The sequence below is a fragment of the Elephas maximus genome, chromosome 13, assembly GCF_024166365.1.
Source record: "Elephas maximus indicus isolate mEleMax1 chromosome 13, mEleMax1 primary haplotype, whole genome shotgun sequence".
Taxonomy (NCBI): domain Eukaryota; kingdom Metazoa; phylum Chordata; class Mammalia; order Proboscidea; family Elephantidae; genus Elephas; species Elephas maximus.
Genome location: NC_064831.1, coordinates 90461467 through 91038182, shown reverse-complemented (window position 1 = coordinate 91038182; position 576716 = coordinate 90461467). Strand labels below are relative to the sequence as shown.

The following is a 576716-nucleotide window of genomic DNA, read 5'->3' as shown; positions in this document are numbered from 1 at the left end:
AGTGTAGCGTTTTTACCACACTCCGTAGAGCAGGTAAAGATGTGCAGATACGACCCAAGAGGAGTTTCCAGTTCCACCGGAAAGGGACCAGCCCTCCCTGGGCTGGGATGTGGGGGTGGAGATTGGAGATAGTCACACTCAGCCAGATTAGGGCTAAAACACCACACTCTGAGTGCAGAGAGAGATTATGAAAACTTCAGATGGTCTGAGGAAGGATCAAAAAGCATATGCTCCACTTTCCGTTTAGAATTCCAGGCAGAAACCACCTTCCAGGGTGACCTACCCCATTATGGGGCGGTTCAGAAGAGGAAAATGGTGCTGTGGTATGTTCAGGCGGAGAGAGAGACTGAGATATCATAGACAGGCTCCCCAGGGTCCTGGTAGGGCTTGAGTAGAATCCAGAACTTTCTCTGTAGGTTGGGGTTGGAAGGCAGAGGGTTGGAGGAAGAGGAGAGGGGTGGTGTTTTAGTTTTAAAAACTTTCTTAATATTGGCCCAAAATATGTAAAGAATGTCTGTAAATCAACAATAAGAAGATAAACAAGTCAATTTTTAAAACAGGCAAAAGACTTCAAAGCATCTCACAAAGAAAACAGTATTAGACGGAGGGTCATGGTCAGCAGCAGCACATGGCCCAGGGATGGAGCTGACCTCCACAGACCAGAGGGCAACCCCACACAGTGTGACTTGAAACTGGAGGACACAGTGGACCAGGAGTGTCCACCCTGCAGCCACAAGAACCGTAAGATCCTTCCTGGCCATCCTTTAAGGGGGTGAGGTGGGCAGGAAGGCTTTTGAGATAATAAACGAAACCCACTGCTGTCGAGTCGATTCTGACTCATAGCGACCCTATAGGACAGAGTAGAACTGCCCCATAGAGTTTCCAAGGAGCGTCTAGTGGATTCGAACTGCCGACCTCTTGGTTAGGAGTCGTAGCACTTAACCACTATGCCACCAGGTTTTCCTTTGAGATAATAGAACTCTGAAATGAACTTTAAACTTTGACCAACTAAGTTGACTAAATCCCGAATTGCCCGAGTAATTATACAGAAGAGATGAAGTTTTCAAATGGAAGAGAATTAATTACCTGGAAGCAGTAAGGCTAGTTGCTTTTATTGGTTCATCTGTTTTGTTACCTGCTTTCAGTGGACATACAGCCTCACGAGGCAGTTAAGCTTGATGAAGTAGAATTACCATTTCTGCCACTTGAGTCACGATGGGCACATTTTAAACCCAGTACCCGACCTGTATTAGTTTCTCAGGATTGCCAAACAAAGTATATATAGGGTAGTTTAAAAGAACAGAACTGTATTCTCTCACAGTTCTGGAAGCTAGGAGTCCAAATTCAGGGTGTCAGCAGGGCCATGCTCTCTCTGAAGGCTCTGGGGGATGGTTCTTCCTTCTTCCGGTGGTTCCAGGTGTTCCTTAGCTTGTGGCAGCATAACTCCAGTTTCTGCCCCTGTTTTCACATGGCTGTCTTCCCTCTGCATCTCTGCATTGCATCCATTCTTCTTAACAGGACACCAATCAGATTGAATTAGGGTTCAACATAATCTAGTACAACCTCACGTTAACTGACAATGTCTGCAAAGACTCTATTTCCAAATAAAGTCACATTCACAGGTACTGGGGGTTAGGCTTGAACACATCTTTTCAGGGGACACAATTCTACCCATAACACCATCCAAAGGGACATGATGTGAGGTACAATTGGGGTGGGGGAGAGGTGACAGTTATCCCAGCTTAAAAGGCCAAAATCCAACCCACTGCTGTTAGGTCAATTCTGACTCACGACAACCCCATGTGTTACAGAGTAGGACTGCGCTGTAGGTAGATCTTGACTATAACCTTTATGGAAGCAGTTCCCCAGGCCTTTCTTCTGCAGCACCACTGGGTGAGTTTGAACCACCAAATTTAAGTTAGCAGCTGATCACAAACCACTTGGCTACCCAGGGACCTCTGCTTAAGGGGCAGGGGCAGTACTTTACTTTTAAAAAATCTTCCTTTGATTGGTTCAGAATATATAAAGAATGCCTGTAAATCAACAATAAAAAGATGAATAACTCAATTTTTAAAATAGGCAAAAGACTTCAACGGCAGCTCACAAAGAAGACGCATGAATGGCCAATAAGCACATGGACAAGTGCTCAACATCACTGGTCATCAGGAAAATGGAAATCAAACCACATGAGATCCCATTTCTCACTCACTAAAAACTCACTAGCATGGCTAAAATAAAATAAGATGAACGTTGGCAAGTATTGGAAGCAACTGGAACTCTTAATCATTGCTGATGAATTGCTTGGTAATTTCTCATAGTGTCAAGCATACACATACTCTGTTGTTTTTAGGTGCTGTTGAGTTGATTCTGACTCGTAGCAACCTTACGTATAACAGAACGAAACACTGTCCAGTTCTGTGCCATCCTCACAATCATTGCTATGTTTGAGCCCACTGTTGCAGCCACTGTGTCAATCCATCTTGTTGAGGGTCTTCCTCTTTTTTGCTGACCTTCTACTTTACCAAGCATGATGTCCTTCCTTCTCCAGGGAATGATGCTTCCTGATAACAAGTCCAAAGTGCCTGAGACAAAGTCTCGTCATCCTCACTTCTAAGGAGCATTCTGGCTGTACTTCTTCCAAGACAGATTTGTTCATTCTTCTAGAAGGTCCATGGTATATTCAATATTCTTTACCAATACCGTAATTCAAAGGCATCAATTTTTCTTTCGTCTTTCTCATTCATTGTCCAGCTTTCACATGCATATGAGGTGGTTGAAAGTATTGACCATGGCATGGGTCAGGTGCGCCTTAGTACTCAAGGTGACATCTTTGCTTTTTAATGCTTTAAAGAGGTCTTTTGCAGCTGATTTGCCCAATGCAATGCATTGTTTGATTTCTTGACTGCTGCTTCCATGGGCGTTAATTGTGGATGCAAGCAAAATGAAATCCTTGACAACTTCAATATTTTCTCTCTTTATCATGATATTGCTTACTGGTCCAGTTGTGAGGGTTTTTGTTTTCTTTATGTTAAGGTATAATCCATACTGAAGCCTGTAGTCTTTGATCTTCATCAGTAAGTGCTTCAAGTCCTCTTCACTTTCAGCAAACAAAGTCATGCCATCTGCATATCGCAGGCTGTTAATGAGTCTTCCTCCAATCCTGATACCGTGTTCTTCTTCATATAGTCCAGCTTCTCAGATTATTCGTTCAGCATAGAGACTGAGTAAGTATTTGTGAAAGGGAACAACCCTGAGGCACAGCTTTCCTGATTTTAAACCACTCAGTATCCCCTCGTTCTGCCGGAACAACTGCCTCTTGGTCTGTGTACAGGTCCTCATGAACACAATTATCGTAGTCTATCAGGATTCTTGAAACATTCTTTTTGCCTATGAATGCGACGCTGTTTCTCTTCGATTTGTCATTCCTGGTATAGTAGACCATTTGATTTTCCAATTCAGAATGGCCAATACCAGTCCATTTCAGCTCACTAGTGCCTAGGATATCCATCTTCAAGGGTTCCATTTCATTTTTGACTTCTTCCAATTTTCCTTGATTCATACTTTGCACGTTCCACGTTCCCATTATGAATGGATGTTTGCAGCTGTTTCTTCTCATTTTGAGTTGTGTCATACAAGCAAATAAAGGTCCCAAAAGCTTTACCCCATCCATGTCATTAATGTCGACTCCACTTTGAGGAGGCAGCTCTTCCCCAGTGGTATTTTGAGTGCCTTCCAACCTGAGGGGCTCATCTTCTGGCACTACTCCAGACAATGTTCCGCTGCTATTCATAAGGTTTTCACTGGCCAATTTTTTCATAAGTAGACTGCCGGGTCCTTCTTCCTAGACAGTCTTAGTCTGGAAGCTCCACTGAAACCTGTCCACCATGGGTGACCCTGCTGGTATTTGAAATACTGCTGGCATAGCTTCCAGCATCACAGCAACACGCAAGCCATGACAGTATGACCAGCTGACAGATGAGTGGTGGATACATATACTGTATGGCTCATCAGTTCCCCCCTTAGGTATTATAACCCAAGAGAAATGGAAACGCATGTCTGCACAGAGACTTGTACAAGAATGGTGAGAGTAGTCTTATTCATAAGCATCAAAACTGCAAACAACGCAAATGTCCATGGATAGGAGAACAGGTAAACAATACGGTGTACCCATTCAATAGAATTTACTCAGTAATAAAAACAACCACCTGCTGACATGCCCACAACATAAACAGATGTCAAAAAGCATTGTGCTGAGCGAAGGAAGCCAGACACAAAAGAGCATATACTGTGTGATTTCATTTCTAAGAATTTCTAGAACGTGCAAAATTAATCCATGCTTATGCAAGTCAAAAAGTAGTAAGGGACACAAGGAAACTTTCTAGAGTGATGAATAGGTTCTGTAACTTGTTTTCAATGGTGTCATTTGGACATATATAACTGTCAAACCTCATCAAACTGAAGACTTAAGAACATGCATTTTATTGTATGTAGATTATACCTTAATTTTTTTTTTTTTTTTTAAAACCTCTTCTCAGAGTTTTGGCCCAAATTCTTACAGCAGATGAGCCTGGCAAAGAGAATTAAAAGTCCCGCAAGGCCCTGCGCCTTTGGGAGTACACTACCACTCCCCCTTTCTCTGTTCCAAGTGTATGCACACACACACCTAGTGCATGTGGGCAGTGTGCTTGTGCCCTGCCGCCCTGGGCATGTACACTCACACAGCCTACACACCTGGGCACTGTATATACACCCACACCCTGCACCTCTAGGGAATGCGCACACACACACCCTCCACACCTGAGGAGTGTTCACATACACACCCTCCACACCTGAGGAATGTGCACACTCATCCTCCATGCCTGGGGAGTGTGCCCACACATCCTCCACGCCTGGGGAGTGTGCACATAAACATACCCATATACCCAGGGAGTGTACACACACATACCCTACACCTCTGGAGTGTGCACACACATACCCCGCGCTTCTGGGAATGTGCACACGTACATCTCTTTACAGCCAGGGTGTGGACCCCTCCCAGTGTGCCTCTCTTTCTCCTGGAGTGTTCAAAAGCACCCCTGCCGCTCTGTCCCTCTGCCCGCTCTGCCCACACCCTCGTCCTCCCTCCTGTGGTCTCTAACTGCACTAGAGTCATCTCCGGTTCTATAAACCTCAGTACACTCTAAATCATAGTCTCCGTGTGTTTTTCGCAGTGACATACGGATGCTTTTGAAACCACTTTCCCTTCTAAGGGCCTCCTCCTTCCCTGTAAACTCTGGGCTCAGCTGTTTCATAAATTATGCAGCAGCCTCGCTCATCTCAGTTACAAATGCGGATATCACCCTTTGGGAGGATCTGACTGGCTTCCTTGGAGCTGCTTCCTTGTTTCTCAAGTCAGGCCAGCAGCCGCCCTTGCCCTCCATGGGATGTGGGTGTTGCCCTGACCCTCTGCCAACGAGGCTTTGTTTTGGGGCTCAGTCACTTCTCTAAAAGCCTGTTAATTCTCCTCCCATTTCTTTTGCCAAAGAACTGTGGCAGCTCGGTTCTTCCTCTGGCCTGCGGGTCTGGGGTGGTTCCCAGAGGAGCGGCGCATTCCCAAGGATCAGTGCACACCGTGCCACCAGAGGCAGGATAAACGTCCCCTTCCCATTTTTCCCATCAGCATCCCTCCTGCAATGGTTCTGAGCACGGCCTGCTTTTCTGCAGGAACTCTGAGGTGCGCAGTCTCCAAATAGTTACCAATTCGGCACCCGTCAGACCCCAGGGCTGCTCCCCAAAACAGCCAGCAAAGCTGTAAGTCCACAAGCCAGGCCCTATCCCCATGGCAGAGTTCCTGGGTGGTAGTAACAGTTAATGCACTTGGCTGCTAACCAAAAGGTTGGAGGGTTGAGTGCATTCAGAGGCATCTCAGAAAAAAGGCCTGGCAATCTACTTCCAAAAAACCAGCCACTGAGAACCCTATGGAGCCCAGTTCTGCTCTGACATACATGGGGTTGCCATGAGTTGGAGCTGACTCCATGGCAGCGGGTAACCGGCCCCCCCAGCAGTCCTGCTCTCCACTGCCCAGCTCCGCTGGTGGCCTTGGCAAGACTGGACCTGCCCTGGCCTAGAGGCTGGCACTTCCACCCCTCCTGCGATGCTCCTCTGGGCACCATGGGGGACAGTGTGACTGCCTTGGTCCATCCCTGGAGGACCTCCTCAGGCTCGCCCCTGTGGGTGATGGGAGGCAGCCCTGTGGTCTATCCCTTCTCCTTAGAATTTCTAGCTGTCATGTTATTCATCCCAAGGTCCCTGGGTCCTTAGTATGGGGTGTCCCACCTGGCCAGGTACCCTCTGCTGACAGCAGCTGTGAGATCCCACTCCTGAGAAGAAGCGACGTCCTTGGGCGTGGCTGGAGGAGGCCAGTGGGTGACCCCTCTGGTCTCTACAGTGGTCTCAGGCGCCTAGGTGGCCCCACCACTGAGGACAGGGACCTTGGGGCTGCGGCCTTTTCATGCCTGCTTGCTCAGTGAGGGGTGGGACGGGAGGCACTCCTTATAGCAGGAGCCGGAGCTGAGCAGGCAAGGTAGGAGGCTCCGCCTCTGTGGCCTAGTCGTCATGAGTTGGGGGAGTGAAGGTCTCCAGAGGACCACTGCCATTGGGCTCCATGGCTCCCTGACCCCAGAGGTGACATTACAGCCAGTCATGTGAGTTTGCGTTTGTCACCTGAACCTTTTGGACTGATTGCACGTCTGTTGTCGGTGTCTCTTACCAGCACGCAGTTTCTCAGTGGAAGAACGCCGGTTTCTGTCGAGTCGATTCCGACTCATGGCGACCCTAAAGGACAGAGGAGAACTGCCCCCTAGGGTTTCCAAGGAGCGCCTGGTGGATTTGAACTGCCGACCTTTTGGTTAGCAGCCATAGCTCTCAACCACCATGCCACCAGGTTTCCTCTCAGTGGAAGACAAGCGGCTAATGGGCAGGAGGTGGGAGAAGTGCCTTCCCCCAGGAGGACTCGGGCCACCTGCAGGGTGAGGCACACCTGTGTTGTCAGTGCCGTCTCCCAGGCTTAGCCATGAGCCTGACATCCTCGATTGCTCAGAGGCACCTAATGATCTGATGAGGCAAACAATGTGTGTGTTAGGAAAATCCACCCTGCATTTTGATCGTTTCTATTTACATTGTTGATTTAAGGAAACAAACATTTTCCAGCTGCCCTTGTACCAGGGTGCAGGCTGGCAGAGGGGTGGATCTGCCTTGGGTTCTCTGCGAGATAGTGGCAAGCACAGCCACACCTGCTGCCACCTATCAGGCCTGTGACAAGTGCTGTAGTAACCGAGGGTACCAGCCAGGCCTCTAAGGATGAGCTGGGTGGCAAGGTGAGGGAAGGGCACTCCAGCAGATCACACCAGTCCTGTGAGTCCAGCAGACCTCAGTGGGTGGGAGGCCAATGAGTGGTCCAAGCTTCCCATGGAAGGACGCTGTGGCTGCAAGGTGCCTTCTGCAGGAGCCATCCCTGGGCTGCCCACCTCCCAGACGGCCCACCCCTGCTCTTTCTATTCTCTGTTTGACCCTTTCTCCCAGCCTTGTCTCCGGGCTCTTATCACCTTGTTACCGGGGGTCTCAAGTCTCACTTGGCACAGCTATAGAGACACAAAATGGGTGAAAGCTAAAGAAGCAGCTTTATTTGGTTGGCCAAGCAAAGGTGTACACTGTGACTTGCATTGCCAAGGTGGCTCTCCAAAATAGCAGCAGCTGGGGTTTATACAGGTCAGGGAATTCCGGGAGAGGGTCTGTTAGGGACTTCCCAAGGCGGGGCCTAATTGCTGATTGGTTCAGCCTTTGAAGGCGTTCCTGGGGTGGTTTCCCCTTCTGTACCGGCTGAGTCCAGGAGCGGGTGAGTCCCGCAACCCAGATCTTAGGTTGAAGCCCTTGCTTCTGAAATGTTTCCCTTGATCTTGGGCCACCTAAGTTTGGTCCATTCAGCGGGAGAGGAATTTTGGGGTTACCCAGAGAACAGGACTGATGGTGCTGCGCATGTTAGGCAGGTCAGATCTGGTTTAAGCCAGTTCTGCGACCCCCAGTCTCTTATTTTTTTCTTTGTGGTGCCTGAGCTGGATGTATGCCCATTAAAAAAAGAAAAAAAAAAAAAAAGCCTATTGCCACTGAGTCAATTCCAACTCATAGCGACCCTAAAGGTCGGAGTAGAACTGCCCCATAGGGTTTCCAAGGAGCGCCTGGCGGGTTAGAACTATGGTTAGCAGCCGTAGCTCTTAACCACTATGCCACCAGGAGGGATAGCTAAGGGACAGTGAGCTAGCTTCTATTCTTCAAGGTGGGTGGGCCGCCTGTTAGGCTGCTTGCAATGGCTGCCCTGCAGTTGCCGGCCACACCCTCCCTTCCAGATGTTGCTGGAAGGCCTCTACTGCCTGGCTTGGCCTCGGGATCAGCCCCACAGTGGGTTTGGTTGGTAGGCCTGGCCCTCCCGGAGCTGCCAGCCTTGCCCTGACTCACCCTCTCCAGTCCTGGAGCACTGGGTGCAAAGCAGAGCTGTGTTAGTCGGGCCATATGTAGGAAAGGGACAAGGTGGGTTGTCACATGATGAGGCTGGTAAAGCAGGTAGAATTTCACCGGGAGGGGCCTGGAAAGTCATGCCAAGTTGCTCATCCTTTTCCCTGGTGATGGTCAGAAGACGCCCAAGGCTGACTGGGACTGAGTCAGACAGGAGTTTTGGAAACTGCCCCCGAGGCCATGGCTGTCACGCGCACCAGGACTGTGGCAACGAGAACTCAGGCCCGATTGTTCCAGCACTGCCCTATCCAAAGGTTGACTGTCTCTGCAGCCCCACACTTTATTTAGGTCTGAGACTCCTCCAGTCTCCTCCTCCTTCTTTCCCTTCCATCTTCTGTCCCCTTCTACTTTCCCTTGTTCCAGGATCCTGTCTCTCCAAAATCCATCTCCTGCCTGGCTTTATGCTTCCTACCCCTCCATCCCCTCCTGGGGGCTCTCGCCCTTTCTCCCCTGAGATCTGTTTTGATTGGCCAGTACAGAAGCAGAGTAGCTGTTCCTTGCCTGCAGAGAACAGTGCCATGATTGTTCTCCTCCATGGGCTGACTCTGTCAGAGGGGGCCTGCCCCATGTCTTAGGCTTGCCAACTCTGGAGTTTAGTTTAAAATTTAGCTCCAGTATTAGTACGGCCATTGCCCACAGATGAAAGCTTCATAACCCAGCCTAGCCTTGTCAGGAATATAGGTGACGCTTCGCATTTTACCTGTCTTAGGACTTCTCACTTGCTTCAGAACTTGGTTGGACAAGAAGGGTGTTATTTATTGTACCCTGTTGAAGTCCTCAAAATGGGGGTCCCATTTCCCACTTACTTATTTGTTGTCTTATTTGTTACTTGCTATTCTATAGAGTCGCAATGATTTTTATTCTATAGGTGGAGCCCTGGTGGTGCAGTGGTTAAGCACATTGGCTCCTGGCCAAAAGGTCAGCAGTTCAACTCCATCAGGCGCTCCTTGGAAACCCTATGGGGCAGTTCTACTGTGTCCTAGAGGGTTGCTATGAGTTGGAATCAACTCCACGGCAACGGGTTTGTTTTTTTTTTTATTCTATAGGTATTTTCACCTTTGCTGTTTTGAAATGTAGAGAGAGGGACTTTCGCGCCCAAGAAGGATGTAGTAGGCAGCAGCAGGCTATGCCACTGCTACAATTAGAGACAAAAAATAAATCAGACGAATCATATTTTTAAAGACTTTGGAGAGCTGTGGACAAAAGGAGGGCCAGATAAGTTAAAATACAAAAGAGGGAGGATCCTTTCCCAGGGCTAACGAGACCTCATAGGCTTTCAATAAAAAGTCTAGGAGAGCCTCACCTGAGAGACAGAAATAAACCAGAGGTAGGCTGAGTCTGAAAAGACCCAGCAATCTGCTTCCATAACCATTACAGCCTAGGAAACCCTACGGGGCAGTTCTACTCTGCAATATAGGGTCATTATGAATCGGAATCCACTTGAGGGCACACAATAACAATAATGACAAGACTGAGCCTGTAAATGTGCTTAGCTGCTAATTGAAAGGTAATCCCAAGGGCCCTTATAGAGGGAGCAGGAGGGTCAGAGTCAGAGAGAAGGAGGTGTGATGACGGAAGCAGAGGCTGGATCTGCCCCTGGGAGGGATCCAGGAGCCAGGGAATGTAGGTGGCCTCTAGACGCTGGAGAAGGCAGGGAAACAGATGGTTCCCTAGAGCCTCTAGAAGGAACGTAGCTCTGGAATACCTTGATTCCAGCCCAGTGAGACCAATTTTGGATTTCTGACCTACAAAACTGTAAACTGTAAGATAACACATTTGTGCTGTTTTACTTCACTAACTTGTGCTAATTTGTTACGGCAGCAATAAGAAACCAATACACTATAGAAGTCGGAAGATAGCGGAATAGCATCTTTAAAGTGCTAAAGTGCTCAATGAAATAAGGGGTGAAGTGCTATAGACAGACAAGTAACTATATTAGCTGCCACTTTTGTTCCCAGCCCCCTCCCCTCTCGCTTCATTCTTAAAGCTCAGGGGTCCCATTAGCTAACCACAGTGAGACCCTCTAAGACCCTCTGCTGCAAACCATGAAACCTCAGCCTATCTCAGTGACAAATTAAATTCACACTTCTTGACAAATCCCAGCACTTCTAATACATGGTTGTCGAAACTAGGAGATAACGTTCTAAACTAAAGAGTTTTTCTTTTTCACACTCTTTTGTCAGTGGTTGTCTCCTGGTTTAGCTAGGGGAGGATTAGGATTATTAGAGTTGGATTAAAAAGAGAGAGAATGTTCTTTCCTTGACATGCAGTGTAGGCTTTTGAAATCTATCTCAGAAACAAGAGTGAATCTCTTCCACTGTAAGAGCTACAGAAACTTGAGAGAGAGAAACAAACAAAAAATAACTGCCTAAACCTTTTCTTAAGCTGTGTTCTCCAGAGAAGCAAAACCAGTGAAGTGTATGCGCGCGCGCACACACACACACACACACAGAGAGAGAGAGAGATTTATCTCAAGGAAATGGCTCATGTGGTTGTAGATGTTGGCAAGTCCCCAGTCCATGGGACAGGAGTCAGGCTGGAGGCTTCTCCTGACTCTTGGAGCTTCAGGGACTGACAAACCCAAGGTCAGCAGGTCTGACAGCAGGCTGCTGGCTCATGGACTGTGGAGACTGATGAATCCAAGATTGGCAGGTAAAACAACAGGCTGCTGGCTCAAAGGCTGTGGAGGCTGATGAATCCCCAAATCAGCAGGTACGATGGCAGGCAGCTGACTCAAGTCCTAAGAACTGGAGGTCAGATGATGATGAGCCGGATGTAGGATCTAGAGCAAGCAAGAGAGCTTTGCCAGAGCATCCAGATATATATTGGATGCAGGCCACACCCCTGGGGAAAATCCCCTTACAACTGATTGGCTGATCACATCAGATCATATCATGGAGGATGACTACATCATTACATAACTACCAAACTACAGCACTACGTAACTGCCAAACCACTGAGAATCATGGTCCAGCCAAGTTGACACACGACCTTAACCATCACAACCTGTTGCCATCGAGTCAACTCCGACTCCACAACCCCATGAGTGTCAGAGTAGAATTGTGCTCCACAGGGCTTTCCATGACTGCTTTTTCAGAAGCTGATCACCAGGTCTTTTTTCCGAGGCACCTCTGGGTAGACTCAAACCTCCAACTTTTTGGTTAGGAGCCAAACACTTAATCATTTGCACCACCCAGGGGCATTGAGAGAGATGATTCTTCTAAATTCTAAAAGCGTCCCCTTCCATATCAAGAATCCAAGTCAGGCAGACTGAGCAGGGAGTTTTGAGCTGTAGAAGGACGCAGGATAGGACATATGGGCAATTTGCAGACACTCAGGAACCCAATTTTCCCATTTTCCTGGGCTGGAAGAATAGTCTGGAGAGAGAAAGAGAGTTAGACAGCTGAGGCTGAGTGTGCAGCCTGCCCTCTGTCCCCTTCACCAGAGGGGAAAGGAACGGCATCTACCAGGATGAGGGAGCACGTCCTGCTTCCTGCCAGGGAGACAAGGCCAGCATGCCAAGAAGAGGGCCCAGCCCCTGTGACAAGATTTTACATGAGCATCCCCAGGTCCCACCTGCCGCCTAAAAGAGGGCAAAGACAACTGAAAGACAGACTTAACCTGCCACAGACTAAATTGCTAACTGCCTGACTGTTCTCCCAGATACTTGGGGCTGATCGCCGGCCACTACCGAGTAGCTATCGGGCTCTTGAACACACTGGGCGCAACTATAAAAAATCAGGAAACTTACATCCTGCTCATCTGAGTCATAACTGTAAAATGTATACCCGCTGCAAATACCCTGGCCCAAGAGACTTCCTTGTTTCCCTCGCCGGCTCAGAAGGCTCCCCAGGGCTCCGCGCCTTGGCTTCCAGAGCTGTTTGGCTCTGAGCTGGGTGGAGCCCGCACGCAGGAGCAGAGCTCCAGGTCGAAAGCTGTTTCGGATTTCTCCCCTGGGCGCGGTGCCACACGCACATGTAGCCTGAACTGCCGACAGCGATGCCCCAGCGCCGGCAGCCCGAGCCTCCCGGCCTGCGCTGTAGCCTGAACTGCCGACAGCGATGCCCCAGCGCCGGCAGCCCGAGCCTCCCGGCCTGCGCAGACCACGTGCAGAGGCGCACTGCCCACCCCGCGCGGCCCTCTCCACCCCACCTCGCGCTCGGCTCCAGGAAAAAGATCTGGACATGCCCGGCCCTCCTGTCACGAAATCCACACAGGCGCAGGAGAGGGGAGGAAGGCGGTCCGAAGGAGCCCAGGCAGCCTCAGGGGGCAGCTCTTTCGAGCAGCCAGGGCAGAGCGGTCCTGTCTGCCAGGTTAGGAACCCTGGACACTAGGAGCAAGGCTGAGGGGAGGATGGGGTGTTTCCTGGGGGTCTGAGGGCTTGAAGAATCCGCAGGATTCACATCTGTCTTTCCACTAGAGCTGAGCTCCTTGGAGGCAGGGCTGGGCCAGGCTGGGTCATTTTGAGGCCCTCCCTCACATCTGTCCTTGATGCCCGGTCCACGTGAAGTGTTTTCCCCTTCTGTCCTCTACTCCTCAGTAACCCCGTGGAAATTATGGGCTCAGGTGGTTCAGGCCTGGAGTGTGCTGAATGTAAAGCACATTCGACAGTCAGAAATTAAGTGAGAAGTGAATTCCACTCTTACATTTCCTGCAGACCTATGGAGAGACACCCCTCAGAGTCCCTGGGACACTTCTGCCCTCCACTCTTTCTCACCCTTCCCTCCCCCCAGTCCTTCCTCCCAGGAGTCCTTGTCCTCCTGCCCTCTGTCTGCAGCCCTTGATCTTGTAGATTGACTTTACTCTTTCTATCACCCCCTGGGGGAAACCCTGGTGGCCTAGTGGTTAAGTGCTATGGCTGCAAACTGAGAGGTGGGCAGTTTGAATCCGCCAGGTGCTCCTTGCAAACTCTGTCGGGCAGTTCTACTCTGTCCTATAGGGTCGCTGTGAGTCGGAATCGACTCGACAGTAGTGGGTTTGGGGGGTTTTGGTATCACCCCCCTGGACATGGCCTTCCTTGGACACTCAGGGGTTAGATGGGGCTTGGGAGTCTGCAGAGCAAGCTCTCCATGTGAGAACGCAACAGCATCCTGGTATGTGTGGAGAGGTGGGGCCTGGTGGCTCTAAATTCACCCTCTCACAGCTGCAGAACCTACAGAGCAGGCGGGCAAAGCATGGAGAAATGACAGGCCCAGCGGGCGTTCAGAGAACCCAGATGGCTGGATTTCGAAGAGAATTGTTCCCTGTTTGTCTGTAAAGAGGAGACCTGGTGGCACAGTGGTTAGGAGTTTGGCTGCTAACCAAAAAGTCTGGCAGTTCAAATCCACCAGCTGCTCCTTGGAAACCTAATGGGACAGTTTTACTCTGTCCTTAGGGTCAGTATGAGTCGGAATCAACTCAATGGCAATGGATTTGGTTTTGGTTTGGTTTGTCTATAAAGAAGATAGGAAACAATGTAAGCAGTTCAAATGTGGCCTAGACTCAGTTTCCCTAGCAGGGGAGGTTGTCTTCTTCCCAAACACCCTTTTCCTTCCATGACTTTGTTCACCCAGCCATCTACTCCACACACCACCGCCTGGCTCTGGATGCCTTGTCCAGGCCTCCACTCCAGGAGTGTCAGCACAAATACTCCCAGCTGTGGCCTCAGGCGCCAACTCTGATACTCTGGGGCCCCCCACTATCCCTGGGAGCTGCAGGAGCTCTCCTAGAGGATGGCCTCCCTCTGTGGGTCTTGGTCCAAAGACTGTGCGTTCAGTGTCAGAAGTGTCAACCTTTGTTACTCTGAAGGTGAAGGGGCAGCACACGGAGGAGGGGGAAGAGATGGAGGTGGTCGCCCTTTGGGCTTGGTGCTTTGGTGCTGAGCCCTTGGTTTTATTTGCTTAACTTCATCCCATTAAAATATGTCCCTGGAGAAGCCCCAATCCTCTTACCTTCACTTTGAGTATGCACTTTTAGCAACATTTCTACTCTAATTAGTTTCATCTTTTCATCCCCCCCAAGCAGGAGCACCGGCCAAGCCCACCTTTGATATGGCAAGGGCAAAGAACAAATGTTTTATTTCCTTTTTCCGTCTCAAATACAATGCCCTCACACTGTGTGTGGGCTGAGTGCTATAGATCCTCACAGAAATACCCACAAGGCCTGGGCTGGGCAGCAGAGACCCTTGCCCAGCAAGGACCCCCAAGGGCTCCCACATCTGGAGACTCAGGCACTGTGCCTGTCTGTGCCCTGAGAGATGCTGCCTGGCCTTTCTCTGCTGCCTCAGTTTCCTCAACTGTGCAGCAGGAATTGGGATGCTACATGCTAGACAGGAGGCTCTTGAGTGCTTATTGAAATTTCAAAAGGTTAACAATGATACTTAAATTTACATTAGTGCTTCCTGTGCACCAGGCACCGTTCTGATTAAATTAATCTTCTCAACTGACCCATGAGGTAAGTACTATGATTCCCCCCCCCCCCACCGCCATTTTAGAGATAAGAAAACTAAGGTCCCAAAAAGTTAAGGATCTTGTCCAAAATTACATCATCTGTAAGTGGCAGAGACGGGACTTGAACTCAGGCCATCTTGAGAGTCTATTCTTTTTACTCATGCTCAGGTGGCTTCAGCTGAGAGGTGGGGACAATCCAAAATGCCTCCAGGTCCCAGCCTTTCACAGCGGCAACTGCTCCTCAACTGTAGACAATTGTTATAGAGTGGCAAAGGGGGCTCAGTGTTGCCAGACGTTCCAGTGTTTCAAATGAAGTCAGAATTCTGGATACTTAGATGAAATTTCCTGATTTAAAAATGTCATTAATTAAGTCAAACCCTCCCAAAACTTTTTGCGAGCAAGAACAACTCATATCTCCAAGCCATATCCAGCTCATGGGCTTCTTGTCTGTGGCCTCTGGCTCAGGCCAAGGAAACTAGGTTAATTGTCAACTGCATTTCATTGGTATGGGCTACCTGAAGTGTAATGCTGAGAAGGATTCTAAGTCTGAATCTGGCCTCAAAGAGAAAGAGTCCGTTAGTAATGCCTCCACAGGCACAGCCTGGAGAATGACAACATCAATGCCATGAGTTTGCCCTGACTGTGTTAGGCACTGTACAGAATGAACTAGCGTTCAGTTCCCATTCCTCTAGAAACTGATCTTTTAAATCTCCCCAGAACAACTTCAAATTCAATAAGCATCTGGTGGTCAACACGTTCCAGTAGGAAGTACTTACATTATTAACCCTCACACCAATCTTGTTAGAGAGGTTCATTTGGCAGGTGACCTGTCACTCTCATCAGCTGACTCTGTTTCAGCTCTGCTTAAACCAGGAGCTAGAAGTCCTGCATCCTTCACTATTGCCACAAGAAACCCAACCAATCCAGACACCTTGCCATCTCATTGAGGGCTTCAGTGGTGTTTGGTGAAGGGACATTATACAACACACATTATTTCACTTGCAAAGAAATTCCCAGAAGACAAGGCTCTTCTCCAAAGTGTCTTCTTCCTCACCACACTGTGGGGTTCCCCTACCTCTGACATGCCCCTACTATCTCCTTTTAGGGTCTGACTCTATTGGCTCTTCCCCACCTGGAGGGTTTCCTTATGGTAATTTCCAATCTCTTGACCCTTTCTGAGGAGTCCCTGGGTGGTGCAAACCATTAACATGCTTGGCTGGTACCTGAAAGGTTGGAGGTTCAAGTCCACCCAGAGGCACCTCAGAAGAAAGGCCTAGTGATCTACTTCCAAGAAATCAGCCACCGGAAACCTATGGAGCACAGTCCTACTCTGACGTACATGGGGTCTCCATAAGTCAGAGTCAAATCAAAGGCAACTGGTTTGTCCCTTTCTGAAGTAGCCGTCTTCTGTGGCTTGAGTACACCCTTGGGACTCCCTCTGCATCCTAATTTGCTTAAAACTTATTATTCCCAACAAACTGAGTCCCCCCTCCCCCGTCTAAGAAATTCTCCTACCAGATACTAGCAGAAAATGGTGTTCTGGGTATGTCACAATCTCCCTGAAGTCAGACAGAGGTAACCCTTGAGCTGCTACCTCAGATGCACCACATAGATGTGGGACTGTTAGGATACTCAGGTGGTCTCACCCACAGACTGGTCTTTTTTTTCATTACATTCACATTTTCTTAAAGTTCATTTTGCCTGGTTTAGCACTTAATCTGCTTTCTTGTCTTCCCTCTTTGTGAACTCAGTTTTCTCAGCCAAATGATGAGGTACCTGAGAGCAGATCCTCTTCTTTTCCTTCATCCACTCAATCGACAACTATTACTTGAATACCTGCTGTGGGCCAGACACTGTTCTAGGCCCCAGGGATATAGCACTGACCAGAGAGAATTCCTTTCTTTGAACTGCATAGTAATGGGTGTCTGCAAACACTCTGGTCTGCAGGATTCTTGAGGCTTCCTTGTGCGCATTCGCACACTTAGAGCTTGCCCCAGCTTGCATCGACTGCCTGCATTTGGCTTTGATTTCTCCTTGTGGAGGCTTCTGTGTCTCGCTGCATTGTCACATGCTGATGGCCTGAAGAAAGGACCACCCTGACTAGCAGAGGTGGATTATCCAATAGGCAAGGTAAGCATGATGCTTACCCTGTTTAATAGATCATCTGTAGTGAACAATTTCACATTTTTTCACCATGTCCAAGAGTCTGCTTCTAGGTGTGGCTGGCATCTGTCTTTCTCCCAACGCCACAGCACCTTCCTACAAAATCAAAGCTTCTTTTCCAATTTACAATCCCTGATAGGGGTGGATGACCCAGTAAGCAAGGTAAACACGGGCTTACTTGTGTCTACTTACTAATCAGTGGGGAACAATTTCACTATAGATGACCTGATAAGCAAGACAAGCACCGCTCTTACCTTGCCTGTTGGATATCCACCACTGCTGGCCAGGCCGAGGCGCTGCCACTTAGTCACGGGCAAGGCACTAAAACGTCCAAAGGCTCTTTCCCCACCTGTAGAGGATGGGTCATGTCTACAGACAGGGCTGTTGTTGAGTTGTAAATGGGGTAACACACATAAACTCAATGTAAATGTTCCCCATTATTGCAGTACAATCATACCAGACATAAAAACATCAGGTTCCTCCCCCCACCCCTCAACATTTCCTTATTGCCCTGATTCAGCAGAACACAAATACTAAGGCTTTGGAGTTTCAAAATAGTCTTCTTAAACTCATTGAAGAGAAAATTAATCCTGTGAATGAAGACTTTTTTGCTATGCAAGAGTGAGACTTTTTGAAAAAGAAAAGGTTTACTGAACTTCAAAGACCTAAACTCTAAAGAAAGTAGAGCATAAAGTTTGTTCCCGAAACAATAGAATGGGGAGAGAATAGAAGAGGCCCAATAAACTCCTTGCTACATACAAGATCCAGGTTGTAAGGCCGAGGGAGAAGGAACTGTGGAAGTGGGATGCCTGCAGTTCCTCATGTCCTACCAGTATGGTTCAGGGGGCAGTGGTGCTTCAGTGGTAGAATTCTTGTCTTCCATGTGGGAGACCTGGGTGTGATTCCTGGCCAATGCACCTCACGTGCAGCCCCCGCCCATCTGTCTGTGGAGGCTTCCACGTTGCTGTGATGCTGAACAAGTTTCAGTGGAGCTTGCAGACTAAGATGAACTAGGAAGAAAGGCTTGGTGATCCATTACCGAAAATCAGTCAATGAAACCCTATGGATCACAATGGTCTGATCGATCCACAAGCCGTCATGGGGATGGTGCAGGACTGGGCAGTGTTTTGTTCCATTGTGCATGGAGTTGCCAAGAGTCAGGGGCCAACTTGACGGCACCTAACATCAGTAATAACCAAGATGGTTCAGGCTGAGGGGAAGGTAAAGAAAGGTCTAGAAGAGTATGAGGAAATCTCAGGTTAGGGAAACCTTTGCACCAGCCTTCTGGTAAGAGAACAGTTAATTAGAAATGGGTATGGGGACATCGGAGGCAGAGAGCCTGGGTCAAGTCTCCTGCAGTTCTACAGAAATGAGAACTGCAAGATAGAGAACAGCTAAATCCTTTTATGACCCTGACATGGATATGGCAGGAAACAGAGTGTGGACGTTAGTTGTCTGAAGGGTGCTGGGATCATGATAAGAAGACACAGTCATAGTTGGCAGAGTGGGCCAGGCAAGCCAGAGGCCAAATGAAGGAACAGTGCATCCCATAGACAATGGTGTGAGTAAATCCTGGTTGCTTCAGCAGATACCAGTGGGAGTTGGTGTTGATAGTCAAAGTCAGCCATGAACATTATAAATTTCAATTGGGGCCAGCTCAAGCTGGCTCTCGTTGTAGTCAGGATAGGTGAGGTAATGGTGTAGAAACAATCAAACCCCAAAACTTAGTAGCTTGATACGTGAAAGTTTGTTTCTCCTTCCTTATGGTCTGATCCGCTGCAGGTCTGGTGGCTTTCCTGAATAGTTTTCTTCCAAATGGTGACTCGGGGATCCAATTTGCTCCGTTTTAATTGTGACTTCTAGAGTGGACTCAGCAGATGAAGAGAGGGCTGGAAGGTCACACTGAGGACTTTTTATGGACATAGCCAGGAAATGGCATACATTATTTTCCCTTAGACCCCCTTGGCCTTGACAACCAAATGACCCCAACCCAACCAAAAGGGAGGCTCAGAAATGCAGTATTTCTGTGCGCACAGTGAGAGGAAAGTGAAACAGGACCTGAGAAAACCTAGCAGTGTCTCTACCACCGTCAGGAACTAAGCATTTCTTGGACACCTTGATCTAGAAATCCCCTGTGGAACTGAGATGTCTGGAAGAAAACCGTAAATTGTAATGAGTCTTAACCTAGATTGAGAAATCGCTGAATTCTACTGGGTTTTTATGAAAATGACTAGGTTACATTTTTTGTCATCAGACAGAAATAGAGACTAAAGATAGGAAATAGGTTCAGGGATAGAAAAACACAAGAAGTTGAGTCTTTGTACACACACCTGAGAACACGGGCCATGGCATTTTCACCTCCTACATTATTACGGATTATATATTGTTATAACTGGAAAAGACCTCACAGATAGTGGGCCAGGGGTGGGATAGGCTCAGGGGTTCAAATCTGAGTTCTGCCCTTCACTTGCTGGTGTGAAGTTGAAATGAGATCAAATGTGGCAATACATCCTTAAGTCTGCCATAAAGGTTAGTAGTCATTAACATCCGCAGCTGAAATTAAGGTCCAGGGTTTTGACTTCCCATTACCCCCACTCCTGTCACCTCTTGTCATTATGTTTCCACTGCTAAGGTGAATAATAATGCTGAGGAAGAGGAGGAGAAGCTATTAATTGAGGTTCTATAGTACACTAGGAACTTTACCTAGCTTCCTTCATTCAGTCCTCAGAACAACTCTGTGAACTGGGTATCATTGTCACCCATTCACAGTAGGGCAATCAAAGCTTACGAGGTTGAGTAACTTGTGGGAGGTCAGTAAAAAAAAAAAACACAAAACCCAGTGCCATCGACCCTATAGGACAAAGCAGAACTGCCCCAGGGAGTTTCCAAGGAGCGCCTGGTGGATTTGAACTGCCGACCCTTTGGTTAACAGCCATAGCACTTAACCACTACACCACCAGAGCTTCTGCAAGGTCAGTAGGGGATTTTAAAAGATGTCCACATGGAGATCCAACACTTGCTCTGCCCCCCACTGACGGTCAGACCCTGGGGAAATTACTTAATGGCTCTAAGATTTGCTTTCTCTGTCTGAAAACAGGGAATAAAAACAGCACCTACCTTAAAAAAAAATCCACAAATTCTTTGAGCTTCCTCCCACCAAGAGGTGGAGTCTGTGTTCCCTCGCCTAGACTCTGGGCTGACCTTAGTGACTTACTTGTAACCTATAGAACAAAACTCAATTTTCAAGGCTATTCAGAAAAGGCCATGTGATTTCTGAATGATTCTCTTGGGACACTTGCCTTTGGAATCCTAAGTTGTCACCTAAGAAGCCTGACTACCTTGAGGCTGCCATGCTGCAAGGAAGCCCACGCCACATGGGGAACCCATGTGTATACATTCTGGCTGACACCCCCAGCTGAGTTCCCAGCTGACAACCAGCATCAACCATAGATAGACATGTGAGCCAAGAGGTCTCCAGATGATTCTAGACCCCAGCCATTGAGTCACCCCCAGTCTTGGAGTCGCCGAGATACAGAGCAAGTGGATCCTGCTCTACACACAGAATCTGAACATAATAAAAGAGATGTTTTAAGCCACAAAGTTTTAAGGGTTTATGCAGCGACAGTAACTGGAATAGTCTTACAGCTAGTGAGGAGCGGAGCCAGGTTCTGAGCCAGGACTCTGTGACTTTGGAGTGCCAGCCTTTTCTCTATTCTGTGATGCCAGCTCAGCAGCCTTGTTGTCTCAGAGGATGTCTGGATAGGAAGATCTTTGCTGAGTCTTGTCTCTGAGGAAGCGGAGCTGGCCCACATGGGCTAGACTCTGGCTAACCCGTGAGGACTGCCTGGCTTCTGAGGAAGCCAACATTTTCCCTCCAGCCTCCTTCCAGTTTAGAGAGTGGGCCAGACTCCCCAAGGCAGCCATCCTATCTGTGCTTTTCAAGGTCCGAGGGCTGGAAACTGTGAGTCTAGTTCGAACCCGTGCCCTTGAGTCATTTTGCTAACGGGTTTGTGTAGCATTAGAGCTGTTCGGAAGCAGAACATAAGCTGGGTGTCTGACCACCTGCCTTTAAGTTCTGGATGTATAACTTCCAAGCTGTGTGGTTCTGGAAAGTTTTAACACCTCTCCAAGCCTGTTCCTTCATCTGCAAAATGGGAGGATAATAGCTGCTACCTCACAGGGTCTCTGTGAGGCTCAGTCAAGACACGGTGGTATGCAGCCTTAGGCAAAGGCTCAGCACACAGTCCGCCCAAAGCACGTATGAGCTACTCTTGCTGGCCATAGCAGTTCACTTAAAGGCATTTGTTTGTTCAGTTCAATGCAGACTATTTTAGCCCCTGGGAACTTCCCTGCAAAGGAGAGAAGGTAGCTTAAAATAACCCCAAGAATGTTGAGTTCTCTCAAAAGTTATTTTTTTTTTTTTAAATGAAGATTGCAGACAAACCTAAGGTGGTATTGTTACTACTGGTTTTATTGTTCCCAACCGCCTTGAAAACCCCCTAGCTTTGAAGCTATAAAGGGTAGCAATTAAGCCTCTCTGAGAGGAATTGCAACAAAGTCTTGCCAAGGGGCTTGGGGCTCCACTTCCTTCTCCATTTTGTGGTGTCTGGCTGTGCCCCCGAACAGGGCCCAGGCAGGAGGTGTGGGAGGGCCTCATGGCCTTCTCCCAGCTGCTGCAAGCAACCCTGCCCACTGCCCTGATGACTTCCAGGAAGAGAAGGCAGATGAGGTGACTCAAAGTGAACCATCCCCCCCCCTACACACACCCCTGCTTGGGCGCTGCACCCTGACAAGCCCCCTCTTCTCTCTGAGCATGAAGCTGAATCATGGCGGGGGGCCCTGGGATGCTCACAGCCCCTTTGCACAGTGCTGGCTGCGAGAGAGACTGCAGGGAGCCTTTATGGACCCGAGCTAGCTCAGGCCAGCACAAACAGCGCCTGGCCCTCGGAGGCACTTGGTCAGAAACGATCCCTGGGCTTGCTGCTGGCTGGCTGCTAAGTCTTCATCCTGCTCCACTCGCGCAAAGCTTGTCCAAATATTTGGCTTGATCCTGCTTTCTGATTCATCGTGTGCAGGAACCTCTGTAATTTCATCTGCTGCGTGACTCAGACAAGAGCCACGGCATAAACGCCGCGAACCAGAGCCCCGGAGCCCGCGGCGGCTGCCTGCTCCTCCCCGGCCGGCCTCCTGGGCACCCGACTGGCTAGCCTCCAATTAAATCTCTTTGTCTGGAGCCCCAACACACCTCGGCAAGAGGGTGTGAGGTGCACTTTGTACCTCTTCCAAGTTTTTTTTTTTTTTTGATGCTAAACCATTTGCATTTCATAAATTATATTGACCCCAAAATGAAATGCTCCTGACAGCAGCAGGCAGGGTGTGGGTTCCACTGAAACATTGTTCCAGGTCCTCTCTCTCCCTCTGAGATGCTAGGAGAAATCCTGCTTGTCTTTGAAAGGAGGAGGGGAGGCTGCAGAGTGACCTAGATTCCAAATCAGAAAGACAGGTAGAGCTGGCTTGCCTCTCTTCAAAAGGCTGCTGAGGCACAGGGCTGAAGAGCTCTGGAAGAAGCCAGCAGGAGGGGGCCCCTCATGCTCCTGCTCCAGCCCTCCCTGCTGCTCTGAAACGGTCTTCTTCTCCTTCGGCAGGGTTGGTGGCTTAGGAAGGGCCACAGCTGGGCTGGCTGCGTCCTTGAGCCCCTACTGGTGCCCCTGGGTGATGCTACCTCGGTGTTCCTGGGGGAGGGGGTGATTGACAGCAGAGGGAAGACACCCACTGTGGGGCTGTGCGGGGAGGGGGCAAGGGAAGGGGGTCTCTGACTAGGGGTGGAGTGGTCATGGCTGTTCAGACACCAGGGTCTTCCAGAATCAGGCAATGGGGTTAAAATCCTCCTTCCACCACTTTCCAGCTCTGTGACAGTGACTAAGCCTCTCGGAGCCTGTTTCCTCATTCATTTGTTCCTTTGATACATATTTTTCATGCTCTCACTCCTGCCAGGCTGAGACCACACCCTTGCAACTTACAAATAAGCACAACAACTACATGCATCCGGGTGGTATGAACAGTTAACACCCTCAACCGCTAACCGAAAGGTTGGAGGTTTGAGCCCACCCACAGGTACCTAAGAAGAAACACCTGGTGATCTATTTCCAAAAAATGATCCACTGAAAACCCTCTGGAGTAAAGTTTTACTGTGACACACGTGGGATCACCAAGCATTGGAATCGACTCAATGGCCATGGTGTTTTATTTACTTTCATCCACAGCCCAGCATGTGGTGGTGAGCACCAAACAGAATGTGCAGGGATGAAGGTACGGGGCCAATTAGACGGAGTGGTTGGTGAGCCCTGGGCCTGTGAAGATGAGCGGGCCCAACCCCAGAGACTGAGAAGGCACAGCTGGAGAGGCAGGAGGGGAACCGGAGAGTGAGGATGAACAGAGACTGCCCGGACCACCACAGGGACCTCAGCAAATGCTGCCGTCGCCGTTGTTATCATTACTTCACCCTGGGCGGGAGTGCGGCAGAATGCTTGGGGGTGAGGATGTTGAAGGGTAGGGAAAGGAAGAGCGAGAGGAAGCAGGCTTACATGGCCAAGGCGAAAGGCAGGGCAATGACAATTCTGGCACCTCCCACCACCCCAGGTCCCTCCATGCCTGGCTCTACAGAATAGGCAGGCTCACTTCATACCACCCCCAGAAGGTCAACCGGCTGGGGTTTCATGGACGGGCATTCTGGGGCCTGGGCTTGCCCAGGGAACACTCTGCCTGTGGTCAGACCTCCAAGTTCCATCCAGGACCAGCTGCCAGAGCTTTGGCCTATCCTGGTTGGCCTCAGCTGCCGCCAGTCTGGGTGGGGCAGCAGGGAGGAGACAATCAGCCCAGGGGCAGCTGTTCTTGCCCCAAGAGCCTGGGCCACACCAGGGCCAGGGAGCCATGGTCAAGGGCACCCGGAGCTCTAAGGAAGCGGGCACAGAGGGTGTGGAAAGCAACAACACCTGGCATCATGAGACATGAAGAGGCCAAGAGGCCAGTAATTAGAAGTGACACAAGAAATCCTAAACACATGTCGAACGTGTGCTCTGGGCCAGGATATATATATATATACATACATACATATCGATATGCACGGTATATATGTGTATATGCCTGTTACAGCAAACCAAAAGCCGTTGCTGTCGAGTCGATTTTAACTCACAGCAACCCTAAAGGACAGAATAGATCTGCCCCATAGGGCTTCCAGGGAGCAGCTGGTGGATCTGAACTGCCGAGCTTTTGGTTAGCAGCTGAACGGCTAACTACTGTGCCATCAGGGCTCCATATTACATATACATACACATATACATATATACACACAAACACGCACTACACACACAAATACCCAAGCTATACATACATACATATACATATTTATCTATTTATCTGTCTGTCTGTCTATCTATATCTATATGAGCCCTGGTGGCACAGTGGTTAAGAGCTATGACTGTTACCAAAAGGTCAGAAGTTCGAATCCACCAGCTGCTCCTTGGAAACCCTACGGGCAGTTCTGCTCTGTCCTATAGGGTCACTATGAGTCAGACTCAAAGCAACAGGTTTGGTTTGATTTTTTTTTTTAATATGTGTATTTATTTTTATAGATATTTTGTTTAATTTATATATTATATATTTTTAAATTTTTATTTTATTTCATTTCATCTGTCAGTATCCTATGCAGTGGGTATTATCCATCCGCATTTTATAAGTAAGAATACATGAGACTCAGAGAGGGCCAAGGAAACTCAGCTGGTAAGCCAAGGGCAGAACAAAAACACAGACCTGTGTAGTGTCCAGGCCTTTCGGTGTGCAGTGTCACCTACCAGGCCACCTGCGATGGCCATGAAAGCAGAGGGACTGAGCCACGGGATTAGCTGGGACCTCTTATAATGGCAGGTTTCAATATGCTCCACTGATAGAAACAGAAGGAAGGTTTTGTATCTCCTGTGTTCAAGGCTAAAGGAGTCAAGAGAGGGAATGGCGTGTAAGCAAGGCCCCTCTGGCCTCACCTCTGGGGGCAGAGGTGGAGCGTTGGCCAAGCTGATCCGGGCCCTGTCCACCAGTTGCTCCCACGTCTGGGGGCTCCTGGAGGAACTGCAGAAAAAGGGCTCCCTTTGAAGCCCACACTCAGCGCTTTTCACCCCTTCCCCTTTCACTTCCGGATCCTATTTGGGGCTGGTCTGTCTCCTCACTCCCCCGAGGCCCAGCTGACCCGGCTTGTCAGGCATCTCCATGGTGCCAGGCACAGGGGCCAAGAGTGGGTTTGCTCTCGTGTTCACTTTGATCTCCTTAAGGGAGAAGAGAAAGCACCAACAGACAGCCGGCCAAAGCACAGCTTGGACAAACTGTCACCGGCTGCAGACTCAGTTGAGAAACTCGATCCTACAGGACTTTCCGCCGCGTGGCCCAGAGGGCAGAGGGCCTGCAGATGATGTCAGGTGATGGGACACAAACCAAGCCTCCGCCCACGGCTGCAGAGGACAGTTGCAACAGGACCATCCTCCGGGCGAACTGACCCGGGGCGCCAAGTGGGCTGCCTTTCTGAGGGCGGGCAGGAGAGCTCTACAGAAATAAAAGGAATTTTAAAGACATCCAGAGAATGTGGTCTTAGATTTACCTTCCTGGAAGGCTGAGGCTGGGCACGATTCTCTGGCTTTGTTCCCCTCCTTTGTCTCCATAATTGTTCCTGGCCATACTACCTGTGGTATTATTGTCATCATTTTTGGAAGTGGGCTGGGTATAAATCAGTCAGTGAAATTTAAAATTGGAACTCTTTGGTCTAGTATCTAACTAGACAAAAAAGAAACTCACTTAATAGATACCTTTGGAGGCTTGTGATTTGCATGGGGACTTCCAGTAAAAGGCTTTCTTTTCTTTGAAGTTATGCACAGTGCACCCAGGGAGGTCTTTGGGCCTCTGGTCACAGCATGGGAGATGCTGGTGTCTGGCTTGCAACCCTGGAACACTCAGCTGCCCCATGGCCACCTCTGGGACCTAGCCGGAAAGTGGGGAGAGGGAGCCAAGTTCCTGCTCCTTGCAGCTGTCAGCAGTGTGGCATACCCCTGAGCATTCCTCTAGCAGAGAGGGAAGGATGGGGGGATCCAGAACAAACCTGCCCCCTCTCACTTCTTGCCACCCAGGACCCCCTCCAGGGGTCTGACAGCACTGGAAAGTCAGGGCTCTTGGGAGGTTCCTCCCATGAAGCCAGCAAAGGCAGGCTTACCTGTCCCCACGCTGGGCACACGGTGCTGGAAGGGTCTGGGCCTTGGGGAGGAGGTGACTGCAGAAGGAGAGGAGATGTCATCGCTGTCACTGTGGAGGGCTGGGCAGAGCCGGCACCAGGGACAGTGGGTCCCCTCACCCCAAAGAAGGGCTGGATGATACTGGCCAGAGGGTACAAAGGAATGCTTTCAGCACTCGAGTCAAATTGTGGAGGGAAGTGAGTATTACAAAAAACCACTCACTTACTCTCCCCGCTCTTCATTTGGTAGGGTAGCCATGATGAAGACCTTCAAGTGAAGTCAAGGTCAGTATACAGCATGGAGTCATTAGCCAAATGTAGATTAGTCGTTAGTACAAAGCACTGACAGATGAATTACCTTCAGAACATGCCTGAGTCCTTGGGGTTGACATTGAAAGCTGCGGTTATCATAGGGAGAGTGAGGCCTGCTTAATTGTGATAGGGCTTAGTTATTGTGATGAGTGGCCTCTGAGTTTAACCCTTTCATTTCATCTACAGGCAGAACCAGGACCTCAACCTCAACTGGATATAAGGGTTGGCCCCTTCTCACCCCAGCACCTCTGGGACCCTTGCAGAGGATCCCTGGGGAGTAAAAGTCTAGTGTTTCAAGAAGACATACCCTTCTCAACTGGGATTGCCTGGAACACTTGGTTGAAAGTGACGAAAACCTACTTCAAAGAAATTTATTGGGAGGAAATTGGGCTCCTGAATTCCAAGAGCAAATGGAACAACTGGGCCTCAGGAGGGGTGGGAACCAGGCCTAGAAGGCGCTGGGGGCGCAGGAAGCTGCTCCCTGCCTGTCTCATGTGTTCCTGCATCAGCTTCTCTCCTCCAACCCACCTTCGCTATTGCTCCTGGCAGGTGGAAGATGGCCAGTGCACAGCTCCTGATTTTATATTCCCTCTGTCTATAGGACCAGCCAGATTCTCTGGTTGTCTCCCAGCCTCAGTTCAAAATTTCTAGGGGGCAAGCACTAATTGGTCCTGCCCAGGTTAGGAGGACAGGTCTGGGTGGTATAGCGAAGGCTGCCAGGACTCCTTCCCTGTAGGTGGGTGGGGTGGGGGCTCAGCCCTCAGATAAAGGAGTTGTTGTAAGTAGGGCAGACACTCCAAAAGATGTGTCCTGCTCCTGAGACCAAAATGACACCCACAGGCTTTCCTGATGCCAAGGACAGGCTGATGGAATTCTGCAAAGCAGGGGGCCAGGCTCCTGCACCCCTACCCTCTTAGGCACTCACCCCTTCTCTTTATTACAATTTGCTTTAGTAAAGAGTAGAATTCCTGGGTAGTACAAATGGTTCAAGTCTACCCAGAGGCTCCTCAGAAGACGGGCCTGGTGATCTACTTGCAAAAAATCAGCAAATGAAAACCCTGTGGAACACAGTTCTGCTCTGTCACATGGGGGGTCACCAGGAGTCAGAGTCAACTCAGTGGCAACTATTTATCTGTCAGGAAAAGCTCTGGTAGTAGGTAGTGGTCTCTTGACCTTCAGTGCTCAGCCTTATCACCTATCATACAACGTAAAGCTGGGTTCCCCCACAGGTGCTTCGGCCGTCAGTGTACTGGGCTGGGAGGTGGGAGGCGGACTGAGATCGTTTTCTCTGTTCCTGAGCCCCCCCTTCAACGGCAGTCACGTGGTGTGGCGGAAAGCGCGTGATTTGATACCAGACACACTTGAATTTCTATCCAAACTGTCACTTACTACCATCTGACTTTTCTAAATCATGGTTTTCTTGTCTGTACAATGGGCCTAATAAATGACATTTATCCCTCAGGGTTGTCATGAGAACTTAACATCACGTATGTCAGGCCTTTAGTTCATTTAACTCCGCCCCTGACGTGTAGACGGTGCTCAGTACACCTCTGGTGAGATGAGTTCCTTCCTGTGGCCTTTTGCCTCGGTTCTCTGAAAAAATGGCTTGAAAGGTTTTCCTTGGGGAGTTACCTTTGCCTTAGTTTTCTACCGCAGAGGGTTTATTACTTTTGTCCAGACTGATTGGCATTTCCTGGGTAGGCTGTAAACAGCTTGATGATCCGATGCTTTTTGTCTGGCCCTGAGCTGCAGCCTGCCCTGTGACTGGTCTATTTTACCAGCCTTGCAGGAACTGGTCAATATACTTAACGCAAATTACGTGACTATAGCCTACTATGCAAATAAAGTGATTGTGGCCTCCCAGGAGTGCCACGCCTTGAAATTGTCCAGGAGTTTGCACATATATATATATGAGTTAGAATCAACTTAACAGCATGGGGTTTTATTTTGGTTTTGTTTATATACGCAGCCAACCCCACAGAGGTTTGCAGACAAAAGAAGATAGAAGCAGAAAGAAGATAAGAGAGGCAAGAAGAAAGAAGCAGAGAGAGAGGAAGTGAGGAACTCCTCAAAGAACTGTAACGTGGGTCAAAGGCTGTAACATTGAAGATAGCAAGAGGCCCTGAAGGGGCCCTTCGGCAGAGTCATCAGTGACGGCAGAAATCTGCTGCGAGGAACGCAGCCGAGAAAGCTGAACAAAACTGCTACCCTGGCTATGAGCTAGGTCAGTTAGCAGTGGAGAGGCCAAAGGCAGAGAGGCCTGTCCTGAGGGAGCTGAGAGGAGGCCTGCCCTGAGGGGATCGAGAAGAACCTGCCCTGAAGGAGCAGAGAGGAACCTGTCCTGAGGGGGCCAAGAGGAGGCCTGCCCTGAGGGGATCGAGAAGAACCTGCCCTGAAGGAGCAGAGAGGAACCTGTCCTGAGGGGGCCAAGAGGAGGCCTGTCCTGAGGGGGCTGAGAGGAGCCTGCATGATGGAGAGGGGGAATGCACAGCAGGGAGAAGGGCACTAAAAAAGGCACTAAAGCCTTCCAGACTTTGCCTAGATGCTTCCTGTTCCTGGTCCAGAGTTGTAGCCTGTTGATCCTGATCCCAAATTGTACCCTGTTACTTCTTTAATAAGCCACTTACCTGTAAGTATGGTCTGTGAGTTCCGTGTGGCCATTGCCATGAATTATGGAACCCAGAAGAGAAGTAGAGAGTACAATGAGAGGGATGGCTATGTCAGAACTGGTAAAAAACAAAAAACAAAAAACAGTTGGAGAATGGAGGCATGTCTGACCTCCACCTCATAGGAATCAGCTTTGGGCTGATCTTGACTCTCATTTACCACCCCCAAAGTTGGACAGGCTCTGAGCGTACTACTACCATTTTACAACCTTGTCCCCTGAGTCCCCTCCCCACCACCTGAAGTCCTCCAAGGGCAGCAACACTGTGGCTCTCCATATTTCCCTGCCAGGATGGCTTTTAGCCAAAGTTCTAATGGCAGTTAGCGCCATCCACGAACAGACCAAACCATTGCCATTTAGGGGTGCCCAGAAACTTAGGAGAAGCGGCTGTCATAGAGAAAAAGCTAAACAGACCCACTAACCAAGCCGGACGTCTGACCCTGTGCCTCAGAGAGTGGGGTGGATGCTACCTTCCCTTGAACCACTGTCAGAGACAGAATTAGGGAGGCTGGGACATGAAAATTTCTTTAGTTTTTGAGTTATGTTCAATGTAGGACTCAGTGATAATAGAAGGTTCAAACTTAGCAGAAATCAGACGAAGTAGAGAGAATGAAGAAGCCCACAAGGCCCAAGAGAATCTTCTGAGTGGTTAGAACTAACAGTTGAGAGGATTCTGCCTCTCCCCCCAGCCTGCCTACAGTCCACCCATGGCAAGGTCCTTTGCATGTAAAAGGAAAGCCGTAGCAAGGCCAGCACTGGAGGGATGTAATGGACTGGAAGGGAAGCTTGAGAAGCCCACTGGAGGCTCTGCAGTGGAGGTGGGGGGATTTCTGCCAGCTGCCTTCACTTTTGTCTCTTCCTTTCAAGAGTCTATGTCTCAGGCCAGAAGATAAAGACGGCAGAGCTTGGGTGTGGGCAGGGCTTCTTGGCTGAGAGCCCATCTAAGATGCTACCAAAGGAGAGGGGAAATGGTGGCTGGTTAGCCAAAATCAACAAGGGTCCCCCACATCAAATCCTATGCATTCAGCCTATAAGATGTTTCTCAAGCATATTTCAAATATGTTTCTCAAATCCATTTCCGCCTTTCCATTTCTCAGGTTTATCACTGGGTGCCATAACTCCTGTAGTAGCAGCTACCTCTTTCCTTTCCCATCCTTCTCTGCCCAGTGGCCGGAACTCACTTAACGGAAACACATACCACTTGTGACTCCTGTGCACAAACCTTCGATGGCCCCCACTGCCTGCAGGACAAGAGAACTTCCATATTAGACCCCAAGCTCACTGCCTTCCTTCCCACTGCTCTCCTGGGCGGGCCATAGTGTCTCAGCCACTAGCACTCCCTGCTTTCATATGTACATGCCGATCCTTCCCCTCAGGGACCCACCTCTTCCTGTCTTACCCAGCACACACTTGTTGTTGTTTTAGCAGCTGTCAAGTCGGCCCCTGACTCGTGGCGACCCCATGCACACAGAAGGAAATGTTACCCATGGATGTGCCATCCTTTCATGATTGGTTGTGAATCAGATGGTTGTACTCCATAGGGTTTTCACTGGCTAATTTTTGGAAGTAGATCACCAGGCCTTTCTTTCTAATCCATCTAGTCTGGAAGTTCTGCTGAAACTTGTTCAGCATCATAGGAGCATACAAACTTCCTCTGAGAGATGGGTGGTGGCTGCACATGAAGTGCAATGGCCAGGAATCGAACCCGAGTCTCCTGCATGAAAGGCGAGAATTCTACCATTGAACCACCGCTCCCCCCACAACACTCTCTTACTCATCCAGCTTTCAGGGCCCAAGTCAAACGTGGCCCAAGCCTTCAGCAGAGTCAGGGCCTTGCTGTTCGGGCTCCCTCACACAGGGTGAAGGGCTGTGTCTCAGGATCACCTTGCATCCAAGTCTCCTGCCTGAATGGTGAGCTCTGGGAAGGCAGGGACTGTGACCTCCCAGTGGCTATCACAGAGTCTGCCTGATAACTGGGCGTCTCCTGAAATCCAGACTCTGGCCCAGCCTGCCTTTCTGCTGTGTTCCCAGCTCCCTGCACCCGGAGGCAAGGAGAGCCCCAGCCAGTGCCATTTCCTGTCCTCCACATCCGCACGGGTCTTCTTTGTCCCAGGCCCTTCCTCTCCCGAGAGCTTCTTATCTGTGGACACTCAACACCCGGCCCAGGCTCCAAGGAGGCCCGTCCGGCCTGGTTTCCTCTCGGCCCCTCTGGATTTGGGATCAGAAAGTCTGGATCCTGAGCCAGCTCTGTGACCTTGTCTATCACCTCGGTTTCAGTCTCTTAATTTCAAAATGAAGGCTTTTTTTCTTTTTAAGCACATTTGCTGTTAAAAGTAAAAGTCGGCCTCCCAAACAAGTCTGACTTTCCCCTAGAGAATCACTGTTAACACTTTAGAGTGTAGGCCCCAGACCTTTTTCTATGCATTTACAAACATACTTAACATTTATTTCATTTCGGGGGGGAAAAAAAAAAAAATCACGTATACATACTCTTCTTTGCCTGCTTTCAGTCAGCTGTGATTCCATGTCCCTTCATACAAACCCATTGCTGTCCAATTGAGTCTGGCTGATGGCAACCCCGTGTGTTTGCTTGTCTTGTGTAGTTTATATAGCTAGGCTTCTAACAATGGATGTTTGAACTGTTTTCCTTTTGTGAAAAAAAAATTTTTTTAATTAAACTTTTTATTTTTGAGATTATTGGGAATTTAAAATTACAAATTCCATTTCCTTAGTAGTTATAGGGCCAAATTACCTACAGGTAGTCCCCTACTTATGATGTTTGACTTGAGACACTGCCCTTAAGACCGTTTGTTTTTTGTTTATCTTGTTGTTAGTAATATGTACTACATAAAATGTTGCAGTGGTAATTTGTTGATGTCATCATATCTGTGTTTCTATGCAATGTGACCTTCAAGACAATAGAAAGACTAAGAGTGAATTTATAAAGATACTGATGATAGAAGACAATAATAATGAAAACTAAAAAAAATGAGGTATTCGGCTTACATCAGAACTGACTTACGACAGGGGTCGGGGACTACCTGTGTTTTATGTAGGATGAGTCATGGTAATCTGAGCTTTCACAGGAAATGGTCCATTTCATTCAAGTTGTCCAATTTTTGTTTGTAGAATTATTGGTAATATTCCTTTATAGTCCTTTAGATGTCCCTAGGAACTGTAGTGGTATTCCCTGTTTCATTTTTTAAATTGATAATTTTTGTCTTCTCACTTTTTTTCTTTCAGTCTTGTTACAAGTCTGTTGATTTTATTGATCTTTTCAAAGAACCAGCTTTTGTTTTATTGCTTTTTTTTTCGATTTTATTGATTTCTGCTTATATCTTTTTTTTTTTCCTTCTGCTTGCTTTAAGTTTATTTTATTCTTCTTTTTATAGGTCCTTGAGGTGGGAGCTTAGATTATCGACTTGAGACTTTTCCCTTTTTCTCGTGTAAATATTTAATGCTGTAAATTTACCTCTAAGCACTACTTAGTTGTATCCAGCAAATTTTGATATATTGTATTTTCATTTTCATTCAGTTCAGTGTATTTTTTAATTTTCCTTGAGACTTCATCTTTGACTCATGAATTATTTAGAAGCGTGACTTGGAGAGTTTCCTGTTATCTTTCTTTTATTGATTTTTCATCTGATTCCATTTTGGTCATATACATGCTCTATAACGATTCCAATTCTATTAAATTTGTTGAGGTTTGTTTTATGGCCCAGGGTAGGATCTATCTTGGAATACGTTCTGTGGGAACTTATAAAGAATATGTATTCTGCTGTTGTGGGTTCAGTGTTTTATAAACGTTGATTAGATCCTGTTGGTTAATGGTGTCGTTGAGTTCTATATCCTTGCTGAATTTCTATCTAGTTCTATTAACTGGTGAGAGGGAGGTTTGAAGTCTCCAACAGTAATTATGAATTTGTCTATTTCTCTTTTTACTTCTATCAGCTTTTGCTTCACCTATTTTGCAGCTCTATTGTTTGGTGAGTACACAATTAAGATCGTTATGTTGTCTTGGTGGATTGACCCTTTTGTTATTATGTAATGTCCCTCTCTGTCTCTGGTAATTTTCTTTGCTCTGAAGTCTGCTTTATCTGATATTAATATCACTACCCCTGCTTCCATTCTTTCTTGTTTAATGAACTTTTTATTTTAGAATGGTTTGAAAATTACAGAAAGATTGTGAAGAGAGGAAAGGGCTTCCGTATACCCAGTTTCCTTATTAGTATCATCTTATATTTCTCATAATTAATGAGCCAATATTGATACATGTTATAGGTTGAATTGTGTCCCCCCCTAAAATGTGTATCAACTTGGCTAGGCCATGATTCCCGGTATTGTGTGATTGTTCACCATTTTGTGACCTGTTGTGATTTTCCTATGTGTTGTAAATCCTACCTCTATGATATTAATGAGCCAGGATTAGAGGCAGTTATGTTAATGAGACAGGACTCAGTCTACAAGATTAAAAATAATAAAATTTTTTTTAATTTATTTTATTTATAGTCTACAAGATTAGGTTGTTTTAAGTCAATCTCTTTTGAGATGTAAAAGAGAGAAGCAAGCAGAGAGACAGGGAACTTCATACCACCAACAAACAAGAGCCCAGAAAATAGCTCTTGGACCTGATGTCCCTGTACTGAAAAGCTCCTCGACTGGGAAAGATTGATGACAAGGACCTTCTCCCAGAGCTGACACAGACAGAAAACCTTCCCCTGGAGCTGGCACCCTGAATTCAGACTTCTAGCCTCCTAGACTGTGAGAGAATAAATTTGTCTTTGTTAAAGCCATCCACTTTGTGGTATTTCTGTTGCAGCACTAGGTGACTAAGACAATACATTATTATTAGCTGAAATCCATACCTTATTCAGATTGTCTTAGTTTTTACCTAATATTCTTTTACTATTTCAAGATTCCATCCAGGTTACCACATCACATTTAGTCACCAAGTCTCGTTAGACGGCACTTGAATGTAACGCTTTCTCGGAATATCCTTTTTTATGATGATCTTGACACTTTTGAGGGGTTCTGATCATGTATTTTGTAGAATGTCCCTCAACTGGGATCTGTATGAGGTTTTTTCTCATGATTAGACTGAGGTTATGAGTTTTTGAGAGGAAGACCACAGAGGTCATATCAAGGGTATATGTGACATATCACTGTTGATTTTAACCTTTATCACCTGGCCGAAGTAGTATTTGTCAGGTTTATTCACTGTAAAATTACTCTCCTTTTTGGAAAGGAAATCACTGTGTACAGCCCACATATAAGAAATGGAGAATTATGCTCCACCTCCTTGAGCGTGGAGGAAAACCCAAAACCCAAACCCACTGCCATTGAGTCGATTCCGACTCATAGGGACCCCACAGAACAGAGTAAAACCACCCCATAGGGCTTCCAAGGCTATATATCTTTACAGAAGCAAGCTGCCACATCTTTCTCCCACGGAGCAGCTGGTGGGTTCGGACTGCCAACCTTTTAGTTAACAGCCAAGCGCTTTAATCACTGCACTACCAGGGCTCGTCATAAATTATTTGGACTTCTTCTGCATGAGAGATTTATCTCTTCTCTTCCATTTATTTACTTATTCAATCATTTATATATAGTAGTATGGACTCATGAATATTTATTTTATACTTTGGATTATAACCCAATACTATTTCATTCTGTTGCTCCAATTGTTCCAGCTTTGAGCTCCATCGGGAGCTCTTTCAGTCGGCTTCTGTGTCCCTTTGACATACCTCTATTAATGTGTTTTGTTTTGCTTTATTTTGTTTTTGAACACTTCATTACTTTCTGGCACTACAAGACACTCCATGCTCATCTTGTATATTCTCTGTTCCAGTTGTAGAATCAGCTATTTCTCCAGTGACCTCTGGTTCCTTTTGTTGGGGAATGATATTGGAAACCTAGATCTGGGTATAAAGTGGGCTCGCTGCTACTGGGATGCTGTCGCTTTTAGCCCCTTTCAGTTGACAGAATAAGGAAATGTGTGAACGTACATTGATCCGTGTATATACATGTTTTGTTGTTGTAGTTGTTAAGTGCTATCCAGTTGGTTCTGACTCATAGTGACCTTATGTACAGCAGAACAAAACATTTCCCAGTCCTGCACCATCCTCAAAATCATTGCTATGCTTGAGCCCATTGTTGCAGCCACTGTGCCAATCCATCTCACTGATGGTCTTTCTCTCTTTCGCTGACCTTCTACTTTACCAAGCATGATGTCCATCTCCAGGAACTGGTCCCTTCTGATGATATGTTCAAAGTACATGAGACGAAGTCTCTCCATCCTTGCTTCTAAGGAGTATTTTGGCTGTACTTCTTCCAAGACAAATTTGTTTGTTTTTCTTCAATATTCTTCACCAACAGTATAGTTCAAATGCATCATTTTTTCTTTGATCTTCCTTATTCATTGTCCAGCATATGAGATTGAAAACACCATGGCTTGGGTCAGGAGCACCCTAGCCCTCAAAGTGACATCTTTGCTTTTTAACACTTTAAAGATGTCTTTTGGAGCAGATTTGCCCAATACAATATGTCCTTTGATTTCTTGACTGCTGCTTCCATGGGCATTGATTGTGGATCCAAGTAAAGTGAAATCCTGGACAACTTCACTCTTTCTCTGTTTATCATGATGTTGCTCATTAGTCCAGTTGTGAAGATTTTTTGTTTTCTTTATGCTGAGGTGTAATCCATACTGAAGGCTGTAGTCTTGGGTCTTCACCAGTAAATGCTTCAAGTCCTCTTCACTTTCAGTAAACAAGGTTGTGTCATTGTGTATCACAGGGTGTTAATGAGTCTTCCTGCATAGATTGTTAATGAGCCTTCTTCCAATTCTCATACTGCATTCTTCTTCATATAGTTTAGCTTCTTGGATTATTTGCTCAGCATATAGTTTAAGTATGGTATATATGTGTGTATCTATACCCATTTCTATACTCGTCTGTATCTATGTTAAGCTAAATATTAGTTCATACTAATATCTCCAACTCCAATCCATTACCACATGAATCATTCTAGCCTTTACTTTTTCTTGTCTGTAACATCCCACTACAACAGTGGGAAATCTGGCTCCCATTATACACTATCCATTTATCTAATAGTTCAATTGCAATATATGCATATAGTTGCTTCAGAATTATTAACCTGGTGGGAAACAACTTTATTAACTAGTGTACTGTGCTCATGTACAGTACCATTTGCCTTTAGTCTTACAGTCTCTATTCATTTCCAGAATTACTTAGTCCAGCATGTGTCCCCCATCCCTTCCGTGAGGTTACTTCATACATTTGTAATACTGTTAAATTCTTTTATCACAGTGTCATTTACACCCTGGTGTGCTCTGACTTTCTAAATGTGTGTGTGTGTGTGTGTGTTTAATTTGCTTATATTAAGGTTCACTTTTTGTGCTGTAAAGTTCTGTGGGTTTTAACAAATTCATAATATCATGTATCTACCATTATAGTATCATAAAGAATAGCTTCTCTGCCTTAAAAAAATCTCCATCTATTTCAACTCTCCTCTCTCCCCAGGCTCCAGGTAATCACTGATCTGTTTACTGTCTAAATAGTTTTTGCCTTTTCCAGAATGTCATGTAGTTGGAATCCTACAATATGCAGCCTTTTCAGACTGGCTTTTTTTCATTGACAATGTGTGTTGAAGTTCCCCCATGTCTTTTTGTGTCTTGACAGCTCATTATTCTGAATAATATTCCATTGTATGGATGTAACACAGTCTGTTTTTATATATTTACCCTTTTTCTTTTTGAACATTTTGTTGTGTTTTAGGTGAAAGTTCACACGGCACATTAGTTTCTCATTCAACAATTTAAACACAATATGTTTGTGAGATTGGTTACTGTCCCCACAATGTGTCAGCACTCTCTCCATTTACACTCTGCCTTCCCCGTTTTTGTCTCTCCTGTTTCCCTGCCCCTCCTTGCTTTCTCATCTTTGCTTTTGGGCAAATGTTGCCCTTTTGGTCTCGTGTAGTTAATTGTTCTGAGAAGCACATTCCTCACAGGTGTTATTGTATATTTTATAGGCCAATCTATTATTTGGCTAAAAGTTGACCTCTAGGAGTGGCTTAAATTCCAGGTTAAATGGATGTCTTGGGGCAATAGTCTCGGGGGTTTCTCCGGCCTTCATCAGCCCAGTAAGTCTGGTCTGTTTTATGAATTCTAGTTTTGGTCTACATTTCTCCCATTCTAACCTTCTATTGTGTCCCTAGTCAGAGTGGTCATTAGTGGTTGCCAGGCACCATCTAGTTCTTCTGGTCTCAGGCTAGAGGCAGCTATGGTTTATGTGGTCTATTAGTCCTGTGGACTACTCACTTCCTTGAGTCTTTGTTTTCCTTCACTCTCCTTTGCTTGAGACGGGAAGAGACCAATAGTTGTAACTTAGATGGCCACTCAGAAGCTTTTAACACCCCAGATGCTACTCACCAAACTAGGGTATAGATCATTATCTTTATGAACTATGTTATGCCAAGTGTTTTTTTTTTTTTAATGCCAAGTGACCTAGATGTCCCCCCAGACTATGGTCCTTAGACTTCAAGCTCAGTAACTCAGTCCCATGAGGTGTTTGGTTATGTCTAAGAAGTTTCCCTAACTATGCTCCGATGTTCTCTATTATATATATGAATATACATGCAGCACATACAATATGTACATACAAATGCCCACAACTATACCTATCCATGTACATGCATGTTCTCCTGTATCCCCTCCCATACCAATATAGCACACATATCTACCCATGTAACTGCTCACAAATTTTTGGTTGCTATTACTATTATTGCAGAATTGTACATGTTATAGCATGTTATAGCATTTACCGTAGTTATCCTTTCTTCTTGCATACCTCCCAGTGTCTTCATTTACCTTGGTCACTTTATGCTGACTTCCTCCCTATTGTGTATTGCCTTTCCCTTCATCAGAATTATCACGTCTCCTGACAAGTAAGTGATTCTCCCTGTCATCACTAGTAACCATCAAAGAATGTTGCATCCTGTGTGTAAACTTATTTTTGACTTTTTATAAAGGTGGTATCATACAATATTTGTCCTTTTGTGATTGACTTATTTCATTCAGTATAGTGTCCTCCAGGTTCATCCATGTTATAAGATGTTTTGTGGACTCATCACTATTCTTTATCATTGCATTGTATTCCATTGTATGTATGTACCACATTTAGTTTATCCATTCACCCATTGATAGACACTTAAGTTGTTTCTATCTTTTTGCTATTGTGAATAATGCTACAGTGAACATGGGTGTGCATATGTCTATTCATGTCACTGTCTTATTTCTCTCGGATATATACCTAAGAGTGGGATTGCTGGATCATATGGTATTCCTATTTCTGGCCTTTTGAGGAAGCACCATACTGTTTTTCACAGTGGTTGTACCATTTTACATTCCCACCAGCAGTGCATAAGAGTGCCAATCTTCCCACAACCTCGCCAACATTTGTTCTCTGTTTTTTTTTTTTTTTTTTGATCAGTGCCATTTTCACAGGCATGAGATCGGATCTCATTGTGGTTTTGATTTGAACCTCTCTAATGGCTAATGATCATGAGCATCTCTTCATGTGTTTGTTAGCCACCTAAATGTCTTCTTTAATGAAGCATCTGTTCATGTCCTTTGCCCATTGTTTTATTGAATTTTTTGCCTTTCTCTTGTTGAGGGGTTGAAGTTTTATAGTCACCTTTTGAAGAACATTTTGGTTTCTTTCAGGTTTTGGCAATTATAAATAAAGCTGTTATAAACATCCACGTGCAGGTTTTTGTGTGGACATAAGCTCACAGATTAGTGGGGTAAATACCTAGGAGTGCAATTGCTGAATTATAGAGTAAGACTGTGCTTAACTTTGCAAGAAACTATCTGTCTTCCCAAGTGGCTGCACCATTTGGCATTCACACCGGCAAGGAGAGAGTTTCTGTTGCTCCACATCTTCACCAGCAACTGGTATTGTCAGTTTTTACTACCGCTTTCTTTTAATTAATGTTTGGATGACATATCTTTTTCCATCCTTTTACGTTAAACTTACCTGTATCATGTTTGAGGTTTCTTGTACATAGCATATAGTTGGATCTTGTTTTTTAATGTACTTTGCCAATCCCTTTTTAATTGGTATATTTAGAATATTTGCATTTAATGTAATTTTTAATATGTTATTGATATAGGTCTTGAGTCTGCCATTTTATCTTTTGTTTACCATTAAGTCTCTGTTTTTCGTTTCTTTGTTTTCTTTGTCCTGCCTTCCCATGAGTACTTGAGTATTTTTTTAGGATTTTGTTTTAATTTACCTGTAGTGTTTTTGAGTATATCTTTTTGTAAGTTTTTTTAGTGGTTGTTCCAGACATGACATTTTACATACATAACCTATCAGTCTACTGGTGTTGACATTTTACCAGTTCAGGTAATATAATTGTCTTAAATATTTACTCTACGTATACTTAGAACCACATCAGACTGTCAAACATAATTTAGAAAACTCAAGAGGGGACGAAAAATTTATCATATCTACCCATATTTTTACCCTTTCTGCTGTTCTTTGTGTTCCAAGATTCTTTTATCATTTCCGTTCTGTTCAGACAACTTCCTTTAGTCACTCTTTTATGGTTGGCCTCTGACAAGAAACTCTCTTAGTTTTACATCTTGTGAGAATGTCTTGATCTCCCCTTCGTTCCTGAAGAACGTCTGCACTGCATATAGAATTCTGGGTTAATAGTTCTTTTCTTTTAGCACTTGGAAAATGCTGTGCCACTTCTTTTTGACCTCTTTGGTTTTTTATGAGAAATTCACTGTCTTTGAATTGTTTTTTTGCAATAGGTATGGTGGTGTTTCTCTCTTTCTACCTTTGAATATTTTTCTTTGTCTTTAGTTCTCTGAAGTTTGAGTATAACGTGTCTTGGTACAGATATCTTTGGGTTCACCCTTTTTGGGGTTTGCTCAACTTCTTGAATCTGTAGGTTTATGTCTTTTGGCAAATTTGTGAAATTTTCAGCCCTGGTGGTGTAATGGTTAAATGCTTGGATTATAACTGAAAAGTTGGCAGTTTGAACTCACCCAGCAGCTCCATGAGAAAAAGACCCGGCAATCTGATTCTGTAAAGATTACAGCCTAGAAAATCCTATGGGACAGTTGTACTCTGTCACATGGGGTCACTGAGTCAAAATTGACTCGATGGTACCCAGCAATAGCAGGAGTAGCATTTCTTCTAGTGCTTTTCAGATTGGCTTTTCTCATCTCATCCAGGACTACAATGATACGAATGTTAGATCTTTTGTTCAAGTCCCACAGGTCCCTGGGGCTCTATTCATTTTTTTTTTTTTCACTCTATTTTCTCTGTATTGTTCAGATTGGGTGCTTTTTATTGTTCTATCTTCTGGTTCACTATTCTTTTTGTTTCCTCCATTCTCCTGTTGAGCCCATCATTGAGGTTTTTTTTTTTTTTTAATTTCAGTTATTGTATTTTCCAGTTTTAGAATTTTCCATTTTATTCTTCTTTATATCTTCTATTTCCTTGATTAGATTTTCTATTTTTTTATTTGTTTCAAGTGGGTTCATGATTGCTTGTTGAAGCATTTTTTAGGACGGCTGCTTTAAGATCTTTGTCAGATAGTGCTAACATCCACCATGTAAGTGTTAGCATCTATTGATTGTCTTTCTGCATTCAAGCTGAGGTTTTCTTAGCTCTTGATATGACAAGTAATTTTTGAGTGAAACCTGGACATTTGGGGTATGATGTTATGAGATTCTGGATCTCATGTAAACCTTCTGTCTTAGGTGGCTCTCTCTGACACTGTTCTTCAGAGAAAGGGTAGGGGTGCCTCCTCATTACTGCCAGGTGGAGGTAGAAGTCGTCTATTTACACCTGAGGGGAGAGGGCTCCTTGTTACTCCTGGGTGAGGGTGGGAATTCCAGCTCCTGACCAAGCCTCTGCTGATACCACCCCAGTGGGGAACAGGAAGAGTACCTTATTCCTGCCAGGTGGGGTGGAAGTCCAGCTTGCCACGTGTTCTCCACTGATGGCAGGGGGATGGAGGAACATAAATTGCTTCCTTTTAAAAAAATTGCAGTCATAAATGAAGCTATGCTGAACATTTGTGCTTAGGTGGAAGGATCTAGAGTCTTGGAGATGGAACTGCAGGGCAGAGAGAATGCTCATTGTATGTCCAGAGCAATGATTTTCAAACTTGGGATCCCATGGGGCCCTAGGGGTTCCACGGGGTAACCTAGGGAGCTGCATGAGGAGTCGGACAGGTAGGACTTCAGGTTCCCCGCCCTGATCCAGCTGGAGATGCTCCCCTCTCCTCTCTGTCCTATGCACTCAGCTTCTGGGTAGAATTTCATTTGAAGAAGTAGTTCTATGGCTAAAAAGATAGAGAGAACATTTGGAAACTACAGTGAAAAAGCCTAAGTTTCCTTCCATTTGTAAATTTCTGAGATGGTGTGAATCAAAATATATCATCTGGGCCATATTCTCGAGGATGTTTGGGGAGGCAGCCATGAACTTGAGCATAACTGGCTATGAGAGCCTATGAAAATACAGAATTTGTCATAGAATTATCTTAAAATGCAAACCATCTTGGTGCATTTAAAACAGCATCTGATTTGTAACAAAGCTAATTAATACATAATTTTTGAGGCATGCATCAGTTATGTGAAGCAAGGTGTACCTGTACGAAAATTCCCAGGCAAACAAGTTTGAAAGAGAACATCTTTTGGGATGGGCCTCCAGAGAGTGACGACACATTTGAAAGGAGGGACAGGTCAGGAGGCTGCCAGGGGAGGAGGGGTTGGTGGCAAAAATGTTCTGAACTTTTCTGATACATGCTTCAACATGGATGAGCCTTGGAAACATTCTGCTGAGTGAAAGAAACCAGATACCAAAGGACAGATATTGTATGATCCCACTTATGTGAAATATCTAGAGTAGGAAAATGCATAGAGACCAAGTTTACTGGTGGTTTGCAGGAGCTGGGAGGAGGTGACTTACTGCGGAAGAGATACTGAGTTTCCATTGGGGTGATGAGAAAACGTCTGGTAAGCTGCGCAACACCACGAATCATTAATGCCACTGAATCACACACTTAAAAATGGCTAAAATGGGAAATGTTGCATTATATATGTCTTAACATAATTTTTTTTAAAAAAAGTTCCGATATTTAAAGGAAAGGTGCCTTGCTCCACAGAAGTTTTCTCAAAAGCGTCTCTCCTGCTCTCCCTACCATGACTCCCACCTGCACGCACATCTCACTTCTAGAAGCAGCCGCCTCACGTTCAGCTCCTGACACCTTCGGAAGCTCTGCTAATAAATGCTTATCAGAGAAGCATTCTGCCTATGGGGACCAATTTCTTTTTCCATCACCCGTGGTTTCTCAACATGAAATTAAAAGCAGCAGCAAGTAATTGTAGCTGGTGGCAGCTTCTAATGGTCAGCTGCTGTGGAGGGACTTGGTCTATGCCCCTCCTCCCCTCCGTCACTTCCACCTTCTATCCAGCGACCTGGTGAAAGGTAGGGCTTGGCTTTGTCACAGAAGTGAGGCTCGCATCACTCTGTGAGCGTGTGGCCAGCCTGGTTAGCTGAGGCAGAGTGGGCCGGTTCCCAGCAGCCCAGCCCCGGCCCCTGTGAGGCCCGGCCCCTCCTGACCTAGGCCTGCAGGAAGGTGGTCCCCCTGCCACAGCACAGTTCCCAGAACAGCCGTTCTCAGGGAGCCACTGGAGGTTCCCCAGCCAGGGCTTCCCAAGACTGTGACCAAGTGCAGGGCTGGAGATGGAAGTTGCTGGCCCTCTGCCCAGCTCAGGACCCTTGACACCCGCCGTGGACCACCTCTGTCCTGGTGGGAGGGGTTGGAGGGTGACACTCTCCTCCCGGGGAGATAAGTCTACTGCCTGCAGGGTCTTTGCCCTACTGCAGGGGAGAAGGTAAAAGAGAAAGAGGGCTTCCCAAGGTGCCCAGTGGAATTTGCTGAAGCTTTGGATGTGAGGTGAGAGAGAAAGAGGAGTCGAGGACGCCCTCCAGTCTTCTCCCTGACAGAGGCTGGAGCTGAGGTGTTAGGAGGAGTAGCTCTTGGGAGTGGAAATCAGGAGCGCAGGTTGGGGCTGTCCCAGGGGAGCTGGGGAGGAGGCCGGTGGATTTATGAGCCTGTAGCTCGGTAGAGAGGGTTGGGCTCGAGACAGAAATGTGGGAGGAGGCACCAGCTGGCTTAGACATTCTTTCCCCCACTACTTCATACCTGGCAAGGTCCCTGATCCCCCTGTGAGCTGAATGCCCTCTCCCTGCACCCCTGCCTACCTCTCTCCCTCCCTCCCTGCTGGGTGGGGTGTGAATCTCGGCTCTTTCCCACCAGGCTCTGGGCTGGCCAGCTTCTCTGTGTTCAAGCCCCAAACAGAACACCCTCTGATAAGATCCCCTCTCGCCCGCTGATGCAACTCCCCCACCCCAGCCAAGTGTCACAGACAGAATGTGGTGGCAGCTGGGCCCGAGTCATGAGACGAAACACCCAGGACACGTGCTTCAGCCCAAAAGTGCCTCATGAAAGGAAGAAGCCTGCAGGCCCTGGGGGCGGGGGGCTCTGGAGGAACCAGCGCTGGCGACGCCTCTGCACTGGACGGAGTACGCTCTGCCAGAGAAAACAAATTCCTCCAGCAGGTTTATCGCCTCGTGGAGGAGGAATGATCAGCAGCACCAAGTGGCAGAGGAGGGAGGCCATGTGCTCCCGCCCCAACCGGGTTCCCTGTGCCAGGCTCCATGCACACCTGATCCCAGGAGAGAGCTTACCTGTGGTGGCCCAGGACAGGGCAAGGCCTTGCTTGCAGATCAGCCCCAGGTCAGGTTGTCCTAAGTTAGTGGCTACAGGGAAGTCCACTGGGTGCTGTCAAGTAGATTCTGACTCACGGTGACCCCACGCGTGTCAGAGTAGAACTATGCTCCGTAGGGTTTTCAGTGGCTGAGTTTTCAGGAGCAGATCACCAGCCCTTTCTTCCCAGGCACCTCTGGGTAGGCTCGAACCTCCAACCTTTCAGTTAGCAGCCAAGCACATTAACCTTTTGCAGCACTCGGAGGCTACTCACAAGAGGACAGTGGGGTTGTTTCCTAGGGAACAGGAGACAAGGTAAGCCAACCGTAGAAGCAAGATGTGAACACTCCATACTGATGAGCTGAGCTTTCAGTAGGAAACTGTTAGGCTTGACAATACTGTGGGCATGGTTCACATGAATCGTGGATTGGATTTGTGCAGTGCACATCCTGCCCCACCATCTCTGGGGGCCTTGAATGCAAGGCCCTAATTGTCTATCTAAGTGGCGGTCATTACATTAGCACAGACAGTCCTTTCCTCTGCAGCTGCACTGGGGAGGAAGCATTCCTGGGGAACCATCTGTAACACTTATGAAAATCTTTAAAAAGTAGGGCCAGGTGGGCCCTGCTTAATAGGAACTGCCAAATGGAACGACTTTTTAGGTTTTCCACTTTCCCATCTTTCTTCTACCCTAGTGGTCCTCAAAGTGTGGTTCCCCAGTCCAGAAGTATCAGCATCAACGGGGAACTTTTTGGAAAGGCAACTTCTCAGATCCCGTAAGACCTGCTGAGTCAGCAGTTCTGGGGTGGCCCGGCCATGTGGGTTTAACCAGCCCTCCGAGGATTCCGATGCTCAGTGAAGTGGGAGAACCCTGGCCCCACTTTACACAGCACTGGGACAAGTGGTTCTGGAAGGTCCAGAGCAGCAGCTCTCAACCTTGGAGTCATCTGGGGAACTTAAAAAAATCCTGAAGCCTGGGTCCCACCCCCAGAGATTCTGATTCAACCAGCCTGGGTTTCAGCTTGGGCATCAGGAGTTCCTGATGCTTCCCAGGTGAGAACCTGCTTTCTGAAGTGTTGGCACAGGAAGGGGCTGCACCTGGCATCCCAGAGGCCTGACCCTCACACCTGGGGAGGCAGCTCAGCTGGGGCAGAGGTTTTTGGCATCAGTGTGCACCAGAATCACGCCAGGGCTGTGGGCATGCTTGATGCTGTAGATTCCAGGCCCCCTGTCCCAGAGACCCCAGTTCAGCAGGTCTGGGGCTGTCGTTAGCTACCATCGAGTCGGCTCCGACTCACAGTGACTTTATGTATAACAGAATGAAATATTGCCTGGCGCTGTGTCTTCTTCACAATCATTGGTATGTCTGAGTCCATGGTCAATGTTACTGTGTCAATCCATCTCATTGAGTGTTTCCCTCATTCTTGCTGACCCTCTGCTTTACCAAACATGATGTCCTTTTCTAGTGACTGGCCCCTCCTAATGATGTGTCTAAAGCAAGTAAGCTGAAGTCTCACCATCCTCACTTCTAAGGAGCATTCGGGCTGTATTTCTTCTAAGGCTGATTTGTTCTTCTGGCAGGCCACGGTATATTCCATATTCTTCACTAACTCCACAGGTTGAATGCAATCAGTTCTTCTTCCGCCTTCCTTTTTCATTGTCCAGCTTTCGCATACATATGAGGCAATTGAAAAGACCAGGTCTGGGGTAGGGCCTGGGAATCTGCATTGTGAGCAAGAATCCTGGGTGATTCTGATGTGGGGTCAGGGCACTACGCTTTGGAAATGCGGATCATGAACACCTGCTTCTAGTCCCACCTTCCCCACTCAGCTGCCACACGCCCCGTAGTAGGGCATTGCATCAATCATTGCCCGACCTGTGATATGGAACGGCAGCAGCCCTGACCACCTCAGAACCGTCCTGTGACCACATAAGAGATGGCAAAGACTGACCATTGCAGATGGGGGGAAGAGGTTAGAAGTGCTGGACTGACATTTGAGCCTGAGTCGAAGTGTTCAGTGAGAGTGCCTGGGGGGGTGGGGAGCATCGTGGAGGAAACGCCAGACCCAGATTGGGTGGGTACTGCTCACAGCTCCCTGCAGCCATGGGAGGGACTGTGGGTCAGAGCCAGGATTTGGGGCACGTGGTAGGGTGAGAGGCAGGTCCTGAGAGCTGCAGGGAAGCCAGACGGCTCCTCTTTCCAAAGGGCTGCATGGCTGTTGTCACTTCAGAGCCTGCTCAGCTGCCCCTGACTACAGCCGACCACATTTAACTTGATAGGAGTTGAGTTTTCTCCCTCAATGAGGCCAGAAGCAGACAGAGCTGGTGCTGCAGTTTGAGGAAGCATGGAAGACTCAGGCTCCTTTGAGCTTCCGGCTCTGCCATCCTTAGCGTGGGATGTCTGTCCTCGGAGTCACCAGATGGCTGCCCCCTCCAGACTCGGCTTCTGCAATCAGGCAGGAAGCGGCAGGAAGCAGCGTGGAGACAGGGTGGTGGCTGTGTCTACCGACACACATCCCCAGGAGTCCCCACACTGCCACATGCAGCCCTAACTGCACGGGGGGCTGGGAAAGGGGCCACGTGCTGCCTGGAACAAACCCAGGTCTCAAGGAGGAGGCAGATATGGAGCAGGCAGCTTTCAGCCACAGCAGCAGAGCAGCTCCTGGGCTGGTCGAGGGGGGCCGTGACACCTGCCAGGCCTCACCACTCTACAGCGGGGCCTGGGCTAGACAGGGGCTCCTGCTCCTCCCCACCTGAGGCCTAGCCCTGGAAAAGCCCAGAACATATGCTGAGAGGATGGGTTACTGGGGAGAAAGGATGGTGACTGGGAATCAGCTCACATAGGTTCATCTCGACAGCCTTGGCTTCCGTACCTTCCCCAACTATCTACTGGTGATTGTAAGAATCAAATGAGGAAAATGTGGAAACAATTAATAAAGGTAGACCAGAACTAGATTAAACCTTGGCTGCCTCCCTCCACTTTCTCATCTCCTCACACATGAGATTTGCACCACGGCTCCATCATCTCAGTTGCCTCCGGTGGCTCTGGTATCTCCTTCCAGCATTCCTGGTCCCCAGCCAGCAGCGTAGCCCTCCTGGGCCAGGGTCCCTCCCAGGTCCCACTGTGTGTGTGTTGGGGGGGCGCCCCTGCTAGGCTCTAGCTGTGTGGGTGCTGACCTTGGCAAGCGAGTGGCCTCTCCCTCAGTCAGCAACTTCTCCTGTAAAGAGGAGATAATAGTGTTATACTGCTACCACCACTCAGGCGGAGGCTGAGAGGGAAGGCAAACAAAAGACCCAGCACTTGGCAAACCTAAACAGCCCTGGAAATGCTTCATAGTCAAAATGCTTTTTCCCTCTTTTGAAAACAGAAGAGGAGGGAGGCTGTAGAGGATCAGGGTCACAGCTGTGGTGGGCGCGGAGGAGGAGGAGATGGCACCTCAGAGGGCAGCCTGAGAGGTTGCCAAGCGGCTGACAGTCCTGCCACAACCTCCGCTCAGGAGGTATGTGGTCCAAGGCTTTGCCACTAAATGCTTTGCCGGTCTCTGGTCTCCACAGTGACCGCCAGCCTCCGGTGCGCTGGAAGGGAAGGGGCTGTGGACATAACTAGATTCCGCCCATCTGGGAGGGCAGAGCGCACCTGAGGCCCCGAGCAGGGAATCTGGGTCATCGCCATGATCAGATCCCCTCACTGCTCGCACCTTCTTTGGGAGTTGACCTGAAGGCTGTCCCGGGAACCCTGAGAAGTCCCACCTGAAGCCTGTTAAACAGAACAAGCCTTCTGAGTAATCACCCCATTGTCCTCATTAAACGTGGTCTTACCTAGCACGCACCTCCCCTTCCAGCGTGGGGCTCTACTACTGGCTTTATAGCAATGAGTCTCTAGGTGTGCGGGCCCCCGGGAGTCATGGAAGCTGTAACCTTTCTACCGGATGAGTGCTGATCATTCCATTTTTGCATTTCTCTGTCATAGGGGCTAGGGAGTGGGCGAGCTGAGCCTTTGTGTAGTGATTACACAACCAGAAAACAGCTGCTCTAAGATAAAAGGGATTCGGAGCTTTGGTCTCAGAGAGGAGAAGGCTCAAGGGTGGGGGTCTGGACATTGTCTTCCAGTGGGTGGGAGACCTGCCTGAATGTAGCTTGTCCTTCCTGTGAGTAGGTGACCTCACCGGGGGAGGGAGGGTATTCAGACTAAAGCAGAAGGGACTAGGTTTAGGCACAGGGAGTGGTTTTTCAACTGACAAGGTAAAAAAAAAAAAAAAATCACTGGGGTGGCTTGAAGTGGTAGACCAGCTCTTGTCCTGGGCCTGGAACTCATTGCTATAAATGATATAAATTATAAGACCAGTGTCTGCACGTGATACCAAAATTCAGACAGGACAACAGTAGCTCTCAAAGTGGAGTCCTTGGACCAGCAGCCTCAGCATTATCGGGGAACTTGCTAGAAATGGAGCCTCTTGGGCCTGGGGGTGGGCTCTGGGGGTGGGCCCAGCAATCTGGGTTTGAACAAGAGACTCTCTGGGGATCCTGAGGCATGACAGAGTTTTGTTGTTGTTGTTGTCGTTGAGTGGTCTCCAACTAATGACAACGCCATGCACAACAGAACAGTGTCGCCTGGTCCTGTGCCATCTTCATGATCATCGTTGTGACTGTTTCGTCAGTCCATCTCATTGAGAGTTTCCCTCATTTTCTTTGACCCTCTACTTTACCAAGCCTGATGTCCTTTTCTAGGGAGAACTGCTAAAACACAGAAAAGGAGAAAAAGAGACGGTAAATATATCCTTCTTCCTCTCCAAGGAAAACTATTAATTCATGTTCACACACAAATGACAGCACACCCTTTTGCACGCCACTCAGCACTTCACATTTTCACTTGATAAAATGTCATAATTTGTCTTAGACATCCTTTCTCCCCCCAACGCCGGAATTTAATGAAATCTTCCTCGTTCCTTTCAATAGCTATGTAGAATTCTGTTGTGGTGGGTGGGGAGGGCAAAACTCATTCAGCCATCGCCCTGTGGGTGACATCTCAACTGTTTCTAGGTTTTTACTGTTTCGAAGTCTGAAGCAATGAGCATTCTTGTGTGGTTCTGCCTGTGGGACAAATACCTAGTGGTGGAATTGCTATGTGGAATGGTATTTGCAATTCCAGCTTTGTTTAGCTATGACAAATCCTAGATAACTCTAAAATAAGGTTCTATCCATTTATACTCTCCCTCAAAATATAGACACGTTTCCCTTTCCCGCTCTTTCATCAATACTGGGATTGTAAAGCTTTTCCATTTTCCCACTCCGATAGGTGAAAACGGAGTCTCAGTGTTTCTTTAATTATGAGTGACACTGAGTGATTTTTCACTCATATTTCTTCTGTCACTTCTATTTCTTCTGTGAACTATATGTTCATGACTTTTTCCCTTCCATTTCCCTTTAGATTATTGTCTTTGTTTTTTCTTATTGATTTGGAAAAGCTCATTATATATTAAGGAAAGTGATAATCATCATATGTTACAAATTCTTCTTCCCAACATTTCCTTTGTCATTTGTGTTGTTGTGGTGGGTCATTAGTATTGGTATCATGAAAGCGTTTACCTTTGTAACAAGTTAAATTTATCAATCAATATCAGCCTTAGCAAACACATACCAATGTAATTTCCTTTAATGGAAACCCTGGTGGCATAGTGGTTAAGTGCTACAGCTGCTCAGTAAAATTTCAGCAGCTCAAATTCACCAGGTGCTCCTTGGAAACTCTGTGGGGCAGTTCTACTCTGTCCTGTAGGGTCACTATGAATCAAAATCGACTCGACGGCAGTGAGTTTTTTTTTTTTTTTCCTTTAATTCTTCTGGATTTGTGTCATGCTTTAACAAGCTTTTCCTACCTTGAGATTTTTTTTTTAATTACCTATGTTTTCTTCAAGTTTTTGGTTAAGAGCATGAGCTCCAGGATTAGACAACCTGGGTTCAAATTCCAGCTCCCCTAGTCCCTGGCTGACCCTGTGTCTCATTTTCTACACTGTAGGGTGGACGTAGTGGCACCTGCTTCATATAGTTAGTCTGGCTGTGTGTTTCTCTTGGAGATGGCTCTCAGGTTCCCAAAGCTGAATGGTTAACTGGTGATCACTGAACCAGGAGGCTGGATCGGATGATCTTTCACGGTTGTTTCCAGAATCTCCCAACAGCCTTCCTGGAGCCTGGGTACTTGCTTGCTTACTTCCTTCATCGGTGACTCTTCATGAAGACATCACAAACCTCAAGCTGGGGGCTTCCCAGAGAAGGGTGCAGGTTCTGCCCTGGAAGTGGGCAAGTTTCCGAGGGGTCGTAGGGTCTTGGGTGCCCTGAAGGGGGCTGCTCTGGGCAGCATGGTTTAGACTCACTCTGCTCTGCCTCTCTTGGCCGACACCCATTTATGGAGGGAGTCAGGTAACGCGCCAAGTGGGGAGCAAGGGCTGTCTGGGTGTCTTGCTTACCCCTTACCTGATCCTGAAACTTATGACCCAGATGTAGATAACCATTCTCTCCACTCTCTCCTTCTCCCCTACAGCTAATCTCCCTCTCACCTGAATAATTTGAAAGGAGATTCATGAGGTTTTGGGCTTGGACACAGATCAAAGCCACGGGACAGGTGCTCAGTGCGATGTGCGGGCCCTCCTTTCACCAGGGGCTCGGCCTCCTGCAAGCCCCGGAGGACCCCCAGCAGTCTGCACACAGCTGCTGCAAGAAGGGGTACGGGAGGGGATGGGGCAGGAAGCCAGCAGCCCTCAAGGCCCTGCTCTTTGATGGAGGTTCACAGGAGAGACAGTGTGGCCCCAGTTCTGAGATTTCAAGTCCTTGCTGCATGATGGGCCCTCCTGTGGGTGGTGGGCACATCCCAGACACTCCAGGACCACTCCTGCTCTCCCCTGCCCACCACCCACTGGGCATCGATGCACACCTGGGGACCACACAGAGGGAGGGCTGGAGGTGGAGGGAGACCTGGAGATCGGGTTCAGTTTGAAGGCTTTTCCTGAGTTGTTGGGGGACGTTGGCGAGACCTGGGAATTGGAGTCCACATGAGGTTGACCAGCAGACCTGAATGGAATTTAGATGAACCTGCCGGCCAAATCCAGGGCAAGAGCCGGGTGCAGAGTCTGTCATGTCCTTTCACTGTCCCTGCAGGGTCTGGCTAAGGTTCTCTGTGCAGAGCAGGGGCTTCAGCCCTATGCCTGAGATGGGAATGCCAGCCTCCTCCACAAAACCAGAGCCCTGTCCCACCGAGGTGCCCTCAGGGCCTGCACAATCCCTGCCATCCCTTGGCTGAGCAGAGTTGGGGATCTCTGGGTGGGGCAGCTTCATGGGGGATGCACCCACCCGTCCTGCAACATCTTCCCAGCTCTGCCTGCCATGGGGCTGTGTCTGCTAAGAAGCCAGCTGCCAAGAAGTGGCTCCCAGCAGCTGCCCTGGCCCTGCCAGGTGTGTGCGCCTGGGGCGGGCAGACAGCTGGGCCGGCCAAGTGCCTCTGGTGAGGGTAATAACCCGGCACACAGGATAATCGCCCTTTCCCGTCAAGCAGACGTGATCTCATTAGCAATCATGAGCGAAGGTCGGGAGAGGACTCCAACCTGCAGGGTGGGGCAGGCACTCAAGCCAGAGAAGGTGTGCCAGTGGCTTCAGGTGCAAATGGGACCGAGCTCCCAGTTTCGTGGGAATAATGGAGGGGGCATGGGAAGTCTGGGCATGTTTAAGAAAGAATGGAAAAGAGGATTGTGTCAGAGATGACCATTCTCCTTCCTGCCGCCCCCCCAGCCCCCACCCATCTGGAATGAGTTCCCACCATCCGTGGACCAGCAGGAGTCCTCTTCTGCTGGGAAGCACTCTCTTCCAAGTCATCATGTCCCTGCACCCCTGGGGCTGGGATGAAAGAGCTGCCAGCACCTCATTGTGATGTCTCCACATCACAGGCTACAGGATTTGCCCCAGTTAATACAGGGGTCAGTTTGTCATACTGTGCTGGCTTGTGTGTTGTTGTGATGCTGGAAGCTATGCCACTGGTATTCCAAACACCAGTAGGGTCACCCATGGTGGACAGGTTTCAGGAGAGCTTCCAGACTAAGACTAGGAAGAAAGGCCTGGCAATCTACTTCCAATGATTAGCCAATGAAAATCTTACAGATCACAAGAGAACATTGTCTGACTCACTTGCTTTGGACACATCGTCGGGGGGAATAATTACTGAAGAGGACATCGTGTTTGGTGAAGTAGAGGGCCAACAAGGTTGAGGGAGGCTAGGTGAGATGGATCGGCACAGCAGCCGCAATGATGGATGTGAACATGTTGGCAACTGTGAGGATGACACTGGGATTGGCAACACTGAATTGTGCTGTACATAAGGGTTCCATGAGTCAAAGTCAACTCAACCACAGCTGGCAACACACTGTGGTCAGTGTCCACCGCTTTGTAGAATTCTGGTCTTTTGATCTTGCTCCTCAATCCCAGGAGTTACTAAGGTTGTTCTGAAACATGGACACTTTTGAGAACCTGGCAGAAGCTATGGACCTCTTCCCAGAAAATGCACAACAAAATACAATTTTGGGTACAATTTCCAGGAGTTTGTGGATGCTGTGAACCAGGCATGGACCCCTAAGCCAATGGTTTTCAGACGTCAGTGAGAGTCAGCACCAATCGGGGCTGTTAAAGTTCAGTCTCCAGGCCTTACTGGTAGGTTTGGGGCGGGGCCAGGGAGTCTGCAGGTTGGCAAGTGTCCCGGGTCATTTGGATGCAGGTTCCAGAACCACCCTTTGAGGAATGCTGCTCAAGGGGTCCATGGACCCCAGGTGAGGGCCCATACAACCCTCTGTGTGTCACCTCTGCAGATGTACAGGTCTGCACACCCACAGGGAACTGCGAGCTCCCTGATGGAAGGAACCATGTCCTCCATCTCTGTATCCACCCCCAAGGCTCAGAGACCTCCTACATAAGCATTCATTGGTTGTCAAAATCCTTCATCCCTTCAGGTTCCCAAGGAAGAGTCCGGGGAAAATCCACAACCAGATCCAAGTGGGGAGACCTCTTTTCTACTTTTGTTGCCACTGGGGCCAAAACAGTGTTGCCTCCTTGTAACACGATGGGATTCCGTTCTCCCTTCTCTATTCTTCCACCATTGAGGCACTGAATGTGGGTATGTCCCCAGTAAAAGTGTCTCTGCAAAGGTAGAAACATTCACGGAGGCTCATGGCTGTCCTCCCAGGCCCCAGTGTCTGCTTGTAAGACACCAACGGGGGGAGAAGGGGTGCGTGCATGTGTGTGCGTGTGTGTGTTGGCATTGTTATGCCTCTGCGTTAGCTGGTTTGAATTTGGAATTCCAATCTGATTGACTAAGTAACTTTTAGTCTAATTAGAACAGTAGGGTTTGTTCTTAATCTGCAACCATTTAATCTTCCGTCTCATTAATTGTAAAAGGCCTTTATGAATATGTAGATTGGGAAGGGAAGAAAAGACCATTTGACCTTGAAGAAACACGTGTGAAATAGGTGTACACTCTCCCAGCCTCCTGTTCCCTTCTGTTTGTTATGCAGATGCAAAAATTCGTACTGCTCCGAATCAGGCTGTTGTTGTGGGTTATCGGCAACCTCGCAGCCCGTTAGGACCCAGCATTCTGATGAGCCTCAGAGGTTTAGTAATTAGTATAGTATTTACATGCAAGCTGCTTGCTGTGAATTTGCATGTAAATAAAAATGCAGCTATCAAAACCAGCCAGAAACAGCCCACTGAGGAAAAATGTCAAAGGGGTACAAAGGGAAACATACGGATGTTTAGGGAGGGAAGGGTTAAGTGTCACCAGCCTCACGTTGGCTATGAAGAGGAACACTCATCTTATGGCTAAGTGGCCTTCTGAATGCCTCACTTCTTCCTTGCTAGTGCTATTGGAGGAGCTTGTGACATGCAGTCACACAGAGCTGGTTAGCTGGTGTGAACCCTGACTACCACCAACCCAAGAGGATGTGTCTGAGCCTCACTTTCCTCGTCCGTGAAATGGGGGCAATCTCACCCTCCCCACAGGTTTGTGAGAACGAGCTATGAGTTGGAATCGACTTGGCGGCAACAGGTTTTATTTATTTATTTTTTAAATGAAGCTCCTGGTACACAAAGACTGCCCATAGAAAGTCCATTTATTTATTTCCTCACTTCCTTCTGACAATATACGTGGGAGGGTAGGGAGAATATATTTTCTAAGCAGCTGATTGATCCATAAGGGGAAACCTGTTCTCTCCAAAGAGAAGGTTTGGGGGAAGACAAAAAACCCATTGCTGTTGAGTCGATTCAGGCTTATGGCGACCCCATGTGTTACAGAGTAAAACTGAGCTCCAGGGGGTGTTCTCGGCTTTAATCTTTACAGAAGCAGATTGCCAGGACTTTCTTACATGCCACTGCTGGGTAGGTCCAAACTGCCAACCTTTCGGTTAGTAGCCAACTGCAAATTGGTTGTGCCACCCACGGATCTTAGAGGAAATTAGAGGCATCTATTTAGCAAACCACTGGCTTTTGTTGTGCCAAGGAGGGGTGTACAAGCTGACATCAGGGTTGGGAAGACCAGAGTTGGTGGCCTGCTGAAGACGAACCCGGTACAATTGTTAGTGATGCCCCCTCACTCTGAGAGTCCCCCAGTTTGAACTGCACACTATACAGGCCCCTTTGTCAGAGGTGAATTGCTCAGGGCCTCTAGAAGGGTCCTCAGAGGCTGCGTGGGAGAAGAGCGCAGGATAGCTGAGGCCTGAGGAAATGAACTCTCTTCTGCTGGCTCCCCCACGCTCTTCAGTGCATTGCCCCTTTTCTATTGACCTGTTGTAGACTTGGATCTTTTCGGGGGATACAGGTTTGTGGAGGATGGCCTCAGGCCAGTACGCAGAGAGCTCGTGGGGCCACCCCGGGAGCTCATAACTCTGGGTACACGCAGGGCTAGCATCCAGCCAGCATTCCCAGTGGTCAGTGCCATCCTTCCAAACTGTTATGGATTGAACTGTGTCCCCCACCAAAATGTGTGTCAACTTGGCTAGGCCATGATCCCAGTATTGTGTGATTTTCCACCATTTTACCATCTGATGTGATTTTCCTGTGTTGTAAATCCTACCTCTACGATGTTAATGGGGTGGGATTAGCGGCAGTTATGTTAATGAGGCAGGACTCAATCTACAAGATTAGGTTGTGCTTTAAACAAGTCTCTTCTGAGATATAAAAGAGAGAAGCAAGCAGAGAGACATGGGGACCTCATGCCACGAAGAAACAAAAGCCAGGAGAATAGCGTGTCCTTTGGACCCAGATCTCTGTGCTGAGAAGCTCCTAGACCAGGGGAGATTGATAACAAGGACCTTCCTCCAGAGCTGTCCGAGAAAGCCTTCTCCTGGAGCTGGCCCCCTGAATTTGGACTTCTAGCCTACTAAACTGTGAGGGAACAGACTTCTGTTTGTTAGTCACCACTTGTGGTATTTCTGTTATGGCAGCATTTGATGACTAAGACACAGATCACACACAATAACTGCTGCTGGTGCCCTCACCGTTGGCTCCCCCTCCCTTCTCCAGGGCCCCCAGCATGGAAGGGACTCACACCTGCTCCTGCCCCTACACCAGCCCACCCACAGCCATCTCTTCTGATTGGGTGATCCCTCCAGCACCCATGTACATGTTCTGGTAGAACACCCGGCTACCTTTACTCTCAGAGGCTTTTGCACCAAGTCCAAGATTCACCTTGAAAGTAAAGTTTCTGGTGGCCATCCTGTCTTTGAGGAGACTCAGCCTCCTCATCCTCCCTTTGCGCTCTTCTAGGCTGGTGCAGGAGGTATTTCAGCGAATGTCATGAAGGGCAGAGTGAGCCAGCGGGGACCCACCGTGGTTTCACAGCAGGCCTGGGGTGTCGGAGCTGCGCGGCCAGGGCACGGGCTGGGAGGAGAGTGTTTCACTGGCTAGCTCAGGGCGTGATTTTTGGCTTCTGGCCTTTGAAAGAGTTTACTAATCCTTTCCACTGCCAAGAGCCTGCGAGGGAGGGTGCATGCAACTCTGATGGGGGATGGTCCTCTGCTTGTTGTTCCCTGAAGCCAAAGAGGGAGAAACGTAACCGTTGGTGCTTTTAATCTTTACAGACAGAGCACTCTCGAGCGCAGACATTTTAATAGTTAATCAGCAGTTTTCCGATGACATGTTTCGCATTCCTTTTTGTATTCAATCGCCAGTGAGAGAACTCTGGTAAAAAGATCAACCCTATACGTGCTTGAGTGATGGAAAAAATAGTGACACAGTTTTTCCATTGCAAATCAAAAAGATATGATCTTGTGTTAGTAGAGGGAAATGTTTATGAGCAGTGATATTAAAGGGCAAAACAAAAGCCTGCGTGTATGCACTCATTAAAAGTGTATAGAAACAGCTCAGCGTCCATCAACAAAGACGGAATCTCAAAGCTAGGCCACAGGTGCAGCGTCGAACTCTCTTTCGAATGCAGAGTTAGGTTTTAAATTGTTCTTGTATGTATCAGTCAGGGACCTAGACCAAGAGTTCCAGGAGGAGGGTGGCATTCCCAGCACAGACACTGAGACCACCTCCCTGGTGGCCTGGGATGACTCACCTAAAGGAAACCTCAGATGGAGAGAGCATTCTCCATGGTAGGGTGGTGAGGGAAGAAAACAGGATCAGAACATGCACCCCGTATGGCCACAGTCTGTGCACAAAACACGTCAGACATGAAGGAACAGATCTGCCGCCTTCGCACAACCTGGGCCTGGGTGGACAAGGTGGCGCTGGCCTCTGGGGGTTGACATAGGGCCTGGGGAAGGAGAGGAGCGAGACTTCATTCAGTTGCAGGTTGTACTGTTTCCAGTCCCTGGGTGGTGCAAACAGGACTACTAAACGAATGATTGTTGGTTCAAACCTACCCAGAAGCTCCTCAGAAGACAGGCCCTGCCAATCAGCTTCTGGAAGGTCCGAGCCTTGACGACTCTATGGAGCAGTTCTACTCCGCGCAAGTGGGGCCGCCATGACTTGGAACCAACTTGGCAGCAACTAATAACAACACACACTGGGTAAAAAGAACAACAACAACAAGCATTTCCTGTTCCAAAAACTAAGTTACTAAGTATTTTAACTATTGAAAAAGACCACATTATAACACACAGCCGAGCTCCAAACAAGAAGTCCTTAAACTTGCTGTCAAGTTGATTCTGACTCATAGCGACCGTACAGGCCAGTGCAGAACTGCCCCGAAGGGCTTCCAAGGTAATCACTATGGAAGGTGCCCTGGTGGCGCAGCAGTTGAGCGCTCAGCTGTTAACTGAAAGTTGGATGGTGCTAATCTACAAGCCACTCCTCGGAAGAAAGGTGTGGCAGCCTGCTTCTGTAAAGTTTTACAGCTTTGGAAACCCTGTGGGGCAGTTCTACTCTGCCTTATAGGGTCACTAGGAGTTGGAATCTACTCAGTGGCAACGGGTTTGGTTTGGTTTTGGAATCTTTATGGAAGCAGACAGCCACATTTTTTCCCCCCATGGAGTAGCTGCTGGGTTCAAACTGTCAACCTTCTGGTTAGTAGCCAAGAGCTTAGCCATTGCACCACCTGAAACCAAACCCTTTGCCGTTGAGTCAATTCCAACTCATCGCGACCCTCTAGGACAGAGTAGAACTGCCCCATAGGGTTTCCAAAGAGCGGCTGGTAGATTCGAGCTTCCGACCTTTTGGTTAGCAGCCATGCTCTCAACCACTATGCCACCAGGGCTCCACTGTGCTACCAGGGCTCCTAAAATGCTCTTAAAACATGTGAAGCACACCTACCCACTTTGGTGGTTCTAGGGTGCCCCCTCCCTGCATCCCGTAGTTCCCATGCCACAGTAATGGCAGCTTCCATTGTTCATTGCACAAGAGGACAGTGTCCCAAAAAGTCATTCCTTCAAATCCTGGCACTCAACCGTTTCCTAGTGGTGGGTCAGAGGACACAGCATCCTCATTGCTTTCAGGAGAAGGAAAGTCAGGGTGTGGACAGAAAAAGCAGACAACGGGAAACATGCTTTAGAAAAGTCCAAGATAGCATTTAGAAGATCCAGTTCAATGAAACTCAAAAGAAAAAAATGCCTGAGACCAGTAGGGGATTGTTTGTATCTTAGCAGTGTAGAGAGGAGACAGGACAGGCACCCACCCACCTGAGGACAGGCATATGGGTGGGCAGGGGTGAGGAACAGGGTGGGCAAAATTCAGCTGCAAGGCTGAGGGCAGGAGACTTGAGCAGAGCATGGACAGAGAATAGGGCTGCCAGACAGAATATAGGACATCTGGTTAAACTGAATTTCAGATAAACAATGAATAATTTTTAAGTATAAGGATGTTGCAAATATTGCACAGTCTTGCTGTAGAAGAGGAAGCCTTTGTATAGGTTTTGGGTGGGACTGGACCAAAGCGAGGGGCCCTGGTGGTGCAGTGGTTAACAGCTACGGCTGCTAACCAAAAGGTCTCCAGTTCAAATCCACAAGCTGCTCCTTGGGAACCCTATGGGGCAGTTCTACTCTGTCCTATAGGGTCACTATGAGTCAGAATCGACTCGATGGCAATGGGTTTTGGATAATAGGACCAAAGTGAAGGTCCCTGGGTGGCACAAATAGTTTGCTCTTGACTATTAACCTAAACATTGGCAGTTTGAACCCACCTAGCAGTGCCACAGAAGAAAGCCCTGGCCATCTGTTTCCGCAAAGATTACATCCAAGAAAACATTATGGAGCAGTTCTACCCTATAACACGTGGGGTTACAACGAGCGGGGAAAATCAATTCAATGGCAGTGGACTTGGGTGTTTTCATTTGTGTGTATTGGTTTTGTCTGAACCAAGGCGAAGCCAACTCCGCTACAATGATATCACAGGCCTTTGTCCTACAGGGAGCTCTGTAGTCCCACCTGGCATTAAGCCAGGCTTCTTGTTGTTGGCTGTCAATTGGCTCCTGATTTGTGGTGCTTTCACGCACAAGAGAAGGAAATGGTGCCTGGTCTTGTACCATCCCCTTGTTTGGCTGCAGATCAGACAGGGTTTTCACTGGTTCATTTTAGGAAGTAGATTGCCAGGTCTTTCTTCTTAGTCCATCTTAGTCTGGAAGCTCCTCTGAAACCTGTTCAGCATCCCAGCACACACAAGCCTCCACTACAGATGTGCGGTGGCTGTGCCTCAAGTGTACTGGCGGGGGATCAAACCCGGGTCTGCAGCGTGGAACAAGGGAATTCACAGGCATCCTATAAGCCACCACTCCAATGACCTCATTTTATGCATGAAAAACTTGAGACTCGGGGACTGAAGGAACTGCCCTGTTGCTTTGTAGCTGCCCACCTCGTAAGTGGCAGGTCGGGCTTTTCACCGAGCCCCCAGGCTGTCCTGTGGCCTTTGGGGAGGTGTGGGCAGTGGGGTGGATGTGTAATGCAGCTGTGGCAGCCTGTTCAGACTTGAATTCGGGTCCTTAGGCTCGTCACTGCCCAAATGAAGAAATTCAGGTGCCAGTGGAGGTGTCCCCTGCCCTGTCTCATGGATGACAGTGCTAGCTTTATTTCACCTTTCTGCATTGCAGGTATCACCCACTGATGCATTTGAACCCCCATGGGAACTCAGGCTGGAGTCAGTCCCTGAGACAGATCACCTTGACCACAACTAGCAGCATCTCAATCACAAATCTACCCACTCTGGAGGTAAAGGCCAGTCCACATGCCACCTGCCTGGACCAAAGCCCCCAACCATGTCCACTGTGGGTCAGCATCCAAATTGATCATAAAAGCAACGGAATGAGGAATCCTAGGAGCTGGTGCCATCAGGAGCACCCATTTTACTGATAAAGAAAATAAGATGTGGAGGTCCAGCACCTTGCCAAAGGTCACCAAGAACTTCAGCCAAAGACCCAAGATTTGCACTCAGGCCACCCGGCTGCAGCTCCTAGGTCCCACACTGTTCTCTGCCCTTCCATCTTTTGGGATGAAGCCCAGGGTCCCAGCAGGACACTGCAGCCTACACTGTCTGCTCGCTCCCCCAGCGCAGTGTGATGTAGACCCTCTCTGTCCACCCCTGCTCCCCGCAGTGGCAGCACTGGAGGAGGAGAAAGCTGTGTACCTCTCTACCTTCTCAGGCTGGAAGGAGCCCTTTGAACCAAGCAAATGTGGTGGTACAGCAGGAAAGAGGAAGAGATTCAGGGAAAGATCCAAAAATGTGTCGCTCGGGACTCTGCCAGTGATGGAAAAGCCCAGTTCAGGCAGGCGCAAGCCAACAAGGAAATCCGTTTCTAGAATAAATTTCTGTAAGGTCAGGACTACTTTAATCTCCATGTTATAGATGAGAAAATTGAGAAAGAATGTGGTTAAAAGCTCACCCACGATCTGAAGACAAATGACAGAGCTAGATTTGACATCAGGCAGTGAGGTTCTTGTCTCAGTTACAGAGAGCTGCTATAACAGAAATGCCATAAATGGATGTCTTTCACAAACAGAAATTTATTTCTCACAGTTAAGGAGGCTGGAAGTCCGATTTCAGAGCACTGGCTTCAGGGGAAGGCTCTCTTTCTCTGTCGGCTCTGGGGGAAAGTCTTTGCCTCTTCGGCTTCTGTTCCCTGATTCCTTGGAGATCTCCATGTGGCTTGGCATCTATTTTTTTCTTCTCTTGGCTTGCTTAATCTGCTCCTTTTATATTTCGTAAGAGATTAACTCAAGATCCACCGCACACTAATCCTGCCTCATCAACATAGTAAAGAGAGCCCATTCCCAAATGGGATTATAACCACAGGCATAGAGGTTAGCATTTACAACACATATTTTTAGGGACACAATTCAGTCCATTAACAGTCCTCCATAACTCCTTTCTACTCAAAGCACTGATGCTTGTTGGAAGCGCAGAGTCTCAGGCCCCACCTCAGACCTCCTCAATCAGATGCTACCTTCTAATGAGGTGCCCAGGTGATTTACCTGCACCTTCCACATTTGGAACTGTCACCCCCGAGAGCCATGATGTACTCCTTCTCAATCTATGAGACTGTGCCACTGAGATGTCAAGGATACGGCTGCAGGCATCTTTGTTTTGTTCACTCTAGTACCTAGGACAATGCCTGATGTATGGTAAGTTCTCAATAAATGCTTATGGGATGGATGTATGCATGAATGAACTGACTTTGGGCAAGGCTGGGTTAGGCTCTAGGCTCAGAACTACCTCGAAGACTAGCAGGCCTTTTCCTGATGGCTGTGATCATCTTGCTAGGAGGTGGGAAGTGGCTGAACTGTGCATCTGGCCTGGGGATTAGTCACGGTTGGGGATTAGTCACTGTTTGGGATTATCCGCTTCCCTCCTAGTGGAGCTAATTCACAGTACCAATGTTGGCCCGGAATGGCCAAGTCATAAAAATCCCCCAAATCCTCGAAGCAACTCCGCTCTCAGCGGTGCTCCCCACTTCTTCCACTGTTCGTCCATCCTTCCCGCCTGGGCCCAGGGCTGCTCTGTACCTCACACATCTCAGCCACATTTCACACACCTGGGAGTTATTTCAGCCAAGTTTCTCCAAAGTCTGCGAAGGGTTTTATTTTTGTTTCATGAAAAGCCTTCAAAGCCGTCTCTGTGAGCTTTGAGTTTGGCGTAGGCAATTCAGAACTTTTAATGGGAATTGTTAGGCAGTTTCAAGGAAGAATTATTCTCAGCAAAGTCTGGGACGGGCCTGAAGGAGACGGCCAGACTTCTCCAGGTAGAAGGACGTTCCTGCTGTTCTTGGGGAAATCAAAGCCCAGCCAGCAGCCCCCAGCGCCCGGCCTGACCCAGCCTTTCATGCGCAGTGGCCACAGGGAGGACAGAAAGCACAAACCCAGAACAAACCCCCCAAAGTAAATGCTTGAAATGAATCCATTTCACAATGGCAATTCTCAGCTAGTCTTTAAACTCCACCCAAGAACAAATGGAAGTCTTTTTTCAGTGGAAAACCTGGCTTCTGGCTTTCATCCTCAGAGGCCTTTGTTTGGGGTACCTCCCCCCTTACCTCCTTTCTTTATTCCAGACCTTCTTAGGGCCAGCACGCAGGGGAGGAAGAGGAGCCTCCACCTCCCCCAAGCTGGAGAATCTGTGGGCTGGGGCACTTGGCCTTGGACCTTTGGAGATAATAAATGGTCTGTTTTCTTCCAGGCAGCAGATTAAAACAAACAAACAAACAACCAGTTGCTATCTAGTTCCTTCCAATTCTTGGTGACCTTATGCGTTGCACAGTAGAACTGTATTCCATAGGGTTTTCAACGCTGTGACCTTTTGGAAGCAGATCCCCAGGCCTTTCTTCTGAGGGGCCTCTGGGCATTTTGAACTGATAACCTTTCAGTTAGTAGTCAAGCGCTTAGCAGTTTGCACCACTTGGAGGCAGTAGATAAGTCCAGGGAAATGATGACGACGTAACTCTCCCCGTACCTTCTTTTCAGCATGTGTTAACAGAGGGAGTCATCCAACAGCTGGTACAGCTGGTTGGGATTCGGAGCCTTCAAATAAAAACCCTGCCATGCAGCCCACTGAGCCAGTGACTCTGGTTCCCGCAGTGCTGGTGGGCGCAGCAGGGTGTCACTGCAGGCTGGGCTGGCCCTGCTGTCCTTGCAGGCACCCGGAGCGCCCAGGACGACTCAGGAAAAAGTCTCAGGGTTTCAGAGCTGGTAGCTGCTATTGTTCCAAATGTGAAAAAGCATTCACGCTTGGCTAAAGGCGCTCAGAGGGGCTGGCGTTCACGAGGCGAGGGCGTTCACGGAGTGAGGAGAGAGGTTTCAGAACCAGGGATGATGGACAGGCTGGGGAGGTCCCTGGCCTGGGTCAGCTCAGCCCAGTGCCGAACCCCTCCTGTCCAGGCCTCCTCACCTCCTGACTCCAGACCTCAGGGCACCTTCCTGATGGAAGTCATCTCAGCTAGAGAGGGCAGGGACACAAACCACACCCTGAGAGCGCAGGGGAGGGGCGCCTAGAGATCCAGTGCTCAGAGGGGTCCACAGGGGAGGGGTGTTCGGGGGAACCAGTGGTCAAGTGGGGTCCACAGGGGAGGGATACCCCAGGAACCAGTGGTCAGGGGGTGCCCCGAGGTACCTTGCCTACAGCCCAGCCACCTCCCTACTGGGCCACCACAGTTCTCTCTGGCACCCGTGGTGTCCCCTGCTTTGCTTTGTGGGGTTTGTCCCTGGAGGGCAGGGCCCTCCCGCACACTTAGCCTGATCCTTCCAGGCTGGAGCAGAGAGCTCTCGGGGGTGGATAGGACTGATGTAGTCCTCTTTCTGCTCTGCTGGGAAGATGGCCCTTTTTTGTGAGCAGTGGTTCTCAGCTGTCTGCCTGGTATCCAGACTGTTTAAAAATCAGAATCCTGGGTGTGGGGCTGGGTTATGAGGTGGGCACCACGGGGAAAAGCCAGCGGCTGCCTCTCTCAGCTAGGCAGAGGTGATGGCTACGGGGAAGGCCGAGGACGGGGCGTGGCATGAGCAGGCAGCAGGAAGGCCACAGCCTCTTGTCTAGAGGGAGCTCAGGCCACATGGATTTCTATCACCCTGGGGCTCCATCTCCAGCGCTCAGCATCACTCTGGTCTGCTCGTGGGCCTCATCCCTCCAGCTGCAGAACAGTTGCCCCAGTGGAAGGCAAGACGCAGGGAGTCAAGCTGTCTCCACCCTGGCTGCTCAGTGCCTGGGTATAAAATCCCAGGGAAGGGCTCTATTTGTGGGAGCCAGGCTACAGCTGGGGGAGGGAGGACAGCTGGAGCTGGAAGACCCCCAGAAAGTAGACCTCCAATAGTCCACAAAGGCAGGGATGCTATTACAGAGAGGTTTAAGGGTGCTGAGCAGATCAAAGCACCCATGTCCCCATATGACCTATGACTGGACAATCTCCATGTAGACAGCCCTGCCCTGCCAGGCCCTCAGGAACAAACCCCACCCCACACCCCCTACTCCATACCCCTGGTTGGGACTGGAGATCGAAGAGTCACAGGAAGTCAGGCTGGGGTTACTGGGAAGAGACCTTCCAGTATGGTCTTCCCATTTTACACCTGAGGAATGGAGACCCCGAGGAGGTACAAGTCTCCCTAAGGTCACACTGCAAATTAGTCTCAGAGGCATAGCTAGAGCCCAAGTCTGAGGCTTTTGTTCTATAGCTCGACTTCGCAGAGTGACTATGGGACCTCCTATGTGAACAGTGTGGAGAGGTGGGGGCATATGGGACAACGAGGCAGGAGAGCGGCTCTCCATAATAGAGTTGAGTCCTCCATGTGGGAGGGGCCCAGACCTGGGGACTCCAAGAAGGCAGCATCCCCTCTGGTTGAGGGCACAGGGAGGGCTCCTTGGAGATAGTGGATCTTGCCATGGACGGGCTGGATATTGTCAACTTCAGATGGCAGAGGGGTCCTGGGTGAGGGGTGCAGTCCAGTTCATAAGTAGGGGCAGCCTGAGCTGCAGACAACGAAAGCTCCATTTGGTCCCAGCCAGTTCACCGTTCCTTTGAAGCACTTAGGAATGAAGGAAGGCCCTGGGTGGTACAAACGGTTGATGCGCTTGGCTGCTAACCAGAAGGCTGGTGGTTTAAGTCCAATCAGGGGCACCTTGGAAGAAAGACCTGGTGATCTACTTCCGAAAAACCAGCCATTGAAAACCCTGTAGAGCACACTTCTGCTCTGACACACATGGGGTCACCACGAGTTGGAATCAACTCAACAGCAACTGATTTTATCATGAGTGAAAGCAAGTATGTTTTTGTTCCCTGTCGGGTTCGTCTGCTGGGCTCTCAGTGCAGGGACAGCATGCCCAGCACGGTGCCTGGCCCCACCACTCCCGCCACGGTCAGGGGACAGCGCGCCCAGCACGGTGCCTGCCCTCACCACTCCCGCCACGGTGCCTGATTGACCAAGGACCAAACGTAGCTGAGTCACCGGAGAAAATGCCGATGGACCCCTGGACAGGAGCAAAGAGCATGGGGTCACGGGGGGTCAGGCTAGGGGTCACGGACGGAGCTTCTGGCACACTCTTCCCATTTTATACCTGAGGAAACAGAGACTCAGAGCTGCCTGTCTCCCTAAGGGCACCCCGAAAAGAGAAGAGGCTGAAAGGGGCTGGGGGATGTCACACTGGGCTTTCCGTGGTCCTGTGAGGAGCTTGCGAGCCCTGTGCTCTCTGCTTCCTCCAGATCTGGCCACCAACTTGGCTCACCTCTTGTTTCTGCATGTCCTTGGAGGGCAGGGATGGGGGTGTTAAGTGTCCTGACTGACACTCGGCCTCTTCTTTTTTTCAGGGCAGTAAAAATAAATTGGCTCTTGTAATCTGTGCAAGGAGACAACATCCTTACTTCATGTGGGCTTCCGTTTTCTGTGGCCTTGGGGTGGAGGCGGGAGGATGGAACTTACCTCTCCTGAGCTACGTAACCTTGGGCATGCCACTTACCTTCACACCTGTAAACCAGGCTGTACACTAGATCAGTAATGTTCATTCTCTTTCTTTTTTATTCAACTAGTGAGAACTCACTTCTGAAGTGAAGTCTCATTCAGAATTCCAAAATGTAACACTGACACATGAGAGCTGCTGGAGTGAAGCGAGGTGTTTGCAGTGGTGAAGGGAAGGAAAGCCCACCAGCTTGGCCTCCTTGTCGCCCTGCAAGCCCCTCTGTGGAGCCCCAGGGCTCTAGGGGACTCCCAGTTTGGACATCACTCTAAAGGCCTAGAACACTCTGGAACAATTTAGATGCAACAAGCAGTGCCATCAGCAGGAAGCCTGACCCTCCACCTGTCAAGAAGGCTTGTGCAGGCCTCTGTGGGCCTCAGCAGTGTCCATGGGACTCATCTACAGAGGGTGGGGCAGTGAGGGGTCTGCCCCCTCGAACCAAGGAGAGCATGCAGCCTCAGACAGCAGTTGGAGACAGCAGGCTGGGGTTGGTCCAGGTAGAACGGAGGCCCAGGATGCGGAGCTCCCAGTGCTGCTGGGCTTGTACCTCCTGCACCCCCTGTCACCCACTCCTCCCCTATCCTCTGTCTTGGGCCCCACCCCAACGGATGCTCACACATAGGTGGCTGCTCCTCTGCACATCCCGGGCTGGCACACCCTGCAATTAGGGCTGCCTTTTCCCTGGCTTCCCGTGGTGCCTATCTCGTCCCCACTCTCTGAGCTAATTGCCGGGTTCGCCTTTCACAGCTCTGGGCGGGACCGCTCAGGCCCATTTGCCTGAGCTGCTAGCACGACTGTTTCAGTAGCTGCAGGGAGAAAAAGTCAAGATGGCTTCAGGAGAGTGTTCTCCCTCAGCCTGGGAGAAGGCAGCCTTTGTAGGGAGGCAGGCTTCTCAGATGGAAATGTGCGTTTGCTGACTGGGGGTCATGTTCAAGCGCAGCCTCTGGTCCTGTGGGTTGTGGTGAGACGGAGATTTTGCCTTCTAAGCAGCGCCGGGTGGCGCCTGCAGGCCACAGTGTGAAGAGGGGGTGTAGGGGAGAATACTGGGCCACGAGGTGCTCCTTGGAAACCCTGTGGGGCAGTTCTACTCTGTCCTATGGGGTCTCTGTGAGTCATAATTGACTCGATGACAACGGTTTTTTTTTTTTTTTTGGTGTGTGCTAGAAGAGTCCCTGGGTGGTGCAATTGGTTACTGTGTTCAGCTACTAACTGAAAGGTTGGAGGTTCAAGCCCACCCAGAGGCACCTCTCTCAGAAAGGCTTGGTGATCAACTCCTGAAAAATCTGACATTGAAAATCCCACGGAGCACACTTCTACTCTGACACACACGGGTCACCATGAGCCGAGGTCAACTCAACGGTAACTGGTAAATGGTGTGGTGCTTTGCGCCTGTGGTGTCACTCAGCCCTCCTGTGGTGCTGCGGGGCCTCTCATCTTGGTGGGGCACCTGCATACCAGCAAGGCCTTCCTCGTCCAGTGCCCTGGCTCCATGGGAAGGCACACGGAGGCTGTCAGGCTCCTGGCCCCTTCAGTCAAGAGGAGTGGACACACACTAGTGACTGCCCCCTCAGCTCTGGGGTCTTCCTACCTGAGACAGACTGAGCTGCGACCCCTGAAGCCCAGGTAGGCCCTGCTCAGGTGGGGAGGGGCGGACTGATTTCTAGATTTGCCGTTTTAACTGGAAGGCCAGGGATTAAAATCGGGCTGTCAACTGGTTAAATGGACACTGGAAATCCGGGGTGGAAAGGGGGAGTGAGCTGACATAGGGATAGCAACTAGAGTCACATAACGTTGTCTGTCTAAATTTTTGTATGAGAAGCTAACTTGAGCTGTAAACTTTCACCTAAAGCACAATAAAAATAAATATAAAATCAGGCTGTGACGTGGTGAATGAGCCTCTAGCCTGCCCACCGTGCTGTTCCCCAGGGGGCACTGGCCCTTCCCTGGACCTCTGCTCCCTCAGGCCTAAGCCAGGTTGGAGGCAGAGCACAGTGGGAAGAGCCCAGCCTGAAAGTGCAGAAATAGCTTCCAGGGGGAGGGGTCTGGAGCTCACTATAGGCCCAGCACTCAATCTCTGTGTGTTTCTCCATCCTCCCAGCCGGGGGTAGTTCTCGGACAGGCTGTTTCCCAGAAGTGAGGGCCGGTTAGATGAGACCCCACCCCATCCAGCCCTGGGGTTTTCTCTCTCTGTTCTCCACTTCTTAGCTGTGAGGCTGACAGCTGGCCCAGCTGGGAAGGGCCCTGGAGAAGGGAAACAGACTAGAGTATCCCCATTCCTAGCACATGTCCACCTGGGCCCACAGCTGCGTCTGAACTTCGCCTGACCCACTAGCCATGAGGACAAGCCAGCTCCAGGCAAAAGTGTGGCCCAGGGGAGCCTTGTCTTTGGTACCCTTCTTGTCTTGGGTGGCCTTCCCATGTCCCAGGCTCACCCGCAGGGGCCATCCAGCCACACACAGAGCTCAGAGTGAATTGAGGCTGTCCCCATCTCAGGGAGGCAGAATGGACCCCAAAACCTCCAGCAGAAGGTACATGCCAGGTGGGGCACCAGTCAGCTAGGGCTTGTGGACCCCACAGACAGTGGGCTTGGAGGGACAGAAGGACCTGTGGGGAAAGGTGGCCTCAGAGCCCAATGGGGAGCATGGCAGTCAGAGAAGCTGCCTTCAGATCACCACGAGAGAATCTGTTGCAGGAATCCTTTATTGGCTGCCATCATCAGCTCTTGAGGTCCTTCTCCTTTGTCCCTAGGGTTTATCATCAGTTCATATCGTGGCCCTAGGGACAAAGGAGAAGGACCTCAAGAGCTGGCCAGTGCCCCCTTCCAAACACACTGCCCTGGGCCCAGCACCGTCTGCCTAACTGGCTCCTGAGGATGAGCCCAGGACCTATCGTGAGTGCCCCCTCCAGTACCCACCGGGCCACAGACCCCTTCCCACCTCCCTGTAAGGACTGACACCTCCCCCAGCTTCTTGCCCCAGCTTGACCCAGGACTCTGAAGAGTGGGAACCCCTGCCCCCAACACTAGCCATGGGTGTGGCACCCACTGAGTGCTCACTACACCTCAAGGGAGCTGTTGAGTGGATCTGGTCGGTATTGGGGTTCTGAGTGGGGTGCAGGGTGGTCACTGGAGAAGGGTCCACCCCACCTTTGCCTCCTGCACCAGTTTGGTCTTGATGCCTCCCCCTGGCCAGTCCAACAGTCCTTCTCACTGTGTCCTGTCATCTGCCCAGCCTGCCCTTTCGTCAGCGCGGCTTCTGCTCCACATCCAGGGTGATGCCTGAGCCCTGCAGGGAGGCGGGCAGCCATCAGGCTTCAGCGTGGCCGCAGGCACAGCCTGCCACTGACCAGGGAAACAAAGGGGAGGATGTGACAATAAAGGCCAGGGCAAACTGTCAGGGAGCCTGAAGATTGGGAACAAGCGGTGCCGTTTAGTCCAAGGGCTGGGTCCTGGCAATTCACCTCAGAACGGTCAACTATGTTTGCTACTTGTTGTCAAATTGATTCCGACTCATGGTGATCTCAGGTGTGCAGAGTAGAGCTGCTCCATAGGGTTTTCAAGGTTGTGATCTTTCAGAAGCAGATCGCCAGGCCTGTGTTCCGAGGTGTCTCTGGATAGGTTTGAACTACCAACCTTTCAGTAAGTAGCCTGGAGCTTAACCATGGGCCTTCCTGAAAGACAGGCACTGTGCTAAGGGCTTTCTTCCACCTGATGCCACCAGCTGTGTGACCTCTGTAAACTTAACTAACCTCTCTGTGCCTCAATATTCTCACCTGAAAAAATGGGAATAGAATAATACTTCCCTGGGGGCGGGGCTGCAAGGGAGATTGATGCATTAATTCATGTCAGCCACTGAGAAAGCATCTGACCCTTAGTAGGCATTCAATAAAGATTAGCACTGATGGGGGAGGGGCCCAGGGGAGAGGGGACTTGTCCAAGGTCAGGCAGCAGCCAGGAGCTGGTCACGCTGCTGAGAGCCAGCGGGAAGTAGGTGTGGACAAAGCAGTGTTGATTTTCCGCCCCGCTCCCTCCTCAGAAAGTGGGCTGAAGCTTATCATCACACAGAAATCAACATGCAGGAGGCTGTTAGAAGCTGCCTCCCCACGTGGCTGCAGAGCCCAGGAGCTGAGCGGTGCCACACAGTGGCCTGCCCAGCCCAAGGGGCACCGGGGGCCCGTCCACACTGGTGTGCATGCACGTGGGTGTCAGACACAGGTGAGGGGGCAGAGCTGGGCCTGGCCACGTTGTGCACGCACCCCTCTCCTCCCTGCTTAGCGCTGTGCCTTCCCGCGGAGGGAGATTTCTCATCCAGAAGACACAGTCAGCCCTCAGCAAAAAATAAGGCAAGTGTGAAAACAGGTTTTGTGCCAACTGGGGCCACACTTCCAAGGGAGGCCCTCTCTTGAGGCCTCCCGTTCACTGCAATCCCTCAGCCTGGCTTGGAGTCACAGCCCTCCCAGCAAGAAATATTACAGCTGGGGCTGCTGCACTCCAGAGAGAGGGGCTGGAGGATGCGGTGGATGTGTTGAGACAATTCAGTCTGTTCACAGCATTGCTGAGACGACTGGCCAGGAAACCGAGGTCAGACCCACCAAGAACACAAACCAAGCACCAGCATGTCGTGGGCATGGCTAGGAGGCAGGAAAATCAGGTGGTTTTTCTGAGACTACCTGGAGTATGGGGGCTTCACACCTGTCAGGATAGGCAGCCTTATACTGCAGTCACAAACACCCTTTAATCTTGGTGGTTAATTAACCAATTGCCACAGAGTTGATTCCAATTCATGGCACCCTCCTGCGTATCAGAGTAGACCGGTGCTTCATAGGGTTTTCCATGGTTGATTTTTACGAAGGAGATCAGGCCTTTCTCCCAAGGTACCTCTGGGTAGATTTGAACCTCCAACCTTTCAGTTAGCAGCCAAGCGTCTTAACCATTGGCACCACTCCTCCACCTCCCAAGGCAACTTGGGATGGACGTGGTCAGGGGGCCATTTCTGCCCAGACCTCCTGTATTGCCATTACCCTCTGCTGGTCCCACACCTCTAGCTTCTGACCTCGTCCTCCACCCCCAGCCCAGCTGGGTTAGCTGCAGTCACACGGCCCAGGTACATCTCCGCCCCGTCCATACCATGCTCCCCCCTGCTGCTGAGCCTTCACCTCCCGGGTGCTCTCCCCTCATCCACACCTACTGCTTCCCCAGGGCTGTCTGACCACCAGGCTCCAGGGACCGCCTGTGGTCGTGAGGACGCCGAAGTGTTATGTGCTGGCTTCAAAGGCACGAGATGGGTCTTGACTGTGTCTGCCTCGTCTCCAAAACTCCTCAAAAGGAGAGGCCTCTCAGCCTCATGGAACAGGTGGCAGCTGTGCACCCCTGGATTCTAGCCCCAGGCCTGCTGAGGCGATGTGGCCTCACAGAGATCTGCAGCTCCTCGTCTGTAAATGGGACATTTTGTGGACTCTGTGCATTGGGGGAGTCACAAGGCTCACACAAATGACTTGAAAGCTGCACAGCGCTTTTCAGATGCCAGCCACCATGACGAGAGGCCTGACACATCGGCTCTGTTTTCATGGGACACAGCACTGGGTATACCGTAGGTGCTCAGTCACTGCAGGTGAACCTGAAGCAGGGCTGCGGTCAATTGAAAGTGGAAGGTGGAGTGGGCAGCAGGGTGGGCAGGCAGGGCCCCCTCTTGGGGTCTTTCCTGCAGCCTCTCCCAGGTGCAGGAGCTGGCGCCACAGGGCAGGGGCTAGCTCCCCCCGCCTCCCCGAGGACAGTTGAAGGGGACAGGGCTGGCTGGCTTGCTGCCCAGGGTGTGTGGGCCATGTGTCGCAGGGCGGGAGAGTGGGAGTCTGAGGACAGAGCAGCGAGTGTGGCTGGGTCCCTTGAAGGACAGCGTGGCTGATGAGAAGCAGGGAACCATGTTTGAGGCTGGAGTTGACTTCTTCCCGGGAGGGTGAGCATCCCAGCAGGCCCCTCCTCCATTCCTCAGAGGACATGTGGCCCTAGATGTAAAGACTGTGCTTTAAAGGGGGCCCAAGCTATGAGCTGCCCAGGTCTGCTCCAGCGCCATCTTGGATGATGGAGTGGAGAGTTGGAGGTGGTCTTGTGGAGGGAGCAGGGGTGGGTCGTGGGCTTCCTTCCTCTGCCTTTATGCTCTGACCAGGCATTAACCCCAGGCCAGCTGGAGCCTCCTTGCCTGAGAGGCGTCCTCCACCCCGCCGCCTCATTTGGCCCAGGCAGCGCAAGTCTCCGGATGGTCCAGGCCCTGTGCCAGCTTGGTTCTTGGGCTGAGTCACAAAATCCGTGCTCGGCTGCAGGCAGGGACGGTGCTACAAAGGTGTTCTGGGCCCCCACAGCTGCCCCCACCACCACCCCAGCCCCTCATTGTGGGTGCGGGCGATACAGAGGAGGCCGTGGTTTCTGTCAGATTCTTGAGGCCCAGGCATTCTGCTCCAGAACAATGACAAGCCTCAGAACAGTCCCCCCCGGCTCCCCTGAGAATCATCTCAGGCCTGGCCAAAAGCGCAGCAGAATGGAAAATGACGTTGGGAGAGAAAGGTCAGGCGCTGGGCCTCCTGGGCCGGAAGCAGGTGGTGGCTCAGGCCAGAGAGCTGAGTGACCCATCCCAGGGCATAGGTGGGCAGCAGTGGCCGTTGGATCGGCCCAGACCCTGGTTGTTGACATCGATCAGCCCTAACTGGAACCTATAGGACAATGCCCCAGCCTCTAGGCCAGTAGGCTAGCTCTATGTGTTAAAATCACATTGCCTCGAACCCCAGGATGCAGGGAGGGGGAGTGGAGAGAGGTGGCAGAAGGGAAAGCAGAATTCAGAGCCATTCGGCAAGCTGCCCAGGGCAGCCACCTTAGGCCCTGGCCCTACCAGGGGGAGCCACCACTTACGGGCCTCTGTGTGTGCCCACAAGCACATCTAGTACTGCTGCTGCTCACACGGCCCTGCTATGCAAGGGCTGGAGTTGTGGATATTTGCTGTCAAGTCAGCTCCAATTCATGGTGACCCATGTACAACCGAACGAAATATTACCTGGTCCTGTGCCGTTCTCATGATTGGTGGCATGTTTGAGTCCATTGTTCCGGCTGTTTTGTCAGTCTATTTCTCTGAGGGTTTCTCTTGTTTTTGACGACCCCCCACTTTACCAAACATGATGTTCTTTTCCGGCGATTGGTCTTTCCTGATGCTGTGTTCAAAGTAAGTGAGCCGAAGTCTCACCATTCTCATTTCTAAGGGGCATTCCGGTTGTATTTCTTCTAAGACGAATTTGTTCCTTCTTTTGGCAGTCTTTCATATATAAATGTGCTTCACCAACACTGCAGTTCGAAGGCATCAGTTCTTCTGTCTTCCTTTGTGTGAAAACCCTATGTATCATTTAATTATTGTTGTCGCTTGGTGCCTCCGAGTAGATTCTGACTCAAAGCAACCCCATGTGACAGAGTATAACTGCCCCATAGGGTTTTCTTGGCTATAATCTTTACAGGAGCAGATCACCAGGTCTTTCTCCCTTGGAGTTGCTGGGTGGGTTTGAACTGCCAACCTTTCTTTCACTTAGCAGCCAAGCACTTAACCATTTGTACCTACCAGGGCTGCTTTGTGCAAGTATTACTAGCCTCATTTTACAGATAAGGAAATTGAGGCTTAGATGATGGAGCTTAGAGCAAAGATTGGGGTGCGTCCAGGTCCTTCCACACACCTTGATTCTGCCTGTAGCAGAAGCTGCAGTGCTCCCCGGCCCCCCACCCCCGTGCCTCTTCGCCCACCTGCTCTCTCATAGCACAGTTGTCCTCTGCTGGGGCTACCACTGCCACCTCAGGAACTTGCTCCTTCCCCTGCAGGCACAGCCCAGGAAGGGCCAGGGAGTTAATGCCCGCAGGGAGGAGGCCTGTGGATAAATGCCTGCCCCTCCCCAGCCCCCGTGGTGGGAAGAAGAGAGGCCTGTTTTTCCAAGGGTTTCTCAGAGGGCCCAGTGGCTGGAGTCCATTACCCGCACAGAAACCCCCTCATTCATGACTCTTGATAGGCTTCCTCCCTGCCCTCTCTCCCTTTTCTTCCGAATGTGTTCCCTGGGATCCTCTCGCAGGTAAACCACCTACATCCAAGTCATGGAGTCTGCTTTGGGGGACCCACACTCAGATGAATCCCTTCCAGGCAGAGAGAGGGGCTATGGTGCTCATGTGCCATGTGCCCATGTGGAAGAGAGGGGTCATAGACACCGGTGTTCAACATCAGGATCAAATCAGAGCAAAAGGGTCTGTTGTAAAGACAGATACAGGCAGCCAGTGGCATCAGAGTGCTGGGGATGTAGACCGCACTGGGTGATACTGTCAGAGGGGGTGACACCAAAATGACTGTAAAATTTTTGTGCAGTGTTTCAGCAGAAATGTATTATTTTTTATAAAAATACCCTTGTAGCTAGTTATTAACAACCACAAAAAAATTTCATAAGCCCAGCTTACAAGTATCAATATACCTACAAGGCTAAAACTTTATGCTCATTTACTTTTTGAACCTTCTAACGAGCTCAGGTCAGAGCTGTTGTTATTACCCAATTATATTGACGCTTTGAATCACGTCTGCAGATGCTACAAGCACTATTGTTTTCATTGTTGCCAATGTTTTTATAGGCGCTGATTTTTTCAAAATGTCTGTATTTTAGCTACAATATTGTGGTAATTAGCGTGGGGCGGGGGTAACGCCATGAGTTACCACACTGGGTGACCCCAACCCTACTGACACCACTGCAGGCAGCCTTCACTAGTTTAAGGGGGAAAGACATTGGATAGAAGGGTAGAAGTCAGGATGCCTTCGACTGCAAGTAACAGGAAACCCAGCTCACGCTAGTCTAAACAGGGAAGGACTTCTCCGACTGGCGTGCCTGCAGGGTGGAGATGAGAGACCGCAGGCTAGGCTTCATCCTGATGCTGGTCCCTTTGACCCCCAGGGTGGCCTCCCGTCTGGAGGGAAGCTGAGCCAGCAGCTGTCCTGGGTGCACATCTGCTCAGGAGGATTCCTGACCTCTGCCTTTGGAGACACTTTTTAAGAGAGTGGATCAGGGTGAACACGACAAAAGATCGAGATTCTTGAGAGGGAAGAAGGTTTAGTGGGCACTGGGTCAGTAACCAAACAGTGTCCACTTGAGAATTTTTCTTGAAATTTAAGTTTCTCCCTGCTGAATCCTTCTTAACCCTTCAGTGACTGTGCACAGAGGCCTGCCTGCTGGCATACGCTAGCGGCTCATGAAGGGAATGAACAAGCCGCAAATTAATCTGCATGGAAAAACCCAGACACAGCCAGTCCTTTCACAACGTTGCTGAGCAGACGGTGAGCCCATGGACAGTAGCTTAATTGTGCGTAAACATAATAAACTGCTATAATGCAAGTACACATGTTCTTAATTTGAGGGGTGGGTCTAAATATAAGAGTGTTCCATGGACTTCTCCCAGGAGCTGAGGGCTCCCTACAGCATTCTACCTCCTACCCCTTGGGCTCTGCCATCGACCTGGCCACTTGCCTGCGTCTGGAATGCTGAGCAGGGCCTGTGGAGAAGCAGCCATTTCAGGCAGGTCCAGAAGGCTCCATGGTGGCTTCAGAGGGGCTGGAGCTGCCCTCTGCAAGCTCAGGAAGGACGAGACTCCCTCATTAGGAGGATCCTGAAGGCTCAGGACACATTTCTACTCCATTCCAAATCCCAGCCTGGAATGGTATCTTAGTTATCTAGTGCTGCTATAATAGAAATGCCACAGGTGAATGGCTTTAACAAAGAGAAATTTATTCTCTCAGAGTTTAGGAGGCTCGAAGTTCAAATTCAGGTGCCAAAAGAACGAACTAATCTGTCTTGAAAGAAGTACAACTAGAATGCTCCTTAGAAGCAAGGATGGCAAGACTGCATCTTACAGGCTTTGAACATGTTGTCAGGAAGGATCAGTCCCTGGAGAAGGACATCACGCTTGGCAAAGTACAGGGTCAGCGGAAAAGAGGAAGACCCTCAACTAGGTGGACAGATACAGTGGCTGCAACAATAAGCTCAAGTATAACAATTGTGAGGACGGTGCAGGACTGGGCAGTGTTTTGTTCCGTTGTGCATAGGGTTGCTATGTGTTGGAACCAAGTCGATGGCACCAAGTCGATGGCACCTAACAACAATAGCTCTAAAGGAAGACTTTCTCTCTCTGTCAATTCTGGGGGAAGGTTCTTGTCATCAATCTTCCCCTGGTCTAGGAGCTTATCAGCACAGGGACCCTGGGTCCAAAGGATATGCTCTGCTCTCGGAGCTGCTTTCTTGGTGGTATGGGGCCCCTGTCTTTCTGCTTGCTGTTCTCTTTTATATCTCAAAAGAGATTGACTTAAAACACAACCTAATCTTGTAGATTGAATCCTGCCTCCTCAACATAACTGCCTCTAATCCTGCCTCATTAACTTCATAGAGGTAGGATTTACATCACGGAGGAAAACCACATCAGATGACAAAATGGTAGACAATCACACAACACTGGGAATCATGGCCTAGCCCAGTTGACACACACTGTTGGGGGACACAGTTCAATCCATGACAAATGGTAAGGCCTCAGCACCTCCTTTATGTAATTTTTTCTGTGACCTCACAGGTTTAAAGAATGCTCCCCAAATTGGGAGCAACTTGGCCCTGGAGTCTCAAGCCCCTGTCTTTCCCCAAGAAACAATGCTCCTCTTCCTTGGAGGGGATGTGGTGGCAGGGAAGGAGCATGGGCTTGGAGCCACAGCCCTTGGACTCCACCTGCTAACTTGTGGCCTTGAGTGAAGGGTGCATGCCTGGGGCCCACCAGGCCTGTCTGTGAGTTGGAAACCACCACACCCACCTCCCAGTGTTCCCTGGAGGGTGAGCTCAAAGAGTGTAGAAAAGACCCAGGCCTGGGCGTCCCTCTAACCACTGACCCCTCCTTGCTCGCAGGGGAGACAGAAACCACATCAGCTATTTGAACAGAGAGAGTTGACCATCAGGAATTTTTAACTTGGAGCATGAAAAGGCAAAAAGTGAAAACCGAGGTAGCGTGGAGGGAGCAACTGCAGGGTGGTGGGGAAACGAAGAGGTGAGGTTGGAACAGTTAGATGGCAGATGCTGCAGGGCACCACGGGCCAGGGGCCCAGCCCTGTGAGGAGGTGGGCACCACAGGTGGCGCTGGTCTCTCCTGGGGAGGAGGAGAAAGGATGGAGCAGCTCTGCAATGTCCCTGCTCAGCCTGCTCCAGCTCCTGGGCTGTTGTTATGACTTGTCCCCTCCTCTGGCGCCCATTGTGGCAGGCAGGGATGACTCTAATGATCCCCCTCCCCATATTCATGCCTTTGAGGAATCCCCCCCACCCCGCCCTTTTGACTGTGGGCTGGACCTAATGACCCATTTCTAATAAACACACACACAAACTAGATGCCAATAAGTTAACTCCAACTCCTGGAGACCTGTTGTCAGAGTAGAACTGTGCTTCGTAGGGGTTTCAATGGCTGATTTTTCAGAAGCAGATCGCCAGGCCTTTCTTCTGAGATGTCTCTGGGTGGACTCAAATCTCTAACCAGCCGGTTTGTAGTCAGTGCCTAACTGTTTTGCCACCCAGGGACTCACTTCTTTTTTTTTTTCCTTCCCTTTTGATTTTCTCATTTTTAATTCCAAGATTTCAATAGATTTTTTTTAATGAATTTTTTATTTTTGGCAAAAATATACACATACGTACACCTGCTCAACAATTTTTACATGGGCAGTTCATTGACAGTGTCACCATTGTCCCTATCTCTGCCCATATTGTTTCACCATTGTTAACTTAGACTCTCTGCCCCTTAAATCAGTGACTCACTTCTAACAAAGAGAATACTCCAAGAGGTGATGAGATGTCACTCCCAAGATTATTAGCTTACAGAAAGGCCAACTTCCATCTTGCTCGCCTCCCCTTGCCCTCTTCTCTTTCAGAGCCTGTGGGAATGCCAGCCACCATGCTGTGGGCAGCCCTGTGGAGGGACCCATATGGTCAGGAACTGATTGGCGTCCCAGCCAGCAGCCCATAAGGGCCTGAGAACCTCCAGTGCACCTGAGAGGGAGCTTGGAACCAGATAAGCCTTGAAATGAACCTTGAGAGCCTGGGAGACATCTTGATTGCAGCTGTGTGAGCCCCTGAGCCACGCTGTGCCAGGAATCCCGACCCACCAAACCTGTGTGAGGTATTAAATGTGTGTTCTTTTCAGCTGCTAAATTTTGGAATAATTTGTCATGCAGCAATAGCGAACTAATATACCTGTCCATCTGTATCTGTTCTACTCATTCTTCCTAGACAGACATTGAGCTTCCACCAAGTGCCAGGTCCCATGCTGGGAGCTGCAGTTGCAGAGATGGGAGGAAGAAGACATGGTCCCAGTGGTCCCTGCCCTCACAGATGGGCTAGATTGGTCTCCATGACAGGAGGATGTGGCCATGTCTGTGGTTGTGCCCTCTTCAGAACTCCAGGAGCTGTAGGGTCACTATGAGTTGGAATTGACTCGATGGCACTGGGTTCGGTTTGGTTTTTGGTATTCTTATGTAGGAGCCCTGGTGGCATAGTGATTAAGAGCTAAGGCTGCTAACCAAAAGGTCGGCAGTTTGAATCCACCAGCTGCTCCTTGGAAGCCCTATGGGGCAGTCCTAATCTGTCCTGTACAGTCGCTGTTAGTCAGAACCAACTAGACTGCAACAGGATCTTATGTCAGGAGTCCCCTGGTAGCACATCTGGCTAAGCACTCAACCATTAACTGAAATGTTGGCAGTTCAAAACCATCCACAGGCACCTCAGAAGAAAAGCGCAGTGATCTGCTTCTGAAAGGTCACAACCTTGGAGAATAGTTCTACTCTGCGCACAGGGGGTCACCATGAGGCAGAGTCGACTTGATGGCAACTGGTGTTCTCATATCATCGCTCCCATATGTGCAGCTTTTCCGAGCCCCCGCCCCGGGAGGCATCTTGCCTTCACTTGAACACCTGCAGTTGTGTTCTTCCCTTCAAGATTAGTGAGTATTTGCTAAGAAACTACACACAAACATCTCACAGCAGTGACACGTACATGCCGTAGCTGCCCCATGAGCTCCTGGAGTAGGCCTGGCTGGTGCTCCCTGAAGTGCCCATCCTGGGACATGGTACCTACTGGCTATCCAAAGATGGAGTTAGAGTGGGTGTGTTTCAGTCTTGTCTCCTCTACTATCGTGTGAGGTTGTTAGAGCTCAGATCTGAACTAATGCCTTCTCAGCTGTAATGGATTAAATTGTCCTTGAAGATATGTTGAAGTCCTAGCCCCAGGGGCCTGTGAATGTGATCTTGTTTGGAAATAAGGTCTTTCTTTAAAGATGTTATCAGTTAACAAGGTCATGATGGAGTCGGCTGGGTCCTAATCCCTCCTAAATGATGTCTTATGAACAGGCACAGAGACAGAGCCACACAAAGAAAATACAGGCACCACATAAAAATGCATCTACAAGCCAAGGAATGCGAAGAGACCAGAAGCTGGAAGAGACAAGGAAGGATCTTCCCCTGGAGCCTGCAGAGAGAACATGGACCTGCCAACACCCTGAATTCGGACTCCTGGCCTCTAGAACTGTGAAACTATACATTGCTGTTCTTTAAAGCCACCCACTTTGTGGTATGTTTGTTATGGCAGCTCTAAGAGACTGATGCTAGCCAGGGGCAAGCCACCAGGGAACCTCACAGAGTTGCCCCAGGTCCCCTTATTACTTTCCATTCCAGACCTCCTCTCCATGACTGACAGCCCTTACACCAGTCCTTGCATGAAAATTGATATATAATTCCCTCAGATAGGCAAAGACTCTATAGTTTATTTATTTCCTATAGGCGACAGTGGAAAAAGGACCTGGCAGTCTACTTCTGAAAAGCCTTAGCCAGTGAAAACCTTATGAATAGCAGCAGAACATTGTCTGATACAGTGCTGGAAGATGAACCCCCCAGGTTGGAAAGCACTCGAAAGATGACTGGGGAAGAGCTGCCTCCTCTGAGTAGAGTCGGCCTTAATGACACGGATGGAATAAAGCTTTTGGGACCTTCATTTGCTGATGTGGCACGACTCAAAATGAGAAGAAACAGCTGCAAACATCCATTAATAATCGGAACCTGGAATGTATGAAGTATGAATCTAAGGGCATTGGGTAAATCTGCTGCAAAGGACCTCTTTAAAGTGTTGAAGAGCAAAGATGTCACCCTGAAGACTAAGGTGGGCCTGACCCAAGCCATGGTATTTTCAATCGCATCATATGCATATGAAAGCTGGACAATGAATAAGGAAGACCAAAGAAGAATTGACACCTTTGAATTGTGGTGCTGGCGAAGAATATTGAATATCCCATGGACTGCCAAAAGAATGAATAAATCTGTCTTAGAAGAAGTGCGGCCAGAATGCTCCTTAGAGGCAAGGATGGCGAGACTGCGTCTTACATACTTTGGACATGTTGTCAGGAGGGATCAGTCCCTGGAGAAGGACATCATGCTTGGCAGAGTACAGGGTCAGCAGAAAAGAGGAAGACCCTCAATGAGGTACACTGACACAGTGGCTGCAAAAGTGAGCTCAAGCATAACAACGATTGTAAGGATGGCTCAGGACTGGGCAGCATTTCGTTCTGTTGTGCATAGGGTCGCTATGAGTCGGAACCGACTCTACGGCACCTAACAACAACATAGCTGATAGCTAAGAAAACTGTCCCATCCCTGGGCAGGGGACAGCTGAGGGTGGTGGATCTGGTCCTGCACCTGGATTCTGTGGGCATCCTCCACTGGCGTTTCCACAGGCAAACTCACATCTGTTCTCTTGTGTCTCTGTCCGTGCCAGTGGCCTCCCCGCAAGCATGAGCCCATCTCATTTCTTACAGGCCCTGTGGACCCTGTGAAGGCTGCAGTCTGACTCATAGCCCTCCACTGCAGGGACGCTTTGCCCACCCAACAGTGCCTTCTGTTAAGCCACCCCCCAGACTCTTCACATCTGTGACCTCCCTTGGAAGCACATGAGGCCTGCTGGGCTTCTTCCAAACTCTGCATGGACTGAAGGTGGCTTGGAAGAGCAAATCGTAGACCCTCCCTTTTTCTGAAAGTAAGCTGGGTTCCCTAGGACACAGATGCTGAGTTGGAGGTCAGCCTGCAGGAATTTATCAACTCAGATGAGACAGCAGGGACTGATGCAGGACTGGTCAAGGGCAAAGTTGGGCTTTGATAATACAGGCAGTCCCCCGATTATGAATGAGTTCTGTTCCTAAGTCTGTCTTTAAGTTGAGTTTGTATGTAAGTCAGGGCAGGAACAGTTCATATCTAATGTCAGTTAGTCAAATTTTTGTCTTAACCTGTTGCAGTCGAGTCGATTCCAACTCGTAGCAACCCTATAGGACAGTGTAGAACTGCTCCATAGAGTTTCCAAGGAGCAACTGTTGGATTCGAACTGTCAGCCTCGTAGTTAGCAACCGAACTCTTAACCACTGCATCATCAGAGCTACAAACACACCTTGTTGTTGTTAGGTGCCATCAAGTTGGTTCTGACTCATAGCGACCCTATGTACAACAGAACAAAATACTGCCCAGTCCTGAGTCATCCTCACAATCCTTGTTAGGCTTGAGCCCATCGTTTCAGCCACTGTGTCCATTGAGGGTCTTTCTGTTTTTCATTGACACTGTACTTTACCGAGCATGATGTCCTCCTTCAGGGACTGATTCTTCCTGATAACATGTCCAAAGTACGTGAGACTCATGTTTCTAAGGAACATTCTGGTTGTATTTCTTCCAAGATAGATTTGTTCGTCCTTTTGGCAGTCCATGGTATATTAATATTCTTCGCCAACACCACAATTCAAAGGTGTCGATTCTTCTTCTGTCTTCCTTATTCATCATCCAGCTTTTGCATGCATATGAGACAATTGAAAACGCCATCGCTTGGGTCAGGCACACCTTAGTCTTCAAGGTGACACCTTTGCTTTTTAACACTTTAAAGAGGTCTTTTACAGCAGATTTGCCCAATGCAATGCATCCTTTGATTTCTTGACTGCTGCTTCCATGGCTGTTGATTGTGGATCCAAGTAGAATGAAATCCTTGACAACTTCAATCTTTTCCCCATTTATCATGATGTTGCTTATTGGTCCAGTTGTGAGGATTTTTGTTTTCTTTATGTTGAGGTATAATCCATACTGAAGGCTGTGGTCTTTGATCTTCATCAGTAAGTGCTTCAAGTCCTCTTCACTTTCAGCAAGCAAGGTTGTGTCATCTGCATAACATGGGTTGTTAATGAGTCTTCCTTCAATCCTGATGCCCCATTCTTCTTCATACAGTATAGCTTCTCTGACTATTTGTTCATCTACAGATTGAATAATTATGGTGAAAGGATATAACCCTGATGCACACCTTTCCTGACTTTAGACCACATAGTATCCCCTTGTTCTGTGTGAATGACTGCCTCTTGATCTATGTACAGGTTCCTCATGAGCACAATTAAATGTTCTGGAATTCCCATTCTTCACAATGTTATCCATAATTTGTTATGATCCACACAATTGAATACATTTGCATAATAATAAAATACAGGTAAACATCCTTCTGGTCTTCTCTGCTTTCAGCCAGGATCCACCTGACATCGGCAATGACAGCCCTGGTTCCACGTCCTCTTCTGAATCCGGCCTGAATTCCTGGCAGTTCCCTGTCGATGTACTGCTGCAGCCGCTTCTAAATGATCTTTAGCAAAAATGTTACTTGCGTGTGAGTTAATGACATTGTTCAATAATTTCTACATTCGGTTTGATCACCTTTCTTGGGAATAGGCATAAATATGGATCTCTTCTACTCGGTTGGCCAGATAGCTGCCTTCCACATTTCTTGGCATAGATGAGTGAGCACTTCCAGTGCAGCATTCGTTTGTTGAAACATCTCAGTCGGTATTCCGACAATTCCTGGAGCTTTATTTTTTTATCAATGCCTTCAGTGCAACTTGGACCTTTTCTTTTAATACCATCAGTTCCTGATTATATGCTTCCTCCTAAAATGGTCGAACATTGACAAATCCTTTTTGATATAGTGACACTGTGTATTCTGTCTATCTTCTTTTGATGCTGCCTGCATCTTTAAATATTTCCTCTGTAGAATCCTTCAGTATTGCAACTTGAGTCATGAATTTTTTCTTCAATTCTTTCAGCTTGAGAAATGCCAAGTGTGTACTTCCTTTTTGGTTTTCTATCTCCAGGTCTTTCCACATGTCATTATAATACTTCACTTTGTCTTCTCGAGCCACCCTTTGAAATCTTCTGTTCAGCTCTTTCACTTCATCATTTCTTCCTTTCGTTTTAGCTACTTGATGTTCAAGAGCATTTTTCATTGTCTCTTCTGACATCCACTTTGGTCTTTCTTTTTTGTCTTTTTAATGACCTCTTGCTTTCTTCATTTATGATGTCCTTCTACAATTTGCCTGGTCTAGTGTTCAGTGGCTCAAATCTATTCTTGAAATGGTCTCTAAATTCAAGCAGAATGTACTCAAGGTCGTACTTTGGCTCTCATGGACCTGTTCTAATTTTTTTTCAGTTTCAACTTGAACTTGCATATGAGCAATTGATGATCTGTTCCACAGTCGGTCCCTGGCCTTGCTCTGACTGACAATATTGAGCTTTTCCCTTGCCTCTTTCCACAGGTGTAGTTGATTTGATTCCTGTTTATTCCATTTGGGAGGTCCATGTATATAGTCACCATTTATGTTGTTGAAAAAAGGTATTTGCAATGAAGAAGTTGTTTGTCTTGCCAAATTCTATCATGTGCTGTCCAGCATTTCTTCTATCACCGAGGCCTTATTTTCCAACTACTGATCCTAGTTCTTCATTTCCAACTTTTGTATTCCAATCACCAGTAATTATCAATGCATCCTGATTGCTTGTTCAATCAGTTTCAGACTGGAGAAGGTGTTAAAAATGTTTAGTTTCTTCATCTTTAGCCTTAGTGGTTGGTGTGTAAATTTGAATAATAGTTGTATTAACTGGTCTTCCTTGTAGGTGCATGGACATTATGCTATCACTGACAGTGTTGTACTTCAGAATAGATCTTGAAATGTTCTTTTTGATAATGAATGTAACACCATTCCTCTTCACATTGTCATTCCTGGCATAGTAGATCATATGATTATCCGATTCGAAATGGTCAATAACAGTCCATTTTGCTCACGAATTCCTAGAATATCAGTGTTTATGCTTTCCCTTTCATTTTTGGTGATTTCCAATTTTCCTAGATTCATACTTTGTACATTCCAATTTCTGATTATTAGTGGATATTTGCAGCTGTTTCTTTTCATTTTGAGTCAGGCCACATCAGCAGATGAAGGTCCCTAAAGCTTGACTCTATCCACGTCATTAAGGTCGACTCTACTTTGAAGAGATGGTTCTTCCCCAGTTGTCTTTTAAGTACCTTCTAACCTGAGGGGCTCATCTTCCGGCACTATATCAGACAGTGTTCTATGGCTACTCATAAGGCCTTCATTGGCTAATTCGTTTCAGAAGGAGATCTCAGGGTCCTTCTTCCTTCTTTTTTATACACCTTACGGCAGGTAAAATGGCCGCCTGAGCGTATGTACCTTTCTACGTGTAAAAAAAAATCAAAGAAACACTTCCACATATACTAAAGTATCTTTAACATAATAACACAGAAATAATAATGTTTCAATGTATGTTGAAAAGTAGAGCCCATTTTTATATGCCTCAAATTTTTAATATAATAGGCTTTACGGGGGTTGGTTTGTAACTGCCGGTTGTATGTAAGTTGGATGTTGGTAACCTGGGGTATGCCTGTAGTCTGAAGGAAGGTCTCAGGGCACTCTGAAGCTTGGAATGCACTTCAGCTTGTCCCAAATTGGTGTGAGGGAGCTGACGTTTAAGCCTTCCAAGCTGATCATCCACTGGATGTAGGCTGCTTTTGGGCCAGCCAGATTTCTCCAGCCAAGGCAATTCCCAAAAGGCTGAGGCAGACTGCTGGCAGCTCTTTTGGCCCTTGGGAATGAGCTTCCCAGTGCCCACCACATCTTGGGACCTGACTTCATAAGGTCACTTCAGGTCGGTGTGGGGTGTCTTGCAAGGTGCTCTCTTCTGGGTTCGCATAGGAAGCTAAGTCTCTCTGTTTTCCTCTCAGCCATCTAACAATATTCCAGGTCTCTGACACCTCAGCCCAGAGAGGGGGTATCAGGGCCTGTGTGTCTCTCCTCAGGTTTTCTTGTCTCCTTCTGCTTCTTCCCACAACCCAAGCAGGCAACTGGGGTGGGGGGGCTTTCAGCTTTTTCCTCCTTCTTGGTTTCAACTTTGCCTACACCATAACTCCAGTGGTCCGAAGTCTCATGGTTCTGTCTTTTCAAATTTTTTTTATTGAGAGATAATTCACATATCAGAAAATTCACCATTTTAAAACATACAATTGTTTTTTAGTATATTCACGAAATTGTATAAGCATGACCTTTATCTAATTTCAGAATATTTTAACCCTTCACCCCCCTCAAAGAAACCTTGTGCCCACTAGTAGCTACTCCCCATTCCCCCCTCCACCAGCCCTAGGCGACCACTGATCTGCTTTCTGTCTCTATGGGTTTGCTTGCTCTGAACATTTCATAGAAATGAAATTGTACAATATGTGGCCTTTTCTGTCTGGCTTCTTTCACTTAGCATCACATTTTCAAGGCTCATCATGTTGTAGCATGTATCAGAAAACTTCATTCCTTTTTATGACTGAATAATATTCCATGGTATAGATATATCACATTTTGTTTATCCACTCATTAGTTGATGGACATTTGGGCTGTTTCCTCTTTAGGGCTATTATGAATAATGCTACTATGGACATTTTTGTCCAAGTTCTTGTGTGAACATACAATTTCAGTTCTCTCGGATATATAGCTAGGAGTGAAATCGCTGGGTTGAACGGTAACTCTATGTTTAATTTTTTGAAGAACTGTCAGAACATTTTCCAAAACAGCTGCACCATTTTACATTCCTACCAGCAGAGTATGTGGATTCATGGTTCAGTCTTAATAGGGGAGAGGAATCTTCATTACATTCAAGGATCCCATCAGCCAGCCAAGACTCCCAATATGCAAACAGGTGCTAAAGGAATATACCCATTGCCATTGAGTCGATTCTGACTCATAGCAACCCTATAGGACAGAGTAGAACCACCCCATAGGGTTTCCTAGACTGTAGTCTATATGGAAGCAGACTGCCACATCTTGCCCAGAGAAGCTGGTGGGTTTGAACTGCCAACTTTTTGGTTAGCAGCCTAGCATTTAACCACTGTGCCACCAGTTCTTGGAAAGGAATGTAGAAATTTTTTCTCTCTCTCCAAGATGGCTTTACAAAAAATGCCTACAGCATTAAGGAATCCATCTCTGAGACATAGACCTTGATATCCTAGATTTCCCCAGCTTCCTCTTCTCTGGGCTCATAGCCTCATGGCTCTGCCTTGGAGGTTGTGATGGTTAAGATTGTGTGTCAACTTGGTTAGGCCATGACTCTCAGTGTTTTGGCAGTCTTACGATGTTGTGATCACCTCTCTGTTGAGACTGGATACCTGATCACCCCTATGATGGGATCTGCTGTGAGTCAGTACAAGCAGGGGTGGAGCCTGAGGTGACTCACTGCCGGCCTCAGCCTTCATCTCTCAGCTCCCCACTACCTAGCTCTTCCTTCTCTCCTTGCTGGGCCTTTTTGCTTGTTCTGGATCCTGCAGCTGGCTCCAGTTTGTCTGACCTCCAGTTCTCAGGACTTGAGCTAGCAGCTTGCCTACAATCTGGCCTGCTGATTTCAGGATTCGTTGATCTTCACAGCCTATGAGCAAGAGCCCTGCTCTTTGACCTGCTGATCTTGGATTTGCCGGCTTCTGCAGTTACATGAATCAGGAGAAACCTCTTTCCTGACTCATGGACTTGGGATGTTGCAGCCTCTATGGCCATGTGGGCCATTTTTCTTGATATAAATCTCTCTCTATATAGATATTTGTACACTTTACTGACTTTGCTTCTCTAGAAAGCCCAGCCTAAGACAGAGGTGGAGGGCTGCAACTCCACCTGCAGGAGGCAGAGGTGGGCAATGGAGAGATTTCAGACTGTTCTGTCAACCCACAGTCAGCCCAGTACCTCTAAGAGATGAGCTGAAGCAGGAGGGCCTGTGTCCAAGTCAGCCCTAGGGTCCCGTGGCTCTAGACTGTACACTGCCCATTGCAGGAGCTCCGTGAACCTGCTTAGTGGATGGCTGAAGCATCTTGTGCCTTTGCCCTGCCCTGTGTGCTTCAGGAAAGACAGTGTTATGGATTGAATTGTGTCCCCCCAAAATAGGTATTGAAGTTCTTGTGAATCTGTCAGAAATAGGGTTTTCTTTGTTATATTAATTAGACCACACCTGTGTAGGGTGGGTCCTAAACCTAATCACCTCTAAGTTATAAAAGAGCAGAATAGACACAGAGACACACACAGAGGAAGAAGAAGATGGAGACAGATGCATCTACAAGCCGAGGACTGCCAAGGATTGCCGGCAGCTACTAGGAGCTGAGATAGACAGGGCAGGACCTCCCCACAGTGTCTCACCCTGAATTCAGACTCCCAGCCACCAGAACTGTGAAAAAAATAAATGTCTATTCTTTAAAGCCATGCACTTGTGGTGTTTCTGTTATGGCAACACAAAGTGACTAAGGCAGATGGCATTCGAGGATCAGCCCTGGGTGGTGCCAGGAGACCCTTATTTTAAGAAACACCCCCTTCCTTGTCCTCCACACTGCCCACTGCTAGCTCCTCTTTGATAAGGGTTGACAGTTCACAGCACTGACAAAGGTCCTACCCTGGCAGTTAGATGAATCACTACAGCCACACTAACGCTTTGAATGCTGAATACAGATCACCCCAGAACAGGGCTTAAAGCAAGAAGCATTTACTTAGCTCAGGGGTCTGCAGTCGGTCTTTAGGCTGGGCATGCCTGGGCAGCTTTTCTGGTGTTGGTGAAGCTCACTCCCGTGTCTGAGGGTCGGCTGGCTTTTGGCTGGTCTAGGGAGGGCCTCAGTGGGGGGACTGGGGACACTTGGCACAGCTCACATGTCTCATGCTCCAGCAGGCTGATCTAGGTGTGTTCTAATAGCCGTGGCAGGTACAGAGAATGAGCATGCCCCATTTCGCCAGCATTTGTCAAGCCTCTGCTTGCATCGAATTTACTAACATCCCATTGGCAAAAGCAAGCCATGTGACTGCCACAGGGTCAAAGGGTAGGGCCATCACCAGGTGATAGACAAGGGGTGTGGGTACCGAAGGGCAAGAACTGACAGTGCCTGCCCTCGTTCTACCCAACAGAAGTGGGAAGGCCGGCAAGGAAACCCCGAGAGTCAGAATCATAACACTTGTCCTACGTTAGATGGCAAATGCCCAGGCCCCTGAGGATGTCCACACACTGGACCAGACCAGCCATGACATGCCACTGTGTGGCTCTTGGAGTTCCCGAGCAAGTAAACACCCGAGGACCCTCCTTGGGCCTGGATGAAGGTGGCTTCCTGGGATTTGGCGTGGGCCAGTTGAGCCCCGGGGGTCTGCTCTGAGCTGGTGAGGTGGCTGGAACTTGTCCCCAGTCAGTCACATGGCTGGCCCGGACCCAGGCAGCCAGGGCTGGGGGCAGGGTAGAGAAGCAGAGCGGGGTGAGAAGGAGGGGGAATGGGCAACCTGCCCGGGCCCTTGGCCCAAGTTGGACTGTCAGTGGGCTTGAGGCAGGGCAGGTATGGGAGCACCTCAACGGTCAGGCAATGCAGCTTCCTCTGGCTGAGAGTCACCGTGGCCTCCCAGCCCGAGTCCTGGATGCTCTTCTCCTGCCTGACACAGCTGGCCGCTCCCTGGTGTGTCATCATGGCCTTCCTGTTCTTGGTGTGCCTCTCCTCACCTTTTCTGTGCTGGAATGAAATGGAACTCTACACAAGGCATCTCACCAGGCGGTTCAGAGCGTGGGGGAACTCAGGTATTCGCGGTCAGAGTCCTTCTGATTATGGACGGTGTGATTCTGACACATGGTTGGGCACAGACTTGGGAGGAGTAGGGAATATTGCTTTCTCTATTTCTGTTGATCGGTTTACCTGGAGCTCTGGCCTCATTGTGGTGCTGGGCTAGAGGGAATCTGATCTAAGCCTTGCCTGGGGCTCTCTGTCTCAGAAGACTGGAGGCCCCAGGCTTTATGTGGGGGGCGGGGGCGGGGGGAGTCTGGAGACACCCTGGTCATTGGCCTGCCCCGGGCGTGATGAGACACTGGCCCATCTGCCACCCTTCAGGCCTGCCATGCTTGCAGCAGGCTCTGGGCAACAGAGTCTTGACAAGTCTAGGAGTTTTGGGGCCTCACACCTCTACATGCTGCCAGGAAGCAGAGCCAGACACCCACTGCCTGGGACCCTCAGAACCCTGTCCTCAGGGAAAAAGAAATTAATATTGAAAAAAAAAATTAAAAGAAAAAGAAAACTGATTCTCCATCTGTACTAACAATGATAATGATAATATGAATAATAGCTGAATCTGATAGCTCACTATGTATCTACCATTGTTCGAAGTATCTTATGAATCATTAACTCATTGAATGCTTACAATAACCCTATGAGGTTGGAATTGCTCCTATTTTACAGGCAAAGAAACTGAGGCACAGAGACTTTCAGTAATCTGCCTGAGGTCCAACGGCTAGTGAATGCAGAGCTAGGGTTTGAATGTGGGCAGCCTGGGAGTCTGACCTCTGCACTTTCTGCCTCTCATCAGCAGGACTGCAGAGTGGAGAATTCCAGCTCCCCTCCACTAAGCAGACAGCTCCTCTCACCCAGGGGCAGGGTCTGGGCCTTGGAGGTGTCCACATGGCTTTGCTCTCTTCTCGTTTGGTCTCGAAGCCCATTGTCCTCAGCTACTCTGCGAAGGATCTTCACAGGGCCCAGAGGAGCACATGGACAGCGACCCAAGGGCAAGCAAAGTCAGAGCTGCAGGGCCCTCAGACACACCCTGCTAATCCAGGCAATCACTTTGCTCTGCCCACCCATCCAGGCCCTGCTTGTTGTTTGACAGGAGACGACAGTGTCCTTGTGTGTTATTGACCTTGGAATCACACCAACTGGTCCCGAAGTGTGTTTGCCATAAGTGGTGTTTGGGGTAGAGTTTCTGCCCTGAGGATACTCCAGGGGCCCTCCTCTCAGAGCCCCTCAGACCTTGCTCACCAAAGATAAAACTGCCTCTACTAAGATGCCAGACCACAGGAAGTTCTCACACAAGTAGATGCTCAATGTTAGGCTTCCAGTTTTTTTTTTTTTTTTCCAGTTGCCATCCAGTCAATTCTGACTCATGGCAACCCCATGTGTGTCAGAGTAGATCCATCGTCCATAGAGTTTTCTGCCCTTTTTTTTTTTTTTTTTTTTCCACCCATAGGGCTTTTAATTTCTGTTTTCTTGGAAGTAGATTGTCAGGCGTTTTTTTCCGAGGCACCTCTGGGTGGACTCCAAACTTCTGGTTGGCAGCCGAGCAGTGCCTTAACCATTTGTTCCACCCAGGGGTTCCAGGGTGGGCTCCAGGGCTGGCTTAATCCAGGGGCTCTGACCCTGTCTCTGAGGGATTTTCTCTGATCCCGCCTCCCCTAACTGTATCGATTCCAGCCTCAGTCAAAGTGGTGGCAGCAGGCCCAAGCCTCACACCCACTTGCCCATATGTCCAGAGAAACAGAGGCATTTCTTTCCCTGGCTCATTCTTAAGAGTAGGAAACCGTTTTCACATCTCACAGTCTCAAACTGGGTCACACACCCACCACCTACCCTTTTGAGAACAGTCCTGGGGCCCAGGGTAATGATGCCACTTGCTGATTGGCTGAGGCCTGGATTCCTTAATCAACCACAGTGCACAAAGGGGTGCTTCCTGACCAATGAGCCTGAGCTCTGGAGCAGAGATGCTGTGGGTACTCTGAGGAAGAGGGCAGCAAACAAATGAATCCTAGGACTAGAAGAAAAGGAAATTGGGTAAAAAGGAGGAAAGCCCCAGAAATCAAATTCCCTAGCTCAGGGTGGTCCTGTTCCTCAGGGGCTGAGCAACTAGGTTGACTTGCGGCTGTGTCCTGATATGTCCTTTATGATCCATCCCGCTGGCCTGGGAGCCAAAGCTCTCCACTAGTGTCTGCGTCTGTGCATGCATGCCTGTGTGTGTGTGTGTGTGACAGAGAGAGAGGCAAAGACAGAGAAAGGAGGAGGAGGAAGGGAGAGAAAGAGGGAGGGAGTCCCTGGCCTCAACTTGGCATTACTTAATGCAAGGTGGTGAAGAATTGGAGGTGGACAGCCTGCCCAAGGTTGCCCCGGTCTTCAAGACCACAGAGAAAGTGTGGCTTTGGTGCCCTGTCACTTTTATATTCCATGACCCATGAAGCCACCTGAAGGCAGGTTTGACTCACACTGTAGCTCAACAGCCTCAGGTGAAGAAAGGGCTCAGTCTGGGCAGTGGGGGCTGGCACCAGGCCCATAGCTGTTCCATTGGGTGTGGGAGTCTTTCTCACACAGCCCCAGACAGGCAATGAGGGTTCCCTGCCACTAGCCACTGGCTTGGTGGGGCATTGACAACAGAGCTGTTCTAGAAGGTTCACAGTTATGTAGGGCCCTGCTTATCAGGAGGCTGATGGTGTGTGCTCCACACTGCCTGTCAGACATCCATGGCTATGGTTTTTTTTTTTTTTTTTAATTATTTATTTTATTCTATTTTTTGTTGTTGAGAATATATACAGCAGAACATACCCCAATTCAACTATTTCTCCATGTACCATTCAGTGATACTGATGAGATTCTGTGAGTTGTACAGCCATTCTCACCCTCCTTTTCTAAGTTGTTCGGCCCCCAATAACACAAACCCACTGCCCACTAAGGTTCCTATCTAATCTTTCAAGTTGTCAATTTGATCCCATATAGTTCAAAAAAGAGCACAGTGCTCAGAGCAGACACTCTTTACTAGTTAAGCTAAACTATAGTTTGGTTTTAAGAAGACTTCAGGAGATATTTTTGGTTTAAGGTTTAAAGATTATCTCAGGGTAATAGTTTTAGAGGTCTTGATAATGGTTTGATGAGCACAGATGAAAGACGTGCTTAACCAATGAGGTGGCAGCTTCCCTTGTGCGACTAGGGAGACAGAAGGAGGTGGAACAACAATCTCCAGCCTGGCCTGGGCTCCCAAGACCCCTTTATTTGTTGCCAGGATTGGGTGCTGGGTTTTGTTCAGGGTCCAGGACTGTGGTCACAGCCCAGCTCGGGAAACAGCGTCATCACACGCCAGCTGGCACCCAACGCCTTTTGCAGCCCTCAAGCAGCACGCAGTTCCTGCTCTCAATTTAAAATGTGCCCTGTTTATTGTTTTTTAAGTGACCTCATCACCAAAATGATCCTGTTGCGGTATGGAAGAAAAAAGGGCTCATTGGCCAGATATACAGCCTCACTGTCAGCAGATTGGGAGTGGAGGCGGGAGGCGGGGAGCTCAGAACCGCACGCAAAGCAGATGGACTTGGTTCCATCTCAGGAAGATGGTGTTAGTGAAAATCCAGTTGAAGAGTGCTATTAACCCTGCAATGCCCACAAAACCATATTACTCTCCATGTGAATTTTTACGATACGTAAACATATGAAAATGAATGGAAAATCCAGGCCACATTCACAAGAGGGGTTGCCTGCGATGAGGGGTAAGGGGCCTGGGTGGGCACAGGGACCTCGGCTCTACCACCAAGCTTCTTATTCTCACCAAGCCCTGACCAGGGTTGGTGTAAGCGGAGGACCGCACAAGGAGACGAGATTTTGTGTCTGACATTGTTTGGGGTTTTAAGGTGTCCAAGTAACTTGTTTTAGCACTTAGAAGTGTGACGGAGCAAAGTGTCTCCAAAACTGGGCCTGAAGCCACAAGGAGAGGAAAGGAGGCCACCCCGCCTGAGAAAGGATGGAGTCATGCCCCTGGTAATATAATCAGCTGGGGGCGGAGAGGGACTTTCCCATTGCCCTATCCACAGCCCCCCTCCCCGCCCATTGGCCTAATTCCCTTCCAGGGACAGGAAGATAAATACTCAACCCAGTGGAGGGAAGGAGATAGCAGGAGGGGAATAGACATGAGAAGAGGGGAGGGGGAAGGGATTTTCCCTTTGAGTACCTGTAACATATGAAGCTCATGGGTGTTGCAAGTGGTTAATATGCTCAGCTACTAACCAAAAGGTTGGAGGTTCGAGTCTAACCAGAGGCACCTCAGAAGAAAGGGCTGGCGATCTACCCTGGAAAGATCGGCCACTGAAGTACCTATGCATCACAAAGACCTGATCTGTAACCGCTCACGAGGGTGGCCCAGGACACAGCGGCATTCTTCCCTTGTAGGTGGGGTTGCCGTGACTCGGGGGCCGACTAGACTGTAGTTAACAACGAGGCAAGATGACGTTGATTCTTACTTGGTTGCCTGTGTGGTCTCTTCCCATCTTCCATGCCCTTTTCCTGCTAACGTCTTTTTACTCCAAAACAAACAAAAAAAAACCAAACCTGTTGCCATCGAATCAATTCCAAGGACTACAAATAAATACATCACGAACTTCTCAAACGCAAGGACCATGTTACTCACGAGTGTATCTCTGCAGGGGTTAGATGTGTCTTGTATGTCAGGCACAGGAAACCCTGGTGGCGTAGTGGCTAAGTGCTACGGCTGCTAACCAAAGGGCCAGCAGTTCAAATCTGACAGGCTCTTCTTGGAAACTCTATGGGGCAGTTCTACTCTGCCCTATAGGGTCGCTATGAGTCGGAATCGACTCGATGGCACTGGTTTGGTTTTGGTTTTATGTCAGACACACTCGTTAAATATTTCTGGACCTACAGGGCCTGAACTTCGCCCTGTCCGTCCCCCCTCATCACAGACCACACAGCAGGTACTGCAGAGGGAGCAGTGGGACCCTCTGGCTGAGACAAGGGAGCCAGCGACAGCCGCCACTGGAGCGGCACAAGTAAGATGTTGTGACAGTCAGAGCAAGGAGCTGTGGCTGCTGACCAGCGGGGATGAGCGGGTATGCCTGCCCTGAGCGGGAGACACCAAGGGGTCCAAAGGCACCTGACAGAGGGCAAAGAACAAGCAAAGGGCAGTGCTGAGCACTGAGGGGGCTCAGGTTGCATCCTGCACCCTCATCGGTACAGGTAGGGAACCGGCCTCACAGTGGAAGCGGCCCTTACAGAGCCAAGATCGGCAGGAGCCCCCACATTCCTGCAGCCCCCAGAGAGCAGGGCGGGGCCTGGCAATCAGCTGCTCCTGCAGCGGCCCCCACCCCTGCTAGTCTCCCTTTTTGTAGAGCCAGCCCAAGAAAGCAGCCTTGTCAGTGGGGAATGCCCAAGCTGCTTGGAGCCAGGAAGTCTGGTTTTTGGTGCCAGCTGTTTGCAGAGTTGCCTGTGAATGCCAGCTGCCTGGCAACTGAGACCCTGGGCCCAGGAGGGTGCAGAGAGATGCCTGTCCCAGGGAAGGCTGGGCCTGGGGACAGCCCACCGCTGGGATAAGGGCCCAGGTCCCAGCTGGCTCACAGTGCAAGCATGAGAGTAACCCTGCTCCTTCACCACAAAAACATAGTGAAGTAACCAGTTGCTTGCCTCTAGCTATGCTGAATAATTCTGAATTTAAGAAAACAGAAGGCTCAGAAGCCATTCTGAATATGAAATTCAGGAAAGCAAAGAGCAGTGGGGCAGGTGGCATACAAGGATAAATTAGGATTAGCATAAGTAATAGCGGACCAGACATCTTTGTGTGTAAGAGAAAGTAGATGGGACTCTCTAAAGTTCTGTGGGACAATTGGGTGCACGCAGCTGTCTGGCCTCCCTCCCCCCACCCACAAATGCTGGGAGCGGCCCCGGAATCGTATGACAACAAGAAGTGCACCCACAAAAGCCCACAGTGTGAGCCACCGAGACAGGAGGGTCCGTGAAGCATGGTGGGGGAAGGAGCCTGAAGTGGGTGGTGATAAGGGAGTCTGGACTTGAGAAATACAGACAGACGAGAGTTGACAGACTTTGGCAGCTCCTGGACTCTGGACATTAGTTGGAGAGAAGGCTCAGGCCTGATGTGTTGGAGGCAGGTGGGGCTCCCTGGTGGCAGGGTGTGGGTGTGGAGGTTAGGCCGGGTGGGAGAGGAGACCTGATGGGCTGTTCTGTTTGGTTGTGTTTTTAAAGCTTTATACTTAGGTGTACATTGTGTACCATAAAATTCGTCCCTTTTAAGTGTAGAATTCAGCCGTTTTAGTGTACTTAATAGAGTTGGGTAATCATCACCACACCCTTATTGTAAAAGGCCTGTTGAGTTTTTGTGAGGCTAAGGCTGCAAGCCAGGCCTCAGGGGGGTGGCCATGGTGGGACAGGAGTTGAGAAGGCACTTACTTCAAGGCTGAGTGTAAGAGACCGAGCATAAAGCAGACCCTTAGTCTAACATCTTGGGGCTGTACTGACTTATGGGGTGGGGAGAAAGGAGGAGCGACAGGCATGGAGAGGTACAAGGGGGGCCCAGAGCCCAGAAAGCCATAGAAGCAAGCGTGAGAGTCAAGGCGAGAAGGGTCAGGGCAAAGACCACTGGTGATGCAGAAAGAAGACAGGAGGGTTGGGTGGCCACATGGGGGGTAGGGGGGAGGGGGGAATTGTCCCACTCCCAGAGCAGTGTGGGTAGGCGATGGAGGCAAAATGGAGGGGCGGTGAACAACAAGATGAAGATGGAGTGGGGAGATTTGGTGGAAACCTGGGCCACCTCTCTTTCCATCACCCATCTGCCATCATCAGCCCTGTGTTAGCTTCTTGTCTCTCTCTCCCTCATCTCTCTCCATCACCACATCACCCTAGTCAAGCCGTCACCAGTCTCCCCTGGGCCCCACTTTTTCCAGTGGGCCTCTTCGTCTACTCTTCACTGTCGTCCACTCTTCAGTGTTGGCCTCTTCCTATCCATTCTCCATAGCGTTACATTAGAACACGTACAAAAGGTCAACCAACTTCAAAACACAGCGTCTTATTGCACAGACTCCTTGCCAGCACCCCCTGGGCCTGCCTCTCTGCTGGCCCCCAGACCCCTGGCACACACTCCATGCCACACCCCACCCACCCTAGCCCCCCTCCTGCAGCACTCATTTAGTGGCTCACCATGCCCAAGTCCCTCTGGTCTTCCTACAGTTCCTGGGACAGACCAGGTGCTCGTCCACCTCAGAATCCCAACCATACAGTTCCTCTGCCTGGAATAATTTCCCCCCACATCTTCCTTCCACTGACTCTTCTCCTTTCAGACTCAGCTGAACCTCTTCAGAGAGGCTTTCCCAAGGAGTCAGCCCTTCTTAGCCCGCTTTTCTGGCACCTTCCATTTCCTTCCTGGCACTAACCATTCTTTGCAACTATCTACTTGGACGTACTTCTGTTTACTGTCTATTTTGTTTCACAGTAACATCAGTGCCCGGAAGGCAAGCCCAGCTCTGCACTGTTCACCCATAAGTCACCAGAGCCTAGGACACCATCTGCCACTTTGAAGGGGATTTGCGTGAGTCAGTGAATGAATGAACACATAGATGGATGGATGGATGATGGAGTTTTAACTTCAACTCTTTCACAGTTAGGCTGTGAAACCTTAGCTACATCTTTCCTCTTATAACAAATGTGGACAAAAATCCCTGCCCTCCCTTTCTCTCAGGGCCACCATGAGAGACAGTAGTTACACAGCTCTGATTGGCTGTGTAGACGTTTGGAAAGCCTTGGTTGTTCTCTGGTGTAGCCGCTGTTTGTCCGTGTAGACTAGGTTGTGTGCAGACTGGCACACACAGTTTTGCCCTGCCCTGCACAAGGGTGTCTGGCTGAGGATAGTGTGCCTGGAACCCAGCAGGGTTATCAGTGTTTTAGCCCAACCTTGTGCCTGGGGGAAGTGTGCTATCTCTGGGCTGTGTTACCATGGACGCCATCTTGAATCTACTCAGCCCCAGCCTGGCCCCGCCTTTGGGTCTCTTTCCGCAGAGTCCCAAGCAACAATCTTGTATTTCCTGTGACTTCTCCACAGGTTGGATTTTCTCATTCATGGTGTCTAGAAAAGGGAATCGAGTATCTCACCTCACCCTGCTCCTTTCCGTGATGTTTTATTTCTTCCTTTGTTGTTGTTTGGTGATGTGAAGCCTGCCCTGCTAGCACCAGGTGCTGAAAAATTAACACTTATCATCAATCATCATCATCAAAGCAAGGTGGGGTAGGAAGGTTTCAACTAGATCCAAATTTCCTCAAGGAATTTGGCTTCTCATCAGTTCCACTCTCCTCAGGGTTGACGTTACAAGCCGTAGAAAGTTCTCTTCAGCTGCCCAGCACAGCCTTGGGCTTACTTAATTTAAACTCCAGTGTAAAAGGCTCAGTGCTAAGCACAAGAAAGGGACCGGCATTTCTGGACTGCTAATGTATTAGTTGTTTCTTGCAATACGACTGTAGGACTCTAAGAATAGTATATTGTTCTAGAAGTGGAGTTTTAACATCCTAGAAAGTCTAATTAAGCTTTCCTGCTGCATACTTTCTTAATTGAGTTAGTGGCAGGAGAGGATTTTTAGAACTGGTTATTTCACATAACAGATACATGTCTGAATGTTCTTAAACCTCTGTGCAGGGCAAAACATAGCTAAAGAATTGACTTCTCAAGTCTACAAGTGTGACCAGTTGATTTCACACATCATCACCATCATATCTATTTATTCTAGTCATTCATTATTTATACCTTAAGTTCTTTGCGTCTTATATACTTCGTACATGCCATCAGGAGGGATCAGTCCCTGGAGAAGGACATCATGCTTGGTAAAGTACAGGGTCAGCAAAAAAGAGGAAGACCCTTAACTAGGTGGATTGACGCAGTGGCTGCAACAATGGGCTCAAGCATGACAATGATCGTAAGGATGGCGCAGGACCAGGCAGTGTTTCCTTCTGTTGTGCGTAGGGTCCTTATGAGCTGGAACCAACTGGATGGCACCCAACAACAACGAGTACGTGATGGGGTGGAGTTGGGGGGGAATTTTTAAAAACGCTTTACAGACTTGGTAGGCATTGAGTGTTCTTCGATTTTCTCCAGATTTGCTGGTTGGGGGGCGGGGGGCGGTACCCTCCTTGATTTCAGTCTAATTTGGATTTCTTTTTCTCTCTTTTATTCAGAGTAACCAGGATATCACTTAGAGGGGGTTGCTTTGTATATCACGTTGGATAGTGAAACAACGTAAGAAAGTTTTGTTATGAGGAAGCTACAGGTTAAAAAAGAAAACAGCCGCCCAACGAAAGCTTTGAAGTTGCGGACCCAAAGGGAAGTTCCAGGTGGTACGTTTTCAGATGAAAGCTCCAGCTAGGTGAGATCTTTAGGACTAGTGAAAAACATGACATAAAAGTTGTCCAAATGAATCTCCTCGATTTTTCTAGAAGGGATTTACGGCAGTCTTTATATACAAGTAGAATAAAGATTATGATTGTATTGGTAGTGTGGAAAATGACTACCACAACTCCTGGTCAAGATCACTAAAATATTTGTGCATGAATAATGGGATCATCTAACAGAAGTAGAGAGAGTGAGGAGAAGTAGAACCGCTCTGTGTTTGTAGGGTACAGGTTTGCCGAAGGGGCTGAGAGGGAAGGTGTGAGAATCCTGAGGGTGGGGTGGGGCAGCGCACCATGAATTCTAATTCAGGAATTTCTCACATCCTCTAAGGTAGGTTTGCCAATTCAGGTACATCAGTGAGATCCACGCAAAGATATGGACCTGGGCAGGACTGTCACAAAAGAAGGTGGCGTGCAAAGACAACTCCCCGAGGTGGCCACAGGCACAGGCAAAATCAAGTTATTTCTTGCTTTCTGTTTGATATTTGCGGCATCAGATTACTCTGCTCTTTAATCTCGCATTTCCATGTGTACCTTTAGAGTGAGTTTCAGTATTTCTCCACGTCCTCTCCTCTGCCAAACCATGCAAACCCAGGGACCCTTTGTAAAAAGGCAGACACCATTTCTTCGGAAATTGTATATTATCTCACTCAATTAGGGCTTGTTTAATGACCTGCAAAATCTCAGCGCTTCCCCTCACCTTCAAATGCTCACTAGGCTTAGCTGTCCCGGTGCAAACAGAAATGGGCTCGCCCTGAGTGCAGGTGTTTTACGTGCTGAGACAAGGTTCTTCAGAAGAGGAATGTTGTCACTGTACCCTAGAAGCTCTCAGCTGCCAGAAGCGGGGGCCTGGCCCCAGCAGGGCCAGGGCACCACGACCTGTGTGGTGGGACTGGGGTTTGGTAGAAACAGGGGAGGGTGCTGACGATAACACAGTCATGATATTTCTTCAGTACGGATTTTCTCTTACTGAGCAGGGTGCGTGTTGCTGCGGCAAAAGAGAACAGAGAAAACATAGGTATTGGTCAAACGTGCTCGCTTTTAAGCAATGCCTTCTTCCTGGAGTGGTAGTATTTTCTATTTTTTTCTTCATTCTTTTCTCCTTACTCTAATTTCTGCTCTCTACACTCCCTAAGTCAGCAGAACTTCTCAGTCACTTGGACGCGAGCTATGAAAACTCCCCAAAGGGTACAGTCTGTCCTTCTGCAGCTGACACACACCCCTACCGCTGCCATCCTGTCATTTTCATGCCATTTTCTCCTCGGTGTTAATGCCCGTTCATTCTGTGAACTGTTTTAACTAAAGCTGAGGCCCATACCTTGTTCTTGCAGTGATCCCAGGCTAACATGCGAATTATTAACACTCTGGTTACAAATTTGATGGAAATCAAGGCTGTGAAGTTATTAATATTAAACAAAAGGTTAATGAATCACGACTCTGCTCATTTTTTTCCAAAATATACCAAATGGAAACGTTTTGTTGCACCAGTCACACAAATAAAAATACATCTTGAATTTAATCCTATTTCAGGCCTCCAGTCATGATGATTTTGACACTAAATAAAAGGATAATTTTTTTAAAAGATTGCTTTGATTGAAAAGAGCTAAACTGGTAAAGTGTGTTCATAAAAGCTGTCGTTAGGTGCCATTGAGTTGGCTCCAACTCATGGCGACCCACGTACAGCAGAATGAAATGTTGCCTCGTCCTGCATTATCTTCATGATTGTTGGTATGTTTTTTTTGAGTCCACTTTTATAAAAGTAGTCAATTTAATAGTTGCTTATAGAAGAATAATCTCCCATCTGCCTTCCCAAATTAATCGGCACCACATAAAGGAAGAGACTGAAAGAAACTGATATTTTCAAGTATAATAGAAACGAAATGAATTCAGAAAAGCTTAAAAATATGTTAAATGATGTGGGTGGAAACGTAATACTAAGCAGTCAGTGATTATCTACATCCATGTTTATGGGTATGGAAAGATTTTCACAATGTATTACGTGAAGAAAGCAAGTTGTAAAACAGTGTATATAGTAAGAGCCATTTAAGTAAATTCATGTATATGTAGGATTCATGGAAAAGAGTAATATAATAGACAAAATATTAACAATGCTCATCAAGGGGAGGAGCAGTTACTGGGATTTTAAGCTTTTTCTTCATGTTCTTCTCTAGCCTGAAGTATTTCTTTTGTAATCAGAAAAAGGCTATGAGTTAGAAGCTATAGAAAATAGTACGTGGATACAGAATTCTGCAGGGAGGCTGAGCTTAAGATATATTCTTATACTAAGTACAAAAGGGCAAATATTCTCCTTTACGGTAGTCCACCAAGTGCTTTTTTTGAATAATTGAATTATATAATCAATGTATTCAATGGTACTCAATAGTATTAGCTCAAAAAACAATTTAATTGGGTTATTTCAAATAGTAATACACTAATACTAGTATTAGTATATATAGATCAAGAGGCAGCTGTTCAGACAGAACAAGGGGATACTGTGTGATTTAAAGTCAGGAAAGGTGTTTGTCAGGGTTGTATCCTTTCACCATACCTATTCAATCTGTATGCTGAGCAGATAATCCGAGAAGCTGGACTATACGAAGAAGAATGGGGCATCAGGATTGGAGGAAGACTTATTAACAACCTGAGTTATACAGATGACACAACCTTGCTTGCTGAAAGTGAAGAGGACTTGAAGCACTTAACTGATGAAGATCAAAGACTACAGCCTTCAGTATGGATTACATCTCAACGTAAAGACAACAAAAATTCTCACAACTGGACCAATAAGCAACATCATGATAAACAGGGAAACGATTAAAGTCGTCAAGGATTTCATTCTATTTGGATCCACAATCAACACCCATGGAAGCAGCAGTCAAGAAATCAAAAGATGCATTGCACTGGGCAAACCTGCTGCAAAAGACCTCTTTAAAGTATTGAAAAGCAAAGATGTCACCTTGAAGACTAAGATGCGCCTGACCCCAGCCATGGTATTTTCAATTGCATCACATGCATGTGAAAGCTGGACAATGAATAAAGAAGATCGAAGAAGAATTGATGCCTTTGAATTGTGGTGCTGGCAAAGAATATTGAATATACATACCGTGGACTGCTAAAAGAACTAACAAATCTGTCTTGGAAGAAGTACAACCAGAATGCTCCTTAGAAGCAAGGATGGCGAGACTGCGTCTTACATACTTTGGACGTGTGGTCAGGAGGGATCAGTCCCTGGAGAAGGACATCATGCTTGGTAAAGTACAGGGTCAGGGGAAAAGAGGAAGCCCCTCAACGAGGTGGACTGACACAGTGGCTGCACCAATGGGCTCGAGCGTAACAACGATTCTGAGCATGAAGCAGGACCGGGCAGGGTGTCGTTCTGTGGTAGATACGGTCGCTGGGAGTTGGAACTGAGTTGGCGGCACCCCCCCCCACCACAACAGTACTAGTATAACCAGTCCAGTTAACTGAGAGTGAAGGATCTACACCTGAAGAGGGCAAGATATAATTGCTGTTTCTGATATATATATTTAAAAACTCATCTTTTTCTTTGAAATCTAGACCTGTTTTTGGTCTACTGGATTACACTGCACACCCACAAGGGGTGTGACTGTCTGGTCAGTGAACCTGCTACAACAGTGAATTTTATCAGTTTCAGAGAGTTATGAACAGCCTTAGATTAAGGTATTTTTGGAAAACCTGGTAAAATAAACATACATATTTAATGATTATGCTGAAAAGATAAAACCTTCAATAAATAATCCCTCCCTGTACGTTTTTGTTCTAGGTAAAGAATGGTACCAAGACACAGTGCTAGAACCCTAGGGGGAAAGAAAACACAACTTCCTAGTTACAAGGAAGCCACGGTGTGTTACAGACTTTTTCACTGAACCATATTTGCAAACGCATTACTTTCATGTGTGTTTTACTTTCGGGAGGACTTAGTTCCTAGAGGGGCTCTCACTGGAATGGGGACTGTTTGGTCAATGGATTAAAGGGATTGGGAAGCTCACCAACTGGGTTTTTTAAACCATTGCGGTGCTGTCCTGACGCTGGAGTCCACCAGTGAGAGCAGAAGCTGAAACGGTTGGAGCTGTTAGTGCTGAGATTCCATCCATTTTACACATTGTCCACAGTGACAGTAGTTCTATTCGTGGCTTCTGGATGGATCATTGGTCTATCCCCAAATAGTCTACTAACAGACATATAAATTGCATCACTGGCTTTGATTTTTTTTAAATTGGGATTTAATTCATATACCATAAAATCCGTCCTTTTAAAGTGTAAAATTCAGTGGTTTTTAGTATATCCACAGAATTGTACAACTATCATCACTAATTCCGGAATATTTTCATCACCCCAAAATGAAATTGCATCCCCGTTAACAGCCACTCCACATTCCCCCCTCCCCAGCCCCAGCAACCACCGATCTACTTTCTGTCTTTATGAATTTGCCTCTCTTGGACATTTCACATGAATGGAGTCATACAACATGTGGCATTTTGTGTCTGGCTTCTTTCACTTAGCATAATGTTTTGAAGGCTCATTCATGTCGTAGCATGAAGCAGTATTCCATTCCTCTTTATGGATGAATAATATCCCATTGTAGGGATATACCACATATTGTTTATCCATCCATCAGTTGATGGACATTTGGGTTGTTTCCATTTTTGCTGTTATGAACAATGCTGCTCTGAAGACTTGTAGCCCTGGTGGCAAAGTGCTTAAGAGCTCAGGCTGCTAACCAAAAGGGCAGCTGTTCAAATTCACCGGTTACTCCTTGGAAACCCTATGGGGCAGTTCTCCTCTGGCCTATAGGGTTGCTATGACTCAGAGTCGACTCCATGGCAATGGTTTTGGAAGACTTGTATGCAAGTTTTAGTGAGGACATAGGTGGCGTAGTGGTTAAGTGCTACGGCTGCTAACCAAAGGGTCAACAGTTCGAATCTGCCAGGCGCTCCTTGGAAACTCTATGGGGCAGTTCTACTCCATCCTATAGGGTCACTATGAGTCGGAATCGACTCGAGGGCACTGGGTGTTTGGTTTTCTGGGTGTATACTTAGGAGTAAAACTGTTGGGTCATATAACTCTAGGTTTAACCTTCTGAGGAACTGCCAAAGTTTTCCAAAGTGGCCGAATGAGAAATATATAGTTCATGCATTACCCTCTGCAATGTATGGGAGTTCCAATTTCTCCATATCTGTGGTATAAGGCCTAAAATTAAGCTCAATAGTGTGTGCTGCCTGACATTTGGCAAAATCGGGAGAGCCTCAAATGGCCTAACGAGTTCCCCTGCCCATCCTGCTCCTGTGGATAAGGTCCCCGAGGCCAAACAATTCTCCTTATCAAAGGCACCAGGCACAGTTCCTGTCTACCCCTGAGTAGTAGGTTTCAGTTCCATGTAAGCCCACGGAATTATCCAAACAAGCCTATTACATCCTCCCACAGGAGCCAGAGGGCACTCCATCCTCTTGATACTACAAAGCCTGTCTCACACAGTCCCAGGTTTTCCACTCTATCAATGATCACAATCCTCATGTAGTACTGCATTGAGTGGGCGTCCTCCTCCCCTGGGCTGTGAGTACATGTGACTAATAGATTACAGTCTATCTTACCTGTCCAGTGTCAGGTGTGTTTGGCCATTCCCCTAATCCTACGGTAGAAATTCCTCCTTCACCAGTGGGGTGAAGATGAGGCCTTTAAAACAACATCTTTGCCAATACTTGATATTCTGTCTTTTTTATTATAGCCATCCTAGTGGGTGTGAAGTGATACCTCATTGTGGTTTCAGTTTGCATTTCCTTAATGACTAATGATGTTGAGCATCTCTTCATGTGCTTACTGGGCACTTGTATATCTTCTCTGGAGATGTGTCTATTCAAATTCTCTGCTCATTTTATAATTGTGTAGTTTTTTTTTTGTTGTTGTTAAGAGTTCTCTCTATATACTGGATAAAACAAAACAATATAAACCAAAAAGCCAAACACTTTGCTTTCAAGTTGATTCCAACTCATAGTGACCCCACAGGACAGAGTAGAACTGCCCCATAGGGTTTCCAAGGAGCAGCTGGCAGATTTGCGCTGCCGACCTTTTGGTTATCAGCTGAGCTCTTAACCAGTCACCACCAGGGCTCCTGGTTGCTTGACCCTTATCAAATACCTGATTTGCAAATAATTTCTCCCATTCTGTGGGTTGTCTTTTCACTTTCTTGGTGGTGTTGTTTGAAGCACAAAGGTTTGTATTTTGAAGAAGTCAAATTTTTGTATTTTTTGGTTGCTTGTGCTTTTGGTATCATATATAAGAAATCATTGCCTACCCTAGGTCATGAAGCTTTACCTCTATGTTTTCTTTTAAGCATTTTATTATTTTAGTGCTTACATTTATGTCTTACATCCATTTTGATTAATTTTTGTGTATAGAATGAGGTAAGGGTTCAACTTTATTCTTTTTCATGTGTACATCCAGTTGTCCCAGTACCATTTGCTGACAATATTATTCTTTCCCCATTGGATTTTGGCATCTTTGTCAAAAATCAGTTGGCCATAGATGTACAGGTTTATTCTTGGACTTTCAATTCTATTCTATTGATCTATATGTCTATCCTTATGCAGGTACCACACTATCCTAATTACTTTAGCTTTGTAGTAAGTTTTGAAATTGGGATGTTTGAGTCCTCCAACTTGTTTTGTGTATTCTGGGTCTCTTGTGTTTCCTTATGAATTTTAGGATCAACCTGTCAACTTCTGCAAAGCAAAGGTAAATGATAGGGACTGTGTTGTATCTGAAGATCAGTTTGGTGAGTCCTTTAACAATATTAAGTTCCAACTCATGAACATGGGATGTCCTTGTATTTACACAGGTCTTCTTTAATGTCTTTCAACAATGTTTTGTAGTTTTTAGTGTACAAGCCTTGCACTTCATTTGTTACATTTATTCCTAAGTATTTTATTTTTGGTGTTATGGTAAATGCAATTTTCTTAATTACATTTTTGGATTGTTCATAGCTACTGTATACAAACCAATTGAGTTTTGTATATTAATCTGTATCCTGCAGCCTTGCTGAATTTATTTATTGGCTATAATTTTTTTTTTTTTTTTTGCATGCTTGTGTTGATTTCTTTAAGTTTTGTATACACAAGGTCATGTCATCTGCAAATGCAGATAGTTTTACTTCTTCCCTTCCAATCTGGATGCCTTTGGTTTCTTTTTCTTAACTATTGCCCTGGCTAGAACCTTCAGCACAATGTTGAATAGAAGTGGTGAGAGGGGAAATCCTTGTCTTGTTTTTGATCTTTGTGAAGGGAGGTGGGGGAGAGGGTTCAGTCTTTCACCACATGTTAGGTGTGGGTTTTTCTTAGGTGCCATTTATCAGATTGAGGAAGTGCCTTTATATCACTAGTTTATTGAGTGATTTTTCATGAAGAAATGTTCAATTTTTTCAAATGCTTTTTCTGCATCTATTGAGATTATCATGAGGGTTTTGTTCTATTGATTTTCTAATATTAAACCATTCTTGCATTCCTGGATTAAATCCCACTTAGTCATGGTGTATAATACTTTCTATACGTTGACAACAATATAACAAATGCGGCACATGCAAATTGCCTGCCTTGTGTAGCTAAGCAACCGTTTGTCAACGCAGCACACACAGCTCAGCATGGGAAGCCCATGCACTTCAAGAGCTGGCCAGCATGCTCTGAGGTCGCAAATACACAATCACGCTGCTGATTTCCCCGTATAACCTTTTGGACCACAGACGTTGCCTGAACAAATGCTATGTGGCTCATGACCGTATGGTGTTTGCAAAATGCCCAAATCACATAACATCTTATTTCACAGAACGTATTGTGGAAATTAAGTGACCCATGATTGTATTTTGTTGAGGATTTTTACAATCGTTTTCATAAGCTATATTGGTCTAAAATTTTTTCTTTTGATGTCTTTTTCTGGCTTTGGTATCCGGGTAATACTGGCCTCATAGAATGAGTTGGGAAGTGTTTCCTCCTTTTCTGTATTTTGGAAGTTTGTGAAGAATTGACATTAATTCTTTAAATGTGTAGTCAAATTCACCAGTGAAGGCATCTGGTTCTGGGTTTTTCTTTGTGGGTAGGTTTTTGATCACTTAATTCTCTTTGTTATAGGTCTATGAAGATTTTCTCTTTCTTCTTGAGTCAATTTTGGTAATTATGTCTGTCATGGATTGAATTATCTCCCCCCAAAAATGTGTGTATCAACTTGGTTAGGCCATGATTCCTAGTATTATATGGTTGTCCTCCATTTTGTGATTGTAATTTTATGTTGAGAGGATTAGGGTGAGATTATAACACCACCCTCACTAAGGTCACGTCCCTGATCCAAGGTAAAGGGACTTTCCCTGGGATGTGGCCTGCACCACCTTTTATCTCTCAAAAGGAAAGAGAAGCAAGCAGAGAGTTGGGGACCTCATACCACCAAGAAACAAGCACCAGCAGCAGAGCGTGTCCTTTAGATGCGGGGTTCCTGCATGAAGAAACTCCTCGTCCAAGGGAACACTGATGAGAAGGCCAACAGAGAGAGAAAGCCTTCCCCTGGAGCCAAGGCCCCGAACTTGGACTTGTAACCTACTAGACTGTGAGAAAATAAATTTCTCTTTGTTAAAGCCATCCACTTGTGGTATTTCTGTTATGGCAGTACTAGATGTTTTTTAGTACTAGATGGCAAAGACAATGCCTTTCTAGGAATTTGTTCATTTTGTCTAAGTCATCTAATTTATTTGCATACAAGTGTTCACAGAACTCCTTTATAATCCCTTTTTAAAAATTTCTGTAAGTTTGGTATTAGTTCCTCTACTTCATTTCTGATTTTAGCAGAGTCTTATCTCTTGCGTTCTTGATCAGTCTAGCTAAAAATTTGTTAATTTTGTTGATCGTTTCAAAGAACCAACTTTTGGTTTCATTGATTTTTTTTTCCTATTGCCTTTCTATTCTCAATTTCATTTATTTTTGTTCTATTCTTTATTATTTCTTTCCCCTTGCTTGCTTTGTTTGTTCTTCTTTTTCCAATGTCTTAAGCTAGAAGGAATGTTAGGTTATCAATTTGAGATATTTCTTCATTTTGACTATAGGCATTTACAGCTACAAATTTCCTTTTAAGCATGGCTTTAGCTGCATCACGTAAGTTTTGGGATGCTATATTTTGTTTTCTTCATCTCAAAGTATTTTCCTTGCTATTTTTTTCTTTGACTCATTGGCTATTTAGGAGTGCATTGTTTACTTTGCACATATTTGTGATTTTACCAATTTTTCTTATCAATTTTTAATTTCATTCCATTGTTGTCAGAGAACATACTTTGTATGATTACAATACTTGAAAATTTTATGAGACTTGTTTTATAACCCAACATGAAATCTGCTCTGGAGAATGTGCACTTCAGAAGAATGAGTATTTTTGCTGTTGTTGGGTGGAATATTCTATAGATGTTTATTAGGTCTAGTTGGTTTATACTGTTTTTCATGTCTTCTATTTCCTTGCAGATCTTCTGTCTAGCTTTTTTATTACTTGAAAGTGGGGTACTGACTTCTCCAACTATTATTGTTGGATTTTCTATTCTATTTCTCCCTTCAGTTCTGTCAGGTTTTGTCTCATGTATTTTGGTGCTATGTTGTTAGGTACATATATGATTATAATTGTTATATTTTCTTGATGGTTTCTCTTTTATCATTATATCTTTGTCTCTAGTAACAATTTTTGTCTTAAATGGTATCTTGTCTGATAGCAATATAGCTACTTCAGTTATCTTTTGATTATTATTTGCACGGTATATCTTTTTTCATCCTATTACTTTCAACCTATTTGTGTTGAATCTAAAGTATGTCTCTTATAGATAAAAAAAAAAAAGATAGCATATAGTTAAATCATGTTTTTTCATCCATCTCTGCCTTTTTATTGGAGTGTTTAATCCATTTGTATTTAATGCAATTAAGGTAGGATTTATGTCTACCATTTTGATATTTGTTTTCTGTATGTCTTTTGTTCCTCCATTCAAACCTCTCTCTCTCTCTCACACACACACGCATACTTATTTTCTTAGTGGTTGCCCTGGGGATTACAATTAGCATCTTAATTTATAACAACCTAGTTATAATGGTGTAGTTATAAATTAATCTAGTTGATTAATATCAACCTAATTTGCTTCTATATAGGTTAATTCCCTACCCCTCCTTTGTGCTATTATACAAATTACATCTTTTTACATTGTGTATCCAACACTCAGATCTACAATTATTGCCTTATGCAGTTTGCTTCTAAATTATATAGGAGGAAAAAAGAATTGTGAACAAAAAAACATATTTTGTATATTGTATGAAATATATTTATCTATGTAGTTGCCTTTACTGGTGCTCTTTATGTCTTCGTATGAATTGTGGTTCTTGTCTACTATTCTTATACTTCAGCCTGAAGGACTTCTATTAGTATTTCTTATAGGTGTTTGCTAGTGATGAATTCTCTCATTTTTTGTTTATCTGGGTATGATTTCTCCATATTTGATGGGTAGTTTTGCTGGATACAGAATTTGTTGACAGTCTTCTTCTTTCAGCCCTTTGAATAAGTCATCCCACTGCCTTCTGGAATTCAGAGTTTCTGATGAGGATCCCTTGTACCTGATGAGTCGTTTCTTGTGTTCAAGATTCTGTTTTCTTTTGAGAGTTAGATTATGATGTGTCTTTGTGTGGACCTCTTTTTGGTTATCCTTCTTGGAGTTTGTCAAACTCCTTGGATGTGTATTTTTTTCCATCAAATTTGGGAAGTTTTCAGTTACTATTTATATTCTGCCCCTTTCTCTCTTCTCTCCTTCTGGAACTCCCATTATGTGTACATTGGTATGCTTGATACTCTGTTCTTTTTTTTTCTTTCTGTTTCTCAGATTGGATAATCTCAATCGACCTGTCTTTAAATTTGCTGATTTTTCTCTTCTGTCTGCTGAAATTCGCTGCTGAGCCCTCTGGTGGAGGTTTCATTTCAGATATTGTACTTTTCAACTCCAGAATTTCTATATAAAAAAGAAAAAGAATTTCTCTTTATTGATATTCTCTATTTGGTGAGACATCATTCTCATACTTCCCTTCAGTTCTTCAGACATAGTTTCCTTTCATTCTTTGAACATAATTAGATGATTGAAAGTTTTTGTCTAGAAAGTTCAATGTCTGGGCTTCCTCAGAAAGCTTTTATCGATTGCTTGTTTTCCTCTGTATAGGCCATACTTTCTGGTTTCTTTGAATCTTATAATTTTTTTGTTGAAAACTGATCACTTTAAATAATAATGTGGTAACTGGAAATCAGATTTTCCACGTCTGAGGAAACCCTGGTGGTGTAGTTAAGAGTTACAGCTGCTAACCAAAAGGTCGGCAGTTCAAATCCACCAGGTGCTCCTTGGAAAATCTATGGGGCAGTTCTCCTCTGTCCTGGAGGGTCACTATGAGTCAGAATCGACTTGACGGCAATGGGTTTGGGTTTTAAGGTTGCTGTTGTTTAGTGACTCTATTGTGCTAATTCTGTAAAGTTTGTATTCATTATCTTTTGTGGCTACTAAATTATCTGTTGGATTACCTTAGTGGTTAGCTAGTGATCGGTAGAGATTTCTTTAAATATCTGGAACCAATTAAGTCTCCCAGTTTTTGCTGATAGGCTCTTTGTATGTTGGAGGCACATCAACAATCGACCGGGCTGTTGACAACTCTGCCTTAGGCTTCATTTTCTGCTTCTGCAAAGCCTCAAGATGAGCCCTTGGCATGGACAAAGTCCAACACATGGACATGTCTTTCTAGAGTCCCAGAAACATGTTGGACCTCTTTAAAGCTCCTATGGACATCTTACTCCACAACTTTTCCTTTCACGTTTTTTGGTTAGCCTACTGTTTGCTCCAACTGCTATCCACCATCTCAGCCAGCTGCAAAGTTAATCAATTGTCTCTAACTTTTTGGACAAGTGTTCCTAGGGAAGAAAGCTTTTCATATCCAGCCAGCTCTGAGTCAGGTCAAATAAAGACTTCTGGGAATGAGGCTTTGTAGTTGCTCAACCCTGCTCTGTGTCCTGTGGTTGCCAGGCTGCTGGTTTTCAAGGTTACGGGTGGGCGGTGATAATAGGGAAAGTTAAAACAACACAAACCTGGCTATTCTTATGGAAATTGTCACTTTTCTTGAATGAATGTGCCTCAGATTGCTGTAATACTTTCTTTTGAGTTCTGAAAAAGTTGATTCTGCCATTTTTGCCAGTTTTCTTATGCTTTTATGAAGGTGAAAATTTTTGAAGATCTTTACTCCACCATTTTTGCTAATGTTACCATGGGCTTTAAGTATTTAATATCCCTCCACCCCCCTTTTTTTTCTTGTCACAATGATTTTGGTTAAGACAATGAAGCCACCATCAACACCCCTAAGCATTCACGTGGCTCAAGCCCACAATCATTTTATATTCAGCAGCCTCTTATCGACTTGATGGCACTGGGTGGGTTTTTTTTTTCTGAGATATAACCAAACTGGATACTGTAAGAGTTTTAGAAAAATACCCTCCACACCCCAAATCAATTTTATATATTTTTTAAAGGCAGTCTTAGAAAATCATTTTTTAAAAACCTTCTTGTATTATTACAGGTTCTCAAAATTGCTATGAAAACCAAAGTCTGATATTCTTTAACACAGCTAGTAATGAGAATCCATGCCCGGCTGTGAGTGGGAAAAAATACAGCCATCCCTTGCATGTCTCCTGATTGCATATAAAAATAATCCTCAAATGCCCTGCCCTCTGCCTCGCTACCATACTAAGTCAGCAACACCTGTCTCCAAGGTTTAAGGGGCCATATAGTCACGCTTCAAAGAGAGCATCCTAGGCTGTGAAGCAATCTCTTTTACTGATCCGGGATAACAGTCACTTAGCTACCATCAATGCCTCTCCTAGAGATGCTTGTATCACCTTCAGATCTATTAGCTGCTAACACAGGGAGGTGCTTCCTGGGTAGGAACAGTGAAACTTGAATGATTTCTAGACAGACATGGGGCTATTTTCAAGAATACAGGCTTTATAAAAATCGTCACTGTTTGAAGAGAAAGTAAGGTATTCACTAAGTCCCTGGAAGAAAGTAGGAGAGCCTCATTAGCAGCAAGCAGGAGTGAATGGAAACCACAAAAATAATAAAAGCATAATAAAATGGCCAGGGTTATGTAAGGATACATTTTCAAACGAGATTTTTAAAGAGAGTGTGTTTAGAAGTCTGTGAAATGAATTTACATCTTGATATTTAATTACATCAGGTTGCATTAGTGTTGACCCAGTTAGGAATCCATGTTCATAAATCACCTGAATAAAAATGTTTTGATTTCTGCTGAAGCAATGCATGGTTTTTAAGCTTTTTATGGTAAAGATAAGAATGTCTGATTTTTCAATTCAGGAAACATAAACCTAATTTTACTATTAATAATTTTAGAAACTGTCTTTGAAAGCCCCCAGATTACAAAAATAGTATAAATTTTAGGGAGAAGTATATGCAGGAGTTCATCAGCCAACTCATGTTGAAGCATTTTTCCTTAGACTGTAAACATTTTAAATCGTAATGCTCAATGTGAAACAAAAGTGAGATGTTCATCAAACTAATCAGACAAGCCAGAGTGTGAAAGGTTTTAGTGAGTGCCAAGTATGTTGGCCAAAAGTTGTTTGAAGTATTCCTCATTTCTCCTGAAGAGGAGGAGGACCAGATGGCAGACACAGGAGTTCATTACTCTTCTCTGTCAACCAGACTGGATCCTCTCCAGTCAGGGCTCTGCTGTGTCTTGATCATTTTTTAAAATTTAAAAAGTGTGCTCATAAAATAATTTTATTAACTGAAAATGTGGCATTCAATCTACACAACATTACATAATCAAAGAGTTTGGTATGACAGTAATCAGGCATCTTGAAGGACAATGATAGATAGGGCAAGCCACTTAACACAGGCCTCTCTTGCACTACTTTATTTGAAGGCCAAGAGTCCCCCGGGTGGTGCAAATAGTTAATGGGCTCAATTGCTAAATGAAAGGTTGGAGGTTCAAGTCCATCCAGAGGCACCCTGGGAGAAAACCTGGTGGTCTACTTCTGAAAACTCAGCCGCTGAAAACCCTGTGGAGCACAGTTCTACTCTGACACACACCGAGTTGCCGTGAGGGGCAACAGACTCAAATGGCAACCGGTTCTTTATGTTTTTTTATTTCGTAAGAAGGCCAGTGCCCAACAGACCACCCTGGAATTTAAAATTTACCCTTAACCACACTTCAGATCACCGACGTTAATTTACGTGAATACGTATTTTCTAAGTAGCTCCCTCCCTCTTCCTCCCCCCACCTTTTTTTGCATTATTAGCATCACATGAAATATCTTTCTACCCAGCGTAACTGTCCTTAAGAAAACAACATGCAGAATACCTCTGGCATTAGCTTTTCTGTACAGCTATGTACACAATGGAAACCCTGGTGGCGTAGTGGTTAAGTGCTACAGCTGCTAACCAAGAGGTCAGCAGTTCAAACCCACCAGGCGCTCCTTGGAAGCACTATGGGGCAGTTCTACTCTGTTCTATAGGGTCGCTATGAGTTGGACTCGATTCGATGGCAGTGGGGGGTTTTCAGGGGATGTACACAATTAAAATGTCATGTAGGTGAATTTTCTTGTGTCTACTACAACACTTCTTATAATATCAGAATGTTAGGAATACCATTAGTGAATCCGGCACAAAATTTCTATAATCAACAGCACCAGGGAAACCAAATCATAAATTCCATTTCTCATCAATGAAGCTCAGGTGCTGCACCTGGGGTTAAGGCCAAGCCTGTCCAAAGGTTGTAATGCCCAGCCCGCTGGTGATGCTGAAGGCACAATAGTTTACAGGTACAGAAGAAGATGCTTGGGTTGCAAGGGTCTTTGTAAAATTTCAGAGAAGTCAAAACAAATCCTGAATATCAGATTAGCACATTCCATAGCTCCATTCTAAAACACACAGCTGCAGAGGATCAAAGAGACATTGTAATATATTTCCTGTCACTTAAATAAGAGGTACCGGCCACTTAGGCTGAATCACGTTTATGAAGTTATGTCACATTTTCCCCTGCCAACTTATGTACATGTAGAGGGTGCTGCTAAAACTTCGATTATTCCAAAGAATGAAAGAACTGTTGTATTTTGACAAAGATCTTCATTTCCTATTGCACTATGTACCCCTGAAATGTTAAGGCTGACCAGGCCAACATGAAAGGGGCAAGCAGAAGTAGGAAGAGTACAAATGCCATCAGAGCCTGCCATCACGTTCTGCCTTCACCATTCCACGTGGAAAGGCTGCTTTCCGGGCAGCAGGTGGTGAGACTGTGAGCGGATCACACATTTGTCAGTAACCATGTAGGATTTTTAGCACTGTTTGAGCCTAGCATTACAGATTCAGGGCAACTAATAAAATTCTACAAATCAAGTTTTTGACAAGTCTGAAAATTTTCAAATACAGTTATTCTACCAAGCAAGCCATCTTGGTTCCTCTTCGAGTTCTGCCTTACAGAAAACTCAATATCATCAACAAAACAAAACCCTTCACAGCAACCAGATGAACTTCTGGTAACAAAGTGCCGTAAAATGCCACCCTTTCCAAGGAAGAGCACATCCGTGACTCCTGCGTTAAGTGCCTCTTTTTCTGTCAGGGTGTAATCACGTGTACTTTCAGTTTATGGTCTTTCTGCAGAAGTCCAAGGCTGAATTTGGAACTGCCTTTCCTGAGTTATCTCAGTGTCCTGGATAACAGCGTGTTAAGTACTTCAGAAATGCAGGGTCAAAACGAAGATAATCAAATGCACCACAGATTAAAGTGGATGTGCCCAGGCTGTACTGACAATCATCCCAATTAAAAATGAGGAGCAGAAATAGCTGAAGCCTATTTTTCACATGTAATAAAAACATTTCAAAGTCAATATAAATTTAATCATAAACCCGCATAACAGAACGCTGGAGGTCATATTTTGATGCACTTTTTCTCCCCTTTTCTCATTAGCTGAAATGTTTAAAGCTAGAAAGAAAGGGATCAGATCTTTCAAAGCCTCAAATATTCCCTCAAACTCTTCCCATATAAAAAAGCTTATCAGGAAATAAAAATGTCAAAAATTAGTTTTCTGTAAATAGTCTTTTAAAATAAAAGCATATTTCATTTACAATCTATATATTTGCTTTAAAAAAACCCCAAAGTCTCTTCATGCCCTGCGCAACTCGTAAACAAGGCTGTAACTTTCCAGAGGGCGTGGGCTCTGCGATGCCTGTGTAGCCTCCACGGGAGCCTGACTCTGCCGCCAACTCAGGCACCCCACCCTGATTTTCAGTACTCCTGAGGACGGGGGTTGCTGAAACTCTTTAAAAACTGACCACAAGTTGCCACTGGGGGAACCATGGATAACTTCTGGGGGAAATAATTCTCTGGAGAAAGAAAAAGATTAGAATTATCACTGAAGGTGTATGTGTTCAAAGGTTAATCTGGGTGTATTATCAAATTATAGTTCTTCGGGGAATGGAAACCTGCTTTAAACTAGATTTGAGGAGGCACACCAAACCAAATAGTTCAAGTATGAGACACACATAAAAAGAAAAACACAGAAAACAAAGGTTCCTTCATTTTGGGGGGAATATATTCCAACTTGGGGTGGGGGGAGGAAGACGCAGGTTTTTTAGCTGTGAAGCTCAATCAGGACATTCCACAGAGCTCTGCAGTCTCCTGCATTTGACGGGTCAGGATGAAAAGGCCTGTTTGCTGGCTGGCCTCCCTCGCCCTCCCACCCCACAAACAGCGTGCGGGAGCAGGTGACTGCAGTGTCGAGCTGGCGATGCTCCCGAGGGCTCTTGAGTGTTTATCAACTCAGTAGGTCAAAAGTCTGCAGACACCGGGTGGAGCAGCAGTAAGCCACAAAACTCACAGCTGTCCTCCTGGAAGGGGAAAAAGGGAGAGAAAACACTGTTAGCTCAAGATTAAGCCTCTGGATTCTTTCCACTAGAGACATCATTTTTTTTTTTCTTTTCTTAAAATAAAGGATGAAGCATGGTCAAAAAACTCACAATAGAAATGTAAATTTCCTTTAAAAAATGAGCTCTAAAATCAGGTGAGGGTTCTGTGTGTATGCAGCGTTCATTCATTAGCAGCTGTCAGGTGACACAGCAGCCCTAAGTAAGCAGCTAGGGAAAAATTAGGCTTTTTCCATGTTAAATTCTGAATTCTGCTTACTAAAACCAGCAACGCAATCACAGAATCTGAATTACATTACAAAAATCCCACTAACAGAAAATGTATATTATACGCAGAGGTTGATAATTTTAAAGGGTCTGTCCTACAAATGCATGCACATGGATTGCTCCTAGAGGTAATTTCAGCATCTGAATAACAGAGCTGGAGGGTCCTCGTCCGATGTTCTCTCACATAGTAAGGAATCCCTTCTAGAACTCCTGTTTGGTTGCCTTTTGGTGGTAAGTCGTGAGGCCTTTGAGGACATCCGGTCTACTCTGGATAGCTGCACTCGTTGGATAGCTTGTTTCCCCACTGAAAGTCCTATCCTCCGGCGAGAAGACAGTATGTCTACTGTTGGTCTCATAAGACCCCTGTGCTGGTTGTTTTCTATCTCCCCACCCTTTAATTCATTCTCTGCCTTGTTCTATGGCCCAGGGGGTAACTTCCACAGACTTGACCACCAAAGCTGCCTTGGTCTCTGGCTGCGTTAGGCCAGGGGAGGCCCCAGCAGAAGGTTGAAGAGAGAAAGGTTGAACTTTTCTACCCTACTCCCTGTCTACCTCTATGCCTCCGGGTCCTATAGGGCAGGCCCCTTTTAAGCCTCAGTTCTCACCAGGCTCCAGATTTCCCTTCGCCCTTTAAGCCTCAGGACTAAGGATGGTAAGGATTTCTTACTGTTGTGAATCCCAAGGTGCTTCAACATCCCTTGTGGGTGCTCTGAACCCTGCGTAACTTTCTGCAAACAGTGTGTCTTCATGAATTTTTCTTCAAAATCCCAGCAGAATGTGTATTTTGTTTTCTGGCCAGTAACGTGGCTGATTAAATATGTGCTTCAAGGCTGATAATATAGCCAGAATATGGGATTCTGTGACTGGGTTGCTCCGTACTTGATGGGTGCACGAGTGACCCCCTTGCTAGAAGGAAATGGGATGATGCTAACTGGTAGCATGCTGTGGAGTCACGATCACCCACAGTACCACCTGACGCGAATGCCAGTGAAGGGTGAGCACTGGGGGATCACGTGGCTGTGGAACTTGATTCCTGCAGCATCACGGTGAAATCAAAGACTGTGAGGGGAGAACTACCTCTGACTGTGCTGAAAAAGTTCCCAAAAAAGGTAAGTTTAGGACCTTGAACTCTCCAAAGTCATAGGTAGAAAAACCAGAGAATATCTATGGTGGCCTTACAGAAATTCTTATTTTATGACATTGTAGGAGAGTTGTGGTGGGGCCTGAAGGCACAGGCTGCAGAACTGCAATGTTAGTTAAAGGTACATTTACACCAAGTTCCTAACGTCAGGGTAAACATGCTGGTTGGGAAGGAGTGCAAATTGGAGGCTCTAGATGGGAACCCTTGGGCAGACCCAAAGCTGACAACCTTGAAACTCTAATACCTCTAAACATTTCCCGACATCAGAAACAGTCCTTCCCTTCTTCTAAGAAAACTATTATTCCCTTGCATAAAAATATTTCAATGATGTAGGAACACCTATTCTCTTCAGGACCCACTACCACCAACACTCAATTCCTCTAGGACCACAAAAAGAGTAAAATCCCAGCATGCACAGTGACAGAATCGTAAGGCTCACTCCTGGGGAAGACAATGTATATACTAGAGGAGTTGCAGGATCTTGCTAGATTTTATGAACAGGAACCTGGAGTGTACACATGAAAATGGATTCTAAGTATATGAGCCATTGAGGATAAATACAAGGTTGGGCAAGGCCAACAAGGATGCTTCCTGATTTAATGTTGGCTTGATCACCTGGGAGTGGGTAATAGAAGCCTCAACAGAGGCCTACAGTGCATTTGATAGAGCTGCTAGAACTCCCTCTGCATAATCTAGAGGCTGGAGATCCAGTGTTTAGAGAAAAGAGAGCACTGGAATGGATCTAATGTGGTAAAAACTGCTCAGCCATCCTTTAAGATACCCCCCAGGAGGGCCAGAAGAACATTCCCTTCATTAAGACATTAAGAAATATTTTGGTGAGGGGAAAACAAGCCAGAAGTAGCAAACACCAACTGTGGAAGCCTTAATAAGACACATATCTACCAGAGGTGGGAGATAAACCCCGCAAAGTTAAGGTGCCTACTACATTGGTGAAGTTGCCGAAGGGAAAGAAGAGTTGCACCCAGAATTTCCCACATGAAGAAATAATGCACATTTGGTGTGTCACTTTGGATTTTGGCGGCAAAATATATTTGGGTGGAAATTTCCAGTTCTGCCAGTATGGAATAGTCCAATTGTCCCAGTCCCTGCTTTATAAATAAAACACCTTGGACATAAACACCACAAACAAACATTAGAAGATCTGAAAAGGAGAAGGAAGGTGGACAGCCTAGGTACTTTGGGACTTGAGGAATAACACTGTGGTGAGTATCCTAGGTTTCCTTATTGCCTCACAAATGTCCCAGACAAGGTGCTATAGAAGCCATCAACCCAGAACTACCAGCAGGCAGAGACAAGAAAAAAAAAAAACTTCCAAGAAAAGCCTGTTCCCCCTAGCCAAAGGACTAAGAAAAGGAGGACCTAACAACAGAAAATCCTTTTGGCAATAACCACCCTACTCCAGCCAAACACCAACGGGAAAATTTCATCCTCTGACTCTGTGGTTTCAGTGGGGACACCTGGCCCTGCAGAAGCAGATGATGTCCTCTGATTCCCTTGGTGTTGGTGGGGCTGAGCTAATCTTCCATTCCCCACCTGGCAGAAGCAGGGGGCACTCTAATTCCCCTGCTGGGTGGTACCGGTGGGTCAGGCAGAAGTTGACGTTTTCTCTCTCACCCAGTGGAAGCATGTGGTGTTTTCCAACAAAGGTGGTCTCAGTGAGCCTTAATGGTGAGCTGAGGCTCCAACTCCATGCAGTAAAGCAATGAGACTTAATGAGGCAGTCTGAGGTCGGGCTAGTGAGTAAGGACTCCAATTCCCCTCTTCCCCCTCCATCCCATGTCATCAGGGTCCAGCAAGGGAGCTGAGCCTTGACTTCCACCCAGTATCAAACAGGCAGAACAAGGTGGTGTGAGGAAGGTTAGTTGGCACTTTTCTTTCTCCCCCTTCTCTCTCCTAGTGTCAGAGGAGCCCAGGTGGAAGATGAGCTACTGACCCACCCTGCAATAATGAGGCGGTGTGAGTCAGTGCTCCATGTTTGCTGGGAAGGTGCCAGTGGAGTCAGGTAGAAAGCTGAACTTGTATCCTACCTATCTGCAACACAGCAGTGTGGGTTAGTGCTCTACTCTTGCTGAGGTGGTGTCAGCAGACCTAGCAAGAAGCTGAATATACATTGCTCCCCACCCTGCCACTCCTAGCATTAAACCTCAACAAGGGAATGACTGATGATTAAACAGGATCTAGAGTCTCATAATGTATGTCCAGGATACAACTGAAAATCACCTTTCGTATCAAGAACCAGGAAAACCATAATCTGAATGAGAAAAAACAATCAACATACTCCAAGGAGATGAATCAGACATTGGAATTATCTGATACGGATTTTAAATCAGGCATTATAAAAGAAAAAAAAAGCTCCAACAAGCAATTATGAAACGAATGAAAAAAATAGAAAAGTCTCAGCAAAGAAACAGAAGTTTTAAAAAAAAGAACAAATGAAAATTACAGAAGGGAAGAATAGAATAAAAAATTCACTGAAGAATAGAATCAGTGAACTTGAGGACAGATCAGTGGACCTTATCAAATCTGAACAGCAGAGAGAAAACCTGAACAGAAATGAGCACAATCTCAGGGACCTGTGGGACAATAATAAAAGAAGTAACATTTGTGTTATCAGGATCCCAGAAGGAGAGAAGAGAATGGAACTGAAAAAATACTCAAAGAAATAATGATTGAAATAATAGTAACAAAAATTGTAAAAAGATATAAACCTACAGATTCAAGAAAATGAGTGAAACCCAAATAGGATAAACTCAAAGAAATGCACACCAAGACACATCATAGCGAAATGTGTAAAAACTGGAAGAGAAAGGAAAAGTATTGAAAGCAGTGAGAAAAAAATAATTACAGTAGTCCCCCCCTTATCCGTGGTTTCAATTTCCGCAGTTTCATTTACCCGTGGTCAGCTGGGGTCTGAAGATGTTAAATGAGTAAACATGACAAAATCTTGCTCTGCCCTGCTCTGTCTGGCCCATGGACCACATTCACGTAACTTTTACTACATTATGTTGTCATAACTATTCTATTTTATTATTAGTCATTGTTGTTAATCTCTGACTGTGCCTAATTTATAAATTAAACTTTATCATAGGTATATATGTATAGGACAAAATATAGTATATACAGGGTTTGGTGCTATCTGCAGTTTCAGGCATCCACTGGGGGTCTTGGAATATATCTCCTGCAGATAAGGGTGACTACTGTACAGAGGCACACTAATATGAATGACAGCAGATTTCTCATCTGAAACAATGAAGGACAGAAAGTAGTGGCACAATAATTTTCAAATACTAAAAGAAAAGGATATCAACTCTAAATTCTATATCTAGCCAAAATATTCTTCAGGAATGAAAGGGAAAGATATTCTCAAAGAAAAACTATGTATGTATGTAAATTATGTATGCATACCATTAACAACTAGAACTACTAAGAAAACTATACAAAATGATGTATTTAAAAACATTCTAAATAAATCAAGATAGAATCTTAAAAAGTGTTCAAATAATATACAAGAAAGTGAGGAGAAAGAAAGGAATGAAAAATAGTGGAAATAAACAGAAAACAATAAAATGGCTGACTTGAACCCTAACATATCAATGATTACCTTAAATGTAAATGGTCTAAATACACCAATTAAAATACAGATATTGTCAGAGTGGATTAAAAAGATTCAAATATATGCTGTTTATAAGAAACCCATCTTAAATATAAAGACGCAGATAGGTTAAAAGTCAAGGGATGGAGAAAGATATACCATGTTAACACAAATCGAAAGCTGGAGTAGCTATAATAATTTCAAACAAAGCAAACTTCAGAACAAGGAAAATTATCAAGGGTAAAGAGAAGCCTCACATAAGGATAAAGGGGTCAATTCTCCAAAAACATGTAACAATTCTAAACATGTATACACCTAATAAAAAAGTGTGAAAACATGTGAAGTAAAAACGGATAAAAGGAGAAAGAAAAATTACTATTATATTTGGAGACTTCAATACTTCTCTTTCAGTAACTGACAGATCCAGCAGGCAGAGAATCAGTAAGAATATAGTTGACCAGAACAGCACCATTCATCAACTAGATCTGACTGACATTTACAGATTATTCCATCAACAGCAGCAAAATACACATTTTTCTCAAGCTCATATTGGGACATTCACCAAGACAGACCACATCCTAGGAATAAAAATCACACCTTAGTAAGTCTGAAACAACTTAAAGTATACAAAATACACTCTTCACAATGGAATTAAACTAGAAATCAATACTAGAAAGATAGCTAGAAAAATCCCCAAATATTTGGAAATTAAACAACATAATTCTAAATAGTATATGGGTCTGAGAGGAAGTCTCAAGAGAACTGAAAAATACTTTGAACTAAATGAAAATAAAAATACAACTTACCAAAAATTTTTAGGGTGCCGTGAAAGCAGGGGTTAGAGAAATTTACAGCATTAAATGAACATATTAGAAAAGAAACAAAGATCTAAAATCAATAACCTAAGCTTCCACCTACCAAATGCGGAAATTATACAACAATATCGTTAATATCACATGCAAGCAAAATGCTGCCAATCATTCAAAAACAGCTGCAGCAGTGTATCGACAGTAACTGCAAGAAATTCAGGCTGGTTTCAGAAGAGGACGTGGAACCAGGGGTATCACTGCTGATGTCAGATGGATCCTGGCTGAAAGCAAAGAACACTAGAAGGATGTTTTCCTGTGTTTTATTGACTATGCAAAGGCATTCAACTGTGTGGATCATAATGAACTATGGATAACATTGCAAAGAAAGGGAATTCCAGAACACTTAATTGGGCTCATGAGGAACCTTTATATAGGTTCAAGAGGCGGTTGTTTGGACAGAACAAGGGGATACTGATTGGTTTAAAGTCAGGAAAGGTGTGAGTCAGGGTTGTATTCTTTCACTATACCTACTCAATCTGTATGCTCAGCAAATAACACGAGAAGTGGGACTATATGAGGAAGAACGGGGCACTGGAAGAAGATTCATTAACAACCTGCGTTATGCAGATGACACAATCTTGTTTGCTTCAAGAGACGAGGACTTGAAGCAGTTACTAGTGAAGGTCAAAGAACACAGCCTTCAGTATGGATTGCACCTCAACATAAAGAAAACAAAAATCCTCACAACTGGACCAATGAGCAATGTCATGATAAACGGAGAACAGACTGAGGTTGTCACGGCTTTCATTTTCACTTGGATCCACAATCAGTAACAGACAAGAAATCAAACAATGCATTGCACTGGGCAAATGTGCTGCAAAAGATCTCTTTTAAAGTGTTGAAGAGCAAAGATGTCACCCTGAAGACTGAGGTGTGCCTGATCCAAGCCATGGTATTTTCAATCGCATCACATGCATGTGAAAGCTGGACAATGAATAAGGAAGACCAAAGAAGAATTGACGCCTTTGAATTGTGGTGTTGGCGAAGAATATTGAATATACCGTGGACTGCCAAAAAAACAAACAAATCTGTCTTGTGTTTTTTTACCAAAAGAACAAACAAATCTGTCTTAGAAAAAGTACAGCCAAAATGCTTCTTAGAGGCAAGGATGGCAAAACTGCGTCTTACATACTTTGGACATGTTGTCAGGAGGGATCAGTCCCTGGAGAAGGACATCATGCTTGGCAGAGTGCAGGGTCAGCGGAAAAGGGGAAGACCCTCAAAGAGGTGGACTGACACAGAAGCTGAAACAATGAGCTCAAGCATAACGATTTTAAGGATGGCTCAGGGCTGGGCAGTGTTTCGTTCTGTTGTGCATAGGGGTCGCTGTGAGTCAGAATCGACTTGACAGCACCTTACAACAATGACAACAACAAGCTTCCACTTTAGGAAACCGGAAAATGAAGAGCAATTTAAGTCTGAAGTGAGTAGAAATCATACAGAGTATGTTCTCTGACCATGATGGAATCAAACTTAAAATGAGTAACAGAATAACAACAGGAAAATCTCCAAACATGTGGAAATCAAACAACTTTTTTTTTTTTTTTTTTTGACTTACAAGGACAGTTTTGGTTAAAGAGGAAGTCTCGGAGGAAAAAAAAAATACAGAATTGAGTGAAAATAAAAACTCAACTTATCAAAATTTGGAACATAGTAAAATCAATGACGAAGGAGGGATTATAACACGAAAAGCTTACATTAGGAAACAGGAAATATCTCAAATCAGTAATCTAAATTCCCACCTCAAGAAACTAAAAAAGAAGAGCAAAATAAGCCCAAAGAAAGCAGAAGGGAGGAAACGATACCAGCAAGAGCAGAAACTAATGTAACTACAAACATCAGTATGATCAATAAAATCGATAAACTTCTAGGAAGACTGATGAAGATAAAAAGAGAGAAGACATAATCATAACAGGTGATATCAGTACAGATTCTGCAGTCATTAAAAGGATAATAAGGGAATAGTATGATCAACTTTACGCTCAAATTTTACAACTTAGAACAGACCAATTCCTTGGAAACCACAAACCATCAAAACTCAACTCAAAGAAAACAGACAATCTGAACAATCCTATAACCATTAAAGAAATTGAATTTGTAATTAAAAAGTTCCCCCCAAAGAAATCTCCAGGCCCAGTTAGTTTCATTGGAGAATTCTACCAAACATTTAAAGAAGAATTAAAAACAATTTTACACCATCTCTTTCAGGAAAAATAGAAGAAGAAACAATTCCCAACTCATTTTATGAGGCTAGTATTACCCTTACACGAAAACCTGACAAACACACTACAAAGAAAACTACATACAAACATTTCTCATGAACTTGACACAAAAGTCCTCAACAAAGTATTAATAAATTGAATCCAGAAATGCATAAAAAGAATTACACATCATGACAAAAAAAAAAAAAAAAGAAAACCATTGCTGTAGAGTCGATTCCAACTCAAAGCAACCCTACAGGACAGAGAAGAACTGCTCCATACAGTTTTCAAGGAGCAGTTGGTGGATTCAAACTGCCAACCTTTTGGTTAGCAGCTATAGCACTTAACCATTATACCACGAGGGTTTCCACATCATGACCAAGTGGGATTTATTCCAGGTATGCAAAGCTGGCTCAATATTTGAAAATCAATGTAGTCCACTATATCAATAGGCTAAAGAAGAAAAATCATAGGATTCTATCAGTTGATATAGATAAGGCATTTGGCAAAATACATCACCCATTCATCATTAAAAAAAAAAAACCTCTCATCAAACTAGGAATAGAGGGAGTCTTCCTCAACTTCATAAAGAACATCAATAAAAAACCTACTGCTAGTACTGCACCTAATGGTGAAAGATTGAATGCTTCCCTCTACGGCTGGGACCAAGGCAAGGATGTCCACCCTCACCACTCTTAAGTCAACATAGTATTGAAAGTTCTAATCAGTATTGTAAGGCATACAGATTGGAAAGGAAGAAATAAAACTGTCCCCATTTGCAGATGACATGACACGACTGTCTACACAGAAAATCCCAAGGAATATACAAAACAAAACTCCTTGAACTAATAAGTGAGTTCAGCAAGGTTGCAGGATATAAGAGCAACATGCAAAATTCAATTGTACTTTCCTATGCTAACAATGAAGACATAGAAATTGACATGAAAAAATACCATATCATTTACAATAAAAGAAAACTAAATATCTATGTATAAACTTAACCAAACATTAAGAGGATCTGTATGCTGAAAATTACAAAATACTGATGAAAGAAATAAAAAAAAGACCTAAATAACTGAAGAGACATACCATGTTCATGAACTGGAAGACTCAACAGAGTAAAGATGTGATTACTCTCCAAACTGATCTGTAGGTTAAATGCAATTCCTACAAAAATCCCAGCGTAATTTTTTATAGACACAGATAAGATTATTCTAAAATTTATATAAAAGGCACAGGCCCTAGAACAGCTAAAACAATCTTGAAAGATAAGAATAAAATGGGAGGAATCACTCTTCCCAATATTAAGACCTACTGTAGCTTCAGTGGAGCCCTGGTGGTGCAGAGGTTAAGAGCTTGGCTGCCAATCAAAAGGTTGGTGGCTCAAGCCCATCAGCCACTCCTTGGAAATCCTATGGGGCAATTCTACTTTGTCCCATGGAGTTGCTATGAGTTGGAATCGACTTGACGGCAACAGGATTACAGCTACAGTAATCGAGACAGTCTAGCATTGGCTGAGAGACAGTAATACACTTCAATGAAATAGAACAGAGAGATCAGAAATGGAGCCACACAAATATGCCCAACTGATTTTTGACAAAGGTGCAAAGCTATTCAGTGGAGAAAGGATAACCTTTTCAACGAATGGTACTGGTGCAATTGGACATCCATAGGCAAAACAAAACAAACACCTCACACTTCATGCAAAAATTAACTGAAAATCGATCAGACTTAAATGTAAACCTTAAAACTATAAAATTTTTAGCAAAAACACAGGCGAAAATATTTGAGTTGTACGGTTAAGTAGAGTTCTTAGACTTGGCATCAAAAGCATGACCCAGTAAATGAAAAACTGAGAAATCAAGCCTCATCAAATTTAAAAACTTTTGATCTGTGAAATGTTAAGAGGATGAAAAGACAAGCAGAAACTATTTGCAAGCCACATATCCTACAAAAGACTAGTATCTATAACATATAAAGAACCCTCAAACTGCACTAAAAAAAGAACAATCTAGTTAGAAAATTGGCAAAGGTCACAAACAGACATTTCATCAGAGAGGATATACTGTGGGCAAGCGAGCACATGAAAAGGTGTTCCACATCATTAGATGTTTTGTTGTTGTCGGGTGCTGCAGAGCCGCTTCTGACTCATAGTGGCCCTGTGTACAACAGAACCAAACACTACCTGGCCCTGTGCCATCCTCACAATTGTTGCTATGTTTGAGCCCACTGTTGCAGCCTCTGTGTCAAGTCCACCTTGTTGAGGGTCCTCCTCTTTTATGCTGACCCACAACTCGATGGCAGTGGGTTTGGTTTGGTTTTATACATTGCTGGTAAACCCCCCCAAAAAAACGAAACCCAGTGCCATCGAGTCGATTCCGACTCATAGCGACCCTATAGGACAGGGTAGAACTGCCCCATAGAGTTTCCAAGGAGTGCCTGGCGGATTCGAACTGCCAACCTCTTGGTTAGCAGCTGTGGCACGTAACCACTATGCCACCAGGGTTTCCACATTGCTGGTAGAGAAGTAAAATTGTACAACTACTCTGGAGGAGAGTTTAGGTCTTTCTTAAAGAACTAAACATGCAACTGCCATATGACCCAGCATTTGCAGTCTTGGGCACATCTCAGAGAAATGAAAGCTTATGTTCACAGAAAAACCTGCAAATAAATGTATACAGATTAATATTTATTTGTAATAGCTCAAAACTGGAACCAATCCAAATGTCCTTCAAAGGGTGAATGGCTAAACAAACTGTGGTACACCCATACCATGGAATACTACTCAGCAATTAAAAGGAACAAATAACTGATACATGCAATAACTTGGATGAATCTCCCAGGAACCATGCTGAATTAAAAAAGCCGATACCAAAAGTTTACATACTATATGATTCCATTTGTGGAACATTTTTCAAATGGCAAAACTATAGAAATTGAGAACAGATTAACGGTTGCCAGGAGTCAGAGATGTAGGGCGGTCACTTAAGTGTGTCTAGTGAGGGAGCCTTGTGGTAATGGAACTATTCAGTATCTTGACTGTACCAATGTCAATACCCTGGTTGTGATAGCGTATTATAATACATAGTTTTGCAAGATATTACCTTTGAGGCAGCTGAGTAAAGGGTACCTGGGCTCTCTCTGCATTATTTCTTATAACTTAATGTAAATCTATAATTATTTCAAAATAAAAATAGTAATTAAAATATATTTGAGTCTTCCTCTGACACACTTACTGAGCAATTATAAGGCTAACAATTCTGACTATGGTCTAGAGAAAGTGCCCTCCACTGAATAAACTGGGCTTGAAGTGTCTGTGGCAGGTAGGGATGCTGTATAGCACTTCTGGCAAACTCCAGTAGGCATGGAACTCTAGGACTCTGGAACAAAGTCTAGCCGTCTTCGGCAGTCAATCATTCTCCATGGGAAACCTAACTCCTGGCTTGCCATTCAGCCCTGGTTGAAATTGAATGCCTAACCATAAAATTCCAAGTGACTATACAGATTGAGCTGCCATCATGAACTGGGTGTCATCTGATATATCAAAGCACAAGCAGTACCGTTTCCTCATTAAATGGAGACGGTTTATATAAAAGCAGCCCTAAGTCTGGAATATAAATGATTTGCAAAAAGGTGGCTTAAACTCCCATAGTGCCTGCTCCTATTGCTTCAACACCCCTCTCTCCAGCCACAACTTTGGCCTCATGGGCAATTTCTTATGACCAATTAAGAGAGGAAGAAAAGTGTTTACAGATAGGTTTGCATGTATGCTCGCTTCAGCACGAAGTAGACAACTACTGCATTATCGATCCATTCAGGGATAGTCCTGAAAGGCAATGACGAAGGGAAACATTTCCAGTGGGCAGAACTTCAGGGACTGCATCTGACCACCAACTAGTTTGGGGGGCGGGGGGAAAGGATCTATACTCACTCATGGGCAGTGACAAATGGGCTGGCTGGCTGGTCAGGGGCTTCAACAGGACAAGCTTGAAAGACTGGTGACAAAGAGATCTGGGGACACATGCATGTAGACCTCAGAATAGGTACAGGCTATGGGAGCATGTCTGCTGCAAAGGAGGCTCTTGGTGATCAAGTGGACGAGATGGCCCACCGAGGGATGTCAGTCAGCCTCTTTCCCTGGTCACCTCCGCTTCCTCGGTGGGTCCATGTACAAAGTGGTAATGATAACAGGGTTGGAAGCTATATATGGGCTCCACAGCACAGACTGCCCTTCACCAGGGCTAAGTGCCCAGGATGACAACAGCAGACACCAATGCTGAGCTCCTGATATGGCACCATTCTCTTGGGCGGCCATCAGACAACCTGGTGGGCCCCTTCTACCATGGGATAGATATGTACTCCAAATATGGATTTACCTTCTCAGTTTGCAACAGTTATACTACACCACCATTCATGGTCTCACAGAATGTCTTATTCATTACCAGAGAATCTCATATACTATTCACTCCAACCAAGGAACTAATCTTATGGTGCAGTAAGTACGGCAACGGGCTCATGCCTACAAAATTCGTTGGTCTTGCCAGGTACACCATCATTCAGAAGTAGCTTGCCCGCCAGAAAGGTGGAATACTCTACTGAAGGTTCCACTATTATGCCAGCTAGATGTAATACCCTATAACTTGGGGGTCCTGTCCTTCGAGCTAGGTCAACAAATGGTGTTATCTCCCCCATAGCACAAACACACAGGTCCAGGAACCAAGGGGCATATGTGTGAGCGGCCTTATTATATCTAATAATTTACTTAAGAACACTTTGCTTCCTGTTCCCACAACTTTGAGTTCCTGCAACTTAGAAGTCTTCAAGGGAGAAATGCTTCCAGCAGGGAAAATGGCTGTGCTAACTGAAAGCTGAAACTGTCCCACAGCCAAGTCTAGTCTACCCTAGAGGGGTCCAGTAACCTTGGATAGTATTCTTCCTCCACAGTTTCTCAGGGGAACTTATTCTAGTTTCTTTAACTTTAATATCAGGTCTCTAAGAGCAGACATGACTCATACATTTGGCCTATTATTTGTCATCATTAGAATGAAAGTCTCCAGACAAATTCACTTTCCAAAAAGTGAAACTATGACCCAAAATATATATAGATATCCCTCATCATCTGAACTCTTGCCATCTGAACCCAAGAAACAAGTCTGGATACTTTTTTCTGAGAAGGGGTGGTTATTTACTTACATTCGACATTTTGATTCTTACTATGAAGGACTCAGAAACTTGATGGAGGTAGACAGTGAGGGATTATTGTACTATCCATTCCAGTAATTACACAACGAATGGAAAGAGACTGGAAAGTCTAACTCTATTGTCATAAGGTTACTGCACTTATAAAGTGGGAAGCAGGAAGTGGGAGGGGTCAGGTATGGTCAGAAGGGAAAAGGAAGGGTTAACAGAGTTGTGAAGCCTCAGGTACAAAAGATGAAGTATGAAGAGGTACGATATAGCTGCTAAGTAAACCTGGATCAGTTAAAGATGCATAAAGCAACTGTTACAACAATAATAAAAAGATAAGCTAAGAAGCCAAATTACAAAATTAAACAGAACGCAAAATATATTAAATTAACCCAAAAGCTGGTATGAAAGACACAATAGAGAAACAACAAGTGAATAAAACAGAAAGGACATAAGGGAAACAAACAGCAAGATGGTAGACTTAAACTCAATCATATCAACAGTTAACATTAAGTATAAATATACTAAACACCTCAATTAAGAAGTACAGATTATCAGACTGGGTAAATGAGTAAGAAACAACTACATGCTCTTTACAAGAGATGTGTTTTAAACATAAAGACAGAGATAGGGTGAACATAAAGGATGGAAAAAGATACCACGCAAGCAGTACGCAGAAGAAAGTTGGTATTACCTATAAAATGTCAGACAAAGAAAACTACAAAACAAAGAGCACTGTTAAGAGATACAGAGGACATTACTTAATGACAAAAAGAGAAATTCAGCAGGAAGGCATACTTCCTCAACATGTATTCACCTAACACAGGAGCATTACAATTTATAAAGCAAAAAGCTGGACCTAAAGGGAGAAAGAGAGAAATCTACCATCAGAGTCAGAGATTTTAACGCCTCTCTTAGTATTTAAGAGAACAGCTAAACAAGAAAGTAGAAAGGACGCAGAACATACACTCTTTTCAAGTTGAACAGAAGAGAGATTCTAGAAATACACCCACATTACATGATCATCTGATTTTTGAAAAAAGTACCAAATGTAATTCAATGTTGAAGGGAGAGACTTTTCAACAGAATTTTCCAGTAATAACTGAATGTCTGAAAAAAAATGAACCTTGACTCTTACCTCACACCATACACAAAATTTTGAAATAGATTACCAACCTAAACATAAAAGCTAACTATGAGACAGTTCTATTCCGAACTATAGGGACCTATAGGGTCGCTATGAGTTGGAATCGACTGGATGCAATGTTTTTTTTTTTTTTTTTCTGCTTTTCAAATGATATCCTTAAGAAAATGAAAAGGTAAGCACCACTTTTGAATTATTTTATCTTAACTCAAGAAATTATGTAACTTTTCAGTTATTAGATACTTTGTATTATCTCTAATTTTTTAAAAAATTAAGTTGTCTAGAATTCCAGCTCAGATAATCTGCTAGAAACTGAAATCAGTCTCGGGCATAAAACCATCTTAAACTCAATTGCATTTTTAGAGATCAGCTGACTAAACTTGCTCTCCTTGGGTTTTTTTTTTTTTTTAATCATTATGTAAAGTATAAATCATTCACAGAGGGAGTACATTTCACACCACAACCACTGAATTTTTAAAAATAAAGCTTCCAGGGAAAAGAATTCACCTCCATAATGTGGGAATTATAGCATACTCACTGAGGCATAAAGCCACTGGGTCATCGGTAACTCCTCAGGGCTACTCCTGGGGCGGAGGTGGGTGGGTAACCTGGGGGTGTCGATGTTGATGCTACAAAGAAATCCCAGGCCTGTGTACATATGTACTTTCAGGAAAATCATCGACTAACACATTACATTTGCTTGTTACATTAATGATCTGAGTTGATACAAGTACATCAACCAATAAGCCTGCTGTCTAAGAATGGACTTGTGCTGGTAAGTCCTTTAGAATTCCAGAACTGTGGCTCCAGAGACATGGTGGTTTTAGGGGGGAAACTTTAAGGTAAGCAATAAGCTCTACAGTTAAGAAAAAGATTCTGATAAATTTTACAAAGAGCGTCAGCTGTGACATCTGTTGCTGTAGAATCTCTGAGTATACTTACAAGCAAGACCGAAGAAAGAGCATTTCACCCCGGTTTTAAAATACAGAAATACCACTGTTCCTTAAAAAAAAACAAACACCTCAAAGCACAATGCCCCTGGCACCCATTAGACGCCACAAAAATCGAAGAAACGTGGAATTTTCTTTGCAAACCTGTTGCCTTATTACAAACACAAAGCATATTCTGACTCACACAGAAATTCAAGCCAGAAAAGAAATAATATTTATGAGACAGAGCTGATCAGATGACTTCCCAAGTGTGTACACGTGTTTACTTCCCAGAGAATCCTCTAACTGAACATGTTGTATCTGCTTGTTAACAGCCACCAACTCTCACAGGAAAGAAGGCTCTGTACCAGGGGTTTAATCATTACGTACTTGCTTCTCTACTTGATCCAGCTGTGGCCCGGGCTTCTGGGGGTGTGACTTATATGGGAACAGAAGTGTCAGGTGGTCTGCTGGTCACTGAACCCCCAGCACCTAGTACAGAGCCCAGCACATAGCAGATGGCCAATGAACTGCTGGATGGTACTAAGAAAGAAACACTTAAGAACAATTTGCTTAGATTTGTTGAAGAGTATTTTACTTGTGAGAGATTTCATATGTCATCAAGAATGCCAACGAAGATGTTTGCTGATAGGAAAAAAAAAAAAATCCCATGCATGCAGATAATGCCAGTATTACTGATACTAATTGGTTTCATAGGAGAAAGTAATACCCACAAAAAGGCAAGGGTAAGGAAATGTGCAACATTTCCTAGGTGATTAAACCAGGTAAGAAGCAGCTAGAAGAGATTGTCAAAAAATAAACTACTAGTGGGTAGGCAAAGGGACTATTAAGTTGTTCTCACAGACAAAGGGAAGCCACAAGACAAGAACAGTTTGTATCCCCTTCAACAACAGGCACAACAATAACCCAGACGCCTGGTCCTCTCTTGCAATTGCTCTGGTCTGGAAGACTAAGGAGAATTCCCGAAAGCACCAAGCTATGTAGCTCCAAGCTTGAGTTGTCTGACTGAAGCCAGGGCATCTTCACCTACCGCAGCACCCCACCTACACAAGACGCTCAGTGCATGCATGGGGCTGGCTGGTCAAACTGGAACGGATCCTCTGAGCTATTTGAGAATAATTGAAAAATTCTGTTTTGGTTTTGCTTTTTAATCAGAAACCTCTGGCCCACTAATTTTTTTTTTTTTTTATTATCTAATCTTTACTTGAATCATATTTTCACTACATTATGGATTAGAAAACTAAGACACAGAGAGGTTCTACCATGCAAACATGGTCACACCACTGTTTTAAAGGTAAAGATGAGATGCAGCTTCTGCCTATGTAACTCCTTAGTCCTTATGTCTGAAAAAAACAAAGATAATATCTTCCACATGGAAACGCTAAGGGATCATGTGTGAATGTATAGTAAGACCAGTAGGAAGGTGAGATAGAAAAACTTTTAGTTTTGTAGACGTTCCTAGGAAGGGGGCACAACTTCAGCTGTAATTAATGAGTGCCTTAATGAAGACTGGAAACTCTGGTGGCTTAGTGGTTAAGTGCTACAGCTCCCAACCAAAACGTCAGCAGTTCGAATCTACCGGGTGCTCCTTGGAAACTTTATGGGGCAGTTCTACCCTGTCCCATAGGGTCGCTGTGAGTCAGAATCGACTCGACAGCAACAGGTTTGGTCTGTTTTTTTTTTTAAAAAAAAAAACAATTTTTATTGTACTTTAAGTGAAAGTTTACAAATCAAGTCAGTCTCTCACATATAAACTTATATACACCTTACAACATACTCCCATTTACTCTTCCCCTAATGAGTCAGCCCGCTCCCTCCTTCCAGTCTCTCCTTTCGTGACTGTCTTGCCAGTTTCTAACCCCCTCTACCCTCCCATCTCCCCTCCAGGCAGGAGATGCCAACATAGTCTCATGTGTCCACCTGATCCAAGAAGCTCACTCCTCACCAGCATCCCTCTCCAACCCATTGTCCACTCCAATCCATGTCTGATGAGTTGGCTTCAGGTATGGTTCCTGTCCTGGGGCAACAGAAGGTTTGAGGACCATGACCTCCGGGATTCTTCTAGTCTCAGTCAAACCATTAAGTCTGGTCTTTTTATGAGAATTCGGGGTCTGCATCCCACTGTTCTCCTGTTCCCTCAGGGGTTCTCTGTTGTGCTCCCTGTCAGGGCAGTCATCAGTTGTGGCCAGGCACCATCTAGTTCTTCTGGTCTCAGGATGATGTAGTCTCTAGTTCATGTAGCCCTTTCTGTCTCTTGGGCTCATAATTACCTTGTGACCTTGGTGTTCCTCATTCTCCTTTGACTCAGGTGGGTTGAGACTCATTGATGCATCTGAGATGGCCGCTTGTTAGCGTTTAAGATCCCAGACGCCACATTTCAAAGTGGGATGCAGAATGTTTTCTTAATAGAATTTATTTTGCCAATTGACTCAGATGTCCCCTGAAGCCGTAGTCCCCAAACCCCTGCCCTTGTTCCGCTGACCTTCGAAGCATTCAGTTTATTTAGGAAACTTCTTTGCTTTTGGTCCAGTCCAGTTGTGCTGACCTCCCCTGTATTGAGTGTTGTCCTTCCCCTCACCTAAAGTAGTTCTTATCTACTATCTAATCAGTAAATAACCCTCTCCCACCCTCCCTCCCTCCCCCCTCTCGTAACCACAAAAGAATGTGTTCTTCTCAGTTTAAACTATTTCTCAAGATCTTACAATAGTGGTCTTATACAATATTTGTCTTTCTGCATCTGACTAATCTCACTCAGCATAATGCCTTCCAGGTTCCTCCATGTTATTAAATGTTTCACATATTCCTCACTGTTCTTTATCGATGCGTAGTATTCCATTGTGTGAATATACCATAATTTATTTATCCATTCATCTGTTGATAGACACCTTGGTTGCTTCCAGCTTTTTGCTATTGTAAACAGTGCTGCAATAAACACGGGTGTGCATATATCTGTTCGTGTAAAGGCTCTTATTTCTCTAGGATATATTCCAAGGAGTGGGATTTCTGGGTCGTATGGTAGTTCTATTTCTAGCTTTTTAAGGAAATGCCAGATCGACTTCCAAAGTGGTTGTACCATTTTATATTCCCACCAGCAGTGTATAAGTGTTCCAATTTCTCCACAGCCTCTCCAATATTTATTATTTTGTGTTTTTTGGATTAATGCCAGCCTTGTTGGAGTGAGATGGAATCTCATCGTAGTTTTAATTTGCATTTCTCTAATGGCTAATGATCGAGAGCATTTCCTCATGTATCTGTTAGCTGCCTGAATATCTTCTTTAGTGAAGTGAGTGTTCACATCCTTTGCCCACTTCTTGATTGGGTTGTTTCTCTTTTTGTGGTTGAGTTTTAACAGAATCATATAGATTTTAGAGATCAGGTGCTGGTCGGAGATGTCATAGCTGAAAATTTTTTCCCAGTCTGTAGGTGGTCTTTGTACTCTTTTGGTGAAATCTTTAGATGAGCATAGGTGTTTGATTTTTAGGAGCTCCCAGTTATCTGGTTTCTCTTCGTCATTTTTAGTTAATGTTTTGTATTCTGTTTATGCCTTGTATTACGGCTCCTAACGTTGTCCCTACTTTTTCTTCCATGATCTTTACCGTTTTAGTCTTTGGTCCATTTGGAGTTAGTTTTTGTGCATGGTGTGAGGTATGGGTCCTGTTTCATTTTTTTGCAGATGAATATGCGGTTATGTCAGCACCATTTGTTAAAAAGACTATCTTGTCCCCAATTAACTGACACTGGGCCTTTGTCAAATATCAGCTGCTCATATGTGGATGGATTTACATCTGGGTTCTCAATTCTGTCCCACTGGTCTATGTGCCTGTTGTTGTACCAGTACCAGGCGGTTTTGACTACTGTGGCTGTATAATATGTTCTAAAATCAGGTAGAGTGAGGCCTCCCACTTTCTTCTTCTTTTTCAGTAATGCTTTACTTATCTGAGGCTTCTTTCACTTCCATATGAAGTTGGTGATTTGTTTCTCCACCACATTAAAAAATGTCGCTGGAATTTGGATCGGAAGCGCATTGTATATATAGATGGCTCCTGGTAGAACAGACATTTTCACTATGTTAAGTCTTCCTATCCATGCGCAAGGTATGTTTTTCCACTTATGTAGGTCCCTTTTAGTTTCTGCAGTAATACTTCGTAGTTTTCTTTGTATAGGTCTTTTACATCTTTGGTAAGATTTATTCGTAAGTATTTTATCTTCTTGGGGGCTACTGTCAATGGTATTGATTTGGTGATTTCCTCTTCGATGCTCTTTTTGTTGATGTAGAGGAATCCAACTGATTTTTGTGTGTTTATCTTGTAACCTGAGACTCTGCTGAACTCTTCTATTAGTTTCAGTATTCTGGAGGATTCCTTAGGGTTTTCTGTGTATAAGATCACGTCATCTGCAAATAGAGATAATTTTACTTCTTCCTTGCCAATCCGGATGTTCTTTATTTCTTTGTCTAGCCTAATTGCTTTGGTTAGGACCTCCAGCATAATGTTGAATAAAGGCGGTGATAAAGGGCATCCTTGTCTGGTTCCCATTCTCAAGGAAAATGCTTCCAGGCTCTCTCCGTTTAGGATGATGTTGGCTGTTGGCCTTGTGTAAATGCCCTTTATTATGATGAGGAATTTTTCTTCTATTCATATTTTGCTGAGTTTCTATCATGAAACGGTGCTGGCCTCTGTCAAATGCCTTTTCTGCATCAATTGATAAGATCATGTGGTTTTTGTCTTTTGTTTTATTTATATGGTGGATTACATTAATGGTTTTTCTAATATTGAACCAACCTTGCATACCTGGTTGTGATGGATTATTTTTCTGATATGTTGTTGAATTCTATTGGCTAGAATTTTGTTGAGGATTTTTGCATCTATGTTCATGAGGGATATAGGTCTGTAATTTTCCTTTTTTGTCATGTCTTTACCTGGTTTTAGTATCAGGGATATGGTGGCTTCATGGAATGAATTTCGTAGTATTCCATCGTTTTCTAAGCTCTGAAATACCTTTAGTAGTAGTGGTGTTAACTCTTCTCTGAAAGTTTGGTAGAACTCTGCAGTGAAGTCGTCCGGACCAGGGCTTTTTCTTATTGGGAGTTTTTTGATTACCTTTTCAATCTCTTCTTTTGTTATGGGTCTATTTAGTTGTTCTACTTCTGATTGTGTTAGTTTAGGTAGGTAGTGTGTTTCTAGGAATTCATCCATTTCTTCTAAGTTTTCAAATTTGTTAGAGTACAACTTTTTGTAGTAATCTGATATGATTCTTTTAATTTCAGTTGGGTCTGTTGTGATATGGCCCATCTCATTTCTTATTCGGGTTGCTTTCTTTCCTGTATTTCTTTAGTCAGTCTGGCCAATAATTTATCAATTTTGTTAATTTTTTCAAAGAACCAGCTTTTGGGTTTGTTAATCCTTTCATTTGTTTTTATGTTCTCTAATTCACTTAAGTCTGCTCTAATTTTTATTATTTGTTTTCTTCTGGTACCTGACAGATTCTTTTGTTGCTCGCTTTCTATTTGTTGAAGTTGTAGGGACAGTTCTCTGATTTTGGCTCTTTCTTCATGTATGTGTGCATTTATCGATACAAGTTGACCTCTGAGCACTGCTTTCGCTGTGTCCCAGAGGTTTTGATAGGAAGTATTTTCATTCTCGTTGCATTCTATGAATTTTGTTCCCTCTTTAATGTTTTCTATAACCCAGTCTTCTTTGAGCAGGGTATTGTTCAGTTTCCAAGTATTTGATTTCTTTTCCCTGATTTTTCTGTTATCGATTTCCACTTTTATGGCCTTATGGTCTGAGAAGATGCTTTGTAGTATTTCGATGTCTTGGATTCTGCAAAAGTTTGTTTTATGACCTAATATGTGATCTATTCTAGAGAATGTTCCATGTGCACTAGAAAAAAAAAGTATAGTTTGCAGCTGTTGGGTGGAGTGTTCTGTATAAGTCTATGCGGTCAAGTTGGTTGACTGTAGCAATTAGATCTTCCATGTCTCTGTTAAGCTTCTTACTGGAAGTCCTATCCTTCCCTGAAAGTGGTGTGTTGAAGTCTCCTACTACAATTGTGGAGGTGTCTATCTCACTTTTCAATTCTGTTAAAAAGTTTGTTTTATGTATCTTGCAGCCCTGTCATTGGGTGCATAAATATTTAATATGGTTATATCTTCCTGGTAAATTGTCCCTTTAATCAATATGTAGTGCCCTTCTTTATCCTTTGTGGCGGATTTAACTTTAAAGTCTATTTTGTCAGAAATTAATATTGCCACTCCTGCTCTTTTTTTGATTGTTGTTTGCTTGATGTATTTTTTTCCATCCTTTGAGTTTTAGTTTGTGTCTCTAAGGTGTGTCTCTTGTAGGCAGCATATAGACGGATCTTTCTTTTATCCAGTCTGAGACTCTCTGTCTCTTCATGGGTACATTCAGTCCAATTACATTCAGCCTAATTATAGATGAATTTAATGCTGTCATTTTGATGCTTTTTGTGTGTTGTTGACAATTTCATTTTTCCACTTATTTTTTTGTGCTAAGGTTTTCTTTGTAAATTGTGTGTTCCTCATTTTCATAGTAGTTGAATTTATTTTTGCTGAGTCATTACGTTTTTCTTAGTTTTTATTTTGAAGTATGGAATTGTTAGACCTCTTTGTGGTTACCTTAATATTTACCCATTTTTCTAAGTAAAAACCGAACTTGTATCGTCTTGTATCGCCTTGTTTTCCTCTCCATATGGAAGATCTAGCCTCCTGTATTTAGTCCCTCTTTTTTGATTACTGTAATCTTTTACATAATGACTTCAATGATTCCCTGTTTTGAGCATTTTTTTTTTTTAATTAATCTTATTTTGTTTTTGTGATTTCCCTATTTGAGTTGATATCAGGATGTTCTGTTCTGTGACCTTGTGTTGTGCTGGTATCTGATATTGATTTTCTGACCAAAGAATTTCCTTTAGTAATTCTTGTAGCTTTGGTTTGGTTTTTGCAAATTCTCTAAGCTTGTGTTTTTCTGTAAATGTTTTAATTTCACCTTCATATTTGAGAGAGAGTTTTGCTGGATATATGATTCTTGGCTGGCAGTTTTTCTCCTTCAGTGCTCTACATATGTCATCCCATTGCCTTCTTGCCTGCATGGTTTCTGCTGAGTAGTCTGAACTTGTTCTTATTGATTCTCCTTTGTAGGTGACTTTTCTTTTATCCCTGGCTGCTTTTAAAATTTTCTCTATCTTTGGTTTTGGCAAGTTTGAAGATAATATACCTTGGTGATTTTCTTTTTGGATCAATCTTATATGGGGATCGATGAGCATCTTGGATAGACATCCTTTCATCATTCACAATGCCAAGGAAGTTTTCTGCGAACAGATCTTCAACTATCCTCTCTGTATTTTGTTATCCCTCCCTGATCTGGAACTCCAATCACATGCAAGTTATTCTTCTTGATAGAGTCCCACATGATTCTTAGGGTTTCTTTTTTTTTTTTTTTTTAACTCTTTTATCTGATTTTTCTCCAACTATATTGGTGTCAATTGCCTTATCCTCCAACTCCCCCACTCCGCATTCCAATTCCTCGATTCTGTTCGTCTGACTTCCTATTGAGTTGTCTAATTCTGTAATTTTGCTGTTAATCTTTTGGATTGCTGAATGTTGTCTCTCTATGGATTCTTGCAGCTTATTAATTTTTCTACTATGTTCTTGAATAATCTTTTTGATTTCTTCAACTGCTTTATCAGTGTGTTCCTTGGCTTTTTCTGTAGATTGCCTTATTTCATTTCTGAGGTCGTCCCTGATGTCTTCAAGCATTCTGTATATTAGTTTTTTATATTCTGCATCTGGCAATTCCAGGATTGTATCTTCATTTGGGAAAGATTTTGATTCTTTAATTTGGGGGATTTGTAGAAGCAATCATGGTCTGCTGCTTTATGTGATTTGATATCGACTGCTGTCTCCGAGCCATCTGTAAGATATTGTAATGATTTATGTTATATTTGCTCATTGAGTCTTATCTTCTTGTTTTGTTTTGTTTCAATATACCCAGATGGGCTACTAGACTGCACTGTCTTGAGTGCTGTAGCCTTTGAATCACTTATGTTCTATTACCAGCTGGTTTGAGCTGTTACCAGATATATAAGCCTAAGATTCCATTCACTATTCTTGAATAGAATCAGCTTAGGTGTCCTGATTTTGGGTCACCAAGTGTGTGGTGTAGACTGTCACCTATTAACTTAGAATAGTGGTGATAGTTGTGTGCACCAGATTCTAGTAGCAGCATGGGGTCATACTCCAAGATGGGCAGGATGCTGATAGCCTTCCCCCATGTGCCAGTGAGGTAGGTGTGTCTCTATTCCTAGAGCACTTTGGTGGGTGGGCTCTGCAGCTGTACCTTAGGCACCCAATGCTTGTACCTGTAAAGATTGGTAGGCATCACTATCCTCAGACCCCTTTCGCAGGTGGCTAGGTGGTTTGGGTGGAGCTTCAGCCCTCAGTTCCCTGCTGTGGATCAGTGAGGGCTCTGTTTAAAAGGTAGAGAGGTATCAGACCTTGAAAACTTGTCCCACTGCTCCACTAAAACAATTACAGTCAGATCTCTATCAGAATTGCCTTTGCATTATAATAGCCACCTTGTTCCCTGTAGGGACAAAAGGCAAAGACTGTGGATATCATATGCTTAGCTGGAGCTGGTTCTGTATTTTTATTCCAGTTTAGGGAAGTCAGGGAAGAATTCCGCCCCCCTCGCCCCCGGGTTGTTAACTGCTGCTTCTCTCAGGCCAAGAGAATGGGTTAGAAACCCCCCTCCCCCCACAGAGCACTTCATTCCTTGGCCCAGGGAAGGGAGGGACCAGATAGATAGGAGAGAGTAGTGTGGGAATATAGACAAAGTTACTTATCTTGCTTGGTGATGACTGCTTTATCTGAGATTCCAGAGGGGCGTGTGCACTGGCTGGGTTGAGACTGCTCCTGAGGGTCAGGCCTGCGTCCCCTGCTTGCGCCGTCTCAGGAAGCCGTGATCAGCTCCTCCGCCCCTAGTCCAAAGCCCAGTGCCAAGGTTTTCTGGCTAGGATGCTGCACTCCAGACTCCAAAACCAGTCGCTGCTTCCCTGTCATTTCTCCTCCTGTCAGCCACGTCATGCAGCCTGCGTGTGCTGGCTGGGTTTTCCCCGAGGTTACTTCAGGGGGCTAGGGCTGCGTCCCGTGCTTGCACCGTCTCAGGAAGCCGTGCTCAGCTCCTCTGCACTTAGTCCAAAGCCCGGCGCCAAGGTTTTCTGACTGGGATGCTGGCTCCAGGCTCCCAGAACAGTCACTGCTTCCCCGTGGTTGCTCCTTCTCTTGTCAGCCGTGTCAGTGTGCAGCCTGCTTGTGCTGGCTGAGTCTGTTCTGAGGTTATTCCAGGGGATTAGGGGTTAGGGCTGCATCCCGGGCTTGCCCCGTCTCAGTAAGCTGCAATCAGCCCCACCACTCTGGCACCGGGGAACTGCGAGGGCTCAAGGTTGTGGCACGGGACACCGGTTCCAGAAGCGGTCGCTGCTTCAGGGTGTGGCTTTTCATTCCCGTCACCCACGTCGGCTCCTTAGTTCTGTGTTTGATGGTCAGTGTTTATAGATTGTCATGTATGTGATCGATTCATTTGTTTTTCCGAGTCTTTGTTGCAAGAGGGATCCATGGTAGCTTCTACCTAGTCAGCCATCTTGGCCCTGCCCTCCCCACTCATGTTTTAATGATTAAAAATATTCTTAATTGCTAAAGCAGTATCAGTTTGCTGCAAAAATTCAACATTATTCAAAGGAAACCATTGTGTGAGTCCTTCAAGGCTTCTTCTACATATATAAATTGTTTAAATATGTGTGTGTATGTGAACATATATATATATATATATATATATACCAAAAAAAAAAAACCCGAAACCTGCCGCCATTGAGTGGATTTCAACTCACAGTGACCCTATAGGACAAAGTAGAATGGCCTATAGGGTTTCCAAGGAGCGGATGGTGGATTTGAACTGCTGACATTTTGGACAGCAGATGAACTCTTAACCACTACACCACCAGGGCTTCAAAAATCATAAGGGAAGCAGACTGCCACATCGTTCTCCTGGACAGCAGCTAGTAGGTTTGAACCACCAACCTTTTGGTTGGCAATATACATATATTTAAATACTATATATATATATATATATATATATATATATATATATATATATATATATATATATATATATAAAAGAGGCTTTGGTGGTGCAGTAGTTAAGCACTTGGCTGCTAACAGAAAGGTCTGGGGTTCGAACCCACCAGCTGCTCCACAGAAGAACGATGTGGCAGTCTGCTTCTGTCAAGATTACAGCCTTGGAAACCCTATGGGGCAGTTCTATTCTGTCCTACAGGGTTGGTATCAGTTGGAATGACTTGATGGCAAACAACAAGTCTAAAATCAGTGAGCTCAGCCTGACCCCGAAGGACCCTGAGACCAATGTGTTCTTTCCTGTGCATCCCGGGTTCTTAACGCACAAAAGCTGGGATGTCACCATACCAAACTCAAGTGTAACCTGTAGTATCTGTTACGGTTAGCCCAGCAGTATGGGAAGAACCACTGGGATACTGGGCCACGTGCAGCTCCTATCTCAAAATTTCTTGGTTTAAGTAAAACCTTCTGAATGCCCCTGAAAAATCTTGGATAGTCTGAATTCCTGTTGGGAAATACAGAACTGGTGAAATCCACATGCACTTGGGAAAAGTCAGACACATGATAGCTTACCAATGAACAATCCTTTAAGTTGAAGTTCTTCATTTTAATAAATGGGCAATAAGTTTTGGGTTTTTTTTTTTATAGGCATTAAGGTGCCCTGGTGCCCTAGTGGTTAAAGGCTCAGCTGCTAACCACAAGGTTGGCAGTTTGAATCCACCAGCTGTTCTTTGGAAACTCTATGGGGCTATTCTACTCTGTCCTATAGGGTCGCTCTGAATTGGAAATGACTCGGCAAAGGATTTTCACAGGCATTAAAAGTCATAAGAATTCATTCTTCTCTTGCTATATACATTTGGAGGTTGGGGCCTTTATTGTTTATGCAAAGAACTGTAATTTTTCTTTTTACTTCACTCTGTGTATTAAACTTAGGTTGGAACAAACACTTCTATAGAGCTTGGTGTTTTAGAATATTCAATATGCTCCCTTTTAAAATAATGCCAGGTGTCTGCATTAATTTAGACACTGGTTGATACAATGTATTAGTTTATGACAAGTAATACAAACTGAATAAATCAGAAAACTTAAAAATAATATTATCAAGAACTTTTAGAGCACAGGACATTGATTTCACTTTCAGCAATGAGCTACTGGAGATTCAAGGGTTTGGTCTTCAGTTACAAAAGAAAGTACTTTAAAGGCTGTGAGAAACTGAAGTCAATGCTGTTAATATCAGCTCTGTGGCAACATGGATGGAGCAAGGTCTCGTGGACCAAAAGAAAGCCATAAAACCTCAATTTCAGGCACTTGCGTTAACTCAACACGGAAAGCCACGTTCATGTCTTGGCATTTTCATCTCTGCTGTAAACACTGGCGCTTCTGGCTTTCTCCTCAAAAGGGCATTGTCTAAGGCCTACCAACTTGATATGGTCATTTTATCAAATTGATACTATCATACTGATGTTCTGACACAATGTAAGATTATTCACACTGAGTTTCTGGGATGTAGCAGGGAAGTTAAGTAGAAGTGAATGGAAAAAGCAAACAGTGAATAAGTTTCCCAAATTTCATTTATAGGTAACACAAAAATGACTCCATCTGAAGCAGCCCCTACTTTTTCACAAATGAATTCGCATGACAAAAACCACGTTCATTTTTTTAAATGGATACTTAGAGTTTCATTGGCTATTAACAGAGCACACTGACCATATTGTTTCGTTTTCATTTTCTTATTAAGAAAATGTCTTTATAGGAAACTATACAAAACAATGCAGAAGGACCTTCACTGCAGCTTAATGAATTAGTTCAGACTTTCCTATGACAATTCCTTGCTGATGTGGAGATCATTTGCTAAAAACAAACAAGACGGAATTAACAAAAATAAATAATATTATTTAACATTTACTTACTATTTACTACATGTCAGGCACTGTCCTGGGCTCTCCACGCAAATGATTCACTTCATCGTCACAATCACCTTATTAAGTAGGTGTTCTTATCCCATTTTACTGAGACGATGCTCAGAGAGGTCAGGTGATCTGCCCAAGGTCTCTTAGTGGAAGAGGCAGAGTCAGGACCTGTCTACTATGCACTACTGCTTCTCATAGGTTTCTCTATTGCATTTTGTTTATTTTATTCACAAAGTGCTATGGAGTGAACTGTGTCACCCAAAAAGCTACGCTGAAGTCCTGAGCCCTGGTACCTGTGACTATGATCCTTCTCTGAAGAGGTTATCTACCAGATTAACAGGAGGTTATACTGGAATAGGGTGGGCCCTAATCCCTCCTGAGTGGTGTCTTATGAAAGAGGAGGAGAGACACAGACAGATGAGGAGGAGGACACCATAGGAAGCTACACCTGCAAGCCAAGGAAAGTCAAAACTGCCAGGAGATGCCAGAATCTAGAAAAGACACACGGAACCCTCAGAAAGAGCCAACACAGCTGATGATACCCCGGATTTGGGCTTCTACCTCCAGAGCTGTGAGACAATAAGTTTCTGTCCCTATAAGCCACCCAATTCATTATATTTTGTTTTGGCAGCCCCAGGGAACTAAAACACACAGTAATACCCCCAGGCCCTCACTTAGTCATTTTTACTTTAATTTAAACGTAATTCCACCATACTTGGTTACCTGATTACCTAGGATCCAAAACCAAAACCAAACCCAGTGCCGTCGAGTTGATTCTGACTCATGGCGACCCCATGTGTTACAGAGCAGGACAGTTCCATAGGGTTTTCTTGGCTGTAATCTTTATGGAAGCGGATCGCCAAGCCTTTCTTTCATGGTGCTGCTGGGTGGATTTGAACCTCCAACTTTTAGGTTAGCAGTAGAACACAAACAATACCACCCACGGACAGAGGTATCAAATTAGAAAAGCTGGGAGGAGGGCTCCTGTAGGCAGGCACAGTAAAGCAGGAAACATTAAAATATAGGAAATTGAAGCAAGAACTCTAAGTATAACACATGGGGTTATGCAGAGCAAGAAAAAGATAAATGCAGTTTTGAGAGGGAGAGGGTACAGAAGACAGAAAAGGCAACGGCCATTTGTTGAAAGCTTATTAAGTGCCAGGTGCTTGACTTCATCACCCGCCAATGCTCCATGGCCCTGCCCCGCAGGCTGTACTATGCCCCCGTGGAGACTCAGAGAGGTTAAGCACCTTGTCCAAGCTCTCACAGCTACGGAGCCAGGCTTGTCAGGTGCCAAAGCCTACCTTCTCTGCATGGATTAAGAAACCAGGCAGAGAAAGAAAATCCTGGAAAGGTTTCTATAAAAATGGTTACAACTGAAATGTTCTGTGGCATTGAAGAGAGGTAATAAGCTTCAATTATCTGGAAAAGTTACTCACTGAAACAAAATACCACATTTGATGGATAAATGAGGTATTATAATACTTTTTTAAACTTTAAAAAACAGATCTAATAAACTTTGCAAATTTGGAAAATCCTAAATTTAGAAAATCCATAACCTAAGGTTGTGATAATAGGGGATTTTTCATTTTATGTCCTATCTGTAATTGTCTGTCTGGTATTCTTTTTTTTTAAAACTCACTAAGAACAGGGGTTTTAGTTAGTGAACATTCACAGTAAATTCAAGGCGTTGTGCCAAGAAAGAGAGAGAGGCAAGCGAATGCCATTTGGAAGGTGAGAAATTTAAAACAGAAACACACACACACACACACACACACACGCACTCTGTTCAGCCACATACTCTTTTAGTTAGCAACATCAATTACACAGAAGGGCTGGGTTCATCCCATTATATAACAAGTTTTTTTTTTCCCCTTCTTTTTCTGGCATCCCTTATTGCCTAAAGATTGTTGTGAACATAGAAACAGCAGGAAAAAAAACCCACAAAGAATGAGCTACCCTAACTAATAAATACAATAAACCTGTTCTACATATGACTAAAAAATTAACTAATAAAGGAAGTCTAGCTTTCTTGTGAGGAGCCCTGGTTACATGGTGGTTACTGAAAGGTTGGCGATTCGAACGCACCTAGCAGCTCCATGGGAGAAAGGTGCGGCAGTCTGCTTCTATAAAGATTTACAGCCTTGGAAACCCTACGGGGCAGTTCTACTCCATCCTATAGGGTCTCTGTGAGTCGGATGCTGAAAATGGGCATTTGCTTCATTGGAGATGTATCTCAGGCAGCAGGCTCTACCTTGAAATCTTCTTAGTAGCTAACAGTGTTTCATGCACATCCTCCTGACTCCCCACGCGCCCACCCTCACCCAGGTGTAAACCCTGGTACGACTTAGGCATGATTACCCCTGGTGCAGCCCGGCCATCGGTGTCTCTCTCAAGGGAAAGAGCTTGGGGTAGACGATGGTAAACATGGGCTCACTGCAACGGTGACAGTGCCCCAGGGGGCAGTGCAGCAGCTCCAGAAAACTCCGGGGTAACGAGACTGGAGACAAAAAGTTCAAATCTGGAAGAGGAGAGAAAGTCAGGCAAGTGAGTTAAAATACAGGCGTTCCTCAAAGTAGACTTCCTGAAGTATTTCTTTGTTCAAGTTCAAGAAGTTCAAGTTAGTTAAAAGTTGCTGCATGTTGAAAATTCTGTTATCTGATAGACAATGAATAAAAATCTAATATTATTTAGAATGAAAGATGGTTTTTACATTTCTGATACAAAAAGAAAACCTAAATCTACTCTTTCAAAAAGCAACCAGAAGCTGTCCTAGGTAAAGGCGAGGAAAGAATAAGATCAAATATTCTTCAAGAACAAAGATCAAAAAGGCATCAATTTACCCACAGGGTTTTGGAAACTTCTATAAGAGACGGAGAACAAAAAAAAGGACTGGGACTGAAGGCTAAACTGACTTGCATTAAGTTCTTCACTAAATCTACTAAGCATTTAGTATTAGTCAAGCACCAATCAAGGCAAATCGGATTTATTTAAAAAGACTGAAAAAAGGAAAACACTGAAGGGAAACAAAGAAAATGAAGAATAACAAAAGCAAGCCTTTCCTTGTCTCATTCCCACGAGCCGTGGTTAAGAAAGAGCGCTTTCTTCCCAGCTTTATGTGAGCGCTAGACATAAAAGAGACATTAAAGCATCCCGCCGGCCCAGGCCATCTTGAGCATAAACGGACCCTGGTCTAACACTGAGGATAAACATCCAGGAGATATGGAACCGGTCATGATGAGGCAGAACCTAAAAATAACTGGACCCATCTTTGGGAAGGAAATGCAAATTCTCTCATCTTTTGTATCTGTTTGGACCCATCAATACCCATTTAGCAAAATGTAATTTATTCATAGGAGAATAACTCTACTTTTCTGTTTCGTTTTAAAAAACAATGTAACAACTTTGTCCTAAACATTCCCGGAAGGTTAATATTAGATGTTTTTGTCTGTACTTTTTTTTAAGCAAAGACAAAAAATTTAGCTGTTTTAAAAACTCCTGAAATGTAGTTTTCTTATTAGTTTCCCTAGTGTTTTCTTAAAATCATTGCAATATCTATTAAATTTATACGCAGCAAGTCCTTTCCAAAACAGAAGTTGTTGGGCTGGGTAATGATGCCAAAGGCCCCTGCTATTTCTTCTCCTTCAGGAATATACATTGCTTAGATGTGAGGAGGCTGCAGGGCAAAAACTGGCTCTGCGAGAAGAGGGATCCATATCTGCTTAAGGGATAAAATCTTTTCAAATTATTCCTACTGAAGGAAGTCCCTACCCCAATCTCTTGTTTCAACTAAACACGTTTCCAAACACCAATTCCTTCATTTAAACCACCCAGTTTAATTTTTAGCCACTGTTCTTTGCCACTGAAGATGATAGTTCAATGAGTGCTTCTCTGCCTAACCCAAAAAAACCAGTGCCGTCGAGTTGATTCCAACTCATAGCGACCCTATAGGATAAAGGAGAACTTCCCCATAGAGTTTCCAAGGAACGCCTGGCGGATTCGAACTGCCGACCCTTTGGTTAGCAGCCGTAGCACTTAACCACTATGCCACCAGTGCTTTTAGCACCCTCTAGGCAGGGTTTCCCTTCTCTGTCTAGAGGGTGCTAAAAGCATCAGTGTTGATATGATATTAAAACTTACTAAGAATATAAAAAGTTCCGGGTACCTTTTAGAAACTGGTGGTAGGTGCCATACAGACTCCTCATGGCTAACTCTTGCAGAGGCAGGACGTGATCCTTCTCTGTCCCTATGGACTTTACCTCTGCTGGGAGGAAAACAGTGAGTTGCCCTGACGAAAAGGAAAGCAGCTTCGCCTCTGAAACTTGAATGGGAGCACCACAGCTGCAGAGAAACAAATGTTCACAGTAGTATTAATGTCAGCAATAAGGAAAAGACTATACGTCAGCACAAAGGACTTAATCAAAATATATATTTGAAAAATTCAAGAGGCTGTGCTGATTTGGCAGAACCCCGTTCAAAGTGAACAGATGCTACCCTGGGTTCTCTAAGGCAACCGGGCACAGAAATCCAAGCCTATCAGTTAGAATGTTGCTAAATAACTGCCAAGGCCCAGTCACATCCACAAACGGAAAACTTTGAAGGAATTTTCCTTCATAGAATCTAAACAATTTTGCTTTTAAAGTTTTATTTTTCCTCATTTATTACCCTCTCCAAGTTTACATTTACTGAAATTTTCAAAATTAAAAGCGAAAAAGTATTCTGTTGAGTTATAGTACTTTGGTTTAATAGAATTTTGTGTATAAAAAAATTAAACCTGCAGAGCAAATGGATTCTTAATGGTATAAGATAATTTTACTGGATCCTTCCATCAACTTGCGGGGGAAATATTCTTGGCAACTTCTGTTGAATACATGAAGTCATTGCCCATTCTCTGCTGCCACTCATAACCAGAAGGCAGAGATGTCCATGTCCCTTCAGCTGAAGAGTTACCAAAACTCAGGTGTCTGCTTTCATTCCACCTCCTATCTGAGGCCACCAGGTTACCTAAAGCCTTAGCATTTTCCTTATCTAATGAAACACAGGTGCCAAGACCTTGGCTTTCCAAACACAACATTAGATAAGATCTCTAACCTTGGCCAGAGACAGGCATTGAAGGAAAGATAATAGGACCAGAGGCAGAAGCCCTTGGTTCATTTGTACGCTAGAAGTTCCTTTACCTGTCCATTCCTTCCTTCAGAAAACATTTTCAGAGGACCTATTATATGCCATATTCTATCACCAAGGCCGTATTTTCCAACTACCTATCCTTCTTTGTTTCCAACTTTTGCATTCCAATCACCAGTAATTATCAATGCATCCTGATTGCATGTTCAATGAATTTCAGACTGCAGCAGCTGATAAAAATCTTCGATTGCTTCATCTTTGGGCTTAGTGGCTGGTGCGTAAATTTAAATAATAGTCTTATTAACTGGTCTTCCTTGGAGGCATATGGTTATTATCCTATCACTGACAGTGTTGTACTTCGGGAGAAATCTTGAAATGTTCTTCTTGACGATGAATGCAACACCATTGCTCTTCAAGTTGTCCTTCCTGGCATAGTAGACTAATGATTGTCCAATTCAAAGTGGCCAACACCAGTCCATTTCAGCTTACTAATGCGTAGGATATCGATGTTTATACATTCCATTTCATTTTTGATGATTTCCAAATTTCCTAGATTCGTACTTCATACATTCTAGGTTCCAATTATTAATGGATATTTGCAGCCGTTTATTCTCATTTTGAGAATCAAATCAGGAATCAAATTGACTACATGTGTGGAAAGAGATGATGGAAAAGCTCAATATCATCAGTCAGAACAAGGACAGAGGCCAACTGTGGAACAGACCATCCATTGCTCGTGAGCAAGTCAGGCTGAAACTGAAGAAAATCAGAGCACGTCCACGACAGCCAAAATGCAACCTTGAGTATATGCCACCTGAATCTGGAGACCATCTGAAGAATAGATTTGACGCATTGAACACTAGTGACCGAAGACCAGACAAGTTGTGGAATGACATCAAGGACATCATCCATGAAGAAAGCAAGAGGTCATTGAAAACACAGGAAAGAAAGAAAAGACCAAGATGGATGTCAGAGGAGACTCTGAAACTTGCTCACGAATGTCGAGCAGCTGAAGAAAAAGAAGAATTGATTAAGTAAAAGAACTGAACAGAAGATTTCAAAGGGCGTGACTTGAGAAGACAAAGTAAAGTATTATAATCATGTCTGCAAAGAGCTGGAGATGGAAAACCAAAAGGGAAGAACATGCTCGGCGTTTCTCAAGCTGAAAGAACTGAAGAAAAAACTCAAACCCCGAGTTGGAGTAGTAAAGGATTCTATGAGGAAAATATTAAATGACACAGGAAGCATCGAAAGAAGATGGAAGGAATACACAGAGTCATTATACCAAAAAGTATTAGTCGATGTTCAACCATTTCAAGAGGTGGCATATGATCAGGAACCGATGGTACTGAAGGAAGAAGTCCAAGCTGCTCTAAAGGCACTGGTGAAAAAACAAGACTCCAGGAATTGACGGAGTATCAATCGAGATGTTTCAACAAACAGATGCGGCACTGGAGGTGCTCACTCGTCTATGCCAAGAGATATGGAAGACAGCTTCCTGGCCAACTGACTGGAAGAGATCCATATTTATGCCTATTTCCAAGAAAGGTGATCCAACCGAATGTGGAAATTATAGAACAATATCATTAATATCATACACAAGCAAAATTTTGCTGAAGATCATTCAAAAACGGCTGCAGCAGTATATCGACAGGGAACTGCCAGAAATTGAGGCCGGTTTCAGAAAAGGACGTGGAACCAGGGATATCATTGCTAATGTCAGATGGATCCTGGCTGAAAGCAGAGAATACCAGAAGGATGTTTACCTGTGTTTTATTGACTATGCAAAGGCATTCGACTGTGTGGATCCTAACAAATTATGGATAATGTTGCAAAGAATGGGAATTCCAGAACACTTGTTTGTGCTCATGAGGAACCTTTACGTAGATCAAGAGGCAGTTGTTCGGACAGAACAAGGGGATACTGAGTTGTTTAAAGTCAGGAAGGGTGTGCGTCAGGGTTGTATCCTTTCACCATACCTATTCAATCTGTATGCTAAACAAATAATCAAAGAAGCTTGACTATATGAAGAAGAACGAGGCGTCAGGATTGGAGGGAGACTCATTAACAACCTGCGTTATGCAGATGATACAACCTTGCTTGCTGAAAGTGAAGTGGACTTGAAGCACTTACTAATGAAGATCAAAGACCACAGCCTTCAGTATGGATTACATCTCAACATAAAGAAAACAAAAATCCTCACAACTGGACCAACAAGCAACATCATGATAAGCAGAGAAAAGACTGAAGTTGTCAAGGATTTCACCTGACTTGGATCCACAATCAACAGCCATGGAAGCAGCAGTCAAGAAATCAAAAGACGCGTTGCATTGGGCAAATCTGCTGCAAAAGACCTCTTTAAAGTGTTGAAAAAAAAGATGTCATCTTGAAGACTAAAGTGCGCCTGACCCAAGCCATGGTATTTTCAATAGCATCATATGCATGTGAAAGCTGGACAATGAATAAAGAAGATGGAAGAAGAATTGATGCCTTTGAATGGAGGTATTGGTAAAGAATACTCAATATACCATGGACTACCAAAAAAAAAACAAACAAATCTGTCTGGGAAGAAGTACAACTAGAATGCTCCTTAGAAGCAAGAATGGCGAGACTGTGTCTTACATACTTTGGACACATTGTCAGAAGGGATCAGTCCCTGGAGAAGGACATCATGCTTGGTAAAGTACAAGGTCAGCGGAAAAGAGGAAGACCCTCAATGAGGTGGACTGACGCAGTGGCTGCAGCAATGGGCTCAAGCATAACAACGATTTTAAGGATGGCGCAGGACCGCGCAGTGTTTCGTTCTGTTATACACAGGGTTGCTGAGTCAGAACCAATTCGATGGCACCTAACAACAACAACGACATTATATTTCAGTTGATCAAGAGATTTAGATTAAAAAAAAAAAAAGCCACACCCTTCTTGTGGGAGAATAACAGCAACTGTTATAATGTGGAGGCAAAGGAGGTGGCCTGTCAAGGGAATTAGGGAAGATTTTACAGGAGTCAATACTGGCCTAAAAAATAACGGGCTTTTCTAGGAATAAAAAAAAGGGATAGTATTCTAAGCAGAGGGAACAGCATGTGCAGCAGAACAAAAGCCTGCAGGAATATGGCTGTCTATGGCTTCAGGAGGCTGGAATAAAGGATACGAAGGATGGGAGGAGAAGATGAAGAATATTAACTGAAGTTAAAAAAAAAAAAAAGCCAAACCAATTGCTGCCGAGTCGATTCCAACTCATAGCAACCCTATAGTTAAAAAAAAAAACCAAACCCATTGCCATTGAGTTGATTCCGACTCACAGTGACCCTATCATTAAATGGTTTTAATTCATGGAGAAGACTGTTAGACAGTTTTTATAAAACTATCTGGTCACAATACGGCAGACAGGGAAGACACTGGTAGCATAAATGGGCAAAGAAATCCACAAAGATAGAGAAAATATATTAGGAATGTGAAAGCTGTTAAGGTCTTGAAATTGAGAAATATACATTTCCCTGGTTATTAAAGAGATCGAACATTGTTTCATATGTTTGTTCTTTTGTGAATTGCCCATTAAATCTCTTGTCCAGTGTTCAATTAATTAGGTTGTCCTTTGCCATATTAATTTGTAGGTGTTCTTTATATGTTTTGAATACAAGCCCTCAGTATTTCTTACAAATAACTCATTCTGTGGCTTGTGTTTTCATTCTGAGAAGAGACAGACAATAAATATAGAATAGAGGAGAATGAGGGGGGAGTGAAGATTGCACTATTTCGGTAGTGTAATCCATCTCATTGAGGGTCTTCCTCTTTATCACTGACACTTTATGAGGCATGATATCATTCTCCAGGTACTGGTCCCTCCTGATAATATGTCAAAAGTATGTGAGATAAAGGAGCTCCTTGCTTCCAAGGAGCATTCTGGCTGTACTTGTTCCAAGACAGATCTGTTCATTCTTCTGGCAGCCGATGGTACATTCAATATTCTTCACCAACACCATAATTCAAACACATCAATTCTTTGTTCTTCCTTCTTCACTGGATAGCTTTCACATGCGTATGAAGCGACTGAAAATACCATGGTTTAGGTTAGGTACACCTTAGCCCTCAAAGTGACATCTTTGCTTCTCAAGACTTTAAAGAGGTATTTTTACAGCAAATTTGCCAATGCAATACATTTTTTGCTGCTTGACTGCTGCTTCCATGCGTGTTGATTGAGGTTCCAAGCAAAATGAAATCCTTGACAACTTTATCCAATATTTTCTCCATTTCTCATGAAGTTGCCCATTGCGAGGCTCTTTGTTTTCTTCCTGTTGAAGGGTAATCCACACTGAAGGATGCAGTCTTTGATCTTCATCATTAAATGCTTCAAGTCCTCTTTGCTTTCAGCAAGCAACTGTTGTCATCTGCATAACACAGTTGTTAATGAGTCTTCCTCCAATCCTGATGCCCTGTTCTTCTTCATATAGTTCAGCTTCTCAGATTATTTGCTCAGCATACAGATTGAATAAGTATGCTGAAAGGATACAACCCGGATGTACACCTTTCCTGATTTTTTAAAACCACACAGATTCCCCTTGTTCTGTTCGAATGACTGCCTCTTAGTCTATGTACAACTTCCACACGAGCACAATTTTAGTGTTCTAGAATTCCCATTTTTCACAAAATTATCTGTAATTTGTTATGATCCACACAGTCAAATGCCTTTGCAAAAACAAAGGAAAACATCTTTCCCGTATTCTCTGCTTTTAGACAAGATCCATCTGACATCATCATTGATATTCCTCATTCCACATCCTCTTCCGAATCTGGCTTGACTCTCTGGCAGTTCCCTGTTGAAGTACTGCTGTGAGCATTTTTGAATGATCTTCAACAAAACTTTATTTGCATGTAATATTAATGATATTGTTCAATAATTTCTGTATTCTGTTGGATCACCTTTCTTTGGAATGGGCACAAAAACAGATATCTTCCAATCGGTTGGCCAGGAACTGTCTTTCAAATTTCTTGGCACAGGCGAGTGAGCACATCCAGTGCTGCACCTGTTTGTTCAAACACCTCAGTTCATATTCTGTCAATTCCTGAAGCCTTGATTTTCATCAACGCCTTCAGTGCAGCCTGCATTTCTTCCTTCAATTCCACCAGTTCTTGATCATGTGCTACCTCCTGAAATGGTTGAACGTGGACCAATTCTTTTGGTACAGTGACTCTGTATATTCCTTCCATCTTCTTTTGATGCTTCCTGAATCATTCCATATAGAATCCTTCAATACTGCATACCAAGATTTGAATTTTTTTTCGGAGTTTCTTTCAACTGGAGAAATGCTGAGCATGTTCTTCCCTTTTGGTTTTCTAACTCCAAGTCTTTGCACATGTCATTATCATACTTTGTCTTCTCAAGCCGCCCTTTGAAATCTTCTGTTCAGCTCTTTGATTTAATCATTTCTTCATTTTGTTTTAGCAACTCTACGTTCAAAAGTAAGTTTCAGAATCTCTTCTGACATCCATTTTGATCTTTTCTTTCTTTCCTGTCTTTTTAATGACCTTTTGCTATCTTTATATATGATGCCTGTAATGTCATCCCACAGCTTGTCTGGTCTTCGGTCATTAGTGCTCTATGCGTCAAATCTATTCTTAAAACGGTACCTAAATTCAGGTGGGATATACTCAAGGTCGTGCTTTTGCTCTCGTGGACTTGTTTTAACTTTCTTCAGGTTCAACTTGAACTTGCATATGAGCAACTGACGGTCTGTTCCGCAGTTGGCCCCTGGCCTTTTTTTGACTGATGATATTAAGCTTTTCTACTGTCTCTTTCCACAGATGTAGTCAATTTGATTCCTGTGTATTCATTCCAGTGAGGTCCATGTGTATAGTCGCCATTTATGTTGTTGAAATAAGGTATTTGCAACGAATAAACTGTTGGTCTTGCAAAATTCTATCATGCATTCTCCGGCGTTGTTTCTATCACCAAGGCCATATTTTCCAACTACCAATGCTGCTTCTTAGTTTCCAACTTTTGAATTCCAATCACCAGTAATTATCAATTCATCTTGACTGCATGTTTGATCAATTTCAGAGTGCAGAATTTGGTAAAAATCTTCAGTTTCTTCATCTTTGGGATTAGTGGTTGGTGTGTAAATTTGAATAATAGTTGTATTAACTGGTCTTCCTTGAAAGCGTATAGATATTATTCCATCACTGACAGCGTTGTACTTCAGGATAGGTCTTGAGATGCTCTTTCTGATGATGAATGCAACGCTATTCCTCTTCAGTTTGTCACTGATGGCATAGTAGACCATATGACTGTCTGATTCAAAGTGGCCAAACAAGTCCATTTCAGTTCGCTGATGCCTAGGATATCAATCTTCATGCGTTCCATTTAATTTTTGAGGACTTCTGATTTTCCTTGATTCATACTTTGTACGTTCCACGTTCTGATTATTAATGGATGTTTGCAGCTGTTTCTTCTCATTTTGAGTTGTGCCACATCAGCAAATGATCTTAGTTGTGGGGAATAATTAGCACTAGACTGAGCATCAGGAGCCTGGTGGCACAGTGGTTAAGAGCTCGGCTGTTAACCAAAAGGTCGGCATAGTTCGAATCCACCAGCTGCTCCTTGGAAACCTATGGGGCAGTTCTAGTCCATCCCATATGGTCGCTTTGAGTCGGAATTGACTGGACGGCCGTGGGCACAGGCTGAGCATTATTCCATTCCCATCGAACAAATCTTAAAAGTCAGATCCCAAAAGATTAGGCTGTTTCCATGTAACTTAACTGTGCTCCAGAACAAAGATCAAGAATATTTATATGAATAAAAAATATCCAGCACCCCACATGATAAAATTTGCACTGTTTGGCATCCAATCAAAAATTATCAGGCTCAATGGAAAAATCAGAACGAAAATGAGAATGTTCATGCATTGTGAAGAATACACCCAATGTCACTGAACAACTTGTGCAGAAATTGTTGAACGGGAACCTAAACTGTTGTGTAAACCTTCACCAAAAACATAATAAAATTATCAGGCTCGTGAATAAGTTATTGTAACTACTGCATAGAAGAAAGACATGTTACATACATACTTCCACCTTAAGAAACTAGAAAAAAGAGCAAATAAAATCTTAAGTAAACAGGAAAAGGAAATAATAAAGGACATCAAGTGAAACAATGAAGTAGAAAACAGAAAAACTGAAAAAAATCAATAAAAACAAAAGCTGGCTCTTTGACAAGATCAATAAAAATGATAAACCTCTAGCCTCAGAGATTATACCAATTACCAATATCAGGAGTGAAAGAGGTAACATCAGTAGATTCTACAGATATAGAAATGTTTATCCAGCTTTATGCATATACAAATTCCTTGAAAGATACAAATTATAAAAGTCACTCAACAAACAGCTGAGCTGAATAGCCCTATAACTATTAGAGAAACAACCCTATAACTATTAGGGAAATTTAATTTTAGTTAAAAATCTTCCCAAAAGAAAACTTTCAGCTCCATGGGACAAAGATGTGGCAATCTGCTTCCATAAAGATTATAGCCTTAGACCAGACTTAATGATCTGACTGAGACTAGAGAGACCCCAGGGGCCATGGTCCCCAGACCTTCTGTTAGCCCAGGACAGGAACCATTCCCAAAGCTAACTCTTCAGACAGGGATTGGACTGGACTATGGGATAGAAAATGATACTGGTGAGGAGTGAGCTTCTTCGATCAAGTAGATACATGAGACTATGTGGGTGGCTCCTGTCTGGAGAGGAGATGGGTGGGCAGAGGGGGTCAGAAACTGGTCGAATGGACACGAAAATAGAGTGGAGAGAAGTGTGCTGTATCATTGGGGGGAGAGCAACTAGGAGTATGTAGCAAGGCATATATAAATTTTTGTATGAGACACTGACTTGATGTGTAAACTTTCACTTAAAGCACAATAAAAATTAAAAAAAAAACTGCTATGAAGTTAGGTGTTATCTTGTAGAAAAGTATTAACATGCAAATTATTTCTTGACTATTAGAGAAGATAACTCCAACAGTTATGGTTGTGATGCTCTATAAGAAATTAAACTTTTTGTATCTAATTTAGCACACACACACACACACACACACACAGACAAAGACTATAGCCTTGAAAACCCTATGGGGCAGTTCTACTCTGTCATCTAAGGTTGCTGTGAGTCGGAATCACACGAATATTAGAAAACCAATATAATTCACCATATTAACATAAAAAGGGAAAAAAAACATATAATCAATCTCAACTGGTGCAGAAAAACCTTTTGACAAAATTCAATACCTGTGATGGTTAAGGTTGTGTGTCAACTTTGCTGGGGCATGATTCTCAGTGGTTTGGCAGTTATGATGTAATTTGGCAGTTATATAATGATGTTATCAATAATCAACTCCACGTGAGATCTGCCACGAGCAATCAGTCAGTTGAAAAACAGTTTCCTTGGGGATGTGGCCTTCCTCCAGTATATAAACGGATATTCCAGTAAGGCTCTCGCTCTGAATCCTGCATTCAGCTCATCACCTGACCTCTGGTTCTTGGGACTTGAGTTAGCAGCTTACCTGCTGAACTTGGGATCTTTGAAGACTGCTGTGATTGCTATTTCACGTAAGTCAGATGTGACAGTGGGAACTGTCCTGATTTAAGACACCGTACTACAATTGGACTGATTGGACTCTGTGGTGGTAGGGGCCAAGTGGCAGCACTCAATTGACAATGACAAGGTGGGTGTGGTTACCGTAATAGCCAGGGGAGTCAAAGCAGTAATCAGAATAGTCTGACTTGTATGGACTTACGGCATTGGCTACTTAGTCACGGTGTCCCTAGGAGTGAAACAGATGAGAAATCTACCAAATATTTACTTGATCTATACAAGTGGAAGAATTCTAGGTCAAGTGAAAGAGAGTCTAGCTCAAACTACCAAAATAGAGAGTCACAGCCCCTCAATCAATTCCCAGACTTGAGCCAGTTTACAGGCCCACAACCCTTTGAATGAAGGGGAGGCCAGATCCCCTTGTGGAAGGATCCTGCTAATGCCAAAATTTATACCGTTAATCTTTTCCCCAGCCTTCCCCAAAGGGATCTACAGACTTTTACAAGAGTGACTGCTGACTGTAGAAAAGGAAATAATCAGACTTTTTGGTGATTACTTTTTTTACTGGATACTGGCTCTTAACTGATACCAATTTCAGGAGACCCAAAATGTCACTGTGACCCACTAGTCAGAGTGGGGGCATATGGAGGTCAGGTTATTAATGGAGTCTTAGTTCATGTCTGTCTCACAGTGGGTCCCCAAACCCATTCTGTAGCCATTTCCCCAGTTCTAGAATGCATAATTGGAACAGACATACTTGGCAACACAGACTTCCACTCACCAAGGCCAACCTGGCTACAGCCATTGCTGAGTGCCCAATCTGCCAGCAGCAGAGACCAACACTGAGTCCCTGATATATCACTATTCCTTGAGGTGATCAGCCAGCAACCTGGTGACAGGTTGATCACATTGGACCGATTCCATCATGAAAAGGGCAGTGTTTTGTTCGTACTGGAAATGACAATTACACTGGATATGGATTTGCCTTCCCTGTACTCAATGTTTCTGTCAAAACTACCATCCGTGGGCATACAGAATGCCTCATCCACTGTCATGGTATCTCAAGCAGCACCACCTCAGATTAATGGACTCACTTCACAGCAAATGAAGTGCAGCAATGGGCCCATGCTCATGGAATTCACTGGTCTTACCATGTTCCCCATCATCTTGAAGCAGCTGGCTTCACAGAACAATGGCATGGCCTTCTAAAGACACAATCATGGCACTAGCTGGGTGGCAAAACCTTGAAGGGTTGGGGCAATGTTTTTCAGGAGGCTGTATATGCTCTAAACTAGAATCCAATATATGGTGCTGCTTCCCCATAGCCAGGATTCATGGGTCCAGGAATCAAGGCGTGGAAATGGAAGTGGTACTACTCGCTATTACCCCTAGTGACCCACTGGCAAAATTTTTGCTTCCTCTCCCCACAACCCTATGTTCTGTGAGTCTAGAGGACTTAGTTCCAAAGGCAGGAATGCTCCTACCTGGAGACATATCACTGATTCCACTGCACTGGAACTTAAGAATGCCATCTGGCCACTTTGGGCCCCTCACACCTCTGGATCAACAGGCAAAGAAGGGAGTTACCATATTGGCTGGTGTGATTGCTCTTGATTACCAAAAGGAAATTGCACTGATATTACATAATGGAGGTAAAGAAGATTATGTCTCGAATACAGGAAATCCCTTAGGGCATCTCTTAGTACTACCATGCCCTGTGGTTAAAGTCAACGGAAAACTACAGCAACCCAATTCCGACACGACTACTAATGGCCTAGACCCTTCAGAAGTGAAGGTTTGGGTCACCCCACCAGGCGAAGAATCACAACCAGCTGAGGTGCTTGCTGAGGATAAAGGAAATTTAGAATGGGTGGTGGAAGAAAGTAGTTCTAAATACTAGCTATGTCCATGCGATCAGCTGTAGAAATGAGGACCAAAACTGTTATGAGTATTTCTTCCTTGTATGTACGTATTTTTTTTTATGTATGCATCAAATATTTCTGTTTTGCTTACTTATAAAAAAAATAAGATGCAAACGGACTAGTGAGATTTCAGTTGAACGCATGTAAGTTGTATCATGTTATATGCAGGTATGACTTTATAATTGCTTTATTTATAGATTATGGTTTAAGGAGATGTGTACAGGTGTCCAGGTGACAAGGGGTGGACTGTGATGGTTAAGGTTGTGTGTCAACTTGGCTGGGCAATGATTCCCAGTGGTTTGGCAGTTATGAAGTGGTTTGGCAGTTATGTAATGATATAATCAACTCCATGATGAGATACGCTATGAGGCGCCAATCAGTTGAAGAGGAATTCCTTGGAGGTGTGGCCGGCCTCCAGTATATAAGTGGATGTTCCAGCCAGGCTCTAGCTCTGGCTCCTGCATCTAGCTTGTCATCATCTGACCTCCAGTTCTTGGGACCTGAGTTAGCAGCTTACATGCTGATCTTGGGATTCATCAGCCTCTACAGCCTGTGAGCCAATGGCCTGCCATTTGACCTGCTGATTTGGGTTTGTCAGCCCCTGCAGCTACATGAGTCAGAAGAAGCCTCCAGTCTAATAACTGACCCATGGACTTGCAACTTACCAGCCTCTACAACCGCATAATCCAATTCCTTGAGATAAATTTCTCTATACATATATACATACATATATACACACGCTTTACTGGTTTCACTTCTCTAGAGAACCTGCCCTAAGATAATACCCATTCCTAACTAAAACAACAACAACAACAACAAAAGCCTCTCAGTAAACTTAGAGGGAATTTCTTCAACCTGATAAATGGTATCTATGAAAACCAACAGTTAATATTTTACTTAATGTTGAAAGCCTGAATGCTTTCCCCATAAGTTCAGGAGCAAGGCAAGCATGTCTGCTCTCACTATTTTCATTCAACTTTGTTTTAGATGCCAGTACAAGAAAGCAAGAAAAAGGCATCCAGACTTGAAAGTAAGAAGTAAAACTGTATTTATTCACAGAAGACATGATTAAGTATGCAGAAAATCCTTTGGTATCACCAAAAAAAAAGAAAGCTACTAGTACTAACAAGTGAGTTTAGCAAGGCTGCAAGGTACAAGGTCAATATGAAAAATCATTTGTACTTCTGTATTGTAGCGACAATCAATTGGAAACTGAAAGTTAAAAAATAATATCTAAAACCATATAAAAATATGAAATACTTAGAGAGCTGGAATGCAATCCCAATCAAAATCACAACAGGTTTTTTTTTTTTTTTTTTTTGTATAAACTGAAATCTGATTCTAAATTTCATATGGAAATGAAAAACAACTAGAATAGCCAAAATAGCTTTGATAAAAACAAATTTGGAGGACTTACACTACCTGATTTGTTGAACAGATTTTCAACAAATACTTAGATATCCACATGCAAAAAAGAAACTTAAGTCACTGCTTATACCATACACAAAAATTAACTCAATTAAATGTAATTTATTACATTTATGTAAACTTAAAACCATGGAACTTCTAGAAGAAAACACAGGAGAAAAACTTTGTAACCCTAAGATACATCTGTCAAAAGATATCCAAGACTTCTATATTAAAAACTACAAAATATTGTTGACAAATGAAGTTATTTACTATGATCATGGGTCAGAAGAGTGAACATAATTAAGATACTGAAAAACAAAAACCCAGTGCTGTCGAGTCAATTCCAACTCATTGCAACCCTACAAGACACAGTAGAACTGCCCATAGGGTTTCCAAAGAGCGGCTGGTGCTAATTCTGCCCAAGTCGATCTACAGGTATATGCAATTCCAATCAAAATCACAATAGGATTTTTTTTTTTTTGTATAATTTAAAATCTGATTCTAAAACTTATTTGGAAATGCAAAATGACTAGAATAACCAAAACAGCCTGGAAAAAAACAAATTTGGAGGACTAACACCACTTGATTTCAAGAGTTACTGTAAAGCTATAGCTATCACAAGTGTGATATTAGTGTCCTGATAGACAAGTAGATCAATGGAACAGAATAGAACATCAAAAATAGACCCCCACATATATGGACAACTAATTTTTGAAAAAGGTACAATGGCATTACACCGGAGAAAAAAATAGTATTTTCAACAAATAGCACTGAAATAACTGGATATTCATATGCAAACAAGAAACTTCAATCACATCTCATACTATATACAAAAGTTAACTCAAAATGGATCACAGACCTAAATGTAAACCTAAAACCATAAAACTTTTAGGAGAAAACCTTTGTGACCTTGGGTTGGTAGCAAAAGTAAGAGAACTTGAGCAGAAAGGCATAATTATTTCTTATGAACTTCGATACACACTCCTCACCTTAGGCAATCCTGTCTTTATTAAAATAAGCCATGGCTATTCTTACAGGCCAAACCGTCCCTTGGTCTGGAAGCAGCACTTGTCCTCCAAATTATCCACATCCTGTCTTTCTAAATACAAATATTACTCATTCGAAAGTCCAATTCTTTCATAAAGTCTTCCTTGACACCCTCCCCGACTTTCTCTCACCAATGATGCACCATGATATTTGAAGTTTCTATCACACATTTTTGGTTGTTAACTGATCTAATGTATTCGGTATTCTCTTCCATTTAGCAGTTTGTATATTTTCCATGATACCATGTAGTTCCAAATACAGGGTGGTTGTTTTTGAGTTTTCACACATAGGGAGAGAAGTTTGAAACAGAAAAGATAAAAATGAAATGGCAAAAAGAATACTGAGTCATCTACATGGTGTCAAAAAGGAATCGACTTTTGGGTAGCTCTTGGGGTTCACTCTACATCTTGGGTCCATGAGATGTGTTAGATACTTGAGCACTATAAATACCTCTAAGTGGTTACCCAACAGGATGGTCACAGTTAAGGAAACGATTATCTAGGAAAATGATACTGATCTGTTACATGGGATTTTGGAGACTATCTTATTTATGAATTAAGTTGAATGCATAGAGCCTTTTTGGGGTGGTGGTGGCTAAGAAGAGCTAAAATATCAGCCAGTTGGGGGCTAAAAACAAGTAAACAAATAAACAAGAACAAACATTTGTGTGGCTTACACAGGCCTGCTGTGTGGTTCTCAAAAGGTACCTTTTCATTTGAAATATAACATAGCATGTAACAAAACATTAATAAACAGACACATGATAAAAGATAAAAGGAAATAATCAAAAGGTGAGGGAAAGATGTAACAGATTTTTTAAAAAGTAAAAAGACACATTGAGTAGGTGACTTTCCCCGTTTAGAATTTCTCAATTCTAATAGCAGTGTTAAGTAGATACGGACTCATCTGAAGCCCAAAGCCACTGCTACAAGCCACCAGTTAAACCATACAGGAGTATACCCTGCTTCTTTTCACTTTTTGTGTCCAACAATTTTGGTTTTTAACTTTGTTTTATTTTGATTTTTCACAGATGTATCGATAAACATATCTAAATAAATATTTAGAAAGCAAATCAAAAGTAACTTCAAGAATACAGAATGGATCAAATCTAGAAGGTGAAGAAGTTGTACTTGGCAGCCAGAGCATATTCTCTGAGCAGTGGCCAGTGACTAAGCAGGGGATGGGAGCTGTTGGCTACAGCTCAACCTGCATCTAGGAAGCACAGTAATCTCAAAGAAAGGGGCATGCCCGCCTTCTGGTGAGGATTACCACAAGCCACGAACCATGGCAGATGGAAAGAGGAAAGGAACAGAAAAAGGAAATAAAAAACAAAACAACAAACTGATAAATAAACAAAAACTGGAAAGAGAAAGAGAGGATAGTTGAGCTTATTTTCATCTCTTGAACAGGGAAAATGTCTCGGTGGTAGTAGAAACTGGAAGATGATTAGCTAAAAGAAAACTGAACAAATCACCTCCCCCACCCCTGCCCTGCCTTGGATGCTCCTAGTGGTGATGAGTGGATAATAACAAAGCAGTACAGGCACTTGGTAATTTGGTCCCTGATAGGAGATTTTTAAAAAGATAAAGGCTAACTTGGTGAACTGACTTTTGAGAAGGGTGCCAAGTCCATTCAATGGGGAAAGAGTAGCCTCTTAAAAAAATGGTGCTGGGACAACTGGATCTCCAAATGCAAAACAATAAAGTTGGATTCATGTCTCACACTATACGAAAATTAACTCAAAATGGATCAATGACCTAAATAAACCAAATGACCTAAATAGCAGAACTAAAATCATAAACCCCTTAGAGGAAAAGATAGGGGTACAGCTTTTCGATCTAGTTCTTTTTACAATGGATTCTCAGATATGACACCCAAAGCACGTGCAACAAAAGACAAAATGGATAAATCCGATGTTGTCAATCAGAAGTGAAGAGACAACCAACAGAATGAAAGAAAATATACCCGATAAAGGTTTAATATCTATAATATATAAAGACCTCCTAGAATTCAAAAACAAAAAACAACATTTTCAAAATTGGCTAAGGACTTGGTATTTTTCTAAAGAACATACACAAATGCCCAAAAGCTCCATGAAAAGGGAAGTGTAAATCAAAACCACTTTACATCCACTAGGATGGCTATTATCAGAAAAAGCAAAATCACGTGTTGGTGAGGATGTAGAAAATTTGGGATCCTCATCCACTGCAGTCACTGTGGAAAACAGTTTAGGGGTACCTCAAAAAGTTAAACATAAAATTACCATATGACCCAGCAATTCCACTCCTAAGGACCTGAAAGCAGGGACTCAAACAGGTATTTGTACACCATTGTTTATTGCACCATTATTCACATCAGCCATAGGTGGAAACACCCAAGTGTCCATTGACAGATGAACGAGTGAGCAAAATGTGGTATACGCATAACAATAAAATATTGCTGCTGTTGTGTACCATTGAGTGGATTCTGACCATAGTACCCTACAGTAACCCTAAGTGACCCTACAGTTCAGAGTAGAACTCCCTATTGGGTTTCCTAGGCTGAAATCTTTACAGGAGCAGATTGCCAGCTGTTTTGTCTTGCAGAGCGGCTGGTGGGTTCAAATTGCGGACCATTCAGTTAATAGTCAAACACTTAACCATTGTGTCACAAGAGTTCATTAATGAAATGTTAGTCAGCCATAAAGAGAAATGAAGTTTTGATGCATGTTATGACATAGACAAACCATAAAAGCATTATACTAAGTGAAACCCCCACGTGTCTGTTTGTTGTACTGTGGGGGCTTGCATGTTGCTGTGATACTGGAAGCTATGCCACTGGTATTAAGATACCAGCAGGGTCACCCATGGAAGAAAGGTTTCAGCTGAGCTTCCAGGCTAAGTCAGACTAGGAAGAAGGACCCGGCAGTCTACTTCTGAAAAGCATTAGCCAGTGAAAACCTTATGAATAGCAGCGGAACACTGTCTGATATAGTGCTGGAAGAGGAGCCCCCCAGGTTGTAAGGCACTCAAAAGATGACTGGGGAAGAGCTGCCTTCTCAAAGTAGAGTCAACCTTAATGACGTGGATGGAGTAAAGTTTTCAGGACCTTCATTTGCTCATATGGCAAGACTCAAAATAAGAAGAAATAGCTACAAACATCCATTAATAATAGGAACCTGGAATGTATGAAGTATGAATCTAGGGAAATTGGAAATGGTCAAAAACGAAATGGAACTTATAAACATCAATATCCTAGGCACTAGTGAGCTGAAATGGACTGGTACTGGCTATTTTGAATCAGACAACCACATAGTCTACTGTGCTGAGAATGACAACTTGAAGAGGAATGGTGTTGCTTTCATTGTCAAAAAGAACGTTTCAAGATCTATCCTGAAGTACAACACTGTCAGTGATAGGATAATATCCATATGCCTACAAGGAAGACCAGTTAATACGACTATTATTCAAATTTACGCACCAACCACTAGGGCCAAAGATGAAGAAACTGAAGATTTTTATCAGCTACTGCAGTCTGAAATTGATCGAACATGCAATCAAGATGCATTGATAATTACTGGCGATTGGGATGTGAATGTTGGAAACAAAGAAGGATCAGTAGTTGGAAAATATGGCCTTGGTGATAGAAACAACGCTGGAGATCGAATGATAGAATTTTGCAAGACCAATGACTTCTTCATTGCAAATACCTTCTTTCACCAGCATAAACGGTGACTATACACATGGACCTCACCAGATGGAACACACAGAAATCAAATTGACTGGAAAGAAGCGATGGAAAAGCTCAATATCATCAGTCAGAACAAGGCCAGGGGCCGACTGTGGAACAGACCATCAATTGCTCATATGCAATTTCAAGCTGAAACTGAAGAAAATCAGAGCAACTCCACGAGAGCCAAAATATGACCTTGAGTCCATCCCAATTGAATTTAGAGACCATCTGAAGAATAGACTTGATGCATTGAACACTAGTGACCGAAGACCAGATGAGTTGTAGAATGACATCAAGGACATCATCCATGAAGAAAGCAAGAGGTCATTGAAAAGATAGGAAAGAAAGAAAAGACCAAGATGGATGTCAGAGGAGACTCTAAAACTTGCTCATGAACATCGAGCAGCTGAAGAAAAAGAAGAATTGATGAAGTAAAAGAACTGAACAGAAGATTTCAAAGGGCGTGACTTGAGAAGACAAAGTAAAGTATTATAATCATGTCTGCAAAGAGCTGGAGATGGAAAACCAAAAGGGAAGAACATGCTCGGCGTTTCTCAAGCTGAAAGAACTGAAGAAAAAACTCAAACCCCGAGTTGGAATAGTAAAGGATTCTATGAGGAAAATATTAAAAGACGCAGGAAGCATCGAAAGAAGATGGAAGGAATACACAGAGTCATTATACCAAAAAGTATTAGTCGATGTTCAACCATTTCAAGAGGTGGCATATGATCAGGAACCGATGGTACTGAAGGAAGAAGTCCAAGCTGCTCTAAAGGCACTGGTGAAAAAACAAGACTCCAGGAATTGACGGAGTATCAATCGAGATGTTTCAACAAACAGATGCGGCACTGGAGGTGCTCACTCGTCTATGCCAAGAGATATGGAAGACAGCTTCCTGGCCAACTGACTGGAACAGATCCATATTTATGCCTATTTCCAAGAAAGGTGATCCAACCAAATGTGGAAATTATAGAACAATATCATTAATATCATACGCAAGCAAAATTTTGCTGAAGATCATCCAAAAACAGCTGCAGCAGTATATCAACAGGGAACTGCCAGAAATTGAGGCCGGTTTCAGAAGAGGATGTGGAACCAGGGATATCATTGCTGATGTCAGATGGATCCTAGCTGAAAGCAGAGAATACCAGAAGGATGTTTACCTGTGTTTTATTGACTATGCAAAGGCATTCGACTGTGTGGATCCTAACAAATTATGGATAATGTTGCAAAGAATGGGAATTCCAGAACACTTACTTGTGCTCATGAGGAACCTTTACGTAGATCAAGAGGCAGTTGTTCGGACAGAACAAGGGGATACTGAGTTGTTTAAAGCAGGAAAGGTGTGCGTCAGGGCTGTATTCTATCACCATACCTATTCAATCTGTATGCTAAACAAATAATCCAAGAAACTGGACTATATGAAGAAGAACGGGGCATCAGGACTGGAGGGAGACTCATTAACAACCTGCGTTATGCAGATGATACAACCTTGCTTGCTGAAAGTGAAGAGGACTTGAAGCACTTAGTAATGAAGATCAAAGACCACAGCCTTCAGTATGGATTACACCTCAACATAAAGAAAACAAAAATCCTCACAACTGGACCAATAAGCAACATCATGATAAACGGAGAAAAGACTGAAGTTGTCAAGGATTTCATTTGACTTGGATCCACAATCAATAGCCAAGTAAGAAGCAGTCAAGAAATCAAAGGACGCGTTGCATTGGGTAAATCTGCTGCAAAGGACCTCTTTAAAGCGTTGAAGAGCAAAGATGTCACCCTGAAGACCAAGGTGCGCCTGACCCAAGCCATGGTATTTTCAATCGCATCATATGCATGTGAAAGCTGGACAATGAATAAGGAAGACCAAAGAAGAATTGACACCTTTGAATTTTGTTGTCGAAGAATATTGAATATACCACGGACTGCCAAAAGAACGAACAAATCTGTCTTAGAAGAAGTACAGCCAGAATGCTCCTTAGAGGCAAGGATGGTGATACTGCGTCACCATGGACATGTTGTCAGGAGGGATCAGTCCCTGGAGAAGGACATCATGCTTGGCAGAGTACAGAGTCAGTGGAAAAGAGGAAGACCCTTAACTAGGTGGATTGACACAGCGGCTGCAACAATGAGCTCCAGCATAACAACGATTGTAAGGATGGCGCAGGACAGGGCAGTGTTTCATTCTGTTGTGCGTAGTAGGGTCGTTATGAGTCGGAACTGACTCGATGGCACCTAACAATAACAACAACTAAGTGAAATAAGTCAATATGAAAGGACAAATATTGCATGATCCCACTCATATAAAATATGTATAATAGGTAAACGCATAGAGACCAAAGTTCATTAGTGATTACCAGGGACTGAGGGAGGAAGCAATAGGGAGTTAATGCTTAAGCGGTATGAGTTTACATTTAGGGTGATGAAAAATATTTGGAAATTGATTGGTGATGGTTGTAAAACATGGTGAATATAATTAATGCCACTGAATGGTACACTTAAAAATTGTTAAAATGGCATATGTTTTGATTTTTTTTTACCATAATAATAACAATATAAAAAAAGATAAAGACTAACTAAACATGCAAATAATCAACAGGAGAAGAGAAGAGAATATTCTCTGCACCGGATGATTTTATCTACATGATCTCATTGAATCCTCATGATAATCTTGTGATGTTACTCTCATTTTACAGAACGGGAAACTGTGATGCAATTAAATATCTTGCCCAGTTCATATAACTAAGTTGGGAAGCTGAAATATAATCTCAGCTGTGCTCTGTCATCCAAGCTCTACCCCAAGTTATTGAATCACAATCCCTATGCGTAGGCGGTAGGAGTTTGTATATTTACAAAGTTCCCCTGGGAACTGTGATGACTGGCCAGGTTTGGGTAGCATCACACCAGACAACCTTCCCAGACCAAAGGAAGTATGGGTTCAAAACTAGAGATCTTAAAGGTTATTCTCTTTTGTTTGTTTTTACCAGTGAGGGAACTGAGGCCTAGTTTCTCTCTATGTACCTCTGCCTGAGTTAATAAAAATGTTTGCTTCTTACAATTGCTTTCCCAAAATGCAACGGTCATTAGAAGGTTGGAAAACCAAGGAGATTTATGTGGAGAGGCCTATGTCGGAGCACAAGGTCAGAGGCCCATGCCCGACTGAATGCAAGACCAAATTCTTTTCTGAAGAGTGAACAGCAGGCCAGAGGTTTGTTTCCAAGGGGCCAGGAGACCTGGAAGGTACTCAGTCCATAGAAAGAAAGTCAGCATTTGTCATAGAAAGGGAGCCAAACACCTATTCTCAAGTATGGAAGAGGCTAAGAAAATGGTCCAAGGGTCAAGAAACTGACACTGGGAAGAATGTCTATACCTGTTACAGATTGTAAGCATGAGGTTAAGATGGCAAGACTTTCTGTAAGAAAAGGAACTAGCTTGAGTAAGTGCCGCATTCCTCATCTGATGCTCAAGAGAAAGAACACAGGGCACAAGTGTAGGGAAACAACCTCTTAGGGCAGGGGACAGGTCCTAGTATTCGTCTGCTTCACTCAACAAATACGCACTTCTATCTACCCTGGACCAAATGTAGTGTTCCCTCTGGGGTTTGGGAAATATGACCCGGTCTCTCGTCCCTGGAAGATCACCGCTTATAGAGAGGTTAAACTATTTTCATTGCATTCTGTGTGGTAAGACTGCCAGGTCTATGTCAATGTGAACATTAAAGTTCAACAAAGGAGACAAAAAAATACCTGAGCAGGGACTTACGAAATGGGGAGTGTTTACATTTTTCTTAAAAAGTAAGAATCAAAAGAATGAAATTTAAAAAAAAGATTTTCAGGTATCAGTAAGCAGGCACTGTAAGAAATTACATAGGGCCGAGGGCTCCTATTTGAAGCATTGTCAAGGTAGTCATCATTTGGTTTAAAAGTAGGATCAGTTCTAACCTGTACACGTGCCTCTGGTGCCTCTACATGGGACTTGGGATGAAGGAAGACTACCATCTTACCCCAGAAACATATTCTGACAAAACAGAGGTTAAAGATGGACCTATATCAGAAGTAATATTAAAAAAAACCCAGTAGATTTGGCCTCTTCTGGGGATGTAGAAAGCTGTAAAGAGCATTAATTCCACCCTTACAACATAAAAAGTCAGATAATCTACAAAGTCATAACTTTTTTTAAAATTCATCAGAGAGCTTAGGTCACAGGGCAACCAACTATTCTGAAATCTAAGGAAAGGCAGGCACCTCTCAGGAGAAACAGGAATGAGCAATTGCTTCTGTGGGGGAGAAGATGGGTACATACTAGGTGGGAAGAAGAATTCAGCTGAAGCTGTAAGGCATCTAAAAGCCAAGAGTGGATTAGCATGAGGTTACAGAACCCCTGGGAGCCACAGAAACGAGAATTTTCACCTACTCAAAGTCTCTTTTCCATGAAACTCATCTAATGCTCATGAGAAAGAACAGGGAGAAGGAGGGAAACTTTCTACAGGGCGTAGGCCTGGGAGAAGGGAGCAGCAGCTGCTGTGGGAAAGGTACCCTGCCTGGATCCTTCTTTCATATTGTTCTTAAAGAACAAAGCCCATAAACTACAGGCTATAAGGCAACAAACCCTGTCGCCCACACACCACAGGTAAAGACCCACTGTTGAAGGATAACAGAAAAAAACCTACACCTAGTTTTTGGTTTAGAGGACGGCAGGAGAATGTTCTGGGTGCAGGACATGAGAGATCCCCTACAGCTGGGAAAAGGACAAGGTCACTCACTAAGAAGGCCCATCTGAGGGGCGACAGGACAACTGTACCTGCCTAAGACAGAGGCTGAGCCAGGACAGCAGAAAACCCCCACCATGGAGCAACCAGAACACAATTAAAGAGAATGTTGACACATTATAAAAAAGGATACCTAATGTCACTGAATAATTCGTATAGAAATTGCCAAATGGGAATTTAATTTGCTGTGTAAACTTTAACCAAAACCACAGTAAAATATTATTCAAAACAAAACCCTCACCCACCAGACTCACAAGCACAGAGTAACAAACAATAGCTGTCTACTGCTAGAGGAGGGGCTAGAATATGGAGACAGAATCTCACAGGGAAAGCCTACAGTTGTAGTTAAAACAGGAACATTGAGCGCACATGGAATACTCACAAAGATAAACCATATTCTGGGCCATAAAACAAACCCTAAATGTAACAAAACAGAAAATACACAAAATATGTTTTCTGACTATAGGGAAATTAAACTAGAAATCAATAACAGAAATATATATCTGGAAAATCTCAAAATACTGGGAAATCAATGTTCTAAATAACTTACATGCATCACACAGAAAGTCAAAAGGAAATTATGAAATATTTTGAATTGAATGATAACACAATATAAGAGAATTTTGGGGATGCAGATGAAGTGCTTGAAGGAACTTTTCAATCATTAAATAAAAAAATTTTTTTTTTTTTAATTTAAAACTATATTAAAAATGAAAAGCCTGAAATAAATTATCTAAGCTTCTGCCTTAAGGAACTAGAAAAAATAAAAAAGAGCAAATTAAATCTAAATCAAGCAGAAGGAATGAAATGATAAAATCAGTAAGTTAATAAAATTCAGTACAGAAAAAAAATACAGAAGAATAAACTAAAAGCTGGTTCATTGAAAATATCAATAAATTTGATAGTCTCTAGCCAGACTAAGAAAAAAAATGAAGACACAATTTACAAATATCAGGCATGAATGAGGAGACATCACTATAGGTACCATAGACATTAATAATGGAATATTATGAGTAACATTTTGGCCATAAATTTCACAACTCAGATGAAATGGACTGTGACCCTAATACTCCCCAGCATGTTTTCTCCTTTTCAAAATGGGTGACCGAGAGCCTGACATAATGAATGCCATGATGAACATGTAAGCTTTTCTTCTTCCTCTGCCTATCTTCTCCTTTCCACATACCTTTGTTAATGACTTTGTTTTGATCTGATGCAAATAACTTTGCTTTGTTCTGTCCAGCCACCTGTGACTTACCACCTGCATGGACATTAGAGCCCAGGTGTTTGACATGTGTATCTTTAGCCTGATAAGGAGATGCTAGGCATGTATCGCTTTAGTCTGATAAAGAGTCTCTTGTCTCACTATCTTGTAGTGAATAACTTCTCTTGTAATGTGTGTCCATGACATTTGTGGGCTACAAAGACACTTCTCACCCTTGTAAAAATTCTATAAAGGCTCTAATGTAAAATTGCTTTTTGGGACTCCATAGAGACAGTCTGTGTTACTGTCGGATTTCCAGTAGTGTCACTTCCTAAATAAATTTTCTCACTCTTTCTGACTTGGAGTACATTTCATTGGTTAGACTGCTCCACGGCACGTACCCTAATCAGGCAACAACATAAATTCCTTGAAAGACACAAATTGCTAAAGCTCACTCAAGAAGAAATAGTTAACTTTAATAGTCTTATATCTACTCTTGTTGTTAGTTGTCATCTCTGACTCATGGTGACCTTACTTATAACAGAATGAAATGTTCTTGGTCCTATGCCACCCTCATGATACTTGGCATGTTTGAGCCCACTGATGTGGCTATTGTGTCAATCCATCTCTTTGACGGTTTCCCTCATTTTTGCTGACCCTCTGCTTTAACAAACATGATGTCCTTTTCTAGTGATTGGTCTTTCCTGATGTGTGTCCAAAGTAAGCAAGACAAAGTCTTGCCATTCTCTCTTCTAAGGAGCATTCTGGCTATATTTCTTCTAAGATTGATCTGTTCATTCTTCTGGTAGTCCATGCTATATTCAATATTCTTTGCCAACACCACAATTTGAATGCATCAATTCTTCTTTCTGTTTCATTGTTTGGATTTCACATGCATAGGAGGTGACTGAAAAGACCATGACTTGGGTCAGGCACATCTTAGTCATCAATGTGGTTGGTATCTTTGCTTTTGAAAACAGAGATCTTCTGTAGCAGATTTGCCCGATGCAATATGTTGTTTGATTTCTTGACTGCTGCTTCCATATAGGTTGACTGTTGATCCAAGTAGAATGAAATTCTTGACAATTTCAATTTCTTCTCTATTTATTATAATGTTGTTTATAGGTCCAGCTGTGAGGATTTTCATTTACTTTACTTTTGTGATAATTCATGCTGAAGGCTGTAGTCTTTGATCGTCATCAGTAAGTGCTTCATGTTTTTGTCGTTTTCAGCAAAGTTGTAATCTGCATATTGTACTATGTTAGTGAGTCTTCCTCCAGTCCTGATGCTGCATTTTTCTACACACAGTTCAGCTTCCCAGATTATGTTTTCAGCATAGATTAAGTAAGGTGAAAGATAAAATTTTGCCACATACCTTTTCCAATTTTGAACCACAAAGCGTCCCCTTGTTGTGTCTGAACAACTGCCTCTTGATCCTTGTACACATTCTGCATGAGCACAATTATTTGTTGTTGTTAGTTGCCACTGAGTCAGCCCCTGACTCATGGTGAACCCATGCACAATGGAATAATACGCTGCACTGTCTTGTGCCACCCCCAGTGGAGTAATACACCACCCAGCCCTGTGCTATCCCCATGACGAGTTACAGACTGGACCATTGTGATCCGCAGGGTTTTCACTGGCTGATTTTCAGAAGTAGATCACCAAGCTTTTTTTCCTACTCCATCTCAGTCTGGAAGCTCCACTGAGACCTGTTCAGTATCAGGGCACCATGCAAGCCTCCAGCGATGGGCAGGTGGTAGCTGCACATGAGATGCACCGGCTGGGAATTTAACTTGCGTCTTCTGCACGGAAGGCAAGAATTCTACCACTGAACCCCCACTGCCCCCTCAATTGATAGCTGAAAACCTCCATATAAACAAACAAAAAAACATCCAGGCCCACATAGCTTCACTGGCAATTTTACTAATTTGCTGAACTATTCCAAAATATAGAAGAGGAAAAAATACTTCCCAACACATTTTATGAAGTCAGTGTTAAACCAATCCAGAAATCAGATGAAGATCTTAAAAGAAAATGACAGATTAATTTCTCTGACAAGCACAGACATAAAAATCTTCAACAAAGTACTACCAAATCTAATCTAGCAATAGGTAGCAGCAATAATACATCACAACCGAGTGGAATTTACACTGGGAGTGCAAAGCTGGCTTAATAACTGAAATTTCGGTCAGTGTTAATCCACCATATCAACACACTAATGCAGAAAAACCATGTGATCACCTCAATAGATGCAGATAAAGCATTTGATAAAACCGAAAAATCCAATCATATAAAAACTTTCAGCAAACTAGGAAGAAAAGTGAACTTTTTCAACCAGTTAAAGAGAATTTACGAAAACGTACAGAAAATATACCTAATGATGAAAAACTACATGCTTTCCCCCTAATACCAGGAACAAGGCAAGAAGGTCTTCTCATCAACACTATTCAACATCATACTTGAAGTCTTAGTGCAATAAGGCAAGTAACAAAACCTATGCAGGTTTTAAAGGAAGAAATAAAACTCTCTTTTCACAGACATCATGATTGTCTACATAGAAAACCCAAAGGATTTTTAAAGGAAGAAAAAAAAAAAAAACTACAACTAATAACTGAGTTTAGCAAGGTTGCAAGGTACAAGGTTAATATACAAAAATCTGCCTTTCTATATAACAATGAACAACTGAAGTTGACAGTAAAGATTTACATTTAAAATAGCATCAAAAACATGAAGTACTAAGGTATAAATCCAATAAAATATGGGAAAGATATGCATGGTGAGAACTACAAAAACATGATGAAACTAAATAGACAGAGAGAAATACTGGTTTCCTGGACTGGAAGACCTAATATCGTTAGGACGTCAATTCTTCCCCAGTGATATGCAGGTTCAACCCAATTCCAATCAAAATCCGAATATAATTTTTTTGTAGAAACCAATTCTAAAATATACATGGAAATGCAAAGAAAGTAGATTCGTCAGAAAAATTCTGAAAAATGGAAAATCTGGAGGACTCGCATTGCTTGATTTTAAGAATTACTATAAAGTTATAAAATATCAAGACAGTGTGGTATTGGAAAAAAGATAAAAAGATCAATGGAACACAATAGAGTCTAAATATAAATTCCTATATGGTCAATTAAGGAGCCCTGGTGGCACAGTGGTTAAAGCGATTGACTGCTAACTGAAAGGTCAGTGGTTGGAAACCACCAGTGGGTCTGCAGGAGAAAGATGTGGCACTCTGCTTCCACAGAGATTCACGGCCTTGGGTGTTGCTATGAATCGGAATCGACTTGACGGCAATGGATCATATGGTCAACTGATTCTTGGCAAAGGGGCAAAAATGGTTCAACAATTGCCTTTTCAAAAATTAATGCTGGAACAAGTGGATATCCATATGCCAATAAATGAATCATAATCTATATATAAAAAAATGGATCACAGGCCTAAATGTAAAATATAAATGCATATAATTTCTAAAAGAGAAGAGAAAATTTTTGTGACCTTGGATTAGACAGTTTCCTTCGATTCAACACCAAAAGCATAATTTGTAAAAGACAAATTTAATAAATTAGACTTCATGAAAATTAAAAAATGCTCTTGAGACTCTATCAAGAGAATAGCAGACAAGCCACAGACTGAGAAAATATTTGATGAAGGATATGTACTCAGAATATATGAAGAACTCTCAAAACTCAATAATGAGAAAACAATCCAATTTTTAAAAATGGGCAATAGATTTGAACATACTTCACTGAAGAAGATACCTGGATGGCAAATAAGCACATGAAAAGATGTTCAACATCAACAGTCATTAGAGAAATGAAAATTAAAACCACAACGAAACATTACATGCCATGATCATTAAGGTTGTATGTCAACTTGGCTGGCTGTGATTCTCAGTGATTTGGCAGTTATGCTATAGTTTGGCAGTCATATGATGATGTGATCACTTCTATGATGAGATCTGATATAATGCGATCACCTCCATGATGGGATCTGCTGTAAGTAGCCAATCAGTTGAAAGGGAGTTTCCTTGGGGCTGTGGCCCACATCAAATATAAGTGGGCTTTCTGGCAGGGCTTGTGGCTTTTTGCTTGCTCTGGATCCTTCAGCTGGCTCCTGTTTGTCTGACCTTTGGTTCTTGGGACTTGAGCAAGCAGCTTACCTGCTGTCTTGCCTGCCGATCTTGGGATTCATCGATCTTCACAGCTTATAAACAAGAGCCCTGCTCTCTAACCTGCCAATCTTGGGTTTCCCAGCCCCTGTGGGCCTCTATCCTGACCCACGGACTTGAGACGTTCCAGCCTCTACAATTGCGTGAGCCATTTCCTTGATATAAATCTCTCTCTCTCTATTTATTTATATGCTTTACCGGTTTTGCTTTTCTAGAGAATCCAGCCTAAGACACATGCTTATTAAATGTCTGAAAGAAAAAAAAAAAAAACGAACTGACAAGAATGCTCAAAAGTTGCTGATGGAAATATAAAATGGCACAGCCACTCCGGAAATGTTGGGCAGTTTCTCATAAAGTTAAACATACACTTACTATGTGACCTAGCAAACCCATTCTTAGGTATTTACCAAACTGAAATGAAAACTTACAATCCCACAAAAACCTGTATGTGAATGTTTACAGCAACGTGTGTGATTCCATTTATATGGTACTCTGGAAAAGATATAACATAGAGACACAGAACTGACCAGTGTTTTCAAGGGCTGAGGTAAGAGGAGAGTTCATTTCAAAGGGGCATGAGGAACATTTTCAGGATGAAGGAATTGATCCATATCTTGATATGATGGTGGTTACACAACTCTGTATTTGTCAAAATACTCAGAATTGTATACATAAAATTAATTTTACACTAACAATTAATTTTACTGTATGTAAATTACATCGCAATAAAACAAATAGCAAACAAAGAGTACCATGCTGAAGCATGGTCCTGGAACCCTTGGCTCTGTTAGTCATTAGCTTTTTAGCTGTTGGACTGTGTGGCTATATTAGGAGAGGGGCAGGCTTGGGAGATGGGGAACTCAAGGTGCTTAGCCCAATAGCTATTCACTAACTTGTGTAGAGATACTTCAATACTGTCAACGATTTCACAGTTGGGATGAACGTTGTCTTAGTTATCTAATAATGCTATAACAGAAATATCACAAAAGTGGGTGGCTTTAACAAACAAAAACTTATTTTCTCACAGTCTAGGAGGCTAGAAGTCCAAATTCAGGGCACCAGCTCCAGGGGAAGGCGTTTCTCCTCTGTCAGCACTGGGGGAAAGTCCTTGTCTGTTTTCGGCATCTGTAGGCCCTGAGTTCCTTGGCTCCTTGGTGATCTTCATGTGGCATGGCATCTATCTTTTCCCAACTGTACTTCATTGCTTAATCTGCTCCTTTTATGTATCAAAAGAGACTGACTCAAGATACACCCTACACTATTGCCGTCTCATTAACATAACAAATAAAACCCATTACCAAAGGGGATTATAACCACAGGTATGTTGTTAGGTGCCATCCAGTCGACTCATAACAACCCTATGTAAAACAGAACGAAACACTGCCCGGTCCTGTGCTGTCCTCACAATCACTGCTATATTTGAGCCCATTGTTACAGCCGCTGTGTCAATCCGTCTCAGTGAGGGTATTCCTTTTTTTCACTGATCCTCTACTTTAGCATGTGTGATGTCCTTCTCCATGGACTGGTCCCTCGTGATAACATGTCCAAAGTACATGAAATGAAATTTTGGCATCCTCCCTTGTAAGGAGCATTTTGGGTATACATCTTCCAAGACAAATTTGTTATTCTGGCAGCCCATGGTATATTTAATGTTCTTCACCAATGCCATAATTCAAATGCATCAATTCTTCTTCAGTCTTCCTTATTCGCAGTCCAGCTTTTGCAAGCATAGGGGGTGAAATGTCAGGTATACCTTAGTCTTCACAGTGACATTTTTGCTTTTAAACACGTTAACAAGGTCTTTTGTAGCAGATTTTCCCAATGCAATACGTTGTTTGATTTCTTGACTGCTGCTTCCATGAGTGTTGATTGTAGATCTGGGTAAAATGAAATCCTTGACAACTTCAATATTTTCTTCATGTATCATGATGTTGCTTATTAGCCCAGGTGAGGATTTCTGTTTTCTTTATGCTGAGATGTAATCCATACTAAAGGCTATAGTCTTTGATCTTCATCAATAAGTGATAGAGGGATTAGGATTTATAACACCTATTTTTTGGGAACACAATTCAATACATAACAGATGTATTAGTGCAAACCAGCTGCATACTGGCCCATTAACTGGTGTCGAAATTTCTATGAAATTTTTCTCAATATTTTTCTTTGATTTGCTACTTTTTCTTTATCCCTCTAACTTCTGAAACCTCTGCTGATGCTCTGTTATCACACAACTATGACAGAGTTTGTAATCAGCATGTTTGTGGTTTTGTATGGGTATTCTGTCATTCAAAATATTAACCTTATGAACCACTTTTTGAAGCTAAGGAAATAAAATTAAATTTTACTTTATAATTATTATTTCTTTCTTAACATGGAGAAAATGGAGATGAGATGATAATATACAAAATGCTACTACACAATGTGGTCACCAAGTCTGGACACACAGGCAAACACAGAACAAGTTTCTTTTTAATATATTGCAATACATGTACTGTGAGATCCCTAAGCAAACCCATAAAACAATGAAAACATACAGGAAAAAACAAGCAAGTTATTTATGAGAGTTTATTCCATACTGTAGTTGCTTTGACAGTCACTATTTCTTAACCCACTTGTGGATGAACCCTACCTGGACATCTGCACAGAGAATGTAACAATACTGAGTCAACAAAGGTTCAGAAAACTGAAAGGCAGATTTTCCCTAATGCTCTCCGTGTCTCCAATAATGAAAGACAGGCGTCGGATTAAAAAACTGAAAAGGCTCACATTAACAAGAAAGCAGATCCTCATTTTATAAAAAGTCTAATTTCCTTTTAACAGAAGTTTCTATACTTCACCACAGGATGTAAGAAGCTAACTGAATCCATTTTAAGATGTATCTATTAAATGTCTCCTTTGCTTAACACTGGAAAAGGAGCTGCAACTATGTACAAAGCCGGCTCCAAAGGAGGTTTCACATGAGTTGAGAACCTTTCAGCTGGCCCCTGACCAGCCTCCCTGGGCCTACATCAGGTGATGCAGCAGAGAGAAAGGTATTATACCCATTGTTGCTCACAAGGAGTTAGGAGAGGGGCTCAAACGGACACACAGACGTGATTTCAGACAAAGGAGCAGATGGAGACAGAGGTTAGGTGTATGGACAATGAAGCAGAGTGTAGCTCTATCATCACCTAGCTTTGTGACCCTGGACAATTTACATAATCTTTCTGAGCCTCAGCTTCTTCATGTCTAAAATGGGGATAATATCACAAGGGTTGCTGGGAGGATTATGTGTAACAATGCGGATCAACCAATTAGTATACAGTAAAGGTTAGGCAATGTTTACTGCTGTTTTTTCTTTTTGATAGCCTTTTTTATTGTTACAAACGAAGACAAGACAGAGACATACAGATAGCTGCCATTTAGTGGACTCTGATTCAGGGTGACCTTACGTAAAACAGAACTAAACACTGCGAGGTCTAGCGTCGCCCTCAAAATTGCTGGCATGTTTTGAGTCCGCTGTTGGGGCTACCGTGTCAATCCATCTCACCAGGGTCTGTCTCCCTCACCTTAACTGGCCCTTCACTTCACCAAATATGATGTTCTCCACCAGCAACTGACCCTTCCTGATGACATGTACAAAGCAAATAACGTTTTCATCGGCTGATTTCCAGAAGTAGGTCACCAGGGTGCTCTTCCTAGTCTGTCTTAGACTGGAAGCTCTGTTGAAACCTGTCCACCATGGGTGACCCTGCTGGTATCTGAACCACTGGTGGCATAGCTTCCAGCATCACAGCAACATACAGGCCACCACAGTGTAACAAACTGGCAGATGAGTGGTGGAAACCAAGATTAGAGTGATGACACTCTGGGGAAGGGGAACAACACGAACAGGGATTCAGCTCTGTGAAAGCACAGGGCACCTAGGGTTAAATAAATAGTTCCCATTGGTAGAGCATCAGGCACACGGAAGAGAATGGCAAGTGAGAGATAAGGCTGGAAAGGTACTTGCCTCAAACAGCTATTGTCACTAATCTGAATAAGAGATAATAATGATGGAAATTGGCAGTAAGGAGCAATGGAAGCTCCATGAGATGCTTCAGTTCACAGTGAAATGAAATAATTAGCTGGCAATTAGCAGGCCTTGGGGTCTTTGATTTATAATTCAATAGTTTTTATTATTTTAGTACTTAAAAAAAGATCTGCATGTTTGAACTCTCAAGTGAGTTATTACAATGAGTTGGAATCTGTTACAGATGTAAATACCTTTGGCTTAATTATGTAAATAATTTATAACAATCATCAGACAATTTTCTTTCAGCTCAATGTTTTCAGTGCGGTCCAAACGGGCTAAATGAAGAGTGACATCCTTTTGGCATTGAGATTATGGTCCAAAACATGTATCTGATTTAGTCAAGTAATCCATATGCATTTTCATAACTACCATTCCACCTAACGACATATTAAAACTAAAGATTTAGTTTAAACTCCCTTATCGAAGTACCCAAATAACTATTATTCTTAAAAAAGTGCACTATGTCATCACCGTGCTCATAACTGTGGGACTTGCTACCGGATCTACACTTCCCCTTTTTAGCAAAACACTTGCTTGTCACCTAAAAGTAAGGGGGAAAGAGCAGGGGAGAAAGGGGTACAGAGAAGATGAGAAACTACTGCTACCCAGACAGAATGCACCTCGATCTGTATGAAGAGTCCAACTACCATCTTGGTAGAGCCTCTTAAGGCTTAGTTTTGTTCTATCTGAGGATATGTTTATTTTGCTTTCATTTTTGAAGGATATTTTTGCTGCATAAATAATGCTGGGTTGACTTTTTTTTTTTTTCCTTTAGCATTTTAAAGACATTCCACTGTCCTCTGGCCTTCAAAGTTTCTGAAGAGAAGTCCATTGTCTTTAGAATCATTCCTTTGTATGTAATATGTCACTTTTCTCTGGCTGTTTTCAATATTTTTTTTCTTTTGTTTTTCAGTAGGTTTACCTAGTACGGTGCAGTGGATTACTTAATAAGGCCTTTCCAGCCATAGTCTTTATAACTCCCACCAAATGACTGGATGAGGACTTGCAAATCATGTGCTTGTGGCCCACCAAGGGGACTGGATGGCTTGCTAATAATATAAATAAGGTCCATGGCACTCTTGTGGGGGTAGGACCATGCCAACAAGGTATATGGAACCCTAACAAGGGGACTGGTCAGTTTTGCTACCTGCTAGGCTTAAAAGAGCAGTAAATCCCAGACCAGGGGGGGACTTACTTCCACCAAGAAAGAAGAGGTAGGAGTGGAATGTGTCCTTTGGACCTGGGATCCCTGTGCTGAGACCTCCTAGACCCAGGAGACAGAGGGAGACAGAGCTGTAACACTGGAGACAGTGAGAGACGGTGAGAAGCAGTGGCAGAGAAACAGCAGCAGCAGAGGCAGCCAAACCAGGATACTGGCAGGAGATGGTGCGGCAGGCTTCCTGGCCCACGGAACAAGGCGGTTACAGTGGGTATGCAGACCCACAGAGTGACAGAGCTGAGCACCTTCAGGGCGAGGCTTACTGGTGGAGTGGGGTGCCTTCGGACACTTATCAGCAGAACTAAAAGAGCTTTGTAACACTTGCCCAAGCAGAGCAGAGGCTGAGGGGCCCAAGAGAGGCACGCCTGTGGACATGACTGAGGAGAGGCTGTCCCGATCCAAGAACTGTATCTTAAGCATTCCTGCACCTGAACCGTAATCTGTTACTTCCCTAATAAACTCCATAATCATGAAGTGTTGTCTGTGAGATCTGTGTGGCCACTGCAACAAATTATTGAACTCAGCAGAGAAGTGGTGAGCGCCTTTGGAGGGAGAGTTGGTGTCAGAATTGGTAAAAAGGAGGGTGGAGGCATGTCTGACCTCTGCCTCATGGAAAGCAGCATTGGGCTATTGATCCTGGTTCTCCTTCTGCCTCATGAAGTTAGAGGTCAGATGCTGCCACCACGCCATTTTTACATCTAGGCTTGTTTTTCTTTGTGTTTATACCGCTAAGGATTCACTGAGCTTTTTGAAAAATGTACATTTGTGTCTTTCATCAAATTTAGGAAAGTTTTAGACATGATTTCTCTAAACTTTTTTTGTTGTCGTTGCTGTTATCCCATTCACGATTCTTCTGGAATGCCAATTATACATATATCAGGCTACCAGGCTTTTTTGGGGGGTGGAGGTCCCTGAAGCGTGTTCATTTTGCTGTATTGTTGCTTCAATTATCTTAGACTCTCAATCTGAAAGGATCATGTGATCGTTTCAGAGACAGGAGAGTGGAGCAGAAGCTACTGTGTTCTGATATTCCGGGCCTGCATCTGGGCTGGAGGCAACAGGTGATAGCAGTAGGGAACCAGTGAGGCGACACTGGCTAGCTAGTACTCACCAAAATAAAAAAAAAAAAAGAAAAAACCAAGCAGCATGGTAGCTTCCTTTCAAGTCTCAGCTTAAATACTGTCTCCTCAAAGAGGACTAGCACCAAGTTTGTTCAATTCTTCATTGTTTGTTTGGTTCCCTGACTATTAGGTCCACGAAAGCAGGTACAACATTGTTTTGGTCATCACTATATGACATCGACTAGCACAGTGACCTACACAGAGTAGCTTTTCCATACACATTGAATGGAAAACTGAACCAAGATCCTTCTACAGAATCAAGTAGCACACTTTCTGGGCCTCAAATACCCTTATGCCCTTTATATTAGATTTATTTCCAAGCCCTGTTCTACTCCTTACCTCTCTGTTTCCCTATGCTGAGGCAGTTAGTGCTATCACTAGGACCTGGTATGGACAGTCCCTTTTCACATACTCAATAATAAAAGAGATAGAGGAAAGGGGGCCTGTAATTCTGTTGCCAAGTCTTCAGCAGTCACCATCTATTAGAATTCTGAATGCATTTTACCATAGAAATATTGTATAACTAAATATAATTTGGGGGGTGAAAAGTGGGATAAATGACTTTTCAATGAGCTGGCTTGAAAATTTAACAGCCAAATCACTGCTATGAGAAATGTATTCTGAGTTCTGAATTAAACCAATAGCGTAAAAATGCTTTCTGGATCACAGTCCATTGGTTAGTGGGAGTGTCTACAGACCTAAAACTACTAATATTGGGAAATGGGTTGTTTGATATTATCCTTTTACTAATGATTTTATTTATTTTCTTATTACTACTAACAAAAGAAGACCTCAATAACAATAAAGAATGTAGGCTATTGCCTAATAATTTTCATATTTTGCCCTAATACTTATTTCTCAAACATTTAGAGCTCTCAAAATTCACTACCACTGCAATAGCTATCAAATCAATTATTAAAAAATATCTCTTCACTCAACACAAACAGAAGCATCAAAGTAGAAGGCTCTTTCTCCTCAGTAAAAGCTATTCTTAATTACGACAGAGACTTAACTCACATTTCGGTGCAGTCTCTGAAGGTTTTGGTGTGGGAAAACTGCCTTGAGCTTTGGAGCTTGCTTGCATCACTCAATGTATTATGGCGATTGAGGGCATTTTACTTACCACCTGGAAAAATTAGGCTACCTTCTATATACTTTAATAACTCATTAGGATTAATGACTTGGTAGTATCACAGCTGTGACAGAATCAGCTGGAGAAAAATCAGAGCTAAAAACTCCACACATTCTATTATCTCTGGTTCACAGAAGGTTCTGGAATATATCTCTGGGCTTGGATTTCATCAGCCTATTTCTGAAACAGGCACTGAACTCATCTAGGGTTCTTCTGAGTAACAATTGTATAATTTTCCTGAGGGAAAGCCACTACTCCCAGGATTGACTCACTGGAGCAGTCATTGCGCGCTACTCAGCCCCCGGAGCCATGCCAACAGGGGTTCCAAATACCCCTGGGCACTTGTGGAGAAAATAAGACGAGTTAAAAGCCAGTTCTGTAGTTGAGTGAGGGTCCTATCTTAATGCCAGACCACTGTGGAAACCACTTCAAGGTGGTTCAGCTCCACTGTTACAGAGGTAGAAGCAGAAGCTATTTTTCTAAAGCCTGAGAGTGAAGGATTACTGCTATTCTGAAAATAAAAGCCTATCATTTCCCATTATCTGAAGCATCTGTTTTGGTTGCTAGAATCCTGATTTGTATTGTGGGACTATCTCAAATGCTGGTTTCTAAATATTTCCAGTGCGTAAAGTCCTAGATACCAGGGCTGATACTGTAGTAGAACTGTCATTGCAATGGCGTGCCGAGGAAGAGAAGCTTCTAAATTAATGCAAATTCCTCTAGTTTCTGTGACTGACACCACCAAGTTTACTGGTGCACACTGACTCATTTTTCTTTTGACTGAAAAATAAAACACACCTAATAACTGAACCCACAGCTTACTAACTGAACCCAAAGTGCAACTAAATTGCTTGCCCAATATTCTTATTTCCTATGGACACTTAATTTAGCATATTAAGGCTAAAAATAAAACTGAACAGAATTATCAAAAGTAGTTCCTGCATATCTGAGTTATAACTGGACCCAAAAACTGAAGTAGACTCAAAACTAGCAAAAGAGTTGCACTAAAGTATAAAATATGAACTCAGCCTTACCCACTGCACCCGATGACTTTATTGTACAGATAGGATGGCAAGCCTTTCAGGTGAATGTTGTTATCCACATACACGTATTGTAGTTCTCGAGATCGACCTAAATCTGGGTGAGAAAGAGAAGGGGTATAATTCCTATAAATATGTACCAATACAATGTGAAATCTAATAAATGATATTAGAAATTTCTAAATTCCCATTCCGGAAGAAAAAAATGTAGATTTAACTGAGTGTGAAATTATGCCAGCTGCATCATGAAATTCTGGATCAAAAAACATGACTTGAGAAAAATTACTTAACCCACCTGAACTTTGATTTCTTAAACTGTAAAATGAGATAACCAGGATTAGATTATTATTAAATTTCCTTCCTGCATTAAAATTTGATGACTTTTTATAGGCAATTTCAATTTAGGAGTAAAAATTTTTTTTTTGGTTATTCATTGTTTCATTTTTCCCATAAGAAAAGTATGTAATACAAAGTGATTCCATTCTCAGGTCAGCCTAAACAAGCCTAGTTTCTGCATCTTTATCAAGATTTACTGTGTCACATTTCCCCTGGGCAGAAAGATGGAGGGGGAGTAAGGGATGGCACGGGTCAAGGGGCTGGCTGGCTAGGGTCTTAGGAGCCCAGGTGGAGATGGGGATGGACAGATAAAGCAGAGCCCCAATCCCAGTCCCCAGTGAGTTGTGAAGGTGGGTTTAGACTAGACCTGCCGGCTTGGGATCAGGGCCTGGAATGGATACGTACAAGGAATGGGAAGAGGTGAGAAGGCAGGCCTCTTGAAAAGGGTCTGCAGCAAAAGCAAGTAGGCCAGAAAGAGGGAGAATTCAGGAAGTTTCCCAGAAGTACCAGGACAGTGGGAGAGGCAAGGAGTGGAGGGGAACTCAATGAAGAGGCAAGGTGCAAGTGGCTGAGGGAAATGTCCTGACATACGGGAAACAGAGACATTTCCAAGTGTAGGGCCCAGCACTTCCTGTCTTCCGCCTGCAGGTTTGGCCCGCTGTCCTTCCCACTCCCACTCTCACTGAGTAGGGCTGTTTGTCTTCATTCCCACAGCAGCACGCAATGGAGTCCTCAGCAGCCTTGCTAACCCTCTGCTTACTGAGGCAAGAACGTAATCTTTGAGCGGTTTTCTAGGGTTCTGCTTTCGAGAATGGGGAACAGCTGAAGGAGATCTCTCCCACCTTGTCTTTCCACAGTTTAGGAAAAACAAAGGCCCACACAGGCAAATTAGGAGGGTTTTAGATGGATCAACATTTTAAAAGAAAACCCATTTTCCCATTACAGACCTTTTAGGCACTTGTCTTTGGAGCTATAGATATGAATGTCACTAACAGATGTTTACAGACATGAAAAATGACAGCTGTAATACAATATGATCATTGCCATTAGGGAGGCAAAGTGAACTAGGGTCCAAGACAATTTGTCACAGAAAGGGGGAAGGGTATCCAGGCTGGGGTGGGGGAGGGTGCCTGGGTGAGAGGTAAGAAAGGGTTAACACTGCAGTTCTTCCCACTGCCAGTCCCATTACAGTAACTGTGCCCTGGAAGCACCATGCAGCAATTTGTAATAAGACGAACCAAAATCCGGAGAGAAAGGTCACCACTGGGGACAGGTAACGAAAAGGGAAGTGGTAACTCTTGAGGAGAAAAACGAAGTACTGGGCCACTGGCTGTTGCTGTTGTGGTTAGGTGCCACGGAGTGGGTTCTGACTCATAGCGACTCTATGCACAACAAAGCGAAACACTGCCTGGCCCTGCCCCATCCTTACAATCCTTATGCTTGAGCTCACTTTTGCAGCCACCATGTCAATCCACCTCGTTGAGGGTCTTCCTCTTCTCCGCTGACTCTGTACTCTACCAAGCACGATGTCCTTCTCCAGGCACTGATCCCGCCTGACAGCACGTCCAAAGTATGTAAGACCCAGTCTCGCCATCCTTGCTTCTAAGGAGCATTCTGGCTAGACTTCTTCCAAGACAGATTCGTTCGTTCTTTTCACAGTCCATGGTATATTCAATATTCTTTGCTAACACCACAATTTGAAGGTGTCATTTCTTCTTTTGTCTTCCTTATTTCACTGTCCAGCTTTCACATGCATATGATGTGATTGGAAATACCATGGCTTGGGTCAGGCGCAAGGTGACATCTTTGCTTTTCAACACTTTGAAGAGGTCCTTTGTAGAAGACTTTGCCAATGCAATGTGTCATTTGATTTCTTGACTGCTGCTTCCATGGCTGTTGATTGCGGATCCAAGAAAAATGAAATCCTTCATAACTTCAATCTTTTCTCCATTTATCATAATGTCGGTCATTGGCCCAGCTGTGAGAATTTTTGTTTTCTCTAAAAAAAAAAAAGTTTTTTTTTTTTTTTTATGTTGAGGTGCAATCCATACTGAAGGCTGTGGTCTTTGATCTCCATCAGTAAGTGCTTCAAATCCTTTTCACTTTCAGCAATCAAAGCTGTGTCATCTGCAAAGCACAGGTTGTTAAAGAGTCTTCCTCTAACCCTAATGCCCCGTTCTTCTTCATATGGTCCAGCTTCTTCAATTATTTGCTAGCATACAGATTGAATAGATATAGTGAAAAGATACAACCCTGACGCACATCTTTCCTGACTTTAAACAACTCAGTATCCCCTTGTTCTGTCTGAACAACTGCCTCTTGATCTATGTACAGGTCCCTCATGAGCACAATTAAGTGTTCTGGAATTCCCATCCTTTGCAATGTTATCCATAATTTGTTATGATCCATAGAATCGAATGCCTTTGCATAGTCAATAAAACACAGGTAAACATCCTTCTGGTATTCTCTGCTTTTAGCCAGGATCCATCTGACATCAGCAATGATATCCCTGGTTCCACGTCCTCTTCTGAAACTGGCCTCAATTTCTGGCAGTTCCCTGTCAATATACTACTGCAGCCATTTTTGAATAGTCTTCAGCAAAATTTTGCTTGTGTGTGATATTAATGATATTGTTCTATAATATCCGTGTTCAGGTGGATCACCTTTCTTGGGAATAGGCATAAATATGGATCTCTTCCAGTCAGTTGGCTGAAGTTCTTGGCATAGATGAGTGAGCACCTCTAGCACTGCATCCACTTCTTGAAACATCTCAGTTGATATTCCGTCAATTCCTGGAGCCTTGTTTTTCTCCAATGCCTTCAGTGCAGCTTGGACTTCTTCCTTCAGTACCATCCGTTCCTGATCATATGCTGCCTCTTGAAATAGGTGAACGTCGACTAACTCTTTTTTGGTATAATGACTCTGTGTATTCCTTCCATCTTCTTTTGATGCTTCCTGCATCGTTTAATATTTTCCCCACAGAATCCTTCAGTATCGCAACTCGAGGCTTGAATTTTTTTCTTCAGCTCTTTCGGCTTGAGAAATGCCGAGTGTGTTCCTCCCTTTTGGTTTTCTATCTCCAGCTCTTTGCACATGTCATTATAATACTTCACTTTGTCTTCTCGAGCCACCCTTTGAAATCTTCTGTTCAGTTCCTTTACTTCATCATTTCTGCCTTTTGCTTTAGCTGCTCGACATTCATGAGCAAGTTTCAGAGTCTCCTCTGACATCCATCTTGGTCTTTTCTTTCTTTCCTGTCTTTTCAATGACCTCGCACTTTCTTCATGTATGATGTCCTTGAGGTCATTCCACAACTCGTCAGGTCTTCAGTCACTAGTGTTCAACGTGTCAAGTCTATTCTTGAGATGGTCTCTAAATTCAGGTGGAATATACTCAAGGTCGTATTTTGGCTCTCATGGACTTGCTCTGATTTTCTTCAGTTTCAGCTTGAACTTGCATACGAGCAATTGATGGTCTGTTCCACAGCTGGCCCCTGGCCTTGTTCTGACTGATGATATTGAGCTTTTCCACTGTCTCTTTCCACAGATGTCATCTATTTTAGTCCTGTGTGTTCCATCTGGCGAGATCCATGCATATTGTCGCCATTTATGTTGGTGAAAGAAGGTATCTGCAATGAATAAGTCGTTGGTCTTGCAAAATTCTATCATTCGATCCCTAGCAGTTTCTATGACCAAGGCCATATTTTCCAACTACTGATCCTTCTTCGTTTCCAACTTTTGCACTCCAATCACCAGTAATTATCAACGCATCCTGATTGCAAGTTTGATCAATTTCAGACTGCAGCAGCTGATAAAAATCTTCAGTTTCTTCATCTTTGGCCTTAGCGGTTGGTGCATAAATTTGAATAATAGTCGTATTAACTGGTCTTCCTTGTAGGCGTATGGATATTATCCTATCACTGACAGTGTTGTACTTCAGGACAGATCTTGAAATGTTCTTTTTCATGATGAATGCAACACAATTCCTCTTCAAGTTGTCATTCTCACCATAGTAGACTGCATGATCGTCCAATTCAAAATAGCCAAACTAGTCCATTTCAGCTCACTAACGCCTAGGATATCGATGTTTATGCGTTCCATTTCATTTTGATGATTTCCAGTTTTCCTCGATTCATCGTACATTCCAGGTTCCAATTATTAATGGATGTTTGCAGTTGTTTCTTCTCATTTTGAGTCAAGCCACATCATTAAATGAAGGTCTGGAAAGCTTTACTCCATCTACATCATTTAGGTTGACTCTACTTTGAGGAGGCAGCTCTTCTTCAGTCATCTTTTGAGTGCCTTCCAACCTGGGGGTCTCATCTTTGAGCAGTATATCAAACAGTGCTACGCTGCTATTCATAAGGTTTTCACTGGCTAATTCTTTTCAGAAGTAGACTGCCGGGTCCTTCTTCCTAGTCTGTCTTAGTCTGGAAGCTTCGCTGAAACCTGTCTTCCATGGGTGACCCTGCTGGTATCTGAATACTGGTGGCATAGCTTCCAGCATCACAGCAAGACATGAGCCCCAAACTATGACAAACTGACAGACACGTCGGGGGGGGGGGCACTGGCTAGAGATGCTTTCTCCTAATGTGGTGATTTCAAAATATCTAGATGGACGTGCGGCCAAGATGGCAGAGTAGTCAGATGCTTCTAGTGATCCCTCTTACAACAAAGATCCAGAAAAACAAATGGAATGATTATATTTACGACAAGATAGGAGCCCTGAACATCAAAGGCAAAGTTAGAAAACGGACTGAGCGGCAGGGGGAGGGAGAGACGGTTTAGAAGCGGAGGGGAGCTGCCGGACCTGAATCGCCGGGAAACCTCAGGCACCATTTTCTGGAGTAACTGCGGCAGGGCTAGCGGTAGCGTTCCAGACGTGGTTTCCTCAAGGAGAGACAGTGAGCTGCACAGCCTACTCACACCTTTGGAATCAGAGAAGAATGGCGTTCTCGGCAAAAGCTAAGTACTTAGGTTTATTTTACCGTGCCCCAGCCGCGAAGCTGGCATCAGTGGCTGTCGATTTCCCTGGACCTGAGATAGGCCCTGCTGCAAGCTCTGAGCCATTCTCCCAGCCTTGGAGAAGGAATAAATTCACAATTGGGGGAAAAGATAATCTGCCAGCTCCACTCAGCTAGGGAGCTCAGGACAGAAGCGGCTCCTGTCCAGGCATAAATGGTCTGTGGGCTTTGAGTACCCTTCCCCATTGTATGGAGCTGTGTGGGCCCAATTCGGAAGAATAGGACCTCTTGGCAGATTGCAACTGTTCCAGCTGTGTGGTGGAGAAGTGGGTGTTTGATGTTTGCCACCAATTTGCCTATTAAACAGGGTCCTCACCTACCCACATCAGGGGCCTAAGGACCAGTGGCCCCACCCATGCCACCTAGCCACCCACAAGAGGGGTCCAAGGATAAACAGTACCTCCCAGTCCTTACAACCAAAAGCATTGGGTGCCCACAGTCCAGCTGCAGAACTCACCCACCTGTGCACTCTAGGGAACAAGGACATGCTTTCCCCACAGACACTCGGGGGATGGCTGGCATCCCGCTGCCTTGTTTGGAGCGTGACCCCCTGCTGTAACCAGATACCTGTACCTACACCAATCACCCCTGCCCTTCTAAGACTATAGGACAGAACCTGTACCACACTCTTGATGACTAACTACCTGGACACCTGAGCTGAATCCATACAAGAAAAGTGAGTGCATTCCTAGGTTCATATACCTGGTAACAACTCAAGGCATCTGGTGACAGGACGTTAGAGCTTCAAAGGTAAAAATAATCAAGCTAGCTCACTCAAGCAGCCTATGTGGGCAAATCAAAACAAAACAAATCAAGAAGCTAGGATACAGGAAGCAAACACAAAATAAACTAATACAATAACTTATAGGTGGCTCGGAGACAACAGTCAATATCAAATCACATAAAGAAGCAGACCATGATCGCTTCAACAAACTCTCAAAACAAAGAATCAAGGAATCTTCTGGATGAAGGTGCCTTCCTGGAATTACCAGATGCAGAATATTAAAGGTTAATATACAGAACTCTTCAAGACATCTGGAATGAGATCAGAAAGGAGATCAGGCAAAACACAGAACAACCCAAGGAACACACAGATAAAGAAGTTGAAGAAATTAAAAAGGTTATTCAAGAACATAATGAAAAATTTAATAAGCTGCAAGAATCCATAGAGAGACGGCAACCAGAAATTCAGAAGATTAACAATCAAATTACAGAATTAGACAACTCAATAGAAAATCAGAGGAGCAGAATTGAGTGGAAGGCAGAATAGGTGAGATTTAAGATAAAACACTTGGCACTAAAATATTTGAAGACAAAACATCTAACAAATATCTTGGACCACTCATTCTGAAGGAAGACAGTCTCCATGTCATGAAGGCATTCCAGCAGCTTTCTGAGGGGGAACTAAGGCCTCCAGGCAATAGGAACGGGCATGAGCCTTCTTGGAAGCAGATCCTCCTAGGCCCAGTCAAGTCTTCAGATGACTACAGCCCTGAGACTATGTAAATGTGCTGCCCTTCCACAAATTTTCATCCATTAATTTTAGCGCTCATGGATGAATATTTGCAACAATAATGTGTTGTTGTTAGGTGCTGTCGAGTTGGTTCCGACTCATAGTGACCCTATGCATGACAGAACGAAACACTACTTCTGTCCTGCGCCATCCTTACAATCGTTGTTACGCTTGAGCTCATTGTTGCAGCCACTGTATCAATCCACCTCGTTGAGGGTCTTCCTCTTTTCTGCTGACCCTGTACTCTGCCAAGCATGATGTCCTTCTCCAGGGACTGATCCCTCCTGACAACATGTCCATGGTGACGCAGTGTCACCATCCTTGCCTCTAAGGAGCATTCTGGCTGTACTTCTTCTAAGACAGATTTGTCCGTTCTTTTGGCAGTCCGTGGTATATTCAATATTCTTCGACAACAAAATTCAAAGGTGTCAATTCTTCTTTGGTCTTCCTTATTCATTGTCCAGCTTTCACATGCATATGATGCGATTGAAAATACCATGGCTTGGGTCAGGCGCACCTTAGTCTTCAGGGTGACTTCTTTGTTCTTCAACACTTTGAAGAGGTCCTTTACAGCTGATTTGCCCAATGCAATGCATCTTTTGATTTCTTGACTGCTGCTTCCATGGCTGTTGATTGTAGATCCAAGTACATTACAACAATAATGTAGAGTCTGTCTACTGGAGATTTACCATTACCCTCTTTCCATCTACATTTATTAATAGAAATTCTTCTATAAAGAAAATTGTTTTATCAGTATGGACTCATGGGTATTTATTGTATTCTAAGGGGTTAAAACCCAACACTCTCATCATTTGTTGGTCAAAATGTTCCAACTTTGGCAGTTAAGAGCAGCTTCAAGTTAGTTCTTTCATCAAATACTCATTCTTTTTTAAGAGTGTCCTTACTTTCTGGCACCAGAGAATCAGCTTTTATTTTTCTTGCCCTGGGACGGATTACTCAGGAAGTTAGGTAAGCACATGCTTAGGGCAACAACAAAACAGGGGTACCAGTTGTCCAAAACAAAGACCCACGGATGGCAAGCAGACAGGACACAGGGAAAAGCAGCTCCACCACATAAGAATGTGCCTGCAGGAAATAAAGTTCAGGTACAGTCGCCGGGGCACCCACATGCAAGGTTGTTCAAGCTATGAGGCCCCTACCACTTGAACACTTTGGTTGACATTTGCCTCCTACAGTTCCCTCCGGTGTCAATGAAACTATCTAGGCAGGTCCCTCAGGAGTATACTATTTCTTTCTAATAAATGAGAAGTGGGGGTGGGCTGTCAAGTCTAACTCTTGCTACGTTCACCCAATTTGCAACTGGATCCAACATGAGCAGTTACTGGGAAAGGATGGATTATATTAAAAATAACAAGTCTCTGGTGCATTTTGAGAGAACCACCTTGTACATCCACATCTGCTGACCCAGCATCTCCAGCCAGGAGAGCCAGCAATGCTCTCTGCCATGATACAAACACAAGGGTACGCTCTTGCACACATCCTGGTAAACAACCAATGGGAATTCCAGTTCTAGATGTCATGCAAAAGCGTGGGAACTCAAATAAGTTGACTACTGCAATGAATTCAGTCAAGTTACTTTTTAACTGTGTAGCATTTACATGTAGTTATGTCCTGAGTTTGGTAAACAATAATATTTATAACAGTAACTTTAAAATATGTTTGGCATAGACACGGACACAATCTAGCATACGTGTAAATAATACTAACACTGTAAGCATGCAAAAATACTGGAAATGTTAATATTTATCTAACACAGAAAGTTATAATTTATTTATCAAGTTAGTTTCATTTTCTACTGTCTGCTGTGTGGGATACAGCGCTCGACATCACTGTACATATGCTAACAAACCAGGTATTAGGCACATCAAGAGGATGCAAAATTCAATATTTATCATACAAAATGTTTGTATTTTGCTACAAAGGCTGTGTTTCTAAATTCATCTTCCAATGCAAAAGGCATTTATCAGAACATTACATTTATATTTTATCAGAATATTTACGTATCTCAGTGTAAGGAAACTGAATAATACCTTGAGGAAATAAATATTTAGATAATAAAAACTATTTAAATGTATTTTATTTTCCATTTCTCTTCAGACTGACTTTCTTTTAAGAAATTGATTGATATTGTTATGACTCACAAAACAACCTTGCCTGTCAAGAAGTAGTACTATTATTACATCAATTATATACAATCTACAAATATGGGAGTTGAACAATTCTACAAAAAAATAAAATGTGTATTATGTTTTCCTTTTCATTCTGGACCAATCGGGTATAACCTGACACTCAGTTCTCTTGTTAACCACATAAGAATATGCCAGCGGCAATATAATTATGTGACTCTTCACGTATTTGGTCCTGTTTTGCGCCATGCGAACCAAAACATGTCTTCAGATTGAGCATATCCTTGTGTGTGTATCATGCTCTCAGTGATCACTCTCACCATCAGTTATCAGCAGTAGTCTAACGAACCGTGAAGATGCAGCATCAAAGGACAGAAAGTGAGTTAGCAAGTTTTTAAATATTATTTCAAGATGAAAAACACTTGTGAAATCTGTGAAAGGGCTGCCAGCAAACATCCTATGATGAACGAATAAAATTATTTCTGACTGCCTTATAAGTACTATTTCTTTTGACTGTCTTAGACCTAAAGAACAAAATTACATGTTCCAAATCAATTTTTTTACTTACTAATATTGAATTATAAATTTTTGTGCTAATGTCCAAATTCGAATGTAAATTTTGTTTTATAAATTTTACTTATTTTCAGTTATTCAAATTTATTTGCTACAGTAGAGCCAAATTTAAAAGTGACAATTTTATAGCCAGGTAAAATGAAATGGTAAAAACTAAGTGGAGCAAAAAACAAAAGCTCATAGAAGATAAAAAGAAAAGTATTCATGAATCCCTAAAGACAAATTTAAAATGAACTTCCTTTTTAAAATGCAATGAATCAGAAGAGACTTATTCCATTGGACACTTAAGTTTTAATGGGTGAAAATCACTGTAGTACTACAGCTGATGCTGAAATTATTAATAGCAATATGAATATAACAGAATTTGTTCCAAATTTTGCATCCATTCCTTGCTGTCATGGATTGACTTATGTCCTCCCAAAAACATGTGTATCAAGTTGGGTAGGCCACGCTTTCCAGTATTGAGTGGTTGTCCTTCATTTTGTGATTGTAATTTTACGTTAAAAGGATTAGGGTGGGATTGTAACATCACCCTCATTTAGGTCACCTCCCTGATCCAAGGTAAAGGGAGTTTCCCTGGGGTATGGCCTGCACCATGTTCTATCTCTCAAGAGCTGAAAGGAAAGGGAAGCTAGCAGAGAGTAGGGGACCTCATACTACCAAGAAAGCAGCACCAGGAGCAGAGTGCATCCTTTGGACCTGGGGTCCTTACACCTGATAAGCTCCTCAACCATGGGAAGATTGAGGACAAGGGCCTTCTTCCGGAGCTGAAAGAGAGAGAAAGACTTCCCTGGAGCTGATGTCTTGAATTTGGACTTTTAGCCTACTTTACTGTGAGGAAATAAATTTCTCTTTGTTAAAGCAATCCACTTGTAGTATTTCTGTCATGGCAGCACTAGATGACTAAGACACTTGCTGTAGTTAAAAAAAAAAAAAGTCATGTAGAAAGTGAAACTATTTTAGAATTTGAAATTGGTATGTCTGTAGACCCCATAAATAGAAATACAGATCCTGCTTTGTGGAATAACTTTTCTTTTAATGATGTAAATCACTGGATTGAAAGAGGGCCAGAGACAATATAACAGTGGACCATTTGAAAACTGGTGCCAAAAACTGCTGGATGGTAAACAAACAAGGCTGTGTAGCCAGAATATATTTCTAGAGTACAAAGCTCATGGTAAGAATTATAAGAGGGAGTAGCTACTATATTCTCTATCAGTCAGCTCTGCATATTGTTTTATTTGGAAACTATTTAGTCCTAAATCATTTTTCGATTTGATATGAATGGGGTTAGCAGTTGGCACGACTCAAATATGATTGATAAACATGAAAACAGTTCAATTCACAGAGATTTTATGTTGTCACATTTAAACTGAAGACATGGTTTTGGCTTAACTCATGAACTGGAAACACAATGAAGAATGTCAGTATTGGAAAGCTCTTTTGCAACATGTTATTGTCATAATAATGATCGCTGAATGTGTACTATCTTTTCAAGAAAGAAATGAAGTGTTTGGATCCCCACAAAATGGAACATTTTTGGCTTTAATTGAATTTGTTGCTTAATTTGATCCATTTTTAGCAGGTCACATCTCAAAATATGGTAACACAGGAAAGGGCAACCAATCATATATGTCTAAAAAAACATGTGAAGAATTAATAAATGATAAAGTTTGACCAGCTATTTTCAGTGAAATAAGTATAGCCTGATATTTATTTTGGTCTGTCTGTAGACTCCCCTCCTAGTCTTTCTCACACAGATCCGCTAAGTATTGTTTTAAGATACATATCTCCAATAGAAAACATGGCAAACAATTTATCGCATTTACTAGCTTAAAACATCTGACTGATGAAGAAACTGAAAACGAAGTACTTCGCAAGTTTATGTGAAGTTTGTAGAACTGATTTTTCTAAATGCAGAGGCCAGTCCTATGACAATGCTGCCAACTGTCAGGGTGTTATAAAGGCACGCAACAGAAAATTTTAGAACGTGATGAATATGCCATTTTCACAGCATGTGTTGTGCGTTCACTTAACCTTGTAGGACAGAGCGCAGCAGATTGTTGGCCAGAGCAGCTGATTTTTTTTCTGCCGTTCAGTCACTCTATGCATCTTTTGCTCCCTCTACTCACCGATGGGCGGTTCTTAAAACATATTTAGACAATGACTGAAAATTAAGTATCTTTCCAATACATGGTGGGATGCACATTCTGTAACAACAAGTGCAATTCTGGAATCGTACACTCAGGTTCTAGATGCCTTAGAAAAATATTGCTGAAGACCAGATACAAAAGGAAATACCAAAACGGAAGCTAAAAGCATCGCCAACAAAATATAAACACTACAGTATATATTCATGTTAGCTATTTGGAATAATATATTTCAGCACTTTCATCAGACGAGTCAAACTCTCCAAGATTCAAAAGTATATTTAAAGACATGCGCAGATCTCTACCAGTCATTAATAGGGTAATTATATAATCTAAGAGAAGAGCTTGAAAATTCTGAAAACACAACAAAACAAATACTGATCACCAAAAGTTCACTACTGCAGAAGCATTAGAAAGAAGCATTCCATAAATGACAGAAGTGCTCCAGAAGTACTGGATGGCAGAGATCAATTTCCTGTACCCACATATGACACCATCATCGACACACTTGAATCTTGTGGGAAAAGAAGGGCAGAAGTGTATGAAGTTCTTCCAAATAGATTTTCCTTCTTAAACACTGTGGACACGCCTGATGAAGAGTGCACACAAGCATCCAAGAAACCAGTGCAGGCTTATCCCAGTGACTTAAATACAGACCTTCATGGAGAAGTGTGACAATTTCATTCTTACATGAGAACTAAGTTTACAGATGCGGGAAAGACAAATTTTACTTATGTAGGCGTGTATGATCCCATAACAGAAGATAAAATACCATGAGTATTTCCCAATCTTAAAACTGCTTTACGCATATTCCTAGCTTTAACGAACACAAACTGCACAACAGAATGCTTGTTTTCATCTCCAAAGAGACTCAAAAACCCTCAGCGTAAAACAATTCAAGAAAAACTGGATCCATTATCCTTATTATGTATGGAAGTAGGTATTGTTCAGCAGTTTAACTGGGGCAAAATCATTGAAAAAATCTGTAAGAGCAGAGAGTAGAAAGAAATGTTTTTAATTATAACATGTTAGAGATGAAAGAGCTATCTAAAAACATAGTAATCTACTATAATATTTGTTTTCTGATCATTACATTTTCTTTTATGTCACCTTGTCATTTCTTCGTTTATAACTATAGCACTTATTATCATACAAGCATTAAAAGTGAAGTATGAGCCGTTTAAAGCAAAATTGGTGAAAGTTTTCCATTGTGGGAAATCAACAGAATTTTACATTGATTGTTGAAACAACTAAGTTCGCTGACTCATTTTCTTTGTGGTAGAATCCACGGAATACTCTTTTTGCAGAAAATGTAGTATACAGTAAAAATCTTGGTACCCTGAATCCACTAAAAATTTTACAATCCAGTTCATCTCATTCTGCTAAAATTGTATACCACTTTTGTGTTCAATCGCTAATATTATAGTAGCATTTAAAAAGAAGTTACACCATTGATACCTAAGACACACACGCACACACACAACACTATACGTGTATGGACGTAACTCACGTATCCCATTCAAATGCGTGAGTAAGCTGAGGTGGTGGCACCACAGACTATCAGTGCTTAGGGCCATCACATTCCTTAATCCGCTGGTCCCTGCCCCTACCCTGAAATCAATCACTTCTCCAAGATGTCCTAGTTTTTTTTATTGGAGTATGCCATTGAGAAACCAAGATCTGAGAGCTAAGTGTGCTCATTACTACTGGGGTGTCATTGCTTCTATGATCTTTTAGGGGAGACCATATTTTTACACAAATAACATGCACCTTCTGCATTTGTTTGCCAGCCATGCTCTCTCTCCCGCGAGGCACCCTCACGAGGGTCACCATGACAATCCTCTTCCACATGTTGCTGTAAAAAAAATTAGCACAATTATGAAAATACCTTGCAGGGAGAGGGTGCGGCCTACAGACACACACAGAAGGCACGTGTTACTTGTGTAAAAATATGGTAGATATAGAAACATATGTATATATACAACCCACGCATACATATACATTTAATTGTTGGAGGTTTACCTTCAATGTACATTCCTAGAAGTGGGATTGTTGGGTCAAAGGTAAGTACATGTGTATATTGCTTTGATATTACCATAATTTCCTTCCAAAAAGGTTATACCAATTTGCATTCCCACCAGCAAAACATGAAAGCACCTGTTTCCCTACAGTGTTGCCAACAAAACATGCTGTCATGTTTCTTAATTTTGCCATTCTGAGAGGTTAGAAATGGTATCTTGGTGTTCTAATTTGCATTTCTCTAATTATAAGTGAGTTTGAATATTTTTATTTATGTCTGAGTTAATTTTATATATATATTTTTTGTGATCTGGCTGTTTATATCTTTTCTCCATTTTCCCATCAGATTTTTGGTATTTTGTCCCTCATTTTTAAAGAGTTCTTTATATATTAGGGACATTAACCCCATGTCTGTGGTGTATTGTTGTGCATATTTTCTCCTAGCCATCACTTATCATTTGACTTTGTTTAAGGTGTTTCTCCACCACTCATCTGTCAGTTTGTCCTATTGTGGTGGCTTGTGTGTTGTGATGCTGGAAGCAATGCCACTGGTATTTTAAATACTAGGAGGGTCATCCACGGTGGGAAGCTTTCAGTGGAGCTCCCAAACTAAGACAAATTAGGAAGAAGGATCTAGCAATCCACTTCTGAAAAAAACTGGCCAGTGAAAGCTTGATGAATAGCAGCGGAACACTGTCTGATATAGTGTTAGAAGGTAAGCTCCTCAGGTTGGATGGTACTTCTTCACTTGAGAAGACTAAGTAAAGTGTTATGATGAAATGCACAAAGGCCTGGAGTTAGAAAACCAAAAGGGAAAAACGTGCTCAGCATTTCTTCAGCTGAAAGAACTGAAGAAAAAATTCAAGTCCCGAGTTGCATTATGGAAGGACTCTATGGGCAAAATATTGAACAACACAGGAAGCAACGAAAGAAGATGGAAGGAATACACAGAGTCACTGTCCCAAAAAGAACTAGCCAACATTTAACCATTTCAGGAGGTGGCATGAGATCAAGCACTGATGGTACTGAAGCAAGAAGTTCTTGGCAAAAAACAAGGCTACAGGAATTTACGGAATACCAATTGAGATGTTTCAATGAATGGACACAACGCTGGAAGCAATCACTTGAATATGTCAAGAAATTTGGAAGATAGCTAGCTACCTGGCCAACTGACAGGAAGAGATCCGTATTTGTGCCCATTCCAAAGAAAGGTGATCCAATAGAATGAGGAAATTATTGAACATCATTAATATCATATGCAAGTAAAATTTTGCTGAAGATCATCAAAGTCTGCTGCAGTAGTATATTGACAGGAAATGCTAAAAATTGAAGCCAGATTCAGAAGAGGACATGGAATGAGGGATATTACTGCTAATGTCACATGGATCTTGGCTGAAAGCAGAGAATACCAGAAAGATGTTTACCTGTATTTTACTGACTATGAAAAGGCATTCAACTGTGTGGATCATAAAAAGTTATGGACTACATTATGAAGAATGAGAATTCCAGAACACTTAACTGTGCTCATGAGGAACCTGCACATGGACCAGGAAGCAGTCAATTGAACAGAACAAGGGGACACTGCATGGTTTAAAATCAGGAAAGATGTGCGTCAGTATTGTGTCCTTTCACCATGGTTATTTAATCTGTATGCTGAGCAAATAATTCCTGAAGCTGGACTATGAAGAAAAACACTGCATTGGGATTGGAAGAAGACTCATTAACAACCTGAGACATGCGGATGACACAACCGTGCTTGTTGAAAGGGAAGAGGACTTGAAGCACTACTAATGAAGATCAAAGACTACATCCTTCAGTATGGATCACACCTCAACATAAAGAAAATGAAAATCCTGACAACTGGACCAATAAGCAACATTGTGATAAATGGAGAAAAAACTGAAGTTGTCGAGGATTTCATTTGACCTGGATTCACAATCATGGCCCATAAAAGCAGCAGTCAAATGCTATATTGCATTGGACAAATCTGCTGTAAAAGACCTCTTTAAAGTGTTCAAAAGCAAAGATAATCACTTTGAGGACTAAGGTACGTCTCACATGCATGCAAAAGCTGGACAATGAGTAGTAAGGAAGACTGAAGAAGAAATGACGCCAGAAGAGTTATGGTGCTGGTGAAGAACACTGAATATACTATGGACTGTCAGAAGTATGAACAAATCTGTCTTGAAGAAGTACACCCAGCATGCTCCTTAGAAGCAAGGATAGAGAGACTTCATTCATGCACTTTGGACATGTTATCAGGAAGGACCAGTCCCTGGAGAAGGACATCATGCTTAGTAGAGAGTCAGTGAAAGAAAGGAAGACCATCAATGAGATGGATCAACACAGTGGCTGCAACAATGGGCTCCAACATAGCAATGATTGTGAGAAATGTGCAGGACCAGGCAGAGTTTTGTTCTGTTGTATAGAGGGTCACTGAACTGGAATCAACTTGAAGGCACCTAAAAACAACAAGGTGTTTCTGTCATGTAAAAAAATTTAAAAGTCTTTATGTAGTCACATTTACCAATCTTTCCTTCTATTGCCTCTGGATTTTTGAGTCGCGGTTTAAAAGTCTTCGCATGTCACCCAAGGTTAAAGGAGAATTCACCCATGTTTTCTTGTAGTGCTTCCTCAGCTTCATTTTCTTTTTTCACACATTAATCCTAATCCATTTGGAGTTTACTCTTGTGTACAATGTGAAATAACAGCTAATATTTTCTCTTTCCAAATGGTGATCCAGTTGTCTCAGCATCATTTATTAAAAATTCTACCTTTATCCTAGGAATTTCAGACGCCATCTTTGCCATAATTGCCACAGGTATTTGTGTTTAATTCTGAACCTTTTACATATCTATTCATGTGCCGATAATACAATGTTTTAAGTACAGTGGGTTTTAAAAAACATGCCTGGTAAAGTTAGTCTGCCCTTGTAGTTGTTCTTGGGATTGCAATGAATTTATACACTTGTGTCTTGCAAGTGTGTCTTAAAATGTTCCACATAAAGGTTTCACGTTTCTTGTTAAATTTATTCCTAAGTATTTAATCATCTTTATCGCTCCTATAAATGGTATTGTCTCTACCAGTGTTTTCTATTTATTATTTGTGTATACGAAGGTTATTCATTTTTGTATGTTTTTACATCCTGTTATTTCACTGAACCCTTTCATTATTTGAGTTAGTTGTATCACTGATTCTCTGGCGGTTTCCAGGTGTACTATTGTGCTATTTGCAAATAGATTTGATTTTCTTTACCTAAAAGGAACCCTGGTAGAGCAACGGTTAAGTGCTCGGTTGCTAACGGGAAGTTTGGCGGTTCGAACTCACTCAGCGGCTCCATGGGAGGAAGAGCTGGCAATCTGCTCCTGTGAAGATTACAGCATAGAAAAGCCTATGGGGGCAGCTCTACTCTGTCACGTGGGGTTGCTATGAGTCGGAAATGGACTCAGTGGCACCTAACAACCATGTCTCTAACTGATTTCTCTTGTCTAAACGCATTGGCTAATACCTCTGATACAATGCTAAACAGCAGTGGAGATAATGGACAGCCCTGCCTTGTTCTGATCTTAAAGGAAATGTCTCTGTTATTTCTGCATTAAATGGGCTACTGACTTCAGGAGTAAGGTCTACATATTTTATCATTTTAAGAAAGAATCCTGAGTTCAGCAAGGCTGCTCCTTTATTCACATTTTTTTTTTTTTTGAATTTAGGAGGCTTTGTATTTTTGTATACACTTTTATCTCTTTTTATTGCCCTTAGTCCCCTGTTTTCCTATTTATCCTTTTATTATCTCATATATCAGGTTTCTTTGTTTCAGTATCATTTAACACCCACCTATTACCTATACAATAATATGATGCTTGGTCAATTTTCCTATTTCTTCTCTCCCACTTTAATAGTTGCATTATTTCTACCTTGTTATGATTTACAACATTTGGACATTAGTCTGCCACCTCCATTTTAGTCTTAAATATGTATTTATACATTTTTAAATGCTCACCATCTGCTCTTTTGCTGAAGTTTTCCCACTCATCACTTGGGTGAATGAAGTTCATCCCCTAGTACAGGGATCAGCAAACTTTTTCTGTAAAGGGTCAGGTAGTGAAGATTTTAGGCTTTGTGGGTCGTATGGTCTCTGTTGCAACTACTCAATTCCACTGTTGTGGAGCAAAAGCAGCCCCAGATAATACATTGGTAGGCTATGTTCCAATAAAACTTTACAAAAGTAGGCAGCAGAACATATTTAGTCCATGGGCTAAAGTCTGCTGACCCCTGTTCTAATTAAGAGAGGCTGATGGGTACAGTATTATCTGAGTTCTTGAATGCTGAAAGTTATTTTCCTAAGTCTTCATATCTGAAGGACACCTTGGCTCGGTATAAAATCCTTGGTTCAAACTTTCTTTCATTGAGCTTTTTAAAAATGCTGCTCCATCGTTGCCTTACTTTGTATTCTGCTTTTGAAAAGTCTTGATGTTAGTCTAACTCTTGCCTTTGTAAGTTATTTGATCTTCCTGTCTGGAATCCTTGAGGATCTTATTTTTATCTTTGAAATCTAAGTTTTACCAGGAGATTAATTTTCCAAGGTACCCAGTAAACTGTCAATGTGTAGATTCAGGTCTTCTATTTCTGGGTAGTTTTTTTTTAATAATTCAAAATATTAGTTCTGTTCCCTTGTTGTTTTTCTTTTTTCAGAGAGACTGATCATATGAACAATCTTCCTTCTTTGTCTTCCATTTCCACTACTTTCTATCCTTAGGTCATTTTCATTCTCTTGGTTGTTTTCCTGTTTTTCTTTAATGTCCTTTATTAAAATGTCATTGGAGTCTATTCTCTTTGGGTACCTTATAATTTATTCTTTATAACTGTCTTTTTATTTCTCCCTACTTTTGTCCATTTCTGTTTTTAGGTTTAGAATTTCAGGTTTAAAGTGATTTTTCATATCTTGAAAGCCTTGCTTGAGTTTACTTAGTTTGGTTTAGAGTGTAGGCTTACGGTTTTCTTCTGCTTCTTGTTTTTTTTTTTTTTTTTTTTGGCGGGGGGCGGGTTCCACAGTTGATGTGTATGATTTTTCTCTCCTGATTTTCTACAACGGTTCTCTATGGACTTTACTTTTGTTCACTGTTATGACAGTGAGGTGTTTTGCTGGGCTCCTAGTTCAACGGTACCTTTTTCTGTTGGTCGACCAAAGTCTAGGTATGTTAGCTGGATCCTTGGCTTGTTTCGGTGATGGAGAAAGGACTGTGCTATCTATTTTTGTGTTTTTTTTTTTTTTTTTTTCAGTCTTGAAGGACCTTAAAATTTCCCCTTTTTCTTTTTTCTACTTCGTCATCCAACTGTCCACCAGTACTTCTTCCTTCCCTTTTGTCTTTTTTTTTCCCCCTCAAAAGCTGTATGTTTGGAAGATGCCCCTTTTAAGTTGCACATATCTTTCAAATTACACTGTCCCTTTAATCTGTGTTTGTCCCTTTATGTTGCTCTCCTGGCCCTTTCTACGCACTTGGCCCTTAAATCACATGGACTTCAGAGCTCCCTCCCCTGTATTCCTTGCTCTGATCTGCCTGGTTACTTTTTTAGTTTTTTCAGATTTAGGACGTGCATTAGTTTTCCATTGCTGCGTAACAAACTTAGTGGCTTAAAACAACAAACATTAACTATCTCACAGTTTTTGTGGTCAGGAGTCCAGGCATGCTTAACTGTGTCCTCTGCTCAGGGCGTCATAAGGCTGACATCAAGGTGTCAGCCAGGCTGCATTCCTTTCTGGAGCCCAGGGTCCTCTTTCAAGGTCATGTGGTCGTTGGCAGAATTCAGTTCCCGTGGCTATTAGACTGAGGTCCCCAAAATTTCTTGCCACATGGCTCTTGCTATGTGCTGTCTGACCTCTTTAAAGTGACGGCTGACCTCTTTAAGCCTCATCAAGGGAATAACTATCCCATCATTTCTGCAAAATTCTATTGGCTAGAAACAAGTCACAAGTTTCACCTGTACTCAAGGGAGAAGGGATTATACAAGGGTATGACCAGTGGAAAGCATCTTAGAATTCTGCCTACCACAGCATGGATTTAATCTTTCTGATGATCTTTCCAAACCACACTTAGTCCTCCTTAGTGTTTCTTGGTCTGCCTTAGCCTGTTGCAAGGCCTTCTGCCAGAGCAAGGCTGAAACAGGAGTGTGAGGAACCATGTACTGGGATTCGTCGATATTTTTCCTTTTATTCAATTATTTTGCACTTTCAGCATTCTCGACCTGAGGGCATGGTTTTCTGTAGAATTTTCGTAGTTGTGAATTTAGTCTGAAGTGTTTTTGGAGTATATTTTGGCAGATTAATTACTACATAGCTGTCATACTGTCCAGCTAAGCAGTAGTCTCCTGCAGACATCTTGACTGCAACCTTGTAAGAGACTGATCAGACCCACGTGGCTAAGTCACTCCTTGATTCCTTACTCTCAAAATATGTGTGAGATAATAAATGCTTGTTAACTTAAGTTGCTAAGTTTTGGGTAATGTACTATGCAGCAACAGATAGCTAATTTACCCATGTAGCCATTCAAAGGTACAGGATATAAGTCAGTCAGATAATCTTAGAAAGTGTGCTACTTATACATATCATAGCATTTACAAGAGGGTCTCTTTACCTCAGAATAATAAGACCAGAGGAGGACCAAAGTTTCATACTGAATTATGGAAAAAAAAAAAAAAATGTAAAGTTGTGGAAATTAGTTTAACTTTTATTTAATAGGATTTAGGTTAAAACTGAAACTATAATTCTTAGAAGAAACAAAGAAGGACCCAAAAGTTGATTTGGGCCAAGAATGCTTTCAATAAAAAAATTTTGACAGCATGATACAATACTCTTTACTTCACCTTTGACTTTAGGAGCACACTCATAAAAAGAATCAAAGCCTTCATCAATGTTCTCTAGGGAGGGCACAGCGTCAGGTTTACTGAGGTATAATTTACAGATGATAAAATCCATCCTTTTAAGGTGTACAGTTCTTTGAAATTTGGTAACCATATGTAGTCTGTAATCATCATCACAATTTCAATTCTCTTCGTTGAAATTTATCTCATCCTTGTCTTTTCTCTCATCTTTAACTGGTAACTGGTCTTATTCTATCACACCATCTGGCAATGGCTTTGCATGTGATTTCTGCAGTTCTTCACCCTCACTTTCACGAAATACTCTACCTTTTAAAGATTTGTTCACCTACAATCAACACACTGTAAACAAAGTGATCTTTTAAGGAGTCAATCAGATTGTGTCACTGCCCTGCAGAAGACCCTCCAATGGCTTCTTATCAGACGTAAAAGAAAATCCTACCCCTTATCAAGGGGCTTTGTGATCAGATCTCTGCCTCACACTCAAATGGTGTTTCCTACTACACATGCTCCAAGACACCGTCATCCTTGCTGTTTCCTAAACGTGTTGCCCTGTTCCTGCCTGAGCCTCTGCATGCAGTTTTCTCGCCTGAAGTCCTCTTCCTGCAGATACTTCCATGGCCTGCCCCCTCACACCAGTCAGGCCTCTACTCAAAAGCCAGCTCCTTTGAGAAACTTTTCCTAAATACCCTATCTAAAATAGGAAACCCTATATTCTCCTATTATTCTCAGACCCCTTACTCTGCTTATTTTTTTTGATACACCCATCGATATGACATATTTATTTGTTTATTGTCTCCCTCACAAAAATTTAACTGCGAGCTGAAACCTTGGTCTATCTTGTTTATAACTAATCTTCAGCATCCACGTGAGTGACTACCATATAATAGCTGCTCAATAAATACTTCTTGAACAACAAATTTTAGTATTCTAAGAAGGCTGTATTGTTGGACGTTTAAAAAAAAACCCAGGAAAGAATGATAAAGACATCAAAGAGATGAGCAGAGATTAGAGGTCTGTCACTAGGCAAGAAAGGAGGAACGTTTGATTGAGAATTAATTTGACCGAAGTCAAACAAAGAAGTGGCAACTCTTGGGGCCACTGGCTGGAAAGGCCATCTCCTGGGAAGTTATTCAATGTTATGGGATGTATATGAGTCAGATTACTTGAAAGTACACTGCTTGTACATAAATACAATTACAAGGGGTCTGTATTGGTCAGGTCACTGGTGGGTATTTTTTCAATGATTTTTTTCTTCCCCATATAATCTTCCTAGGACTCGAATAATGAATACAGCAAGATAAGTGACCCCACACCGACGTTTCTTTAACAAGTGATTACTCCATCTTCTAATCACTGCACACCGTATGAGACTGTTGGACAGGTTATTTTGCAGCACAGCTTATATTTTCATTAATAAATGCCCTCATAGGGTTTATTCAATGCTTACAAACATAAGGCCCCGTGCCAGGAGCTGAGGATAAAGAAAAACAGTCCTTGTCTTTATTTGATGATTTTTATGAGAGGAACTCTTAGTGGCTTTGGAAACCATATATGGAAAAGGGATTCAGTACCATGTAATTCACCCAAAGATCTGAGGTTTTAAAAGACAAGGCCAAATTTCATCAGAGGGCTAAATGCTAGATTGTACAATGCTGGCAAAATTCAGACCCAAAACACTTTGGAGAAAAGGGCCTGATTTTGAGGAAAAAAAAAAGAAATCCAAAGTCTGCTGATCCAGAGATAGCTAGCCCTAACTAAGGAGTGAGGGCTGAAAAGTCTTATTGCTATGGCAAAGAAGGCTGCCTGTAAGGAGAAGAACCTGCTCAATAAAAGCTAGCTTGGGTTAGAACTGCTTCAAAAGACAGAATCAGTTTCTGCGTCCAGGCCAAAGGTCAAGTGACCAATAGCCCAAAGCTCCTGACCTTGACTGGTCTAAATGGTGATCCTGCTCCTGGGGATGAAAATAAAAGAAAGGTTTAAATACTGACACTTCAGGGGGTAGAATCAGCCGTAGGTGTAGTATTAAAACTTGTTTAATTATTGTGAAAGTGAAAATCTGTAGTTTTTTCTTTTTTTAAAAAACACTTAACCAATCATTCTACCCACTGCCATCAAGTCAATTCCAACTCACAGCAACCCTATAGAATGGAGTAAACCTGTCCCACAGGGTTTCCAAGGTTGCAAACCTTTAGGGAAGCAGACTGCCACATTTTTCTCCCGTGGAGCAGCTAATGGGTTTGAATTGCCATCCTTCTGGTTAGCAGCCAAGTGCTTTAACCACTGCGTCACCAGGGCTCCTTAACCAACCATTAGAACCCTGCATTTAGTGAACTGGATAAGCCTCTTCTTATAAAACCCACTGTTGGTAATGTGATCAGATTTCCCCGTTACTCAGCCTGTTCTGACAGTGGAGTGGAGAGCAGATGAGAGGAGACGACCCTGGAAACAGGAAGACAGGGAGGCCCAGCGGTCATTCAGGTAAAAAAGAAAATAAAAAGAGGGCATAAATTTAGATGGTAGGAGAGGGGATAGACAGACACAACAGATAGTAAAGAGAATTGACAGGGCTTCTCTCCCCAGTAAATTTCACTAATTAATAAATAAAGAAGCAGTCTTTACCTTCTAATGATACCAGCCAAGGTTGGGTGAAACATTAAACTCAGCTGCCAGTGTAATTTGCTGTGGTGGACTGACTCCAAGGTGCCCCATGGTATCTGCGTCCTCGTGCTGACATTCTTGTATAATCCCCTGCCCGTGAGTTCAAGGCAGGACCTAGGACTTCACGTGCTTCAAACCAATAGAATGGTTATGGAATGAGACATTCTTGCTATGATTCTTGCTAGTAGACTCATTCTAGAGTCAGTCTGTGTCTGTCTCTCTCTCCATTGCTAACTTTGAAGAAACAACCTGTGTCAAATCCTACGGCCACAGCAAATGAATTTTGCCAGCAACCTGAAGGAACCTGGAGGTAGAATGACTCATTATAAACCCATCCCTATAAGCAGAACATATTGTAAGTGGATCTTAGGGATTGCCTTTAATTACAAAAGAAAGCCTTACAGAAGTCTACCATAACTAAGCCCAAACTCAAAAGAAAGAGAAGGAAAGTTTCTCAAATAATCAATCCCTTGGAGAAGGATGGAAACCCTGCTGGCATAGTGGTTAAGTGCTATAGCTGCTAACCAAAAGGTCGGCAGTTCGAGTCCACCAGGCACTCCTTGGAAACTTTATGGGTCCTATAGGGTCAATATGAGTCAGAATCGACTCCACAGCAATGTATTTGATATTTTTTTTGGAGAAGGATGCATGCTAAGTCTCATAGCCCTATCAACAAACAACAAAAACCCACATAATTAGAACATCAGATCCACAACGCACTTTAACCACTTGAGAAACATGTACTGATCCCCAAGGAATGTGGGGAGCCCTGTCTTGACAGGAATCACTGCATTGATGGGAAATGTCGGTTTGAAATGTTGTGGAGTTGATCACTTCAAACGAAACTGGTGTTTTTTGTCTCAAGGTGGATTTCCACGTTGCTGCCATGGGGTAATTTTTTTTTTTTTTTTGACAATTTTTTATATTATCTTGGGAACCTTTTCATATCAGAATATAAACATTTGCCTCATTCTTTTTATTGTGGCATAACCCATAATGTGTACACATACACATACACACCCACATACTATAATTTACAGAATTATTTTTCTGTTGATGGCCACTTACATGATTTCCAATAGTAAGTGTCTGCCACGGTGCAGTTCTATCGGAGCTCAACAGTTTAGTCCTAATACTTTGCTTTAAACTTCAAGTTGATACAAGTTTGCATATTATAGAAATTAAAGGGTTGTTTTAAAGAGAAACCTTAGAAGTATTTATATTCAAAAGAATAACTAAAATATTTCTGCTGCTTGAGACCACTTAATGTCAGTTATAAATGACGCCAGTTACTATTAAACTGTAATAAAAATAAAAGAACTACAAAAACAAGAAAAAGCAGACAAGGCAACTGTAGAATTATATATAAATATTGACATTTTTTCTTCCTATGCTAGCTAAGCTTAGAGAATGTTAGACGGTATTAGCAAAACCAACATTTGAAAATTGAACAAACTTTAAAATCCAGTAATCATTTAGGCTCATTGCCTTGTTACCCTGTTACACCATGCTTATTAACAAGCTGAGATAAAACATGCTGGAAAAAATGTACCACCCAAGACTGCACTGATTGGCAATCACTGTGACTGCAAATAAAAATCAACCCTTGAGAAGCATTTCTACAACGCACAGAATACCCAGTCAAAGCATTTCTGACGCTTACTTTCTTCCTTTTGCTTGTCTAAGTGTTTTATCTGATTACCACCATCTTACACACTTTCATTGCTTAAAGCATTCTAAACTCCTTATTCTTCTTCTTAACATCATGAAATTTTTACATTAGAAATATAAACGTACCTATTTGCTTATTCTCTAGAACAGAATTAGTGAAAATGAAACATCAACCTCAGACAAAATCACCGCATTGCCCTATGTCCATATATAAAGCTCCAAAAGGGAAAACAAACATCTGGGACCAGAAGGGAAAAAAACATAGGTTCCAGAAGAGAATAAGTGTGTCGTTAAAGCAAGGCGCAAACATGCAAAAAAATAAAGGAAAGGCATTAATCCAAAGAAGTGTGTCCCTGACAGGTTAGCACAACGTGGGGGATAAGAGCGTGTATGTGTCTGTTCTTTCACTGAACAGCCATGTGAGCAGAGCCTTCGTTTGTACATGATCCCTTCTGCTTCACCAGGTTCTTAGGATAACTGAGTGTGAAAGTAATCTCCGAAATTTAAATCACTGTACAATATGTTCCTTTGATCATCAGAATATATAATTAACAAAATATTATATAAAACTGCTTTAGTAAACATACATAGAACTACTAATGTAAACCCCATAAAAAAAAAAAAATGTAAACCCCATAGATGGGAAAAAAGCAGATAGAGTTATCAGAATCCACTTTCAGTGAAAAGTCCTCAAATTTATCCTAAGAATTCCTATTCTAAATTTCTTTACTACTCTTCTGAAGTTCTCTGATATTCATAGAAATCCTTTAATCACAAATGGAAATTTGCAGACTTTAAAGGAGAAAATGTAGCATATAGAAAGCTTTGGCAATTTTTTAAAAAGTAAAACTACATTGATATAATACAAATGAGCTCTGGTCTCAAGTTTGCCTCTCAGAGCCCCTAAGGGGCTTAAGGAAAGCCAACGAGAGATTCTTTATTTGAGTTTATGCAGTGTTGAGGAGTAAAGTATGCTAATTAAGGAAGCAAGAGCACAGACCTAGAGTCAGGCAATCTGGGTTTAAATAGTGGTTCTGCCACTTATTGTGTGGCCTCAGTTTTCTCATCAGTAAAATGGGGAAAACAATGCTGTCTCTTAAGTTTGATGAGAATTATTAACACAATTAATAAATTATCAAGCTGAATTCTGGACTTACAGCCTTCTCCAATATACTGCAGTTATCATTATTCATTATTATTAAGGGACACATCTGGGAGTATGGTCTAAAGTAGAAGGCCAATTAACAGAGAAATTCTCTTTGGCATGCAGAAGATGTCACTAGCACTTTTCTATGCTTTAATTGCACCTGTATTCAAATCTATTATATATTGGCCGGTATAACACCACATGGACATGAGTATTTCGTATACATGCAAACTTTTCAAGTATCACAATCTGCCATCTAGAGCAAGAAAAAGCAGTACTGACCTCACATGGTGTCAAGTGGGCTTTGAAGTCAGATGGAACTGGGTCTGATTTCTGGCTGTACCACTTTCTAAAGCTTCGTGACCCAGGAGACATTAAACACTCTGAATCTGTTTCCTCCTCTGTAAAATGGAGATACTAATACCTATCTCATAGACTTGTTATGAAGACTGAATACTGTGAATGATGCCAAGTTTGATTCCTGGCATAATAAGTGGTGCTCAGTACCTCTTAGTCTTTTACTTCCCTCTTATGAATATAAAGAGAAGACCACAACACAGACTGTAGAGTTATAAAAAGGGAATCAGGCAACTCCATTGTTTTAGCTGACACAGCACAGCCTGCTGGAGAGGCTGAGATGCCTCAAGGTTAGGCAAGGTCACAGGCAGTGAGAGTGGTGTGTGACAGCTTCACAACAGCCTGCTCTCGGCCAGAAAGTTGTCTATAGCAAAAGCTAAAACACAATGGAATGGCATTTTTAATCATGATGAGGCTAAAAAATTAGTATTTCTGGATGAAGAAGCTTTGAGATACTTCTTAGATTCTTAAAACAGAAACTTGACTCAATCATCAACTTTGGAAGAGACCATTCATCTACTAAATAATGAGGTGGTTTGCTTTCTTTCTTCTATTAGTTTTAATGTATCAATACCTTGTAATAAATATATCATGAGATAATGTTTTTTAAAATTCTTGTGTAAAAAAAGCTCAGCACACGAACTTTAAAAAGCAAAGAAGGGCCCAAGATGGTGGCTTAGTCACATACACCATGCAAAGAATGGAGAAACCAAGTGAAAAAGAGAGATGACAATCTGGGAACCCAGAACAGCAAACGGAAGGATGAAGAATTAGATCGAACACTGAAGGGAAGGAGAAACTGAATGAAAACAGAGAACAAGGAGACTCACAAGCTGTAGGTGCCCTGCTAGGCGGCCTGTCACAGTGTGGACATCTTGAGACAAAGCAAGCAGCATTTCCAGGTGAGAAGCACAGGAAGGCAACATCCTGGAATTCCCAAGAGGAGACAGAGATACTGTGTAGACAAACCCGGAGTGAAGCAAGGTGAGCAGAACATGAACTAGATCTAAGTAGGGAAAATGCAGGAAGGCGGTTGAGAGCCCTAGGGATCCAGGCAACCACAGAGCAGGGTGGGAGCCAGGAAAACAGGGACAGAACTACTTACCAGCAGTGGCCCCTGATCAACTGGGCAGGTGGAGCTGGCACAGTGGCGTATCCTTGGAGTGGCAGCTAGAGATGTCCCAACTATCGGGACTCTAGACAGCCCACCTCCTCACGTTTGGCCAGGGCTGGGTCCTAATCGCTGGCTGCACTCTAGGGGAATACCCCAGTGTTCATGCCAGACTAGGGGAACATGCTCTCCCCCACCTCCCCCCAGTCATCAGGGGTGGACCCTCCTTTCCTCCTGGCCCCACTTGGTGATCAATGGCATATACTTCCGCGCCACTGGATCTGTGACCGGAGACTTGTGCCTACTCTGACCATATCTGCACCACTCCTACTTCCCAGTGATCTGTGGCGCACACTCCCGTGCCGCTGACCTGCGACTGGAGGCCTGTGCCTACTCCACTCACCCCCGAGCCCTCTGCCTGCCTGGCGATCACTGGCGTGAGCACCCATCACCAGACCAGTGACCAGAAGCAAAAGACTCCACCGTCCTTTGCACCTGCTGCCCCTCCCGCCTGGCAACCAGTGGTGCAAGTTCCCATGCCACCCATCTGGTGACCCATGACCTGTGCGCCCCCACCCCAACCACCTAGGAACTGGCAGTACACACATATTATGCCCAACTCAGGGACTGGTGGAAACACTCCCTGCACTCACGCTCCAGTGACTAGCCAGACAGACACATCATGTCATCAGCAATGCCAGTCACATCCTGACAGGCACCATCTGCACCTCTGCCAAAGGATGAGCAGGAGATTCTAGTGCCCTCGTGAAATGTTTGCCTGGCAGCAACTTCACACAGTCCATACCCAAACAATTCCTGCAGGTTGTCTGCACTTCCACAAAAACCCCTTGATACCCTACCTCCTACTGAGAAGTCAATCTGTGCATGCACAGCAGGCCTACTCCATCCATTTGGGTAGCACTCTCTCACGGCAGATGCACAGACATCCTGCTCTGAGCTCCAGAGAACTAACTAATTGCTAACCCAGAAGGTCCCATAAGGGCTGTGGAACGACCTGACTGTTCAACACTTGTCACTCATTATCAGGGGAAGAACCTGCTCTCCCACCTCCATTCAATCTGGTAAGACATACAACCCTAACCACAGAGGACTCGCACGTGGGTGACAGCCACCATATCTGCTAGTGAGGGGAAATCACGCCCAGCTAACAGATGCCACCAAAGTCACACAGAGATCAGAACCACAAAAAATAAATACATAAAATAATACAAAAGAAGAAAAGCATTCTAAAGAGAAAGAGAAGAAGCAAAATTCTGGATACATCGAAACAAATTAAAAAAATTAGCACAAAACATACATATAATCAATAAAAACATAAATAAATTTATGCCTTAATGCCTTGAACATGGCAGAGAATAACAAATCATATGAAGAAATAGGGTAAGATGGCTTTAACAAGTGAGCAAAATAAAGGGGCAGAAAACTTTCCTGTGGAAGAGATGGTAATAGAGCTACCTGATAAGGAATTCAAAAGATTTATATACAGGATTTCCAAAGAGATCAAGGAAAACAGAGACAAAGCCCTAGGAGAATTCAGGAAAACAATACAAGAACAAAATGACAAAATAAACAATTAAGCAATACAAAAACAACAACTAGAAATGTAGATTAACAAAATATCAGAAACAGCTCAATGAAAGGACACTGAAACAGAATTGAATCAATGGAAGAAAGAATCAGCAAAATAGAGGCAAATTCCTAAATGCTAATTTTTTCAGGAACAACCAGAAAAAAGAATGAAGGAAAATGAAGAAACCCTAAGAGAAATAATTTATGTGTAATAGGAATTCCAGAAGGGGGATTTTTTTCCCAAAAAAGCACAGAATTTTTGAAGAATTTATTAGCAGAAAATTTTCCTAATATAATGAAAGATGAGAAGGTTTCCACTCAAGAAGCTCAACAAACCCCATACAGGATAGATCCCAAAAGAAAGTCACCAAGACATATCATAATCAAAACTTCCAAAACCAAAGACAAAGAAAGAATTCTGAAAGCAGCTTGTGAAAAATGAAACATCACCTCCAAAGGGGCACCAATAAGACTAAGCGCTTATTTCTCAGTAGAAACCACGCAGGCAAGAAAGCAATTGGATGACATATATAAAACCCTGAAAGAAAAGAACTGACAACGAAGAATCATATATTCAGCAAAACTGTTTTTCAAATATGATGGTGAAACTAGGACATTCCCAGAAAAACAGAAATTAAGAGAATTTGTAAAAACCAGATTAATCTTATAAGAAATATTAAAGGAAATCCTTCATACAGAGAACAAATGACATCAGGCAGCAACCTGAGAATAAGACACACGATATTATCATCCAGATACAGAATTCACAAATGTAAAATAAAGCTGCAAGACTGAAAACAGGGAACCAGAAATGTCAATATGTAAACAACGAAAACTTCAAAACGCAAGGGGTGAAAAATGGTACAGTTATAGAACTTCCACATGGAAAGGAAGTAAAGGGGATATCAAAATATAGCAGACTGTTTTAAACTTAGGAAGATGAAGGTAAATTTCAGAGTAACCACAAAGAAAATTAATAAATCTACTCACACAAAATCAACAACAACAAAGGATATCAAAAGAAAATTCATAAACAAAAAGAACTCAGCACAGAAAATTAAGCGGAATAAAGAAACCGTTAACACCACCAAAAAAAGCATAACAAAATTGGCAGCAGTAAATTCATACCTACTGATAATCACACTGAATGTAAAGGGTTTAAATATACCACTCAAGAGACACAGAGTGGCAGAATGGATAAAAAAACATGACCCATCAATATGCTGCCTATGAGGGACACACCTTAGATACAAAGACATATATAGCTTAAAAAAATCAAAGAATAGAAAAAAATATATCAAGCAAACAGTAACCAAAAGAGAGCAGGTGTGCCAATAATAATCTCTAATAAAGTAGACTTTAAGTCAAAATCCATTAAAAAAGACAAAGTATTATATAATGATTTAAGGGTCAATCCACCAAGAAGATATAACCATGATAAATATCTAAGCAGCCAATGACAAAGCTCCAAAATACGTACAACAAATCCTAACAGAATTGAAAAGAGAAAAAGGAAGGTCTACAATAATAGTAGGAGACTTTAACATACCACTTTTGATGACGGACGGGACAACTAGAAAGAAACTCAATAAAGAAACAGAAGATTTAAATAACACAATCAACCAACTCGATCTCACAGGCATATATACATCACCCAACAGCGGAATACTACATGTTCTTCTCCAGTGCACATACATCATTCTCCAGAACAGACCATACTTTAGGCCACAAAGCACTGAAATAGTACATAGCGTCTTCTCTGATCGTAATGCTATAAAACTAGAAATCAATAACTGAAAGAACAAGGAAAAAAAATGAATATATGGAAACAGAATAACACCTCACTTAAAAACTGTTGAGTAGTTGAAGAAATTAAAAATGAAATTAAAAAATTCTTAGACTCAAAATGAGAATGAGGGCACACAACATACAAAAACCCTTGGGACACAGCAAAAGCAGTATTCAGAGAAGAATTTATAACAATAAATGCACACATCAAAAAAGAAGAAAGGGCCAAAATCAATAGTTTAACCACACAATTCAAAAAAAATAGAAAAGGAGCAGCAAAAAAACGTCCATAGTCACCAGAAAAAAGGAAATAATAAAAATCAAAGCAGAAATAAATAGAAAACAGAAAAACAACTATAAGAATCAACAAGACTAGAGGTTGGTTCTTGAGAGGATCAATAAAATTGACAAACCACTGGCCAAATTGACAAAGGAAAAAAAAATGAGAAGACGTAAATAAAAAATAAGAAATGAGACAAGAGAGATTACAACGGACCCAACTGAGATAAAAAGGATCTTAACAGAATATTACAAAAAACTGTACTCCAAAAAATTCGAGGATGGCGCAGGATAGGGCAGCGTTTTGTACTGTTGTATGTAAGGTTGCTATGAATCGGGATCAACTCAATGGAACCTAACAACAACAGAAGAAATGGACAAATTTCTAGAAACACACTACCTACTTAAACTAACACAAATAATAGAGGTAGAAAATTTGAACAGACCCACAACAAAAGAAAAAATTGAAGCTGTCATTAAAAAAACTCGTAACAAGAACAGAAAAAGCCCTGGCCCAGATAACATCACTGGAGAATTCTACCAAACATTCACAGAAGAGTTGACACCAATTCTACTCAAAGTATTCCAGAGCGTAGAAAAGTAAGGAATACTTCCTAATTTATTCTATGAAGCCAGAATAACCCTGATACCAGAGCCAAGGAAAGACACCACTAAAAAAGAAAATTACAGACCAACATCCCTCACAAATATAAACGCAAAAATCTCGACAAAATTCTAGCCAACAGAATTCAACAGCATATCAAAAAAAATAAGGCATCATGAGCCACTGGATTCACATCAGGATGCGAGGATGGCTCAATATTGGAAAGTCAACATAACTCACCACATAAATGAAACAAAGAAAAGGAAAAACACATCATCTCAATCGATGCGGAAAAGGCATCTGATAAAATCCAACACCTCTTCCTGATAAAAACTCTCAGCAAAATAGGCACAGAAGGGAAATTTTTCAACACAATTTTTTTTTTTATGCAAAATCAACAGCCAACATTATTCTCAACAGAGAAAGACTGAGCGGATTCCCGTTGAGAATGGTAATGAGACACGGATACCCTTAATCACCACTCTTACTTGATGTTGTACTTGAAGTCCTAGCTAGAGCAATAAGGTAAGAAAGGGTATTCAGATTGGAAAGGAAAAACTAAAACTATCCTTATTCACAGATAACATGATCCTACACATGGAATATCCCAGAGACTCCACAAGAAAGTTACTGGAACTAATAGCAGGGTTCAGCAAAGTAGCAGGGTACAAGATCAACACACGAAAATCAGTTAGGTTCCTCTGCACTAACAAGGAGTACTCTGAAAAGGAAATCAAGAAATCAATACCGTTTACAATAGTCACTGAAAGGATAAAATACCTAGGAATAAACCTAACCAAGGATGTAAAAGATGTATACAAAGAAAACTATAAAAAATTACCATGAGAAACTGAAAGAGAGCTACATAAATGGAAAAACATTCCACGTGCATGGATTAGAAGACTTAATATTGTGAAAATGTCCATATTACCAAAAGTGATCTATAGATATAATACACTCTCGATCCATATCCTAATAACATTCTTTAATGAAATGAAAAAACTAATGTCCAACTTCACATGGGAAGGAAGGAGGCCCCAAACAGCTAAAGCAATACTGAAGAAGAACAAAGTAGGAGACTTACACTTCCCAATCTCAAAATTTATTATACAGCCATGTTAATCAAAACAGCCTGATACTGGTTCAATGGCAGACACACAGACCAATGAAATAGTCCTGAGAACCCAGAAGTCAAGCCATCTACGGGAGCTAATCTTCAACAAAGAATCAAAGTCTATTCAATGGGGAAGAAACAGTCTCTTTAACAAACGGTGCTGGCAAAACTGGGTATCCGTATGCATAAAAATGAATCAGGATCAGCACTTCACATCACACACAAAAACTAACTCAAAATGGATCAAAGCTCTAAGTGTTAAGGCTAAAACTATCAAGCTCCTGGAAGATAACATAGGGTCCAAACAACATGAACAGTCTATCAAACAAAACTAAAAATGCACAAAGAACAGAAGATGAATTAGGTAACTGGGACCTCCTAAAAATTATATACTTAACGCTCATCAACAGATTTTACCAAAAGAGTAAAAAGAGAACCTATAGACTGGGAAAAAAATCTCTGGCAACAGCATACTGATAAGGTCGAATCTCTAAAATACATGAAAAACTTCAACAACAAAAAGACGTACAGTAAAATTAAAAAATGGGCAAAGGACACGAACAGACACTTCATCAAAGAGGACATTCAGGCAGCCAACAAATACATGAAAAGACGCTCCTGATCATTAGCCATTAAAACCAAAAAAATCCAAACCTTTCGTAGTCAAGCTGATTCCGACTCATAACAACCCTACAGGACAGTAGAACTGCCCCCTAGGGTTTTCAAGGAGTGGCTGGTGGATTTGAACTACTGACCTTTTGGTTAGCAGATGAGCCCTTAATCACCACTATGCCACCAGGGCTCCTAGCCATTAGAGAGATGCAAATCAAAACTACAATGAGATATAATCTCATCCCTGCAAAAATGGCCATGATCAAAAAAACAGAAAACAAATGCTGGTGAGGTTCTGGGGGGATTGGAACTCTTATACATTGCTGGTGGGATTGGAAAATGCTATAACCACTATGGAAACCAGTATGGCACCTCCTCAAAAAGCTAAAAATAGGAAAACCTTATGATCCAACAATCTCACTCCTACGTATGTATCTTAGAGATATAAGAGCACTGACATGAACAGACATATGCACACCTATGTTCACTGCAGCATTATTCACAACAGCAAAAAGATGGACACAATCTAAGCGCCCACCAATGAATGAATGGATAAACAAATCATAGTACATACATACAACGGAATACTATGCAACTATAAAGAAGAATGAGGGGTCTGTGAAACATAACATGGATGCATCTGGAGGACATTATGCTGACTGAAATAAGCCAATCACAAAAAGACAAATATTGTATGGCCCCACTATTATAAAAAGTCAGGACTAGAAATACACACAGAAAGCAAAATTCTTTGATGGTTACCAGGGATGGGAAGGAGAGGGAGGGGGAGTCACTTTCGAGATAGTAGACACTTGTGATTCTTGGTGGTGGAAAAGGCAATTCCAAATATGGGTGAAGTCAGCATAACTTGACCAAAGTAAATAAAGACATTAAAAAGTACACGAGAAAAAGGATAATTTCAGTAAATGCTGTAACATATACAATTTTGCAACAACAGTAAAAACAATCAAAAAATGTGTGTGGTTATGTGGTTGTGTAGGTAGATACGGAAGGTATATGCAAGGGGTGCACATGTACAGGTTTATCTGTAGGCGTGTGCATATACATGCTTGTGTGTGCTACATATATATCCACATATGTAACAAACCACACAGGAGCACTGTTACAGAGACTTCCTAGACATATCCAAACAACTCGCAGAATTGGTTTACTGGGTCAAAAGGCTTAGGACCATAGTCTCAGGGGACAAATCAGTCAACTGGCAAAAATAATGTTCTGTATCCTAGTTTGGTGAGTAGGGTCTAGGGTCTTAAAAGCTTGTGAGTGGCTATCTAAGATACAACTATTGGTCTCTACTTGTATGGTGCAAAAGAGAAGAAAGGAAATCAAAGGCTCAAAGAAGAAACTACTCGACAGGACTAACAGCCCACACAAACTACAACCTCTTCTACCCAGAGACCAGAAGGACGAGATGGTGCCCGGCTGCCCCTACCAACTGTTTTTGCCTAGTACACAACAGAAGGTCCTGGACAGAATGGGGAAAATGTAGAACAAAACTCAAATTCTAAAAAAGGCCAGACCTACTGGACAGACAGGCTAGAGGAACCGCAGAGACCATCAGCCCAAGATACTCTTTGAACCTGGAATTAAAGCTATTTCTGCAGGTCACCTTTCAGCCAAATAGTAGACTGATTTATAAAATAAACAATATCAACTATGAGTAATGTGCGCCCTTACACAATTAACTATGTGAGACCAAATGGTCACCAGTTACCCGAAAGCAAAGATGAGGCTGCAAGTAGGGGAACGGAAGCTAGACCAATGGAAACAGAACAAACAGAATGGAAATAATAAGAATGCTAAAACATTGTAAAAATAGTAACCAAAGGCACGGAACAATTTGTACAAAAACTGTTAAAGGGGAACCTAATTTCCTGTGTAAACTTTCACTTAAAACACAATAAAATATTATTTCAAAACAAAAACAAACAAAAAAAACCAAGGAAGTTGTCCATCTGCGTAGAGGCTGAAGTGCAACAAAGAACTTTTTCATGCGGCTTTTTAAAGTGCTCTACTGTGTCTAAAATGCTTCTTTTTCTTCTTTAAGACTAACAGATCAAAGTACTATTTTTACTTGGAAATTAGCAAATGCTAGGAGTCCTGCACAAACTTTTTTTTTTTAAACCTCAAGGCTCTGGCATATGCAGTCCACATGGCTGAAGACGAACAAAAAGCTCCTGTCTGCCTAGGCTACTGCTCCTTCAGTCACGCTGTGAAAGCCAGCGCAGAGAGGCAGCATGGGCCAGAACAGCAGAGGGCCTTTGTTGGCTGGGGGCTAGCCTGTCGGAAACTCGTTTATTTTATCAGAAGGGGAACGATGAATGCTCTGTAGCAAAATGATGGGACGATACCATAAACACAGCCTCAAAGCAAGAGGCCCAAACAAGCTGTCTGAACTGCTCCGTCCATGTAACACCAACCATCAGAGTAAGTCACAGCCATCAGGAGTCACAGTGACAGCACTTTTAATTACTACCGAATTTGGGTTCCACAATGAATTCAGAGTATTTTGCTGTGAATTCCAAAATAACCTTTAAAACTAATTTAAATTATCCACATGATGTGTTTTACAAAGAGAACATTTCAATCACTTTTTCAGAAATACGCATTTTTAAAGGTACTAACTTCTTTTAATAAATAAAAAATATGTATTTTTTTTAACTTCTTTTAATAGACTCCGTTACATATTCTGCATAGTTACATTCTTTCTGATCTGTTAAGCTTTTACAAAACAAGATTTCATGGTGAATTTTATAATTTAACAAGCTGCTTTATACACAGCAGATCATCAACAACTGCTATATTAGAATAAATTGATTTTAATGATTTGAATGACCAAAGGCCTCCTTCAGTGCTGGTTTAAACACTTACACTTCGGCATCTCTACTTCTGTTGCCACAGTTCAGGTAACAAGGAAATGGGCCAGGTGCTACGCTAGATGCTTGGGGTGCATAAACGATGATGCACATGGTCCCTACCCTTTCTCTTGGTCTAGCGAAATAATAAAAATATTTCATGTTTATTGAGTGCATATGGAATATTTATGAGTGATAAGTGTTTTAGAAGCATCTTATTTAATTCTTGCAAAAGCACTACGAAGTTGGTATTAACACTACTGAGATCTGTTGTTGTTAGGTGCCGTTGTGTCAGTTCCGACCTACAGCAACCCTATGCATGACAGAATGAAACACTGCTCGGTCCTGCGCCATCCTCACAATCCTTGCTATTTTTGAGCCCATTGTTGCAGCCAGTGTGTCAACGCATCTCATTGAGGGTCTTCCTCTTTTTTACTGACCCTCTATTTTACTAAGCATGATGTTCTCCAGGGACTGGTCCCTCCTGATAACACGTCCAAAGTACGTGGGATGAAATCTTGCCATCCACTCTTCTAAGGAGCGTTCTGGCTACATTGCTTCCCAAACAGGCTTGTTCATTCCTCTGGAAGTCCATGGTATATTCAATATTCTTTGCCAACACCACAATTCACATGCATCAATTATTCTTTAGTCTTCCTTCTTCATTGTTCAGCTTTTGCATTTATATGAGGCGACTGAAAACACCATGGCTTGGGTCAGGCACACCTTAGGCCTCAAAGTGACATCTTTACTTTTTAACACTTTAAAGAGGCCTTTTGTAGCAGATTTACTTCCTGACTGCTGCTTCCATGGGTGTTACTGTCAATACAAGTAAAATGAAATCCTTGAAAATTTCAATATTTTCTCCATTTATCATGATGTTGCTTGTTGGTTCAGTTGTGAGGATTTTTGATTTATGTTCAGGTGTAATCCACACTAAAGGCTGTGGTCTTTGAACATCAGTAAGTGCTTCAAGTCCCCTTTCAGCAAGCTAGGCTGTGTCATCTGCATATTACAGGTTATTAATGAGTCTTCCCCCAATTCTGATGCCACATCCTTCATATAGTCAGCTTCTGGGATTATTTGCTCAGCATACAGATTGAATAAATACGGTGAAAGGATACAATCATGATACACACTCTTGCTGACTTTAAACCATGCAGTATTCCCTTGTTCTGTTTGAACGGCTGTCTCGTGGTCTACATACAGGTTCCGTAAGCGCGCAATTGTTTTGGAATTTCCATTCTTGGCAATGTTATCTAGATTAAATAATCTTTCTAAGTCTAAAATCACGCAGCTCTTAAATGGTAGAGCTGGGATTTAAGGCATGTCTGACTCCAGAGTCAGCCTGCTTCACCATGTTGCTGGTGACTCTCTCCACAGATCATTTCCACATAAGCAGGGCCTCCCGCCTGATGTCAGAAGGGATACCACGTAGCAGGGTGAGTGGGTGCTGTGAGTATAAGAGGACTGGCATTGAGCCTGAGTCATTCAGGTATGATGTCAGAGTTGGGGCTGGAAGGAGAGGTTGCCAAGGGAGATAAGCAATAAGGTTATCTGTCACCTTCCTGTGAAAATCCAGATAGCTGGTAGGCTAGTTTTGACTTGAAGATTTAGGGCAGAAATACTAAGAAACACCAATAATTCCTTTGGAGAGGATCCTAAGGAAGAAGACTTCATGCTGATTGTCCAGCATGGACTCTGCATTTACAGCAACATACCTTCCAGTGTCCTGGCAGCTAGCATGGAAAGCCAGTGTCCTCACTGGGCATCTTGCCTGGAGCTTCTACTCAGCTGGACTTGAGCGGGGCTTTGTTTGTTTGTTGTTACTCCTTTGTTTCTGTTTTGTTTTGCCAAAAACTTGAAAAGTTTATTGAAAACTATGACTGATAGAAACTCCAGATTCTGGTTTTAAAGTCATACTGACAATCTTTTTCAGACTTTGCTAGAACTGTACAGTCTCATCACTATTAAAAAAAAGCTGTAAGTTCCAGAACCAAATTAACAAAACCACTTGGATGGTAAGAATTCTGCTCATGGTTCCAGCCCTCATACTAGTCACTTTCCTAAACTTCACATTTATACATTTTGAAGAATGAGCAGTTTTTTTTTTCTTCTCTTTAATTGATATTTTGATGACAGGGCTGATTTCCTTCATACTAATCACTCCTGTTTCCACGTCCCACCCCAAAACTTAGAGAAAAATATGCGTTTGTTCATTTAAAGCTCACCTAATCTAGGAAAGCTCTTTTCTTTGCACATTAGCGTAGTAAGTCAATGCCTGGTCCATGACGTGGCCATACAAACACGCCTGCTGACTCCATAAGAAAATTTTATGACAAAAGCTGTATGCAAAGAGAGAAAAATGAAGCAGAGGTAACCCATAGGACAGTGGAGAAGGCTCAGATGAGTAAGGAGCACAGGATGAAGAATCTTTTTTTTTCTTTACAAATACTGACAAAAAAAAGATAAAGCTCAAAAAGGGTACTGAACAGTCATTTTCTTGAAGAAACAAGCTCTTCAAAGTTCCAGCTTTACTTCTGTAGCAAGACCTGTACGGATCTCAATAGAATAGTAATCTCCTATCTACTCCCACTACCAGTTTTTGTTTTCAGACCCTTTTTCTCTCCTTTTCATTATGTCTTTGCATACAGACCTGCCCCCAAAGTTCCTACAAAGCTCAATGTTAGTTGGATGTTTGGGTCTCTCTTCAGAAAGCTCAAACACAAGACTAACTTTAACCTCTGGGACTTTTTGACTGTAGTAGAACAAACTTTTTGGCACTGAAGCTTATTTCAAGCTATAAACTTTGCAAAACAGTACCGTTAAACAATAACCTCAAGGCAAGTAGTTCTTCAAGAGGCAGATCACCTATATTCATGGTTCGGCAGAGTATAGTTTACGTTCATCTCTAAGTCTGAGATTAAGAAATTATGAACTGGTTTCCATGTGGTTTCAATACTAGTTTGAAATTCAAAAATGTTTACTTTGTAGACTTAAATATTTTTAAAAGAAGATTAAAAAGTAATTATTTTCCTGATTTTATAAACAGATATAGAAAAAACAGGAACAAGAAGCAGTAACAGAGTTTTGCCTTTTATAATGTCATTTGCAATATGAAAAGGAATTTCAGAATGGATTTCAAAACTGCCTGGGAACTAGTTCCTAAAACTACACAGCTACTTAACATAAGGAACCCTGGTGGCACAACGGTTAAGAGCTCAGGCTGGTAACCAAAAGGTTGGCAGTTCGAATCCACCAGTCTCTCTCAGAAACCCTACAAGGCAGTTCTACTCTATCCTATACGGTCACTACGAGTTGGAATTGACTCAATGGCAACGGGTTTGGTTTTCTTTTTTTTTTTTTTTTGACTTAACATAAATTTTTTTCTCTACACAAAGCAGAGAAAGGAAAACCAACAATAACTACAATAAAAACAATTACCACAAAAAACTGGAGTGGTCTCCTGTTTTGTGATAAAAGGATTGGTTTTATCCCATATACCAAAGTCATGGGGTAGTGGTAAGGAACTGCTCATTTCCCTGGTAACCCAAGTCCTTGACACACAGAGTAACTTTTCCTGAGAAAATAAACTCTTCACTACTAGAACCTCCAAGGGGCAGCTCTGGGATTGGTTTAGAAACTCAGATAATTGCCTGTCAGTACGAAGCGATTCTCTACTAACCTTTAGATCTCTCGCACAGAAGTTTAAGCGTCAGGCTATTTTGTAAATCAGTGTCATTTGCCAAATGTTCTTGGTTAAGAATTCATTCATTGTTTTCTATATTAACACTTAACAACCGATTCTACCAGCTAACATGGGTGTAACTTTTTTCTTAAATTACAGAAGTGACTGACACTGAATCGAGCTGACATAGCACTTCCTCAGGGATAACTAAAGAATGATCTTTCATAGCCAATTTGTGCACAATCATTGTATCTGTTATTCCATATTCAGTAAGTTGTAAACATTACTGAATGATCTGGCTTATTAATTAAAAAAACACAAAACAAAACCCACTGCCTTCAAGTCGATTCCGACTCATAGCAACCCTATAGGACAGGGTCTGCCCCAAGAGTTTCCAAGGAGCACCTGGTGGATCCAAACTGCCGACCCTTGGGTTAGCAGCTATAGCACTTAACCACTATGCCACCAGGGTTTCTGGCTTATTAATTATGCATGGAAAATCATGAGCACAAGGTAAAAAAAAAAAAAAAAAGTTTAGAGGAAAAACGCCTATTCTTTGTTTTTTCCTACACTTTCAGAATCCAAGAAGTGACCTACAATTCTATGAGCTATTCAATCAAGAGACCTTAGTGAACTGACATCAAATACACAGGTTTTAAGCTCTCCCTTAAATTTCATAGCTCTAGGCTCAAGCAACTGATTCTCCCCCCATCCTCATATAGTCAACACGGTAAACAGAGTTCCTGTCTGCAGACTAATCTGTCACTCAGCTGTCACAGTATAGTTACGATACCAACATCCTTCTTTCTTGACGCATCTTTCTGTCTTAAGAACATACTCAGAGAGTCTTACTGGTTTAGGCAGTATCATGAGTGATCAATCGCCCTTACATCTTGCTTCTATAGTTGCTTTCTGAAGAGGCTGTGCTATGACATTACTTTAAGAAACCCCATAGGAGACTGCTCTTCTCCAAAGTCAAACTTGTTTGGCAAGACACAGAATTCAGTAAGTAGCTCTCTAAAATAAGACTGCCACTTCAATCACAGGCAGAGATATAACAGCACCCATTTCCTTAAACTCTCAAGTTCTTATATTACGTAATTAAGACTAACAAAGGAGCCTTCTAAAACTTGAAAACTTTAGCTGTGGATAGTTCTTTAGCATTAGACAACTTTGGTTTTCAGAAAGGAGTTCAGGGAAAGACTTCAGGAGCACAAGTTCCATGGAAGGGTAGCTATCAACTCAATTATTTTCTTCCTAAAGACTTAGTTGAATTCCCTTTCTAAACCTGTCTTCATAGTGTTAAAAAAAAATAAAAAAAACTAGACTGAGGAGATTAGTAATAGTTTTGTTAGCTTCAGCTTCTTCAACTTCACAGATCTCTTGTCTCCACTCTCCTGAAGCCTTCTTTGAGCCACCTTACCCTGGTGCTCTCTTGTCTCATCCACTTTTTCATAATGTACACTCAGTAAGCCAGGTGCAGAAGGGCCACTGGAGCACATATTTGCTCCCTGACCCTTTGCTCCTGGCGCTCCTGTAAGAACCTGGTCATTAGAACCAGGTAGCACATTGCTTTGGTCAGCCTGTTTCTTTCCTACTGGACAATCTTCTTCTTCTTCCTCTTGCTTAAACTTCTTTCTATAGTAAGTTGAAACACGTCTACAGGCCTATGTCCAGCCAGGGTTGTCTGGGTGGCACATGGGGGGAGAGAAGGCCCAGATGTGAAAAGGCAGCAGAGGATGTAGACAGTTGGAACTGGGACTCTGAAGGAGCTCTTGAAAGGTCTCTCGGAGTGACAGACAGCTCGGACAGTACCATGCACCCCAGAGCTCACAGAACAGTAAGCCCGGGATAGTGCCCAGGAATGTGTAGAAGCTGCTTCTGTCTACTGGGCTGTCCATGGCCCCAGACTTGAGAGTTGTAGTTACGTCAGTGCTGTGAGAAAGCCTCCTCTGAGCCCAGTACAGAGCCTTGAAAATTTTTATGCATAAGCCAGGGTAATCGTTGCCTCTAATGTACTTTGACACCAAATTAACAAGTTCACAAAAGAAAACCTCGCCTGACAGAGGCGAGGCTTTGGAAGGTGATAAGAAACCTCGGGATAGAAACTATTTATTCTTCAAGGCTCTACTGATCCCTGAAAGTTGAGTACTTAAGAAGTGATGCCCACCTTCTTAGTAACACCAGGATCTAGCACAGTGCACAGAGAAGCTGCTCAATAAATAACTGGGAGGTGGGTTGGGGGGCAAGGCAGAGGAGCAGCCAAGCAACGTGCAGCAGATATTTCTCCACCCAACACTGTTTCTATCACCAGTCACTGCAAGTCAGGTCATCTGTTGCCGTAAGCATTCGGCGCAATACACAAAGTTACTCCTTGGCATTCCAAGTATGAACGGTGGTCAGGTTCCTAGGCAGTGGCTTCCATCTACTCTCCCAACACCCAGCAGGCCCTAGCTAAACAGAGTGAGGCTAACTAGAGTGCTCCTGGGGGTATGTGAGCCCCAAATGGCCAAACTAAATCTGACTATGAAGATGGTCATGCCAGAACCAGAAAGATGCTCGATACAGCCCAGCTCTGTTCCCTAATGGGGTCCCTGCAGAGACATCCTGCCTGGAATGTGGAGACAGCATGTCAAGGTGGAAGGAATGGAGGGCTTAGAATCAGACAGTCTGAAACTCAGACTGTATCTTACTAGCTGAGGCTCTGGGTGGTGCCTTAAGCTCTTTGAATCTCAATTTCCACATCTGTAAAATTAGGCCATCGATAGGTTTTGTGATAAGTTAGAGCACATCTATATGGTACTTAACATGATACCTGGACAAACACTGGGTGCTCAATAAAGCCCTAGTGGTGCAGTGGTTAAAGCACTTGGCTGCTACCTGAAAGGTCAGCAGTTTGAACCCACTAGCTGCCCGCAGGAGAAACATGTGTCGGTTGGCTTCTGTAAACATGTCCAGCTTTGGAAACCCTATGGGGCAGTGCTACTCTGTCCTGTAGTGTCACTATGACTCAGTATTGACTTGATGGCAATTTTTTTTTAATTTGGTATTATTATTACTAATAGCCATAATAGTATATCATTATGCATAGAGAGGCAACAGTCCTCTTACACATATGGTCGGTAATAATAATATAAATAATAACAGTACAGGCAACCCCACATTTAATAAGCTAATATGTTCCTGGTGACCCTTTGAAGTCAAATCATAATAAGGGTGGCTTTTTTTTTTTGTAGTTTTACTCTGAACTCTGATGTTATGCCACTAATTTGGACTTAACACCACACAAATCAAACCATTAGACCTTCTCCCTACCCCGCCTTCCCTTCCTCCACTTACTATCAGCATTGACCACACCATCTTAGCAATCAGCTGGCAGAGAGTCAGCACTTAGAAGGAGTAAATATCTGTTTTGGTGGTTACTATGATCGTGAAAATGATAAGGGAGGTATATTTTTTAAAAGGTAACATATGGCATCTACAAACTGTGCTCTCTCAGCTGAGAGTCACTGCATTTGTCTAGTCCTTTATAGTTCTTTTATATAAACTATCTGATTTGACTTCAAATTAACCTTAAAGTAAGAAGAATCAGTATTATCATCTCTGGTTTACAAATATGAAAAATAAAGCTCTGAGAGGTTTTAGTGATTTACCCCAGGTCGCTCACTGTCAGGTGGCAGAACCAAGCTACAGCCTGGAGCCTTAGACCTGTAAACTGCTTGTCCACTCTAACTGTTCCATAACGTGTGCCTTAGTGCAGCAGGCATATTTATTTTGTAAAATCTCTCTATATTTGATATTTTTCTCACCTGAGAAAAAGCTGATTTCTTAGAAATGTAGCTTGCTTCTCAAATAATTTTCATTTTGTGAAGTTTTTTTTTATGAGTATGGGATTTAATTATATTTATGGAAATGTAGTCTCCTTAAATTTGGTAATTATTTATTATTACTCAAATTGATTTTAATGTCTTCCAGTATTTTAAAGTTTTCTTGAAGAGATTTTAAGTTAAAAATAATATGCACAGTGTAATACGCTGAAAATACTTCCTTTCGGCAGGGGCTAGTAAATTATTCACTTCATTGTCCACACATAAATTATTCATTACAAAAATGCTTTTATAAGTAAAATCGTATGATGCTTGTTATGACAGTTTAGGGATCTGTGGAGCCTAATGCCATTTTTGTTTCTTGCAAGTTAACAAAATAATTCAATTTCGTTTTCTTAAAGGCCTATGTTCTTTGACATATACTATGTCAAATGGTCCAGTTACAGAAGTGTATACTGGATAATGTATTATTTACTAGACAAGGTAGTATTTCTAGCCCAGCAGGAAGTTTAGCAATTATAAAATCTTTAAAACTTTGTAGTCTGGCTACCTGGCAAAACTTATATTATTAGGATACCCAGTGCCAATTTTTCTACCTAGAAGTCAACATCTAAACAGACATATTGGCACCAATAGGAAAGCTATCCTTTCACATTGCTCAATACCCTTTATTGAATTTATACTTTTATATGTGTCTATTTTTAGATCCTTTCTCAAGAGCAGATCATGTCACATCTCATATGTCTTATCTTTAAACAAATTTTAGAACCGATTTCCTTCTCTTAAACATGAAATTCCGAACTGCAATAAACTTCCCTTGTAAAATGGTAATAATGCTTTGGTCACTGCAACCAAGGGTTTAGAGAGTCAATCTTCAAGATAAGCAGAAAGAAGGAAACTAATTAATCCTTCCTAAAAAAAAAAAAAAAAATCAAGAAAACAATACTTTCCATTTTATTCTTTGGCTGCTTCGCTTCACCCACATAAACACGATCACTTACCAAGTGGCAAAAATGCAAGACGGTTTCCAGCCATGGAGAGCTCGTTGAGGCTGGGAAGCTGGCAGAGGTGCCGCGGCACACACCACAGACGGTTTCGGTCCACAGTTAGGTACTGCAGAGAAAGGCACAGGTGAAGCCTCTCGGGTAAAGTTAGCAAACGATTGGTAGAAATGTCTAGTGTCTGCAGCTCCTTCAAATCGCCAACCTCTACAACCAAAATCAAAATTAAGATAAATTGTATTCTGATTAACTTAACTAATTTAATTAATTAAATAAAATCAATCAATACTGAAAGAGTTCTACCAAATAAAATCAGTAGCTGCAACTATTTTCACAGACATGAATGCTGACACACAAGATTTAAGCCTAATATGCAAATAATCCAACTCGAGTAGGTATCTTAAATTAGTCTGGCAGAATGTCTTGAATGGAGAAAAATGCTGGCACGGAAAAATGGGATGAGAGGGCTGGATAGACATCAAGTGTGAATTTGAGCCAAAGTTTGTTAATATGGTTCCTGCTGCTTCTCGATGAATCAAAAGTTGTTGCTAGGGTGAGAAAACAGTGATTAAAATCACGCTGAGGTGTCCGATTTTTGCTTTTTTTTTTTTTTGGTTTAATTTCTAAGTAGATAGTAAAACAAAACAAATTTCGTTGCCGTTGAGTCAATTCTGACTCATAGCGACCTTACAGGACAGGTTAGAACTGCCCTATAGGGCCCTATAGGGCAGCTACAGCTGCTAACCAAAGGGTTGGCAGTTCGAATCCGCCAGGAGCTCCTTGGAAACTCAATGGGTATAGGGCTTCCAAGGAGCAGCTGATGGATTCAAACTGCCGGCCTTTTGCTTAGCAGTCAAGCTCTTAACCACTGTGCCACCAGGGCTCCTCAAGTAGATAGTAGGAAACCTAAAAATAGAGAGTATCCAAGTAAGTGCAGCTTGGTCATATGAACTAACTATAAGGATTCTGGGCTAAGACAGAGTATAGATGGTAAGATATCTTTTGGAAAATATCACCAAGGTCAACAGTACAATAATAAAATGAAATCATTGTTAGGCACCATTTTTTTTATACTGTCCAGCCATTTGGCTCCTTTAAAAAAAACTGCTCAAAGTGTACGTAGCCTATGAAGATTTACTTTAATTCTGCCCAAATTAAATACTTCTACGTGCTCCAATATTCCCCCAGCATTGATGTTTTTACATCTATAATCTATAATGTTCCACCGAAGCTGAAGACTGGGAAGTTCTTTACTGGGATAAAATACACACATCCATAAAAAAATGGATGACACTGGCATTTTGTCAGTTGGGGTAATAATGCTACTTATGGAAGGTTTTGGGTCATCTGGATTATCCCTGGGAATGGGGATGGAGTTTCTAGTCTGAAAACTAGTGACAATTGTCTGTATGGTCCTTTTATGCAGAGCAACACTGCATGTAGTACATATTACTAATGACAAAGTGTACAAAAAAAAAAAGTCGTAAGTGCGGTTTATCGTAACTCGAATTGCTGTAGGCCGGGGACTACCTCTGAGCAAAGGAAGCTCTGCTAGACAATCTCTAGGAAAGGATATTTACCCTGCCCAGGACCACTCACTCCACTCAAGGCTCTACTGTAAACATGTGCGGTACAGGTTTACTTCTGCACTGTGGCCACTTACATGTTGAAGGCCACTAAGATGTCATCTCTCAGCCTTCTCTCAAGTAAGGTAAGGAATCCTTACCCTGTTCCCCAAGCTGTTCCTCTAGGTTGAGGTTTCCCATGATCCCGCCACTTGATCACGCTCCTCTGGGCACATTCCAGTTTGACTGGGACTAAGATTAGTATTACAATGTTTTCTCTACTTGATACCAAACTCTTTTGCCCTCTTGGATGCCCAATTAAACAGATTAGCCTTTCTTACTGCTACAGACCAGGAGTCAACAAACTATGACCCATGGGCCAAATCTGGTCTATACTGCCTTTGTACTGCCCACAAGCTAAGACTAATTTTTACATTTTTTAAGGACTGTAAACAACAACAGGAAGCCCTGGTGGTGTAGTGGTTAAGAGTCTGGCTGCTAAACAAAAAGTCAGCGGTTCGAATCTACCAGGCATTCCTCGGAAACCGTATGGGGCAGCTCTATTCTGTCCTACAGCTTTGCTATGCGTTGGAATCGACTTGACAGCAACGGGTTTGGTTTGGATTTTAAAGAACAACAAAAGCATGTGGCGGAGACCTTATAGGACTGCAAAGCCTAAAATATTTATTATCTGGCCCTATATAGAAAGAGTTTGCTGGGATTTACTATAGACTCACTGTTAACAGCAAAAGCTGTAATAACTATTTTTCTTTACAAAAGTGATACAAGTGCAAAATACATTCATTTTTAAATCCCCCCTCCTAATATTTACAAGGAATTTGTGCTAGGAAGTTCACTCTCTATTGCCCAATTTCCCCAACGCTAAACAAAATACATATTTGAAGATGCTTAGGCAGGATTCAAGGTCCCTGGGTGGCACAAACAGTTTGCACTAGACTATTAACCTAAAGGTTGGTGGTCTGAATCCTCCCAGTGGCACTGCACAAGAAAGTCCTGGCCATGTGTGTCCGTAAAGATTATAGTCAGGAAAACCCTATGGAGAAGTTCTACTCTGCAACACGTGGGATCAGAATTGACAACAGGACTGTATTTTAGGCAGGATTCAGTATATAGCCTGCGACTCTGCATGGGAGTTCTGCTCTATGTGAACCTGATTCACATGGGAGTCAAATTCACCCTGGCTCTGTCAACACAATATTCCATCTAGCTAAACTCATCTGCCTATTTTTCTCACTAAAAAATTGCTTCTGATTTGGAGTAAGTGGAGGTGAGGGAGTTGGAAAAGTCATCAAGTTTAAGATGTACATAGAAAGAAAGAAAAAAAGGAAAGAAGAAACCTTTCTGGTGTAACTTTATAAAATGATAACAGGAGTGAAATGGGGAAGAAGGGCAGCTAGTCATCTATCCAGCATGGGCTGGGTTCCAAGAGAAGAAGGAGACAAGGTCTCTGCCACTGAGAGGCATATTACATGTGAGACAATGTGGGACAGGAGCTCAGAGAAAGAAGCGCTTGATGAAGGGCTGGAGAAGCTTTCTAAAGCTTCACTGAAGGAGGTGGGAACTTGACCAGGCTAGGATTTGGGTAGGTCAAAAGGCAAATGCATATAGCATTCCTAGCAGGGGATATGGGTGAGGCTGAAAGCATGAGGAAGGGCACAGAGGTGAAAAACTAAATACGCCATGTAAAGCTGCTCCTCTGGTCCCGAACAAGTGCCAAGGACACCATTTCAATACACTGGGATTGGTGGAGACACAGATGATGATGAAAATTGGGTGGACAAGCTTGGACTTATTCTTATGAGACTATGACATTTCTGGAAAATTCTTACAGGATAAAAGGACTCTTTTGGAAAGTTTAGGCTGATAAGTATGCAGAAGGCAATGGAAAGACTTTCTAGGCTGAGAAAACAAGTAGATGTTTGACTAGAACAAAGGCAGTATGTCAGAATTTGAAGGTGAAGGCCAGAGATTATTTAAAAGATGCATCGAACAGATTTGACTGGATACGGAAAATGATGAAACAGAAAAAAGCCAAAGATAATATTAAGGTTTCTAGACCACTATATGCTTAGTATGATGATGTAATGCTAAAAAATTAATTTTTAATAGAAAAATGTATTAAATATGCATTAATACTTCTGAATTGCAGTATCTATAAACTGCCTAATTAAAGGTATTTAAAAAAAATTATCCATTAAAATTCGCATGGGAGCAAACAATTGATACTTATCATTATTTCAAAAAGAATTAAATGTGTAAAATGGTGTTTGACAGGGCTGCACAAATTACTAAGGCCTGAAACTGCCATGCATTTTCACTGAGCTTTGCCTTATTGTACAGTGAAGCAGAAAACAGTAATGTACTATTAATATCATGGAGCCCTGGTGGTGCAATGGTTAATTACGAGCTCAACTGTTAACCAAAAGGTGGGCAGTTCGAATTCACCACCCGCTCCTTGAAAACCTCACGGGGCAGTTCTACTCTGTCCTATAGGGTCGCTATGAGTCGGAATCAACTCAATAGCAATGGGTTTGGTTGGTTTTTATTAGTATCACATACTAGCAAAATCTTGCTGAAGATAATTCAAAAACAGCTACAGCCATACATGGACAGGGAACTGCTAGAAGCTGAAGCTGGATTAAGAAGAGGACATGGAACAAGAGATATCGTTGCTGACATCAGATGATCTTGACTGAAAGTAGAGAATATCAGAAAGATGCTTACCTGTGTTTTATCAGCTACACGAAGGCATTCTACTGTGTGGATTACAATGAATAAGGATAACATTGTGAAGAATGGGAACTCCTGAACACTTCAATGTGTTCATGTGGAAGCTATACATGGATCAAGAGATAGTTGTTTGAACAGAAAAAGAGGATACCACATGGTTTAAAATTGGAAAAGGTGTGGGCAGGGTTGTATCCGTTCACCATACTTATTCAACCTATATGCTGAAGAAATAATCCAAGAAGCTGAGCTTTATAAAGAAGAACGGGATATCAGGATTGAGGAAAATTCATTAACAACCTAAAATACGCCGATGACACAAACTTGCTTGCCAAAAGTGAAGAAGACCTGAAGCACTTACTGATGAAGGTCAAAGACTATAGCCTTCAGTACTGACTATATCTGATCAAAACGAAAACAAAAATCCTTACAACTGGACCAATAAACAATATCATAATAAATGATGAAGAAATTAAAGCTGTCAAGGGTTTCATTCTCCTTGGATTGACAATCAATGCCCATGGATGCATCAGTCAAGAAATAAACAATGTATTGCACTGGGCGAATCTGCTGCAAGAGAACTGTTCCAAGTGTTAAACAACAAAGATGTCACTTTGAGGATTAAGGTGTGCCTAACCCAAGTCATGGTATTTCAACTGCCTCATATGCATGTGTGAAAGCTGGACAATGAAAAAAGGAAGACTGAAGGAGAATTGATATGATTAAATTGTGGTATTGGTGAAGAACAGTGAACATACCGTGGACTGCCGTGAGAGTGAACAAATCTGTCCTGGAGAATGGACAGCCAGAATGCTTCTTAGAAGCGACAATGGTGAGATTTTATCTCACGTACTTTGAACATGTTATCAGGAGGGACCAATAGCTAGAGAAAGACATCATGCTTGGTAAAGGAGAGGGTCACCATCAATGAGATGGACTGACACAGTGGCTGCAACAATGGGCTGAAGCATAGCAAGCATTACAAGGATGTCGAAGAACCGGGCAACATTTCATTCTATTATACGTAAGGTCACTATGAGTAGGAGCCAAATTGACAGCACCTAACAACAACAAATTAATTCAAATTTTCTGTAATTTGATGATATACTTTTGCAGTGGTATCGGATTAAAATACTTATACTTCATTTTGGCAGATGTGTGTGCATATTTCAGATATTAAAATTATTAATGCTTTTCACGAAGAAAGGGAAAACTCATACTATCAGTATCAAAGGCCAAGGAATTGAGGAATGGGAAAGGAAAAGAGGAACGTTTCTGGCTTCCTGTATGTGATGAATTAAGAAAATATTTTGTTAAGTCTGAAACATGCAGGACTGCCTATATTAAGTGAACAAATGCAATAAAAGGATACTTTTCTAAGTAGTTTAACATGTAGGCTCTTTCATTTGTTAGAAAAAAACTGATTTGTCATACCAATTAAAATGCTGAGTTGAATACTATATATAAAATGCTTGGAAAACTAATGATTTTGTCATTCTATGAAAGTATTTCGGGGAATTAGAGAAATAAAACTGAACAGCTTCTTGAGTGGACTGAATTAAACAGAATTTTCATGACCGTTTGATAACAGGCCAAAAATCTAGCACTATATACGGCACCTTTTATTTCAATAATCAACTTAAAAATGTATTTGTTAAGCTCGGTGCCGGGAAAAAACATTTTTAGAAAGCACAGAGTGAAACAAACTTTAAGATTCTAACTTAAACCCAAGAAACAAAAAATAAACCAGGGGTAGCAACACATTAAACTAAAACCAAACTTGTTGCCATGGAGATGATTCTGACTCATAGCGACCCTATAAGACAGCACAGAACAGCCCCACAGTGTTTCCAAGGCTGTAACCTTTACAGACACAGACTGCCACATCTCTGTTCTGTGGAGCAGCTGGTGGGTTCAAACTGCTGACCTTTTGGCTGGCAGCTGAGCACTTAACCACTGCACCATCAGGGCTCCTCAGCAACACATTAAAAAAAAACCCACTGCTATCGGGCCAATTCCGACTCATAGTGACCCTACGGGACAGAGCAGAACTGCCCCATGGGGTTTCCAAGGAGTACTTGGGAGATTTGAACTGCTAACCTTTTACTTAGCAATGCTTAACCACTATGCCAGCAGGGTCTCCTAGCAACACATTAGGCAAGAATAAAAAGGGTTCAAAGTGTAGGGTCAAGTTAAAAACTGGAAAAAAAAAATACATATCAGCCAAACATATACCAGCAAATTTGGTCAAGTTTAGAACCTGCACTGAGGCCAGGACAACAGGGTGCCTTTAAATAACTCTTTTGTTCTTCATTCTTTCCTGAAGATCTAAGTTTCTTTCTTGTATCATTTTACTTTAACCTGAAGAACCTGTTTTAGCATTTCTTTTAGAGGAGGTCTGCTGGCAACAAATTCTCTTAGTTCCCTTTATCTGGAAATGTCTTTATATCACTGTAATTTCTAAAGACTATTTTTACTAGCTATAAAGTTCAGGGGTTCTTTGATTGGCACAAGCAGTTAAGTCACTAGGCTGCTACTCGGAAGGCTGGAGGTTCAAGTCCAACCAGAGGAACCTCGGAAGAAAGCTGGCAATCTACTTCTGAAAAACCAGCCACTGAAAACCCTGTGGAACGCAGTTCTACTCTGACACTCGTGAGGCTGCCCTGAGTTGGAGATGACAACAACTGGTCATAGAATTCTGAGTTGACCATTCTTTTTCTTTTTGGCAGTACTTTACAGATGCTGTATCACTGTCGTCTTGCCTCCGTGGTATTTGAGAAGTAACACAGCTCTTTGAATCATTGTTCTCCAATATATAATGCATCATTTTTCCCTAGGTGTTTTCAAGCTTTTTTCATTATGTTTAGTTTTTGGCAGATTACAATGTCTCTGCAAATGATTTTCTTGGAATTTATCCTATCTGGGGCCTATGCAGCTTCTTGAATCTGTAAATTTATATCTTTCACCAAGTTTTGAGATTTCAGTCATTTTTAAAAAAATTTAAGAATTTATATAAAACTAAACATACTACAGGCAGTCCCTGGGTTACAAATGAGATGCATTCCTGTGTCTTTAAGATGAATTTATAGGTAAGTCAGGACACGTGCATACGGTTCTGATTTAGTCTTACTTTAGTGAAAGAAGGGCTTGAAGGCTGTTTTCAGTGATTTAAAAGCTGAATGTACATAAAGAATATGTTGCGAGTAGGGATGGCTTGAATAGTTTCAAAGTGAGGACAAATTTACATTAACATTTAAGCGCAAGTACATGCTGTCCGTAAGTCAGATTTCATAACCCGGGGACTGCCTGTAGACTGTATTTTTTTCCTCTTGTTGTTAGATGCTGGCGAGCTGGTTCATAGCGACCCTACGCACAACAGAACGAAACACTGCCTAGTCGTGTGCCATTCTCGTGATTGTTACTATGCTTAAACCCACTGTTGCTGCCACTGAGTGAATCCATCTTGTCAAGGGTCTTCCTCTTTTTCACTGACCCTCTATTTTACCAAGCATGATGTCCTTCTCCAGGGACTGATCCCTCCTGACAACATGTCCAAAGTGAGAGGCAGTCTTGCCATCCTTGCTTCCAAGGAGCATTCTGGTTGTACTTCTTCCAAGAGAGACTTGTTTGTTCTTTTGGCAGTCCGTGGTATATTCAATATCCTTCTCCAACACCACAATTCAAAGGTGTCAATTCTTTTTCGGTCTTCCTTATTCATTGTCCAGTTTTCGCAAGCATGTGAGGTGACTGAAAACACCATAGCTTGGGTCAGGCCCACCTGAGTCCTCAAGATGACATCTTTGCTTTTTAACACTTCAAAGAGATCTCTTGCAGCCGATTTACCCAATGCAATGTGTCTTTTGGTTTCTTGACTGCTGCTTCCATGGGTGTTGACTGTGGATTCAAGTAAAATAAAATCCTTGACAACTTCAATCTTTTCTCCCTTTATCATGACATTGCTTATTGGTCCAGTTCTCCTCTTAAGTTCTTTAAAATATGTATGGCTAGGGTGGAGCAAGATGGTGAAGTGAGTGGATCCTCCCATTTACTCTTCCAGCAACTAACCCACTGAACAACGACTAAAAGCAAGCACGTGCTGAAATCTCAGAACTCCAGATGGCAGCAGAGGTGTTGCAGAGTTGGGGTGAGTCCAGAAGTGGTGAAGAAGGGGAGCGGGGATGGCACAGAAACTGGGAGAACCTATCTGCTAACATCTGGAGCGCTCACTCATCACAGCCATTTTGGGACAGGATGGGCCATGACCCAACAGAGAACACAAAAAAGGAGCTAATCTGAGGAAGCTGTAGCCTGAATTTTTAAGGCAGCACTGATAGGTCATGGGAGTTTGAGGGCCGTGCAATTAGGAAGAGGGTAAAAGGAGACCATGGAAATGTGAGAGTGCTGCTAAATCTCTCTGAGGCCCAAGATGAACTGGCACCAGGACTGGGAGGAACTGCAAGGGCAACAGGGTGATGGGAACACTTCAGACGGATGGGCAACACAGGGAAACAGCTGACTCCCTGCCCACAGTGGGACACCATGGGAGAGCGTGCACAGGGGCATCTGCAGGTGCAAGACACAGACAGCCCCCACCTTCACAACAATAAAGTCGAGTTCCACTGCTTATCTCAGCATCTGTGACCAGCTAAATCCCCTATTCTGTTCATGTATATTAAATTTCTGAGATCAAGCATCCAGAACTCTTGAATCAACCTCAAAAAAACCTAAGGATAAGAGTGTCCTCTGGTGGTTCTCAGGAAAAGATGTCAGGCCAACTGCCACTGGATCAATTCCGCCCCGTGAAGTTTCCGGGGCTGTAAGCCTTTGCAGAGGGAGGCTGCCACATTTTTCTCCCTTGGAGAGGCTGGTAGGTGTGGGCCCTGGCCTTTCAGTTGACAGCCGGGTGCATGGCTGCTGTGCCACTAGGGTGCCCAATCAGAAAAAATGTCCTACAAAAATCAGAATGCAAAGTTTAAAAAGTAAAAAAAAAAAAAGATAAAAATGGTCCAAGTTCAGCAAAAAATAGTAAAACACACAAAATCACAAGAGAAGAAGGAACAAACAAAAGCAAAACATGAAGAAGAAGAAACTTCTATTGGGGCCAGACTTAACAAAATGAACTGAAAATTTTCAGACTATGGTGCTAAATGTGCTTAAGGGAAGCAAAAACAACACAGAAAACACATCAGAGAAGATCAGGAAACAAACGGAGGAACAAAATGAGAGACTCAACAAGGAAATTCAAAACATCAAAAAAAAAAAAAAAAAAAAAAAGGAAAAACCACCAAAGAATACTAGAACTGAGAAATAAAGCAAGTGAATTAGAAAAAGAAGGAAAACCACTCAACAACAGAGTCAAACAGATAGAAAACAGGATAAATGAACTAGAAGACAGAATAACTGAATTTATCAAGACAACACAAAACAAGAGAAAAGAACAAAGAAAAGTGAACAAACCCAAACAGAAATATAGGATTCAATTAAGAAATCTAACATTAGAATTATTGGAATTCCAGAGCACCATGACAACAATAAAGGTACAGAAACAATTTCCCAGGACATAATCAAAGATAATTTCCTAGGCCTGAACAGAGAATCAAGCCTGCAAATACAAGAAGCTACATCATCCCCAATTAGAAGAAACACAAAACCATATCCTAATAAAATTCTTGCAAAACAAATACAAGGAGAGAATTCTGAAGGTAACAAGAGAAAAACATAACATACCAAGGATCTTCCATAAGAATCAGTATAGACTTCTTCAAACTCTTAAAAAAAAAAAGAAGCCAGACAAACTGAAATAGTAGAGAACCTTTCAGTTAGCAGCCAAATGCTTATCCATTTGTGAAGAATTACCAAACTTCAGATAATAAGAGTAGAAATCTGTGACATGCTTGCCTGGGGTGGTACTCAGCCCCCACTCAGCTTTATGGCAAAGCAGGCTGCAAACAAGCAGCAACTTCACTGCTGGAGGGGGCTGACCTGATTTGGAACAAAAGATGTGAAAACCCACACCCAGTGAGGTTGTCAGTAGTAAGTACTAACCTTGGTGGCAAGTAAACATTGAAGGCCAGTGATTCTTCTAGGCTTAGGTATTGTCCTAGTAAGGGAAAACAATGGAATGGCAAATATGCCAGAAATTTTTAAATGTGGGGATATGAAACAGTAATAAAGGCATTTGTTGGCTCTCCACATCTCTCAGGCTGACTTGAAGGCAGTAAGCAAGCAAAGGGAGACCAGAAAGGGTGCAAGCTATTTACACATTCCAGCCACACATGCAAAGAGGAGACAAAGCGGACCTGGCAGAAAGTAAAAGCTAGAATAAACAAGAAAACTGCCTGAACTTTAAATGCACTCCTGAATCTACACATAAACCCATCATCAGACAGTAGAAGCTTTACTAGCTTAAGGTGTTAAACCGCTAAGCTATAAGCACACAGGAATAAATCCTACATGGCCAGGCTTAAGAATTAAAACAAGAATACGGAAAAAACAAAACAGAACAACAACAAAACACCAAGCAGAAATATCAGTGGTATATGGTGGGTGAAATGAATTTCGTGTTTTTAGACCAGGCAAGTTACTAAAAACAGTAACAGCAACAACCCTCAGGTAGGAAAAATACATTATTTAAAATGTCCAGTTTAAAATACATATATATATATAAGATATGCAAAAACAAGGGAAGTGTGATCAGCATGCAGAAAAAGATGAGTCAACAGGAACTGACTCTGATGTTACCATTGGCAGACAAGCTTCAAAGCAGATTATAATATTTTTTTTAAATGAAAAGAAAATAGACTTAAAGAATCAAAGGAAAGTACGATGACAATGACAAAAAACAGAACTTCAATAAGGAGATCAAAATTATAGAAAAACAACACAAATGAAAATTCTGGAGTTGAAAAGTGCAACAAATGAAATTTAAAAAATCACTAGAAATGCTCAACAGCAAATGTGAATAGGTGGACAAAGGAATCAGTGATAGATAACTGAAATTATCCAGTTAGAAAAAGAGGGAGAAAAGACTGAAGAAACATTAATAGAGCCTGAGCGATCTGCAGGACAACACCAACTACACATACTGTAGTGTGATTCTCATAAGACAAGGAGGAGGAGAGAAAGGGGCAGAAAAAATATTTGAAGCTATAGTAGCCAGAAACTTCCAAATTTTGATGAAAAACACTAATCTACAGATACAAGAAGCTCAATAAAGACCAAGTAAGATATGCACAAAGAGATACACACCTAACCAAACCAAAATCAGTGCCGCCGAGTTGATTCCGACTCATAGCAACCCTACAGCACAGAGCAGAACTGCCCCATAGAGTTTCCAAGGAGTGCCTGGAGGATTTGAACTGCCGAACCTTTGGTTGGCAGCCGTAGCACTTAACCACTACGCCACCAGGGTTTCCGATATACACCTACACACTTCATAATCAAACTACAAAAGATAAAGTTAAACGGAAAATCTTGAACACAGCAAGAGAGAAACAACTCATCACATTTAGGGGAACAATAACACACACACACATACACAAAAGGCTGATTTCTCATCAGAAACAATGGGGGCTAGAAGGCGGAAAAAGGGTATATTGAAAGACAAAAACTATCAACCAGAAATTCTATATCCAGCAAAACTATTCTCAAAAAAACAAAAGCAAAATAAAGATCTTTGCAGATAAACAAAGACTGAGGGAATTCACTGAAACCAGACCTACCTTATAAGAAATACTAAAGCAGTCCTTCAGGCTGAAAGGAAATGATGCCATATGGTAAAAAAAAAAAAATTCATAGAAAGAAATAAACAGTACCAGAAATACATGAGTAGATACATAAAGAGTAAAATAAATATGAGTAAATATATAACACCCTATAAATGTATTATTTTCTCTCTTCTTCACTTCAGATCCCTGGGTAGAGCAAACGGTTTGCATTCAACTACTAACCTAAAGGTTGGTGGTTCAAACCCCTAACGAAACCATGGAAAAAAGGCATGGCAATCTGCTTCAGTAAGGATTACAGCCAAGATTGAGGAGGCGGAGCCAAGATGGTAGAATAGATGGACGCTTCCGGCAAGCCCTCTTTACAACAAAGAACCGAAAAAAACAAGTGAAATGAGTATATTTGTGACAAGCTGGGAGCCCTGAGCATCAGAGGCAAGCTTAGACAACGAACTGAGGGGTGGGGGAGGAAGAGACCATTCAGAAGCAGAGAGGTGTTACCAGACCTGAATCACGGGGAGCCCTCAGGCACCATTCCCAGAGCAGGGGCAGCTGCGGGCTGGTACTAGCGTTCGGCCACAGTTTCCTCAGGGACAAGCAGCCAGCCACACAGCATTCTCATGCCTCCGGAAGATGAGGAGAATGGCGCTCTCAGCAAAAGCTAAGTACTTGCGTATATTTTACTATGCCCCCCACCCCTAAGCTGGCTGCAGTGGCTGAATCCCTGGGCCTGAGAGAGACCCTGGTGAGCACCTGGAGCCACCCTCCCGACCTTGGGGAAGGGAAAAATTTGCAATGGGGGTAAAAGATAATTTGCTAGCTCCACTAACCAGGGGAGCTCAGGACAGAAGCGGCTCCTGTCCAGGCATAAACCGTCTGTGGACCTTGAGCATCTTTCCCTTTTGCATGGACCTGTGTAGGCCTATTTTGGGAAAATAGGCCCTTGTTGGCAAACTCCAGCCATTTCAGTTGTACGGTGGAGAGGTCAGTGTTTGACATTTGACATTCCTTTGCCTATTAAACAAGGTCCTCACCTGCCCACATGAGGGATCTAAGGACGGGTAGCTCCACACAGGTCACCCAGCCACCCACGATAGGGGTCCAAAGATAACTGGTACCTCCCAGTCCTTACAACCAAAAACTCTGGGTGCCCATGGTCCCCCTGCAGAACCCATCCTGTTCTAGAGAACAGAGATGTGTTTTCCTCAGAGACACCTGGGGGTCAGTTCTCAGCCCCCTGCCTTGTTCAGAGCATGACCCCCTGCTGCAATCAGATACTAGTATATACGCCAATCACCCCTGCCCCTCTAAGACTGTAGGACAGAGCCTGTACCACACACTTAATGATCAGCTACCTGGAAACCTGAGCTGAATTCATACAAGAAAACTGAATGGACTCCTAGACTGATATACCTGATAACAGCTCTAGCCAGCTGGGGACAGGACACCAGAGCTCCAAAGGTGAAAATAATCAAGCCAGCTCACTCAAGCAACCCATAGGGGTATACCAAAACAAAACAAAGCAAGCAGCTACGACACAGTAAACAAGCATAAACTAATACAATAACTTATAGATGGCTCAGAGACAACAGTCAATATCAAGTCACATAAAGAAACAGACCGTGATCACCTCAACAGGCTCTCAAAACAAAGAATCCAGGGATCTTCTGGATGAAAGTGCATTCCTGGAATTACCAGAGGCAGAATACAAAAGTTTAATACACAGAACCCTTCAAGACATCAGGAAGGAAATTAGGCAATATGCAGAACAAGCCAAGGAACACACAGATAAAGCAACTGAAGAACTCAGAAAGATTATTCAGGAACATAGTGAAAAGTTTAATAAGCTGGAAAAATCCAGAGACAGACAGCAATCAGAAATTCAGAAGACGAACAAAAAAATTACAGAATTCGACAACACAACAGAAAGTCAGAGGAGCAGAATTGAGCAAGTAGAAGCCAGAATTTCTGAACTCAAAGATAAATCACTTGGCACTAATATATTTAAAGAAAAATCAGATAAAAGAAATTTAAAAAATGAAGAACCCTTAAGATTCATGTGGGACTCTATTAAGAGAAATAACCTACGAGTGACTGGAGTACCAGAACAGGGAGGGATAACAGAAAATACAGAGAAAATTGTTGAAGATTTGTTGGCAGAAAACTTCCCTGATATCGTGAAAGATGAGAAAATATCTATCCAAGATGCTCATTGAACTCCACATAAGGTACATGTTAAAAGAAAGTCACCAAGACATATTATAATCAAACTTGCCATAACCAAAGATAAAGAGAGAATTATAAGAGCGGTGGGGGATAACCAAAAAGTCACCTACAAAGGAGAGCCAAAAAGGATAAGCTCGGACTACTCGGCAGAAACCACACAGGCAAGAAGGCAATAGAATGGCATATTTAAAAAATCGAAGGAAAAAAATTGCCTGCCAAGAATCATCTATCCAGCAAAACTGTCTCTTAAATATGAAGGTGAAATTAAGACATTCCCAGATAAACACAAGTTTAGGGAATTTGTAAAAACCAAACCAAAACTATAAGAAATACTAAAGGGAGTTATTTGGTTAGAAAATCAATAATATCAGGTATCAACCCAAGACTAGAACACTGGGCAGAGCAACCAGAAGTCAACCCAGAGAGGGAAATCCAAAAAAACAAAGCAAGATTACTCAAAAAAAAAAAAAAAAAAAACCCTCAAAACAGGGTAACAGCAATGTTATTACGTAAAAGAAGACAACATTAAAATAATACAGAGGGACTGAGAAATGTAATCATACATCCTCCATATGGAGAGGAAGATACGGCGATACAAAGAAATAAAAGTATTTTTTTAGTTTTAAATTTAGAAAAATACGGGTAAATAATAAGGTAACCACAAAGGAGACAAACTATCCTACTACTCATCAAAATAAAATACGAGGGAAAAATACAGACTCAGCAGAAAAAAAATCAACAACAACAAATATGAGGAAAGGACAATATAGACAGAAAATCCACTCAGCACATCACATTAAGTGGGAAAAAGAAACTGTCAACACACAAAAAAAGACATTAAAATGATGGCACTAAATTCATACCTATCCATAATTACCCTGAATGTAAATGGACTAAATGCACCAAAAAAGAGAGATAGAGAGTGGCAGAATGGATTAAAAAACACATTCATCTATATGCTGCCTGCAAAAGACACTACCTTAGACTTAGAGACACAAACTAAAACCCAAAGGATGGAAAAAAATATATCAAGCAAACAACAATCAAAAAAGAGCAGGAGTGGCAATATTAACTTTTGACAAAAGACTTTAAATCCATCATAAAGGATAAGGAAGGACACTATGGGGACAATACACCAAGAAGATATAACCATATTAAATATTTATGCACCCAATGACAGGGCTGCAAAATACATAAAACAAACTCTATCAGCATTGAAAAGTGAGATAGCTTCACAATAACAGTAGGAGACTTCAACACACCACTTCTGGTGAAGGACAGGACATCCAGAAAGAAGCTCAATAAAGACACAGAAGATCTAAATGCCACAATCAACCAACTTGACCTCATACACATATACAGAACACTCCACCCAACAGCAACCAAGTATACTTTCTTTTCTAGTGCACATGGAACATTCTCTAGAATAGACCACGTATTAGGTCATAAAGCAAACCTTAGCAGAATCCAAAACATTGAAATATTACAAAGCATCTTCTCTGACCATAAGGCCATAAAAGTGGAAATCAATAACAGAGAAAGACGGGAAAAGAAATCAAACACTTGGAAACTGAACGATGCCCTGCTCAAGAAGGACTGAATTATAGAAAACATTAAGGATAGAATAAAGAAATTCAGAGAATCCAATGAGAATGAAAACACTTCCTACCGAACCTTCGGGACACAGCAAAAGTTGTGCCCAGAGGTCAATTTATATCAATAAGCACACATATCCAAAAAGAAGAAAGGGCTGAAATCAAAGCATTATCCCTACAACTTGAACAAATAGAAAGAAAGCAACAAGAGAAACCCACAGGCACCAGAAGAAAACAAATAATAAAAATTAGAGCTGAACAAAATGAAATAGAAAACAGAAAAACAACTGAAAGAATTAACAAGACCAAAAGCTGGTTTTCTGAAAAACTCAACAAAATTGATAAACCACTGGCCAAACTGGCAAAAGAAAAACAGAAGAGGAAGCAAATAACCTGAATAAGAAATGACAGGGGTGATATTACAACAGACCCAACTGAAATTAACAGAATCATATCAGATTACTATGAGAAACTATGCTAAAACAAATTTGAAAACCTAGAAGAAATGGATGAATTCCTAGAAACACACTACCTACCTACCTAACACAAACAGAGGTAGAACAACTAAATAGACCCATAACAAAAGAAGAGATTGAAAAGGTAACCAAAAAACTCCCAACAAAAAAAAGCCCTGGTAAGGATGGCTTCACTGCAGAGTTCTACCAAACTTTCAGAGAAGAGTTAACACCACTACTACCAAAGGTATTTCAGAGCATAGAAAAGGACGGAATACTACCAAACTCATTCTATGAAGCCACCATATCCCTGATACCAAAACCAGATAAAGACACCACAAGAAAAGAAAATTATAGACCTATATCCCTCATGAATGTAGATGTAAAAATCCTCAACAAAGTTCTATCCAATAGAATTCAACAACATATCAAAAAAATAATTCACAATGACCATGTGGGATTCATACCAGGTATGCAGGGATGGTTCAACATTAGAAAAAGAATTAATGTAACCCACCACATAAATAAAACAAAAGACAAGTACCATGTGATTTTATCAGTTGATGCTGAAAAGGAATTTGACAAACTTCAACACTCATTCATGATAAAAACTCTCAGCAAAATAGGAATAGAAGGAAAATTTCTCAACATAATAAAGGGCATTTATACAACGCCAACACCCAACATCATCCTAAATGGAGAGAGCCTGAAAACATTCCCACTGAGATCGGGAACCAAGGATGCCCTTTATCACCACACTTATTCAACATTGTGCTGGAGGTCCTAGCCAGAGCAATCAGGCTAGTTAAAGAAATAAAGGGCATCCAGATTGCCAAGGAAGAAGTAGAAGTATCTGTATTTGCAGACGACATGATCTTATACACAGAAAACCCTAAGGAATCCTCAAGAACACTACTGAAACTAATAGAGGAGTTCAGCAGAATATCGGGATACAAGATAAACACACAAAGATCAGCTGGATTCCTCTACATCAACAAAAAGAACATCGAAGAGGAAATCACCGAATCAATGCCATTTACAGTAGCCCCCAAGAAGATAAAACACTTAGGAATAAATCTTACCAGAGATGTAAAACACTTACACAAAGAAAACTACAGTACACTTCTGCAAGAAACCAAGAGACCCACATATGTGGAAAAACATACCTTGCTCATGGATAGGAAGACTTAACATTATAAAAATGTCTATTCTACCAAAAGCAATCTATATAAGCAAAAAAAGCAGTCTATATATTTAATGCAATTCCAATCCAAATTCCAATGACATTTTTTAATGAGACGGAGAATCAAATCATCAACTTCATATAGAAGGGAAAGACGCTCCAGATAAGTAAGGCATTACTGAAAAAGAAGAACAAAGTGGAAGGCCTTATTTTACCTGATTTTAGAACCTATTATACCGCCGCAGTAGTCAAAACAGCCTGGTACTGGTACAACAACAGATACATGGACCAGTGGAACAGAACTGAGAATCCAGACATAATTCCATCCACATATGAGCAGTTGATATTTGACAAAGGCCCCAAAACAGTTAAACGGGGAAAAGACAGTCTTTTTAACAAATGGTGCTGGCATAACTGGATATCTATCTGCAAAAAAATGAAACAAGACCCATACCTCACTCCATGCACAAAGATGAGCTCAAAATGGATCAAAGACCTAAATATAAAATCTAAAACAATAAAGCTCATGGAAGAAAAAATAGGGACAACATTAGGAGCCCTAATACCTGGCATAAACGGTATACAAAACATTACTAGCAATGCAGAAGAAAAACTAGATAAGTGGGAGCTCCTAAAATTCAAACACCTATGCTCATCCAAAGACTTCACCAAAAGAGTAAAAAGATTACCTACAGACTGGGAAAAAGTTTTTAGCTATGACATTTCTCATCAGCGCCTGATCTCTAAACATGATACTTCAAAAACTCAACTGCAAAAAAAACAAATAGCCCAATTAAAAAATGGGCAAAAGATATGAATAGACACTTGACTAAAGAAGACATTCAGGTAGCTAACAGATACATGAAGAAATGTTCACGATCATTAGCCATTAGAGAAATGCAGATCAAAACTACAATGAGATTTCATCTTACCCAACGAGGCTGGCATTAATCCAAACAACACAAAATAATAAATGTTGGAGAGGCTGTGGAGAAAACGGAACATTTACACACTGCTGGTGGGAATGTAAAATGGTACAACCACTTTGGAAATCCATTTGGAGCTTGAAAAGCTAGAAATAGAACTACCATACGATCCAGCAATCCCACTCCTTGGAATATATCCTAGAAAAATAAGAGCCTTTATACGAACAGATATATGCACACCCATGTTTACTGCAGCACTGTTTACAATAGCAAAAAGATGGAAGCAACCAAGGTGCCCATCAAGAGATGAATGGATAAATTATGGTATATTCACACAATGGAATACTACTACGCATTGATAAAGAACAGTGAGGAATCTGTGAAATATTTCATAACATGGAGGAACCTGGAAGGCATTATGCTGAGTGAAATTAGTCAGTTGCAAAAGGACAAATATTGTATAGGACCACTATTATAAGAACTTGAGAAACAGTTTAAACTGAGAAGAAAACATTCTTTTGTGGTTAGAGAGGGGGGAGGGAGGGAGGGTGGGAGATGGGCATTCACTAATTAGATAGTAGATAAGAACTACTTAAGGTGAAGGGAAAGACAACACACAATACAGGGGAAAAAAAATACAGGGGAGGTCAGCACAATTGGACTAAACCAAAAGCAAAGAAGTTTCCTGAATAAACTGGATGCTTCAGAGGCCAGTGTAGCAGGGGCAGGGGTCTGGGGACTATGGTTTCAGGGGATATCTAAGTCAACTGGCATAATAAAATCTATTTAGAAAACAGTCTGCATCCCACTTTGAAGAGTGGCATCTGGGGTCTTAAACGCTAGCACGCAGCCATCTAAGATGCATCAATTGGTCTCAACCCACCTGGATCAAAGGAGAATGAAGAACACCAAGGACACAAGGTGATTATGAGCCCAAGAGGCAGAAAGGGCCACATAAACCAGAGACTACATCATCCTGAGACCAGAAGAACTAGATGGTGCCCGGCTACAACCGATGACTGCCCTGACAGGGAACACAACAGACAACCCCTGAGGGAGCAGGAGAGCAGTCGGATGCAGACCCCAAATTCTCATAAGACCAGACTTAGTAGTCTGACTAAGACTAGAAGGACCCCAGTGGTTATGGCCCCCAGACCTTCTGTTGGCCCAGGACAGGAATCATTCCCAAAGCCAAGTGTTCAGACATGGATTGGACTGGACAATGGCTTGGAGAGGGATGCTGTTGAGGAGTGAGCTTCTTGGATCAGGTGGACACTTGAGACTATGTTGGCATCTCCTGCCTGCAGGGGAGATGAGAGGGTGGAGGGAGTTAGAAACTGGTGAAATGGACACGAAAAGAGAGAGTGGAGGGAGAAAGCAGGCTGTCTCATTAGGGGTAGAGTAATTGGGAGTGTGTAGCAAGGTGTATATGGGTTTTTGTGTGACAGACTGACTTGATTTGTAAACTTTCACTGAAAGCACAATAAAAATTATAAAAAAAATAAAAGAATTACAGCCAGGAAAACCCTATGGAGCAGCATAACTTGTTTCAAATATACAAGATTACATAAAGCAGTAATTTTAACACCACTGTTGGACTTATACATTCAAGCAATATACATGACAATAACAGCAAAAAGGATAGAAGATGAAACGGAGCTATACTGGGGCAAAGTTTCTATAATTTATTAGAATTAGCCTAAACTATAATATGTAGTTACCATAATTCCCTAAAGCAACACTAAGAAGATAACTAAAAATATATAGTAAAAAATAGAAAACTGTACACTCAAAGAAACTTATCTAAAATTTATTTCAAGAGAAGGCAATAAAGGAAGAACAGAGGAACAAAAAAGATACAGCATACACAGAATAATAATGGCAAATGTAAATCCAAACATATCAATAATTACATTAAATGTGAACAGACTAAATCCAATCAAAAGGGAGATGTCAGACTGCACAAAAAAAAAATATGCTGTCTATAAGAAGCACTTTAGATTCAAATGTACTAATGAACTGAAAGTAAAAGGATGGAAAAAAATATGATACATGAACAATAATTAGAAGAGGGCTACAGTGGCTACAATCATATCAGGGGAAAAGACATTAAGAGAAGAAATACTATTAGAGAAAAAGAGGATAGAATGGTCAATACTTTAAGAAATTTATCAATTATAAATACAAACACACCTAAGAAAGAATAGAGCCCAAAATTACATAAAGCAAAAATTGAGAGAACTGAGAACAAGTAGGCAAAAAATCAGCCAGGATCTAGAAGGCTTCAACTACATTTTAAACCAATTTGATCTAATTTGACATGTGTTGTTGGAGCACTACACCCAACAACAGCAGAACACACATTCAAGTGCATATGGTACATTCTCCAGGATAGGACACACACCAGACCACAAAACAAGTCTCATATTTAAAAGCATTTAATTAAAAAGAAATTAAAATAAAAATCAACAACAAAGAAATCTGGAAAATCTCCAAATATTTGAAAATTCAAACAATAACCCATGAGTTGACTTTATGGAAATTAAGATTTTAACAAAAAATTCTAAACAAGTTTATTCCAGCAAATTACACATTTTATATAAAATGAACATATTCCTAGACAGACACAAACCACTCAACCTAATTCAAGAAGAAATAAAAAGTCTGAATTGATGCATCACAAGTATAAAAGTTGACTTCATAATCTAAAATCTTCCCACAAAGAAAAGTGCAGGCCCAGATGGCTTCACTGGTGGATTCTATCAAATATTTAAAGAAGAAGTAAGACCAATTCTTCACAAACTCTTTAAAAAAATAGAGGAAAAACCTTCCAACTCATTCTATGAGGCCAGTATTCCCTCATACTACAGCCATACATATATATCATAAAAAAAGGAAATGTACAGACTAATATCCCTCGTGAACATAAATCCAAAGTCCTAACATAATAAAAAAAAGCTAGAAACAACATAAAAATGATTAAACACCATGAAGACTGGAATACAAGGTGGGTTGAACATCTGAAAATCAATGTAATGCATCATGTTCGTAAAGAACAAAATTTACATGATCATAGAGACAGGAAAAGCATTTGACAAAATCCAAAACCCACTCATAAAAACTCTCAACAAACTAGGAACAGAATGTAACATCTTCAACTTGATACGAGGCATCTACGAAAAGATCTTGGATTAAAATAATATTTAATGATAACAGACTAAATGCTTCCCTCTCCCTAAGATTATAAACAAGGCAAGGAGGTCGGCTGTCTTACTGCTATTCAACGTTGTACTGGAGGTTCTAGAAAATGCCATAAGGCAAAAAACAAACAAATAAAGAAAAAATACCAAGATTGAAAAAGAAAAACTGAAGCTTTCTTCACTAGCAAATGGCATGATCCTTAGTAGAAAATATCAAGGAATCCACAGGAAAAAAAAAATTACAACTAAAAAATGAGCTTGACATGGTTACAGGATACAAGAATAATATTTTTAAAAAATCAATTGTATTTCTATATATCAGGGTGAAAAACCCAAAAATAAAATTAAGAATTCTATTCACAACAGTACCATGAAGAATAAAATACTTGGAAATGAACTGACCAAAAGAAGTAAAAAACTTACGTACAAAAAACTATAAAACATTGCTGAAAGAAACTGAAGGAGAGCTAAATAAACAGAGAAGACATTTCATGCTTGCGGAGAAATAGAAAACAGGTTGCCAGTGATGGTGTCCCAAGGGTATGGGAAGACTAGGGTGCAGGAAAGGTTCATATTTTGATTGTAGTTGTTGTTACACAACTGCACACCAAAAGAGTGAATTTTTATGCATGTTAAAATCAAAAAGAGTAATTCAAAAATTATTTTCAGAAATATTTTCTATAAACTAAAAATAACATATATATTAAAGAATAAAATTAAAATTCCTTTCATTGATTATATAAACATTAAAAATAAGCAGAAATAATTATACTTGGTATAAACTCACTTAATTTAATCAGTTTCTTACCTGTTTTTATTTCTCATAATGTATTACTTGTATTTTTCTGAAAAATCTGTTTTTTTAAATATGGTTTTATGTTTCTGTTTGATAAGATTATAATCTTATCAATAATACATTTAACATTATTGACACCTTTGAAAATGTTTATTACTATGTTATCTTGAAATTAATACAGTCAATAGAGTGCATTCTTTTTGATGTCCTGGTAGAATCCTATACTTCTCTGCTGATTTTCCCGTCACCACACCATCCCTATCCCCTCAACTCCCACCTTGGAAGTAAACATCAGTCTGTATACCTTATTTCTTCAGCGTGCCTGGAATAATTATAACTTCTCACTTGTTTTCTTTGTGTACTTCTATGCTAAATATATTCAGCTACTTACTTTACTGTCCTAAAATGATTTTATTACTGCCACATAGTAATTACTTAGGCTAAGCACGAAAATAACATTACAGCACCAATTTCAAAAGAAAGGACAATGAGTCCCCTTTAAGTCATCCTTCTCTGCTGATGGACACTGACCTAACCTAAAATTTAAATGGCAATAGGAAGGAAGCCACCCACTCCACACCAAGCCAGTGGCCACAGAGAGTCAATAACAAGGCTTGCTATTTTCAAGTACTGGCTTTTTCTGGTACCACTAAAAACAGCTCCAATGCTCACCAGGCTAGGGAGAGCATGCAGAAAAAAAAAAAATTTTTTTTTTCAATGCCAAATTTCATTCTATATAAAGTAAGTTTCCCTCTTTATATTTGTTTTCCTTTCTTGATTGGACTGTGGAAGGTGCATATTCTGGTATGTAAAAATTGCAAACCATAATCTGGTTACTTATTAGGTGTGCATCTCCTGGAAATCTACTCAACTATTTAGATCACTGGCTTACTGTTTAAAAAAAGAAAGAAAAAAAAAAAAAGCATTAATTAAAAGACCAAAAAAAAAAAGGATAAGATTTACCTCAAGAGGTTAATGATAGGATTAAATGAAATATCCCATATAATGCAACAGCACATGGTAGACAGGCAGTGAATATTTATTTCCAACTTTAGCTCATCATAACACAATATTCTGAAGGTAAACTCTGAAAATAAGTACATTTTTAATTAATATAGCTTTTATCACTAAAACAATTATGAACATAACTATGTATTTGTTTGCTATTTCTAACACGGAGAAAGGGACTCTTAGAAGACAGGCGTCTTTCAGAAACTGGGCAGAACTAACTTTCTTGTTCAAATGAAAAAAATAAAAATCAGCAGAGGTGCAACTGAAATGTCAGTCCATTATGCAGGCGAGCTAAAAACAACAGACAGGATGTCACATGCCCTCAAGTTAACTACAATTGTCAAATAATACAAGCATTTAGATACTACTTGTGACAACTGGTATCAAATTCTGCATCTATTCAAAGTCATAAAAAAACAAACCGAACCAAACCAAAAAACAGCAGAATTAATGTCTCCTTAAAAAGGGGTTTATCTGACATCTGACATCAGAATTACAATCGTTTAACACTGAATTATTGCACTTGTCTTTTAATCCAGACTGGGTTACTCTGCAAAATAAGGAGCCTACTTAGAAGTGGTCTGGTTTCCAGATGTGGGTTGGAACATGCTCACAAATCCTACACAAGAGACAGAAGGCCAAGGAAAACTCAATTTGGGTAAATAAATCTTAGTGGTAACAAATAAACTTTGATACTTCAGATAATGTTACTGAATGTACATTTAAAAAAGGGATTTAAAAGAGCAGTGAAAAAAATTTAAGCAACCATCACCTGACCAGAAATTACTGGATGACAGAAAAGAACAAGAGACAATTGCACTAATAGAGAAACAAGGGCCCTTATATAAGAAAGTATACACGAGTGCAAAGGAGAATAAAACCAACACATGGTTAAATCTGAGAGCTCATAAAATGGGGGAAAAAAAAATTTAAATCACCAGAAAGAAAGCAAAACAACAAAAACAAAAACAACTAGTTTACCATAGTATAATGGACCTTGCTGATGCCTTACCAGAAACCATTTCTCCCTAATCCATCAGTACTATAACTTTTGTTCAATCTCCATCCCCCTGCCACTCAGCCCATGTGCATCAGAGAAAGCTGAGTCCATGTCCAGCTACATCATGGGGCCCAGATTTATCTATTAGTAAGTTCTCTGTGCCTTGCCACCAAGCCCAAGCCCACTGCTGTCGAGTCAATTCCGACTCATAGCGACCCTACAGGACAGAGTAAGACTGCCCCATAGAGTTTCCAAGGAGAGCCTGGTGGATTTGAACTGCTGATCTTTTGGTTAGAAGCTGTAGCATTTAACCACTACACCATCAGAGTTTCCAAAAGCATCAGGCACCTCCTTTGAGCTGGAATCAAACCAGCGACCTAAGGATATCCACATGTGTCCTGTCTACAGTCCTCTGCTATACCAGCTGAACTATCGAAGGGTGCACTCCCTTGCCAGCGATTGATTAAGGTCTAGTTATGTGACCCAATTCAGACCACTAAGAATGACAGTGGAATAGGACCTATTAACCAACAAGTGAGCCATCACACATTTATTTGACAGAGCAAAAGAAAGAATTTCAAACATGGAAGGATTCAGAGTAGATCACACATGTAATTTATCTAAACAAAGTATCTGTATAAATACTCTAACAAAATAAATCTGAACTGAGTTGTCAAAATAAGAAAGATGAAGAGAGGCAGGAGTGGTGAACGCTGTTTAAGATGCATTGGCTTACATCCAAAGGGGTGATAATAAAGTGACTAGTAATTTTTATAGCAAATGTTAAGAATTCTTTTTAAATAAATAGACATATTGTAAGGGATAATATGGTAACATCTTGAAATTAGAAAAATATAAGTTATTGCAGAAAAACTCAGAAACTTAGGAAATAGGGATAGGGACTAAATGGGAAAGTAACACTTCATTTTTGGAGGAGAGAAGGTAAAGAATAATAGGAAGCAAATTGTTGAGTTGGGGAATATAGTTATTTTTTATGGTAATAATGAGTATAATTTTAATTAGGATTGTTAAGAATGTGCAAGTAAGTGGCAGCATAATTAAAAACTATAGTGGACTTGCAAGTTGACAGAGGGACAAAAGAATTAACAATATGCCACAAAATATGAGGAAAATTCTACACAGTATAGTGAACAAGAAATAAAATGACAGAAATAAACTCAAGCATATTAGTTATTACTCTCAATGTAAATGGTGTGAATTCCCTGATCAAAAGAACAAAAACATCTGCTTGGGTTAAAAAAACATATCTAGGGAGGCGGAGCCAAGATGGCGGACTAGGCAGACGCTACCTCGGATCCCTCTTACAACAAAGACACGGAAAAACAAGTGAATCGATCACATACATAACAATCTACGAACCCTGAACAACAAACACAGATTTAGAGACGGAGAACGAACTAATACGGTGAAGCAGCGATTGTTTCCAGAGCCTGGAGCCAGCGTACCAGTCAGGTACAGCACAAGCACAGAGAGCGGCTCCACCCCCCTGAACTAACCCCGGGAGGGGGACCAGCTGGTTCCACGGGCGGCGTGGGACGCAGCCGGTAGGAGAAGTCCCCGGGAGGCAGTGACTGGTCTTGGAGCAGAAAGAGCAGCGTCCGAGCCGGGGAACCGTCCCGCAGGGATTTGGACTGGACGCAGGTACGGCATAAACACGGAGAGTTGCTCCACTCCCCTGAACTAACCCCGGGAAGGGGACCAGCCGGGTCGCGCGGGTGGCGTGGGACGCAGCCGGTAGGAGAAGTCCCTGGGAGGCAGCGACTGGTATTGGAGCGGGGAGAACAGCGTCCCAGCCGGAACACTCGGTCATGGCACAAGCACGGGGACCTGCTCCACCCATCTGAACTAACCCCGGGAGGAGGCCCAACTAGTTCTCGGAGGCGGCACGGCCACCCGGCTGGAGGGACGAGAAGTCCCCGGGAGGCAGCGACTGATTTTGGAGTCGAGAGTGCACCGTCCCAGTAGGGGAGCCTTGACGCTGGGCATGGGGCTGGAAGCGGAGGATCTGACCGTGACTCCAGCGGGCCAGACCCCCCGGGGGCAATCTCCACACAGCCAGCACACATAGGCGACGTGCCCCACGGGAGTCTCAGATATAATAGTCATTCCAAGCAAGACAAGCAACTCTGGCTATATTCTGAGGTGCTACTCTCCTATCTCTTTGTTCCCTCCCCCACCCTCCCCAGGCGGCTTCATTAACATCTGAATAGCCTGAGCCAGAGGGAGAACTCTGATAGGGATCTGACTGCATTTTTTTTTTACCAGATTTTCTGGAAAAACTAGTTTCCCAGTGATGGCTCGGAGACAACAATCCATATCAAACCACTTAAAGAAGCAGACCATGACAGCTTCTCCAACCCCCCAAACAAAAGAATCAAAATCTTTCCCAAATGAAGATACAATCTTGGAATTATCAGATACAGAATATAAAAAACTAATTTACAGAATGCTTAATGATATCACAAATGAAATTAGGATAACTGCAGAAAAAGTCAAGGAACACACTGATAAAACTGTTGAAGAACTCAAAACGATTATTCAAGAACATACTGGAAAAATTAATAAGTTGCAAGAATCCATAGAGAGACAACATGTAGAAATCCAGAAGATTAACAATAAAATAACAGAATTAGACAACGCACTAGGAACTCAGAGGAGCAGACTTGAGCAATTAGAATGCAGACTGGGACATCTGGAGGACCAGGGAATCAACACCAACATAGCTGAAAAAAAATCAGATAAAAGAATTAAAAAAAATGAAGAAACCCTAAGAATTATGTGGGACTCTATCAAGAAGGATAACCTGCGGGTGATTGGAGTCCCAGAACAGGGAGGGGGGACAGAAAACACAGAGAAAATAGTTGAAGAACTCCTGACACAAAACTTCCCTGACATTATGAAAGACGAAAGGATATCTATCCAAGATGCTCATCGAACCCCATTTAAGATTGATCCAAAAAGAAAAACACCAAGACATATTATCATCAAACTCACCAAAACCAAAGATAAACAGAAAATTTTAAAAGCAGCCAGGGAGAAAAGAAAGGTTTCCTTCAAGGGAGAATCAGTAAGAATATGTTCTGACTACTCAGCAGAAACCATGCAGGCAAGAAGGGAATGGGACGACATATACAGAACACTGAAGGAGAAAAACTGCCAGCCAAGGATCATATATCCAGCAAAACTCTCTCTGAAATATGAAGGCGAAATTAAGATATTTACAGACAAACACAAGTTTAGAGAATTTGCAAAAACCAAACCAAAGCTACAAGAAATACTAAAGGATATTGTTTGGTCAGAGAACCAATAATATCAGATATCAGCACAACACAAGGTCACAAAACAGAACGTCCTGATATCAACTCAAATAGGGAAATCACAAAAACAAATTAAGATTAATTAAAAAAAAAAAATACACATAACAGGGAATCATGGAAGTCAATAGGTAAAAGATCACAATAATCAAAAAGAGGGACTAAATACAGGAGGCATTGAACTGCCATATGGACAGTGATACAAGGCGATATAGAACAATACAAGTTAGGTTTTTACTTAGAAAAATAGGGGTAAATAATAAGGTAACCACAAAAAGGTATAACAACTCTATAACTCAAGATAAAAACCAAGAAAAACGTAACGACTCAACTAACATAAAGTCAAGCACTATGAAAATGAGGATCTCACAATTTACTAAGAAAAACGCCTCAGCACAAAAAAGTATGTGGAAAAATGAAATTGTCAACAACACACATAAAAAGGCATCAAAATGACAGCACTAAAAACTTATTTATCTATAATTACCCTGAATGTAAATGGACTAAATGCACCAATAAAGAGACAGAGAGTCACAGACTGGATAAAGAAATACGATCCATCTATATGCTGCCTACAAGAGACACACCTTAGACTTAGAGACACAAACAAACTAAAACTCAAAGGATGGAAAAAAGTATATCAAGCAAACAATAAGCAAAAAAGAAGAGGAGTAGCAATATTAATTTCTGACAAAATAGACTTTAGACTTAAATCCACCACAAAGGATAAAGAAGGACACTATATAATGATAAAAGGGACAATTGATCAGGAAGACATAACCATATTAAATATTTATGCACCCAATGACAGGGCTGCAAGATACATAAATCAAACTTTAACAGAATTGAAAAGCGAGATAGATACCTCCACAATTATAGTAGGAGACTTCAACACACCACTTTCGGAGAAGGACAGGACATCCAGTAAGAAGCTCAATAGAGACACGGAAGATCTAATTACAACAATCAACCAACTTGACCTCATTGACTTATACAGAACTCTCCACCCAACTGCTGCAAAATATACTTTTTTTTCTAGCGCACATGGAACATTCTCTAGAATAGACCACATATTAGGTCATAAAACAAACCTTTGCAGAGTCCAAAACATCGAAATATTACAAAGCATCTTCTCAGACCACAAGGCAATAAAACTAGAGATCAATAACAGAAAAACTAGGGAAAAGAAATCAAATACTTGGAAAATGAACAATACCCTCCTGAAAAAAGACTGGGTTATAGAAGACATTAAGGAGGGAATAAGGAAATTCATAGAAAGCAACGAGAATGAAAATACTTCCTATCAAAACCTCTGGGACACAGCAAAAGCAGTGCTCAGAGGCCAATTTATATCAATAAATGCACACATACAAAAAGAAGAAAGAGCCAAAATCAGAGAACGGTCCCTACAGCTTGAACAAATAGAAAGTGAGCAACAAAAGAATCCATCAGGCACCAGAAGAAAACAAATAATAAAAATTAGAGCTGAACTAAATGAATTAGAGAACAGAAAAACAATGGAAAGAATTAACAAAGCCAACAGCTGGTTCTTTGAAAAAATTAACAAAATTGATAAACCATTGGCTAGACTGACTAAAGAAATACAGGAAAGGAAACAAATAACCCGAATAAGAAATGAGAAGGACCACATCACAACAGAACCAAATGAAATTAAAAGAATCATTTCAGATTATTATGAAAAATTGTACTCTAACAAATTTGAAAACCTAGAAGAAATGGATGAATTCCTGGAAAAACACTACCTACCTAAACTAACACACTCAGAAGTAGAACAACTAAATAGACCCATAACAAAAAAAGAGATTGAAACGGTAATCAAAAAACTCCCAACAAAAAAAAGCCCTGGCCCGGACGGCTTCAATGCAGAGTTCTACCAAACTTTCAGAGAAGAGTTAACACCACTACTACTAAAGGTATTCCAAAGCATAGAAAATGACGGAATACTACCCAACTCATTCTATGAAGCCACCATCTCCCTGATACCAAAACCAGGTAAAGACATTACAAAAAAAGAAAATTATAGACCTATATCCCTCATGAACATTGATGCAAAAATCCTCAACAAAATTCTAGCCAATAGAATCCAACAACACATCAAAAAAATAATTCACCCTGATCAAGTGGGATTTATACCAGGTATGCAAGGCTGGTTTAATATCAGAAAAACCATTAATGTAATCCATCACATAAATAAAACAAAAGACAAAAACCACATGATCTTATCAATTGATGCAGAAAAGGCATTTGACAAAGTCCAACACCCATTTATGATAAAAACTCTTACCAAAATAGGAATTGAAGGAAAATTCCTCAACATAATAAAGGGCATCTATGCAAAGACAACAGCCAATATCACTCTAAATGGAGAGAACCTGAAAGCATTTCCCTTGAGAATGGGAACCAGACAAGGATGCCCTTTATCACCACTCTTATTCAACATCGTGTTGGAAGTCTTAGCCAGGGCAATTAGGCTAGACAAAGAAATAAAAGGTATCCGGATTGGCAAGGAAGAAGTAAAGTTATCACTATTTGCAGATGACATGATTATATACACAGAAAACCCTAAGGAATCCTCCAGAAAACTACTGAAACTAATAGAAGAGTTTGGCAGAGTCTCAGGTTATAAAATAAACATACGAAAATCACTTGGATTCCTCTACATCAACAAAAAGAACACCGAAGAGGAAATAACCAAATCAATACCATTCACAGTAGCCCCCAAGAAGATAAGATACTTAGGAATAAATCTTACCAAGGATGTAAGAGACCTATACAAAGAAAACTACAAAGCTCTACTACAAGAAATTCAAAAGGACATACTTAAGTGGAAAAACATACCCTGCTCATGGATAGGAAGACTTAACATAGTAAAAATGTCTATTCTACCAAAAGCCATCTATACATTTAACGCACTTCCGATCCAAATTCCAATGTCACATTTTAAGGGGATAGAGAAACAAATCACCAATTTCATATGGAAGGGAAAGAAGCCCCGGATAAGCAAAGCACTACTGAAAAATAAGAAGAAAGTGGGAGGCCTCACCTTACCTGACTTCAGAACCTATTATACAGCCACAGTAGTCAAAACAGCCTGGTATTGGTACAACAACAGACACATAGACCAATGGAACAGAATTGAGAACCCAGACATAGATCCATCCACGTATGAGCAGCTGATATTTGACAAAGGACCAGTGTCAATTAACTGGGGAAAAGATAGCCTTTTTAACAAATGGTGCTGGCATAACTGGATATCCCTTTGCAAAAAAATGAAACAGGACCCATACCTCACACCATGCACAAAAACTAACTCCAAGTGGATCAAAGACCTAAACATAAAGACTAGAACGATAAAGATCATGGAAGAAAAAATTGGGACAACCCTAGGAGCCCTAATACAAGGTATAAACAGAATACAAAACATTACCAAAAGTAATGAAGAGAAACCCGATAACTGGGAGCTCCTAAAAATCAAACACCTATGCTCATCTAAAGACTTCTCCCAAAAAGTAAAAAGACCACCTACAGACTGGGAAAGAATTTTCAGCTATGACATCTCCGACCAGCGCCTGATCTCTAAAATCTACATGATTCTGTCAAAACTCAACCACAAAAAGACAAACAACCCAATCAAGAAGTGGGCAAAGGATATGAACACACATTTCACTAAAGAAGATATTCAGGCAGCCAACAGATTCATGAGAAAATGCTCTCGATCATTAGCCATTAGAGAAATGCAAATTAAAACTACGATGAGATTCCATCTCACACCAGCAAGGCTGGCATTAATCCAAAAAACACAAAATAATAAATGTTGGAGAGGCTGCGGAGAGATTGGAACTCTCATACACTGCTGGTGGGAATGTAAAATGGTACCACCACTTTGGAAATCTATCTGGCGTTATCTTAAACAGTTAGAAATAGAACTACCATACAACCCAGAAATCCCACTCCTAGGAATATACCCTAGAGATACAAGAGCCTTCATACAAACAGATACGTGCACACCCATGTTTATTGCAGCTCTGTTTACAATGGCAAAAAGTTGGAAGCAACCAAGGTGTCCATCAACGGATGAATGGGTAAATAAATTGTGGTATATTCACACAATGGAACACTACGCATCGATAAAGAACAGTGACGAATCTCTGACACATTTCATAACATGGAGGAACCTGGAAGGCATTATACTGAGCGAAATGAGTCAGAGGCAAAAGGACAAATATTGTATAAGACCACTATTATAAGATCTTGAGAAATAGTAAACCTGAGAAGAACACATACTTTTGTGGTTATGAGTGGGGGAGGGAGGGAGGGTGGGAGAGGGTTTTTTATCGATTAATCAGTAGATAAGAACTGCTTTAGGTGAAGGGAAAGACAACACTCAATACATGGAAGGTCAGCTCAATTGGACTGGACCAAAAGCAAAGAAGTTTCCAGGATAAAATTAATGCTTCAAAGGTCAGCGGAGCAAGTGCGGGGGTCTGGGAAACATGGTTTGCGGGGACTTCTAAGTCAATTGGCAAAATAATTCTATTATGAAATCATTCTGCATCCCACTTTGAAATGTGGCGTCTGGGGTCTTAAATGCTAACAAGCGGCCATCTAAGATGCAGCAATTGGTCTCAACCCACCTGGAGCAAAGGAAAATGAAGAACACCAAGGCCACACGACAACTAAGAGCCCAAGAGACAGAAAGGGCCACATGAACCAGAGACCTACATCATCCTGAGACCAGAAGAACTAGTTGGTGCCCGGCCACAATCGATGACTGCCCTGACAGGGAGCACAGCAGAGGACCCCTGAGGGAGCAGGAGAAGAGTGGGATGCAGACCCCAAATTCTCATAAAAAGACCAAACTTAATGGTCTGACTGAGACTGGAGGAACCCCGGCGGCCATGCTCCCCAGACCTTCAGTTGACACAGGACAGGAACCATCCCCGAAGACAACTCATCAGAAATGAAAGGGTCTGGTCAGCGGGTGGGAGAGAGACGCTGATGAAGAGTGAGCTAATTATATCAGGTGGACACTTGAGATTGTGGTGGCAACTCTTGTCTGGAGGGTGGATGGGAGGATAGAGAGAGAGGGAAGCCGGCAAAATTGTCAAGAAAGGAGAGACTGAAAGGGCTGACTCAAGAGGGGGAGAGCAAGTGGGAGTAGGGAGTGAGATGTATGTAAACTTATATGTGACAGACTGATTGGATTTGTAAACGTTCACTTGAAGCTTAATAAAAGTTATTAAAAAAAAAAAAAACATATCTAGCTACATAATTTTACACCTGTTACCCAACCATGAAGCAGAATAAAATGGTGATTAAACATTCTAACATGAATTGATTATACTTAAATTTTGGAGACACTAAAACCCACCTATAATCAGAAACTCAAAAATTAAGAATATAAATGGCAAAAAATAAAGACTTGCAATGATAGTTTACTGAATTTAGGAAAAGAAATTTGAGAAAAAGGAAAAAATCTAACTCAGAAAGAATACATTACAAACTGCCCAAGGGAGAATAGATTCAATTGAAAATTTAATAAGAGACAATGAAAGAAGAGAAAAGTCAAGAGAAATGACAATGAGATAAGGAAAGACAAAAAATTGTCTAAGAGAAAATGATTGTAAGAAAAGAAAAACAAAGAAAGTACATCATAAGTATATTGGAGTACTGAACAAGAAACACTAAATGAAATTATTGAAACAAAACTAATACCTGAAATTAGAATCTAGGAATTTTTCCAGAAATTAAATTTAAACCTACATATGGAAATAACTCCCCCCCCCCGCCCCAAGCTGTTTCAGTGTACCAGGGAAGACAAGCCAGAACGTTAAACTGTGGAACAAAGAAAAAATCCTCAGAGTCTCCAGACAAAAAGATAAAATTAATCATAAAGATAATAATTCTAAGCTGCCATCAGAAATTCTCAGAAGCAACATACAAAGCAAGACAAGAGTGGAGCAACATTTTCAAGATTCTTAAATAAAGCAAGTGTGAGCCATGAATTTTATATCCAGCTAAGCTGTCTTTCAAGTTATCAAGGCTGTAAGAAGCAAGAACTTCATTTTTTTCAAAGTACAAGAACTCAGAGAATTTAAAACAAACAAACAAAAAAAACTTTTCCTGAGGACTCTATTAGAGGATGACCTTTATCCAACCAAGTGATAACCTGGGAAACACTGGTCAAAGGACTGATGATGAGCATGTAATATATATAAGTGTAGAGCTAAGAGTAAAGCAAGTGTGGTAACATGGGTGAAAGGACAGTATGTAAATGGCATATGCTCTGACTCAGTAAAAAAAAATGCAAAGATACAACATAAAGAAATACAGTAAATATAATACAAAAAAATTCTAACAAATAATATGAAAGAGTTGAGATGAAACAGCAATCATACCAATAAATGTGAAAGTATCTAATGCACCTACTAAAAAAGATTTTCAAATTGACTCATAACTCAATCTATATGTGTTTAAAAATGCAGTTAAATGAATCAAAAAGGCTAATACCAGACCAATGAAAAAGTAAAAAGACTTGCAATCCTGATTTCTAAATATAATTCAAGCCAAAAAGTATTAAACATAAGAAAAATGAGCACTTTAATGCTAAAAGCTAAGTTTACAACTAAGATTAAATAATTTTGAATATTTATGTAAATAACACAATTACCATATAAAGGAAAAATCACAGAAAATGCAAGAATAAAAGGACAAAACATGTTAATTGAGACTTTAACACACCACTCGCAATAGAAAACAGATTAAGTAGACAAAACAGATTAAGGATATAGAAGATCTAAACAACATAATCAATTAGATCTTATGGATATATATTGAACACTACACTGTGTTGGGACTTTGATGGCACAGTGGTTAAGAACTTGGCTGCTAACCAAAAGGTCAGCAGTTTGAACCCACCAGCTGCTCCTTGGAAACCCTGTGACGTAGTTCTACTGTCCTATAGTGTCGCTGTGAGTCGGAAACGGCTTGATGGCAATGGGTTAACAGTGTATTTGAAAAGAATACATCTTCTTCAGAAGCACATAGGGCTCTTATCAGCTTCACCATGTGGCCTTGATAGATTACACCATGCCTCATAAGGCTTAGTCAGCCTTGGCCCACAGAGTCCCTCTTGGTCTGGTTAGCCACCACTCATTAGCCTCAGTAGTCGGTTTGGCTTGAAAGAACCAAGAACAAGGGTCGACCTGCTTTCTGCAAGGTGCTTCCACACCTCACACTTGCACCTGGAAAATTTTTAAACCTTCAACTGAATAACTCTTAAATGAAAGAGAAAATACAAATCGAAATTACAGAACATCTGAAAAGTAATTATAATTAAAATACTACATATCAGAATCTATGGGATTATGCTTAAAGCAGTGATGAGAAGAAAAATCACTGCCTTAAACGCCTATGTAAATTTAAAAAATCAAAAATAAATTAAATTCCCAACTGATCCCATAACCCACCGCCGTCAAGTCGATTCCAACTCATAGCAACCCTGCAGGACAGAGGAGAACTGCCCTACAGTTTCCAAGGAGCACATGGAAGAATTGATACAAAAAAGAATGAAGGAAACCAAAGAAAGCACCAGAAAGATATAATAAAAATAAAAGCAGAAATCAGTAAAACAGTGATAAAAAAAGTATGTAAAATAATAAATCAAAACCCTGGTTCTTTAAAAAATTAACAATTACTAATTACTTTAATCATGAAAATATAGAAAGAACAAATATATGAAACAAAATAATGAGGGAAAAAGAACTGCTGAAAGAGAAGAATTTAAATATAAGAAAAGATCACTTACATACAAATAAATTTGAATAAAAAAAAGGTGAAATGGATATTTTCTAAGAAAAATACACTTTACCAAAATTGACCAGTTTCAGTAAACAAAACAGAGAAAGTTATCAAGAAACTAACACATAAAAAAGTATCAGAACCTGATGGTTTCACAGGGGAATGGTATCAACTCATTAGAAATCAGATAAGACTTCAAAATTTCTCTTAATTTGATCTTCGGATTGTTTGTTATTAGTATATAAAAATACAACTAAGTTTTGTATATTGACAAAACTATTCAAATGACTACAAAAAAGGGAGGAAAAAAGGGACCACTGAAGAGATGAGACAAATAGAACAGAAACACTAAAGTATTAGATTTAAACACAATCAGATCAGCAAATTATATTAAACGCAAATGATTTGAAAAATCCAACCAAAAGACAAAACAGAACGGATTTAAAAAGCAAAATCCAAACACATGCTAATTTTAAGAGTTGCAACTTAAATACAAGGATACAGAAGGTCAAAAGTTGAAGACAGAAAAAAGATATATTATGCAAATACTAACTAGAAGAAAACATGTGTACTAATAACAAAATAACCAGTTTAAAAAATCATTAATACAAAGAGGATTATTACATAATTACAAAAGGGGTAATACACAAAGATACAAATATTTTAAACTGGCACACACCTAATACAGTTTTAAAATATATAAAGCAAAAATTTATAGATCTAACGTCAACAGAGTAAGGACCTCCAAAAATCCTTTCCTTCATGGGAGCAATGACAACACTGGCAAACACTAGCAAAATCTGTTTTTGTTTTTTCCTAGAAATTAAGACTTGCAACAATCCAGAGTGTTATTCAAAAAAGACAACTGAATCTCAGTAAGAACAGTAAGCATTACGGCATTTTAAGTTCCCTTGTCTCGCCTCCTTCTCCCCAGCTTGGTGATACCCTAGTAGATCAATTACACTGAAAACCAGCAACCTTGCAGCCTCGGGATAGGGTAGAATGAGGTCAGAGTTTCAAACCTAAGGGGCTTGCTATATAGATACAACTTCGAATTGCAGCAGGATATTTTTAATAACACGTAATCACAACTGAGAATAGTATTAATAATACAGGCTGCATTAAGACAATCTATTAACTATGAATCTGGCTAATATCGACAAAACATATGAACTTTTTTAAGAAAGTAAGATTAGGAATTAATAAGTCTTCATAGCAGAATAACTACTATATTCATGAAAAATAATTAAATATTACTTGAGAGCTTTAAAATAAAATGCTCCTAAAGATACATTTGAGAGACAGGACACAAAGTCATTTGACTTATTTATGTCTGGGTGGCAAACTTGCCAATTAATTTCCGATAGAAATTTAAACATTTTAAAGACATTACTCCAAAAACAATCACATTTTTAAAAATTAGCATTTTGTTTTAGGTGAAAATACACACAGCAAAACATGGTCCCATTCAACAGTTTCTAGACACAACCATCAGTGGCCTTGGTTACATTCTTCACATTGTATCAACATTCCCCTTCCCTTCTAGTTGTTTCGCTCCTGTTAACTTAAGCCCTCTGCCCTCCCACCTTCTCCTCTGTGCTTTAAAATAGCAGTTGTCCGTTTGGTCTCATACAGCTAATTTTTTAAAAGGATGTAATGCTGAAGGGTGACAATCTTTACTTTTTTGAGCTAAACTTTTACTTATTTTAAACGTGAGTTTGGGGGCATAGTTTTCAATTCAAAGTTTGAAGAATAACTCAGGGCAATAGTCTTTGGGACTCCTCCCAGCCTCAAGAGGTTCAGTAAGTCTGAATTCTTTAAGAATTTGAAGTTCTGTTCCATAATTACATTGTTTTTGACATTTTGCCTGGCACTTTATTATACACTAGAATCGTATTTAATAATTTTCAAAATAAGTCATACAACAGTTGTTTATTGAATATCAAACCAAAGGTATCAATTTAGTATTTGGGGCAACTAGCAAAATGTCACTAAAAATACCACAGAATATCAGAAACCATTAGCTAGAAAATATACTTGCTAAGTGGCAATTATGCCTGCTAGAGAGAAATGAGAATTAAGGCATATACTTCTTTTCATATATATTATCTCTGATTTAGAAAGGCATTTATTCTAAAATTTAGCATCTTTATATTGCTGTATGACAGTGAGCAGATTTCTACTTGGAAAAATCCTTTATCTCCTTACTCTGCAAGATTCATGAAGACCACATACTCAGTTGCTGTCTTTATGTTTTATTTTAGCGATTGTCTATCTTACGCATTTCTTCTAGGTAAGGTTTTTTCTTCTTTATGGAGGTAACACAATGGAGTTTTCAGGCTTTGACCTGAATGAGACCATTGGGTGTCCATTGTTGGCATAAAACTATTATAATCACTGCCTTAAGAAGTATCACAGCACTGAAGTCCAGAATAGAAATTTATGCAATTACTAGTTTGTAGAGAATAAGTACAAGCAATCTATACTTTACTCTATGAAAAGAATATTACTATGATTGCTTTCATTTCTCTCTAAACTTGAATACAGGAAGAAATTTTAAAGACAAAATTTCTAAAATATATACGCTGCAAATTACCAAACTGATTCACTCCAATTTATTTCTTTGAAATGCCCGTAAGAAAAATAACTGCCTTGAAAAAATAGAAAGTGGATGATAAAAAGACTTCCACTGATAAAACACTTAGAAACCAGTGGAAAAAAAAACACATGAGCAACAGGTGAGCTCTGCTGTTTTAAAGAAATTCTTCATCAATTAAAAAATTCCCCATTAAATTCAAAGTATAAATCTGATTTCTAAATATATACCTTTTATAAGAAACAATAAGAAATTCATATCATCACTGTTAACATGAGAAATTTTACATTAGAGATTCATTTTCATATATTGGTTAAAAACTTAATACATAAGAAAAGTTTCTAGATTTATTACCTATTATTTAGAGTTACGGAAGTATGTAACCACCAGCAGAACTAAGACCAAAAAAATACTGAAAAGTGATTACTATCAAGGATAGGAATGGGATAGAGGACAGAAAGATGTTAATTTTTCATTTTAAACTTTCCTATACTGTTGAAATTTTACTTCTATGCCCATCTATTACTTTTATAATAACACAAAATTAAATTACATGGCAATATGGTGCCCCATCACACACTTACTCTTTAGAATAAGAGACCTAAGAATCCTAAACACCTGCTAGGTTATGTGTCTTTTTATTTATTAGGGGTATTTATTTTGCCTAAGAATGATCACACAGAAATCTATGATTAAAATTCTAAAACTCTGAATATCATGACTGATTTCCTAATGACTTACTCATTTCTGTTCATTGAAATACAATGCAACAGAAAACAAAAATTTACTAAACGTGTATACAATGCTTTGCAAATTTGTATAGTTGAAGGTCTCACAAGTTCCATCATTTTATCCAACTTTATACAATTTATACCAAATATAAGTATCATGGAAAATTGTAGGGTGCTTCTAATGAGAACACATAAAAATAAATTTCTTCAGATTTCTATTTTTTCCCCAACCTATAGAAACATACAACAAAGTGGCACTCCTGCTTTTGTTGCACGCCGAGCAGTACTGGGCTTCGGAATCTTTGATTGCGCTCTCTAAATCTTTTGTTGTGCATTGCATTAACAAAGCTGTCAAATGCTCCTCAGTAACAGGAAGTAACAGAAGAGTGGAACAAGAACTATAAAACTTGTAAGCATACAAAGAATAGCAAATAGTCAATGTGAAAAGACTACCAAAAACAAACAGAAAAACCAAACCTGCTGCCATCCAGTGGATTCCAACTCATAGTGACCCTACAGGACAGAGTACAACTGACCCCATACCTAGGGTTTCCAAGGCTGTAAATCTTTACAGAAGCAGACTGCCACATCTTTCTTCTGTGGAACAGCTGGCGAGTTCGAACCGCCACCGAGGCTCCTTGAAGAGACAGCTAGTACCCCGTTAAGCTGTATGTCTTTAAAAAATGCTTCAGTTGTAAATAAAATTTCTAAGAATATTAACATTTTCCAAGCTAATTTATTTTATGCTCTATTCATCCTATTATTTTAACTGGCAATTTAATAAAACATTAGGAACTACATCAAAAAAAAAAAAATACCACTCAAAAAAGTTAAAGAAAACAACTCAATAAAGTCCATATTTAAATTTTACATTAATTTTATCAAAATCAAATGTTTGCAATAATAGTTTTTATAGGCCTTATGGCACATCTCTCATCTAGACTAGTGCTGACACCAACTATGCTCACAGGAACACCAGTTCTGCACGGTGTTCCCATACTGAAATGAAGTTTAGGAAAAACAGTATGCTATACTGTTTATCAAAAAACACATATTAGCATATTAGAGAGCAGTTATTCAGTCAAGAAACCTATTTAATTGTGATTAACCAAGGGTGTCTTCTTCATTTATCCAGAGCACACTATTTTCACAGAATATGTAGACAAAGTTTAGAAAAAGAGTGATTAACCAAGGGTGTCTTCCTCATTTATCCAGAGCACACTATTTTCACAGAATATGTAGACAAAGTTTAGAAAAAGATGATAATCAACATTTTAAGGCATGTTTTAAAGTCCTATGTACTCCATTACAAAGGTCTAACACTCCAATCAGTAGTTCTAACTTTTTTTTTATTATTATTCTTTTACGTAGAAAAAGCAAATGGGAATTATCTTTGACAATTATGAACTATGCTCGAGGGAAAGGAAATAAAAAATGTACAGTTCATTCTCATTATTTGAGTTAGTTATGTTCCATAAAGTCGCTGGGACACTGAATTAGAGAATACTGAGCCATTGCTACTAGGTGAAATAAAGGGTTACGTTCCTGTGAGCCGCTAGTCACTAAATTTTTATCAACCAATCAAGAAATAGCCTTGTTTTATGTGTGTTTCTATTTGAAGACACCTTATTTAATATACACATTTACAAATAATTAATTATATGTACTACTTCTTTATAATAATATAAAAGACTAGCCAAAAAGGGTTTCACATTTTCCTGACCCTGGGTAATGTGCATAAATTTCTTTGGCTTTCAGTCTCACAACAATGCTGCCCACTATGCATTTTTAATTGATCATCATCTCATAAATACCCAAGAAGTTCGCCTACTTCTCCATCTATTTCATAGCTTCGTCACATAATATAGGTGTTACTTTAGCACTTTCCTGAGCCGCTTTACAAAGAGATGGGCAAATTTCCTCTTCCTTTTTCTGGATGTACTGTATTGTTGATTCATTAACACTGAACACAAGGCCGACAACAGTACAACAACTCTGCCTGGATGAAGCTTATCTAACACGTGTTTTCTCCTAAGACATGGAAGGCACATCACAGCCTTGCGCTTGGGAACACTAGACAGCAGTTCAGCACTATGCTTGTGAACCATTTTAAACAGTGAAATCACCAGCAAAAAGCACAAAAATACAAAAAAGCCACCACTGAAGAGACCATGAGAGGGATACTTGTTTACAGTATGAGAGCTGAAGCAGGTCGGCAGAGCGTGACCTTGTTCAACCTCAGCTGGGAACGTGTGTGTCAGGCGACTCACATTTTTTGCCACGCTGCGCGTGTCCACCAGTGACCACGCAAGTGTCATGACACTGATTTAGGGGTTACAAGCAGGTTTTAGCAAGTAAACCGATCTGCAAACATGGGATCCAAAGATAATGAGAACTGACTGTAATACTAAATCCTAGCTTTATTTTAATCAATATGGTCACTGTAATACTTCTGTACATACAATATCCGAGAGATTCTGGTTATTATAACTTTAGGCTGTCAAGGTTAAAAAACAAAACAAAACAAAATTCCCTGAGCTCCAAGCCTGTATTAGCCATGATCCTAACAACACAATTTTGCAGACATTTTTATTTTATTCTTGCAGTCCTTCAGTAGGATGCTTAATGAGCTTCAGAATTACACCTTACCACAAACCTATCTTCACAATCCTTTCTCATTACACATTGACTTCCCACTTTCTTCCCTCTAAGCAAACAGGCACTTGGCCCCTTAAGGCCCATACTCTCATTGCTGTAGTACTAATGTAAAAGTTACTTGTATCATATGGAACAAGCCATGCCCATAATCCTCTTCCAATTCTTCCACAGAAATTTGACTTTCAGTATTCCCAGAAAAAGTGGCTTCTGCCACAGAAACCATACATGAGAAAAGTCTCCAAGTATCGGTAAATGAAAAAGCGGGGGGGAAAAAGACCATCCTGATTTGAAATGATGCAACAAAAATATGGGTACAATTATTGTTAAAAATAATTATTAACATTTCATTTGTATTCATTTTCATTAATCGACAAAAGCAGTATTTATAACACAAATTATATTTTATGAGTGCTTATGAGTTTAAAAAAATTAAAAAAAAAATTTTTTTATGAGTGAAATGATTTTTATACAAACTTTAATTCAGAAATACTTTCAACACAGTTACTACAATTTTTTTTTTTTTTTTACAAAAGGCTTATTGGTTGAGACAATGTGGTATTAAAATTTAATTATGTCAATATAGTGTTAAAATTTATAAAGGCTATTTATGAGCTTAGTCCATTAACTGCATACAAAAGTTGCTAATACCTTCTTCAATTTTTCCAATGGGTGATATTTGTTACAAATTTACATTTTATAAGTTTCACGGATGGGAGACAGGCTACTAAAAGGCCAAGATGGTGTTTCTGGTATCTTCTCTCACTTAATTCTGATCATTATCACAGTTGGTGGTTAACAAAATTAGTGTCACAGAGTTTCCGGTGAAATTCAAACCTTTCTGCATGGCCCTTCCCACTACCCACAAAATAGCAATAGTTACTTTTTGCAAAATATGATTAGAAAAAAATTAAAAAGCGAAAGTTTTTACTGTGGCTGGTTCAAAACATGCAAATTTATGACTGCCTATGCCTCTACAGTGGTCTCAAAATTAAGTTTAAAGAAAAAAAAAAAAACCATATGGACTGCCAATAGCACTCCCGGCAAGGACCCAGGAACACTGTCTGCTTCCTACCATAGAAATTTTAGGGTAGTAACAACTTTGCACTGAAAGTTCATTTTAAGTCTATGATTAGGGAACAAGACAATTTATTAATTAGGTCAGTGATTTAAAATACCAAGTCACTCCTAGCATTGGAGAAACAATTAGTAATTTTCAGGCAACAGTAGCATCTAAAACAATAAAATAACTGAAGACATTCTTGCTGCTAACTGACATATAAGGAAGTGCTCTTCATCACTAGCCATTAGAGAAATATAAATCAAAACCACAATGAGATACCACCTCACCCCGACATTACTGGCATGAAGCAAAGAAACAGAAAATAACAAATAATAAAAGTTCCAGGCTGCAGGGAGACTGGAACTGTTATTCACTATTGGTGGGAATGCAAAACGGTATAACCACTCTGGAAAATGATACGGTGCCTCCTTAAAAAGATAGAAATAGAAATACCATATGATCCAGCAATGCCACTCCTAGGAATATATCCTAGAGAAATGAGTCATCATACAAATAGACATATGCACACCCATGTTTACTGCAGCACTATTCACAATAGCAAAAAGATGGAAACAACCTAAGTGCCCATCAACAGATGAATGGATAAACAAACTATGGTACATACACACGATGAAACACTACACAATGATAAAGAACAATGATGAATCTGCGAAACATCTCGCAACATGGATGAATCTGGAGGACATTATGCTGAGTGAAATAAGTCAATCACAAAAGGCCAAATATTATATGAGACCACTATTACAAAAACTCATGAAAAGGTTTACACACAAAAAGAAACAATTTTTAATAGTTATGAGGGAAGGGAGAGGTTAGGAGAGAAAAACGCTAAGAAGACAATAGATAAGTGATAACTACGGTGAAGGGTAAGACAATACACAACACGGGGGAAGTCAGCACAACTTGACCAAGGCAAGGTCATGGAAGCTCCATAGACAAATCCAAACTCCCTGAGGGACCAGATTACTGGGCTGAGGGCTGGGGACCATGGACTCAGGGGACATCAAGATCAACTGGCATAACGTAGTTTATGAAGAAACTGTTCTACATTCTACTTTGGTGAGTAGCGTCTGGGGTCTTAAAAGCTTATAAGCGGCTAATCTAAGATAGTCCACTGGTCCCGCCCTGTCTGGAGCAAGAGAAAATGAAGAAAACCAAAGACACAGGGCAAGATCAGTTTCCAAAGGACTAATGAATCGCAAGTGCCACAGCCTCCACCAGACTGAGTCCAACACAAGTAGATGGCACCCGGCTACCATCACCGACTGCTCTGATATGGATCGCAATAGAGGGTCTCAGACAGAGCTGAAGAAAAATGTAGAACAAAATTCTAACTCACACACACACAAAACACAAACACAGACTTACTGGTCTGACAGAAATTAGAGAAACCCCACCAGTATGGCCCCTGGACACCCTTTAAACTCAGTACTGAAGTCACTCCTGAGGTTCACCCTTCAGTCAAAGATTAGACAGGCCCATAAAACAAAATGAAACATAAAATGGCGGACCAGACCAGGGGCAAGGACTAGAAGGCAGGAGGGGACGGGGAAGCTGGTAATGGGGAACCCAAGGTTGAGAAGGGTAGAGTGTTGGCATATTGTAGGGGTGACAACCAGTGTCACAAAACAATGTGTGTATTAATTTTTTACTGAGAAACTAATTCGCTCTGTAAACTCTCATCTAAAATACAATAAAAATACATAAAACAAACAGACTTTTCTGTGCCTGGATCTTATTATCTGTTCATCTGATGTTGTCCTCAACAACTCAATTACATTTCATATTCTAAATAAATACTCAACATTGAAATTATCCTGGGCTCTTCTGGGAATTGTTACCAGAATTGCACGTTTACTTGTTTGAGTCCATCTTATAATAAAATCTCATTTTTCATCCTCTGGAGAGTTGAAAATCTATGAAAAGCATTTTCTCACTTTTATTAATTTTCCCTTGGGAGCAAAGAGAATAAAAGTTGATGTTAAATACTAACAGAAGTAAATAAAATCCAAGTTTACATTTGTCTTTGACTGCATTTTTAGACATGAATCTGCAAGAAATGGAAGTAATTCCACTGTTCTCAATGAGCCATGCTTCAAAAAATGCTGAGGATTATAAAAAAGGACTTCCAAACAATGCATGAAATAAGAGTAACTAGGTAAGGGTATAATGCGAACAGATGACAAATAAAAGGCACCTTCTCAATAAAGAGAATGGTGTTCAAACTAAAAATATTAAAACAAATATTCTACAGAGGAAATTAAAGTGAGGTGAAGGGGTTAAGAGGGTTTTCACAAACTTTAGAGACATTTACAGACCCAGCCGGATACCATCCCCGTATACTGAAAGAAAGTAAAATATGCTAAAGCTTCATTCAAGAACAGTGGGAGTATCTTGGACAATGAATAGGAAGACCAAAGAAGAACTGATGCATTTGATTTACGGTGTTGGTAAAGAGTACTGAATATACCATGGACTGCCAGAAGAATGAACAAATCTGTCTGCCAGAAGCCCCTTAGAAGCAAAGATGGTGAAACATCATCTCACATTCTTTGGACATGTTATCAGGAGGGATCAGTACCTGGAGAAGGACATCATGCATGGTAAAGCAGAGGGTCAGCAAAAAAGAGGAAGACCCTTGACGAGACAGACTGACACACCGGCTGCAACAACGGGCTCAAAGACAGTGATGACCGTGACGGCGGCACAGGACTGGGCAGTATCTCATTCTGTTGTGCATCGGGTCCTATGAGATGTAACCGATTTGATGAAAAAAAAAAAAAAAAAAAAAATTTTTTTTTTTTTTTTTTTAACAACAGTTGGATCTTGCTTTTTATCAAGTCAGGTAATCTCTGTCTGTGATTAGTGTTTAAAACACTCAAATATAAAGTATTAATATAGTTTTATTTACATCTGCCATTTTGCTATTTTTTCTACACATCTTATACCTCTTTTCTTTCTTCTTCCTATACTACCTTTTGCTTTATCTAAATATTTTATGTAGCACTTTAATTTCCTTTTTTGATTTTTTTTTTTAAGCTGTACTTCTTGAGTCACATTCTTAGTGGGTACATCATTAACTAACCACGAGTCGGAATAGACTCGATGGCAGTGGGGCTATAACCTGAAGTTAATAATGGCTTAATTCTGATAAAATACAGTAATTTTGCTCCAATACGGCTCTATTTCAACTTTCTCATTGTTATGACTATTGCTTTAAGCAAGCTAACATTTTGTTTTAAGAAATATACGTTCAGCCTTTATATTTCTCATACATTTACCATATGCAATAGATCATATGCTAGCACAGGGGCTGGCATACTTTTTCAGTAAAGGGCCAGATAAAGTATACTTTAGGCTTTTAGACCACATACAATCCCTGTTGCATATTCTTCTTTATTTGTTTTATTTTCTAGTACCTTTAAAACTGCTAAAAAAAAAAAAAAAAAAAGAAGAAGAAGAAGAAGTCTTAGCTTGCAGGCCATAGAAAAAGGCCACAGGCCAGATCTGGCCTGTAAGCCTTAATGTACCAACCCCTGCATTAGGCCATGAAACTGGTCTTTTTTATTAAATGTTTAAAAGCTAAAAACGTACAAGCTCTCTGTGTATTCTCCAACTGCAGCAGAATTAAATTAGAACAACAGAAAGAAAACTTGGAAAATCCCTAAACACATGGAAATTAAACAACAGACTTCTAAACAACTCATGAGTTAATGAAGAAATAATGGAAGAAATTAGAAAGTACCTTGAATTAAATGAAAATTGAAGTGCAGTGTATCAAAATTTATGAGAAGCAGCTAAAGCAGTGCTTACAAGGAAACGTATATACCTTTAAATGCTTCCACTAGCCTAAAAGAGAAAGCTAAAAATAAATAATAATATTAAAAAAGCTAATAATATAATAATCTAATATAAGAAATGCAAATTGAAGGAAAAAAAAAAAAGATCAAAGCGAAACCCAATAAAATATAAAACAAAAATAATGGACAGAGTCAACAAAGCCAAAATTTGATTCTTTAAAAAGATCAATAAAATTGACAAACATTTAGACAGACTGCCCTAAGAAAAGAGTGGGGTGAAGAGGAGAGACGCAAACTACCAAAATTAGGAATAAAACAGGGAACACCACTAAAAACCCTATAGAAATAAAAAGACTTGTATGGGAATATTATGAACTTCATACCAAAAAATGTGACAACTCATAGACTAAATGCACAAATTCCTAAAAAATTACCAAACTGGGAGGCAGAGCCAAGATGGCAGAATAGATAGATGAGCCCTCTTTAAAACCAAGACCCGAAAAAACAAGTGAAACAAGTATATTTATGACAAGCTAGGAGCCCTGAGCATCAAAGGCAAGCTTAGAAAACGAACTGAGGTGCAAGAGGAGGAAGAGACAATTCAGATGCGAGAGGAGTTGCTGGACCTGAATTGCGGGGAGACCTCTGGTACCACTCCCTGAGCGGCGGCGGTGGGCTGGTATTAACGTTTGGCCTCAGCTTCCTCAGGGAAAAGCAGCCAGCTACACAGCCGATTCACACCTTCGGAACCAGAGAAGAATGGCGCTCTTGGCAAAAGCTAAGTACTTGCGTATATTCTACCGTACCCCCCCTCCCTGCCCCGAACCCAGCTTCAGTGGCTGTAGATTTCCCTGGGCCTAAGATAGGCACTGTTGAGCGCCTAGAGCCATCCTCCTGGCCTTGGAGAAGGAAAAAATTAGCAATTGGGGAAAAAGATAATTTGCCAGCTCAACTAACTGGGGGAGCTCAGGACAGAAGTGGCCCCTGTCCAGGCATAAACGGTCCGTGGACTTTGAGCACCTTTCCCCTCTGCATGGACCTGTGTGGGCCTATTTCAGGAGAATAGGCCTGTTAGCAGACTCCAACCGTTTCAGCTGTGCGGTGGAGAGGTAGGTGTTTCATGTTTGACATTGCTTTGCCTATTAAACAGGATCCTCACCTTTGCACATCAGGGACCTAAGGACTGGTAGCTCCACTCAGGTCACCCAGCCACCAGTGACAGAGGTCCAAGGATAACTGGTGCTTCCCAGTCCTTACAACCAAAAACTTTGGGTGCCCATGGTCTGTCTGCAGAACCCACCCACCTGCATCCTCTAGGGAACAGGGATGTGCTTTCCTCAGAGACACATGGGGGACAGTTCTAAGCCCCCTGCCTTGTTCAGAGTGTGACCGCCTACTGCAATCAGGTACTGGTATACACGCCAATCACCCCTGCCCCTCTAAGACTGTAGGACAGACCTTGTACCACACACTTGATGATCAGCTACCTGGAAACCTGAGCTGAATTCATACAAGAAAACTGAATGGACTCCTAGGCTGATATACCTGATAACAGCTCTAGCCAGCTGGAGATAGGATGCAAGAGCTCTAAATGTGAAAACAATCAAGCTAGCTCACTCAAGCAACCCATATGGGCATATCAAAACAAAACAAAGCAAGAAGCTACAACACAGCGGGCAAGCATAAACAAATACAGTAACTTATAGATAACTCGGAGACAACAGTCAATAGCAAGTCACATAAAGAAACAGACCATGATCACCTCAACAAGCTCTCAAAACAAAGAATCCAGGGATCTTCTAGATGAAAGTGCATTCCTGGAGAAACCAGAGGCAGAACACAAAAGACTAATACACAGACGTCTTCAAGACATCAGGAAGGAAATTAGGCAATATGCAGAACAAGCCAAGGAACACACAGATAAAGCAATTGACAAAATCAGAAAGATTATTCAGGAATATGATGAAAAATGTAATAAGATGGAAAAATCCATAGACAGAGAGCAATAAGAAATTCAGAAGATTAACAATAAAATTACAGAAGTAGACAACTCAATAGAAAGTCAGAGGAGCAGAATTGAGCAAGCAGAAGCTAGAATTTCTGATCTTGAAAATAAATCACTTAGCACTGATATATTTGAAGAAAAAAATCAGTGAAAAGAATTTTAAAAAACGAAGAAACCTTAGGAATCATGTGGGACTCTATTAAGAGAAATAACCTACAAGTGATAGGATTACCAGAACAGGGAGGGACAACAGAAAATATAGAGAGAATTGTTGAAGATTTGTTGCCAGAAAACTTCCCTGATACCGTGAAAGATGAGAAGATATCTATCCAAGATGCTCATCGAACTCCACATAAGGTAGATGTTAAAAGAAAGTCACCAAGACACATTATAATCAAACTTGCCAAAACCAAAGATAAAGAGAGAATTATAAGAGCTGCAAGGGATAAACAAAAAGTCACCTACAAAGGAGAGCCAATAAGAATAAGCTCAGACTACTTGACAGAAACCATGCAGGCAAGAAGGCAATGGGATAACATATAAAAAACTGAAGGAAAAAAATCCCCTGCCAAGAATCATATATCCAGCAAAACTGACTCTTAAATATGAAGTTGAAATTAGTACATTTCCAGATACAAGGAAGTTTAGGGAATTCGTAAAAACCAAACCAAAACTACAAGAAATACTAAAGGGAGTTCTTTGGTTATAAAATCAGTAATATCAGGTATCAACCCAAGACTAGGACACTGGGCAGAGCAACCAGAAGTCAACCCAGACAGGGAAATCACACACACAAAAAAAGTTCAAAACAGGGTAACAGTGATGTTATTATATAAAAGAAGACAACATGAAAATAATAAAGAGGGACTAAGAAATGTAATCACACACCTTCCATATGGAGAGGAAGATACGGCGATACAAAGAAAAAAAAGTTAAGTTAAAATTTAGAAAAATAGCGGTAAATAATAAAGTAACCACAAAGGAGACAAACTACCCTACTCATCAAAATGAAATACAAGAAAAAAATAGAGACCCAGACTCAGAAATCAACAACAATGAATATGCGGAAAGGACCATATATAATCTACTCAGCACATAAAATTAAGTGGGAAAAACAAAGTGTCAACAAGACACAAAAACAGACACCAAAATGATAGCACTAAACTCATACCTATCCATAATTACACCAAATGTAAATGGACGAAATGCACCAATAAAGAGACAGAATGGCAGAATGGATTAAAAAACATGATCCTTCTATATGCTGCCTACAAGAGACACACCACTTAGAGACACAAACAAACTAAAACTCAAAGGATGGAAAAAAATATATCAAGCAAACAACAATCAAAAAAGAGCAGGAGTGGCAATATTAATTTCTGACAAAATAGATTTGAAAGTTAAATCCATCACAAAGGATGAGGAAGGACACGACATAATGATTAAACAGACAATATACCAAGAAGACATAACCACATTCAATGTTTATGCACCCAATGACAGGGCTGCAAGATACATAAAACAAACTCTATCAGCTTTGAAAAGTGAGGTAGACAGCTCCACAATAATAGTAGGAGACTTCAACGCACCACTTTCGGTGAAGGACAGGACATCCAGAAAGCAGCTCAATGAAGACACAGAAGATCTAAATGCCACAATCAACCAACTTGACCTCGTAGACATATACAGAACACTCCACCCAACAGCAACCAAGTATACTTTCTTTTCTAGTGCACACGGAACATTCTCGAGCATAGACCACATATTAGGTCATAAAGCAAGCCTTAAGAGAATCCAAAACAGTGAAATACTACAAAGCATCTTCTCTGACCATACGGCCATAAAGGTGGAAATCAGTAACAGGAAAAGCAGGGAAAAGAAATCAAACACTTGGAAACTGAACAATACCCTGCTCAAAAAGACTGGATTATAGAAGGCATTAAGGATGGAATAAAGAAATTCACAGATTCCAATGAGAATGAAAACACTTCCAATCAGAACCTTTGGGACACAGCAAAAGCAGTGCTCAGAGGTCAATTTACATCACTAAATGCACACATACAAAAAGGAAGGGCAAAAATCAAAGAATTATCCCTACAACTTGAATAAATAGAGAGCAACAAAAGAAACCCTCAGGCATGGGAAGAAAACAAATAATAAAAATTAGAATGGAACTAAATGAAATAGAAAACAGAAAAACAATTGAAAGAATTAACAAGACCAAAAGCTGACTCTTTGGAAAAATTAGCAAAATTGATAAACCATTGGGCAAAATGACAAAAGAAAAACAGGAGAGGAAGCTAATAAGCCAAATAAGAAATGAGATGGGTGATATTACAACAGAGCCAACTGAAATTAAAAGAATCATATCAGATTACTATGAGAAACTGTAATGAACTTGAAAACCTGGAAGCAAGAGATGAATTCCTGGAAACACACTACCTACCTAAACTAACACAAACAGAGATAGAACAACTAAACAGACCCATTACAAAAGAAGAGATTGAAAAGGTAATCAAAAAACTCCCCCGCATCCCCCGCAAAAAAAAATCCCCTGGTCCAGATGGCTTCACTGCAAAGTTCTACCAAACTTTCAGAGAAGAGTTAACACTAAAGGTATTTCAGAGCATAGAAAAGGACAGAATACTATCAAACTCATTCTATGAAGCCACCATATCCCTGATGCCCAAACCAGGTATAAAAAAATGCCACAAAAAAAGAATATTACATACCCATAGCCCTCATGAACTTACATGCAAAAATCCTCAACAAAATTCTAGCCAAGAGAATTTAAAAACAGATCAAAAAAATAATTCACCATGACCAAGTGGGATTCATACCAGGTATTCAGGGATGGTTCAACACTAGAAAAACAATTAACATAATCTATCACATAAATAAAACAAAAAACAAGAATCACATGATTTTATCAATTGATGCAGAAAATGCATTGGACAAAGTGCAACACCCATTCATGATAAAAACTCTCAGCAAAATAGGAATAGAAGGAAAATTCCCCAGCATAAAAAGGCATTTATACAAAGCCAACAGCCAACAACATCCTAAATGGAGAAAGTCTGGAGGCCCTCCCCCTGAGAACCAGAACCAGAAAAGGATGCCATTTATCACCACTCTTATTCAACATTGTGCTGGAGGTCCTACCCAGAGCAATTAGGCTAGATAAAGAAATAAAGGGCATCCAGATTGGCAAGGAGGAAGTAACATTACCTCTATTTGCAGACAACATGATCTTATATACAGAAAACCCTAAAGAATCCTCAGTAAAACTACTGAAACTAATAGGAGAGTTCAGCAGAGTATTGGGATACAAGATAAACATACAAAAATCAGTTGGATTCCTCTACACCAACAAAAAGAACATCAAAAAGGAAATCACCAAATCAATACCATTTACAGTAGCCCCCAAGAAGATAAAACTTAGGAATAAATCTTACCAGAGATGTAAAAGACTTATACAAAGAAAACTACAGTACACTTCCGCAAGAAACCAAGAGACCTACATAAGTGGAAAAACATACCTTGCTCATGGATGGGAAGACTTAACATTATAAAAATGTCTATTCTACCAAAAGCAATCTATATATTTAATTGAATTCCAATCCAAATTCCAATGACATTCTTTAATGAGATGGAGAATCAAATCATCAGCTTCATATAGAAGGGAAAGAGGCCCCAGATAAGTAAGGCATTACTGAAAAGGAAGAACAAAGTGGGAGGCCTTACTCTACCTGATTTTAGAACCTTTTATACCACCACAGTAGTGAAAACAACCTGGTACTGGTACAACAACAGATACATAGACCAACGGAACAGAACTGAGAATCCAGACATAAATCCATCCACATATGAGCAGCTGATATTTGACAAAGGCCCCAAAACAGTTAAATGGGGAAAAGGCAGTCTTTTTAACAAATGGTGCTGGCATAACTGGATATCCATCTGCAAAAAAATGAAACAAGACCCATACCTCACTCCATGCACAAAGATGAGTTCAAAATGGATCAAAGACCTAAATATAAAATCTAAAACAATAAAGATCATGGAAGAAAAAATAGGGACAACATTAGGAGCCCTAACACATGGCACAAACGGTACACAAGACATTACTAACAATGCAGAAGAAAAACTAGGTAACTGGGAGCTCCTAAAAATCAAACACCTATGCTCATCCAAAGACTTCACCAAAAGAGTAAAAAGATTACCTACAGACTGGGAAAAAGTTTTTAGCTATGACATTTCCAATTAGCACCTGATATCTAAAATGTACATGATACTCCAAAAACTCAACTGCAAAAAGACAAATAACCCAATTAAAAAATGGACAAAGGATATGAAAAGACACTTGACTAAAGAAGACATTCAGGTAGCTAACAGATACATGAGGAAATGCTCATGATCATTAGCCATTAGAGAAATGCAAATCAAAACTTCAATGAGATTTCATCTCACTCCAACAAGGCTGGCATTAATCCAAAAAACACAAAACAATAAATGTTGGAGAGGTTGTGGAGAGATTGGAACATTTATACACGGCTGGTGGGAATGTAAAATGGTACAACCACTTTGGAAATCCATTTGGAGCTTCCTTAAAAAGCTAGAAATAGAACTACCATACGATCTAGCAATCCTACTCCTTGGAATGACAGCCTTTACACAAACAGATATATGCACACCCATGTTCACTGCAGCACTGTTTACAATAGCAAAAAGATGGAAGCAACCAAGGTGCCCATCAACAGATGAATGGAGAAATAAATTATGGTATATTCACACAATGGAATACTACACATCAATAAAGAAGAGTCATGAATCTGTGAAACATTTCATAACATGGAGGAATCTAGAAGGCAGTATGCTGAGTGAAATCAGTCTGCTGCAAAAGGACAAATATTGTATAAGACCACTATTACAAGAACTCAAGAAATAGTTTAAACAGAGAAGAAAATATTCTTTGATGGTTACGCGAGGGGGGAGGGAGGGAAGGTGGGAGAGGGGTACTCACTAATTAGTGGATAAGAACTACTTTAGGTGACAGGAAAGACAACACACAATACAGGTGAGGTCAGCAGAATTGGACTAAACCAAAAGCAAAGAAGTTTCTGGAATAAACTGAACACTTTGAAGGCCAGCATAGCAGGGCAGAGGTTTGGGGACCATGGTTTCAGGGGACATCTAAGTCAATTGGCATAATAAAATCTATTAAGAAAACATTCTGCATTCCACTTTGGAGAGAGGTGTCTGGGGTCTTAAACGCTAGCAAGCAGCCATCTAAATGCATCAATTGGTCTCAACCCACCTGGATCAAAGGAGAATGAAGAACACCAAGGACACAAGGTAATTACGAGCCCAAGAGACAAAAAGGGCCACATAAGCCAGAGACTACATCAGCCTGAGACCAGAAGAGCTAGATGGTGCCCAGCTACAACCAATGACTGCCCTAACAGGGAACACAACAGAGAACCCCTGAGGGAGCAGGACAGCAGTGGGATGCAGACCCAAATTCTCATAAGACTAGACTTAATGGTCAGACTGGGACTAGAAGGACCCCAGTGGTCATGGCCCCCAGACCTTCTGTTGGCCCAGGACAGGAACCATTCCCAAAACCAACTGTTCAGACATGGATTGGACTGGACAATGGGTTGGAGAGGGATGCTGTTGAGGAGTGAGCTTCTCAGATCTAGTGGACACTTGAGACTATGTTGACATCTCCTCCCTGGAGGGGAAATGAGAGGGTAGAGGGGGTTAGAAGCTGGTGAAATGGACATGAAAAGATAGAGTAGAGGGAGGGAGCGGCATGTCTCATTAGGGGGAGAGCAATTGGGAGTATGTAGCAAGGTGTATATAAGTTTTTGTGTGAGAGACTGACTTGATTTGTAAACTTTCACTTACAGTACAATTAAAAAAAAATTACCAAACTGACCCATGGAGAAATAGAAAATCATAATAGAACTACATTGAGCAAAGAAACGGAATTATTAATGAACGTTTAGAGAAAGAAAAAAAATTAGATCCCTTCATAGGTAAATTTTATCACTTTTAAGGAATAATAACAATTCTAAAAAAACTGAAGGAAGGAAGACTTCTCAAATTATTGTATGATGTCTGTTCTAGTACCCTAATACCAACACCAGACAAAGACAGCACAAGGAAGCCTATCTACAAGTATCGCTCATGAACCAAAAACATCAAACCAAATCCTTTGCTGTGAAGTCGATTCCCACTCAGAGAGACCCTACAGGACAGAGTGGACTGTCCCATAGGGCTCCCAAAGCTGTAAATCTCTATGGAAGGTGACTGCCATGTCTTCCTCCTGTGTAGCAGCTGGTGGCTTCAAACCTACAACCTCCCGCCTAGCAGCCAAGCGCTTTAACCACTGCCACCATCAGGGCTCTTCCCCTCATAAACGAAGACACTAAAATCCTTAAGAAAATGTTAGTAAGTGGGATTGAGCTCAGAAATGCAAGCTTGTTTTAACATCCAAAAATCCATTATATAGTAATACACCACACTAATAAAAGACAACAGCAAAAAGATCATCTCAACAGGTAAAGAAAAAGTATTTGCAAAATCCAATACTAGTGTCAGCTATCAATTTATTGTCTTTTATCTTCAAACGCACTTTGCAATATACGCTATATGATAAACAAGGGAACTGTTTTAGACATGTCTCCTTTAAAGTGGGCAAGACGTTAAATTTTTCCAGTAGAGGGTGTTGGAGCAGCACTGCAGGGAGAAGGAAACCAAAAAAACCTGTTGCTGTCAAGTCAATTCCGACTCACAGCAACCCCACAGGACAGAGTAGAACTGCCCCATAGGGTTTCCGAGGAGCGGCTGGTGGATTCGAACTGCTGAGCTTTTGGTTAGCAGCCATAGCCCTTAACCACTGCTGGCACCAAACGAGGCTGAATCCCTCTACCTTGCAACCAAGGCCTGGCAATCCCTCTCAATAAGGAAACAAAAGCTCCCCTATGGTCATCACACAGCCGCCTGTCATGGAGGGTCCCACCAAATCAGCCACTCCTACAAGCCCACGCACAGTCCATCTGTGGCCTGGAAAAGGGACGAGGGGGAGACACACGGAGCTGCTGCTCCCTCTGCAAACCCCTACATAACCCATGTGCTCTGAAGGCCTTCTCTCCCACCAGTACTCACACTCCCACTTCTCACCCATGCCAAAGGTTCCTGATCACCACTTGCTCCCTTGCCTGAACTCCTAACGGTGGCCTGTTGCTTGTCCTTCAAATCTAGACCAGCTGTGGTCTGGCTAAGCCAGCGAACTCTTGCTATCTGGTGCTGAAACCACACCTCCTCCAATGAGGTCTGAATCCTTGCCAAGTTTATCCTTCCTTGGGTTCATTTCCTCAACCCTAGGGTGCCACACAGTTTTCTTATATCTTATAGTTACTCTTTCATCAGAGTTAATAATCCAGAATTAAACTTCCCATTTAATCTACAGTGTGGTTTCTATCTCCTGAATAGACCCAGACTGCTATAACACTCATTAAGACTCTTGAACAAAACAAGGATAGAAGGAAATTTCCTCAACTTGACAAAGGGTATCATCTATGAAAAACCTACTAACTAACATCTACTTAATGGTGAAAAACTAAATGTTTTCCCCCTGATATCAAGGTAAGGATGCCCACTCACATGAAAATTTGCATATGAAAATAAGCTTATCATCATAGTCGGTAGGGAAGTGCAAGTTTAAACCACAATGGGACATCACTACACATCCAATAGAAAGACTATAATAAACAGGACTGACAATACCAAATGCCAGTGAGGATGTGGCAAAACTACAACCTTCACGCACTGCTCCCAGGAAGGTAAGACGGTACAGCCACTTTGGAAAAGACTTGGGCAGTTTCTTAAAATGTTAAATACACACTTACCATACAACTCAGCAATTCCACTCCCAGGAGCCTTCCCAAGAAAATTAAAACATATGACCACACAAAGACCTGTACACCAGTGTTGCTAGCAGCATTATTTATAATTGCCAAGAACTGGAAACAACCCAAATGTCCACTTTACCAGTGATAGAGAAATTATACAATTAAATATAATTCAGTCAAAATGGGGGGGGGTAAATTAATCTCAAAAAAAACTATGCTAAGGAAAAGTATCCAACCACAAAATTACTATATATCACATGATTACTCGCATATGAAGTTGCTATAAAAAGCAAAACTAGAGAAACAGAAAGCAGATTAGCAGTTACCTGTTTCTTTAGGCAGGAGCGGGGAATGACTACAATCCAGCCCGAGGGAATGTTTTTGTAACGATGGAAGTGTTCTAAAACTTGACACAGTGATGGTGGCAATAACTATATAAATTTACTTAAAATTTAGAAACTGAAATTGCCATTTAGAGTCATCATACAATGAATTTCATGGATAACATTGAGAAGAATAGGAATTCCAGAACACTTAATTGTGCTCATGAGGAACCTGCACATAGGCCAAGAGGCAGTCATTTGTACAGAACAAGGGGTTCTATGTGGTTTCAAATCAGGAAAGGTGTGTGTAAGGGTTGTATCCTTTTACAATACTTATTCAGTCTGTATACTGACCAAATAATCTGAGAAACTGGACTATCTGAAGAAGTAAGGGGCATGAGGATTGGAGGAAGACTCTTTAACAACCTTCGATATGCAGATGACACAACCTTGCTTGCTGAAAGCAAAGGGGACTTGAAGCACTTACTGATGAAGATCAAAGACTTCATATGGATTACACCTGAACATAGAGAAAAATAAAAATCTTCATAACTGGACCAATAAGCAACATCATGATAAACAGACAAAAGACAGAATTTGTCAAAGATTTTGTTTTACTTGGATCCACAAGCAACACCCATGGAACAGCAGAGAAAAAATCAAACAACATATCGCATTGGGCAAATCTGCTGCAAAAGATCTCTTTAAAGTGTTAAACAGCAAAGACGTCACTCTGAGGACTAAGATGCCCCAACCCAAGCCATGATATCTTCAATCGCCTCATATGCATGTGAAAGCAGGACAATGAATAAGAAGACCAAAGAAGAATTGAAGCCTTTGATTTATGGTGTTGGCAAAGAGTAGTGAATATACCATGGACTGCCAGAAGAGCTAACAAATCTTTCTTGCAAGAAGTACAGCCAGAATGCTTCTTAGAAGCAGGGATGGCAAGCCTTCATCTCATGTACTTTGGACATGTTATCAGGAGGGACCAGTCCCTGGAGAAGTACATCATGCTTGGTAAAGTAGAGGATTGGTGAAAAAGACGAAGACCTTCAATGCAATGGACTGACAGAGTGACTGCAAAAATGGGCTCAAACACAGGAACGACTGGTAGGATGGCACAAGACCAGGCACTGTTTCATTCTGTTGAACACAGGGTCACTATGATTTGAAACCAACTCAATTGTGCCTAACAACAAGTAAATTATACCTAAATACACCTGTGAAGAAATGTTTTTAAAAAAGAAAAGTGTGGTGTTAATTTGAAACCAGTATTTAAGCTATTCAAGCTACTATTTAAGAACTAATTGAAACAATTAACTTCATTTTTTTTTTGATAACATTACTAGACTAGGAAAAGGCCATAATTACAGTACATCGAGATTTCAGCATTAAAATTATTGATGGTACTAAAGGTAAAGTATTACAGGCTTCTTGTGTTTATCCTGTTAAATATCTTTTAGCAGGGATGTGAAGGCACAGTTTGCTTTTCAAATGTGTAAGCAATATAAGAGTGTGAGGGACAGCTAATCTGACAGTTCACAGAATCATGACTGAAACTTTATTTACCCATTTATTGACAAAAAAATTTTCAAGCTTCACAATACCAAGAATCGGAAAAATGTTACTGCAAAACAAGAACAAACGCTCCAGGTGGGAGTGTAAACTGCTACCACCACTATGGAGAGCAACGTCTATTCTATATAACCAGCAAGTCTGCTTTAACAAACCTACCCTCGGTCAGAGCTTCTTTCCTCAGCCCCTCAACCAGATGTGGCCGGAGCAGCCAGAGCTTCCAGGAGGGTGATTCACCTCTGCCCGGAGCAGCTTCATCCAGGACTCCAAATCTCCTCCAGCTGACCCCAGCATACTGGAAAAACAGTACCATTTTCAAGGTGTACTGTGACATGAAAAGGACTACCCTAGAGAAGCCCTAACACACAGGGACCTGGAAACATGTACAAACAACATTACACGCACCCCCCGCTGAAAAAAAAAAAAAAATCAAAGCGTATCATCAATGTCCATCATCCCAGTAGCAAAGAGCATACTCTGTTCCCAGATCCTGGTTTCTACATGCCGCCCTCCAATAAAAAAACCAAGGCTGAGGGACAGAAAATACAAAAGGAGACTGACACACCTTGTGATGCAGAAAATAAGGAATTGCTTGAAAAAGAACAGGGACATATCAAAAAGACACAGGAGTCGACCAGAAGCAGCTCCCAATGTTCAAAGGTAGAAAAATTTGAGCAGCAAAATAATGTAGTCTCGGATTATAACCCACCAAATCAAATAAATATCCGTGAGTTCTTACCAATATAAATTAATACATAAGGGAGATGGGACAGCTCTTTATAGGAAGATTCCAATCAATAAAGGTACAAGGAATGAGGGAACTACAAACCTCCATCAGGCAAACATCAGTAGGCAAGATCCACCAATGGATGCTAAAATTAGAGCGCAAAAGTCTGAGAAGACACAGGATACTGATAGAGTGTCAAAGTCTCTCACCCAAGGTACGTATCAATTACAAAGGGAGATACGGTAACTTAAAGTTGAAAAACCCAGCAGCCACCAACTTAACTAAGGGGTTAAGGTTAACATCACTAGTGATAACATTTATCAACAGCATGTACACCTCCCCCCCATACAATGCACTGAGAACACAGAGCACTTCCATGCTGTTCTACTAAAAAAAAACGCATAACCTCAACCTAATCACGAAAAATTATCAGCTTATCCAAAAGTAATGAACCAATACCATCGTTTCCAAAATTTCATTATGAAAAATCAAGAGGTGATACTATATGACAATTTCCCAAAACATTATGAACAATAACGTTTTAAAGTACGTATCACAGACCATATGCATACACATTTGACAGACGACTTAAGGAGAGTATCAAATTCTTATAGCATTTTTTTTTTTTTTTTTTATCTTAGCCCCATGTAGGATACAGTGCGACAAGTTTCTCCCTTGGGTACACAAATTTTAATATACCCATTTCTACTTACGACTATAGCAAGCAACAAAAATTTTCCCTCCATCTCATATTCCAGAAATGTGCCTTTTCCTTCTCAATTTATTTTCATCCATTGAATATGAACTGGCTACCCGTGTAAAGGCAGAGCACTGGACGCTGCAGGAAATGCTAAGATGAGTAAGACGGACCCTTGCAGCATAAACCTCCTGTCCCCAAACTATTTCCACAGTCTTCCGATGTTTTTAAGAACATGACTTTTGAAACTTACTCCTTTTTGGCCTACCTCAAATGCCTACATCCTCCCCAGATGCTGAAGTCCTAAGAGGGACTTTTTAATCTTGACTTTTATGGAAACCACCTCCTTACTTGTCTTTTTCCTTACAGCACCTAATTGGCATCGCTGAAGCCTATGAATTAGTTTTGCATGTTTCTGAACTTTACATAACTGGAAGCATATAACAGGCATTCCTTTGTGACTGGCTTCTTTTGCTCCACATGGTACTTGAGATATTGAAACCACCGCTGGATGTAAGGCTTGTTCCTTTTCCTCACTGTATAGGATTCCATCATAAGACTGACCCACTTGTATCCATTCCACTGTTACAGAACATGAGTATTGTTTGTAGTTTGGGTCAATAAAGAATAATGCTGCTGTGAAGGTACCATGTATTACTTCTGGTTTATATGTGGGGATAAACCTAGGAGTAGAACTGCCTGGTCAGAGTTTATGTATCATAAGCCAAAAGAAAAAGAAAAAACCAAACACACTGCTGTGGAATGGATTCCTACTCATGGCTATTCCATGCGAAACAGAGGAGAACTGCTCCATAGGGTTTTCTTGGCAGTAACCTTTATAGAAGCAGACTGCCAGGCCTTTCTTTCACAGTGCCATGGATGGGTTCAAACCACCAACCTTTAGGTTTGTGGTCGAATCCAAACCATTTGCACCACTAAAGGACCTATATATAAACCAAGCCAAACCCGTTGCTGTTGAGTTGATTCTGACTCATAGCGACCCTACAGGACAGGGAACTGCCCCACAGAGTTTCCAAGGGGTGCCTGGTGGATTCAAACTGCTGACCTTTTGGTTAGCAGCCAAGGACCTATATATATTATAGCTAAAAAAAAAAAAAAAAACCACTGCTGCCGAGTGTATTCTGACTCATAGCGATCCTACAAGACAGAGCAGAACCACCCCATAGGGCTTCCAAGGAGCGGCTGGTGGATTCCAACTGCCAACCTTTTGGTTAGCAGCTGAGCTCTCTACCACTGTACCACCAGGGCTCCATGTATATTATAAACATTACTAAATATTCAACCATTTTCCAAAGAGAATGTATCACTTTATTTTCCCACCAACAGGGTATAAGAGCCGCTGCTGCTCCACTTGCTCACAAAGGTAGAGTCTGTCAGTCTTCTTAAAGGCATTCTAGTTGCTGTTTAGTGCAACCTTATTATGGTTTTAATTTGCATATCCCTGATGACTAAGGACACTAAGCATATTAACATATATTTACTGGCCATTTGGATTTCCTCTTTAGTGAAGTGCCGGTTCATGACTCTCGCTGATCGTTGGTCTTCCTCAAACTGATTTGTAGGAATTCTTTACAGATACAAGTCCGATGTCAGTTACATGTATTACAAACATTTTCTCCCCTGCTGAGACTTAACTTCTCATTAATTGATGATCTACACCAGGAGGGCAACAAACAATGGCCCACATGCCAATTCTGACCTACCATCTGCTTTTTTATATAAAGTATTATTGGAACACGGCTATGCCCGTTCATTTACAGGTTGTCTGTGGCCACTTTCATGCTACAATGGCAGAGCTGAGTACTTGTGGCAGAGAGCGTACGGTACAAAATAACTGGTCCTTTTACAGAAAAGTCTGCCAACCGCTGATCTATGTAATAAACGTGATATCTTAATGTCTAATTTACCAATCTCTTACTTTATACAGTAAAACCTGTGAAAGCTGGAACCTGTCTAAGGTGGCAAGCTGTCAAGAGAAGGAAAACTCAAATATTTTCCACTAAAATGAGTGACAGAAAAGTAGTAAGATGGTACCTTGTCAAAGGCAGAAAACTGGCAAGGCCCAGAAAAACAAGGCAGTCCTGTCGAGTTCTGGCTTTCACAGCTTTCACTGTGACTATGCATTTTATGTCCCATTCAAGAAATCTTTCCCTAGCCTGAAACCCTAACCTGAGGTCATGAAGATACTCACCTACATTATCCAGGGGAACTACTAGTTATCTTTTTGTATTGATTTCTAGTTTAACTGGAGTAGGGTAAGAGACAGTATGATTTCCAGTCCTTGAAATTTGTTAAGGCTTGCTTCACAGCCATTCATGGTCGGTTTCTGTAAATGTTCTGTGATTGAAAAGAACATTTATACTTCAGCTGTAGAGTACATTATATATTTCATTAGGTTAACTTTGTATTTGAAAAACTGATTATAGGAATAATTTGAGGCTAGGACAATGCTATCTTCTGCCTGAGAGAAGTTTTATTTGCATCTGCCAGGCACGCAGGGGGCACAAGCAATCTGAAAAGCAGTTTCAGAGATTTTCATGTTTCTAGGCCACCCAGATGACTGGGAAGCTGAGCTGCAATCCATCCAAAGGATGTTTTCTTATTCACCATATTAAGTATTTCACCTGCAAAAAGACTTCAGTATATATTCTAACCAATAACCAAAAAACTTGCTGCCGTTGAGTAAATTCCGACTCACAGCGACCCTACAGGACAGAGTAGAACTGCTCCACATGGTTTCCAAGGAGTGCCTGGTGGATTTGAACTGCCGACCTTTTGGTTAGCAGCCATAGTTCCTAACCACTATGCCACCACGGTTTCCTTCTAACAGCTAAGAACTTTGAAAAACAAACTCACAAATATAAAGGAGCTCTGTATTTTCTGCAAACCTAAATTGCTCTAAAAATAGTGTATTTTAAAAACCCAGAGTATCACTATTATAACTGATAAATTAACAATAATTTTTTAAAATCATCTAATACTTTGATCTTCATCAATATTCCCTAATAGTGCCAAAAATCATGTCTTTACATTTTGTTTATTTGAATCAAAATCTAAACAAGGTCTAACAACTCCATTTGGCCAATTCCTAAGTCTCTCTTAATTTATAGTCGTTCTGTCTCCATTCTCTTTTCAGACATTTTATTTTAAAAACTGGCAGTTTGTCTTATAGAATTTCCTACATTCTGAATCTGGCTTATTGTATCTTCATGGTGATATTTAAAATATTCATTTATCCGTTGCACTTCCTATAAACTGGTAGACAGGCTTACACAGACAGGTTCAATTTTCTTTGGAAAGATTATATCATAGAGATAGGCTTGTGTACTCCCAGCTGCATCACAATGAGAAGGAGATAATGTATGCTTGTCCCAGTTTTAGGAATATTAACATTAATTAGTGGATTCAGGTATAATCAGCCTGATCCAGCCAATACAAAGTTCCTAGAAACATTTGCTGAGATCTATAATTTTATTAGAGAGTACAAAACATTGATTTTTCTAATTCCATTATCCCTTCTATATTTATTAACTACAATTATTTCAACTTTTTAGCTACCCTGAAATAGAGTCAGTTTAGAAAAGGCACAATAATGTTTGATTTTTCCCTTTTAAAATTTTTCTAAGAACAAGTTGGTACCCTAGCAAACTCCAAAGATTACCAGTAACTTCTTTTAAAAAACACTATCATTATGAACTCATGTTGTTATTGTTGTTAGCTGCCATTAAGTCAGTTTCAACTTCTGTCAATTTCATGTACAGCAGAATGAAAAGTTGACTAGTCCTGCACCATCTTCACCATCATTGATACGCTCAAGTCCACTGCTGCAGCCAATCCAGTAAGCAGAAGTACTACAGCATAAGTTTTTTAGGTTTTAAGTGCAATAGAAAACATGAGGAAACGGGTCAATAGAAGAAACTGAAGACAATATAGGAAGCCCTGTTGGCACTGTGGTTAAGAGCTCGGCTGCTTAACCAAAAGGTTGGCAGTTCAAATCCAGCAGCACCTCCTTTGAGACCCTGTGGGGCACTTCTACTCTGTCCTACAGGGTGGCTGTGAGTCGGAAATGACTCAGTGGCAACGAGTTGTGTGTGTGCGTGTGTGTGTGTGTGTGTGCATGCGTGTGTGTATGGAAACCCTGGTGGCCTAGTGGTGAAGTGCTATGGCTGCTAACCAAAGGGTCGGCAGTTCGAATCTGCCAGGTGCTCCTTGGAAACTCTATGGGGCAGTTCTGCTCTTTCCTATAGGGTCGCTGTGAGTCAGAATCGACTCGACGGCACTGGGTCTGGGTGTGTGTGTGTGTGTACACACACACACACGTATACGTGTGTGTGTCTTAGCTACCCATAATGTAACTTCTCTTTAAATGCAACTATAATATTTGCAACTGAACGCAAAAGCGGAGTACGCCATTTTAGTGGGATGAGATGAACGGGATTATAAAATTTTTAGTGGATGCAGGGCACTAAGATTTTTACTATATACCACATATTCTACAACAAAGGAAACAATGAAAAATTGATTTTCACCAATTTTGCTTTAAATAGCTCATACAATTCTGATGCTTGTTTTGTAATAAAGGAGTCCTAGTGGTAATGGGTAGTGGTAAAGTGGTTGAGAAGCAGGGCTGCTAACCAAAAGGTGGGCGGTTCCAGTCCCTCAGCCTGCTCCTTGGAAACCCTATGGGGCAGTTCTACTCTCTCCTAGAGGATCGCTATCAATCAGAATAGACTTAATGGCAATGGGTTTGTTTTTGTTTTGTAATAAATGCTACAATTACAAAAGAACAAATGAAAAAATGTCATCAAAGAAAATTTAATGGTCAGAAAAATATTACAACAAATTACCGTATTTTTAGATAGCTCTTTCGTCTCTAACATGTTATAATTAAAAACATTCCTTTCTAGTCTTTCCTCTTACAAATTTCTTCAATGACTTCAATTAAGCTGCTGAGCAATTTCTACTTCCATACATAATAAGGATAATGAATCATGTCTTTCTTGAATCACTGTTGTACGCAGAGAGTTTCTGAGTCTCTTTAGTCACGAAAATGAGCGTTCTGTTGTGCAGTTTGTGGTTGCTAAAGTTAGGAATATGCATAAAGCAATTTCAAGATTGGAAAATACTCACTGTATTTTATCTTCTATTATGGAATCATACACGCCTACAGAAGTAAAATTTGTCTTTCCCGAATCTGTAAACTTAGTTCTCATGTAAGAATGAAATTGTCGCACTTCTCCGTGAAGGTCTTTATTCAAGTCACGGGGATAAGCTTGCACTGGTTTCTTGGATGCCTGCATGCATTCTTCACCAGGCATGTCCACAGTGTTTATGAAGGAAAATCTAAGTAAAAAACTTCATATACATTTTGCCTTCTTTTCTCGCTAGAATCAAGTGTGTCAAATACGGTGCAGGATGTAGTTATGCTAAATTGGTCTGTCACTCAACACTTCTGAAGAACTTCAGTCATTCACTTCTTCCCAATGCTTCTGTGATTGCAAAAGGCTTCATTATCAGCATCTGGCAGATCTGTTTTGTCGTGTTTTCAAAACCTTCTCTGAAAGTACGTAAATACCCTATTAATGACTGGTAGAGATCTGTCTGTGTCTTTCAATTTAATCCTGAATCTTGGAGAGCTTGACTTGTCCAATGAAAATGCTGCAATGTATTATTCCAGATAACTAATACAAATACATTCTCTAGTGCTTGCATTTCGTTGGTAATGTTTTCAGCTTCTCTTTTGGTATCTCCTTTTTGTGTTGTTTTCAACAATATTTTCTAAGGCATCTAGAATCTGAGTGAGTAATTCCAGGATTTCACTTGTTGCTACGGCATGTGCTTCCCAATGTGTATTAGAAAGACATTTCAATATTCAATCACTGCCCAAATATGTTTTAAGAACTGTCCATTGGTGAGTTGGTGCTGTTAGGTGCCACTGAGTTAGTTCTGACTCATTGTGATCCTATGTACAACAGAATGAAACACTGCCCAGCCCTGCACCATCCTCACAATCGTTTTTCCTGAGCCCGTTGTTGCAGCCACTGTGTCAATCCATCTCGTTGAGGGTGTTCCAATCAGTGAGTACCAAAAACCAAAAAAAACAAACCAAACCCAGTGCCGTCGAGTCGATTTCGACTCATAGCGACCTTATAGGGCAGGGTAGAACTGTCCCATAGAGTTTCCAAGGAGCACCTGGTGGATTCAAACAGCTGACCCTTTGGTTAGCAGCCGTAGCACTTAACCACTATGCCACCAGGGTTTCCATCAGTGAGTACAGGTGGCATAAAAAACGTGTAGCGTAACTGAACAGTAGAAAAAATCAACTGCTTCCAGACAACAATCTACTGCACTACATCCTACAAGATTAAGTAAATATGCAGCATATGCTACAAAAATGGCATATTCATTACATTCTAAAATTTTGTTCATGCCTTTATAATGCCCTGACATACTGGCAGCATTATCATAGAACTCACCTCTGCACTTAGAAAAATCAATTTTGCAAACTTCACATAAATGTGAAGTACTTGATTGTAATCTCTTTACCGGTATGACTTTCCAAGCTAGTAAATGTGATTAACCGATGAACAGGTTTTCTATCTTAAAACAATACTTAGCAGATCTGTATAAGAAAGATCAGAAAGTGACTCTACAGACAAACTAAGGTATTAAGCTATACTTATTTCACTGAAAATAGCTGATTGAACTTTATCACTTGCTAAGTTCATTAATTCTTCACTGAGCAACAAGTTCAAGCAGAATAAAAAATTTCCATTTGTGGGGACCTAAACACTTCCTTTCTTTCTCAGAAGATAGTCCATGTTCAGTGATTGTTCAATGACAGTATCAACACATCCCAAAATGGCTTTCCAATACTGATGTCCTTCATTACTTTGTGGCTCCAGTTCAAGAGTTATGGTATAACCAAATCTTCAGTTTAAATATAACAACATAAAACCTCTGTGAATTGAACTGTTTTCATGTTTATCAATCATATCTGAGTTGCGCCAACCACTAAATCCACCCATAGCAAATTGAGAATTAAATGATTTAGGATTGAAAAATTTGTAAATAAAAATATACAGAGCCAACGGACAGAGAATATAGCAGCCATTCCCTCTTAAAATTCTCACTATTAGCTTTTCACCCTAGAAATATACTCTGGCTAAACAATCTTGTTTGTTTACCATCCAGATATTTTCATCATGAATTTTGAGATGGTCCACTGTGATGCTGACTATCACTTGGCCCTCTTTCAATCCAATCATTTACATCATCAGAAGTAGTATTATTCTACAAAGAAGGATCTGTATTTCTGTCACTTACGTGGTCTGCAGATGTGGCAATTTCAGATTCTAAAGTAGTTTTACTTTCTACACTATTATTAAATTTTTAACTACAGCAAGGAATGGATGCGGAATTTGGGACAAATTCTGTAAATTCGTATTGCTGCAAAGGACCTCTTGTAAGTGTTGAAAAGCAATGACGTCACCTTGAAGACTAAAGTGCACCTGACCCAAGCCATGGTATTTTCAGTCACATCATATACATGTGACAGCTCTACAATGAATAAGGAAGATCGGAGAAGAGCTGACACCTCTGAATTGTGGTGTTGGCGAAGAATACTGACTGCCAAAAGAACAAACCAGTCTGTCTTAGAAGTACAACCAGAATGCTCCTTAGAAGCAAGTACGGCGAGACTGAGTCTTACATACTTTGGACATGTTGTCAAGAAGGATCAGTCCCTGGAGAAGGACATCATGCTTGGTAAAGTACAGGGTCAGTGGAAAGGAGGAAGACTCTTAACGAGATGGATTGACACAGTGGCTGCAACAGTGGGCTCAAGCATAACGACAATTTTAAGGATGGCCCAGGACCGGGCAGTGTTTCGTTCTGTGGTACACAGGGTCACTATGAGTCAAAATCTACTCAATGGCACCTGACAACAACAACATTAGTAATTTCACCATTAGCAGTACTAGTACAACGATTTGCACCCATTAAACTTCAGTGTTCAATGGAAGAAGTCTCCTCTGATTCATCGTGCTTTAAAAGGAAGTGAATTTTGGAATTGGCTTTAGGTATTCACAGATCTTTTTCTTTTTATCTTCTGCGAGCTTTCATTTTTTTGCTCTCTGCTTAGCTAATGCCATTTCATTTTACCTGGATATAAAATTATATCACTTTTAAAATTTGGTTCCACTGTAGCAAACAAATTAGTTGTAAATAAATAAAATCTATAAAACAGGTAAGATTTATAAAATAAAATTTACATTCGGATTTGGACACTAACACAAAAATTCATATTTGAAAATCAGTAACAAAAATTGATTTGGAACATACAAATTTGTTCTTCAGGTCTGAGACAGTCAAAGAAATAGTATTTATATGGCAGTTGGAAATAATTTCATTCATTTGTCATATGGTGTTGCTGGTGGCCCTCTGCAAATTTCTGTGTTTTTCACCCTGAAATAATAATTAAAAATTTGCACGCTCACTTTGTCCTTTGATGCTGCATATTCACAGTTCACTGGAGTATTGCTCATACCCAGTGGGAATGAGAGGGATTGTAGAGAGCATGATACAAATACAAGGGTGTGCTCAATCTGAAGACATGTGTTGGTTTGCTTTGCACAGAACAGATGCAGATACGTCAAGAGTCATGTCATTATAGTGCAGCTAGTGCATTCTTATGTGGTTGACAAAAGAGAACTGAACCTCAGGTCATTTCTGATCAACCCGAAATGAAAAGGAAAATATAACTGCTGTTGTATACAAAATTTATAAAATGTACATTTTATTTCTTTGTGGGATTGTTCAGATCCCATATTCAGAGATATGTACGTAATTGGTATAACAATAGCACCACTTCTCAATGAACAACTTTGTTTTGTGAGTCATAATATCAGTTTCTTAAAAGAAAGTCAGTCTGAAGGGAAATGGAAATTAAAATACAATTACATAATTCTTATTATCTAAATATTCATTTATTCCCTCAAGGAACTGTTCGATTTCCTTATAGAGAGATAAATATTCTGATAAAATATAAAGGTAATGTTCTGATATATGCCGTGTTGCTTTTTTCGAAGACAAATTTAGAAACACGCTCATCGTTGTAAAACAGAAACACATTTTGTACAATAAATACTGAATTCTGCACCCTCTTAATGTGCGTGACACCTTTTACGAGCATATATAGAGTAATATCAAGCACTGTTATTCCACTTGAAAGACAATAAAACATGAAAATCACTTCACACATAAACTAAAACTTTTGTGTTAGATAAATATTAGTATTTCCAGTATTTCTGGACATTTGCTCTCTTAGCATACTACATATATGCTAGATCGTGTCCATGCGTATGCCAAAGATATTTTAAAGCTGTAAATATTATTCTTTACAAAACTTAGGATATAACTTCACATGTAAATGCTAAACAGCTAAAAAGTAACTTGACTGAATTCATTCCAATGGTCAACTTATAGGCGTTCCCTCACTCTTGTGCGTCATCTGAGACTGGAGCTCCCGTCGGTTGTTTGCCAGGAAGTGCACAAGGGCATACCCTTGTGTTTGTATCCTGGCAAAGAGCATTGTTGGCCCTCCTGGTTGGAGTTCCGGATCTGCAGATGTGGATGTACAACACAGTTCTCTCAAAATGGATCAGAGACCTGTTATCTATTAATACAGTACACCCTTGGCAAGTAACTGCGCATTTCGGATCCAGATGCATATTGGGTTAATGTAGCAAGAGTTAGACTCAACAGCCCACTTCGACCTCTTGTTTATTAGAAAAAAATAGTATATTCCCAAGAGACTTGCTGAGACAAGGAGTTTCAACTACACAGGAGGGGACAATAGGGGGTAGATGTCAACAAGGTGTTGAAGTGGTAGGGGCCTCATAGCTTAAACAACCTTGCGCCTGGGCGCCCCCATGACCTTGCGGGAGCTTTATTTCCAAACAGCACTTTCTCACGCGCTGGAGCGGTATTAACTTCACCTAGGCCCTGCCAGTTCCCTTTCACTGCAGTGCTCACTTTTCCTTGTGAACAGTCTATTTGGCATCTTTGCATCTGCCCGTTTTGCTGATGCTTTAAGCACGTGCTTACCTGAGGAAAATGCAAAAAAATGCATTAAAAAAAAACCTTTTAAAACACATTCCCTTGCTCACGTGCCCTAAAAATGAAGATGAGTTCAGAATAATCAGTTAAGCTGGGGCATAATTCAGGGAAAGTGCAGGAATAGAGATTTAGATCGCAGTTGAGAGTAGCTTCATTTCTGAACCCAGGGGTTGGTTTCAAAATTAAATTTCTTAACTCAGCAACCAAAGAATCTGAGAATTATCACTCTGGCACTGGACTAAGAGCAAAAGTAAATGCAAATTAGGAAATGAATTGGAAAACAACCATTAACAAGCCTAATTAGTATGTTCACCACTGGCAGCAAAATGAGGAGCCAGGTAACACCCACCAGCGCACAGTCTGGACCCCGAGACTCTTACAGGACGGAATGAACAATTTCTAACACTCCAAATGCTGAGTGTATGTATTGAAACTGAGGTAAGGAGAGGGATCCTACTGAAAAAAGACAAGGGCACTATTTTTTAATAAAATTAATTCTTTCCCTTGGGTGGCAAAAACAGCTGAAAATTCCTTTGATAGATGGCTGATATATAATAAATTTCATTATATGACTTCAATCATTTCTGTCCTGATCTCAGGCATAGGGAACCCAGGAAACACTATTAGCAGATCTTCAATTTGTGGCAATTACTTACACAGCAAGAGATAACTAACATCGTATCTGTAAACTAGAGTAGAACTTGTCCAACTTCCAAGGGGTAAGAATCAGGATTAGCACAAAGCTGGTACCTACGAGGTGGCAGCCAGACAAACTCCACTCTCCAACTTCTTCGCCATTTCTGACACCAGCCATTCCCCTCCACAGTACTCTCTACTTCTCTACTAGGTTCAATAATCCGTTGCACTGGCCACACAGAACCCATAGACCACACTCACAGTTACGTGGTTTATTAGCAAAGTAATAGGCTAAAATTCAGGATCAGGATCAACTTGGAAGTTAACAGGCTACAACTCAGTATTAGGATGAGGGAGCACATAGACAAGGTTTGGGGGGCTCCCCCAAGGTGGAGAGCACATCCTTCCCCCTTCTTTGGTACAGGACAGCTTCAAACCAGGACAGCTGTCTCAGGCCCTTCTTGGCTGTGCAAGCAGGCAGGCCTTTCTCTTTGCCATTCAAGCCCCCTCTCAGCATGCACGCTCTCTCTTAGTCAGTCGTGCAAGCCCCCTGATGGCTGTGTAAGCCCACTCTCAGCTGTGCAGGCTCCCCATCATCAGCCTTTCTGCTGCTAACTGGCCCAGCTCATAGCCAGTGAAGCAGCTTGCTCAACTTCTGCTCTCATAGCAGCAACTTTCTGCCATCACCACTGGCTCTGCCGCATTGGCGTCTTCAGTGTTACAGCCCTTGATTCATGTAACAGCTCTTTTAGGGAGTTCCTTGCCACTTCTCTCTTCTCTCTCTGCCTCTAAAAACCTCTATGGGGCTGGCTACTTATATAAGCAAACTTCTATCAATTTCAAGGCATAGCCCTCTCAGCAGAACCACAAATTGACCAATCCCGTTGGCGGAACACAAGTCAGTCAATACCACTGGGGGGATTTTCAAGCCACTATTTGCATAGCAAATCGACCAATCTCTGCAAAGAACATAAAACAGATCAATTACAGAGCAGACTACAGCACATGGCTGTATCAAACCATCAGGTATCAAAGGCTGCAACTTCAAACTATCAAGTTGTTTACAGCTTACCCAGGAAATGGCAATCAATCTGGGGAATCCCCTGTAACGAACTTTCTGGGTAGAAAAAAACCTCGGAGTCCACCTTCCCCCAAGTTGCTTCTCTGAAGTAACTCCTCAGAGCTTGGGGAAAAAAATCTCCCAAGCTGTTTCTCTAAAGAACAAAGGAAAATGGCCACATAAAGGAATTTATTTCAGCACAGTATCACAGCCTCGTGGTGGTGTTGTTGTTGTTACCAAAACCAAAACCAAATCCAGTGCCGTCGAGTCGATGCCGATTCATAGCAACCCTATAGGACAGAGTAGAATGACCCCATAGAGTTTCCAAGGAGCGCCTGGAGGATCTGAACTGCCAACCCTTTGGTAAGCAGCCATAGCACTTAGCCACTACGCCACCAGGGTTTGTTGTTGTTGTTAGATGCCATTAACTCATAGTGACCTTATGGGTAACAGAAAAAAATGTTGCTCAGTCCTGTGCCATCTTCATAATTGTTGGTATGTCTGAGTTCACTGCTTTAGCTGTATTGTGTCAATTGATCTTACTGAGGATTTCCCTTGTTTTTCCTGACCCTCTACTTTACCAACCATGATGTCCTTTTCGGTCTTTCCTGATGATGTGTCCAAAGTGAGTGAAATGAAGTCTTGCTATCCTCATTTCTGAGAAGCATTCTGGTTGTATTTGTTCTGAAACTTATTTGTTTGTTTTCATAGCAGTCCACATTACAGTCAATATTCTTTGTCAACAGCACAGTTCACATATGTCAATTTTCTTCTGTCTTCTTTTTTCATTGTTCAGCTTTACCATGCATCATAGGCTAGTACATGGTTTAAATTTCCTCAATCATATAAAATAACTGAACTAGCTGTTTTTTTTAAAAAGCCTACATATTTCTGGTAACAGCTTGAAAAAAGCACTGACCAAATCAGAAGGCCTGGTGTAAATCCCGATTCTACCTTAAGTAATCTTGTGTAAGGTCCACAGCCTCTCAGACCCTAAAGATTCCTTATTTGTCTAGAATAGGCAAGTGCAGAGAGGCCAAGTTCATTAATGGTTACCAGGAGTGGGTGGGAGGGAAGGGAAAAGGAGGACTCATTGCTTAGGGGACACTGAGCTTCTGTTACAGTGACAGGAAAATTTGAAAATAGATAACAGAAATGGTTAAACAACCTGATAAACATAACTAACATCACTGAATTGTACATATTAAGAATGCTGAAAGAGCAGAGCCAACATGGCACCCTAGACAGACGCACCATGCAGTCACCCTGCAGCAAAGACCTGAAGATCTAAGTAAAACATATAATTGTCAATCCTAGAAACCTGAGCATTACATAAAGGGATAAAGAACTAGATCAAACACCGAATGCAAGAAGAAACCGACAGAAAACACAGAATGAGGAGAAATACAAAGTGAAGATACCCTGCCAACTAACAAGGCACAGTGTCGCCATCTTGAAACACAGCCAGCAATGACTCTGGACAGGGAGTATGGGATGGCAATCTCACAAAGCTTCCAACAGGACACAGCACTTTCCCACCCCTCACCCTTCTGGTGAGTATAAACAAGAACTCCCATCTCAGCAGCTCCCACTGCAAGGGTACACAGTGTGAGTTCCCCCACCCCCACGCCTGCCCAACCCCCTATGCCACACCCTTAAGCCCGCCTAGCCCCCTCCTCCATGTGGCTCTTTTTCTTTTCTTTCTCCCACCTATCCCCATACACACCTCCCGACTTCCTGCCAGCTCCCATTATGCCTTTTTTTTTTTCTTTTTCTTTCCTTTCCTTCTTTTCTTTCCACCTCCCACCTAGTTCCGTATGCTACCACCCCGCCGTACCCACTAGCCCCGGGTCTGCCCCATCCCCATGGAACCACTACTTTTTTTTTTTTCCTCTTTCTCCCTCCCACTTAGTCTCATATGCCACTTCCCTCCCTCTTTCCGCCAGCCTGCACCACCATACCACGGCTAGAGAACCACTGGCCCAACAACCACCTTGAGTCTGCCCCCCCTCTCCCACTGGTTCTGGCTGTGCCTACTCTTTTTCTTTTCTTTCTCCCTCCCACCTAGCCCCATATGCCACCTCCCCTCCCCACTGGCCCCTGGAACTACCACGCCCCCATTCATGAGCCCCAATGGCACCATCACTTTTTTTCTCTTTCTTCCTTTTTTTTTTTCTCCCCCATACTTAGCCCTGAACACCATCTCCTCCCACTTCCAGTGAGTCTGTGGGTCTGCCAGCCTACACCCACCGGCTCCCACGACTCTTTTTCCTTCTTTCTTTTTGTCTTTTTCATTGTTTCTCTCTATCACTTAGCCCTGTAGGCTATCTCCACTCCCTCCTCACCAGCCCCTGCCATGCCCCACAGCTAGAGTGATGCCAGAGTTCAGGCCCACTACACTGGGTCTGCACTGCCCCTCCTTTCCCCGCCACCTGACCAGCTGCTGAATGGTGGGAAGCAAGCCCATACCACTCCCCATCCAACACCCTGCCAATCTGGCAAAGGGTTGTGAATGTTCCCACACTGCTAGACCAAAATCAGGATGCAGATAGCTCCCAGGCAATCTGCCCTCAGCTACCTCACCAAACCAGTGTACATCAAATTGGGCTTATCCTGCCTACTGCAGCCCTGCCCACCTTCATAAGGTGGTAAGAGCTATCATGCTCACAGACAGAGAAGCAACAAAGCACGCTCAGCCCACCCACCCTGACATATCAAAAAAAAAAAAAAAAGCAGGGCGAAACAAATAAGCACATAATCAATAAATAAAATAATACCTTAATGTCTTGGAGACATCACACAATATCAAAACATATGAAAAAGCAGGGCAAGATGTCTCCAGCAAGTGACCAAATAAAAGAATCAGGTGACCTTCCAGGAGAAGAAAAGGCAGTGGAAATACCTGATATGGAATTCAAAACATTAATATTTAGGACTCTCCAAAAGATTAGGAAAGAGACCAAAGAAAACACAGAAAAAGCCAAGGGAAAAAACAGATAAGATGATGGGAAATACAGACAAAACCAACAAAAACATAGCCAAAATCATAATGCAATGACAAAATGTCAAAATAAATAAACTAAAAATCGTACAAAAACTGCAACTAAAAATGCAAAACATAAACAACAAAATTTCAGAAATGAACAACTCAATAGAAGGCCTTAAGAGCAAATTTGAAACAACAGAAGGTAAGAGTCAGTGAGACTGAAGACAAATCCAAGGATGATACTTTGTTTGAGGAAAAATAGAGAAAAAAATGAAGAAAACCTAAAAATTATGTGGAACACAATCAAGAGCAAAAGCACACACATAATCAGAGTTCCAGAACAAGAGAAAAAGGAAAACACACAGAAGACTGTTGAAGATTTGCTGGCAGAAAACTTCCCAAATATCATGAAAGACAAAAAGCTGACCATCAAAGAAGCGCAACAAACAGCATACAGGTAAGACCCCAAAAGAAAGTCTCCAAGACACACCATATTCACACTTGCCAAAACCAAAGACAAAGAATTCTGCAATCAGCTCAAGAAAAACAAAGTCACTTACAAAGGGGAAACAAGACAAAGCTCTGATTGCCCAACAGAAACTATGCAGGAAAGAAAACCATGGAATGACATATATAAAACCTTGAAAGAAAAAAAAAAACTGCCAACCAAGAATAATGAATCCTGCAAAACTCTCTCTCAAATATGATGGTGAAATTAGGACATTTACAGATGAAGAGAAATTAAGGGAATTCATAAAAACCAAACCAAACTAACAATATTAAAGGGAGTCCTTTGGTTGGGGAACCAGCAACATCAGACAACAACTGGAGTCTAGAACACAGGACAAGAGGCGGAGCCAAGATGAGGAATAGACAGACGCTTCCGGCGAGCCTTCTTACAACAAAGACCCAAAAAAACAAGTGAAACGAGTATATTTATGACAAGCTGGGAGCTCTGAGCATCAAGGGCAAGCTTAGAAAATGAACTGAGGGGCAGGGGAGGAAGAGACGATTCAGAAGTGGAGAGGAGTTACCAGACCTGAATCGTGGGGAGCCCTCAGGCACCATTCCCCGGAACGGCAGGGGCAGGGGGGTATTAGCGTTCGGCTGCAGTTTCCTCAGGGAGAAGCAGCCAGCCACACAGCCTACTTGCACCTCCGGAACCAGAGAAGATTGGCGCTCTCGGCAAAAGCTAAGTACTTGTGTATATTTTACCATGTCCCCCCACCCCCAAGCCAGCTTTGGCAGCTGATTTCCCTGGGCCTGAGATAGGCCCTGTTGAGCACCTACAGCCATCCTCCTGGCCTTGGAGAAGGAAAAAATTTGCAACTGGGGGAAAAGATAATTTGCCAGCTCAACTAACTGGGGAAGCTCAGGACAGAAGTGGCCCCGTCCAGGCATAAACGGTCCGTGGACTTTGAGCACTTTTCCCCTCTGCATGGACCGTTTCAGCTGTGCGGTGGAGAGGTGGGTGTTTGATGTTTGACATTGCATTGCCTATTAAACAGGGTCCTCACCTATCCACATCAGGGGCCTAAGGACTAGCTCCACTCAGGTCACTCAGGTCACCCAACCACCCGCGACAGGGGTCTCAGGATAACTGGTACCTCCCAGTCCTTACAACCAAAAACATTGGGTGCCCATGCTCCATCTGCAGAACCCACCCACCCACCTGTACACTCTAGGGAACAGGGACGCACTTTCCTCAGAGATACTCGGGGGTTGGTTCTCAGTCCCCTGCCTTGTTCAGAGTGTAACTCCCTGCTGCAATCAGATACCGGTATATACACCAATCACCCCTGCCCCTCTAAAACTGTAGGACAGAGCCTGTACCACACACTTGATGATCACATACCTGGGCACCTGGGCTGAATTCACACAAGAAGGGTGAATGGACTCCTAGGCTAATATGCCTGATAACAGCTCTAGCCATCTGGGCACGGGATGTCAGAGCTCCAAAGGCAATAATAATCAAGTTATCTCACTCCAGCAACCCATTTGGGCATATCAGAATAAAACAAAGCAAGAAGCTACAACACAGTAAGCAAGCATAAACAAATACAATAACTTATAGATGGATTGGAGACAACAGTCAGTATCAAGTCACACAAAGAAACAGACCATGATCACCTCAACAGGCTCTTAAAACAAAGAATCCAGGGATCTTCTAGATGAAAGTGCATTCCTGGAATTACCAGAGGCAGAATACAAAAGATTAATATACAGAACTCTTCAAGATATCAGGAAGGAAATTAGGCAATACACAGAACAAGCCAAGGAACACACAGATAAAGCAACTGAAGAAATAAGGAAGATTATTCAGGAACATAATGAAAAATTTAATAACCTAGAAAAATCCATAGACAGACCACAATCAGAAATTCAGAAGATCAACAATAAAATTACAGAAGTAGACAACTCAATAGAAAGTCAGAGAAACAGAATTGAGCAAGTGGAAGGCAGTATTTCTGAACTTGAAGATAAAGCACTTGGCACTAATGTATTTGAGGAAAAATCAGATAAAAGAATTAAAAAAAATGAAGAAACCTTAAGAATCATGTGGGACTCTATCAAGAATAATAACCTATAAGTGATTGGAGTACCAGAACAGGGAGAGATAATAGAAAATACAGAGAGAATTGTTGAAGATTTGTTGGCAGAAAACTTCCCTGATATCATGAAAGATGAGAAGATCTCTATCAAGATGCTCACTGAACTCCACATAAGGTAGATTTTAAAGGAAAGTCACCAAGACATATTATAATCAAACTTGCCAAAACCAAAGATAAAGAGAGAATTTTAAGAGCAGCTAGGGATAAACGAAAAGTCACCTACAAAGGAGAGCCAAAGAATAAGCTCGGACTACTTGGCAGAAACCATGTAGGCAAGAAGGCAATGGAATGACTTATTTAAAAATTGAAGGAAAAATTGCCAGCCAAGAATCATATATCCAGCAAAACTGTCTCTTAAATATGAAGGTGAAATTAGTACATCTCCAGGTAAACAGAAGTTTCAGGAATTCGTAAAAACCAAACCAAAACTATAAGAAACACTAAAAGGAGTTCTTTGGTTAGAAAATCAATAATATCAGGTATCAACCCAAGACTAAAACGCCAGGCAGAGCAATCAGAAGTCAACCCAGACAGGGAAATCACAAAAATAAATCACGATAAAAAAATGCTCCAGAAAAGGAAACAGTGATGTTATTATGTAAAAGAAGACAACATTTAAACAATAAAGAGGGACTAAGAAATGTAGTCATATATCTTCCATATGGAAAAGAACACGAGGTGATACAAAGAAATACAAGCTAGGTTTAAATTTAGAAAAATACGGGTCAATAATAAGGTAACCACAAAGGAGACAAACTATCCTACACATCAAAATAAAATACAAGAAAAAAAGAGACTCAGCAGAAAAAAAGCAACAAAAACAAATATGAGGAAAAGACAATATATAAAGGTAATCTACTCAGCACAAAAAATTTAAGTGGGAAAAAGAAACTGTCAACAACCCACAAAAAAAGACATCAAAATCATAGCACCAAATTCATACCTATCCATAATTACACTGAATATTAATGGACTATCGGTTTTTTGATTTTGGTATTAATGGACTAAATACATAAATAAAGCGACAGAGAGTGGCAGAATGGATTAGAACACAGGACAGCAATAGCCAGATACCAACCTGGGTAAAAAACTCTAAATAATAAAACAAAGCTAACAGACTTAAAAAAGAGAAACAGAGATGTCAACCTGTAAATGATGACAATATCAAGACAATAAAAGGGGGGGAATAAATGGGATAGGTACAGAACTTCCAAATGGAGAGGAAGCAAGGTGCTTATCGAGTAATAAAAAACTGGTTCAAACTTAGGAAGATATGAGTAAATTTCAACATTAACCACAAAGAAAGTTAACGAACCAACTCATCCAAAAAAAAAAAAAAAAAAAGTAAAACATAAAGACTCAGAAAGCACAACATCTATGACAAAGAAACAAACAAAACTCCACAAACAAAAGGAACTCAGCGCAAGAAAGAGGAACAAAGAAAACATCGGCAACACACAAAAAAAACATACAACAATAGGATAGCAATAAAATTGATAATCACACTGAAAGTAAATGGCTTCAATGCACTCATAAAGTGACAGAGAGTGGCAGAATGGGTAAGAAACATGACCCATCAATATGCTGTCTACAAGAAACAAACCCTAGACGCAAACAAATAAATTAAAAATCAAAGGATGGAAAAAAATCATGAAAAGGATTACACACAGAAAAAAAAAACTTTGATAGTTACGAGGGAGGAGGGGGCAAAAGGGGAAATCACTAACTAGATAGTAGACAAGTGTTAACTTTGGTGAAAGGAAAGATGACACACAATATAGGGAAAGTCAACACAACCTGAACAAGGCAAAGTCATAGAAGGTTCCTAGACACATCCAAACACCTTGATGGACTGAGTTACTGGGGTTGAGGGCTTGAGACCATAGTCTCGGGGGACATCTAGGTCAACTGGCATAACATAGTTCACAACAAAAATGTTCTACACCCAACTTTAGTGAGTAGCGTGTGGGGTCTTAAAAGCTTGCAAGCACTCATCTATTGGTCCCATCCCATTCAGAGCAAAGGAGCATGAAAAAAACCAAAGACACAAGGAAAATATTAGTCCAAAGGACCAATGGACCACACGACCACAGCCTCCACCAGACTGAGTCCAGATGAACTAGATGGTCCCTGGCTACCACCACCAACCACTCTGACAGGGATCACAATACAGGGTCCAGAGAGGAGAACAAAATATGGACCAAAATTCAAAGTCACAAAAAAAGACCAGACTTATTGGTCTGACAGCAACTGGAAGAACTCCCCAAGACTATGGCCCCCAGACACCCTGCTAACTCAGAACTGAAACTACTCACAAAGTTTCCCTTTCAGCCAAAGATTAAACCCTATAGGACACAGTGGAACTGCCCCATATAGTTCCCAAGGATTAGGCAGGCCTATAAAACAAACAGTAACACACGTAAGGAACGTGCTTCTTAGTCCAATCAAGTATATGTGACCAGATGGGCAACACCTGCCTAAAAGCAAAGACAAGAGGGCAGGCAGGGACAGAAAAACTAGAGGAATGGATACTGGAAAGCCAGGGTGGAAAGGGAGAGAATGCTGACACACTGCGGGATTGTAACCAATGTCACAAAACAATGTGTGTATACATTTCTGAATGAGAAACTAATTTGTGCTGTAAACTTCTGGGGTTCTAGTATGGCTCCCGTTCTTGGTGTCAGTGCTGCTTACAAAGGTGTATTTATTTTGTGACGTCATCAAGTATACACTTACGGACACTCTTGTATGTGTAACAACTTTTACATTAAAAAAAAAAAGAGTGAGCTGGATTAAGCTCTTTGATTCCCCACTTACTAGCTGTGTTACCTCTGGCAAGATATTTAATCTCTCTAAACTCCAGATTCCATACCTAAAAAAACTGTTAAAAAAAATAATAATAATACTTAACCTATACAATTATTGTGACAATTGAGAAAACACTGTTAAGCACTTACCAGCATGCCTGGCACAGTTCAAATTCTTCATAAATGTACTAATGATAATAATAATCTGTGGGGGTGAGATTCACCACTTTCTAGAGTAACTTAAAATACTAATGATCCCTGGTGGCACAGTGGTTAAAGCGCTTGGCTGCTAACCAAAAGGTCAGTGGTTCGAACCTACCAGCAGCTATGCAAGAGAAAGGATGTGGTAGTCTGCTTCCATAAAGATTTACAGCCTTGGAAACCCTATGGGGCAGTTCTACTCTGTCCTATAGGGTCATTATGAGTTGGAATTGACTTGACAGTAATGGGTTTGGTTTGGATTTGGGGGTTAAAATATTGTTATACTGATAATACAAATACAGTGCATATTCAAAGTTAAAATCACTAAGACACTGCAAAATATCTACATATTAGATCTCTACTGAGTCTCAAATTACATAGTAATACTAAGAGATGCCACTTGGAGTCTTTGACAACTGGAATGTCCCCTCTGCCCATCCCTTAGTGAGCCAACACTATGTTAGTCATCTCTCTCAAGAAAACAAAGGTCAACAGAAGAACTATGAGCCAGTCTCCAAGAGGCTGTGGATCCTCAGAGCATAGAGCTAAACTGGGAGCAGGAAATATGAGACAAGGAAAGGGATAAAGAGGGAGGAATCCTGAAGCCAGGGCCTAGCACCTGCCTAATCAGATATTCGCATGACCATATTCCCTCTGTGTCTCTCTCTCTGCTTCTCCCCTCTTTGTAGAAGGACACCAGTCATGCTGGGTTAGGCCCCACCCTATTCTAGTATGACCTCATGCTAGCTGATAACATCTTCAAAGACCCTATTTCCCAATAAGGTCACAGTCACAGTTACCAGGGGTTAAGAATTGAACACATCTCTTGGGGACACACAAATCAACCCAGAACACCACGTATTAAGAGTTAAATGTTCATTCTTGTTTGTCAAAAGTCCTGTAAGAGATGGGATAGTTTGAGATAGTCTCTCTCTCTCTCAACAAAAATACGCTTCAAAATTACCCACCTCCAGTGTTTACATGGGAAACCCCGGTGGCATATTGGTTAAGTGCTACATCTGCTAACCAAAGGGTCGGCAGTTCGAATCAGCCAGGTGCTCCTTGAAAACTCTAAGGGGGCAGTTCTACTCTGTCCTATAGTTTCGCTATGAGTCAGAATTGACTCAACAGCACTGGGTTGGGTTAGTGTTTACATACAGCCTAAAGCCAATTAAAAAAAAACAAAAAACCGCAAGGGTGGACAGCTGCCCCTCTTCTGACAGTGACAGGCAGAGGCTAGAAGAAATACACAGTGCTTGAATGAAAAAAAAAAAAGTGGGCAAATCCATAGGGCTCTAGCTTCTTCTCTAAATTCAGGGGCAATGGACCATAAGACAACCAAGGATGTGCCAGACAAGAAGCACCAACAAGAAGGAAGAGTGTCAACAACCGGGAACTCAGCCTGTGCTCAAATATTCACAGAAGACACCACTCCAAACCCACCCAGAGAAGGGCGAGTGTCGGCATGGTGCGGGACACCACCCATACCCACTGGAGAGGACACCAAGCACCCAAGGTCACCCAGCCAAGCAGGTGCCAGAGCCAGACTGTCAAACCAGCCTTTTATTTTTTTTTTTAATCTGTCAAAGATTTCTTTCATTCCTCAGAGCACCAGGCTACATATGCACAACTCTTTTTTACATTTTGCTATGTTGAAAGGTATTACAAATATAAAAAAAAAAAAAGCACTGAATGGAAGTTACAACTCATTTTGATGCATTAGTTACCTAAAGAGAAAGTGCTTTTAAGAAGTTGTTAAAAATTATGAAATTAAAAACACAAATATGATTGGTGATTTTGGAAAAGGAAACAATACATCATTGTGTGTGTACGTGTGTGTTTAAACAAAAGTGACTTTATCTAGGTGGTGACGCTGTAACAGAGTTCCTTTAAATAGTAGGGATTTGCCAAGTGCAAAGCTCATGTAACATAATCCATGTTTTCCTCAAAGCCCCATCGGTACATTTATTTAAGAAACCCATGCTCCCTGGCTGGGTGCCCGCATACCAAACCTGCCCAGTCGTGCGTAGCTTTATTTCTGTTACTAAATTAGGAAACTGAAGTGGACGATGTCTGGGCCAACAGAAAAGGTTCAGCATCGTTAGTCTGCCTGTCTCCTTAAAAGCCAGAGCCTTATAAGAGGTTTAATTTTTAATTAGAGATACCAAAGTAATTTAGCCTAATAAGAAGCAATACTGATTAAATGAAAACAAAAGGGAGAAATTCAACTTGTTAACAAAAGTGTTCTTCTGAATAGCCTTAATCACGATGTTGAAAATAATGTCTTAACGACTGACACTAAAATACTGCAGTCTTCGTCTAAGCAGTGAAGGCAAAATGGGAAGTTATTCATCACAATTCTTACAAAGATATACTAACACACATCACGTACAGCTCTGTTTAGAGAAACTAAGAGCATTCAAGAAGACTTGACTGGAGAAACACAAAGAACTATTTCAAGAGAATAAACTCATTGTGCTTATATTTTTATCGACATAAAACTTATGACATAAAAACATATGTTTCTCTTTCCTAATTTTCCTTGCCCCTAATTAGCAAAGCAAAGAGCTTAGAAAAAGACAGTAGTTGTCAATTAACATTTCCAAAGTAGTTTAAACATACCCTAACGCCTTATCAGAAACCTAGTGGTGTAGTAGTTAAGAGCTATGGCTACTAACCAAAAGGTCAGCAGTTTGAATCCACCAGCCGCTGCTTGGAAACCTTATGGAACAGTTCAGCCCTGTTGTGTAGGGTCACTATGAGCTGGAATTGATTCGACAGAATGGGTTTGGTTTTGTTTTTTTTTGAATACCTTACCATAAGCTAAAGTTTGACATAAAGTACAGGGAGAATTTAGTTTGCTCTATCAATATCTGAACAATATTTTTCTCATAAACATTTTGTTAAATAATGATAAATTTTAAAGAAGTATTTCTTTTACTTGAGTTTTAAGAAAAAAAATTTAATGTAATGTTACAATGTCTATTTTATAGATGTTCACAATATTTACATCCCATCCTTTAGCAACGCAGGGATTTGGAAGCGTTCATCTCATCTCTTTTAATGTATTTACATGATTTCCACAGGACATCAAAATGCACGGAGGTGAACTGGTATGTGCCAAAAGCCAGAGCCCTGAGTTTCTTGGTTACCTCCCGCCACCAAATTTTGGCCATCATGAAAAGCAGAACCAGGGTCCGTAGGGGTGGGGTGCATCAAGCAGAAACAATTTCCCTCAGTCTCAGATCTGTCCCTATGCCGTTAGCTATCCATCCTACTAGAATCACATGCAGACCACGTCATCCTGCCCCTGTGCTTGGTCCTTCAATGTCTTCATATTGTTGAAAGGAGGAGGCACATTATTGTGGGAGCCACAACATAACTGCAGAATCAAGCCCACAGTCCTAAGTTACATAAACAAAAATAAGGCAAGAAACAGACTGCGTGATTACGTGCTAAATGGTGGAATAATCCCTGCAAATCGCTTTGATAAAAGGCCTTCAGACCCTCATGTTTATCTTCTTCTTGCTACCGAAATATGCATACAGATGGAGCGTCAGAAAAAGAGATAAAATGGTCTTTTGTTGTAAAAAAAAAAAAAAATCAGTGAGGCCAAAGTAAAGTTGAGAAAGAACAACAAAGTTGGAGAACCTATACTACCTCATTTTAAAACTTATAAAGCTATGCTAATGAAGCCAGGGTGGTACTGGCATAAGGATACACATAAAGATTAACAGAACAGAATAGAGCCCCCCAAAATAAACCTTTATATCTACAGTTAGTAGATTTTCTACAAAGGTACCAAGGTAACTCAATAAGGGAAGGACAGTCTGTTTGACAAACTGTACTGGAACAATGAATATTCGTACATAAGAATACCTCAAGCTTAGCCTCACACCCCATACAATAACTTGAAATGGATCACAGACATAAATGTAAGAGGAAAATTATAAAACCTGAAGAAAAAAACAGGAGAAAATTTTTGTGACCATGGATTTGGCAAATAGTTCTTAGACATGACATCAACAGTACAATCCATAAAAGAAAACTTGATAAACTGGACTTCATCAAAATTTGAAACTTTTGCCCTTCAAAAGATAAGCCAAAGTTGAGAGAAAATATTTGCAAATCGTATCTTGGATAAAGAGCTTGTATCCAGACAACAGCAGAGGACTGAAATTTTTTTTTTCTGTAAAGGGCTATTCAGTAAATATTCTAGGCTCTCCAGGCCATATGGTCTCTGTGGCTTCAGAGACTCAACCCAAGTACTCAACTGTACCACTGTGGCACAAAAGTAGCCACACCAAAATGTAAACAAATGAGCATGGCTATGTTCCAATAAAGCTTTATTTACAAAATCAGATTGAGGGTCTGGTTTGGCTCATGGGCCACAGTTTGCCAACCCCTAGTCTCTACATATCCTTTCCCAGTTATCTTATTTTGATTTCTATGAGAGCTACTTCAAAAAAAAGACTTCACGCCTCATTAAAAATAACTGTAGATAGCTGATAGCAATGAAAAAATAATTCTTGTTTATACACATGCTGTGATGGTTAAGATTGTGTGTCAACTTGGCTGGGCCATGATTCTCGGTGTTTTGGCACTTGTATAATGCTGTGATCACTTCCTGCTGAAATCTGATATGCAAGCACCCCCATGATGGAATCTGCTGAGTGGTACTGGTAGGGGTGGGGCCTGTGGCAGCTCACCACCCCCTCGGCCTTCATCTCTCCGCCTTCTGCCTCCTACTTCCTTCCGGCTCACCTTACCAAGGTTGTTGGCTTGTTCTGGATCCAGCAGCTGTCTCTTGTCTGACCTCTGGTTCTTGGGACTTGAGCTTGCAGCTTACCTGTCAACCTCGGGATTTGTCAATCGTCACAGCCTACGAGCAAGAGTCCTGCTGACCGACCTGTCAATCTTGAGTTCGCCAGCCCCTGCGGCTATGTCAATCAGGAAAAACCTTGCAGTCTTGCCTGCCAACCTTGGGGTTCCTCGACCTTCACAGCCTGTGAGCAGGGGCCCTGCTCTCCAACCTGCTGATCTTGGGTTCACCAGCTTCTGCAGCTCTGTAATTGGGAAAGACCTCTAACCCGATCCAAGGACTTGGAACGTTTCAACCTCTACAATCCCATGAGCTGTTTCCTTGATATAAATCTCTCTCTATATATGGTTTTGCTTCTCTGGAGAACCCAGCCTAAGACATATGCAAATGAATTATGTCCAGTGGAGGGAAGATCCACTGCTGCTGTGAAGAAAACTGGTTTTGCCTCCATTTGAACATTCATTTTAATATTCTTTATCTATAAATGTGTCTTTCTTTGGATTCGTTATAATACCTTAACAGTTTCATTAATTGGTTAAATAAAAGGTTTAACATTTTTTTAAACTATGGTATCTCTAAGAGAGTCTGATCTTACCCTTTTTGTGAAAATTATCCTTTAACACAGGAATATATTTGCATAAATAAATATGTAAATATATAATTACAACTCAGTTTAAAAACGGACAAAATATTTGAACAGTTACTTCACCAAAGAACATACACAAACAGCAAATAAGCACATGAAAAGATGTTTAATGTCATTAGTCATTAGGGAAATGCTAATTAGAACCACAACACAGCCACTAAAATACCTACAATTAAAAAATATATATATATCAAATATTGGCAAGGATGTGGAGAAACTGAAACGCTCATACATTTCTAATGGGAATATAAATGGTTCAACCACTTTGGAAAAAGAGTTTGGAGATTTCTTTCAAAGTTAAACATACACTATCACACAACCCTGCAATACTACTTCTAGGTATTTACTCAAGAGAAAGACAGCATATGCCCACACAAAAACATGTACATGGATGTTCACACCAAGAGTATGCATAATAGCCAAAAGTGAAAACAATCTAAATGTCAACCAACTGGTGAAGAAATAAACAAAATATGGCATATCCATACAATAAAATACTACTCTGCCATTAAAAAAAAAAAAACTACTAAAACAAGCAACAACATAATGCAGAAACATTATGCTAAGTGAAATAAGCCAGGCACAAAAAAAACTACATATAACAGGACTCCATTTGTATGACAATTCTGGAAAAGGCAAAACTATAGAGACAGAAAGCATTATCAGTCCTTGGCTGGGGGTAGGAAGAAGGGCTGGCAACAAACAGGCACGAGGGAACTTTTTGAGATGACAGAAGTGTTTCAAAACTCGATTGTGGTAAGGGTTCTCAATTGTGTACACATAATAAAATCCATAAAACTATACACTTAAAATGGTAAGCTTTATGGTACGTAAATTATACCTCAATAAAGCTGTTAAAAAATTAATGAGGAGTAGCCTAAATAATTAATTCACGCCAGAAGCAAAATAACCAGCATTGCCATAGAGTTTAACAGGGTATTATTTGGAAGACATTTATAAGTGATGTGTAGAAAAAATGAGTGATATGTAGAGCACTCTGTAAGTTATAGACAACACCCTGGGGATGACGAACTCAAGGCTCTCTTTGTTTTTTCCACTTATATATCGTAACTTTGGAGCCCTGGTGGCGCAGTGGTTAAGAATTCGGTTGCTAATCAAAAGGTCAGCAGTCTGGGTCTACCAGCAGCTCCTTGGAAACCCAATGGGGCAGTTCTACTCTGTTTTATAGGGTCACTATGCGTCTGAATCGACTTGACACAATGTTTCTTTTTTTTTTTAAATATCATGGCTTTACATTTGTTTCTGAATTAGAAGTAGTTAGAAATGTAGAAAGGAAATAAACAGTTGTATAATAATCTAAGCCCTCATACTCCATCAAGTCACGTCTTTTAGCACTGGAAGCAAATGTTCAAGGCTATCATTCTACATCCTTCATAAGATCAAAGCCTCCAGTTAGTATCGATTTAAGAAATGCTGAATCTTAGTGGTAGAAGGAACATCAGATCTCATCAAGTTAAAACCTACCTACCACATCAGAAAATGGGGACACAAAGATCAAGTAACATTAATTTTATGGGCTTTTGCTTTACTGAAAGTTTATAGTTCATGGACTTCTAGGTGTGGGAAACTTAAATAGCTTCATAAAGTTCAAAAGCAATTTCTTGGACATCATAGGTAAACCAAGAACATTCACATAAAATACATACGGCAACAGACATTTCAGAAAAAATTCTTAAGAAGTCCAGACTAGGTAAGATTATTACTATTGATTTATGGAAACTATTTGAATGTACTATATTAAGAACCTCAGAAGAAGAAAACATCAGAAAATTCATTTTTCTCTTTCATTTCAAATTAATAAAAAAAAAAAAATTTTTTTTTATGTACTATATTTAACTTAAACAAACAAACCCATCGCCATCGAGTCAATTTCAACTCATGGTGACCTCACGTGTATCAGAGAACAGCACTTGATAGAGTTTTCAATGGCTAATTTTTCAGAAGTAGATTGCCAGGTGTTTCTTCTGAGGTGCCTCTGGGTAGATTCCAACCACCAATCTTTCAGTTAATAAACCAAACCAAACCCACTGCCCTTGAGTCAATTCTGACTCATAACAAACCTATAAAAAAACCAAACCAAACCCAGTGCTGTTGAGTCTATTCCAACTCATAGTGACCTTATAGGACAGAGTAAAACTGCCCTATAGAGTTTCCAAGAAGCGCCTGGCGGATTTGAACTGCTGACCCTTCGGTTAGCAGCCATAGCACTTAACCACTACACCGCCAGGGTTTCCAGTGGAGTGTAAACTGTTTGCACTGCCAGCAACTTTCAAATTTAAATTATCCCTCACTGAACAGAATATAAATATTTGGTTCTTAAATTACTAATAATTTAGGAATGTAACCTGTGTAAAAGGAGCCCAGGTGCCACAGCGGTTAAAGTGCTTGGCTGCTAACCAAAGGTCAGAGGTTTGAACCCACCAACCACTCCACAGGAGAAACATGTGGCAGTCTAGTTCCATAAAGGTTTACAGGCTTGGAAATCCCATTGGGCAGTTCTATTCTGTCCCACAGGGTCACTATGAGTCAGCATCGACTTGATGGCAATAGGTTTTTTTTTTTTTTTTGGAATTTGTGTAAAATATATATTTGATTACGCCACTGGATCATTTCACTTAGAATAGGTGAATCATGGAAAATTTATCTCTGAGTAACTGCAGGCTCTCCTGTGAGTATAAAGACTACAAGACAACAGCATCACCCCATGTCTATACGTGACCATGATTCCTCCTTCACCGGTTATGGGCCTAGCACGAACACAGGAAAGCTGTCTCACATTCTGAAATGAGGAGTATTCGGCCTTCCGGTGATATCAGGTAACAGAAGAATTGCACCACAGAAATCATAATTTTGCTTTGTGATACAAACAACGTGCATAACTGTGCATTTTTTAATGTTTTCCAATGTCCTATGATTTAGGTTGAAACAGCTCTCTCATAGCATGCAAACAGAAAACTGTTCAAGAATTTTTTTTATTACTCAAGCGAAAATTTTAATAAGTAAAATTTTAATCTTATCTCACTGATAAGAAATGTGTACTTTTCTTCATATAAATATACATTTATGTTTTAAAAGTAAGTAAGTGGATAAAGGAAAGGAAAATTGTGAGATCACTTTAAACATCCATGTATCTCTTCCAGCTATCTTTTCTAACACGTTTTCTGGTTATTTCAACATTTTACGATGACTATGAAGTTACAGTGGAAGCTCTCTCGTTTAAAGAAAACGGACTTGTAAACAGGTACGTATATATTTAAACCTGTAAGCACGTGATCTGACTGCCATAAAACTTGCTATTATTCCTAAAAAACTAACTACTAAGACACTAATGGAAACCCTGCTAACCAAAAAGTCGGCAGTTCGAATACACCAGGTGCTCCTGGGAAACTCTATGTGGCAGTTCTACTCTGCCCTATAGGTTCCCTACGAGTCGGGATCAACTTGACAGCAACGAGTTTGGTTTTTTTTGGTTAAGACACTAATATTGGTACTGTACGTTCACACTCAAGTGATGAATAACAAACCTTTGAAAAGAACAAGAAAACTGTCACCAAAACAGACCTGCCAGAATTTCATTCTCTCCTGGAAATATGTCAGGAGCAGAGATGTCGGCAGATCCAGTTAAGAAGTAGGGGAACAACCAACCAACCAGTGGTATTTGTTACAAGCATTTAAGTACATTCATTTTTTTTTTTAACCTTTCATCACTTCCATAGTCAGCTTTGACTTCAAGTTTTCCAACACCTTATAAATCAGTAAACGGAGAAAACTAAAGCAAGTTGCTTAAAAACATCACAGTATCTTATTAAAATTTAGACTTTACTTAATTAAAAATAGTATTGATTTTTTAAAAAGGACTAGTAAAAAATATTAAAGACCTGCGATGCCATGTGTGTGTGTCTTGGTAACAAACCATAACAAACTAAATTTTGTTTAATTGCATCTTATTACATCAACCCTTGGTAAATCATAAAAGCTTTTCATTCACCCAACAATCACCCTTAACTTTAAAATTACTTTCAAAATAATCTGATTTAAATTAACACCTTTAACAAGATAAAACATAATTTATAGGCGTATTAAGCAGCAAGCGTGTTCAAATGACATAAAATATTTTATACATTAAAGACATTAATATAAAAATATGTATTTTGGCAGGTATTAATACAAAAATACATGTTAATTTTTCTTCACAATAACATAGTTCGACACAAACCCATAATTCTCTGAACACATCACAAAACACCAGCATACAGAAATCAATGTAGAAAAACCAACTAAACCTATAAAATAACCATGAAAACATCATCTTTGTTTGTATGTCTATTTAAAATTCGCTTTTTCCAAAGCTTGGTAAATAAAGGCAATATATCGAATCACACAATATAAAAAAATACGTGTAATACTTGAAAGTGCACTAGTAAAAATGAACTATGAACCAACATTTTGCCAAGACAGCAAAGATATGATAAAAATTACTCCAAACCACCTCTAAAAAACTGCAAGCTGATTTAGATGCAAAACTTAACAAATCTCTGAATTCCCATTAATAGGCAGTGTCCAAGAGAAACACATTTTATAAATTATCAGGAAAGTTCACTTCAAAAGATTAAGAACACTTCTATATTCATCAATTTTTTAAAATTTAATGCCCCTAACTCCTGGTATGGAAACCCTGGTGGTATAGTGGTTAAGAGCTACAGCTGCTAACGAAAAAGGTCGGCAGTTCAAATCCACCAGGCGCTCCTTGGAAACTCTATGGGGCAGTTCTGCTCTGTCCTGTAGGATTGCTATGAGTCGGAATCCACTCGACAGCAACAGGTTTGGCTTTTGGTTTAACTCCTGGTATGAATAAATAAATGGGTATGAACCCAGCACAGGCTTTTAACACAAGCAATTTTTTAAATCATAGTAGCTGTGTTTTAGCAATTTAAATGAAGGTTTTTAATCAGGCAAGTAGTTTGTCAAATCTGTATTTTAGAAAGACAGTCTGGAAGAGTGTGGATGGCAGACTATGAGAAGGATACATTTCAGAGATATAATAATGGAAACTACCAAAGCCCAATCATTGGGTCCTGCACACCACTTCCCCACCAGCTCAGTCCCTCCCACCAGGGGTGTCTTCACCTGACCTCATCAGCGCTGGCTGGTGTCATCTCCCCAAACAGCACCAAGCTTGAAATAAATTAAATTGTACACAGAAAGGGAGCAGAAGTAGCACTGAGCGGGAAGTGAATTTGGAACTAGTTCACCTTCAGGTTTCCTGTTGGATCTCTGGTGGTAAGATGTTGGCTGCTTTGAAATCTTTTCACACAAGAATGGTCTATGGAAGTTGCTCAACGAGCTGAGCCCAGGAGCATGACTGATGGTAGAGGCTTTCCAACTTTTCTGCTTTTGCCTTTTTTTAAAAAACGTATCATCACAATAAACTTTTGCTTTGCAGACATTTGCCAAGGTTTCCACCTCTTCCTCTCAGATCTTTCCAAAAAAGGAGTATTTTTTTCTGAATTTATTTGACACTGAGAATACATGGTTGACAACAAAATTTTTTCTTTTAGAAAAATTTTCAGTTCCATTTTTATTCAAAGGTTTTTGCCCAATTTTCAAAACTTAGCTTGTAAATAAAGCTTAAAAGTTTTAGGTCCATTTAGAGCCAGTACGTAACAGAATCTTATAGTAAAAATATTTTTCAGAGAAATCTGTATTTTATTGAATGTGTTTATTAAAAAAAAAAAAAAAACAGTTGTCTGAGAGCCGACTCCAACTCATGGCGACCCCGTGCTTGCAGAGTAGAACTGTGCTCCACACAGGGTCTTCAGGGTCATTATCTTTGAGAACCAGACCACCAGGCCTTTCTTCCGGGGCATCTCTGGGTGAGTTAAAATAGTCAACTTTTTGGTTAGAAGTTGGGCACTTAAACATCTGCACCACCCAGGGAGTGATTTAGTATACCAAAGTTAATTTTGCATACAGATCTAAATTTTAAAAATTTACATATTATGGATTTTTAATGACAAACTAATAAAGTAACTCTAGGTCTACAAAGGACATTGAAAAATTGGGCTCTGAACGTGAGTTTTGGACTCTGGTAGAAAATTTATTAATTTATTCAGTGGTCATCCAGCAAGCTGAGGATCAAGTAAGATGGTTAGATCTTGTCCCTCCAAACTGGGTTTCTTAGCTATTTGGCCGTGTACGGGGATGATGACTAACAATACTAACATGCCCAGTACATCCTTCTTTCCTCTCTGTCTAGTCCCTTCTTTTGTAAGTATCCAATTTAAAATATTAAACCACAGAATACTGTAACCTCCTTTGAAGTCTGGGTCCATATTTTGTTCACTTTTGTGTTCCTGCTTCCTCTAGTACATCATGTGGTACTTTGAACAAACAGATATTTGTTAAGTAGATGAAATGAAAAGCCTCCGAGGTTATGCAGATAGCCCACAAAATAGAGAAAGTCTGTTTACATTATATTGCTGACCATGTGTTTAGCCTGGTGACACCATGGAGGCGCTCTAGCAGAGATTTTTTTTTTTTTTTTTTTAAGCGATAAAAGTGCAGCTATATTACCAACACTGCTGTGCAATCAGTGAAAAGCTGAGTCTCCCTAGGAGGGTAAGTTGCTCAGAATTACTACAGCATCCCCCTACGGAGGGTGATGTGGGGTGAACTGCCCTGTTATTTGGGGAGGGGGGTACAATAAGACCTTTTGTGTTCTGAGGATTCCTAAAGAGGGCTGCTCTACCCCCTTTGACTTGATCACTGGGGAGGCAGGCATAACGGAAGAGACAACTGGCAATGAAACTAGGGCTGACCCAGTGTTTCTGGGGCCACCTCTCATTCCTAGAAACTGTAACCTGGGATTTCAAGCGTGGAGCACCCGTGACCAAGAGTGGGCTCAGCCTCCCTGAAGAATCACTGCAGCCTTCACCATTACGCATCAGACTATGCCAACAAGTGTCAAAAACGAGGTAATACACAACGGCAGAAGCCCAGAGACTCCAGTTCCCTCTGTGTCTTCTGCTCCTTCCCACCTCCACCTTGGACCAAAATGTGCAGAGATTTCAGAACAGTGTAGGTGGCAAGTAGGACAGACCTAAGAAGAGATGCTCAATTTCATTCTAACAAAGCAATGCAGGAGATATAAAGATTTTAAAACCAAACCTGTTGCTGTCGAGTCAATTCAGACTCATAGCGACCCTATAGGACAGGGTAGAACTGCCCCATAGAGTTTCCAAGGAGCACCTGGTGAATTCGAAATGCTGACCTTTTGGTTAGCAGCCACAGTGCTTAACCACTACGCCACCAGGGTTTCCTAAAAATTTCAAGGGGGTAAGAAAAGAAAACTTGGCCATGTTTGAATCACCAGTTTTAGGAGCAATTCATACTAGTTATACGTAGCACATATTTCTGTTTTTGTGCATACTTTTAGCCATTAAAGTATAACAGAGACTGCTTTAATGTTTTTAATTTGGGCTAAAAATCCTTCCTTCTTGGTACATAAAACAACTTTTCAAGAATAAAGCATTAAAAAAAAAAAAAGTAGGCTGATTTATATGTCAGATCCAAGTATCATCTTTTCTTAATTCCTGGTTACTTTTTTTTAGTTACTTGTTAGCGCAACTGTGGTAAAACCATTTCCTTTATGGGGCCTTTTGCCTTGGTTCTTTGCAAAAACAGCTTCAGAGACATGTTTTTCCTAAGCCCTGAGGAGTTACCTTTGCCCCGGTTTTCTACCCCAAAGGTTTTGCTACATTTCCTAGGTAAGCAGTAAACACTTGGTTTTATGCTTTTTGTCTGGTCCTGGGCTGCCGCCTGCCCTGTGATTGGTATCCACCTTGTAGGGATGGGTCAACATACTATGCAAATGAATTTGCTATAGATTATGTAAATGAAGTTACTATAGCCTCCTATGCAAATGAAGCATCTGTGGCCCACCAAGAGGGGACTGGTCATGCCTTGAAATTGACAAGGAGCTGTGTATATACGCAACCAATCCCACAGAGGTTTTTCAGATAGAAAGAAACAGGAAGAGAAGCAGCAGGAAGAAGCAGAAGGAAGAAAGAAGAGAGAAGAAGCAGAAAGATAGAGGAGTCAAGGAACCTACTAAATGAGCTGTAACACTGGTCAAGAGCTATAACACTGAAGACAGCAACAGGCCGGGATGGGGCCCTGTGGCAGAGTTGGTGGTGACAGACAGTAGGGCCAACAGGAGCCTGTCCTGAGGGGGCCAAGAGGAGGCCTATCTTCAGGGGGCTAAGAGGAGGCCTGCACGGCCCAGAGGAGCTGAGTGAGCTGTCCTACGATGAAGAAGGGAGACTTTGCCTACATGCTTCCTGATCCTGATCCCAAGTTGTACCATCGCTTCCTTAATAAACCACTTAACTCTAAGTAAGTTCTGTGAGTTCTGTGTGGTCGCTGCAGCAGATTACTGAACCCAGATGAGAAGTAGAGAGTGCCGTGGAGGGAACAGCTCCCATGTGTCAGAACTGGTTAAAAAAACGTCTGACCTCCACCTCATGAGAGTCAGCTTCGGGCTGATCCTGGTCATTTTCCCTGGTGAAGTCAGACAGGTTCTGACGGCACCACCACCACTACTATTACCACCCTTTTACAGCAACCTTGCCGCACAGGAGTCCACAGAGAGTTTACAGCAAATCACAACAGAATCAGGCTTCTCTTGATTATCAAGAATTAGCTGGTTTTTCTGACTCCTCCAATATAATATCCATCGGTCTTCATGGTCTTTACCAAGGGTGAAGCACAAAGTGTTTGGCAAATAGCTCTGTGATGATGGAAAACTTTTCCCAATAATCCTTTATTTGTAGGTGGATAGTATTTCTATTCATAATAAATCACATTATTTTACTTACTCAAATTAGAAAAAAGCCTTTGAACGAAAATTGGTTTAAATTTGTTCCGTATCAAATAATGTTATAGTTTTGATACTGAAGGAAAGAGAAGAAAAATATATAAATGTTTAAGTGCTGCATAATTTTAAAAAATAAAAGAGAATGCAGGTAAGTGATCAGATGAGAAATCAATCATCTAACAGGAATTCCACTTGCAGACATGACAGGGTAACTGAGGGCAGGCTTACCTCCCACCAAAATATGACATTAAAACCAGACAAATATATGAAGCAATTGTTTTCAAGCAATGTACAGGAAACATAGATCTCTGGAAGCTGAAGGGGGGTTTAATAAACAGCATTATTGGAGCCAAAAATAAGTTAATGACCTAGAAGACAGATCAATACATATCAATCAACCTGAAGATCCAGAGAAAAAAAATATTTAAACAACAAAGAGAACAAAGCCTCAGTAACCCACGGAACAGTATCAAGTGATCTAACTTCTGTGTAAGTGAAGTTGCGAAGGATAAAATGTAGGCAGAAAAATATTTGAAGAACTAATGATAGAAAACTTCCCAATTTGGGAATCTAGAAAATCCCAAAGCTAAATATAAAAAATCCTATATTGTGGCACAACATAGACAAATTGCCAGAGATAAAGAGAAAAAAACTAATGCACTGAATTACCAAAACCCACCCACTGCCATCAAGTCAATTCCACTCACAGCAACCCTACAGGACAGGGTAGAACTGCCCCTCCCCCAGAGTTTCCGAGGAGTGCCTGATGGATTTGAACTGCTGATCTTCTGGTTAGCAGCTGTCGCACTTCATCACTACACCACCAGGGTTTCCAAATACACTAAATTAATGGCATATAAAAAAAATACGTACAGAGTAACAGAAACCCTGGTGGCGTAGTGGTTAAGTGCTACGGCTACCAAACAAAGGGTCGGCAGTTCGAATCCGCCAGGTGCTCCTTGGAAACTCTGTGGGGCAGTTCTACTCTGTCCTATAGGGTCGCTATGAGTCGGAATCGACTCAAAAGCACTGGGTTTCTGGGTACAGAGTAACAACGATAAAAATTACAACTGACTTCTCATCAGAAACAATATGCAGTCAGAAGACAACAGAAGGATATCTTTCAGGTGCCAAAAGAAAAAAAAATTGTCAACTCAGAATTCTGTAGCCAGAGAAAATATTCTCCAAAACTGAACGTGAACTGTAGTTTCACATGAACAAAAATGGGGACAGTCATTGCTAAAGAACTGTACTACAAGAAATACTAAAGGCAGTTCGTCAGACTGAAGAAGGGAAGTTATGGCTGTTGTTAGTTGCCACAGAGTCAGTTCCGACTCATGGGAAACCCACATGGGCAGAGCAGAACTGCTCCACGGGATTCTAAGGCCGTAACCTTCGGAGGCAGATCGCCAGGCCCGTCTTCCAAGGGAACCACCAACCTTTGGGCTAGTAGTTGAGCACTTAACCATCTGAATCACCCAGGGACTGAAGAGAAATGATACCAGATAAAAAAAAAATATATGAAGAACACAGGAAATGGTAAATATATGATAAATACAAAGACAATCTTTTTTTTTATTCTCTTAATTTCTTTTAAGGACAAATGACTGTTTTGCAAACATAATAACATCATATTGTGGAGTTCACAGTGTATATAGAAATAACATACACGGTGGAACAGCACAAAGGAAGCAGGGTAAACACTATTTGCCTTTACATTTTCCACAGAGTGGTACAATATTCTAAGCAGACTGCAGTAAGTCGAGGGTTCATACTGTCAACCCTAGAGAGAAGTCAACAGGAAATAAAACGGGCACTAAAATACACTAAAGTAATCTACGGACTGAAGGGAGGTACAGAGGAACCTCCCTTCCTGGTAGCGGGGCGGGGGAGGGGTAGGGAAGGGAGGATTTAATTACAGTTCAAAAACAGAAAGTCACAAGCAACACCTCTCTCACCCTAACAACTTAAGACAAGCTGGATAAGCTACATAATCAGAGTCTTTAAAACCCACCAGAGACACAGGACACAAAGAAAACTAAATGAACTCCAAAAAGTGACAAGCCCATTTTAAAAGAGAAGAGCTCTCCAGCTGCTAACATTCTTGACCAAAACAAAGGGAGGACAAAGAATCTACCACAGACAAGGGTTCAGGAGAAACCAGGTTAACTATTAAGGGCTATGTGCGGACTAAACCGCCTCCTCCCAACTCCTTCTCACTGATCTTCATAGGGGCAGGAACGCTGAGGTAATCTCCCCAGTCTACTCCAGGCTTTCAGCTAAGGAAGTCTGGGGGAAGCGGGGGTGGGAAGTACCAGGAAGGGGGAGAACAGGAATGTCCAGAGAAATCTCTCAGAGGTAATACCCACCTTCACGGAATACAGGGAAGCCACAGTCACCCCTCCACAGACTAACACTGGGGCAGCACGGCTGCAAAGCAGGAAGACACCTTCCACAGATGAAAAAGAAGAACTGGAATAGCTTCTAAGTACCTGAGAAGATGCTCAACACCACCAGGCAAGAGGGAAGTGCAAATTAAATTAAAACAAGGCAATGCCATTTCACACATATTACCCGTTGAGGATGGCTTAAAAATATATATACACCAAACGTTGGCAAGGATGTGGAGTAATTGAAACTCTCATATATCGCTAAGAGAAGTGTAAAATGGTACAATTGTTCCGAAAACTGTTGGGCAATTTCTAAAAAAGTTAAATATACACCTACCCTAGGAACCAGCACTCAGGAGTGGTCCTGAGTATTTGCTTACGGGAAATGAAAACATGTGTCCCCTTGTACAAGAATGTTTACATTAGCTTTATTCATAACACCCCCAAGCTAGAAAAAACCCACATGCCCATCAAGAGGACAAGAGTTACACCTATTATAAATTAATACAATGGAATACTACTCTGTACTTAAAAAAAAGAACAAATTACTGACATATGCAACAGCATGGATACATCTCAAAAACATTATTTTGTAGCAAGAAGCCAGACACAGAGTACATACTATATGGTTCTATTTATATTAAGTTCAACAACAGATCAAATTAATCTACGGTGATAGAAATCAAAAGTGTTTGCCTACGGCAAGTAGATTAAAGAGGCAAGAAAGAACTCTCTGGAGTGATGGAAAGGCTCTATGTCACGTAAGAAGTCTGCACACACTATAACGGACTATGTAGAAGGGGCGATCAATCAGACAGCAATGGGTGTCTACTATCATCAAACAGGGACAAGGTAGTCCCTTACATTTTGTTTTTTAAACTACAATTAAAACACCTTTCCACAGTATGTCCACAAACATGGTCAAACATTTGGGGGTGGGGGGGGAAGCGGGGAGGGGATGTACCTAGTTCCTTAACCATTCAAGTTATAACATTTAAAATTACTACATAAAGAAAATCAAATAATTAGTAAGGCCTAGTCCACCACTACTCATGGTAGCCTAGAGAAAAAACAACTACAGATGGCTCCTTCAGAAGTTCTCATTCAAAATACACAGCTATTACTACGTATAATTTTACTCAAAACAAGTAAACCCAAATGCAGACAATAGAAATAACGCTGGGAAAACAAAATCAGAGGTAAATGTCTCAAGTCTCTTTGTGCAACAAGGTGAGATATAAATAAATAATTACGAAAGCAGTCAGGAAACATATAACCTTTTGCGGTTACTAGGAGGCAGGCAAGGGTGCTGGGGGTACATCCTTAACCTCTGAGACTGTACAATGGGAGGAAATGACCACATTCTAAGGCCACAAAATGTTTTCATATTACAGGAAGAGGCAGAATAATAGAACACACAGAAGCACAGTTTAACGGAGAATGATTAACAGAGTTCCTTACACATTCTCTAAAAGTATATAAAGAGGGATTTACAAAGACAGTGTTACATCCATGCATGCTGATTCCACAACACACCTTGTATACGTTTCATATATGAAAATATAAAAGACAGTCTAATTTCCTGAGTATGTGAACATATAAATCTGATGAAAATTAGAATAAGGAATCACTGGTAGACCCAGATTACATGGAATAAACCCTAAAGGTAAGATCATATTCCTACGTTGCCTTAAAAACGTTTCTATCAACCATAGCTGGAAAATAAATAACATACTCATTATATGAGGTTAAAAGTTATGTTTTGAGCAGAGTCACTGCTGTCACTTTTATAAGCACTTCTGGACCTACATATAAATGCAGGTACGGAAAGTCTCATAATTAATCAGTTTCTATGTTTCTACTAAAACATTCAGAAACTTCTGTACTTGAAAAAAACTCTTAGAGAAAATACTTGTTTAAATCACAAAGCAACAAAGATTTTTTCCATTCATGGATTTAACATGAATAGTTTTTAATATTCTTGTATGACTGAAGTTCCATGACATGTCACAATTTGTAATGCTAAGTCACAAACTTCACTTGGACACACTGGAAGACTGGTTGGTATTCAAGGGAGTCACTAAGTAGAAATAATCCCAGCCAATTGCCCTGTGTCTGTATCTTTCTCTACTCAGCCTGGAATACATAGTAACTTTCATGTAATACCTGAAGCTCTTCTTTTTTAATCATATTTCACCTTTCTTATGTGACAAATGATGCATGACAGAGGAATTTGCAAACGTGTGGATTCACGAGGAAGGACTCTGGATGCCCCTCACATGAAAGTCAGAAGGTTTAAGGTGTGGCTCAAGAGAATGCAGGATTTTAGTGCTATCCATTAAAAAAAAAAAAAAAAAAAATTGCTGTCAAGTCACTTCTGACTCATGTATGTCAGAGTAGAACTATGCTCCATAAGGTTTTCGGTGGCTCATTTTTCAGAAGTAGATCGCCAGGGCCTTTCTTCTGAAGTGCCTCTGGGCAGACTCAAACCTCCAATCTTTCGGTTAGCAGCTGGGTGTGTTAACCTTGCCACCACCCAGGGACTCCCAGTACTGTCCATATGTACATCACAATCTACTGGGTGTTCAGTAGACAGAACTGACGGTTAATTCCAGGACTCAAATTTAACTTCTGCTGCTAAATTCTATGAAAGTTAATGTATACCAATGGCCCTACCAGAGTATGAGAGAAAACACTGTATGTATCTGCCTTTTGGATACTAAAATAATTGCCTTCTGCAAAGTTCACTTAAATCCTCTTGAGTAATATTGATACGTGAACTGACTTTTTGTCCAAACATTTGCCAGGGCAGTGATTCTAAGGAGACACGGATGCCAGCGTAAAACTGTAGTAACTGCAGCTTCAAAACATAAACGCTGCTTTCTATGTTTGCAGCTGAGGAAGGACTCTTGGTCACATTTTACCCACATTGCTTATTTCATCTTCAGACAAATAGACTATCAAATACTTACAAACGTACCCACAGTCCACTGCCTGGACACTCAGTGGGAAACATGAATAAAAACAGATTTGAAATAAACAGGGGACCACTGTGTGCTATAAACTATGATTACCTGGAGGTAGGAATTGTAGTTGGTTATTAGCTAATCGAAGATGACGTAAAGCTCTCAGACGACCAATCTCTGGGCAAACAATTTCTAAGGCATTGTCACTAAGATCCAGACACTGGAGTTTTACAAGGGACCCAATGGCTTCAAAAAGACAAAAACAAACAGCGAAAACAACATGAATTTGACCCAAGTGTTAAGCCAAATACTTAATGTAACTATTCTAAGCTAAAATATTTTTATAATTAACATCCTTATCTCCACTGCTTACAAGATAGTAAAAACACTGATTGAACTCAATTTTATTGAAGTGACAATACTTCTGTCTCAGGATGAAATATAATAAACTTTAAATAATACAAAAAATCACCTGAATAAATAATTCACAGAACAATACAAGAGGTCATTTTTACCTAACTACAATTTAAATTGATTTTATATTTAGAATGGTCCATCTTATTATTTACCTAACAACAATTTACCTAATAATAATTTACCTCCCAACCATTATAACCATTTTACTTATTTATTTAAGCATAATCCTTAATTGGACTTATTCAATTAAGATAAAACAGCTTTGAAGCTAATACAAAGATGTTTTATAATTAAAATTCCCTATTACAAAAACCAAAACAGCTTGAAAGAGACCATCTGTTGTACTTATTAAGCAAAGGTGAAATGTTAGTGTCTCCTAACTGAAAATTGGAAGGTCACCTACCTTCTGGAACAACAACTATGTTGTTTGAATGAAGGTACCTAGGGAAAAAGAAAAGAAAAACAGCTATTAGCCTTCAGTACTTTTGCTAGATAACCAGTTTGTAAAGGCTCAGTTAGAAATTCATCAAACATAAAGGAATCAAAACTTTATTTTACACCCTGCTTTAAAGCACCCATATAAAACACAGTCATTACAACTAACTTATCATACTTTGAGAATAATATTTTATGCCAAAATTGCAAATATTAAATCTACTCTGTGTTGGCTATTTTAAAATAAAAACATGCCCAACAGATAAATTATGAGGTATTTTTTTTTAACCTCATAAAACAAATTACTAGTTTTTTTGTTGTTGTTCATTTTAAATTATTCAAGTTTTCAGACATATACCTTTTGTGTAAAGGGAAATGAACCATTGAATAAAGGGAGATGCAATCTTTAATTTCTAAAGGAAAACTTGACAAAATAGTCAGATTAAAGATATTTCCAGCCAGCATGCTTATGAGAACCAAGAATGGGAGATTAAATATTCATCATTTACAATATCTATAGAAATACTCAACTGCCAAGGTACAGAATTTACTCTACAGCAAAAGAAATCTGGTAAACAAGAAATCCAACTCTAAAAGAAAAGTTTACAGGGGCTGGTAAGTCCAGGAAAGCCTAAGTAAAAACACCTTTCCCAATGAAGTGTCTTTAGCACACCCTGGTGGGGACTTGATGCAATTGTTAGTAATGGACTATTCAGAGTGAATCAATAAAGCGACTACTGGGAGATCAAAAAAACTAAGAAAATAAATTTAAATCACTAACTTTAAAACAAGAGAATTAGATTTTGGTAAACTTTATTTTCAAATCTATAGTTTTATTTACTGGACCTCAATGTTCACAAAGTATTTTTAAATATGATTTTGAAATTTTCTTCTGTATTTTTCAAGTCTACTATCAAATGCTATGATGTCATTGAACATAGATTCAAAAAGGAAGAATTAATTTTACAAGGACTATTCATTGTTCAATTAAGTCAATTCTGTAGCAGGTATTAACCTGCTGGATCTAACACAATTTAACCAAGTACACTGTTCTATATAAATTTTATTCCTTGCTTTGTTTACATGAAATGATGCCACATTTTAAACCAACACTCTTTAAACATTAATCTTAGGAATGAATACCTATTAGATGACCCTAAAAATTCTTCGTGACACACATACACACATACCACGTATTTGTTATACAAAAGCCAGTGTTTAGATAGCAAAATAAAGACATTGCTGGTTGAAAATAATTTCTTCAACAAAATATTTGCCTATTCTCCAAATCAAATTTTTTATAGGTTATACTAAAAAAGGACGTAAAAATGTCCACATCAAAATATGAACTGAAGTACCCACTATTACATTGAAATAAAAAATTTAACACATTAAATGATATAATAATGAAGATACAGTATGAAGAACTATGGAGTGCTCCCAATCCTGACTTCACATTAGAATCACCCAGGGGCCTTCGAAGTACTGGGGCCCAAGAACATCCCACACCAACTAAGCCATCTTTTCTCGGGGAGGAGGGTGTATCAGCTCCTCGGTATTTTTTTTTTTTTAACTCTCCAAGTTATTCTGATGTTCAACCAACTGAGACTCATGACTGGTTTAGTGGATCAGAGAACAAGCTCTGGAGCCAGATTGCCTGCATGTCGACAGCCATGCAACCACACGACAATAACTTCTCAGTTTCTTCATCTGTAAATGCAGGTAATAGTAGTTCCAACAACACAGGGATGTCGGATTGTAAGGATTAAATGAATGAATAAATGCAAAGTACTTAGAACAGTGCTTGGCACATAGCAAGAGTTCAATAAACACTGCTGTTGTTTTTATATTATTACCACTATGAGCGTGAGTCATTTGTAGTCGCAGGCTTAGTGCTTTAAATTGTAAGTCACTTCTCTTTACTTAATCCTTGTATTTTGGAATAGTTGACACATATTTCAGCGGTACCAGCTGTCTTCATACTCCTCTACTCAAATAACACAGAAACTCTCAGTCACTGCTGGTGGGAATGCAAAATGGGACAGTCACTTCGGAAGACGATTTGGCAGTTTTTTAATAGTTAAACACAGACTTATCATGCAACCCAGCAATCACAATTCTAAATATTTATCCAAATGATTTGAAAAGTTAGGTCCACACACACACAAAAACCTATTAACAAATGTATACTGTAACTTCATTTGTAATTGCTAAAGGACAGAGGCAACCAAGATGTCCTTCAACAGTGAAATCCAGGGAAAAAAAAATATTACAGCTCATAAACAAGTTCAGCAACGTTGCAGGACACCATATCAATTTAGAAAAAGTAGATGTATTTCTATACATTAGTAATGAACAATCCAACAGTGAAATTAAGAAAACAATTCCATTTACAACAGCATCAAAAAGAATCAAATACTTAGGCACAAATTTAACAAAACAAGAGCAAAATCTGTGTAGTGAAAACTTCAAAACATTACTGAAAGAAATTAAAGGAGACCTAACTAAATGGAAAAACATCCCATGTTCATGGACTGAAAGAGGTAATAATTGCTGAGATGGCAATACTCAGTGAATTGATGTACGGATTCAACACAATCGCTATCAAAATTCCAGCTGCCTTTTTTTACATAAATTAACAAGCTGATCCTAAAATTCACATGGAATGTTGAAATTTTGAAAAAAGAACGCAGTTGGAGGATTCACACTTACGAATTTCAAAGTTTACCCGGAGCTACAGGAATCAAGATTATGTGGTAATGGCATAAAAACAGACATACAGAGCACCAGAATAGAATTGAGAATCCAAAAATAAACCCATGTGTCTATGGCTGACCGATTTTTGATAAAAGCACAAAATCATTTCAAAGGAAAAATAGTCTTCTCAACGAATGGTGCTGGGACTAGATATCTACATGCAAAAAAATGAATTTAGAGTCTTAAATCACACCACATGTAAAAAATTAGCTCAAGATGGATGAAGGACCTAAATGTAAGAGCCAAAACTACAAAACTCTTAGAAGTATGGGTAAATCTTTTTGACAGTAGATTAGGGAATCATTTCTTAAATATGACACCAAAAGCATAAGCAACAAAAGAAAATGTCCAATTTAGGCTTCAACAAAATTAAAAACTTCTGTGCTTAAAAGGTCACTATCAAGAAAGTAAAGAGACAACTCACAGAAAGAGAGATCATATTTGCAAATCATATGTCTGATAAGCGTCTAGCATCCAGAATATATAAAGAACTCTTAAAATTAAACAATGTGATGACAAATAACCCAATTTAAAAAATGGACAAATGATTTGATCAAACATTTCTCCAAAGAAAACAGGCCAAGTGACAGTCTAGCCGCTTCCTGGAAACTATGGGGCTGCTCTACTCTGTCCTAGAGGGTCGCTATGAGTTGGAATCCACTCAACGGCAACTGGTTTTTTGTTTTTTAACATGGAGTCAAGGAGCCTTGGTGGCACAGAGATTAAAGTGCTCAGCTGCCAAATAAAAGGTAGGTGGTTCGAACCCACCAGCCACTCTACAGGAGAAAGATGTGACAGTTTGCTTCTGTAAAGATTTACAGCCCTGGAAAACCTATGGGGCAGTTCTACTCTGTCCTATAGGGTCGCTAGGAGTCTAAACTGACTCAGTGGCAATGGGTTTGTTTTTTTATTTCTCGGTTTAACACGGGGTCAGCCATGAGTTGGAGCTGACTTGACAGCAACTGGTTGCTGGTTAACGGTGATACAACCTTGTGAATATACTAAAAACCACTGAACTGTACACTTTAAAAGGGTCAATTTTATGGTATGTGAACTCTCTCTCTCAAAAAAAAAGAAAAAACCAACTAAACATGCAATTACAATACGACTCAGCATTTGTACTCTTAGAAATTTAGCCAAGAGAAATAAAAACTTGTATTTACAAAAGAACACGTACATGAATGTTCATAGCAGTTTTTTTGCAGTAGACAAAAATTATAAACGTCTGTCAGTGGTGAATGGTCAAACAAACTGTGGCACACAAAATTTAAGAACAATAAAAAGAAACAAACTTCCACTGCACTCAACAACTTGGATGGATATCAAAGGAATTATGCTGAATGAAAAAAAGTCATTCCCAAAAGGTTACATAGTCTATGATTCTATTTGTATTATGTTATTACTAGACGAAATTACAGAGAGGAAGAAGAGATGGGTGGATGCAAGGATACGAGGGGCACAAGGAGCTGGGAAGTGGATGTGGTGATAAAAGGGCAGCACAAGGGATCCTTATGGTGATGGAAGTGTACTATGTTTTGATTATGGTGCTGATTACACAAATCTACACATGATAAAACTACATAGAACTAAACAGATACTCACAAATGAATGCATACAAAACTGGTGAAATCTAAAAAAGATCAGTGGATTATATCAATGTGAATTTCCTGATAGAAATCTTGCACTATAGTTATGAAAGATCTTACCATTGGGGGACTGGGTGAAGGCTACACAGGAGATTCCTGTACCATTTCTTACAACTGCATGTGAATCTATAGTTGATTTAGAGAATAAATTTTAGTTTAAAAAAAAGGAAAAATAAAAAATTTTGCTGGCAAAAAAAATCCAGAGAATAATATGGAAGTAAATATAGAAGATTTTTTTCTCATTTTTAATTTCTTTTAATTTACTGCTTAAAGCAAAAATTAAAATAATATATTTTGCCATTTATCCATTTATTGTCTTTCAATTCCAAATCTACCTTCTTTGCCCTCTTCTGTGACACACACACAAATATGTAAAATGTAATAATAACAGCACAAAGGATAAGAAAGAGTAACTGGAAGTACTGTTGTAAAGTTTTTATATTACATATTAAGTGGTATTATATGAAGGTAGATTGTGATAAGCATAATATTAACCATACAACATTGAAAAAAGATAGAGTTAATAATCCAATAGTGATGATAAAATGGAGCTTTAAAATAATTTAAAGGAAAAAAGGAATAAAGAAAAGACAAAATAGAAAACAGATGGTGGACTTAAATGCAATCATATCAGCAATTACATTAAATATAAACGCTGTAAACACTCCAGTTAAAAAGTCAAGATTGCCACACTGATCAAAAACGAAAAAAATAATTAAGGTTGACTTTAACAAAACTTTAAATATAAAGATACAGACAGGTTAAAATAAACAATGGTAGTTCCAATTCAATACAAGCTCACTAGACAGATCCTTTTTACAAGTAACAACTAAAACACTAAGAAAAAGTCTTTTGTAGTTCAATTAAGTAGATGATTTGCATAGGAAAAGTTTTTTATTACATCCATTTGTTTGACGATTTATTCTATATCATAATTCCAAATAAAGTTAACATACTAAAAAATAAAGAAAATAAAACTAAGAAACCACACACACTCACAATGGCCTGAAGGTACTCTGCACAGTACCCAAAGGAAGCCAATCCTGGGAGGGAATCAAAATTTAGAAGGAATAACAAGGGGTGAGCCCCCACCCCCGCCCTATTTTAAACAGCATTTAGTCTAACGCAGGGTACAGAGAACTATCATGTGAAGTGGCTGAAACTCTAATGGAAACCCGCAGTCTTGCTAGCCTAAAAATACAAAGGACAGAGTTCAGGGAAACCACAGTCACTGAGATGTGAAGAGAGAACACCAAAAAGGAAAGAGCCAGAGATGGAAAACCTCAAATTCTAGGTATCAACTTTAAAGCAACAGGTGACTGCAGACCATGCATATGTGCCACAAACTCCAGTTAAAAGAACTAGGATGAGATTCAAGGTGCCACCACAGGCAAGGTTTACTGTTTGAGTCAAACCAGGTAAATTACTTCCTAAAACAAAAATATCAACACTCTTTAAAGGAATATAATAAATCCCAGTCTCCAAAGCATAACATTCACAATTTCTAAAACATCATCTAAATTACTCAACATTACAGGAAAATATGCTCCGTTATCAACAACAAGAAGGTAAACAATGGATGTTGTTACATGCCGTCGAGTTGGTTCCAACTCAGTGACCCTATGTACCACAGAACAAAACACTGTCTGGTCCTGCGCCATGCTCACAATCGTTTTTATGCTTGAGCCCACTGTTGCAGCTACTGTGTCAATCCATCTCATTGAGGGTCTTCTCTTTTCCACTGATCCTATACTTTACCAAACATGATGTCCTTCTCCAGGGACTGATCCCTCCTGACAACATGTCCAAAGTATGTAAGACGCAAGTCTCACCATCCTTGCTTCTAAAAAGCATTCTGGTTGTACTTCTTCTAAGACAGATTTATTCGTTCTTTTGGCAGTCCACAGTATATACAATATACTTCTTTGAATCGTGGTATTGGTGAAAAATATTGAATATAATAAACAATGGATGGCAACCTCAAATAACCCAGATTTTGGAATTAGCAAACAAGGATTTTTTTTTTTAAGTAGCTAATATAACTACACATAGTGATCTAAAGTAAAATATGCTTGTAATGAAAAGATAAGAAATCTCCGAGTAACAGAAACTATTTTTTAAAGGACCAAATGAAAATTTAGAACTAAAAAATTCACTAGATAAGATGAACCTCAGAATGACAAAGGAAAGAGTCAACGACCTTGAAGATAGATAATAGAAATTATCCAATCTGAAGTGCAGAGAGAAAAACTAAAATTAAAGGAACATAAGCAAATTTTTTTTTTTTTTTTAAGCAGAGTTTTTGGAGTCCCAGAAGGAGAGACAAAATGGAGAATAAAAAACTTTGAAGAAATAATGGTAAAAATGTCCCGAATTTGGTAAGACATATAAATTTAACAGATTGAGCCTGACAAACTTCAAACAAAAACACATACCTAGACACATAAGTTAAACTACTGAAAACCAAAGGTAAAAAGAAAGTCTTGAAAACAGACAGAGAAAAATGACACATTATATAAAGATGAACAACAATTAAACTACCAGTGACTTATTACTAGAGTCTATGGAGACAAGAAGTCAGTGGAAAATGCGTTTAAAGGGCTCATACGAAAAAAAAAACAAACTGTCAAGCCAGAATTCTACAGCCATTCTTATAGAATTCAGTTTGGAATATTATACTACAGTCTTCTTTAACTTTGTGATTGTTTCATCATTTTTAACGCCCCATGGGTATTTTCTTTACTTTAAATCCCAAAGTAAGTATTTAACAAAAGACAATACCAATTTGTAATAAAAAATTATTGAGAACACAAGAATAAAAGCCATGGTAGACAGCCTCTAAGATGGCCACCACTGAGCCTCACCACTTGGCACTCATGCTGTTGTATAACAGCCTCCCCCTCAAGTATGGGCTAGACCTGATGACTTGCTTCTAATGAACAGAATATGGTAAAATTTATGGAATGTCACTTCAAAGATTTAATTACAAAGAAACTGTGGCTTCTGTCTTACACAACCTATCTTGCTTTCTTGCTTGCTCACTCTGATAAAAACCATGTTGTGAGCTACCCTGTAGAGAGGCCATGTGGCAAGGAACTGACGGAGGTCCTGGCCTGAGGAAGAGCTTCGGTACCCACAAGGTACTGAATCCTGACAACCACCACGTGAGTGAACACAGAAGAGGATTCTTCTTCAGTTGAGCTTTCAGGTGAGCCCAGAGCTCTTGTCAACAACCTTGACTGAAGCCTTGTGAGAGACCTTGAGGCAAAGCCATCCATACAGATAGACTGTGCCCAGATTCTTTACTCACAGAAAATATGAGATAATGTTTGACGTCTTAAGCCACTATATATTGGGGCAATTTGTTATGCAGAAATAGATAATTAATACAGATAAATATCTCCTTAACACAACAGGATTCCTATAAGGAGCCTTGGTGGCACAACAGCCAAGAGCTTGGCTGCTAATCGAAAGGCTGGAAAAGAAGGAATAATATTATCTGTATTTGTTAACATGAAAGTATCCTAGAAACCCCTAGAGAATCAATGATAAAACTAACTCAAACAATCAAAGAATTCATCAAGGTAGCAAAATATCAAAATTAACATGCCAAAACCAGTTTGAAGACATAACAGGTGAGAAAACTTCATTTACAATACCAAAAAACAAAAAAAGATTAAATATTTAGGAATAAACTTTAGCAGTGTTTAAAACCTAAATGAAGAAAACTACAAAGCATTCCTAAAAGACACAAAAGTAGACCTAAAGAATGGAAAGTCATCCTTATTCTTGAAAATACACATTGAAGTATTTAGGGATAAAGTATTTAGGGTCACAAAGTATGTAACTTACTCTCAAAGGGTTCAGAAAAATTAAATAAATACACATGTACTAATATAAAGAGAATCAATGTAAAAATTGATAAAGCAAATGGAGTAAAATACTACCAAAAATGTTTAAACTGAATCTAATCAAAAGGAAACAATCAACCCAATTAAAAAATGGGCAGAAGATATGAACAGACATTTCACCAAAGACGAGATTCAAATGACCAACAAGCACATGAAAAGATTCTCGACATCATTAGCCACTAGGGAGATGCAAGTCAAAGCTACAAGATACCACCTTACCACTATAAGAATGCCAAGAATCAAAAAAAAAACAAACAAACAACAACAGGTGTCGGTGAGGTTGTGGAGAAACTGGAACCCTCATCCACTGCTGGTGGGTATGTAAAACGGTACAGCTACTGTGGCAAACAGTTTGGCAGTTCCTCAAAACGCTGAACACAGAACTACCGTATGATCCAGTGTCTTAGGCTGGGTTCTCTAGAGAAGCAAAACCAGTAAAGCGTATAAATATATATACAGAGAGAGAGAGATTTATACCAAGGAAATGGCTCACGTGGCTGCAGAGTCTGCAATGTCCCAAGTCTGTGGATCAGGATAGAGGCTTCTCCTGATTCATGTAGCCACAGGGGCTGGCAAACCCAAGATTGGCAGGTTGGAGAGCAGGCCTTTTATGCACAGGCTGTGAAAATCAATGAATCCCAAGATCAGCAGGCAAGGCTGCAGGTAAGCTGCTAGCTCAAGTCCCAAGAACCAGAGATCAAACAAACAGGAGCCAGCTGCAGGATCCAGAGCTGGCAAAAGCCAGAACGTCCACATATATTTGGATGCAGGCCACACGCCAAGGGAACTCCCTTTCAACTGATTGGCTACTCACAGCAGATCCCATCACGGGGGTGATCACATATCAAATCTCAATAGGGAAGCAACAAAATTATACAACTACCAGAACACTGAAAATCATAGCCCAGCCAAGTTGAGACACAATTTTAACTATCAGAGTCCACCCCTTGTCAACTTGGCACCTGTTCGCATCACCTTAAACCACATGTTATCTCTGAATAAAGATAATTATATAGTCATACTTGCACTTAGCATGATACAAAGAACACAGGTACAACCCAAAATCCACTAGCCCCGTTTACAACTTATATAAGTGAAGGAAACAAAAATATTTGATGTACACATACGAAACAGAAATATAACAATTACAGTCCTTGTTTCTGCTCCTGATCACATGGCCATAACTGGTATTTAGAAACTACCTTTTCCCATCACCCATTCTGTATTCCCTTTGCCCTCACCAAGCACCTCAGCTGGTCGTGGTTCTTTGCCTGGTGGCGTGACACAAACCTTCATTCCTGAAGGGTCAAGGCCATTAGTAGTCATGTCAGAATTGGGTTGCTGTAATTTTCCACTGACTTTAATTACAGGGCATGGTAGTACTAAGAGACACCCTAAAGGATCTCCTGCATTCCAGACATACTCTGGTAGCGCAGTGGTTAAGTGATACAGCTGTTAACCAAAAGGCTGGCAGTTCAAATCCACCAGCCACTCCTTGAAAACTCTATGAGGCAGTTCTACTCTGTCCTATAGGGTTGCTATGGGTCGGAACAGACTCGATGGCAATGGGTTATGGATGTAGTATCAATCCGATTTCCTCTTGGTAATCAGGATCAATCACATCAGGCAGTATGGTAACAATCTTCTTTGCCTGTTCATCCAGAAGCATAAGGACCCCAAAGCGGCCAGGTGGAATTCTTAGCTTCCAGTTCAATGCAATCAGTGATGTGTCTCCAGGTGGGAGCAATCCTCCCTTTGGAATGAAGACCTCTAGACCTGCAGAGTGTAAGGGGACAGGAAGCAAAAACCTTATGAGTGGGTCACCAGGGGTAATAATGAGTGGTGCCACTCCTATTTTTACCCCTTGATTCTTGCACCCATGAATCCTATGGGAGAAACAGCAGTGGTTTAGAGCATATACAGCCTCCTGGAGAACACTGCCCCAACCCTGCAAGGTACTGACACCTAGCTATCACCATAATTGTGTCCTTAGAAGGCCATTCCGTTATTCTATCAAGCCAGCTGCTTCAGGGTGATGGGAAATATGGTAAGACCAGTGAATTCCGTGAGCACGGGCCTACTGCCACACTTCATTTGCTGTGAAGCAAGTCCCGTGATCCAAGGGAACGCTGTGTGGGATACCATAATGGTGGATAAGGCACTCTGTAAGTCCACGGATGGTAGTTTTGGCAGAAGCATTGCATGCATTGAAGGCAAATCCATATCCACAGTAAGTGTCTATTCCATTAGGGACAAAATGCTGCCCTTTCCATGATGGAAGTGGTCTAACATAATCAACTTGCCACCAGGTTGCTGGCTGATCACCTTGAGGGATGGAACCACACTGGGGACTCAGTGTTGGTCTCTGCTGTTGGCATACTGAGTATTCGTAGTGGCTGTAGCCAAGACAACCTTGGTGAGTAGAAGTCCATGTTGCTGAGCTCATGCATAACTTCCCCCTTGCCACCATGGCCACTTTGTTCATGAGTCCATTGAGCAATGACAGAAGCAGCTGGGGAAAGAGGATGACTGCTTTCCACACAACGCATCATCTTATCCACCTGTCTGTTAACATCCTCCTCCGCTGAGGTCACCCCTTGGTGAGCATTCACATGAGACACAAGTATCTTCACTTCTTTGGCTCATTTAGAGAGGTCTATCCACATACCTCTTCGCCATAAATCTTGTCTCCAATTTTCCAATCATGTTCCTTCCAAGTCCCTGACCATCCAGCCAAATCATTGGCTGCAGCCCACGAATCAGTATACAATCACATATCTGGCCATTTCTCCTTCTAAGCAAAGTGAAAAACATATTAGATCTCAACAGGGAAGAGATCATAATATAATACAACTGCCAAAACATTAAGAATCATGGCCCAGCCAAGCTGACACACTATCTTAATTATCTTACCCAGCAATCCCAATCCTAGGTACACATGCAGAAGTGAAGGCAGGAACGCAAACTGAAACTTGTACACCAATGTTCACCGCAGCACTTTTTAAGTTAGCCAAAAGGTGGAAACAACCAAAAGGTCCATCAACAGATAAATGGGTAAACAAAATATGGTGCATGCACACAACAGAACACTACTCAGCCATAAAGAGAAATGAAGTCCTGATGCTTGCCACAACATGGAAGAACCTTGAAAACATCATACTGAGCAAAATAAGTCAGTCACAAAAACACAGTGTATGATCTCACTTATATGAAATAAGCAAATACATCGAAGCTAAAGATTATTAGTGGTTAGTGGTTATTAGTGGGAGTTTTTAGGAAGCAGTGAGGCTATGTTACTGGTGGAAGACTGATTAGGAAAAAGATAGTGAGAATGGTTGTTGTACAACTTGAAGAATGTAATCAATGTTACTGAACTGTAATTGCAGAAATTACTGAGATGACATATGTGTTGTCATATATATTTTCATCACGATAAAATACTGTGAGGAAGCAATCACACAAATCCAAGTATTTACAAAAAGTATTTTGGAAAATTGAGACAATTTAAATATGAACTGCTATTAGATGACATTACAGAACCAGTATTAATTTCCTTGGGTATGATCATATTACAATTATATGCAAGAATGTCCTTATTCTTAGGGGATATATCCTGAAGTATTTAAGGGTTTATCATAAGATATAATATCTGCAATTTACTTTCAAAGGATTCAGGGGAAAAAAATGTGCAGGTATACAAGCAGAGGGTGGGGGAGGAAAAGACAGAAAGCAAATTTGACAAAAATGCTAACAACTGGTAAATTTAAGTAAACGGTATCTGAGCATTCATTCTACCATGCTTTCAACTTTTCTACTGGTTTGAAATTTTTCAAAATAAATGGTTGGGAGAAAAAAAAAGAAGAAATGACAGAGACTTTCAGCTTGAAGATGGAAGTGCAAAGTTGGCTTTCCTGTTACCCCTTGAAAATCATGCCAAATAACAGAGAACAAGAAATAGACATGCAAACTCCTCTTCCTACAAAAGAAGGGAGCAGCTGAGAAAAAAGAGAAATCTAAGATACCTATTTGACCTTTGTAAGTGGTAAATCAATCAACAGATATTTTAAGTTGATACATTTAAAAAAAAGTGTAAACATATTATTTAGCACGCAAGGTAATCACCAAGAGAACTAAAACAAATGAACTGTGAAGGATGTACACAACAGATTTTTTTTCATATTTTATATCTTTTATATGCTGTCTTACTGTTTGTATCAAGTATCACATGTATTAGTAGTAGTAGTAGTAGCAATAATAATAATAATAAATTTTCTCAATTACATGAATTATTTTTAAGGGCTCTGTGACAAAGACACTGTGCCTAGAGAAAATGTTATCTTTCACCATCTACACTACACAAGGTGAGATATTTAAAACACACATTTAAATGCTAAAATACTTTGAAATACTACTAAGTTTAGCAGAACCAAAGTTCTACCTACATAAACACCATGATCATGATATCAAAAAATAATAAATTAATATATTAGAATGGCATATCCTATTATCTCAAGTCACTTCAAATTATTTTGATTCTTGCTTTTTAAAATTTTTTAAAAAATAGACTCACAGTTCCACAAGGTTTGGAAGCTTCTGAGCAAGATTTTCTGGCTGAAAATTAAAAAACTCAGAATTAAATTTTATTTTTGTAAAAAGTATAAACATTTCTGATTAACATAAACACAACCACTATCCTATGTGGGGTGTGAATTTACAGAAAATAATTTGAATACGATAAATCAGTGAGTCTGGGTATAGACCCAGATCTGTAGTACAGACAACATTACAATTTAAATTTATAAATTTGAACACTTAAAATCAATAACCCTGAGAGAAACCAGGAACCTTGTATTCCATGGTCATGGAACAAAAAAAAAATGGTCTCAACTCTTACATGTAGTCCAGAAACCAGGCTAGTCAACTCGATGGTAGAAATGAATGTAGGTATCATACAGCCTCTAAGGTTGGCCCTCCCATGAGATAGACCCCAGCCCTTAAGTGTAGCATATTGCACCACTAATATTTCCAAAAGACCATCATAAAGGCCCCCAATTTTATAATATCATTATGTCATAGAATTTCCTCCATAAAATTTCTATTCTCTGGCAAAGAACTGCCTTCAGTTTAACACAAGCACTTCCAACTGGCTTTTCTTTTTCACAAAGAAACAGCTGCTTCTCAATCATGTGAGTAGTAATATAGAGAACCACAAAGCCATGTCCAGATTTAGATGCTAAGTGTGAAGCTAAGGTGGTACACCGGTGGTTCTCAAGCTTCAGCTTGAAGCAGGATGCCCTAAGGGACCAGTCCCTGGGCCTCACCCTCAGAGCTTCTGATTTCAGTAGGTCTGGGGTGGGTCCAACAGTTTGCGTTTCTAATACGGTCCCAGGTCGCACTGACGCTGCTGGTCTGGAGACGACCTTGAAGAGCCACTGACGTACACTAATGAAACGACTAATGCTTCAACTCTAGCCGTAGAACATACATCTTCAACGTATTGTTTCAGGAAATTACTGATCACAACATAATGACAGACCTTTACGACGCTTGGCAGCACTGAAAGTGCACTGTTAAATTGACACATGACAGAGATATGAGGGAAAAGAACATTATTTTTAAAAATATACGTATTTCACTGTGATTACTAAACATACAAGGGTTTCAGTATGTGGGCTCAGAAATCTAATATTATATACCATGACCCTATTAATACATATCCAAAGGTTTTTAAAAATACAAAATTATAATTTACATTAAAGCACTAAATTCTTTCAAAGAATAAAATGCTTTAAAATTTTATCCTACATATGTACTCATTCAATAACAAAAACTTTAGCCAAAATTGATACATACAGCAGACTTTCACCACCAGAGACAATGGGAAAAATCAAGGCTGAGAAAAATAAATGTTGGTAAGATTAAATAAGAGGGAAAAAAGAAAAGAAAACAACCTGTTAAAATGAAACTAAATATTTATTCCTTATGAACATAGACAATAAACTGGATTTCTTGATGTTCAAAACCTGAGTTTGCATTACCTTTCTCCCTATCCCTCTCCCCTACCCTTTTGGGAAATTTCTTCGATGTTTAGAAATAGGAGCAGAGTTTCTACTGAGGCCAATTCATGCCTATTTGCTTTGCACTATTGTCTTAGTTATCTAGCGCTGCTATAACAGAAATACCAAAAGTGGATGGCTTTAACTGAGAAATTTATTTTCTCAATCTAGTACGCTAAAAGTCCAAATTCAGGTGTCAGCTTCAGGGGAGGGCTTTCTCTGTCGGCCCTGGAGGACAGTCCTTCTCATCAATCTTCCCCTGGACTAGGAGCTTCTCCATGCAGGAACCCCGGGTCCAAAGGACACGCTCTGCTCCCAGTGCTGCTTTCTTGGCGGTACGAGGTACCAACTGTCTCTCTGCTCACTTTTCTCTTTTATATCTCAAAAGAGACTAGCTCAAGACACAACCCAATCTTGTAGATTGAGCCCTGCCTCATTAACGTAACTGCCGCCTATCCCACCTCATTAACAGCACAGAGGTAGGATTTACAACATACAGGAAAACCACAGCAGATGACAAAATGGCGGACAATCACACAGTCCTGGGAATCACGGCCTAGCTAAACTGACACACATATTTTTGGGGGACACAATTCAATCCATGAAGACCATACATACCATTTTTGAAAGTTTTCAAATTAATCCGTATTGGGCTGAATGATTATGTGTTTGGCCTTGCATTTCTACCTTGCAGAAAATGCTCACGTACCCTTTTATCCCTCTCACTAATGAAGGTCAGGGGAAAGCACTTCTCTGGCAGGGTTTTCTATCCACAGTGGGTAAAAGTAAGCCAATCTTTCTTCGTACGATTTGCACAGACCAGGGGCCATGCAAGTAATTACAATGACCACAGAAGAACTACAGCGTGTATCGATCACAAAGACAATGCTGTGCACAATTGCTCAAGCATGATCTACGCACCTTATCAAACGGTCTTTCCATTCTGTGTACACGTGTGAAGACTTGCCTTTGTTTACTGCTACATTTACCAGCCAAAGCTACCTCATTTTGACTTTTTACTTCTTGGTACATTACTGAATGTCCACAAACAAGTTCTTCTTCTGGTATGCCTCGGTAATAACCTGTTTTTCCTTTACGCAGGGTTTGCTTAACACAGATTTTACACAATCTTGATGTTATCCAGAGGAATTGTTAGGTCTCTGTTATGTGACAATCAACTCCTCTCAATACATGGAAGAATTTTCAGCAACATGACAGACTGCACTGATGTGGACCCTTTCCTGTTATAAAACACAAATGTTGGTTAAAATACAACCCCCAAAGTCTCACTTAGTGCTCCTGCCGGAAACCAAGACCTAAGCTCAGACTGAACAGAGTGAACTGGAGCACACGCGGCCAAGGCGTGTCAGGCCTGGCCATAGGCTCTGAGGTCAGAGCAGGGATGTGGTGTGGCCGGGACAGGGCACTAGCCATTGGCGGAAGGGAGGAAAGAAGCTGAATCTGTGTAAGGGAGTCCTTTACACAGGGTCAGAGCCCTCGAAGGACTGGACCTTCCATGAAAAGAATCCTAGAAAAATTTCACACACAGGGTGAGAGCCGGCTTCTCTTTACCAGAGGCATTGGGGTAGGAGAAAAAGCCAGACTGCATATCAAACTCACACACACACACACAGTTCAGATTTACACATGCATAAAGATATGACTAATTTTTTTTAAATTCTACATACAAACATATTGTAGGGTAAACTAGATATCAAGAACTAAATATCAGGAACGGCTTTTTAAAAGAAATTAGGTTTGAGTCCTGAAAGACAAATATAAATTTGTTAACTGACTGGGGAGGGGGTTAGTTCTGGTTAGCCTTCTAGGCACAGGAAGCAACAAATGAAAAGAGAATAAGGTATGTTTGGGAAATTACAATCTATTCTGCTGTAACTCCGTAACAGTACTCCTGAAGAAATCTCACATTTTCAAAAACCTTGTTTTAAAAACAATTACGTCAACAGAAAAACAAAAATGTGAGACTAGAAAGTTTTCAACTTGCAATAACAAAGTAATTTTCCATACAAATATTTAATAGAGGATTGCTGTTCTCCATCTACTTCAACATCATTGGAATTTTTAACAACGAGCCCAAATTTCTTTAATTGAAAGTAATAAAAATTAAATTGTAAAGTGTGCTACGCTCAGTTTAAACTGTTACAGAATTGACTAAGCAGTCATATTATATCCAATTTGGGTTCTAAACACTCAATAACAGCAATGCTATTTGTTTGGTATTGTCTGGACCACATGGTAGGAAGGCGTATAACGATTTTGTAGAGAGAAACAAGGAACGCATCATTGAGAGCTTTTATTTCATACTAAAAAATAAATTTTGAAAAAATCCTGAAAGCAATGGAAATCCACTGGTTTGCTGCAAGCAGTGAAATTACTAATTTCATATTGGTGTACTGATGTAAATACTTCACAATACTGCTTACATACACATAACTTTACCCGTCTATAATAAGGAAATATCAATGAATCTGAATACTGTTCTGAAAGTCTATAAAGCATTTATTTTGTACCCCCCTCTATAAAACCACTTATATTTAGTTTTCAAATGCTGAGAACTGTTTCTATTTTTCCCCATGTTTTCACAGCAATATAGGCAAGGAGGTCCTTCATGAAAAGTTCTTTCTCAGACGTTACTCTTGGACCTGAATGATTCTTTTCCTCGTATTGATACTTCTCCTTGCTAAGGAGAATATACACCTCCACTTAGGGACATACATCCAAAGCATTCTAGGCAAACTAGGTAACTCTGGCAGCGGAAATAAACAAGAGGCTTAGTAACAGCAGTTCCTCTAACACAGTTAGACCCTCACGCAGTTTCACCTGCTGGGACAGTATCAGTTTCACATCTGGCTAACTCACAGGCTCATGGTCACTCCTTCCCGATGCATACTTGGCTCTGTCAAATACCATTGGAATTCTTCCACCACAGAACAGCTAGCTCTTTTGAGCTACAGCTATACACACAATTAAGCCCTGAATGTTTCTGCTGCCAATACTGCATCACTCTGTCTTTATTAATGAATAACTACCCTGTGTTTTTATTTAAAAATAAGCACAGTGACCTTCAGAAAACTGCAGTTCATTAGAATCTTCTTAATTTAAAAAAAAAAAAAAAGACTAATACATGTCAAAAAAGTCTGACTAAAAAGCGTAGGCTATGCTGACACCTGCTGGTGTGCTGCAATAAGTCATTCTCGGCTTTTCAATGACCACATTTTTAGCAACGTGGATAAATAATGAGGAATACACTATACATTTGAATTTTTATACTTCTACAGATGGGGCTGCCATGAGTAGGAACTGACTCAACGGCAATTAACAGCATAGTTTAGGTCAAGTAAGTGAGAGGCTGGACAACTACCAGACTCTTAATTAATATCAAAGTTCTTATACCTCTGAGATGAACTAAGCTCAATACTGGGTTATGGATGTCACACAGCCACAAATTTGTTAATCTTAAGCTACAGAATTTACCATTGATTACCATTTTTTTAACCTAAAATCCTGATAAAAGCAATAATATTAATGTGTGTCTCAAATATTACTATCATTTGTTTCTCACAAATCTGACAAACAAAAGCTTTAACAGATACCTAACCTGTATTCAAATTCCTTGAGCATGAATGTTGTTGTTGTCATTGTTAGTTGTCAAGTTGGTTCCAACTCACAGCGACCCTGTATACAGTAGAATGGAACACTACCTGGTCCTGCACCATCCTCACAACCACTGCTACGTCTGAGCCCACTGGTGCAGCCACTGTGTCAGTCTATCTCATCGACGGTTTTCCTCTTTTTTGCCGACCCTCCAGCCTTACCAAGCATGATGTCCTTCTCCAGGGACTGGTTCTTTCTGACGTGTTCAAAGTATGTGAGACAAAGTGTTGCCATCTTCAATTCCAAGAAGCACTTTGGCTGTACATCTTCCAAGACAGACTTGTTTGTTCTTCTGGCAGTTCATGGTATATTCAACATTCTTTGCCAACACCATAATTCAAAGGCATCAACTCTTCTCTGGTCTTCCATATTCACTGTTCAGCTTTCAGATGCACAGGAGGAAACTGAAAATACCATGGCTTGGGTCAGGCACACCTTAGTCCTCAAAGTGACATCTTCGCTTTTCAACACTTAAAGAGGTCTTTTGCAGCAGATTTGTCCAATGCAATACAGCATTTGATTTCTTGACTGCTGCTTGATTGTGGATCCAAGTAAAATGAAATTCTTGACAACCTGAATCTTTTCTCCATTTATCATGATGTTGCTCATTGGTCCAGTTGTGAGGATTTTTGTTTTCTTTACGTTGAGGTGCAATCCATACTGAAGGCTGTGGTCTTTGATCTTCATCAGTAAGTGCTTCAAGCCCTCTTCACTTTCAGCAAGCAAGGTTGTCTCATCTGTGTATCACAGGTGGTTAATGAGTCTTCCTCCAATTCTGATGCAGCGTTCTTCTTCATACAGTCCAACTTCTGCGATTATCTGCTCAGCATACAGGCTGAATAAGTATGGTGAAAGAATACAACCCTGATGCACGTCTCTCCTAGTTTTAAATCACATAGTATCCCTTTGTTCTGTGTGAACACTGTCTCTTGGTCTACGTACAGGTTCCACATGAGCACAATTAAATGTTCTGGAATTCCCATTCTTCGCAAAGTTGTTCATAATTTGTTATGACCCACAGAGCCAAATGCCCTTGCATAGTCAATAAAACAGGTAAAATCTTTCCGGTATGCTCTCCTTTCAGCCAAGATCCATCTGACATCAGTAATGGTATCCCTTGTTTCATGACCTCTTCTGAATCCAGCTTGAGTTTGACAGTTTCCTATGGATGCACTGCTGCAACTGTTTTTGAATTACCTTCTGGAAAATTTTACTTGTGTGTGATATTAACAGTTAGATAATTTCTGCATTCGGTTGGAATCAGCTTTCTTTGGAATGGGCACCAATATGGATCACTTCCAGTCCGTCGGCCAGGCGAGTGAACACCTCCAATGCTGCATCTGTTTATTGAAACATATCAATTGATATTCCATCAGTTTCTGAAGCCTTGGTTTCCACCAATGCCTTCAGTGCAGCTTGGACTTCTTCCTTCAATATCGTTGGTTCTTGATCACATGCTACATCCTTAAATAGTTGTATATCAACCAGTTCTTTTTGGTACAGTGACTCTATGTGTTCCTTCCATCTTCTGATGCTTCCTGGGTTGTTCAATATTCTGTCCTTAACGGAACCAGGAGCTCACTGCCTTCGAGTCAATTCTGACTCATAACGACCCTATAGGACAGAACAGAACTCCCCCATAGGGTTTCCAAGGAACAGCTGTTGGATTCGAACCACCAGCCTTTTGCTTAGCAGCCAAGCTCGTAGCCACTGCGCCACCAGGGCTCCATTTTGTCCATAGACTCCTTCGATATTGCAACCTGAGGCTTGAATTTTTTCTTCAGTTCTTTCAGCTTGAGAAATGACAAGCACGTTCTTCCCTTTTGGTTTTCTAACTCCAGATCTTTGCACATTTTATCACAATACTTGTCTTCTCAAGCTGTCCTTTAAAATCTTCTGTCGGCTCTTCATCACTTCTTCCATTCGCTTTAGCCATTCTACATTCGAGACTAAGTTTCAGAGTCTCTTCTGACATCCATTTTGGTCTTTTTCTTCTTTCCTGTCTTTTTAATGACCTTTCCCTTTCTTCAGGTATAATGTCTGTGATGTCATCCCACAACTCATCTGGTCTTCAGCCATTAGTGTTCAACGTGTCCCATCTATTCCTGAGATGGTCTCCAAAGTCAGGCGGCATATACTCAGGACCATCCTTTGGCTCTTTCTTTAGCTTCAGTTTGAATTTGCATATGAGCAATCGATGGCCTGTTCTGCAGTTGGCCCCCGGCCTTATCCTGACTGATGTTACTGAGCTTCTCCATCGTCTCTTTCCACAGATGTAGTCAATTTGATTCCTGTGTTTTCCATTTGGTGAGGTCCACATGTATAGTCGCTGTTTATGTGGTTGAAAAAAGGTATTTGCAATGAATAAGCTGTTGGTCTTGCAAAATTCTATCATGTGATCTCCAGAGTCATTTCTATCACCAAGGCTATATTTTCCAACTACTGATCCCTCTTCTTTGTTGCCAACTTTCACATTCCAATCACAATGAGTATAAATACCTATTAAATTATTGAAAATTGTTTTTCTAAATTAAGTCAAGCTTTTTCTCCCTTAAAGTTCACATTACTACAGTTAAACAAAATTTTTGTTATAAATAATGCAAAAGAAAACTTTGGCAAGCACACTTGGTATAAAATTTACCTCAACTTTTGAATCAACGATGCTTTACCACATACTTTTAAGAAAAACTTCCTACCCCCTTAAATGAGGATGTTCTAAAGTTGTATTTCCTTCAAATATTTTGCAAACAAGTTCAGTGATGCTAGGCACTGCTTTACTTCTGCCTACTCCCTTCTCTCCTCGTCCAGGCACTGGGTAGGACTGCACTTAGCTCTTCAAAGTGGGCATGGCCAAGTGCCTCGCTTTGCTCAATGAAACTATGTCAAAGTGGAGGCCTTGAAGAGCTTGAGTGCAAAAGACCTCGCCTCTTCCAGTAGATGGTGGAGGCTCTGTCAGTCCTCATCCCTGGAGAGGGCCATGAAGCAGAGTCCCTAAGAGACCTGACATAATGGTGTAGTGTGAGCAAGAAATAAAACTGTGTTGTTTTAAGCCACTAAGGGAGTCCCTAGGTGGTGCAAACAGTTAAAATGCTTGGCTGCTAACCAAAAGGTTGACGGTTTGAGCTCACCCAGAAGCACCTTGGAGGAAAGGTCTGGTGATCTACTTCCGAAAAATCTGCCACTGAAAACCCTGTGGAGCACAGCTCTGCTCTGACACACGTGAGGCTGCCATGAGCCAGAATTCAACGGCACTTGGTAAAAAAAAAAATACGGCACGGGGGAAAAAAAAAAACCTTCCACAAGCCACTAGGATTCTGGGGTTGAGTCTAACATTGTCTATCCTGGTCTCTAACAACACATTTCAAAGACATGACCAATTAAATGCAGTTAAGTTCATACCAGCTATAAAAAGTTAATGATGATTTGGTGAAAGAAAAAAGCACTTCATTCATAAACCACCATAATACCCTCAACAAGCTTTCTAGTTGGATCAATAATTTAATCTCATTGCTTCTGAGCAAGTATACAGTATGAGTTAAATACCACGTGTCGACATGGGAACTGTGACAGACCTCTTTTCCTACCAGCAATATTAGTGCATTCCTCCTCCAGTACTCTCTCCCTTTTAATATATGTTATGGAGCAGTATATCTCAACGGAGGACTCAGAAGCTGCCGTGGGCTAATGTGATGAGAGAGAGAGAACCAGAGCAACCTTTCCTCTTCTGATAGGAAGCTACCAAACACCAAGCCTGTTACCATCAGGTCGATTCCGACTCATGGCAACCCCATGTGTTACAGAGTAGAACTGCTCCACGGGGTTTTCTTGGCTGTAATCTGTTACAGAAGCAGATTGCCAGGCCTTTCTTCCATGGTGCTGCTGGGTGGGTTCGAACCATCAACCTTTAGATTAACAGCTGAGTGCAAACTGTTTGTGCCACCCAGGAACCATGGAAAACGAGTTTGAGAGCATAAGCAGGTCACTAAGCCCCTCTTGCTAAGGGAAAGCCACTCCTAACAAAGTAGCACGAACAGCTTGTACACATTTTGCTAGCTGCTGCTGACATTCTGTTTCCATTAAAAGTGTAATGAGCATGTTGTACAAATAATGAGAAATGTATTCATAAACAATTTAAAAAGATAATTCAAAACATGTGTTTTGTGGGTAAATGCAAATTTTGATTATTTGGACACGCAAGCTTAACTTCTTTAGTTTTCTGTTTGTTTAGTTTGTTTAATGGTTCCAAAAGAAAAGCAAACTTAAAAAACTGCTGCAAATAGTGAAACTTCTTGGAGTATCTCACCAAAAAAAACTGTAGGTATTTTACGTCCCAAGTTCATTAAAATGAAAATTCTATAGGAAACCCTTTGAATTAAAAGCATTACACATATTAAAATAGAGGTATTTCAAAAGCGAAGGAAGAGGCAAAAAAAAAGGAAATGTTTTCAATGTAGCCAAGTTCTTTTGTTTCTAAAGTTGCCTTTGAGGTGCCTAAAAAGAACCCAAAGATAATTTTTCTTTACGACTTTGCACTATGATTACATAGCATTAAAATATAGTGGCGGCTGCACTCTTGGGCACCGAGTTCTGTCTTGGTGATAGGAAATCTGGCATCAATTAAGGGTAACGGTTGCACGGCAGATTAATGTAACTGACATCACTAAATTGTACACCTGAAAAATGTTGAGTTGAATAATATCGTTATGTGTATTTTTACAAATAAAAAAAAATACAGTGGCAGTTTGACTTTCATGATAAAAGGAGTTGACATTATTGTTTTTAAGGTCTTTTTTTCTCATCTGTCACAGTGCAGATCCAACAGAACCTTCTGCAATGACAGAAATGTCCTTTCTCTATACAGTCCAAAATGGTAGCAACTAGCCACATGACGGGCCCTGGTGGCGCAGTGGTTAAGCATTTGCCTACCAACCAGAAGGCTGGCAGCTGAAATCCACCAGTTGCTCCTTGGAAAGTCCATGTGGCAGCTCTACTCTGTCCTGTAGGGTCACTACGAGTAGGAATCGACTCAACAGCAACGGGTCTGTTTTTTTTGGTGTTTTTAGCCATATGTGGCTGTTGAGCACATAAAATGTGACCACTGTGATAGTACTTAACGATAATAAAAATAATATTGTGACTTAGGAACTGAATTTTTAATACTACTTCATTTTAGTTTAATTTAAAATAAAGAGCCACATGCGGCTGGTAGCAATTATATTAGTGCTGACTTTGTATCTTTATACTCATTACCAGTTGTTTCACTTAATCTCAGGTCAGATGTGAAACACACACACACAAAAATTTACCTGTTTAAATGATACATTTTTTAGAATAATGTTCATTTAACATTTACAGAGACTGAAACTGTCATCTTCAAATATGTAAATAATCTAGGATACCACTATTGGCCTCCTCTTGTCTGGAGCAAAAGAGAAAGAAGAAAACCAAAGACTCAGAGAAGAAACTAGCCTATGGGACTACACAATCCACGGCTTCACCTGCCCTGAGACCAGAAGAACTAGATGGTGCCTGGCTACCACTAATGACCATTCTGATGAGGGCCACAATAAATGGATCCTGATAGAATGGGATAAAAATGTAGAACAGAACTCAAATGCTTCAGTCCAGACTTACTGGATCAGTTGAGACTAGAGGGCTCCCTGAAACTATCACCTTGAAATACTCCATAAACCTTGAACCAAAACTACCCCGAGGTCATTTTTTAGCTAAATAACAGATAGGCTCATAAAATAAAGAATATTACAAGTACGAGGTACCTTTAAAAAAATCATCCATATAAGACCAAACGGTCAATAATCACTCTAAAGCAAAGACGAAAAAGTAAGGGGAGAGGGAAACCACATTACCGGAAACAAAACATGCAGAATATAATTAATGAGAACGCTGACACACCGTAAAAAACATAACCAGCTGGTTGAACAGACATGGGAATACAGGGTGGAGAGGAGGAATGTTCTGTCTCATTATGGGGAGAGCAGCTAGGAGTACACAGCAAGGTGTGTATAACTTTTTGTATGAGAGACTGACTTGATTTTCATTTAAAGCACCATTAAAAAAAAAAGTAACCAATATTGAACAATTTGTATAGCAATTGTTAAATGTAATGCAGTAACAGTTAATTTGCTGTGTAAACTTTCACCTAAAACACAATAAAATATTATTTTCTAAATATAAATAAAAAAATTTTAAGTGCAAATGTTTTATTGCCAAAAATGTAAAACAAACTTCAATATTGATATTTTTAACTTAGCAAAACCGTTTCAGAAAATACGCTCAAAATTCAAAGCCCCGTACATACACTACATTTATAAAAATGAAATTTAATCTGAATTGTAATCACAATTTTGATTACCAAGAAAGTATCTTTCAAAAATTTTTTTGAAAAATTTTTAATTTACTGAAATGTCTCTTGAAGTATTAACCCGAAAAACATCTGTTTAAAAATAAAAGGTACATAAATATATCATAAACAATATAACAAAGGTTGAAGATTAGAGAATCACTTGTCCCTACTTAGCTTTTCTTTATTTTAAAAAATCCTATTTATATGCAGTGGGTTTTGTATTTATATGCATTCAACAAGAAATAAGATTTTATAAATGGAATTTTCCAGGCAACAGAAAAAAAAAAACACAAAGAATTGCCATTGTTGTTGTTAGGTGCCATCCAGTCGGTTCCAACTCATAGAGACCCCATGTACAACAGAGGGAAACACTGCCCCATCCTGCATCATCCTCATAGTCATGGCTGTGTTTGAGCCCACTGTTGTAGCCACTATGTCAATCCATCATCCCGCTGAGGGTCTTCCTCTTTGTCACTGACCCTCTACTTTACCAAGCATGTGTCCTTCTCCAGGGACTGGCCCCTCCTGATAACATGTCCAAAGTACGTGAGACAAAGTCTCACCATCCTCACTTCTAAGGAGCATCCTGGCTGTACATCTTTCAAGATAAATGTGCTCCCTATTCTAGTAGTCCATGGTATATTCAACTTTCTTCGTAAACAACGTAGTTCAAATGCGTCAATTCTTCTTCAGTCTTCCTTATTCATCATCCAGCTTTCACATGCATATGACGCAATTAAAAATACCATGGCTTGGGTCAGGTGTACCTTAGTCCTGACGGTGACATCTTTGCTTTCCAACCCTTTAAAGAGGTCTTTTGCAGCAGGTTTGCCCAGTGCAATAGGTCATTTGATTTCTTGACTGTTGCTTCCAGGGGAACTGACCGTGCATAAAAGTAAAATGAAATCCTTGACAATTTCAATATTTTCTTCATGTATTATGATGTTGCTTATTGGTCCAGTTATGAGGATTTCTGCTTTTTTTATGCTGAGGTGTAACTCATACTGAAATACTTGATTTTCATCAGTGTTTCAAGTCCTCTTTGCTCTCAATAAGCAAGGCTGTGTCATCTACATATTGCAGGTTGTTAAGGAGTTTTCCTCCAAGCCTGATGCCATGTTCTTCTTCATATAGTCCAGCTTCTCAGATTATTTCCTCAGCACTCACATTGAATAGGTATGGTGAAAGGATACAACCCTGACATACACCTTTCCTGATTTTAAACCATGCAGCATCCCCTTGTTCTGTTTGAACGACTGTCTCTTGGTCCATGTACAAGTTCCACATGAGCACAATCACCGTATTTTTACACAACTAGTGCCTCCTCTGCTTGTTTGTCAACCACACCCACCCCCCCACCCCCCTCAAGGTACTTTCGTACATGTGCTATGCTAATTTTTTTACAGCACCATGTAAAAAAAAAATGACATACGAGAAAATTACGAAAAGGTGCAGTTGGCAAACAAATGTAGGGGATGCACATTATTTGGGTAAAAATACAGCTAAGTGTTCTGGAATTCCCATTTTTCACAGTGTTATCCATAATCTGTTATAATTCACACAGTTGAATGCCTGTGCATAGTCAATAAAACACAGGTAAACACTTTTCTGGTATTCTCTGCTTTCAGGCAAGACTATCTGACACCAGCAATGATATCCCTTGTTCCATGTCTTCTTATGAATTAGGTTCCTTATACTTTTTTTTAAGTACAAAATGATGCATTTTAAAATACTTCTATCAAGAAAAGTTAGAATTTTATTCACAATAAAACTCAAAAGTAAACCTCATGGAGGTAACTAGGAAAATCCACTTAACATGAAACACCTCAGTTCTCTCCAGGGGATAAACCTGCTTAATTTTAACTACATGCTTCTAGGATTGAACAGGTCATCAATAAATACTTGCAGAATTAAAATACAGGCAAGACTGACTGGACTACAAGTTAGGAGACCTGGCTTTTGCCCTAACTGGCCATAAAAGTGACTTAAGACCCATCCAGTAACTTCTCCTAAGCTTAGTTTCCTAAAAAAAAAAAAAAAAAAAAAACCCTGTATTATCTACAAAGCTCCTTCTAGCTTTGAAATTCCAGGACTCAATAACTAGAATCAAATCACCGGCCAGACAACAACAATAGCACATATTACACACGCACTAAAGCGCAAACAGAGCGTCAGAGTTCTCTGCCATTGTATGTACTCACCAAAGTCCACCCAACATAAGAAAATAATTAACATGCTTTTATGCAGAGCCAGCTCCAAAACACAGTAAATCGTGGTGATCTCTTTTCGGGTAAAGAAAAAATCAGCCACTGAAAACCCTATGGAACACAGCTCTACTCTGACACATGGGGTCACCATGAGTCTGAATGAACTTGACAGCAACTGGAAAAAAATTCCTTCTCCTGCATTTGGTTTTCTGACGCTCTTTAGTAACATCTCTTTAACATTTTTTTTTTCCCTTCAAGGTGTTGCAATGTTCATTTGAACCAGATCCTATTACCGAATTCAAAGGAAGGTAAAGGAGGTAGCTGTGTAACCTTTCCCAGACACCAACACCTCTCACTTCCAACCCAGCCACCAGGTGCAAACAGCAATCTACGTCAACACAGCAAACACACAGGCATCACCATCACTGTAAACGAAATCAAACACCTAGACTCACTCAGGAGTAAAATGTTAGCACTGGATAAAACCTCTGTGGTACTACATTCCAACCGTCTCATTTTAATTTTTAATTATAAAAATAATATTTATTGAAAAGAATAAACCAAACTTAATAGTAGAGCCTTTTCCTTTTACTATAAATACTTACGTATTTATACTTGTTTTTGTGTTTATTTATGTGTGCTTACTCATGCCCTCCACCCATCTACAGCTGTATTTTGTGCTGTCGAGTCTATTCCAACTCACAGACACCCTATATGACAGAAGAGAGCTACCCCATAGGGTTTCCTAGGCTATAATCTTTATGGGAACAGATCTCCAGGTATCTCCTCCCACAGAGCTGGCGGTGGGTTTGAACTGCTGACCTTTCGGTTAGCTGCCACGCACTCAACCTCTGCACCACCAGCGCTCCTTATCCACAGCTATAACCACTATTAAAGTTGGTATATATCTTTTTTTATACCTTATGTTTATTCATCTATAAAGTAGGAATAATAGTAGTGCTTACTTCATTGGATTGTTTTGAAGATTAAATACACGTAAACTGTTTCAAACAGCGCCTGAACTTAGTTAAGCACTCAAAAGATGTTAGCTGCTATCAGATTTTAGCAATTGATATACATTTAGATTTGTATAATTTTACATAATAGATAATGCTCGGATAAACATCTTTATCTATTCGACATTTTTTCTGTTGAGTAAATTCCTGCAAGTGAAAATGCTGATTCAAGCATACTCTCCTGTAAAATTCTGCTAGCTGGCCCAACAACTGCCCACCGAAAACACTGAGTCAATTTCCATTCCTTCCAACAGTGTGGGAGAATATCTTTGCCACATGGTCTCCAATATTAGGCATTAATAATCTTCAACGCTAGGTATCTGTCTTTGTAATCTTTGCCAATCTGATAAGTAAATAAGGTCAACGTTTTGCCACTTCTATTAGAAACTGAACTTGAACATTTTTTTGTGTAATTTGACTACCTGTATTCTTTTATGATATGCCTGTTCATATTTGATAGGGAAGGTCAGGAATGTTGTCTCCTGGGCCAAAAGGACAAAGAAAACAACTGTCTCCTGACCCGTACCCCAACTCAGGAGCATGACTGACAGACCACCTCTTCCCTTCAATCTCAGTAGGATATAATTTTTTAGTTCTCTCCTATTGCATACATTAATTGCTTAATCAGGATCCATGTGCTCTTATTGCTTAGCTGGACTCCCTCTTTCATTAAAATTTACATGCCTCTTTGTTATCCACTCACATTTATAAATAACATTGGCAATGCTGAGATCTCCTGATATTCTTTCATTTCCCAGAAAGTCCTGCTCACTGTCCTCGTTAAGTGAAGAAGTTAGCAGATCCATTAAGTTATTTTGCTTCCGGCCTGAGATTTTTTTTTTTTTCCCCCTAAGTCTCCTGTGGCCTTTTATCAATGAGGGAACTGAGGCCGAAGGAGGTTAAGCATACAGAACCTGGGTCTATTACCTCCCAGTCCTGTTCAGCTACTAAAGACACACTCCTTCCTGGGACAGCAGCCCTCAAACACTTCCACAGCTAATATATTCCTTCTTCCTCTTACAAAAGACCCCTTTTTTACAAAAGGAGGGAGTTGACTCCACCTTGGCCTCCTCCACCCTGCACACCCCAGATCCTGCCATCATGTAAAACTTCTCCATGACTGAAGTTTCTCCATGACCACAACATGCCATTCTCCCAGATGGCCACTCAACTAAGCCCAGTACATCAGTTCTTCAATATCAATGAGTCCTCTAGCTCTCTGGCCCCTTTTTGTTCTCTATTCACTCGCTCTTCCTTTTATTCTTTGCCTCCAATCCAGCTCAGGTTCCATAGCCCATAATTTTAATCACTCTCTCGCCAAAATTCTAAACCCTCTTGGTTCCTCTGTCCTTGCATTGTACCCACCTGGCAAAACCCCAAACCTGCACGAATTCAAAAGTCCACCTTCTTCACGCCTCAGATAGCCAAACACTCCAAGAGAAAATCCCCCAAACAAGCAGATGGTTCCACTCTCAGCCCAGCCATCAAATGCTTGCTAAACGATGCTCAACTATTCTACCACACTTCTCTAGCCAAGCTGCCATGTGACTTCGCGACAGTAATTTCAAACCTGCACAAATCTTCACTCCCCAAGCAGATGGCCTTGCCTGGTAAAGGGAAACAAGTCATCAGGCAGAACTCTCACAACTGCCTCTCTCCCCCAACCTGTATCTATTTTTGCACCTTTCCTTCCTTTCTCTCTCTTGTTACAAAGGAGGAAATCATACCATTCCGAAAGTCAATCCCTCCACCTCTGCTCTGGAACCCATCCCCTCCGGTCTTCTTAGGGAACCTTGGACTTTTAATTATTTCCTTTTTCTGTATCTTCAACTCCTCTTTTATGGAGATTTCCCATCAGCATCTAGACAGGCTCAAATCTTTCATTTTAGAAGAGAGGAGCCGGAAAGAGGAAAGAAAAGCAGAAGAAAAATAATTCCCTTTGATGCCCACCCCCCTCCAGCAATGGCCCTCTCTCACTTTTCCATTTCACAGCCAAACTTCAAGATCTGCTGTCACTTCTCTCTCCTGTCTCACTACTTATCCCAACTTCAAACTGGATTTTACTCCTTAGAGCTTCTACCCCTTGTTATGAATTGAACTGTGTCCCTCAAACAGAAAGTTGAAGTCTAACCCGTGTGCCTGAATGTGACCCAGCCTGGAGACAGGATTTTTCTTTTGTTATGATAATAAGATCATACCAGAGAAGGTGGAGTCCTAAACCTAATCCCTCCTGAGTGGTGTCTCATTAAAAGGGAAAACAAACACTTCTGGAGAGACACATACTGTGGGGAGACAGATGCCATGTGATGACAGAGGCAGCTGTATCTACAAACCCAGGAAGGCCAAGGATTGCAAGCAGCCCCCAGAAGCTGAAGAGAGACAAAGAAGGACCTAACCCTGCAGCAATGCCGTGAATTTGGACTTCTAGCCTCCTGAACTGAGAAAATTAATTTTTGTCCTTTAAAGCCACCTACATGTGGTATTGTTACAGCAACACCAGGAGACGGAAAAAAGCCCTAACGTAGTCACCATCACCTTGCCACTAAAGTTCGTGGACACATTAGTCCTGATCGCATTTGGTGTCTATGTACCAATCACATCTTCTTAAAATACTCTTTCTCAGGCCTCCACAGTATCAAACTTTTGGTTTTCCTTCTGCCTCTTTGGCAACTGCTCCTCATTTCCCTATACTCAACTTTTAAACATGGGAATTTAAAGGAATTTCTTTCCCAATTTGCAAGCAATCTCATTCTTGTCCTTGGCTTCTATTATCATCAGCATGCCAAAGATTCACATACATACACATACGTATATGTTGTATGTAAAAAATTATATATGTATCTATGTATATACCGACTGCTGTCAAGTCGATTACGACTCATAGCGACCCTATAGGACAGAGTAGAACTGCCGCATAGAGTTTCCAAGGAGCGCCTGGTGGATTCGAACTGCCGACCTCTTGGTTAGCAGCCGTAGCACTTAACCACTACGCCACCAGGGTTTCCATCTATGTATACAGATACAGGTATCTCAGAACTCTCTGGGGTCCTGAAAAACTTCCTCCCTTCTGGAACCTACTCCACCTCTATGAACCCATCCAGAGGTACCTAGGAAAACAGGCCTGGCAATCTGTTTCTGAAAAGTTATAGCCTTGAAAATCTTACAGAGCACACATGGGGTCACCCGCCATAAGACTAATTCCATAAACGTGCTGGATGAATGATGGATACATAAATGAATAGAAAAAGTCCAAGGCTAAATGTAATTGCAGGCATGCTGGATCCAGGTACTCAAGAGATGTCACAGGAAGCCATTTCTCTTTGTTCTCCTCTGTACTTGCCCCATTCTCAGGCAGGCTCTCAAGAGAAGTAGCCAAGATGGCCACTAGCAGCTTCAGGCTTAAGTCGGTCAGGCTTAGATTCTATCAATTTAGCAACCCTAATGGAGCATACCTTTTCACAAATGTCCCAGTTAAAGCCTCCAGACTGGAGCCAAGCACTGTGGCCAGGAGAAAAGGGGAAATAGCCAAGCCTGATGCACTTTTTATAACTAAAATCTCTTCTCTACCTCTACAGCCACCAACCTTGCCCACCTGCCCACTTAGTCCATCTCCACTTCTGTATCTTCACTATTTATGAAAAAGTCCCCAAACCTCAACATGTTCAAGGTTGTGTGTGACATCATCCCTACTGGCTTCTTTGGCTGTTCACTCCACTTTCTATGTTCCACCTACGATACACTGGTCTTCATTTTTTTGATCATGCACACCCCCTCCAACATCAGGACTTTTGTCCATGCTTTTCCCTCTCTGTAAAGTTCTTCATTCCTTCTGTGGTGGTTAAGGTTGTGTCAACTTGGCTGGGCCATGATTCTTGGTGGTTTGGCAGTTGGGCAGTTACGTAATGATACAGTCATCCTCCATTTTGTGATCTGATGCAGTCATCCCGCATTTTATGATTTAAAAAAAAAAAAACCAAACCCAGTGCTGTCGAGTTGATTGCAACTCATAGCGACCCTATAGGACAGAACAGAACTGTCCCATACAGTTTCCAAGGAGTGCCTGGCGGATTCGAACTACCAACCTTTTAGTTGGCAGCCATAGCACTTAACCACTACGCCACCAAGGTTTCCCCATTTTGTGATATGAACAGCCAATCAGTTGAAAGGGAGTTTCCTTAGGGGTATGGCCTCCATCCAATACATATACATACATACATACATACATACATACGTACGTACATACATACATACGTGTATATATATATACATATACATATACATATATACATATATACATATACATATACATATATATATATATGGATGGTCTGATAAAGCTTGCCTGCTCTGGATTCTCTATCTAGCTTGGCATCATGTGACTTCTGGTTCTTGGGACTTGAGCCAGTGGCCTGCCACCTTACCTGCTGATCTGGGGACTCATCGATCTCCGATCTCCACAGCCCATGAGCGAGCAGCCTGCCATCTGACCTGCCGATCTTGAATTTGTCAGCCCCTGCAGCTAAGTGAGTCAGGAGAAGTCTCCAGCCTGATGCCTGACCCACAGACTTGGGAATTGCCAACCTCTACAACCACAGGAAGAGCCATTTCCTTGAGATAACCCTCTGCCCACATATATACACGCATATGCTTTACTGGTTTTGCTTCTCCGGAGAACCCAGCCTAAGACATCTTCTTACCTCATTAATGCCTACTCATCCTTCCAGCCTCAGTTTAGTATCACTTCCTCAGGGAGACTCTCCTTGATCCCTAGAATTGCCTCACAGGGTTTCAAAGGGGCAGCTGGTGAGTACGAACTGAACTTTTGGTTAGCAGCCATAGTTCTTAACCACCAAGCCACCAAGGCTCCACCTTGATCCCTAGAGTAGGTTGGTTAAACCCTGTTCCAAACTAAACCAGCCATCTGTACTTACAGGATTCTAGTAACTACCTGTCAGAGTAGAGGCTCCATGAGGGCAGGGCATACATCTGTCAAACTGGAATACTGACATAGCGCCTGGTACACTGAGGTACTGCTTAAATATTTGTGAAGGAAATGAATGAATACTATGCTCTGGCAGTCACTTTTAAATCAATGTACTTAAAACAACCAATCAAGAAAACGTGTGGTAGCCAATGAAATAAACAAAACTCTCATCCAGAAAAGATCCCAAAGAATAATATCTAAAGTTACAAGCTTGATACTCCCATATTCAAAAAACACTCAGTGGTTCTACATTGCCTATTAAAATTATACTTCTAGCTTCTTAGGTATTTAAGATTCAACATGACCTGGGCCTAATGTAGAGTGCTTATCTCAAGTCTTATCTCCTGCTCATCCCCTCACAAACCCCGTGCTAAGTCAGTGGTTTACTATTCCACTCTGGATTCCTAGTGATTCCATGCGGTTCATTAAAAGAGAAGAATAGCTTCAGCTGCATCTATTTTATTTATTCGACCTTTTTAATAAACGGCCCTGCTAACGTGGGTTTGAGTATGTTTTCTAGGGGTCCCTTCTGCATATCCCACCTGTGAGGGGGTTTCTGTGGAGAGCACCAACGCATAAGGCAACAAAAGGTGAGTACTCGGCCTGAAGTGGAGACGCTCTCCTGCTTTGTCCTTCCTTTGCACCTGCCCGTAATTCCTCACCTCTGCACTGCTCAGGAAACCTGAGGCTCTCAAGAACATGTGAAACCACTGCTCTAGGCAAAGCAGGCACCTAGGCTTGTCCTCCAAACTTTCTGCAATTGAATTTTATTTCGTATTTTTTTCTTCAACGTGGGATGCCAACAAATGAAAATTCCACAAGTAAGAATTTATTCTGTGATGTATCTAGCATGAGTGAACAGTGCTGGGTACATAGTAAGTACTCAATAAATACAAGTTGAATGAATGAATGACACTCTTCCCCCCGAGCACCTGTCAATGTCCTATCAACCGTGAAGTGAAAAAAGAAAGTTTCCGAGAAATATGTACAGTATGATTCTATTTTTGTTGTTTAAAAAGGAAAACAGGACATATACAAATACAGAGCTCTATACAATTGTGTAAACATAAGCAAAGGGGTAGAAGGATATAACCAAACTATTAACACTGATTACCCCATAGTACAGAAATGGATCAAACGAAAGACAGGCAATTACTCTCCATATATTCCTGCATAGTTTGATATAAGGGCATTTTTTTTTTTAATGAAGAAATTTAAAAAGTTTATTCTTTTAAATGTATAAAAAGGCTTTTCCCGTGCTTCAGCTCTGAATACAGGCATCTGCCAAGCTCTGAACATCTGACACATGCCATCCTACACGTATAAAACACCGTGTTATTCCAGACTACTTGGGAGGAAAAGGGAGGAGGGCAGAAGTTGTGCGTTAATGACTAACTCTTCCCACCAAAAGGCTTCAGTTAGTGTGAATGGTGGGGAAGGAGGGGCAACAAGACGAATGTCAAGGGGAGAGGACTTAACAATAAAACAATGTTAATATGAAACAATAAGACAAATTGAAAATGGAAATGACTGACAGGTTCTCACGCTTCTTAAAAGAAACAAGAAAGACCAATGAACCCATAATGCATATAAGATACTACGTTTTCAATGAATTTTTTTTCCTTTGGTCAGTGGTGAGTCAAATTCCACATAAGAAATCACCTTGAGAAACTATCTTATCTATAACACAAGCAAACATTCTAAAAGCCCTGAGGGTCGCTTGTTTAGAGCATTCTGGAACAAGTACTGCTCACCTTCTGTCAAAAACTGCAGTAACCTGTCTTCCATCCAATATGATCAGGGAATCAGATGGCTTTATGGTCACTGCTACTATGACCACTGCCACCTGATACCTGTAGAGCATTTTATAGTTTACCAGGCTCTTTGAGGTACATGAATCAAATGTTCTAGTTAGGAGAAAACAGTTAAAATAAAATATATACATGTATTGTTAAAAACATACACAACAATTTAATCTTTAATGATTTCAAAGGTGGCGGAGCATGAGCTTAAAATGCTGGCTTAAAAGTCATTACGAGCATCAGTTAAAACTGTACAGTAGGTACTGGACAATTTTCATAAATAGAAGATTTCAGCTGAAAAACTGCCACGGACCTGAAGTTTATTCTAAGTTTTATAAGCAAAGCTCAATTTCATTAAACAAAGTCTACCCACCAGACTATGAGTGCTAGTTAAGAAGTCACTACAACTTCTTCTTTTATAAATTAGTAACAAACACTGGAAAACGTGGGCTATAATCTGTGACTAATTATTTCTTATACCACTCTTCCCCAAAGGGGACAAAGAAATTCCAGGTTAAAAAAAGCTTTCATGTCATTCGATGCTTTTGTAAAAAGGATTCATATAACTGTATAGAGATTATCAAAGTTTGCGAACTAAAAAAAAAAACTAACTAGACACTCAACATATATACCAATATGCCAAACACTACAAATGAATGATACGTTATCTATTCACTTCCAGATACAACAAATATTATAATGCTTTCTACTCATTGTAGTTTAGACATATATTAAATAAAGCTTTTCCAGGTACATGCTCCATAAGTATATTTTGCAGATATTTAGTAAACTCCAATACAGAGAACAGAACAAAGAATGGACCAATTCACAAAGAAACGATAAGACATCACAAATCACCTAAAATAAATAAGAACTAGAATTCAAGTATAAGATTTAAATGAGGTTAACTGATAACCAGAAAAGTCCACATAAAGTAAATCCTAATTTCATAATAAAAAGTGGGGATAAAAGGTTTGATCAAGATATTCTCTTAAAAATTTTTAGTTTATCTTATCCGGTATGTAATAAAATTTAGGTTTTAACTATGTAATTAATCTTAGAACATAAAAAGAATGAATCAAATGTCACTCTCGTGGCAAATTTTTTTCCAACTAATTAATTGTATGATGGTCCAATCTAAAATCCTTTGACTTACACGGTTGCAATCATAAAGGAGGCCTTTTGTTCTTGTCCCCTCACCCAAGGGCTGCACCAGGCTTTCCAAATGTCTGTTTTTTGCTTCCCTTTCCTAATGCCTCTCTTAATATTTTAATCTTCAAATCATTCTTTTCTAAAACACCTGTAATTCAAAATCATCCTTGTTGGTCTTCTGCTTCTTTATACTTTTGAACTGGTCTGCTGGATGCTGTAACATCAAGATATCCATGAAAAGCCTAACACACAAAGCAAGCACGGGCCAAGACAGAGGCACATGCTAAATGAAGAGGGGCTTGTAAATGGCAACTAATTCTATAAATGGTACATTAGTAACTATTTTGTTTTCCTACACAATTCCTCATGCAACCTCATAACTGGAGGAATTTGGGTGATGAATCCTCAGCTAATGAGAACCCTATGGGTCTACCTGTACTGCCCGTGACATAACAAGAGGGGACTACACCTTGGCCTGAATATCTCAAGACATGACAAAAATATCCTGGTCAGGAGCAAACCTATAAATGAATTTTTTTAAATGCAACATAATACTATACCAAGGTCGTAAGGGAGTTCCTTTTCATATACAGTCTCTCCAAGTACTGCAGTCCCTCATCTTTCAGTAACTCCAGTGGGAAATGGTGCAGATTCCTGTAATTTAAGAACAAATTCTTGTGCTTTTCCAGCCTTGCCACAGAGATCGTCTTACAAAGTTCGGATGCCATGACTGAACATATCCCATCAGGCACGCTGCAGCACTACATCTTGTCAAAATGGGTTCATTTCTAAAGAGAACAAGAAAATGGAATCATTATAATACTTACTTCTTCTAAGAATTACCATATAAACCAGTCAGTATATGAAGCTATTTGCACATACTAAAAAGATAGCTTTACATCCAATCTTATATTTTCCTTTAAAACAATTACATTTGTCACACATATTTAGAAAGAGATTAAATTAAATAACAATTTAATAAAAACACTCTCCCTTCCATGGTTTCTGGGGACATCTAAGTCAATTGGCATAATAAAATCTATTAAGAAAACATTCTGCATCCCCCTTTGAAAAGTGGTGTCTGGGGTCTTAAACACTAGCAAGCAGCCATCTAAGATGCATCAATGAGTCTCAACCCACCTGGATCAAAGGAGAATGAAGAACAAGGACACAAGGTAATAATGAGCCCAAGAGACAGAAAGGGCTACATGAACCAGAGACTACATCATCCTGAGACCAAAAGAACTAGATGGTGCCCAGCTACAACCAATGACTGCCCTGACAGGGAACACAACAAGAACCCCTGAGGGCACAGGAGAACAGTGGGATGCAGACCCCAAATTCTCATAAAAAGACCAGACTTAATGGTCTGACTGAGACTAGAAGGACCCCCGGTAGTCATGGCCCCCAGACCGTCTGTTGGCCCAGGACAGGAACCATTCCCAAAGCCAACTCATCAGAAACGGATTGGACTGGACAATGGGTTGAAGAGGGATGCTGGTGAGGAGTGACCTATTTGGATCAGGTAGACACTTGAGACTATGCTGGGACCTCCTGCCTGGGAGATGGGAGGGTAGAGGGGCTTAGAAGCTGGCAAAATGGACAAGAAAAGAGAGAGTGGAAGGAGGGAGCGGGCTGTCTCATTGAGAGGAGAGTAATTGGGAGTACGTAGCAAGGTGTATATAAGTTTTTTTGTGAAAGACTGACTTGATTTGTAAACTTTCGCTTAAAGCACAACAAAAATTATTCTTTAAAAAATTTTTTAAAAAATACTCTCCCTTTTAAAGCAATATTTACTACTTAGTAGAAATAGTTCTAATCGAAAGAACAGTTCTTGAGCTTGAGGTAGCAATCTTTGTCTAAGACAACAGAGGGAAAAAAAAAACCCAAACCCATTGCCATCGAGTTGATTCTGACTCATAGTAACTCTACAGAACACAGTCGAACTGCCCCACAGGGATTCCAAGGAGCGGCTGGTGGATTGAACTACCGATCTTCTGGTCAGCAGCCAAGCTCTCAACTACTACACCACCAGGGCTCCAAGAGAACAGACAGCAGTTTCATAAAATGTAACAAAGGAAAGGCTTAAATATCAGATGCAGCAAACCTATTTTCTTCTTTAAGTACCTCATTTTGTATTTAGTTTAAAAGATTTCAAAAGTGCATATACGTACATATATACACATATACACACATCCAAAACCAAACCAAACCCAGTGCCATCGAGTCGATTCTGACTCATAGCAACCCTATAGGACAGAGTAGAACTGCCCCATAGAGTTTCCAAAGAGAGCCTGGTGGATTTGAACTGCCAACCCTTTGGTTAGCAGCCGTAGCACTTAACCACTATGCCACCAGGGTTTCCTACACACACATACGTATATATAAAATATATCTTAATCACTTACAGCTTGATTTTCTTCGCCTACTATTTAACACACTGCCCTATATTCAAATTTTTTCTTTCTTTTATCTTTATCTTTTCTTTTTAGTTTTACAGATTATCAAAATTATCAAAGACACAGGTCCAAGGACACACAGCTTTAAATTATATTTTAAATTATTTCAGTGAAAGAAGAAATAGTGCACAGGGAAGCAGGAGCCCTGGATTACTCTCCTGCAGTGAAACCTGTGAGAGTGACAGGGCTGCCTTCTATTTCCAGGTCTCGCAAGTTTTCCACGTTTGAAGGGTGCGGTCTTACCACTTTTCTATCACTTGTTTTAGTGGAAAATATTTCAGTTTTCCATCTCACAGGATTCCACAAGATACTAAAGAAATGCTCAAGCAACCACAATGAAACTGAGCTTTGTTCAAAAATCCACTCTCTGCTTTCCTGGGCACTCTTTCCCAAACTCTTTAATGAAAGCACCTTTTAAAGAATTTTTTTCCTTAAGAAAAATTACTTTCACCAAATTATATACTACAAAATGTCATAACAATAGCTTTCAAAAAGCAGAGTTTTGTAACTTTTTGTTTTCTATTATTTCCAAACTCTAATTTCTAGCTAATAAGAAAGCACCTGTATTTTATTTAAAAGGACAGAGAACATGGCATATTCAGTAATACCCCCAATGCAACATAAGAATACAGTACTTTCCCATAAGTTCTGCTACCTACTCGTTCACTGGTTTTTTTAGGAGACATGTGACTCTGAGCAAGACACTCAGTCTCTCTACGCCTTAACTCTTGTACCTGTAACACTAGAGACATTATCAATGACTGTGGGAAAAGGGAAGCGTCCAAGGTAATTACTCACTTAAGTCCTAAACTGGAAACAGCTTAGGCGGCTCACAAACATCTCAAAATTAACACATTCAAAAGGTAGGTTTTGATTTTCATCACCCATCTGAATCCTCCCCCTGCCCCATCCCCTATTTTTCCCATCTCAGTAAATGGCACACACCTCCATCCACCCAACTGCTCAATCCCGGAACCTGGAAGTCATGCCACGTCTTGCCACTTCCAATCCATCACAGGGCCCGTGGTTTGGAACTTCAAAGTACATGTCAAATCCACCCACATCTTTCCATCTAGCAAAACCCCAAACCAATGTCCTCTTTTGCCTGGCCAACTGTATTACTGATCTCCCTGCTTCTACTATGAGGTCCCTGGGTGGTGAAAACTGCGCTTGATTTGCCCTCGAATACTAACCAAAAGGTTGGCAGTCCAAACCCACCCAGCGGCTCTGTAAAGATTAAGGCGAAGAAAACCGTATGGAGCTCATTTCTACTATGTAGCACATGGGGTCACCGTGAGTCAGAACTGACTAATGGCAACTGGTTTGGTTTTCTGTTTTCACCCTAGCCACTTTCCAACAGTGAATTGTCTCTCGCGCTCTCTCTCTCTCAGGCATACTCACCTATACGCTCCAAAACCAAAACCAAACCCACTGCCACAGAGTTGATTCTGACTCACACATTCTACTAAATAAACTCTTTAAAAACTTCTCAACTAGAAAATCAAACTATTAGAAAAACCCTGAGGGCTCTTCACAATAAGCCTCACCCACTTCTCCAGCCTTATCCAGAAGCTCTCTCCCAGTCTTATCTCTCTCCAAGCTCCTGGGATTCCCTAGTCCTTGAAATGCCAAACCTTCCACAGCACTTGCTGTTCTCTTAACCTGGAAAGCACTATTCTGTACTTTGGGTTTCAGCAACACTTAGCTTCCACCTAAACTATGGAGTCCCCGGGTGGCAAACAGTTAACATGCTCAGCCGGCATACAAAAGGTTGGAAGTACAAGTCCACCAGAGGTGCCTGGGAAGAAAGGCCTGGCAATCTACTTCTGAAAAATCAGCCACTGAGAACCCAATGGAGCACAATTCTACTCTGACAGCACACAGGGGTCACCATGGGTTAGGGTCAACTGGATAGCAACTGGCCACCTTGTGTTTGGACTGAAGTGTTCCTCTATTATTCTTTCAGGGCAACCTGTTCTGTTTTGCTTTGGATCTTTTTGGTAGGACTCCTCACCACTCATAATATGCATTTATTGGTGTATCTGTTTATTGCTTACTGCAAGCTTGCGACATGCCATAAGCACGTCTAATAGCCACCGCGTTACACACAGCATTGCAATACACATTACTTAACCCACTTCATAGGTGAAGGCACTGAGATTCTCACAGGATGAGTAACTTGCCAGTTCAAACTTAAAGAAGCTGACTCCAAGGCCTGTGTCCTACCCTCCCTTGCAGCCTTTCATGCACTTTATTGCTGCAAAATGCAACCACAGAGCTTGTTCCTATAATCATTTATGTGGTGGGCAAAGCTTACACAAATGTAAAGCTAGAAAGCAAAAACAACATCCACAGTTACTGACGGAAGATTCAATAAGATATTTCACTGTATGGCACTAGTTTTTTAGTTTTTTTTTGACCCTTTTCCTTTTGAATCCTCTGAACTGAACTGGTTATCTCAGAAACATCACACCCTGTTAATACGTATCTTGCTACAAAGGCAGTTTGGGAGATAAAACCCATACAAATGAAATCTGAAAGCTGCTAACAATAAACAAGGCTAACGATTTTCCAATATGCATTCACTGGCAATATACAGCCTTTAAGAGGATAATTTTCGTACACAATGGACTTCACCGCCTCCTACCTACAGCTAAGGTAAATGGTACATTTCATATCAACTGTACACAAGCGCACCTCCACACGAGATTACCCCGGCAAACACCACCTTGTTATTCGAAAAGCAAAGCTCTTCATCTCAAAAAAAAGTCTACACAATTTTAAGCAGCAATGTTCTAAAGGGAAGGAGTTTCTAAGACTGACTTCCCCGTGCTTAATGCAGTGGCTACCCAGTACAATGTTCTAATATCGGAGATGAGAGAATTATAAACCGTATATGAAAAGCCTTTTTCAAAGGCTGTTTTCGCAGTACTGGCAACGGCTAGCAGAAGTCTTAGGCGAAACAAATGCCGTTCAGCCCGAGTGAGCCCAGCACGGACGCCGTTTGGAAAGCAAACGACAGTTTGGAAGCAGCGCGCCCACTGGCAGGGATCTCAGACCCCGGTGTCGGGCTCCTCGGGTCCGAGGGGGCGGCGGGGCGCGGCGGGACGGGAGGCCTGAGCGATCGCAGCGACCCGAGGCCCGGACCGGCCCGTTTGGGCCGGGGTCCCACTCCTCGCGGCCCACTCGGCTTCCCCAACGTGGCCCGGGGCAGCCCCGCCGGGAGTCGGGCCGGAGGGCCCCGCCACGTGAGCCACCCGACACGGCAGGTAGCCACACTCACCTGGGCGCCGGCGGAGCCAGCGCTCCCGAGCGCAGGAGACACTGGACGGCAAGCCGAGGGCCCGCGGGAGAGGGGCGGGGCCTCGGGGGCGGGGCCCCGGGCGCCGGGAGGGGCGGGGCGAGGGTGGGGCGGGGCGCCGGGCAGCACAGGGCGGAACCCGCACCTCAGGGAGTGAGGGAAGTGGGAGCCGTGGAGAGGAGAGCGGAACCTCGCGATAACTTGCCCCCGTTCGTGCGGATTCGCGATAGGTGGGACGAGAAGCACGTTTTCCACGAGATGTGTCTATTGGCCGAGAGCGCGGCTTCCTCCACACTGGTCCCGCCCCCTGCCGGCGCTTCCGGCTCCGGCCTGGCGGCTTCTTGGGGTAGCGGGTTTTTGTTTTTCTGAAGTTGTAATTTAACCTTTTCCAGCCCCAAGATCCGGCAATAGTTAACTTTTTCTTTCATTCATGCGTTCATTCAGGCACTCGTGCTCTCGCCCAGTGCATACGTTAAGGAATTGCAACAATAATAACACCGGATGTTGAGCTGTGCGTGGGCTATCTTTTACCCCTCACAACAGCCCCTTCCCACGGGTGCTATTATCCCCTTTCGACTGGTGAAAACCTGAGGCCCGGTGGGTTTCTGTAACGTGGCCTAGGGCAGCACCGGATTTAAAGACTCGGTGGCAACGGGTTTGGTTTTGGTTTTTTTGGTGAGTACCAGGTTCCAAAGATGAAATAACCCAGTCACTGCCCTTGAAACACCGAAGATGTGTAGTGAGTTACGTATTATGGAAGTCCCTAGCATGACTGGGTAGTCCGTCAATAAATATCACTTCAAGAATCAATTTTCCTGTGTCAGTGGAAAGAGACATCAAAGGAAGACGGCTTCAAACTGCTTTGAAAACAACAACCAAGCATTGTTCTGGAATATTAAAACACATACACACATTTTTAAAATACCACGCTTGTTAATGTAACAATTTTATGATGAAGTGAAAATTGTTTTAAAAAGTGTCCTCCCTTAAAACTGCAGTTGTTTATTGGTCTTTGAAAAGCTTGATTTTGGTAATTTTCTAGAGCCTCATTGTAAAGCAACTTTATAATTAACTATTTTCAGTTTGGCTTAATTACTCTTAGATATGAATTACCTAGAAAGGAGAATTATATTTTTTAAAAACTTCCAAAACACGTTGTTAGTTATAAATTACCAATTAAATCTGGTCTTAAGTATACAGGATAGTAAATGTCATATAGTTCTAAGTGTTTTTTTTTTTTTTGGTTGGGGTAGACATTTTTTGCTAGGATTAAAATGAAGAAACCTAAAGCGTGTGTAAAAACAAATTCTTAGGATATTAATGATCAGCCAAAATAATAAAACCTGCTCCTAATACAGAAGTCACAAAAAAGGATTAACAATAGAACAACAATTTTTTTTTTTTTAAACGTGCTGATCAATGTCTGCCTCTTTGGTTTTCATTTCTTCAAAAAATTTTTTTCAGTGGAGCAATTTAGTATATGATACTTGGTCTTGAAAAATGTACCATCTTAAAAATTTTTTTTAAATAACTTTTAACACCCCCCCTCAATTGACACAAAAGTAACCAAGTGATAATTGATAATATAGTATTCTATGACCATTAATGAAAGTCTTCTCATTATATAAAGAATCAGTTTTCACATTTTGCCTTACTTAAAACAAGGGAGGAAGACCCCTCTAACTTAAGTTAGCGATTTTGCAAACTTTCACATCAGCAGGCAGCGATACCACTTTAAGAAAATTCCAAGGAAAAGACAACCCCTTTAAAATTCCCACCTCTGGCTCCCAAGGATTGGATTGCAAACTCCAACAAAATACTCTTCTCCACTTCCTATTGGTGCCTGCTCTATCACTCATTCTTCTGCCTTAAATTTTGTGAAGCACCAGGTTGCTTTACGGGAAAAGGCTCCTCTGATTTAGTCTGAAAGTGCCTACTTTAGGCTTTTTCATGGTTATTAATCTGTACAAAGAATCACAAAACTGATAAAGCGGGAACGAAACTGGTAAATCAGGCTACAAGACAACTGTGAAATTCGCTGGAAAAAGAAACGGAGAACCACTCAAGAACACAGGGTAAACTGACAAAGGATTTTACGACAAAGTTAGAGATGTGTGAGTTAAGAACCTTTTCCCGTTTTTTGCTGGTTTTAAAGGAGCAAGTGTCAAAGGAAAGCCAGAGAAGATGTAGGCATGATCTAAGGGTGACAGGAGGGGGAATTTTCAGAAGATATTTTCCTCATTAGGGAGCAGTTGAAAGAGCATCCTCAGATGATCGGTGGATTTCTGAAAGGTCAAGGGAACAAGGTGATAAGACTAATCATAAATTGTTTTCTACTCTAAGAAGCTGTGATTTGTTATTGTTTTGCTTTAACGTGGACTTATTAAAGCAAATTTAATAATACTGTAATTTATAAATGAATTGGATATTTTTGTACATTACCATACCTAGCATAAGAGACGATCCATCTATTAAAGATGTAAGAGAAAATTAGAATCATCTTTGTACCTAAATTTTGTATATATTTGTGGATTAGGAAATCCAGACCCGCTAATGACCAAACAAAACACCATATTGGCATATAAAGCAGAATCACTAAGTAGGTAATGTTAAGAATAAATTCTCAAAAAAAAATCTAGCATTAATATTTTCAAAAATGATATTTTCATTAAAACTACAATATAAAAGTATAGGAGGATATTGATAAATATGAATACATTAATTATATTAAAACTTGGATTTAGAATGGCAATAGGCAGTGATACCACTTTAGTATCTAGCCCAACATATAGTCCTAAAATAAAAAAATATAGCACCTTAAAATTCTTCAAACATTAATTCAGCTAGTACTTATAATACCTAGTGGCACGTCTACAAAGCCTAAACGCACAGTAGGCATGCACTAAATATTTCTTGAGTGCCTTCTATTAATCCATTTTGAGAAATATAATAAAATAGAGCCCCTTGAAGAAGCTCAGACTGACCCAACCCAGTGCCGTCAAGTCAGTTCCAACTCATAGCGACCCTACTGGCTGGGAGAAAAATCAGTCTCAAAACATTTAAGTTAAAACTATGAGCTCTTCTTGATGCCCAGATAACTGTTACAGACCATAGATGCTTCAAGATCTCAGGTCTGAGTAGAAATATTCAGGAAGGCCTTCAAGTAGGTGAGGCCCAATTCGGGCCTGAGCAATGGGCAAAATTTCAGTAGATATGAAAGAAGGGATGTGACCTTCCAGGTAGTAGGTGAGTTGTTAGCAAATACGTGCAGCCTTGACTTCAGCAGAAGGCTCATTTGGGAATCTTGATTTAAAAGAAAACTTACATGACCGTAGAGCCAAAAGTACCAGAATTGAGGAGTTTAGTCCTGAGTTTTGAACAGGAGAGAGACTTTATGAAAGTAATATACAAAGAAGATAAAACTGACAGTGCCATTTAAGATGGCCCCAAGGGTAGAGAACAGAAGCAAAGAAGCAAAACATTGTAAATACTAGAGTACAGATTATAACTGAGCCTCTTAAAGCATTTTGTCAAATCCCTTTACTGTTGTTGAATAACATAAATCTTCATGCATTTCTTCATACTCTTCGAAAGCTTTGAGTTTATTTCTTGTTTGGCAGTACAGATAACGATTTGGTTAGGTGTGGGACTGGTTGTGGTACAGTTAAAACAGCAAAGGTGATTATATTGTACATTGAAGTGGTTCTTTCTCTTTTGTCTCAGAATTTACGTGTGTTTTCTTGATTTTATTAAACTGAATTGAAGGAGTTACAAAAACAAAACAACAACCAAAAAAACTCCTTATGACAGAAGAATGCCATGGAAGTCTATAAACTTTTCACCTGAAATGCTCCAACGTGAAATTCCACACAAACTCAGTGAGCTGTTACAATGTGCCAGGCGCTATGTTCAATGTTAGGAAAGCAAAGGGGAGTGAAGTACCATCTCCCAAAAAAAGGGCGAAGTGCTTCAGGGACACCAAGGGAGGTGGTTGTCTCCTCCTTGTCTTCATCTCTGCAACAAAACTTGCTTCTAAAGAATTGAAGCTCATCTATCCTAAGTAATTGATGAATGGTTCTTAATTAAGTGGAAGGAGAAGGAGGAATCTTACCTGTGGAAAAGAACTGTGAGACCAGCACTCATAATGTAGATAACTCAAGTGCCACACAATAATGCTTACCCAATATTCCATTTTTTCCCCTAAATATCCGAGCCCTTTTGGCTGGGAGCAAATGAAATGTTAGCAGAAGTGATAAGTGTGACTTCTGGGCAATGGTGCTCATTTTTCCAATCTTTCTTATCTTCTGCTATGACTCCTGTTGATGTATGTTGTTGCTAGGTGCCATCAAGTTGGTTCTGACTCATAGAGACCCCCTGTACAACAGAACGAAACACTGCCCCATCCTGCATCATCCTCACCGTTATTGCTATGTTTGAGTCCACGGTTGCAGCCACTGTGTCAATCCATCTCAATAAGGGTTGTCTTAGTTATCTAGTGCTGCTACAACAGAAATACCATAAATTGTTGGCTTTAACAAATAGAAATTTATTTTCTCACAACTTAGGAGTCTAGAAGTCTGAATTCAGGGTGCTGTTTTTAGGGAAGTCTTCCTCTCTCTGTCAGCTCTGGAGGAAGTTCCTTGTCTCTTTGAGCTTCTGCTCCTGAGCCATCTTCTGTGGCTTAGCATCTCTCTTCCCCCATCTCTGTTTCTTAGTTTGCTTGTTTAATCTCTTTTATATCCCAAAAGAGATTGGCCCAAAATACACCCTCCACTAATCCTGCCTCATTAACGTAACAAAGACAACCCATTCCCAAATGGGATAGTAATCACAGCCATAGAGGTTAAGAATTACAACACATTTTTTCTTTTTGGTAGGGGGAGGTGGGGTGGCGGGGGAGGCACAATTCAATTCATATCAAGGGTCTTCCTCTTTTTCAATGACCTTCTACTTTCCCAAGCATGATGTCCTTCTCCAGGGACTGATCCCTCCTGATAACCCATCCAGAGTATGTGAGGGGAAGTCTCACCATCCTTGCTTCTAAGGAGCACTCTAGCTGTGCTTTCTTCCAAGACAGATTTGTTCATTCTTCCTGCAGTATGTGGTATCTTCAATATTTTTCACCAAAAAGTGCTAGTCAGCCTGGGTCGCTGAGTGACTTTATGAATCGGTCATTCGCCTCCATCCACAAACCAAGTAGCAATGGGCAAAGGTTCAAAAGGAATTAATACATTACCTCATTACAACCTGTCCAATCCTAACTTCTACAAGTGTTAACAGGTTTTCCCCTGGGGATATTGACATTTCATTTATTAAAGTTTCCTTAAGTTTAAAAAAAAAAACAGCTCTAATCAACTAACTTTTAGGTATCTGGTAGATGAGATGTTTGGGGAGAACAATCACCATAAAGAGAGTTTATTTGCTCATTCAGAAGACATTTATTGAGGCTTACTAGGTGCCAGGCACTCTGCCAAGCGATCCTTCCTTTTTAGAGCCAGAATTTTAACTTGAGATTGGTTTTCAGGGTTTTGGGAGGCGTCATCCACATTGTCTCTGGAAATCAGGGCTGGCCCATCTTATAAAAATCTTATAGTCATAGAGGTATAAAAGCCAGAATTACACACAAATCTGTTGCTATGTGGTTTAACTGGCTACTTTTTAACAGCTTTACTGAAGTGTAATTTACATACCATGAAATTCACTCTTTTTAAGTATACGAGTCAATGAGTTTTTGGAAAATTAACAGTCATGCAACCTCATTCCAATTTTAGAACATTTCCATCACCCTAAAAAGATAGTTTGTGTCCATTTACAACCACTCCCCATTTGTACCCCCAAGCCATCAATAACAAACTTCCTGTTTCTATTGTTGTTGTTAGGAGCCATCCAATCAGTTCGGACTCTTATCGACCTGCCAGGTCCTGCCCCATCCTCACAATCATTGCTGTGTTTGAGCCCATTGGTGTAGCCACTGTGTCAGTCCATCTCATCAAGGGTCTTCCTTTTTTTCAATGGCCCTCTGCTTTACTAAGCATGAGGTTCTTCTCCAGGGACTGGTCGCTCCTGATTCTGTTTGTATAGATTTGCCTTTTCTGGACATTTCATATAATGAGATCATATAACATGTGGTCTTTGGCGTTTTGCTTCTTTCACTTAGTGTAATGTTTTTTAGGTTCATCAGTGTCGTAGCATTGTGCATCCATTTCTTTTTAACGGCTGAATAATATTCCATTGCATGAATATACCACTTTTTTTTTGCCCATTCATCAGCTGATTGCATTTTCCTAATGTCTAATGATATTGAGCTTTTTTTCATGTGTTTATTGGCCATTTGTATATCTTCTTTGTTGTGATATCTATTCAGATCTTTTGCCCATTTTTTAAATTGGGTTATTTGTTTTCTTGTTACTGAGTTGCAAGAGTTTGTTTTTTTTTTTTTTACATATTCTGCATACAAATCCTTTACCATGTATATGATTTGCAAATATTTTATCCCACTCTGTGAATTGCGGGAGATCGTCTTTAGTTTCTTTCAGCAATGCTGTATAATTTTCAGTTGTACCAGTCTTGTACTTTTGTTAAATTTATTCCTAAGTATTTTATTCTTTTTGATGCTATTGTGAGGGGAAATGTTTTCTTAATTTTATTTTCAGATTACTCATTGCTAGTGTACAGAAATACAATTGATTTTTGTTTATTTTGTATCCTGTGACCTTGCTGTGTGTATATTCGTGTGTGTGTGTGTGTGTGTGTGTGTGTGTGTTCTTTAGGATTGCCTGTATACAGAATCATGTTATCTGCTAATAAAGAAAATTTTCTTTCTTTCTAACTTGCATGCCTTTTATTTCTTTTTCTTGCCTTATTTCGCTGCCTATAACATCCAGCACAATCTTGAATAGAAGCGGTGAGAACAGACATCCTTTCCCTTTTTTCCCAACCTAGGAGGAAGGCATCCAAACATTCACCATTAAGTATGGTTAGCTTTAGTTAGTTTTTGTTTTTTGTTTTTATAGATGCCTCTTATCAGAATGAAGAAGTTATTGTCTATTCCTATTTGTTGAAAGTTTTTATCATGTATGGTTGTTGACTTTTGTCAAGTGCTTTCTCTGTATTTATCAAGATGAGTATGTGGTTTTTGTTCTTTATTCTATTAATATGGTGTAATACATTAACAATCTCAGATGTTAAACCAATCTTAAAAAACCAATCTTACATTCCTGGAATAAATCCCACTTGGTCAAAGTATGTAATCCTGTTTTACACATTGCTAGATTCAGTTTGCTAATATTTTGTTGAGGATTTTTGTTTCTAGATTCATGAGAGATAACAGTCTGTAGTTTTGTTTTCTTGTGGTGTCTTTGCCTGGCTTTAGTATCAGGGTAACTATCACTGGCCTCATAAAATGGTTTGGGAAGTGTTTCCTCTATTTTCTGATAGAGTTTATAAAAGGCTCATATTATTTCTCCTTTAAAGATCTGGTAGAATTAACCACTGAAGCCATCTGGGCCTGGGCTTTACTTGGTGTAAACATTTTTAATTACTAATTTAATTTCTTTCCTTGTTGTAGGTCTATTCTGATTTTCTATTTGTTTTTTATTCCATTTCAGTAATTTGTTTCTTTCTGGGATATTTTCCATTTCATAACTTTTTGCTGCTTCAGCTTACATATGGGCAAGGCCAGTATCTAACCAGCACACTCTCATACAGTAATAATGGTTGTTATTTCCTAACAAGCCCCTGCTTCTCTGCAGGTCCCATAGGTCTCCCCACAAATTAACACCCAAAGGTTTAACATCTGGAACTGCAGGGGACCTTCAGAACCCAGCTCAAACATAGTCTCATCACCCATACAGATTGGTGACCACCCCTCAGCTGTACCAGTTATTAAATATTTTAAACATCACCCCTTAGAAATGGGAGACTGAGACCCTACTTCAGACCTCTTCTTCCTCCAAGCTTGATCTGGGGTTGATCATAGGATTCAGCATTCTACTGGACAGGTCTGGCAAAGGAATAGCATTCATTGATTGGATATGTCTGACTGGCAGTTGTGGGCACTGATTGAGAGGTCTGGGAAGTTGAACCCAAGGCTGGCAGGAAAGAGGGTGGTGTGTGGGGTCTGGGCTGATTTCCAATGAAAATTTAAGCCCCAGCTATGGCTATTACCAAGAAAAGAAAAGTGGCTGAGGATAAGCGTGCAGTTCAAAGTAAGTGAAGCTAAGAGTACATCTATCTTAGTTATCTAGTATGGCTGTAACAGCAATACAAGAAGTGGGTAGCTTTAACAAACAGAATTTTATTTTCTCACAGTTTAGGAGCTAAAAGTCCAAATTCAGAATGCCAGCTCTAGAGGAAGGTTTTCTCTCTCTCTCAGCTCTGGGGGAAGGTCCTTGTCCTTTCAGCTTGTTTCCTGGCTCCTTGAAGATCTCTACGTGGGCTTGCCATCTCTCTTCCCTATTTCTGTTACTTGTTTCATCTCTTTTATGTCTCAAAGGAGATTGACCCAAAATACATCTTACACTAATCCTACCCCATTAACATAGCAAAGACAACCCATTTCCAAATGGGATAATAACCACAAGCACAGCGGTTAGGATTTACAATACATATTTTAGGGAGATATAATTCAATCCATAACATTCCACCATTTGGCTGCCTCAAAAGTCATGTCCTTGCCACGTGCAAAACACATTCACCCCATCACATCATTCTGAAAGTCTTAAATCAACTCCAAATCCAAAATCTCATCTTCTGGATCATCTAAATCACATATGGATGAGACTTTAGGCATTGTCCATCCTGGAACAAAGTTCTTCTTCATCTGTGAACCTGTGACATCTAGATTACAAGTTATCTGCTTCCAAAGTACAATGGTGGAAGAGGCAGAAGGTAGACATTGCCATTACGAATGAGAGGAATTGGAGGGAAAGAAGGGATAACAGGCACCAAGCAAGTCCAAATCCTACAGAACAAATTACATTAGCTCTCAAGTCTTGAAAATAATCCTTTGCTCTTTGGGACCATCTGGGTAATGGCCCCACCTTACAGACTCTGGGTGTTGGCCATACCCCTCTGAATTCTGGGTAAAGGCTCCTCGGCCCTGGCCTTCAGCTCCACCTTCCAGGCCCTCTGGGATGGCAACTCTGCTCCCTCAGCTTTGGGCAGGCCCTTTTTCCTAGTCCCACTGAGTGGTGACCACACCCTTTCAGCACCGCAGGCCCCTTTCTTCTGCCCCTTAGACACGGCAGCCCCACACCCTCAGCTTTCAGCAGTGGCCTCATCCCCCAGCACACCTTAATGGCAGCTCCACACTCCTCCTGAACCAAGTTGGCAAAGATGCAACTCCTTGAACCGAGGAGGCTGTGGCCTCACCCTTTTGAGTTCTAGGAGACTGTGGCTCTGCCCTTTGAAGCCAAGAAGGCCCTGCTTCCCATGATCCTTCCAACAATTCTGCTGATCTCCAATTTGCTCCAGGAATAGTCCTTTTCTTTTCTTGGAAGACAACAGATGTAGCTCCTTTGGCCTGTTTCCTCCTGCAGAATTCCAAGAGGCAGAGAGCATTCTTTCCTTTGGTTCTTTCTCTGTGCACTTCAGTCTGAACTGCTGTGTTTTCTGTCGTGGTGGTTGGTTAGATCCATCAGTCACAAGCTTAATCTCTCTCACAAAAGATTGTGTAACCACATCCTTGGTGAACATTCTAGGACACGTGTGCTTGGTTGGAAAACAAAATTTTCCAAATCTTTAAGTTTTGTTTTCAGTTTGCACAGTTCATTTTTAAGTCCATCTCTTTCCTCTTGCATTTTACGGTAAGCAGCAAGGAGAAACCAGGTGGCCCCTTTAAGATCTTGATTAGAAATCTCATCAGCCGGATATCCAAGTCCATCACTTACAAGTTCTACCTTCCAACGAACCTTTGAACGTAATTCATACAGGTTCTTTGCCACTGCATAAAAAGCAACACCCTTCCTCCGTTGTCGAATCGCATGTTCATTGTTTTCTTTTAAAGCCTCATTTCTAGCAACATTCTGTTACTGGAGCCATATGTCCCCTCTAAGACGATAGAGGCTTTTCCTATAGCTCTGCTCACTTCTTTCTGAGCCCTTACCAGAATTGCCTTTGATGTCCATAATTCTACCAATAGTCTCTTCAAGGCAACCTAGGCTTTTTCTGTTCCAAAAAAACCATACCCATTGCCATCGAGTCGATTCTGACTCATAGTGACCCTACAGGGCAGAGTAGAACTGCCACATAGGGTTTCACAAACTGGTGAGTTCGAACTGCCAACCTTTAGGTTAGCAGCCGAATGCTTAACCACTGTGCCACCAGGGCTCCCTCCTTAGAGCATAAAAAAGGAGATCAATTCAGTCACTGTCAAGTCAATTCTGACTCATAACGAACTCACAGGACAGAGTAGAACTGCCCCATGGGGTTTCCAAGGAATGGCCAGTGGATTCAAACTGCTGACCTTTTGGTTAGCAGCCAAGCTCTTAACCACTGTGCAACTAGAGCTCCAGTATATAGAGGACAGAACCTCAATTCCACTTTTCCCCTCTCAGCCTTTGTCATTTATTTTACTTATACATGTGTTACTCATTAAAAAAACCCGTTGCCAGCGAGTCAATTCCAACTCATAGCGACTCTATAGGACAGAGTAGAACAGTACTATTGGGTTTCCAAGGAGCAGCTGGTGGATTGGAACTGCTCGCCTTTTGGGTAGCAGCCGAGCTCTTAACCATTGTGCCACCAGGGCACAATGTTATAAACCCCAAAATACATTATTTTTGTTTAAACAATTATCTTTTGAAGCTATTTAAATAAGATGAAAACGATCTTATATATTTGCCCGTGTAGTTACCATCCCCACTGTCCTTTATTATTTTGTGTAGATCTCAATATCTATTTGTTATCATTTTCCTTCCACCTGGCAGTCTTCTTCTAACATTTCTTTGAGAACATTGTAGTGCAAGTTTTCTGGTGATGAATTCTTTCAGCTTTTGTTTTAGAAAGATACTCTCACTGGCATAAACTTTTAGATTGGTAACTTTTTCTTTCTCTACTTTGAAGATATTGCTCCATTGCTTTCTTGTGTGCTTGCTTCCTCCAGGAAACCTGCTGGAAACTTATCTTTATTCTTTTGTACCTAATATGTCTTTTTTCTTCTGGTTGCTTTTAAGATTTTCACTGTATTAGTTTTGAGCAATTTTCTCATGTTTCTTGTGTTTAGTGTTCATTGAACTTGTTGGATCTCTGGCTTTTCTTCAAATTTGGAAAGTTTTTGACCATTGTATCTTCAGATATTTTTTGCGCCTCTCTCCTCTCCCTTAGAGACTCCAGTTACATATATAGCAGGCCACGTGAACTTGTTTCATAACTCACTGATGTTTTTTCATTTTGGATGGTTTCTATTGCTGTCTTCAAGTTCACATATCTTTTCACCTACAATATCTAATCTACCATTAATCCCATCAAGTATATTTTTAATCTGATACATTGTAAGCTTTGTATCTAGAAGTTTAATTTGGGTCTTTTTTTTTTTTTTCATGCTTGTACTTAACTTTTTTAACATATGGAATGCAACTATAATAATGATTTTGATGTCCTTTTCTGCTAATTTTAACATCTGTGTTCTGGGTCAGTTTCAACTGATCGATGGACTATTCTCGTTATGGGTCTTGTTTTCTTGTCTCTTTGCATGCTTGGTAATCTTTGGATGCCAGACATTGTGAATTTTATTTTTGTGTGTGTTGACTTTTTTGTATTCCTATGAACATTCTTCGGTTGTGTTCTCTAATGTACTTAAGAAACTTGGAAATAATTTGATCTTTTTAGGTCTTGTTTTTATGATTTGTTAGGTGGGGCTAAGCAATGCTCAGTCTAGGGCTGGTTATTCCCATTGCTGAGACAGAACCCTTCAGAGAATTGTACCCAATTACCCCTGAATTATGAGTTTTTCTAGTCTGGCTGATAGGAATAGGTACTGCCAGCCCTGTGTGGATGTCAGGCACTGTTCCTTTTATACCTATTGAATGATTCTTTCTCCAGACTCAAGTAGCTTCCTCACACGTGTTCTCATCAGTATTATCTCCCATATTGGAGGGGTCCCTCTGCTAATCTCTGGGGTCTCTCTGTACAGCTCTCTTCTCTCCAGTAACCTGTCCTACAAACTCCAATCACTTTGGTCTCCCCAGACTCTCAGCTTTATTTCCTCAAATCACATAGTTTAGTGGCATCCTTCTGGGTTCCCCTTCCCTGTACCTCAGCCTGGAAACTATCTAAAGCAATAAGCTGGGGTGATCACGGGTCTCACCTTGTTTTTATTCCCATCTCTCAGGACCACTGTGTTATTGCTTGATGTCCTGTGTCTTAAATTGGAAACCATTATTTCATAACTTTGGTCTCTGGGTTTTCTTGTTTTTCATTTTATGGGTTTATTTGTTTGTTTTTTTTTTGGTTATTTCAGGCAGGAGGATAAATCCGGTCCTTATTACTCCACCTTGGCCAGAAGTGAAAGTCTACAGTCATTTATTTTTATTCTTCATGGATCTGTGGCTCAGTTGGAGTTCAGCTGATCTCATCTGAACTTGTTGGAAGTTAGTTGGGCTCTGCCGATTTCTGCTGGCCTATATATTTAAATAAACAAGAATATTCAGTTTAGTTGAAACTGGAAATTAGCCTGTAAATATTACAAAGAAATCAATACTAGCCACCATGATCTTTTTAAATATAAAGCCACTAATTTAAAAGAAGTCATAGATACAGTGTTGACATTTTCCTAGATAGCCCCAATTTCTAGGGAAAACAAAAAATGTATTTCTAAACGTAACTATGGATATTATCAGTGACCCTTTTAATTTTTTTTATTTAAAAATTAGAAGACAATGTATACAAAAATATGCAAGAAGAACAGGAAACTCACATATCTAGCCACTTAGATGAAATTGTTGCCGCTGTCAGCATAACGCCTAGAAAGAGGATCCAAAACAAGCTGCCTCAGACAGCACTGTTCCAGCCTCCTCGAGAAAAACTCCAGTTCTGTGAAGAGAAAGCTAAGTCCTATTCCAGCAGTCACCACGTAAGAGCCTTTCTTTTCTATACTTATATTCTCGTAAGTGAGTTACAACGTACGATCAAGAGGAGCAGAGTATTTTAGGTAACATTCCTAATCTCAGGAGTTTGGTGTAAGAGAGTGTATCAGAGAGTGCCTTACATTATGGCACAAGGGACTGTAGTGCCCTAGGCTCCCAGCCCAGCAGCTGGCACCGTAAACATTCAGTACACATTTATTGAATGAATGCGCAAATGAACAAAGAAACAAGCACACCATGATCTCTGACAAGTGTGTAGCAAACAGATTGGTTATGAGTTTGACCTACTACAGTCATTTTCAATCAGTCAACAAGTATTTACTGAGCTCTTATTATATGCCAGGAGTCCCCGGATGGTGCAGACAGTTAAGCACTTGACTACTAACTGAAAGGTTGGTGGTTCAAACCCACCTAGAGGCGCCTCAGAAGAAAGACTTGGCATTTTGCTTCTGAAAGGTCACAGCCTTGAAAATCCTATGAAGTGCAGTTCTACTTTGCAACACTTGGGGTCGCTAGAGTCAGAATTGACTTGACAGCAACTGGTTTGGTTTTTGGTTTACCCTGTGTCAGTTCTAGGCACTGGAACACAACATAAAGCAGATGAGCTTCTGCTCTCCTAGAGCTTATGATTCTTATGTTCTTTACCTTTTGTCCTCTGCATATTTCTTCCCCATTCTCTCCTCAGAAGTTTTGCTCATTCCCTCAATATACATTTCTCTACCACCTATTGTGTATTGGAGCCCTGGTGGCGCAGTGGTTAAATGCTCAGGTTGCTAACCAAAAAAGATCGGCAGTTGGAATCCACCAGGTGCTCCTTGGAAACTCTATGGGGCAGTTCTACTCTGTCCTGTGGGGTCGCTATGAGTTGGAATCGACTCCATGGCAAAGGGTTTACTGTGTATCAGACCCTGTTGTTCGTTAATTTATTTCACAGGTACCTTATGTATGCCTAATATATGTCAAGTCCTCTGCAAGTACGGGGGCACAGAGGGAAAGCCACGGCCTCTGCCTTCAAGGTCCTCATGGTTTGGTTGGGAAGATAGATGGGGAAAGATAATTGTAGTCACTGTGATAAGTTCTGTGACAGACACAAGCTTGGGGTGATAGAGAAGCAAAATGAAGGTGCAAAAAGCCTGGAAGAGGTAGAGGGGCAGCAATAATGCATGCTTCTTGGGAAGGGAGTTACTTGGACTACATCGATAGTAGTGCCAGAACAGGGCAAAGGTGTTCTGGACAGAAGCAGTAGATGGACCAGTATGTCTGGGAAGCTACAAGGAACAGGCTTTAGGGACATAGGAGGGAAATGCGACTGGATTATGGACAGGATCTGGGGTCCCAGAGGGTTTTCAACACCCAGCAAAGAGTTTAGATTTCTCCTAACGGTGTTGGGAGATGACCACAGGATTATCTGCGCGAGAGTGCAGTGAGCAAACCTGCGTTTTAGGAAAGATCACTCAACTGCGTGAAGGCAGGGTGAGACTGGAGGCAGAAGGACCAGTTTGGAGGGTATTTACAATAGTCCTGGTAAGAAATGATGGGAGTCTAAACTGTGGCAGAAGCAGTAGAGATGCTGAGATCTTTTAGGGGGAATTTAAAAGTGCTAATCATGGAACAGAAACCCTGGTGGCGTAGTGGTTTAGTGCTACAGCTGCTAACCAAAAGGTCAGCAGTTTGAATCCACCAGGCGCTTCTTGGAAACTCAATGGGGCAGTTCTACTCTGTCCTCTAGGGTTGCTATGAAACTGAATTGACTTGATGGCAATGGGTTTGGTTTTTGGTTTTGGAAATCACGGAACCCTGGTGGAGCAGTGGTTAAGAACTTAGCTGCTAACCAAAAGGTGGGCTGTCTGAATCCACCAGCTGCTCCTTGGAAACACTATGGGGTAGCTCTACTCTGTCCTATCGGGTCACTATGAGTCAGAATTGACTTGATGACAATGGATTTTGGTTTGGTGTTTTAATAAATGGGACGTGGTGACATTGGGAGGCAGGGGATCAAAGGGTGAGAGTGAGGCATAAGGAGCCTTTACGTCCTGGGTGATGAGGTTTGACGGCACCCCTCCTCCATGTTCTGAATACAGGAGAAGGAGCAGGACTATGGAGAGAGGGCTGTGGGGTGCTGTGATTTTGAGTGTGTGTTTATTCATTACACAGCAAATATTAATTTAGTACCTACTATGTGCCAGGCCTGTGTTAGGGAGGCTCTAGGCTGGCAGCCTTTCTCAGCCAGAGTTCTGCAAGAGAATTAAGCCCTAAATCCCTTTAGTGCCTGTAAAGAATTAACTCTTTTCTATGCATCTAGGGGAGACCCTGGTGGTGTAGTAGGTAAAAGCTATGGCTGCTAACCAAAAGACTGGCAGTTCAAATCTACCAGGTGCTCCTTGGAAACTCTATGGGGCAGTTCTACTCTTTTATATAGGGCTACTATGAGTCAGAATCAACTCAACAGCAATGGGTTTGGTTTTTTTGAATGCATCTAGACTGATCCTAAATCATTTTTTGCATTCTGTGGTTCAGATGAGGAACCCAGAATGCAGTGGTGAGCAGGACAGCCCATGGAGTCAAGGGGCAGTAAGTATGGTAAATGAACCAGGCAATTAGAGGTGGTGGTCAGTGCTCTTCAGGAGGTCGAGTGGGTCAACCTTGGGCAGGGTAGTCAGGGAGGGTAAACAAATAATTTCTTTCATAAAGATCAGCACCAAGCTGGTTCCTGTGAGGCGGAGGTTAAGGATGTCCCAAATGTCCAGCTTTTCCAAGCTGCCGTACCACTCCATCATCTCTAACATCAACTACTCCATCTCCCCTCAGCACTCTCCCTCCTGTCTTTGGGTTCCCTAATTCACTGCAACATCTCACAGAACTCACGAACCATATAAAGGAAATGGCTCACATGGTTGTGGGGGCTGGCAAGTCCCAAGTTCATGGGCCAGGTGTAGGCTTCTCCCTGGCCCTCAGTCTCTGCCCGCAGGTACTCAGCTTTCTCACTCCGTGGGCCCAGAAGCCCACTGCACTATCTCCTGCGGGTCTCTCCTTCCTTGGTAGTGGTGGACTCGTCTTTCTGCTCTGGATTTGGCCCTCTTTTTAGGCAAAACCAACCAATCTCCTTGGTGGGCCACAATTATTTGCACAGCCCCACCCAATCACCAAGGTGGGAGTTACAAGACCCTGGTGAGAAAGGCCGTACTAAGTAGTTCATCACACCGCTGAGGGCCTCTGGGAGGAGATGATATAGGAGCAGAGACCTGACTGCGAGAAGGAGCCAGCTGGAAAAACTCAGGAAAGAGGGTTCTAGGTAAAGAGCATGCATAAAATCTGTAGGACAGGCACGAGCTTGGCATGTTTGAAGCCCAGAGATGAAGCCTGTGGGCTGGCGTGAAATGCAGCTGAAGAGACAATCAGATCTCATAGGGTCTTGCAGACTGTGGCAAAGTCTGAGTTTCAAGCTAAGTGCCCTGGGAGGCCTTAAAACTGTTTTCAGCAGGGTTTTAATGTGATGTAATTTACTTTTAAAGATATCCATTTTTTGCTAATTTTTTATTTTAAAATAGTTTCAAACTTAAAGAAAAATTACAAGATTTGCCAACTGTTAATATTTGCTTTCTTTCTTTCTTTCTCTCTCTCCCTCCCTCCCTCTGTTTAATTATTTTTTCTGAACTATCTAAGAGTACTTTACAGATATTAAGGCCCTGTCCTCTAATTCTGCAGTATATACTTCCTAAGAATAAGGTCTTTTTCTATATAACCACAGGCTAATGACTGAAAATAGGAAGTTAGTGTTGGTACAGTACTTTATCCAATCTTCAAATCTTATCCAGATTTCCGCAATTATCCCAATAATGTCCTTTATAGGACATTTAATCCCTAAAATTGTCACAAAAGTGACTCTCTTATGGCCAACTGTCTGGCTGTGTATTTTTGTCAAGAAGAATGTTGTTTCAAGATGAAAATGTTTCTAACCCACGTGTGAACTGTTTGGAAACATAGGCACTTTGAGCTTAGGTGCCTACTGGAGTGCATCCCAAGGCCTTCTAGATGTTCTCTACAACTCTGACCTTCCTAGTTTTCTTCCTTGCTTGGTCCCCTTCAGCCTTATTCAATCAGCGCTTTTGCCTCTTACCTCCTCTCTTTCTGTTCTGGTTAATTATTGCTACGTAACAAACACCCGAAAACTTAGTGGCTTAAAACAAAAACAGTCACTCCTTTTGTCCATGAACCCGTGGTTTGCACAGAGCTCAGTGGACTCCAATCAGCTGTGCACCACATGGCATCAGCTGGGCAGTGGAGAGTCTATTGCCAAGGTGGCACACTCAACGTGGTTGACCAGTTGGTGCTGGCTATTGGTTCTCAAGGTGGTACACTCAACGTGGTTGACCAGTTGGTGCTGGCTATTGGTTCTCAAGGTGGTACACTCAACGTGGTTGACCAGTTGGTGCTGGCTGTTGGTTCCCAAGGTGGTTCAATCAATGTGGTTGACCAGTTGGTGCTGGCTGGTGGTTCTTAAGGTGGTACACTCAATGTGGTTGACCAGTTGGTGCTGGCTGTTGGTTCTTTTCCAAGTGGACTTCTCCATGGGGGAGCCTAGGCTTCCTCATGGCATGGTGGTAGGGTTCCAAGAATGAGCATTCAAGAGACACAAAGTGGAAGCTGCCAGTTTCTTAAGACCTGGGCCCCAAAGCAGGCACAGCATCACTTCTACTGTCTTCTATTGGTCAAACATAAAGCCCAAATTCAAAGGAAGGGGACACAAACCCCCATCTCTGGATGGAAGGAGTGTCAAAGAATTTTGGAGCCGTGTTTTAAAATTACCACATTTGCTTTGAGTATATTACTGCTCTGAGCTGCCCTGGAAGCTGGACATTTAGTTCCTAGTCTCTTTGGCCCTGCCTGAGTGAAGAAGGGCTTCTCACTGCTTTAGTGAGATGTGTTTGTCAGTGCTGCTCATGTAATTTGCTATGCCAATGTCGTAGGCTGCTAGAAAAGTGTTTGAATCGAGAACTAAAATGTATTTGGAAACCATTACCATTTGCCCATTTATTGTGCCTGAATAGGTAGTAGCTGTTCATTGATGGGCAACTGGGAAACCTGGGGAAGGAGTAACATCTGCTCTGCTTTTTCAATTTTCTTCTTTATTCCATTACATTTTTCATCTTTAAATGCACTGTACCAAACCAAAACCAAATCAGTTGCCGTAGAGCAGCTCTGTGTACGTCGGAGCGAAACTGTGCGCTATAACATTTTCATTGTGATCTTTCAGAAGCAGATCACTAGGGCTTTCTTCCAAGGTGCCTCTGGGTGGATTCAAACCTTCAACCTTTCAGTTAGTAGCTGAGTGCTTAATTGTTTTTGCACCACCCAGGGACTCCTCTAAATGCACTCTAAACCCATTAAACCAAAACCATTGCCATCGAGTCGATTCCGACTCCTAGCAATCCTATAGGACAGAGCAGAGCTGCCCCACAGGGTTCCTAAGGAGTGGCTGGCGGATTCCCACTGCCAATCTTTTGGTTAGCAGCCGTAGTTTTTAATCACTGTGCCACCAGGGCTCCAAACGCACTCTAGAATTTATTTATTTTTTGTGTATTATCTATTTCACCCAACCAGCATATAACCTTTCTGATGGCAGGGATACTGATCTTAGTCTTTTTTGTTTTCTGATGTATCCCAAATGCTTAGAACCAGCCCTGGCACATAGTAGGCACTCTATAAATATTTATGGCATGAATGAAAGTACGATTTGATTTTCTGATGTATGACTCTTAATAAGTTGTTTTGTTAACCCCATGTTTTCGTCCTAACAGTACAAACAGGCTATCCAGGAGCTCGTGCGTTGTGTAGCGCTGACGAGAATTTGTTATGGCGACTCCCATTGGAAACTAGCCGAGGCGTATGTTAATCTGGCTCAAGGCTACCTCCAGCTGAAAGGTGAACTTGTCTCAGACCGAGGGGGCGTCAGTCATTTGTTTTCTGATCTTTTCCCAAAATTTCATTCATACCTAATTAAAAGGATCAAGCTTTCTTGTATATTTTCCTCTCCAAACATTGGGGACTCATTTCCTTTCAGAAGTAGTCAGTAGCATATATAATAAGTAAATATCCAAAGAGAAAAAAGGGAAGAGATTTTATCCCTTCTAAATTTTGCTTTTTATGATATTAAAAGCAGGCTTCTTAGGAGAGGACTAGTCTGTGAGCTCTGAAGGCATTGTGGGAAGAGCCCAGGGCACACTGTAGGTGCCTGGAATGGGGTCTGTTCACGTTTGTATTGATTGAGAGTCCCTTAACAACAAGTGACCAAACAAATAAAAGGCATAAACAAAAGGGGGATGTATTGACTTATACAGCTAAAAAATCTAAAAGTAAAACTTGCTTTAGACATAGCCAGATCTGTTTGGCTCTTTTTCTCTGTATTGGTTTCATTCTTACCCAGGCTTTGCCTGCATGGTGGCAGGGAGACTGCCAGCAGCTTTAGGCATACGTCTTCAGCGTTCCCCAGAGAAAAAGAATGTCCTTGCAACTGAAACTCCAGGATCTGGGAGTTCTAATGGGACCAGCTTGGGTGGTATGCCAAGGTCGGATTGGCTGGACCTGCCTTTGGGCTCCACTGGATCCTGGGAGGGAAGCTGGCCTCAGCCAAATCCATGTGATGTTCCCAAAGGAAAACGGAAGGGAAAGTGGATACGGGGAAGCAGAATCAGCAGACATCCACGATACCGTGTCTTCTCCTCACTAACTGTGTGGCCCAGGACAAGGGGCTGCGTCTCTGTACTCAGTTTCTTCAACTGAAAAATGATGAGACTGACGATGGTGAGACTAACTCCCCAGAATAATGTTCTAGTGAATAAATAATATAAAAAGCACAACAGTGCCAAGAATAGAACTGCCACCCCAGAATTTGGCTGAATATGGTTATAGACTGATCCTACTTGTTAGAGTCAAAGGTTGTTAGAGCCAGAGGGAACCTTGGAGATCATGTATTTCCAACTCCACCCCCTTGTTCAAAAGTCAGAGGAAAAATAGAGTCTGAGTTGAAACAACTTGCCTGAGATCACACTGTTAATAAATAGCTGATTTAAGACCCAGCTAAATTGGTTCTTAATTTAAAGTTAAAAAAAATCTAACATTTTACTAAGATTTTATGGAGTGCCAGGCACCCTGCTAACTTTTTCACGCATAATCCCATTTCACCTTCCCCAGCATTCTGTGAGGTGGGTAATATGATTGTCCCTGTTTACAGTTGAAGAAGCTGAGGCCAACATTTCATAGAAAGAGGTGGAGTAGGGAATTCAGTCAGGGCTGTTTGCCTTCAGAGCCAGTGTTCTTAAACCTTACAGGACGTTGTAGATTAAGTTCAAGTTCCTTGAGGGCATGGGTCACAGTTGAAAATACAGTCCACCATCCCTTTTGTAATATCGCACGTATCATTGGCACTAGTAAATACCTGATAGATTACTTCAATATGTGACTGTAAAAAAAATAATAAGACAAATAAAATTTGATAAGAGTTCTCACATGAATAGCCTGTACCTGATTTTATTCATTATAAGATATATTCGTCTGGTTTAGTGACATAGGAAGAGAATTAACTTCATATTTTGGCAAATTTTTTAGAGATTGGAGATACAATTCCAGGGAATTAAGAACAGGTAAATAAGGCTATGGATGTGGGTGTGGCATTAATGTGGGGGAGTAGGGTGGGAGTGTGGGGCAGTGAAAAGCCCTGAAACATAACTGATGATGCCCAGTGTCACCCTCACCACAAATCAACAGGCCTGTGGAAGAAACTTGTTAGAAACTGTCCAGTCAGCGCCTGACTCATGGCGACCCCACACAAGATGGAATGAAACACTGCTCAGTCCTGCGCCATCCCCACGAGGGTGGCGGATGGGACCATTGCGATCCAGAGGGCTTTCGTTGGCTGATTTCCAGAAGTAGATCATCAGGCCTTTCTTCCTACTCTGTCTTAGCCTAGAAGCTCTGCTGAAACCTCTTCAGCCTCACAGCACCCTGAAAGCCTCCACCAACCGAACACCGGGCTGCCTTAATTCCGCGTTCTATGTAGTAATTGTCTGCTGTGCTTTGTTTCATGTTTTGTCTGTTACCACACAGGAATAAGAGATTGGTACACAGTAACCTGTTACCTCCTGGGAACTGTGTTTGTACATTTCTGTAGGTATCATGGTTTTGTGTTATCACATTAAAATAGCTCTCTAAAGCTATGATTTTGGATGGGTGAACAGAAGATTAAAATTTTTTACTGTTTCATTAAAATTGCTGTCACAAAGCCAGCATTAAAATTCATGAGTATTTTCTTTCCTGCCCAGAATGCTATAGTCTTGTACTCTATTTGTTTTGCTTTTTGTAATTATTTATAACATATTGTATGTCTGGTATTGGTAAGGTTTCAAAGCTGTTCAATTCCAGCTTGCTCTGATGATTTTATTTCTCAAAGGACCATTTTTGGAAAAGCGTGCCTTGAGTACTCATTGTAAAACACGTCTGTTTTTCAGTCATGATGATGTTTTTAGGTAAACTAGTTATGATCTTCTCGTCTGCTCCTGCCTCACGTGGAGAGGGAGGACGTGCCGCTGAGATACACCTCCACGCATCGCTGGGTGACACGGGGAGGGGTTTTGCTAGATTTCTGTCCATAAACAACTATATTCCTACCCAGCGGTTGTGAAAGAGAAACTGAGGCCTGTTTTTCTTTGTTCACAGGGCTGTCGCTGCAAGCAAAACAGCATGTAGAAAAAGCCCAAGAAATCCTCACCAACTCCATTGAGCCTCCTTGTAATGACAATACAGACGTTTTCAAGTGTTCCGTTGAGCTTTTTCACACCATGGCCAGAGCCTTAATCTCACTTCAAAAGTATCCTTTTACAGCCAATCTTTATAATCTTAGATTCCATTCCCAGGGCCTAATAAAAAAGTTAATTGATGACTCAGGAAGGGTGAGCCGAGAAAGTCTAGGGATTATGGTTTCAGGATCTAGAACCCAATGTAAACTTTCCTGAACACAGCTCAGATTTAAGGAAGCTTCGGAGAATCTGGCCAAAGCAGATAGACTCACAAAGGAGCTGCTGCAGTGCGGGAGAATCATAAAGGAAGAATGGATAGAAATTCAAGCACAGCTCAAACGCTCATGGGCAAAGTAAGTTCCGAGTTGAGGGCGGCATACGGGATGGCTGGAGGTTCTTCACTAGTAGACTTTGTCTTTAGGTGAGAGGACTTCTCTATGGGGCTCTCTCCAGCCCATGGCTGTTGTCCAGAGGTCAAAGAGAAGCACAGTCATGTCAGAGCTGCTGAACCAAGCCACACTTGAGGGACATTTGTCACTAAGTGTGTGATGCTCTCATGTGCACCCCCTGGGTCCTGGAGTTCTCATCCTCATTCTCTAGACTTTCTTTCTGCCTGCTCAACACCCCCACCTGTGCCCTTCTCTTTCTTCCTTCCTTCTTTTTCCCCCTACTGCTCTAGTCTAAGATGCTTCAATAGATTGATTTGATGATGAGAGCCTCAAAGGAAAAAACCTTCAACATGTCCAAATCCACAGTGATGAGAGGGCTGTTGTTTGTTTTTCTCCCCAATCCACATACACCAAATAAACCCAGCTGGAAGGGTTATGAAAACCCTGGTGGCGTAGTGGTTAAGTGCTATGGCTGCTAACCAAAAGGTTGGCAGTTCAGATTTACCAGGTGCTCCTTGGAAACTCTGTGGGGCAGTTCTACTCTGTCCTGCAAGGTCTCTATAAGTTGGAATTGACTCGACGGCAAAGGGTTTTTTTTTTTTTTTTTTTTTTTTTTGTGCAGGGGAGAAAGGATATAAATGTTTGAAGCCTGCAGGGAGGAGAGCGTGGGTCTTGGGTGGTTAACCCTCCTTCAGGCCAAAACTAAGCCAGTGTCCCAGAGTAGTGGGGTGACTGGTTCATTAGCAGAGCCATGCCCACGCTCTTTCGAAGGATAGGTTTACTGTATGTGTTACGGGTAGGGGTGGGAGCATGGACTATTCTAGAAGAGACAGAATCTGCAGTAGACCTACATGACTGCCCTCAGCCAAAACTGGACAAATTCTGTTTACCTCCTTAACCAGCCTGCATGCATGGGTTGATTCCCAGGAGGAGGGCTCAGAGACACAGCGGAATCACTTTGAGAAACGTGTTAGGAAAGGGCCCTGTGTCTGTCTCCTGTGCTGCTGTGACAAAGTACTACAAACTTAGCGGCTTACAACAACAGAAATTTATTCTCTTGTATTTCTGGAGGCCAGAAACCCGAAATGAGTCTTGTGGGACTAAAACAAAGCTGTCGTCAGGGGCGGTCTCTTCTGGAGGTGCCAGGGAGAATTCCTTGCCTCTTCCAGCTTCTGGTGCCTGCCAGCATTCCTTGGCTTGTGGCAGCACCACTTCAGTCTCTACTTCTGTCGTCACGTTGCCCTCTCCTCTCCTGTAGTGAAACCTTCCTCTGCTTCCCTCTTATGAAGGCAGATGTGATTACATTTAGGGCCCACCTGGGTAACACAGGCTACTCTCCCCACCTCAAGACCCTTAATCACATTTGCAAAGTCCCTTTCGCCATGTAAGGCAAATCCACAGGTTCCAGGAATTAGGACATGGACATGTTTGGGGGCCGTAGTGCTTGGCTATTAACCAAGTGGTTGGCAGTTTGAATCTACCTAAAGGTGCCTTGAAAGAAAGGCATGGATATCTACTTCCGAATGATCATAACCATTGAAAACCCCGTGAAGCACAATTCTGCTCTGACACGCACAGGGTTGCCATGAGCCGGAATCAACTCCCTGGTGCCTGGTTTGGGGTTTTTTTGGGGGGTATTCAGTGTACCACAGCCCTGAGGGAGCACGTCTAACTTCCATATGAATGAAAACTGGGAAGGACTATTGCTTATAAAGATTTTCTATAAATGTCTGATCATAACTCCCACTTTGTTAATTTATTTTCCTTGGGGTTTCTAAGACATCAGTGTAGAGAGTTCATCAGTCTATGTGAGACTTTTTGTATGCCCTATTTAATTTTTTTCCCTTCATCTCTGGTCTTCATTCTTATGCTCCCTCCAGACATCATACATATCTATTGTAATGAGTTTGGTTTATATCTTTGAATATGTGTCTGTGAATAACAGATTGCTGTTGTCGTGCGCCATCGAGTCGATTTATAGCAACCTTATTTTTTTTATAGGACGGAGTAGAACTGCTCCACAGCGTTTCCAAGGAGCGGCTGGTGGATTTGAACTGCCAATCTTCTGGTTAGCAGCCTGAGTTCTTAACCACTGGGCCACTAGGGCTCCAGTGAATAACAGAGAGTATTGCTTTACATATCTATGTGCCTTGCATTTTCATACGATTGTAGCACGTGTCTCATTCTGTTTTTCACTTTCTCCCATTCAGCACTGCTTTTAATTGTGACACGTACCCCAGGGTCCCTGCTGCTGGCTGCATCGTAGTGCTCCTTAGAATGTGCTTGCCACGTTTTGTTCTCTCTTCTCCTTGCAGAGGACATTCACATTGTCTCCAACTCCGTGTCACAGCAGCACTGCCATGCACATCCTTGTGCAGGTCCACTATGTAGCTGGGTGAGATTTTTCCAGAGATTTATAGTCCAGGAGTGGAATGGCTTGGTCATGGGGCATATACATTCTAGAGGGTCACCAAGCACTGGCAGATTGCTACACTGGTCTAGTCCGCCCGTCCACAAGCAAGGCAAGTACATTTCTGTCTTCTCCTAACCCCAGCAATATTTGGCATTGTCAGTCTGTCCAATCCTTGGCAGCCTTTTAGGCATAACGTACTATCTACATAGGTTGTTGTTGTTGTATACCTGCCATCAAGTTGACTCCGACTCCTGGCAACCTTATGTACAACAGAACCAAAGGTTGCCCAGTCCTATGTCATCCTTACAGTCACTGGCAAGTTCAGGTCCATCGTTGTGGCTATGTACCAATCCACCTTACCAAGGGTCTCCCTCACCCTCGGTGGCCCACCACTTCACCAAACGTAATATCTTCCTCTAGAGACTAATCGCCCCTGAAATGCCCAAAGCAAGTGAGTCAGTCAGTGTTCTGTTGTGATCCATAAGGTTTTCATTGGCTATTTTTGGCCTTTCTTCCCCATCTGTTTTAGTCTGGAAGCGGCCCTGAAACCTGTCTACCATGGGTGACCCTGATAGTATTTGAAATAGTGGTGGCATAACTCCCAGCATCACAAAGACACACAAACCACCACAGTGTGACAGATGGGTGGTGAAGTGTGCTATCGAAGTATTATTCTTTATTGTGGTGAAAACAGACCCAACAAAACATACAGCAGTTCAACCATTTCTACATGTGTCATTCAGTGACATTGATTATATTCTCCAAGTTGGGCAGCCATTCTCCCTATCTTTTTACATAGTATTTACATTTCTCTTATTAGTGAGTTTGAGTACCTGTCATATATATCTCTTAGCCATCCGGGGTTCCCTTTCTCTGAAAATCTTGTTTGTATTCATTCTTATTTTTGTTTGGGGGTTCCCTGAACTTTCCTTATAGATAATCAAGATTTTTGCATATCATAACGTTAATGGTGTTGCAAACATTTCTTTACACCTATTGTCCACTTACTAGTTTTGTCTATGATGTTCCTCATTGCATAGAAATTCTTAGTTTTATTAGAGTCAAATTCATTAATTTTCACTTTATGCTTTATGCCTTTTGGATTTATAGCAAATGCCTCAAAGGTATTCTTCAACACTTCCCTCTAAGTCTTACTTTAGTTGTTGTGTGCCGTCTAGTTAATTCCGACTCACAGCGAACCTGTAGGACAGAGTAGAACCGTGCATAGAGTTTCCTAGTCTGTAATCTTTACGGGAGCAGACTGTGAGATCTTTGCTCCCATAGAGCCTCTGGGTGGGTTAGAACCACTGACCTTTGGGTTCGCAGCCAAGCGCTTAACCACCAGGCCACCAGGGCCCCTGGCTTTAACTGTATCCCACATGCTTTAACGTGAAGCTTTATCGCTGATATCAAGCTCTTAGTAGTTCATACATTACTTTACAAATTGCTCTTTAGTCCAAAGGTTATTCAGTGATATGTTTGTTAACTTCCAGATATATGGGATTTTTCAAGGTATTTTGTTTTCATCAATGGCCAATTTCATTGCATTACGGACAGAAACTATTTGTATGGTATTGGTGCTTTGAAATTTATTAAAGGTTTTTTGTGGCCTAGTCCCAAATTTTTATGCATGCTGCAAGTATGCTATGAAAGAAACTATATTTTTTACTTGTTGAGTGTAAGATTCTAAGAAACCTGTATTAAGTTGACCTTATTAATTCTGTATTCAAATTTAAATTTTTGCTTGTTTTTTGCCAATTTGATATATTAGTTTTTAAGATGAGTGTGTTTAGATCTCCAGCTACAGTTAATGGTTTATCTGTGTCTTCCCAGGGCTCTGTCAGTCATTGCTTTACATATCCCGAGGCCGTTTCGTTGGCGGGAGGAGAATTCAGCAGAAGCATTTTCTTCCTCTGTTGTTTTATTGATCAGTATAAGTTGTTCTTCTTTGTCCCTTATATGTGTATCTGTTTTGTCTGATATTAAAATTAAAACCTAGCTCTCTTTTGGTTCAAATTTTTCCATATTTTTCCATCCCTTTAGTTTCAGTCTTGATATTTTTGTTGTTGTAATTGCTGATCTGTTTGGATATCTGTAAATGTATCTTACTGTTTATTTTCTGTTTGCCCTACCAATTTTATGCCCTGTTCTTTCTCTTTTCTTGCCTTCTGTTAGATTAATCAAATATCTTTATCATTCCATTTTCCTATCTGTAACTTGTAAGTGATACATTCTTTTTTTTTCTTTTAGTGGTTACCAGAGTTTTGTCATTTCTATCCCTGCCTTATTAGACTCTAAGCAATCTATTAACCACTTCCTGGACAAGGCAAGGACCACCGATCACGTTAGCTCTCTTTGTCCCCCGCTGCTTGGCTCTGTTGTTGTCATGGATTTAAATCATCACATATTTGATACCACAGGCAAGCACAGAAAGGGAGAAGATATTTGTAATCCATGTAACTGACAAAGGACTCATATCGAGAATCTATAAAGAACTCCAATATGTCAATAAGACAAAGACAATCAACTGAATGGGAAAATGGGGAGGAGATTTTTCCCAATAAAGGATAGCCAATACATATATGAAAAGCTATTATATCTCATCAGTCATCAGGGAAATCAAAACCATAAGATACGGCTACATCCCCACTAGAAAGGCTAAAAGTTTTTCAAAGACTGGTGATGTCAAGTGCTGGCAAGGGTGTTGTGGTCTCTCACAGGCTGCTGCTGGGGATATATTTAGTATAACTACTTTGCTTGTTGCTATCCAGTTGTTTCCAACTCATGGCGACCCCATGTGTACAGTGCAGAACTGTTCCACAGGGTTTTCAAGGCTGTGACCTTTTGGAAGCAGATCTCCAGCCCCGTCTTCTGAGGTGCCTCTGGGTGGGTCCGAACTGCCAACTTCTTTTTTTTTTTATAAAGGAAGAAATGACTGAGGTTGCTTGCAGAAGTGATTTATTCATCCTGACAGAAGGAGATGCAAGGAAGCCATGTTGGTCCAAGTCCCTGGGAGCCGACCAAGCAGCTCAGGACCCACTGCCCTTTGCAAATGAGCAGTACTGGACAGGGCTGCAGGGTGCCTGAGGGGGCAGCTTTAGAGCTAACTGACCTGGATTAGGGCCACCTCTACTTCCCTTTGTGAATTTGGGAAGTTATCAACCTCTCTGGACCCTGGTCTCCTTTTCTGTAAAACAGGGACTCTGTCAAAGGGTTGTTGTGAAAAAAAAAAAAAAATGTTGTGAAGCACAGATGAAATACATATGTTATGTACTTAGCACAGTGCCTTGAATATAGTGAGGACACCATAAATTGTAGCTATTTTCATTCTTTGGGAAGTAAGCCACAGGTCCTGGCAGTTGTTCTAAGAAAATATTGAACTAGTAATATGATTACCAAAGAAAGGTGATACTCATTTCGCTTAAGGGTGTGGTTTTGCCTTAATCAATGTTGTTTAACACTGGGAAGGTTTAGAAGTCAGGCAGGAGTTTTAAATGGGAAACAGCTCTGTCTTGGCCAGATACTTCACTGTGCCAACAACAATAATGTAGGTAATCTTAAAGCGGCACTTTGGCCAAGTTCTGTGCACGTGGGACACAACCTCTTCCCAGAACCATTCTGGATTATATAATTGGTTCTTGGGCAATGTTTATCAAGCCTGTCTTCACAGGGTTGGTATTAATTAGTAGAGGCACGATCAACTGTATTGCTTTTTGTTGTAAAGAATAATAACCTAAGAGATGTTGTTGTCCTTAGTTGCTTTCGAGTGAACTGCCAACCTCTTGGCTAGTAGTTGAACACTTAACCACTTGTACCATCCGGGGACTCTATTATAACTATTCAGAAAACTAAATTTGAACATTAGCATACATATGACCCAGCAGTATCACTCCTAAATATACACCCATCAGAAGTACATACATACGTTCACCAAAAGGCACATCCAAGAATGTTCAAAGCAACGTCATTTGTATTAGCTGAGAACTAGAAACAACCCCAAATGTTCATCAAAAGTAGAGCAGATGAAGTTGTGAGCTGTCCACACAAAGAAAGTGACCACGCTGCTCCTGCGCTAACACGGGGATGACTCTCACAAACAAAGCCCAGTGAAAGAAGCCAGACCCTAGAGAATTCATACCACAGGACTCCGTTTATATAGTGGGGAGGAGGAAGACGAGGTGATGATTGGGAGGGCCTGCAGGTCTGGAATCTCTTCCAGAAAGAATTAAGGATTCTATGGTGTATTTTGAAGGAGTCCTGCTGGTGCAGTGGCTGAAGCACTCAGCTGCTAACCAAAAGGTCGGAGGTTCGAACAATCTCTCTGTGGGAGAGGGATGTGGCAGTCTGCTTCCTTTAGGATTACAGTCTTGGAAAACCCCATGAGGTAGTTCTACCCTGCCCCAGACGATCACTATGAGTTAGAACTGAAGTAGTGGCAAACAAACAACAACAACATGGTGTATTTTAAGGCAGGAAATATACAAGATCCCATATTTGTTGCATCTACTGAGGTCTGACTAATGTGATTAGTACTTAACGTTGAGCAGTGTTGTTAGAAAATAGAGTAAATTACCCTCTGACAGAATCCAGAACCTCTTGAGTGCTTACCCACTAGCAGTACCAAATCCTGCCAGCAGATGGCGAGCCTTGTACGCTCTATGCTGAATACCCAACAGGAATTTAAGAGTTAATCTTCCAGGCTGCCCTGTAGTTACTTTTGTGTTTTTGGAGTTGTTTTCCACTGTGCTGCTTCTTATAATCTTGATTTTCCACCATGACATCTTCTCTGGAGCTCGCATGTTTAAATGGCAAGATTTTCATTGAATTACGTTGCTCTGTTTCCTCTTTGAAATGTAAACCTCGTGCCCAAACAGATCTGCTTCAGAAAGAACAAGGCTTGGCTTTCGTACATTTACGTAGCTCAGCTCGAGGCACGCGAGCCTTTTCTTTTGCCAGGCCTTGGAGGTGGACCGCCCGGGTTTTTTCTCAGGCAGCTCGCGCGGGATTTCTGTTTTTCTTAAAAGGGCATCTTTTCGAGCACCACCTTCCTCCTGCCTTGCCTTTTTTGGTGCCCAGCAGGCAGACGTTTCTCCTGGGCTGAGAGGAAGGCCCCACAGTGACTCAGGCCCCTGCGGCCATCCCTGCCTGTGGCCCGAGGCTTCCTCCCCGCACCCTGCCCTCCTGCTCCAGCGCTGCTTCAGTAGGCTCTTGCTTATGGACTTCGGAGAGGGAGTCCAAATCACAGCACACGATCCTAATTACGTGTTCCTGTACATGCAGCTGTGTCTTTAAAATCTCCCCAAGAGGGTCGCTGGTGAAAACGAGTAAACTTTTCCCCAGTGTGAAGAATTCTTTTCTATCCTGGTTACTAACAAATGGATCGTCAGAGACAGGCAACCTGCCCATTGCCATCGAGTGGATTCCGACCCTATAGGACAGAGTAGAATTACCCCATAGGGTTTCCAAGGCTGTAATCTTGTTTTTGTTTTTTTTATGGCCAATTGAGTTGTTTCTGTTTGTTTGTTTTGTTCTGTTTTTTGGGCAATTCAACTTTTTACAGGTGTACAATTTATTGACAGCAGGTAAAATACTTGGTGGTGCCAACCTTACCCTTAATCAACACACTATTTCCATCGCTGCTAGCTCCCCCATCCCCCTCCCTCCTGCCCCTGGTAACCACTAATAAACCTTGTTCTCTGTACATTTGCCTTTTCTTGACTCTCTATGTAAATGAGGTCATACAATATTTGTCCTTTTGTGATTGACTTATGTCACTCAGCATCATGCCTTCCAGCTCCAACCATATTGTAGCATGTATCAAGACTTCATTTTTCCTACTAGCTGAGTAGTATTCCATTGTATGTATGCACGTTTTGTTTACCCGTTCATCTGTTGACGGGCATGTAGGTTGTTTCCACCTTTTGGCTGTTGTGAATAGTGCAGCAGTGAACACAGCTGTACACATCTCTGTTTTGAGTCTCAGCTTTTGGGTATATACCTAGGAATGGAATTGCTGGGTCATATGGTAGGTCTATGGATTCCAATTTCCCCACATCCATAGGGTTTTCAATGGCTGAATATGTTGCTGATTTTGTTGTTGGTTGTGACTACTCCATAGGTTTTTTTTTTTTTTAATTTTATTGTGTTTTAGGTGAAAGTTTACAGAGTATATTAGTTTCTCATTCAAAAATTTATACACAAATTGTTTTGTGACCTTGGTCGCAATCCCTGCAATGTGTCAGCACTCTCCCCTTTTCCAACCCAGGTTCCCTGTTTCCATTAGTTGTCCAGCTTTCCTGTCCCTTCTTGCCTTCTCTCTTTGCTTTTGGGCAGGTGTTGCCCATTTGGTCTTGTATACATGGTTGATCTAAGAAGCATGTTCCTCACATGTGTTGTTTGTTTTAAGGCCTGTCTAATCTTTGGCTGAAAGGAGAACTTTGGGAGTGGCTTCAGTTCTGAGTTAGAAGGGTACCCTCCAGTCCTTTTCAGACCAGTAAGTCTAGTCTTTTTTGTGAATTTGAATTTTGGACTACATTTTTCTCCCACTCCGTCCAGGACCTTCTATTGTGATCCCTGTCAGAGTGATGGGTGGTAGCCAGGCACCACCTAGTTCTTCTTAGTTCAGGCTGGTGGAGGCTGTAGTTCATGTGGTCCATTAGTCCTTTAGACTACTATTTTCCTTGTGTCTCTGGTTTTCTTCATTCTTCTTTGCCCTAGATGGGATGGGACCAATAGATGTATATCCAAGGTTTGTTTACAGAAGCAGACTGCCACATCTTTCCCCCACTGAGCAGCTCGTGGCTTTGAGCCACCAATCTTTCTATTAGCAGCCAAGCACTTAACCTCTGAGCCACCAGGGCTCCTTCCAGAGACAGATAGTAGCCTTTATAGACACAAGTGTACACCACTGAACATGTACACATACACACTTTTCTACCTTTTGAAATGATCTTTCTACGTGGCCCGGTGGTGATGACCTATCGAGACTGCAGCTCCAGAACAATTTTATCCAAGCGTCCCCTGTGACTGCTCGACCTCGCGCCTCTGGAGTCTTGCCCAGCTTGCCCGGCGTTGAGGAGCTGAACTAGTTCTCAAGTGTACCTGTAAAAAGTAAATACTTCTCTTTCCTCAGAGCTTCATCTTCAGGACGTCTCCCGTGTATTTCTGAGGAATGTAAGTTAACAGTGTGTGGGCCGTAGGGTCAGATAGACCTGGTTCAGATCGCCACTCAGTCTTCTCAGCTGTAGGAACTTGGGCACGTCCCGTACTTCCTCTAAGCTTCATTATCCTCTTCTGTTAAATGGGAATGATAGTCCACAGAGGGTTGCTGTGAAGATTGAATAGATACCACACTAAAGTATTTAGGTACATGGGTATACGTTTGTTTTTTCAGTTGCGGTTGAGTAGACTCTAGGTCTAGAGTTTGAATCCGCCAGGCGCTCCTTGGAAACTCTATGGGGCAGTTCTACTGTGTCCTATAGGGTCGCTATGAGTCGGAATCAACTCGAAGGCACTGGGCGCTGGGTAGACTCTAGGTAGGTGGTGGTGGTGGTTGTTGTTATTTGATTCCCACTCATGGCAACCCCACGTGTGCAGAGTAGAACCGTACTCCATAGGATTTTTAAGACTGACCTTTCAGAAGCCGATCTCCAGTCCTGTCTTCCTTGTTGCCTCTGGGTGGGTTCTGTTCAAGAGTAATAAACACTTACTCTGTTAAAGTAAAGCAAGGAGATTTATTGTAGGTTCAATAACAATCCAGACAGGGAAAATGTCTAATTTTACAGACAGAACAAATGCTTCTGAAATGATGAACCTGAGGAGACCTTTTAAAGGGTGAGAACAAAAGACTTGAGCTGTCCTATTTTGATTGGATATGATAAACTTAGATTAATACAAGACAGATTACTGGAGGTGGGGCTAGAAGGGGAAAGGTTACAGGACAATTCTTAGAAACAGCTTGCCCAAGTGAAATTTTTCTTGTCAACAGTTGCCTAGGAGACCTAGATAAACGTCAGCGTCAAAGTCTTCCTGAGACGTTGCTTCAGGAAGGGTCTTGATAGCTCCGGTGAAATAGTTTATGTATTTTAAAAGAAAGACAAGATAGAGTAGGGCCCCAAACTCTAAAGCAGCCATTTTACTTTAGTAAAGTGCCTCAGTTTACTTGCTCTTACTCATTTCAAACCGCCAACATTTCAACTAGTAGTTAAGCCCCCCTTAACAGTTTGCTGTACCGGTAAAGATTACATCCTATAAAACCTATGGGGTGGTTCTACTCTGTCACATGGAGTTGCTATAGGTTGAAATTGACTCGACAGCACCAAAAAAAAGCAACATTGCGTGTCAAAATAAGTCTTCATCACTGTGAGATCTTTTGAGGCTCATCTGAAACGAGGCAGTGTCTCATCGCGTGCTCTGTAGAATTCCTGTGGGTATATTTTCATTCAATAAAATATGCCATGGTTTAAGTTGTGGACTTGCCAAATTAACATACTGCCACATTCTGTTGTTCGGAGTTCTCCATCTTTTCATCTGCCTAGTGTGTTTCCTAAAACTACTTGAAAGCATTATAGAGACACTAGATAATAAATCCTCAAAGCAATGCTAGCAGGTAGATAGAAATGGAAAGTAAAAAATACTGCTGCCCCAAACATTACATGTGAGAAAATGGGACTAGACAAGATTACCTGAAATTGACTGATGGCTTCAGTGAGTTGGAGGTGACGGCGAGACGACAATGCCTTTTTCATTAAATGTATTGTGAAACTAAACTAATTTTATTTTCTATTTGTCTTTTATGTTAATAGTGTACTCCCAATGAGCTTGAAAAGGCTCGGTGTAGGCTGCATTAGCTTGATAGCTTCTAGGTCTGGCTGTCTCGTCAGTGCCAGGATCCTCTAATAGTATGCAAGAGCAATTTCAAAGGGCACAGAGTAGCGTGTACTTTACTCCTTGTACACACTAAACAGTAGTCTTGTATCGTTCATCTTTTGAATAAAATATTTCAGGCATACGAAAGTATAGATACCGTTAGGCAAATATTTGTGCACCTTTCCTGTATATATGTATACCGCCATAAAAAATATATAGCATTATTTTTCATATTTTTAAGCCTCGTTTCCTTCTGTAGCTTGCTTTTTTCCATTACATTTGTATTTATCCATGTCAGTTGACACAAGGAACTCGTCTCTTCCTTTTTAACCTCCATATAGTGTTTCATTGTATGACTTGACTTTAATTATCCATTGTCCTGAAGGTGAACATGTAAGTTGCTTCCAGTTTTTCACTATTATAGCTATATTTTTGTGATCATTCTTATACATGTCTCTTTGGGCATATATGAAAGGCTGTCTCCAAGGTATATGCCTAGAAGTGGAATTGCTCACTTGACAAGAATGCGATCTTCCACTTTGCCAGATGTGCCAAATGCTTCGTGCCAATTTATGCCTCCATCTGGAGGCTGTATACATTGCCATTCCTCCTCATCCTCGCCAGCACCTGATATTGTCAGACTTCTTGTCTTTGCCACTCATATGGGTGCAAAATTATATCTCATGGTTTTTTATTTCCCTTTCCCTGCTTTTCATATGTTTAAGAGACATGTGGAACTCCTTTTCCATGAATTGGCTATTCTGTTGTTCACTTTTGTATTGGGCTGTTTGCTTTTTTCTTATTAATTTGTATATATTCTTATACATATTACTAGCTGTGAGTTATTTGTTGGTTGCGTGCATTGTGGCCACTCTCAGTAAGTAGCTTGCCTTTTCGCTTTCTTTATGCTGACTTTTGATGACCAGAAATTTTATTTTTCATGTGGCTAAATATACCTAGCTTTTCTGATTTGTACTTTTTGTATCTTATTTAAGAAATTCTTCCCTACGCAACGTCACAAGGTTACTCCTTCTTACATTTTCTTTTTAAATTTAGGTCTTTACTCCACTTGGGATTTTTATGCACATGGTGTGAGGGATCTGAATTTTTTTTTTCCCCTGCAGATAACCCAAGTGCAGAGGTGGTAGTTATAGCTATGGCTGAAGGTGTGAAGGACTCAGAGTCTGAAGAATTCAGTAGAGCTTGAAATGTGAGGCCAATATCCTGACAAAAATCTTTTAAAGTTGGGGAGTTAAGAAATGGCAACAAGTCACCTTAATGTGTGGGTCCTTTACGAGTGGCTGCATCCCCTCAGGACTGTGCTCTAGGCTCTGGGCTCTCATGTGGGACATTCTTGTAGCAGGGGTAAAACTCTAGCCAGCTAATACCATGTGTTTGTTCCTGCTGAATTTGCTTCCTTCCAGTTCTCCTTTTCAGCAGATATTCAAATTAAATTCCCAGGCAGTGAAGTAATGCAGAGTTAGCTACTTGGACTTGATCAAAATGGGATTTAAAAATAAAATGGGATGGGGTTGGTTTGATGGTTCCCATAACTAAATAGGTGCCCTGGGTGAGTATTCCCAGTGTTCATCTACTAAGATTTTCTGAGTTTGGAGTCTGCCAGCAAGAGGTTCTCATAAGGTTTCTTTAGTTCACCTTTTATAAAATTTGGACAAATTTTCCATTTCTCAACTAGATGAATAGTCCATAATTTTTTGCCAACAAGTCAATGTGAAAACATATTCTTTTCTTTAAGTTTTTTTTTTTTTTCCTTAAAAATTATTCCAGGATTTATGAAAACTGAGCTTAGGAACTAAAGCCTCAGAGCCTCTAAGCCAATAAATTTACAGGTTGTTCCTTCCTTTCCTCGCTCCCTCAACCCATTCTCCATTCTCCCATCAGACAGCTGGTACCCACTGTGTACCAGGGCTGTTGGAGATGTTGACGATACAAAGATAGGTGAGACAGACTTGGTCCCCACCTTCACAGAGCCCCAGCACTAAGGGAGTTCAGTTATAACATGTTATGCGAGTTGTTTCTCCATCAGGGAGGTTCACAATGCAGAGGCGCCTAACCCAGCCTGGGATGTCAGGGAACAGCTTGAACTGGGATGAGGAAGAGGTGCCTAGGACACAGCATTTAAGAAGGCACTTACCCTTAGGAACATGGTCATGCCCTGGCATGCCCTGAGAGTGGGAGCCTCCGTGAATTTGTGCCCTGTGTGCTTAGTTTGTCTCGCCTTAGTCCCTGCCCTGTCAGGGGAGGCTTCCTACAGGAAGAGGCAACAAAGTTAAAACTAAAAGATGAGCAGTAGTTAAGAAAATGAATGGTAAAGACAGAAGAAGGAAAGAAAGTTCCAGATAGAACAGCAAAGACACAGAAGATATATACAACACAGTTGGGAACTGGAAGGGAGCTGGCAGCAAGGGAGCTCGACTGGAAAGAGCTAGATGAGCTCAAAAGAATGCAGTCAGATGAAGCCCTGGTTCGTGCGATAATGTGGACGGACCTGTGAACATTAGGCTGAGTGAAGTAAGTCAATCACAAAAGAACAAATGTTGTATGATCTCACTTGCGAAATACTTCAAATAGGCAAGTGTATCAAAGCTTTATTAGTGGCTACCAGGGATGAGAGAGAGAGGGAGGGAGTCATTGCTTAGGGGGCGTTGTGTTTATGCGAATCGTGGTGGAATAATTTGGAACTGGGTAATGGTGATGGTTGCACACTGTGATGAACATAACCCATATCATGGAATCAGGCAGTGCTAATTCAGAGCCAGATCGTACATCTTTTCCAGACCTGCTTTGAGTGAGCAAGTTAGAAATGCTTACTGGCTTGAGGATGATGTTAGAGAAAAATATTTTGATTTTTTGCTGAATAATTACTGTTACAATTATTTGTTTAAACAAAAACTACTAGTTCTGTCGCTACTACTGAATCTCATTTATATCCAGTTTTGCTTCCAAAATTCCAAAATAATGAACCTTTTTTTATAACAGATTTATTGAGACGTAATTCACATACCAGATCATTCACCTAATTGAAGTGTATAATTCAATAGTATTTTCACAGAAGTGTGCAAATACCACCACATTAATTTTTTTTTTAATTTTCATCACCCCCAAAAGAAACACCATACTTATTAACAGTCACTCCCCTTTCTTCTTCCCCCTCCAGCCCCTGGAAACCATGAAACTATTGTCTCTATGCTGTCGGGTGTTGTTAGATGCCGTCAAGTTGGTTCCAACTCATAGCAACCCTATGCACAACAGAACAAAACACTGCCTGGTCCTGTGCCACCCTCATGATCATTGTTGTGCTTGAGCCCATTGTTGCAGCCACTGTGTCAATCCATCTCATCGAGGGTCTTCCTCCTTTTTTGCTGACCTTTTGATGTCTTTCTCCAAGGACTGGTCCCTCCTGATAACATATCCAAAGTACATTAGGTATATAAGATGAAGTCTCGCCATCCTCACTTCTAAGGAACATTCTGGCTGTATTTCCTCCAAGACAGATTTGTTCATTCTTCTGGAAATCTATAGTATATTCAGTATTCTTTGCCAGCACCAGAACTCAAAGGCTTCATTTCTTTGGTCTTCCTTATTCATTGTCCAGCTTTCACATGCATATGAGGCAATTGGCTTGGGTCAGGTACAACGTAGTCCTTATAGTGACATCTTTGCTTTTAATACTTTAAAGAAGTCTTTTGCAACAGATTTGCCCAATGCAATGTGCCATTTGATTTCTTGACCGCTGCTTCCATAGGCATTGGTTATGGACCCAAGTAAAATGAAATCCTTGACAACTTCGATCTTTTCTGTTTATCATGGTGTTGTTTATTGGTCCAGTTGAGAGGATTTTTATCTTTCTTTATGTTGAGGTGTAATCCATACTGAAGGCTGTAATCTTTGATCTTCATCAATAAGTGCTTCAAGTCCTCTTCACTTTCAGCAAGCAAGGTTGTGTCATCTGCATATTGCAGGTTGTTAATGAGTATTCCTCCAATCCTCATGCCCCATTCTTCTTCATATAGTCCAGCTTCTCAGATTATTTGCTCAGCATACAGATCGAATAAGCTTGATGAAAGAATACAACCCTGACACACACCTTTCTGGACTCATGGTGACCCCATGTGTGTTATAGTAGAACTGTGCTCCCTAGGGTTTTCAGTAGCTGATTTTTCAGAAGTAGATCACAAAGCCTTTCTTCCGAGGTGTCTCTGGGTGGACTGGATTTTAAACCATGCAGTATTCCTTTGCTCTGTTCAAAAGACTGCCATTTGATCTATGTACAGGTTCCTCATGAGCACAATTAAGTGTCCTAGAATTCCCAATCTCCACAATGTTATGGTTATGATCCACACAGTCGAATGCCTTTGCAGAGTCAATAAATCACAGGAAACATCTTTCTGGTATTCTCTGCTTTCAGCCAGGATCCATCTTACATCAGCAGTGATATCCCTAGTTCCATGTCCTCTTCTGAATCAGGCTTGAATTTCTGGCAGTTCCCTGTCAGTGTACTGCTGCAACCACTTTTAAATGACCTATAAATTGTCTATTCTAGGCATTTCATATAAACAGAATCATACCGTCATGGATTGAATTGTGTCCCCCAAAAATATGTCAATCAATTTGGCTAGGCAATGATTCCCAGTATTGTGTGATTGTTCACCATTTTTTCACCTGATGTGATTTTCCTTTGTCTTGTAAATCCTATGACTGTGTTGTAATAAGATGCATTAGCAGCAGTTATGTTGATGAGATCTACAAGATTAGATTGTGTCTTAAACCCATCTCTTTTGAGATATAGAAGAGAGATGTGAGCGGAGAGAAGGGAGCTCATACCTCCAAGAAAGCAGAATCAGGAGCAGAGTGCCTCCTTTGGACCTGAGGTTCCTGCACAGAGAAGCTCCTAGTCCAGGGGAAGATTGATGACAAGGACCTTTCTTCAGAGCCGACAGAGAGAGAAAGCCTTCCCTTGGAGCTGATGCCCTAAATTCAGACTTCTAGCCTCCTAGACTATGAGAGAATAAATTTCTCTTTGTTAAAGCCATCCACTTGTGGTATTTCTGTCATGGCAGCACTAGATGACTAAAACACATACAATATGTAGCCTTTTGTGTCTGGCTTCTTTCATTTGCATAATGGTTTCAAGGTTCATCCATGTTGTAACACATGTATGAGTGCTTCTTTCTTTTAATGCCAAATAATATTCCATTATGTGGATATACCACATTTTATTAATCCATTCCTCGGTTGATGAACATTCTGGTTATTTCCACCTTTTGGCTATTATGATTAGTGCTGCTGTGAACATTCATCTACAAGTTTTTATATGGATATATGTTTTTCTTTCTCTTGCGTATCTACAACTGATCGTGAGGATGACACAGAATCAGGCAGCATTTTGTTCCATTGTATGTGGGGTCACCGTGAGTGGGGGGCCGAGTTGCGATGGCAGCTAACAGCAATGATAATTGCTGGGCCGTATGGGAACTATGTTTAACCGTTCAGGGAACTAACACTATTTTCCAAAGTGGCTGCACCATTTTACATTCCCACCAGCAGTGTATGAGGGTTCCACTTTTAGTCACGAGGGTTCAGCTCAGGAGATCAAGGTTCATAGAAATGTAGTTCTTGTCCAGGGCTATGTGGCTGAGTAAGTGAGGATGCTCAGCCACAGTTCAGGTTTTCTACGCCTGCCGCAGTACTTGGGGACTGATTGCCCTGCCTCTCATCATGTCTCTGAGAGTCATGTATTTGAAGGGTGACTTTTTGATACCTGAAAGGCCAACATGGAGTTAATTTGGATTAATATGCTATACTTTGGCTAAGATGATTAGTGGGTGGGTACAAGGTGTCCATTGTCTCCATTTCAAGCCCCCAGATATTTTTCTTTAGTTTCCTCTCTCTGGAAAGGAGGCATTTTTGATATGTGAATGAATGCATGCCTTGTTACTAATTAATGTTTTTGCTTCTTTTCTCCTTTGTGGGCTTGATTACTGAGCTTCTAATATTGCTTTCTTCTAAAGCCGTTGCCCAGACGAGATCATGTTGGTATTTGGATTTGCATTATTACTGTTCCAGGACTTTTATAGGCAGCCTTGCAAACAAAGGAACTATTCTTTTAAAGGCATTTACTCCGTTGGCACACTGCATCATTCAGGAACATGAGAAGGGAAGAAAATGAATATTTTCCCCCTTTGATCAGATATCTGTGGCATTGTCTGAGTTCTCTAGGCTCAATTAGGTGGAAAAAATCTGAAATCATTTTGAAAGTATGTAACTCTCTCTAGATTGTAGATCAGTGGTTAGCAAACTTTCTGTGATGGGTCAGATAATAAATACTTCATGCTTTGCAGGCCGTACAGTCTCTGTTGGAATTGCTGAACTTTGCCATTGTAGTGCAAAATCAGCCATGGACAATACATAAGCAAATGAGTGTGACTGTGTGTCAATAAACCTTTATTTACAAAAACAGACAGTAAGCTAGATGTGGACCACAAGCCACAGTTTTGTTCTTGATTACTTAAGCTTTGTCTACCAGGAGTCTAAGTGCTTTGTTGCCAACCATATGTTTCAAAACCTTTTCCTGTCACCAGGGATCATGGAGGGTTTTCTCTTCAAAAATAAAGCGTGAAACTTACAAAGCTAACGAGTAGTTGCTAACATTCCAAGTTCATGAGGAATCAGAAGGCAAGAGCAGTATTTCTCACCAAACTAGTTGCCATCCAGTCAGTTGTTACTCATGGCAACCCCATGTGTGTCAGAGTAGAGCTGTGCTCCATAGGGTTTTCAGTAGCTGATTTTTCAGAAGTAGATCACAAAGCCTTTCTTCCAAGGTATCGCGGGGTGAACTTGAACCGCCAAACTTTGGTTAGCAGCCGAGTTCATTAACCATTTACACTACCAAGGGACTCCTAGCATTATTACTAGATCACCTATTAATCTCTTCCCTTTCAAGACTAGACTTCCTGCAAACTAAAACACTGCTTGATCCAAGCACACATCCCTGACCTCTTCCACTGTTTTAAATCTCTTTAAAATTACAGAAGATATTCCAGTCCATAAACTCTTCAATCAGCCTTTTATATCATTATGGCTATCTGAACCACAAATATAAAAAGGATCTTTATATCTTCTGTCAGAGAATACCTTTGGAATTTATTGTAGAGCAAAGATAGGTGTGAAAATACTCAATGCATGAGTTGAAAAATAAGATCTATTTTGTGCTGTCTCTTAGCCACTTTTTTACAACGCCATCGTCAGCTTGGGACTCGTAAGGCCTTTTCGTTCTGGGGTGGAGGGCAAAAATGAAAGGATTAATTTCTTTCATTATGAATTTTATACATGAAATTTTTTCCATGAAAGAAGAAATCTGTAAGAATCTTAGCCAATATTTCAGAGAAGATTTTTTAAAATGTTTATTGTTGTGTTCGTTGAACAGTATGTAGAGATAATTTTTGTATGCGAAAGATTATTATCCAAAGAAGCTACAAGAATGCTTTCTCATAGCCACTATTATAATATTTAAATTAACATTTTTCGGATATGAAAGTAATATTGTTTTATAAAAGAAAACTTGGGAAATTTAGGAAGCATAAACAAGGAAAGTAAAATTACTTGTGATCCCACTGCCTAGAGATAACTATTGCTGACATTTTAGTGACCGTCTCTTCAGACATCTTCCTATGCACGTGTGTAATAAAGGTTGGATATAAAATTTTCACATGCATGTGATTATATTATACATAATATTTTTGTAACCTGCTTGTTTCACAGAAGGATACATAATGGATATATTTCTAGGTTGAAAAATGTGGCTCAGCATGAACTTTAATGGTTGCATGGTATTGTATAATATAAATGTCCTTACTATATCCTGCTTAGATGATCCCCAGCGGTACATTTTAAATGCTTTGTACTTTTCCACTGTTATAAAAATGCTAAGGTAAACAGTCTTGCGTATTACCTCTTTGCCTGCCACAGTATCTCTTTAGGATAAATTACCTAAAATGGAAGCCCAAGCCCGTTACCATCAAGCAGATTCCAACTCTTAGTGACCCTGTAGGACAGGGTAGAACTGCCTCATAGGATTTCCAGGGAGCAGGTGGTGGCTTCAAACTGCTGACCTTTTGGTTAGCAGCCATAGCTTTTAACTACTACACCACTAGGGCTCCAACTGAAATGGAAATTGTGGTCAAAAGAAATGTGTGTGTGGGTATGTGAAATTTTGATGTAGAAAAGCTTATGTCTAAATTACATTCTCCCCAACAGTAAATGGGAATGTTTTACAGCATCTCTAATACTATCCTATAATTTCTCTATTATACTACAATATATTATTATATAATATATATCCACCACTCGTCTGCCAGCCGTTGTATTGTGGTGGCTTGTGCATTGCTGTGATGTGGGAATCTATGCCACCAGTATTTTAAATACCAGCAGGGTCACCCATGGTGGACAGGTTTCAGCAGAGCTTCCAGACTACGACAGACTAGGAAGAAAGACCTGGCGATCTACTTATTAAAAGATTTGGCCAGTGAAAACCTTATGAATAGCCACAGGACATTATCTTACACAGTGCCAGAAGATGAACCTCTCAGAATGCAACCGGGGAAGAGCTGCCTCCTCGAAGTAGAATCAACTGTAATGACATGGATGGAGTCAAGCTTTCAGGACTATCATTTCCTGATGTGGCACAACTCAAAATGAGAAGAAGCAGCTGCAAACATCCACTAATAATTGGAACGTGGAATGTACGAAGTATGAACCTAGGAAAATTGGAAGTTGCCAAAAATGAAATGGAACACTTGAAGATGGATATCCTAAGCATTAGTGAGGTGAAATGGACTGGTATTGGTCATTTTAATTGGACAATCATATAGTCTCCTATGCCAGGAATGACAAATTGAAGAGGAACAGCGTCACATCCACTGTCAAAAAGAATATTTCAAGATCTATCCTGTTAGTGATAGGATAATATCCATGTACTTACAAGGAAGACTGGTTAATACTCTTTTTCAAATTTATGCACCAACCACAAATGCCAAAGATGAAGAAATTGAAGATCTTTTTCTAACTTCTGCAGTCTGAAATTGACCAAACATACAATCAAGATGTATTCATAATTACTGGAGATTGGAATGCAAAAGTTAAACAAAGAAGGATCGGTAGTTGGCAAATATGGCCTTGGTGATAGAAACAATGCTGGAGATCCCATTATAGAATTTTGCAAGACCAACGACCTATTCATTGCAAATACGTGTTTTCAACAACACAAATGGCAACTACACACATGGATCTTGCTGCATGGAATATACAGGAATCAAATCAACAACATCTGTGGAAAGAGATGGTGGAGAAGCCCAATAGCATCAAAGAGAACAAGGCCAGAGGCTGACTGGGGAGCAGAGCATCAATTGCTCATATGTAAGTTCAAGTTGAATCTGAAGAAAATTAAAACAAGTCCACGAGAGCCTGAGTACGACCTTGAGTATATCCCACCTGAATTTAGAGACCATCTCAAGAATAGAATTTATGCATTCAACACTGAAGACCAGATACTAGAAGAGTTGTGGAATGACATCATACACAAAGAAAGCAAGGTCATTAAAAAGACAGGAAAGAAAGTAAACACCAAAATGGACATCAGAAGAGACTCTGAAACTTCCTCTTCAATGTAAAGTAGCTAAAGCAAATGGAAGAAATGATCAAGTAAAAGAACTGAACAGAAGATTTCAAATGGCAGCTTCAGAAGACAAGTATTATAACGAAATGTGCAAAGACCTGGGGTTAGAAAACCAAAGGAAAGCACACTGAAAGAACTGAAGAAAAAATTGAAGCCTTGAGTGGCAACATTGAAGATTTCTGTGGGCAAGATATTGAATGGCCCAGGATACATCAAAAGAAGATAGAAATAATACAGAGAGTCACTGCACAAAAAAGAATTGGGAGACGGAACCAAGATGGCGGAATAGACAGATGCTTTACAACAAAGACCCGAAAAAAACAAGTGAAACGAGTGTATTTATGACAAGCCAGGAGCCCTGAGCATCGAAGGCAAGCTTAGAAAACAAACAGAGGGGCAGGTGGAGGAAGAGACGGTTCAGAAGCAGAGAGGAATTACCAGACCTGAATCACAGGGAGCCCTCGGGCACCATTCCCGGAGCCGCGGTGGAGGGCTGATAGTAGCATTTGGCTGCAGTTTCCTCAGGGAGAAGCATCCAGCCACAGAACCTACTCACACCTCCGGAACCAGAGAAGAATGGCGCTCTCTGCAAAAGCTAAGTACTTGCATGTATTTTAATGGGCCCCAGCCCCACCCCCAAGCCAACATCAGCAGCTGAATTCCCTGGGCCTGAGATAGGCACTGCTGAGTGCCTAGAGCCATTCTCTCGGCCTTGGAGAAGGAAAAAATTTGCACTTGGGGGAAAAGATAATTTAGCAGCTCCACTAACTGGGGGAGCTTAGAACAGAAGTGGCTTCTGTCCAGGCATAAACAATCTGTGGACTTTGAGGACCTTTCCCCTCTGCATGGACCTGTGCGGGCCTATTTCAGGAGAATAGGCCCTTGTTAGCAGACTCCAACCATTTCAGCTATGTGGTGGAGAGGTGGGTGTTTGATGTTTGACATTGCTTTCCCTATTAAACAGAGTCCTCACCTACCCACATCGGGGCCTACAGGCTGGTAGCTCCATTCAGATCACCCAGCCACCCACGACAGGGTCCAAGGATAACTGGTACCTCCCAGACCTTACAGCCAAAACCACTGGGTGGCCATGGTCCATCTGCAGAACCCACCCACCTGCACGCTCTAGGGAACAGGGATGCGCTTTCCTCAGAGACACTCAGGGGTCGGTTCTCAACCCCCTGCCTTGTTCAGAGCATGACCCCCTGCTGTAGCCAGATACCGGTACCTACACCAATCACCCCTGCCCCCTCTAAGACTGTAGGACAGAGCCTGTGCCACATACGTGACGATCAGCTACCTGGACACCTGAGCTGAATTCACACCAGAAAAATTAACGACTCCTAGACTGATATTCCTGATAACAGCTCTAGCCATCTGGGGGCACGACATCAGAGCTCCAAAGACAAAAATAATCAAGGTAGCTCACTCAATCAACCCATCTGGTCATATCAAAACAAAACAAAGCAGCTATGACACAGTAAGCAAGCATAAACTAATACAATAACTTATAGATGGCTCAGAGACAACAGTCAATATCAAGTCACATAAAGAAACAGACCACGATCACCTCAACAGGCTCTCAAAACAAAGAATCCAGGGATCTTCTAGGTGAAAGTGCCTTTCTGGAATTACCAGAGGCAGAATACAAAAGTTTAATATACACAACCCTTCAAGACATCAGGAAGGAAATGAGGCAATACGCAGAACAAGCCAAGGAACACACAGATAAAGCAACAGAAGAAATTAAGAAGATTATTCAGGAACATAATGAAAAATTTAATAAGCTGAAAAAATCCATAGACAGACAGCAATCAGAAATTCAGATGATCAACAATAAAATTACAGAAGTAGACAACTCAGTAGAAAGTCAGAGGAGCAGAACTGAGCAAGTAGAAGCCAGAATTTCTGAACGTGAAGATAAATCACTTGGCACTGATATATTTGGTGAAAAATCAGATAAAAGAATTTTAAAAAATGAAGAAAACTTAAGAATCATGTGGGACCCTATTAAGAGAATAACCTACGAGTGATTGGAATACTAGGACAGGAAGGGACAACAGAAAATACAGAGACAATTGTTTAAGATTTGTTGGAAGCAAACTTCCCTGATATCGTGAAAGATGAGAAGATATCTATCCAAGATGCTCGTAGAACTCCACATAAGGTAGATGTTAAAAGAAAGTCAACAAGACATATTATAATCCAACTTGCCAAAACCAAAGATAAAGAGAGAATTTTAAGAGTAGCTAGGGATAAACAAAAAGTCACCTGCAAAGGAGAGCCAGTAAGAATAAGCTCAGAGTACTTGGCAGAAACCACGCAGGCCAGAAGCCAATGGGATGACTTATATAAAAAATTGAAGGAAAAAAATTGCCTGCCAAGAATCATATATCCAGCAAAACTGTCTCTTATATATGAAGGTGAAATTAGGACATTTCCAGATAAACAGATGTTTAGGGAATTTGTAAAAACGAAAACTACAAGGAATACTAAAGGGAGTTCTTTGGTTAGAAAATCAATAATATCGTGTATCCGCCCAAGCCTAGAACACTGGGCAGAGCAATCAGAAGGCAACCCAGACAGGGAAATTAAAAAAAAACAAAGCAAAATCAAAAAAAAAAAAAGCTCAAAACAGGGTAACAGCAATGTTATTATGTAAAAGAAGACAACATTAAAACAAAAAGAGGGACTAAGAAAGGTAATCATACACCTTCCATATGGAGAGGAAGATACGGCGATACAAAGAAATAAAAGTTAGGTTTAAATTTAGAAAAATAGGGGTAAATAATGAGGTAACCACAAAGGAGACAAACTATTCTACTCATCAAAATAAAATACAAGAAAAAAATAGAGACTCAGCAGAAACAAAATCAACAACAACAAATATAAGGAAAGGACAATATATAAAGATAAATTAAATGGGCAAAATAAACTGTCAACAACACACAAAAAAAGACATCGAAATTACCCATAATTACCCTGAAGGTAAATTGACTAAATGCACTAAGAAAGAGACAGAGAGTGGCAGAATGGATTAAAAAACACGATCCGTCTATATGCTGCCTACAAGAGACACACCTTAGACTTAGAGATACAAACAAACTAAAACTCAAAAGATGGAAAAAAAATATCAAGCAAACAACAATCAAAAAAGAGCAGGAGTGACAATATTAATTTCTGACAAAATAGACTTTAAAGTTAAATCCATCATAAAGGATAAGGAAGGACACTGTGTAATGACTAAAGGGACAATACACCAAGAAGATATAACCATTTTAAATATTTATGCACCCAATGTCAGGGCTGCAAGATACATAAAACATCCTCCATCAGCATTGAAAAGTGAGATAGACAGCCCCACAATAATAGTAGGAGACTTCAACACACCACTTTCAGTGAAGGACAGGACATCCAGAAGGAAGCTCGATAAAGACACGGAAGATCTAAATGCCACAGTCAACCAACTTGACCTCATAGACATAAACAGAACACTCCATCCAACAGCAACCAAGTATACTTTCTTTTCTAGTGCACATGGAACATTCTCGAGAATAGACCACATGTTAGGGCATAAAGCAAGCCTTAGCAGAATCCAAAACATGGAAATATTACAAAGCATCTTCTCTGACCATAAGGCCATAAAAGTGGAAATCGATAACTGAAAAAGCAGAGAAAAGAAATCAAACACTTGGAAACTGAACAATACCCTGCTCAAAAAAGACTGGATTATAGAAGACATTAAGGATGGAATAAGGAAATTCAGAGAATCCAATGAGAATGAAAACACTTCCTATCAGAACCTTTGGGACACAGTGAAACCAGTGCTCAGAGGTCAATTTATATCAATAAATGCACACATCCAAAAAGAAGAAAGGGCCAAAATCAAAGAATTACCCCTACAACTTGAACAAATAGAAAGAGAGCAACAAAAGAAACCCGCAGGTGCCAGAGGAAGACAAATAATAAAAATTAGAGCAGAATTAAATGAAATAGAAAACAGGGAAACAATTCAAAGAATTAACAAGACCAAAAGCTGGTTCTTCGAAAAAATCAACAGAATTGATACGACATTGGTCAAACTAACAAAAGAAAACAGGATAGGAAGCAAATAACCCAAACAAGAAATGAGATGGGCGATATTACAACAGACCCAACAGAAATTAAAAGATTCATATCAGATTACTATGAAAAATTGTACTCTAACAAATTTGAAAACCTAGAAGAAATGGATGAATTCCTAGAAACACACTACCTACCTAAACTAACACAGAGGTAGAAAAACTAAATAGACCCATAACAAAAGGAGAGATTGAAAAGGTAATCAAAAAACTCCCAACAAAAAAAAAGCCCTGGCCTGGACAGCTTCACTGCATAGCTCTACCAAACTTTCAGGGAAGAGTTAACACCACTACTACTAAAGGTATTTCAGAGCATAGAAAAGGACGGAATACTACCAAACTCATTCTATGAAGCCAGCATATCCCTGATACCAAAATCAGGCAAACACACCACAAAAAAAGAAAATTATAGACCTATATCCCTCATGAATGTAGATGCAAAAATCCTCAACAAAATTCTAGCCAATAGAATTCAACCAAGTATCAAAAAAATAATTCACCATGACCAAGTGGGATTCATACCAGGTATGCAGGGTTGGTTCAACATTAGAAAAACAATTAATGTAATCCATCACATAAATAAAAGACAAGAACCACATGATTTTATCAATTGATGCAGAAGAGGCATTTGACAAAGTGCAACACCCATTCATGATAAAAACTCTCAGCAAAATAGAAATAGAAGGAAAATTCCTCAGCACAATAAAGGGCATTTATACAAAGCTAACAGCCAGAATCATCCTATATGGAGAGAGGCTGAAAGCATTCCCTTGAGAACGGGAACCAGACAAGGATGCCCTTTATCATCGCTCTTATTCAGCATTGTGTTGGAGGTCCTAGCCAGAGCAATTAGGCTAGACAGAGAAAAAAAGAGCATCCAGATTGGCAAGGAAGAAGTAAAATTATCTCTATTTGCAGACGACATGATCTTAAACACAGAAAACCCTAAAGAATCCTCAAGAAAACTATTGAAACTAATAGAAGACTTCAGCAGAGTATTGGGATACAAGATGAATATACAAAAATCAGCTGGATTCCTCTACACCAACAAAAAGAACATCGAAGAGGAAATCACCAAATCAGTACCATTTACAGTAGCCCCCAAGAAGATAAAATACTTAGGAATAAATCTTACCAGAGATGTAAAAGACTTATACAAAGAAAACTATAATACACTTCTGCAAGAAACCAAAAGAGACCTACGTAAGTGGAAAAACATACCTTGCTCATGGATAGGGAGACTTAACATTATAAAAATGTCTATTCTACCAGAAGTGATCTATACATTTAATGCAATTCCATTCCAAATTCCAATGACATTCTTTAATAAGATGGAGAAATAAATCAGCAACTTCGTATGGAAGGGAAAAAGGCCCTGGATAAGCAAAGCATTACTGAAAAAGAAGAACAAAGTGGGAGGCTTTACTCTGCCTGATTTTAGAACTTATTATACCTCCACAATAGTCAAAACAGCCTGGTACTGGTATGACAACAGATACATGGACCAATGGAACAGGATTGAGAATCCAGACGTAAATCCATCCACATATGAGCAGTTGATATTTGACAAAGGCCCCAAAACAGTTAAATGCGGAGAAGACAATCTGTTTAACAAATGGTGCTGGCATAACTGGATATCCATCTGCAAAAAAATGAAACAAGACCCATACCTCACTCCATGCACAAAAACGAGCACAAAATGGATCAAAGACCTAAATATAAAATCAAAAACGATAAAGATCATGGAAGAAAAAATAGAGACAGCATTAGGAACCCTAACACTTGGCATAAACAGTGTATAAAATATTACTAACAATGCAGAAGAAAAACTAGGAGCTCCTAAAAATCAAACACCTATGCTCATCCAAAGACTTCACCAAAAGAGTAAAAATATTACCTACAGACTGGGAAAAAGTTTTTAGCTATGACATTTCCAGTCAGCGCCTGATCTCTAAAATCTACATGATACTTCAAAAACTCAACTGCAAAAAGACAAATAACCCAATTAAAAAATAGGCAAAACTAAAGACACTTGACTAAAGACGTTCAGGTAGCTAACAGATACATGAGGAAATGCTCACAATCATTAGCCATTAGAGAAATCCAAATCAAAAGTACAATGAGATTCCATCTCACTCCAACAAGGCTGGCATTAATCCAAAAAATACAAAACAATAAATGTTGGAGAGGCTGTGGAGAGATTGGAACACTTACACACTGCTGGTGGGAATGTAAAATGGTACGACCACTTTGGAAATCGATTTGGCACTTCCTTAAAAAGCTAGAAATAGAACTACCATACGATCCAGCAATCCCCCACTTGTTGGAATATATCCTAGAGAAATAAGAGCCTTTACAAGAACAGATATATGCACACCCATGTTTATTGCAGCGCTGTTTACAATAGCAAAAAGATGGAAGCAACCAATGTGCCCATCAACAGATGAATGGATAAATAAATTATGGTATATTCACACAATGGAATACTATGCATCGATAAAGGACAGTGAGGAATCTGTGAAACATTTCATAACACGGAGGAACCTGGAAGGCATTATGCTGAGTGAAATTAGTCAGTTGCAAAAGGACAAATATTGTATAAGACCACTATTGTAAGAACTCAAGAAATAGTTTAAACAGAGAAGAAAATATTCTTTGATGGTTATGAGAGGAGGGGGAGGGAAGGTTGGAGGGGATAGTTACTAATTAGATGGTAGATAAGAACTACTTCAGGTGAGGAGAAAGATGACACACAGTACAGGCGAGGTCAGCACAATTGGACTAAATGAAAAGCAAAGAAGTTTCTGGAATAAACTGAATGCTTTGAAGGCCAGCGTAGCAGGGACGGGGGGTTGAGGACCATGGTTTCAGGGGGCATCTAAGTCAATTGGCATAATAAAATCTATTAAGAAAATATTCTGCATCCCACCTTGGAGAGAGGCATCTGGGGTCTTAAACACTAGCAAGCAGCCATCTAAGATGCATCAATTGGTGTCAACCCACCCGGATCGAAGGAGAATGAACAGCACGCAATTATGAGCCCAAGAAACAGAAAGGGCCACATAAACTAGAGACTACATCATCCTGAGACCAGAAGACCTAGATGGTGCCTGGCTACAACCGATGACTGCCCTGACAGAGAACGCAACAGAGAACACCTGGGGGAGCAGGAGAGCAGTGGGATGCAGACCTCAAATTCTCGTAAAAAGATCAGACTTAATGGTCTGACTGAGACTAAAAGGACCCTGGTGGTCATAGCCCCCAGACCTTCTGTTGGCCCAGGACAAGAACCATTCCCAAAGCCAACTCTTCACACGTGGATTGGACTGGACAATAGGTTGTTGAGGGATGCTTGTGAGGAGTGAGCTTCTTGGATCGGGTGGACACTTGAGACTATGTTGGCATCTCCTCCCTTGAGGGGAGATGAGAGGGTAGAGGGGTTAGAAGCTGGTGAAATGGACAAAAAAGAGAGAGTGGAGGGAGGGATTGGGTTGTCTCATTAGGGGGAGAGCAATGGGAGTATGTAGCAAGGTGTGTATAGGTTTTCTGCGTGAGAGACTGATTTGATTTGTAAACTTTCACTTAAAGCACAATAAAAATTAAAAAAAAAAAGAATTGGTCAACACTCAGCCATTTCAAGAGGTAGCATATCATGAAGAATGGATGGTATTGAAGGAAGAATTCCAAGCTGCACCGAAGGCATTGGCAAAAAACAAGCCTACAGGAATTGATGGAATACCAATTGAGATGTTTCAACAAATGGATGAAAAGCTGGAAGTGCTAACTCAGCTATGCCAAGAAATTTGGAAAATAGGTACCTGGCCAACTGACTGGAGGAGATCCATGTATATGCCCATTCCAAAGAAAGGTGATCCAACCAAATGCTGAAATTATCTAATAATATCATTAACATTATATGCAAGTAAAATTTTGTTGTGGTTGATTAAAAAATGGTCACAGCAATACATCAATGGGAATCTGCCAGAAATTCAAGCTGAATTCAGAAGAGTACGTGAGATGAGAGATATCATTGCTAATGTCAGGTAGATCTTGGCTGAAAGCAGAAAGATGTTTACCTGTGTTTTATTGACTTTGCAAAGGCATTCAGCTGTGTGGATCGTAATAAGTTATGGATAACATTGTGGAGATTGGGAATTCCGGAACACTTAATTGTGCTCGTGTGGAACTTGTTCACAGACCAAGAGACAGTTGTTCAAAGAGAACAAGGGAATACTGTGTTATTTAAAATCAGGAAAGGTATGTGTCAGGGTTGTATCCTTTCACCATACTTATTCAGTCGGTATGCTGAGCAAATAATCCAAGAAGCTGGACTATATGAGGAGGAATGGGGCATCAGGATTGGAGGAAGACTCATTAACAACCTGCATTATGCAGATGACACAACCTAGCTTGCTGAAAGTGAAGAGGATTTGAAGGACTTACTGATGAACATCAAAGACCACTGCCTTCAGTATGGATTACACTTCAATGTACAGAAAACAAAAATCCTCACAACTGGACCAATAAACAACATCATGATAAATGAAAAAAAGACTTGTCAAGGATTTCATTTTGCTTGGATCTACGATCAACACCAATGGAAGCAGCATTCAAGAAATCAAAAGATGCATCGCATTGGGCAATCTGCTGCCAAAGATCTCTTTAAAATATTAAAAAGCAAAGATGTCCCCTTGACGACTAAGGTACACCTGACCCAAGCCATGGTGTTTTCAATTACACTATATGCACTGGAAAGCTGGACAGTGAATAAGGAAGATAGAAAAACTTATCATTAACTTTATATGGAAAGGGAAGAAGCCCTGGACAAGTAAAGCACTATTGAAGAAGAAGAATAAAGTAGGAGGACGTACACTACCTGACCTCAGAACCCACTACACAGCTGTGGTAGTCAGAACAGCCTGGCACTGGTACAATGACAGACACATTGACCAATGGAACAGAATTGAGAACCCAGATGTAAATCCATCCACCTACGGTCATCTGATCTTGATAAAAGCCCAAAGTCCATTAAATGGGGAAAAGACAATCTTTTTAACAAATGGTGCTAGCAAAACTGGATGTCCATCTACAAAAAAATGAGACAGAACCCATATTACAGGATACAAACCACAATGAACAGTATACAAACACCAGCAGATAAGCTAGATAACTGGGATCTTCTAAAAATAAAACACTTAGGCCCATCAAAAGACTTCACCAAAAGTGTTAAAAAGAACCTACAGACTGGGAATAAATTTTTGGCTATGACAAATCCGACAAAGATCTAATCTCTAAAATCTGCAGGAAATCCAACTCTTCTACAGAAAAAGAAAAAAAGAAAGACACATAATACAATTAAAAAATGGGCAAAGGACATGCATGACCAGACACTTCACCAAAGAAGACATTCAGGCTGTGAACAAACACATGAGGAAATGCTCCCGGTCACTAGCCATTAAAAACCCATAACCCAGTGCCGTCAAGTCAATTCCGACTCATAGCGGACTAGCCATTAGAGAAATGCAAATCCAAACTACAATGAGATACCATCTGACCCCGACATTGCTGGCACAAATCAAAACAAATAACCAATAACAAATATTGGAGAGGCTGTGGGGAGAATGGAACTGTTATGCACTGCTGGTGGGAATGCAAAATGATACAAACATTTTGAAAAATGGTATGTGCTTCCTTAAAAAGCTAGAAATAGAATTATCGTATGATCCAGCAACCCCACTCCTATGACTATATCCTAGAGAAATAAGAGCTGTCACACGAATAGACAAATGCACACCCATGTTCATTACAGCATTATTCACAATAGCAAAAAGATGGAAACAACCTAGATGCCCATCAACAGGAGAATCGATAAACTATGGTACATACACACAATGGAATACTATGCAACATTAAAGAAATACGATGAATCTGCGAAACATCCCACAACATGGATGAATCTGGAGGCCATTATACTAAGTGAAATAAGTCAGTTACAAAATGACAAATATTGTATGAGACCAATATTATAAAAACTTATGAAAAGGTTTATACACAAAAGAAACAATCTTTGATGGTTATGAGGAAAGGGAGGAGTGGGGATGGAAAAACAATAAATAGACAATAGATAAGTGATCATTTTGGTGAAAGGTAAGACAGTACACAATACTGGGGACGTCCGCACAACTTGACCAAGGCAAGGTCACGGAAGCTTCATAGACACATCCACACTCCCCGAGCTGAGGCTTGGGGGCCATGGTCTTGGGAGGCCTCTAGCTCAATTGGCATAACATAGTTTATAAAGAAAATGTTTACACTCTGCTTTGGTGAGTGGCGTCTAGGGTCTTAAAAGCTTGTGAATGGCCATCTAAGATACTTCACTGGTCCCAACCCATCTGGAGCAAGGGAGAATGAGGAAAACCAAAGACACAAGGGAAAGATTAGTCCAAAGGACTAACAGACAACAACTACCACAGCCTCCACCTAACTGAGTCCAGCACAACTAGATGGTGCCCGGCTACCACCACAAACTGTTCTGACAGGGATCATAATAGAGAGTCCCAGACAAAGCTGGAGATAAATGTAGAACAAAATTCTAACTCACAAATAAAGACCAGACTTACTGGTCTGACAGAGACTGAAGAAACTCTGAGAGTATGGCCCCCAGGTACTCTTTTAATTCAGTACTGAAGTCACTCCTGAGATTCACCGTTCAGGCGGAGATTAGGCCCCTAAAACAAAATGATACTAAATGGGCATACCAGCCCAGGGACAAGGGCAAGAAAGCAGGAGGGGGCATGAAAGCTGATAATGGGGAACCCAAGGTCTAGAGGGGAGAATGTTGATACATTGTGAGGTTGGCAACCAATGTCACAGAACAGTATGTATATTAATTGTTTAATGAAAAACTAATTTGCTCTGTAAACCTTCATCTAAAGCACAAAAAAAAAAGAGAATAAAGAAAAAGAAATCACAATAAAAAAGAGAATAAAGAAAAAGAAATCAAATGACGTACGACATTGGGCAAATCTGCTACACAAGGCCTCTTTAAAGTATAGAAAAGCAAAGATGTCATTTTGAGGACTAAGATGTTCCTGACCCAAGCCATGGTATTTTAAATCGTTTCATATTCATATGAAAGCTGGACAATATATTAGGAAGACTGAGAAAAAATTGATGCCTTTGAATTTTGGTATTGGTGAAGATGTTGAATATACCGTAGATTGCCAGAAGAACGAACAAATCTGTCTTGGAAGAAGTACAGCCAGAATGCTCCTTAGAAGCAAGGATGGCAATACTTTGTCTCATGTACTTTGGACATGTTATCAGGTGGAAGCAGTCCCTGGAAAAGGAGATCACGCTTGGTAAAGCAGAGGGTCAACGAAAAAGAGGAAGACCCTCAGTGAGATGGATTGACACTGTGGCTGCAATAATGGGCTCAAACATAGCAATGACTGTAAGGATGGTGCAGGACCAGGCGGTGTTTTGTTCTTTTGCACACAGGGTCACCGTGTGTCGGAACCCACTCAACAGCACCTAACAACAACATAATACGTATAATTAGTATAATGTTGTGGTTTTTGTAGTTGTTAGTTGCCATCGAGTCAATTTTGACTTATGGAGACCATATATGTGCAGGGTAGAACTGCTCCATAGGGTTTTCAAGGCTGTGATATTTAGAATCAGATGTACAGACCTGTCTTCTGATGTGCCTCTGGTGGGTTCAAACCACAAATCTTTCCGGTAGTAGTCAAGCACTCAACCCTTTGTGCCACCCAGGGACTTCTAATTAGTATAATAATTGGTATTAATATAATTAGTATGATAATGCTATATGAATATAGTACTTCTATGCACTATTAGTCTTCGACTATTTCTGTAATTTCTCAACAGACCAGTTATCAGCATCCTAGCATTCTTTATTATCGTGGTGGTTGTTTTATCAAGTATTTTATATTTTTTAAACTACCACCCACATAGCACTTACTATGTGTCAGAAACTGTTCTTGGTGTTTGTCTTAGTTGGGCTCTCTAGAGAAGCAAAACCGGTGAGACATATATATATAAATAAACATGTATTTAGAGAAATTCACTTCAAGGAAATGATTCATGTAATTGTAGGGATGGCAAGTCCTGAATCCGTAGGTCAGGCAGTAGGCCGGAGACCTCTGCTGGCTCACAGGATTGCAGGGGCTGGAAAATGAAAAATCTGCAGGTCAAGTGGCAGACTGGAGACTTCTGCAGGTCATGGAACTGGAGGTCAGGTGACAAGGGTCAAGACAGAGAGCTAGCTAGCTCTGCGAGAATATCCATATATGTTCTGGAGGCAAACCACGCCCCAAGGAAACTTCCTTTGCAACTGATTGGTTGATCACATCAGATCATGGACGGTCATTATATTACTTTGCATCACATCGTATTACAAACAGCAACCAGTCCAGTATCTGGCCAAACCAGTGAGTATCCTAGCCTAGCCAAATTGACATACAAAATTGGCCATCACAGAGTTTTTGTAAATATTAACTAATTCGGTCTTCATACTAACCTAATGAAGTGGGCACTATTATTATCCTTAACTTGCAGATGAGGAAACTGCTAAATAACTTGAAGATTGTACATCTGGTAAGCGGTGGAGTCAGCATTCGAACCCAAGTGGTGTGACTCCTGAGTTCATGCCCTTAACCACTGTCCCCTGCTGCCTCTTGGAGTAAAGGCTTCATGGGCTAGGAAATGAATCCAGACAACAGTGGTCAGTTAACCAAATCCTAACTACCAAACCACCTACATTTTCAATTTTAATTTTTTTAAAAATAGTTTCTTTGCTTTTTTTTTAGACTGTATCAAGGTCAGAAGAAATCAAAAGAAGCTCTGCCCCATTATCAAGAGGCATTGGAATATATCCAGAGCAGTAAAGGTGAAAAAAGTCTGGAGTGTGTCCCAGTACTGAGGGAACTAGCAGGTGTGGAACAAGCCCTGGGATCACACGACTCGTGCATCAACCATTTATTACAGGTAAGCTGCAATACGCTGGCCACCAAAGCTGTTCTGGACCTAGCGCTTTCCGTAGACACCAGCGGACTAACAGCTTTGAAAATGCCTGACTTTCTTATCCACTAAAGATGAGTAGAACACTTGGCCTAGGGTCACTGCTTAATAAACACTTGCTTATTAGATGACAGAAACCCTGGTGGCGTAGTGGTTAAGTGCCACGGCTGCTAACCAAAGGGTCGGTAGTTCGAATCCGCCAGGCGCTCCTTGGAAACTCTATGGGGCAGTTCTACCCTGTCCTAAAGGGTCACTATGAGTCAAATCGACTCGAGGGCATGGGGTTTGGTTTTTTTTTTTTTATTAGATGACCAAGTGAATGCTGGAAACTGGGCTCCTGTTACCAGGTGCACATTCCGCTAACAGCCCAAGATTCCCAAAAGAGGGTTTTCCTCACACTATCTGCATAATTTAAGTATTATTTCCCAAAGTTTCTTTCTCCAATAGTATTTATTTAGAGCTTATATAATCAAACTGATTAGGACTTTTTTCTAGTATACTCTAATATCTCCTTCATGCCACTTAGAGTTGTCATCTGTTAGCCACTATTCTACTTTATCATAAGAATTTTCATTGAGTTTGATGTCTTTGTATGGTATCATACACTACCCAGTGCCGTCGAGTCATATCATACACTAAGCATATTTTGTTTTTCTGAGAATTTTTCTCTACAAAAATTGTAAAAAATAAGCTAAAACCCTCCTGTTATTTCAAGTGAGATATAATGACAACTAAAGTATCCTATATTCTCCCTTTATCTGGGTTATCTCTTTTAATCATTATTACTACCCGTGATATATTATTATTTCCATTTTATAGATAAGGAAATCAAGAATTAGTAGGTTGAGTGATTTTCTCTCCCAAGACTACACAGCCAATAAATGGTGTAGTCCAGATTCAAACTCAGTATTTTTTAGACAGGTTACTCTGGCTGGTAGGTAGAGAATGGACTGTGGAAGTGGAGAGACCAGTTAGGAGGCTGTTGAAGTAGTGAAGGCTAAATATGATGGTGGCTTGGACTAGAATGATGGTAGTGGGGATAAAGAGAAGAAATGTTGAGAAATGTTTAGGAGGCAGAATTGACTGATGGTACTTGATGATTCATTGACTGTGAGGAGAGGCAGGAAAGTGAAGAGTCAAAGATGATTCCCAGGTTATTGACCTGGACAACTGAACGGTTGTGCCATTTACAGTGTGGGCATGGGTGCTATTGGGTGATGGAGAAAAAGTGAGCTCAATATTTGTTTTTGTTTTCATTTTCTTATCGTAGTAAATATATATGTAACAAAACATTTGCCATTTCAACATTCTTCACAGGTGCAATTCTGTGACATTAATTATGTTTATTATGTTGTTCAACCATCACCATGATCCATTCTCCAAATTTTTCCATCACCCTTAGCAGAAGGCCAGTGTCCCTGAAGCACTGAGGCCTCCTTGTCCCCTCCCTCCACCCATCTCTGGTATTCACTAGTAAACTTTTGTCTCTATGCATTTGCCTAGTCTAGATATTTTATATAAGTGGGCTCATATGATATTTGTCGTTTTATGTCTGACTTATTTCATTTAGCATCATGTGTTCAAGGTTCATCCGTGTGATAGCATGTTCCAGAACTTCTTTTCTCTTTAGGGCTGAATACATCCTATTCATCCATTTATCTGTTGATGGACTCTTGGGTTGTTCCGACTTTTTGGCTAGTATGAGTAATGCTGAAATGAACATTAGTACAAGTATCCTAAATTTTTCAAGACTAAATCCAGATCTACTCTCAAAGTCTCAGCACAGCCTCTGCTGCACCCATTTCTAAATTTCAAAGGAAGACATCCTGTGATAATATCCTCAGAGTCATCCTCAAGAATGGTCACCACTGACAAAATTCTCTGGAATAGTAGGTGACTTTTGAGACCCAATACCAGCAGTAGGCATTACAAAGATTTGAGCGTGGTTTGGAGAAGCATTTCCCAAACTGTGTTCCGTAGGATACTGGCATCTTGCTAGCATTCATAGACTTTCCTGGAAAAAGTGTTTGCAGATAAATAAAAGTGGAAAATATTAAGTTAAACTCAAACAGATTTCTTTAACACATGGTTTTACAGTGCATTAATATGCCAATGTGATTGTGAATCAAGAGGGAATTGAATCAGCTCTGTGAGACACTAGTATTCCCCAGACCATTTAGGAAACACTGGCTTAGAGGAAGAAATTCAAATGTCTAAGGGAGGGATTAGCAAAGGGATTCAAATATAAATGCTGCCCTCCAGTGTATCAGATCATACCACTCTCGGGAGCCTTTAACAATCCATGAATGAGAAATGAGTTTAGGTAGCTCCCATGTTTGTGGGGCTCAGATTCACCGTTTTTAAATATTTTGCCACATTTATATTGTCTTTCTGTGTAGACACCTATCCAAACATGCATACACTTATATGCACACATACAATGAGAGAGTATTGTCTTTATTTTTTAATCATCTGAAAGTATGTTGGCTATGTTGTATTCTTTTATCCCGGAAATACTTCAGTGTATATTTCATTAAAACAAGAATATTCTTTTATGTAACCATGGTACAGTTATCAAATTCAGGAAAATTTACATTGGTACAGGCTATATTTCAGCTTTTACAATTGTCCCAATTCTGTCCTTTATGGCAGTTTTTTTCCCTCCAGTGCAAAGTCCAGTCCAGGATCATGTATTACATTTAGTAGCCATGGCTCAGGTCTCCTTTAACCTGGAACACTTTCTCAGCCTGAACTTTGTTATGACATTGAAGCTTTTGAAGAATTGTCTTAGGCTGGGTTCTCTAGAGGAGCAAAACCAGTGAAGCACGTATATAAATATATAGAGTGAGATTTATTTACAAGAAATTGCTCACAAAATTGTACAGGCTGGCAAGTCCCATATCCGTGGGTCAGTCATCAGGCTGGAGGCTTCTTCTGACTTGTGGTTGCAGGGGCTGATGAACCCAAAATCAGCAGGTCAGGCAAAAGGCTCACAGAGTTGCAGGAGCTGGGGAATCCCAAAATATGCAGGTCAGATGGCAGGCCGCTAGCTCACATCCCAAGAACCAGAGGTCAGAGGATGCCAAGTTGGATGCAGGATTGAAAGAGGGCAAGCTTTGCCAGAACATCCATATATATTGGATACAGGCCACACCCCCAAGGAAACGCCACTTTCAACTGATTGGTTGCTCACATCAGATCACAAAATGGAGGATGATTGCATAATATCTGCCAAACCACTGAGAACCATGGCGTAGCCAAGTTGATATATAACCTTAAGCGTAGACTATTCCTTAGTTTGGGTTTGTCTGCTGCTTCCTCATGACTAGATTTAGGAGATGTGTGCTTGGCTGGAATACAAGAGGGTATTATGTCCTTCTTGAGGTGATGGAGTCTGGAAGCACATGTCTGTCCAGCCTTTGCTGGTGACATTACTTTCTATCAAGGTGATGTCCAGTTCCTGGACTCACTGCCATTGAATTGATTCTGACTCATAGTGACCCCACAGGGTTTCCAAGGCTGTAAATCTTTATGCAGGCAAACTGCCACATCTTTCTCCTGCAGAGTGGCTGGGGGTTTCGAACTGCTGACCTTTCAGTTAGCAGTTGATTGCTTTAACCATTGTGCCACCAAGGCTCCTTTTTCTTCACTGTGTAGTTTGTATTTTTCCCCTTGCGGCTAACGAGCGTTCTGTAAAGAGACGTTTTAAGACCATGTGAATATCCTGCTCCTTGTCTAAGTGTTCCTTCTAGATTTAGCACCCACTTACGAATCTTTCCTTAGCCAGTCATTATTGTGATGATTGTAAAGTGGCCCTTTCCCAGCTCTACCATTCCATTCGCATTCACCTTTTATGCTGACATGCTGCTGTTAGGAATAGCCCTTCTTCTACCCTCCAATTTATTTACTGTTTGTGTATTTGCTTTTTTTTTATTTAGCAAAATTTCCTGGAAATCACTTTATAGCACTTCATAGAAATCTTCCTTATTCATTTGTACTGATGTATGATAGATAATCCATTCTGGGTATGTACTACAGTTTTTTCAAGTAGTTTTCTATGTTTGGGCCTTTAGATAAGCTCCAATGTTTTGCAATGACAAATAATATTGTAACGTGTAACTATATATATATATATATGTATATATACATATATATATATACACACATACTTCCATGGAAATCCTGGTGGCTTAGTGGTTAAGTGCTACGGCTGCTAACCAAAAGGTCAGCAGGCCAAATCCGCCAGGCACTCCTTGGAAATCTATGGGGCAGTTCTACTCTGTCCTTTAGGGTTGCTATGAGTCGGAATCAACTCGATGGCAGTGGTTTGGGTACATACTTCCATACTGTTGGAGTTGAGAGTAAATTCTTCAGAGTAAATTCCTGAAAGTGGGACTGCTAGGTCAAAGGAAGCATGAATTGGTAGTTCTGTGACATATTGCCAAATTGCCTTTCGCTGAGCTTGTACCATGTGCCTTCCCACCGGCAGTGTACCAGCCTGCCTGTTTCCCCACAGCCTGTTCCAGCAGAGTGTATTGTCAAGCTTTTAGACTAGTCCAACCTGATGGGTGAGAAATGATTATCTCAGTAAAGCTTTAATTTGTATCTCTTTTATTTAAAACAGCATTAAAGATCTTTTTACATGATTAAGAGACTTTTTAATATCTTTTTTTTTTTTTTTGGTGAATTGTCTATTCATACCATTTGGCCATTTTTTTTTTTTGTAGGATTTCAGTCTTTTTTCCTTTGACTTATGGCGGTTCTTTACTACTACAGTTACTGTCCCTTTATCTATTATATATGTTGTAAATATCGTTACCCAATTTGTCACTTGTATTTTTATTTTTCTCAGTATTCTTTTTTATTGAGGTAATTCACACATGATACAATTCACCCTTTTAAACTATATGATTCGGTGGTTTTATTATATTCACGAGCTCGTGCAACCATTTCCAGTATCTAATTCCAGAATGTTTTCATCACCCCAAAAAGAAAGCCCATTCCCTCCTCCCTCCATCCCCTGGGAACCCCAGGTCTGCTTTCTGTTTCTTTGAATTTGCCCGTTCCACATCAATGGAATCATATAATATGTGGCCTTTTGTGTCTGGTTCTCTCATTTAGCATAATGCTGTCATGGTTCATTCATGTCATAGTTCATTCGTGTCGTAGCATGTATCAATACTTTATTCCTTTTTATGTTTGCATAACACTCCATTGTACCGGATACACCACCTTTTGTTTAGCCATTCGTTAATTAGTGGACGTTTGGATTCTTTCCACTTTTGGCTATTATGCATAACCCTGCGTTGAACATGTGTGTACAAGTTTTTGTGTGCACATATGTTTTCAGTTCTCTTGGGTGTAAGGCTAGGAGTAGAACTGCTGGGTTATATGGTAACTTTTCATTTAATGTTGTGGGGAATTGCCAGACTGTCTTCCAAAGCAGCCTCGCCATTTTACATTCCCACTAGCAGGGACTGAGAGTTCCGCTTTCTCCACATCCTTGCCAACACTTGTTATTTTTGTGTCTTGATTATAGCCACCCTAGAGGACGTGAAGTGGTTATCTCATCATGGTTTGGATTTGCATTTCTCTAAAGACTAATGATGTTAAACATCTTTTATATGCTTATTGGCTATTTGTATGTCTTCTTTCAAGAACTGCCTTTTCAAATTTTTTACCCATTTTTTTAATTGGGTTATTCATCTTTTTGTTGGAGAGTTATAAGAGTTCTTATATTCTGAACACTACATCCTAGACCCTTATCGGATATATGATTTGCTGAGCTGTCAGTTCTATTCCCTTGATCGATATGTCTGTCCTTAAGCCAGTATGCAGTGTTTCATTCTGTGGTACATATGGTCGCTATGAGTCGGAACCGACGTAACGGCACGTAAGAACATGCCAGTATCACACTGCCTTCCATTACTATTGTTTTATAGTAAGCTCTGAAATCAGTAAGTATGAGTCCTCTAACTTTGTTCTTCCCTTTCAAGATTATTTTGGCTATTTTAGGTCCCTTACATTTCCTTATGAGCTTTAGAGTCGGCTTCTCAATTTCTGCAAAAAGAAAAAAAAAAAGGTCACCTGAGATTTTGGTCTGAATTACATTGAGTCTTTGTGTCAACTTGGGGAGTACTGACATCTTAACAATATTAAGTCTTCTGATCCACGAACATGGGATGTCTTTCCATTTATTTAGGTCTTCTTTAAATGTTTTTCAACAATGTTCTGTAGCTTTCAAAGTGTAAGTTTTGCACTTCTTTTGCTGAGTTTATTCTCAAGTATTTAATTTTTTAAATACTATTATAAATGGAATTGTTTTCTTAATTTCCTTTTCAAATTGTTCATTGCTAGTGTATACACTTTTTTTTAGTGTATAGAAATACAGTTGATTTTGTGTCATCATCTTGTATCTTGTAACCTTGCTGAACTTGTTTATTAGCTCTACAGGATTTTGTGTGTGTGTGTGTGCTGGGGGAGGTTCATAATGTTTTTGCTATGCATACATTTTCTTTCAAAATGGTAAAATTATCAACCTTTTCTTTTACATTTGGCTTTTGCATGTAAATGAAAAGCCATTCCCTGTACCCAGATGACAGAAGAATTCACCCATTTTATGGTGCTTATGAAGTTTGATAGATGGCTTCTCTTGTTGTTTATTCTTTAGTTTAATAAAGGTGAAAGAATAATTTTAAATAAACACATATTAAATCATTATTAAAGAGCTTGGTGATGTGAAAATAGCCATTAGGTTTGAGGCCAGAAAATCTGGGTCGGAGTCCAGACTCTTCTGTTTACTGGCTGTTTGCTTATTGGCAAGTCCTTCACCCCTTAAAAAAACAAAAACCCATGCACTTCACAAATCTGCTCAAAGGTTCAAAATGGAAAGTGCTTTGTGAACTATTGGGCATGCTGCCAGTGTAAGCTAGTTTATTTATTAACATTAATCATAAAACAATTTTCAAAGTTCCCTTTTCTTTAGGAACTTTATCTTAGATGCAGAAAGGTACAGAGCGGCCCCAGCTCTCCCAGAGAGTCCCTGCCTAAAAGGCATTTATTAAGTACACACAATGAAAAGGAGTTTGTTATTTCCTCTCGTTTTTCCCTCTTCATTCCTTTGGAATGAGAGAAGCACCCAGAGAGAAAAGACCTTTTATTTTCTGTAGAACACAGAAAGTTCAAAAGTATTTTAGGAACTAACCCATTAAAATGGAGAAAAATAAACCAAGCCCGCAGAGCCCCCATGGGGCAGAGGCACAGCCCCAGGCCCTGATGAAAGAGCCAGTTTCGGAGCCCTGCCAGCCACCCTGCGGCAGAGGCTGTCGGAGGGCCAGGCAAACACGGTTGTTTCTGAAACGCCTCATGGCAGATTTGGCACTAGGACCTCGCTTTCCTTCCAAGAGGAAAATCACAGCGTTTCACTCCGGGGCCTGAGAGCACGTCTGTGGGTGTGCATTGTCAGAGGGCATCTGTCCACCTGCGCAGGCCCAGGATGCTTGCTCAGGTCTCGGACACTTCAGTTTTCAGGGCAGCCATGCCAATTCATAGTTCCCAAATTTACTGAATTGTGAATTTTAAAGTACAATGAAATAATAATTCACCAGTTGCTGTACTAGAGGCTTTGGGGTCAGAAACTCTGGCTTCAGGTCCTGGCTCTGGGCGAGCTGTCGACCTTGCGAGGCTCTGAGGTGATGGCTGCTGAAGCTCAGCCAATGGCAGCTCTCCCAACTGGCTCTTTCTGTTTGCTGCACATTTGCTATAAAGTGCAGGGCACTTATTATAAATAATCAGACTAATGCTATTTTTGGAGCCCTCGTGGCACAGTGGTTAAGAGCTCCCCTGCTAACCGAAAGGTCGGCATTTTGAATCCACCAGCTGCTCCTTGGAAACCCTATTGGGCAGTTCTACTCTGTCCTATAGGGTCGCTATGAGTTGAAATCGACTCGACTGCAACGGTTTTTTTAAATGCTATTTTTAATAAGGAAATCTCTGAAAAATACTAGCCTTTTTTGTTTAAATTTTTAAAAAGAAGCAGAATGCAATTAAGATTTTACAGTTTTATTCAGCATAAAAATTTTCTAGGAATGACAAAAATCCAGCTGCCATAAAGGGAACGATTACTGTTTCTTTTTAAGTAAGCAACTTTTTTTTTTTATTAAAGTGATACATGCTCTTTATATTTTAAAAAAAAAGCTGTACAGAGAAGTCCCACGAAATGAGCTACAAGTCATTCCAGAGCTCCCTGCCCAGAAATAGCCCGTCTCCACCTTTGGGAGCACAGTCCCGAGTCTCTTTCCTGTCCCTGTGTGCTCATGGGTATGGATTGAGAGACAGGGAGAGGCGAGGAAAGAAAAAGAAAGATGGGTAAATTTGACAGCATGAAAATGAAAAACTTCTCTGTGACAACGTGTCATAGGGTCAAAAAATAAATGGCAAAGGGGAAAATATAGAAAGAGGTCTTACAAAATCTAGATGAAAAGATAACTCAGTAGAACTATGGATGAAAGATAGGAATGGACATTTACAGAACAGCAGATAAAAATGGCAGTAACCATACAGAAGTCATCCTCAGCCTCGCTCCATACCAAAGAAATGCATTTTAATCAAGGAGATGCCATTTTCACCTATGAGTAAGCAAAGTAAAAAAAAAACCTTGATGATGCCCAGTGGTGGTCAGGGTGGAGGGAAGAAGAATCCTTGGCACTGCTGCAGGGAGTGTGGATTGGCAGCATTTTAGGGGAAGGCGACTGACAGTACCTCTCCCGTTTTGTCACACACCAACCCTTTGATCCAGCAGTTTCACTTTTAGGAACTTACCTAACAGACACAGGTGCACAAGTGTGCAAAGATGTACGAGCAGTGATGCAGTGCTGTTTGGCAACAGCAAAAAATTGGAAATACCCTAAAGATTCATTAATGGGGGAGTGGTTACCAAATTATGATATATCCACATGAAGGTATACTGTAGGGCCAGTAAGACAATGAGATAGATGTGTACGTCCTGACATGAAAGATGACTAAAATGTATTATTAATTTTAAAAAGCCAGCTCAATAACTATTGGTTACACACGTCTTAGTCCCTGCATGGTACAGTTAACATCCTTGGCTGCTTACCAAAAGGGGTGCCTCAGAAGAAAGGCCTGGCGATTTACTTCTGAAAAATCAGCCATTGAAAACCCTCCGGAGCACAGCTCTACTCCGGCACTCGTGAGGCTCCCATGAGTCCGAGTCAGCCTGTTGGAAGACAGGCTCTGAGACTGTAATGGAGCATCCAGACCAGGAACACATTACCTAATAAGCAAGGTACACACAGACTTACTCGTGCTTACTTACTAATCCGTAGGGCACAATTTCACCTGTTTTTATGTGGTGAAAAGCAGGTGATATTGTGCACTACAGGTTAGTAGGTAAGCACACGTAAGCCCATGCATACCTTGCTTACTGGTTAATCCAAACCTGGTCCAGACATGTCAGCATCCCTGCCCTCAAAGAGCAGCTTTATGAGTGAGATAGACTTTAATCAAGTGGTCACACAGGTGAATGTAAAACCTCAGGTCAGGCAGCCTGACCTGGAGTGGGACCCCATGAGCTGCAGTTGGAGGTTGAGTAGATATTAGCCTCATGAGGAGAGGAGAGAGATGCCACTGTGCGGAGGGGGCAGGGTAGGTGGTGGGAGATGATGCTGCGAGAGGGTGGGCCAGGTAAGGATGCCTTGCGTGTGCGTGTGTGTGTGTGTGTAAGAGCAAGTGCTTATATGTGTATGTAAAAGCATGTGAATATTTCTGAAAGGTTACACAGATACTGTTGATAGTGGTCAGTTAATGGTTAGCCTGGGCGTCGGGGGAAGGGAGATAGGATTTTTCACTTTAATTATTTGCTCTTGTCTACTACTTTGGATTTTGAGAAATCATGTGCAGGTATTACTATTATAATTTAAAATTCTAGCTAAGTTTTATGAAAACACACACCAAAGAAAAAAATATAAGTGCCCAAGGTGTCTATTTTGGTGCTAACCCTGACAGGGAGGAGAACCTTTTCTCTCAGCCCTGTGAAGGAGCTAAAATTGACGATTGGGGAGCTGCTGCCAAGGACTTTCTGGAACTATTAAAAGAAACTGGCTTAGTTTGGGGCCCTCAGAACTGAGTTTTTGAAAGCCCTGTGCACCCAGTGACTTCCCTATCATCTACCCCCATCTGCACCTCCCCGTCTCTTTCCTTGTGGGGGCTCTCCAGGATCCCTGTCCTCAGTGGCCAGTATGGCCACGAAAGGCCTCCCTACTGGCAGAGCTGGGAGAGGAAAGGCAGCGGCCACCTTGGGCTGCAACCTGACCCCGTCTTCCACAAGGCATCAGCTCAGAGCTGAGGGGGGAATGGCCAGCTTGGCAGGGCTGAGAGGGAAAGATATGCAGCCTCACAGCTGGTCAGTTATAAAAGAAACACAGCAAGCTCGCACCTCGCCATGACCAATGGACCTGAACTTATATTGACTTAAGGCACAAACTTGAGTTTCTACATTCTGCTTGGATTCAGGCTTGTTCACTGCTGCACCCCCTCCATAAAAAATAGCCTCCCTCAAAAGCCTCTCAGAAGTTGCTGTGGGGTTCACATATGGGTAGCTCACTATCCCCCCAGCCCACCCACTCCATTTCCGGGCGCAGTCTACCATTTAGCAAGTTCCTTCTCTGACTCTTAAATATTCTTCATTATATTGATTCAAAAATCACCTTTCTTTTTGAATGACCACATAAACCAGAGACTACATCAGCCTGAAACCTGAAGAACTAGATGGTGCCCAGGTACAACCTATAACTGCCCTGACAGGGAACACAAGAGAGAATCCCTGAGGGAGCAGGAGAACAGTGGGATGCAGATCTCAAATTCTCGTAAAAAGACCAGACTTAATGGTCTAACTGAGACTAGAGGGACCGTGGAAGGCATGGTCCCTGGAGCCTTTGTTAGCCCAAGACTGGAACCATTCCTGAAGCCAACTCTTCAGACAGGGATTAGACTGGACTGTAAGACAGAAAATGATACTGGTGAGGAGTGAGCTTCTTGGCTCAAGTAGACACATGAGACTATGTGGGCAGCTCCTGTCTGGAGGGGAGATGAGAAGGCAGAGGGGATCAGGAGCTGGTTGAATGGACAAGGGGAATACAGGGAGGAGAGGAGGAGTGTGCTGTCTCATTAGGGAGAGAGCAGCTAGGAGTACATAGGAAGGTGTGTGTAATGTTTTGTATGAGAGACCACCTTGATTTTTAAGCTTTCACTTAAAGCACCAAAAAAAAAAAAAAAACCCAAAAAACGAAAAAACACCTTTCTGCAGTAACCGGTCGTTAGACTAGAAAAGAAGGACATTTGGAATCATAGACCCCGGTTTGAATTCCGCCCTGCCAACGACCCACTGTGTGACCTTCAGCCAGTTGCTTAATCTGGAGGCTTTCTTCCCCCATCTATAAGGGGGGCTGTTAACACCGCTCTCTCTGGTCATGGTGAGATAAAGTGAGCTGATGTCCATCATTCACTTAGCACTATGTGGGCAAAACAAAGACAAAGACCAAGCCCGTTGCCCTTGAGTTGATTTGGATTCATAGCGACCCTACAGCACCAGGTGGAACTGCCCCACAGGGTTTCCAAGGAGCGCCTGATGGATTCGAACTGCAGACCTTCTGGTTAGCAGTCTAGCTCTTAACCACTACACCACCAGGGCTTCCATGTGGGCAAAAGTAGGTGCTTAGTCAAGAACCCTGGCGGCACAGTGCTTAAGAGCTTGGCTGCTGACCAAAAGGTTGGCAGTTTGAATCCACCAGCTGCTCCTTGGAAACTCTATGGGGGCAGTTCTGCTTTGCCCAACAGGGTCCCTATGAGACAGAATCGACTTGATGCCAGCGGGTTTGGCAATCAATGTCAGTTCTCTCCTTCCCTTGCCCCTCCCTAGTGCTAGCGCTCAACATTACTTACATGAAGGCTCCTACTATTTTCCCCATGAGTGTTCTCATCTCCAGGTATCCTTGAGTGGTGAAAACAGCTAAGCACTAGTTTAAACCAAAAAAACCGAACCCATTGCCGTTGAGAGAATTCTGACTCACGGTGACCTATTGGACAGATTAGAACTGCCCCACAGGGTTCCCTAGGGAGCCACTGGTGGATTCAAATTGCTGACCTTTTTGGTTAGCAGCCAGGCTCTTAACCACTACGCCACCAGGGCTTGGATTACTAACCAAAAAGTTGGCAGTTCAAACCCACCCAAGGGCAGAAGTGTGACTGAAGTATGGCAGGTAGGGCGCTGCTTGAGGAGGGGTGCTGATGAGCAGTTTCCATTGGCCATCACAGTTTCCATTGTCAGCTGTGGGGGAAATCATTCAAAAATTTTAAACTAATTGCCAGAGGCACTTTTTCTGTAGATAGGCCCCTGCCCAGAGGCATCTTAGAAGAAGGGCCTGGCGATTTGCTACGGAAAGATTACAGCCTTGAAAACCCCGTGGAGCGGTTCTACTCTGACACACAACGGGCCGTCATGAGTCGTAATTGACTCAAAGGCCAACTGTTTATTTTTTACCCTCATCTCCAGGGTAAATACACTCAGTTTAAATCCACAGCTGTGCCTGGAGCTACTCATTTGCTCTCCACTTAGCTTTGGCAGGGGAATTTTTCTCTGGATTACTGAGCCCTTTTTAACCATTGTGAAGCAGGGGGAAAAAAATCAATCCCACTGTCCCTTCCCTCACTCTTCCCAAGCACTGGGGTCCTCCACTCGGACTCCTCCCAGTGTTTTGAGTGTTCATCCTTTCTACTAGTCATCAAGCTTTCGCTTCAGGAAACATGCATTTCACAAATCCCAGGGGACAGTCCCGGTTAGATAAGCGCCTGCCAGCTCTGGCCCTGGCCATGTCTGTTGGCAGCCAGATTGACCTGCTAGAATCGTGGTTTCCCCAGAAAGGCACACAAGCCCTTGGGTGGGACGGACAGCGTGTTCTGCGGCCTGAGTCTTCAGCTTCTAGAGAACAATTGTAAGCACAAAACGATGAAAACGACAAAGGAAGCAAGACAAAGGCGAGCCTGGGGAGGTTACTAAGGAAAGTGGAGCAGGAGCGAGTGCGGTGGCGCTGCAGGTACCCAGGCGGAGCCGTTTCTGCGGCTCCTGCAATCGCCAGGAAAGGCGAGCTTGGCTCCTGGAATTCTGTTAACTGTAATTCCTCGTCCTTAAATGCCCTCAGATGTATATAACGGGGGTATTTATATTCTTTTAGCTAACAAAGTTGTTGTTCCAAAATCGTGAGCAGTGGCTTAGCTTGGAAAGATTGTATAATCTAATCACTAGCTTTGTCAGCTTCCTTTCTGCTTCTGAAGGAGGCCCGTCTGCGCGGCCTGGCGCTGTGGTTCTCAGACAGTGTCACCCGAGCGCTCCTGTTCCGTGGGGGTGCTTCCTGGGATACTGGGTGGGAACAGGGGGGTGGGCTTCCAGGCCCTCCAACTCTTCAGTAAGAGCAGCTCAACTTTTATGAGGACCGTGGAAGATTTTGTTTGGAATAAAAGGGGTTCTTCTGGAAACCCTGGTGCCATAGTGGTTAAGAGCTAGGACTGCTAACCAAAAGGTCGGCAGTTCCAGTCCACAGGGCACTCCTTGGAAACCCTAGGGGGCTGTTCTACTCTGTCCTATAGGGTCACTATGAGTAGGGATCCACTCCTTGGCAACGGGCTGGTTGGTTGGTTGGTTTTGGTTTTCTGCTTGAAAAGAGAAACTTAAAAGTAAAGGGTGCTGCAGCACCATCCTTCTGCAGGTTGTTTTTTCCACTTACCATGCTGATACATGTAGATAGAGTTCAATCACTGATGAATAAAGCCCAGTATATTCATCCCCCATTTTTTTCACCGTTTCAAATAATGCCTCATTGGAGTTGAGGGTATTTTCAATACACATAATGATGGAGAAATACATTATATACATTTGAGGATAGATCAATTTTAAGGAGCATTTAAAAATATATATACAATTTGGATTAAAAAAATACAGTATATCCATACAATGGAATATTACTCAGCCATAAAGAGAAATGAAGTTCCGATGCATGCCATGACATGGATGAACCTTCAAAACGTTTTATTGAATGAAATAAGCCAGCACAAAAGGACAAATATCATAAGACCGCACTTATATGAAATATCTAGAATAGGCAAAGGCATAGAGACCAAAGTTGATTAGAGGTTATCAGGGGTAGGTGGGAAGGGGAAATAGGGAGGTATTACTTATGGGGTACTGAGCTTCTGTTAAGGGTGACGGAAGAATCTGGAAATGGATAGTGGTGATAATTATACAACATGGTGAACGTAATTAATGTCACTGAATTGTTCATGTAAAAAATGATTGAAATGGCAAATTTTGTTATACATCTTTAACCACAATAAAAATGAAAACATATGTCTATAGTTTGGAAGATGATGGAAAGGGCACACTACGCTGGACCCAAAAGGAAGGGACAACAGGCGGGGGGGTGGGGGGGCCAATGGAGAGTGAGAATGGAGTGGTCAGAAGATGAGAGGTGATGAAGCCAGGGTGCTGAAACAGTCAGAGGGTGTCTGTGAGTTGGAGGACCCAGAGGTAGCACAGGTTAAATGATGACAATGCCCAAAGCGTGATGAGGGGTGGGTGGCTGAGGGCCCAGAGAAAATGAGCCCATCAAAAATCCGAGAGGCCAAGGTATGAGGCCATTTGCTGGATGCTTTCTGTTCACCCCTTGGGCTCCTCTCTGCATCCTTCTCAGCCCTGCTCTGTGCCCCAGAGGCTGGCTGTTGTAAGTCCTGTACCAGTGGGCTTCCTTTGGTCTGGCTGGGAAGCAATCAGGAGCCTGGACAGTGGGAGGAGAGTGAGGACACTGTATTTATTCCCTGGCTCCTCTCCTCAAGGTCACTGCAGGTGGGCTGGTCCCTCCACAGGAAGCCACAGCACTTTGTCCTACAGCTCATCTCTCCAGCTCCAGCTCCAGTAAGCACTCCCTCCTCACCGCACTGGCCTTGATGGCAAAGCACCTGGCAGTTGCCAGGCCTGAAATCCCACACCCTCCTCCCTGGCTTTCTTCCACATTAAGGGTAATGGAAAAATTTGAAACTGGGTAGTGGTGATGGTTGCCTAACAGGATGAACGCAATTAATGTCACTGAATTGTACATGGGTAGAATGTCGAAATGGCAAATGTTTTATTACACATATATTTACTGCAGTAAAACATTTTTTAAAATAATCTTTTTATTGAACTCTTTGCTCTATTAACCCTTTTGAGGGTGCCATGTCTTTCTTGCCTGGCAGGCACAGGCCAATCATGGGTCATGAAATCACAAAAAACAATGGCAGGACTAGGGGAGGAGAGAAAGGTGGTGAGCCGGTGCTAACTCCTAGGGAGGGCCTGTGTCTGTAAGTTTTGAAAAAATGAAACCACCCCACATTGTTGTAGCCCATCTGTGAGCTCCTTTAAAATTTTTTGTGATTTTCTAGTGTTAGCACAATCTCTGTCTTGTAGAAAGCATTTAGAAATTAAAATAAATTTAATTGAATAGGACTGAATTAAATTAAGCAGAATTGAATTTTACTGAATAGACGAGATGCTAAATTTGCACAATTTAAACACAGGTGTCTCCCTCCCCACCCCCCACCAGCATATGGTTTTTAGAAGCTTCATGAACATCAAATAATAAATTAGATCAGGGATTTAGTTTCTGAAATGAATAATGAATAATAAATGTTTGCTTATATTAGTACCTCATGAGGAAAGATGTGGTTCTGAAAATTTCATGGTAAATTCAGATCCCCTTAAGCTTTCAAGATCCACTTTCTTGATATTGTGAGCAGTTGCCCTTGGAAAATTTTGCTTCCTGCCTTCAATGCAAAAGGCGACTTCAGGAACTTTCAGAGCACGTAATTACTCTTTTGAAAGTAATATTGATAAACACATATCTATTATATCTCTTTGCATTATAATGTTGAGTAGAAACAAAATATAAAACCATTTTTGAACTTGAGTTTTAATCCATCTGAAATACTGTGTGTTAAAAGTCCCTGTAACAGTATGAGTTAAATCTTTTCTGGCCTCGCACAATGATTGTGTCCTCAAAGAGTGGGTTCTAGAGATCGTTAAGGTCCCCGGGCAGCACAGATGGTTTGCTTTTGGCTACTAACTGAAAGGTCGGTGGTTTGAACTCACTCAGCAGTGCCATGGAGGAAGGCTTGGAAGCCTGCTTTTGTAACGCTTACAGCCAAGAAAACCCTATGGAGCATAGTTCTGATCTGTAACACATGGGTTACCATGGGTCAGAGTTGACTTTCTGGCAACAGGTTTCAAGAAGGTTAACTAAGGTGAAAAACACAAAGTAAAAGTGACTCAATTCGCATTTTTTTCTGGGATGGGTAGGGATGTTTCTTTTCTCTTTTATTTTCCCCAGTCACTGAACACATGGCCTCCCACTGCCTGTCTGTATATGCAATTTCACTTAGGAGTGCCAGTTATTTCAAAAACACCTCTAGTCAAGCTGAAGATTGGAGCTTTCAGGCCAAATCAAGGACAATGACTAGTCTGGGGGTCACTGGAATCACTTTCCAGAGCCCTGGTGGCGTAGTGGTGACGAGCTTGGCTGCTAACCAAAAGGTCAGCAGTTCGACTCTACCAGCCACTCCTTGGAACCCCTATGGTGGCAGTTCTACTCTGTCCTATAGGGTTGCTATGAGCCGGAATCGCCTTGGCAGCAACAGGTTTGGTTATATTAATCACCAAACTGCTTTTCAGAGAGGTCGTACCAATTCTGGAGTCATTTCGTTTTGGTGGCATAGTGGTTGAGAGCTACAGCTGCAGACTAAAAGATTGACAGTTGAAATTCACCAGCTGCTCTTTGAAAACCCTCTGGGACAGTTCTACTGGTCGCTACGAGTTGGAATTGACTCGACGACAACAAGTTTGGAGAATCCCTTTTCCAGTTTATTTATATTCTATCATAAGAAAAGTAGTTTTAAAGTAAAGTATATTGTCAACATTTTTAAATAAAAAATTCTCGTTTTCCTAATGCAGCAATGAAAGTTATTACCAGCAATCTTGATTTGGAATAGCCCCTGTGACAGAAAGTCTAGAGCTAATAGCTCAGCTGTTTTAACATATGACAAATGAGGGAACAGTCCAGAGCCAAATGTTATCCTTCTACCTTGATTACTCACCTCAGAAACGCTCTCAGTTGGCCATCAGAAGAGCAAGTCTCTCTGACTTCACTGTCTGACTGCTTGGTCCAGGCTAGAATCCTCTTCCGTGTGGCTTTACCACCTGTGCCACCTCCTGTGGATTAGTTGAAGCTGCCTAGAGGCAGAACAGGGTGCTCTGGTGGGTGTGCAACTAGCGAAGTCTGCTACCATGGGCACACATGACACGCTGTGTTGTTGTTGGCTGTCATCAGTTGGCCCTGGACTCACGGCCCATCATCGGTTTGGGATAGGCCCGTTGCCACCCATAGGGTTTTCACTGGCTAAGTTTTAGAAGTAGATCACCAGTCCTTTCTTCCTGGTCCATCTTGGTCTGGAAGCTCTGTGGAAACCTGTTCAGCATCATTGCAACACAAGCCTCCACTGACAGATAGGTGGTGGCTGCGCATGAGGCGCGTTGGTCAGGATTCGAACCCAGGTCTCCCACATGGAAGGCGAGAATTATGCCTCTAATCACCACCACCCCATTACATGGTAGAAAAAGCAAAATGTGGCATCAGAATATCGAGGGCAGAGTCTCAGCTCTGCCCCTTGCTGTGCTATATCTTGGGCAAATTACTCATTTAAACAACTTCAGCTCTTAAATTTATAAACTGATGATAATGGAAATTAAAATGAATTGATATGACACATAAAAGGTACTCACAAAAGACACTATAAAGTATATTTTATATCTGAGTTATTGCTGGTTTGTTTGCTTGTTTTTGGCCTATCTCAATCTAGTGTTTCCCTCCTTTAAATTCATGGTATTTTAGTATTTCTGTCACTGTCTTGGCAATTAATTGCAGTCTACCTACCATGTCATATTACTGTATTATTTCACCATATTTTCTCTTTCTATACCTCCCACTCTTTATAGCCACACCTCTCCTGTTGTAGACCATCTGTGAGTAGATGTTTATTGGGTAAATGTAAACATATTATTAACAGCATTTTTGAAACTTCATATGTTGACAGGCAGATGAGTAAGTAACTTTTTATTCGAAGGGATGTATTTTATCATGATTATTAGTTTATGTTCATAGGATTCATAGATTTTTCCAGGATTTATCGGGTGATAGGCCCTGGCCATAAGGACCCCTAGTGGCATAGTGGTTAAGTGCTCAGCTGCTAATCTAAAGGTCAGTGGTTTGAAACCACCAGCCACAGAAGAAAGATGTAGCAGTCTGCTTCTGTTAAGACTTACAGCCTTGGAAACCCTATGGAACAGCTCTGTTCTGTCCTAAAGGGTTGCTATGAATTGGAGTTGACTTGACAGTAATAGGTTTAGGCCCTGACCGTAGCATCAAGCCTAATGGAATCAGAGTCTGGCGGTCTCCCCACTGTATAATGCTTTTAAATCCAGTTCTCCCGAGATTGACTGTGCTTCCACATAGTTTCTTACAGCTCTCAGCTTTCTGCTTGTCCCTGCAAGAACAGTGCCACTGCTACCAAGTTATTAAACGTACTTTTCTCTTTGTGGTGACAGGCACATCTCATTGTCCTGAATAAATGCCCGTCTCAAGAGGAGGCAGCCGACTCCGCACACTTTGTGGCCCAGGCCGCTGTCACTTCCGGGAGGCCTGAGTATCACGGTAAGAGCCAGCCTTCCAAGGGGGAGGTCCCTGCTTACTCCCCACACCTGTGAGCTAGTTGCCTTCCCGTGGGGAGGGGGGACAGAGCTGTCCCCTGGGCCCTTCTGAGAGCCTTTGTTGGTTTGTCCAATCTCCTGCAGCTGTGTCCCTATTTGTTCCCCAGAGTCCTTTGGTTTATATTCCTGTATAGTCTTCCTCCAATCTTCTCCTAAATATAGGCAGTTCCTGGGTTATGAACGAGTTTTGTTCCTAAATCTGTCTTAAGTCGAATTTGTATGTAAGTCGGAACAGTTAGGTACAGTTCGTATCCAACATCAGTTGCTCAAATATTTGTCTTAGTGTACAGTATAGAGTGTACCTTTCTATGTATAAAAACATTAAATAAACCCTTCCAGATACATGAAAACATCTTTAACACAATACAGTAATAGTAATAATAATGTTTGGACGTGCGTCCCAAAGTAGGACCCGCTTGTTATTATGAACCATTGTATGTACCTCGAATTTTTAATATGAGAGGCTTTACAGGGGTTGGTTCATAACTACAGGTTGTACGTAAGTCTGACATTCGTTACCCGGGGACTGCCTGTACATCTGATCTTCATCCAAACATAGCTATTAAGAGTCCCAGAGAGTTCGTGCTGGGCTTACAGGGAAATCTGCTCTGCTTTCAAAGGTGATCTATTTTTAAAGATTGTTGTGGAACTACCGTGGCAACAGAGCTGTCGTGTTAGAACTCCACCCCAGGTTCTCACAGGGCCAAGCTTTCCATCTGGGTGAACTTACACCTTTTCAGGATCCCAAAAGGAAGTTGCCATTTATGATTCATACGGTTTTTCTTAGCACAACATAATAGGTAGAGCAGGGAGCTCTGTAAATTCCTTAGTCCACCACCCTGGGCTCAGGGCATACAATTTGCCTCTGTTGATGGAGAACACACATGGTAGTGACTTTTTTTTTTTTTTGGTCAGAATATTCAGAAACAGTGTATAACTCATAAAGAAGAGTTAGAGGGCGTATTCCAATGCGTCATATAAAAATACTTATGTACTGAGTAAAATGAGGTCCAATGTTCCAGAAAGCATAAAATGGGTATCTGGAAGGCCTTGGGTTTGGGTTTGGGTTTGGGAAGCAGCGGTTGGGCCAAGAAGAGGCACATTGGAGAAGCTGAATGGGGTCTCTCCATGAGCAAGACAGTCTGCAGAGGTCCCTGGGCCAGGCTGGGTGCTCAGTACAGGGACAAGCTGGCCAAGGGTTTACCAGTGTTAGCCCATCTGTCCATCCTGCCTTGTGGATGTGTCACTCTGGCCTCCTGGAGCTGCAAGCACTGAGAGCTGGAGGAGCCTGTCTAGGGATGGACAGAGGAGGCAGGGGACCTTTCTAGTCCTCCCTCCCTAGATTACTCCACACATAATAATCAGGTTTACCTTCAAAAGTTTCTCAAAAAAAAACAACCATTTGACCAGCATTTTGGTACCTAAAGGTCTTTTAATAGTGGAAAGAATGTTCCATTCCACAGCTATTAATAAAACACTGAAAATGCGTGCTTGAAGGAAACCCTGAAATAGCAGGAGGCACCCATCTAAATGTCTACAGAGACCAAACGAGCAGCATGAGTGAAGTAGGTGGTTATTAGAAAACAGTAGCATCAGCAAGAATAATTATACATGGCAGCTAATTGCTGGCTATAATATGAGAAAGGCAATACAGAGTGGTGGGGACTATGGCAAACGGGAAAGCCCATACCCTGTTGAAAGTACACAGCTGAAGTTTAGCTCCAGCCGTTGCTGCCACGTGGAGCAAAGGCTTAGACAGGTAGATCTTCTACTTTTTCAAGAGAAGGCAGAAATCTTGACTTTTATCTGAAATCTCTAATTTACAAGTGATAAATTTTAGTTTATTAGCTCAAATTGGCTAGATCCATAATTTCTGACCTGAAGAGCAAGGGTGTGAATACATGGTTATCAGATCCTTCCTTGTTTTTCACTGGAGCATGTGGGTTAAGACAAGTGGAGGGTTCTGAGCCTCTAAACTGGTGCGTGTATAGTGGGAACAAAACCCATGGCTGTCAAGTTGATTACGACTCAGCAACCCTATAGGACAGAGTAGAACTGCCCCATAGAGTTTTCAAGGAGCACCAGGTGAATTGGAACTGCTGACCTTTTGGTTAGCAGCCATAGCTTTTAACCACTACACCACCAGGGTTTAGGTAATACCAAATAGGTAGCTGCAGCTAAGGCCACGGCCATCTTTGCCTAGAGGAATTTGGGTTTGCCATCATCTCGCCTACCGTTCCTACACAAACTTATTGAATACGCGAGTTGGGTTGGGACCACCAGAAATTGTGTCCTAAAATATTTTTGTCCCATAGCTGTAAAGCTAGGTCACTCTGCTTTGCATGATTTATAGAATCAGAGACAATCCAAGTTGAATTATGTAGTTAAGTTTCCCAGTCTTGCCTCCACTGTGATATGACGATGGTAATAATACCTGCTTGATACAGGTCTTGCAAAAAGTAAACCTCCTCATGCAGTAATAATAGCTAACGCTCACCATCACCTGTGCTAGTGTGGTTCTAACTGCATTGCATTTATTAACTCAATTGATCCTCACAACTACCCAATGAGGTAGGTGCAATTGTCCCCATTTTTGGGATGGAGAAACTGAGGCTCGGACTGGTTAAGTTATTTGCCCAGGCCCCACAGCAAGTGAGTGGCAGAGATCTGAGCCCAGGCAGCCTGGCCCCAGAGGCTCTTTACTGCTGTGCTGTATTACAAGACCTGGCACTACACATGTCCCCTTCCCTTCCTTGCCCCTTGCCCATTAGACCCACCAAAGAGTCTGTGGAGTTTGGGACAGACAGGGATATGAAAAAGCAAAGGGAGCCCAGAGAGAAGAGTTTGGAGTGCCAATGGGAAGGGGCCAGTGCCCAGAGCCTGCGGGGAGTCTCGCCTCACCTCTGCCTGTGTCTCTGGAGCAGCTCAGGGCACTGGGTGACTTGCACGCAGGAAGCAGAACTGCCAGTCACAGTCTGAAATGTGTGAGGCATTCAGAGGTGGAAGGATACGAAGACAGCTTCTCCCAAGAGCCGGGAGCTGGCACCAGGGCAGCCAGCTCTACGGCTTAGGATGGGGGTGGCTTCCGCATGAGGCCTGGAGGGTTGATTACTTGAAACACCTGCCACAGGTGATTCAGGGACTCTGGAGTGAGCAGGAATCATAGTAATAATGACAACAGGGGTGATAACAGCAGCAGTGGAGCTCTCTTATCTGCCAGGTACTGCTAGGTGGCGATACTTTCACAAACACTGCTCCTTTAACCCTTTACCAACTCTTGGAGGTAGGACATACCTCCCAGTTTACAAATGAGGTGACAGCCAGCTCTTCACCCTGGGAAGTACCAGGCCGAGCTACAGAACCTTCTCACTCCATACTCATCGCTCTATCCCAAAAAAGGACAAAGTCCCTGTTCGTCTATAGCTTGCTCCTAGAGAGCCCTTCTCAGATTCAGCATCTTCTGATTATAAAACCTGTGAAATGTGTGTAACTTTAATGATTCAGGGACAAAGCTTACTGAAGCTGTAGAGGCTAAGTGCTAAGTGAGGAGGTTTTGCACTGAGGTGGTAGGAAAGAAAAGCATGCTTACTGTCCAGCAGCGGCATGAAGCCCTAGGAGGGGTGCATACCAATACCAGCTGCCATCAAGTCAACTCCGACTCGTGACAATCTCTTGTGTGCCAGAATAGGACTGTGCTCCATAGGGTTTTCAGTGGCTGATTTTTCAGAAGCAGATCGCCAGGCCTATCTTCCAAGGTGCCTCTGGGTGGACTTGAACTTCCAACTTATCAGTTAGCAGCCGAGCGCATTAACTATTTGCACCACCCAGGGACTCCAACGGAGCACAACTCCTCACTTCTTGAGCCTCAAATAAATTACCTGAACGGACAAGTCAGAAATGAATAAAAACAAAGAGGAACACAAAATATCCATATTGTGTTCATCTCATGTGAGTACTGCCACTGTCAGAATCATGACTCCCTCAGCAAACATGGAAAAGGCTGGGGAAAATGAGCTGCCTAGGCCAGCATTTGAGATCCAGGTTGTGGCCCTCGCCCTCCCTGCAGGAGCACCATGTGGTGTGGGCAGGTCGGTCCGTGTCACGGGTATGGACTGAGTTTTCCTCGGGGAGCAGGGCCAAGATGAACCCCCAGTCAGGAGCTGCAGGGAGCCCGGGCAGGGCATGCCCACCATCTCTCCAGGTAGCAGGCTCTCATGTTGTTTCTCTGTTATCCTACCAAGAGCCAGGCCCACAATGGGAGTGAGAAAACCCACCTAGATTGACGTTTCTCCAGGCCTCTGCTGCCTCTTGCAGGCGGAAGTGACAGTGGGGGAAGTTGGCACTTATCTTTGTCTAACGACTAAGAGCCTGTCTGTCCATCTAGTCTACTGTGGTGGCTTGCATGTTGCTGCGATGCTGGAAACTAGACCACTGGTGTTTCATACACCAGGGGGGCCAACCATGGTGGGCAGGCTTCAGTGGATTTTCCAGACTAAAACAGACTAGGAAGAAAGGCCTGGTGATCTGCTTCCAAAATTAGCCAATGAAAACTTTATGGATCACAACAGAACATTGTCCAGCTTTCTTGCTTTGGGTACATCATCAGTTGCTGGAGAAGGACCTCATGGTTGGTGAAATAGAGGGCCAGGGAGGGTGAAGGAGACCCTTGATAAAATGGTTTGGCACAATAGCTAGAAAGATGGACTGGAACATGCTGGCAATCATGAGAATGACATAGGACCAGGCAATATTTTGTTCTGTTGTACATAAAGTCACCACGAGTCAGAGTCATCTCAATGGCAACTATCTATTTACCTATCTACCTACCTGCTTACCTGCCTGCCTGCCTGTCTGTCTATCTACCTGCCTGCCTGCTTGTCTGTCTGTCTGTCTACCTACCTACCTGTCTATCTGCCTGCCTGCATGTCTACCTGTCTGTCTACCTACCTGCCTGCCTGTCTATCTACCTACCTACCTACCTGTCTACCTGCCTGCCTGCCTGTCTACCTGTCTCTGTCTATCTACCTACCTACCTATCAGTTATCTATCTAATCTGTCTATCTACCTACCTATCTTTCTGTCAATCATCTATCTATCTAATAAGAGAAAAACAAACCCTCAGTGCATCTACAACCCACCACAGCTCTCCTGCGAACAGGACCTTGTGACTTGGGCTTTGGTCCATTCTAGTCTGAAAGTCCCAGGCCGATCCCCTGGGAGCAACCCTGCATGTTCCACTGAGTGCCCAGGAAATCTACATGTGGGGGGAGGTGGTGGTGCTTAGCTCTGCTCTTCTGCTTTTAGACCTACTTGTGACTGATTGCAAGGACGCTTCCTTTCTTTTTTGGAAAAAAAAAAAAAAAGAATCTTTGAGGAGAAAAATTTCCCATCTGGGGGTTTTCAGGAGCCTGCTTGCTGAATGCCCATTGAAGGCATCGCCTCTAACAAGCAGAACCCACTGGCTGAGAAGCGACTGTTCAGGCGCCACACCCTAGCTAATCCCTTTGCTCGGTGCCAACCCCCACCCCCACCTTCCTTATGCAGACAAAACTGCCCTAGAAGTCACCAGGGATGGAGATTGCATAAGGATTCCCAATTCGGGCTCCCGGAATGCCACTAACCTGAGCCTGGCCAGCTTCCCAGAGCAGCCATAGACAAACTTGGTATCAACCACTCTCCCCAGCCCTGCTGAGTGCTCAGGCCCTTGGCCTTGTGTTTATAACTCTTCTCCTAAATAAGATTAAAATGCAGTGGTGCCAAAGCCAAGTCCATTTCAGTGTAAATCTTTGGGAGGCAGAGCCCGCTAAGCGCAGGCAGCCTTGTTTGGAAGTGGCCCCATCGGCGGCCTGAGGATCTCGAAGGTGGAGAGGCTCTGAGAGGCTCTGGTAGGCTGAGGAGCTGATGGCAGTCAACAGCCAGGATGGGCTCTGGCCCTTTGGAGTCTCAGGGGCAGGGGCAGTTAGGACCTCTAACTACATGGACCAGTCTCGGCAGTGTAGGGTGCACTCCCACATATAATTCCCTATGTACAAGTAAATGCACCTCCTCGGTCCCCACGGGTCCTAGCTTTTACCCATTCTTGACACCAAACCAAATCCGTTGCTGTCGAGTCGATTCTGACTCATAGCAATCCCACAGGACAGAGTAGAACTGCCCCATAAGGTTTCCAAAGAGCAGCTGGTGGATTTGAACTGCTGACCTTTTGGTTCACAGCCGTAGCTCTTAACCACTGTGCCACCAAACTCCATTCTTGACACAGTATACATGAAATATGTAAATATCTGAAGCCAAGCACTGGGTCTCCCAGAAGTCTCCTCTTTTACCTTATCCAGCCCTCCTTTCTCTCAGCTCTTCCTCTTGGGCCTGCCTTCTCAGCTTGCCCTGCGCCGGTCCTGCCCCTCTGTTCCCTGACTCCTTGCTCACTGGTCACTTTTGCTCTTTGGGTCCCATGTGTCTTACAAAGACCAGAAGTCAGACAGCCCCTGGTGTCCACACACCCAGCTCCAAGGGGCTCCCAACAGGTAGCATGGCTACCCAGGACCAGCCACAGTCAGGTGTCCTTCCCCTTCCAAGGTTCCTCCTTAGCTGTCCCTCCTGCCTCCCTCACCCGGCCTCTACCTGAGGTCTCCAGGTGGGGGCCTGGGCAGTCCTGCTGGTAGAGAGTGAGTGTGAGCCAAGCTGGCCCTGCCCTGCCCAGCCCAGCCCTCTCCTTCCTCCTCTTCCTTCCACTCACCACCAGCCTTCCCACTGCACCTCGAGCCCTATCTGTCACAGACCCTTTCCCAGCCCTTACCGAGGTGCATTTCTTACTACAGAATGCCTGGCCAGCCTGAGCTTGGCCACCTTTGAGCCCCAGGTCAGATGTCAGTATTCATGCCTGCTCTATGCCTCACAGGTCCTGAGGGAGAGGGGAGAGCCACAGCTGAGTGCAGGGCGTGAGGCTGAGAGAAGCTGAGGAAGCCACCTGCTCTCCATCTCCCACCAGCGTTAGTGGGGCTCCCTCTGAGAAGGCATCTTACAGCTCATCCCATCTGCAGGATTAGGAGTCACAGATGAGCCATGCCCAGGATCACACAGCAGGCTAAAGGCAAAGCATGACTTGAACAGAGCCCCAGATTCATCAAACTTACCACACCCCAGAACCAGAGCAGAGCAACCCTGTGGGTGCCCCAGCCCCCAGAGGTCCAGGGGGCCGAGGGGAAGCCCTTGGGGCCAGCAGAGAAATAGCTGTGTTGTGCACCCAGCGTCCATGCTGCCTCTGTCCACAGAGGGGCATCCCGGGGCAAGACTGAAGCGCATCAGGCATTGCATACACATTGCCTAGGACACTCTGGCTTCATTCCTTTCCTGGTGAGGAGAAAGCACACGAGCTTTCCGACAGCCTCTTTCATGAGGCTCAGGTCTTTCACTTTTGTGAACATTTCTCAGGCAAGTCTATGCTATTCATACGCTGACTTGACTTCAAAAAGGATGTTTAAAGCAGTTTATAGAATTCACAGGTACTTCAACAAGACAAGCACTAGGAGCAGTAAGCTCTGAGGTTCCTGGAAGAGAGATGACTAGAGGAGTGACCCTGTGCGGGGTGCTGGGTCTAGAGGGCTCCTGGTCAACTCCCTGGTGGGGAGGACATGGAAGGCAGGCAGATTCCAGTGGTCACTGAGCCTCTCACCAGGCTCTTGGTGCCAGGCTCTGTGCAGGCCCTTCATGACCCATCTCTCATGTAAGTAAACCTCCCAGGCCTGCCACCATTTTAGTCACCACCCTTCACTGACCAGAGACGGTCACAGACTCCTCAGACCACTCAGTGATGAGCAGCATCCACCACCCCCAGAAGCCATGTCGCTGGCCCACCATTGTGCCTGTGCAAGTGTCCTCCTGAAGAGGTCTCCCCGGTGGGTCACTGAGGCCCCCTTGGTCACTTCTAGTGGTGAGGAGAGAGCCTGTCCTGGGCGCCGTCGCCCTCAGGCTCCCCTCACCAATGGACCTTCAGGGCAGCAGCTTGTGCAGAGCAGGTGCGGCCCCCAGGAGGGTCTAAATGGAGCCAGTGTGTTTGTTTGCTGGGTGACTGAGCTCCTCTGGGTTAATGCCAGGCTTAGATTTAAGAATTTCCATTTATAAATTCCCTGGGGTTCTTAGTGCTTTTGCATTTAGTACAGAGCAGAGACTGTTTCCCAAGACTGTTGCAAAAGATAATTGTCACATTGTACATGGAGGCCACTCTCCCAATGACAGCTGTCCTCACTGTTCCAAGCCTCCTGCCTCAGGACAGCCTCCAGAGAGTGAGCCCAGGATTACTAGAATTTATTTTAATTAAAAGCCTCCTAACCTCCAAGGTGCCGGATTGCAGTCCTGCATTCCCCTTGCTCTTTGAATGATGCCTTGTTCTTTTGCTTGTATATGTACATCTGCAGCGGAATCCAGGGGGCCTCTGGGAATGGCCTGGCTCTGAGCCCCTGAACACCCCCCACCCGAGAGACATTGAAACCAGGTGGCAGTGCTGTGGCCACTCTGCCCACAGCCACGCGTCCTCCCACGCTCTCACAGACCACCTGAGCATTCTGTTGGAGTAAAAATAGGGAAGATTGATGGCCCTGGGACACCTGTGCTGCAGTGGCTCAGATCTACATGCTAAGTCACGGGCCTGTGTTTTACAACATGACCTCATCTTTTGCCGAGGCCATCGGTATCAGGTTGCAGGTGATTCTAGAGTAGTTTTTAAAGTTAAGACTGGCCGTGTAAGTTGTTTTTGTTAGATGCCATCGAGTCAGCTCTGACTCATAGCAACCTTACGTATAACAGAACGAAACACTGCCTGGTCCTGCGCCATCCTCATTATCGTTGTTATGCTTAAGCCCATTGTTGTGGCCACTGCGTCCATCCACCTTGTTGAGAATCTTCCTCTTTTTCTCCGACCCTCTACTTTACCAAACACCATGGTCTTCTCCAGGGACTGATCCCTTATGATAACATGTCCAAAGTATATGAGAAGAAGTATCACCGTCCTCGCTTCTAAGGATCATTCTGGCTGTACTTCTTCCAAGACAGATTTGTTCGTTCTTTTGGCAGTGCATGGCATATTCAATATTCTTTGCCAACACCATAATTCAAGACAGCAATTCTTCTCTGGTCTTCCCTATTCATTATTCAGCTTTCCCGTGCATATGATGTGATTGAAAACACCATGGTTTGGGTCAGGCCCACCACAGTCCTTAAAGTGACACCTTCGCTTTTTAACACTTGAAAGAGGTCTTTCGCAGTAGATTTGCCCAATGTAATGTGTTGTTTGATTTCTTGACTGCTGCTTCCATGCGTATTGATTGTGGATCCAAGTAAAATGAAGTCCTTGATAACTTCAATCTTTTCTCTGTTTATCATCATGTTGCTTATTGACCCAATTGTGAGGATTTATAGGATGTATAAGAGCACTCAAACCGCTGTCTCATTGTGAACCCACACCCACCTGGGTGTGAACCCACACCCAGCTTCAGGGCACAAGGTGGGGTACCACCCCAGGGCTATGACTTCCTGTCACATCAGAAATCCTGTTGTCACTTGTCCCAGATGGACATGAGGTGCCCACCCTGGAGCATTGTCTTAGAGCATAAGCCCTGCTTATCAGGAATTCCACTCCTTTGCTGCAGTGAGGGGACTCAGTTTGCCCTCCCCTTTTTGGGCAGTCCATGGTATATTCAGTATTCTCCACCAACACCACAATTCAAAGGTGTCAATTCTTCTTCAGTCTTCTTTATTCTTCGTCCAGCTTTCACATGCATCCTTACTGCAATAGCTGATTCTCTCATTAAAGGTTGATAAACTCAAGAAGTTTGTAGAAACTATATCTAGAGAAGCATCTGAAGTTCAAACCGTGACTTTACGAAACAGAATAGCATTAGATTTCCTGTTAGCCTCCCAAGGTGGAGTTTGGGCCTTAATAGATGAACATTTCTGTGTTTATATAAGTAATGCAATCTGAGGCTTGCAAAATGTAGCTGCTGGCGAGGCAGTTGAAAAGCAATTACTGATGCTGCTTATGTATAAACAAACACCTCATGGGATTTGTTTCCTTGGTTCAAAAATCTTGATGTCATGGTCTTGTGGGTCATTTGAGTCAATTGGCCTAACATTATTCTTAACCTTTCTATTTTTATCTCCTAGTTCATTGTGTAGTGTTGGGGGTCTTAGAAACTTGCAAGCTACCTTCCAAGGTGCAACAATTGGTCTCTGTTCGTCTGGAGCATCAGAGGAAGGGAGAGTCAGGTACAGGAGGAACTAGGCCCCATGACTGATTACCTCCATTAACAACCATCTCCTTTGCCTCCAGGCCAGAAGAATCGGATAGCGCCTGGCTGCCATTACTGAACATTTGTGGTCAAAGATTCTACAGCAAAATCATGATCAAAAAGGGAGGAAATGAGAAACAGTGGTAACTCCCCTAGAATCCAGATTTCTGGGCCCGTGGAGTTGGGGTGACCCACTCAGGCCACCTGCCCTTAAGTGGCATTTTGAAACTTGAGCCCATAAGGAACTGTTTTTCTAAAGTTACCTTCAAGTCAAACAATAGCCTAGTAAGCAGCTTAGTGGAGATCAGTTTGCCTTAAGCATTGGGCCCTTTTAGAGAATTACCTATGTGCAAGAACCCCATGCTGGAAAATGTATGGCCTGTCCTAGTGACTCTGCTTCTACAACCCACCAACCTGGAACCCTGCATGTGTTCTGATGCTGTCTACTGAGAAATCAACACGGCAATGACCTGTATAACCCATTTTCACTATCCCCCCTTCAGAGTGGCTTCCCAATACATTCTACTCACAATAAATATGTTATACTAATTTTAGTGTTTCTCTGCACATTTAGGTTTTTGTCACCTCCCTCTCAGCATCTCTGTGAGATTAGCTGCCCTAAGGGAATGGAGCATGCTGCCCTTGGGTCTAGAGGACCAGCCTAGATGTGGTGCTTTTTTTGGGGGGATTGGTCAGCATGTGATCACCCAGGGATGGAATACCAAGAAGTAGGAGAACATTACAAGAAAGGGTTAGAAAGGTGTCAAACGTGGCTGTTTGTTCCTGTGTCTGAGAGTCGTCCTCCTTTCCTAGGAGAGGGGAAGGATGCGCTGTCTCTCTCCTTTTTGGCCTCTTCTTCTACCTCTACAGGTCAGAGCATGCTCAGCCCCAGATCCCTCCTGTACCCCCTCACTCAGTGGTCTTCAAAAGAAGGGTTCATCTCCAGGGGGAAGAGGCCCAGACTCAGAAAGATCTTCAGTGGTAAAGAAAGGCTAAGTTATGTTCTTTGATTAATTCCCAATTAGCCAGAAAATTAAAATATCAAAAGTACTCCACTCCGGAATATTTTCTTTAATTTTCAGACAGAGTGTTCATCTGTGTAATGCTTTTAGTCAACAAAATAAATACCACATCGTCCTCAGCATTTGCTGTCATATCAAAGGAGCCAAAGTTAATACTTAGTTTGAGCATTACATTCATAATGTTTGCTCCCATGAGCCAGTTTCGAGTAAAAAAGATGATGTAATATTTGCAAAGTGATAGAATTTTCTCCTCCCAAGAGAAACATTTGAGTAATACTTCAGCAACGCAGCTTCTGGTCTGGCAGTGGACAGACTCCCCCCCTTCCACTCTAAAGAGAGGGGCAGGGATCCAGTCCAATTGATTTTTTCTGTCCAGTACTCTGTTGATATACTGCTGCAACCATTTTTGAATGGTTTTCAGCAAAATTTCACTTGTATGTGATAGTAACACTACAGTTCAATGATTTCTGCGTTCTGTTGTATCAACTTTAGAATGGACACAAAGATGGATCTCTTCCAGTCAGTTGGCCAGGAAGCTGTGTTCCAAATTTCTTGGCATACATGAGTGAGCACTTCCAGCACTGCATCCATTTGTTGAAACATCTCAGTTGGTATTCCATCAATTCCTGAAGACTTGTTTTTCACCAACGCCTTCAGTACACCTTCGACTTCTTCCTTCAGTACCATCAGTTTTTGATCTTGTGCTACCTCCTGAAATGGTTGAATATCAACCAATTTTTTTTGTTTTTTGGTAGAGTAACTTTGGGTATTCCTTCCATCTTCTTTTGATGCTTCCTGTGTCATTTAATATTTTTTCCATAGAATCCTTCACTATTGCAACTTCAGGCTTGAATTTTCTCTTCAATTCTTTCAGCTTGAGAAATGCCAAGCATGTTCTTCCCTTTTTGTTTTTTAACTCTAGGTCTTTGCACGTTTCGTTATAATACTTTACTTTTTCTCCTCGTGTCACCCTTTGAAATCTTCTGCTCAGCTCTTTTACTTCATCATTTCTTCCTTTACTCTACATTCAAGAGCAAGTTTCAGAGTCTCTTCAGACATCCATTTTCATCTTTTTTTTCTTTGTCTTTCTAATGATCTCTTGCTTTCTTGATGTCATTCCACAACTTGTTTGTTCTTTGGTCATTAATGTTTAATGAGTCAAGTCTATTCTTGAGATGGTTTCTTAATCCAGGTAGAATATACTCAAGATCATACTTTGGTTCTTGTGGAGGTGTTCTAATTTTCCTCAGCTTCAATTTGAACTTGCCTATGAGCAATTGATAGTCTGTTCCATAGTTGGCCCCGGCCTTGTTCTGGCTGATAAAATTGAGCTTTTCCATTGTCTCTTTCCGCAGATGTAGTCAATATGATTCCTGTGTATTCCATCTGGTGAGGTTCACGTGTGTAGTCACTGTTCATGTTGCTGAAAAAAGATATTTGCAATGAAGAAGTCATTCATCTTGCAAAATTCTATCATGCAATCTCCGGCGTGGTTTCTCTCACCAAGGCCATATCTTCCAACTACTATTCCTTCTTTGTTTCCAACTTTTGCATTCAAATCACCAGTAATTAACAATGCATCTTAATTGCATGTTTGATCAGTTTCAGGCTGCAGAATTTGGTAAGAAGCTTCAATTTCTTCATCTTTGGCATTAGTGGTTGGTGTGTAGATTTGTGTAATAGTCATACTAACTGGTCTTCCTTGTAGGCGTATGAATATTATCCTATCACTTAAACACTTAACATGTAACACTTAAACATGTGTGAATGAGTTGGGAATACCTAACTCATCACCTTGACAACAAGTCTCAGGAAGGTTAGGGCAGGGGAATGATGAGGCCTCGAACAAACCGCTGCCCGCTACCCTCTGAGGACTGATGTTTGTTAGCAGGCTTAAAGAAATACCTTTATGGGTTGGCACCAAAGTGTCTGACCTCCCCCGTTCCTATGGTGGTTAGGCAGGAAAAATCTACGTTGCACACTATGTGGCGTGTCAGCTAGGCTGTGGGATATAAAAATGACTCCGGGAGGGATTTTCACTGTCCCTTGGTTATGGTGCTAGGTGGGAGCACATATAGCAGAAGTTTTTAGTCCCCTAACTATGCCTCCCTGGCCTGGGGGAATTGGCAGAAGGTAGGCCCCCTTTTAGCCCTTCACCTATGGTACAAAGTGGGGTGCATGTATAAAAAAGTCATCATCCCCTTTCAGATAGCCTTTCAAGTCATAGGGGAGACTGACTCAAAACTGGATCTGCATTGTTCCAGTGTGCTGTCTGCTTCTTGTTGTAAGTAATAAACACTACTTTCCACGTGCTAGTGTTCTGGGAGCCTCTTGTGTGTTCAGGCTCTGATTAGGAGGACATGGTATTCACGGAGGAATCACTATTATCAATTGGTTCCCTTTTCCTAGTGGCCTTCTGGCTATTTGGAAATCTGTGAGTGCACTGCAAAGCCCATAACCACAATTATCAAAACTGACTCTAAAATTAAAATGGTTAAACATTTATTGAGCATCAACTATGTGTTAGGCATGTTATCAGTTATTTACATGTATTAATCCATTTATTGCTTCAGGTAGTACCATGAGGGAGGTCCCGTAATATCATGTACTCTAGTGCAGTGGTCCCCTTTTCACCTGAGGATACTGAGGCCAATGGAGTGAAGCACAGCTGGAAGGTGGTGCAGCTGGAACCTGCACCTAGGCAACCTGGCTCCAGAGCCACCTTCTCTACCACTCACCCTGCTGCCTCCAAGAAAGAAAACCACACTCTGCATGGTCTGGTCCCACTCTCCATCCTCAGTGTGTTCTACAGAGCTTAGCTTTTTAGACTGGTGACCTATAGATAAATGAGGCCTCTTGGAGGCTCCTGGAAAAAAAAAAAAAATATATATATATATATATACATATATATATATATATATATCATAGCACAAGAAAAACACATTCAAGAGCTGATGCTTTGGAAAAGATATTAAAACAGATGAAATGCTATCTGACCTAATCAAGAAAACAGAAAGTACAAAGGCAAAATTAGAAGTGATAAAGAGGAAATAACCAAATATACAGGAAATTTAAAGGAGCAAAACATAATATTTTAAATATAGAGGGTCGACGAAAATGAGGAAAACCTGCAATGAAATGGAATGACCCAATAACCACAACAATGGACTCAAACATACCACCAATCATGAAGCTGGCAAAGGACCTGGAAACTTTTCATTCTGTTATACATACATAAGGTCGCCATGAGTCAGAGCTGATTGGATGGCAACTAAGTACAATTAAGTACAACAAATGTCATAAATTTGAGATTTCCAGGTGGAAATCTTTATGTGCTTGTGCTTGTCATGTGTTACCATGAGGTCATCACCAGTAGGCTCCCCAATGGGCTAATGTATCTTGAGTATGCTGGGGCAGGAGAACAGATTTAGAGGTTGGCAAACTATGACCAATGGGCCAAATCCAGCCTACCATCTGTTTTTGTAAATAAAGTTATATTGGAACACAGTCACACTCATTCATTTAGAGATTATCTGAGGCTGCTTTTGTGCTACAGTAGCAGAGTAGGGTAGCTGCCACAGAGACCCTATGGCCCACAGAGTACTACAGCTTTTACAGAGAAGTTTGCCAAGCCCTGTGCTAGAACTGTATAATTTTACCAGTTCTAGACTAGTTTCTGTATTAATTTCTTGGTCCAGGATTTCCAAACTAAGTGGATACAAATTCAGACCTTATATATAGGCATGCCCCAGGTATGGTGTCCCAGCTTCTTTCAGATCTTTTGCTAGCCATGGCCTCTGGATGGACAGCCTTAAGGTCCTGCCTTGGGCCAGTAAAAATGTTCTTATCTCCATTTTAGGGATTCCTGGCTTTATTAGTTTTCTATTGCTGAATAACAAATTACAGCTTAAACAACATCCATTAGCTCACAGTTCTGTAAGTCAGAAGTCTGGCATGGAAAGAATGGGTTCTCTGCTTTGGCTAAAGTCAAGGTGTCAGCCAGCTGCATTCTAATCTGGAGCTCAGGGTCCTTTTTCAAGCTTATTCCTGTTATTAGCTGTTATGGATTGAATTGTGTCCCCCCAAAATGTGTTGTAAGTCCTAACCCCTATGGTGATTAAAATCCCATCTGGGAATGAGTTTTCTTTGTTAAGTTAATGAGGCAGTATTGGTGTAGCAATCAATCTCTTTTAAGATAAAAAAAGAAGTAGATTAAGTGAGCAGAGAAGGGGAAAGATAGATGTCAAGCTACATGAAGATAACAAAGGAACCAGGGAACAAGAACCTTCCCCCGGAGCTGACAGAGAGAAAGCCTTCCTCTAAAGCTGGCTCCCTGAATTTGAACTTCTAGCCTCCTAAACTGGGAAAATAAATTTCTATTCATTAAAGCCACTTACTTGTGGTACTTATGTTGTAGCAGCACTAAGTAATTAAGACAGAATTTGGTACCAAAGAGTGGGGTGCTCCTGTAACAGATGCCTAAAACATGGAAATGGTTTTGGAATTGGGTAGTGGGTAGAGGCTGGAAGAGTGTAAAGGTGCCTAATAGTAAAAGCCTAGATGGTCTTGAAGAGACTGTTGGTAGAAATGGCGGACATCAAAGGCAATTCTGGTGAGGGATCACTCAGAAGGAAGTAAGGAGAGCCGTAGAGAAAGTCTCCATCACCTTAGAGAATACATACGACGCCATCAACAGAATGCTGCTAGAAATGTGGATGTTAAATGTGCTTCTGGTGAAGTTTTAAAAGAAAACGACGAACATGGGATTAAACAATGGAGGAATGATGATCCTTTTTATGCAGTGTCAAAGAACTTGTCTGAATTATTTTCAAATGTGTGATGGAAGGTAATACTTGCAAGTGATGAACTTAGATATTAGGCTGAGAAGATTTCTAAGCAAGATCTTAAAGGGACCGTGTGGTTTCTCCTTGCTGGTAACGGTAAAATACAAGAGAAAAGAGATGAACATAAAAATGAACTGTGCAAAACAAAAACAGAACTTAAAGAGTTGGAAAATTCTGTTGTACAAACTAGGGATACATGTCCTAGAGTGTTCATCAAGGATGTGGCTACACAATCTTTTGTTAAAGAGATTAAGCCTGTGACTGATGGATCTAACCAACTACCACAGCAGGAAACTCATCAGTTTAGACTGCAGGGGACAGAGAGAGAATGAAAGGAAGGAAAGCTGTCTGCTTCTTGAAATTCTACAGACAGAAAACAGGCCAAAGGAGCTACATCTGTTGTCCTGCAAGTAAAAAAAAAAGACCATGCCTGGAGAAGTTTGGATTAGCAGAACTGTTCCAAGGAGCACAGGAAGCATGACTGTCTCGGTTTCAAAGGATGGAGCCACAGCCTCCTAGATCTCAAAGGGTGGAGCCACAGCCTCCGGGTTTCAAAGTGTGGAGCCATAGCCTCCTAAGTTTCAAAAAAGTCAGATCTTCACCAGCTTGGTTCTGCACCGTGGGGCCGCTGTTAAGTTTGGCCAAGAGAATGGGGCTGCTGCTCAAAGCTGAGGGGGCGAGGCTGCTATGCCCATGGGGCAGAAGAATAGGGCTTGCCAGGGCCAAGGGGATGAGGTCACCACTCACATGAACTAGGAGAATGGGGCCCCCAAAAGCCCAGGGAGCAGAGTTTCTGTCCCAGTAGGCCTGGAAGGTGGGGCTGAAGCCCAGAGCAGAGGGACCTCCACCCAGAATTCAGACAGCATGGTCACACCCAGAGTCTGGAGGGTAGAGCCATTGCCCAGATGGTCCCGGAGAGCAGGGAAGTATTTTTAAGCCTTGAGAGCTAATGTAATTTGTTCTGCTGGGTTTTCAACTTGTTTGATGTCCATTATCCCTTCTTTCCCTCCAATTTCTTCCATTTGTAATGGAAATGTCTACGTCTGCCTGTTCCACAATAGTACTTTGGGAGCAGATAACTTGTATTCTAGATTTCACAGATTCACAGGTAAAGAGGAGTTCTGTTCCAGGACAGAGTATACCTAAAGTCTCGCTCATATTTGATTTAGGTGATTCAGAGGATGAGATTTTGGACTTGGAGTTGATTTAAGACTTTTGGGATGATGTGATGGGGTGAATGTGTTTTGCATGTGGGAAGAACATAATTTTGGGGGGCTAAAGGGTAGAATGTTACAGATTGAACTGTGTCCCCCCAAAATGTAAATCCTAACCCCTATTGGTTATAATCCCATTTGAGATGGATACTGAGGCAGTATTAGGGTAGGGTGTATCTCGTGTCAATCTCTTTTGAGACATTAAAAAAGAAGATTAACTGAGAAAATGAGCAGAACTCAGTTCTTTAGGGTTATAGGACTGAAGTCCCCATTTTCTTGCTGGCTATTGGCCAGGGACCTCTCCTAGCCCCTACAAAGTTCTCTCGCGTTCTTAGACCATGTCCCTCGCACCTCAGCAAAGGAGAACTTCCCTCGCATTAAATCCCTCTCATGCTTAGAATCTCTCTGACTTCTTCTGCCACCAGACAGAGAAAACTTTCTTCTTTAAAAGATTCATGTGATTAGTTTGGGCCCACCAGCTAATCTACTTTCTTCAAGTCAACTGTGCCACATAACCTAATCACAGGAGTAATATCTCATTATATGCACAAGCTTCACCTCAATCAAAGGGGAGAGGATTATACAAGAGTGAGGGTCATTGGGAGTCATCTTAGAATTCTGCCTACTGCAGGCAGAATGCCAAGAGCACCATTCAGCTGCATCCCACCCTCAGGCCTTACACCTCATCTCCACCCCTTCTAGAATATAACTTTTTCTGTGTGTGTGCTTAGGTGAGGGTTTAGAGAGCACATTAGTTCTTCATCAAATAATTAACACACATACTGTTTTGTGACATTTGTTGCCAACCCTGTGACGTGTCAATACTCTCCCCTTCTCAGCCTTTCCTCATTTCCATTTGTCCAGCTTTCCTGTCCCCTCCTAACTTCACATCCTTGCCCTTGGGCTGGTGTGCCCATTCAGTCTCTTATACATGGTTGAGCCATGTGTATTATTGTTTTTTTTATGGGACTGTCTAATCTTTGGCTGAAGGGTGAACCTCAGGAGCGACTTCAGTACTGAGTCAAAAGGGTGTCCAGGGGCCATACCCTCAGGGTTTCTCCAATCTCTGTCAGACCAATAAGTCTGGTCTTTTTTTGTGACTTAGAACTTTGTTCTACATTTTTCTCCAGCTCTATCCAGGGCTCTCTATTGTGATCCCTGTCAGAGCAGTCAGTGGTGGTTGCCGGGCACTATCTAGTTGTGCTGGACTCAGTCTGGTGGAGGCTGTAGTAGTTGTGGTCCATTAGTCCTTTGGACTAATTTTTCCCTTTGGTTTTCTTTGGTTTTCTTCAATCTCTCTTGCTCCAGACGAGGTGGGACCAGTAGACATATCTTAGATGGCCACTTACAAACTTTTATGACCCCAGATGCTACTCACCAAATTCGAATGTAGAACATTTTCTTTACGAACTATGTTATGCCATTTGAGCTAGATGTCCCCTGAGACCATGGTCCCCAGCCCTCAGCCCAGTAACTTGGCACCTAAGGGAGTTTGGATGTGTCTATGAAGCGTCCATGGCTTTGCCTTGGTCATGTTGTGCTGACTTCCCCAGTATTGTGTACTGTTTTACCCTTCACCAAAGTTACCACTTATCTACTGTCTAGTTAGTGTTTTTCCCTTTGTAACTTTTTTCTAATACCCTCATGGACCATCCAGCTTCAGCTCCTGCCCACTGCTCTCACTTTTAGTTCCCTTTTCGTTTCCAATATATGAGATTTCCCTTTTCTTATTTTTAAGATTGGTGTGTATTTAAACATATGTTTTTGTTGTAACTAGTATGTTTACATGTTTGGAATTATTGGGGCTTCTTCTCTCAGTATGTGCTAACCATATATGCCCGAATTTTCATGTTATATGTTCCACAGTTATGGGGTCCATTAAAGCAAGTGGGCCTTTGGAATTCTAACCTCAGTGAGGAGCTACTAGAGTAAGGATGAATTCAGGTTAATCAACTTGAAAACTTACTGATATGCCCAGAGCTAGGGGATAGTTCCCCCTTTTTCATTAACTTTGCTTACTCTGTTCCTGCAAAAGCTAAGGTGAATGAAAGCCAAGGGAAGTAAACTGCCATATGCTTCTGAGACCCAAATCTTTTCTGATGAAATGGGCATATTAATGGGCAAAAAGACAGTCTCCTTAACTGGTTCTCTTGTCCAAATGCTTATTATTTTCAAGTAGTTTGCTACCACTAAAAGTATATTTATTCAACTACCATTTCTAATCTGCAAGCAGTTTTCAAAGTTGTTGTTATGATGCCTTTCTTCAGATGTGGCTGAGCAGCATTTCCAAGAGAGCATGGCTAATCTGAAAGATGCTGGAGAGATGGGAAAAGCCAAATTTCTTTTAATTCAAGATGAATTTTGCCATTTCCTGAAAATCACTGGACAAGAAGAGGTGAGTTTGGATCAAAACTGACTAGTTATTAATGTGGGTGACTCTTTCACTCTGCAAACCTCTATTAAGCACCCACTATGGTGGCATAGTGGTTAAGAGCTCAGCTGCTAACCAAAAGGTTGACAGTTCGAATCCACCAGGCACTCCTTGGAAACCCTATGGAGCAATTCTACCCTGTCCTATAGGGTCACTATGAGTTGGAATTGACTCAACTGCAGCAGGTTTGGTTTGGGTTTTTTGGTATGTGCAAGGCGGAATTCCTGGGTAGTGCAAACAGTTATCATACTTGGCTGCTAACTGAAAGGCTGGTGGTTCAAGTCCACCCAGAGGTACCTTAGAAGAAAAGCCTGAAGATCTGCTTTTGAAAATTCAGCCACTGAAAACCCTGTGGAGACTGTTCTACTCTGACATCCATGGGGTCACCATGAGTCGCAATCAACAACTGACTTTATGTGCAAGGTGTGTGCTAAGCTCTCGAGGGACCCAGGTGAATAAAGTTAAGTCATTGCTCTGGGGCAGCTCCTAGCTAGTTCTTGGGAAACTGGAAAACCGATTATGAGAACATAAATGTCATATCCACCTAAAGACCTTGAGGACCCGCTGAGAGATCTTGCTTACCACCAGCCTGTAGTTCTGGCTGGGACAAAGTATGGCAGTCAGTGGTTCCTGATTCCTCTCTCCTTATTTCTGTAATGTGTCAAATTTACATATCTCATGAGAACTGCACAAAGCAGCAGTTACAGCTCACTGTCTTACCATTCAACCATGTAGGCATTACTCAGAATGCACTCCAACCCAGAGTTTATATTCACTGGTAATTAAACCTTTGGGAATTCCATACAAAACCTAACTTTCAAGATGGACATGTATTTAAAATATCAGAGAGCTACATACTGTGATTCAATTTACATATATTTCTTTCAACTCTAATATATCAAGGCAAATCTTTGAGATTTTTTTTTTTTTTTTGTAGACTTCCTCTTCCACAGCCAGCTCCTAATCCTTAATCCCCCAACCTGTCTCAAATGGTGTGTGTTTAAGGAACACAAATTAATCTAGACACATCCATGTTCCTCAGACCAGAGTAGGGCTAAAGTAACCATAACAATTGGTGTTTCAGTGTTTTTCTGCATCACCCAGCCAATTGGACCTTCCAGGGGGCTCCAGCTCTTCCCCACACATCTCTAGAAGTCCTGACCTTTGTTCCAGCCACATTCAGGACAGGGCCAGCTTTTGTTTCCTCTCCATGGGAGGTGATTCCCCTTCCATCCCCCTCCCCCCATGCTCATCCGTCCTTCAGGTCTCACCAGTTTCCCTGACTCCACTCCCCAGTCTGAGTTAAATTCTCCCCATTATTTTTCGTCATAGAACACTCATTTGTGTAATAACGCGTTTGTAAGAACTTACGTATGTGTCTGTTTAATGCCTGTCTCCCCACCAGCCTGAGTTCCATGGGAGCAGGGCTCAAATGGAGGGAGTGGCCGAGGTGGTGGTGGGGGGGAGTAGCTATATGGGCACTAGGCTGCAGGCTGGCTGACTCCCACAGGGCATCCACCTTTCTCCCTTCCTGTTATGGATTTCTGCTGTCATGTTTGCTGCTGAGGCAACTGACGTGGTCTCACACGTGCTACATCTCACTGCTCCTACCCAAGCCACCTAAATCGATGTGTTGATCTAACGATGCCGCTTCCTCTCCCAGGCTGCCTTCAGAGACCTTAGCAAACCAGCTCTTTGCATTCTAGGGCTACTGCCAGCCCATAGCATTCCCTTGTAGGAATAGAAAATGCTGCCCCTTCTTTAGGTGGACACAGCCTATACCAGACAAGCACATTGTTTGGAGAGCAGGACACGGGCTGGATTTCAGTGCTCATTCATCTTCCTGCCAGGCCTTGTGTGCATGGCACAACCTGCCCAACCACACATGGTCACCTCGTACCGCCCTGGTCCTTTGGACTCCAGACCTCTCACCATGGGTTCTAACAGGAATCAGCCAACAAGGTTGGGCCATAGAACAACATGGGCTGCTCTCTACCGTTGCATATGTAGTCACAAAGTACATGTGGGCTAGGACTCTGCTCCTATAGACAGGAGATTTGGGAGGAATGTCCTAGTGGAAGCAATGGACCAATGTTCCAATAGAAATTAAAACAAAAATTTTATTGAAGGAATAACTACATTCCACTGAATGGAGAACACGTGGTATTCAAACAGGCTGCAGCACGTATTCAGCTTTGTATGCAGCAGGGTATTCAACAGACAGCATAAACACAGGCAAACAGCTTCACAGCAAAGTGAATGCAGGGGAAGGAAGGGAAATTTACAAGGGGTGGTTAAACTACAAACTTTCTTAACATTGATTTTTAGCCTAACACCAATCTCTTATTCCTGATACAGTTTGACTAAGGCCATATTTCTAAGGTGAAATGTATAAATATGTATAAATATTCTTGGTGTGGAGGTTTAGTGATGGATTGCAGGCTGAGTCAACTTAAAAAAAAAACTTAGAGTCCTTGAAATGTAAAATCACTCATTAATTAGGAAAGAATGAAGATTAAATCAGCTCTAAACCTAAAAGCTTTTGAAATGTAAACATCATTTATCCAGCTAAGAGGGAGGGGGTGAGTTAGGGCCTGGGTATTCAGAGTGAACTCCCTGAAAGCAGTTAAGATAGTACATTTATTTAACAAGTTAAAGCCGGAATCTCTGCACTCTTTGTTTTATAGACAGTCAAGACTTTTACAGCTGTGATCTGCCTCCTTATTTTAACAAACTTAATTTCTACCCAGTTACCAATTTACAAGAACTAGCAGAGGTATTAGTGGAAAAATTCCAATGAGTGAAAATTAAGTTGGGAGTCAGAACTGGGATAAGCTTGATATGTACCTATCTTGGCTATGAAGTTATTTACAGATTCTAGCTTCATTTAACATTATCAGTAAGGTGCCTTCTCTGACACCAGCTGCATAAACACTCTTAACAGTCACTGAAAAAAAATTTTTTATCTAGGTTATAAATTCTGGCTTTTGTTTTCAAGCAGTAAAACTTGAACAAAAATTGAATAGTTTCTTTAGAAGATTAGAAATGAGAATCTTAGTTAAATTCAAAATGGCGTTTTTAATTTAGGTCTGAAGTCACCTAATTCAGATATGCCAGCACCTCAGATTCTAAAATTCACATTCACAGGAGGAAAATACCTTTCAAGGTAAAATCTAAGTGTAGGTGACCCTGCCAGTTTGAGACACTCTCCATGTCTTAAACTCTTCTAGTTGTGCCACTCTCCTATTCAAGAACCTCTCTAACTTCTTATTTTCTCTGGCTTTTCTTATTGTATGAAAATCCACTCATTTGCCTGGCATGAGGCCTTCCACTATGGGCCCAGCGTGGGACTCTACCTCATTTCCTTCTTGTCCCCTCATGCTTTCTCTGCTGCTGTCAAATTAGTCCACTCCCTGGCCTCGAACATCCATGTGTGTCTCACCTCTCACACCTGTGTGCTCAGTTCTGCATCCCCTCTTCTCAGTCCACCTAAGTCCTATTTATTCTTCACCCCTCTTCATTGCTGTTGTTGTTGGAGTTGTCAACTCCAACACATGGCATCATTAGGTATAACAGAAGGAAGCATTGCCTGGTCCTGCACCATCTTCATGATCATTCAGGCTTGTCCTAACTACCAGAGGCTGACCCAGTCTTTGCTTCCTCTAAGCTTATGTGGCATCTCTCCCATTGTCACCTTGACCTGACCTTTAACTTCATGAACTTTTATCTCTAGCTTTTCCAGTCAGGCTTTAATCTGCCTGAAGGTTTCATTTAGGAAAAGGAGTCTCCAGCTCTTCTTCCCACCATGACTATTCAAAGCCCGATGGTCAATGCCCACTGAAAATCTGCCAGACCTAATGCTTGAACTAAACTGAGTCCTTGCTCACAGACATTGGGAGGGGACGTGGTGCCCTGGGCATGATGGGCTTTAGCATCAGGTAAGTCTGGGCTTAAATCCTTGTCCCTCATGCGCATAGGTTTGCACACTTGACAATTTATACAGTCTGTCTCTTCCTACCTAAGAAATTGTTTTCTGCCTCATCAGCACCTTTAATGTGATCTCCTCAACTCACCCTCAACAACTAACTTATATTATCGCCAAGGGTCAAAGGCCTTCCTACCTCCTCTGTGTGTGGAATGCCTTTCGTGAGGCCTTTAGGGCTTTGTGGTGGGGAAACCCCTTCACTGCCCATGCTTTATTTGGTAATGAATTCAACATTCATGCTGTGCAATCATAAATGTGTTTTCATGTAAAACACCATGGAGAAATTTCAGGAAAAGTGTGGGAGTTTACAGACTTTAACAGGGTTTTTCCCCCATTTGTCTTGGTGTCTAACTGAAGAGATTAATATCAGAAAATAATTGCTTTTTGTCCTACTCATTTTTTATTTCATGTTGGTATAAATTGTATGAACCAAACAAAACATTATGTCATGTTGGAATGTTTACTTTTGGTTTCCTGAACTATTTCCTGTGAGAAATAAAAAACCCTGGAGTAAGTCCTGGATGTTATGTAAGTAGATAAATTGCCAAGAAACTCTGTAGTTTTCACTTATATAAGAATATCAGTGTGCACAGAAGGAAAGGAGTATGGCACTAAAAAATATTAAAATTACTGGTCGGATTCAGATCCTAGCTCTGCTGTTGGTGAGTTGTCTGACTGAGCAGGTTTCTTTTATTTTTCAATTGTGATAAATACATGTGTAACAAATCATTTGCCATTTTGACATTCTTTACATGTACAATTCAGTGACATTAGTTATGTTTATCATGTTGTTCAACCATTACCACTATCCATTTTTGAACTGCCCCATCCTCCTTAACAGAAGGTCCAGTGAGTCCCCCCTTTCCCCTTTCTCCCTCGCATTCATGGTAACCACTAATAAACTTTGGTCTCTATATACACTTGTCTGCTCTAGATATTTCATATAAGTGGAATCATACAATATTTGTCCCTTTTTTGTCTGACACATTTCACTGCATAATGTTTTCAAGGTTGATCCATGTTGTAGCACATATCAGCACTTTGTTTCTCTTTATGGCTGAGTAATATTCCACTGTATATTTATACCACATTTTGTATATCCATTAGCCTGTTGATGGACGTTTAGGCTGTTTCCACCGTTTGACTATTGTGCATAGTGCTGCAATGAACACTGGTACACATGTATCTGTTTTGAGCATGTTTCTTGACTGCTCTGTGTCTCATTTTCCTCCTCTGTCAAATGAGTTCACACGTGTAAATTGTTTACCACTAATCCTAGCATACAAAGGACTCAATACGTGTTAGCTTTTGTTTTCATTACTCAGCTAAAGTGGATTCCTATAAAATCTGAAGTAGGGTTATCCTCCAGGTATCCTGTGTTCATTCTTTCTTCATAGTTTATACTTTTCTTTCTTTTTTCTTTTTATTTTTTTTACCACATATGTTATTTCCTCTATCTTATTTAACCAGAGGAGAGTAGACTCGGGTCATGATAAACAAAAAAACACCCAGTTGCTGTGGTGTGAATGCTAACTCATGGCAACCCCATCTATGTCAGAGTAGAACTATGCTCCATTGTGTTTTAAGTGGCTGATTTTTTGGAAGTAGATCACCAGTCATTTCTTCCCAGGTGCCTCTGCGTGGATTCAAACCACCAACCTTTCAATTAGTTGCCGTTTGTGGCACTCACAGACTCCCAGCTTATGATACCAAAAAAAATTTTTTAAACCAAACCCCTTGCTATGAAGGCAGTTCCCACTCATAGTGACCCTACAGAATGGAGTAGAATTTCCCCCATAGGGTTTCCAAGGCTGTGAATCTATGCAGAAGCAGACTGCCACATGTCTGTCTTTCGGAGCAGCTGGTGAGTTCAAACCACCAAACTTTGGGCTACGAGCCAAGCACTTGTCCACTGCGCCACCAGGGCTCCATACCAAAATCCATTCCTCTAAGAATGTAAAAATAAACATCAGTTACATAATTTTCTACGAGTCACTGGTCTTTATCAACCTGTGAACTTTTAACCAGACAGTGTTTTGTCCCTTTCACAGAGAGCATTCTCCATTCTGAAAGAGTCCCTGGAAGCCAAAGTGAAGGCATTTGGTGACTTCAGTCCTGAGGTGGCTGAGACATACCGGCTCCTAGGCGGGGCAGACCTTGCGCAAGGAAACCACAGCAGGGCCCACAAGAAACTGAACAAGGTAAATCTGGATTGCACACTAATGCAAAACAAAACTCCCTCCCTTCCAGCAAGCCACGCTCTCTCTCTCTCCAGCATGCTCTTTTTAAGTGAAACTTTATAAGCGACTTATTTATGTTGACAAAACTGTTTGTGTGTGTGTGTGCTTTAAGTGAAAGTTTACAGCTCAAGTTAATTTCTCATACAAAAATTTATACACACATTGTTATGTGACCCTAGTTACTCTCTCTGTAATATGACAGCACACTCCTCCTTTCTATCCTGAATGAGCAGCTCCTGTATCTTTCTGCCTTCTCATCTCACCTCCGGACAGGAGCTGCCCATTTAGTCTCATGTATCTACTTGAACCAAGAAGTACACTCTTCACCACTATCATTTTATATAGTATACTCCAGTCTAACTTTGTCTGAAGAGTTGGCTTCTGGAATGGTTTTAGTGCTGGGTTAACAGAGAGTCTGGGGACCACGTCTTCCAGGGTTCCTCCAGTCTCAGTTAGACCATTCAGTCTGGTCTTTTTACTAGAATTGAGTACTGAACCTCACTTTTCTCCTGCTCCATCAGGGATTCTCTGCTGTGTTCCCTGTCGGGGCGGTCATTGGTGGTAGCCAGGCACCATCTAGTTCTTCTGGTCTCAGGCTGATGGAGTCTCTGGTTTCTGTGGCGCTTTCTGTCTCTTGGGCTAATATTTTCCTTGTGTCTTTCATGTTCTTCATTCAGCTTTGCTCCAAGTTAGTTGGAACCAATTGATGCATCTTAGGTGGCCACTCACTGGCCTTTAAGACCCCAGATGCTGCTCACCAAAGTGGGATGCAGAACATTTTCTTAATATGCTTTGGTATCCCAGTTGACCTAGATGTCCCCTGAAACCATGGTCCCCAGATCCCTACCCCTGCTACTCTGTCCCTCGAAGTGTTTGGTTGTATTTAGGAAACTTCTTAGCTTTTGGTTTAGCCCAGTTGTGCTGATTTTCCCTGTATTGTGCGTTGTCCTTCCCTTCACCTATAATAATTCTTTTCTGCTATCTAGTTAGTGAATTTCCCTCTCCCTCCCACCCCACCCTCATAAACATCAAAGAATGTTCTGTGTTTAAACCTTTTCTTGAGTTTTTATAATAGTGGTCTCATACAATGTTTGTCCTTTTGCAACTGACTAATTTCACTCAGCATAATGCCTTCCTGATTCATCTGTGTTATGAGATGTTTTGCAGATTCATCATTGTTCTTTATCGTTGTATGGTATTCCATTCTGTGAATATACCATAATTTGTTTATCTATTCATCCCTTGATGGGCACATAGGTTGTTTCCATCTTTTTGCTATTGTGAACAGTGCTGCAATGAATATGGTTGATTATATATCTATTCCTGTGACAGCTCTTATTTTTCTGGAATATACTCTAAGGAGTGGGATTGCTGGATCTTATGGTACTTCTATTTCTAGCTTTTTAAGGAAGGGCCAAATTGATTTCCAAAGTGGTTGTACCATTTTACATTCCCACCAGCAGTGTATAAGTGTTCTAGCCTATCCACAACCTCTCCAACATTTATTATTTTGTGCTTTTTGGATTAATGCTAGCCTTGCTGGGGTGAAATGGTATGTCATTGTAGTTTTGATTTGCATTTCTCTAATGGCTAATGATCCTGAGCATTTCCTCGTGTATCTGTTAGCTGCCTGAATGTCTTCTTTGGTGAAGTGCCTGTTCATATCCTTTGACCATTTTTTAACTGGGTTGTCTTTTTGTTGTTAAGCTTTTGCAGTATCTTGTAGACTTTAGAGATTAGACCCTGATCAAATATGTCATAGCCAAAAATTTTTTCCCAGTCTGTAGGTTGTCTTTTTATTCTTTTGGTGAAGTCTTTGGATGAGCATAAGTGTTTGATTTTTAGGAGCTTCTCTTTATCTAGTTTCTCTTCTGGTGTTTGTATATTCTTATTTATGGTTTTTTGTTTGTTTGTTTGTTTATGACGTGTATTAGGGCTCCTAGTGTTGTCCCTAATTTTTCTTCTGTGATCTTTATCATTTTAATTTTTATATTTAGGTCTTTGATCCATTTTAAGTCAGTTTTTGTGCATGGTGTGAGGTATGGGTCCTGTTTCATTTTTTTGCAGATGGATGTCCAGTTATACCAGCATCATTTGTTAAAGAAACTGTCTTTTCCCCATTTAGTGGATTTTGGGAGTTTGTCAAATATCGCCTGCTCATAGGTGGTTGAATTTACCTCTGGATTCTCAGTTCTGTTCCATTGGTCGATGTATCTGTTGTTGTACCAGTACCAGGATGTTTTGGCTACTGTGGTATAATAGGTTCTAAAGTCAGGTACTGTGAGGCCTCACACTTTGTTCTTCTTTTTCAGTAATGCTTTACTTTTTTTTTTTTTTACTTATCTGGGGCCTCTTCCCTTTCCATATGGAGTTGGTGATTTGTTTCTCCACCTTATTAAAAAATGCCATTGGGATTTGGATCGGGATTGCATTGTATTTATAGATCGCTTTGGGTAGAGTTGACATTTTCACAATGTTGAGTCTTCCTTTCCATGAGAAAGATATGTTTTTCCATTATATATGTCTCTTGGTTTCATGTGTAATGTCTTGTAGTTTTCTTTGTATAGGTCTTTTACATCTCTGGTTAGATTTATTCCTAAGTATTTTATCTTCTTGGGGGCTACTGTAAATGGTATTGATTTGGTGATATACTCTTTGAAGTTCTCTTCATTGGTGTGGAGGAATCTAACTGATTTTTGTATATCTTGTATCCTGAAAATTTGCTGGAATCGTCTATTAGTTTCAGTAGTTTTCTTGTGGATTCTTTAGAGTTTTCTGTGTATAAGATAATATCAGCTGCAAATAGAGAAACTTTTACTTCTTCTTTTCCAATTTGGATGCTCTCTATTTCTTTTTCTAGCCTAAATGCTCTGGCTCAGACCTCCAGCACAATGTTGAATAAGAGCAGTGATAAAGGGCACCCTTGCCTGGTTCCCATTCTCAAGGGGAATGCTTTGAGACTCTCTCCATTTAGGATGATATTGGCTGTTGGCTTTGTATAAATGCCCTTTATCATGTTGAGGAATTTTCCCTCTATTCCTATTTTCTGAGAGTTTTTATCATGAATGAGTGTTGAACTTTGTCAAATGCCTTTTCTGCATCAATTGGTAAGATCACGTGATTGTTGTCTTTTGTTTTATTTACGTGATGTATTACATTGATTGTTTTTGTAGTGTTGAACCATCCCTGCATACCTTGTATGAATCCCACTTGGTCATGGTGAATTATTTTTTTTGACATGTTGTCAAATTCTGTTGGCTAGAATTTTGTTGAGGATTTTTGCATCTAAGTTCATGAAGGGTATTAGTCTGTATTTTATTTTTTTGTGGTGTCTTTACCTGGTTTTGGTATTAGGGTTATGCTGGCTTCATAGGAGGAGTTTAGGAGTAGTCCATCCTTTTCTATGCTTTGAAATACCTTTAGTAGTAGAGGTATTAACTCTTCTCTGAAAGATTGGTAGAACTCTCCAGTGAAAATGTCAGGGCACGGGCTTTTTTTTGTTGGGAGTTTTTTAATTACCTTTTCAATCTTTTCTTTTGTTATTGGTTTATTTAGTTGTTCTACGTCTGTTTGTGTTAGTTTAGATAGGTAGTGTGTTTCTAGAAATTTGTCCATTTTCTCTGTTTTCAAATTTGCTAGAGTGTAATTTTTCATAGTATTCTGTTATTATTCTTTTAATTTCAGTTGGGCCTGTTATGATATCACCTATCCCATTTTTTATTCAGGTTATTTGTTTCCTCCCCTGTTTTTCTTTTGTCAGTTTGGCCAATGGTTTATTGATTTTTTTTTTTTTTTTAATCTTTTCAGAGAACCGACTATTAGTCTTATTAACTCTTTTCTATTTCCTATTTCATTTAATTCTGCTTTAATTTTTACTATTTGCTTTCTTCTGGTGCCTAAGGGCTTCTTTTGCTACTCTCTATTTGTTTGAGCTGTAGGGTTAATGTTTTGATTTTGGCCCTTTCTTCTTTTTGGATGTGTGCATTTATTGTTAACATCAACCTCTGAGAGCTGCTTTTGCTGTGTCCCAGAGGTTCTGGTGGATGTGTTTTCATTCTCATTTGGTTCTGTGAATTTCTTTATTCCATCCTTAATTTCTTCTATAGCCAAGTAGTTTTTGAGCAAGGTGTTATTCAGTTTTCATATGTTTGATTTTTTACCTTGCTTTTTCTGTTATTGATTCCTGCTTTTATGGCTTTATGGTCAGAAAAGATGCTTTGTACTATTTCAATGCTTTGGATTCTATTAGGCTTGCTTTATGACCTAATACATGGTCTATTCTGGAAGATGTTCCATGTGCATTGGAAAAGAAAGTATACTTGGCTGCTGTTGGGTGGAGTGTTCTGTATATGTCGATGAGATCAGGTTGGTTGATTGTGGAATTTAGATCTTTCGTTTCTTTATTGAGCTTCTTTCAGGATTTTCTCACCTTCACTGAAAGTGGTGTGTTGAAGTCTGCTGCTATAATTGTGAAGCTGTCTGTTTCTCTTTTCAATGCTGTTAGAGTTTGTTTGCATGTATTTTGGAGCCCTGTCATTGGGTATGTAAATATTTATTATGGTTACGTCCTCCTGGTGTATTGAGCCTTTAATCATTATATAGTGTCCTTTCTTATTCCTTGTGGTGGATTTTACTTTAAAGTCTATTTTTTCAGAGATTAATATTGCCACTCCTGCTTTTTTTGATTGCTGTTTGCTTGATATATTTTTTTCCATCCTTTGAGTTTTAGTTTGTGTCTTTAAGTCTAAGATGTGTCTCTTATAGGCAGCATATAGACAGATTGTGTTTTTTTAATCCATTCTGCCACTCTCTGTCTCTTTATTGGTACATTTAGTCTATTTATATTCAGTTTAATTATTGATAGGTATGACTTTTTTTTTTTTTTTTTACTTTAGGGCTGTCGTTTTGATGTCTTTTTTGTGTGTGTTGTTGACAGTTTCTTTGTTCCACTTAATTTTTTATGTTGAGTTATTTTTCTTTATATATTTTCTCTTCATTCTTTTCATTGTTGTTGATTTTGTATTTGTTGAGTCTTTATGTTTTTCTTGTTTTTTATTTTGATGTATAGGATTATTAGTTTCCTTGGGGTTACCTTAATATTTACCTCTATTTTTCTAAGTTTAAATCCATCTTATATTTCTTGATATTGTCTTGACTTCCTCTCCATATGAAAGATCTATGATGACATTATGTAGTCCCTCTTTTTTGTTTTAACGTTGTCATCTTTTACATATTGACATCTCTGTTTCCCTATTTTCAGTGCTTTAGCTTTGATTTATTTGTGACTCCCCTATCTGAGTTGATACCTGGTTCTTCTGTCTAGTGTTCTAGTCTTGGGTTGTTATCTGATGTTATTGATTTTCTAACCGGAGGACTCACTTTAGTACTTCTTGTAATTTTGGTTTGGTTTTTACAAATTCCCTAAACTTCTGTTTATCTGGAAATGCCCTAATTTCACCATCATATTTGAGGGACAGTTTTGCTGGATATATAATTCTTGCCTGGCAATTTTTTTCCTTTAAGTCTTTATATATATCATCCCATTGCCTTCTTGCCTGCATGGTTTCTGCTCAGTAGTCAGAGCTTAGTCTTATTGACTCTCCTTTGTAAATGACTTTTTGTTTATCCCTAGCCACTCTTAAAATTCTCTCTGTATATTTGGTTTAATTATAATATGTCTGGGTGACTTTCTTTTGGGATCTACCTTGTGTGGTGTTGGGTGAGCTTTTTGGATAGATATCATCTCATCTTTCACAATATCAGGTAAGTTTTCTGCCAACAAATCTTCAACAATTCTCTCTGTATTTTCTGTTATCTCCCCCATTTTGGTACTCCAATCAGTCATAGCTTATTCCTCTTGATAGAATCCCACATAATTCTTAGGGTTTCTTCATTTTTTTTAATTCTTTTATCTGATTTTTCTTCAGATAAGTTGGTGTCAAGTGCTTTATCTTCAGTCACACTAATTCTGACTTCCATTGCCTCGATTCTGCTCCTATGACTTTCTATTGAGTTGTCTAATTCTGAAATTTTATTGTTAATCTTTTGGATTTCTGTTTGATGTCTCTCTGTGGATTCTTGCAGCCTGTTAAATTTGTCATCAGGCCCTTGCATAACCTCCTTAAATTCCTCTCTTCATTTGTCTTTGTGTTCCTTGCCTCGTTCTGCATTTTGCCTGATATCCTTCCTAATCTCTTAAAGAGCTCTGTATATTTATCTTTTGAATTCTTCCGCTGGTAATTCCAAGAATTATCGTCCTCTGGAAGGTTTCTTGATTCTTTGTTTTGGCGCTTGCTGAAGCCATCATGGTCTGCCTCTTTATGTGGTTTGATACTGACTGTTGTCTCCAAGCCATCAATAAGTTATTATATTTATTTTATGTTTACTTACTGTGTCCTAGCATCTTGTTTTGTTTTGTTTTTGATATGCCCAAATAGGCTGGTCATGTGAGCTACTTTAATTATTGGCACCTTCAAAGCTCTCAAATCCTGTCACCAAGCGGTCTGAGCTGTTGCTAAGTATGTGAGCCCTGGAATCCATTTCCTTTTCTTGTATGGATTCAGCTCAGGCATCCAGGTAGTTGGTCACCAAGAATGCGGTACTGGCGTCTCACCTAGAGTCCTAGACAGGCAGGGGTGATTGGAGTGGGCAAAGGTATCTGGCTCTAGTAGGGGGTCATGCGCTGAGCAAGGCAGGGGGCTGACAGCTGCCCCTGCATGTCTAGCAGGAAAATGTGACCCTGTTCCTTAGAGCACATAGGTGGGTGAGTTTTGCAGCCAGACTATGGGTACACAAAGTTGTTGGCTGTAAGGACGAGGAGGCATCACTTACTCTTGGATCCCTGTTGTGGGTGGCTAGGTGGTATAGGTGGAGCCACTGGTCCTCAGGCCCCTGATGTGGGTTTAATGGGCAGAACAGTGTCAAATGTCACAAATCTGTCACTCCACCTTATAGCTGATACAGTTGAAAATAGGTTTCAGGTATACACCCTGTTATACTGTGCTAATGAGCACCTGCGGTGTTGAAATGGGCCCACACAGATTTATGCAGGGGTGAAAGACATTCATAGTCTGTGGACCCCTTATGCCTGTGCCTAGGCGAAGGGGCTGTGCCTGCCCTGAGTTCCTGGCTTAGGGAAGCTGGCAGGTTATTTTTTCCTGTTTGTTAATTGTTTCCCTCTCCAAAGCCTGAAGAATGGCTCAGTGCTCACAACAGGTCTTACTTCCAGCCCAGGGGTTATGGCAATAGCTGAAGCTGACCTGGGACCTGGTGTAGAGTGGGGAAGGGGCAGGTATATGGGAGAGAGGTTCTTCCCAAACGAGATGTTTTTTGATTTGTATAGTACTTATCTTTTGCTGATTGGGCACCACTTTTCACTGGTTCTGGAGGCTTGAGTAGACTCTCCACTGCTTGGTCTCTCCTGATGTGGAAAATGTGTCCTAAGCACCACTGCTTGCCTCACCATGCATGCCAGCCAATCCAGCCTGCAGGGTGCCAGTTCCTGCCAGGTCAGGTCTGGCAACTCCTCACTTCTTCTGAACTGTCTCTCCCTCCCTCTGCCATTCAGTCCAATTCCTCACCTTTGCCTTTGATGTTCAGGGCTCCTAGATAGTTATATATAATTGATTTACTTGTTTTTTGGGGTCTTTGTTGTAAGAAGGACCACAGGAAGTGCCTAACTACTCTGCTATCTTGGCCCCACCTCTGTTGACATAGCTTTTGTAGTGTGATCTAAGCTAACACTTTCTCAGTGAAAGATGTAGTAATCTTATTTGCATATATTTTAATGAATTATTAATAATTTTTACCAAGCAAATTTTTTAGTCTTTACCTAGAAGCATATTTAGAAGACCTTTCTGTATTCCCAGTTTATAGAGGAATTCTTCTGTTTTCTTTTAGTACTTACATATTTATTTATTAATTTGAAGTTTATTCATATGTATGGTGTGAGGTATGGATCTAATGCTATCTTTTTTCAAAATGGCTTCTCAGTTGTCTAGCACCATTTTATTAAAAAGCCCATCTTCTATCCAGTGATTTAAGATAATACCTTCATCATATACAAAATTTCCCTATGTACTTGAGTATACATCTGGATTTCAATTCTATTCCACTGGTCTGTCCATTTATTCATGTGTCAGTACCTCATTGTTTTAATTATAGAGGTTTTATGGTATGATTTTAATATCTGGTAGGTCTAGACACCTGTCATGGCTCCCCCATCCCCCCTCCCCCCAAAATATCAGGTTTTCTAGATATTCGTGCATATCTGTTTACTTTTCAACATGAATTTTAGTATCAACCTGTCTGGCTCCATAAAACTTTTGCCAATGTTTTTATTGGGATTGTGTCATTTATAAATGAAATTCAGAAGAACTGACATCTTTATGATTTTGAGTCATTCTAACCAAGAACAAGAAATGTCTTTCCATTTGTTCACTTCTATTTTTGTGTCTTTCCAGCGTGTTTTAAAATTTTCCTTATGTAGGTTTTGCACATTTCTTGGTAAGTTTATTTCTAAGTACTTTATCTTCTTTGTTACTATTGTAAGTGCAATTATATCTTTTAACTGGTTATTTTTGTACATAAAGACCACTGATTGCTCTGTTAATTTTATATCCTTCTAGCTTGCTTAATTCTTTGATTGAGTTAATGTGAGCATTGATTTTCCCAGATTTCCCAGGTATACTATTATGTCATCTGCAAATACTCATATTTTACTTCTTATTTTTCAATTCTTATGCTTCTAATTGATTTATCTTGCTTAATTGCATTGACTCATACCTCTAGTACAGTGATAATAGTAGTGGAGATAATGAGCACACTTGTCTTGCTCCCCATCTTAGTGAAAATCCATCTAGTGATTCTTCATTTCATAAGATGTTGGCTTTAGGTCTAAGGTTTATATATTTTTATCATGTTAAGGCAATATTCATCAATTCGCATTTTCATCAGTGTTTGTTTTTTTATTTAGAAATGAGTGTTGAATTTTATCAAAGGCTTTTCTGCATCTATGAAGACATTCGTATGATTCTTGTTAAACCAATTAATATAGCATATTTAACTGTAATATTGAACCAACCTGCATTCCTGGAAAATCTCCCTAATTCATGTTTTATTCTTTTTTTTTTTAATGTGATGTCTAATTGTGTTTGCTAATATTTGATTTAGGATTTTTTACTCCAATATTTGTAAGTGATTTTTGTATAAGTATCAGTGTTATATTTGCTTCATAAAAATAATTTGGTAGTTCTCTTTCATTTTCAGTGCATTGGAGCAATTAATTTAGCATTGAAGCTATCTGGTCTTTGAAAGTTTGTATCTCCTATGTAACCATTTAGGCCTGGTGGGGTTTTTTGTCTCATTTTTTTCTTTTTCCCCCTTTGGGTGGGGAAATTCTTTGACAATTTTCTCTATTTTTTCCATAAAAAATTTGTCTGTTGAAGCTTTACACCTATAATTGGGTTATTATTGATAAACCATATCTTTCCAGGTAATTATCCATTTCATTTACATTTTCAAATTTATTTACACAGAGTTCTTATGCTTTTTAATGATTATTCCCCCTTGTAATGTCTTAGTTTTATATCTGTGTTTTCTCCCTCCTCCCTTTTTTTTTAATGATTTAATTGTTGCCTTGTCTGTTTTATTAATTTTTTCAAGAATGAGGATTTTGATGCACAAGATCTGCTTTCTGATGTCTGCTTCGTTAATTTCTGCTTTTGCTTTTATTATCTCTTTCTTTCTGTTTTATTTTGTTGTAGATTTTTCTCCTATCTTTTTGACTTAGAAGTTTAATTCGTTCATTTTCATGTTTCATTTTTATCAATAGAAGTGTTAAAAGCCATGAATTTTCCTCTTATTATTGCTTTAATATATCAGAAATTCCCATATGTTGTGTTTTCATTACATTAATTAGTTTTAAAATAGAAAAAACCTGGAAACTTCTAAGTAACCTAACTGGCCAAACCAGAACAATTAACTTTAGCTCTGAACGGGGTCCTATAAGCCCAGTCTTTATCTCTTCTTCCATCTTTTCTGATTCTGCTGCAACAAGCACCAGATCTGGTGACTTGTGTAGTGCTTATTGTATTATTGGTTGATCATCAAGTATTTATTGGGCACTTTCTACGGGCCATTACTGTGCTAGGCAGTCCTGAGGAGAAAACAATGGCCGAGACAAATATTATCCTGCTCTTTGAGAGCTTCCAGTCAAGCCAGGAGGATATACATTAAACCAATCATTTCAGATAATTTAAACATTTCACATGTGCAGACAACATCATGGTAAGAGAAGATATGAGAAGGGAAACTGAGGGGGGCATTGCTCTCTTTCCCATCTTCCACTTCCATATAATAAACCCAGTATAATAGCCAGTGCTTATTGAGTGCTTGTTATATCCCTGGCACTCTGTTAAGTGATTTACATATATTGACTTATCTAAACCCTACAGCTACCCTAAGAGTTGGGTACCTCTACTTCCCATATTTTACAAAGAGGGAAACTGAGGCCGAGAGGGAGTCTGAGCCTTGGTTACATAGCTGGATGTTGTTGGAGTGGGGATCTAGCACCAGGTACTCTGTATTCTACAGTCTACTCTACACTGTCATCTGTTTCACATTGTGAGTTTCTGAATAAGATTTTGTTTGCTTGAAAAAAACTTGAGAACCAGCAGCATAGTAGGAAGAATACCAGGATCAGCATACTAGGTCTCCTTGGGTTGCAGCTGACAGAATACACTCAGACTAGCTCTGGTTTGAAGAGACAGCTGTTGGTTATGGCACCCAAGGAAAGGCCGTCCAACCAGACGATTAGCAGGGCAGGGACGCAGTGGACCCTTTAGAGAGAGTGCAGCAGCCGGACACTAGAACTACAAGGGCTCTGCCCAGAGCTCCTCTCTGCTTCTCTCTACGTCATCTTCCTTCTCTCTCACAGCACTGTCTTCCCTCAAGATGGAGAGCGTGGCTGCCAGCACTCTTGAGCTTTACATCCTACCACCTGTGCCTTTGAAGAGAGGTGGCTTAGTCACAGTTTAAAAAATCTCAGGGAAAAACTGACTGGCCTGGCTTGAATCAGATGCCCACCGCTGGAGCAGTCAGCTCAGGCCAGGGGCAGTAGCTTGTAAAAATAGTGTGCTTCCAAGGTAGCTGGGGAACCCTGGGTGGAAGTGACACTGAAAACACAGTCCCATAGTCAGAAGACCTGGGACTGGATTCACTGGCACCCCACACCCTCATTTTTCAAGCATGTGCAATGAATAAAAATAGGAATGAAATAGTTCCTTTCCCTAAGAGGGTTCCAGGCCAGTGAGGGAGTTATCGTTTGTAAACCCCCAAGGATGTTATGTGGTAAGTTCTATACTGTAGGTCCCTGTGGGGACCTCTGAGGGGGCTTAGCGAGGGTGCCCAGATAAGTAGTCCTGGAAAAGAGTATAGAGTAGGAGAGGCAGGAGTTTTTCAGGCAGGAACATGGGGTGGGAGAAGGAGCAGCACATAGAAAGGCTCAGGGTAAGAGAACAAAGTGTGTTTAAGAACAGAGCATGTCGGGCTAGCTGGAGTGTGGGGAGAGTGTCTGGGAAAAGTGCAGGGTCAAGTCTCTGAGGCCAGGTTTGCCAGGTTAAGGGGCTGAGGCTGGATTCTTGAAGCCAGGGATCCCACATAATGGCCTCCAGGCCCAGCCCAGCCTACCGCCATCTGTTTCTGTATCGCCTGGAGCTAAAAAATGGTTTTTACAGATGACCATTTGCAATCGAGTTGATAGGGAACACGAACTTTGAACCCTAATTAAGTGAAATCCGCCCAAAAAGAAATTGATTCTTTTTATAGACCTATATTACAAGAAAATAATTTGTTTTCTTTCTTTATATAGAAGGAGCCCTGGTGGCTCAACAGTTAAGCACTTGATTGAAAACCAAAATGTTGGCATTTCTAACCCACCCAGTGGCTCCACGGAAGAAAGACCTGGAGAGCTACTCCTGTAAAGATTGTTGTTCTTGTTAGGTGCTGTCAGGTGGGATCCAACTCATGGTGACCCTGTATGTACAACAGAATGAAACACTGCCCGGTCCTGAGCCAACCTCACCTTCATTGCTGTGCTTGAGCCCATCATTGCAGCCACTGTGTCAATCCATCTTGTCGAGGGTCTTCCTCTTTTTTGCTGACCCGCTACTTTACTAAGCATGATGATGTCCTTCTCCTGGGACTGATCACTCCTGATAAGATGTCCAAAGTATGTGAGACATAGTCTCACCATCCTTGCTTCTAAGGAGTATTCTGGCTATGTTTCTTCCAAGACAGATTTGTTCGTTCTTTGGGCAGTCCACAGTATATTCCACGGTATATTCAACATTCTTCCCTAACATCACAGTCCAAAGGCCTCGGTTCTTCAGTCTTCCATGTTCATTGTTGAGCTTTCGTGTGCATATGGTGATTGAAAATACCATGGACTGTATTAGGTATACCTTAGTCTTCAAGGTGACATCTTTGCTTTTTAACACTTGAAAGAGGCCTTTTGCAGCAGATTTGCCCAATGCAATGAGTCTTTTGATTTCTTGAATACTGCTTCCATAGGTATTGATTGTGGATCCAAGTAAAATGAAATCCTTGACAACTTCAATCTTTTCTCCATTTATCATGATGTTGCTTATTGGTCCAGTTGTGAGGATTTTTGTTTTCTTTATGTTGAGGTGTAATCCATACTGAAGGCTGTGGTCTTTGATCTTCATCTGTAAGTGCTTCAAGTCCTCTTTGTTTTCAGCAGGCAGGGTTGTGTCATCTGCATAACGCAGGTTGTTAATGAGTCTTCCTCCAATCCTGATGCTTGTTCTTTTTTATATAGTCCAGGTTCTCAGGTTATTTGCTCAGCATACAGATTGAATAAGTATGGTGAAAGGATACAACCCTGACGCACACCTTTCCTGACTTTCCTGTAAAGATTACAGTCTAGAAGACCCTATGGGGTAATTCTGCCAAAAAAAAAAAAAGAAAAACCCATTGCTGTCAAGTTGATTGCGACTCATAGCAACCCTATCTATAGGACAGAGTAGAACTGCCCCATAGGGTTTCCAAGGAGTGGCTGGTGGATTTGAACTGCTGATCTTTTGGTTTGCAGTTGAGCTCTTAACCACCGTGCCACCAGGGCACCAGTACCTACATAGTGGCCTCAGTTTCGTCTGTCAGTATGCAAAGCCTAAAAGATTTACCCTTGGGGTCTTTGCAGAAAAAGTTTTTTCGATCCCTGCTGTAAGCAGCTGGGAGCCATTGAGGGAATTTTTTTTTTTTTTTATTGTACTTTAGATGAAGGTTTACAGAACAAACTAGCTTCGCATTAAGCAGTTAGTACACATATTGTTTTGTGACATTGGTTGCCAACCCCCTGACATGTCAACACTCTCCCCTCCTCAACCTTGGGTTTCCTATTACCAGCTTTCCTGTCCCCTCCTGGTTTCTCATCCTTGTTCCCGGGCTGGTGTACCCATTTAGTCTTGTTTTGTTTTATGGGCTGTCTAACCTTTGGCTGAAGGGTGAACCTCAGGAGTGACTTCAGTGCTGAGCTATAAGGGTATCCAGGGACCATACTCTTGGGGTTTCTCCAGTCTCTGTCAGACTAGTAAGTCTGGTTTTGTGTGTGTGTGAGTTAGAATTTTGTTCTACATTTTTCTCCAGCTCTGTCAGGGACCCTCTATTATGATCCCTGTCAGAGCAGTGTGTCGTGTTAGCCGGGCACCATCTAGTTGTGCAGGACTTAGTCTGGTGGAGGCCTTGGTAGTTATGGTCCATTAGTCACTTGGACTAATCTTTCCCTTGTGTCTTTGGTTTTCTTCATTCTCCCTTGCTCCATGTCTTTGGTTTTCTTCATTCTCCCTTGCTCCAGATGTGGTGAGACCAGTGGGGTATCTTAGATGGCCATTCACAAGCTTTTAAGACCCCAGACGCTACTCACCAAAGTAGAATATACAACATTTTCTTTACAGACTATGGTATGCCAGTTGAGCTAGATGTTCCCCTAGACAACGGTCCCCACAGCCCTCAGCCCAGTAATTTGATCCCTGTTGAGGGAATTTTAGGCAGGGTACTTTAGGTCCATATTTGTATTTTTGATTTAAAAAAAAAATCACTGTGATCATAGTATTAAAAATGAAAAGGAATGGACCAAGACTTGAGGCAAGAGACCTCAGCTTTCTCATTCAAAATGGAGATATCAAAGCCCCCATCTTCCTTCCCTCCCATGGCTCTTCTCAGGGTCCACTGAGGTGAGGTAGTGAGACTGCGGATAGCCCAGACCCTGTCCCAGTGCAGCTGCTGGAGAACTGTCATTACTGCCATTGCTCCCTCCCCTCCCCCCAGGATGGAGGAAAGGGCAGTTTCCATGGCCAAGGCTGCTGCCAGCCAGTTGACAATCTTCACTTTCCTTTCCCCTCCTCTTTTCTCCCCTGAGAAGGGAACACGAAGCAGGGAAAACTATTCCAAGGGCTCGGCCTAGCCACTTAACTCCAGGCAGGGGAGGGTTGGTGTGGATCCAAGGTAAGGGTGAGGGCGGCAGATGGTAACACAGGAACTTGAGCAGGGCTTAGGAGGGGCAATAGATCTTCACTTAGCCCCTGCTGGCTCCTACTGGGTGGGGCTGGGCTGGGCTGGTACCATTATAAACCTTCTGCTTGAAAGTTTGAGTCCACCCACAGGTACCTTGGAAGAAAGGCCTGGTAGTCTAAAAAAAGCCTGGAGCACAGTTCTACTCTCACACATGTGGGGTCATCATGAGTCAGAGTTGACTTGATGGCAGCTGGTGGTGGTGGCTTGGCATGAGGATGCTGCCACCAGGGGCTGCTCATCAGTGGTTCCTCGTCTTCACAGCAGCCCTGCAGTCAGAATTCATAGCCTGCTGTTACCAAGAAGGGGCCTGAGGCTCAGTGTCATGAGCAAACTTTCCACTGACAGGTTACTTTGAAACAAAGGCTACGCTCTTTTTTTTGCAGTGTTTTGCCAAGAGTGGGTCTTGAGCCACTGGCATCAGGGTGGCCTTCTGAATCAGAGTCCCTGAGCAGAGCTCCAGGATCTCAGTTTTACCCAGCTTCCTGGGGAAAGCTTACGAATCATGCTCTGGGCCTCACTGCCTCCTCAGGGGCTGAAGATCAGTTCAGGTTCAAGAAACTCAGATTTCATCACCCAGATAACCTGTTGCAGAAGCTGGTAACATTGTTTTCCTCTCGTTTGGCCTCATTACTTATCTGTCCTGAAAGCAATGACTTTGACATTTTAAAGGCATCACATGTCAGAATCAGAGAGCAAAGGGTTGAAACTCGTATTCAGGGAGGTTGTGCACGCTGTGTAAACACAGCTCTCGTTTCCAGCTCTGCACGTGGGCCCGTCCGAGGACAGGAGCACTAGGGCATGGGTGGGGAATTCACACATTTTTTTTTTTCACATCTGCTGCTGAGCCAGAGTTGCTTAAATTCCATATGTAGCGCTGGGGTCTGTGAAACCAGCCACTTTCTACAGCCACCATCCAAGGGGTAGCCTCTCTTGCTTTTAACACAAAGGCTGCTTCACCCAAGTTTTCAACTCAGTAGCAGGAACCCACTGAAGTGGCTTTTCCAGATGTGCCGCCCAGTGCTGAACCATCCTCCCAGGCATGAAAAACAGGAAGGCTTGAGGAGCAAGGCAGACAGCAGGATTAAATTACTGACCAGAAAACCGTATGATGGATCTGTCTTTTAAAGGCATCTGCCAGCAGGGGAGATTAGGAGAACGCTCTTGGCTCCGAATGGAAATTTCCATAGCAAAAGTTCACATGCTTTTGCAGCACAGAGACATGATTTGATTCCAGGATGGGCATAATTGCCAACATTTTCATCCAGGTGAAAAGAAAGACTGAAAAGAGAATTCATGACGACCGTTCTATAAGTCAGTCACATGGCTAATATCCCCAGGCCTGGTTCTATGTGAACGGAGCCTGGGTGGTGCAAACGGTTTGCCATCAGCTGCTAACCTAAAAGTTGCTGGTTCAAACCCACCCAGCAGCTCCACAGAAGAAAACTCTTGGCTATCTGTTTCCATGAAGATTATATAGAGAAGATCCTATGGAGCTGTTCCACTCTGTCACACATAGGGTCTCCGTGAGTTGGGGGCTGACTTGACGGTAGCTAACAACAGCAACAGTTACATTGTGAAGTGGGGTTTGGGTCCTATCCTTCATCTGGGCTCCATATCAGGGTTCAGTTCATTGCCTGATGACTTTAAAGCTGTGAACATCAAACATTTTCATAAAAGAATAATTTGATTTGTCTTCTGTCTCCAAGGGATTCAAAGCCCACTCTAATCTTTTGAAGGAAGAAGGGAAATTATTGTTCATTTGTGGGCCAAGCCTTGAGAGCAGACCGTCAGTCTTTGCTGTATTCTAGCCACTCCTCCAACTGCCCAGACAGACGCCCATACTTGACGTACAACTTGTATCTTGTGATTCCATCAGTGCCCACTTCGTTTTGCTTTCCCTTTCACATATTTGGCATTTGCTTTGTTGCCCTGGATACCAGGAGATCCAGAGCCAAATTTGGAGTCCACACAGAACCGTGTTCACCCTCCTTGTTTTCATGTTTAGATTCTCATTTTTCCTGATTTTCGAATCGGCTTCTCCTAACCTGGTGTTGGGCTGCAGCAATCACCTCAAATTCCTTTTTAAAGAGAGAAATGTATTAAAGATCTGTCAAGCAAGCACTCATCCTTGAAGATACTTGTTAATCACTTGATATAGTAGGAGAACAGGATCATCCATTTCTAACCTTCTGTGGGGGAAACGTGGAGCCCCCCTTACCTGCTGCAGGTCTGGTGCGAGTGAGAATTGCAGGTCCCCTGGCCACAGCTGTCCTGGCTTCCTCAGCTGCGGGGAAGAGGGTTCTCTGCTAGGCCGGGCCCCTAACTCCAGCAGCCCAGGTACAGCGCCCCCCACATTTGTTGCACCTTAGAAAACACAGGGGTGGCATGTGTGCAGACTGCTTAGGAACAAGGCGGAGTTTACTGTGGAAAAGCTCCAGGAATATCCAAGCTCTTCCTCTGTCCTAGTGAGTGAACAATGCCTTAAAAAAAAAGAAAAACAAACCATGTGCCAACAAGCTAACTCTGACTCATGGTAACCCCATCTATGTCAGAGCAGATTGCCAGGCCTTTCTTCTGAGGCACCTCTGGGTAAGTTCAAACTGCCAATCATTCAGTTAGTAGTCAAGTTATACCAACCAGGAACTCAAACAATGCCTTAGGGTTTCCTAAAGGGGCACCAGGGTGCAGGGAGGCACAGAACTGCAGGTCTGGACAGACCACCCTGGTCTGAGACTATCTGGCAATTTGTCAGAACCTTGCTGGACACATGGGAACCGTGAGTTTATGGGTAGATGGCCAAGGGCAAGGGAGAGGCAAGCTCTCCTACCGCATAAATGCTGTGTGCCCTTCAACACCTTGGAAGAGTAATGTTTGGCCTGGACATACTCAGGAAGCAGTGCCTGTGATAGGCGAGCTCCATCTCATCAGGGAAGCATGCCAAGGAGAGGCAGCTCAGGGCTCAGCTTTAGGAGATTCTGGGTCTCTTGCTCTAGCTGCCTCAGGAATAGGCATATCCTATTTTGACATAAAAAGCTGGCTCTCCGCTTGAACAACGAAGCCCTAACTTGTATGTAGCGTGCAGCAGGATGCCTGTCAGTAGCTAGTCATGCTGATGCATTTGTTTTCTAAATATTTGTGTTGCAGTTGTCCTGGAGAGAAATGATGGTAGCTTGCTCCAAGACAGTGGCCAGGGGATGGAGCAAAGTCGTGGGGGAGTCGAGGGATGTCGATAAGGATATAGAACCCACAGCACTTGGCAACGTAGAGGTGAGAAGGGAGGGAGACAGCAAAGGTGACATCCACATTTCCAAGGCTGGCACACAGCAGAGACAGGAGAAGCCACTGGGAGCAACCGTGTGGGTGGCAGTGCCTGGACCTCCCTCCATCTCTCTCAGTTCCCAATTCCGTCCTCATCCAAGGGTCTCTGTTCTCCACCTTACCTGTATTTCTCTCGTGGACCCCCACCCACAGGTGCATCAATCCTTGGATCTTAGGATGAGTGGCCTCTCAAGTAAGGGAGAGACAGGACGTGTGTATGTGCATCTGCGTGTCTACGTGTGTATGTGCATGTGTGCACGTGTGCATGTGTGTGCAGGTATGTATGTGTGTGTGTGTGTGTGTGAGAGAGAGAGAGAACATGCACACAGGGGTGTGCTCTTGCAAACACTTCCCAATCTTTCTGCCTGGGCCTGCCCCACACACCTCCCTGCCTGGTGCCGTCACCTGGCTGACTCCTCATCCTCAGGCCTCACCTCCAGTGTCACCTGCTCAGGAAGGCCTTTGCTAACTCACATATGCTCTACCACCACCAACACCCTCCCTTTTATTCTTGTAGCCCCGTGTTCTTTTTTCCCCTAGCACTTAGCGCATGTCGTTATAACATGCTTATTTGTATATTTTTCATGTCCATCCCTCCATGACACTGGACGCCCCCTGAAAGCAAAGCCCACACCTGTCCGCTCTCTGTTCCCCCACTGAGCCGGGCACAGGATGGCTGTCACTTGGTGGGCACACCGAGGATTGAGTGGATGTGGTGGGGTCCATTTGTAGTCAGGACGAACTCGACAAAATCAGCTACCGCCCTCAACGCTCTGCACGGGAAAATGCCACTTGATGAGTTGTGTTTGGTTTCTCCTTTCAGTTCTGCAAGGTTATCGTTTAAATGATCATTCCTGCCTTCACTGCAATGATTAGTCAATGATAGTTTTTTTTTTTTTCTTTAACACATTTAAGACATTTCACACTCCCATATGTCATGGTTTCTGAAGATTACTTTCTTTATTAGTATTAGCCTTGAGAATTGACAGGAAAACAAGCATAATTCAAGGTCCCTGGGTGGTTTCTCCAGCGTGGATATAATCTAGGATCAGATAGTATGTGTAAGGAAAAGCAGTGATTTCACAGAATTAATTAAAACGTTTTCCTCTCTCTGGCTTTGCTTTTCATCTCATGTAAAGAGAAAATATAAGTAATAGCATGGCAGACCATACCAGGAATGAAAAAAAAAAAAATCTTCCTCCGTTTTGTATTATTGAGCTGTGTAACCTTTCCCTTTAAATGACAATTGCGGTCCCTGCTGCCAAAACCCAAACCCACTGCCATCAAGTCAATTCCGACTCATAGCGACCCTATAGGACAGAGTAGAACTGCCCCATAGAGTTTCCAAGGAGCGCCTGGCAGATTTGAACTGCCGACCTCTTGGTTAGCAGCCGTAGCACTTAACCACTACGCCACCAGGGTTTCCTTTTGCTTCCTGCTGCAGTGATAGGTAATTCAGAGGATCATTTATCAGCACTTTCATTGTTTGAAACTCACTGATAGAAATTCTGATTTTATCCCAGGACCTTAGGGACAGGGTTGAGGGAGGGAGGGATAGCCACGACACCCCCAGTCCACTTCTGCAGTGGAGCTGCTGGGAACATGGCCCTGAATAATGACCACAAATTTTTAGAGATCCCAAAACACAGAAAATACGCCTCCTTGTGAGTTTGGGTATTTAACTATTGTGTTTTGTTTTTTTTTTCAGCCAGGGTATACTGAGTCAAGGAGCCCTGGTGGCACAGTGGTTAAAATGCTCATCTGCTAACTGAAATATCAGTGGTTCGAACCCACTAGCCACTCCTCAGGAGAAAGAAAAGGCAGCCTGCTTCCCTAAAGATTACAGCCTTGGAAAGCCTGTGGGGTAGTTCTGTCCTGTCCTATAGGGTCTCTATGAATTGGAATCGACTTGATGGCAGTGGGTATACTGAGTCAGCTTACCTGCACTCATCGCTGCCACTGACCGACTCCTCTGTCCACTGGGTAAGGGTGGCAGCTCAGAGAGAGGCCACAGGTAGGAGGACAGCAAGCTGACGCTCCTCTTTCAGCTCCCGGGGCTCCAGCCTTCAAAACTCTGTGTCAAAAATAATTTTTAAAACTTGCACCAGAGCCTAAGATTATCTCTTAACTATCCTAGCTTGACAAGGGGCTCCTGAGAGAAGAGGGAACGGCACTCTTTCTGCTCTTGAGCTTGATGGGATTGTAATTTTGAAGATTTTTGATATTGTTCTCACAATGGACCATCCTTACCAGAGGTTTTAGTCACTGACATATCCCTGAAGCCCCATGGCCCTAATGACGATCTTAGTTGTCTGGTGCTACTATAACAGAAGTACCACAAGAGGCTGGCTTCAACAAACAGAAGTTTATTCTCTCACAGTTTAGGAGGGTAGAAGTCTGAATTTAGGGTGCCAGTTCCCAGAGGTTTTCTCTCTCTGTCAGCTCTGGGGGAAGGTCCTTGTCATTAATCTTCCCCTGGACTAGTAGCTTCTCAGCATGGGGACCCTGGGTCCAAAGGACACACTCTGCTCCTGGCAGTTCTTTCTTGGTGGCATGAGGTTCGCTCCACCCTGCTCACTTCTCTCTTTTATATCTCAAAAGAGATTGACTCAAGGTACAACTTAATCCTGTAGATTGAGTTCTACTTTATTAGCATAAAAACCTGTTGCCACTGAGTCGATTCCAACCCATAGTGACACTGGAGGACAAGACTAGAACTGCCACATACGGTTTCCAAAGAGCAGTTGGTGGATTCGAACTGCTGATCTTTTGGTAGCAGCAGCCCATAGCTGTTAACCACTGCACCACAGGGCTCCCTCATTAGCATAGCTCCCTCTAATCCTGCCGCATTAACATCATAGAGGCTAGGATATACAGCACCTAGTATAATCACATCAGATCACAAATGGTGGACAACCACACAATACTGGGAATTCCGGCCTAGCGAAGTTGACACACATTTTTAGAGGACACAGTTCGATCCATAACGCCATGCCTTATGGTTCCATATAAGAATGTCCTCAGCATATTTATTTGTTCATTTATTTATTCATTCAGCAAATAATGCATCTACTTATATCCCTGGGACACAAAGGTGAGCAAGGAAAAGTGGCCCTTGCCCATGAGCGTCTTGCAGTCTAGAATAAGTGCCAGCCTCACCCTGGGTCTTCCTGTGGAAGTCCCCCATGTAGACGGGGGAAGGGGAGTCAAGGGGAGGACCAGCTCACTGTGCGCTATTTAAGGAGTAATAGACCTGTAAGCGATTCCCCACCCCCACTGCAGATAAAATCAAAGAGAATAACCACAACATATGGCTTCCTAAAGTTCGTCTGGAAAATTTTCAGTTTTTTGTCCACTTTAAAGGAAAATGAGAAACACCCTTTCATTGCTGATTTCAAAAAGTGTGGACTGGACTGCTTGGAAGAATCTGGAGAGCACAGATCCCTTTGTTTATGGTGGAGAATGTTCTAATGTCCACATCTGGGTGTCCTCTACTTAGCTCAGTGAGGAGGTTGCAGGGCTGGGCTCCCAGTAAGTGCAGTTAACTCCTATTGACTTTGTCATTGTCTGTGTTTGTAACAGAAGATTTGAAAGACCTACTTCACCCCAAGATGCTTAAACAAATTTAGCTAGAAGCTGCCAATCATTTAAAACTTCAGTTTGTGCTTTTTAGATATAGTTATGTAAAACAGTTTCCAGTAAGAATCAGTATTGGGTTTCTTTGCAATTAAAGAAGAAAAGTATATCACTTGAAGGCTATTTCAATTAATGGATGAACTGTTTTTTGTATCTTGGTGCCTGGTATGGCCTCCCAGGCCGCTGTAGTCACAAAAGGGACAAACCCATCTGTTTGTCTCCCGGTTGACACCCCTTTGCATCCCTTCTGACTTCAGCTGGAATCTCAGGCAACACTCCTTAGTTGCGATGCTGTGTTGACTGCTGTCAGGTTGGCCCCCGACCCATGGCAACCCCATGCACAATAGGATTGGGCTGTTGTGATCCATAGGGTTTTCATGGGCTGATTTTCCGAAGTAGATTGCCGGACCTTCCTTCCTAGTCTGTCTTAGTCTGGAAGCTCCACTGAAACCTGTTCGGCATCTTGGCAACATGCAGGCCTCCAGTGACAGACCAGTGTTGGCTCCGCATGAGGTGCACTGGTTGGGAGTTGAACCCGGTCTCTCATAGGGAAGTTGAGAATTCTACCAATGAACCACCACCGCCCTCTTAGAAAAATCTATTAATACCAGAAGAGAGGGGTCTTGGCTAGAGCCCAGGGGGGATAGTGGGGGTGAAGCTCGCCTCTCTGGGCTCCATTATTGGAAAGGGTAGCTTCCCACAACCTTGATCCTCCCGCCTATTGTTCCACTAACAATATGTCCCCAGGAAAAAGACTAGCAGTCAAGGTCTGAAACAATGTAGGGCTTAGTACCCCCCCCCCAAAAAAATAACCAAACCCACTGCTGTCGAGTTAATTATGACTCATAGCGACCCTATAGGACAGAATAGAGCTGCCCTGTAGAGTTTCCAAGGACCACCTGGTGGATTCTAACTGCCAACCTCTTAGTTAGCAGCCGTAGCACTTAACCACTACGCCACCAGGGTTTCCAGGGCTTAGTACAGCCAGTGAGAATTTGTAAAAATACACTCAATTGCCTCGTCATTCGCTGAGGGGATTCATCAGTATTCAGCTATTAGTATCTCTTCTAGAGAATGGGGGCTGGGCGGGGGGCAGGGTGGGCAGGGGAGAGGACGCTTCCCTAACCAAAGTGGTGGGATGGAAATTCCTCGAGTTTTCAATTTCCAAGGCCACGTGTAAGGCAGACCCAGCCGAGACCTCAGTCTCAAATAAACCGTTATAATGTGAGTAAAATTCTAATGCCAGAGTGAATGAATTAACACCAAGCCATGCCGACATCAGCTCTTCTCAAAACGAGATGGAGGCACTCATAAATGTGTAAACAGGAAAGATGGAGTAGATCTAAAATTAGACTTGATTTTTTACACAGAGTGAAGGTATTTCTTGTCACGTAGCAGAAAATGAAGTCTGTTCCTGCAGGAAGTGTTAGCCCTTGAGAGAGGCCTCTCTCAGACTTGCTTCTTACTCCTTGTCCCCTTCTGAGCACCTCCTCTGTTGAGCCCTGAGTGGAGTAAGTGCCCCACTACATTAAAGAGGAGACTCACCCGGGCTTCCAATAGCTATAACTCAAGCGGGAGATGAGTACTGGGAGAGCTTCCATAAGCAACACGGGTGTCCAAAACCCTCCCCCAGCCCCTTCCCCTCAAAGCAACACAGAACTTTCTAAAACTTCTAATTTCCAAGGTCATGACAATCTGTCTTCAGATTAAAGCAAAACTGGCCCAAAGCCATGTAATGGGCAGCATCTAGACTAGGCCAGGCCAAGGCCCCAGTGCAGATTTCCAAAGGCTGGGGCTTGTTTGATGCAGTGGCTGGGAGCCTTGCCTTTGCAGAAAATGAATAATGGAAAAATTTTACTACTTCCTGGTTGTATATAATTCAACTAAAAATAGTGAATACTTTGTTATTTAAAAAATCCTGCCATATTCTAGTCAGATAATATTTCTTTCCTCCAGAAAACAACCACACTCTCAGATTCCTAGATTGAAACAAAGATTCAGGCAGTTTTGATATTTCCCACAGCTTAGAAAGACAAAGCATCTTGGCTGTTTGCATTTTAACGTTTTTGAAGCCCTAAAAATGGTTGGTGGATCAGAATGAATAAACAGGCTCAGTACTAAGTTCCCAAACCCTCACGCTTTTTTTTTTAATCAAGATGTTAACATGTCGAAAAACTAATTTAGTCTTTTAAAAATATATTATGAAATCTTTCAGACATGCAGAAAAGTATGAAGAATAATATAGCAATCATCTCTTAACTCACTCTTCAACGCAAAGCATTACCTACACAGTTGAAGCCTCCTGTGTTTCCTACCCTGCCCGTCCCCAGGAAGCACCAATCCTGAATTTGATAGAATCATTCCCATTCTTTTCTTTATTATTCCACTCTGGTTTTGTCTTGCATGTTTTTAAATTTCGTATAGGAGTCCCTAGGTAGTGAAAAGGGTTAAGTGCTCGACTACTAGCTGGAAGGTTCGCTATTCAAAACCCACCCAGAGGTGCCTCAGAAGACAGGCCTGGAGATCTGCTATTGAAAAGTCATGGCTTTGAAAACTCTGTGGGGTATGCCATCGACAGGATGACAACTAATAACAAACTTCATATAAGTAATATGTATATTATATACATTCATCTCTAATTGGCTTTTCCCCCTCGACTTTGCAATCATTAGATGACCTATGTGGATATATATATATAGTTGTTGTTATGCGCCATAGAGTCAGTTCCAACTCACAGCAACCCTGTAGGACAGAGCAGAACTGCCCAAAGTTTCCAAGGAATGGGTGGTGGATTGAACTGCCGACCTTTTGGTTAGCAGCCCAGCTCTTAACCATTGCACCACCAGGGCTCCCATATGTATGTGTGTATATATATATATATACAAACATGTGTATCAAACATTTGTATGATATCATATATGTCATAGATATGATACAATATGTATGTATATCACAATTTTACTTATCCATTACTAAATGTTGCCAAATTGCTCTACAAAGCAATTGTACACTGTTGTGAGTTGCTGTTGAGTCGATTCCTGCTCATAGTGACCCCATGCATGCAGAGTAGAACTGCTCCACAGGGTTTTCAAAGCTGTGACCTTTTGGAAGCAGATCGCCAGGCTTGTCTTCTGAGGCACTCCTGGGTGGGTTCAAACCACCAACCTTTCAGCTAGTTGTCAAGCACTTACATGTTTGCACCACCTAGGGAAAGAATTTCTGTTGCTTCATGTCTTTGACAAAGCTTGGTGTTATCATACTATAATTTTTGCAATATGATGGGTGAAAGGGCACCTCACCGAAGTTTTCATTTGCTTTTCTGGTTACTAGTGAGACTGAATGTGCTTATTAGCCATCCTCATTGACCAATGTATTTGAATTACCTCTTTATATCTTTTGCCCATTTTTTAATTGGGAACTGCCCATTTTTATTTTTCTCATTGCTTGTAGGAGTTCTTTATGTATTCTGAGTGCTAATCCTTTCTCTTATGTTCACTGTGAATATCTCCCTCAGTCTGTGGTTTGTCTTTGTACCTTACATGTGGTGAATTTTGATGCACAGATATTTTGAGTTTAATATGGTTAAATTGTATGTTTTACTTTATGGTTTGTCTAGATCTTGTCTAACAAATACTTCTTTACCTCCAGGTCATAAAGATACTCTCCAATATTTTCATCTAGTAGTTCCAGGTTTTGCATTTCACATTTGGTTCTTTTATGCATCTGGGATTAATATTTGTGTTTGGTATGGGATGGGGATCTGTTGCTTTTCCATTCACAAACAGTGATCCCATCACCACTTACTGAATAGACGGTAGCTTCCTCACTGCCCCTGCTATGCCATTTCTGTCATATACCAAGTACTAGGCTCGCCGTCCTAGTCCATTGGTCTATTTGTCTATCCCTGGGTTAAAACCACACTGTCTTGATTACCACAGTTTTGTAAAAAGACTTGGCATCCAGTAAAGCAAAGTTCATACACCTCGTTCTTCTTCAAAATTATTTTGGCCATTTTTGGCACAATTTTATCTCCTTTTTTTGTTTTCTCTGGGTCTGGTACAAGCAATCAATGGCAAGGCAATAAACAGAAGGGAAAAATCTAACCAAAATTAGCCCTGGACAATCCAGAAACTGAATATTTAGCTACTAATAACTAAGAAATTGCTGTGTAGTAATGAATGCCCATAGATAAAAGCATTTATTTGCAAAAACAAAATTATTAAAAAAAAAAAAAAAAAAACCAACAACAACAACTTTCCTGTGCTGTAGTAAGGGACATTTAAAAATAGAAACTAGAGACTGTCTTCTGGGCAATATCAATGTTCTTGCCTTTTATTACTTTTAAACACATTTTTGCACACAGGTAGTCTACTGAGAGTTCTATGACACAGTGCCAAAACTGTACACTGGTTCCCTGGATCCCCCAGAGCATTCCAGATCAGAGATCAGGCTGTATCTCCATGGAGACACCCTGAGAACTCACTAATCCTACCATAACATGGGTCTGTGAATGAAGTATTATTTCTCTCATTCAAGGGAGGTTTTATTCTCTGCAAAATGCTCTCAGTGACATTTTTATAACCTCACGATTACAACTTGGTGTTCTGCAGTGTCTTCAAATTCAGACCCTCTTATACGGACCACAGGACAAGAGGACCCTGGCCACCCAGCAGTCTGTGAACGTCCTGTCCAAGTGAGTTGGCTTTTCTTCACAACATTCCTCTGAGTATGTCGTTCCTTTGCTATTCATAATCTCAGAAGAAGCTGGTTCTAGAAGGTTCTGAGGTAACCTGTAGAAAGTTTCACTAACAGACATTTCATAACTCATAAACTATGCAAGTCCAGTTCCTTTGAAAATCTAGTTGTGGAACATAGTCTTTGCCCAGGTTTTCAAGAAGTTATCTTTTGAATAATGGCACAAGCTCGTGCTGGATTTCATCATCCCACAGCCCTGCTCGGAGCTGCCCTGAGCTTTCAGGGCCTAGCACTCTGCCATGGAGCTCACCCCACCTCACAGTGCCTGTGTCCCTGGCAGCCCGTGGCTGACTGCAAAACGCGTGCTCAGGAAAGCCCTGAAGCAGCCGGGGGCCACAGTGTGGACACAGCCAGCAAGGGGCGCTGTCTCAGGGCCGAGAATGTCAGCCTCCACCACCACCCCCAGCACCACCCCACTGTATTGCCGTCAAACCAACTCCGACTCACGGCCAGCCCATGTGTGTCAGAGTAGAGCTGTGCTCTGTAGGGCTTTCAGTGGCTGATTTTTCGGAAGTAGATCGTCTTTCTTCTGAGGCATCTCTGCGCGGACGTGAACGTCCAACCTTTCCATTAGAAGCCGGGTTCATTAACCGTTTACACCACCAGGGACTCAGTCAGAGGTGTAACTAGGGCAGGGCAGGTAGGGAAGGTATTGCCAACCCTGGGCGTGTGGCACCACTGGGTAGTTTCTATTAACCAGTACAGCCAGCGATGTATTTATGGAAAATGACACGTACGACAGGCGCTGAAATTGCGCCCAAATCCAAAAATCTGACGCCTCTCTTGTAGATAACTTTACCATAATATCAGGTCAAAAATACAAGTCAAGCACCTTAATTTTTTAATTAACACATCACCATGCTTGAGGAAGGACACTGGGTGGTACCAGGATAATAGAAACTGCTCAGCGGCGCCCTGTACCCAGGGCCAGTGCAATACTCTAGATACACCACCAGTCCCTCTTAAACAGGGACGATGAACCAAAGAGGCCTCCGACTGATTTCATCAATCCTTTTTGCTCCTGTTCTGCTCCCTGAGCCAGCTAAGGATTGTCTCAGCTTAGCAAGACTAATCACAAGGAATTAGAAACCAGGAGGAAAAAAAATTGTGTTTTATGTTTTTGTGGCACGCTTCTCTTTCATTTCCATTCCCTCCTGAGGTTTTTCATTAAATGTAGCTCGGTAGTTGCTACGCGTGCCTTTACAAGAACATGGGCCGTGGAGGAGGCCGTGAGCGCGGGCTGTGGAGGAGGCTGTGCTCATGGGCTGTGGAGGAGGCTATGCTCATGGGCTGTGGAGGAGGCCCTGAGCTTGGGTTGTGGAGGAGGCTGTGCTCATGGGCTGTGGAGGAGGCCATGAGCGCGGACTGTGGAGGAGGCTGTGCTCATGGGCTGTGGAGGAGGCCATGAGCACGCCTGAGGCGCTCACTCACCACCACTCTTTGCTTTCTCGCAGGGCCCCGGACGTTGCTGGGAAGCCACGGCAGGCTCAGAAAGCCAGGCCAGCCTTGTGCCCTGCGGTACCTCAGCACCCTGCACCTGGGAAGGCCAGGGCCAACACAGCTGACTAAGGCATCCCATCACCCCAAAGAAAGCTCTGGTCAGACCTGAGTGCTTATATTTTAGGGTGCTGCATAAATCTCTCTCCAACTAGAAGACAGGATTCAACAACCATTGCATAGCTTTCAAGGCTGACAGTTTGCTCCAAGACGCAACAGTGATACCACAAACCTCCCACAGGCCACATTTTGACAATGGATGCCCTTCAAGGGGACCTGGTGCTTGTATAAAGCATTTTTTTTTTTTTTTTTTTTTTTACCACCAGAGTGGTTTTTCTTGCCAACAAAAATGTTTACCCATCAGCACTGCTGAAAGGCTTCCCTTCAAAAACTCAAAACTGCCTGCACCTTGCACAGGTCTGGAGTCAGATTTGGAGCTATAGCATTCTGGGAAAAGCCCTTTTTTATATGAAGGTAACAGGGACCAAGAAGAGAGTGGTGATAAAGTGGAAGCTGAGGCTGTGGTGTCCAATGTAAGTGCTCAGGTGTATGTGTTTAAAATGAAGCCTGCCTCGGAGAGCCTCGGAGTCTGAAAAGGGGCCCTGAGGGGTAACCTTCATTCACATCATCAGTCGCTCATCAGATTTGTCAAGCACCTAGTATGCTCCCCATAAGAACTCGGGGCCCACAGTCAACAAGGCACACACGGTCCCTGTCCTCTCAGAGCTTACGATTGACGTGGATGCTGTAGATTCTACAGGTCACGAGGGCATTAGTCCCTGACCGTGGCAGCAATTGCAACACAGGAAAAGAGTGATAGAGGGACCTGACTTGGCCTCAAGGTTAGGGGAGGCAGGGCAGGGAAGCAAAAGCCAAACTGATGGCGTGAGGCCGGCACCGAGAGGCTGCTGGGGGGTCCTGACTGCTCTGTTATGCTCCTGTGGCCTCTGTCCTCCTGGCAGGGAAAAACTGGCGGCTTCCGCTTGGAGTGTCTTTGTGAGCTGGCCCAGCCTGGGCCTTGCTCCCCTGCTCTCCCCAACAGTGGTTCAGGCTCAGCATGTATGTGGGGTGTGAGGTGCAGCAGGTGGAGGGGTGTACCTTAGTGCCCGCAGTGGTCTTCAGGTTCCTGTAGGGAGGCTGTAGTCACACCAAAGTAGCTAGTGCAGGACAGAGTTTAGCACCCTTCTTCTGCCCTTTGCTGATGATACCAGTGCTGGAACGAGGCAGGTGGAGGCATGAGTGCAGGTGGTGCTTTCCCTTCTCCCTCCCTCAGCCCCTGGGCACAGCCCAGGGAGGCTGCAGCCTGGTACGGGGACAGAAGGATGGCAGCAGGATCTCAGCACTCCGGCCTGCCCTTCGGGCCCCAGTAGGAAACTCAAACCCCACTGGCCCTACCTGTGTAGGGCACCACCTTGAGAGGAGATGGGGAAAACAAACCACAAAGGGCCGTGACAGGGCAGAGAGAGCCTGGGGTGACTTCACATAGGTTGTGGTGCCTGTGCCAAAATGACTTTGTAGTCTGCTGAGAGCACTGCCTTCTGCCATCCTGGAGGGCAGGGTCTCTCCTGGCCCCCGTGGGTTCAGAAACGGATCCTGGTGCCATATGGGCAGTGAGGGAGGCCACCCACTTGAGGCAGCATAGTGTCAGCGGACCTGCACAGTCTTGCTCGTCCTCCTGGCCAGCTCTGTTCACCCTCAATTCAGTCCTCTGGGCCCATGTTCCTGGTTCCTGTGCCCCGTGGCTTAGTGGCTGCCTCTTTTTTATTACCATGGAGTTCTTCTATTTGTTTATTGTGGTAAAAATATACATAACAAAACATTTCAGCATTTTTACATGTACAGTTACGTTCATCAGGTTATGCAAATCATCACCACTGTCTCCAAACTCCTGCTGAGTTTTTCCCTTATGTATTCTTCTGTGTTCCCTTATGTAGTCCCCTTCTTTGACACCCAGTTTTCTTCATTCCTTTCTACACTGATTCCCACTCTCCCTCCTTTCCTCCTTGCCACTCCCAGCTTCCTGCCCACAGCCATACCCTTCCCCATACCACCACCAGAAGAAAAAAAAATCCTCTCCCTCCTCCATCTCAGGGAGGCCCAGAAAGTCCAGGTGGACTGGCCTTCCCTTTCTATCTGCCTGAATCAAGGCACCGCTTCCCAGCCTTTTTCCTGTCCTGGCACAGATTTCTGTGCAGTATGCTCAGGTACACAGGAAAACCTGCCCAGCCCGGGAGCCCACTGGCTCCAGATCCCACCTGGTCACCTGCACCCCTATAATCCATGTGGAGTGTGCACGCTGACTGGGGAGCTTCAAGCAAGGGCTCTTGGATTGCAGGAGCCAACTCTGGATAACAGGAAGAAAAGAGTATTGCACAACTGTGGGGCGGTTATTGGCGGGCAACACTCAGTAACTAGGTCTTGGAAAGGTTAGGTTCCAGGGCAGGTGGCAGCAACAGGCAGACCATGTCTTCAGGGGCCACTAGCAAGGGGATTTCTCCCCTCAAGACTCAGTTCTTGGGAGTGTCTGCCTGGCCTAACATGACTGGTAGGTCTTGATTATTAACCATCCCCACAACGCAGCATGCAATGGGAGTGGGGTACCCCTAAAGGGAAGGTAAGGGTACAGTTGCCAGAAGATTGGACAGAAATGCTAGGCAGGTGTGTAAACAGCAGGTCCCACAACAGTGCCCTGTCCTCTGCACCGTGTTCCATTCACTGACTGACTCACTGCTTTCCTCCTCCCTGGAGCCAGAAGGAAATGACGTGGTAAGGTTGACTTTTCTCCCCTTCCTACATAAGATATATAGGGGGGAGAAAACTAATTTTAAACTTTATTATTAAACAATGGGAGGGAGAGAAAAATCAGAAGCAAACACACACACACACACACACAACTTGAAGCACCAGTAAGATGCTACCAAAAAAAAAAAAAAATCCGTTGCCATTGAGTCGACTCCGACTGACAGCGACACATTCCCAGGAGGCAGACCCAGGCATGAGAGCTGATGTTGCCTTTCCCCACATGCCTAGCAACAAGCTCCATCCTCTGCCCAGCCGAGGCTCTTCCTCAGCAATTTGTTCTTTGGCAAATCTTGCACACCTAGCAATTGTAAAGTGTTTCAGTGTTTTTAACACAAACCTTTCTTAGTTCATATATTTGCAACATTCCCATCTGTTGGTATACCAAAAACCAAACCAAACCCATTGCTCTCAAGTCAATTCCGACTCATAGAGACATTTCAGGACAGAGTAGAACTGCCCCATAGGATTTCCAAGGAGCAGCTGGTGGATTTGAACTGCTGACCTTTTGGTTAGTAGCCATAGCTCTTAACCACTACACCACCAGGATTTGTATATATGTTATTAGTAGTATATAAAAAAAAGTGTTATATATAGGGTACCATAAAAAAAACATTGCCATAGAGTTGATTCCTACTCACGGCAATCCTGTAGGATAGAGTAGAACAGCCCCATAGGGTTTCCAAGGCTATAAATCTTTTTTTGTTTGTGTTTGTTTTTATTGTACTTTAGATGAAGGGTTACAGAGCAAACAATACATGTATTGTTTCGTGACACTGGTAGCCAACCACACAACATATCAACACTCTCCCCTTCTCAGCCGTGGGTTCCCCATTACCAGCTTTCCTACCCCCTCCTGCCTTCGCGTCCTTGCCCCTGGTCTGGGGTGCCCATTTAGTCTTGTTTTATGGGCCTGTCTAACCTTTGGCTGAAGGGTAAACCTCAGGAGTGACTTTATTACTGAGCTATAAGGGTATCCAGGGGCCATACTCTCAGGGTTTCTCCAGTCTGTCAAACCAGTAAGTCTGGTCTTTTTTTCTGTGTATGAGTATTAGAATTTTGTTCTACATTTTTCTCCAGCTATGTGCAGGACCCTCTATTGTGATCCCTGTCAGAGCAGTCAGTGGTGGTAGCCAGGCACCACCTAGTTGTGCTGGACTCAGTCTGGTGGAGGCCGTGGTAGTTGTGGTCCATTAGGCCTTTGGACTAATCTTTACCTTGTGTCTTTGGTTTTCTTCTTTATTCCTTGCTCCAGATGGGGTGAGACCAGTGGAGTATCTTAGATGGCCGCTCACAAGCTTTCTAAGACCCCAGACGCTACTCACCAAAGTCGAATGTAGAACATTTTCTTTATAAACTATGTTATGCCAATTGAAATAGATGATCCCCGAAGCCATGGTCTCCAGAGCCCTCAGCCCAATGATTCAGTCCCTCAGGCTCAGGGGGTTTGGATGTGTCTATGGAGTTTCTGGAAACCCTTGTGGCGTAGTGGTTAAGTGCTACGGCTGCTACCAAAAGGTCAGCAGTTCCAATCCACCAGGCACTCCTTGGAAACTCTATGGGACAGTTCTACTCTGTCCTAAAGGGTCACTATGAGTCAGAATTGACTTGCCGGCAATGGGTTTGGTCTGGTTTTGGTATGGAGCTTCCATGACCTTGTCCAAGGCTGTAAATCTTTACAGGAACAGATTGCCATATCTCTCCCGCAGAGTGGCTGGTGGGTTTCAAACTTTTGGTTTGCAGACAATCTCTTTTAACCACTGTGCCCACCAGTCACTTGTAAATCTTTTATAATCTGGGAACATTTGTATAAATGGGGATTGTGGCAATGTGTAAAAGAGATGTGAGATGTGGTCACTGCTCACCAAGAGTGTCCCCCCATCTAATTGAAGACAGAGGTTTCTATGTGATGTGGGGGTATATATTTTAGGTATATATCACATTAGGGTACATGCTAGCTTTTGGAGGGGAGGGAGTGATATCTGATCTGTTACTTCTTTTCTTATTTCTTGGAGGACCATATCTTAGAATCACAGAAAACAAAATAAATTTTTTAAAAATCTGGACCCCCACACCCCTGAGGGAATGATGACTTTAAGGATATTTCACCATATGTCTGCCATCTATTAAATTTGTTAACTTCAGCATGAGAGGAAGACTATAGCAATTTTTTAAAATCATTTGTAAAAAGCTATGGAAGGAGCCCTGGTGGTGCAATGGTTCAGCACTTGGCTGCTAAGTGAAAGGTTGGCAGTTCGAACCCAACCAGTGGCTCTGCGGGAAAAAGACAGGGCGATCTGCTTGCCTAAAGATTAAAAACCATATGGGGCAGCTCTGCTCTGTCACACGGGGTCACTAGGAATCAAAAATAGACCCTACAGCACCCAACAACAATCAAAGGCTATGGAGAGGTGAAACAGCTACCAACAGGTAAGGGTATGTTGCTACTCCTTTGTCTCAAATTACCTTAAGTTTGTTAAAAAAAAAACAAACAAACAAACCCATTGCCGTCCAGTCAATTCTGACTCATACCAACCCTATAGGACGGAGTAGACCTGTCCCCCAGGGTTTCCAGGGAGCGCCTGGTCGATCTGAGCTGCCGACCTGCTGGTTGGCACCCTACAGGATGGAGTAGACCTGTCCCCCAGGGTTTCCAAGGAGCGCCTGGCCGGTCTGAGCTGCCGACCTGCTGGTTGGCACCCTACAGGACGGAGTAGACCTGTCCCCTAGGGTTTCCAAGGAGCGCCTAGTCGGTCTGAGCTGCCGACCTGTTGGTTGGCACCCTACAGGACGGAGTAGACCTGTCCCCCAGGGTTTCCAAGGAGCGCCTGGTCGATCTGAGCTGCCGACCTGCTGGTTGGCACCCTACAGGACGGAGTAGACCTGTCCCCCAGGGTTTCCAAGGAGCGCCTGGTCAGTCTGAGCTGCCGACCTGCTGGTTGGCACCCTACAGGACGGAGTAGACCTGTCCCCCAGGGTTTCCAAGGAGCGCCTGGTCGATCTGAGCTGCCAACCTGTTGGTTAGCAGCTGTAGCATTAACCACGGTGCCACCAGGGTTTCCTAAGTTTGTCAGACTGTTCAGCCTGTATTTGAATACAAGCTAATTGGGTTATGCCGTGTCTGCCACACTTTCTAGTTCCGTGCTAACCAGTTCCGGCTCTGCTCTGATTCAGGTGGGGAATTAACAACTAAGAGATTTTTCACAGATACTCTCCCCAGTGATTCTGTGCTTCCATGAAAACATAATGTGATCACAGAGAGGCTTTACTTAGAGTTTAAATAAACACCAAACAAAATCTACTGGAAAACATTCATTTAGAGACAGTGTGGACTTTTTTCTTTCTTAGATTTTTATTTTTACACATTCTTGTGACATTTCCTTTCACAAGGAATAGGAGGTTAGCAAAATTAGCTTTTTAGATGACTCCATTCTGAATATGCATTTTAAACAGACAATACCATAACCAGTGGGAAGTTGGAAAACCCACTGATATCATTTTGTCTCAACAACAATAAACGGGAGAAGACTGGTTTTGTCCCCATTCCCTCCAAACACAAAATTGATCTGTTGTCTCTAGCGACTGGCTTTAACACCACAGAGCTGTGGGATGGCCTGTCATCATGTCAAGGGCACACGCTGCTTCTGAATGATCCAAGGACTTAATAACTCACAACAGCTCAGGATTCCATATGGGAGAACTTGTAGTGGAATATTTCTTCAACTTGGACAGAAAAATTAAGGTCTAAGATATTAACATTATTTTCCAGAGAAAGTAGAAATGGGTCGTGTTAGCATCCATCTGCAAGGCTATAAGCTAGGTTACATCAAACTAAGCCACTTCTGTTTTGCCATCAAAACACTAGGCTGTCACCTTGATCGAATGGCCACCAATAAAACACTTATACAAATACCATTACCAGTTACAACTAAAATAAACAAGTCTTTGTGGAGCCATGACCACTGCTGAACCTATTTATGCTAATCATGAGTTCATTTTGGTAGCTGTAAAAAAAGAAGTTTGAAACTTACAATCCAAATCAACTTTTTCTCTTTCTATACTTTGATTCACAAGTGGTTTTGTCTTGTACTTGTGGTTAAAAATACGTATAATAAAACATTTGCCAATTCAACAATTTTTGCACATATAATTCAGTGACATGGACTATGGTCATCACGTTGCACATCCGTCACCACTATACTCTTCCAAATTATTCCACCATCACCATAGCTACATTCCTTCTCTACTTATCAATTAAGAAAACACATTCCCTGTAGACCGCCTGCTAAAGCTGTTACCACAGCCCAGGGAGGTGTGCCCCACGTGTCCACGAGCCATGGTGTGATCGGATGCCTCCCTTAGGTTTACTGTGCCGGGGCAAGATCTTCACAAGCCGTCACCCCTCCGCCACCTCACGACAGCCTACCTGAGGATGACGTTACCCTTGGATCCTCACTCCTCAGCGTACAACAGTCAGTTACAAGATGCTAGCTACGCCAGGAGTACAGTCTAGACAGCACTACGTGCAAAGAGACTCTAGTTTGGACTAAAATAAGGTTACGTTGCTAGAGGTGCTACTTTTACGCGACTCTAGGCCTTTAAAGATGGAAGCTTTAAAAACACACTGTGTAAGATAAAACTAACACAGCACACTCTAATATCTCAGATTGTGCGTATGTCTGCAGGCTCGCACACCGTGGCCCGTGAAAACGGGGCCTTTGCCATCCTCTGGGGCCACTCCTGGGTGCTTCTGTGTTGGCTGCGGGAGAGGCCACCCATTTCCTTCTCTGCGGCATCTTATTCTATTTAACATATTTTCCTTTCCCTGGACAAAACACCCCAGCTGCAATTATTTCTGTTGAAAGTGCAAAAATTCCATGAGATCTGGTTGTTGTTGTGATTTTTAATCATTTTCATCATTCAGTCTCCGAGCTCAGAGAGACCACCACTCTGCTAACGGTGGGCTGAGAACGGCTTATTTGTGAGGCACCCGACCACCTTGTGTTTCGGATTTTACTGCACACACACCATCTTGCAAGTCCAGCTGCAGCCTGAGTGTCAAATTCTCTTCAGGTCCACCTCCCACCAGTGAAATGAAATGTTTAGGTGCTAAAGGTTAAGGTGCAGAGAAGCTCAGGCATACTCTGGTAGGGGCCGGCTGTTTCAGAGCTTAGGTTATGCTACTTTGCCTAGTGCTGCAAAAACAAAGCGCTACTGCAAGCAAGTCAATGATCCTACCCACACGTGGATCTCACGCCATGTTCTAGGACGCTGTGCACACACAGCCAGTATGTTGATTTTAAACAGACTACAGCTGTCCTCTCCACAAATAAAACACTCTGTTTTTTAAAGTTCTGCCCATGGAAAGCAATCCGTTCAAAACTTAAAATTAACTTAACCCTATTCAAAGAACTTTTTCCTAAAGATAAAATTATTTAGCAGATTTTTTTAAATCTATAAGCAGACTGCTTATTTCTTAGGATTTCTATTTGAAAAGACTTGGAAAAAAGAAAACTGCATTCCTTTTTCCCTGAAACTGTTAGCTTGCTATCCCATGTTAGCACATGCAAATAAAACTTATTCTTAAATATATTAATCTGGTTACTGTGTAGGCACCTTACATATAGATAATCATGGTTGCAAAAAGTTGTGAGGCATTTCTGTGGCCACGTGGAAAACTGTCTCCAGAAGTGGAGAGAATACTTCAGAAAAAAGAATCTTTTAAGATTAAAAAGTATTCTGTAGAAGTCCCAACTCAAAAATAAAACTCCAATGCCTTTTAAGGCCTGAATTGATCCGAAATCTCTGCAGAGTAGCTATAAAGTAAATTGACCGTTGCCTCTTTGAAGAAAGTAAAAAAAGGAGCGGCTTTCACAGAGTGAGGCCCCTCCCTTAAAATAAGTAAAGGCCTTTGTATGTTGGTATGTTAGCAAATAAGATGCTATTTAAAGCTACACATTTGTGTTTCTCAGAACCAGTGCCCATCGCCCTCCTCCTCCTCGTCTAGATAGAGCACGGCAACCTTCTTCTCGTCAGACACCACCGATCTCGGGTCCACCATCCTCTGCTGCTGCACTATCTTATCAAACTCAGCCTGCTCCTTGCCCTCTGGCCCCTGGGCCTGGTTTCCATCACCAACAGGGGCCTGAAAGCTCCTGCCCTCTGCCTGGTCCTTCCTACTGCCAGCGTCTCTCCAGGCTCCACCGTCAGACACACCGGGAGCTGCCGCTTCCTTCCCCGCAGGGAAGTGGACCGTGGCCTCTTGTGTCCACTGGGCGGAGCCGGGGGCCGCCTCTACGTGACTCACATCCATCTGAAAGGTAAAGGAAGTTTCTTTGGGCCCCAGTGTACCGTGCCTTAGCGACCTGCTGCTGTCTGCTAACTCACCTAGCTCAGGGGAACCCACTGCACCAGCAAGTGCAAACGTTTTGGAAATGGGTCCACGGAAGACGATGTGTTCAGAGGTTTCGGTTTCAGTAGGACCTAGTCTAATGTGCCTAAAGGACCTGCTCACATCTGATGTCCCTTCTGCCTCAGATGAACCTCCTGCACTGTCCTCCAGAGGAGATTCAGGAGCAGCCCTTTGGAAGGAGCTCTTTTCAGTCATGAGAATTGTTTTTCCTGAAGTGTAACTGCGACTGGCTTGGGTTATGTCTGCTGAGCCCTCTCTGTGGACAGTGCCTTCTGAGTCACTAAATCCCACGGGCTGGGGAATGGGTCCCTGGTAAACTATCTGCTCAGCGGTGTGGTGCTTCTGAGGACCGATCTGGATGTGCCTGGTGGATGTGCTGTGACGAGGCAGCTCACCAGTGTCTTCAGAACCCCCTCTGACACTCGATTCCACTTCCTCTAGAATTGGGGCTGTGAAATGGACTTGCTCACTGAACCCTTCTTCAGGGTCTAATCTGAGGTGCCTTACAGAAGCCTGGGTACCCGTGGACTCTTCAGTTTGAAAATAATCACCAGCCTTCCCTGCCCCAGGAATAGAACCCTGAAAAATAATTTCCTTTTTAGCATGAAATTGTTTGGAGCCAAACATGTGCCTCCCCGATTGGTCAGCGTCTGTAAAAAACTCAGCCTGGCCAGGCTCTTCTGTGCCCCCTTCTTCCTGAGGGGCAGGGACAGGCCCTCGGAAGAAGACTTCTTGGGACATCTGACTCTGTCTAGGACCCAGCGTGAGGTGCCTCACAGACCAGCTGGCTCCCGCTGAGGCCTCTGCCTGATCAAGGTCTCCTTCTCCACTTACCTCCACCACTTCTGCAGTGGGTCCTTCAGACAAGACTTGCTCAGTCCTCCAGATTTCAGTAGGGCCTATCTGAATGTGTCTTACAGACTGGCTTATGTTCTCCAGCACCTGTGACTGGGCAAAGCCCCTGGGGCTGCTGACTTCTACGGTGGCCGACACGGGACCCTGGCGGGTGACCTGCTCTGTGCTGGGAGAGACTGGACTGGCATCATCCCCCTCAACAGAGGGGCTGTACAGTTCCCTGGTGGCCCAGCGCTTGAAGCTAATGCCAGTGGCTGGGGCCTCCGTTCCACCTTCCGTGTCAGGGCTTCCAGGCACATGGCTATGTTGCTTGGTCAAACTCTCTCTGACCACCGACTCCACAGCTCTCTCTATTTCACTGGCTTCATCCCTGCTCAGTTTGTCTAGATCTAACTTATCAGCATCTATAGTCTGTGAGAGATTGACTTCAGCAACTAAGGTCGTGGCGCCACCGCCAGAAGTCTGGACTTGCTTTACATCCACCGAAATGCTCTCAGGCTCCCCTGCACCCTCTCGAGTGAGGACAGACAGCTCTTCCCTCACTCGCTCAGGAAGGCTTTCCTCCAGCTGCCCGATAACCTCCCCCAGCTGCTGTTTGGGTTCCTTGGAGAAGACATCCTTAATGGATGTGTGAAATTCACGTGGTATTTTAATTTCCTTCTCAGTGACTGTGGGCTCAGCATGAAACTCGCCACTTTTAGCTTGTTCTCTCCAGTAAGAAGAATCCAAGTCCCCCTCCGGAGCGGGAGCTGGAACATCCGATGGCTTCACAACCTTCTCTCCCAACGAGTCGTCCCTCTTCCTTCCCCTCTGAGTCCCTTGCACAATCTCATCTTGCCACGAGTACTTGATGGTGGATTCTTCTTCAATGTGGATCTGCCCGTACACAGAGCCTTCCTCTCTGTCATGGCCCCCTGGGTGTTCATCTGGAGTCGACACAAAGTAACTCTGCTCTCCCTCCCAGTCACCTGCCTCCGTCACTTCTTCAACATGAGTTGTGTTCTGAGGTGGCTGCTTGGTCCTTTTACGTTCATTGACCGAGAACGTGGTATCTGTTTCTCCATAACCTTCCTTTTCCTCAACAAGCCCCTTGGAGCCTGGAGACACATCATCGACCTCTTCCACTTCAAACGGGGTGGAGAACTCCTCTGCCTTCTCTGCTCCCACGTAGCTCATGGGCTCTTCAACGATCTCCACACTGACGACCTTTGCTTTCCCCTCTTTTCCTTTCAGACCAAGATTGATAATATCTCCTATCATCTGCTCAGCAGATTTTCCTTTCAGCCCCACTTCCTTCATATCCTTGCTTAAAAGGTAGTCCAGGCCAGCTTCATCCGAAACATCGATATCCTCAGTCAGTTTAGACTCCACGATGATTTCAGTCTTTGTTTTCCTGTCACCAGGAAGCTCTTTCCTTTCCATGTAAGTGACTTTTGTGTCTGGAAAAGAATTAGCAGATGCTTCTGTATCTGGAGACTGGGTAAATTGCTTAAGGATACTGGAGACAATGTTTTCTGCAATGGTTTCAGTCATGGAGTCACCTTTCACAGAGCTGGGAATGTCGCCGGTATCCATCCTGAAGCTTGCCTCTCTTGTTTCCACCCTTTCATCTGTCCCACCACTAACATCCTTCTTGACAGACGTCTGGAAGCCTTCTGGGGACACCTCTGGGGTGCTGCCCTGGGATGCTTCCAGACTAATCGGTATCTCTCTTTCTGGCACATTTTTCTCTTTCAGCAATTCCTTCCCTTTAGCCTTTTCCCTCATTTGCTGACTTTCCCTCTTTCTTGCTTCTTTATCTAACTTTGTCAGTTCTTCCCACCTTAAGTTTCTCTCCTCAGAAGCCTTCTCTTTGGAATCAAACACTTTCTCTTCTTGCTTTGTTCTGATAGTTCCTGGTATGTCTCTACCTTGCTCCCTTGTGGCTTTCACTTCTGTTTCCTTTCTCGAAGTGACAGTCCTCTCATTTGACCATGTGCTCTCAGAAGCGCCCACTGCCATGTTGTCTCGGCGTTCCTGGTACGTCTTTTGGGCAACGGTGGAGCCCCTGGCTATGGAACTGATGACATCACCTTCACCTTCAGTTTTTGGTCTTTCAGAGAGGGTTTTCACCTGCTCTTCAGTTTTTCTTGAAAGACCATAGGCTGGAGAAAAAGTTCTGAAGCTGGTTCGATTGTTGGCAGTTTTTTCATAAGCATTTTCCTGCCGGACGGAGGCCGCAGAGGAGTATCCAGAGCGCAGGAAGCTACCTCGGGCAGCACTTCCGGTACGCCTGCTCGGATACAGCCCCGAGAGGTGATTTAAACTCGCTGGAGGTACCTTCTGCCTTGGGAACTGGTTTCTTTCATTTTCCCTCTGCAATACTGAGCTGGTGTATTGATAGGATGTGTTTCTGAATTCTGTAGGGATTGAACAAACCATTTGTTAAAATGATAGTCATCATTACCTTTTTTTCATCTTAAAAGCATCAACGCAGGTCAAATCCCACCCCTTTATAATAAATATATTTTTTAAAAAATAGAAAAGTCATTATAAATAAAATCTTTTCAATTCCCCCCATATTATTTTTCAGTAGTTTTTCAAACTCTGGTAAAAGGACATATTGTACTACAAATACTTCAGCCTAACACTCTTCTCTGGTTACTGGTCTTAAAATATTCATCCATCTTAACGAAAACATCAACCATCTGACTGTAGAGCACAGCACGCAGGACAGACAGGCCGGGGGGCTAGTTCTGTGGCTGACATTTCACAGTCTTATGCTGTTTTGGAAACCATTAGTTTCTATTTTGTTGAGAAAAGCTAATTTTATTTCAGTAGAGAAGAGCTTTGTAATTACAAAGTACATAAATGAATTATTAAAGACCAAATCATATTACCCCTCCCCCCTTTGATATGCTTTTATTTTTCACTGATTTCTATGCTGGGCCAACAAATCTTGAGGAATTAACCTTGTTTTTAAGCTTCCAGGTTTCTTCTATTTTGACAGCCTTCTCATTTGAAAAGGCACCAGTGCAGGAAGCCTACCAGTCACCAACACCATCTATTTTAATTTCACGGTTTTGGGGTTGGGAGGCAGTCTACGCAGGTTCCTGCTCTGTTCTGGACCATCTGAATGGAGTCCAAACTCCTCCAAGGTACCTGTGGCCCTTAGGAATGGCACTCTGTAGTTAGAACATGGCCTGGAACATCGTCCACCCGAGAGCGCCCCCTGGTGCCTAGCCGCACCGCGTTCTGCTGAGCTGGGATGGAGCCGCCCCTTTCCCTTGGTTTCCCCCATGGCAGCCAAGGACAGGCCTCTCTGGGACAGAGCCCAGCACACAGGAGAGAGATCAGGCCAGGACATTTTCCATGGATTCCTCTTTTCAGTTCAACATACACTAAACTGAGAAGTCTCAGAAGATGAACACCCAGGAAACAGTGCAGGAAGCAAATGGTTTTTAATGAATGTTCAACAAGAGAAGATCACAGGATAGTTTTAGCCCTGTCATCTTGTGGGCACTCAGCCAACATTACTTTGTGCAATATTACCAAATAAACTGAAGTGTATTAGTAAAAAAAAATTAATAAGTATCTATAAATTCACTATCTAGAAACCCATCCATTCATTTATTCAACACACAGCTAATGGGGCACCTATCCTGTGCAGGGCAAAGAAGTATCTGGAAGCTCAAAGTCTAAGAAGATAGGTCATAATCAGTGGTATTTATTCTAAAGTTTACTTTCTTTTGGTATGATACATAACTGCTAAAATAAATTTAGTTTGAGAATATTAAGTCTTTATACACTTCAGTGAGTCCCTGAGTGATACAAACGGTTATGCACTTGGCTGCCAACTGAATGGTTGGAGGTTCAAGTCCACCCAGAGGCACCTCCAAAGAAAGCCCTGGCAATCTACTTCCAAAAAGATCACCCATTGAAGACCCTATGGAACACAGTTCCACTCTGATACACACGAGGTCACTGTGAATCGCAGACAACAGCAACCACAGGGTTTTCAAGAAGCAGCTGGTGGATTTGAACCGCCGACCTTCTGGTTAGCAGCCAAGCTCTTAACCAGTGTGCCACCAGGGCTCTCCCCAACAGAAGAACCACATACACGTATTCCCAGTTTGCCATGATTTTGAATACGGTAAAACACTCATGAACACTAAAATTATGAAATATTGAACACACTGTATGTAATTTAATCTGTTCTTGCTTAGCCAAAAAGCTTCTTAAGATGCCAAAAGGGGGGAAAAGTTATCCTACAGGTCCTTTATTACCAGTTGCTGTCCAGTTGCCTCTGACTCACAGCAACCCCACATGTGTCAGGGTAGAACTGGGCTCCACAGGGTTTCTAATGGCTGGTTTTTCAGAAGCAGATCCCCAGGCCTTTCTTCTGAGATGCCTCTAGGTGGATTCAAACATCCAACCTTTCGGTTAGCAGCTGAGTCAGGTAACTGCACCACCAGTGCCATTAAACTAAAATCTATTTGATACTTAAAAGAAAGATGAACGATAGTTATCTGAAAACTCGTATCTAACCCCTACTCTTCCAGATAAATGAGGCCTTACTATTGATAGAGGGAATAAAGAGTTCAAATAGAAAGCAGTTTAAAGGTCTATAATTAGCTTTTTAAAGATTTATTTACCTTCTGGTATATTTTCAACGTGTTTCATCCGGATCAGTATTTCTGGATTACTTTCTCCTTCCAGTAAGGCTCTGTAAAAATAATTTTTAAAAAATAATTCATTAGGAAATAAAAGAGCAAGAAGTGTCTCTAACTGATGTCATAAAACAAGAGGCATACTGTTTAATGAGAAGCTAGTTTGTTCTGTAAACCTTTGTCTAAAGTACAATAAAAAAGCTGTCTCTAGTACAATGTATTGTATAATATGTGGTCACTGACCATCTTGTCACACTGCCATGCTTTTTAGGACTCATGTCTGAAGGGTGCGGGTAGAATCTGCGCTGTGGAGGTGTGGGCCCACCTGCCAGCCTCAGCAGACCCCAGGCCAGGCTGTGCTGTTTGGCTCACTGCAATGTCCCCGGCACACGCCACAGTATCTGCCACCTGATGGGTGTTAGTTCATACCAGCTGAAGAAATAAAATGAACAGGCTATGGCTTCAGCGTACTGGAGAGCCAAGCCCGTCTTGAAAGCCCTTCCAAACCCAGACCAAGGGGAGCATGAACAACGTGGTGCTGGAGAGATGTGGGCCTGGGGAGGCAGGAAGGGATATGGCTTCTCCAGGGAAGGGGGGACATGCAGGGCACCCCACTCTAGGCTAGGAGGCCCCAATCAATTCCAACTTCCACTGGGTCTTTCTGGAGTTGCAGGTGGAGGGATGCCTGCAAGGGACTGAGTGCTTAGAGCAATAACCAGATGGACGAGGGCCACAGCAAGATGTAGCATTTGTCTGCGAATAATGCAGCTGGCCTGTACCTGTGGTTTTCAAATGGTTCCATGGGGCATTTTGGAGAGGAAGAGGAGAGGTGGAAGGCTGGCAGGGTAGAAGGAGAGAAGGAAGAGCTCCAGACAACCCCTTCACCACCACACCACCACGGGGTCTTCACTCCACCCAGAGCAGCTTCCCATGAGCTCCTTTAATACAATGGATGGGAACCACTTACAAGGTGACTTCTTTGGCTACTTCCAGCTCCATTGTTGCTGTTGTTGTTAGCTACCATTGAGTTGGTCCCTGACTCATGGCAACTCCATGCACAATGGAATGAAACACTGCCTGGTCCTGCTCCATCCCCATGACTGATAGCAGACCAGACCACTGTGGTCCATAGGGTTTTCACTGGCTGATTTTCAAAGTAGATGACCAGGCGTTTCTTCCTAGTCCATCTTAGGCTAAAAGTTCCACTGAAGCCTGTTCATCAGAGCAAGCCTTCACTGATGGACAGCTGGTAGCTGTGCACAAGGTTCATTGGCCAAGGAATTAAACCCTAGCCTCCTGCATGGAAGGTGAGAATTCTACCACTGAACTACCACTACCTGCCATGACGTCTAGTTCTAAAAGTCTAAAATTCTGGAGCCTTCATTAAACTGTTATCCGCATCTGCGACTTAGACCTCAACTTTGATGACAGGTAATGGGAACAGCAGACTCTGGGGTCCCACAATACCAACATGCTGGTGGTGGGCTCAGCACGGGGTATAAACCAGCCATCACGGCAGCTGACCAGGAGGCTGGCTGCCGGAGCATAACAGTTGTTCAGTTGCTAGAGCAATGTATGAAGTCACTCACCCCAGATCCAAGGAATAGAATGTCTACGGCAAAGGGCACCCGGAGCCAGGGCCCATGTAATGCTGACGTCACTGCTGGGAGCTGGGCAGGGAGGCAGAGGGGTGACACCCAGATTAGTGCAGGGACTTGTGGTTTGGGCAAACTGGCAGCAAGTTCTGTTTCCACCAGCTTAAATGTGGCAATTCCCACAAATGCAGAGCCCCATGGGGAGTCTGAAGAAAGCAAGGAAAGCACTCACTGGAGGAAAGAGGCAAAGAAAGCAACAAGAAATATCTACTCAAGATGGACACCATGCCGGCCTGTCGTGGGAGCAATGACTGCAGTACACACACGAGTAGATGCTGGCTGTATACAGAGCCCGGGAAGATGGCTGGTCCAGTGCGCGTGGCCTCACCTGGCACAGTCCTGCAAGGCTGCCCTCGGGAATAGCCAGGAAACAGGACACCAGCCCTGCTCCTCCCACACCCCCATGACCAAGCACTTTAGGTTCCAGAAACACAAATAGCTTCTAGCTCCGAGAAAATCCCGAGGCCTGGAGTATAAGAAGAACGTTCAGAGTAAAAGCCCGACTCCCAGCGCCCGAACCCCAGGATCACAGCCACAGACGTGCCCTGGCCTAAGCAGTGAAGGAGGCCAGGGTGGGGCTGGTCAAGTTCTATTTCAGATCTTCTCTCTGCCAGCTCAGCAGGAGGCCTCAGGGGCCATGGGTTCTCACTCCTGCAGCTGGCACATCAGGGCACAGAGTGCTTGCGACCTGGTCAGCTCTGACCTCTGAACCATAGCCAGAATGGTGGGCTCAGGTCAGCAGGCAGCATCAACGGTACACCCCTTTTGGGGAAAAATATGTCCTCCCCTGGCCAACAAGGGAGAGTGCTTTTTTTCCTCTTTCAAGAGAAATCCAAATAATTGCCCAGTAGTTCCTGAGTTTGGAAGCCTTAGTAGTAGGGTACTAGGGAACACAGACAGGGCCCCAGTCCCCCAAGAGGCTTATGGTCTTGGGGGGACAAGGTACAACACACGTGCCCCTGTACCAAGGGCCTTCACCAGCCTGGTTACACTGAGCACCAAGTGTGGCTCTACTTCCATGTCTATTAATTCATGCCATTGTCTTAGAACCCCATAGTGCAGGGCCTCTGAGATCGGCCTCCTCACTTTACAGGTGAGAAAGCTGAAGCACAGAGAGGGTATCTTGACTGAGGTCACGGAGTGGTGAACCCAGGCAGCCTTGCTCTCACACTGTACTCTCGACCACTAATCTGTGCTGTCTAACTGTCCCCCCACCCCCCGCTTCCAGATCAGAGACGCTGGCATTGCACACACATTTTAGAAAGCACAAATCCTGCAGAGAGACCCTCCACGCCACACTGTTGTTGTTAGTTGGCCACAACTCATGGAGACTCCATGCAGAATGGAACAATACACTTCCCGGTCCTGTGCCATCCCCACCATCAGTTACAGATCAGACCATCATGATCCTTTAGGTTTCCACTGGCTGGTTTTCAGAAGTAGATCACCAGGCCTTTCTTCCTGGTCCATCTTAGTTTGGAAGCTCTGCCGAAGCCTGTTCAGCATCATAGCAACACACAAGCCTCCACTGACGAGATGGGTGGTGGCTATGCAAGAGGTGTATTGGCTGGGAATCGAACCCAGGTATTCCACATGGAAGGCAAGAATTCTACTACTGAACCACCACCGTCTCCCCAGACCATGCTAATTAAACACCTCTTGGTGATTTTTTTTTTTTTTTTTCAGAAACCCTGGTGGCACAGTGGTTAAGTGCTGCAGCTGCGAGCCAAAAGGTCGGCAGTTTGAGCCCACCAGCTTCCTAACTGGCCGTCAGCATTCTGTCCTATAAATGTATGATCCACATTGCTCTCAGTGACCTATCTGACTTTAGCTGGTTCCCCACTGTCCACAGCACAAATTCTAAGATCTTTAACATGGAACATTTGACCCTCATTATCTGGCCCCTAACCAGCTCTCGGACTCTTGGTGGTGCAGCAGTTAAGAGCTCAGCTGCCAACCAAATGGTTGGCAGTTTGAACCCACCAGCCGCTCTTTGGAAACCCTATGGGGCAGTTCTACTCTGTCCTATAGGGTCACTGTGAGTTGGAATCAACTCACGGCAACAGGTTTATGGGTTTTTTTGTGTGTGTGTGTGATTTTACTCAAAATACCCCTACAGGGCTCTCCCATAATAACATGAAGTTCCCACTGAGGAAATGCCACTCCTCCCCGCCATGGCTCCTGGAAGGGGAGCACACATCCCCTTACATGCACAGCAGGGCATAGTGATTTGCTGCATGTGTTCACGGACACATCTCAGCACAGACAAGTCATCCCGCCTCCCATCCACACTCACAGGAGACTCGGACGTTAAAGGCATAAACATCTCTAAGGAGATGTTGGAACTGTGCGATTTCCCCAAAAGCTCTTACAGCGACATTCTTCAGGGATATCAGGAACAGACTCCTACAACTTCAAGAAATGAGTAGAAGGTTCTCAGAGGCTCCAATCGAACCTAGCTATTTTGAGATTGGTGGAGGAAAACTGCCTCTGAGCTGTGGCTGAGAAATGCCAACCCCATGAATCACCGGCTATTAGCGAACATTTCATACCGCTTCACGGGTTGGCAACCGCTAATGCAGGAAAATAAGCAAACGTGCAGGAAAACAAAGTCCCCTGCCTCATTAAGGAGTCCAACATAAACCCACGGTGCTGAAATGTACTGTGATGTGGCCTCTGGCCCAGCTCCAGGACCTAATAGGCCCCCTGCCTTCCCAAGCAAGGCTGTCTGTCTGGTGTAGATGGCTGTAATTGAATTTCTCAGCAGGTCTCTGTCACTGAGGACTTCCGGGCATGGTGCCTCACTGTGCGCCCACCATAAATGAGGGCAAGAGGGAGGGAGGGGGACAGGCAGATAACATTTCCAGAAGTGACTGTCCTGAGGTCCGAGGAGTGTTCACGCAGTGCATTCTGATCTACAAGCAAGGAAGGGGAGAGCTAGGAAGGATAAAGGGGGCTGCAGGCCCCCCAGAGTTGGGAGGAGGGGTGCAGAGCATGAGGGAAGCTGAGCACCAGGGAGGGCTAAAGGGCCGCCTGGTCACCGTGGGCAGAGCTGGGGCCCAGGCTCCTGTGGAGTGCTCAGGACTCCGCCCTCTGCACCACCATATGGCCTATGGCCAGTCAGTCAGTCAGTCAGTCACACGGAGGACAGCAGGATGGAGGGGAGGATAAGGGGATATGGGGCAGAATTCCATTCACAGCCGAGCTTCCAGGTCAGAATCAGAAGACCACGGACATTAGGTGAAATGTTAGCCCCCAGGCAACAGGTCTGTGTAAAGTTCTGCTGATTTACTCTGTCACTCACCAAAAGCCTTCTCCTCGATACTAGAGACTGAAAACACAAAAACAAGGGGATGATAAACAGAAGGGCAGAAAACTACTAATAAAATAGAGAGAGGAAGCTCAAGGAGTGGCCAACAGAAGCCCTGGAATCAGGTTGCCTGGATTCAAATCCCAGGCAGTCCACTTCTTAGTTCTGTGACCTTGGGCAAGCTACTGAAGCCATCTGTGACTCAGTCTCCCCACTTCTAAAGTGGGGAGAACAATGGTCTTTACCTCATAGGTTAATGGTGGAAATTAATTAAGTAAATAAGTTTGAAGTACTTACCATAGTGGATGTCATGGACTAAACCCTCAATACATGTTCGCTATCACCCTCCTCTTCATCTTCTACTGACCTCAGGAGATTGACTTTAGTTAACTCAGTTAACATAAGGAGGTCAAGAGGGGAAGGGATTCTGGCTAACCAAACATTATGGTTAACTAAGGGTTAATTCATTTATTCCATGAGGGCTCCCAGAACAAAGAAACTCTCTTATAAATGTGGGGAAGGCTTGCAACACAATGTATATTAGTTGATCTCCTCAATTAGTTATTTTTAAGACTACAAGATTTTATTAACTTCAAATATTTCATCTAACAACCAGGTAAATCTGAATGTTAACACATTTTTTAAATAAATTTTCAAAAAAGTAGGATAATCATTTAGTTTTTTTTTTTTAAAGGTATTTCTCCAAGGCATTTAGAAGCCCCTAAGACATGCTTTTCCTTTGAAGGCACACATGAAAAGGTGTGTTGTTGTTGTTGTTAGGTACCGTCAGGTCGATTCCAACTCACAGTGACCCTATATACAACAGAACAAAACGCTGCCCAGTCCTGCGCCATCCTCACAATCCTTGCTGTTTTAGCCCATCGTTGCAGCCCCCGTGTCGGTCCATCTCATTAAGGCCTTCCTCTTTGTCACTGACCCTCTACTTTACCAAGCATGACGTCTTTCTCCAGGGACTGGTCCCCCCTGGTAGCATGTCCAAAGTACATGAGACAAGGTCTCACCACCCTCACTTCTAAGGAGCATTCTGCCTATACTTCTTCCAAAACAGATTTGTTTGTCTTCTGGCAGTCCACGGTATATTCAATATCCTTTGCCAATGCCATAATTCAAACGCATCAAATCTTCTTTGGTCGTCCCTGTTCATGGTCCAGCTTTCACATGCATATGATACAGATATGGGTGGCCTAAAATATAAAGGGGCAACTAGACATATCATTATGAAACTATAAACGTTAGGAGGTATCCGTATCACTTCATTAGCAGTCTAAATCTAGACTAGGGAGTTAACCATATCTTCCTCAGTGAAAAAGTGCCGAGTCTGCTCCCTGAAATGAGAAAGAGAAAACGGAAAGCTTCCTGTGTCCCTCTCCTGCACAGGCACCAGATGAGGTTTTTTGATTGCTTCTAATTTAACCCTTTAAAAGGGCGTCGGCTTTAAAGACTAGGCAGGAAATCTCTGCACTACATTTTCCTATCTGTCTGGGCAAGACCGCCTCCTTTCAAAAATCTCTTTGTCTCTACTTTTGATTTTTTCAGGTGAAATGTTAGAACAATCATTATATCCTCCGCCCCATAAAAAATAAAAGAGAAAAAAAAAAACCTCTTTCTGAATTTTGATGGGGGTTACGTTGTCTGTCTTTCAATCCAGAAATCCAGGATGAGCCTCTCCATTTTCACATGCAGTTTTTTTACATCTCTCAGGCAAGTTTTGTGGTTTTCTGCACCAAGTGTATTCCTGAGAATTTCTGCATGTTTTGTTTCAATTTGGAACGATGTCTTTTTTTTCTCTCTCTCTCGGTATATTTTCTAACAGCTTACAGCTTGCTGATGACTGGGTACTGTTCTTTTTTTTTGGTTGGGGAGGGATGTTATTTTCCAACTATGTTCCTAAAAGTTCTCAATCTACAGCCTTTGGAGCAAATCCGCAAATCTTCCTGGGCAGGACAGGTTCTTACCACTTCATGTTAGCAGTGAGCTGTTTGGGGCGCTGTGGCTTCTCTCCATCTTCGGGTGGTCAACTGATGCTCAGTAAGCACCTATATCATGGAGCGGTGACCTCATGTGTCAGAGCAGACTGTGCTCCACAGGGTTTTCAGTGGCTGATTTTCAGAAGGAAATCACCAGCCCTTTCTTCCAGGCACCCCTGGGTTAGCAGCCGAGACCCTTTACCATTTGCGCCTCCCACGGGTCGCCATGACTCAGAATCGATTCAGCAGCAACTGGTTTGTTTTTTTGTTTGTCCATTTCCTGGCATGGGCCCTGTGCTGGGCAGTGGCGTCTGTGACAGCATGTGAGGAGCATCATACCTGTCACATGTGTCGCTAGGCTCCTGCCTCACCACCCGACATCAGCGCAAGGCTCCCACAGGCACCTGCTTCTCCAGCCATTGTAGAGAGCTCTGAGAGCCTCCCTGTTCCCTCCTTACCCTCAGCACCCAGTCTCACCTCCACTCTGCCTGCCGCCCCATGGTGCTGACCCCGGGCCTACCGCCTGTCTGCCACATAAAGTCCAACCTCAGCCACCTGGCCTTCAAGGTCCCTGCAACCCGCCTCCTTCCCACACTTCCACTCACCCTCTGTCCTAGAAAGAAGACCCTGTACCTTCCCTCTTTCCAACTCACCCACCTTCAGCTCCTCCGTGATCCTTTTCTCCCAGCCCAAACCCTCTTTCCCCACTCCGCAGCACCATTCCCTCAGGGCCCAGCCAAATCCCCACCTGCTCTGAAAATCTTCCCAATCCCCTCGTCCTGGGACCCTGTGCCTTCTCTGGGCTTTCAGGACCATCTTTAACTGAGCTTTTTGCACAGCACTGAACCATTTGCAGTATTTCCAGGACATGTGCGTTCTACAGTTGCATTGAACCATTATTTTAACATCTTGCTTGACTTTTTACCTAAACGTATCCTGTTCCTCTCCCATGTTCCTCTCTTCTTTCCATCCCACTCTCCTAGTTGTCTGTTCAAATCTCCCCCATCCTCCAAGACCCAGATCAACTCTCACCTCCCCCTTGAAGCCTTCCCGGATCCATACAACTCCCTTCTCACCTCCAGAAATATTTAACTCACGCTTCTTTTGTGGCATTTCTTGTTTCCTATGGTGTAGGAGGTAAAAAAAAAAAAAATTTTTTTTTTTTTTTTAGGAGGTTACTTAGATCCATACTACTTTATCTACAGACTCCGTTCCTCGACACCAAGGCCATGACGGGTGTATCTTTGAGTTCCCCTCTGAGCCCAGCACACACCTTGGATCCTGAGTGTCCCTGGAGCAGCAGGAGGGTACAGCCTGAACTCACACACAATCTCATGGCTCGAAGGCTTGGCTCCTACCCGTCAATCACACATGGCCCTCCAAGACAAGCCCCCAAAACCAAGCCACCCAGGGAAGTGGCCTCAAACCATGTGAGCCCAGTCCTGGGTCCTCTCCCAGCCTAGTCCCTCTGTCTGGAAACCCTTCCATGCAGTGGTCTGTTCCTGGCTTCCCTTCTAAGATTCAAGGACCGCCTCCTGGAGGAAGCCTTCCCTACATGCCTCATCAGCCTCTCACAGCACCCAGAACTTCACCAGTGTCCTAGAACAGAGGACAGGGGCCAGGTCTTCACCATCCTCTGCCTACAGCATCCTAGTATACCAGCACCTTTCTGTTATCTGCACAGTCACAGGGCTCAGAGGGGAGGCTCTGCTTTTAGGCCTAGGTTCATATCTCAGGCTCTTTACTTATTGGCTTTGGAAATTTTTAAGTAACAACCTCATTGGACCTTCATTACACATAAAATATGCCTCTTTGGTAAAGTTAAAAAATTGGAGATACTGTTTACAAAGCACCTGGCACAGGGGGGTGGGGGCAGCTGCTAGGTAAATCATGTATCATGGCTTATTATTCATTAATTGTCAGAGATGAAATACATCCAAAACATATGATAGTGAATAAAAGGACAGATAGGTGGACAGTCATGACATAAAGATAATTTAGTAAAATGTTAATTGGCAAATCGAGGTGTGGGTATATGGGAGTTTATTACACAATTCTTTCAACTTATGTTTAACATTTTTGATGATATGTTGGGAAAACCTTGACAGGCGTTTTGATGTGAGTTAGCAAAATGAGATTTAAAGGCCTGAGTTGCGCTGCCCATCTGTGGCATTCAAAGCTTCAATTCTGTCCAATCTAAATCTCTACTGACTGCGAAGTGTGGTCTGTCCAGCTGGCTCCACAGGGTTCTGTGACCGCAAGCAGGTCCAGTGTGGCCCTGTGAGGACTGCCACACCATCTGCAAACAGACAAGACTTAGGCGTGGGGCCCAAGGTAAACTTTCATCATGGTCCGCGTTTTCCTCTCTTCTCCACCTGTCCCTCCTTTGTCTCCTCCTCCAGGATGCTGTGGTTAGGCTTATCACTTACATGGATGCCCGTGGGCAGCTGTGCAAACAGTAACGTGTACAGAAATCTCGCTGAAATGCAGACTTTGACTCGGCAGGTTTGGGGTGGTCTGAGATTCTGCATTCCCAGCAAGCCTGCAATGCCTGGGGCGGCCAAGGGTGAGGGTTCAGGCACCCTGTAAGCAGCAGGGCCCGACCATAGGTTCTCTACCCTGGGGAGCCTGGCCCTGCCCTTCACCAATTAAACCAGAATCTCCCAGGGCCAGTGCTCTTTAAGTTCTCCACGCCCTAGCCTGTTTTTGAGCATCTCCACTCCAACCACTTGGCCTCACTTGCACTCCAGAAACATACATTGTGATTATGTCATCAGAGGTTGAGGGTCCCTAGCCCCAGAACAGGCTAGGGCCAGACGTCTGCACTGGGGACATGGGGACAGACAAGGCACAGCCAGGGCTGTTTCCTCCACAGGTGGGGCACGTCTCCAGAGGACCAGGGCTTTTCTCTGCTCTCAGTATCCACAGCCCCAAGCCCAGCCCCCTGTCGACTCTGAATTGCTACCTGCAGAGCTGCTGCCTGCCTGTTGCCCTCCAAGTTCTCACGCTCACATTAAACAGCAGTCCACAAGACCGGCTTTTCTTCTTTCTTTCTTTGTTTAACACCCCATTCTTCCCCCCTCCCCCAACCCCTGGTAACCACGATTAAACTTTTCTATCTATACATTTGCCTATTCTAGATATCTCATACATGTGGGATCATACAATATTTGTCCTTTTGTGCCTGACTCATTTCACCCAGCATCATGGTTTCAAGGTTCGTCCGTGTCATAGCACGTATCAGGACTTCATTTCTCTTTATGGCTGAGTAACATTCCATTGTACAGAGTTCCTCAGTGACATAAACAGTTAAGCACTCAGTTGCTAACTGAAAGGTTGGCAGTTCAAGTCCACCCGAAGATGCCTGGGAAGAAAGGATTGGCAATCTATGTCTGAAAAATCAGCCACGGAAAACTGTATGGAGCACAGTTCTACTCTGACACATATGGGGTTGATACAAGTCAAAATCAACTCCGGAGAAATTGGTTTTGTTTTTTTGATATATATGTACCATATTTTGTTTATGCATTCTTCTGGTGATGGGCATTTAGGTTGTTTCTACCATTTGGCTATTGTGAATAATACTTCAATAAACATTGGTGTACAAGTATATGTTTGAGTTCCTGCTTTCAAGTTTTTGGGGTATATCTCTAGAAGTGGAGTTTCTGGGTCCAAGACCAGGCTTTCTGGAAACAGCACCAGCTGTCTAGGCATTACCTCCTTCCTGACCATGAACCATGAACTGGCCAACTTGGTTTGAGGAAAACCTCAAGCCTTGGACTCTCTGAGGCTTGTTTTACACTTTCTTATTATTTTTTGAATGTTTCTCCTTCACCATAAAAGTTACAAGGAAGGGCTAAGTATTGGGGTTTAGAGGTGTTTGTGACACTCGAGAGATGCCCTAAGCACAGCTGATGAGTTCCAGCTATGTGGGTCTGCTTTGACGAACCAGAGTTCCTTCTCTCACATAGAAAACATTAAGCCAGATGATGAGCGAGATGATGACCTTCAACTGAGTCATTTTGGGGAAACAGCCACCACAGGGAAAACGTGGGCAAATCAGGCGGGAGAAGCCATTCAAGCTGCAGTATCAGCCACTGTCAACCCTCTAGACAGGGCTAGAGGGGAACACCCTGCACAGGCCTGTGGGCTGTGGCCCCCATGGGGAGGTGACGTGTCCCTGCTGCCCTCTGTAAGACAGGGAGGAGGAAGGTCAACTTTCTCAGACTGTGGGTCAAGGTTTGTAAAGACCAAACGGGCACTGGTGAAGGAGCAAAGGCCATGACGGCAAACGGCCCTGACACAGATGTGTTCACAGCTATTCTCAGAATCTGAGCAGCAGTGCAGAAAATGGAAAAGGAGTCCCATAAGTGATAACGTGAGTCCCTAGGTGGTACAAATGGTCAAGCACTCAACTACTACCCAACAGCTTGGTGCTTCAAACCCTCCCAGAGGTATCTTGAAGCCAGGCCTCGCAATCTGCTTCCAAAAGTCCATAGCCTTATGGGCTATGTTGTTCTACCCTGCACCATGAGGTCGCCATGAGTCAGAATCGAGTGGACAGCAACAACAAGTGATAAGAAGGCTCATCTTCAGGACACTCATCAGTGATAAAATGCCAGGTACTGAAGATGCCATTGCAAAGAAATGGGTTCTAGTTCAGCCGCCTTTTATATCTGTGGGCATCTCCTTGACTCCACCCTGCGTGCTGGGGAGGATTCCAGCAAATCGGCTCACTGCGGTCGGTGATCTACAGCCAGGCTGAGCTGGGGGCATATCAGGCTCCCCAGCTGGGCTCCTGGGCCAGACTCTGATGTTCCCCAGGCAAATTTGGACAGTAGAAAGACCTAAATCATTAATTTCCCTAAAGTACGGATGGTTTCGAAATTCCAGTGAGATGGCCAAGTCAATCCATAAATTACAGGGAAATGTCAGCAAAAGACAAGCAATAAACTCTGTCTTTGCCGATGGTCAGACTGCTGATGGTGGACAAAGTTGCTCACGGTGAATGCTCTTAAAAACAGCCAGGCTGGTAGGGCTGTGAATACCCCACCCCCCACCCCCAAGCAGGCCCCAGGCCCTCAGGCAATTTGTCAGCCTGTGAGCTCTCTGCTTTTTTCCAACAGAGAACAGAGTGCAGGACAAAGAGGGACAGAAAGGGCTCAACAGGCCAGAGCAACAAAGCACAAGATAAACATCTCTGGATTCCAGCCCAGGGAACTATTAAACAAAGGAAATGGGAAAATCTAACTGCCGCGCTCGGAAGATGCACACTGCACCAGAAATGACAAAACATGCACCCAGACAGCGTTTCCTGTGCCTGCCCTGCACCCGCCCTGCAACCGGGCCTGACTGCGGTGCCTCTCAGCCCACAGGGCTCACTCACGACCCCATCCATGCTCCACCACACCCCATGCCTCTGGCTGGGGACAGCTCAGGCTTGGCCACACAGCCCAATAGAGCCAAGAGAGCTGGGCCAGGAGTTTTGTGGGAACTGTTGAGAAAGAGCCCTCCCCCCCCCAACCCCCGCTTCCCCTGGGGGAATGAGGCTGAGAAGGGCATAAACCTAGAGATACTTGGGAGCCATCCTGACATGGGGTGAGAAGAACCAGGAAGAAAGGGACCAGAGAAAGCAGGGACAGATGCCTCATTCAGGCAATGGGCCAATAGTCCTGAAACTAAGGACTTTTCCGTTACAAGAGTATTAAGTTCCTTTTGGGCTTAAGCCACTCTGAGAAAGGTTTCTGTCACTTGCAACTGAAAAAAATCCTGATTAAAACCCTTCCCGAAATAAAGCCTGATGGTTTATTAAATCTCCCTTATTAATAAAGTTTAGACCATCCTATTCCGGATGTGTTTGCATATTGTACCAATCTACTTTTTCAATTGTTCACACCATGAGGGTTCCCAGGAGCACGCTAGACCTTGAGAAGGACAGGCCGGCCAGCGCCTCCCCTGCTCTCTCTCTGAGCTCTGACAGCCAGTTACCCAGCAGGACACAGCTACAGCACAGCTCTCAGAAGGGAGGCCCAACAAGGTCTCACCAGTTTGGCCCTAGGACCACCCCTCAACTCAGCAGGGGGCTTCTCCAAGGACTGCTGTGCCCCCAACAGGCCTCACCCTAATCATCTGCTCTCTCTACTGATGGCGATGAGGGCACTGCCGAGAGCTTGGTGACGCAGTTCTCCCAGACAGTAATGGCAGGGCTGGCCAAGGGCTGCAATGTGGACCGTGAGCGACTCCCGGTCAGATACTCTGTCCTTTAATGGACACTTTGATTCTCTTAGTGCAAAATCAGGATCAGAAGATTTCAGAGGCAGCCTACAGGGAGTGCTCAACTAGACCTCAGGCTCAGTCCCTGCTCTGCCCCTTCTGACCCTCTCCAGGTTTAACTCTCCCATCTATTAATGATGGTGCGGTTGAAAGCAAAGCTTGTTTACACCCATGTTCCATTTATGCTCACAACAACCCTGGGAGGGAAGGGGTATCGAGTCTACCTGACATGGTTTGGAGGGTAAAGCACAGGTCTGGAGCCACACATGCCTGGCTCTGACCCTCACCAGCCAGGAGCCCACCTCTAGGCCCACACCCCTCTTCTGTAGAAACCGTGAGTGGCAGCCATTGCAGGAGGTTCCTGTGAGCACTGAACAGCTGCAAGAGCTTAGCCACATGCCCAGCTGGCAGTCAGGCTTCCATAATGTTGGCTGTTGGCATCATTCTTACAAGTGCGGAACCTGGCGGGGGGAGGTTTCTCAAATCCCTTCCATTGTAAGTAAGTCTCTGAGATTTGGGCCCCTACAGTGCCCACAGAGCATGAAAGCTGCCAGAAGTACGGCACCACCTCCACCAAAGTCCACTTACAACCCACGGCGGGAGGGAAGGGGTCACACAAAGAGGGAGTCCACTCTGCTGACTCACAGGCCACACAGGGGCACCGGACTGTGTTCCCTGCCCCGCCCAGCCCCCAGCCCCTTTGAGGGCCTTTTGCCTTTTCATCTGGGATGGTTACCCTGAATTTGAATTGACAGCTTGATAAACAGAATCAGCTGCCCTAAAGTGCCATGCTAATCTTTGGCAGGGATCCAATCCTTCAAAGCCAAACCAGTGGCCGCATGGCAGAGTCAGAGCTCTCGGATGTAATGCAACAGTGTGAGAGGCAGATGGAGTCACCCTCCAGGTTCGAATCCCGGCTCTTTGACCTTCTAGATCCGTAACTTCTGTGAGTGAAGTCTGCTCATCTGTAAACGTAGTACTAATACCTAGGATTCAGCAAGCTGGCATCTGTAAAGCTCTTAAACACTGCCCAGGGCATGGCAAACACTAGGCAAGGGTATTGGGCTTAGCTATTCCCATCACTGGAGAAACCTGCCCAGCGATCTGAATGAGCCCCTGCGCCTCCACCTCCTCTGCCCTGGACTCCTCACGGGGCCATGCCAAGGGCTGCTTTCTGCTTGTTGCAAAGCCGCGGAGGCTCCGCAGAGGCTGCAGTGATTCTGCACAGCTGACTCCATCAAGGAGGACCAGGCCCAGATCCTTACCGATAGGTTGCCACCTCCAGGCTGAGGCTGGTCTTCACCTGCATGAGCTCCTGATAGTCCCGCAGCCGGTCGGTCATGGCCAAGGCAAGGGCTGCCTTCTCATCCTCCAAGCAGTCAATCACTCTCTAAAGAGAACAGAGGGGCGTTAGAGCCAAGAAGGGGGCTTTCGTCCGAGAAGTGGGGCTTTGCTGAGTCAAACTCAGGGTACTCACAATTCAGGACATAAAAGGAGATTAAAACTCTCCAGGCTAATTAAAGACACAGCTATTTGCAAAGATTTGTATTTCTTTGTCATGGATTGAATTATGTCCCCCAAAAAATGTGTTTCAATTTGGCTGGGCCATGATTCCCAGTACTGTGATTTTCCCGTATGTTGTAAATCCTGTCTCTATGATGTTAATGAGGAAGGATGGGTGGCAGTTGTGTTCCTAAGGCAGGACTCAATCTACAAGATTGGATTGTATTTTGAGGCAGTCTGTTGAGATACAAAAGAAAGAAGCCAGCAGAGAGACAGGGGACGTGATGCCACCAAGAAAGCAGTGCAGGGAGCAGAGTTCATCCTTTGGACCCGGGGTCCCTGTGCAGAGAAGCACCTAGCCTGGGGGAAGACTGATGAGAAGGCCAACTGAGAGAGGAAGGCTTCGCCTGGAGCTGACACCCTGAATTTGGACTTTTAGCCTACTTTACCATGAGAAAATAAACTTCTCTTTGTTAAAGCCGTCCACTTGTAGTATTTCTGTTACAGCAGCACTAGATGACTAACACACTTTTCCACAGAGAAAGTTATTTTTTATCCCATATGGAAGATTTTGATAGGTCACTGGCTTCTCTGTTCTTACTCACTAACAATAATGAATGCTTAGGAGTTTTTCAAAGTCATCTCTGCAGCTCAGACATCAGTCTACTTAGGAAGGCCAATACACCAAACTGGTCAACTAAGATACTACTGAAAATCATACTACAGAGTGGAGGCTTTTACAATATTTAAAACAGCACTCCCCTTAGATTTGAAATAGAATTTCCCCCAAGCTCATGATTTCTCCCCATAATAAGCAGGTAAGCAGATATAAAGTTCTTCTCTTCGTTTCACTTTTTCTAAGTTACTTAAAAATCATCTGGAGAGAAAAGCTACATTAATGAGACAGTAATATATTCTGCTACCACCCATCTGTCAGTTTCTCATACTGTGTTGGCTTGCATGTTGCTAGGATGCTGGGAGCTATGCCACAGGTATTCAAATACCAGCAGAGTCACTCATGGTGGACAGGTTTCAGCAGAGCTTCCAGACTAACACAGGCTAGGAAAAAAGGCCTGGCAATCTACTTCCAAAAATCAGGCAATGAAATCTTATGGATCACAATAGAATGTTTTGTCTGATACAGTGCTGGAAGATGAGCCCTCTAGGTTGGAAAACCAAAGCCAAACCAGACCCATTGCCATCGAGTCAATTCCAACTTATAGTGACCCTACAGGACAGAGTAGAACTGCCCCAAAGGGTTTCCAAGGAACAGCTGGTGGATTCTAATTCCCCACCTTCTGGTTAGCAGCCAAGCTCTTAACCCCTGTACCACCAGGGCTCCTGGGTGGGAAGGCACTCAAAATACACAGTGGCCACAACAACAGACTCAATCATACCATGATGGTGAAGACGGCACAGGACTGGGCAATGTCTCACACGTGTCCATGGCGTCTCCAAGAATCATGGTTGACTCAGTGGCAACTAACAGCAGCAACATATTCTGAACTTAAAATGTGAAAAGTCAGACCCACAGATGAACTTCCTTTTTTAGTATACTTGTGCACTGTAGTTAGTAACTGTCCTTCAGTGCTTGTTCAGGTCGCCATCATAGCCATTACCACCATTCCATTCAGGACATCTGGGTCAATCACCTGTCCTCCCCTCTCCCAGGTTGGGAGGACTCCGGAGAGCAAGAGTCCCAATGCTTTTGCATCCCAGCCTCTGGTATAGTGCCTTCCACATACAAGTTACACAATACATATTGGGTGAATTGAATTTATAACAAAATGATCAAGATATTACCCTCCTCAAGGTTTAATCATTTTAAACTGGCAATATCCTTTAATTAATAACCACATTGGCTTCATTTGTAGCATTTTTGCATTTTCTTCCTGTTAGCCAGTACCCCAAGAAATAATCAAAGGGCAAATATTTAAACATTGGAGTAAGTCTGCATACTGTAACTTCTGATTTTTAACGGAAAATAGCATTTCTGAACACAATTAACTAAACTAGGATGCCCTTTTAAATATTTATCTTTTTAAGAACTCAAAAATTGTAAATCAATTAGGAGAGGGACTATCTTCATTCCTCCTGTTCTCTGCCAGAGGCGCCTGGCAAGGAGCTGGAGTTCCATAATAAATATGGAATGTTGTCAAACCGAGGAATGCACTTAACCAAGATTTCACAGTGTTCCAAGCACTGGACCTAACACTAGAAAAATGATCTGCGTGGAAGTAGTTTTGCTTCTCATAATAGTCTATTTCTGAGCTAATAATTGTTAGGCACACTTTGTATAAACGTATGCTAAACACAAAAAAACGAAACTACTGAGCTTTTAAACCAAAGGAGTAAATTTAAGTACTGGTGGCATATGTCCCATGTGTTAACAGACCCCAAATCTGGCATTATCCGTAGATAAAACCCATAAACCCACTGCCATCAAGTCGATTCCAACTCACAGCAATACTATAGGACAGAGGAAAACTGCCCCATAGGGTTTCCAAAGAGTGGCTGGTGGATTCAAACTGCCAACCTTTTGGTTAGCAGCCAAGCTCTTAACCACTGTGCCACCAAGGCTCCACCCATAGATAACCCACCCGGTGCCGTCGAGTCGATAAAGAGGTCACTAAAGCGCAACGTTCGTGGAGTCGTGATGTAAGTGACAGAGCTGCCAGAATTTAGTTGACATTCTCACAGTCTATAGTTAAGTCTCAGTGTGAAGAACCTACGTTTCCCCTGTTTTAGAGGGAATATAAATTCAGGGACAAGATCACAACATAAAACGTGCCGTTGTCATATGTACATCACTCCTTTCTACTGCAGGGGCTCTGACCAACACATTAAAACCTAAGAATTTATAGTAATTTTTTCTTTACAAAGAAGTTCAAGTGGTGTTAAACTGGACTGAGATTAACTCAAATCTCCAACCACCAGAGTCAAAAACCTCCTAAGCAGTTCAGCGTTTCCCAGCCATGCCAAGGTCTGTGTGAAGATTTTTTCTCCTCCAGGAGGGCACAAAATGGTTCTGGACCCCACAAAATACGAGCAGGAAAATCCAACTGTGTTTAAGTTGAAATAAGTATAAATTCCAACCACATTTCCATGTGACTCAACTCTCCCTAAACTGTCAAAGGAAAATTAATTCACTTTTGGAAGTAGGAACATGAGACTTACTGGCTCCCAACTGTCTCCACAGAAATCATTACCAATCCTGCTGGAAACGCTTTCAACAGAGCTTCAGATTTGGGCTCTGCGTTGCCAGGAGCTTTCAAGCTGTGGGCCGGGCCGGGGCACTGCAGCCACCAGATAAAGGACAGCTAATTTTAACCCAAGTAGAAGCAATAGCCCTAATGCTGTAAAAGCTTGGGAGAGAGGTCACCTTTTTTAGCTGCTATTTAGAAAACATTTGGGTTCCCTCCAGGGATGACGAAACCTGGGTGCATACTAGGGGAAGCACGCTGCCGTTAGTTAGCATTCAGAGGACTAGCTTTCTCCTAACCAACTGAGTCGCCCCTGTTGAGCGAGTCACACAGCCTCGACAGGAAGAGCTTGTAAATGGTACAGCCACTTCAATCTTGTTAGACCTCAAAGGGAATGTCAATACTGGGATAACCTCATTTAGACACAAAAACTAAATGTATTAATAATAAGAAGGACTAATAGAGTTCTAAGTATTTATATCTCTGGCCCAGGTGGAGCCCCTGAACTCCAGACTCATGATTATACCTTCCAATTGATGACAGTGGGTATCTAAGAGGCATTTTAAACCAAACTTGTGCAAACTGAACTCGGATCCCCCTCCTGAGCCTGACTCCCTTCAGTGAAGAATACCTCCCTTCTCCCAGCCCTGGAATCAATCTTGCCTCCTCCCACTCTTACATAGCCACATGGCGTAGTGGTTAAGAGCTCGGCTGCTAACCAAAAGGTCAGCAGTTCTAACCCACCAGCCACTCCTTGGAAACCCTATGGGGCAGCTCTATCTGTCCTGTAGGGTCACTATGAGTGGGAATCAACTCGACAGGAACAGGTTTGGTTTTCTGTTACACAGCCACAAGCAATCCATCCACAAATCCTGTGGGCCTTAGCTTTAAAAGAGAACCCGTCTTCTGCTTCACTGCTGCCCTGGTTCAAGCCCCCAGTACCTCCTGCCTTGATTATTGCAGTTAAAATAAAATACCCCAGCTGCCATCAGGCAGATTCCTACTCACAGAGACATTGTGTGGGTCAGAGTAGAATTGCGCTCTAGAGGGTTTTCAGTGGTTGAATTTTTGGAAGTAGATCTCCAGGCCTTTCTCCAAGGTACCTGTTGGTGGACTTGAACCTCCAACCTTTTGGTTAGCAGCTGAGCGCATTAAATGTTTGCACTCTCCAGGGATTTCAACAGTCTCCTGAAAAGGCCTCCCCGATACCACCCTTGCCCCACAGTCTATCTTCAACAGAGCAGCTGGGGTGATTCTGTTCAGAAATAGATCTCTACTCTCTCCTGCTCAGAACCCTTGGCGGTTTCCCATCTCCTCAGAGTGAAGTTCAGCCTCAGTCATACAGCAGCCGCTCTCCCCCTAGCGCACTCTGCTCCAGCCACTCTGCCGCCAGGATGTTCCCTGAACACAGCACACTGCTCCCATCTCAAGACCTTTGAAGTCATGACATTTTCTCTGTGTGGTTTTGTCTTTTTCACTGCTGTATCCCTGGCCCTTGGGGGACAGATAACCAAGACAGAGCGTGGCACATACTAAGTACACAAGACTTGTTCGGTAAATAAACGAACTGAATGCACGTGCCCCGTAAGCTGCTTTCAGGACTCCTATTTTACAAATGGGGAAACTGAGACACAGGAGGCAACAGAGACAGAATCCAGGCCCAGGCAGGGCAGCTGGCAGAGCGCTGGCTCTTAGCCACATGGCTGGTCCCATTCCCCATTCCAATCAAGACAGTTCTCAGTCAATCATGTTTGGGGCGCTGGGAAGCCTTTCAGAAAGTCTGCCTCAGTGGTGAAGTGCTCACTTTCACAAGCAAAAATCTCAGTGTTGATAGGGTAAGGCTGGCATGAATCACGAACGTCTCAAAAACTTCTTAGGCTGGGGACCAGGAGACAGGGTGTGTCACTCAGGCTTCAGGTGATCCAAGCCACACATAAAATGCCGGGAACGTGGGTGTCAGTCCAGTGAATCCTTCTCTGGCAAACCTGCTTGGAGCAGACCAGGGAATCTCACCTAATAGGGAGAAGGCATGCAGGCCCTCTGGGAAGGGCTTTTCGCAGGAAAAGTCCAAGTGAGCATCTTCCCCGCTCAAGCTATAGAAGGGGCAGAAATCTGAGACACTGGGCACCGGACGTGGGGGCCCACCCTCCACTGGATCCAGCTCCAGACTCTCACCTCCAGGACAGGGAGGTTCCCATCACACCGCTTGGAACACAGAAGAAAGTACATGGAAGAGACTGAACCCTAACACTACTGGGCAAACAGCCAGCGCGAAGGTTGTGAAGGCATCTTAGGTTAATGGGGGCACCTCTGGTCTAGCCTTTAAGAAGACCAATTATCACGATTCCATCAAAGCAAAGTTGAACCCTGGCTTGGCCGCTTACTAACTGGGTGGCCTATGTGCCTCAGCTTCATCATCTGTAAAATGGGGTTAACATTAATACCTACCTCATAAGATTGGTATGAGGACTGAGAATGAGTACCTATGTGTCCAGTAAAGGGCTCGGCCCCTGTGGCGCCTGGCACATTAGAAGCACTTATCAAAAGCTAATTTTTAGTTAAGTATTTATCACAACCTATTAGTTATTTACAGTGTCTTCAGTCTCCCTAGAGCGAACTCTTATAGAATTTTTAAAAAATTAGGAGCTTGGTGCTCAATCATCAGTACTTGCTCTTTTACATAATAACTAGCATTTTCACAAGTTTTTTTTTTTTAACTAATGCTTAGTGTTGAATCTTTTGGGAGGCAATTTGAAATGTGGTTGTTTTAGACTAACTGGGGAAAGATTGGAAACCCTGGTGGCGTAGTGGTTAAGGGCTACAGCTGCTAACCAAGAGGCTGGCAGTTCAAATCTGCCAGGCAGTCCTTGGAAACTCTATGGGGCAGTTCTACTCTGTCCTACAGGGTCGCTATGAGTCAGAATCGACTCGTTGGCAGTGGGTTTGGTTTTGGTTTGGGGAAAGATTGAGGATATGGATAAATAATTGGTAACATTTAGTGCTATAAAACCTCCACAAATTAGAACCAAAAAAAAAAAAATTCAAGTTCTTATTGACACTGTCCTTGCTTTAGCAAAGTCTAATAAGAGAAGAGGTATCACTGGCCAGGAAGCTGAAGGCGGGGTCCTGGGTCACGCTGCAACCTTGGGGAAAGCATTTTAAAAGAACATGGAACCCCAGAAGACTAATTTAGCTTCATGGTCTGAAATGAGCTCCAAGAGTTGCTCCTCTAAATGAACAGTGAGAATTTAGTCCACCCAACAAGTTTCAAGGAAACATTTTCCAAGTCCACACTGGTCCTAGAGGTGGTAGTAGGGGTTCCCTAAATAAGGGTTCAGTGGACAATAAGTCTGGCAGGCACTCACAATACCCACTGGTAAAGGCTCCACGAAACCCTGCAGTAAAGACAGTTATTAACCTCAACAGGAAGCATGTGGTCCTACACAAGCTGACCATCATTGCGCTGTGCAGTCTAGGGCATGCTCTGGAATCAGCCCACACTGAGGCCAGCCCGTCCTGGCCCCACCTAGGTAAAGCCAGGGAGAAGGATTTCCAAAATTATGAGGTGGAGGCCAAACAAAATCCACACTCCAAAAGGTAAAATTCTAAACAATTTAGTACTGTGTTACTTTACAGATTTCCCACCTAGACTCCAGCTCTTTGATACTGAAACCCCAGCACAGTGCTAGGGACCCAGGGATGATCAATAAGTATTTGCCGATTATTTGTGGACACCTGTAACCAGAAACCCTGGTGGCATAATGGTTAAGAACTACGTCTGTTAATCGAAAGGTTGGCAGTTCAATTCACCAGGCGCTCCCTGGAAGCTCTATGGGGCAGTTCTACTCTGTCCCATAGGGTCGCTAAGAGTCTTTTTTTTATGGTCACATAACCAGTCACCACGCCACAACTGCCACACTTCCTTTTCTTCTGTTTTAGAAAGCACAAAATCACTCCATCATAAACCTTTACCTGCACACTGCTTTCTTAAAAGATTTCTGAAGTTGTGTGGATGATATTTCAAACTGGAGTGCCCCAGAACCACTAACATTGTGATTGGGGAATATTTCCAGTTCTGGCTGAGGCCGGACAGGACCAGGGCCAGACACTAGGGCTGGACTGACATAGAAACAGTGAAGAAGTGCAGGTGTCTCCTGTTGGATCAGAAGATCTCTTTCTCTGAAATAGTAACTGTTTATACCATTCTGCACTTGTAATAACATCCTGCAATCAAAATCCACCCACTGTGTGGAGCTGATTACTCACAGAGACCCTACAGGGCAGAGTAAACTACCCTGCAAGGTTTCCAAAGCTGTAATCTTTGTCTGCGGAGTGGCTGGTGAGTTCAAACCACAGCCCCTTCATTAGCAGCCGAGTACTTAACCACTGTGCCACCAGGGCTCCCATCCTGAGACAAAACCAAAAAAACCAAACCCAGTGCCATCGAGTTGATTCTGACTCATAGCGACCCTACAGGACAGAGTAGAACTGCCCCATAGAGTTTCCAAGGAGCGCCTGGCAGATTCAAACTGCCGACCCTTTGGTTAGCAGCCGTAGCACTTAACCACTACGCCACCAGGGTTTCCATCCTGTGACAATCACCCTATTTTTCACAACCCAAAGATCTCACATTTGATTCTACTGTGAAAAAACCATCTCTGATTAAGGTCTAGTCTACATAATGGTTGCTGCCCCACCCAACAACAAACAAGGCAGCCACTGCTGACACCAGCCACAACAAGGCAGCCACTGCTGACACCAGCCACAACAGGGCGGCCACTGCTGACACCAGCCACAACAGGGCGGCCACTGCTGACACCAGCTGCCTCAGCCATAAAATCATTCTGGCAAAACAAAACTGTTGTTTTCCCCCAGGGGAACCTTATGGCCAGTGCCGCTGCCATTTTGAATGGCTACAGGTACGGCTTGCCTCCCAACACCAGGACCTATCAGAGAACAAATGGTCAGTGACTTCTGGAAGCCAGAGAGGCTTCCTGAGTGGCTTTTTACGTGCACTAGGCCTACAAAGGAGCCCTGGTGGGGCAGTGGTCAAGCTTTGGCTGCTAACCAAAACGTCGGCAGTTGGAATCCACCAGTCACTCCTTGGAAACTCTATGAAGTTCTACTCTGTCCTACAGGTTTGCTATGAGTTGGAATCGACCAGATGGCAACGGAGGGGAGAGAGGCCTACAAGGCACGGGAAATGGAATGAAAACCTAAAGCTGACAAGTTGTTTGTCAGAATGTGCCTAGTCAAGTCAAGGTCTAAAGAAGTTGACAACTTGACAAGATGAGGGGGATGTGGCTATCTTCCAGGACCTGCCACAGGCACTGGCCCGCCGAACGGATGGACCAGCCAATAGCACTCTTCTTCCAGAGCTGAAGAGGTGCGGGGATGCTGAGGGCAGCGCGGGGTCCCCAGGCCATTTATGTACCCTCAGGGCCCGCCCCACCCGTGGACGAGCCCCGCCCAGGTTAACTGACTGCGGCCCGGGAAACCCCGCCGCTTCTTCCCGCACAGGGCGCTCGGGCCTGGACAGGGAGCCGGCCGTCCGCGCGCACGGACCTGCCGTTCCTCCGCCTGCAGCTCGTAAGCCTCTTGCATCCGCAGCAGCTCGTCCTCCAGCCGCGCGCGCAGCTGCTCCAGCTCGTGCGCCTCAAAGCGCAGCGCCTCCGCCTCCTGGGCGCATAGCCGCGTCTCCTCCTCGGCCTCGCGCCGGCTCTCCAGGCCGCGCCGCAGCGCCTCCTCCAGCTCGCGCACCTCGTCCTCGTACAGCTGCACCGTCTCCCGCCATGACTCGGCCACCAGCATCGCGTAGCTGTCGTGCACCTCCCGCAGGCGCGGCGGGGGCGCGGCGGGGCCGGTGGCGCGGGCGCGGTAGTGCATGGTCAGGCCGGCAGCGCGCGAGCGCAGCTCCCGCACATCGCGGTCGTGGGCCGCGTCGAGGCCGCGGCGCTCCGCCTGCAGCCGGCCTAGCAGCGCCTCGAGGGCGGCGCGCGCGCCCAGCGCCTCCTGCAGCTCGCGCTCCTGCGCGCCCAGCTCCGCGTCCAGGCGCCCACGGGCGGCGCGCTCCTCCGCGCCCAGCTGCTGCAACTCCCGCAGCTCGCGCCGCAGGGCATCGCGCTCGCCCTCGGCCAGCGCCGTGGCCCAGCTCAGCTCGTCCAGCTGCTGCCGCAAAGCGCGCGCCTCCTCGGCGAAGCGGACCTGGCCTTCGGCCCACAGGTCCTCCTGTCTGCGCCGGCCGCGCAGCTCCTCTTCCAGGAGCAAGTTCTCGCGCTCCAGCTCCCGCACCCGGCACACGTAGTCGTAGAGCCGGGCATTGAGCTCCTGCAGCTCAGCCTTCTCCGGGCGCGTCTGCAGCCGCCAGGACAGCATCTTGCTGGGTGCGGGGTTTCCGCGGCCGGCCGGTCCCTCCTGCCCTGGTCTTGTCCCCTCCGCCGCGCCGCGCCGCTCCGGCTGCGCCGCCGCCCCGGAGTCCCGCAGACTGGGGCCGGAGCTGGCCCGCGCAGCACTTAGGGGACAGGGCGGGCGGGAGTGGCGCGGGCCGCGGCCCCCAGCCAATCAGAGCTAGGCCCGACGCGGGCCACTGCGGCCGGACAGCGCCCCCTGCCGGACTGACCGCGGCGCCGCGCAGCCGCCCAGCTCCCGGGCCTGGCGCGGCCCGCCCGCGGGTAACCGGGCTGGGCCGGGAAAGGGCTGCCTCCTATGGCACCCATGTGTTCTGGCATTAACGGTGGAAATAGAAGCCACTATCAAGTGAAAGATGCTGAGTTGCTGTGATGCCGGTCATTCACAGGACACCTCTCACCCAATGCCATGGAGATTAGAGGTTTATTGATTTTTAAAATTTTTATATACATATATAATGAATTATATATAATATGCACACATAACATACACACACACATGTATGGGTACTAAATATTGTGCTTTAACTGGAAACATAAATACACATCCATTTGCCAACGTTTTGACGTAGAGACAAAAGTTTTCTTTCGAATGGGAGTCGACTATCCGGCGTTGTTTTCCTCCTTATACAGACTACGTACGTGGAGCACAGTCTACACTTCCCGGGCTACATTTCCAATATCCGTTTCTCTTAATAGGAGTGAGAATTTAAAGAGACCCCTAAGGTGCTCTGAGTGCAGAATTTTTCTGGACTTGTAACATCTCAGAGTTTTACAGTTGTGTTCCCTACGCCCAATGTGGCCGGGGTCTTTTTCCAGCAACATGCCTTTCAAGGACTCCACCTTTATGAAACCAAAAAAACCAAACCCATTGCTATGGAGTCGATTCTGACTCATAGCGACCCTATAGGACAGAGTAGAACTGCCCCATAGGGTTTTCAAGGAGCACCTGGTGGATTCAAACTGCCGACCTTTTGGTTAGCAACCATAGCTCTTAACCACTATGCCACAAGCGTTTCTGCCTTTATGAAAGTTTCCAATAGTTATTGGAGAAGCCATGGCTCCATTTTCACATTTTTATTTCATTGGTTTTCACAACAGTTACTAGGTTATGAATGACAGTAACTGAACATGCCATTAAGGGGCACAGAAACAAGCACAGCTGGCCCTCAGCTGGGGTGGCCCTGGACTGGTGGGGACAGAAGTGACCAGGGAGTCCTAGGGGACTTCTCATGGCAGGGCTGCAGTCCGTGTATTTTACAGAGGGGAAAGTTTGGTTGATCAGTAAGTCAGTTCAGGGAAGGCCCTTGACAAAGTTCTAGTGCTCCTCCTTGTGGCAGGTGTGAGTCCCCACCTTCAAACCAGGGAGCCGGAAGTGGCCTTTGTTTTTCTAGGACTACTAGCCTTCATATCAGAGACCCCAATCTGCAGGCGATGGAAGTTAATATCTTTCAATTCAGGATTCTTCCTCCCTTTCCGCTGAGGCTGTCGGGATGGGTTTATTCAGTTGCAAGGTGTTAGAGGAGCCTCAAAGCCCCGTCATTGTCTGTCTTCCCATTCTCCAAGGTGCACATCATTGCCTGGCCGCTGCTTGTCAGGCCACACAGGCTGCCACGGTGCCATCATCCGGTGCTGTCTGTACAGCCCACGAGGGCGCGCTGGGGCACCAGGCACAGTGAAGTGGGCTACTCTGGCTTCCTGGATCAGCCTGCAGCCATTTGTTCTCAGTTCCCTCGGTCCCCGCCCTACCAGGGGACTCTGCATGACTCCTCCCAGCTGCAGCAAGGGATAGTTGTATAGGGCAAGAGACCTTCTCAGAGACCCGTAGGTCTCCCAGCGGGATGCAAAGGCTGTGACTAATCAGGTTATCTTTGCTGGATTGCCCTTCACTGCCTTGGATTTTGACACTCAGAGGCTGTTCTCCCACTTGTGCTCCAAGTTCCGTGCCAGGGGCGATGGCTGCTGCAGGGTACAGCTGCCCAGCTAGGGAACAGGTTAAAGGGGACCAGGTTACAGCAGGAGAGAAAAAAAAAAAATCCCATTGGTGAATCTTTCAAAATAATACTCTGATGCAAAGCTAAGGCTGAGAGAAGTTGATTAACTTGCCTAAGGATACACCATTCTTAAATTCGGGACTAGAAGTATTAGCTGCTGTGCCCACAGGACTTGAGCCAGCAGGGTCCAGCAGGAAGCAAAGAATGGCAGGTTGTAATGAGGGAACTAGGGAACAGGGGTGGTTCAGTAGTCGCATTCTCACCTTCAGTGTACGAGACCCAGGTTCATTCCCGGCCAACGAACCTCACGGGCAGCCACCGCACGTCTGTCAGTGGAGGCTTGCAAGTTGCTGGGATGCTGAACAGGCTTCAGTTCTGCTTCCAGACTAGGACTAGGAAGAAAAACCTGGCAATCTACTTCTGAAAATCAGCCAGTGAAAACCGTATGGATCACAAGGGTCCAGTCTCATTGTGCATGGTTCTTCAGCTCCTGCATCTACGTGAGTCAGGAGAATCCCCCAGCCTGACACTGATCCGTGGACTTGGGACTTGCCAGCCTCTACAACCTCGTAAGCCAATTCCTTAAGATAAATCTCTCTCCATACATATGTATATATACACACGTATATAAAGCCAAGGGGAAAAAAAAAAAAACCCATTGCCGTCAAGTCGATTCTGACTCATAGTGACCCAGTAGCACAGAGTAGAACTGGTTTCGCTTCTCTAGAGAACCCAGCCTAAGACAGCAGCCTAGGGTGGTGGTTGGTGCAAACAGTTTGCACTTGTCTACTAACCCAAAGGTTGACGGTTCAAATCCACTCAGCAGCACTGCGAAAGAAGGGCCTATGGATCTGCTTCCATAAGGATTACAACCAAGAAAACGCATAGAAAAGTCCTACTCTGTGACACATGGTGGGGATGCCGTGAGTAAGAAGTGACTTCACCTTAACAGGTTTATGGGACATACATATGTTGTTGTTAGGTGCCATGGAGTTGATTTCTACTCATAGCGACCCCATGTGAAAGAGTAGAACTACCTCATAGGGTTTTCAAGGCTGTAATCTTCCTTTACCGGAGCAGATTGCCACATCTTTCTCCCAAGGAGCCACTGGGTGAGTTTGAACCGCTAACCTTTTCACTGCAGCTGAATAACCGTTGTACCACCAGGGAGCTCTCTCTGTCTCTATCTCTGTCTCCCTCCCTCTTTCCATCCCTTCCTCCATCTCTGTCTCTCTGTATACGCCTCTGTGTTGCTACCACAATAACAAATGTGCCATTCTATTAATACGTAATTACAAAAAAAAAGAAAGACTAAAGTCCTGCAGTTCTCATTTCTTAAGGAGCCCTGGTGGTCCAGCGGGTATTGTGCTCCACTGCTAACCAACAGGTCTAGCGGTTGGAGCCTACCAGCTGCTCCGTGGGAGAAAGATGTGGCAGTGTGCTTCTGTAAAGATTTACAGTCTCGGAAGCCCTGTGGGGTAGTTCTACTCTGTCCTGTGGGGTTGCTATGAGCCGGAATCAACTCGATGGCAACGGGTCTCATTTCCTATTCACATTCTTCACTCAATCAAATGAATAATCCCGGCTGTAAGAAATGTGTGTGTGTGTTCCCTCTATGGCATTACATGAAGTATTTTTTACTTTGATATAATGGCCTTCAAACATTTATTTTTCTAGACCTGGCCTAATACAAAAGAAAATTTCACTATGCTTGGGAGCCGGTGGAGTGCTCCACAGCTGCTTTCAGACAATGGTTTAAAGGCTGTTTGTTGTTGTTGTTGTTGTTTATCCCAACCGCAGCCCCCCTTTGGCAGGCTAAACACCTTGGGGACCATCTGCCCCACCTGTTAACCATTTTCAATGAAAACAAAACTCAGGGATTCAAAGAATTGGAGAGAAGAAAGTTATATTTTAGCAACACTTACTGATTTTCAGCAGATTAAGAGAAGGAAGCTTTTGTCATGTGTGAAAATGAACGGCCTTGGAACCGCCTGCCCCTAAGAACCAGAAAGGACGCAGAGTTCCCCCGTGCGCTGTGGGCGGCGCCCCTCAGCGGAGAGCCTGGAGTGCTCCAGACCGCCCAGCAGGGGGCACTGCTCGAGAACCACGACTGCCCAGAAGGGTGCCGCCCTGACCGCTTTAGGCCAAGGGCTCCCACTGGATCCTGCGTAAAAGGCGCGGAGGGTGGGCACTCGGGAAGCCGACACCCCACCCCACCCCGCCCCCAACCCCAGGGCAGATTTCAAGGAAAGCGGGAGGAGCAGGAGGGCTGCACAGCTGGGGAAGTGGGAATGGCCCGTCTTTTTCTATCTGGGAGGTCTGGAGCGGTGCGGCCAACGCTCCACCGGCTCCCAAGCGTCGTGGAACAATTTTGGAGCAAATTAACGGACTCCCCGCCAACAGCCACAATAGTTCACTTTTTCCTTCCTCTGTCCCAATCCAGCTCATCCCTTCTGCTCATTGCCTGAGGAGAGGGCTGTGCCACAGGCAGAAAGCCAAAACAGAAAGGTCTTCCTGATTTTGCTCTCCGAAAGCCAAAGTTTTAGGGGCTTTGGGAGAACTTCCTGCTAGACAGAATGTTGAGGAGGTGAGGGGAGCGGGAATTCTGAGGGAGGACTGAGGACAGTCAGCTTCCCTGGAGACGAGGAAAGATACTGCCGGTGAGGTGGGGGCGAAGGGAAGTGATGAAAGTACAGTCTTTGGTGGTCTCAAAGAGGGGGTCTTGCAGCCCTCCCTGGGCAGCACCCCAAGGAGACAGCAGAAAGCCAGTTAGGGCTTGGCTCCAAGAGCAGGGACCCTGTGCCCAGCTTCCCAGGGCACCCTTGGGGAGACAGCTGACCTGAGGAGAAGGCCGCAGCCGCGCCCAGAAAAGCCTCCCCAGGTGTGGGGAGGGGCTGAACAAGTGTCAGCTCCCAGGTGATGCTGATGCTACTGGCCCAGGACCACCCCCAGCAGGACTGAGGCCAGGATCCCAGCCCCCCACAGACAATGGCAGGTGGGCACCAACCTTACGGAGCTGTTCTGACAGGGACAGGGCCCAGCAGAGCCACAGTGAGGCCTACGGTGTCTTTGTACAAATTAGAAAAAGCCATCATCTTTGGGCAGACAAATGAGCTCACAGGTACCTGGCTTGGTCAGGGGATGGTTTTCTGGTGCAAAGAAAAAGGTGTCGCCTCCACAGGGTGGAATCAGCCTCACACTCACGTACACAGCTATGGAGTGCAGAACGAGCTGGATTGCCATCCTACTCATTTCCCTCATCCTGGCACTTTATGCAGTGGGCAACCTGCTCAACTGTCCACGGTGGCCTGCTCTCCCAGCCTCTGCCTGAGTGGATGGAGACCAAGGGCTAGCAAAGACAGGAGACATGAAGACTAGGTGGGTCCCCACCCTGGGGCCCCCACCCTTGTGTCTCGGCACTGTGTAAGTTCTCAGCAACTCTGGTGCCACTCCAGGAAAGGAAGCTTTGAGCTGAGAGAGAATGAGTTTCTGTCCTAGGGGCTCAAAATATAAGTTAGGTTGAGATATAGGAAAAAAAAAAAATCTGTTGTTATTTCCTGCACTCCTAGGTTTGTGGACTGAGAGGCACACCTGCCACCTCCCAGGTTTGGCCAGGAATCAAATGAAGCAAGCGGGGGAAGGAGAATGCAGTGGGCTGGCCAGGAGGTCTACTGTGCCCAGTGGCATAGAGTTGACTGAGTTCTTCATGCCCTGGCACTTACTACCAGCCTAACCTTGGCACAAAAAGCTCTCTGAGACCATTTCCTTTTCGATGCAATAAAGAGAACAAAATGGCACCTTCCTGCAGAGTTACTGAGAGGACCAGACTTTCATGTGCTTTAGTGTTGCTGAAAGTCTTTTAAAACACCGAGTGCTGGGTGCCACCCCTGGAACTTTGGAGTCAGTAGGTCTGGGGAGGGGCTGAGGATTTGCATGTTCCCAGGTGATGCTGCTGGTCCAGGACCACACGGAGAACCCCTGGCTTAGACCACCATAGCTAGCCCTCGTGTCACCCTTACCATGTCCCAGGCACTGCTCTGAATGCTTTACATGGATTAACTCATGTAATTGGCCCAGCAAACAATGAACTAGGTATATCAGCCCTATTTTAATGATGAAGAAACTGAGACACAGACTGGCCAACTTGTTCAAGGTCATGCAGGTAGAAAGTGCAGAACCAGGATCTGAACCCTGGTCTTACCCACTCTGCCCATCACACAGTGCCTGGTGGACAGCACTCAGCAAATGTTTGTCATCCTCATGAGTCAAGATCCGAATGCCAGGAGTCAAGCTGAGGCCTGTGTCCAGGGGTCTGTCTCAGGTGGGCTAGGGAAAAAAATGCTCCAGAGGCAGGGAGCCGATACAGCCAATAGGCAGCTCAGCAAGGTCGTGGTACAATGGATCGAGGGAGCAGGAAAGCAGGCACTCATCAGTCCTTGAACCTCCCAGAGTCTTTCCTCATCTGCAAAATGAGGGTAACCCTTCCACCATAGGGCTGCTAGGAGGACTAAATAAGATAAGAATATAAAGGCACACGGGACACAGTGTCTTCATGCCCGTTTCGTACCAAAAGCTGTTTGAACCTAGCCACTCTTGCTCGGAGCCCAGACCGTTCCCACTTGGTCTCAGCTCTTCTGGCTATTTCGGGGTGGGCAGGTCATTTGTTTATCACGGTCTCATACACACACAACAGGTGTTCGTTGGGGTATAGGCTGCCTTTTCAAAAGGTGCAAAAATAGCATTTGACATATGAAAAAAAATGTGCAGTAACATAAGCCGTATAACTTCACTCTCTTAATTTGGAAAGTCTTGTCATGTATATTACAAATGAACTTGGGAAGGGCCCCACGTGGCAAAGAAACATCTCCTGGGTAATCTTCCCCAGAGGAAAAAGACTTGTACTTTATCTTTCAAAGGAGAACAGTGGATCTACTGATAGTGCTCTTACACGCACATTTTTTGTGGTGCTTGTACGTGGTGGCCATAACAGGACAGTCCCTTCTTGTACCACCTTTCCCTTTGCTTATTTGTAACTTCTTTCTCTGACAGTATATTATCTCCCATTATCTCCAGTATATTTACTTATTTGTTCATCCATAATGTACTTGGGTTTCTCCATCATCTTTTTAATACCTAAGCCAATTCTGAGATCCCCTTTTAGCAGAAAAGCAGAGTGACACACAGCATAAAGCATATTGCCCATTAGATAGGTACTCTACTAAAAAACCCATCTATATGAGGCCAAAAGGTCAACGTTTAATCCAAAGCAAAGATGAGATGATAAAGGAGCAGGGAGATTAGAGTACTAGAAATGGAACAAACAGAACACAATTAAAGAGAATGTTGACATGTTGTGAAAAATATAACTGTCATTGATCAATTTGTGAGGGAATTGTCAATCAGGAACCTAACTTGCTGTGTAAACTTTCACCAGAAACACAATAAAGTATTATTTAAAAAAAAAAAAAAAAGCTAGAGCGCGCCTCTGCTCAAAGCCCTCCCATGCCTCCCCATTTCCCTCAGAGCAAAACTTGAAGTCCTTGTGTTATGGATTGAATTATGCCCCCTAAAAATATAGGTTGAAGTTCTCACACCAGTGAATGTGAGCTTGTTTGGGGAAACAAGGTCTTTCTTTGAAGGTGTTATCAGTTAAATTAAAGAAGTCATAAAAAAAAAAAAAAACCAAACCCATTGCCATCAAGTCAATTCCAACTCATAGCAATCCTACAGGACAGAGTAGAAGTGCCCCCATAGAGTTTCCAAGGAGCACCTGGTGGATTCGAACCTCTGACCTTTTGGTTAGCAGCCATAGCACTTAACCACTACGCCGCCAAGATTTCATACCAGAGTTGGGTGGGTCCTACTTAGTCCCTTCTGAGTGCTGTTTTATAAAAGAAGACAACAGACAAAGAAACAGAGTCACATACAGGAGAAAGACACCGCGAGGTGACCAAGGCCGACGCATACAAGCAGCAAAGGAACGCCAAGGATTGCCATCAACTACCAGGAACTGAGAGGCATGGAACAGTTCTTCTCTCAAAGCCCGCAGAAGTCGACACAGCTGATAACCCCAAATTCTGATTTCTAGCCTTCAGAACTGTGAGAGAGTAAATGTAGGTTCTTTAAAGCCACCCACTCTGTGGTCTTTTGTTACAGGAGCCCCAGGATGTAAGATACCTGGTAATGGTCTACGAGACCCTACATGATATGAATCCCCATTACCTGTTGATCTTCTCTCCCTTTTGCTTCTGCTCTGAACACTTTGGCCTCACTGTTCCTCAAGGCATGGGTCTTTGCACTTGCTGTTCCCACTGCCTGGTGTGCTCTTCCCCCAAATGTCTGTGCATAACCCCTCACCTTCAAGTCTGTAATGAATGTTGCTTTCTCAACCTGACCTCTCCTGACAATCTTGTATTTGAAATTGGACCCCTGAACCCCTCTAACCACTGCCAGACATGGACCCTCTCACTTACCTTGTCTATCTTTTCCATAGCATTCATCAGGTTCAAATATACAGCATACATTACTCACGTATTAGAGTTATTATTTTATCACTTGTTTCCCTCACTAGAATGTCACACCACATGGACAGGGATTTTTTTGTAATCTTCATTCATTTATGTATCTCATGTTGTAGAACAGAACTTGACACATAGTAGATGCTCAACAGATACTCAATAAATACTTATTGAATGATGAAACTCATGGGTCCTGCCCTCAGGAAGGTGTGGCCTAGTGGGAGAGACCAACATGTAAACAAATCATAACTCTCTAGCGTTCCAGGTGCTGTCCGACTAGCCAGTGGATGGGGAGATGGAGCTTGTCAGGAAATGCTTCATGAGGAGGTGACATGTGAGCTTAGTGTTGCCATGCAAGCAGATTCTCTGGGCATAAAACGTGGATGTCTTAGTCTCATAGGGATGCTGCAACAGAAATACCATAAGTGGGTGGATTTAAAGAACAGAAATTTATTTTCTCACAGTTCTGGAGGCTGAAAGCCCAAATCAGGGTCTCCACAGTGTCAATTCCTGCCTTACCAGTAGCCCCAGGTGTCCTTAGTTCCTTGGCGATCCTCACAGGGCATCCCCTGTGTGTGTCTGTGTTGATGCTGCTCTTTACACAACGCAGGAATGATTAGGTTTAGGACCCACCTCCATCAGTATGACCTCACTGATTAATTACATTACATTAGATTACATTACGGAAGGTAAATACATTACATTACTGTAACCCATTGCTGTCTAGTAGGATTCCAACTCGTGGAGACCCCAGGTGTTGCGGAGTAAAACTGTCCCTTCAGGTTTTCTTGGCTGTAACCTTTACGGAAGTAAATCACCAGATCTTCCTCGCACAGTGCTGCTGGGTGAGTTTGAGCCACCAACCTTTAGAATAGTCATTGAGTGCAAACCTTTTGCACCACACAGAGACCCTACATTACATTACATGTAAGGTGATTACATTACGTTACATGCACAGTTACAGGGGCTACAATTCCAACTCATATTTTAGGAGGACAAAATTTAATCCATAATAGTGAAGAAGGGCATTCCAGAAGAAGGCTCCCTTTTCATAGAGTCCAGGAGGCATGAGGTAACCTAACACACTTGAAGAATTGCAAAGGATGGGGAGACAGGACAGGGTTGGGGATAGGGGGAGAGTGGAACAGAAGGTGAGGAGGGAACAGTAGGCTCCAGCCAGGTCTTCGAGGACCAAGGGTATCCTGCTCAGGAACCTGTGCTTTGCCCTCTGGGCTGTTATTTCCCAAATCTCAGTTGTTCAGTTCCGCTTCTATGATTTTTGCCTTATCTGTGCACCACCCAGATTATTGGTTAGTTAGGGTGTTTCCTTAAATTAACTATCATATTTTTATTTGAGTGTAATTTATTTTAAAAACATATTTGATGCAACCCAGTGATCCCATTCCTAGGTATTTACCCAAGATAATCCAAAACACATAACATCACAAATACTTGTACATGAATGTTCATAGCTACTTTATTCATTACAGCCCCAAACTGGAAACAACCCCAATGTTCATCAATCAAGGAATGTGGTACATGCATACAATTGAAAGTGCTCAGCAATGCAAAGAGACAAACTAGTGATACACGCAACAACATGGGTTGAACTCAAAAACATTTGTGAAAGAAGCCAGGTCCAAAAGACCACATCTGTGGTATTATTCCATCTATACAAAATTCTAGCAAAGGCAAAACTATACTGACAACACTTTATTGGTCTCCAGAGGCTTGGGTGATGGGAGGAGATTGATTGAAGAGGGTAATGAAACAATGTCTTTGGTAAATGGAACCGTTCCGTATCTTGACTTTGGTGGTGGTTTCATAACTGTATGCATTTGTCAAAATTCATTGAACTATATACTCTTAAAGGAAACCCTGGTGGTATAGTGGTTAAGTGTTACAGCTGCTAACCAAAAGGTTGGCAGTTCAAATCCACCAGGCACTCCTTGGAAACTCTATGGGGCAGTTCCTATAGGGTTGCTATGAGTCGGAATCGACAGCAGTGGGTTGGGTTTGGTTTTCTGGTACACTTAAAGGAGAGCTGGTGGTGTAGCAGTTAAGAACTTGGTTGCTAACCAAAAGGCCGGCAGTTCAAATCAACCAGCTGCTCCTCGGAAACCCTATGGGGCCCTTCTACTCTGTTCTGTAGGGTCACTAGGAGTCAGCAGCGACTTAACAGCACTCAACAGCACTCAACAGCACTCAACAACATACACTTAAAACTAGTGAATCTTATTAAATGTGAAATGTACCTCAATAAAATTGATTTTTAAAGGATACTTATCCTAAGCAATTATATTTGTGATATCACACATTTGAAATGTTAGTTATATGTTTCTAAAATATTTAAAAATAAACATGTAACTAGTGAGATAGTCAACGTTTTCATGTACTTCTACCTAAAATCATGTTTCATTTCACTGTAGTATATTCCCTGCTGTGAGCTCTGTTGGGTTTTAGCAGAGGATGTGACATGATCAGTAGATTTGGTTGCCTTTCTCTCCTTTCATATTGAGCAAAATAATTATCCATCAAATTTTTTCATCCATGAACTCAATTAAAAGGAAATATATTTTACATTGCAACCTAATATACACACATGCAAGTAACTGAAACAAAAGTTCTACAAAACAATACTTATCCTGTCAATATTTTTTTTTGAATTCTTCTGGTCTACCCCATTCTATTTTAATCTTTTTTTTTTTTTAAGCGCTAGCTTGGATCCATGAATTTAATATCATGACACATTAATGGGTCTTGATTTATAACTTGAAAAACCCTCATCTAAATGATGCCATCTACCCCTTTAATCAATAACACGGACCTGGCATGCATCAATACCTGTGATAGATAACGGGTCAGATCTGATCACATTCTGTAATTGACATCCACTTTTTTTTTTTAGTTACCTGGTGCAGTGATTAAGAGCTCAGCTGCCAACCAAAAGGTTAGCAGTTGGAATCCACCAGCCGCTCCTTGGAAGCCCTATGGGGTTGTTCTACTCTATCCTATAGATGTGTTATAGGATCGCTATGAGTCAGAATTGACTCAATGGCAACACGTTCGGTTTGTTTAGTTTCCTCTCCAGGGGCCTCTGGGTGGCACAGATGGTTTGTGCTTTACTGCTAACTGAAAGGTTGGAGGTTCAACCCACCCAGTGGTGCCCAGAAAGAAAGGCCTGGTGACCTGTTTCCATAAAGGTTACGGCAGGGCTTCAAACCTGCTCATTCCTATTAGACCCCTGCTGATAATCTGCGTTTCTAACAAGTTCCCTGCAATAGTTTGCATTTCCACTCCTATGTGCTCAATCAGAATCTGTATTTTAACAAGATCCCTGGGTAATTCTTATATATTACTTCCTGGGAACCCATGTGCACACTTATGTTCATTGCAGCATTAGTCACAATAGCAAAAAGACGGAAACAACCTACATGCCCATCAACAGATGAATGGATAAACAAACACGTAATAAACTACTAAACAAGGATAAAGAGCAATGATGAATATTCAAAACGTTTCACAACATGAATCTGGAGGGCATTATGCTGAGTGAAATAAGTCAATCACAAAAGGACAAACACTGTATGAAACCAGTATTATAAAAACTCATGAAAAGGTTTACACACACAAAGAAACAGTCTCTGCTGGTTACGAGGGAGGGGAAGGGTGGGGATGGAAAAACACTGACTAGACAATAGGTAAGTGGTAACTTTGGTGAAGGGTAAGACAGTACACAATACTGGGAAGTCAGCACAACTGGACTAAGGCAAAGTCATAGAAGCTTCATAGACACACCCGAACTTCCTGGGGACCATGGTCTCGGGGGGACATCTAGCTCAACTGGCATAACATAGTCTACAAAGAAAATGTTCTACATCCTGCTTTCGTGAGTAGAGTCTGGGGTCTTAAAAGTTTGTGAGTGGCCATCTAAAATATTCCACTGGTCCCATCCCGTCTGGAGCAAGGGAGAAGGAAGAAAACAAAACACACAAGGACTAATGGACCACAACTACCATAGCCTCCACCAGACTGAGTCCGGCACAACTAGATGGTGCCCAGCTACCACCACCAACTGTTCTGACAGGGATCAAAATAGAGGGGCCTGGACAGAGCTGGAGAAAAATGTAGAACAAAATTCTAGCTCTCACAAAAAGACCAGATTTACTGGTTTGATAGAGACTGGAGAACCCCTGAGACACCCTTTTAACTCAGTACTTAAGTCACTGCTGAGGATAACCCTTCATTCAAAGATTAGACAGGCCCCTAGAACAAGACAAAACTAAATGGGCACACCAACTTAGGGGCAAGGATGAGAAGGCAGGAGGGGATAGGAAAGCTGGATAAATGGAAATGGGGTACCCAAGGTAGAGAAGGGAAGAGTGTTGACATGTCACAGGGTTGGCAACCAATGTCACAAAACAGTACGTGTATTAATTGTGTAATGAGAAACTAATCTGCTCTGTAAACCTTCATCTAAAGCACAATAAAATAAAATAAATGAGAAAAAAAAAGAAATGCAAATTCTCAACAGGAAACTTGTTAGAAATGCAAATTCTCAGTAAGGGTTTTGAACTGAAATGAACCCATTCAAAGCCATGAATTACAATCAAATTACAGTCAAGAAAACCCTATGGAGCAGTTCTAGTCTGTAACACATGGGGTCACCATAAGCAGGATCAGTTCGAAGGCAACGGGTTTGTTTTTTGGTTAGTTATCTCTCCACCTCCACCTTCCTGAAGGTTCCTGGTCTGTAGTCAGTAAAATGCAATGTGTCTGCCCCCAAACAAGTTCAGCCTTTCTAACCTCTTGCCACCTCCTCCAGTGTAAATCTCTAATATCAACTCAGGCAGGTAAGTCAGTGGGCAAGGATAATTCTCCAAACCAACAGACATTGACTCACCAACTGTACTTAAAAAAAATTAAGTGGTTGATGTCATCATTTAGACGAGGATTTTTTTCCACTGTATTTGGGGACTGTTTTGATGACATAGATAGCCATGGGCAGAAATCTGATTTCAGTTTCTTGATCACAAAATAGCAACCTCACCAATAAATACAGCAGTGGCAGCCAAGGCAACCCAGGCTTGCAGAAAAGCTGCCAGGGTCCTCCTTCCAGACAGCCCCAAATTTTAGTCATCAGTAACCAAGAAAGTGATTCAGAATTTGAACCTTTGAGTACTACTGCTCTATTTGACCCTCACAGTGTTAGATTCTGAGATGTCGTGGTTGAATCATGGACTCTTAGCCTAGCCCCACCCCCTTCATGCCTAGCTGCCTAAATCCATCTCTTCAAAGTCCAACACAAATGTTACCACACCCACAAAGCCTTTTCTGATGGTGCCTGTAGAAATCTGGCCTTCCTTTGAACTCTCAAAGGTCTTCAGTTGTAGCTCTCTGATGAAATGGGCTCCATTCCACTGGGCAATCTCACCTCTACTATGAGTCTTGTGGGCGGGGACCATGATGATATCCTTTATTGTTGAAACTCCATGCTGCTTAATCCACTCCTTACTCTTGGTAGGTACTAATGAAGTACAATAAAGAGTTCTTAAATTGAAATGTCCTCAAATATAGAAAGTTTGGATTCTATTCCTTGTTTGCTGCTAACCAGGAGTGTGATCTTGGCCAGTCCTGAGTCTCGGCTTCCTCGGCTGTAACTGAGGGAACGGGTCTATATTACCTCTAAGGTTCAGGGGCAACCAGCCTCCAGGATGGCCCCCAATGATTCCCACCTCCTGTTATTCTTTCCCTCATTGTACCAGGGATAGTCTGCATGACCAATAGAATATGACCAATGGGAGTGATGGTATGTTACTTTCGAGATTATGTTGTAAAAGTCACTGTGGCTTCCATCCTGGGCACTCTCCCTCTCACTTGGATCACTCACTCTGGGGAAGTCAGACGCCATGTCATGAGAAGCTCTTTGGAGAGGAGTAGGTGGTGAGGAACTGAGGCCTGCCAACGGGCACGTAGGTGAGTTTGGAAGTGAGTTCTCCAGCCCCAGTCAATCCTTGAGATGACTGCAGCCCTGACCCATGTCTGACTGCCACTTCATAGGATACCCTGAGTCAGAATCACCCTGCTAAACCCCTCCTCATTTCCTGACCTTTAGAAACTGTGTGAGATAATAAATGTTCATGGATTTGAGATAATTTGTTATGCAGCAACAGATAAATAATACGGATAGTTTCTGACTGTAAAATCCTATAAGCCTTGTTGTTGTTGTTAGTTGCCGTCAAGTTGATTCCGACTCATGGTGATATCACGTGTGCAGAGTAGAACTGCTCCATAAGGTTTTCAAGGCTGTGACCTTTTGGAAGAGATCGTCAGGCATGTCTTCTCAGGTGCCTTTAGGTGGGTTCAAACTGACGAACTTTGAGCTAGTAGTCGAGCACTTAACAGTTTGTGCCAGCCCCACTTAAAACCTAAAGTCCCTGAAATACAGCTTTCACATGCAGGAAAAACTTGACTTATGACCATTGTCAATTTAGCCCCTCCCACCCACAAGCCAGAATCGTAAGGAGATAGTACTAAAAATGTATTTTGGAATTACAATATTTCTCGTATTTGTTTTTATAAGAGTTCCCAAAACTCTTTTGATTTTGCTTCACTGAACCCTTTATTTCACAAACGAAGGTGAAAATCCAGATAAATTAGGTGGTTGGAATAATACAAATGCTCCTCACTTTCACAGCATTTGCATTTCTGCAGTGGTGAATAAAAATGAGGTGCAGGCTGGCTTTGTTTCACTCGCTCCAGCCTCTTGTGAGAAATTTGTCTTGCACATACTTTTCCAGAAAGGCCCAGTCCCAGTGAAACCCCAGGGCAGCCCAAGACAGGACTCCCGTGTGCTGAGTCACCTCCAGAAAAACAGCCGAATGCTGGAGAGAGAGTCAGGCAACAGGGCTACCGTGTCAGCTGAGATTAAGAAAAAACTTTTGACAGTACAAAAAAGTGCCTTTCTGTCTAAGTGAGACCACATTCCCACGAGGAATAGGGGTTTAGGAAGAAAATCAAAGGAGTGAGCGTGATTGTTTCCCAAGTAAAAACAGTTCACTGGTGGCCCTAAGTTTCCATAGTATACCTCTAAGAAAGAGACAGAAACACACTAAGGACAATTCCTGATTCTCAGGAATCAAGGCCAATGACAAATGAAGTAATAGGTATGGGAAGGGAGTAGAATGGGAATAGGAGACAAGGTAGAATGCTTGAAACTGCTAAAACCCATTTGGAGGTGCATTAAAGCACTTTGTCAGCAAAGTGAAGAGACAACCTATAGAACGGGTGAAAATATTTTAGAACCATATATCTGATAAGCATTCAATATCCAGAATACATAAAGAATTCCTAAAACTCAACAACAAAAAGACAAACAACCCAACTAAAAAATGGACAAGGAACTTGAATGGACATTTCTCCAAAGAAGATATACAAATGGCCAACAAGCACATGTAAAGATGCTCAACATCATTAAAGAAATGCAAATCAAAACCTCAGTGAGATACCACTTTATGGCCACCCGGATGGCTATTATCAGAAAAATGGAAAATAACAAGTGTTGGTGAGGATGCAGAGAAATTGGAATAGGGATCCATCGCTGGTGGGATTGTAAAGCGGTGCAGCCACCGCAGAAAGCCGTTGGGTAGTTCCTCAAAAAGTTAAACATAGGATTACCGTGTTGTTGTTAAGAGACCTCGAGTCGGTTCAGATTCATAGCAACCGTATGTACAACAGAGCAAAACAATGCCTGGTCCTGACAATCATTGCTGTGTTTGAGCCCATTGTTGCAACCACTGTGTCAGTCCATCTCATTGAGGATCTTCCTCTTTTTCACTGATCCTCTACCGAGCACAGTGACCTTCTCCAGATACTGGGTCCTCCTGATAACATGCCCGAAGTGAGACGAAGTCTTGCCATCCTCACTTCTAAGGAGCATTCTGTCTGTACTTCTTCCAAAACAGATTTGTTCATTCTTCTGGCAATCTGTGGCATATTCAGTATTCTTCACCAACATTATAATTCAAAGGCATCAATTCTTCAGTCTTTCTTATTCGCTATCCAGCTTTTGTATGCACATGAGGGGATGGAAAATACCATGGCTTGGGTCAGGAGCACCTTAGTCCTCAAACTGACACCTTTGCTTTTTAACACTTGAAAGAGGTCTTTTGCAGCAGATTTGCCCCATACAATGCATCTTTTGATTTCTTGACTGCTGCTTCCATGGGTGTTGATTGTGGGTCTAAGTAAAATGAAATCCTTGACAACTTCGATCTTTTCCCCGTTTGTCATGATAATGCTTGTTGGTCCAGTTGTGAGGATTTTTGTTTTCTTTATGTTGATCTTCATCAGTAAGTGTTTCAAGTCCTCTTCACTTTTAGCAAGCTAGGTTGTGTCATCTGTATATCGCAGGTTGTTAGTCTTCCTCCCATCCTGATGCCGAGTACAATTCCACTCCTAAGTACATACCCAAATGACTTGAAAGCAGGGACTCAGACAGACTCTTGCACACCAATGTCTACTGCAGCATTATTCACAAGAGCCAAAATGTGGAAACAACCCAAGTGTCCATTAACAAACGAATGGATGAACGAAATGTGGTATATATGTACAATGGAATACTAAGTGAAAAAAGTCAGACACAAAAGGACAAATATTGTATGATCCCATTTACATGAAATACTTAGAATAAGCAAATTTATAGAGACAAGAGTTTATTACCAGGGACAGGAGAGAGGGAAGAGGGGAGAGTGAGGAGCTTAAGGAGTACTGAGTTTCTGTTTGGGATGATGAAAAACTTTTGGAAGTACACGGTGGTGATGATTGCACAATATGATGAATAATGTCACTGAATTGTACACTTAAAAATGGTTTAAATGTTTTTTTTTAAATATCGATAAAATAAAAGAGAGATAAACGCTAGCAAGTGGCCATCTAAGATGGACCAATCAGTCTCAACCCACACACCTGGAACAATGAAGAATGAAGAACACCAAAGACACAAGGTAATTAATAGCCCAAGACACAGAAAGGGCCACATAAATCAGAGACTGCATCAGCCTGAGACCAGAAGAACTAGATGGTGCCTGGCTATAACCAATGACTGCCCTGACAGGGAACACAACAGAGAATACCTGAGGGAGCAGGGGAGTGGTGGGATGCAGACCACAAATTCTCCTAAAAAGACAAGACTTAATGATCTGACTGAGACTAGAAGGACTCCAGAGGTCATGGTCCCCAGACCTTCTGTTAGCCCAAGACTGGAAACAACCCCAAAGCCAACTCTTTAGACAGGGATTGGACTGGACTATAAGATAGAAAATGATACTTACTGGTGAGGAGTGAGCTTCTTGGCTCAAGAAGACACATGAGACTATGTAGGCAGCTCCTGTCTGGAGGGGAGATGAGAAAGCAGAGGGAGACAGAAGCTGGCTGAATGGACACGGGGAATACAGAACGGAGAGGAGTGTGCTGTTTCATTAGGGGGAGAGTAACCAGGAGTACATAGCAAGGTGTATATAAATTTTTGTGTAAAAGACTGACTCGATTAGTAAACTTTCACTTAAAGCACAAAAAAAAATTAAAATAAACAAATAAAGTTATATCTCCCTTTGTACACCACATCAAAATTCCTTTTTCTGAAATGGAATCTCTGGATGGGTATATCATAAATGAGAAAGTGTCTTGAGTCCAGTGAACTGTTTTTAGCTGGTGATGGTAGCATAGTATTTCACCTGTTCTCCTGACATAACTGCCAGGAAAGGAGGAAGCAAACGTCATTGATGTTTTGCAGCATGAAGACCAAGTCACAAGAGTTTTGAATGACTTACTCAGGGTGACTGCATGAGTCACAGTGAATCACAGGGTGACATAAGTACAAGGAAATCTCCTGGATCCTGTTGCATTTTCTCCACTGGCACCAATCAGGATGCAGAGGGATGGGCAGCAGACCCAAAGGAGGCAAGTCTTCATTAGCTGAGGTTTGCAAAGGGGCATAGCATGAAGATAACCCTAAACCCATAAGTAATTTATGTTGAGCTTCGTAAAGCAGGACACATTGTCAGGATGCCTGGGCAGACACGACTGTTGGGTCAGGTGGAAGCTCAGTCATTATCTAATACTTGGTTAAACATGAGGCACAGGAGACCTAGGGCTGATAATGACTGGGTGTGTGTGTTGGGGTAGAGTGGATGATATTTGAGATCATAACCAAATTTCCCCGTTTCATTGGCTAGACTTTCCATGTCACTCGGGGATGGGATGACTCAGCATAAAGTGAGAAAACACAAAGGTTCAGGCCTTGGTTTTTCCAGCTGACCTTCAGTAATGACAAGTATTTTTACCAAACACAATGAGTTTGCCACTTGTACTCTCATTTAGAATAACTAGAGTCAATGGGTTTTAAAGCAGACATAGTTTAATATTCACAGCGAGTAGGAGACAGGGAGATTACTCTCAAAGCACTGTCTCCCAGAACAAAGGTCTGGGAGGAGTTTCATACTATGCACTAAAAGGGAAATAACATACATATTTAAGAGAAGGGCTGGGGTAAGACTTAGTATGGAAGTGGGTGTCTGACCTCTCGCTTCTAAATTGGGTCTGGCTATTGTCTGGCATTTTTAGTTCCTTGACGGGAGTTTCTTGCTTCCTAGGCAGGACTCATTATGGGATGGGGACATCCAGCAGTCAACCAAATCATTTCTGTACCTGCGTGGGATTCTGGTTTTAGTGCGTTTGCCTGAAAAACAATCCTAAGAGGAAGCATTAAGAGAAATCTGGTCGCTTATCTTTTAAAACTTAGCCTCAGGTTGAGATACTGGTTTCCTCATGTCTGGCCTATGCCATATCTTGTTTGCTTTGGGATTTTTGCAGCCTTTGTTTACAAGAGGGTTGATTTTACCTCAGGACCCCAAACCTGTCTCAGCATCAGTCTACTCTGTGCCTCTTTATCTGTCTTTTCCCCATTGTTGTCAAACATTTTGCTAAACCGTCATGGCCTTATTTCTTGAGGCTTTGTCTGGGCTCAGCAAAACAAAGTGTAGTAATCAAGCTGCAATGTCTGCATGTAGGGAATGGGGCAAGGTGGCAAGCTTACAGGTATAGTTGATTCTCATTAGCTGTGTTCTTCAAACACCACAAACATTGGATTAGCAAATGCTGAACTATTGTTCCTAGAGAAAATACAGGGTTAGGCTCCTGTGAGCCTCTGGTCACATTTTCATCAACTCATGAATGTATAACCTTGTTTTATGTGTGTTTTTGTTTGAAGGTACCTTATTTACATACATTGTTGATTCATTAACATTGAACTCATGATCAACAGCACTATAACTCATGCCGGGGTAAAGCCTATATGACACACATATTTTCTCCTTAAGTCACATCACAGCCTTCTTGCACTCAGGGACACTAGACTGCACTTTAGTACCACATTTGGGGGCCATTTTAAACAACAAAATTACCAACACAATGCACAAAAATCCAAAAAATGCCTCGCTAAATAGTCTGTGAAAAGGGCACTTGTCTACAGTATGAGAAATGAAACAAGAAGGGGGAGGAGTATCACCTCGTTGAACCTCAGCTGGAAACATGCCATTAGAAGATTCAAATTTTCGCCCACCTGCATGTACCTACAAATGACTATGAAAAGCACCACAAGCACAGATTTGGACTTTACACATAAATTCTGGCAAGTAGGTTAATTCACAAGTGTGGAATCCATGAATAATGAGGATCAACTGTATCTGCCATTTTATCCTCTCAAATTGCAAGAACAACAATGACTGAAAAACTGACACGTGAGAACCTAGGGAAAAGGTCCAGTTATTCAAACACATGGAGAATTTTCTAGTAGGATGAGAGAATGATAATATTGCTAACCTAAGGATCTGTCCATCCAAGATGCCTGGACATTGTACAAAAGGCCATCCAAGACAGCTTCCAGTTTCTGAGGTTGGCGCTGCTAGCCTGACAGGATAAATTGGGCGTCGTTTTCTTGGTGACATGGTGGGCAAATGGTGCAGAAAGTGAGCCTGGAAGTGGTCAGGTATCATTATGGGAAAAATGAAGGTGAGCAAGCAGGGGGAGAGGTGGAGTAGCTTCAAGAAACTGGAAACCATCTTGGAATTAATAATATTCTTTGCTAATTAAAAAGGCACACCCTACATTAGGGATAATTGACTTCACTGTATTGTTAACTATACTTAATCGATTCCCAAGCAGCCATCTTCTCTTCTGAAAGGCATTGGATTTACAAACACCATTATATGACAATGTGACAAAAATCAGTAAGTATGTCGGATTTCCAATCTACTGCTTTTAAAAGCATATATTCTAATAAATTAAAATATATAATGTGCAATGAATGCTCCAGTTGTCAGAAAGCCAAGTGGAGATGACTGACAGAGGGAAGTCCGTGGGTGAAGCCAGTAACTCTTCTAAGGTGCTCCACCAAAATCATTCTTCAGTAACTGTCAAAATGAAATGAGTATATGGGTTTTCATTCAGATTTGTCCAGCAAGTTATGATGGAACAAATATTTCTGTGTCTATGTAATAGAATTTGGAGTAATTAAGTAATGTTCTCCTTGTGGTCATTTTACTCAATTGCTCATCATGCTAATAATTCACTTACTTACAGTAAAGAATGAATGGATTCAACTCTCATTCACAATAGCAACTCCTAGTACTTTTAACCAAAGGAAAAAAAAAAAAGGCACCACACCCCACTTTGAGGATGAGATAAAGACCCAGGAAAATCCTGTATGTAGCCCATGAATCAAGGAAACCTAGGGTGTTCTGGTACTAAACCAAAAGACATAGCAGCCTAGCAGGAATACTCAAATCTATACATATTTCCAGGCAAATACCACTGGGACCTGCCTCTGTCTGGAGTAGCTCCAACTTGCCCGTCTTCATATAGTGGCTTTTGGACAGCAAAGGAAATATATTGCCCAATTTGGTCCCAAGTGAGTTTTGAGTTTCCTAAAAAGTGTTAATTGAAGTGTGGAAGGCACAAATCCTAAGGGTACTACTCAAATTATGACAAAGTGAACACACCCATATTCCAGCACCATGATCAGGAAACAGAAGATAACCAGCTCCCTCGTGTCCGCTCCCAGGGACTAGCCCCCTCTCTTTAATACCACAGACTTGTTTAGCCAGTGTAATGGAATCATATAGTATGTATCCTTCTGAATCTGGCTTCTTTCACTCAACAAAGCAGTGTTGTTTGTAATAGCCAAGATCTGGAAGCAACTCAAGTGCCCAGCAACAGAAATAATGAATAAGTAAACTGTGATCTATTCACACAACAGAAACACAACACAGCAACCAAAATGAATGACCTGTTGCTACCCACAGCAGCATGGATGAATTTCACAAATGTAAGGTTGAGTGAAAGAAGCCAGACTCAAAAGAATATACAATTCAAAAACCTGCCTCTGTCTGGAGTAGCTCCAACTTGCCCGTCTTCATATAGTGGCTTTTGGACAGCAAAGGAAATATATTGCCCAATTTGGTCCCAAGTGAGTTTTGAGCTACTGTTTTTTTTTATGGGGTTAGAAGTCAGAGTTATAGTTCCATCTGGGCATAAGCAAAGGAGCCCTGGTGACACAGTGGTTAAGCACTCAGCTGCTAACCACTGTTAGAACCCACCAGCTGCTCTGTGGGAGCAAGACTGGGCAGTCTGCTTCCGTAGAGATTTACAGACTTGGAAATCCTATGGGGCAATTCTGCTCTGTCCCACATTGTTGCTACGAGTTGGAATTGACTTTTCGGCAATGGGCTTTTGGGGATGAGCAAGAGGGTGATGTTTCAGCAGTTACTCAATATTTTAAATTGAAGCCATTAGGTATATGTTTAGGGTTAGGATTAGGGATAGTATTAGTATTAGCCTTAGGGTTTTACATTTCTCTGATGACTAACGAACACATAGGGTGGTGGTGAGTCAGAATCGACGTGATGGCAATGAGTTTGGGTTTTTTTGGTTTTGATGACTAACGGGATTGAGCATCTTTTCATATATTTGTAAGCAATCTAAATACCCACTTTGTGAAGTGTCTGTTCACATCTCTTGCCCATTATTCTGTAGGACTGTGTTCTTTGTGTATTCTGAATACAAGTCCTCTCTTGTATCTGTAATCTATCTGTTATACTCATTGCAAGTATCTTCTCCCACACAAAGTCTTGCCTTTTCACTTCCTTAATTATGTCTTCTTTTTAATTGAGATAGAATTCATACACCATAAAATATACTTATTTAAAGTGTTCCATTCAGTGGTTTTTGGTTTATTCACAAGGTTGCACATTTACTATCACTATCTAATTCCAGAACATTTTCATCATCTCCAAAAGAAACCCTGTTCCGTTTAGCAGTCGCTTCCCATTCCCCCTTTCCCTCAGCCCTGGCAACCACTAATCGAAATTTTATCTCTACGGATTTGCCTATTCTGGGCATTTCCTATAAGTAGGATTGTATAATATATAGCCTTTTGTGTAAGAATTCTATCACTTAGCATAACGTTTTCAAGGTTCATCCATGTTGTAGCATGTATCAGTAGTTCATTCCTTTTTATGGCCAAATAATATTCCATTGTATGGCTATGCCACATATTGTTTACCCATTCATCAGTTAGTGGACATTTCAGTTTCCACTTTTTGACTATTATGAATTAATGTTGCTATGAATATTCATGTGCAAGATTTTGGGTGAACAGTTGTTTTTATTCTCTTGAATATATAGCTAGAAATGGAATTTCTGGGTCATATGGTAACCCTATGTTTAACATTTGAAGAACTGCTAAACCGTTTTCCAAAGCAGCTGCCGCATTTTATTTTCCCACCAGCAATGTATGATTCTTCCACTTCTTCACATCTTTATCGACATTTGCTATTGTCTGGTTTTATTTTATTTTAGCCATCCTGGTAGGTGTGAAGCGGTATCTCACTGAGATTTTTATTTGCATATCCTTAATGCCTAATGATCAGGAACTGATGGTACTGAAGGAAGAAGTCCAAGCTGTACTGAAAAAAAAAAAATTAAAAAATTAGGCATTGCCAAAAAACAAGACTCCATGAACTGATGGAATACCAAGTCAGATGTTTCAACAAGCAGATGCAGCACTGAAAGTGCTCACTTGTCTATACCAAGAAATTTGGAAGACAGCTACCTGGCCAACCAACTGGAAGAGATCTATATTTATGCCCATTCCCAAGAAAGGTGATCCAACAGAATACGGAAACTATCAAACAATATCATTAATATCACATGCAAGTAAAATTTTGCTGAAGATCATTCAAAAGCAGCTGCAGTAGGACATCAACAGGGAACTGCCAGAAATTGAAGCTGGATTCAGAAGAGGACATGGAACTAGGGATATCATTGCTGATGTCAGATGGATCTTGGCTGAAAGGAGAGAATACCAGAAAGATGTTTACCTGTGTTTTTTGACTAAGCAAAGGCATTTGACTGTGTAGATCATAACAAACTATGGATAACATTGTGAAGAGTGGGAATTCCAGATACTTAATTGTGCTCACGAGGAACCTTTACATAGATCAAGAGGCAGTCATTTGAACAGAACAAGAGGATACTGTGTGGTTTAAAGTCAAGAAGGGTGTGCATCAGGGTTGTACCCTCTCAACATACTTATTCAATCTGTACGCCGAACAAATAGTCCAAGAAGCTGGACTATATGAAGAAGAATGGGGCAACAGGATTCAAGAAAGACTCATTAACAACCTGCTTTATGCAGACTACACAACTTTGCTCGCTGAAAGTAAAGAGGACTTGAAGCACTTACTGATGAAGACCAAAGACCACAGCCTTCAGTATGCATTAAACCTCAACATAAAAAAAAAAACAAAAATCCTCACAGCTTGACCAATAAACAACATTATAACAAACAGAGAAAAGATTAAAGTTGTCAAGGATTTCTTTTTACTTGGATCCACAATCAATGCCTGTTGAAGCAGCAGTCAAGAAATAAAAAGATGTGTTGCACTGGGCAAACTTGCTGCAAAAGAACTCTTTAAAGTGTTGAAAAGCAAAGATGTCACCTTGAAGACTAAGGTGCCCCTGACTCAAGCCATGATGTTTTCAATCACCTCCTATGCATGAGACAGCTGGATGATGAATAAGGAAGAGCAAAGAAGAATTGTCGCTTTTGAATTATGGTGTTGGCGAAGAATATTGACTATATCATGGACTGCCAAACAAACAAATTTGTCTTGGAAGAAGTACAACCAGAACGCTCCTTAGAAGCAAGGATGGCGACACTTTGTCTCTCATACTTTGGACATGTTATCATGAGGGATCAGTCCCTGGAGAAAGACATCATGCCTGGTAAAGTAGAGGGCCAGTGAAAAAGAGGAAGACCCTCAACAAGATGGACTGACCCAAAGGCTGCAACAATGGGCTCAAGCATAACAGCTATTGTGAGGATGACACAGGACCAGGCAGTGTTTCCTTCTTTTGTGCATAGGGTTGCTATAAGTTGGAACAGACTGGACAGCAGCTAACAACAACAACAACGACTAATGATGCTGCACATCTTTTCATGTGTTTCTAGCCATTTGTATATCTTCTTTGGAGATACATGTATTCAAATTCTTTGCCCATTTTTAATTGGGTTGTTTGCCTTATTCTTGAGTTGTAAGAGTTTTTATATGTTCTGGATACATGTCCCTCATCACATATATGATTTGCAAATATTTTCTCCCATTCTGTGGGTTGTCTTTTCACTTTCTTGAGGGTGTTCTTTAAAGCACAAAAGTTTTTAATTTTGATGAAATCGAATTTATCTTTTTTTCTTTGGTTGGTGTTTCTTCTGGTGTCACATCTAGGAAATCATTGCCTACTCCAAGGTCACAAAGATTTGTACCTATGTTTTCTTCTAAAAGTTTTATACTTTTGGCTTTTATAGTTTAATGTGTGATCCATTTTGAGTTAATTTTGTGCACGGTGTGAGGTACAGGTCCAGTTTAATTCTTTGGCATGTGGATATCCAGTTACTCCAGTATTATTTGTTTAAAAGACAATTCTTTCTCCTGTTGTATTGTCTTGGCACCCTTATCAAAAATCACTTGCCCATAAATGTATGGGTTTATTTCTGGACTTTCAATTCTCTTCCAGTGGTCTATATGTCTATCCTTATGCCAGTATATTTCTTGATTACTGTAGCTTTGTAGTAAGTTTTAAAATAAGAATGTGTGAGTCTTCCAACTTCTTTTTTTTTTTCTTTCTCTCAGTATTATATTGGCTATTCTAGAATCCTCACATTTCCATGAATCTTAGGCTCAGCACCTCAAGTTCTGCAAAAAGGCAACTGGGATTTTGATAAGGATTACATTGATTCCGTAGATCAATTTGGGCAGCATTGCCATTTTAACAATACTAAGTGTCCCAAGCCATAAACCGGGGATGTCTTTCCATTTATTTAGGTCTTTTAATTTCTTTCATCAACATTTTCTAGTTTTCACTATAAATCTTACACCTCTTTTGCTCATTTTTTTCCTAATCAAATTAATTCTTGTGATGTTATTACAAATGTAATTTTCTTACCTGGAATTGTTCGATGGTAGTGTGTAGTATATTGTCTGATATAGTGCAGAAAGATGACCCAATCAGTTTGGAAGGCATTCAAAAGACAACTGGGGAAGAGCTATGTCCTCAAAGTAGAGTCCACGTTAATGACATAGAAGGAGTTAAGCTTTCAGAACCTTCATTAGATGATATGGCACAACTCAAAATGAGGAGAAACAGCTGCAAACATCTGTTAATAATCAGAACATGAAATGTACACAGTATGAATCTAGGAAAATTGGAAATCATCAAAAATGAAATGGAACAAATAAACATCAATATCCCAGGCATCAGGGAGCTGACATGGACTGGTATTGGCCGTTGTGAATCAGACAGTCATATGGTCTACCACACCAAGGATGACAACGTGAAGAGAATGGAGTTGCATTCATCGTCAAAAAGATTATTTCAAGATCTATCCTGAAGTACAATACTGTCAGTGATAGAATAATATCCATACCCCTACAAGGAAGACTAAAGATGAAGAAATTGAAGATTTTTATCACCATCTGCAGTCTGAAATTGATCAAACACACCAGGAAGATGCATTGATTACTGGTGATTAGAATGCAAAAGTTGAAAACAAAGAAGAAGGAGCAGTAGACGGAAAATATGGCCTTGGTGATAGAAACCATGCTGGAGATGGCATGATAGAGTTTTGCAAGACCAACAACTTCTTCATGGCAAATACCTTTTTTCAAAACATAAACGGTGACTATACACCTCACCAGATGGAATACACAGGAATCAAATTGACTACATCTGTGGAAAGAGACAATGGAAAAACTCAGTATTGTCATTCAGAACAAGGCCAGGGGCTGACTGTGGAATCAATTGCTTATATGAAAGTTCAAGTTGAAGCTGAAGAAAATTAGAACAACTCCACAAGAGCCAAAGTATGACCTTGAGTATATCTCACCAGGATTTGGAGACCATCTCAAGAATAAATTTGACACATTGAACATGACCGAAGGCCAGATGAGCTGTGCAATGACATTAAGGACATCATAGATGAAGAAAGCAAACGGTCATTAAAAAGACAGGAAAAGAAGAAAAGACCAAAATGGATGTCAGAAGAGACTCTGAAACTTGCTTTTGAACGTAGAGTAGCTAAAGTGAAAGGAAGAAATGATAGAGTAAAAGGGCTGAACAGAAGATTTCAAAGGGTGACTTGAGAGGACAAAGTAAAATATTATAAGGAAACGTGCAGAAACCTGGAGTTAGAAAACTAAAGAGAAGAACACGCTCGGCATTTCTCAAACTGAAAGAACTGAAGGAAAAATTCAAGCCTCAAGTTGCAATACTGAAAGATTCTACCAAAAGATATTAAACGACACAAAAAGCATCAAAAGAAGATGAAAGGAATACACAGGGTCACTGTACCAAAAAGGATTGGTCAACATTCAACCATTTTAGAAGGTAGCATATGATCAGGAACCAATGGTACTGAAGGAAAATATCCAAGCTGCACTGAAGGCACTGATGAAAAACGAGGCTCCAGGAATTGATGGAATACCAACTGAGATGTTTCAACAAATGGATGCAGTGCTGGAAGCGCCCACTTTTCCATGCCAAGAAATTTGGAAGATGACTACCTGGCCAACTGACCAGAAGAGATCCATATTTATGCCTATTCCCAAGAAAGGTGATCCAACCAAATGCAGAAATTATTGAATAATATCATTAACATCACATGCAAGTAAAATTTTGCTGAAGATCACCCCAAAGCCGCTGCAGCAGTATATCAATAGGGAACTGCCAGAAATTCAAGTCAGATTCAGAAGAGGACATGGAACCAGGGATATTATTGCTGAGGTCAGAGGATGCTGGCTGAAAGCAGAGAATACAGAAAGAAGTTTAACTGTGTATTATTGACTAAGCAAAGGCATTTGACTGTGAGGATCATAACAAATTGTGGATAACGTTGCAAAGAATGGGAATTCCAGAGCACTCATTAGGAACTTGTACATAGATCAAGAGGCAGTTGTTTGAACAGAACAAGGAAATACTGTGTGATGTAAAGTCAGGAAAAGTGTTCATCAGGGTTGTATCCTTTCAACATACTTATTCAATCTGTATGCTGAACAAATAATTCGAGAAGCTCAACCATATGAAGAAGAATGTGGCATCAGGATTAGAGGAAAACTCATTAACAACCGTCAATATGCCGATGGCACAACTTTGCTTGCTGAAAGTGAAGAGCATTTGAACATCAAAGACCACAGACTTCGGTATGGATTACACCTCAACATATAGAAAATAAAATCCTCACAATAGGACCAATGAGCAACAACATTATAAATGGAGAAAAGATTGAAGTTGTCAAGGATTTCATTTTACTTGGATCCACAATCAACAGCCGTGGAACAGCAATCAGGAAATCAAAAGATGTATTGCGTTGGGCAAATCTGCTGCAACAGACCTCTTTAATGTATAAAACAGCAAAAATGTGACCTTAAAGACTAAGGTGCGCCTATCTCAAGCCATGGTGTTTTCAGTTGCCTCATATGCATATGAAAGTTGGACAATGAATAAGAAAGACCGAAGAAGAATTGATGCCTTTGAATTGCGGTGTTGGCGAAGAATATTGAATATACCGCGGACTGCCAGAAGAATGAACAAACTTACCTTGGAAGAAGTTCAGCCAGAATGCTCATTAGAAGCAAGGATGATGAGACTTTGTCTCCCATACTTTAGACATGTTATCAGGAGGGATCAGTCCGTGGAGAAGGGCATCATGCCTGGTAAAGTAGAGGGTCAGCAAAAAAGAGGAAGACACTCAGTAAGATGAATTGAAACAGTGGCTGCAACAACGGATTCAAGCATAAAATGATTGTGAGGGTGCTGCAGGACAGGGCAGTGTTTCATTCTGTTGTGCATAGGGTCACTATGAGTCAGAACCGACTGAACAGCACCTAACAACAGTGCATAGAAATATAACTGACTTTTTACATTCATCTTGTATCTTGCCAACCTTGCTGAACTCATTTATTAGCTCTATTTTGTGGTTTTTAATAGGTTGTACGTGTGTGTGTGTGTGTGTGTTCCTTAGGATTTCTCTCTTCATGATCATGTCATCTGCAAATAGAAATAGTTTTACTTCTTCCACCCAATCTGAGGGCCTTTTATTTCACTTTCCTGTCTAACTGCCCTGGCTAGAACTTCTAGTACACTGTTGAATAAAAGTAATGAGAATGGACATCCTTGCCTTTTTCTTGATCTTAGAGAAAAAGCTTTCAGTTTTTCACCATTAAGTATGATGTTAGCTGTGGGTTTTTCATTGTTGTTGTTGTAGTTAGGTGCCGTCGAGTGGGTTCTGACTTATAGAGACCCTATAGGACAGAGTAGAACTGCCCCATAGGGCTTCCAAGGAGTAGCTTGTGGATTTGGACTGCCAACCTTTTGGTTAGTAGCAGAGTGGATTTTTCATAATCATAGAGACGTCTTTTATCAGATTATTTGAAGTTCCCTTCTATTCCTAGGTAATTGAGTGTTTTTATCATGAAATGATGTTGGATTTTGTCGAATATTTTTTCTGCATCTACTGAGACGATCATGTGGTGTTTATCCTTCATTCTGTTAATACGGTGTATTATATTGATTTATTTTTATATGTTGAACCACCTAATGGTGTCTTTTGATGAACAGAACTTCTTAATCTTAAAATAGTTCAGTTTATCAATCTTTTACTTGATATTTTGTGTGTGTGTGTGTGTCCTGTATAAGAAATCTTTTTCTACCCTAAGATTATGAAGGTATTCTTCTATATTATCTTTTCTGTGCTTTATTGTTTTACCTTTCATACTTAGGTCCAAAATCCATCTGGAATTGATTTTTGCATAGAGTGATAACAGGGATCAACATAAATTTTGTCCGTATTGATATCCAATTGACCTAGCAGTACTTATTGAAAGATCATCCTTTCCAATTGCTTTGATGACAAAATAAATCAAGCTTGTGTGTGTGCTTCTAGACTCTTTATTAGGTTCTGTTTGTCATTTGTCTAAGTTCACTCCAATGTCACATTGTCTTAAATAAGTCTAGATACCCTGTACTGTATATGATCTGGTTTTCTTTTTTTCCTTATGATTAACTTGGTTATTCTCAGCCTTTTGTATTTCTGCACAAATTTTACAATAAAACTGTGAATTTATCCACATGCACACACACACACACACACACACACACACACAGAGTCTCCTGGGATTTTATTGGGGTTGCGTTGACTCTATAGTTCAATTTTGGGGAAAACTGACATTTCTACAATATGGAAGATATAAGTGAGTTCATTAGTAAGGAAGTTTTCAATTCTTGTCTTTTCTATAATTTTATTTATCAAGACTAAGTGAAGATAATAATAATAGCTAGCATTTTTAATAACTGCTATATGCTAGATATCTGGGCTAAATGCTTTACAGGCCTTGTCTCATTTCTTTATAAAAATTAACTATAAAATTTGCCAAAAGCCATTAGCCCTCACTGAAGAAAACTATAATATTTTATTAAAGGATGTAAAAACAATATTTGAACAAATGGCAAGACACAGACTTTCCTTCAAAGGGAAGAATTAATAATCATAAAACATCAACGTTTTCCAAATAAATATTTACTTAAATTCACTCCAATAGAAATATCAATGGTGTTTTCTTGAGGCTGTACAAAAAGGATTTTATCATAAAAAAAAAAAAATCTTTTAGAATTGTCAAAGAAGATTATTCATTTTGAAAAAGAATAGTGAAGTAGGATTTCCTTACCAGATGTTAAAACTTTCTACACAGCTAATGTAATTTAAAAAAAAAAAAAAAAAAACCATATGGTTTTGGCCCATAAATAAGCATATATATCAGAAACCAGAAAGTCAAAAAAGTCTGAATTTATCATATTTAATATATGATAAAAGTGGTGTGATGGTTAAGATTGTGTGTCAGCTTGGCTGGGTCATGTTTATGTGTGATCACTTCCATAATGGGATCTGCTATGAGTAGCCAATCAGTTGATAGGGAGTTTCCTTGGGCAAGTGGCCTGCATCCGAATATAAACACTCTGGCTTTTTGCTCACTCTGGATCCTGCAGCTGCTTTCTGTTCGTCTGGCCTCCGGTTCTTGGGACTTGAGCTATCAGCTTACCTGCTGATCTTGGGATTTGTTGATCTTCACAGCCTGCAGGTGGGAGCCCTGCTCTCTGACCTGCTGATCTTGGGTTCACCAGCCCCTGTGGCTACATAAATCAGGAGAAGCCTCAGTCCTGATCCATGGACTTGGGACGTTCCAGCCTCTACAATCTCACGAGCCATTTCCTTAATATAAATCTCTCTCTATATATATTTATACACTTACTGGTTTTGCTTCTCTAGAGAACCCAGCCTAAGACAGTGGCATTTTAGTTAATTGGGGGAAAGGATGGTTTATTTAATTAATGTTATTGCCATAATTAGCTATTGAGCTGGAAAAAACACTTCCAATCATGAATAAAATAATTATGAATGGATAAAAAGTCTAAATGAGAAACATAAAAACATAGTAAATAACTTTAGGATAAAACATATAACTTCAAGATAGACGTGGTGATTTATTATGCAATACATGGAACCTAGAATACGTAGAGAAAAAACTGACAGATCGGACTGCAGAAAGTTAAAAATGCAAAGTTAGAGTAGGAAAATATTTGCAATTTTATTGGTGAGTTGCTGTTGTTGTTAAATGCCTTCAGGTAGGTTCTGACTCATGGTGACCCCATGAACAATAGAACGAAACACTGCTGGATCAAGTTAGTATCCCTAATTTGCAAGGAACTCTCGCAACTGATAAGAAAATGTCAAAAAAAAAAAAACAAAAAAACTAAAAACAGGGTATGGCCAGACAACCTGTAGAAGAACAAAATGAGAATTATCAGAAAATGTTTGAGATCCTCAGGCTCACAATGAGACGGAGAATGACAACTTTTGTCAACATAACATTTTCCACTGATTATATTAGCAAGAGGAAGCCCTGGTGGCATGGTGGTTAAGAGCTACGGCTGCTAACCAAAAGGTTGGCAGTGCAAATTGACCGGGAGCTCCTTGGAAACCCTGTCAGGCAGTTCTACTCTGTCCTATAGGGTCACTATGGGTTGGAATCGACTGGACAGCAATGGTTTTTGTGTGTGTGTGGTTTTATACTAGCAGGAATTAAAATGTTTGATAACACGCAGTGCTTATGAAGGTATACAGCAAACCAAACAATCCTAGTGGGAGGGTGAATTACTATCCTCTTGGTAAAGTAAGCTGTCTGGCAGCATGGGTAAAAATGTCAAAAGTGTATACCACTTAACCCAGGAAATCCACTTGGTGAATGTTCTACCTCAAAGGAAGCACGTTCACAGACGGTTTTTCTTTTTTTTTTTTTTTGCAACTATTGAAGAATGAGTTAGATCTGTTGTGTTGACTGGGGAGATATCTACAATGTATTAAGTTGAAAAAGCAAGTTGCAAAGTAACACTATGGACTCATAATAACACACATTTATACAACACTTACTATGAGTAGGCTCAGTTTTAAGTGAGTCACAGGTATTTACTCACTGAAACCCCAGAACAACCCAATGAGGTCAATGCTCCCCTCAGTCCCTGTTCAGAGATGAGGAAGCTGAGGCACACAGCAGGTCTGCGGAGGACCTGGAGTTTGAACCCAAGCCGTCTGACTCCATCCAAGTTTGTGCCTATAATCTCTCTTGTAATTCTGCATGTTGACTTCATTTTTAAAAGATGTTCCAATTTTAAAGAAGGAAAACAAAAACCCTTATACCTGAAATATTTTTATGATACATGCAATCTACGATAGCTGCATGAAGTTTTTCCACCTTTTAATCCTTTGTTTTGGTTGCAAAGATCACTGTCAACCTTGGCTTGGCTGCCCATATGAGTCACCTAGGGTATTAAAAGGAAACCCTGGCGGGTTAGTGGTTAAGAACAACGGCTGCTAACCAAAAAGTCAGCAGTTCGAATCCACCAGGCGCTCCTTGGAAACCCCATGGGGCAGTGCTACTCTGTCCTATAGGGTCACTAGGAGTCGGAATCGACTCAACGGCAACGGGTCCGGGATTTTTTAGGGTATTAAAAACATGCTAATGCCCGGGCCCCACTCCCAGAGACTCTCATATACCGTGTATGAAGTGTGGCCTGGGCATCAGACTTTCACAAGTTCCCCAGGTGACTAACGTCCAGCAAAGTTAGAGAACGCCTGGCGTAGATACCTTAGTTCTGAAACCCGGTTTGGAAGAGCTGAGCACATGACTTGTGAGGCTGTTTTTGCAATTGTCCGGTCCACCGCTAGATGGAGTGTTGTCCGCATGACAGCATTTCAACAGCCAGGCTTTTGCAGAGCTGTTTGGTAGGCGAAGTACGGACGCAGGCAGGAAACATCCTAAGATTGAACCGAACAGATCTGAGACCAGGTATTCTGCCAGGCTTCGACCTCGCAGTCGATGTAGTTAACACACAGCTTTTTTAAGTTCTGGGAAGGTATTCTCATCGTGTTTCAGCCTGAATTTCCGCAAGTCAAAGAGAAGCACCGCTCCTTGGTTCCTTCCTGCCTCTGCGTCTTTTCTTGGATTGGAATTACAGAAAGCCATTCTTGTGGAAAGACCACACCCTCTGTTGTTTTGGCTGCAAGGGTAAGATGGAATGAGACTCTTTGGAAATCTCTTAATTAAAAGTACATAATTGACTCTGTAGTAAATAGCCAAGAGGGCAATATTTAAACACTATTTATAGACCCAGATTAGTAGCAGAAGTAAATAGGACAGTCAGGAGCAAAACTGTTAAATTAAGATTCCCGTTTCCCCAGCACACAAGAGTGTGATTTTTCCAGAAAACAAGTACCTCTGGGCTTAATTTTTCTCCCTTTGATCTCAAAATAAACACCAGCTTCCACACTTCTCGGTCATGCACTGTTGGTTCATTAAAGAGCCATATGCTGATTTCCTCTAAGTGCTTAATTCCTAATGATTATGGGCAAAGTCAAGAAGCGTAATTCAAGAAAAACTTTGCAATAAAATTAGCCTCAAAACTAAGTGTAATTACTGTATCAGTGTTTCCACTATTTGGACTTTTTCCCACCAGAATTTATAAATAATGTGTTTAATGAATGCAATATTTACGTGTTGCCTAGAGTAAAGAGCTCCAGCTCCACCAGGAAGGAGATGGCGGCTGTTTCCCAGAGCAGGGAATTAGATGTAAAGGACTTGAGATTTCTGTCATAGCAATTCATCCACAAAGCATCCTGTGGATTATGAGGTCCTGTGAGTCAGCCTACTCACTAGCCACAGAAAGCTTGGGGCTTCTTTTGACTGTCAGCTGCCTCAACAAGTTTAGGGAATCCAGTAGCCTTCTCAAAGTGTATTTCACAGAAGTCTGGTTTCTTGGGATATTAATACAGGCTCTCTGGTTAAAAGGGGGAGGTGGGTTTCAAGGTCAAATATGTTTGGAAGATCCTGGGTAAAATAGTTAAACAGGTTTTCTTCTCTGCAGGCCTTCTCAGAGCCTTTAATGTGTCACCATGCTCTGCAATTACCCTAGAGGACGTGATACTTTGCAAAGCTTTCCAAATGTGTTTGACACAAGATCTTGTTTGGCTTTTAGCACTTCTCTGAATACTAGGAAATGCCAGTCTACAAACTACTTCAGAGCAGAGACCGTGATTATCTGATTTGGTACCCCCAGTCTCTAGCTTAGCCCCTGCCAGACCAAAAACCCAAAAACCAAACCCACTGCCATCGAGTTGATTCTGACTCATAGTGACCCTCTAGGGCAGAGTAGAACTGCCCCATAGAGTTTCCAAGGAGCGCCTGGTGGATTCGAACCGCTGACCTCTTGGTTAGCAGCCGTAGCACTTAACCACTACGCCACCAGGGTTTCCCCTGCCAGATAGAACCAGCCAATACCAGTTGCTGCTGAGTCTATTCTGACTCGATGTTAAAGGGTCTATTAAATGAAATGATGGACGATGAGTGAAATGGCAGTAGAGACATGGCCAAACATCACCATAAATTCTACACAAGATGAGCTTGAGACTATGGCAGGGATCCCTGACCACTCCCACAGGGTCAGAAAATGTAAGAGACTCTGAGAGCCTCAGTGTGGAGCCTCAATTCTTACCATCTTGGGGTACCACAGTGAGGCTAAGTGTGGATTCCCTCTTCCTCAGTGAAGGGGATGTTGCCTGTGCTCTGCCCTTATCCCCAGCTGCCGGCGCCTGCATTTCTGTCTGAGATTTCCTCTTGCCGCAGGAGCCAGTGTTGCCATCCACTCGGCAGGCCCCTGGGGGCAACTCTCCACCGTGACTGTCTGGAGTGGTGTCTAAATACCCCAGCTCCCTGACCCCTCAGCGGGGATAATTCTGAGGATTTGTTTCACCCTACCCCCAGAGTTCTCCAGGGGGCCTGGGCTGAGATGGCCCACAGTCAGGCTTGATGGTACACTGGCTTCCTCCCCACCCCCGCATCACGTGTTCCCCAGACCATCTCACTAAACCATCTACTCCTGATCCTTAGCTCAGGTCGTGCTTCTGGGGGAACCCTAATAAGAGCACTCAGCTGTTAGTCTTAGGGTTGGCGGTTTGAACCCCCCCAGCAGCTCTGCAGAAGAAAAGATCTGGTGATCTGCTTCCGGAGAGATGACAGCCGACAAAACCCTATGGAGCAGTTCTACTCTGTAACACAAGGGGTTGCCATGAGTCAGAATTGACTAAACACAATAGGTTTGGTTTTTGTTGTTGTTGTTGTTTTAATCTTTTCTGTAGACTCTCTCCTTCCTTGACCCCACCTCAGGAGCTCTGGATCCCCTAAAATTCCCCCTAAGTATTCCCTCAAAGGGGAGCTTCACATGTGCTCACAATCCTGCTTAAACGTCTGCTCCAGTGATTCATGCAATTCTCATTAAGGAGAGCCTCTCTGACATGCTCAGTACTGTGCCAGGTGCTGGGGATACGAAGGTGGGCAAGACAGGCTTGGTACCTGCCTTCATGAAGCTTCCAATGCTGTAGGGAAGACAAGCACATATCAAACAATTACACGGATCAACATACAATGTGGATCTCAAACATGTGCTAAAAAGTAAAACTCTATGGTGTTATGAGAGAGAATACCAGGAGAGCCTAATCCCGCCAGAGATGTGATGGAGGCCTCCCAAGGAGATGAGCTTATGGCTACCATATGAAGGATGAACAGGAAATAATTAGGGGTGGGGTGGGGCAGGGAAGAGTGATCCAGGCAGAGGGAACAGCATATGCAAACACCCTAGGTGGAGGAGTGTGCCTCTTTCCATGCCAATATTCCTCACCATCTGTCAGTGGAGGCTTGCGTGTTGTGTTATTGTGATGCTGAACAGGTTTCAGCAGAACTTCTAGACTAAGACTGGGAAGAAAGGCCTGGCAATCTATTTCCAGAAATCAGGCAATGAAATTCCTATGGATCACAACAAGCTTGCTGCAGCTGACCATGGGCATGGTGCAGGACTGGGAAGCATTTTGTTCCCTTGTGTATAGGGCGGCTATGAGTCGGGGACTGACAATTCCTAGTAGAGGGGCCTGCCAAGGTTCCTGAGGCCATCGGTCCCTTCTAGGGAGTGGCGGCAGAGTAGGGAGAAAAGTTCACTTGCTAACTCTGTGTCACTTTGTCCCCTGGGCCCCAGCACAGCTCTGCTTGTGCTGAGAATCATGATTGTGTCTTTTGAAGGTCAGCTCCGTCTCCTGTCCTGTGGACTGTTCACTATACCCAGGCCTTCCCTCTACAGGGATGCATTTCCCCAGGCTTTCTGGAGTTATGTTTGACCGTGCTTTGGCCAATGAAATGAGAGTGGAAGTGATACACACCACTTCCTAGAGGATGCGTTTAAGAGCTGGTGCACAATTACTGTGCTCTCTTTTCCCTCCACCAGGGCAACTGGAAATGTCCCAGGTGAGTCAGCTCTACCTGTCCAGGATGACAATGACACATCAGCTAACCCTCAATAATCATGAAGCATAAGTGAGAAAGGAACCTCTGTTATTGAAAGTCACCAGGATTTGGGGGCTGTTTGTTACTGTGGCACGGTCTAGCCCATCCTGACTGATCCGCCTGTGGAATGCTTCTCCAGGAAAAACCCACACAGCACACACAGTGGTAACTGCACACCTTGGGGGCCAGGTTGTTTGTGTTTGAATTCTGCCTCTGCCACTTCCTACTTGAAAGGCACTGGGCAAGCTGTTCATCTCTTTATACCTCTGTTTGTTTGTTTTTTTTTTAATCTATAATTGTATTTACTGTAGATCCTTGTGAGAATTGTAAAATTAATCTACGTAAAGAGCTTGGAAAATTGCCAGGTACAGAGTAAGTGCTCAAAAAATATTAGCTATTATTATTATCATCATTTCTTCAAAAACAAACAACAGTTGGATGCCACAGCTGGCCCAGATCCCTCCTTAGAAAAAATATTACCCAGAGGAAACCTCAGAGGCATTTGGCCCCCAGAAGAGACAAGCTTCTGTATCAGGGATGCAAACCCAAGTGTCTCCAAGGCTCCAGCAGGCAGCATCCATGTATTTTGCTTTTCTTCCCCTTGGGATAGAGGCCGAGGTACAAAGAAAAATGTTTATCTTCTATAATAAAAACAATTATGCAAAAGGTTTATGCACAGAAAGCAACAATCTTCGGTGGTTACTAGGGAGGGGAGGGAAAAACACTAAATAGACAGTAGATAAGTGGTAACTTTGGTGACGGGTAAGACAGTACACAGTACTGGGGAAGTCAGCACAGCTTGACCAAGGCAAGGTCATGGAAGCTTCAGAGACACATCCAAACTCCCTAAGGGACCAGATTACTGGGCTGAGGGCTGTGGGGACCATGGTCTCAGGGGACATCCAGCTCAAGTGGCATAACAGTTTAAGAAGAAATGTTCTACATCATACTTTGGTGAGTAGCGTCTGGGGTCTTAAAAGCTTGTGAACAGCCATCTAAGATACTCCACTAGTCTCACCCCATCTGGAGCAAGGAAGAAAGAAGAAAACCAAAGACACAAGGGAAAGATTAGTCCAAAGGCCTAATGGACCACAAGTACCACAGCCTCCACCAGACTGAGTCCAGCACAACTAGATGGTGCCTGGCTACCACCACTGACTGCTCTGGCAGGGATCACAATAGAGGGTCCTGGACAGAGCTGGAGAAAAATGTAGAACAAAATTCTAACCCTGAGAGTATGGACCCCAGACACCGTTTTAACTCAGAACTGAAGTCACTCCTGAGATTCACCCTTCAGCCAAAGATTAGACAGACCCATAAAACAAAACAAGACTAAATGGTCACATCATCCTAGGGGCAAGGATGAGAAGCCAGGGGGGTACAGGAAAGCTGGTAATGGGAAACTCAGGGTCGAGAAGGGGAGAGTGCTGACATGTCATGGGGCCGACAACCAATGTCACAAAACAATAGGTGTATTAATTGTTTAATGAGAAACTAGTTTGCACTGTAAACCTTCACCTAAAGTACAATTAAAAAATAATTTAAAAAATAATGTAAACAAAGGGATAAGTGACAGCTGATGCTCAGCTTCAATTCTAGGGTCATAGGGACAGTATGGAG

The 576716-nt window shown here is 42.4% G+C and overlaps 3 protein-coding genes across 9 annotated transcripts; 1 reads left to right on the top strand and 2 right to left on the bottom strand.

Annotated features, from left to right (window-relative positions):
* Nucleotides 1-113496: 113496 nt before the first annotated feature.
* LRRC28 (leucine rich repeat containing 28) lies at nucleotides 113497-369966 on the bottom strand. 2 transcript variants are annotated; one of them, XM_049906153.1, is made up of 10 exons: nucleotides 369877-369966; nucleotides 364695-364922; nucleotides 341449-341489; nucleotides 328533-328570; nucleotides 327821-327958; nucleotides 227851-228057; nucleotides 182882-182984; nucleotides 146538-146713; nucleotides 144734-144893; nucleotides 113505-114904 (listed from the first exon to the last, which is right to left on the bottom strand). In XM_049906153.1, exons 2-10 carry the CDS (start codon nucleotides 364860-364862, stop codon nucleotides 114832-114834), a joined length of 1104 nt encoding a protein of 367 aa, XP_049762110.1. In that variant the 5' UTR covers nucleotides 364863-364922; nucleotides 369877-369966; the 3' UTR covers nucleotides 113505-114831. The 2 variants fall into 2 exon arrangements, with proteins under 2 accessions (XP_049762111.1, XP_049762110.1); XM_049906154.1 differs by lacking the exon at nucleotides 227851-228057 and having other exon boundaries at nucleotides 113497-114904.
* A 1805-nt stretch (nucleotides 369967-371771) lies between these two features.
* On the top strand, nucleotides 371772-505208 carry TTC23 (tetratricopeptide repeat domain 23). Of its 5 annotated transcripts, none has more exons than XM_049906150.1 (12): nucleotides 371772-371969; nucleotides 382767-382966; nucleotides 388778-388901; nucleotides 391692-391842; nucleotides 391999-392124; nucleotides 426088-426265; nucleotides 445002-445107; nucleotides 464791-464918; nucleotides 470991-471140; nucleotides 488916-489038; nucleotides 497336-497418; nucleotides 498935-505208. In XM_049906150.1, the coding sequence occupies exons 2-12, from the start codon at nucleotides 382787-382789 to the stop codon at nucleotides 499047-499049; spliced, it is 1464 nt and encodes a 487-aa protein (XP_049762107.1). In that variant the 5' UTR covers nucleotides 371772-371969; nucleotides 382767-382786; the 3' UTR covers nucleotides 499050-505208. The 5 variants fall into 5 exon arrangements, with proteins under 5 accessions (XP_049762107.1, XP_049762106.1, XP_049762104.1 ...); XM_049906149.1 differs by having other exon boundaries at nucleotides 371772-372008; XM_049906147.1 differs by having other exon boundaries at nucleotides 371772-372200.
* Nucleotides 505090-538146, bottom strand: SYNM (synemin). 2 transcript variants are annotated; one of them, XM_049906122.1, is made up of 5 exons: nucleotides 537190-538146; nucleotides 528184-528308; nucleotides 513678-513748; nucleotides 509023-511442; nucleotides 505090-508089 (listed from the first exon to the last, which is right to left on the bottom strand). In XM_049906122.1, exons 1-5 carry the CDS (start codon nucleotides 537997-537999, stop codon nucleotides 507745-507747), a joined length of 3771 nt encoding a protein of 1256 aa, XP_049762079.1. In that variant the 5' UTR covers nucleotides 538000-538146; the 3' UTR covers nucleotides 505090-507744. The 2 variants fall into 2 exon arrangements, with proteins under 2 accessions (XP_049762079.1, XP_049762078.1); XM_049906121.1 differs by having other exon boundaries at nucleotides 505090-511442.
* Nucleotides 538147-576716: the final 38570 nt, after the last annotated feature.

What these genes read in the sequence shown, in the direction of transcription:
- SYNM (XM_049906121.1), bottom strand. Translation starts at nt 537,999, where the DNA reads ATGCTGTCCTGGCGGCTGCAGACGCGCCCGGAGAAGGCTGAGCTGCAG. An exon ending in CTGGAGGTGGCAACCTATCG is followed by an intron (nt 513,749 to 528,183) that starts GTAAGGATCTGG and finishes TTATTTTTACAG; the next exon opens with AGCCTTACTGGAAGGAGAAA. An exon ending in CGTTGAAAATATACCAGAAG is followed by an intron (nt 511,443 to 513,677) that starts GTAAATAAATCT and finishes CAATCCCTACAG; the next exon opens with AATTCAGAAACACATCCTAT.
- LRRC28 (XM_049906153.1), bottom strand. Translation starts at nt 364,862, where the DNA reads ATGGCATCCGAACTTTGTAAGACGATCTCTGTGGCAAGGCTGGAAAAG. An exon ending in TCTTGCATTTTTGCCACTTG is followed by an intron (nt 182,985 to 227,850) that starts GTAAGTGATCGT and finishes TTTCTCACCCAG; the next exon opens with ATTTAGGTCGATCTCGAGAA. An exon ending in CTACCACCAGTTTCTAAAAG is followed by an intron (nt 144,894 to 146,537) that starts GTACCCGGAACT and finishes CTCCTCTTCCAG; the next exon opens with ATTTGAACTTTTTGTCTCCA.
- TTC23 (XM_049906150.1), top strand. Translation starts at nt 382,787, where the DNA reads ATGCAAGAAGAACAGGAAACTCACATATCTAGCCACTTAGATGAAATT. An exon ending in CCTATTCCAGCAGTCACCAC is followed by an intron (nt 382,967 to 388,777) that starts GTAAGAGCCTTT and finishes TCGTCCTAACAG; the next exon opens with TACAAACAGGCTATCCAGGA. An exon ending in GCCTTAATCTCACTTCAAAA is followed by an intron (nt 391,843 to 391,998) that starts GTATCCTTTTAC and finishes AACACAGCTCAG; the next exon opens with ATTTAAGGAAGCTTCGGAGA.